This window comes from Prionailurus bengalensis, chromosome D2 (assembly GCF_016509475.1).
Source record: "Prionailurus bengalensis isolate Pbe53 chromosome D2, Fcat_Pben_1.1_paternal_pri, whole genome shotgun sequence".
In the NCBI taxonomy this organism is placed as follows: domain Eukaryota; kingdom Metazoa; phylum Chordata; class Mammalia; order Carnivora; family Felidae; genus Prionailurus; species Prionailurus bengalensis.
The window spans coordinates 24,283,166-24,859,881 of NC_057351.1; the positions used below are offsets into that span (position 1 = coordinate 24,283,166).

Below are 576,716 nucleotides of genomic sequence, written 5' to 3' on the forward strand. Positions count from 1 at the left end.
TCCAATCTGATTTCTGTGCTTCTACTCTGAATGTTCAATTGTCAGGCAGGATTCTGGGGTGTATAAATATATAATTATACTGCGTAGCCAAAGCCCAATAGGTCAGGTTTTGGTGAGAATTGGTTTTATTGCAACTCGCAATTTCTAGTCAAACAGTTTAGACTGGATTTCTAATCTGTTGTGAAAATATAAATCTTACATTCCCAAATCTGTTTTCATTTAAAATGTTTAAAAATGGGATCATTTAAGTATATTATTTAACAGTTTTGCAAATTTACTTTCCTGAGTCATACAAACAACTGCCTTTTAAGATTGGCATCAACAAATATTTTCATGGGTCTTTTTCTCCATGACTAACAAAAACACAACACTTGTACAGATACCAGCCATTCCAGAATTCCATGATAAACTGGAAGCAGCCTCGCTGGTGAGGAGTTCTGCTTCCTTTCTATCACCAGATTTTCATATTTCACTCTCAGACATAGTCTTATTGCATTGGGTTTAACGAGAAAGCTTTGGCCAGAGTTCAGAAAACTTCTAGATGTGTTATCCTCAGGAGTTATTATTTGCGTGTGAAAGCCATCAACAGAGGGATGGACAGAGACATTAATGTCAGCTGGGCAATGGCTTGTATCAAGCCGGAAGTCAGGTTTCCTGACTCCTTGACCCATACTAGGGAGACTAAATTTAGTCACTATTCTGGCAAGCAAAGATATTCTGTTGATCTATATGATAAATAGGATATATATCATAGGTCTTCAGCAACTGAGAGGCTATGAAAAGTCTTATTTTCATAGCTGCCCCATTTGAAGTTGTCGTAGGTCGGTGGCCTTTGACCTTCTTCTGGGGGTCTGCAGCGTCCTCCCACGCCCCCGCTTCCTTTCTTTTCATCTCTTTTCTTGAAAGTTGAGACTTCCATCTTTGAAGACCAACACTGGCACTATGCTACAGGGAACCTCCGACTTCCAGCACGGCAGAGGCCAGAAGAAAGCCACCAGGTGGCAAAGACTGTGTCTCCATGGTACACAAATCACTCAGGCCAGTCAGGAGAGCGATTAGGCACACCAGCATTTGGGGTCTTTGGAGTCATGGAGAAAAAGCCACCAGGAAACAGTGCTCTCTCTTGCCTTCCCTCCCCTTTTCCAGTGCTCATCTGGGAAGGGATAAGGACAAAGTAGGAGACAACGAAGAAAACAGTAGCAACCATGCAGACAAGGCTGGATTTTCTTCTATTTTTAATCATAAAAAAAGTAAGCATTTGGGGCACCTGGGTGGCTCAGTTGGTTAAGCATCTGACTTAGGCTCAGGTCATGATCTCACAGCTTGTGATTTCGAGCCCCACATGGGGCTTTCGGCTGTCAGCATGGAGCCCCCTTCGGATCCTCTATCTCCCCCTCTCTCTTCCCTTCCACTTCTTGTGCTCTCCCTCTCAAAAATTAAATAAATAAATAAATAAATAAATAAATAAATAAATTTGTGTGGTCAAAGTTCATGCTTATGAAAGACTTTCTAGATGTACCTCCACCCCACCCCCAAACCAGATGTGTTCTCTCTTTTCTCCAAAGTCTCCCGGTGGCCTGTTTATGCTTTTATAACAACTATTAGACTCTTTTCATGACACCGTCATTTTGGTTCATGTTGTAGACCATAAGTTCCCTGAGGAAACGCACCAGACCTTCTGGACCTTTATGTTCTCATGTCACAAAGCCCAAGACTGTACCCGCAAATAACAATGAACAGTTGATGAATTAGGGTTTGCTGGCTTGCTTACAAAATATACCACCTGAGCAGTAACCTATGATTTAGCTAAAGTGTCTATGGTAAATGTTGAGAAAAATATATATATTAATCTCGAGATTTTAAAACATACTAGTTGTGAGATACACTAAGATGTTTTTTATCAATGTGCTTTATAAATCAGGGGAAGTGTAAATTTTCTAAAATAAGCTATTATTTAAAAATATTCCTTATGATTACCTCTGGGCAAACTGTAATTACAAAGCAGAGGAGAGGGAAGGACTACTATATGCCTCCTGAAAACCCTTTTAAGAACATGTAGGATGTTATATATACATGCAGGTTTTGGTGAATTGGGTATTAAAAAGTAAAACCTAATCATTGATCTTCCTCAATACCTGCGAGTGTGATGTCACGAGAAGCAGAATTCTACTGTTCAAAAATGAACAGAAGAGTAGTTGACACTGAAAATAGAACTTTAATTTTTTTAATGTTTATTTATTTTAGAGAGAGAGAGAGAAAGTGAGAGCAGGGGAAGAGCAGAGAGAGAGAGGGAGACAGAAGATCTGAAGCAGGCTCCTTGCTGACAGCAGTGAGCCCTATGCGAGGCTTGAACTCATGAGCCGCGAGATCATAACCTGAGCCAAAGTTGGACACTTAACCAACCGAACCACCAAGGCACCCCTGAAAATAGAACTTTTTAAAAAAAAGAATTTTCTTAAATGTCTTACTTGCCTGATTATCCTGAGAAAAAGACTTTGAGGCAAATTTCTCATAAAAATACATTAGTATAGAAATGTATTTTACTTTAAGCTGCCAGTTTCAAATATTTATAACCTTCTTTGTGGAAATTAACCCCTACAGCAAGCAGCTTGCAATCATGCTAGGCTTAGTGGGGACACTGGTCTAGAGCAGGATTTCTCTGACTTTAATATGAATGAACATAGCCTGAGATCTTACTGAAATGCAGATTCTGGTTCAGAAGGTCTGGGGTAAGGCTTGAGACTGCATTTCTCACAAACTCCCAGGTGAAGCCTATGCTGTTCCAGGGACCACACTTTGGAAGCAAGGCAGTAAGGCACTAAACACTTCCTCCAGTGCCCTTAATGCCGATTAGTGGTGTTTAGGAACTAACTGTGGGGCCGGGCAGCTCCCAGTGAGGGTCACTTCCTAGTTCACTACATCAGAATTAGAGGCCCATGATCTGTCCAGTGACATTGTCATTATGAAGCTGTCAATCCAGGCAGACCCAATGACACAAGTTTAGAATGTAAAAAACCAAATCTTAGAAGGGTAAAAAACAAAACAAACAAAACAAAACAAAACAAAAACTGTGAATTGGAACACACAGACAGTAGAGAAGCCCGAAGACTAAGGATATGTAATAGGCCAATAGAAGTAAATAGATGTAAGTAGGTAAAATGGGGCAATTCTGAAGCTAATCCTATGTTCTTTAAACTCCATTAGGTCATTAATTTTATGTGAAGTTTGGCTTATTTCTCTTGCCAATAGGCAAGTTTTTAAAAGGACTCAGTCTTTTAAAAAGACAATAATATGGAAGTAATCTGGGCAGTACAAAATATTTGTATAGGTTCAGTGAAATCATTGGGCCCCAGTGTTTTTTGGAATTTAAACTTTTTCAGATTTTGTATAATATGCTATATGCTGCATTATATCCTCATCAGGGGCTCAGGAAAACCCTTTTCTAGTCAAATCCGTTTACATTCTACAGCAAAGCATTTGAACATCCAATCATACTAAGTGGGAAAAATAAAGAATCTAAATAGTCTCATATCCATTCAGGGCAAGTTTTGGTGCTAAATGAGTTACCAAAAAGTTCTGTAGTTTGAAAATTTCAGAATTACAGTTTAGGGGAATGTGGACATCTTTTCTAACCCTTCAGCTTCCCATTAGGAATGTTCAGCCTTCCTCCCTTCTTAAAATAAACTTCTTAATCTCTTCTCAGTTATACTAAAGTGTACATGACCAATGTACAGTTCAAGTATACTTACATTAAAACAGGGATAATCACATTTTGAGGTGGAATTTTGGGCACTAACTAGCAATTAATTTCATCTAGGAATTTAGCATCCAGGACATTCTAATTAAGTGGAAAAGGATTAAGGGGTTCAATACAACAAAATAAATTTTACCTACCCCAAATTTGTTCCCTGCCTTTGACTTAATTGATTTTAAGCTAACCTTTTTAAATGTACTGTACTGTGCCTTTGCATAGGGCACCAAAGGTTTAAAATGATTTTTATGATCATTATCTCATTCCATGTCCATTAATTTCTATTCATTGCTTATTTGAGGAAGCTGAGATTCAAAGGAGTGACTTATCCAAGGTCACAGAGTTGAGAAGTAACTAGGAATTAGACCCGGAACTTTGACCAAATTTGATCATTTCTATAATACATTGGTTAGGAAATAAGGTGGTGGTATTTGTTTCCTCCTAGTTGGTGAAATGCAGATGTGAACTTAGATGATAATGATCCACTGTGGAAACAGTAAAAGACCTAAGATAGAAAATATGTATGTCCTCTACTAGAATGATCTCATTTGCTCTGATAATAGCTAACAGACCAACTTCGAGCAGATGTACAGCCTGATAAAAATATTGTATTCCTCGAGGTGCTGTTACTATCTCCACGATTTCTAGTGGTCACAAAGTCCTGGACTCCGAATCCCCAGACCAAATTGGCTCGGGTCATACTTCAGCATCTGACACAGGAAGTTTGAGGTGTCATGGAAATGGCAAGAAATCAATTCCACAAACATTTATTGCACACACTGCCTAGCTAACAATGGGCGCTCAATAAATGTTGAATGAATGAATATGTCCCCTGTAATTACAAGATCCCCTCCTGTCATTTTGACTGAGTCTGTCATTCCCCTCTCTCTACTGCCTCAGTAGATGCAACATTCCCTAAAACAAATGTTTGAATCAAAGTGTAGGAGGAAGGCTAATTTGCTTCAAGGAATGAATCGGGGAGTTGCTTTAAAAAATAACACACTCTCTCTGTGGGAAAAGCCTCCAAAGAAAGATAGAGCAAAATGGAAGCTAAAGCATGTTGTCTCTTTATTTTCCCTAAAAATTTTCTTATCACTCATATTTTACTTTTTCTGAGAGAGGGGCTGCCTTGACCGCACCAGCCCCACTCCCTTATGCCTGGTGTGGCACATCGTAGTAAAATTCTGCCAGGCTGCATACCTCACTCTGGGCAACGATACTCCTCTTTATGTCTCACTCAACAAAAGGTGTTCATGAATCAGCTCGAAATCTCAGTTCATATTTAGATGACGCATTTTCCTCAACTGAACAACAGTCCACAGTTACAAATGCCAAACAGGAAGGGTACATCTGCAGAAAAACAAGCCTCTTAAGCTGGAAGAATGAATAATGATGATGTGTGGGTTGTGCTTTCTATACAGCAAACTCTGGGAAGACCTTTCTGTGAACAGCTATCTGATCACAATTGAAGAGTCTTTGTCCCGCTCACCTCCCACACTCTGTATCGGCAGCTCTGCAGGGGCAAGGCAGATTGGTAGTACAGATACCTCGGTCATCAGAAACTCAGGTATTGATTCAGAATCTCCAAATCTTAGGGTAGAGATTCTTTTTCTCATCACTTGTAGTTCTTGGTACCAAGTAAAATCTAGAGATAAGTGTCTCTTTCATGGATATGAAAGTTGTCTTCACTTTGAGTTTCACATTCCCAACAGAAGCTTCTAGATCAAATACTGGTACAATCTGGGTTTAATTATTTTTTTTCTGATTATACAATAATTCCATTTTCATTATAGAAATCGTATAATAAATGTGGGGTTTTCCATTTTCATTTGGCATAAACTTCAATCATTTGGAAAATATATAAGGTTGCTGCTTCTAGTATAAATTGTCTCTGCACGCATGCCTGTGTGTGTGTCCGTGTATCCATGTATGTCTGTGTTTCACTAAATAAGCTCACTATTCAGTAAAATAAAATAAAAAATTTAGTTTGGTTAAGGAGTCAGATAATTAGCATATGCTTTGTTGCAGTTTTTGATTCATGGTAACATTTATAACTAACTTTCTTTAGTTTATAGATCTTTGCCTGTTACTGTCAGAAAATTGCCATAATAAAACCCCTCTCTTCCATATGGAATTCCATTAACAGTTTGGCTATTTCATCCATCATGAGAAGAGTTTGCTACTGAGGAAGAAGCTAACAGTATTAACCCTAGAACCTCCCACCTCCTCCACCCTCCAGCTCCAAACTCAATTAAACCAGCATCACACCAAGACACGCACAAAAACTGCTGCCTATTTACATAACACAGTGATCGAGTAATAAATCAACATTAATCATGAATGTTGCAACAAGTCACTGAAAATGATGTTTGACCTCACCATGGACCAGACCCATCCAACCATGAAAAGCATTCATCTCCAACTGGGAGCGACTTCCCACTCCCAAGGACAGGGTCAAGCATTTCGGATACATACAACAGGCAGGTTTGATCTTCCCTTCCGGATATCACTTTCCTTCTTTCCTAACTCTATTACCTCCTTATTCTGAATCACTCTTATCCTAGAAATGATTCCAACACCCCTGGAGTCCAGATATCCATTCTTTTTAAAGCCCTTCTTAACCTCTACTTTCTTAGGATGGGTTCCCTAGTAAGGTAGAATTTAGCTACAATGTATATCATGGTCTGAGGCTCCCTGATTCCATCTACAATTACTTTGTTTGAACATTTAAGGGGAAAATTAAAGTTCATTTCCTGGATAGTAGTTTATGAGCTGCAGGTCTTTAGGGCTTTGAAAGAAGTCATAGCTCCACATGCAGCGCCCTGAGTCCATCTTGACATCTCTATCATACCAGATTGTTCAGTATACATTGACTAGATAGAGGCAGGTTTGTGAATTTCGCTTCTTCCTGAAAATGCTTTCTGTGCCTCTGAGCCTTTGCATATGGCTGTCCGTTCTTCCCAGAATCTGCCCATGCTCACCCATCACCCAGAGTCCCACCCCCATATGTTTGTTTGGAAAACTCTTTAAAAAAAAAAAAAAAGAAAAGAAAGAAAGAAAACCATTTTATTATTGAATAAGCATTAAAACAGATTACGATGTGCATCATAGGCAATGCTGTGATGTTTGTTTGGAAAACTCTTAATTTACATCTCAAGCCTCCACACAAGGCAGCTGTAGCCCCTGAGAAACTTTCCAGACACCCCCAGGCTAACCTCCAACACTCCTCTCTGTGTCCCACATCACTTTGTTCAGGCTCCATCTTGGAGCTCATCTCTGCTTGCATTTGTGTGAGCTTCTGCTCATCCCTAGATGGTGAGCTGCCGGGAACCAGGGACCGTATCATTTCATGTCGTATCCCTGAGCCTAGCACAATGCCTGTCAAGAGAAGTGTTTGATAAAAAAACATGATGAATGAATGAGTGAACAGAGTGTGCTTTGACAGAATTTTACAAAGGAAACAACTAAGAGGAAAACTGTGTTTAAATAATCATTCTTCCACTAAGTCAAAATTAAACCATCTTGCAAAGAACTTTCTATTCTATTCATGTTTTCTCCAAGGGCAAATCCTTCCACTTAACTATTTAACTATTCTTTCTTTAACTATTTTGAAGACCAGGGCAGTTAGATGTTGACATAGCAGTTGGTCATTTATTAGTTTATTAAAATAGAAGCATTGAAAGAAACAAGTTATGACTAATTTCAATGTTTTAATAGGAAAAAGAGAACTTTTATACACAAACACCAGCCTGTGTCAGACATAAATTATGCATCATCACACTGATTACCTGCTATGGTCAATAACCATGGAAGCTGAAGATGATAGCAATATGATATGATATTGAAATTAGCATTTTGCACAGCCATATGCTAAATATGTGCTATTTCTCCCCATGATAAACTGATTAAATAACTTAGATAATGTTTTAACACACATCGTTATACAAAAAAAAAACAAAAAACCTAGAATAAACTATGAATCATTCTGTCAACTTGTGCTTCAATGGAACAATGTATATCTTTCATGGTTATTAATATTCAGTGTCTTTAAGTAAATTAAAAATCCAGCTTAACAAAGGTTAAAAATATCTGATGATACATAGATGATTGTAAAAGTAATATATATTAATGAAGCTTTGTATGACTGACTTTTTTCTTTTTTGGTTAATCACTCACAGAATTATGTCAAACATATATCAAGACTTTGGCTCCTTTTTCATCCAACCTTCCGGCATTTCATTACTATAGTTACCTGATTAATGGATGCAATAATATATATGGCATGATATGATATGTTCACATTAAATTTTAATCAAATATTACTAAATTCAGAAAACATTAAGTAAATCATGACTGATGAGGCAATATTGCTGTACTGTCATATTGATGACTCTCAAACTTCACTACTGAGGGTAACAGATTAAGCACAAGAAGTGAATTTTATGAGGAAATATAAGGATTTTAACTTCCACAGTTGTGTTTTGTTAATTGCTTTACAGCCACCAGAGGAGACATTAGATCCATCAAGTCTACCAGTGTCACAGATCTTGTTATTCCCTTTCTCAGTTTCAAAAATTGTATTTGTAGTGAAAGAGGGGTACGTTTGTTATCCATGGGGATCTGTTGTTTTCTAATCACGGTTTTTAACTAAAAATTGTTGTTATTGTTCCCCTTATATGAGGCATCCAAAGCAGTCAAATTGATAGACATGGAAAGTGGAATGGTGGTTTCCGGGGGCTGGGGAGAGAGGGGAGGTGGGAACTTGTTGTTTAATGGGTATAGAGCTTCAGTTTTTCAAGATGAGAAAGTTCTGGAGAGCTGTTGCCCAACAGTGGGAATATACTTAACACTGTTGAACTCTACACTTAAAAATGGTTATGATGGTAAATTTAATGTTATGTATTTTTTACCACAGTGTTTTAAAAAGTTGTTGTTGCTCTAAATAGAACTCAGAACCTAATACTGGCTCCTTCAGTCTTGTCACGGAGGGGAGGAAATGAGAACTATCGTTTGCTGGGTGGCAGGGATGCACAAAGGGACACACTATGTCTCACAGCAGCAGCCGCACCCTAAGGCTTGGAATTCAGTCCTAGTTCAGCATCCAACTCCCTGAAGCAAACTTGATATCTCTATCACACCACACATTTTTGTCCAGATTAACCAGATAAAGGCAGTAAAACCCTGGGAACTTAATATGTGATACCTTATCGAACCTCCAAGTAAAGCCACAAAGTGGCCATCCTCATGTCAGTGTTATGTATGAAGGAACACGTAACTGGTGAGTGGTAACACAGACTATCAGGTTTCAAGAGTTGTATTCTTCTTACTTATGGTAGAGATTTCCAGTATTCATCCATAGCCTGTTCTTCTCCTTTTTCCAGACTCCCAGAGGAAAAGATGTCCCATCCTCTCTGGTTGCTACATAGGGCCAGGGGACCCACACAGGTCATTTGGGGGCTTGGGCAGTGAAATGTCCCTGGATGACTCTCCAGGTGCTTTTCCTCTTCTGTGGCAACTCTGGTGACCGCGTGCTGAGATTGCAAAGCCACAGGATTGGATCTGTGAGTCATCCTTGGAGGGGAGATGCCTCAGAGAACCCGCTTAACCTACAGCAGTCTTTGGGTGAGGGAAAAGGAAACTAGTGTGTGCTAGGCCATCAGGACTTTGAAGACTTGGGTTACTTCAGGATTGTCCAGCCTGCTTGCTACACCATTGCAGAATTGCAATATAAGTAGTGCTATGAGCAAAAAGTATTGGTCTGTATGATTATCAAAATGTTTTCTTACCTTAGCCTCATCAACTGAGATCCATGTTTTACAACTACTTAGCCTCCTAATTACCAAACGTGTATTTTTCCTCCTTTTCCTTCTGTCTTCTCCTTCTCCTCTTTCCCCTCCTCCTCCTCCTCATTTACAAGAAGAATGGAATCTTGAGTCTCATGTTAGAAAAATGTGGTAGGGGGAGGGAGTGCCTGGGTAGCTCAGATGGTTGAAAATCCAGCTCTTGATTTTGGCTCAGGTAATGATCTCATGGTTTGTGAGTTCGAGCCTGGGTCAAGCTCTGCGCTGACAGTGCTGAGCCTGCCTGGGATTCTCTCTCTCTTCCTCTCTCTCCGCCCCTCCCCACCCTTTTCTCAAAATAAATAAATAAACATTAAAAAAAAAAAGGAAGAGGAGGATGGAATCAACTCAGTGTCAATCTTCTCATACTGACACAGCACAACATTCTTACTGAGTAAATCCTATCCTCCAAAGCCAACATATCCTGCTCAGTTTCCTAAGATGTGTTACTCCAAATAGTTTTCAGGTGCTTCACAAATTAGCACTTTTCATTTTATTTTTAAACTTTGTATTTATTTTCTTTTTTATTTTGGCAGTTACATATTTACTTGAAAGTATATTAGAAAACATAAAATCGGTGATTTCATGGATATCATTGCTTAGGACCGGGCTAAAGGAGACATTTTTGTTTCAAAATTAGGCAGATGATTTTAGAAACTGGTAAGTACACTACAGGGCCACTTGCGCCCTGATAGAACAAAAATCGCGAAGCTTTGGAAATGCTGGCAGATTGTGCCCCCAGACTTGGTGGGAACCTCCAAGCAGGGTTAGTGCCAGTCATGCCAGGTGGCCAGCTCTTCCTGCTCCCCGCCACCCTTTGGACAGTGTGATGAAAGGAACACACCCTCATCTGCCTTTCCCCACACTGCCGTGCCAGGTAGGCAAGCCGTCCCTGCCCAGGGTTTTCCTCCCAGCATCAGGAAGCAGTCAATGAAAGTGCAGAGGCCGCCAGACAGGGCTACAAATAGTGTTCGAGAGCTAATCTCCATCTCCTTCTTTCCTTATTGGAGCCCAAGATCTCATTATCAGAAGCTGATAATGTTCACTTGATCCCATGAGGGGCCTAGCTGCTTTTAGCTGGGAGGGGAAGGAGGGGTGAAGGCGGGACCTGGGCAGGGGTGGAGCGTCTCTTGCTCAAACACTGCCATCATGTTTAGCCTGGGCCCCTGCCAGGTTTTTGGGAGGGGGAAAGTCATCCAACTGGGTGCAGTCTGAGCACCTGGGTTCTCTGGTGGAAAGGTGGTGTAAAAATGCAGAGATGGGCAAACTGATCCAGACTCCCTCCCACGTGTTTAGGTGCTCAGCGCAAACCTAAATGCATGAATAGCTTCCCCTGATAACTCCAAAGACTGCTTTAACGATCGCTGCTGCACGCTCTATTATATTTAGACAAGGGCGCCATCTTGCTTTTCTCGGGTTCTTCCCAATTCTTCTGCTTGGAGATTGACCCAGGGGAATTCTGGTTTTTATCTCCATGGAAGGAGTTGCAGTTTCCTTACCACCTCTGGGCATGTTGCCGACTCCCTCAGCCGGCGGATTGTCACGTAACCACAGGCCGAGCCTTGGCTCTATCTCCTTTCTTCCGGTCTACCAAAAGCAATTCTACAAATTATCCTTTCTGTGCACCTAAATCAGCAACCGGGCCCAAACTGGAGAAAGAGGAACAGAATCCTAGGAGTAAAACACTGATTTCCTCTCATCTTCCAGCAGAGCATGGAAGACTGGCCAAATTCCCTAGGCTCCCAGGGTCGGCTGTGGGAAAGGAGGTAAAGGTGTCCTGCCCAACTTGGATGACACACCTGCTGAATATCTGCCATCACTTGTAAAAAGCATCTATGGACCAGGAAAGTCCATCAGGAAAAAGGGGGGGGGGGGGGAGGCAAGGGACACAGCAGTAACTACAGAAATGTTTGCAAAGGGATTTTCTGAGAAGTTGGGGGGGTGGGGGGAAGCACACTACTAATTTGTTACACTGCTTGGGAATCTAAAGCTTTTGTGAAGGGAACTATGTAAGGACGTTGTGAATTTGCTGGTGAGTTGGCCATCAAGGTGGAGAATATGTGCCCCAAAGGGAGGGAAAAAACAAATAGAGAAGATCCAGTTGGAGAGCTGCACAGTTTAGACAACTAATGGAAAGCCCCCAGAATGAGTACACCTTTTCCCAAGCTAAGTGTCTGGGCCTGTCCAGGCAGCACCAGCTTCCACCCAAGCCCTGGGGGACTCTCATCTAGCACCTTGCGCGGCAGGTGGGAACTGTTGTGGGCAAGGGTTGGGCTCCCATTGTCTTCCTTGTGCTCCAGCGAAGCTTCTGTCAGGAGAAGGGAGCCAGCAGAACGTGGGCTGATACACCAAGGAACGCCTCCCCTTGGCATCGCACCCCCTCGACGACTGAGTTAGCTCCCACCTGGACTTGGGGTTGTGGGTCAGATTGTAGAACTGTTGTGGGGCCAGAGTAGTCTCATCTAGAACACAGGTGCCTGGAGTTCTGGGCTGGCCATGGGCTGTTCCCTTCCCAGGAGTCCTGCAGAGAATGAGTTTATTTTGATACTGATCTGGTAGTTCAGGTCCATTCTTAACAGAAGACTTCGGTGGTGCAGTTCTCCAGCAACACAAATCTGCTGAGAGTTACAGAAGATACTCACTATGTAGAAGATAAGAGTCCGGGCTTCCTAACTGGGATCTCTTGTTTTGACTATGAGGCTCTATCATGTTTTAGAGAATACACTTGGACTTGTGGTATATGTGAATTAACTAATACTAACCCAGGCACTAGCTAGAGCTGTTATATTGGGTACCCATCTATTTTATTTCTAAAACACGTTTGGCTTGTTTACAAATTTGTAATTGCACCCTTGCAACTTGAACTTTTAAGGAGTTGAAGCCAGAGCCTAGAGGTCTACAGCATTTATTTTTTGATTTATTGATTTATTCATTTATTTACTTATTTGGCAACATATGGCCTAATAAGTACAAATAGCCACCCATCTGTGAGTGCTGCCTAGTGTGGTGGGAAAGGAAGAAAGGAAGAACTGTCAGGCATACCAGCACATAGGGGAATCCCTTTTGTTTAAGAAATGCTTCTTCAAAGGAACTGGCACCCCTGCCTCCCTTTGAGGGTGTCGCTGTGTGGGAGGCTCTGTTGGTCTCCCTACAATGACAAAGCTGAAGAGCCTGTCTTGGGTTGGTGCTTCCCTCAAAATGCACAGTCTGGGCAAAAAATACAGACACAAAGCATGCACAGAGATGAAGTCAGTGCTGAGCAGAGTGTGGGCTGAAGAATCCTGCCTCCTAAGGAGGTGACAGTCAAATGACGCTGGCTCATCATGTATGTCAAAGGCAGCGGTCGGCAGGTAAATAGCAATTAAGCATTTCCCACCCACTCACAAATTCCACGCTGGAAATGCTGGTCTTGCAGGAGCCCCTTCCACTATTGGGTCCATTCACATCCAAGCTCTTTTTAAGAAGGAAACAAACAAGCCTCTAATACATCAGGCACTATTTCAGAATGTTTTCAATAGTAACCACAGACAATCTGTAACTTTCCCCTCTCATGCCCTAGCATTTAATCACTTAAACTTGCCTTGTTTTGTTTTCCGGGAAATGAGATAAAAAGCCAAGTTTCCAATTGTAAGCACAGATTCAATATATAAATATATACATAAATACAAATATTTATTATAAGAAAACTTAACTGAGCAGGAACTCACTTGAGCAGGACATGTGTTCCCCTTTAATAAGCTCTACATTATTATCCACCACAGCTGTGCTCAGAGCACAGAAACGAAATATTCTCATTTGGACAGAGTATGAAATTACGTAAAATCCCACAAATAAATGGATTCAATGAAGCAATATCCAATAAATTAAGACTACGAATGCCAAATTTAAGAATCTATATCAAAGAAATAAGACTCTATTTTTTAAACTGGGAGAGATCTCAAGTGCTAGTGAATTCACAGAAGGAACAAGAAATTGGAGCAACCATGAAATGCTTTGTTGGTGAATGAGTGAACAAGGAAAAGCTGAAATAATACGATTCTTATATAGGTATCACTTTCTAACTTGTCTTTTTTTTCATGTTTATTTATTGTTGAGAGAGAGAAAGAGAGAGAGCGCAGGGAGCGGGGGGGAGCAAAAAGTGAGGGAGACACAGAATCCTTAGCAGGCTCCAGGCTCTGAGCTGTCAGCACAGAGCCCAATGCGGGGTTCAAACTCACAAACCCTGAGATCATTTCCTGAGCCCAAGTCGGATGCTTAACCAACTGAGCCACCCAGGCACTCCTCTAACTTATCTTTAAAGTCTAATGCAAATAATACTTCCAGTGAGTAAAGAATGTACCTAGATTTGATAAATGGTTATCATCCCACGCTACCTAAAATGCTGCCTTTCAAATAACTGATGTCTGCATCTCAACGATAGCTATATCTCTATTACCCAAATGTTACGACCTATGGGAAAATACAACTTTGCCTGTGGAGGCTCCTATTTCAGATAACGTTACTTCTTATCATGGTAAAACGAGATAGTAAACAGTATTCTCCTTCTCTTCCAACTTCCCAAAGAGTAATAACTACATTTTTATGTAAGCCAATTTTGCTCTAGAGATCTGGATTATCTATGCAGGAGGGAGGGGAGGGGGATAAGAGAAACAGTGAAGACTAGTGATACAATTAAATAAAACAAATTGTGGTTTGTCTGGGGTTTTGGTCTATAACCTGCCAGGAAGTGAGTGGAGAAGTCATTGGCAGGTGCTGCATTTTGGAAGAAGACTTTTTTGCAGCTGGGTAAGTCAGTACAATGCCAGCCAATGTAGGAAGAAGGGCAACCTGCTATGTAGCACAATTTGAGGTATACCACAAGACCCTGCTGGCCGTAAAATAGCTCTTCCTCTAGCCTGCAACAGCCTAATATTCTCTTCTGCCAATCAATATTGGCTAAGTATAAGGCTTGTAAGTATTAACACTTTTTGTATGCCCAATAGTTGCTGAGCACCCAAGCAAATAGGAGATACCATCCCTGACTTTAAGACCTAACAGATCAGAGAAACAAAGCTGAAGTAGATGAGGATGTCAAATACATTAAGACAATATATAATTAAAATTGTGTGATAAACTTTCAAGTACTACAGAACTAAGAGAAGGAAGAAAGAATTTGCACAATCATGGAGGGCTTTGTCAGTGAACGAGTGAACAAAAGGAGGAATAAGATCTAGAATGACAGCGTGGATTAGAGGAAAGGATAAGAGATCCAAAAAGTGCAATGGCACAGGGACAGAGGTAAAGGCAGACTTTCTCAGGAAAATGAGACATGGCTGATTAAAAGAGTGCATTGAAGGGGCGCCTGGGTGGCTCAGTCGGTTGGGCGTCCGACTTTGGCCCATGTCATGATCTCACGATTGGTGGGTTTTAGCCCTGCGTCGGGCTCTGTGCTGACAGCTCAGAGCCTGGAGCCTGCTTTGAATTCTGTGTCTCCCTCTCTCTCTGCCACTTCCCTACTCATACCCTGTCTCTCTCTGCATCTCAAAACTAAAACATTGAAAAAAAATTTTTAATAAAAAAATTAAAGAGTGCATTGAAGGCACTGGTGGAAATAATAGAGAAGGATCAGGTGACAGGAGGCCCCTTTCTGGTCTATAATCTCCATCTTTATGGGTTTTTTTTTTCCTTTTGTAAAGACTAAGAAATGAAACCTCTACTCCAGTTATATTTTATATCGTCATTCTATTTATTTCCTCCATAAGATTTATCACAGACTTTTGTTACCTTGTTTTTAATTCATTTACTTCTGTACTTACTTATCTACTATTTATTGTCCATCTCCTGCCTGGCACATGGTTTGTGCTCAATAAATAACAAATGAATGAATGAATGAATTAATTAATTAATGAAAACTGTTCCTACAACCCCACTTGGTGGAAGCTGGGTGGGGTTGTCTTTAGCTCTCTTGCCTTATCTCAAACTCATGGAGTATTTTATGTTTCTCTTGAAGGCAGATGGAGCCCTGTCCTGAAGAATCTAAAACAAAGCATTCTTTCTGAGGGGTAGGGGATGGAGATCTTCAGTATCAATTCAAGTCTTGTGAAATTTAAGAAAGATTAGATGCCACACTGGGGAATGCTGTCCATCAGTCACAGTTTAGAAGCAAGTTGGTATGTGGGGAGTGAGAGGAAGAAGAGGCATTAGAGAAGCAGGAAAGACTAGAATTCTGGAATCAAGGGAAAAGGAGGTGTGTGCACAGAAAGGGAGTGACCATCAAAAGAAGAGAGAATTTGTAGGTCCTACCTTTTACTGACTCTAGAATAGGTCAAATTGGAATTGCAGTGACTCCTCCCCGGTGTCTCCCTGCAACATGGAGAGTAGCCAGGGAATCAGAAGGGTTATAAGAACAGAAAGGTCAGAAGACCTGAGTAGTTACAGATGAAAGTCTGGAGGAGACTGCTCTGTGAAGGCAATATCATTCCAGGAATGTCTGCACTTTAATTAGACAATAGCAAAACTAACCCAGTAAGTGGTACAGTTACCTCTTCATTCATAGGATGATAGAATCTTAAGGGCTGAAAGACTATTGGTGATACTTTTAATCAGCTATCAACCTTCAGAGAGATTGTTTCCACAGTATCCTAAACTGAAAACAGCCTATATTCATTTTAAAATTTCAAAGAGAGGGGCACCTGGGTGGCTCAGTTGGTTAAGCGTCTGACTTCAGCTCAGGTCATGATCTCACAGTTTGTGAGTTCGAGTCCTGCGTCAGGCTCTGTGCTGACAGCTCAGAGCCTGGAGTCTGCTTCAGATTCTGTGTCTCCTTCTCTCTCTGCCCCTCCCCAACTTGTGCTCTCTCTATGTCTCTCAAAAAAATAAACATTAAAAACAAATTTTTTAATGCAAAGAGGAAGTCACTTTCAACAATGATACAGCCTTTTCTTTTCAAGAAGTTCTTTTATGACCCAAGACCAAAATGCCAGCTAGACTGAGAGCCAGGCCTGTCTAAGTATAGTTCTAAAACTGATTTGCAGAAACCAGAACCAGTGGGCTCCATTCTTGTAACCACTGCCAAGTACCAGTTCTCTCTCACTACGGTCCCTGGCTTACTTCTTGCCTCAGCCTCCTCTCGTCTTCTTCATGCCCCACATTATAAAAGAAAACATATTAAAGGACACTGAGTCACATGGGACAGGAAACTTAAAATCCCACCTGTCCTGTCCTATTTAGTATAGGGCAGCTGGCTAGTTTGTCTTTCTCTCTAACTCAAAGTATTTGTCCCACTCAACCTACTTCCAATTTAAAAAATCATATGAGAACTGGTACTACAGATTTGCAAAGTCCTTAATGTGGAAAGAAAAAAAAAATTCAGAGTTTTCTATTTTTTACAGTTTTGTTCAATGGTTAGAAATTTGTCTTGGCATTATTCTTTATAGGATACATAACGAGCTTTAGAAAAATAATGGTCTTCTGCAAATTTAAACCACAATGAAACTGGACCATTTTCTTCTACTATACACAGAAATAAATTCAAATAGATGGAAGATCTAAATGTGAGACATGGAACCATCAAAATCCCAAGAGGAGAATACAGGCAGTAACCTCTTTGACATCGCCATAGCAACTTCTTTCTAGATACGTATCCTGAAGCAAAGGAAACAAAAGCAAAAATAAACTATTGGGACTTCATCAAAATAAAAAGCTTCTGCACAGCAAAGGAAACAATCAACAAAACTAAAAGGCAACTGACAGAATGGGAGAAGATATTTGCAAATGGCATATCTGATAAAGGGTTAGTATCCAAAATATATAAAGGACTGTAAAACTCAACACCCAGAAAACAAATAGTCCGGTTTAAAAATGGACAGAAGACATATGAATAGATATTTTTCCAAGAAGACATTCAGATGGCTAGCAGGTACATGAAAAGATGCTTAACATTGCTCATCATCAGGGAAATACAAATCAAAACCACAAGGAGATATCACCTCACACCTGTTCAGAATGGCTAAAATGAACAACACAGAAAACAACAGATGTTGGTGAGGATGCAGAGAATAGGGAACACTCTTACACTGTTGATGGGAATGCAAACTGGGGCAGCCACTCTGAAAAACAGAATCAAAGTTAAAAAATAGAACTACCCTACAATACCAGCACTACTAGGTATTTACCCAAAGGATGCAAAAATTCTGATTTGAAGAGGCAAATGCACCCCAATGTTTAGAGCAGCATTATCTATAATAGCCAAATTATAGAAAGAACCCAAGTGTCCATCAACTGATGAATGGATAAAGATGTGATATATATATATATATATATATATATATATATATATATACACACACACACACACACACACACACACAGTGTATACACACACACACACACACACACACACAGTGGAATCTTACTCAGCCATCAAAAAGAATGAAATCTTGCCATTTGCAATGACGTGGATAAAGCTACAGAGTATTATGCCAAGCAAAATAAGTCAGTAAAAAAGACAAATACTCTATGACTTCACTTATGTAGAATTTAAGAAACAAAATAGATGATCATAGGGAGAAACAAAAGAGAGAGGCAAACCATAAAACAGACTTTTAAGTATAGAGAACAAACCGAGGATTGCTGGAAGGGAGGTGGTCAGGGATGGGTATTAAGGAGGGCACTTATCGGGATGAGCACTGAGTGTTGTATGTAGATGATGAATCACTAAACTCTACACCTGAAACGAATATTACACTGTATGTTAACTAACTAGGATTTAAATAAAAACTTGAAACTACCAAAAAAATTTTTGTCTGTGTGTGGAGCCATATATGAAAAGTTGAAAAAAATGCTTTGAAAATGAGTATATGGGTTGATATTATTGAAAGCCATATTCTCATTGTGGAAGAAGGAACATACAAATATGAAATGGCAGAAAGCCAGAAAGAATCCTGTATAACTGTGCTGGAGTTGGAGGAACTAGTATGAACTATGATTTCTAAAATATGTATGTTTATATGCATATATGTGTGTATGTGTATATTATAAACATATACATGTATATGTGTATACATATGCATGTATAAATGTATGTATGTCTTAGCTCTATACACTAAAAGGTCCAAAAGGAAAAGATGCTCCAAGTAGCAACAAACATACCTAGACTTTGGTCCCTAATACAACTCCCCACTAAGAGGATCTAGGAGTTCTCAGAGAAATGTCTGATTCCAGAGACAAAACAGGATAGATCCAAAAGACTCTGGGGTATCTTGCTGTGCCAGAAAGTAAGAAGGTACCCAAAACAGAGATGAAAACATGTTAAAAGGATACCACGACTGGCTTGAACGGACTACTCCTGGCCAAATCTGGAACAATTTGAGTATCAATGTCTCAGCATCAATCATGAATTTTAAGCCACTGAATAAATCAGAATTCATCTGTCCACTCCAAAAATATATAGATAAGAATGATGATTATAATGATAGATGATCGATAAAAGTCAGGGTCTCTAGTTTACAGTAGAATGCAGAGGACCAAATAGTAAATATGGAGGTGGTACTGGAGTTAGAAAATTATCATTTTGCAGGGTGCCTGGGTGGCACAGTCAATTAAGCATCTGACTCTTGATCTTGGCTGAGTTCATGATCTTGCAGATCGTGAAATTGAGCCCTAAGTTGGGCTCTGCGCTGACAGCGCAGAGCCTGCTTGTGATTCTCTCTCTCCCTTTCACTGCCACCCCCCAAAATAAATAAAGAAAACATTTTTAAAAAGAAAATTACCATTTTGCAACTATTAATGGTTAAAATCCAACTAAGAAAGAATTGTCAATGAATGTTACATCTTGGAGGAAATTTTTAGTTAGATGTGGGATATCTGTATAATCCTGCCAGTTACAAGAGAAAGAGAAAAAGCAAATTGTATAATGCAAAAATCAGGCAAGATCTTGACCAGGGTATCAAAATTAGTATCACAAAACAGATGGACACTATGTGCTTCCAGAAGCAATATCCAGACAGGATACATCACCTAGGCAGTAATCTGGTTGAGAATGCACAATCTCAATCTAATCACAAGGAAACATCAGGTAAACACAAAATGAGAAATGTTATATTCATTTTTAAAAGTGGGGGGAACAACTATATTCTGTCTTTTTCTTTTTTTGTTGTTGTTGCAAAACTGTTTGTTTATTTAGAGAGACAGAGAACGATCAGGGGACGAGCAGAAAGAGAGGAAGAGAAAGAATCCCAAGCAGGCTCCAGACTGTCAGCACAGAGCCTGATGGAGGGCTTGATCTCATGAACTGTGAGACCATGACCTGAGCTAAGATCAAGAGCCCAATGCCCAACTGACTGGGCCACCCAGGCGCCCCTCTTTAAAAACTGTCAATATCATAAGAGATCAAGGAAAGGTAGTGGGATTTGCTCCAGATGAGAGGAGGCTGGAGACCCTTGACAACTAAATGCAATACCTAACCCTAGATTGGATCCACTGAAGAAGAAAAATACTACAAAGGGACATTACTAGATTACTGATAAAACTGGAGCATGGATAGCACCTGAAAGGAAAGCCCTGTATCAATATACATTTAAGAAGTAGGGTACCTGCGTGGCTCAGTCAGTTGAGCATCCGACTTGGACTTATGTCAGGATCTTGCAATTAGTGAGTTCAAGCCCCACATCGGGCTCTGTGGCTCAGGGCCTGGAACCTGCTTCGGATTCTGTGTCTCCCTCTCTCTCTGCCCCTCCCCCGTTCGTGCTCTGTCTCTCTCTGCCTCTCAAAAATAAATAAACATAATTTAAAAAAATTTTTAAGAAGTAAATGACTGCATGGGAGTCATGCTTAGGAAATACCCACTGAAGAATTTAGGCGTAAAAGGCCATGATGTTTGTAACTTACCCTTAAAAGGTCGAGAAAAAAATACAGAGAGAGGGAGAAGTAAAGGAGCACAAATGACTAAGTAAATGGCATAAACATTAAATATAAGTGAATCTGAATAAAAGTTCTGAGTGTTCCTTGCAACTCTTTTTACATTTGCAAACTTTTTTTGTAAATTTGAAAACTATTTGCAAACAAAAAAGCTTTAAAAAAGAAATGCTTTGATATTCTGTAGCTCTAAGGACAAAGGAACAAAAGGAAATGATTTCATGAAAAGGGGTGCTTTAGTGTGATCTTTTCATTATAATTGCAAATTAATTGTCTTGCTTACTTATTTTGAATGTAAAAACATTTGAAAAATATTTGAAGGAAACTTATTTGAAAGTGACATTTTTAGATGTTGCGAACCTCTGCTGGGTCATCAGTATCTTACACTAAGGATCATGCGATCTTGCAAATAAAAACTCCCTAGCTCAATATACATTGACCCTATCCACATTTATCTGTCAAATTCCAAATCACAATCCCCTCCTCAAATTATTTCCCTTAGGTTTAGAGAACAACATGATCTTCCTACTCTTTACATATTTAGAATTCTCTCCAAACCCAAATTTACAATAATAAAGGAACAGGCTGGATGGAGCTCACAGCCTGACAACCTAAGCCCGCTGCAGAGTTTACTCAGACTATCTTTTGTGCCAACTAATTTGCATGAGGTAGACTAAATTCACAATTTTCAATAATTACACATTTTATTTCCTAATCTCCCCCACTACACCCCAAGAAAAGTGTTTGCTTTAGCCACTTAGGGTTTGTTTAGTTGTTTTGTTTTTGTTTTTTGGGTTTTTTTGTTTTTGTTTTTGTTTTTTTTAACAATTTAAACCACTTAACATTAGGAGAAAGTTTCCTGAGTAATCACGGTGTAGAAACAGAACAGTACTTTACCTAAGATGAATGCACAAAGTTTTTTCAATATTTAGAAGTATTTATTGCACGAAAAACAAACATGGAATCCAACATACTTCATTCGAGACCATCAAAATGCTCTAAAGAAGCGATTGCAGAACTTGTTCCCGCAAGCTGAAATCGTCCCGGCGCCGCTGGCCCCCTTACGCGGAAATCTCCACCAATACTGGTCACTGGAGACACCTAGAGGACATATTTGGAAACTACATGGGAACCGACCGCAAACGCTCAAGGGTTCTTATTGCCGCCTCTGCGTTTAAGAAGTAAAACTTATTCTGGATGCCTGGTGGGAGGAAGGGAACAGTGTTGCGCACCTGGCTTTGGTACTGAAAACTGGGATATTAGATCCTCTGCACATGCCAGAGTAATTTTTCATGATGCTTGATGTCCTACATTAGCTTGATGAGAGCATGTTCTGTGATATTCCTGTTAAAATAAATGAGAATGAGTGTCAATGGCTAAAAGAAAATCATGGAAAACCTACATTGTGGTTGATAGTGGTCAAGGAGACAAAAAGCTTTTGCAGCATTTGTTCCGATACCTTATTTGCTTTCCCAGTGCATAATGCTACTTGGACCTGTAGATTATGTAAACTTTGAAAGGTTATTTTTAGGCCATTGAAAACTTCCCCTTGGCTTACAAAAAGCCCCAGCTTTGTCTGCCCATTGGTAGAAAGGAGAGATGACCCATCTTTTCCCTTTGGCCCATCCACCTCCAGTATTCTTTTCAATTAGTAGCAAACTGGTGGAGACCGTGTTTTACTGCTTTCGGAACCTGTACACAGTCTGGGTGGGCAACGACATGAAGTTACAGTGAATGTACCAGTCTGTTAAAACACAGCCACAACTATAACAAGAACAACTATTTTTAACACAAAATTCCATGGCCCAGAGAGTTTAAATATTTCAAGCAATATTTATTACAACAAGAATGCAGGCTGTGTCTAGCACTCCTTTATAATGGAATTTGGCCAGGGCCCTCCCATGGAGATAGCACACCATTTTATGAGAAATTTGCTTTTTCCTTTGTTACCGAGGGATTTGACCACATATAGATCAAGAGTATTGCTTCAGGAACATCTGCTTTGTTGACCCAATTACTGATTAAGAATACTTGAACTTTCTACCAAAGTTTCTTCTTCTCATTTTGGGGATAGGGATCAGGGGACAGGAAGAAGCTGCTCGCTAGTGTCTGGAAGTACTTACCAATAACAAACTCGAATGAGGCTGCATTTTTATGTCCAGACAGGGTGTGGTTAGACATAGACTTAGAACTGGGGAAAATGTGCATTTGGCAATTTTCAATTTCTTTTTCAAGGGAGGAAAACAATGAATGGACTTGTTAGTTCCACCAAGGTCAAGAGGAGTGTTTGCTAATACACACAGGGATAGCATTATCGTTCAGTCTTTATTGAGCACCTATGTGAAAAGGATAAAATCAAACGATGTGAACAATTCTGAGGTTCACACATAGTGTAATTCAGTCTGAAGCTTGAATGATACAATCTCTTTAAATCCATATACAAAATAAGCACAAATGTTTTGGGATGACTAATTAAACGCAGATGATATTAAGAGATTTTGAATTAAAGTGGAACCAAGTGGCCATTGCTGGAATATTTAATATGAAAACAGGAATCCGGGAGACTCATAAAAGTAGAATAAACAAAGGCTTGATTTAAAAGAAATAAACTAATCAAAACTTTTTTTTCTCTTAGGATGTATCCTACATGCTTAGAGCATCTAAGATCATGGATGCTATACTGTTTTTTTTTTTTTAAGTAGTCTGAGGGATTTTCTTGATTTTAATTTATTTTTAAATATATAAAGAATCCACTTGAGTTCAAATTTTTGGAAGAAGAATAAGATATGCTATAAAAAGTTTTCTTCCCACTCTTGTCCCTTAGCAACCAGTTTCCTGACTCAGAAGCAGCGAATGTTAATTTTTTATGTATCCTTTATTTTATGCATAAATACACACACACACATACAGACCCGTGCACAAATCTTTTCTCTCCCTTGCTTTTTTGCACCTGCATCAGCACTTTAAACATTGCATTCTGTACCTTGATTTTTGCACTTTTTAAAAAAAATTTTTAACGTTTATTTTTGAGACAGAGAGAAACAGAGCATGAGTGGGGGAGGGGCAGAGAGCGAGGGAGACACAGAATCCGAAGCAGGCTCCAGGCTCTGAGCTGTCAGCACAGAGCGACACGGGGCTTGAACTCACAGACTGCGAGATCATGACCTGAGCCCAAGTCGGACGCTCAACTGACTGAGCCACCCAGGCGCCCCCATTTAATATATATTTGAAAACATGAAGTACATAGAGCTCTCTTATTCTTTTTATAACTATATAGTATTCTGATGTATAGATGTCCTATAATTTATTCAATGAGCCCCCTGTTAGTGGATATTCACATTGTTTCCAAATCTTGTTTTCAACCTTTGCTACTACAAAAATGGGACAGTATATAAACTTGTACATACTGATATACAAGATATATACCTCTATGTGTAGAATAAATTCCTTGGAGTGGAATTCTGGGTCAAAGGACATGTACATTTGTAATTTGGATAGATTCTTCCAACATTTCCCCAAAGAGGTCATACCATTTACATTGCACCAGCATTATACAGAAGTGTCTGTTTCCTCACTCTCCACGACACATAGACTTTTTAAAAATATTCACCTCCTTCTTCCCTGAGCCTGAATGTGATCATTTCTAGGATTTCTCTATTCTGGGTCTAACCCACAAAAAAACCCACTATATTTCAACCTAGACCCCCTACTGTTATCATCTGTCACTGCCTTCACCCCTCTCCAGAGCCCACAAATCCAGCATTCGCCCTCACTGCTCCGCTCTGGTTCATGTCATTTCCTCTGCTGGAATGTCTTTTCCCATTAGTACTGTCCCTCCAACCTACCACCTTTCAAAGCCAAGTTCTACCGTCACCTCTTCCATGAAACCTTTCTCAGTTGTCTGGCCCTTACTGACCTCTTCTCTTCTAAGAGCTTCCCAACAGGTATGCCATAAAAGGGTTACAGGCAAATGATGCTGTTGATCCCCTTCAGCTCTCAGAATCAGCAGTGTCTGGGGCCTAGGGTCTAGACAGGTCCTCCTGGACAGGTCTGCATCATTACTTTACCCCAGAGTTTACACAGAATTATTATATTCTATGCACACCTTGACGTGAAAAGTGGAAGGAAGATTTCTAGGTTTACTGTATTCTTACTGTGCTTTTTGTTCATTTGCTCTGTCCTGGAATAAGAAAGCTGTCTCTCTTAATACAGCAGGTGGGTTTTGCTCAGTGATCCAATGGGAAAATATTTTTCTTTAAATCGTATTGACTGGGACTTCTCAATTCTTTGTTAAATAGTAGTTGGTGAGATTTGCATTTGGGGAAATGAAGGCCCAGAGCAACGAGTTACTTGTCCAAGGTCACACGGAGGAGCAAGTGGTGAAGCACCAGCCTGGACCAGAGGTGAAAGTATATCATTAGGATCAGGATGAATTCCATTCTGTGCACCTGAGGCACAAAAGAACAAATTCCGGTCTGCCTGACTGCAAGGCCTACCTGTGGGACCACCATGCCACACTGCTCCTGTGAAGGCTTGCTCACAGACTGATGGGGGGCTGCTGAGCCAAGAAAATACCCTCTTGCTTCAGTGACAAAATAGAAGCCATCGGACATCAGGGGTTGTTACCAGACCCTCATCTTCCCATCACTGAATCTCTGAAACTTCCAGTATCTGCATTCATCCTTGCCTTCTTCCTTCCTGTTACAACAAGGGGGGCGTGGGGTCAGAAGGCGTCTTCTCTTCTGTGAGGCCCAGTGTGGTCAGATCCCAACCCCTCCATGAATTATTCTCTTTGTCTTCTATGTCCTCATCGTCTCCCTCCCAAATGAATCATCCCCAGCATCAAACATAGTTCAGTAACTCCCTTCTTTTTCTTAATATATTTTTAAAATGTTTATTTATTTTTGAAAAAGAGATGTGGGAGGGGCAGCGTAAGGGGGACAGCAGATCCTAAGTGGGCTCTGTGCTGACAGCACAGAGCCCCATGCAGGGCTCGAACTCACAAACCATGGGATCATGACCTGAGCCGAAGTCGGACACTTAACCGACTGAGCCACCCAGACGCCCTGGTAGCTAGCTCCCACTTAAAAAAATTGTTTTTGGGGGGCCCCTGACTGGCTCAGTTGGAAGAGCATGTGACTCTTGATCTTGGGGTTGTGAGTTTGAGCCCCATGTTGGGCCTGAAGCCTACCTAAAAAAAGAGAGAGAGAGAGAGAGAAGAGAAAAGAAAGGAAAAAAAAATTGTTCTTTGACCCTCCCCCTACCATCACCTATCTCCCTGGAGTCTGTTCATACAGAGCCCAGAGTGTGAGAACACTACAGCAACAGAGATGAAGACCCTGCCAAAGATGGCGCCCTGGTTACAGGCCTCAGTGGCCCCAGCTGTGGCTGAGCCTTTCCGGGCTGGTGTCAGCTGTGTTGACAGTCAAGGCCTTGCTAGGCAAGAGCATGGTGCGTCACAGCCTCGATATCCAAGGTTGGCTGCTGTGACAGGGGTCATGTGGGCAGCACCCGTTTTTGTAAATATCTCAAAGGAAGAGGAAGAATAAGGAAGACCTTAACAGCTAAGGCAGTAACCCCTCCAGGGTTACTGGAGGTCAGACATCACCCTTTACGTATGTTAATTCATTTCAAGGCTCACAGCTCTAATAGGGGAGTGTTATTATTATCATCCCTGTTTTCAATTGGGAAAATTAAGGCACTTATCCACCGTCACATGGCTAGTAAGTGCAGAGCTGGCTCTGGAGCCTATGCAGGAAGCTCACAATATACCAGGCCTCTGTTAGCACGTGCCGGTGGCACAGTTACCACTTTGGCCTTCACTGTGCTGGAAGGCATCACTGCAGAGACTCCAAGGTAAGAAGGAGCAAACTGACAGAAGAATTAAGGCAGGGACTCCCCAGTTGGTGCAAACATGTCATGCAAATAAAAAATGTCCTTTTAGGTGGGCCACAGTCCCAAGGCCTGGTAAGCAGATAGTATTTGTGTGTCAATTAAGAAAAAGTACTTCTCCTCTAGGCAAAGGGAGCTAGGGCATGAGGTTTGGTGAGTGAAGCAAGGACTGGATTTCAATTCCCACAGGATACTCAGCTGGGGGGCCTTGACATTCACAACTGCACATGGTGGTTCCAAATCAAGGACAAGAGAAAGAGAGAACACAATGAGCATGTAGCTCAATAGTGTCTCTTATATAACTACATTTGCAGATGATATCAAAGATCTAGACAATTTAAAATGTGATGTATATGTGATCTCTATCTTGTGTGTGCCATTAGCCCATAAACTCAAAAAGAGGTCAAAGTTAATTTTGGTGCCCAGATGGCCATGACTCTAAATATACTCTCCCCATCCCTACCTACTCAGGCAGGACTTATCTGCACCCAACACAAGTGATTTCTGGAACTCCCCAAAGGGAAGCCCCACTTGTGCCTACAAACCAGATGGTAATTCTAGACACTTAATGGTGTTCCATCACCTCTCGCTCCAGCCCAACTTGCCAACATCACTGGCCTCTCCTAAAACCACAGATAGCTTGCCAACACTTTTTGGAAGCCATGAAAGCTACCAGTCCTCCAAGGGCCATAGGAACACTAGGGGCAGTGCAGAGGGAAGGAGAATAGTTTTCTCCCCAGTTCTGTACCACATCTTCTCACCTAAGCCCTGAAACAGCTCTATCTGCATCCAGAATCTCCCAAAATCTTCCATAAATGTTTTTAACCCATACTCAGAATCCCATTTAGCCTTCCTGTCAGTTTCTGATCATCACTGCTTAAACTAGAGAGACTGAAATCCAACTTCAGGGGCTGAACAGGAAACAGACACTATTGCCATCCTATCCATCCATCCATCCATCCATCCATCCATCCATCCATCCATCCATCCTTTGAATAACATTGGTTGAGGCAACTTTGTTTGTGACCCTTGTTCTAGGCACTAAGAATAAAACATTTAATAAGACAGATAAAATTGATACTCTCAGAGAGCTTACATTCTAGAATGGGTGAGCAGATAACAATCAAATCAATCAATTAATTAATAAGAACCTATTAGCTAACAGGGCTCCTGGGTGGCTCAGTTGGTTGAGCGTCTGACTTCGGCTCAGGTCATAATCTCACAGCCTGTGGGTTCGAGCCCCACATAGGGCTCTGTGCTGACAGTTCAGAGCCTGGAGCCTGCTTCGAATTCTGTGTTTCCCTCTCTCTCTGCCTTTCCCCTGCTCATGTTGTCTTTCTCTGTCTCAAAAATAAACATTAAAAAAAAAAAAAAGAAGCTATTAGCTAGTGATAATTGCTATGTTGGAAATAAAACAAGTTAATGTGATAGGAAGAGACTGGGGAACTACTTTGGATTAATTCAATATTTTTCAATCCTATCAAACCCAATATCCTCTATCCATAACAAATATAAGAGCATTTATGATTCTGAAATAAAATTCTTAGGTAAGACAGTCTACTTTACACATAATTTATCTGTACATATTGACATAAATAAATATGTGTATATGTCTAGCTCTAATAAAGAGGAGAAAATAAGAGGACATAATTTTTTAATAAAATATGGATTCCAATACGTAAACTATTGAAAACTGAAAACATAATGAGGTGGCCACATGTTTTCATTCATACATTGAGTCTCCACGAATGCAAAAGCCACAAATGCCCAATAATGATGAGAGTATTAGGAGTGACCCAAATATCACTAGCATTTTCCTTAGTGACATGATTTACCAAACAGGCAACAACTCTGGATATTGCCTCAAACAAAACAATAGATTATCTTTCATCACTTTACATGGTTAATTTCATTGTATCCCTACAAATTTTATATTTTAGTGGATGTTATAACTAGGCAAAAAATATTTAGTCGTTAGATATCTTTGGGACTATGGAGTGGGTTCTTGGTACATATACTCATAAACAGTTTTCCCCCCTACATGATAAGTGGGATATTCCAAGTCATGCAGAACGTAGGCCAGTCCTTCGCTGAGAGGACTCAACTCTACATTGCCATATATCTGGCATCCCCAGCATCCCCTCCCACCCCCAATTACTGTGACAAATAAAGATGTCCCACACATTTCCTAAACACCTCCTAAGATTGGTGCCACCCGAATGGAGAACCACTGGAATGAGTGATTAGGGAAGGGCTTGCTAAGAAGCTACTCTTTCAGAGCCATGGGGGAGAAACATTCTGAGCAGAAGGAACCCCAGATCCACATTCACTACAGTGATGCAAGAAGTGTGGAGGGCTCAAGAAGCAGAAAGCCTGCTGGGACTAGAATACATTTAGTGAGGAGTGTGGTGAAAGATAGCTTTGGAAAGGTGGACAGAGGTCAAACCACATAGGGTCTTCTGGCCAAAGTAAAGACTCAGACTTTATTATTAGTGTGACAGAGGCATTAACATGGGGGTTGTCGAGCAAGGGAAGGCCATTATTTAACTTTGGTTAGCCACTGTGGCTGGGGAAAATGGACTTTGAAAGGAGAGGCAAGGAGACCAGTTGGGAGTCTGTTTCCAGGTGTACAAGAAGAGGATGATGAGGGATTGGCCTAAGATGTTAGCCTCAGAAACAGAGAGAAATGGATGGCTCAAGGACAGGCCTGGGAGAAGAGTCAACATGATTTGCTAATGGACTGGAATCGAGGGGTAAAAGAGGAGTAATCAAGGATGATGGCTAGTGGTTTTTTTTTTTTTAATGTTTATTTATTTTTGAGAGAGACAGAGCATGAGCAGGGGAGGGACAGAGCAGAGTGAGACACAGAATCTCAAGCAGTGTCCAGGCTCTGAGCTGTCAGCACAGAGCCCAACGTGGGGCCCAAACCCACAAACCTTGAGATCATGACCAGAGCTGAAGTTGGACACCTAACCAACTGAGCCACCCAGGTGCCCCAATAGCTGGTGGTTTTGACATAAACAATTGGGTAGTTGTTAGTGCCATTTCCAGTGTTGGTAAATCTGAGGGAGGAATAGTTTTTGTTTATTTGCTATTGTGTGTGTCAAGAGTTCTGTTTCAGGGGGTGTGCCTAGATGGCTCCATCAGTTAAGCATCCAACTTCAGCTCAGGTCATGATCTCACAGTTTGTGAGTTTGAGCCCCTCACTGGGCTCTGTGCTGATAGCTCAGAGCCTGGAGCCTGCTTGGGATTCTGTCTCTATCTCTCTCTCTCTCTCTCTCTCTCTCTCTCTCTCTCTCTCTCTGTCCCCCCCCCCCCCTTGTTCTCTCTCTCCCAAAAATAAATAAACATTTAAAAGAAAAGAGAGAGAGAGTTCTGTTTGGGATGTGTTCTGTTTGAGATGCCTGTTAGACATCCAGATTGACACATAGGCAAATAGTCCATGTGCAGTTCAGGGTATAGAAAACGCTGGGTTACAAGTGTGAGCACCACTGGAGAAACTGTGCAAGGGGCAAGCGGAAGTCTCATCCCAGAGTCCTGGGGCACAACACCTCTTAGAAAAAGGAGTAGGGGTGGTTGGGGGAGTTAGAAGGAAACCAGGGCAGTAGCATCATGGAAACCAAAGCTATGCAGGCAGATAACACATTTGTGGAGCCTGAAGACTTTAGTACTGGAGAGGAATCTGCTTTAAATTTGACGCAGCAAAATTATGAAAACAAAATTGGGTAGTAGGTGAATACTTATTTAGAATGAGAAAAAAAATAATCTCATACTAGTTTTTTATCCTACATAGTTTGGCTTCATACTGATTATTCATAGGACTATGGCTTTATAATGTAATTATCTGTAGTTTGAATAGAAAGAATTCAACCTTTCCTCTAGCATTGTTGATTGGATTTGTTTTATTATTAATTTTTATAAATTAAAAAACGTCACGAGTCATAGTTTGTAATGCCATGTACATTTTTAGAAGTGATGTCAAGTTTAGAAAGCCTCTGTCAGGTTTGTTTCACAAATTATGGGGTAGTGGCACATTTTAAGTTTTCTTCTGTAAGTTTTATTCCTCTAGTTGTCATTGATGTTCTCATAGTGTCGTATTAGAAGTTTGACATTAGTTTCATCAATGTCAGTTTTCCATGTAAATTAGCAAGAAATGTAAGTCTTTTCCCAATGTGCTTATATGATTTACTTCTCTTCATTAGTGGGATTTCCAAACAATCCACAAATTTATTCATTACTTCTACTCAAAATGTATCTTTTCCTCTTAATGTTTTGTGGCTTTGGTTTTAATCTGCAAACATTTTGTTACAATTTGCTTCTCAATATCAGGATAATTAATCTATCACTTTTGTTTCACATTCCATCACCTTTTCCTCTGAATTTTCTCTCCATTATTTCATATATCAATAAATTTAAAATGACATAAGAAATATACTTTATGTAAGGCCAAATCAGAAGTCTATAATTTCTCACTTGTGCTTCTGGAATATTCCAAAACATTTTTCCAAATTGCAATTAAAACAACATCGCCTAATTTAATCAACATTTTTAATAAACCCTTTTGCGTCTGGTTGTGTTAAGCTTTCTCTTCTGGGTCTTTGAAAAATATGTTTTGGAATCCTTAAAACATTGTTATATCCATATTGCAAGGCTTAGAATAGCTTTATAATGGCAGATAATCTCATTACACTTAGATCTCTTAAAGAAAAAGCCAAGGTGGCATATTTGTTTAAAATGCTCTGTTTAAAAAAAAAAAAAAAAAAAGGGTGCCTGGGTGGCTCCTTCGGTTAGGCATCTGATTTTGGCTTAGGTCATGATCTCACGGTTGTGAGCTTGAGCCTTGCTTTGGGTGAGCCTGCTTCTCTCTCTCTCTCCCTCCCTCTCTCAGCCCCTCACTTACTTGCGCCATCTTTCTCTCAAAATTAATTAATTTAATTAAATTTTCTATCTGCAAGGCACCTGGGGGGGGGGGGTGTCTCAGTCTGTTAAGGATAGAATACACTTGAATGTAGAATACAACAATCACCATCTGCAAGCATTTGTCACTCCCATATATAGACTTTATTTACTTACTTATTTTTTAATGTTTATTTATTTTTGAGAGGGGGGAGGGGCAGAGAGAGAGGGAGATCTGAAGTAGGCTCTCTCTGCTGTCCCCACAGAGCCCAATGTGGGGATGGAACTCACAAACTGTGAGATCATGACCTGAGTCGAAGTCAGATGCTTAACCGACTGAGCCACCCAAGTGCCCCTTATGTATATACATATGGATGGATGGATGGATGGATGGATGGATGGATGGATGGATAGATGGATTTTTGAGACGGCGCGATCAGGGGAGAGGAGCACAGAAAAAGAGAGAGAATCTTAAGCCAGCTCGGGCTCAGCTCGGAGCCCAACGTGGAGCTCAGTCCCACAACCCTGGGATCATGACCTGAGCTGAAATCAAGAGTCAAATGCTCAATCAACTGAGGGACCCCCAGGGCCTCTCTCATATATAAACTTTAAATAATAGGGTAGTATTTGATATCTGGTTTATTTATTTGACTCACTCATTAATCTACACACCTTTTTTAAAAAAATGTTTTTAAACATTTATTTATTTGAGAGAGAGAGAGAGAGAGCACAAGCTGGGGAGGGGCAGAGAGAGAGGGAGACACAGAACCTGAAGCAGGCTCCAGGCTCTGAGCTGTCAGCACAGAGCCCAACACGGGCTCAAACTCATAAACCTTGAGATACCTGAGTCGAAGTCGGACAATTAAACAACTGAGACACCCAGGAGCCCCGATACACTTTTTTAAATACACATTATTATTAGTCTTTAATAGGTTTTAGATAAGTCACATTTGTTCTTTTATTTTGACATTTTTTTTCCAAGTCCTTATGCAAAAATAGAATTCAGCAATTAGGTCAGTGATTCCCATGAAATTAACTTTGTTTGAAGAAAACAATGTTTTCACTATGATCTCTGAAGCCATTTTTATTTAAAAAATGTAATAACTGCTGCTACTGTTATGGCATTCTAAATATTTCAGAATGTTTTTCCTGTTTATTTTTCAAGAAGCTGGTTTAGTACATTTTTGTTAGACTTACATATACAGTTGATCCTTGAAAAACTTTTTGTTACAAACAAAAATTTGCATATAACTTTTGTCTCCCTAAAAACTTAACTCCTGATAGCCTAACATTGACCAGAAGCCTTACAAATAGCATATAGCCAATTAACACGTATTTTGTATCTGTAATATATATTGTATTTTTACAATAAGCTAAAGAAAAGAAAATGCTATTAAGAAACTCATAAGGAAGAGAAAATACACTTACAATGCTGTATTTATAAAAAAAAAATTCCACGAATAACTGGACCTATGCAATTTAAACCTGTGTTGTTTAAGGGTCAGCTGGTATTTCAAGTAAACGTGGTGTCCTTATGCTCTTATGCTCTGTGGGATACACTGGACTTTTTAAACTTCTTTTATTTTTTATTTTAATTTAATTTATTTTCAAATTTACATCCAAGTTAGTTAGCATATAGTGCAACAATGATTTCAGGAGGAGATTCCTTGATGCTCCTTACCCGTTTAGACCATAACCTCCCACAACCCCTCCAGTAACCGTCTGTTTGTTCTTCATATTTAAGAGTCTCTTATGTTTTGTCCCCCTCCCTGTTTTTATATTATTTTTGTTTCCCCTCCCTTATGTTCATCTATTTTGTCTCTTAAAGTCCTCATATGAGTGAAGTCATATGATTTTTGTCTTTTTCTGACTAATTTCACTTAGCATAATAGCCTCTAGTTTCATCCACATAGTTGCAAATGGCAAGATTTCATTCTTTTTGATTGCCGAGTAATACTCCATTGTATATATATGTATATATATATATATATATGTGTGTGTGTGTGTGTGTGTGTGTATATATGTGTGTGTGTGTGTGTGTATGTATATATATATGTATATATATACATACACACACCACATCTTCTTTATCCATTCATCCACTGATGGACATTTGGGCTCTTTCCATACTTTGGCTATTGTTAATAGTGCTGCTATAATCATGGGGGTGGATGTGTCCCTTCAAAACAGCACACCTGTATCCTGTGGATAAATGCCTAGTGGTGCAATTGCTGGGTTGTAGGGTAGTTCTATTTTTAGTTTTTTCAGGAACCTCCATACTGTTTTCCAGAGTGGCTGCACCAGCTTGCATTCCCAGCAGCAATGCAAAAGAGATCTTCCTTCTCCGCATCCTTGTCTACATCTGTTGTTGCCTGAGCTGTTAATGTTAGCCATTTTGACAGGTGTAAGGTGGTCTCTCATTGTGGTTTTGATTTGTATTTCCCTGATGATGATTGATGTTGAGCATTTTTTCATGTGTTGGTTGGCCATCTGGATGTCTTCTTTGGAGAAGTGTCTAATCATGTCTTTTGCCCATTTCTTCACGGGATTATTTGTTTTTTGGGTGTTGAGTTTGATAAGTTCTTTATAGATTTTGAATACTAACCCTTTATCTGTTATGTTGTTTGCAAGTATCTTCTCCCATTCTGTCAGTTGTCTTTTAGTTTTGCTGATTGTTTCTTTCATTGTCAGAAGCTTTTTATCTTGATGAGGTCCCAATAGTTCCTTTTTGCTTTTGTTTCCCTTGCCTCCAGAGATGTGTTGCATAAGAAGTTGCTGCTGCTGAGGTCAAAGAGGTTTTCGCCTGCTTTCTCCTTGAGGATTTTGATGGCTTCCTGTCTTATAATTAGGTCATCCGTTTTGAGTTTATTTTTGTGTATGGTGTAAGAAAGTGGTCCAAGTTCATTTTTCTGCAATGAACTTGCTGTCCAGTTTTCCCAGCACCATTTGCTGAAAAAATTGTCTTTATTCCACGGGATATTCTTTCCTGCTTTGTCAAAGATTAGTTGGTCATACGTTTGTGGGTCCATTTCTGGGTTCTCTGTTTATTCCATTGATCAGAGTTCCATTGACCAGTACCATACCGTCTTGATGATTATAGCTTTGTAATACAACTTGAAGTCTGGGATTGTGATGCCTCCAGCTTTGGTTTTCTTTTTCAAGATTGCTTTGGCTATTCAGGATCTTTTCTGGTTCCATACAGATTTTAGGAATGTTTGTTCTAGCTCTGTGGTGTTATTTTGATAGGTATTGCATTGAAAATGTAGACTGCTTTGGGTAGTATTGACGTTTTAACAATATTTGTTCTTCCTATCCAGGATCATGGCATATTTTTCCATTTTTTGTGTATCTTCTTCAATTTCTTTCATAAGTTTTCTATAGTTTTCAGTGTAAAGATTTTTCATCTCTTTGGTTAGATTTATTCCTAGGTATTTTATGGTTTTTGGTGCAATTGTAAATGGGATAGATTCCTTGATTTCTCTGTTGCTTCATTATTGGTGTATAGGAATGCAACCAATTTCTGTGCATTGATTTTATATCCTGCAACTTTGCTGAATTCATGGATCAGTTCTAGCAGTTTTTTGGTGGAATCTTTTGGGTTTTCTATATAGAGTATCATGTCATCTGTGAAGAGTGAAAGTTTGACCCCTCCTGGCTGATCTGGATGCCTTTTATTTCTTTGTGTTGTCTGATTGCAGAGGCTAAGACTTCCAATCCTATGTTGAATAACAGTGGTGAGAGTGGACATCCCTGTCTTGTTCCTGACCTTAGGGGGAAAGCCCTCAGTTTTTCTGGACTTTTTAAACTTCTTAGTGCATTTATCCAGGCCAAAAACCCATCTTATATAATCTGTCTTATTGAAAACAGTTTATAAACAAAATAATAAATGCAACCTTTAGTTTTAGAATAGGCTAGCCAGGTTCTCATAACTGTCTGTTTTTGAATATAAATAAACTGTATCCATTTGAGAAGTATATGTTTTTTTAAAAAGTATATGTTTTCCCATGATCTGTTCTGTTGAATTCTCTGTGAATATTATTAGATCAAAATTTGGAAATACTTAACTCTTTCATTATTCAATGTTGACTGAAATCATTGTTCCTTATAACAGACCACAATGAAAGATCATGGCAATTATCAGGACACCTGGATGGCTCAGTCGGTTAAGCGTCTGACTTTCGGTTTTGGCTCAAGTCATGATCTCACAGTTTTGTGAGTTTGAGCCCCGTGTCAGGCTCTGTGCTGTCAGCATGGAGCTTGCTTGCGATTCTCTCTCTGTCCCTCTCTTTCTGTCCCTCCCCCACTCACAATGTCTCTATCTCTCTCAAATAAATAAATAAACTTTTAAAAAAGATCATGAGAATTATCAAAATCAATAAATTCATCAAAGCTTCTGTTTTTGTGCATTCTATTGACTGTACATGGTTTTTTTTTCCTTTACTATTACTTTCATCCTCTGTTTTCTGTTTCTTGTTTCAAGTGTCTTGATTATCATAATTGCTTTTATCCCTTCTGTTGGCTATCATGAATCTTTCCCTAATCTTCATGATTCTGAATACCAGGGCCTTTGTGATGTGTGTCTGTTGTGATGTAATAAAAAAATATTTTTTGGGGATTTTAAACCTTTTAACTTCCCTTTCTTTTTTTCAGTACCACCTCATCATAGTTGAATAGTGAAATAATCGCTAATACCAAAAAATAAAGATCTAAAATGAACATATACACAAGAGCAATTCAAATAAATTGTAAATTGTTGTGACATTGCATAGAGCAATGCAATTGTGAAATCAAATTTCTTTTATTCTACATACTTATAGATGACAACGTATAGGAATTTTGTGTCTGAAACACGAGTTTCTTCCAACCACTTCAATCTCTTGGTGCCAATTTCGGGGCCATTTCATCTGGAACCACTCGATTTTGAAGGACAAGAAGTGGCAAGCACATTAAAATGTAATCCAACATGACAAGATGCATAAAACACTCAACTTTACACACGTGTATACTCACTGCAGTGCTGTTCAGGTTCCTGCCCTATGGTTTGCTTCTGATAAATTGTTTTGCATGATTCCCATTTGTTTAATGTTTATTTATTTTTGAGAGAGAGAATGCAAGAGGGGGAGGGGCAGAGAGAGGGAGACACAGAATCCGAAGCAGGCTCCAGGGTCTGAACTGTCAGCACAGAGCCCTATGTGGGGCTCAAACTCACCGAAATCGTGAGCTGAGCTGAAGTCGGATGCCTAACTGACTGAGTCACCTAGGTGCCCCGCATGATTGCCATTTGTAAAAGCACAGTGCGTTTTTAATGCATGTGCTGTATGATGAAGTGCATACCTGATAGGAGAGGACTTCTAATTGCATAAACTGTCAAAGAGAATCCAATTCCCTTGCTTACAAATATATGTGTGTGAAGATGGGAAGTTTTTTTTTCACAGATTAGCTTCCGGCTCAATCTGTTTCAAACATTATCCCCTACATCCTATGTACTTACAGAGCAGGTGCCATAGGACATGTTGATGCCATGATAAGACCCCAGGTCCGATTTTCATGTCACAACTCTGGATGAGGGATTGGCAAAGTGGGCTGAATGAATATTCCCAGAGGTCCCGCCATACTGGTACCACTACACTGGTGTGACTAAACCCAAACTAAATGTGTTTGCAACTCAAATCCCCTGAGCTGGATCCTTAATGCAGGGAGAAATATGATGAAGTGGAGATCAGAATGAAAAGAGACAGTGGTCTTGACTGATTGCAGTGAAAGCATTTTGCAAATTGAACAAAATTACCTGATCCTGTGAACACTTGGCCAGAACTCCTTGGAGGTCCTTGGGAGGAGCAGGTGCCAGTGAGGGTCCTTGTGGCCCATGCTTCATGCACTGTGCAGCAAATTCTTTTCTGCAAGGCGATAAAGTGTAAGAGGGAGAGAGTGTTTGCTGTGTCAAGCACTGCCAAGAAGAAATAGGATGAGGACTTGAAAGAGGACTTCAACTACCTCCATTTTTACTTCAGTCTATACCTTCTAATTGGATAAGTTCTTCCTACCAGCTTATCTCTTAACTCACATAAAAGACCTTGCAGGCACAGCATCCTCTGACAGGAACTGAATCTACTGCTTCTAGAACAGGGACTACCCTGACCGGCGAGCTCCTGCCCACCTGTGATTGACCCCAAGTCAATGATCGGCCTGACTTCCACTGCCCACCGGCACGTATTCCCTGACCTTTGTTCCACATTTTCCTTAGATAAACCTAGAAGTATTTTGGGCACTTTGGAGACAGTCTTTGAGATGCTAGTCTGCTGTCTTCCTGAGCCTCACTGAAATAAATTCCTTTCTTGTTTCCCCACGACTCATCTCTCTGCCTTTGGATTTTGTAAGCGGCGGGTGGCTGAACCCGGTCTGTGTGGGACCCCTGGAGCCAGGTGCTCTAGCACCCCTGTGCCCCGGTTATAGATGGCCCTGCAACATTTAGATTTAGTAAGTGGAGATTTCTGGTGACTTTGAGGTAGCCATTTCACTGGAAGGGGCAGCAGCCACCTTAGAATGGATTAAAGAGAGAATGGGAGGTTAGAAAAGTGAGACAAAAGATGTCTTTCAGGACTTCCTAAAGTCTTCCAAAAGTTCCAAGCCTTCCAGGATCTGTAGTTCAGTGAAAGGAAAAGAACAGTATGTGCAGTATGGTACTATTGCTAGATGCTTTGGTATGTATATCTCTCCAAGTACAGGAAGCCAAGAGGATGCACAGTGGGAAGAGATGGGCATTTAAGGATGGGTGGGATTGGGTACTGATCCAGTAGAGAGAAAGAGAATAATAATTCAAAAGACAAAGGCTAATTCTAGAAGGCGAGTGCCTGCGGTGAGAGGGAGCCGAGCCATCCAGCTCTCTTGAGGAAGTGCTGCCTGTTGGTAAGTTTGTCTTCACCAAATTAAGGGAGTCTCCACCTGCATAGTCTAAGTGTCTTAGAGTGGGGGGCGGGGCAAACTCAGAATATTTATGAAGTTTTGGAGTCTGTTTGAGGCAGGACTTTACATAGGGGCCACAGTGGGGCTTTGATTAGGATTAGATGAGAATAGTGATATGATAGTTCAGGGTCTGTAGACACAGAGAAGGAAGACAGAGAGGGTACAGCTGAAGGCAAATTAGCAGATTTGGTTAAAGGAAGAGGTTTAAAGGAATTACTTACAACTGGTTAACTCTATTTTCATTAATTTTCCTGGTAAAGTTTGAAGCAAGGTCATCAGTTAAGAGTGAGGGGGTGCCAGGGATGCAGAAAGCCTGAAGAGGAGAGAAAGGGAGAAGCCATCACTTTGGAGAGTAACAAGAGAAGGTTCTACGCAAGGTAGTACCAATATAGGTGTTTGACTGGTGTGCTCCTGGCCTCTCAGCTAAAAGGCAATCCCCTGAAAAGTTACTAATCTCCCAGAAGCAATCCACCTTTCCCCACAAAAAGCATTTTAAAACCATGGTCACTCCCAAGGCAGCTGTGCAGCTGCCCAAAGTGAAGTTCCTCAAAATGTCACTATGTCAACAAAGGTTTTTACTTCTCATTTTAGGACTAACCACCTATTAGAAGACTTTTCCAGATTAGGAGGTAGTTAGCCACAAAAGTGACTTCAGGTTTCTACAACTTCAAACATGGAGAATCATCCAAAACTTTGAAATTACAATGTTTTCTGGTTTCCAGTCTTCTCAAGGTTTTAAGGATCTTAAGAGCAAGGTTTTTTGTTTGTTTGTTTTGTTTTGTTTTAATGTTTATTTTGAGAGAGAGAGAAAATACAGAATACAAACCAGGGAGGGGCAGAGAGAGAATCCCAAGCAGGCTTTGTGCTGTGAGCACAGAGCCCAACACAGGGCTCAATCTCACAGACCATGAGATTGATAAAGTTTGGGTAATGGGGGTTCGTGGAGTTCAGAGCTGATGGCCAAGAAAGAATTCTATAAGATGTCTTTGGTGCAAAAAAGTGACTTTATTAAAGCACAGGGACAGGGCCGTGGGCAGAAAAAGCTGCACTGGGATTGTTGGGGGGGTGACTGTTTTGTTGGGTCAGGGGAGATAAAGTCAAGAGGGAGTTTCCAAAGAGACTTTCATATGCTAAAGACTTACTGGAGGCCTAGCTATTGCCAAGCTAAGGTTGTTTTTCCCTCTAGCAAAGCAGTAACATTAAGATAGTAGGGAGTTCCTGGACTTTAGGCTACAAAGAGATTGCCTTTTTCTGGTCAACTGGTGGAGACTTATCAGTTTAACCATTTCTTTTTGTTTTTGTCCTTTTCTGTTTTGGGGTAGCTGGGAGTGTGCAAAAAATATCACCATATCCCACGGGAGATGGGGGATGGAAGGTAGTGGTGTGCTAGCTTGTGCTTTGCCCGTCACCCCGCCTCACATGCTCCCTCATCAAGATCATGACCTGAGCTGAAATCAAGAGTCAGACATTTAGCTGACTGAGCCACCCAGGCTCCCACTTACGACTAAGTTTTAATCAGATGTCAATGGGCAATAAGACTTCTCCTTCCCCAGAGTCTCTACAAAGAACAGGGGAATGTCTGCTGCCATTTCCAGGTTGCTCCTCTCCTTGTGACTTGTGTAGCCTTGACACATAGCAAACATTCAATAAATAGTAGTTGCCATAGAATCCACATCATCCTTTATTTGCTTTCTAGTATCTTAGCCTAAGCAGAGAAGACAAAAGAACTCAGTGCATGGGACACACTTACACACTTGAGGCACTGGGGATTTCTAGACCTATTTGGAAAGAATTTGAGTTTCCTCAGAGATGGGGTTTAGAGAAATGCTGCTTTGGAAGGTTGTTTTTTGTTTTGTTTTGTTTTGTTTTGTTTTGTTTTTGACCCCAGTTCTCACTCAAGGAGAAGCTGGTGAGAAATAGGGAACAGACATCCCAGGTAAGTCTGACAGAAAAATGCTTCATAGGTTGTGTTTATTCAATAGTGAACAAAATGAGACAATCAGTAGTTCTATAGGCTCCTTGTGTGTGTGTGTGTGTGTGTGTGTGTGAGAGAGAGAGACAGAGAGGTCCAAGCCTCACCATATTGAATGATGAAGACATGCTAAAAACTGGTATAAAATTGGGGCATAGTTTAAAGATTCACATCTAACAAACTGAACAATGTCATTCAAAAGATAATTGGAAGATTCATAAAACATATTAATTCATAGTGCACTATAAGGATGGCAACCAGGAAGGGATACACATTTCAAATTGTGTGATAAATGCCTTCTGTTCTCAGTCTTTTCTGTATCTCTGGGGGTGGTAAGAGTAATTTCATTTGGAGACAAGTGTAAAAGTCTACATTCTGTTAAAAAAGAAACAGCAGGCCCAAAATGGAGTCACTTCTGCGGAGCTGGGTACCAGCAAACCAAGACTTAATACCTAACTTAATTGCAGTTTTAGCCTCTCCCAGGAATGGAATTTTACACCAATCAGTCTGGAATTTCCTGGTCAACACTTCTGAGTTAATCTGCAGAGTATATCTCCACCCTTTCCCCAAGGAAGGTGACCTTGCCTGAAATGATCCTTTCTTTTCTTTATGACATTCTTATCCCTGCCCCCTTCTGCCTATAAACACCTTCCATTCTGTATGGTTCCTCAGAGCTTCTTTCTACTTGCTAGATGGGATGCTGCTCACTTCATGAATCAACGAATAAAGCCAATTACATATTCAAATATACTGTGTTGGTTTTCGGTTTTTTAACAACTCCAAGCCTTGAATGCTAGCCCTGGGTAGCCCTGTTCTGGGGATGCCCTCGTCATTGCTTATTGCAAAGAATATATCTCCTTTAATGACTATAAAATGGAAAATAACTAAATAAAATAGCACAAAACAAAACCAAAGTTACTCATTCTGCCAGAATTACAAAACCAAATCCAAATCCATTCAGTTATTTCTGAGCATTTTGGAGTTTGCTATTACCTATTAATTTTCTTATGGTTTATGTACAAGAGGTTGTGAGACAGGGAAACTGAAGGGACCTCCATAAAAGACTTTTTTTTTTTCCAGCCTCTGTTCTTGCTAGGACCTACATCACCACCTCACACATACCTTAATGTATGCCCTCCTTGTACAGGTCAAGGAGTTAATGATTTCTTTGGAGTGTTTCAGCATAATAGGAGTGACAGAGCGAGATCCTCATGAATGCCTTCCGAGACCACTGACCCCATACACCTTGACACCAAGAACTCTGGCTCCAGGGCAAAAGTGACTTATGGAGGACACCTGAGCAATTGTCTTTGTTCTACCAGTTCCCAGATGCCTGAGAAGACACCTGCACTAGACCACAGTCCTTGATAAAATCCCCAGACCCCAAGAAAAGATAAGACTTTCTCCTTTTCTTTCTGAGTCTCCCAGACACTCTGTTTGTACCTGCTCTCTTTCTGTATCTTCAGTAAACTCTGTTCTCACTTCCTCTTGGCTCATGTTTGATTTCCATCCTGCGTAAAGCCAAGGACCCTCTTGTCTGGTCCTGCAAGACCCACTCTGGGTCCTTGGACCCAAGCAGCCTGCATCAGTTGGAACAAGTTAATTAGTTTTTTAAAGTCTGAAGTACAAATAAAATAATTTTTTCAATTACTTATTCACAATATTGACAATGCAGGATGATGAATGAAGTATTCTACTCTGAGAATCTCTGGAACACACCATAAGACACCTCTGGGAGCAGATATATTCTGATTTGAGAGGTCTTGACATGAAACTGCAGGTATAGACCATTAAACGCACATTTTAGTTTTCATTTAACTGTTTAGCATGTTTCAGCTGTATTGAAATTTATTTATTTAAGAATTTCACCTACCATCCTACACACAAAATACTAGGTGAGCCACTATAGGTGGAGGGGGGAATAATAGAGGTAATTAAGACTGACTCTAGGGTCAGGGATTTTGCACTTGAATCAAGATGATGCTTACCACCCATATAACACCATGCTCAGTCTTAAACAAATCTATAGTTCCTTTCCATTTAAAGTTAAAGAAGTATCATTCTATGAAACTTCATTCAGCTTCATTGTGTGAAGTTGAAAATGGGGAAAGACTTGAATTCCCCTTCAGGACAAGGAATGGTGCAGCAGGAAGATGAGTCTTCATACCTATTAATGTATTTGCAAGGCAATACACCTTCATCAGAACTGCTACCTGGCTGACAGTGATTGTATGATCACCTAATTTCAGAGATAGTAAAGTGGGAAAAGTTACAACAGTAAGTACCCACATACCCACCACTCTGTTGAGATACAGATCAGTTCCCCATACTGTCATGGCAATATGTCAAGATAGATATGGATATAGATATCGATATAGATAAAACTTCCCACCACATGTCCCTCCTTCCACCCTAGAGACAGCCATTCTCCTAAACTTTGAGTTTAACATGTTTCCTCTCCAGTTTTCCCAAATTATGTACCCGGAACAACATTGTTTGTTCTCGTTTATGACTTGATCAATAAGTAGAACTATATCAGACATGTTCTTGTTTCACTTCTTTTACTCAACCCTGGTTGAAAGTCATCCATGATAATGTGTAGGCTGCTATTCATTTTCATTGCTATATAGTGCCTCACTGCCTGCTTATTCCAATATTTCTCAATTTTTCTCAGGTCCTGCTGTAAGTCTAGCTATGACTAAAGTTGAGAAGAGTGAGGCTTATTGTGGCCAAAGCCTCATCATCATCATTATCATCATAATTTATGAGGGATTGATTGGAATGCCAAGAAAATTTAGAAGCCATTTAATATGAAAAGTTTGAAAGCTATTTAGTAGAACCAGTGAGAAATCATGAATAAAAGAAAGCATCCTTCAGAAAAATTAGAGAGGTAGAATCTTTATGATTAACTTTTGGGATCTTGGAAGTGACAAAACCAGAAGATCAAAGACGAAAGAATGTTTGGCTTATGAACTAAAACAGGAAAGCCAGAAGCTAGAAATGAAGTAGAATATCCAGGTATAGGAAATGGGTTGAGGATAATAAAGGAGTACTTTTCATTAGAACCTTTGAAAAGGTGATCATCACAATTTGAAACTGTGCACTGTGTAGGGGCGCCTAGGTGGCTCAGTTGGGTAAGCCTCTGACTTCAGCTCATGTCATGATCTCACAGTTTGTGAGTTCAAGCCCTGCATCTGGCTTTGTACTGACAGCTCAGAGCCTGGAGCCTTCTTTGGATTCTGTGTATCCCTCTCTCTGCTCCTCCCCTGCTCATGCTCTCTCTCCCTCTCTCAGAAATAAAGAAACATTAAGAAAATTTTTTTAAAAAAATGAAATTGTGCACCGTCTAAAGGGAGTTTAGGGTAGAGGGCTCAGAACACAGTCTTGGAAAATGCCAAAGTAACGTATCACAGCAGCTTTTTCCTGTTAGAATAGGACACAACTCTCTCTTCAGAGTTTCCCTCAAGTGTTTCTGGAGTTCTTGAGAACTTCCATTTCCCCTTTTCTGGTTAGTTCTTCTTTGCTGGCTACCGCTGTGTCTTCCTTCTCCTGTGGGTGGTCCTATCGCCTCTGCTAGGCAATATGCCATTTCTCTGGCTCCTGTCCCTGGTGTGGTACTCAAACTGCAACATTCAATGGCAGTGTAGACATGAATGCCTCACTGCCTATTATGGACTGAATTGTGTCACCCTTAGTACTTCAGGATGCAACTGTATTTAGAATTATGGCCTTGAAAGAAATAATTAGGGTATAGAATGAAGTCATATAGGAGGACCCCAATGCAACATGACAGGTGTCCCTCAAAGAATAGCCTCCAGAATTTAGAGAAAATAAATTTCTGTTGTTTAAGTCACCAAGTCTGTGGTACTTTGTTATGTCAGTCCTAGCCAAATAGTACACCCCCTTTCGGAGATGGCCTGTATTAGAATGGAACCAGGCTGGCAGGCTCCCCTACTAACAGACGTCACACTACACTTTGGGTCACTTCTCCCCACAGACAGAGGCTTGTTACTCCTAGGTCAAATGTGTCATGCTGGATTCTCAGGAGACACACAATATCTCATACATAGACACAGCTGGTGGGTTTGTCCTATAAGATCTTCAGACTTGCGTGGGCATGTCTAAATTTAAATAGTAGACTTGGTGCACCTGGGTGGCTCAGTTGGTTAAGTGTCTGACTTTGGCTCAGGTCATGATTTGTGAGTTTGAGCCCCACATCTGGCTCTCTGTTCTCAAGCACAGAGCCCGCTTCAGATCCTCTGTTCCCTTCTCTCTCTGCCCCTCCCCTGCTCACATACTCTCTCAAAAATAAATAAACATTTAAAAAATAAATAAACAGTAGACTCCAACTGTTTGGGTGGGTAACATTTATTGGGTGGGTAAAGGAGCTTGTGATCGGAAGAAGCAATTAGAAACAGGAGAAACAGAAAGAAGCAACAAACACTGAGTGTTAATACGTATTGTTAACCACACAAGAACATTTACATGTTATTCTATTAATTAATTTATTCATTCAAAAATATTTATTATGTGCCTATGATATGCTAGCTATTATGTGAGGAGCTAGGCTACAAGGCAAACAATAAAAGAGAAATCCCTGCCTTGGGGTGGTGGGGGGAGCGGGTAGCTTCCAGTCTAAAAGGAGATACAGAGATGTGGAAAACAAAGATAATTACAATGTCACATGATGAAGATTCTGATGGAAGAATGATAGCATCCATGAGAAGACAGAGGAAGGATTATGTATTAGTCTGCTAAGGCTGTCAGAGCAAAACACCACAGACGAAGTAGCTTATACAACAGAAATTTATTTTCTCAGTTCTGGGGGCTAAAAGCCCAGGATCAAGTTTGGCAGAATCGGTCTCTCTTAAGGTCTCTATCTCCTTGGCTTATAGATGGCTACCTTCTCATTGTGTCCTCACATGGGCTTTTCCCTGGTGTCTCTTCTTCTTAGGAGGATCCTAGTCTTACAGGATTAGGATCCCACTCTTATGACCTCGTTTAACCTTCATTCCCTCCTTTACGACCCTCTCCCACAAAGAGTTACATCAAGGGTTGGGGCTCCAACATATTAATTTTGGAAAAACACAGTTCAGTCCAAAACAGATTAATTTTTCTGAAGCAAATCTCATTCAAAGTAAAATCTTAAGTTTGCATGAAAATGATCCCAGGTAAAAGTGTGGGAGAAGCATGCTTCAAACTATAGATAAAGCATAGTCAAAGACCAGGGCGAGGGGGGTGCTTTGGTGGCTCAGTCGGTTAGTGTCTGACTTCGACTTGGGTCATGATCTCACAGTTCGTGGGTTCAAGCCCTGCACTGAGCTCTGGGTTGACAGCGTGGAGCCTGCTTGGGATTCTATCTCCCTCTCTCTGCACCTCCTCTGCTCACTCATGCTCTCTTTCTCTCAAAATAAATAAACATCTTTTTTAAAAGCATTTAGGGGTGCCTGGTTGGCTCAGCCAGTTAGGCGTCTGACTTCGGCCCAGGTCATGATCTCATGGTTTGTGGATTCGAGCCCTGCGTCAGGCTCTGTGCTGACAGCTCAGAGCCTGGAGCCTGCTTCGGATTCTGTGTCTCCCCCTCTCTCTTTCTGCCTCTCCCCTGCTCATGCTCTATCTCTGCCTCTCAAAAATAAATAAACATTACAAAAAATCTTTAAAACAAAAGCAGTTAAATTGGCAACATTGTGAAGAATTAAAAAAAAAGAAGATCAGGGCACAAGAAAGGATATGGCAAGGTAGGGAACTAAAGGTAGTTTCCCCATTAATCTAGAGAGAGATAAGCAGACAACTTGGGAAGACCTTGAACATCATGATAGAACTGGGGCTTTATCTTAGGGCAGTAGGAAGGCAATAGCTATAAGCAGGAGAGTGCCATAATCAAATTTGCACTGATCGCTTTGGCTTTAGCATGGACAGTAAACTGAAAAGTGGCAGCACTGGAGACAGGAAGACAACCTAGAAGTCTCTTATAATGAGATAGGCAAGCTGGTAGTGGGAATGGAGAGAAATATGCAGAATTGAGAACCCCTCATGATGTAGAATTGACAGGACTTGCTAATGGACCGGGAAAGGAGGACTAAATGGAGGATGGTGCCGGGTTTCTGAGTTGGGCAAATGGGTGGGAAGCTGGTGCCACGCCCTGAGATAAGGAACAAAGAAACACGTGGTCAGGGGCAGGGAGGATGGTGAGCTCAGTCTTCAATATATTGAGTTTTAGATGTAGGAGTCATACAAGTAAGGATGTTCACAGCCTTATCAGCTAGTTATTTCAGCCCCTGGTGTAGAGATGAGATTAAAAAAAACAAAACTGGAATTTCAAGAGGTTGAATTAAGAAGTTGAATGAAGTGGAATCAACACATGTTTATCTGACTCCAAGGGCTATGCTTTTTCTACAATAGCCCACAAAATTTTACCCAAAGATCTAGGGTGGCTGAGTGGCTCAGTCAATTGAGCATCTGACTCTTGATTCCAGCTCAGGTCTCATGATCCCAGGGTCCTGGGATCAAGCCCCAAGTCAGGCTCTGCACTAAGCGTGGAGCCTGCTTAAGATTCTCTCTCTCCCTCTGCCCTTCTCCCCCAATCACATGCATGCTCTCTCTAAAATCAAAAATAGAAAAATAAGAGTCAAATATACTTCAGAATTCAGAATTTTCTGAATTTTCAAAAGTTCATATGGTGCTTATACTGCATATTACAGAGACTGGGGCAGTATCTCATAATAAATATTTGCATTAACAAATCCTCAATGAATCATGTAAACATGAGTGGGATAAAGAAGGACTAAATAGGCTCATGATAGGTCAGAATGGGTTTTGCCACCAAATAATTAATATAAAAACTTTGTTTTCAGGGAGAACTGGATTTTGGAATTGTGGCTAAAGGTGTACTTTCCAGGGTAATGCAAAGTCATGGAAGTCAATGAAACAGAGTTTCCAGAAGAAAGTGGTGGCTAGTGATATCAAATGTTACTGAGAGGTGAAGGGGCATAAATTGAAGAAAAGTCATTAGATGTGGTGATCAAAAAATTAACAGAGATGTCAGGAGAATATCCCTTACCAGAATAAAGTAATGGGAGCACAAATCAACTTTGAAAGAGGTAAACAGTAAGAAAAACTACACATCAACAGATGGTTAAAATGATAAAGACAAAAAAAAACGTATTGACAGCAATTTAAAGCAAATGGCATTTTCATTCACTGCCAGTGTTAGTGTAAATTGGCGTAAGCATTTTGGAAAACCGGCTTTATCTACTAAAACTGAACATACACATACCTGTTATGCCCAGAATTCATGATCCCCAAAGACCACTAGGGAGCCGAGTCTGATGCAAAAGCAAAGGGCCTTTATTCAAGCTAGCTCGAGCTCAACCCCCTACCTGCACCGACGCAGCGGTGAGATGAGAGTGTGAGTGTGAGTGTGAGTGTGAGTGAGTGTGTGGGTGTGAGTGAGTGTGTGGGTGTGGGGGTGTGGGGGTGTGGGGGTGTGGGGGTGAGGGGGTGAGGGGGTGAGGGGGCTGAAAGGAACAATAAGTCCAAATAACTGCCCTGCCTTAGTTTAAAGCTAAAAGTTGTCTTTTCTGCTTATTATAGATCTTTGATAAGAAATACAATTGCTGAGAAGTTTGTTTTGTTTGCTGTTTGCTACGAGCATTGTAAAACCTTTCCTGAATGTAACTCGCTGTGTAATAGAATGGATTGCAAACCTACCTAAATGTAATCTGATATGTGATAAGATGAGTAATTGCACATAAACTAACCGGCATTTCTCGCTTCTGTAAACCTGCTTGCTTAGCACATTCCTCACCTACCCTACCCCCTTTCCCCTTCCCCCTTTTTCCTCCTGCCACAAGTAACAGACAAAGCCTTCCTGCCAAAGGACAAAGGACGCCCAATCAGAGAACAACAAATGTCCTTACTTTAAAATCAACCAATCAGGCACCTCATAATTTAAAACCTCCCCTGTGCTACGTGTCTCTGTCTATAAAAGCGCTGTACCAACCCTGATCGTGGCCTCTTGCGTCACCGGCGACGAGTGCGCGGGGGACCAGGTTCGAACCTGCAATAAACGACCCTTGCCGCTTGGCTTTGACTTACGACTCTGGGGGACTTTTGTGGGAGGTTTCGGAACTTCGGGCATTACAGGGGTGAGGGGGTGAGGGTATCAAAAGCACAAAGGTTTTATAGGGATCATGGCCTTAGCCGATTGGCTGGGGAAGGGTCATGGCCTCAGCCGATTGGCTGGGGAAGGATAGCACAATGGCTGCCAAGGTGTGGTCCCAGATCAGCAATTATCAGCTTCACCTGGAACTTGTTAAAAATGCAAATGTTGGGCCTGGTGGTCACAGACCTACTGAATCAGAAACTCTGGGGGTAGGGTTCAGCAATCCGTGTTTGAACAAGTCTTCCAGGAGATTCTGATGCACCTGAAGTTTAAGAACCACTGTGTCTGAGGATCTCTAACATGTTTGGCCTCGGTGTATACAGAACATTTCTCACTGGTCACCTATTAACCATTGGCTGTCAGCCTTGCTGTGCTATATAAATACTTAGCCCCAAACACCATCCCCAGAGACTCTGATTAATTGGTTTGGGTAGGGGTAAAATGCTCCCAGGTCATTCTAAGCCTGGACAGGGTTGAGGGCTCCTGCTTCTGGCCCCTACCTGAGAGAAGCCCTCCTTCTTCTACTCACACTTTCCATGCCTCTCACACTCCCCTTCCTCCCACCTCAGACTTAGGAAGAATGCATCAATCAGTAGCCTGCTTTCTTAGAAAACATAAGTTACTCAAGGGGAGGATGCGTGGTCTGAGGTTTGAGCAGGAACTTCTTTCTGTGGCCATGTTGGGGACATAGTCACTAGTCAGCCGGCCTAGGTCTGCTCTTTCATACCCAGCAATCCTAGCCCTACGTATATCCTCAGCAGAAATGCATGCATATGTGCTCCAAAATATATAGACAAGAATGTTCATATTAGCTTTGTTTTGTAGTAATGGTGGGTTCATGGGTGTTTATTATATTCCAAATACATTAGTTACAAATAAATAAAAAAGTGCCATGCATGGATTACTAATGATGTATGGTCATGAACTAAGGATTATAATTGATTCAAATCTTCACTGAGGTCCACAAGAAAAGGGAGAGGTGTAAGTTGTTAATGAGAATGGTCCCTGAGGAGGCACTACTCCTTCCAAACATGTGATGATAAAAGCAAAGGAAGAGGTAACAGGTTGAGAGTCAATCTTGAGATGAAAACCACGTGACTGCATGTGTCGTGGAGAGAGAGCTTGGGCCCCTGTTATAGATCTTCTATGCCAAGCCTAGACTGCTCTTCTCTTGAGTTCTTTTACAGACTTCTATCTTACTTAAGTCATTTTTATTCTGGGACTTTGTATTATATGCAGGAAAATGCAATTCATAACTAATAAGTTCTATTAAATTCTCCATTTGATTTGGTCTAGTCAAGGCTGGTTTCTGCTATTTGCAACAAAAAGAGTAACAATTAAAATAGGTGGCACAAGATTCATGGTCATAAAATCAAAATTTGATGTTCTTTATATTACTTACTTTAAGGCTTCTTATAAGTGAATATATGAAGAAAGTACATTTAATATACATATCTAGGGGTGCCTGGCTGGCTCAGTCAGTAGTGTGCAACTCTTGATCTCAGGGTTGTGAGTTCAAGCCCCACGTTGGATGTGGAGTCTATTAAAAAAAAAAAAAAAATATATATATATATATATATATACACACACACACACACACACACAATGGTTTTATTTATTTTTTTATGTTTATTTCTGAGACAGAGAGACAGAGCATGAGTGGGGGAGAGGCAGAGAGAGAGAGGGAGACACAATTAGAAGCAGGCTCCAGGCTCTGAGCTGTCAGCATAGAGCCCAAAGCGGGGCTTGAACTCACAAACCATGAGATCATGACCTGAGCCAAAGTCGGTCGCACAACAAACTGAGCCACCCCGGCACCCCCACAATGATTTTAGAAAGTGTAATCAATGATTAAAAACAGAGTAGGAGATAGGGGTGCCGGGGTGGCTCAGTTGGTTAAGCATTCAGCTTTGGCTCAGGTTATGATCTCACAGTCCATGGGTTTGAGCCCAATGTCAGGCTCTGTGCTGACATCTCAGAGCCTGGAGCCTGCTTCAGATCCTGTGTCTCCCTCTCTCTCTGCCCCTTCACCACTCACACTCTGTCTCTCTCTGTCTCTCAAAAATGAATAAATACTAAAAAAAATTTTTTTAATAAAAAAAATAAAAACAAAAATAGAGTAGGAGAGTGGACAACTGGCCAAGACTCTCAAAAAGTAAATGTCACAAAAAAAAAAAAAGTCAGGATTTATCTAGATCAAAAGGAAATTAAGAGAATTAAGAGACATAACTATTATATGCAAGATGTGGACTTTGATGGGATCTTGACCTGCTATAATTCTGGCATTTTGTGGGCAGTTGGGGAAATCTGACTATGGTATAGGTTGATGTTAAGGAATTGATGTTAATTTTGTTATGTACAACTAAAGTATTACAGAATAAAGTAGGGAAAATGCTCTTATTTTTTAGAGATGAATACTAAAGTAATTAGAGGAAAGTAAAATATTATTTATAATTTACTTAAAAATTTTTAGCTAACAATAGATGGAGAAAATATGGTAAAATGTTAACTACCAAATACAGAGTTTGTATATACTGGTGTTCGTGATACTATTATATTTGAAAATTTTCATATGTGATACAAAAAGTGCATCTATGCAAAAAAAGCTTTGTTTATACAATTACAAAATGTATTTCCTATGTAAGTACCATGCGCTGTGCGCTGATTGAGCCACTGGATCTCCTAAAATATACTTCCTATAAAACACAGACAATAATTACGATTTAATCGAGTAGGATATTTACTCTGTCATAATTGAAGAATTTAAGAGAGTTCTGTAAATTATTTCACCACTGTAACCAAAAATTCTCCAATTGGTTTATTTCCCCGATTATTTTTCTCCCTTCCCCCAACACCCAAACTGGAAAAGAATAGTGTGATCAACATGGCAGTCAAGCCATGGAAGTCAATCAGAGTCCCTCAGGTTTTAGAACTGGTGAGAGAGAATTCGGCACGGAATAACCTAAGTGTCTGGTCAAGGCTGAAGACTGGCCAGCCTCCAGGTATGCTATGAAAATTCTCTGGCCGTAGTCCCAAGGTCCTAACATCTGAGGTTTACCATTCTCCCCACAGTTGCTTCTGGACTGAATGTCAACAGCATATGATGTAAACATGTCAGGATAGAAAGTACAATGTATTTGTCATACTTTCCTCCCTCCCCCTTCCTCCTTCTCCTCCTCCCTCCCTCTTCTCTCTCTCTCCGTTTCTCTCTTTCTTTCCCTTTCTTCCTGTCTTCTTCTGTCTTCTTCTTCCTCCTCTTTTCTCTTTCTCTCCCCCCCGCCCCCCCATCCTCTCCCTCCCTCCACCCCCCATCTCCCCTGCCTTCTTACTGTTTGTTTGTTTTAGAATCATTTGCTACAGGATTCTAAGAGGGTTTTCGAGTTCCCTGAAGGGTGGGGAAAGTACAATGACTTGTGGAAAGACCATCTCAGAAGTAAAGAGTACAGTGAAAGTGAGAGGTAAAATATTCAATTAGTGGTAAAATTCTTATTTTGTCTGTACCACTTTGCTATGACCCCTTCCTTCCCTGAAGCCCTTACATGTCTTCTCAGAACTGTCAATCAAAGGTCTCCTGTACTAGTGCTGCTTAGGTAGAATGGCAGCAGGAAGCATGGACACAGAGGCACTAAATAGGTTAACAATGGACTTGAGAATTTTGACAACCTTGGAAAATACTTTTTAAAAGGAAGCTGGAGGCAAATCTTTCCTAGAAACTTAAGGAAGAAAATTCTGCCTTATGACTTCAATCATTTCTTCTCTACCATTCAGTTTCTAAGTCTCCCCTCATCTATATTTATTTAAGAGTAACCAAACCTTATCATCTTCCAATATCTCATGATTCCCTTAATCCCTTCTCAATGTGGGACCCCTCCGTTTGAAACAAAGTCCACATGAATCAGCACTTTGCCACAAAGGGTCAGAGCAAGAGGTAGAAATGGAAGTTTGAGGTTGGTGTAATTGGGGGTGGTGACTATAATGGTTGAAGAGAATTTGATTATACATGTCTCAGTGTTCTGAAGTGCTTATAAAAAATATATAGGGGGGAGTGCCTAGCTGGCTCAGTCTGTAAAGCATGCAAATCTTAATCTCCAGGTTGCAAGTTCAAGTCCAACATTGGGTGTAGAGACTACATTAAAAACAAATTAAAGGGGCGCCTGGGTGGCGCAGTCGGTTAAGCGTCCGACTTCAGCCAGGTCACGATCTCGCGGTCCGTGAGTTTGAGCCCCGCGTCAGGCTCTGGGCTGACGGCTCGGAGCCTGGAGCCTGTTTCCGATTCTGTGTCTCCCTCTATCTCTCCCCCTCCCCCGTTCATGCTCTGTCTCTCTCTGTCCCAAAAATAAAATAAAAACGTTGAAAAAAAAAATTAAAAAAAAAAAACAAATTAAAAACCGTGTGTGTATATACACACACACACACATATACATACACACACATGCACATATATATACATATATATACATATATATATATATATATATGAAAAGGGTTTCCTTCATGCCACCACAAATAAACACAGAAGTTATTTTTTCTATATGGAAACAAAGGGGCCCTGCTGGTGCACCAGCAGATACATAGTCCAAGGACATTTTGGGATTCTGGAGAGTTCTCTTCTGCTCCCTTGTTTGACAAACACTAACCTAATACAAAGTTGGTTGAATCATTGCCTTTCTGCCTTTATTTGACTGACTTTTCCCAGGTGTCAGCTTACTGGGTAAGAAACCTGCCCTGAAATTCTACTTTCCTTGGCCTCTCCTCTGTTGAACTTTGTTGAATAGAATGCCTGACTCCTGCCTAACTTGGCTCCCTTCATCCTGGCTCACGCTGAAGCAACTGGACAGCTTGGCTCAGAGTCCGAGGAGTTAGAGCCTGCCACTTCACAGCTACCCTCCCCCTCCCTCACAGAGCCTGTTCCTGCCCAGTCTGGTTTGTGAATAGTTCTTGGCAAATACCCTGGAGGAGGACAGAGCCACTAACAATAGAAACTCCCTTTTTAGCTTGACTGGCTGGGTACTCAGGACCGTGAATTTAGGAAAACCCAAAATAACCTGTGTAATTACAGTGGGTTACCCTAACGGTCTATTTCTGCTATTACCAACATTCAATGTCAATCCAGTAGATATTCAGCGGCTTGTAGCAGAAAGAGTACTGGGCTTAAAGCCAGACAGACCCAGATTTCAGACCTAGTTTGGCTACTTAGCCATTTTATGACATTGGGCAAGTCACTAATTTGAGCCTGTTGGAATTGAATGAGCAACTGTACATGTAAGTGCTTGGAACCCTGCACAGTGTTCTACAAAGTTAAATCCATTGCTTTTGAGAAACGGGGATAAAAAAGTTTCAGGAAAAAGAAGAAATTTAAATCTTCAAGAAGCACTTGAATCAACTTGAAGCAAGATAGTGTTTACCCTCTGTTCAACATCAAGCTCAGTCTTAAAAACAGACATCTAAAACTATAGTTAGTTTTCATTTAAAGTTGAAGGCAGTCCTACTTTTGTTCATGATGAATCTGGAAAGGGGAAGAATTTGGTGGCTCCTTTGAAATCAAGGAATGACGAAGCAGGAAGGTAAGTCCTCATACCAAGCAATACAGGAAAGAGGGTTATCCACTTACATGCTAACTGTTCCAGCCAAGTGGTTTTCTCTGAAATTTAGCCATTGTTTTCATTATTTAAATTTTGATTTTATGTATAGTGAAAGAGGTTGGTTCTTCAGACTAAGACATATTTTTGTCCCATATCACTCTTGTTCATACATAAAAAGGTAAACATAAATGAAAGAAATTTGGTTAAAAGTTTTCTTTTCTCCTCTTTTTTAAGTAGGTTCCGTGCCCAGTGTGGGGCTTGAACTCACGACCCTAAGATCAAGAGTGGCATGCCTCTGGTTAAAGGTTTTCTTTAAAAACATTTTTTTTTACATTTATTTATTTTTGAGAGACAGAGCACAAGTGAGGGAGGGGCAGAGACAGAATGAATCCAAAGAGAGAGACACACAAAATCCAAAGCAGACTCTCTGAGCTGTCAGCACAGAACTGTGAGATAATGACCTGAGCTGAAGTCAGACACCCAACCGACTGAGCCACCCAGGTGCCCCTCTGGTTAAAGGTTTTCTAAGGCAATGCAACTTCATCACAACTGCCACCTGGCTGTCAGTGATTATAAGATCGCTTTATATGTCCTCAGACATAGGAAAATAGGGAAATTACAACAGTAAGCACCCATCTACCTGCCGCCCTGCTTGGATACAGAACAATTCCCCATCTAGTTGGGACTTGCCATCACGTCTGGAAGTACCTTTCAAGGACGTGTGAGAAGCACCTGCCACAACCACTTAAATACCCATTGAGGGCATGTCAGTGGTTCTGCCATAACCATGCTGGCTCCTCACCCTCCTGGGCCCTTGCTGGCTGCTCCTGACATTGCTGTGCTGATGATCTGTCCTCGGCCTGCAGACTTGGTTGCTGCCTTGCACCCAGCACTGTTGCTGCTGCCCCTGCTGCTACCCTTGTTATTGCCCCTTTGGTGGCCCTGTAGGTTTCCTGACTACAGAAGAGACTGTGCTTTGGGTGGATTCACTGGGCAGTCTATAAACGAAGCAGGTGTGGGAGGCATATTGGACTCCCTTTTCCACGGTACAATCAGAGCCCCCCCCCCCCCCCGCCCCAGCACCTCAAGGACCATGTGAAGCTTCCTGATACTAACCTTATCCTGATGCCCTTTTCCATGGAGTTCCTGTGCTGAGCAGAAACAACAAAGGTAGAGAAGATGGAGCAGGAGACCAGAAGGGTCTGCTCTCCTCTCCTCCTGTAAATGAGCACACCAAAGGCTTGTAACTACACAAACTTTTGAGGTTATCAATTGAAGCTCCTACTCGATGCAGGAATGCCCTCTACAGAATCTCTGTCAAATGATCCTTCTATATTTACTTGAACTGTTCCCAAACTAGGGAAAGCATTATTACAAAGCCCCAGTGAACGTCCTCACATATCTTTATTTTCTATAATTGTGCTAGTATTTCTATAGGAATTGCTGAATCAAGGGTATGCACATATTACATTTTGATAGCAGGGAACAGATTGTGCATGTGTTCCACACATAGGTGTTATAGTGATTTATACAAACTTAGGGCATGGCAGTCACAGGAAGACAGATTACAGTTCAAACAAAGGAAGAATTCTCTAATCATTAAAAACACACCACAACAGGCGTGCCTGGGTGGCTCAGCTGGTTAAGCTTCTGACTTCAGCTCAGGTATGATCTCAGTTTGTGAGTTAGAGCCCCACATTGGGCTTTCTGATGTCAGCATAGAGCCCACTTCAAATCCTCTGTCCTCCTCTCTCTCCTCCCCCTACTCATGTGTGTGCATGCTCTCTCTCTTAAAAATAAATAAACATTAAAACAAAAGATTTTAAAAAACCCATCTGTTTTGATTGGAGTAGTAAGCATTCAAGAAGAGACTGAACTATCATGATGCTATAGATGGGTATGAGATTAGAGCAGGTAATATATAAGGAATATCTGAAATTGAGTCTTGTGGTAAATTCTGGAACCTCTCCAATGTGGCAAGTCTGTCACTGGTGGGCCATTTAGGAATGGATTCTTTAACATGAGATACATTTTCCAGGTGAGCCAGAGAAAGCAGAAAGCTTTGCAGCTTTTAAATGTTCTTCCAAAGCCTCTGGCCCCATTTTGCGAGTTGCAGCAGAGACCTAGTGTGAGCTCTTCTCATCTGACTCAGTAATAGGCATGTCCACTATGTTCCCAGCCAGAAGAGCCTGAGGATTTCTATAACCCTCCACTGATGGTCTCAGGAGATAAATGGGCTTTTCCCAATAGGCAAAGAATTTGTCCACGTGTCTGAAGGAATACATACCTCCAAGTAGTGAAAACAGCCATTGGCAAGCTTCAAGTGCAGCTGCTGTTTCCCAAATTTCAAAGGAATCAGCTGGGATAGCTCTAAAGTCTTTGCAGGCCTGCAACCTTTTCCTTTGATGACATGGCCATGTCCCCAATGCTCTTCATAGCCTATGACTGGTCAGGTCAACAGCATGACAGCAAGTGGCAGAGAACAGGGCTGGTGGATACAATGTCTGTCTCACCACTTGGCTGTGTATATCCATCATGTCCTCTCTTTTGCTGATCTGAAGTTTCTCTCAAACACTGGTGAGTGCTTGAATACATCATATTCTCCTTCCTTCCTTGTCCATCTGCCACTGAAGTTTCCTTTAGAGGTATTAAAACTGTCCACTAAACATCCACTAGTTATTAGTGCAGTAACATGAATTTACTACCCACATTTATGGTTTATCAAGAAAAGTTCTGCCTCTGGATTTTACTGCCTCAAAGGAGTCTGTAATAGGATTCTTTGCCATATAACAAATTATCTCAAACTTACTGGCTTAAAACAACACTCATCCATTATCTCACAATTTCCATGGGTCAGGAGTTTGGGCATGGCTTCAGTGAGTCCTCTGCCCAGGATCTCACAAGGCTGCAATCAAGGTGTACACCAGGGCTGTGGTCTCAGCTGAAGCTTGGGGTCCTCTTCCAAGCTCACATGACTCTTGATCAAATTCATTTTTTTGAAGCTGTGCAACTCATGGTGCCTCTATCACAGCTCCCTGTCTGTTCCCTTTACAGCATAAATCACAACTAATTTTTTTGTCAGTGAATTCCTTGACAGAAAGAACCTAGCACAGTGGTTTAGCGCACAATTGTTAACTTAATCAAGTATTATATTTGGCTATTTGTAATCCATATTATTTTATTAGTTTGCCAGCACCTTGAGGGCTGAGCCCATAATTATTTGTTTCCCTAGTCCAGGGCCTGGCTTAGCGTTGCTCAAATCTGATTTTTGCTTTTGCTTTTTTTTTTTCTTTAACATTTATTTACTTTTGAGAGAGAGCAAGTGAGGTAGGGGCACCGAGAGGGGTACAGAGGCTACAAAGCGGGCTCTGTGCTGACAGCAGAGAGCCCAAAGAGGGGCTCTGACTCACAGACCGCGAGATCATAACCTGAGCTGCAGCCGCAGGCTTAACGCACTGAGCCACACAGGCACCTCTCAAATCTGATTTTTGAAAAAATCAATCAGGTACACGAATAAAGGTGAGGACTGGAGAGCAAGAGAAGGCGTAGCAATCTGAGGGATTTGGGGGGAAAAAAAATCATGCTGGAAGAAAACCTGAGAGGCCAAGAGCACAACTCAGCCATTTTACTCAAGTTTCAACAAGGCTGCCCAACCCCGCGTGACGTCAGAGAAGACTTCAAGCAGCTGAAGATACGCCTCTCGCGAGAGGAAAGATAGCCCGCGAGCGAGTGTACGCCAGTCTGGCCCCGCCTTCCCTGAGCCCCACCCACTCCCCGGTCCTCACTCCCACCTTGACCAGCCACGTGTGACGCCATGACGCATGCGTGGACGCGGCGCGGGGGGTGGGCCCGCGGCGCGCCACCGGAGGAGGAAGTGGTGCGGTTGTTGCTCCCTCTGCGCCCACTGCTGGCTCCCGGGGCGCGGAGAGGGGCAGCTGCCGCCGCCGCCGCTCCGTCGTCCTGCTTACTACTGTTTCCCTCCATGTGCTCCGGCGCCGTCGCTCCCCTTCCTCAGGCCGCCGTTTACCCCGGGGTCTATGGAAGTAATGGAAGGACCCCTCAATCTGGTGAGTAGTCCGCTGAGGGTCGTGTCCGCCCTCGGGAGCCTTTGCTTCAGGAGTCCTGTCGCGCCTCCAGCGTGCTGCTGACCCTCGAGGCCCGGAGGCGGGTTTGGCGGGGGGTGGTCCTGAGGGGTGGAGGAGGGGGGCAGGCGTGGTCCCACATCGGCTACGCGAAAGGCGCCCCACACGTTGCTCCCTCTGGCATCCCCGGGAAGCTATCACGTCTCATTTCCCGGCTCCCCGAAGCGTACCCTGCTGCAGTGCAGTGAGTGAGGGGCTTCCACCAGCCGGGAAAGCCACCTACTCTTCAGGCTAGAGGAAATGCTTCCACGCGCCACGTAACCACCTCTCTGCAGCCTGGAGGGGCACTGAAGCCGGCCAGCGCAGCAGTGGTGTGAAATACTGGTTTTAACTTCTAATACGTAGGGTCTGAAGTCTCAGCTTCATTACGGTGGAGAGTTGGAGTAATACCCCCTCTCACCCCCTTCTCTTCCTCCACCCATTCATTTCTCGCCTACGTTCAGATGCATAAACTGAGGATCACCCTTCTCGAATAAGTTGGAGACAGCTGGAAGAAAACAGGGCGGTCCCTGATTTTAGCTCCGTTTCATCACTTTAGGCATCGTGAAAATACGGTAGATGTTTGCCCCTTCAGAAAAAGCGCTCATAGGCCATTTACTTATTACTGTAGGCTTTTCTGATGATCTCATTAAAACAGAAACGAGAAGCACGAGTTCTTTTCTGACTGACCACTGCATCTTTTGGTTTCCTAGAGGGTACCTATTTTGGTTACTTAAGATTCCTTAAGGTTGTAGCCAGACAGGAGGAACTTGTACAGGTACAGGTTTGCATGCCGTTCACTTGCGCTGGTGGGCGATGTTGGCATTGGGGAAAGGGGTGTTTGGAGAATTCGTTTCTCAGGTTGGAACTCTGAATCCTAGTGTCGTGGAAGACCCCCGGCTTCATTTAAACCATTCTATAGAGAAGCAATGGAGCACGGTGGCTTAAGACTATAGATTCTGGAGCTCTACCGCTTCGGTATCAGTTCTGGCTTTGACACTTAATAGCTGTGTGACCTTGGGTACATTTGTTGACCTCACCCTCTTTCCTGGTTTGTTGTGAGGATTAAAGGAGTAAATAGGTGTAAACAGTACCTTGTCCCTAGTACAGTGTAAGAGTTAGCTATTATAGTAATCAGACCATAAGCTCTTAATTTAAAATCTCATTTGTAAAATGAGGTTTGGATTTGCTGAGCTTGAAAAGCCTAAGATTCTAGGACCTAAAGCTGTTTTTCCCAAATGACTGGTGCCAGGTTAGCTGCTCTGAGAAGCGCCTCCTAGTTTTAAGTTAAGCCCACCCCCACTGGTAAGAGTTGTTTACACTTAATAAGAATTGGACTAGATTTGTGAGTTTTTAAAAACCAGGGACACATCTTGCACTTCTTGTTTTTAAGGTCACATATAGTTTACAGTGAAATAGAATGGGTGGCTCAATACTGAAACTTCACAGGAATATTATCAGAAATAACCAGCAGTTTACAGAGTGCTTCAAAGTTCAAGTGTCCTTGCAAAATGACCATTGGTTCAGTTCCAGTTAGCTTCACTTTATTTGGCCAGAGGCTGCAGTATATACTGAGCCAAGTGCCCCACTAGTGTATGGTAGCTTGTGAGAAGACGGCAGCTGGGTGACAGTTGTAGATGGGGCAGCAGAATCACCAGTTTAGGAAAAATTAGTTAAATGGTGACAATAGTATTTTTATAGAGGAGAATTTGGGAAAGAGCCTCGTTAAGCAGGCTAGGATAAAATGTATGTGGACAAGTATCAGAAATTTGGCATCTTGAACTCTGAAACCATTTGAGATTTGAAAGATCTGAGTTGTAGCCGAGCCTTTAGAAGAGAACAGTTGAACAGAGATTAACATTTAACTTGAATCATTGGAATTGTACTTGTAAATAAGTACCAGTGGCAGGCCTCAGAATTTGTCACTCAGTTTTACAAGACTGTTTTTGTTTGTTGGTTTTTGTTTTTTGAAGGTGATCACTTTTTTTATGTCAGTTAAACAACTTAGTATCAAGTTGACTGAACCTGAGAAATAGTTCTCAATACTAGGATTTAATGAGTACCTTTGAAAATCCCAGTAGTTTATACAGGCTTTTTTTTTTTTTTTTAATTTTTTTTTTCAACGTTTATTTATTTTTGGGACAGAGAGAGACAGAGCATGAACGGGGGAGGGGCAGAGAGAGAGGGAGACACAGAATCAGAAACAGGCTCCAGGCTCTGAGCCATCAGCCCAGAGCCCGACGCGGGGCTTGAACTCACGGACCGCGAGATCGTGACCTGGCTGAAGTCGGACGCTTAACCGACTGCGCCACCCAGGCGCCCCTATACAGGCTTTTTCTAATGACATTATAGTGTAGTCCAGATTTGTTGTATAAGGACTTATTACAGTACCTAGATTTATAAATATGTGTTCTCAGAGCATCCTTGGAATTTAGGAAGAACTGCTTTGCAGTTCTACAGAGAAATAAGCCTAGACTGAGAGAAATTAAGTAATGACTTAGATCAGTGGGTCACAACTTATTTTAGTATCATGACCTTTTCTAGCAGTACTTCTGAATTAATGTACAGTACTCACCATTTTCATTTCAATATGTTCCTTATATTGAACTGTGGATTCTGTGTCATTTAGTGTCTCTGCTTTAGTGTTGATTCTCTTCTGTTAGGTTTGGAGTAAAGGCCATATAGGCTTAACTGCTGGTAGTAGATTTTTAAGATACAGAAAAGACTGGTTCAACTTAGTCATTTTTTAAATTTATTTTTTAAATGTTTATTTTTGAGGGGGGCGAGGGGCAGAGAGAGAGACAGGATCCGAAGCAGGCTCTGTGCTGACAGCAGAGAGCCAGTTGCAGGGCTTAAACTCATGAACTGTGAGATCATGACCTAAGCCACCCAGGTGCCCCCAAAATAGTCATTTTAATATGTAATACAGACATTGTATTCTAGTTCTCTTGTTTTTGAAATTGGACAAACGAAAAATAAACTAAATCATATTTCCATCGTTGGGGGGAATAGCTAGTCTTTGGACTGAATAAGTTTTGTTTCATCAGTTTTTTATTTCTTTTTGTGAATTTTTAATATGGAAAAATTGTAACTTGTAAAGTTACTTGGTGTATATTTAGGCCTTTCTTTCCATTTAATTTTGGCAAAGTGGGTGCTGTGCTGGTAGCAAATGTCAAAACTTGTGTGACATAATTTGTAGTTCTTTAATTTGTTTACTGCCTATTTGGGAAGTGATGTCAGACTAATTTACACATGACTGTTGCTCATGCTTTGCTTACCTACTCTGCAGGCTCTGAGAACAGGGTCCATGTGACTGTGGCCACAGTTGTATGTTTTTGGCCGTATTAAGGGTGCCGAGAATGTTTGTTGAGTAACTGAGCTTCTCTCTAGAGTGGTCAGTTCTCATCTAAGACAAGGAATCCAATATCATGTTTCACAGAATGGCCTTTTACATACCTGAATTCTTTGTAATTATCATATCTTAATTATGTTGGCGGTAAAATCTTTAAGGTAAAAATGAGGCTGTTTTGAATCACTTCCTTGTTGCCCTGAAAAATTTCAAGGAAAGTTCATCCTGTCACAAGTTAGGTGGGGCTCAATGGAAGGACTGGGGAAAGGTGGTAGAGCACTAAGACTTACCCAGCAATTACTAAGTGCTGGGATTGGCATCAGGCACTTTATGTATACACTTGACCGTTTTTAAAAAATATTTATTTTTGAGAGAGCACAAGTGGGGGAGGGGCAGGAGAGGGGGACAGGATTTGAAGCTAGCTCTGTGCTGACAGGCTGACAGCAGTGGGCCCAATGTGGGGCCGGAACTCAAGAACCACGAAATCATGACCATAAATGAGAACATAATTTAAATATGCCTCCATTGTATTACCAGTATTTGTTTCCATGACCCTAACAGTCTTTATTTATTAAATGTTTCACATTTTTATTTAAATTCCAGTATCACATAATAATAGTTTCAGGAGTAGAATTTAGTGATATCACTTACATATAATACCTAGCGCTCAATCACAAGTACCTTCCGTAATACCTGGCACCCATTTCGCCCATCCCCCTCCCACCTCCCTTTCAGCAACCCTCAATTTGTTCTCTATAGTTAAGAGTCTCTTTTATGGTTTCCTTCCTTCCTTCCCCTGTGTTCATGTGTTTTGTTTCTTGAATTCCACATATGAGTGAAATCCATATGGTATTTGCTTTTCTCTGGCTTCTTTCACTTAGCATAATACATTCTAGCTCCTTCCACATCTACGAGATTTCATTCCTTTTGATGGCTGGATAATATATATACACGATATTCCAGTGTGTGTGTGTGTATACATACATACACATATACACCACATCTTCTTTACCCATCAGTCGATGGATATTTGGGTTCTTTCCATAATTTGGCTATTGTCAGTTTGCATTCCCACCACCAGTGCAAGAGGGTTCTCTTTTCTCCACATCCTCACAAACATCTGTTGTTTCCTGTGTTGTTAATTTTAGTCATTCTGACAGGTGTGGCCTGATACTCATTATAGTTTTGATTTGTATTTTCCTGGTTATTGATATTGAGCATCTTTTCATGTTTCTGTTAGTCATCTGTATGTCTTTGGGAAAATGTCTGTTCATGTCATCTGCCTATTTCTTAAAACTGGATTATTTGTTTTTTAGGTATTGAGTTTTATAAGTTCTTTATATATTTTGGATATTAACCCTTTATCGAATACGTCATTTGCAAATATCTTCTCCAATTGCAGAGGTTGCCTTTTAGTTTTGTTGATTGTTTCCTTCCCTGGGCAGAAGCTTTTTATCTTGAAGTCACAATAGTTCATTTTTGCTTTTCTCTTGCTTCTGGAGATGTGTTTAGTAAGAAGTTGCTATGGTAGATGTCAAAGAGATTCTTGCCTGTGTTCTCTGGGATTTTCACTATCTCTTGTCTCACATTTAGGTCTTTCATCCATCTTGGTTTTATTTATTTTTAAATTTAATCTTTTAATGTTTAGTTTTGAGTGAGTGAGTGAGTGTGAGAGAGAGAGAGAGAGAGAGAGAGAGAGAGAGAGAGAGCGCGCATGGGGGGGGGCGGGGAGAGAAGGAGACACAGATCTGAAGCAGGCTCCAGGCTCTGAGCTGTCAGTACAGAGCCTGACATGGGGCTTGAACTCATGAACCACGAGATCATGACCTGAGCTGAAGTTGGATGCTTAACCAACTGAACCATGCAGGTGCCCTGATTATTTTTTTATTTTTTTAAGTAGGCTCCACGCCCAGCACGAAGTCCCACGTGGGGCCTGAATTCTGACCCTGATCGAGACCTGAGCTGAGATCAGGAGTTGGACACTTGGGGCGCCTGGGTGGCTCAGTCAGTTGAGCATCTGACTTCAGCTCAGGTCATGATCTCACAGTTTGAGCCCTGTGTTGTGCTTTGCACTGACAGAGATTCCCTCCCCCTCCCCCTCCCCCTCCCCCTCCCCCCCCCCATTGTGCATGCATGCATGCACACACTATCAACAATAGCCAAAGTATGGAAAGAGCCCAAATGTCCGTTGATGGATGAATGGATAAAGAAGATGTGGTATATATATACAATGGAGTATTACTTGGCAATCAAAAAGAATGAAATCTTGCCGTTTGCAACTACATGGATGGAACTGGAGGGTATTATGCTAAGTGAAATTAGAGAAAGACAAAAATCACATGACTTCACTCATATCAGGACTTTAAGAGACAAAACAGATGAACATAAGAGAAGGAAGACAAAAATAATATAAAAACAGGGAGGGGGACAAAACAGAAGAGACTCATAAATATGGAGAACAAACTGAGAACAAACTGGAGGGGTTGTGGGAGGGGGAATGGGCTAAATGGGTAAGGGGCACTAAGGAATCTCCTCCTGAAATCATTGTTGCATTATATGCTAATTTGGATGTAAATTTAAAAAAATAAAAAAATAAAAACCCGACAGTAGGAATTTAAAAATAAAAGTAAATATAGCATAAAAAAATAAACATTAAAAAGAAAATTTAAAAAAAAGAATTGGACACTTAACTGGCTGAGCCACCCAGCCATCCCTCATCCATTTTGAATTTATTTTTGTGTATGATGAAAGAAAGTGGTTCACTTTCATTCCTCATGTTGTTCAGTTTTCCCAGCTCCCCAAAGACTTTACTAATAGTCTACTGTTGACTGGAAGTCTTACCAATAACATAAACAGTAACACGTATTTATATGTTATACATATTATGTACTGTATTAACAATAAACTAGAGAAAAGAAAATAGTAAAGTCATAAGGAAAATACTTTATAGTACTGCACTGTACTTATTGAAAAAATCCATATATAAGTGGACCATGCAGTTCAAATCCATGTTGTTCAAGGGTCACCTGTGTTATTTATCTTCTTAGTAGCTGTTATTTCCCCATTTTACTGATGAAGACATTGACATGCAGAATAAGTGGTGACAGAGGGATTTGAACGCAAGGTTCTCATTAAAATATTGGTCTTACTATTAGATCAGTGTTTGCCCACGTTTTTTGACTGGGATCCACAATTAGAGATTTTTACATAATCAGTACACACATACATATGTATATACTACGTAGAGCTGTCACATTATGCATGTCTCTTGGGATTGTGTAAAATGCAAGGGCCCTCATAAATTTCACCCAAAACAAAAAAAGCTGAAACTGAAACATTATGATGCCATAAATGTATGTCTGTGTGTATATGCACATATATAGAGTATATATATATATATATATATATATATATATATATATAAAATACTGTGTATCATGCACTCTAATATTTACTAAGATTTTTTAAAATGCTGGTTTTGGGACGCCTGGGTGGCTCAGTCGGTTAAGCGTCTGACTTTGACCCAGGTCATGATCTCACTGTTCCTGAGTTCCAGACCTGCATCGGGCTCTGGGCTGACAGCTCTGAGCCTGGAGCCTGCCTCGGATTCTGTGTCTTCCTCTCTCTGCCCCTCCCCTGCTTGTGCTCTGTCTCTGTCTCTCAAAAACAAACAAATGTTAAAAAAAAAAAAAAAAAAATTTTAATGATGGTTTTGACTCACTAAATTGATTTCAGAACTCATTGGTGGATTGTATCCTGTAATTTGCCTTCACAGCAGCTGGCGGCAGTTCTGAAAAAAAGCAACTGAAAATGAGGTAGAAAAAAAGATGCAGCAGAGCTGCATGTGGGAGAAGTTGATCCTTAGACTTAAAATCAAAAATAGGTCTTGGCCTTCTCTAACACTTGAGCAGTTATCTTAAGTGTGATTGCATTATATTAGTTTGACCGAGGTCAATTCAGTACTTAACTCTTAGGAGATACTACTTGCCTGTAGGAGACTTACAGTGAATTGATGGTGGAAGGGAGAGTGAATGCGACTTCTCCGTTGCTCTCTATTGAAGACCCTACCACAAGGTTCAAGAGTACATTATATTTTCCTCTGCCTTTTTGATACTGTGTTTGGTATGGTGTTCCTTTTCTTGTCATCTTTACATACACAGCTTTCCCCAGGGACATGGAAATAATTAAATGGAAAGTAATAGAAAGTAACACTGTTTTCCTTTGGGGAAAAAAGACAATATTTAATCTGTATTTAAAGAAAATTTTTTTGAAGTTTATTCATTTTTGAGAGAGAGGGAGTGAGCAGGAGAGGGGCAGAGAGAGAGAGAGGGATACATAGAATCAGAAGCTCCAGGCTCCCAGCTGTCAGCACAGAGCCAGACACAGACGGGACTCGAACTCATGGGGCTCCAACTAATGGGGCTCCAACTCATGGGGCTCCAACTCATGGGGCTGGAGCTCACGAACCGTGAGATCATGACCTGAGCTGAAGTCGGACGCTTAATGGACTGAGCCACTCAGGCACCCCAATCTATTTCTGAAACAGCATGTGGAAGTAGAAGGTACTTCTTGGTGACTGCAGTCATTAAGTGATCTAGTTTTAGCTAGGATTTTCATTGGTTGCAGGTGATGAGAGCCACTTCAGATTAGTTTATGCCAAAAGGGATAATTTATTGAAAGGGTAATTGATTGGAATCCAAAGAAAGGTGCAGGAAGGGCAGGGCTACATTGCAGGTAGGTCTAAGAAAGTATGGGACCCAAGGCTTAAAGATGATCAGATTCTCCCTCTGCCACTTCAGGCTTGACTGCTTTATGTCTCTGCAGGCTTAGTTAATTCCTGAATGTCACAGTAGTTAGAACCACTTAAAACTTTCTTGACATAGTCTCTGTCCCTAAGTTTGAAAATGCAGTGGAATGAATTCTTTAGTGTCCAGGGGATGAGGTAATTAAGAATATGGCAGTTTGCACAAGAATCATATTGATTGCCTGGAAGAAGAGCAGTTCACAGAGACCAGTGGGATGTGTGTAAAGGGTTGGCTCTTCTGAGGAGGATTCAGCAAGGGAGGAATCTGTACAGGGCACACAGTAAGACGTTACTGTTTTACTTTTTATAAAGGTTTTAGAACATTTTGTAGTAGCGTGCTTTCATTTTTTTTAAAACTTAAAAAAAAATTTAAGTTTATTTGAGAGAAAGATAGAGAGAGGGAGAGAGAGAGTATGAGTATCCCAAGTAGGCTCCACACTGTCAGTGCAGAGCCCCATGCAGGGCTCCAATTCACAGACTGTGAGATCATAACCTGAGCCGAAACTAAGTCGAATGCTTAACTGACTGAACCACCCAGGTGCCCCTTGTGCTTTCATTTTTACTTGAGAGGGAGTAGGAAAATTCTGATTAACATGTCCTAGAGATTGGGTGGATGAAATCGTGAATGAAGTAAATGCATCAAAGACCAACTCTTTTTCTGTATATATGTATATCCATATATATAGTTATTTTAAATTTTGATGCAGAATTTGATTCTGATATTTTTCTGAAATACAGTAATGTTCTGTCAGCATTTTCCAGTCTTTGGTTTTGTTACCAACTTTTATTTTGATTTTTTATTTTTTTAATGTTTGTTTTTAAGAGAGAGAGGGGCGGAGACAGGGTATGAGTGAGGGAGGGGCAGAGACAAAGGGAGACACAAAATCCAAAGCAGGCTCCAGGCTCTGAGCAGTCAGCACAGAGCCTGATGCGGGGCTTGAACTCATGAACCATAAGACCATGACCTGAGCTGAATCAGATGCATAACCGTCTGAGCCACTCAGGTGCCCCTGTTACCAGCTGTAAACATGACTTCTTCCATTCTTCCCTGCAACTTACCATTCATTCCCTCGTCCAACTAACCAACAAATATTATGAGTAACTACCTTCTTGTCAGGTACTGTTCTGGACCTCAAGGACTTAACAGTGAATAGGACAAAGTCCCCAATTCTTACAGAACTTTCATCCCATGTCTCTAGTTTTCTTTCCATCTATTGTATCCTCTTTCTGTATTTTCTTTAACATCTTAAGCATAGTTGCTTTGAGTTCCATGCTGTTAATTTCAACATGGATTATCTCTGGATCTGTTTTCATTGTCTTTGTCTTTATTATCAATCACTTTTTCCTACTTCACATGATTAGTAAGGTTATTTTAATATTTCATGCATTGTGGATGATATGTTGTAGAGACTGAAGTTAGCATCTTCCTCTAAAGAGTGTTTTGTTCTGGTTGGCGGTTAAAATACTGGCAGATCACCGTGATCCATCTAAACTTGGTTTTAGGCTTTATTAGGGTGGGTCTATTTTAGTTTTACCCATAATGCCTAGAGTGTGATTCTTACTCCTGGGGCTGACCTTTCTGGGTTCTCAACTGAAAGTCTCCGGTGTTGACCAGCATCCCTATACTCTTCAGGTCTAAACTATAGCCTGTCTTCCCAACATCGTGTAGCTTGTGAAATGTCTGCTTAGAGTGTCTGCTAGGCCTCCTGGAATTATAACCTGGTGCATGTGCAGCTTAGACGTTGGCTACAGACCTGAAAGGACTTTTGTATGCATATTTTTAGGTTGTCGTCTTCAGTGTAATTCTTTTCAATCCTGGACCCTCCTCAAATTCCAACCTTTTTGCTCTACTCTTCATTTCTTTTCCCCAAGTAGATACCACCTTCTGCTTGGGTTTTGTTTTTCTGCACTGCATTTTGGAAAGTGCTCTCAGAAAGAAAGCCTCACCTTGCACTTTTTCCTTTTCTTAAAGTTGTAGCCTTCTGTTATTTTTTGTTCAGTGTAAAATGTTGTTTTTATATATTGTATCCAGCTTTGTAATTGTCTACAGCTGGAGGGTAAGACAATGCTTAGCTTGCTCATCTCCATGAGAATTCAAGAGGTTCTCAAAGCAAAATTACATCAGTTTATTAATAAACTCTAAATGCCAGAAAGTACCTAAATATGAGATTATAGTATCATGAAATCTAATACTTACTCGGTGATAGGGTATCACAGTCTTACAAGGATTGGCCAGTCACTGCTTTCCCTATTTAAACATTATCTATTTCTAGGGGCATCTGGCTGGCTCAGTCAGTAGAGCACACAACTCTTGATCTTGGGATTGTGAGTTCAAGCCCTATGTTGGGAATAGAGCTTACTTTAAAAAAAAAAAAAAAAGATTTATTTCTAAATAGAATTTGAGGTAGCTTACAATAAAAGACAAAGATGCCATACTATTAGTATATGAGATATGAGTTATACAGCAACTTATTCCAAAATTTAGGAGCTTAAAACAGCACACATTTGTTTTCTCATAGGTTCTGTGAGGCAGGAATAACGATATGGCTTAGCTGGGTCCTGCTTCAGGATTTCTCATAAGACTGCCATCAAGGTATCATCTGGGGCTGTGGTCCCATTTGAAGGCTCCACTGGGGCAGGAGCTGCTTCCAAGCTCACTCACATGGCTGATGGTAGAATTCAGTTCCTTGAGGACTTTTGAATCAGCTTTTGAATTATGCTATTTGGATTCAGTTCCTTGCTGGCTGTTGGCAGACTACCCTCAGTTCCTTCCCTGAGAGCTTTTTGGTAGGGCAGCCTGCAACATGACCCTTGGCTTTATTAAAGTGAGTAAGGGAGGGGCACCTGGGTGGCTCAGTACCCTAAGCCTCCTGAGATTGAGCCCCTTGTCAGCTCTGTGCTGACAGGTGTGGAGACTGCTTGGGATTCTCTCCCTCCCTCCCTCCCTCCCTCCCTCCCTCCCTCCCTCCCTCCCTCTCTGTTTCTCTCTCTTTGCCCCTCCCACCTCTCCCCAGGTCTCTTTCTCTACCAAATCAACATTTTAAAAAAGTGAGCAAGGGGGGAGTGAATGCTACCAAGGTGGAAGCCAGTGTCTTTTGTAACCTAATCAGAGAAGCAACATCCCCTCCCCTTTGCTGTATTCTATTCCTTAGATGCAGGTCACTAGGTTTAGTGCACATTAGAGGGGAAGAGATTACATACGGGTATGAATACCGGAAGGCAGGCGTCATTGGGAGCTATGATATAGCTATGATATAACTGCTTACCAACAGTTGTTGATAAAGAAGTAAAGAAAATAAAATCAACAAAGAATATCAAGAAAATATAATTTTGTGGAACATCAAACTAATAAGCTGCACAGCAAAGGGAATCATTAACAAAATGAAAATTGAAAAGGCAACCTGCTGAATGGGAGAAAATATTTGCAAATCATGCATCTGATAAGGGGTTAGTGTCCAACAAAATACATAAAGAATTCATACAACTCAATAGCAAAAAGAACAAACAGTCCAATTAAAAAATGGACAGAGAATCTGAAAAGACATTTTTCCAAAGGAGACATCCACATGGCTAACTGGTACGTGAAAAGATCCTTAATAATCACTGATCATCAGGGGAATGCATATCAAAGCCACATGAGATATCTCTCACCTATGTTAGTGTTTATTTTTGAAAGGGGAAGGAGGGGCAGAGAGAGAGGGAGACATAGAATCCAAAGCAGGCTTCCAGGTTCTGAGCTGTCAGCACAGAGCCTGATGTGGGCTCACAAACTCACAAACAGTGAGATCATGACCTGAGCCGAAGTCGGATGCCTAACTGACTGAGCCACCCAGGCACCCCTCTTCTCACCCATGTTAGAATGGCTAATATCAAGAAGACTAGAAATAACAAGTGTTGGCTGGGATGTGGAGAAAAGAGAACCTTGTGCACTATTGGTGGGAATGCAAATTGGTGCAGGCACTGAAAAACAGTATGGAGGTTCCTCAAAAAATGAAAAATAGAGACATCATGGGGCACCTGGGTGGCTCAGTCAGTTAAGTGTCCAGCTTCAGCTCAGGTCATGATCTTGTGGTTTGTGAGTTCAAGCCCCACGTCAGGCTCTGTGCTGATGGCTCAGAGTCTCGAGCCTGCTTTGGATTCTGTGTCTCCCTCTCTCTGCCCCTCCCCTGCTTGTGCTCTCACTCTCTCTCAAAAATGAGTAAACAGTAAAAAATTAAAAAAAAAAAAGAAAAAAGAAAAATAGAGATATACCATATGATCCAGCAGTTCCATTTCTGGGTATTTGAAGAAAACAAAAACACTAACTTGAAAAGATATACAGACTATTGGTAACAACCAAGATATGAAAATAAGTGCCCGTTGATGGATGAATGGATAAAATGTGGTATTTATATAATGAATATTATTTAGCCACAAAAAAACCCAGAGTCTTTCCACTTATGAAACATAAATGGAGATAGAGGGCATTATGCTATTTGAAAAAGTCAGAGAAAGACAAATTTAAGTGATTTCACTTACAGATGGAACTTAAAAGGCAAAACAAAACAAAAACCCAAACTCATAGATAGATTGGTAGTTGCCATGGTGACTAAGGTTAAAATGGATGAAGGAGGCCAGAAGGTACAAACTTGCAGTTATGAATAAGTCCTGGGATGCAATATATAACATGGTGACTATAGTTAATAATACTGAATTACATATTTGAAAGTTGCTAAGACTGTAGACCTTAAAAGTCTTGAGCAGAAGAAAAAATTTTTTTGTAACAGTGTATGGTGTATGATGTTAAAAGACTTACTGTGGTAATTGTTTTGCAATATATACAAATATCAAATCATGTACACCTGAAACTAAATAAATGTTTTATATGTCAACTATACCTGAGTTAAAAAAATATATCCTATGGGACACAGCTACTAATGATTAGTTAACTGTGACCTATTAGAATGATAAAAGATAATTAGGACAGAAAAGAAAACACCATTTTTTTTTTTTATTTTTAAGTATAGTTGACATAGTGTTATATATTAGTATCAGGTGTACAACATAGTGTTTTGACAGTTGTATACATTACTCAGTGCTCACCATAATTAGTCACCATCTGTCACCATACAATGTTATTAGAATATTATGGACTTTATACCCTATGCTGCACTTTTCATCTCTGTGACTTATAAGTGGAAGTTTTTATTTCTTAGTCCTCTTTACTTCATCTGTCAACCCACCCTCTTCCCTGTATTTATGAGTCTGTTTCTGTTTTGTTTGTTAGTTTAGAAAACACTGACTTTTATGAAAGATTTATACATTTTTATAAGAAATCCAGAGGGTTAAAACAGACAAAAAATTGAGCTCATTTATTTACCAGCTAGGGAGATGAAAATGAGTTAATGGAGTTGAAGCTCTTGAAGAGTGTTACATTGCCTTTTCTGTCTAACAGTTTCCTGGTCAATATTGATACTTTAAGGAAAAAAAAAAGCTTAATTTGGTCAGTACTCAAAATAGATGCATTCTTAAACATTAAATTGAATTGTTAGTGAAACCACTCAAAGACCTGGAGTGTCTTTTATCCTTTCGGAATGAATATGAAACATTAAGATAAAGCCTTTTCCATAAATCTTACTGCATCTTGAAATACTTGGCAAAAGAAAAACGTGTTAACAGAATTAAAATATATCAGTGCCCAGGGGCACCTGGGTGGCTCAGTCAGTTGAGCATTAGACTCTTGATATCGGCTTGGGTCATGATCCCACAATCATGGTGGGATGAGCCCCTTGTTGGGACCCACCCTCACTGTGGATCCCATGTAAGATTTTCTCTCTCTCCCTCTCCCTCCCTCTTCCCCCGCCCTTAAAAAAATTAAAGATATATATATATATATATATATATATATAGAGAGAGAGAGAGAGAGAGAGAGAGAGAGAGAGATCTACATAGATAGATATAGATATATATATGTATATGAGTGCCCAAACTGCTTTTAGAATCTCTCACCAACATTTTCCATTTCAGTTGCTTTTTGTTGCTGTTTTGAGTTACTGAAGAAACATAGTTATGGACTTAACATTTAATGGCTGTGATTCTACCAAGGACAGTATTTAAAGAGATCAGTTTTAAACTAGAGATTTGTTTTAAATGTTTGTTTATTTTTGAGGGAGAGAGACACAGAATCTGAAGCAGGCTCCAGGCTCTGAGCTTACCAGCACAGAGCCCAACATGTGGCTCGAACTCATGAACATGAGATCATGACCTGAGCCGAAGTTGGACGCTTAACCGACTGAGCCACCCAGGTGCCCCTAAATTAGAGATCTTTAAAATTTGTTTTAAAAATAAGAGGTATTAAAAATAATCATAAAAATAAGAAATGTTACCAAGATAATTTTCCTATAGTATCTTCAGTTAGGGGAAAAAAACAAAACAATTTAGTCTAGTCTCCCCAACTATATATTGTGAACTTAATGTCAGGGATTGCCATGGCTTTTATTGTCTTTTAACTAATTTTCACTGTACTCTCATTTTAGAGATGGGAAAACTCAGGCAGAAAGTTAAGAAAGCCAGTTTCATGTGTCTAATAAGTGTTCAAGCTAAGATTTGAATCTAGGCAGTCAAGCTCTGTACAGAGACTCTGCTTGCTGGGTGTGTAACAGGAGCTTAGTAGGAACTGTATTTTATTATTATTTTTTTTGAAGTTTATTTATTTGGAGGGCAGGGAGGGGCAGAGAGAGAGGGAGAGAGAATCCCAGGTAGGCTTCTCTGTGCTGTCAGTGCGGATCCCACAAACCGGGAGATCATGACCTGAGGCGAAATTAAGAGCCTGCCTGCCGCACAACTGACTGAGCCACCCTGGCACCCCTGCATTTTTTTTTAAATAGGGAATTTGATTGCTGTGGTGCCAGATAACCTAGAGTAGGTGTGTATTTTTAAATGAGATGTAACTCTTGAATTGGCAGAGTGATCAGAGCTTGAACTTTACATGGGAAGGTTTTAGGGAAGTCAGGACAGGTATGAGATCCTATTCTCACCACTTGAGAACTTTTTGTGTGTTTCTTTGGTATTTAATAATTTATTCTGTTATTATGGAGCTTGAAGTTTATTTAGGGAGTTGTACTTCATAGTACAACGTAGAAAGTGGTTAATATCATCAGAGGCAACCTCAGAGAGCATCTCTTCCTGCTTTGCAAAGGGTGTCCCAGAGCCAGCAGCTTCAGCTACATGTGGGTAGAATCTCGACCCCCTGTTCTAGACCTACTGAATCAGTCTGCATTTTAACCAGATCCCCAGGTGATTTGTATTCCACTAAAACTTGAGTAGCACCGATATAGTCCATGTCTATCATCTTACAGGTTCATCACCTGTAAACAGACCCTGAAGGATGAAATAATTTAGCTGGTTAGTGGCAGAGCCAAGACTTGTGCCCAGAGCCCTGGCTTCAGGATAGGGCTGGATCTGCACTTTGCTGTCCACAGTTAGGAGATACTTTGGAATTTCAGAGGTTTGTCTCTTATGTAGGGCTTCTTTCAAAGCTCAGAAAGGTTAAGGCACATGCAAATTCACCCCTTCCTTTGTGGGTTCCCCCCCACACACCTAGAACCTTGTTGATTGCCACTTGCTTTAACTATATTATCAGAACACATAGAGAAATCATGTTGATTCTAACTTAGTTTTCTTCGTGTATATTCTCTTCCCAAAAGATCTGTGTCATTTCTAGGTACCAAAAGATACTCCTGTGTTCAGGACGTATTTTATGCTCTGTTAAAAGTATTTTAAGCCCCTAGCCATTTCTTTTACCCATCATTATTTTCAGGAATAAATTAAGACTTAGGGACAAAACTTGTTTAGTTATTATTTGAAGAGTAAACAGCCTCTGAAACAGTTGAAATGGATGATCTTGCTTTTAAATAGTGTTGTGTCTTCTGACATAAATAGAAGGGAAAATGTAAACAAGCATGCATTGCTGATTTCTACTTATGTCTTCACCTCTGTTTTACATTGAGTGCGATTTGCAAACATGCCCAGAATATTTCTACTCTGTTGCAAAAGTGATTCTCTGAAGTATTTTTATGAGACATCTGTGGCACAGTTTTTGAAAAGCATTCAAGATAAATCACTTTACACCTGACAGAACAGATTTGCTTTTTGCTTTCTTAAAAAATTGAGGTAAAGGGGCGCCTGACTGGCTCAGTTGGAAGAGCATGCAGCTCTTGATCTCTGGTCCCGAGTTCAAGCCCCACATTTAAGTTAAGGTTACTAAAAAAAATAACAATAAATAATGATTTAAAAATTGAGGTAATACACATAGCATAAAATTTATCCTTTCTCATTTTTAAGTACACAGTTTAGTAGCAAGTATATTCATTTGTGCAACAGGTCTCCAGAACCTTTCACCTTATAAAACTGAAACTCTCCACCTTAACTCACTTTTCTCTCCACCCCCTGGCAACCACCATTTCACTTTCTGTTTTTATGAGTTTCACTACTTTAGATATCCATATAAGTGAGATCATATAGTATTTGTCTTTTTGTAACTGGCTTATTTATTTTAATTTTTTAAAATTTATTTTGTGGGGGGTGGAAGAATGTGAGCAGGGGAGGGGCAGAGAGAGGGAGAGAGAATCTCAAGAAGGCACCACTCTGTCAGCACAAGTTCAATGCGGGGCTTGTACTCCTAAACTGAGATCATGACCTGAGCCAAAATCAAGAGTGATGCTTAACCGACTGAGCCACCCGGGTGCCCCTTTTATATTTTATTGTTAACATAATGTCCTCAGAGTTCATGTTGTAGCATGCATCAGAATTTCCTTCTTTTTCAAGGTTTAATAATAATTCTATTATATATGTATGTATATACATATATAAATATACAGAGACATTTGGGTTGCTTCCACCTTTTTTTGACTGTTGTGATTGATGCTGCTATGAAGATGGGTGTACAATGCTTTTTACTTTTTTTAAAGCAGCGTTTCTAAATCATCTGTGAGTTTGTTAGTGAGGAAAACTACCTAGTTAGAAAAATTGACTTTGATCATTTCTGTCTTGTTCCTTGTCTGCTAACTGTGGAACCTTAGGTCAGATATGTCTGCTGCACATCCTCATGTAAGAAAGGGAATCACATTCATAAAGTTGTAGTAATTCTTTTTTTCTTTTTTAATTTTTTTAAATGTTTATCTGTTTTTGAGAGAGTGCAAGCGAGCATGAGTAGGGGAGGGGCAGAGAGAGAGAGAGAGAGAGAGAGAGAGAGGGAGGGAGGGAGAGAGAGAGAGGGAGAGAGGGAGAGAGGGAGAGAGGGAGAGAGACATAGAATCCAAAGCAGTCTCCAGGCTCTGAGCTGTAAGCACAGAGCCTGGTGCGGACTCGAACTCATGAACCATGAGATCATGCCCTGAGCCGAAGTTGGATACTTAACCGACTGGCCACCAGGTGTCCCATGTTGTAGTAATTCTTAAAGTGTAGCACACATGTAAAGAGGCCAGTGACTACTTATTAATCCATTTACCTTTACATTTGGGGGCACTTGAGCCATTTGCTTTCACATCTGAGTTTTTTGTTTTGGTCAGTGTTACCTGAAAAAAAAATCACTGTAATATTAAATATTGGTATAATTCTTTAGCTGTACAGTATACAGATTTTTATCTTAAATAGTAACTTTAATGTTGAAAGGAAAGAATGAGTTAATAGAAGCTTGAATTTTACTATTTTATAATTTCCTTATTGTAGTTTTTAAACTATACAAACTAGTGAAAGGATCTACAAGATAGCTTTTGTTTTGAAAGGAGGTTGTTAAAAGTCAAGTAAATAAATATACAATCTGTGATTGTAACTCTTGGTTAATCTCTGAAGAATGGAAGAATGTGACTCATTGAAGGAGCTCAGCGCTGGTGTTAAACTTGATAGTTTATTGGTAGAGTTGAGAAAAGATGCCAGTCCTCAGATGCTACCTGTTAGATTTCTCATAGATACAGCTGTAATGGTTTGATGGGTGGCAAAAAAAAAGGCATTATTTATCTTGTCAAAAAATTCTAAGTCGTGTCTTTTTATATAATTTGGAGGAACTTAGGAATGTTTGTCTTCTAGGCTCATCAACAGAGCAGACGAGCAGATCGTTTATTAGCTGCAGGAAAATACGAAGAGGCTATTTCTTGTCACAAAAAGGCTTCAGGTGAGTATTCTTTTAAAGAAATACCAAGTCTAAACTGGAGGGCAGTTTCTTTTCTCCAGTATCTCTCAACAGTTTATTCAGAATGAAAGTCACAATAGTAATGATGGGCTGTTGGCCTGCATATACAAGGTTGACAGTATTGACCTACCAGAATGTCAGTTTGGACTATTTTTCAAGTGAGTATCTTGGATTTCCCAGTTCTTCCTAACCTTGTCTTTCTAAACCATGAAGGTTCTATATGCAATACTGGTTGTATATGCAAAATGACTCCTGGACACAGCTTTCTGAACCTGGAGAACCCTAAAGATAGAAGTGATTGCAAGATATCTGTCAATATACATCTTAGTTACTATGGAAAATGGATTTCAGTTAGTTAGCCATTTTGGATTATGAAAGTAATAACTAACTTAATTCTAACCATTTAATTTTCACTGAATTTCTAAGATGCTGATAATACTCTTCTGTGGTCTTCCTTAGTTTCCTTCTGAATATTTCATCTGTACATTCATGCCTATGGTGTCATGCTGATGATAGCTTGCTTTTAGGTATGAAATTTAGAATTAATGACTTATCAAACATCTAATTTTATCCCAATCAGTCCCACAGTCTAGCATATGCTGAACTCAAATAGATTTTTGGGGTCTGTTTTGTACAGACTGGTTTCAGTTGGCTAATTAACCTAAAAGCTTTGAGGAGGGAGTGTTTTACTTATGCTGCATTCAAAATAGGCCACCTTTCTTAGAACAAATCTTATAGTCTTTCTGTTAGAGGAAAACACTTTCTTTTTCTTCTAGGCCACTGCAGTGATTAAAGCCATGTTCTTTCTTGGCAGAATATACCCCACCACTGTTGCCTTACTGCTGAAATACCACACAGTGGATCCTGGTTTGAATAAGTCCTTTTTTGTTAGTGATTTTTGCCTACATGTCCATGATTTTTAGAAAAAAATTCGAGTCTTATTTAAAAAAAATTTTTTTTAATGTTTATTTTTGAGACAAAGCACAAGCGAGGAGGGGGAGGGGCAGAGAGAGAGGGGGAGACACAGAACAGAGCCTCACACAGGGCTGGAACCCATGAACTGCGAGATCATGACCTGAGCCAAAGTCAGACGTTTAACTGACTAAGCCACCCATGCACCCCTCAAGTCTTATTTTTAAAGAATGAGTTTTGCCACTGAAGTGTACTCCTTCAGCTGTAGGGCTGAGTGCATACTACGTACCCCATAAGTCTTTGTGAATTTTTATAGGGAGTTTTATGGGGACCTTTATGCAACATTAAACTTGGCAGCTAGTACTCTTTAAATCTTTCATAAACCATATTTTGTTATGAATGAAATTGGAAAAGTCGGAGTACTGGGTTGCCTGAGTGGCTCAGTCAGTTAAGTGGCACTTGATTTCTGTTCAGGTCATGATCTCACAGTTCGTAAGTTCAAGCCACACATCAGGCTCTGTGCTGTGGAGCCTGCTTGGGATTCTCTCACTTTCTCTCTTTATCTGCCCCTCCTCTGCTCACGTGTTGTCTCTCTCAAAATAAATAAACAAGCTTAAAAAAAAAAAGAAAAGAAAAGACAATATATTACACTATTTAAAAAACAACAACAACACTGTTGTGGGTGAATGCCCCAGTGAAGTAATACCTCTGGTTAAATAACCCAGAGTCTTTGTGGTTACATGTATATAAAATATATCACAATGGAGTGATCAGTATATGTTGTGCATTGAGCGTTAGGAGGTTCTGAATATATAAAAGGGAAAAACGTTTCTTTCATTCCTAATCTGTGTCCCTGTCTTTGAGGAATTAAAACCGATGTTGGGCTTTACACGCCTTTCCCCACTTTCTCAGTATCTACAATCTGTGACATTCTCAGGAGTAGAAAAGATAAAGGCAGCCTTTTGGATCCCATTAGTTTTAATTAGGGAGATAGAACTCAAGTGTGATCAGTTAATCCCACTGAGCTGATTTGATTTGGAGTTTAGACTGGGTTAAAAATAGCCTTGTGTTTTTTAGAGTGGAGTTGTGAATGTAATGCTAATTTGAAAATTGACGTGGTTGGAATAAGCTTAGTATTTTCTAAATTGACTTATATCTAGGGCTTATAGCAGAGGTGCTTTGGGAGGTATGGGTGTAAATATATTCTGAAGGGATTTATTTTAGAAATATGATAGGGAACGGCGCCTGGGTGGCTAAGTTGGTTAAGTGTCCAACTTCAGCTCGGGTCATGATCTCATGGTTTGTGGGTTCAAGCCCATGTTGGGCTCTGTTCTGACACCTGGGAGCCTGGAGCCTGCTTCCAATTCTGTGTCTCCTTCCCTCTTTGCCCCTCCCCTGTTCGCTTGCTCTCTCAAAAAGAAATAAACATTAAAAAAATATATAGGGAAGGTCATCATCTGAGAATGACTGATAAAAAGGAAAGCCTGAAATAGAGAACTTAAGGGCAAAGGAGGTGCCTCTTATCCAACCATGAAAGATCAGAGAAGATTCTGAGACATAAACATTTACCCTGAGATTACATAGCTAAACTCATAGCCTCTACACTTTGTGATCTTCTGATGGATTTTTTTTTTTTTAAGCTCTACACCTGACATGGGGCTTGACTCCAGGATTGTCAGAAAAATCTGTTGCTCAGAAACGTTGATTAGCAGCTATAGCTGGATAGAATTCTTGCTCATAGTCTTACACAGTCCACTTGCCTAAGTGGGTTTCTTTTCTTTGACAAACAGCAAAAAGAGCAAAAGCTTAAATGCGAAGTTGATAATAGCCATTTACAGTGCTTAGAACTCCAGCAGTTTAGAAGATGAGCAGACCTCAGAGTTCACAGTGTCTACATATACTTGGTTGAAACCTATCTTGACCCGGACCTTCCCATGAAGCTATGGCAACATGAAAATGATTCTTAGCAGATCAGTCTTTGTCATTCAGAGGCAATATTTTGCTGTGTGTGTGAGATACTCAGTTGTGACTCTGGAACAAATTCATGACTATGTAATCAGATGAAATTTTTTTCTTTTATTAAGACCCAAATTTTACTTATTTATTTATTTTTATTTTTATTTTTTTTAAAGTAATCTCTATACCCAGTGTGAGGCTTGAACTCACAACCCCAAGATCAAAAGTCACATACTCTACCAAGTGAACCAGCTAGATGCCCCCTTAAGACCCAAATTGTAAATTAAAACATGGGAAATACTTTAAGTGGCAGTGTGACTCTTGATTTTTTTTTTTTTTTTTTTTGGCTTTGGAAACTCATGTCCTTGGGTATTCTCTACTATTGTGTTATAGTTGCAAGGTTCTACAAAGGCAGTCCAGTTGGTTTAAGCCTGGTTTTATGAAACTGTTCCCTTTGTTTAAAAAGTGAATTTACAGCAAACTGTAGTTCAGATGGGGAGACGATGGTATGTGGAAATAATAGGGAAGTTCATCCACACTGTATCGCTGCAATAGATAAGAGTGTCTCAACAGCCTTAAACATGAAGAAAAGACAAAGAAATAGCCTGTATGCAGTTATATAGACTTACTATAGGAATAAAAGACACGAAAGTTGAGGAAAAAATTTAAGTATGGCTAGAGCAAAGGCTATATAGCCAACTGTTTTACTGTTGGGGAAGGACCATCCAGTTAATCCGTATCTTAAAGATTATAGTATAACCTAGCAGGCAACAGTTCTAAGTCATGAACTCAAAATCATTAAAATATTTGGCTTTAAGATGACAGAAACATTGCCCTGTAAGATCTGCAAAAAGGCAAAAAGGAACTTAATGTAGGGATGAGAGATACTGAGACGTTGATAATAAGAAATAAGAAATGGAGATTGTGTATGATCTATTATGATACTTGTTTATACTCTCTTTTGTTCCAGGCAGTACATAAAAGGTCTTCCAGAGGAATACAACAAAATACAAAATGTAATTAAAAATAAGCAGATGAGGAATCCTTAGAAAGATAAAATGAGGAGTGCCTGGAAATATTGTTCACAAAGTGTACCATGAGTTCTTGCTTATTTGATAGAAGGAGAATTTGGCCTTAAGCTTTTTAGCAGAGAGGAAAAATGTATTTTTACAGTGACTGTTTAAATTCAAGTAAATTAAGTCACCCAGGAACTGATCCTAAGGTCAAAGAGAAGCTTAAGTTTATTATTTATTAGGACTATTTAGGGTCTTAATAAAAGACAACAACTTACAATAAATGTCAACAAGTTCTTAATGGCTTTTAACTACCTGATTCATGCATGGTAGGTTAGGTTGATGGGATAGCTCAGAAATAATTCAATAAAGGTAGTTTTGAAGGAGGCCAAAATGATATAGTCCAAGTATTCATGTGGTTAAAAAGACACCTATAATCAATCTCTTGACATTTTTGTGATCATAATAATAAGGTTTGATAAGGTTCTTGCTTAGTTTTAATCCTCCCTAATCCTATTTTTTTATTAGGCCATCTTTACTTTCTTAATTGTGAAATCTACAAGGATTTTGAAGAGCAGACTCCTTCAAGGTGGGGTAGAGAATATCTACAGTTGATTACCACTGACTTCTTGGAGAAGTTAAGAGTCCTGTCTTCTTGGGAGGCTTGGGTGGCTCAGTCAGTTAAGCATCCGACTCTTGGTTTTGGCTCAGGTTATGTTCCTGCAGCTTCGTGGGTTCAAGCCCCATGTCAGGCTCTGTGCTGGCAGTGTGGATCCTGCTTGGGATTCTCTCACTCTCCCCCTCCCTCTGCTCTTTCCGCAGTTGCACTGTCTCTGTCTCTCTCAAAATAAATAAATACAACTTAAGGAAAAAAAAATCCTATCTTCTTAAAATCCCCACCTTGTTTGATTTTGGGAACAAGATAGTTATGTAGCAGAATTGCTTGGAATTGCTTCTAAAACCAGTTCTTTTTTGTCATAGGAGTGTTGAAATTCTTCCTTTGACCTGTTGATTACAAAATTATGACACTCATTAATGTGCCTTTTTTTTTTAACCAGCATATCTTTCTGAAGCCATGAAGCTCACACAGTCTGAGCAGGTGAGACAATTTCTTAATATTTGCATAAGCGTTAGAAGGATTTTCTTGTGAATACTTGAATTGTGTGTAAAATAAAGTATTATGCCCTTCTCAAAACACTGTAGTCAAAAATACATAAAATGGAGAAGATAGGAGTACTTCAGAAATTAAAACTCAGTGAACTACTGTCGACATCCCAGAGATGGCATGCAGAAACTTCTGTTTTCTATTAGTTACTTCTAGATCTCAGATCGAGTGTTTTCCTTAGAGACTTCTAGGGTCTTTCCTGATGATTAACTCATTTGAGTATTAGCTCAAAGAAAGTAAGCAGGCCTGGCCAAGGGTCGACCAATTGGACTTCCCTTTGCTTGCCAAAAATAATTTAAATCTGAATTTGTCTTTTCCTGAATTCCTAAACAGTTCTGGTACCTTTATATTTGTTTCACCAATGGCTTTAAATGTTTTCCGTGTTAGGGGAGGGTGTACCTAGGTTTTGAAAATGCCTTCATCCAAAGATGATTTTCTGATTATGCAAGCGGCAGGGTACTTAGGAGATACTCAGTAAATGTTTGTCTAGTTAAATTAAGGAGATCTTTTCTGTGAGGGGATGTCAGTGGCAGGGAGAAAATACCACTTCCTCAAACTGAACCAAGAAAATCTGAAAGTTGTGTTTTATTTCCTGCACTTCCTTTTGACAGTATAGAACTGCTCATGTTAGCCACATAATACATACATGCACTGAGCCTTCTGAGCCCCTTAATAAAAAGGGATTTTAGCTAGTTGTAGTATACATGCCTAAAGCAGAAAGTTTTCTAATTTCAAACTGAATACAAATGGCATTTAAGTTTTTAAAAATCATATCAGATAGAATTCTATTAAATTGCATTGTCATTTTTTTTTTTTAGACCAGTGTTTTTCTCATTTAGAAAATTTTTAAAGTACCCAGTGTGGGGGTGCCTGGGTGGCTTAGTCGGTTAAGCGTCTGACTTTGGCTCAAGTCATGATCTCACAGTTCTGTGAGTTTGAGCCCCACATTGGGCTTTCTGCTGTCAGCATAGAGACTGCTTTGAATCCTGTCCCCTCCCCAGTCCCCGGCTCCTCCTCTGCGCGCTCGCTCGCTCTCTCTCTCTCTCTCTCTCCCTACTTTCAAAAATAAATGAAAACATTATAAAAAATTTAAAAAGTACATAGTATGGTTCACATATTGCCAGGCAATATTTTAAACCAAATATTAAACTTTGTTTCACATACTCTATAGTGAATATGTTACTTTTACAAGTAGAAAATTGTTAACAAAGTTTCCACAAATACTGACAAAAAACACATTCAGCTTAGAAAATGTCGAATAGTCAACTGTTGAATAACTTGGGTCTTAGGGATGCAAGCCTCTGTACAGTTGAAAATCTGCCTGTAATTTTTATACCCCCTCTCCCAAACTTAACTACAATAGCCTACTGTTGAGCAGAAGCCTTAATGATAACATAAACAGTTGATTACATATATTTTGTATGTTAGGTGATTATATACTGTATTCTTGCATGAATGTAAGCTAGAAAAAAGAAAATACTAAAATCACAAGGAAAACATTTAAAGTACTATACTGTATTTGTTGATAAAATAAGTTTATGTGGTCTGTTTATGAGATGAATTGTCTGTTACCACCTATATCAGTACTGTCTTACAGAATACAAAACTGTAGAAATTAATACGTATTACTAACACTAGACATCAAAAATGAAAGTGAAAAACTCGTTTATGTGCAGGTATAACAGTTCATGCACTGATGAAGTCGTAGCAGTGTGATTGCTTCATGGCAGCCTGGTGTAATCCATACTCTTGTTTCACAGTAGCCTAACCTCCACACCACTGTATGAGTCCTTATAAAGGGTTTATGGTCTACAGTATTACAGTCATCCATAATACAGTATTGGAAACATTATTAACATTTTTAAAAACTCACTTATGTGTGATGATAGGCCAATATGCAGTTTCTCCCAATTATGAGAGAGAGGCATACCTTATGGTAGTGTAATTCTCTGAAAGCAAACTTGTAAAATGGTAAGAAAACTTAATCACGGCGCCCATGTGAAGGTAGACTGTTCGTTTGCACACAAGCCTTGCACGTGACATCCTACACGGTGAGTACTTAGGCGGTGATGGTGGTGGCCCAAAAACATCTCCCACGTTCTTGCAGCACAGTTACTATTCCACACGCACACATAGATAAGTTTACTAGCTGTATGGCATGATGATGGTTGACTGTTCATTAAGTGGAAGGAGATCATCAAGGTTGTCACGTTATAATAAAGTCTTTTTTTTTTTTTTTTTTTTTGCTCACAAATCAGGTTGATGGGGCTCAGGCTCAGCTGGGCAGTCCTCCAAGGTCGAGGGCTGTCATGCGGTCAATGGTGGTAGCTGGTGGTGTCATCTCAGAGGTGTCTTCTCTGTCTGGTGCTGGGCTGGGAGGGCTCTGATGCTGGGTCTGAAACTGCTAGGGCTCCTCAGGCAGCGCGGCATCTCTCCTCATCCTCTCTCGTCTCTCTCTAATCTGCCCACATGGTGGTTGAGGAGAAGCCAACAGATAGTGGAAGTTCCACAACATTGTCCCTCCGTCTGCCTTGTTCCTTGAATTGACCACAGAGGCCCACCCAGTTCGAGGGGAGGGGAATTAGACTCCATCTCTTGATAGGACTGTTCAAAAAGTTACAGACATGTTTTTTTTTTAATTATTATTTTATTTTATTTTTTTCAGACGTGTTTTAAAACCACCTCACTGGGGCTGGACTGCCCTGGTTGGTCCACACCTCTGCTTTGCCTTTTGGCTGTGTGACCTTGGGCAAGTTCCTGAGCCTCTCTGTTCCTCAACTGCCATTCATTCTGTCATTTTTAAGTTCAGTTGATAATACAGTGTTACATTAATTTCAGGTGCACAACATTGTGATTTGACGATTCTGTACATTATGCAGTGCTGACCATAAGTATAGTTCCAGTCTCTCACCGTACAGTGTTCTTACAATATTATTAGCCATATTCCTTCTACTGTCCTTTTCATCTCCATGGCTTACTTGTTTTATACCTGGACATTTGTACCTCTTAATCCCTTTCACCTGTTTTATCCATCAGTCCACACCCCTCCCCCACTCCCGTGGCAGCCACCAAGTCTCAGTATTTATGAGTCTGTTTCTGTTTTGTTCATTTGTTTCTTAGATTTCACATACAAGTAAAATCATAAGATATTTGTCTTTCTCTGACTTATTTTACTTAGTGTAAGATCCTCTAGGTCCATCCATGTTGTCACAGGTGGTAAGGTCTCATTCTTATGGCTGGATAATACGCTACTGTTTATATATACCTCATCTTTTTTTTTTTTTTTAATGTTTATTTTTGAGAGAGAGAGAGAGACAGAGGCAGCATGAGTGGTGGGGGAGGGTCAGAGAGAGAGGGAGACACAGAATCTGAAGTAGGTTCTGAACTGTCAGCATAGAGCCCGACGTCAGGGCTCAAAACCAAGAACTTTGAGATCATGACCTGATGCTGAACCTACTGACCCACCCAGGTGCCCCTCGTACCACATCTTTTTTTAATCCATTCGTCTACCCACAGATACAGATTGTTTCTGTATCTTGGCTATTGTAAATGTTGCAGTGAACACAGAGGTGTGGATATCTTTTCGAATTAGTGTATTTAGTTTCTTTGGGTAAATACCTAGTAGTGGAATAACTGGATTGTAGGGTTGTTGTATTTTTAAATTTTTGAGAACCCACCATACTGGCTTCCGTAGTGGCAACGCCAACTTAACATTCCCACCAACGGTGCATGAGGGTTCCTTTTTCACCACGTCCTGCGAGTATTTGTTATTTCTTGACTTTTCATAGCTATTCTGACAGGTGTGAGATATTTCATTGTGTTTTTTTATTTGCATTTCCCTAATGGTTAGTGATGTTGAACATCTTTTCATGTATCTGTTGGCCATCTGTATGTGTTTGGAAAAATGTGTACTCAGGTCCTGTGCCCATTTTTAAAAACCGATTGTTTTTCTTATAATGACTTTTATGAGTGCTTTATATAATTTGGATGATAACCCCTTAGTGGATACTTCATTTGTGAATACGTTGTCCCTTATGAAAAGTAGGTTCCCTTTTCATTTCGTTGATGGTTTCCTTCACTGCAAAAGCTTTATATTTTGATACCGTCCCATTTATTTTTACTTTTGTTCTTGAAGAGAAAGATAAAAAAAAAAATCACTAAGACCAGTGTGAAAGAGGTTACTGCTTATGTTTTCTTCCAGGAGTTTTATAGTTTCAGGTCTCACAGTTAAGTCTTCAATTCATTGAGTTTATTTTTGTGTATGATGTAAGAAAGTGGTCCAATTTAATTCTTTTGCATGTAGTGCAAACACCAGTTTTACCAACACCATTTATTGAAGAGACTGTCTTTCCCCATTGTATATTCTTCTCTCCTTTGTCATGGATTGACTCTATGTGCATTTATTTTTGTGACTTCTACTCTGTTCCATTGATGTATATGTCTGTTTTTGTGCCATGCCATACTGTTTTGATTACATAGCTTTTGTAATATACTTGTGTGTGTGTGTGTGTGTGTGTGTGTGTGTGTGTGTATACACAACATACATAACATACATACATACATAATATACTTTTATTTTGCAATAAAATCTGGGAGCGTAGTACCTCCAGGTTTGTTCTTTCTCAAGATTGCTTTGGTTATTTGGGACTTTTGTGTTTCCATATACATTTTGGGATTATTTGTTCTAGTTCAGTGGAAAGTGTCATTGGTATTTTAGTAGGGATTGCACTGAATCTGTAGATTGCTTTGGGTGACATGGACATTTCAGTAGTATGTCTTTCCATTTATTTGTGTAATCTTTATTTTTTTCATCTGTGTCTTAGTTTTCAGACCATAGGCCACTTTGGTTATAAATTTATTTTTAGGTATTTTATTCTTCTTGAGGTAATTGTAGATACGATTGTTGTCTTAATTTCACTTAATGCTATTTTGATATTAGTGTATAGAAATGTGATGGATTACTGTATGTTTTGTATCCTGCAACTTTACTGAAATCATTTATTCTGGTGGTTTTTTGGCGGCTTCTTATGGGTTGTCTGTATATAGTATTCTGTCATCGGCAGATAGTTTTATTTCTTCCTTAACCAATTTGAATACCTTTTCTTTTTTTTTTTTTAATCTGATTACTGGGTATGGCTTTGGTATTATATTGAATAAATGGCAAGAGTTGATGGTCCTTATCTTGTTCCTGATCTTAGAGGGAAAACTTTCAGCTTCTAACCATTGAGTATGATGTTATCTGTGGGTTTTAAACATTTATTTATTTTTGAGAGACAGAGCACAAGCAGGGGAGGGGCAGAGAGAGAGGGAGACACAGAATCCAAAGTGGGCTCCAGGCTCCGAGCTGTCAGCACAGAGCCCATTGCGGGGTTTGAACTCACAAAACCGCGAGATCATGACCTGAGCCAAAGTTGGACGCTTAATCAACTGAGCCACCCAGGTGCCCCAGCTGTGGGTTTTCATATATGGTCTTTATTAAGTTGAGGTATGCTCCCTCTAAACCCATGTTGTCAAGATTTTTTTTTTTTTTTATCATGCATGGATGTTGAATTTTGCCAAATGCTTTTTGTGCATCTGTTGATGAATTTTATCTTTCATTTTGTTAACATGGTGTCTCTGGTTGATGTATTTACAGATAATTGACCGTCCTTGCATCCCTGAAATAAATTCCACTAGATCATGGTGGTAGATAATCCTTTTAATATGTTGTTGATTCAGTTTGCTGATACTTTGCTGAAGATTTTTGCATCTGTGTTCTGATATTGGCTTGCAATTTTCTTTTCTGTAGTAGTGCCCTTGGCTGGTTTAGGTATCAGGATAGTGCTGGCCTCACAGAATTTGGAAGCTTTCCTACCTCTTCTATTTTTTGTAATAATTCCAGAAGGCTAGGTATTAACTCTTCTTAAAATGTTTGGTAGAATTCACCTGTGAAGTCATCTGGTTCTAAACTTTTGCTTGTTAGGAATTTTTTATTACAGATTCAGTTCACTTATTAGTAATCAGTCTATTTAAATTTTCTGTTTCTTCCTGCTTCAGTTTTGGGAGGTTATACGTTTTTAGGAATTTTTCCTTTTCTTCAAGGTTGTCCAACATGTTGGCATACAATTTTTTGTAGTAGTCTCTTACTTAAAAAAAAATTTTTTTTAGAGGCACCTGGGTGGCTCACTCAGTTGAGGTCACAATCTCACACTCCATGAGTTCGAGCCCCGTGTCGAGCTCTGTGCTGACAGCTCAGATCCTGGAGCCTGCTTCAGATTCTGTGTCTCCCTCTCTGTGCCCCTCCCCTGCTCATGCTCTGTCTCTGTCTCAAAAATAAATAAAAACATTAAAAAAAAATTTTTTTTAATGTTTATTTCGGAAGGAGAGACGGAGTATGAGCACGGGAGGGGCAGAGAATGAGGGAGAGAGAGAATCCAGAATCCCAAGCAGGCTCTGCACTGTCAGCACAGAGCCTGATGCGGGGCTTGATCTCATGAACCATGGACCTGAGCTGAAATCAAGAGTCTGACCTTTAAATGACTGAGCCACCCACATGTCCTTGTTCTTTTAGATGAAAAGTTAGATTGAGAGTTTTCTTGTTTTTGTAATGTGGGTCAGTATCACTATTAACTTACCTCTTAGAAAGCCTCTTTTGCTGTATCTCATAGTCTTTGAACTACTGTGTTTTCATTGTCTTGTTGGAGTCCTCTTTGATTTTTTTTTATTGACCCCACTGATTGGTTAGTAGCATGTTTTAGCCTCCACATGTTTGTTTTTTCTCCATTTTCTTCTTGTAGTTGATTTCTAGTTTTATTTTCTGGTGGTTAGACAAGATGCTTGAAATGAATTCAGTCTTAAATTTATTGAGCCTTTGTCCTGTGATTTATCCTGGAGACAGTCCTGTGTGCACTTGAGAAGAATGTGTATTCTGTATTTGGATGGATTGTTCTATATATATCTGTTAAGTCCATCTGGTCTAATGTGTCTTTTAAGGACAGTGTTTCCTTACTACTATTATGTGTGGATGATCTCTCTGTTGTGTAAGTGGGGCCTTAAAAGTTCCCTGTTGTTTATTATTGTCAGTTTCTTCCTTTGCATCTGTTACTATTTGCTTTTTATATTCAGGTGCTCCTTTGTTGGCTGCATAAATGTTTCCAAATATTTTCTTCTTGTTGGAGTGATCCCTTTAACATTGTGTAGTGTCCTTCTTTGTCTCTTATTACAGCTTTTGTTTTAAAGTGTATGTTCCCTGATATAGGTGTTGCTACCCCAGCTTTTATTTTGTTCTGTTTGCATAGAATATCTTTTTCCATTGCTCCACTTTCATTTATTTATTTTTTAATTTTATTTTTTATTTTTTAAAATTTACATCCAAATTAGCATACAGTGCAACAATGATTTCAGGAGGAGATTCCTTAATGTCCTTTACCCATTTAGCCCATCCCCCTTCCCACAACCCGTCCAGTAAACCCTCAGTTTGTTCTCCATATTTATGAGTCTCTTCTATTTTATCCCCCTCCTTGTTTTTATATTATTTTTGTTTCCCTTCCCTTATGTTCATCTGTTTTGTCTCTTAAAAGTCCTCATATGAGTGAAGTCCTATGATTTTTGTCTTTCTCTGACTAATTTCACTTAGCATAACACCCTCCAGTTCCATCTACGTAGTTGCAAATGGCAAGATTTCATTCTTTTTGATTGCCAAGTAATACTCCATTGTACATATATACACCACATCTTCTTTATCCATTCATCCATCAATGGACATTTGGGCTCTTTCCATACTTTGGCTATTGTTGATAGTGCTGCTATAAACATGGGGGTGCATGTGTCCCTTCAAACCAGCACACCTGTATCCCGTGGATAAATGCCTAGTGCAATTGCTGGGTTGTAGGGTAGTTCTATTTTTAGTTTTTTGAGGAAGCTCCGTACTTTTCCAGAGTGGCTGCACCAGCTTGCATTCCCAACCATTACTCCACTTTTAGTCTGTATGTGTCTTTAGATTGGAAGTAAGTCTCTTGTAGGGAATATTTACATAGGCCTTTTTTTTTTTTTTTTTTAAATCTATTCAGCCACCCTACCTGTTTTGATTGGAGCATTTTGATTGGAGTCTTTACATTTAAAGTAATTATCGATAGGTATGTATTTATTGCCATTTTAAAAATTGTTTTCTTGTTTTTGTAGTTCCTGTTCCCTTTTTTTCTATTACTCTCTTCCCTTGTATTTGGTTATTTTCTTTAGTGTTATGTTTGGACTTCTATTTGTGTGGTAAGGGTTTGGTTTGTGGTCGCCATGAGATTTATATATAATAACATGCATATATTGCAGTCTGTTTTGAGTTGGTGGTCATTTGAGTAGGCATGCATTCTACAGGCACTACATCTTTAGTCACCTTATCACCTTCGTGTGCGCACACCCACACGTTTTATGTTTTTGACATCTGTTTTATGCCTTTTTATTTAATGAGACCCTTAACTAATTATTGGAGATTTTGTTGATTTTAGTACTTATGTCTTTTAACCCTCATACCAGCTTTGTCCTGGTCGATCTACTTCCTTTTCTGTATGTTTTGCCTTACTAATGAGAGATTTTTCTTTCAGGTATTTTCTTGTTTCTAGTTTTGGCCTTTTATTTTCTGCTTAAAGAATTCCCTTTAATGCTTCTTGTAGAGCTGGTTTAGCGGTGATGAACTCCTTTAGCTTTAGTTTGGGAAACTCTTTGATCTCTCCTTCAATTCTGAATGGTAAGCTTGCTACATATGTTTGGTTGTAAGTTTTTTCCTTTCAGCACTTTGAATATTTTGTGCCACTCTTGGCCTACAGACTTTTTGCTTAGAAACCAGCCAATAGTTGGCAGAGGATTTACCTCCTGTAACACTATCACCAGAGGCCTAGCCTTTCCCCCTTCTGTAACTGGCATCTTTCTGTGAGGTAGCTGGAATTGCATTAAGCCTGTGTATCGATTTGGGGAGAGTTGGCATCTTTAGTATCCTGGGTCTTCTAATCAAGGAATGCAGTGGACTGCGTGTGCCCCCAGCACTGGTGCCTGGTCACACAGCTGCACAGGGGTCGCGGGCATCCTGCTCAGGCACCGCGGTTCCTACCCTGCTTGCTGTGGGAGGGTTGGGAGAGAGCCACCCCTTTCCCTCTTCTCCCTGCCAGGAGCTCCTACCGCTGGCGCTGGGTCACCAGGAGCCCTGAATCCAGGAGCTTGGAGGCTTGCTTCACACAGACACAGGCACCAGCCAGAAGCATTAATCTTAAAAGGCCAGAGCCCTTCACGCTTTTTAAGAAAGACAGTGTCAGTGACCGGGGGCTTTAATTGGTCTGAAACAGAGCACCTGAAAAATAGAACACGTTCTCCATTTCCTTCCAAATTCTGTAATTGGCATAGTTGGTATTTGTTACGACTCTGGTATTGTTTAGTGTGCAGCACGGTCATGATGTTAGAAGACCTAAGACCTTCGGAAAAAATAAATCATTCCACGTTTGTGATATCTTCATTGTGGTGGTCAGAAACACACACTTTTATACAGGATTCTTGCAGTTCCCTAAAGTGTGTACCATGTGATTTGTGGTCAACTCCTGCAGTGTTTTTCTGTCTCCGTCTTCAGTGACACTTCTCCAGGCTGTGCTGCTGCTCAGGAAAGTGGAGAATTAAATGTGAGATTGTGAAAAGCTGTCAGTGATTGCTTTCTTCTAGCCGTTGCACTTGGCTTAGTTGCCAAAGAACAGCAGATATGTTCAGTTCTTTACCAGTGTGTGGTACTTGTTGTATTTTTTCTTGCTTTTCTCCCTCCCTCCCTCCCTCCCTCCCTCCCTCCCTCCCTCCTTCCTTCCTTCCTTCCTTCCTTCCTTCCTTCCTTCCTTCCTCTTTCCCTCCCTCTTTCCCTCCCTTCCCTTTCTCTTTTTCTTTCTCTTCTTCTTTCTCTTCTTTTTCTCTTTCCCTTTCTCTTCCTCTTTCTCTTTCTCTTTCTCTTTTTCTTTTTCTTTCGAGACAGAGTGCGAGCAGGGGGAGGGGCAGAGAGAGAGGGAATCTCACAGAATCTGAGCTGTCAGCACAGAGCCCGATGCAGGGCTTGAACTTGGGAAAGGTGAGATCATGACCTGAGCTGAAGTCGGACACTTAACCGACTGAACCACCCAGGCTCTCCACTTGTTACATTTTCTTCTACCATTTGTACACTTTACAGAGGCCTTTTTTTGGAACGTGTGTATGTTGGAAAAGTGTTTTTGTTTCTGAAATTGCCGTTTTCCCATGTTGTACTTTTCCCTTGCCACCCAGTTCGTATGGGGGCTTCATGTTTTTGTTGGCCAGACAGATAGCAGATTTGACACTGCTGTTGACAGAACATGATCCTTTTGATGGTGAAAATAAAATTATTGATTTATATAATAACAAAACCCAATATGTTATTTTATACTTGAGGTTATATAAGTTTCGTCGAAACCAGAGTTGCAAAGATCTCTACAGAAATGACATTCATGGGGTGCCTGGATGACCCTGTCTGTTAAACGTCCAACTCTGGATTTCGACTCAGGTCATGATCTCGTGTGTGAGTTCCAGCCCCACAATGGACTTTGCACTGACAATGTGGGGCCTGCTTGGGACTCTCTCCCTCCCTGTCTCTTCTGCCCCTCCCCCACTTGCAGTCTTTCTTTCAAAATAAATTTAGAAAGAAAGAAATGATATTCAGAGAACAGCCCTAAAAATTACATGTTGTTACAAAGATGAGGAAGGAGAATACCAAAAATTCATTTTCCCAGAATAGAATCTTGCTGTTTCCAAATTTATATATGTATATGTGTATATATATATATATATATATATATATATATATATATGTATATATATACACACATATATATAACAGCTGTTAATCTTTTGGGGGATCCCCATATACATAACTAGTTGTTTTTCTCTTGTTGCTTTTAAGATTTTCTTTGTCTTTAATTTTTGACAATTATAATGTGTCTTGGTATGGATCTCTTTGGGTTAATTTTGTTTGGGGCTCTATTTGATTCCTGGACCTGATGTGTGTTTTCTTCCCCATGTTAGGGAAGTTTTCAGCTGTTATTTCTTCATGTGAATTTTCTTAGTCTTGATATTTTCCTAGTAGAGATCCCTTAAATAACTATCCTCATCCCCCAACTTTTTTCTTTTGGTGTTTACTTTGGGTGATTTCTGCTACCCTGTCCTGGAGATTGCTGATCTGTTCTTCTGTATCATCTACTCTGTTCTGTATAATGTATTTCTCATTTCTTTTATTGTATTCTTCTGTTCTGATTGATAATTTCTTATATTATGGAGATATTTTTTGTCTCTGATTCTTCTCCTAGGTTTGGTGAGCATCTTTATTTACTTTGAACTGTGTATGGGGTAGATTGCTTATCTTTGTTTCATGGAGTTGTTTTTCTAAGGATTTGTCTTTTCTTTCATTTAGAACGTGTGCCTCGGTCTTCTTATTTTGGCTGATTCTCTTTATGTATTAGGGAGTTCAGCTACTTCTTGGTCTTGGAGGAGTGGCCTCACATGGGAGATGTCGGGCTCAGAAGCGCAGACCCCCCTAGTCGCCTGTGTGGCCCGCATGCACCCTTTTTGTGGTGGGGCCATGACTGTTGTCTTTAAAGACCCAGTTGTCTTTAACAAAATCAGGGGTTCTACTGAATTGCAAACATAGTATGTAAATTTTAAGTGTTAGAAAGTTATTTAGAAAGGAGGATCTTGGGATTATATTCATTGGAGATTACTAAAGAGACTTAAATGTTAAATGACACCTTTCCTTCTGTGTGATAGGCTCATCTGTCACTGGAATTGCAAAGGGACAGCCACATGAAACAGCTCCTCCTCATCCAGGAGAGGTGGAAAAGGGCCAAGCGGGAAGAGAGACTGAAAGCCCAGCAGAGCACAGACAAGGATGCGGCCGCCCAGCTCCAGGCCCTGCACAAACCCCCTTCTGAGGATGCAGAGGGCCAGAGCCCCCTTCTCTCTGAGAAATACAGCCCTTCCACGGAGAAACATCTGCCTGAAATCCAGGGAGTCTTTGACAGGGATCCAGACACACTGCTGTTTTTACTTCAGCAGAAGAGGGAGCCGGCAGAGCCGTGCATTGGAAGCAAAGCCCCCAAGGACGACAAGACAATCATAGAGGAGCAGGCTACCAAGATCGCAGATTTGGAGAGGCACGTCGAATTCCTCGTGGCTGAGAACGAAAGGTTAAGGAAAGAAAACAAACAACTAAAGGCTGAAAAGGCCAGACTTCTGAAAGGCCCAGTAGAAAAGGAGCTGGATGTGGATGCTGATTTTGTAGAAAAGTCAGAGTTGTGGAGCTTGCCACCACATTCGGAAACTGCCACAGCCTCTCCAACCTGGCAGAAGTTTTCAGCGAATACCGGCAAAGCCAAGGATATCCCCATACCCAACCTTCCTCCCTTGGATTTTCCGTCTCCAGAACTTCCCCTTATGGAGCTCTCTGAGGATATTCTGAAAGGATTTATGAATAATTAAAATGAAAGGCCATAAAGGAGCTGAGAAGAAAGGACAAAATAATAGAATAGTAGTTGATCCAGGAAAAAAAAAAAAGGGAAAACCACACGCAAGGGTGATTCCAGAGATGCTTCGTCGTCTGGCGCACTGTGGGAAGAAACGTCGCCGGGACTTGGGAAACAGTCACTGTGAAGTATGTCATGTCCGATTGACTGACTCCAGCTGATTCCAGACTTGGCAGACACTAGACTCTCGGAGGTTCACTTTCTCCTGATACAAACCAAATGGCTACCTGGAATAACTTTTTCAAGCAACAGTTATTTTTCTTATCTTCAGGGTTAAAATGTATAAAAGTATGTTATGTATGATTAATCTATAATGCCATAAATGATAATGCAAAAACCTAAATAATATGGTGGCCCGAGGGGCCACCTTGTGTTTGAAACATGCTTTCTATCATGCATTGACTGTATGCATTTTGTTATGCACATTTCGTTTGTTGAATAAGGCGTGTGAGACACACCTTTCTAGATGAAACTGTGCCACACTTTGCACTACTCACGACATAATGAGAACCTCAAGACTATCAGGAGAAATATTTAAATTTCCATTTTATGAAGAAAGGAACCAAATTGTTAGTTATGCTTTTTAAAAATTACCGGTTTACATAATTAATCAGGGTGCATTTTAAGTTCTAACTTTTTTGTTTATTGTTTAAATGTATCATTTGAAAATACTAAGGAAATATCCTTTACTGATGCATGAGTGGAAGTAATGGTAGTTGACAGTGTTTGATTGTAAGAGATCAATAAAGTAATTGTGTTTTATACCTTTGTTGACTGTGTTGGTAGTTTAAATTTTTTTTTTTAATGTTTATTCATTTTTGAGAGACAGAGACAGCATGAGCGGGGAAGGGGCAGAGAGAGGGAGATTCGGAATCCGAAGCAGGCTCCAGACTCTGAGCTGTCAGCACAGAGCCCAACGTGGGGCTCGAACCCACGAACTGCGAGATCACGACCTGAGCCGAAGCCAGACACTCAACCGACTGAACCGCCCAGTCGCCCCAAATGTGTTGGTAGTTTAAAGGCACGTTTTGTATGGTTTCTCTGTTGTAAATCCTGAAGATGAATTTGAAGAGATTCAGCCAATGACAAATGACTCTGGTATGTTAAAGTTGTTCTCCGTTGTTGCAGTCTGTTTCCCCGACGACTGAGGTGAAAGAGCATAAGGAGGGTCCTGAGATTTAAGTGTGTGCCTGGCCGCCTGGACAGTGCTCAGTTGCAGGTGGCTATCCCCGGGGCCCCTGCCACCAGCCAGGGCACGGTGGTTGGGGAGCACCACACAGGCGCGGTCCCACCGCTGCAGCAGGAGTGGGGGTGGGGTGAAAGTGAAGCGTCTGGGTACAGACCATGGGGGTGTTTAAAGCATGGACTTGGCTTATTGTGTGCGATTGTGGGAGGGACAGACAGATGGACCAGCGCGCCACACTGCCTTAGAGACTGGATCAGGGATTGCCGCGTTGAGGGTGGGATAGGGCTCACACACGGGGTGATGAAACTAGCAGAAGTAGGAGGAGTCCAGGTGACTGTGCCAAGGCCCCATTTGTTCAGGTCTCATCTTGCTGCAGATGAAACCAAAAATAAGCTAGCTTCTTACGAGTAAGACTTCTATTCTCTGTTAAAAGTTACGTCAGTTTGGGGGCGCCTGGGTGGCTGTCGCTTAGGCATCTGACTTTGGCTCAGGTCATGATCCCATAAACCGTGGGTTAGAGCCCCACATCGGGTGAGCCCCGCTTTCTCTCTCTCTCTCTCTCCCTCTCTGTCCCTTGTCGGATTCTCTCTCCCCCTCCACCCCCTCTCTGCCCTTTGCTCACTTGCGTCCTCTCTCAAAATACAATAGTAAAATGTTATGTCAGTTTGTCCATCTCAGTGTTGGAATATCCCAGACTGATTTATCAAACTTCAGATTTAAAAGTTTGTGCCTCAGATAAACTTACGAGTCTTGATATTTGTCTCTGAAAAACGAGGTTGGTAGGGCACCTCTTTGGCTCAATCAGGTAAGCGTTGGATTCTTGCTTTTGGCTCAGGTCATGATCTTGTGGCTAGTGAGTTTGAACCCCACGTTGGGCTCTGCACTGGCAATGCAGAGCTTGCTTGGGAGTCTCTCTCCCCTCCCCCCCCCCCCCCAATCTCTCTCTGCCCCGCCCCTGCTTGTGTGCTCTCAAAATAAATAAAATGAGCCTGGTTGGATTTTGACAGGAGCCCTTTATAAGCCCTGCTCTTCCCTCTTTCTCCACCAGCAGTGTGGCCCATGCTTATCAGAACCCCATTCTAACCATCTCCGAAAAGTACACGCTTAATGGACTTCTTCACTTGTTCTGAAGCTCCTACACCAGTTAATTTACTCTTCAATCTGGTTAAATTTTGTGTTTGAATCTTAACATGGGTGTCTCTTGACCAACACAACTTGGCACCTCTGGGGCATCCTAGCAGTGTCTCCCACTGACTAAATAAAAACACATGGCCATCTCCTCTGGGGTTTCCAGCTGTTCTCGTGTCTTCTGTTTGCTTAGGGCACCGCATGGGATTTAGGAATAGCCTGTTTCCACTAAATGGCAATGCATTATGCTTGTACGGGAAGCTGAGTGGGCTCCTGTACTTAGTTGGTGGCCTCTCACTATTGAACTCAGATGGCTATTAGAAGGCCCGGAAGGTGCTCAGGTTTGGCTCTTGCAGAACGATAAACATTTCTTTCAGAAATTAAGTGGTATGTGGTAAGTCTTAGCTGTCCTGCCATGGTAACCACAGGTAACCTCTAGTTCCTGGAAACCATGCGTAAGAGAAAAGAGAAGAAAATATTTCCAAGATCGTTTCTTCAAAGCCATTGTTTATCCCTCATGTTTTATCAAGGTTATTGAAATGAAAATATTTTGTCTCTAAATCCATTCAAAATGTTAAGTACATTATCTTTCTGCTTTTAACCCTTTGTAGGTACTATTTCTTTTCATGTATTTTGGATGTCAATTTTTAAAGCCTTTAAGACCTATTACCTCATAATGAAACAAATCGAGGTCCAGAAGGTCATGACCTACCTGCAGTTTTCTACCAGCTTGGAGACAGAGCCAAGAGTGAAGTGGTTTGACAGTCCTGGGCTGTTGTTACGGGGCCACTCGGGGATGAGTTCTCCTGTGGCTAGTGACCCGGACGTTCCCATTCCTCTTCAGGTACACACTGTACTCTGCTTCCCAAGGACAAGTTGGGGACCACCTGAAGGTTGTTGGTCCTTACACTCCATTGTGAAAAGCCTGTCTCCATTTCCTGTGGTGTCTCTTTTCATTCGTGCAGGGTTGTGATTAAAGTGTTTTAGACGGTGAAGAATACAAGTGTGAGGCAGTTGGCCATAGGATGTTTATAATATATGTGAAGAATCCAGGCTTTCATGAACTGTAATAACAGTAGCTATTTATTGTTGGATCATTCTAGACCAGTAGACTATAAATGTCAAGATCAAAGTGATCATTACTATATTTTGTCATAATCCTAGCATAGCTGAATTGGAGACCTCTGCGGGAGCAAATGGTATAGTTTGAAAAAGGAGAGCCTCTTCAAGATTCGCCTATTTTGCCACAGTTGGAACAGTGTCCTTGAAAAGTCACTGCTGAGCAAGCAGTGCCACCTAGTGGACGGTGAGGAACTTTTCTGGTTCTCGTTGGGTCAAAAGGGGAGTGTGGGCTGCAGTTAGGAACTCCGTAATTGGTCACTAGTAAATACCTCATACTTAAATACTCTTCTAATAGTAAATATTCTCTTATTCAAGTAGTTTGTAGATATGCATAGGCAAAAAGGGAAAGAAAGCCTCAATTTAAATCAGATATTTAACAAACACCCTCTTCTGCCACTAAACCTGTAAGGTAGCTGGTGCAGCCTTCATGGAAGATGGAATGTGACCAGAGGATGGGGAAATGGCTTCCTCCGTAGGGAACAGCATGAACAGTATGGAGTCCAAAATGGGAAACAGGAACTGTAAGCTTGGTCACAGTCAAATCCTGGCAAGACACGTGAGGAAATCTGGTGGAGGCTCACACAGATTTTCCGCTCATTTCCTAATGGTGAGGGGGCTGGGATCAGGTCCTGGTCTTGAGGAGTGGAAAATATTTGGAATATGCTCCCAAGATTAGGATTGCTCAGGAGTCAAAAGGATCTCAGAGAAGCTGGGCTCAATTTTTGTGGTTCTTAGCTTGCTTCTCCGTTGTAGATGTTAAACTGGGAAAAGAGGGTTGGGTTCTTGGTGTGACATAAGGACAAAAAGTGAAGGAATCAAGGATACAAATGAGAATATAGGTTTTTTTTCCCCATTAATGTTTATTTTTGAGAGGGAGAAAGCAGGGGAGGGGCAGAGAGAGAGGGGGCAGAGGATCTGAAGGGGGCTCTGTGCTGACAGCAGAGAGCCTGATGCAGGGCTTCAACTCATGAACTGTGAGATCGTGACTTGAGCCAAAGTCAGATGCTTAACCAACTGAGCCACTCAGGTGCCCCCAAGTGAGAATGTCTTTAGTATCAACAAACAGTCCAAGATGTACAAAAGATGTAAGACAGGTTAGATGATTAGGGAGCAGAGTAGGATTGAAGTACTAAAGTCTCAGAAGGGGTTCCCAAAGGCAAAGGATACTTTCTAGAAAGGTTGTAGTCTGAAAAAGGGGTTCTTGGTTTGAGGAACCAGACTTTTAGCTCTATGCTCCCTTGAAGTTGGTTCCCCAGAGAAAAATTTTGCTGCTGAGGGTTATTATAAAGACCCAGAGCCTCTCTGTTGCCACCGTACATCTTTTGTTGGCTTACGAAAATTTTTTTTAATGTTTATTCATTTTTGAAAGAGAGTGTGTGAGCAGAGGAGGGGCAGAGAGAGACACAGAATCCAAAGCAGGCTCCAGGCTCAGAGCTGTCAGCACAGAGCCCAATGCGGGGCGTGAACTCACAAACTGTGAGATCATAACCTAGCTGAAGTCGGATGCTTAACCGACTGAGTCACCCAGGCGCCCCTTTTGTTGGCTTTAGATCAGATAATTCCCTGTTCTTATGAGAAAATAGCTGCTCACAGGGAGGGGCCTATTTGAAACAGATGTTAACCTCTGCCCCCAAACCCTTTAGTTTCAGGGTTAAAACTAAATATGGATGCAGCCAGAAATTGAGTGGGACAAGGGTCATAGACCCATTTTCATCTTTAGGTAGTTTTCATTTATTTGGGTAGCTTGGTTAAGCATCTGTTGATTTTGGCTCAGGTCATGATCTCCTGTTTCATAAATTTGAGCCCCATGTCAGGCTCTGTGCTGATTGTGAAGAGCCTGCTTGAGATTCTCCCTCTCCCTCTCTCTGCCCCTCCCCCGTTCACTTGTGCAGGTGTATACATACTCTCTAAAATAAAAAATAAACCAACACTTTTGGGTAATGTAAATTCCAGAAGGACCTTTGTTCCATTCTTTAGAGTTGATGGACACTTCTGGGGAAGACAGCAGAATGGGAGGATTTTAAGCACACTTGTCAACCTAAGGAGCTCCACACTGAGACACATAGTAATTAAAATAGTAAAAAGTAGTGATAAGGGGAGAACTTTAAAAGCAGCAAAAGAAAACAGTTACATACAAGCCCATAAGCTTGTCTGCTGATTTTCCAACAAACTTTTCAGGCCAGGAGGGAGTGGCATGATACATTCAAAATGTTGAAAGAAAAAAAATGCAGCCAAGAATTCGCTATCCAGCAAGGCTATCATTCAGAATAGAAGGAGGAATAGAGATCCCCAGACTAACAAAAGTTAAAGGAATTAATGACCACTAAACCAGCCCTACAAGAAATGTTAATGGGGACTCTTTGGGTAGAAAGGAAAGACCATAGGTAGGAGGAAGTAGCATAAAAGCAGTAAAATTTTATCTATAAAAATCAGTTAAGGGATTCACAAAATAAAAGGATGTAAAGTATGACAGCAAACATTTGAAACATGAGGGTGGTATGAGTAAAGAATGGGTTCAAACTTAGGTGACTGTCGACTTAATATGGACTGCTATATGCATAAGATGTTACATATGAACCTAATGGAAGCCACAAATTAAAAACGAGTAACAGATATACAAAAAATAAAAAGGAATCCAAGCGTATCACTGAAGGCCAGCACATTTAGAACAGATTAAGAGAAGAAAGGAACAGAGAAGAACTATAAAAACAACCATGAAACAAGTAACAAAATGGCAATAAGTTCATGCCTATCAAAAATTACTTTGAATGTAGATGCACTAAATGCTCCAATCAAAAGACAGCGTGATGGAATGGACAAAAAAGATCTATTTATATGTTGCCTATGAGAGACTCATTTCAGACTTAAGGCACATGCAGATTGAAAGTGAAGGGATGGAAAAGCATTTATTATGCCAATGGAAGTGAAGAAAAAAGCCAACGGAGCAATTCTTGTATCAGACAAAATAGACTTTAAAACAAAGACTATAAGAAGAGACAAAGACGGACATAAGTGAAACAATCCAACAAGAAGATATAATAATTGTAAATATTTATGCACCTAACATGAGGGCAGCCAAGCATATGAAGCAGATAATAAAAATAAAGGAGGTAATTGATAATAACACATTAATAGGGAGTTTAATAAACCCCACTTAAATCAATGGATAGATCATCCAAACAGAAAACCAACAGGGACATAGTGGCTTTGAATGATACATTGGACCAGATGGATCTGACAGATACATTCAGAATATTCCATCCTAAAACAGAATACACATTCTTTTCAAATGCATATGGAACATTCTCATCACCTATTAGACCACAAAACAAGTCTCAGCAAACTCAAAAAGATCAGAGTCACACCATGCATCTTTTCCAACCATAACACTATGAAACTAAAAATCAACCACAAGAAAAATTCTGGAGAGAACACAGATACATAGAGGTTAAATAACATGCTACTAAGCAATGAATGGGTCAACCAAGAAATCAAAGAGGAAATTAAAAAATACACGGAGACAAAATGGAAACCAAAATACAAAAGTCCAACATCTTTGGGATGTAGCAAAAGTGGGTCTAAGTGGGAAGTTTATAGAAATACAGGTCTGCCTCAAGAAGAAAAATCTCAAACAACCCAATCTTACATCTAAAGGAGCTAGAAAAAGAACAAACAAAACCCAAAAGCAGGAAGGAAATAATAAAGATGAGAGCAGGAATAAGCAAAATAGAAACTAAAAAAAACCAAAAACGAAATCCAAAAAGACAGCTCAAAAAAATCAGGATCTGGTTCTTTCAAAAGATCAACAAAATTGATAAAACTTTAGCCAGACCACTAAAGAGAGAGAAAGAGAGGAGAGAGAGGAGAGACTCAAAATCAGAAATGAAAGAGGAGAGGGGCACCTAGGTGGTTCAGTTGGTTGAGCATGTGACTCTTGATTTGGGCTTGGCTCAAGATATCACCATCTGGAGATCGAGCCCCATGTCAGGCTCTGTGCTGACAGCACAGAGCTTGCTTAGGATTCTCTCTCTCTCCCTTTCTCTTTGCCCCTCCCGTTTGCATGCTCTCAAAATAAACACTTGGAAAAAAAAAAAAAAGAAATGAAAGAGGAGAAGTAACACTACAGAAATACAAAGGATTATAAAAGAGTACAAAAAATTATATGCCAACAAATTGGACAACCTAGAAGAAATGGGTAAATGTCTAGAAATAACTTCCCAAAACTAAATCAGGAAGAAATAAAAAGTGAACAGACCAATTACCAACAATGAAATTGAATCAGATGGCTTTACAGGTGAATTCTACCAAAAATTTAATGAAGAGTGAATATGTATTCTTCTCAAACTATTCCAAAAAATAGAAGAGGAAAAACGAAATCTTCCAAATTCATTTTACAAGGCCCACATTACCCTGATACTATAAAAACACTACAAAAAGAGAACTACAGGCCAGTCTCATGAACACAGATGCAAAAGTCCTCAACAAAATTTAGCAACCCAAATTCAACAATACATTAAAAAAATCACTCACCACGATCAAGTGGAATTTGTTCCCAGGATGCAAGGGTGGTTAAATATTCACAAATCAATGTGGTAAATAACATCAACAAGAGAAAGGATGAAAATCATATAACCATTTCAACTGATGCAGAAAAAGTATTTGACAGAGAACAACATCCACTCATGATGAAAATCCTCAACAAAGTAGGTTTAGAGGGAACATACCTCAACATAATAAAGGCCATATATGAAAAACCGACAGCTAACATCATCCTTAATGGTGAAAACCTGAGAGCTTTTCTCCTAAGGTCAGGAACAAGACAAGGATGTCCACTCTCATTAAACTTTTATTCATCATAGAACTGGAAATCCTAACCACAGTAACCAGACAAGACAAAGGAATAAAATGCATCTAAATTGGTAAGGAAGAAATAAAAGTTTCACTATTTGCAGATGACATATTACATATAGAACACCCTAAAAACTCTAACAAAAAAGGTACCAGAACCTAATAAATGAATTCAATAAGGTCACAAGATACAAAAATCAATACACAGAAATTTCTATACCCTAATAATGAAGTAGCAGAAAGACAAATTAATAATCCCATTTACAATATCACCAAAAATAATAAAATACCTAGAATATATTTAACCAAAAAGGTAAAAGACCTGTACTGTGAAAACTATAAGACCCTAATAAAAGACACTGAAGATGATTCAAACAAATGGAAAGATATTCCATGCTCATGGACTGGAAAAATATTGTTAAAATGTCCATACTACTCAAAGTAACCTACAGACTTAATGCAATCCTTATCAAAATACCAACAGCATTTTCCATAGAACTAGAACAAAAAATCCTAAAACTTACAGGGAACCACAAAAGACCCCGAAGAGCCAAAGCAATCTTGAAAAAGAAGAACAAAGCTGAAGGTATCACAATCCAGATTTCAAGAAATACTACAAAGCTGTAGTAATCAGTATGGTACTGGCACAATAGACACATAGATCAATGGGACAGAATAGAGAGCCCAAAAATAAACTCAGGATTAAATGGTCAATTAATCTTTGACAAAGGAGGCAAAAATATGCAATGAGAAAAAGTCTCCTCAGCAAATGGTGTTGGGAAAACTGGACAGCTCGATGCAGAATGAAACTTTCTTACACCATACACAAAATAAACTCAAAATGGACTAAGGACCTAAATGTGACACCTGAAACCATAAAAATCTTAGAAGAGAACACAGACAGTAATGTCTCTGACACTGGCTGTAACCACATTTTTCTTAAAAAAAAATTTTTTTTTACATTTATTTTTGAGAAACAGAGTGAGACAGTGTGAGTGGCGGGGCGGGGGGGGGGGGGGGGGGGGGGGGGGGAGGGGCAGGCAGAGAGAGAAAGAGACACAGAATCCAAAGCAGGCTCCAGGCTCTGAGCAAGCGGTCAGCACAGAGCCTGATGTGGGGCTCGAACCCACAAACTGTGAGATCATGACCTGAGCCGAAGTCAGATGCACAACCAACTGAGCCACCCAGGTACCCCTATAACCATAACCACATTTTTCTAGATAGATCTCCTGAGGCAAGGGAAACAAAAGCAAACAAACTATTGGGACTACAACAAAATAAAAATCTTCTGCACAGTATAGGAAACAACCAACAAAACTAGGCTAACTGAATGGGAAAAGACATTGTAAATGACATATTCAATAAAGGGTTAGTATCCAAAATATATAAAGAATTTACACAACCCAACATGAGAAAAGCAAATAATCCAATTACAAAATGAGCAGAAGACCTGAACGGACATTTCTCTAACGAAAACATAAGATGGACAACAGAAACATGAAAAGATGCTCAACATCATTCATCATCAGGGAAATGCAAATCAAAACCATAGTCAGATATCACCTCCCATCAAATTGCAAAGAATGGCTAAAATAAAAAACACAAGAAACAACAAGAGTTGGCAAGGATGTGGAGAGAAAGGAACCCTCTTGCACTGTTGGTAGGAATGCAAACTAATATGGCCACTGTGGAAAACAGTATAGAGGTTCCTCAAAATATTAAAAATAGAACTACCATATGATCCAGTAATTCCACTACTGGATATTTACCTCCAAAGTACAAAAACACTAATTTGAAAAGATATATGTGCCCCTATGTTTACTGCAGCATTATTTACAATAGCCAAATTACAGAAGCAGCCCAAGTTGCATAGATGATGGATAAAGATGTGGTGTATGTATACAATGGACTATTACTCAGCCATAAAAAGGAATGGAATCTTGCCATTTGCGACTACACAGATGAATCAAGGGAGTATAAATCTAAGTAAAATAAGTCAAAGAAAAATAGCATGATTTCACTCATGTGGAATTAATCAACAAAGAAAAAAGAGACAAACCAAAAAGACTCTTGACTATAGAGAAGTGACAGTTACCAGAGGGGAGGTGGGTGGGAGGATGGGTGAAACAGGTGAGGGTGAAACTTACTGTGATGAGAACTGAATTATAGAACTGTCGAATCACTCTACTGTACGCCTGAAACTAACAGAACACTATGTTAACTATAGTGAAGTTAGAATTTCACAATTTTTTTAAAAAGTTGTATAGAATACTTGAGGTATTTGTTGAATTTTGAAAAGAGGCTCTTATTATTGGAAGACTGGGGACAGAATGAATAGGCTCACAATTCAAGACAGAGAGACTTGGACTTTGACTATTTGTTTTTAATCTATTATTTATTTAAAAAAATTTTTTTTAGAAGTGCCTGGGTGGCTCAGTCAGTTGAGCATCCGACTCTTGATTTTGGATGAGGTCACGATCCCAGGGGATTGAAACCTGCGTTGGCCTCTGTGCTGCCGTGCTGGGTGCAGAACCTGCTTGATTCTCTCTCCCCATTTGTCCCTCTCCCCTGCTCACGTATGCTCTCTCTAAAATTAAAAAAATAAAAGTAATCTCTAAAACCCCACGTGGGGCTCAAACTCAAGACACTGAGATTAAGAGTTGCATGTTCTAACAACTGAGCCAGCCAAGTGCCCCCATCTTTGGCTATTTTTAAATGCTATTTTTCATTGTCTTTTTGTGGTTATGTGGTGGTGAATCTGTGGGTTTACAACACTGCTAGAAATATTTAGTTTAAAAGTTAGAATGGTATAGTACCTGCTTTGGGTGAACTCGAGCCTTTATTCAGGCTCCATACTCTTCCCTGTCTGCTGCTTGCAAATCTGTCCCAACATAAATTTATAGGGAACAATTTGAGCACGATGTGAACTGTGTTTAAGGGGCAATTTTGCCTGCAAGAAAAACTTAAGTGAACGCAGAAAACTGCATCATCTGAACCTTCATGCTGGTGCTGAGCCACACCTTTCCATCCATCTACACCTGGTATTACACCTTCCCCTCTAATTCCACACAACCCTTCTTCCAACACGGCACAGTATTTCTCACCAAGCAGCAACCCTTTCGATGCCCATTTCCAATGCAAACTTCTACTCTTTCTTCTTTAGGGTAAAGTGCCATTTATTTTATAGTATTAACCTATTCTTAAATATTTAACATGTTAAGACACTGCTGCCTCACTTTAAAAAAATTTTTTTTAGTATTTATTTTTGAGACACAAGAGAGAGCGCAAGAGCGAGTGTGGGGGGTGGGGGTGGAGTGGGGGGACTCCAGGCTCCAAGCTGTCAGCACAGAGCCCAATGCGGGGCTTGAACTCACCAACCATGAGGTCATGACCTGAGCTGAAGTCGGACATCCAACCGACTGAGCCATCCAGGTGCTCCCACCTCACTTTTTAAAATGTGTCACTGATAAGTTTTTCAATGTTATGCCCAAATTCTTGTTTTTCCTCCTTTAAAAGTCCTGTGGTTTTCACCAGCATAGTGCAGGGATTTTTAGGAACTGACTGGAAAAAACTTTGCTAACAAAACATCAGCATTGATCTTGTACTCCCCGCCGCCGCCCCTGTATTCTTTACTAGCTTGGTAGGACCTCTGAATCAGTTACCATCCTATGTTGGCAGAGGACCATGCTGGCTCTCCACCTTGTTTTGCACTTCTTCATTTTGGTTTGTTCACCGACCCAGCCCCCCAAATCTTTTCATCATCTGTCAAACCTGGGGTCAAAGACCAGGGGACAGGAGCGCATTGTTGGGCTCATTTGTCCTCAGAATGTACCTCCTCTCAAAATGGGAGTCCAGCTGTGACCCACACATACAACACACCATTCTTGATTTGCCCCTCCACTGACCCCAGGGCTGAGGTCTTTTTCGTAAGACAAGACAGAAAAGACAGGCAATCCTCCAGGCTTAAGGGCAGCTGGTTGGCTCATTTACAGACAACTGAGTGAACAGCTTAAGTCAGCTGTGAAAATCTCTCCAGTCAGGAAAGGGAACCCACTTTGTGTGCAGCCAGTGACCTGGGGCTCGCCAACATTTCATTTTTGTTTGAAAGGAACTTTGCTTTCATTAAAAGAACCAGATTTCTGTGAGAGCCAGACTATATACTACTCGGTTTGAAGGTGTCACTATCAAGGTTAATTACTGTGAAACCAGGTGTGTCATAACTTGAGTCTGAATCTTGGCCACTTGCTACATCCCAGTATTCATAGTGCACGGTATACTGAATAGCTGTAGAATGGTAATTAAGTAATTTTCTTTTTTTCCCCCTCTTCCATGGCCAGCATTCCTGATCTGATCTGGGAGATGACCTTTGATAGGTTGGCAATTAGGAATAGAAGATGCTAAAAAACAAACAAAAAAAACAAAAGCAAAAACAAACCCCCAAAAAACCAAAACAAAAAAAAATGGGGGAGGGGCAGCACCTGGGTGGCTCAGGTCATGATCTTGCAGTTCGCGGGGTCGGGCTCTGTGCTGACAGCTCAGAGACTGAAGCCTGCTTCGGATTCTGTGTCTTCCTCTCTCTCTGCCCCTCCCCTGCTTGTTCTCTCTCAACAATAAATGTTAAAAAAAAAAAAAAAAAAGAAAGAAAATGCCAAATTTACATCACTGTATATGTACACACACAGAACAAAGGTATGAGAGCACATTTTTCTTCTGAAGCTCACTAATCTTACACAGATATCACCAAACCCATATTCCATCTATCAAAGGGAAGCATCAAGAACGACACATTTTATGGGTGTTCCAATCCCAGAATGTGCTGGGCAGAAGGGAAATGGGTTTGGACTTATGTAAATCATTACTCAGGAAAAAGAATTCAAATTCAAGTCCAAATTAAAGTAAAATGGTAGGGATCTGAATATTCAGCACAAGTTTCCCTGTATAGTCTCTTTGAAGATTATTTTACACATTTATTATGTACTCGATCACTGTCTGGAGGAAACGGACATGCTCAGATGGTTTCATATGTGAGAAGCATCTGAGCTAACCAAAAGGATGAAGGAAACAAGCTAAATGGGCAGAGGAATCGCTCCACCAGGGATGTGACCGGTAAAACAACTCACAGCATTCCAAAAAGTCACATGTCTTTAATGATGAAAGCGTTATAGTCCACTCTCTCCACCCTGCCTTACCAAGAATTAGGTCACTAGCATGGAATTCAGACCATGGATAGAATACCTGTATCAGATGAGTTTGTTTTGAAAAAAGCCACACTGCCAGGCTTGATCTGCCTTAGTTTCAGCCTCTCTTGTAGGGGTTGTAGTACAGTTAAAAGGTGGCTCAAACAACAGCAAAAGCAGCAAAACCTTTTGAAACCTTTTGGAAAAAAGTCACAAGACTTTAGGTTCTTGGCAGACTTTAGGGAGCAGCAGGCAGTCTACTCTAGAATTAATATCTTGGGCTTGAAATTAATTTCACATCAAAATTAAATCAGATGGGACTTTTGAAAGTGTTAAGCAGCAAATACCATTTAAATGAACTGAAACATGTTTAAAAAAATAGTATTAAAAAGGTCAAAAACTTAGAAGATTCACATTATCGTCTGAACGATTCCTCAGCCCAGTGTTTCTAGCCAAGTACTCGTCACCCATCCCATTAACCCCTGCGCCACGTGGGACATTAATGTGACCCGTAACCTCATACTCCTGGCTGAATATTGCCTGGAGTAGGTGACATCATAGCCCACAGGGAGTTAAAAGATGGTACACATAGGGGCACCTGGGTGGCTCAGTCATGATCCTGCGGTTCAGGAGTTTGAGCCCCGCATTGGGTTCTGTGCTGATAGCTCAGAGCCTGGAGCCTGCTTTGGATCTGTCTTCTCTGTCCTTCCCCCACTTGCACACCCTCTCTCAAAAATAAAAATTAACATTAAAAAAAATTAACGATGGTAGATATAAACAATGGAAAAAACTAAGCAACTTGCATGGTCACAACTTGGGCTACTTACTACTTTTTTCTTTTAACTATGTGCTTTCAAATGAGAAGAAAAGGCTGTCCCCTTCAGTATCCTGCAGGTGTCAGTGGAGGACGACATATTTCCAGGAACATTCAAATGGATAGGTCTATGTGAGCCTCAGAATAACCAACTGGTGATAGCTATTAAAACAAAGACTCTGAATTAAAGCAACTTACCAGGGTCACACAGTAAGTAGCAGAACTCATATTCAACCTAGACTGGCTGACTTTAGGCCACTGTGTCCCCTGTCTTCCTCCCACCCCCAAAACTATCTTATCAGCTAGCTCTGTGGTGAAACACATTTACTTGAAACTGATCACATACGCTCATAATCATGGCTTTAAAAATTCACATACGCATTCTTCTTTCAATGAAAATGTGTTCATAAATAACAAATAGAAGTTACCGGTATTCCTTTTTTCAGTTGTGCCATAGGACAAATGAGTTGAGGCACTTGTGATGGCCCATAAAGTCTAAAGAAAAGCACAAAACTTATAAAACAAAGGAAAAATGTCCCAGAAGAGAACATTGTAAGAAAATGCTTAGTAGTCATCATGATGATGAATCCTTGGTAGTATGCACATCATAAAAGGAAGAACTCTGGAACACGCTATTTTTTGATAAAGTCCTTTTAATGGAAAATGTAAAACCCCTTTCAACTTTAATGTACAAAGCCATATGTAACACTTGCACTTTTAACAAATAAAAGCAAGCCAATGTTTTAAAAAAATACATCATTAAATGTATATATGTATATATTTACATAGCATATTAAGTTTAATATTTAGCTTTAAAAGTTCACATAAATTTTACCAAAATGAGACAATTTTAAATAAATTACACCTTTTGAAAATGTTAAATTGTACAGTCAATAGCTTCAACAAAATATTGAAGTGTCCGTATTTAGTATCTACTTTATATACTTCATATTTTACAAATTTTACAATTATTTGGCAGTAATTTCTGATTATGACATGAATGCTGTGCGATTCAGCAATTTCCCAAATGCAGGCAATAGCTGGTGTTTGTGTCCTATTCTCACAGTAACTGTCTCAATGTAGTGAAAAATATCCGTTATTTTAGTAAACTGTACAAGGTCACATTTACACTTGATCAACAATATAGCGTAGAATTTTGTGGGTCTTTTTGTCAAAAATAAATACATCATTTTAAATCTGGCATTTTCACAAACATCATATACACTATAATACAAAAACAGCTATGAAGTGCTGCTTTTTAAATTTAGCTTGTTTTCATAACTAACATTGCATCACAGGAACTGTGACTTATGCTATACTGCTGCGGTATCAGTAACAAGTAATTGCTACAAAAGAGAATTTCTTGGCACTGATGGTTTTATGAAGCTTAAGTCAATGTGCATACTTATCATCGTTCGAAAGTAATTACAGTTCAATGGCCTAAAAGTATCAAACTGGACCACACCTAATTTTCTTCCATATCCTCTACTTCGTCTTCATGTATCTTCAAAGCTCTCACCATTTCCTTAACTGCATGATACAATATATTTTTAACCTGAAAGAGATTTTGATATTTCTAATCACTTAAGCTGGAGATAAATTAAAGCTTTTTTTTTCTTAATGAGGGAAAGATACACTCAAAATAAAATATATGTCAAAGTTAAAAAAATGTTAAACTGAAAGTTAAAATAAGGGCCACTGAAAATCATACAGTTAAATGCATACTGTTATTAAGCTGTGGTTGTTATCCTAATGTGACAAACAAGGACAATGATTGCCTAAGCAGTTATGCACGTATCGTATTTCTGAATATAAAAGGCACATAAGAACAGGAGTCAGTTAGAAAATTCATCTCCTACCTGTAGTTTATCATCGTAATTGATTTCCTCCTTCAAAAGTCTCAGTTCCTGTGTTAAATGAAATGACTGTACAAGATGTTCTGGAGACACAAAGTCTTCAGTTACCTGAATACAGCTGTGAAAATTCTGTACCTATCCCCGAAACAAAAGAGTAAAATAAAAATTTTAGGAGGCAGGAATACCAGAGAACTTATTTTCTCCTGAACATCAAATGCATTTCAAAGCAGAACACCATGCTTTTATGAGAGTTCTATCACTGAAAAGCTTTCATGTGGAAGGACTGTGTAAATGTAGTATTTTTAAATGATGAAAAGAACTTTTCCAGAAATCCTTCAGAGAGGCTAATAATCAGATTCTAAATTACCAATTTGGTCATGGTGGATTTCTTGGTGTTACTTTAAAAAAAAAAAGAAAAAAAGAGCGCAGCTGATGGGATCTGCTTCCCTGTTCGGTGCAAACAATCTGATGTTGCTCCTCTGGCTTTCAGCATCTGGGTCATTTCACTGTTAATTTTTAACCAGAGAGTGGGTTAAAGCATAAGAAATGAAATTTAGTTTGTGAAAAACTGGGAAGAAATCCAGTTCTAGACAGATCTATTGCTCATGACAGTTTTAGAATTATCCTAGGATTTTATTTTTGCCTTTCAAATTAAACAACTAAAGATACATTCAGTCTCTAGTGGCGATATTACTACAATTGATGTCTCCCCTGACTAAAATGGTTTTCACAAAAAGCCAATTTTATGTTATTTATACACCATGTACAAACTGACTTGGTACTTCACTATTTCTTGGAATTGTTTTTTTTTTATTAATGCTTAGTGTAATGACAGAGAGAGAGAACAAAGCTGATCCAGTCCAGATTTTTGTGATGTTCTAGGTCTTACAGTGATATTTAAAGACATCATAAAATTCCTGGGAAAGGAGAAATAACTGAAAACTAAACATTTAAACTAATTCTAATTTTTAAAAGATGAAAATAAGTCTAATTGGGAGGTGTGAAAAGTAAGATAGTAAGTGGGGATAGAGAACTGTGAAAAAATGTGATAGAGTGATGGATTCCAAAAGTGCTGGAATTTCTCCTCTGGGAATAATGTCCACCTGCTCAAGTCTGCAGAGTTCTTTAAGTCAAGCTCTGTGCCTCTACTGATAACTTGGTAGCACATATAAACATTCTCTTCCGTTAGTCACTAGGTTGTTGGTTCTTCTGTAGGACGAACATAGTGATGCCTCACATTTTCAGCACTGCTATATAGTCTTGCTGGATCTTCACCATGTGTCTCTAGAACAGATGCTCTATTTCACAGAACAGGAAATGATGGATAAGAAGTTCAGTGCCTGTTCCAAGATAAATCAGCCAACAAATGGCAAGCCAACAGGAACCCAGCTCCTGTAACATTTTGTCTAACAGATGCTTTATAGTCCTATATTAACTCGGTCCTGTATTAACTCAGTCCAGCATACACTCTCCAAATGTCCTTTCACTTATCTGAATGTACTGTGGGGATTAAAGCCTTCAAAAGTTCTGCCGTGTACCTTTTAGCATGTCTGCACCTACTTATAATTTTTCTCTTCACTGATATTCTAATTTTGTTCATACATCATCTTCCTGATTTTCTTTACCAGAGTCCTTTAGCTCTTTGAGTACACTTATGACACATGACTTAAAGTCTATGTCTAGTAAGTCCAATGTCTGGGCTTCCTTGAGGAGGGACAATTTATGTCGATTGTTCTTCCCTTATTATTAGGCATTACTTTATGGTTTCTGTTTATGCCTTGTAACTTTTTCCTGAAAAATGGACACCTGAACATTATAATGTGGTTACTGGAAGTCAGATTCTCCCTGTGCCTTAGGGTTTGCTGCTGACTGCTGAAGGCTGGAGTCATCTATATTTTTTGTGACTTTTCAACACTATTTCTGTTAAGACTGTATTATTCCTTGTTGGCTGTGATCACTGAAGTCGCTGTTCCATTATCTGTGGTCAGGCAGTGACCTGCCAGAGATTTTCTAAATGCCCCAAATCAGCTGTCCTTTTCTTTACTGAGCAGTCCCCTGGTTGATGTAAATTTGGATTAAATTCCAGAGTTCTGAATAAGTTGATTCTGTTGGTTTTACCAGTTTATGGTTGTTTTAAAATCATTTTTAGGACCATGACATTTATTATTGCTTATAAATACTATTATGTTTTCTGGGCCCCTGGGTGGCTCAGTCGGTTAAGGATCTGATTTCGGCTTGGGTCATGATCTCACAGTTCGTGAGTTAGAGCCCCACATCTGTGATAGCAAAGAACCTGCTTGGGATTCTGTCTCCCTCTCTTTGCCCCTCCCCTACTCGTGTTCACTCACTCTCTCAAAAAATAAACTAAAAAAAAATGCTGTTATGTTTTCTAATGACCTCAACCTGATACATTTTACATAACGGCTTACAGTTAGTGTGAAGAGTCAAGAACACATTTGAACTCTTCGTTCCACTTATTAATTCTGGGCCATCTTTGAGTCAAATTTCTCACCTTCTTGACAAACTGTCTTATTCATACTTGCCTTCAGGACCAATTATAATCATAAACAGGTAATGTTAAAAAAGTGTAACTCTTTGTGTTCACAGGTTATTATCTTGCCACTGACTGCCATATACACAAGTGATTTGTGAGAACTTCAGAGTGAAAGATTTCGCCAAAGTCCTTTTAGCATTATGAATGCAGAGAATTCACAAGTAGCAATATTATAAACTCACTATAAATGGCCAAACACAATCAATGAAGATAAATAGTTAAGGACAAATTTATCACTGAAGATTTTGTGACTTTTTTTTTTAATAAAGTTTTTTTTTATTTTGAGAGAGAAAGTGAGTGCACATGTATGAGCAGCAGAGGGGCAGAGAGAGGGAGAAAGAGAAGGGAGAGAGAATCCTAAGCAGACAGAGCCCAACATAGGGCTTGATCTCAAGAACTGTAAGATCATGACCTGAACCGAAATCAAGAGTCAGATACTTAACCAACTGAGCCACCCAACACCCCTGTGGCTTTAAAAAAGGAAAAAAAAAAGGGGGTTTCTTTTAAAATAAAGGCCACGATGAACATCAGGGTACTAGAGCTAAGACCAAGGAAATCCTGGAGGTGAAGGTCCACGTGCCCCATCTAATGATATATCAGACTTTCACAGATTCAGTCATGTTTGCCAGTGAAGATAAGCCGGCAACTAACTGAAGAGGGAAGTTCTTTTTTTTTTTTTTAATTTTTTTAAATTTATTTATTTTTGAGAAACAAAGTGAGACAAAGTGTGAGCAGGGGAGGGGCAGAGAGAGAAGGAGAGGGGCAGAGAGAAAGAGACACAGAATCTGAAACAGGCTCCAGGCTCTGAGCAAGCGGTCAGCACAGAGCCTGATGCAGGGCTCGAACCCACAAACTGTGAGATCATGACCTGAGCTGGAGTCAGATGCTCAACCTACTGAGCCACCAGGTGCCCTGAGTAGTTAATACATATGGAGAGTTGTGGCAATGATACTTTCCCTCAGCTAGGCCTCTCAAAGTGCTCACTGATGACAAACCAAAGAATACAATGGATCATTTGGTCAAAGCCATGTTTTGATAGATGCCCTGGATTTGCAAGGGCTTCTTATCTGCCTGGTTTTCGAGGCGTGGTCCTCAGAGAGTACCATCAGCATCACCTGGGAACTCGTTAGAAATGCAAAATTTCAGGTCCCCCCTTGGACCCACTGAATCAGAAATTCTAGGGGTGGGGTCTAGCAATCTGTGTTTGATTAAGCCCTTGAGGAAATTCTGATGTATTTTTAAAGCACAAGAACCACTAATTAGAGTTTGGGTTTATTTTGAGGGCTACCTGTAGTCTGTTGGAAGTGAAGTCATCAACGAAAAGTTTTCAGGACCTCTAAGGACTAAATGAGTTGTAAATGGTAATACATCTCAAATCCAAGTTAATATGGTGAATGGTTTTTTTTCCTTTTAATTTTCTCTCAAAACCACGTTATCGTCACTTGTGAGTCATGGACAGCACCCTTTCAACAGAGTACAAATAACCATGCTGTCATTATCACACCACATAAGGAAAAGAAGACAGAAATTGTTGTGCTTATAGCTGGCGATTCTATGCCAAAATCTGCCGCGGAGCTGTCCTAGAGCACTCAGCAAGCTAGCGGCGAAGCTCAGAATAGAATCTGCCAGTCTAGGTTGTCCATGCAGTTTCAGTGTACCGGAGTGGGATATCTTTTATACTCTAGAAATCTACAATGAAATTTGCTCTCTAGAATCTAAATGATATTTCTACCTAGCTCAAAAGAGAGCATGTTTTTCTATGTACTTATGTGTACAGTTATAATTGGAGTTATATTCCAACCTAAGTAAACTTTCTGAAGTGGCCAGAGAAGACACATACAGAATGAGGCTAAAATTGACACGTTTGTACAAAGAGCACAATATATATAAATTGTGGAAAGTCATAACTTTGTTTTCATCTGTACTTGTGTGAAAATATGTTGTATATGAGAACATATTTTCAAGCTGTCAGGACTTACAAATATTTAAATGTATTATCCTAAACATGGGAGACAGCAATGAAAAACAGAAAGCTCTGTCCTCAAGAACCTTCTATTCCAGTGGGGATTAAAAGACAATAAACAAATTAAGTAAATTATGAATAATATTAGAAGGTGATGATCAAAATGGAGGAAAATAAAGCAGGGGAGATGACAGGGAACTGGGAGACACAATTTGCGGTTTAAAACTAGGGTGAGTGGGATGCCTGGGTGGCTCAGTTGGTTAAGCGGCCGACTTCAGCCCAGGTCATTTTCTCGCGGTCTCTGGGTTCGTGCCCTGTGTTGGGCTCTTTGCTGGCAGTTCAGAGTCTAGAGCCTGGAGCCTACTTCGGATTCTGTGTCTCCCTCTCTCTCTGCCCCTCCCCTGTTTGCTGTCTCTGTCTCTCTCAAGTAATAAACATTTTTTAAAAATTAAAAAAAAACCAACTAGGGTGAGGAAGGTGACATTTGAGCAAATAAAGCCTGTAAAGAATGCTAAGAAGGAAGTCTTACAACAGATATCTGAAAAAAGAATTCCAGGCCAGAGGATTAGCAAGTACAAAGGCCCTGGGGTACAAACACATATGGTGTATGTGAAAACCGTAGCAATGGCAGGCAGGGTGGTCAGAGAGAAGTAAGGAGGAGAGAAGTAGGGGAGGAAGGCAGTGAAATTGTGTATGTGTGTGTGCGCGTGTGTGTATACATGAGAGCATGGACAGGATACAAATAAAGATCATTTATGGCCTGGGGAAGCTTTGAGTGGAGTGTTATATGAACAAAACTTTTTAACAGTATCACTCTGCCTAGTATTTTGAGAAAACATGGTTTTTTCCCCCAAAAAAGCAGCAGCAGAGAGACATGTACATGGCATAGAATCTCTGTGGTAACACTGGTTACCTTTGAAGGAGAGGAGCTGGGGGCAAAGGTGAGAAAAAGACTGAATTTTTACTGTGAACCCTTTGTACTGTTTGAATTCTTAAAAATCATATAAATGTATTACATTTCAACATAAAAATTATTTGAAAATAGTCCTTTCAACAGATAATAGAACTGATATGTCCATATGCAAACAAAAAACAAAAAACAAAAAACCTCGGTCCAATACTTTGCACTATGTACAAAAATTAAAAACTAGTCACAGACCTAAATTTAAGACTAACAACAATAAAGTTTATAGAAGAAAACGTATAAGAACATATTTGTGATCTTGGGCTACACAAAAATTTTGGAATTACAATAATAAAAGTATGATACATAAAAGAAAAAAACTGATCACCTGAACTTCATCAAAATTAAAACACTTCTCTTTAGAAGACACCATTAAGGGGGTGCCTGGGTGGATCAGTAGGTTAAGCATCTGACTTCAGCCTAGGTCATGATCTCGCCATTACTGAGTTCGAGCCCTGAGTCGAACTCGGTTGCTGACAGCTCAGAGCCTAGAGCCTGTTTCAGATTCTGTGTCTCCCTCTCTCTCTCTGCCCCTTCCCCACTCACACTCTATCTCTCTCAAAAATAAACATTAAAAAATTTTTTAAAAAAGAAAAAGAAAAAAAAAACCCAACTGTGAAAATGTACAAAATATTTGAACACACATTTACCAAAATGGATATAAAGATGATAGCAAATAAGCACATGAAAAGATGCTAAACATACCTGGTTATTAAGAAAATGTAAATTAAAAGTACGAGATACCAATGCACATGTATTCAAATGCTTGCAAACAAAACTGACAATAAGTAGTGACTTATCACTGTCCCCAGATGGAAACCAACCAAATATTCTTTAATTGGTAAGTGGATTAAAAAAAAAAACCATTATATTTATACACAGAACAACTACCCAGCAATCAAAAGAAACCAAATACTGATACACACAACATGGATAAATATCAAATGTATTACATGTTGAGTAAGAAAAGTCAGATTCTAAGGGTGACATGTCATAGGACATTCTAATACAGGCAGAACTATAGGAGGAAACAAGTGGTTGCTGGAATGTCAGGTTGGAAAAGTTGACTAATAAGGGGCAGGAGGGAATTTTTAGGAGTCATGGAAGTGTTCACTATTTTGTTGTGTTGTTACCTCACTATATAGTTCTCAAAACTTACAGAATGCACATAAAATTATACCTTGATTTAAAAAACTACACTGTCCAGTTTTATTAACTTGAAGAAAGTAGATACTAAAGTTAAATATGTAAGGATTTTCAGGGGAACTTGTTTCATAGTATCAAAGAATTCTATTTACAAAAAGATTCACTGCACTATTCTCCTAAAAAGACTGCTTCATTGAGGATATTTTACTTTTTGTTACTAATTAGCTCTTTTCTGATAAGAGACTAGAAGGCAAAAAAAAAAAAAAAAAAAGGGGTATGTGGGGTGAATCCCATTTAAACTTTAACCATAGGGGCACCTGGGTGGCTCAGTCGGTTGAGTGACTCTTGGTTTCCGCTCAGGTCATGATCTCACGGCTAGTGGGTTCGAGCTTGGGATTCTCTCCCTCTCTTTCTCTGCTCCTCCCCTACTCACACTCTCTCTCTCAAAACAAATAAATGAATAGAAAACTTAAGAAAAATTAATGAAAAAATAAAGCTGAATCAAAAATGAAACAACTCTGATCACTGACCATGGGACAATAAAACAATTTAATATAAATAATGTATTAATTTAATCAACACATTTAATATATTTTTTCCTCCAGGAAGTTATTGTAGTGAAACAGGTGTATTATTATGTTTGTGTTTTACTATCATAAATGCCATTTGATATTTAAGAATGATAAATCTAACCCTGAGCTTGACATATTAATAAAAACTAAGTAAGTAACTATTACCATTTATGGAGTATTTGTGGTATTATATAACAATGTCACAACACTACACAGGCAGTTATTGCATATATATGGTTATACAAAATGTGGAAAATTTTCCATGTCTTATGTAAAAGTACACATATGAGATATGTATAATATCTCAATAACCAGGTGGTGGGAAAGGTGGCGAACCCACTCTGGGGCAAACTAGCTTTTTGGGTTCTTGGGTTTCCCCTACACACTTTGTTACTGTGAAGGCTAAGCTGGTCCACAGTAGCTCCAGTCTATAGGAATCCACTGTATGCTTTCAATACAATCCTCCAAGCCCACTATGCCATTTTGCCAAGTGCCACATAATCAAGCCACAGAAGCAAAGATAAGGTATTTTAGTTTCTAAATTTTGTGGATCAGTAGCTATGAAAATTACATACTTTCTTTGGAAACATTATCACTGTGTTAGCAACCTGACAAGGGGGGAGTTACACAAAAGCCTGAATTTTCGAATGGTCTAGTCAATACTTCATTCTGCTCAATTTGGTGCCTTAGAAAATGTGTGATCTCCTAAGTCTTATTAATAACTTAAGTGTTAAGTCTCACTACCAGGAACCGAATATATAGTATCTCATTTTCCCCTTAAAAAGACTTAAAAATTAGATTTACATCCACTAAACCAGAAACAATACAAAAATGGAAATCTGGCTCATGTTAAAATAATTTCAGTTCTCAAACCATTTAACTACGTCAGATCTCTTCAAGCACGGGAAAGCTATCTTGGTAATTTCTTAAGGAAAACAAACCGGTGCGGGTCATTCTCTTACTTACCAGAACAATTCCTTTTTCAAAATTGGTTCTTTCAGTAAATAGACGTGTTAGAAATAAGTTTGTACGCACCTGATGAAGTGCTCCTGCTGGTAAGACAATGGCATCACCGAGGAACTGAATGAGAGTGCAAGTTCTGACTCCATATTCCTCAAGCAGTCTTTGGCGGAGCTTTCTGTTCACATACCAGCTTTGGTCACGTATTGGATCATGTTCTGGTAGAACTTCAAGGCCTTGTTCTTTTGAAATCTGCAGTATGGATTAAAATTAAAATACATACCTCAGTTTTAAGTAAGGGAAATGATAAATCCCGTTCAGTTAAATTTCAATTTTCTTTACAATAACCATCTCTTGTTCTAATAATCTTAACCATCTTTTGTTCTTAAAATCTTATGGAATGTGTGCACTTAAGGTAATAATATTCTACGACAATTTGAAAAGCCAAAGGACATTACAACAATATTGCACAAAGAGGTTCTGTTAGTAAAGCGAATCATACTACCACCTTTAAAAAAAAAATGTGTTTATTTTGAGAAACACAGAGAGTGAGTGAGTGTGGGGGAGGGGCAGAGAAAGAGAAAGGGAGAGAATCCCAAGCAGGCTCCACAGGGTCAGCACAGAGCCCTGAGGGGTTTGGGGTTTGATCTCCCAAACCATGAGATCATGACCTGAGCACAAATCAAGTGTCAAGACTCAGATGCTTAACTGGCCGAACCACCCAAGTACCCCTATACTATCACCTTCTCAGCTCCTCCTTGCCCCATGAAGATTCTATCCATTTGGTTTCTTTACTGTTATTTCAAGAGTACAGCACAGAGATTAGGGAAAGCTCAGTTTAGTAGCTTTTTTTCCAAGAGCCAAACCATCCATATGTATGGACTTCTTAAACACTTCCTGATCCTGATCTTTTTAGAAAGGTAAGTACAGGGGCGCCTGGGTGTCTCAGTCAGTTATGCATCTGACTTCGGCTCAGGTCATGATCTCATGGCTCGTGGGTTCCAGCCCACGTCAGGCTCTGTGCTGATGGCTCAGAGCCTGGAGCCTGCTTTGGATTTTGTGTCTCCCTCTCTCTCTGCCCCTCCCCCACTCATGCTTTGTCTGTGTCTCTCAAAAATAAATTAAAAACATTAAAAAATATATACGTACAAAGGTAAATACCTTTCTTTACTAAACTTTTAATCTTTGAAAAACCAATTTCAAGGGACACTTTTACTAAAATAAAGATCCTACCTTCTTTAGATGTTTCTATGACATATTAGTTTTTCTATCCTGTACTTTTTACTACTTTTCACCAAGGGAAACATCTGACTCATCAACAGATTAGTTCTTTACTATAAAGGAGATAGGGGAGCACTAGCAACTGAGAAGTTTGCCATTCAAATATCTCAACATGAAATGGGCTTTAAAAGGAGTAAGAGAAAGGAGTTTCTGACTTTCAACAGCAACAAGAAATCCTGTCCTCTTTCGAAGCAAAAATTATTTAATGATCTTATGTTGCTGAATGATAAATGAAGTTACGTTGAAAATTTCTACGGGCGCCTGGGTGGCTCAGTTGGTTAAGTGTTCGACTCTGGATTTCAGTTCAGGTCATGATCTCACAGTTCAGGAGTTCAAGCCCTGCACTGGGCTTTGTGCTGACAGTGTGGAACCTGCTTGGGATTCTCTCTCTCAAAATAAATAAATAAGTAAACACTAAAAAAAAAAAAAAAAAAAAAAACAAGTCCTTGGGGCACCTGAGGGGCTCAGTCGGTTAAGTGACTAGTTCTTGATTTTGGCTCATGTCATGATCTCACAGTTTGTGAGATCGAGTCCCGTGTTGGGCTCCGCACTGACAGCAGGGAGCCTGCTTGGGATTCTCCCTCCCCCACTCACACTCATGCTCATGCTCATGCTCTCTCTCTCTCTCCTCTTTAAAAATAAATAAACTTAAAAAAATTACTAAGTCCTTGCTCAAGGCGAAGAAGTAAACTATTCGTAACCTAAATTATACCTTTTGAAGAAATTCCCTTATCTTGTCAATGTCTTTCCCTGCATAAATATGCCACAGAGCACCAGGTATCTCACTTGAGTCCTTCAATCGTTTTCTTAAAACATCATCCAAATCTTCTTCCTCAAATTTCTTGAGTACTCCTGAAACATAGGAGAATATTTTCAAATTAGTCAATAAAGAGCACCAGGGAGCCAAGTGTCCTAGAACTGACCTATGAGAGCAGCACAGTGCCTGACTAGATAGGACTCTTAAGAGAGGAGGTACACACACAGTTATACTGTTACAAAACAGAAAACACTGACCCTAAGGAGGGGGAGAGTAACAGTAACTTTCCCAGATCATTTGTTTTCTGAAAACCAAAGAACAAGGATAAAACACTCAGGGGCTTCTAACTCAAACTTCACCAACTTTCTTCCTGTCCTAAGGGGGTGGTCCTAACAATGATTTGTACTCATACAGCATTTCGTAACTGACTGAAGACTTTCATGACCACTGCTAACTACTTAGTAAGGTAGGCAAGGATCATAATCTCTATTTTAGGCTTGAGCAAATAGGTTCAGTTGGGGGGGGGGGGGGAGTTTGTTCATTACCATGACATGACTACTAAATGGCCAAGCAAAATGTCTTAGAATTCCTGGGAGATCTCATACGTATATATCTGTAATTAAATGCAAATGCTTCATGTGCTGTGGTTTTGAGGCAACATCAGGCCATTCTTCTAAAATGATGACAAACTAAAAACTGAACATCTATATGCATGTACAGAAAAAGGAGCAGCTAACTGGTTATCTCTGAGTGAAGCATAGGAACGTATACTTTTACAAATTCCTGATTTAACTACAGTGAACATTTAAAAGAAATGTTCTTTTGAGAGAAAAAGAAATTTATTGCTTGCTACAAAGAACACCTCAGATATTTCCTAATTTGTAACAGTAAATTCTTTTTTATGCTTAAAAACTGGTTGCAAGGATTTCTTTACTTAGACATGAATGTGTACCAGGCACTGTCCTAGAATGTTGGGACAAGAGAATTAAAGAAAGACCCAGTCAAGACCTCACAGAGTAAAAGAAGGGATTAATAAATGTAGGTGAATAAACAAGAACACCACACTGAGGTCAATGCAATCAGGAGTATAAAAGGTACACAAAACTGGTTCAGTTCTCAAATGTTGTATATTAACAAAATTATAAATTGGCAACCTCAGAATGATTTCTCAATTTTTTCCCATTAAACTTCACTGTTCTATGAATTAAAAAAAAAAGGAGGAGGGGGATTATTGGGGTAGAGAAAGCTTATCTTTTTTAATAAAGGCCTCTAGGGGGAGACAACTATATGAAGGAATATGCCCAGGAGGAGACAGGAGGCAGGAGAGCCATTACAGGTGGAGGAAAAAGCATATGCTTTCAGTAGGTCAGTATTTCTTGATGTGTTTTAAGCATTAACCCTAAACATTCCTTTTTAAAAAAAACACTCCTTTTTTTTGGGATCATCTATAAAGAGTGGCAAAAGCTTCAGATAAAGACAGCCAAAGGATTAAAATGGATGTTTTCTCAAAAGACCAAATACTATGCTACAAATGAGGGATTGAAGTTGTGCAAGAATAAAGATAAATAACAGTCTCAGCATTTAAGGACATGAAAGACTAGTTAAAGAGAAATGCAGGTATAACCTCTGTATTGGAAAATAAATGCTAGAGGGGTTGATTTGAATGAAGTACAATGAGGTACAGAAGAGTTAATTAACTACGTAGCATCAGAGGCTTTAAAAAGAACAGTAATCTGAACCATAAGTCACACATTTCTGTATTAGAGCTAAGACTATAACCCAAGTATGCCCAACTCAAATCCTGGAGGGGGTGGCAGGGGGGCTCGGGGGCAAAGAGTTTTTATCTATTATAATCAAAGGTCAATCTAAGAAGCTAAAAAAGAGTGTAAAAAGGATTTTCTAGTTTTGGGGGAATTTAGGTTGTGTTTTATGGAAGCTGTCAAATACACAGAAAAACAGAATGAATACTACAAATGAACCCCCATGTTTTCAGCACCTAGTCACTAAGTTTAGATACATCCTTGGCTCCAGATACAGAACTGGTGAAGTATGTGGTAGGTGGGTAATGTGTAGAATTTCACATGAAGTAAATGCAAACTAGGAAAGATAAAAAAATAAATAAATAAAATTCTCGGACCCTAGAAAAGCCTGTGATTCCATAAGGTGTTAAGAACTAGGGGACTAGTACTATAGAAGCCAAAGGCAGCATTTGAAGAAGACGCAGTGATTAACAGTGCCATTTATTACAGAGGGTAAGTATTAAGACCAGAAAGAAACCACTAAAACCACTTAAACTGTGAATGTTGTGAGGGCCGCAGCAATAGTAATTTCAGTAGGGCAGCAGGTGTAAGGCCAACCCGCACTGAGCTGAAATGTGAATGGCAGTTGACAGGGACAGCAAAGAATCTGTTATGAGGGCAGGAGCGATAGGATGGCAGTGAGGAAGACAAGATTTGAAGGACGTTTCCTTTTGATAAAGAAGAAATAGTCTAGAGTGTACTCCTACTCCAAAGAAAATAAACCAGTCAAGAGGGAAAGTATAAAGAAGAGGACAGCAGGTGGAACAAGGTTTCAGAAAGAAATCCAGAGGATGGAACCTAAAACCTATACACTGGGTAGAGAGCTTATTTCTACTTAGGAGAAAAGATTCCTTCCCTGATAGTAGACAGGAAAAAATGAAGAATGCTTGAGGCACAAACCACATCTTATTCATCTTCAGACACCCAGTGCCCAGTTTCTAATATCCAATAAATGTTTATAAGTGAGCCTAATGGTTTATTTTCACAAACAGAACATTTAAAGATAGCAAAGGTCAAATAATAATACTCATTTTTAAAACTAAAATTCCTATTATATCAAAAAAAGACAGGCAAATCAACCACTCTTAAACTAATAAAGATCAGAATATCTCTCTATCTACTGCAATTCTTTTTGCAATCTTTGCTGTTTACTGAGAGGCTGACATTCTGGACAATAAGTCCTAGTGTGCGTGGTTATTTAACTGTCATCCCAAAGACCACTATTCAAGTTTCTTTACCTGCTTTTGAAAGAATGCCATTTCCTTTTGCTATGCCAACATAGACTAGAATGTTTACAACATCAGAGACTTCAACATGGAGATTTGTTGTTCCTATGTCATGATCTTTAGCAGCAGCCACACCTGTGTATAAAAAAAAAACTTTTACTTGACCGAACACATATCCTAAATATTCTCCCCCAAATCGGCTCTATGAGGAACATTTGTTAATTGTAATTTGAGCTATAGTCTCCTTGTTTCAAAACCTGCTTCCCAAAGCCACAATGCAAGAAATTCCCATAAAAATCAAATTAATAGAAAATGTAAATATTTTGCAAGGAATTCATAAGTACTTAACTATATTGGCTATTAATTTCCAATATACTATTTGATAGGAAAAAAAGATTTCAATGGATTACTAGAAAACAGATTTAGTAGTACCTAAAAATAATTTGACAATTATCTTTGGACAGAAGTTAAAATTTCATATAATTCCAAATTCATGGAAATGTAAATATATACCTACCATAGGCACTGCACAACCTGGGTCCTAGATCAGGGCGCACAAAAAATCCTGGCAAATGAGAGGCCAAGTTGAATTTTCCTTCTGGATTACAATATTCTGGCAATGGCAGGCTTTTTAAAAGATCTTCATATCTGAAGAATAATAACACTGACTTGAACACAGATTTACATTCTTTTCTTAAAATTTCTAATGTTTACATTTTTTGAGAGAGAGAGAGACAGAGTGCAAATAGGAGAGGGGCAGAGAGAGGGAGACACAGAATCTGAAGCAGACTCCAGGCTCTGAGCTATCAGCACGGAGCACAATGCGGGGCTCAACGGGCTCAACCTCACAAACCGTGAGATCATAACTTGAGCAAAGTTGACAAACTAACTGAGCAACCCAGGTGCCCCTACAGATTTACATTCTTCAGTGCTTTCATAATTTTCAAGTTGTTCAAAAGTTAATACAACCTTTCTCTAAGGACTTTGACAGGTAACACTTTCCTTGACCTCATTCAGTTAAAATTTTTTTTAAACATCTGAGAAAGAGGCCACCCCTGACCTCATTCAGTTTAAATGAATGCGTAACACAAGGGCAAGCAAGCATCAAACAGAAGTGACAATGACTAAAATTGCAGTTCTGCCTCTCTAGTCTTAGAAAATTAAAAGCATGAATGGGTGCCTGGGTGTCTTAATCAGTTAAGTGTCAGACTCTTGATTTCAGCTCAGGTCATGATCTTGTGGTTTGTGGGATCAGGCCCTGCATGGTGTTCTGCACTGACAGCATGAGCCTACTTGGGATTCTCTCTCTCCCTCTCTCTGTACCCCTCTCCCGCTCTTGCTGGTCTCTCAAAATAGACACGTAGATAGATAGATGGATAGGCAGACAGATAAATACGTACATACATAAAGCACCGACAGAATGGAGGTCCCAAAAAGAATTCCATGTCCTTTGACATTAGCATTCTTTCCTTTACTTTCTAACATAAAGACTTTATCCTGCTGAGGCTACAGAGATTGGGTTTTGCTTTTAATTGGCAAAGAAAATGCCTACAGGTCAAATATACAGCTCCTTATCCTACTTCTGGGGATAATCTCAGCTCAATTTCAAAAACCCAGGTGTTAAAAAAAACAAGTTTTAAAATCTATACCTTGCTGGCATCATAGTCTTGAAGTCTTCTCCTGAAGGGCAATCTTTCAATTTTAAAACAACTGTTTCTCCACTTTTCATTTTTTGCCGTTCTATAAAGAATGCAATTTATTACTAAAAGATAATCTCTGCCTTTTCATTGTTATTAATGTTTGGAGAGGAAGGAAGAGATGTAAAATGAATGATTCAATTGTACAGTAGGTATTTAATGAATGCTTGCTCATTGCCTTTAATTTCTTACGTACTTACATAGTTTTAGGAATTTTATTCCTTAAGTATATAGGTACTTATAATAGTGCAAAAATATTCTTTAAAAATTTTTACAATTGTTATTGAAATCAGTCTTACATTTTTACTTTTAATTTCTAAAGTGTTTTACATACATAACTCTCAAAGGTTTATGGGGCTGCCAAAAATACTCGCCATATAAGGAAACATGGTATGAATAACTATGTATGGTCAAAGGAAATTAGGGGTGGAGCCAGTAATAAGACTAAGTCTCTTGTTTCTAAGTATTTGTTTCTTTTTTTATTAGCCAAAGTAATATAGAAGTTTCAAAGATTAAACATCTGTTAAGTCATATTTGCAATTTATCATTATTGGAGGAGTATGTTTCAGAAAACAGTAAAACAAACAAAAAACAACATACTTGAAACTTCTTCAAAACCATCCCAGAATTCCTTAACATTGGCATTTGAAATAATGCTGTCTTTGCAGTTCAAGAGATCAGCTTGGTGGTCTCCAAAATCAAGACTAATTGACTCCGCCTTCCACAAGCTAATGTTCATTTTCTTATGCACACCAGAAACCACTGCAGGCTTATAAATAGATAGATCAATAAATAAGTTAAAAGGTATATAAGGACACTCAAAATTTGATTTTATATGCACATACAACAAATGGATAACAGCTTAAGTTTCAGGACTAATGACAAACTGTGAGAATAAGAGACTATTAAAAATAGTCCCTGACCTGGAAAGATGTTTACAATATACTGTCAAAGAGAAAAGATAACGGGAGAATGCCATATAAAGTACACTGCCATTTTTGAAAATTAAAATGTGTAGTAATTTTTAGGAAAGAAGTCCAAAAAGCTATACTAAAAATTTTTGTTCTGGGCAGTATAAATATGGATTTTTGGTTGCTTTATCTATAGACTAATTTTTGAAGATAGAACACATTTGTATGTATCTAACATACATAATAAGATTTTACAATAAAATACATACAGTCATTGAGATTAAAACATAACTTGTATCACTTAAAACACACAGGAGGTTTTTTACCTCCACAAGGATCATGATAAATAAAACATTAAATAACCAGGCATAACATTAAATTTCAAGCTTAATGGCTGATTCCTTAAAAGTCTCGCCTTTGAAATCATATGAATTTGAATTCCCTCGAGGCTATTTAATCCTAAAACTAACAACTGAAGATTTATAGCTTCTAAGACTCCAATGCTGATGTAAAAAACAAAACAAAAAACAAACACACAAAAAACAAAACAAAAACCTTTAAGATAGTCTGATGTACTGTTCTTAAGGTGTTTTTTTTTTTTAATTCCTTTATTATAAAAGAAGCAAAAATCTGGGATATGGAGAACAAAGAAAGTTGTGATTTGAGAATCTCTTGTAAAATATAATATATAGTAAGTAATCTTAAACTTCATTAAGACAATTAAAATTTGGGGAACCATAGGGCACAATAACCTTTGGCTAGGGTTATCAGAAAAGAAAAGAAAAACAACAAAACCATCCTTGAGTCTAGTTAACTACTTGGGTGACTATTCCATTAAACCTCCTTTCAAGGGAGTAACGATATACATCCAACATTTAAAAATAGGTTCAGTTAGGGGCGCCTAGATAGGTCAGTAGGTTGAATAACTGACTCTTGGTTTCGGCTCATGTCATGATCTCACGGTTCATGAGATCGAGCCCCACAACGGGCTCCACACATTGACAGCATGGAGCCTGCTAGATATTCTCTCCCCCTCCCTCTGCCCCTCCTCTCCTCACATGTACGTGCACAAAACACTCTCTGTCTCTCTCAAATAAGTGAACTTAAAAAAAAATCTTATCAGCTATTAGATAATTAACTATTATTGGCAATTTATGTATTAATTCCCAGCCCCTATTATGGCTATCCAGGAATACTCCTAACCAGCCCAATGCCACTCTTTCTAATGGTAACCATATTGTTAAAAAAAAAAAAAATGACAGAGGCAAATTAACTAGTGTATTAGAATCTTCTGAAGCAGATTCCCAGGGTACGTACCATCATCATCACCTTCCTGAAATAATGGAAACCTACCTAATTTGACTCTTTGTCTCTAGTCTTATTTTCCCCTAATTCAACTTCCAATCTGCTTTGCTGTCAGTTAATTTTAAAATGTCAATCTGATTACTTTGATTCCTCAAATAAAACCAACAGCTACAGAACAAAATTCAAACTCCTTAGTGTGATTAAGGCCCTTCATAATCATAACTCTAATTACCATTTCCTCACCATTATGCCACAGAAATCTTATCTGTGTTCCAGGCAAACAAAACTACTTAACGGTTTCCCAAGCACCTGATGCTTTTGATTATTTCCAGTATCTTGTTCACATCCAGAAAATTTTCACTTAACCCCTGAGACATCAATTCAGACTACCCCTTTGGAATTAGTACTCTAGCCTAGTCATTCCCTCTTTTGGTTTTTTTAGAGTACCTTAAAATGGTCCTTAGCATATTTAACGTATTTATTAAAATATTTCCGTTGACTGTTCAAGCACACAGAAAATCAAAAGGTCTAAATTATGACCCACCAATGGCATCAGGGCTTCAAGGAGAGCCAACCAGAAAAAAAAGAAAAAAAAGAAAGAAAGGAGGGGGAACTAAATATTGTGTATGTGCAATGAATGGGTATGATTTTTTCTGGGGAGAAAGGAAACAAGCTTTCTTCACAATGTGAAAAGGTTTAGTGACTTAAAAAGATTAAGAACCTTTGCACTAAAATAGTTTGCTCATCTACTTATTTTTATATAACTTACTCATTTTATCTATCTTTAATGGCCAGCAAAAAGACCAGGTTTTATTAGGTGCTCAATAACTACCTGCTCAATGAAGAAAGTAAAATAAAATAGCAAAGAATGTTTTCCAGAAAGCAAAAAAAAAACATGACAATAGTAAGTCATGCAAATTCTCAATTTTGTTCACAATTTTTGTTCGCATTAATGTAATAAACTGCCATCTGACATGAGTGCCAAATATTCTATCAAAACTTTGGTCAAAGGGAAAATCATTTTTATTTGAACAGAATTAAATAATGGCGTTTGTCATTCAAGATCTGATGAACTAACACATCAATAAATGCTCTACGGATAAACATTAAAGGCACAAACATCTACACTTTTCATTAGTCCAAGGAAAGTGCTTTTAGTATTAACACTTTAATAACAGATACGTATCTGTTAACTGGACCAAAGTACAAATGTAAAAAAAGGCACTGCCAAATTTGGTAAATATATGGCTTTATTAAAAATCTGTTGACTGATAGCTAAAAAAATGAAACATCAAACAACCCGTGCTGCCCTGTTAATTCATATAAATTTGACCAAAGAATATAAATTCAGAACCAGTAATTCTGGTAACCTTTTTGTTTTCGAGATCTGACTTCCAAATCCAGTAAGTACTATTTTTCCCCTTTCTTCTTATCCAACCAGTTTCAGTTTCACTAATCAGCTTAAAATACTCACTTGTCCATGTTTCCAACACTCTCTGAAAAGCTTCCAATTATTACTATTTTTATAATCCTGAAGCCACAGAATATGCTTCTCGCAGATCCAAGAATGTGGCACGTCATTGTACAACATACTGTTTTCCTCGGTGGACGAATTTCTGCACTCTTTAGGCTCTTCTTTCAGCTCTGGTTTTACATTTACCTTAGAGGCTTTATTTGGTGGAATTTTGTTTTCAACAACTGAAGCAATTATGTCATCAAGAATGTTTGGCATAGTTCTTCCACTTTTACCACTCTATTAGGGGAAAAGTTGTATTTTGAGAGGAAACATATATACATTTTTAAACTTTCACTAACTACTAACATTAACATTTTATCTGCCTTCAAGAATATCTAATCATGTCAGCAAATATGGATCTGTAGTCCCTACGCTGTTCCTAACAGGTACGAACCAGAAGTCTGGTGGTCTTCCATGTGAGAATCTGCCAGGTCTGCAAAAACTGCAACTGTGGCCTTTTACATTATTTTAGGACTAGGGCAGACAAGATAGATAGGTGGAATTTCCCATATACTTTTAAAGATCACTAAAAATTTGTGCCTACCTATGCAATTACTGGTTTTTATTTTCTTCTGGTGCATAATTAAAACAAAAATGGATTACTAAATATTTTAAGTAACAAAACATTAACTTCCATGTGGTTTATTTCCCCTACTAGATAGATACATGGTTTTCAAATTCTGAAGGAGTTATCTTAGGGCTCTTCTGGCATGAAATGCCCCTCCCTCAACCTTTTTCACATGGGAAAAAAACCTAAAATCTCCAGATTTTAAGCTACGAGATTTATAATGCAATTGGGAATATGTCTGGTAATTGGTGTATTTTATTTCATTTGCATCTATTTATTGTGTAGTTCACAGCCAAATCCCCAAATCATCTAAATTTAAGGTCCATATGAAAACCAAAACTCTGGCATCTCACTCACTGGGGTTCCCATCGAATACACTGGGGCAAAGGCAATGCCAGCATCTGTAGAACCCACACGGAGCTTGCCAGCTGTTGTGGTCAGTAAATCTCGTAAGGTTGAGCCTTGTTCATTATTCTGGGACACAGGAGGTGATGTTCTGCTATTTGGAGAATCAGGATTGTCGTGTTCTCTCTCTTCTTTAACTTGATTTTCAAGGGCAAATTCTTTGTTTTCTGAAATACAACATTTACAAAATTCAAATAAAACTAATCATGCTGCTAAAGTACAGACAAAACTGGGACCCTACATTTGATAGTGAGAGATAAAAAGTGTAGCACTAGTGATTTATTCACCTGAACACACACCAGAGGATGGGTTAGATCCTTCAAAATGGAGTCAAACAGTTTGAATATGAAAAGGCCTTCCTCAATATCTTAGACATGTAGCTGAGTTTGCACCTGTCACAAATGAAAAATGCTATAGCTAAAACAGGGAGAAAGTATAGTTTAAGTTACAAATCTACTGCCCTGGTGGCTTTAATGATATGCTCATCCACAAATGATTCTAACTACTTTTGATACAATCACAGGGAGGAGAGGTCCTAACAATAGAAAACAAATGTTTTACTGTATCCAAGCCATACATAATGCAAGCAAAACACAAATGTAAACTGTTCTAAGTGAATATTATAATGTATCATAGTACATTGTTGGTTATATTATAGTCATCTATTATATACTTAGATAACTTCATTTACCTTTTTTTTCCTCTCTGGACTTTTGCTCTGCAAGATCTGCTAACCAGTGCAGTGGTGACTGGGATTCTGGAGGAGTTAACTTGCTGTCTGTGCTTACGTCACTCCCTGGGCTGCTGTTGCCATTACTCTCAGACTTCTGAGGGTTATTCTGCTGCTGAGACTCAGGCATGCACAGAGAAATTTTATTACTGTGATTAAGAACATTCTGTAAAACCTATAAGGGTAGAACAATTAAACTTTAAAAATACTACCTCTTCAATTATTCAGAGTTAAAAGTAGTAATATTTATACAGTAACATAAAAAACATAATTTACAAAACACAAGTCCTAAACTGATTTCAAATAGCAAAGATTATTAATTTAACTATGCATTTCATTTGAATAATTAGAAAGTTTTACTTACTTGAGATACACCATTCACTGCAGGAAAATTTCCAACCTGTGTATTCTGTTTGTTAATACAATGACAATGGGATTTAATACCATATTTTTCTCTAAGAGTGTGCATCGCATCTAGAAGATCTGTCAAAACTACAAAATATAAGAGTGGTTAATAAAAAGATAGTTAAGACAATAAAATTCTTTCCAGTCTTTTCTTGTGCAGGTTTTCTTATGCCCTTTCACTTTGCTTCCCATTTTTTCCTTCAATTCTTCCATTTCTTTCAGGTTTGATTATTCAACCAAATTCATGTTCTCTATTCTTTTCTCTCACCTCTATTCTTGAAAACTCAGTATGCTCAAAAAAAAAAAAAGGAAAATAACCTTTTTTTTTTTTTCCAACGTTTATTTATTTTTGGGACAGAGAGAGACAGAGCATGAATGGGCGAGGGGCAGAGAGAGAGGGAGACACAGAAACGGAAACAAGCTCCAGGCTCTGAGCCATCAGCCCAGAGCCCGACGTGGGGCTCGAACTCACGGACCGCAAGATCGTGACCTGGCTGAAGTTGGACGCTTAACCGACTGTGCCACCCAGGCGCCCCGGAAAATAACCTTTCATCATAAATCTAGTAAGCTTTTCTGCCACACTCTAGTTTCCCCCTCCACAATGGTTCCTCTGACTTTCTTTGTCACTGGGTCTGGGCTGGCCTTATTAGGTTTATTACACACCAGATTCTAAGAACTGAACAAAAACAATTCAAGTTTAGATAAACCTTACCTCTCCATTCTATTATATTTCTACGCACTCCTAAACAATCTAGACCAAGAAAGAGCTGTTACACTACTAAGTAAATAATGTACATTTATACTTACCAGAACCGGGTATAATTTGAGTTGGCATTAAATGTTTGTGATCATGAGGCTGTCCCTTCACACACTTCATCCAAGCATACAGTTCTTTATCTGTATGATTATAACATACATACTTTATATCCATCATGGTTTTATAATTATAAAATTGATAACATATATAAAGAGCTTAACAATTATATAAAATACCAATAGCAGGCCTCAAATTGGTTTGGTTGGTTTTTAAAAGACTAAGTTCCACCATTCCGAGAATTTTATAAAAACAAGATACAAAACTGATATAATGTTATTTATCCTTTTCTGAAATTACCATTCTTTATTGTCATTAACGTATTAGTTACGTCTATCTTCCTTGTCTAAAATATAAGCTGTTAGAAAGCATTTACAAGTTATTGTGTAGGTTCTGGAGGGGAGTGTTGGAAAGTTTTTAAAGAAAACCAGTTTTAGACTGGATTTGAATTTTATTTAGTCTGAAACTTCATCAAACAATAGTTCTAGATTTTTTATGCTGACTTTAATGAGCTTTATGATATATATTGAAGCTCACAGAGACACATCATAAGTAACTGTGTATGTCATCAAATTTATAGAAAAAGATTTCCTTGAGATCAAGGTATTGAATATTATGCTAATTACTGTTATATAAAGCTATAACCTAGCCAATAGGAGTTTATCACAATATTTGACAGTGAAATAGAAATATATAGATAACAATATATAACTGAAGGCATAGAGGTTAAAAAAAAGATACAATGACTATACTTTTAAAATTAACAGGACTGTGAATATCAATAGCAACGCAACTACTAAGGTTTATTATACATACCCTATCTTATTCCAAAAATGATACATGCTCATATACATGCAAACAGTAGGGAAAAATATGATGAATTAATTTCTTTACTTGGGCAAAGGAAAAACAAAAGTAATATGGAAACAGGAAAAAAGAATATAAAATGCATGTGATTAAGTTTTATAATAGTGGAGCTAATTTTTTAACTAAAAATATCCAAATATATTTGTATAGTTTTGAAGACAGGTAACTGCCCAGACTGCATTCCTTATTATAGCCTCACATTTTACTTATATTTATGTATCTTTTGCATGTCACAGAAACACCCAGCTGTGATGTTTGGAAATGTGTCCCCACTCTAGGGGTCTTTTTTGTTTATGTGTTGGGTGTCTAAGAAAAAGGCTCTAGTAATCTTATCAGTGGAAAAGACTGATAGCTAAATCATGGTTTATCGAGTTAAGTATGCTGAAAGAGTTTGTTGGATATGAAAATGACATATATCATTTTTAGACATTAAACAGTTTTTTATCACTAAACATGACTTTACTTCTAATACTTTCACAATTCAAATCCTCTTATTTCATGAAGACTTTATCCCAAACAAATAACTAAAAATTTCAGGTTACCAACATGAGGTAGCTACTTCTAAAACTGCCTTGGATAAGCTTTTTCTAAAAACACTTTTATCATGAGAAAACGTGAATTTAGTTACTTCTTTTTTAAATTTTATATTATCTTTAACTGTATCAACATGTAGAACACTGTTTTAGTGACATTTCATCTAAAATAATAGCTTCAAAGACTACTGTTAAATATAATAAAGACTTCTTCATTCTCTAAGAACTATGGGACAAATTGATACTAGTGGAAGCATATTCTTGAACATTTTGATCTGAACTTTATGGACCAATTACTCAGAAAAATCAGTTCACACGAGTTAAATATTCAATTGTGACTTATGTGCATGACCGTGTAATTAACAGGTCTTAGAATAGGCTTCAGGCTCCTACACACTGGAGTCTGAAGGGAGGAAAGCCTGTCCTAAATTGGGCTACATTAAAAAACTACCTGCTGAAAGGAGTGGGTGGATCTACTAATCAGGATAAAAAGATGTAGATGCAGTTTTTATTCTAGGAAATCTGGACATTAATAAATTTACCAAACTTCTTTAATGTATTAGCGGGGGGGAAACCTCACACACATATAATTTCCAGATGAATGATCCTAAAGAAAATGAACATTATAAAAATTTCAATTTACAGAAAGTTATAAACCAACCTCTAGAACTCTTCCTTTCCTTTGCCTTGTAGCAATCTAAGCAGACCACAAATCCACATTTCTGGCAGACCCAATGAATGTTAAACAATGTTGCTTCACATGCATCACACATTTCCCGGACTCCTCTCACTGCTCTTTTCCAGGCGATTTTGGCTGAGACACAGAGAAATAAAAATTTAAAGGCAAGTATGCTCCTTTCCACACAATTTTTGCTGAAATACACAAACACAAAAATTTTATGGCAAACCAAGAACTCTGAAGGATATAACTAAAGATCAACAGATTTCTTGAATCAGTAATTCTCTTCAGAAGACTTACATCTAATGGAATTTCTCAACCTTAGCACTTTTAAGATTTTTGACTGAATAATTCTCTGTTATGAGGGACTATTCTGTGCAATGTAGGAAGTTCAGCAGCATCTATGACCTCCACACATTAGATGTTAGTGCTCTACCATCCACTCCCGACCTTTCAGTCATGCAACCAAAAATGTCTCCAGTCATTACCAAACATCTCTTGGGGGACAAACCACTGATTTAGGAGAAAGGAAGATTTAGAGTAACTCATATATTAGGTGCTTTACATATGTAAATATAATTACTTTCTAAACAAAGCTATGAGGTAGTTACTCCCATCTTACAGTCATAAAAGCAGGGAATAAAGTTGAGATTCAAATATAAATCCATCTGATTCTAAAACCTGTGATGAACCACAGCAGATTAAAAATAAATGGTATGGACTGTGTCTTATGCTGGCAAAGGCTGAAATTTCCCCATTCCACATCTGAAGTATCCTTACCATGCTAACTTATGTCATAATGGCAGAAACAGCATAGTGCTATTGTGACTTCATGAATTGTTAATACATTCAGTTGGAAAAGATGTTGATTTAAGTACACATAGGTGCCTTTGTACATAAAAAAAATGTTATCAAATTAAAATGTCAGTAACACTAGACAAAATAAGGGACTGCTCCTATTAAATATACTTCAAAGAGAAATTCTTAAAATCAAATTTGTACAGTTGTATATTCTAAGTATTTAACTTCCTTACCATCCTTTTTCACCCAGGACAAAGCTGTTTTTTTCAGATGTTACTAACTGACAGAACTTATCACCTATTATATCCAAGATGTATTTTGAAGTTTCTATGTCTAGTTCATCATCTTCATAATTTTCATGTGTCCATAGGCTCATAGCTTCATCGTCATATTGGTCAGGAGAAGAGAAACCATCTATTCTAACCACTCCATTTTTACTAAATGACAATCTGAAATATTAAAACATAAAAGGATTAGACACCAGTCCAGTTTTTTTTTTAATGTTTACTTATTTATTTTGAGAAAGAGAGTGCGAGTACAGGAGAGGCAGAGAGAGGATCCCAAGCAGGCTCTGAGCTGTCAGCACAGATTGAGTCACCCAGGCACCCCAAGACACCAGTCCAGTTTTATAAAGTTGTAAATTTATAATTAATTTACACTTTTGTATTATAAACATGTAAATTACATTTGTTAAAAAAAAACAAGAAAATAGGGTAGTCCTTCATATACACACACACTTTTCATTATTAATTAAATTTAACAAACTTAAATGACTCCCATAGTGTTACACAAATGGCAATGATAAACAGCACCAATTTCAGGTTATTTCAAGAAATAAGATTTTTCCTATCATTATACTTAACTATTTATTTCAGTCAAATGAAAATTGTGTCTGAGTGTTTGATGAGGACAAGAGTTAAAATGTTGGCCAAATGTTGCCTAGAGCAATACTTTTATTTTATACATAATCTAAATCAAGAACCTCTAATACTGAAAATGCCCTAAATCACCTTAAGACTTTCACTGGGAGGATTTAAAAAATACCAAGTATATATATATACATAGTTTTCATTAATTAAAATGACACTTTATTTATTTATGATTTAGAGGAAAGGATGAAACTCTCAAAAGTTTATTAGGAACCCAACTAAGTATACTTAGTTCCTCTCAGCTTGCCATCCAATTTACTTAACTACTCAATTCAGAAAAGTTTAGGGTAAATGGAAAGCAAAATTGCCATTTTCTTCCGGGTTGGTAGTTACTCTTCAGTATCATAGTACTTACTCTATTTATTCTCAACTGGGGGATATCAGAAATTCATTACAATTCATTCTCTATTTTTCAAATGGACAACACCAACATTCCTTTTCCCAGGCCCTTTGCTCATTCTTTTATTACCTAAACCTTTCTTTTTTTTTTAACCAAATTTTCCCTTCATTATAATCCATTATCCTTTTTTGAGCCAGATTTCTCCCTTTGTTATAATCTATTATTTCAGCTTTGTGTTATTATCTCTACCTGAAAATTTCTTTCCTTCAAATCTACTTTCCTTCTGTTTTCTTTTTCTTTTTTACTGCAATTCCATGTGCCCTACTTTCTACAACTATTCTTTAAAGTTGTTGATCCTTTGGGGATTGTTGGCTGGAAAAACCATGAAGTAAAATTAAGAAATAGAACTTGGTTCTGTTCCTAACAATACATGCTCTTGGGGTCTCCACTGGGCCACCAGCAGAGGTGTATTTGCCAGAGCAAAGTGTTTCCTAATTTCTTAGGAAGTTGATGATTAGGAAAATATTTGCAGCTTATACTCATACACATTCATATGTGCTTGGTACGACTAAGGACCTTTTGTACTTTATCTCATTTAATCATGAAATCTCTCTGAAGTAGGTACCACTATAATTAGCATTATGCATATGAGATAGGATGAGCTATATAATCCTACTATAGTTAATAAAGTCATATAGGAAGCAAGAGAAAGAGCTGAATCTCAGGAATGACTGATTCTACCTGTGAAACGTGATATGGTAGTATGATATGGTACTGACAAACCCTTTTTCTAATTTTGTAACTCATATTTTTATAGCTACATGTTTAACAAAACATGTGGGTAGTCCATGTAATGCAATGACTTTGGTTTGATACCTAGATTGTTTACCTAGATTTATAGACGATTTGTGATTGCTAACTAATATAAATGGTCAAAGTATATAACCATTTAAAAATTCCTTAAACCAAACAAATTGCTGCTTCCTATCATTTTCTAGAAAATACTATTTTCACATTAAGGAAAAATAAGTATCTCAGAAGAGAAAGGCCATATGAACACAAGTAACAAGAGAATATGAATTTAGTCACATGGTTAGATATTATTAAATTTATCACAAAAAAGTTTAATACTCTTTTCTGATGTTTCAGAAACAAACTCAAAAGACTCACTCCCACCTCTAAAAGAGACCCTCAGAATGGCAGTATAATTTCCAATATCCAATAGACATATTTTCCCCAATTACATATTTCTACTCACCGTCTAAAGTAGTAAAATCTACAAAACACCGGGGAGTGGGTTGGTTCTTCTCCTTTTTTACTCCGAATAAGTCTACATTCTCGGCACTTTTGCAAATTAGGCCCTATCTCACAGCAGGAGTCATCCTGTAAAAAGGATTCCCCAGTTTGCTTCAGCTTCTTGACTTTACGCCAATCTTTTAATACCGAACGAGGGATGCCAGCTGTAAAACCAGTAGGAAATTATTAGCAAGATTACAACTTTTTAAAAAAGTACACTCCTTGAGATAAAGTTCAAGACAAGTATACAACTGTCACAACATATTAAGACTGTAAAAAAGAAGCAGACATTATACTTCTAGGTCCTCATTAATAACTAAAAGTCCACAGCAGCATTTCTATTTACTTACTATTCTATTAATCAAATGAATTCTTATGTCAGTATACTGGAAATGCAGAGCTGAGCAAATCTTCCAGCTGATTGAAATCTTTATATATTAAATATTTATATTTGTACAATAGCAAACACAGGAATCATTCATTTCTATGTGAATCTATAGCTAAAAATATAGCCCTTCGACACAGGGATTTGGTATATGTAGGAGAAAGTTATTTCAAGATCAAGATATTTCAGGAAGAATGTGAAGACCAAAAGTTAGTACTTTCAGAAACTACAGACTAATTCCAACATACTTATATTGTTTTGAAATATTTAATATGATTCTCCAAGGTAAGTGTGGTCCATTAAAGATAGGAGGTAATTTTATAATACCATTATTTGAGAGAAGAGGGGCTAATAAGCTGTCTCTTAGTATCTCTCCCTCATTATGATGTCCTCCATTTGATTCAATATACTGATGGAAGCAGTATCTTTTAGAAAATAAAAGGGATGAAGAAAATAAAGAAAAAAGCCAGTATTAACTTGATGGTCTTTTTTGATGGTAGAAAAGGCATCAGAGAAATCTAAAGGAAAAAAAAAAACCTCAAATGATTAACATTTGAAGAAATTATTTACTATGCTCTACATCACTGCACCATCATGTTTACTAACTTCAGCTTAATTGTTATAACACTGGCTCAAGTATCAAGTAGATAATCTGTCATCTACAGAGCAGGACTCAAAATATTATACATAAATTAAATTTTGCCTATTAAAAGAATTTAAAGCATATTCTTTTTTTTTTTTTTTTTTCAACGTTTATTTATTTTTGGGACAGAGAGAGACAGAACATGAACGGGGGAGGGGCAGAGAGAGAGGGAGACACGGAATTGGAAACAGGCTCCAGGCTCTGAGCCATCAGCCCAGAGCCTGACGCGGGGCTCGAACTCACAGACCGCGAGATCGTGACCTGGCTGAAGTCGGACGCTTAACCGACTGCGCCACCCAGGCGCCCCTAAAGCATATTCTTTTAAAAACAACCTATGTTGGGAGAAGCAAATATCAGACTCCTTTTTAAAAAAAAATTTTTTTTTGAATGTTTATTTTTGAAGGAGAGAAAGAGAGACAGAGCATGAGCTGGGGAAGAGCAGAGAAACGGAGACACAGAATCTAAAGTGGGCTCCAGGCTCTGAGCTCTGAGCACAGAGCGTGACACAGGGCTCGAACTCACAAACCATGAGATCATGACCTGAACCGAAGTCGGACACTTAACTGAGCCACCCAGGTGCCCCCAAATAGTGTACTTACATCTGTATGTCAGGTATGAGATTTACATAGTTTGCTCTTTCTGTCATGTTCAAAGATATTTCCTACCCTGTGCTTTCTAATCACTCTGATGTGTGGAAAAGAGGCAGTACAACTATTCTCCGGAGACGATCTAATTTTTGCAGAAATATGTAGCAGATCTCTGGCCTTGAGCTCCCACTATTACTTACCTGTTGACAGTGTAAGGAGTACAGTGACAGCAAGATAGCATATCTTAACATAGGAAGTACAGAGTTTAAGCTTTGGGATGGCTCATTTAAAATCTGCTTCCAGTTATTAAGCACTTCTAGGATTGTTGCCTGGTTCTTTAAACTACCTGCTCTCTCCTCTTCTGTCTCTAACTTAGGACAAGCCATTTGGCTTAATCCACTAAAGAAAGACATATTATATGCACACACCACTTATGGAATAAAAATGTTTCCATAAGGCTCGTATGAAGAGTTTGCTATCTCCTCCACTGCATATAAGGCAGATTTCCCCTATAGACAGTATAAAAAATTCAGAGCTTTTAGAAGTCAGAATGAACAAGAATGGTACACTGCTCATAGATTTTTACTTGGCACACGTGATTTCAATCATTTATTTACTTTTTTTTTTCTGTTACACTTAGAATAAACTAAATTCAATGTATTTCTATTTTGACTAGAAAACAACTATTAACCAATATGCTTTTACATTACAGGTAATGGAACAGTTCAGAGAGTATGGATAACCATACCACTATGAACAATTTAAACAGTATTTATAGAACTGGACATTTCAAAGCAAATTTCAATTCTGTGACACAAAATAGACAATCTGAAACTATTTTTAATTTAAATGAATGGATGAATTACAAAGACACAAAGTCCCAGGTCATAGAGACAGTTTGTGATATTGTGATTTTTGTTTCTAAACTAGGCGACACACAATGGTAGCGAACTCCTTTTATGAATTTTATTATAAAAGTATTCACATAATAAAATAACTTTATCTTTCAAATCTATACATCTAATTTATTGCCAATATCTAAAATCTAAACTTTGAGAATAACACATTTAAATCAACAAAAAATACCTAGTATTCTTTCATGCCATAAGAACATTTTCATCCTTAGTTCTCAATTTACTAGCAAATACTCAATCAGCTGCTCTAGCCAACAGAAAACTATGGAGGAAGAAAATAGGAAACAAATACATGCTAACCTTTAATCTTTGATAGTCCATCACTTAAAGAAAATTTTTTTTGAGATATAGCAATTAATTCTGATTATATAGTCTGGTTTTGTGTATCATAGGACTTTGGACATATTTAAATTTGATGGGTAATTTCAGTTCATAAAATTATATAAGAAATTAGTCACAGAAAAACAACCAACTTTTAATTAGCAGTATAGAAAGGCAGCAGATACGAAGACATTCCAAAGCAATAGATAAAATCTATTGTACCTGGCTTTAGAAGGTACTAAGAAACACACTATTATAGGAGTTATGTGTATATAACTTACACATGTGTAACAGTGTATATAATCACATTACACTCTAAGTACTGACTTAACTCACTCTTTTTGACTATGACTGATGACAACCCCAATGACCATTAGATAAAGGTCATATTTAATTCACGAGGTAGATGATCCACTCAAATATGGAAGTTAGATTTATGAACTCCCAATTTAGAGAACTTTTCTAGACAGCCAGAACAAAGGCAGAACAACTCTGCCCATAATTAACAGATGGCAATGAACAGTCAATATTATTTTGGACTTGACAATAGATGGGGCTTAGAATACCCTCTCTGAGGCTAAATGTTAGTTACTAAGGAGAAGAGATTTGACTAAGCAGCACAACTTGGAGGGGGGTGGGATGCTGATTCCAGTCTGTCGTTGAACTCTTACTTGGGAACCTGTACATTCACTGTCAACATGAACTAGAATATGTACTTAAGAGTTAATTTTATAAACTTAACTTCACAAGAGTTTTCTAAGTGTTAAAAGTTGGAAGATTCCTATCTCTGTTTTCTGTAAATTTAACTCAAGTATCTATCTGTATACCCAACACCAAAGGAAATGTCATGTGAAACAGAAAAGAAACAATTATTGACCACACTATGCCTCCTTAAGAATTCACTGGGGAAGCAAAACACATGAGAAAAGAAAAGGCAACACAGTACACAATCCAATACTCAAATAAATGGCATGTATATTGTATCTTCCGATGTCAATCTCCCTCTCTTTCTTCTGACTATATTTGCATTTCAGTCTGTCAGCCTTTCTGTCTCTAGTAGAGCTTCGTTCTTTCACTTTCTGACTGTCCTTTTCTATGATTCCATCCTCCTGTTTTTCTGTCCTTCACTTTGCCTCTGGTTTCCACACAGGCATGTGAAAAAACCTCATTCAGTGAAAAGGCCCAAATACAAGCCTTCAAGCATCCAAAGTACTTCTTGAATGTCCACACTGTCAGATATTTCATATATTGTATGTGGATGAATACATGGATATAGTGAAACTATTAAGTGCTTTCTGCATTGTGCAACATACCTAAAAAGAAATAAGCAAACTGAGAAAAACTACTTCTAGAGTTAAAAACCTACAGAAACACTTTAGAGTGAACATTACACTTATTTTGCCTTGCTAATAAGGCCACAAATGAAATATAATCAGTTTTGAAACTTTTACTTACAGAAATTTTTCTTGAATGTAGAAATGAGCACACAAAACCACAATCCCCTTTTATTTAACTTTTACCCAAAATAAAGAACTTTTTGAATGAGTGGCAATATTAGTTAAATAGAAGGTAATTTCAAAAAGTTTTCAATTTTGTTACCAGATGAGAGAAGGGATACAGGGCGTATCCACAAATTGAAGTGGTATTCTTCTAAAAATGTGACTTAAAGGAAGTACATGTGACTAAGATTTTTTTTTCACAACTACATCATGTTAAAGGTAAATAGCTAATTTTAGGAATCCACTTGACAGTACTTAGAAATGATCAAAATTCTGAGTAACTACTAAATCGGTTTTTGTCAGAATGCTAGGTAGAACATATTTCTACAAGTCTTTTAAAAATGGAGAGAGAGGTCTTCTCTCATTTTCTTTTATAGGGTACTTGGGAAATGCAGAAATGAGGTCTACGAGCACATACATTATGCTAGGGCAGACAAATAAAAGTCAAAAGATGCCTCTGTGCTCACTCATCTTGACAGAACTTACACCATTATTGCAAGAACATGCAGCCCATTTTGCCTGAGATAAAAAAGTAATTAACTTACCACTATTACTGTTGCTCTGCAATTTCAATTTACTTTTTTCTTTGGCACTCCTGCTGAGAACCCCATTGGGTTTTAAATCTTCTTCTATTTCACCTTTTCTCTTCTGCAAGTCATTTTGCTTCTTTTTGTAAGTTGGCTTAGGTTGCCTCTTAGTCCTTTGCTCTGACTTGCTTTCACTTTCATCTGAGTCTCCACTTTCAGAGCCAGATTCGTAAGTTCTTTTGGCTTTTCTCCTAGTGACTTTATCATCTTTTATGTATTTATCAACTATCATCTTACTATCTACACTATTTTGTATGTCATTAGATGTAGAGGCTATTAAATTGACAGAACATGGCTTGATAATTTCTGATACAGAATTCCCTGAATTTTCCATTTTATTAGTATTTTTGTCTTCCTCTGAGTGTCTAGTAAGCCAGGCCTTTTTCAGTTTAGTATGGTAGTTAGGTTGACTTGTCTGGGATGCTTGCCCATTTCCTACAGAGTTTGCTTTGTTTATTGTACTACAGGCTACAGTGCTATCCGAGAGAAGGGAGGCTGAAGATGTCTGATTTTTCACAGCATTAGGCTCAGTCTCACTGACATTACTACTTTTATACTGAGCTGCAGCCAATGCTGCCTTGTGCTTTTTTAAATGGATAAAATCAGTTGTGCCTGAGAACCCAGAGCTGGGCTGAACAGCACTTCCTGTCTTACTACTGGCTGGTGTAACTGGAGCTGTGGTGCTGACCCTGCATTCTTGTATCTGAGCCACTGAATGACTGACACTTTTTGAAGAGGTACATTCTAAGGATTTAGAGGCCAAAATGGTATTCGATAAAGAGTAAATTATTTCTGAACCCCCCCAGCTGGAAACACTGGTGGTAGTGGCAGCAGATGTGAATACATCCGTTTTGGTATTACACACTGTATTTACGGCAGACATGACTGAACTGGGAACACTGCCCTGTGAGACAGCCTGGACATTTTTTTCAGATTTTATGTGAGCACTGTCTGAATTCACACTTGGCAGAATGATTCTTCCAGTCTCCCCAGCTTCTGCTGGTTTGAGACAATCTGTTTGATTTGCCCCAGTTGAAGATCTTTCACTAACTCGATCTTTGGAAGCTAACTGCATTGCTGGCACACTCTCAAGTTTTGTACTAGATGGTGGACGAACAATGACAGATGCCATAGCAGCCTGTGACTTTCCACTGCTTTTCTCCACATGCCATTCAGCTTTCTCTTTGCTGAGGTTATTATTAGATTTCCACATTTCTGACAAACTCTGTTCAGAAGAACTCTTAAAATTGGCCTGAGAGTCTTTTGGCTCTGGAATTAGAGTTGGAGGCTTTTGTGATTCTTGAACTTTCCCACCAGCATTTACAGGCATCACTGGGGTTAAAGTTGGAGGGGAAAGACTACTATAGTTGCTTTCCTTTCTTTCCAGGCTGTGATGGATTGGTGGGTGAAACACTGGTGCTCTATGTAAAGCAGGCATGCTCCGGAGTGCATTTGTAGAAGAAACTGTCAAATGGGTAGGACTCCTACAATCATTTCTGAAGGTTGTTACCGAGTGAGAAGCAATTTGATGGGGAAGATGTTCTGGTATCTTGCCTACTAAACCTTCACTTTCTGGTTGGTGTTTAATTAAGGGTGGAGGCTTTGAAAGAGAGGATATAAATGAAGTCAGAGTTTGAGGATTAGCTGTTGCAGCAAGGGTATTACTCTGTTTTTCAGTGTAAATATGTGAAACCTCTTTGGATGGATAGGACCTTGGTGGTTCATTGACCACACTATTAGACAATGTAGTGAAATAGTTACTTTGGGGCAAACTCTGAGGCACTGAGTGCTTCATTTTATAAAGATCGGATACTGAACATTCTACATCCTTGTCTTGTTTGACAATGACATGGCTTTTAGGGCTAGAAGATGACAATGCTACTCTGGAATAACTATCTCTCTCACCCTCAAGCCCCTTGATTTTAGTTGTAAAGGGAGCAACATCAATACTTTCTTGAAGGATTCGACGGTGTTCCTCCTTATATTTGTGTAATCTCTCTCCAGTCTCCTGGGGTTGTCTCTGTAATTGATTCAATACAGGATCCACAAAATGTCTATGCAATAGACCATCTTTTCCAGTCTGTGACCTATTCAGATCTAGGTCATTTTTTGCTGATGTGGATGCAACAGAACGTAATGGTTCAATGAAAGCTTTCCTCTCCAGTTCTCTGTAAAGAAAATACACATAAAGGTTTCTGTAACAACTTTTTCTGGTATGATATGAAGATAGCTTCTGTGTAATATTATGAAAGGAAAACATAACTTTGCATGTACTTTAATAATACAGAGTACATCAGAAATTATATAAAAATGGAAACAATAGTACTTACTCAAAGCCTAGTTTTAAGATGTTTCTTAACTTAAAATTATCTGTTTAGTTAGAAATCAAATTAAGAAAAACTATGAAAGACGAGGTACTCGTAAGTTTTAAGCATTGGTGAACTTACTCTTTATGGTGATCTATTAAACTTTTTGTCAATGGTGGACTGGAATGTGCTGTAATTTTAAGAGACCGATGAGGCTCTGCACTGGAAGGTCTGACAGGAATGTGACTAAGTAATCCAACACCATCTGCTGAGGTCACAGGGGTGGGCTGATGTAACCAGGGACTGGGAGAATTCTATTTAAAAAAAAATATATATACATATATACATATATATATATATATCAGACTTCAATTACTAGAAAAAGCTAAACACAGTTATCACAGCAGGACTTTAATGTATATTTATGAAGCATAAATGACCTTTTCTAAATATATCTTACAAGAACTATTCAGACAAATAAATAACATAATTATATGGATTTTTCCATGTGATGTAGGAAAATCAACCAGTATCATCATAGTAATTTCCAAACATTTGTTATTTTTTTTATATTGAATGCAGATCTTGAAAGCATTGTCTTTTAACTTCTAAATGTACAGAACCTAGTTCATCAGATTTCCTAACATTCTAATACCATAAAAATATGTACTGCTAATACAAAAAAACAGAATTTGTTATTACTGAAGTACATGTCACCAGAAATAGAATTTCTGTTGTCAAAAATAACAAACTTTTTCAATGCATCAATTTACTTAGAATTGGCAGAATATTACATTTTGAAAGCCACTTGTACTTTGTTTCCACTACAAGCTATAAGCACTGTTGGACCATTAAACTTGGAAGTGTGGAAGTACAACAAAATTAATCTTTTATATATCAATATGCTGCCTTTCTCATACTGAATATTTGGTGATACTGATCTCTATGTTGATACTTAAAACTCTCTAATTGCATGGGTAAGAATTCGTTCTATACTGACATTCATACACACATACACACTGACATTCTTCCAGAACATACTTTGTGGAGTTATACTTCACTGAGATATTGGGAAAATCCCCTTTGGTTTTAACAAAGAGAGTATATTTTACATCTCAAAGTGATAATGCAAAAGCAGTATGATATCTTAACAAAAACATGCTGCTGTAAAATTACTTGGATTAAAAATATACATTATAAAGCATAAACCTCACATAACAGAAAAAATACATATATACACATTAGACACACATGCACATATGCATAAAGATCATGCAGATATGTTTAAAAGGCCTCAGTTTTACACTATCCAGAAATTTTAAGCTACAATCACTTATGGCAATGTTAAATTTTTGACTATAAAATACCAACAAAAATTATTTCCTAATTGTTTCTTCACTTCTACTCACAATATTAGGATTAAGAGATCTTCATTTTTGTTCAAAATGTTACTTAAATTCACTGCTTTATAACTTTACATAACAAATGAAAATGTGATATGCTTGTTTTTAGTTTAACAAGTTTGTGACCAGTTAAGAAGACATTTTATGCCCTTATATATATATATATACATATATATATATATATATGGAGGCTAGATTGACACAACTGAGAGAAAAATACTACCCAAGCCACTTCTAACAGTTACTTAGACTGATTTTTCAGGGTTGGGAAATTATGGAAGACTCAAAACGATTTGCCAGCTCTCAGTTCCCATGTGTTCTAGTCTGTCTTTGTCCAGTATCAGCTGCAGCTACATTTGTGACACAAGAGAGTGAACGGTCAGAGTAAAATGTGGGTGCATTAGGCACTAGGGTCACCAGGCCTGCTTTCAATAATGGTAAAGAGGATACTGTAGTAATTAGTGATTCTTCATTGACTTCAACTACTTAATTTATACATTCCAGTAAGATTCTACCTGCCACAAGTTCAATAGCACCATCAAGAATGGAAATGGGAAGCTTATGGATCAGATCAACATAAGCAAAATTCTTCTAGAATTGAGATCCTGCCAACATCAAATGTGGGGATGTTGGTGCAGAATAAATTGTGGAGTTCACTAGTGACTTCATTAAAGAAGACCAAAACTCACACAGAAATGGAGTCCAAAGAAGTTGATTATTTATTATGGGATTAAACCACAAGAAACATCCTTTAAAACTGTCAGAACTCTAACTGCTAGCTGATGTCCCTTTACCAACAAGGTAAACAATCACAACTTAGGAATCAAGGAAGGACTTACTACCATAATCTATGTCACCACTGCTACCCAGAATGTAACAATTCCTCTGACAGACTTGGCATGAGGAACACCACCCTTGCATTTATTACCAAGGCTCTACATAAGCAGTATTATCCCTAAGTGAGAAGCTCACTAGCATTACCTTCCAAATCGTCACCCCCTCTTGCCTAACTTGTGAAAGATGTCAAAAATACAGAAGTTCATTGCAGCACTATCCATTATAGTCAAGGGGTAGAAGTTACCCATAAGTCCACTGACAAATGCATAGAGAAAATGTGGAATATACATATAATGGAATATTACACAGCATAAAAAAAGAAAATCATGTTACATGCTACAACATGGATGAACTTCAAAGATATGCTACATGAAAGAAGCCACAAGAGGACAAATACTGTATGACTGCATCAAATGGAGTATCTAAAGCAGTCAGAATCATAGAAACAAAGTAGAAAGGTGGTTGGCCAAAGAATAGGGGGAAGAGGAAAGGGAATTAGTGTTTAATGGGTATAAAGTTTCAGTTTTGCAAGATGAAAATGTTCTAGAGATCTGTTGCACAACAATGTGAATAAAGTTAACACCACTGAACTGTACACTTAAAAATGATTAGGATGGTAAATTTAATGTTAATTGATTTTAATCAATCAATCAAGTTTTAGAAATATTCTGGGGAGACAGCTGAAGAGCAACTTGAGCTGCACCAAGGACAAGGACTAAGTTGTCTGGTGGAGTTTAAGACACCCATTCTCATTCTTTTTGATACTGTGGATGGTAATGCCCTCAACAATCACTTCTTAGCATGAAAATAAATGTGGCTAGAGAAACCACATTCGCCCATGAGGGAATAGGAGCTCTCTATACCACCACCTTCAGCAAAACTCCTCACATTTGATGTTGGCAGGACTTCAGTCCCAACTTTACTCCCAAATACCAGAAGTCTCCAACTTAGGCACCCTTCTGAGAATAAGAGCCTCAGAGAGTCACAGCCTGTAACATACCATCAATATTATATCTAGCTGGGAAACATAAAAATTTGTCTTGAGAATAATTTAAGATATATATCCAATTTATATTATATATATATATAAATATATATATATTTATATATAACTTTACATAAATTTTAATCCACAAATTGTAATTTAGCTGAGCATAATTATAGATGTGTACCATAATAAGTTATCAAGACATTCATTCTTCATAACAGATATGTCAGAACCAATCTAGAAGTTTTACTTCTTTAAATTGGCTTTTAAAAGTATGTAGGCTTTTCTGAGATATCAGCTTCCATGGTTCCAAAGTTACTAAGTATCAAAAGTTTCACTATGATTGGAAAAATTAGTGCTTGAAAGGTTCTAACATATTTTATAATAAGACAAAAAATTAATGGGATATTGGAAATGCACCTGTATACATGTTGATTAATACACATACATTGATGTGTGCCAAACCACAATGTAACTTACCCTCCTTAAAGAAGATTCAGCATTAACTGCATTTTCTGGGTGAACCCACTTAGAAGAAGGTAGACCAAGTCCTGAGTATGCATGTGTTCCATTTGGATATTGCCAAATAATTGGATAAAGTCCAAGCTGATTATATGAAGCAGAAGGATGGGCTTGTCCAAGAAGATGAGGGGACTGATGCTGTAATAACTGTTGCTGTTGCTGGTGTGCTAATGCTAAGTGGCTCAAGCTGCTGGCGTGAGCAGTCTCTAGTCGTGGGTGGCCACCAAGTAAGGAGGCAGCAGGCACTCCAGGTAACACAGTAGGAAGTAAATGAGGGTGATGAACAGAATGGTGTGGACCACTAGTCAGAGGGTGAGTGTTAATGGTAGGTATTGGAGTTTGACTAGATGATCCTGCAAGTAAGTGAGGTGCAGGAGTTAAGGCAGGGTGATGGGTACCTGGATTTAAACAGGTTCTATGGGATGAAGAATGAAGAGGAAAGGGATGCTGGTTTAAGAAAGGTGAAATGTGATTAGTTCCTGTTTCTGACCCAACAAGTGCAGGATCTCTGTAAACTGTGAAATGCTCATTTTTATCAATGATAAGAGGGCTCTTTGTAGCTTCTAAGGTACTGCCTCGAGTAGGAACTGAATGAAAATTGCATCTTGATAACTCATGTTCTATCTTATTTGCCAGTCTTCTCTCACCAGCAGCTTGGCTGTTCACATAATTGGCCTTAGACTTTACAGAATCAGGAGAATGGGTAATTTTAGGTTTAAGAACTTCAGGTGAGGGATTTGACTTTGTCTTGTGAATATCTACTGAAGTATTAAGTTTAGATTTTACTGTCTCTGGGGGTGGGCTTCGCTTATGCAGCTTATCTTCTGTGACAGAAACTGCACTCAGAGAAGACATATAAGAGACATACTGGTTTTTCTCTTTTTCCATATTCAGGTGATCATTTCCTGAGGAAGCACTCCTAACATTTGATTGGGTTAAATCTACTTTAACTACATCACTGACCCAGGTCTGGTCGGAATCTTGTTTTGCTGTTTCCAAGTATTTTGCATTTGCAATAGAATGTTTTGAATCACTAACATTAGGATCCATTTTCTGAAGTGTTTGAAGGCCAAAGGTACTGGAGGTTTCCTGAGCCACCTTTTCTGAATTAGTGTCATTCGTAATATCAATTACACATTTTGGTGTGGGTGGTCTGGACACAAATTTCTCCTTTGGTAATGATTCCACTGTATGTGTTTTTTCCATATTGCATTCTTGAAGAAGTAAATCGTTAGGATTATGATCAGAAAGTGTGGCCTGCTCTGATGAACGAATAATCATTTTGTCTTGAAGCTGAGTGTCAACAGACTTCTGCTTCTCTGCTTCTTCATGTTTTTTATCTTCCTGTATTTGATCCCAGGGAGGCTGGCTGTCTATTATTAGTGTCTCTTCTCCTACCTTCTCATTATTCTGGGATTTTCCTTCTTCTCCATTTACCTTTGAAGTGTTTTTATTTTTCAACTCATTCTCTGGCTTCTGCTCTGAGGAATTATTTATTATTCTCTTATTTGAATTTTCTGAGTCACTGCTCTCAGAAAAGTCTGAAACATTGTCGGTTCGTAGTCTTTTCATATTTAGTTTCTTTTCATCTTCCTCAGGTTTCCTTCTTTTATTCATCAACTGTTTGTTTTTCCCTTTAGCATTTTCTGTAAGATAAAAAATGAACAGTTTTATTTTGCATAACTAAAGTATTAAATAAGTACCTTTTAAGTGTATTTTTGTTTTATTTGTTCTCATTCCCTTAAAAAAATTGAGTCCTACCTCCTCGTGCTATATACTCATACTTTTCCTCCTTCATCTTCTCTTCATCTGGTATACTGCTATCTGAGCCCTTCCTCTTACTTGGACGAATATTTCTTTGTTGCTGTTGCTGGTGTGTATTCTGTTTTGGTACAGCAGCTTGGGAGTTCATTGCTGGTCTGGGACTATTTGCTTGGGCACGTGTATAATGACCCTAAAAATAACCGATTGAACAATGATTATTTATTACCTGATCCTAAGTAATCTAAGGAAAAATATGTATATAATAATACATCATTAACAACATACATACGTGAACAGCGTTGCTATTTTGACTGCAGCGAGACCTTCGCCGTGATGTGATGCCAATATTTTCACCTTTTAACAAAGAGTGAACAACATCATCTAGAAAGGTCATTTGAACCATAGAAGGATCGACATTCTGTGGTTCTAGTACCTAATCCACAACACAAAACAAGAACAAAAATTAAATCCAATCAGCTAGTCGATATAATATTAGGTATAACTACTGAGTAGAAAATGTTTAAAAATCAGTTTGGGATACTTAATTCATAAGATACTGTCAGACTTGCAATAAATCAGTTTTAGTCATCAAACATATTAGCTTGTTTAACATTCTGAAACCTACTGTTTCTTCTGCTAACCAAAAATTTAAAAGCAAATATATTTATTGCAAGTATATCTTTAAAAAAGCAAGGCTAAGAATCAATTAGGAGTATAATGCCAAGTCATAAAATGTATTTTAAAAATAGGAATTTCTAGGGGCGCCTGGATAGCTCAGTTGGTTGGGCATCTGCCTCTTGGTTTCATCTCAGGTCACCATCTCATGGTTTTATGGGTTCAAGCCCTGCACTGGGCTCTGTGTTGTCAGCGCGGAGCCTGCTTAGAATTTCTCTGTCTCCCTCTTTCTCTACCCCTCCCCCACTCCCTCTGTTGCTCTCAAAATAAATAAATAAACTTTTAAAAAATTTAAAAGTTAAGGGGTACCTGAGTGGCTCAATCGGTTAAGCGTCTGACTTCAGCTCAGGTCATGATCTCAGTCTGTGAGTTTGAGCCTCACATCGGGCTCTGCACTGACAGCTAGGAGCCTAGAGCCTGCTTCAGATTCTGTGTCTCCCCTTCTCCCTGCCCCTCCCCTGCTCGCACTCTCTCTCTCTCAAAAATAAACATTAAAACAAATTTTTTTAATGAAAAAAAAAAAAGGAATTTCCAAAAAGCAGCTATCAAATAAAACTAGGAAAGTAGAACTTAAGAAGAAAATGACAAAAATTGTGTAAATGAATACAAATGGTAATAATTTTTTAAAAAGACATGTTAAAGAAGTAACTATTTTAAAAACTAAAGGCAATTCTATGTTCCATTAAGAAATGAAAGTTTGCCACCATTTTAGGAAAAACAAATAAATACAATTAACCAATATAATTTATTCAGCAATTTGGCTAAAATTTTAAGCAAAGCATTTGAACTGTTTCTAAAGGGGTACTCAATTATTCAGAAACCCTCCACAATCCACTCAGGTTGCAAGGTGTAAATATATTTTTTTTTTTAGCTACAGCTTTGAAAGATTTGAAATCAAGACTTTCAGACTGTTCTTTAAAACTTCATATGAGGGGTGCCTGGGTGGCTCAGTCGGTTAAGTGTCCGACTTTGGCTCAGGTCATGATCTCGCGGTCCATGGGTTTGAGTCCCGCGTCAGGCTCCGTGCTGACAGCTCAGAGCCTGGAACCTGCTTCTGTTTCTATGTCTCCCTCTCTCTCTGCCCATCTCCCGCTTGCACTGCCTCTCTCTCTCTCTTAAAAATAAATAAACATTAAAAAAATAATAAGATAAAAAAATTTTAAAAACTTCATATGAAATTTATATTCTTAATACTTAAGGGAGCATACCAACTATGAAACTTGACTTGAAAAGAACTACAATGGTGTGCATTAGTTTTCATTAGTGAAAAGCAATCATTTGGGAAATACATTTATTACTGGAGACAGAAAAACAGATTTTAAGAAAGAAAATATTAGCTGATGAAAGGATTAAAAAAAAAAAGAATACTCAAAAGGGTTTGATGCTTCTATTTCAGAGACTTATTTGATCAGTGTTGAAATAAATTTGGTATCACTATCTCACTATGACCTAAAGTGACCTCTAATAAACATCAGATACACTTAAACTTATTAGAAGTATATTACTACAGAAAAAACTTAAGAGATGAAAATTATTTACTGCAAACTTATTGAACCATTTTTTGGGAGGCATGGACTATCTGAATTGTAAGTAGCTCTCTTCGAAAGTATTATTAACTGGACTAGTTACCTGATCATTCATAACGATCATGGTGCGAGTGAAGAGATCATGATGAGTAATTATGCCAGTAAACCACTGGGTGGCAGAGTCTTGTCTATATACTCTCACTCTGTATCCATTTAAGGAATAAGGACCTTAAAAACACACACACACACACACACAAGAAATAGGGGTATTTTAAATGGAGACATTTTCATTGAAGAATACCTTTTAGGAGAAACAAGAGCTTTGTGATGGATGAGTAATATCATTTTCAAATATTGGTTTTTTTAAAAATGTATTAGAAGTGACTACATATACCTTAGCGCCAGATCACTGTGAAGTTATCATTAAACACACTCTGCTACACATATATGTTCTAACTCAATGGAAATAAAATACTTAAAGTATTTTGGCATCATGAGTTAATAAAAGGACAATATAAAATGTAAAGTTATAGTCGACTAGAAAGTCATAAGGCTACAAAGCTACTTAATAGGTGTGGGGTACAGGACTACGTGGCTGAAATGAAAAGGTAATTTGGGATTCCATTATCTTGAGTTTTCTAGTTGCCAAAACTCTACATAACAACTACAAATTTTAATTCTTCTGTTGACAGCTAGAAAAAGCTGCCAAAGTCTTGCAACATACAGAGATTATTAAGTGAATTATAAATATGGCACTAAAAGGCATTCTAAATAAAGAACTATGGTGTAACTTTTAGATTAAACTCACTTTTTAAAGGGAAGGATTAAATAATAATAATATATATCTGCATATATTCACATTTACCTATTAAAACAAAAGTCAGTCCACAGAAGAGAATAATGGGAGATAAAAATTTCTTCAATTCAGGTACTAAAATGGTATCAAATATTTAAAAGTTTAACAAGAACTGTGAGGGATCGGATGGAAACTGAAACACCTTGATGACAGCATTATACACGGACAATTTACAAACGCTTTCAAAATGTGTAAGTGCTCAATCTTCTTTAATTCTCATTATTTTGCCTCTTATAAAAATTAAGAATATGAAGTTGACAGGTCAAATAAAACTTTTAGGTGAGAGATCTAGGAATGAATTGATTTTTAATTCCTGGGCATACAGTTATAAGCCATTTAACATATCAATTAATGGTTTAATATTTATTTGCCAGTTTCAAAACAAAACTATGCTGTTGGCCTGAAATATAAGTCAATTAACAAATGTATAGAAAATGTTCCACTTGACCTATAAATTAAATATATTCGGAGCCATGATAATCGATTATACAAACTCTAGTCTTTTCTAACTGTGGAAGAATAAGACTCTAAGAATGTAATATAGCAACAGCTTACAGAATAAGTATGATCAATTTTCAATTTCTATTAGCACAATTTTCAATTTTTAACTGTCTTATTCCTACCACAAAACACAATTTAGAGTCAGCCTCAAATAATTCTGCTTAGGTTGAACAGGGACTATACTGCCTCAATTTTTCACCTCTATAAATAGGGTAAGAAAACAAAAGTTGCTAAAATATATTAGCCTGGCATCTTCAATAAATTGCAAGGAAAAGAGGAAAAGAGATCGGACACATCAACCCATTAAATTGTGGACATTTTTTTGAATCCCCTGATTTAAAATACATAAATAAATAAAATAACAATAAAAATCAATCAAACCTGTTAAAAGTCATTTGAGACATTTACGAAATAAGTGAAAATTTGAACTTGAGTATCTAGTATTTAGTATTAAAGAACTATTAATTTGGGGGGGCATAATAATGGTATGCTGGCTTTGTTTAAAAAATTCGGCGATGACTGAATTTGATGGAAGGAAACAGGAGCGTGGATGGGGCAGGACCAACCGGTTTTATAGCTGTTAGGGCTGGAAGATAGGCACATGGAAGTTCGCTGAAATATACTATTTCTATGCATTTTTCATATTCTCTATAGTAAGTTTTAAAGAATATTTAGCCTAAGAAGAATTTAATACATAGATGATCTGCTCTATAAGTACCCATACAAAGCAGAGTAGCCACACCTTAGAGATGATCTCTACTATAACTGAAGTTAAATGACATGGAAGTTGAGGGTTGAGATAAATATGGGTATTTAAAGACAAAATTCCTTTTTAAAACCATTCAACAAAATATCAATACTTCATGCCATACTGTCCTAGTTTCAATTCAATGTCACAAAAAGCTTATATGATTTTACAAATAGAAAAACAAATCACTAAGAATTATAAAACCCCACTGGTTTGAAAGTCACATGTTATAGACAAATTTATAACTTACTAAAAAAAGAAACAAAACTAAAACTGTATGATGGTCATTGCTGAGGAAGGTGAACTGAAATAGGCCACTTTTATCAGATACTAACAGCATTCTTCAAAGGAAATCATTTGTGGCTTTGGGCAATCCTTTACTCAAACAATGCTTCCTTCTCCAGGAAGGACACACCTAACTGTATTCTGTAATATGGAAATTTTCCTATCAACAAAACACCTGTGTGGTTATAATTTCATGCCAGTCATTTAACTCAGATGAGCTAGTAAGCTGGTGAAGTTATGAGCTTTCTACTGAAATTATGATTTTGCTATTTTCCCTCGACTGGACAGAACTCAAAATATTAAACTGGGTCTTCTATTTATATTGCATGTAATTGAACAACCAAAACCAAACATGAAAAACTGCCCAGTTCCAAAAAAAATTAATGCAGAACTTCAAAATAGTTACCTTGCATAAAAATCTCCTGAACCTTTTGTTCCTTTACCCAGACTTTCACTTCTTCCTGAAGTTGCGGGTTGTCCCTGAGAACTGGGTTTAGGCTGTCTATGTCGTCCTAGAATTACAGATTAAAAGAAAGGTCCATGTTACGCTGTCCTAACGTTAATATTATGAACTCTCCCTCCTATATTTTCTAAGGATTGAAGAAAATTCCTTCATCTAAATGTATGTAAAAACACAAATTCATCAGTTATAGTTCATTAGCAATTACATAACAGCAGAGCATAAGAAATTAACCTATGTAAGATTTGATCCTTGACAACAATCCTAGACAAAATTTGAAATTTACTAATGTGTTTTCTAACTTTAAGTGTGGCCTTAGATAAGTCACATTTTTAAGGGTTTCAGGATGAGAAGCAATATACAAACCAAATAGCATCAGGTCATCTAAGGCTGGTAGCAAAAGAATCGAGTTGAATATTTTAGTGACAATACACATATACATAGATGAATTACCCTCTTCCCATAATGCCTAAAATGTTTTAAACTACAAAAGTCATTATCCACTCTCTTGATTTAAATGCCATCAAATTCAGTTCTACTCAAACTCAACTGACCAGTAACTTCACTGCTAAAAGTTTTATTTTTTCAACCCAGTGTCAAAGCATCCAGGCAATTAAAATTACATTATTGATGGTATTATCCTCATAACAGGGTGGATCTAGACACAGAAACAACCGGTTCTCTCTCCTTGGAGATGTGAATCACACAGTCACATGGTTTCCCACAATCTGTTGGTCCCCCGCTGGACTCTTTGACATTCTGTTCTCTCTCTCTCAAAGCACCTCTGCTGCTCCTGCATTTGAGGTCAGCGGCAGGAGCCCTAGAGTAGAGCTGGGAAGAACAACAAAGCAGCACTGTCAATTGGCGGCCCTTATACAAGTGGACTGGCAGATCATGGAAACCAGTGAACAGAAGGGAGCAGAGTGAAGGGAATTCTATCTGGTGAATAAAAATAATGTGGCAATTTGGAAAAGTCAAAAAGTAGCTGAAGAGTACAAAGAAGGACCCCTAATCAAGCAGGTCATACTTCAGTCTTCTAGTCTAAAGTTTATCTAAATAAAGCTTTTTCTTCTCATCTCCTCATGACCTTAAGGGGCTATCATGTATGTATTTTTGCAATAATAGTGTGGCAAATACTCTGATATTTCATTTATACCTAGTGAATACCAACCAAGAGGAAGAAATACAGGCCTTCAAAGTTATCAACTATATTCCTTCACAAATAAACTGAAATGCTACTTTACAGAAGGAAATACTAGAGTGGAAAAGTATCATACAAAATGTAGATAAAATCTGTCATTTTGGGGGAGGGGGTGGAATGTCCATGACAGGTCTTTTTTGTAAAGAAACTTTCTAGCAATCCCTTTTTTCCACACTCCTTTAATAATACACTGAACACTTACTTACCCTCTTTATTTGAGGAACAGAAAATACCATGGAAAAGTTCAGACTCTAAACCTCTTAATGCACACCAGGTGACAGTCTATTCTATGACAACAAAACAAAGGAAACATTCTATCTCCCAAGGAAAACCATTACCATTTCCAGATAGCTCTGACAACTATCAAGTTCTTTCAAAGTCTTCCTTACTTTAACTTCCACTCACAGATCCAAGCCTAAGTCTTCGAAGTCAACAAACAAGTCTAATCACTTCCCTACCTTATAGTTCTTCAAACATGTGCATTCTGGTTTTGTTTCCACAGCTATGAATCTTCTCTAAACACCTGTCTTTATTATAACCACTCTTCCCTTATTCTAGACATTTAATTGGAAAAAAGATGGGCACTTGTCTAGAAAAACACTACACAATCACCTGGGTGTCACTGCTGACTTCTTCTTTTTTAATTTTTAATGTTTATTTATTTTTGAGACAGAACAAGAGACAGAGTGCAAGCAGGGGAGGTTCAGACAGAAGGAGACACAGAATCTGAAGGAGGCTCCAGGCTCTGAGCTGTCAGCACGGAGCCTGACGTGGGGCTTAAACTCATGAACCGTAAGATCTTGACCTGAGCCGGTCAGACGCGTAACCAACTGAGCCACTCAGATGCCCCACTGCTGACTTATTTTAAGTTTACTATGGTCTACTACTTCCAATCTTTCATACTTTGGGGTAGAAGGGGTATAAACTGCTGTTAAAGCAACACTGGCAATACTTCACAGACAGTCATGGGTGGTCTAAAAAACCAGTTTCCTGTATTGAAACTTCACGGTTTTGGGCGCTGGGGTGGCTTAGTTAAGCATCTGACTTCGGCTTAGGTGATGATCTCACAGTTCATGAGTTTCAGCCCCGTGTTGGGCTCTGTGCTGACAGCTCAGAACCTGAAGACTACTAAGGATTCTGTGTCTCCCTCTCTTTCTCTCTCTCAAAAATAAGTAAATAAACATTTAAAAAGAAAAGAGGGGTGCCTGGGTGGCTCAGTCGGTTGAGCATCTGACATGGGCTCAGGTCATGATCTGGCAGTTTGTGAGTTCGAGCCCCCTCACCCCACCCAGTCAGGCTCTGTGCTGACAGCTCAGAGCCTCAAGCCTGCTTCTGATTCTGTGTCGCTTCTGATTCTGTGTCTCCCTCTCTCTCTGTCCTTCCTTCCCCTGCTCATGCTGTGTCTCTCTCTCTCTCTCTCTTTCAAAAATAAAGAAACATTAAAAAAAAAAAAAGAAAGAAACCCATGAAACTTCACAGTTTAAAACTACTAGGCATAGGGGGGCCAGGCTGGCTCAGTCAGTACAGCATGCGACTCTTGATCTCGGGGTCATGAGTTCAAGCCCCACATTAGGTGTAGCGTTTACTTAAAAAAAAAAAAAAACAAACACCTACTGGGATATATAATTTGCTCAACATTTATTTATATTTTATTTAAAACATTAAGATAACAGGCTATATTTCCAGGGTCATTAAACATACAAATATCTCAACAATGACCCATTTCTAGTGAGAAAAACACACCATTAAAAACTGATAACTTGAATCTATTTACTGAAATGACCTTATAGATCAAATTTCTATGAACCAATTTCCTCATCTATAAAGCAGTCACTAATATCTGCCTCTTTCCATCTTAATGAATGTGTTTTTACAATAAGATTTAAAAAAAAATAACTACAATTAGCTTTCTTAAGACATCTAATTCTTAATTATCCATGGTATTGGATGACATGTATTACTAAATTAGTTAAAATCCAAGAAAATTATCCCAACATACTGTCCAGTTATGACAGTCCTATTGTTGCTGGAGTGCTCCTTTTTGAATTGTGCTAAGTTACAGGTATTTCTGTTGTAGTCATCATTCCCGTTTTAAAGGATAAAGAATCAAATCTTACAAGAGCCACTACCAGGTAGTCAAACAAGGTGTTTTTTTTTTTCCATTTATTGACTTGAACAATTTTGTCAAAGTGCTAAAAATCAGATACAGTCTATAAGGCAAACTTGCAGAGAACTGAAACTAAGGATCTGTAATTAGTATTAATTATTAATATGACTATTCAGAATCTTTTGGAATACAACTGATTAATAAAGAACTTCAGCTGTGCCCTGAGTTGGTATGAGATTTTAAAAAATTACACAGTACTTCACTTTTTAGTAATTAAGTTACCTATACACATAATTTTTATATTGACTAACTAAAATAATATGTATTCTTTAATTTCCCCAAAACAAATCACCCAGAGAGTGAAGCAACAGCACCCTCTGTGAATCTCCTCTCCTCCATAAATTCTATCCAATATATTATTCTACGAATTATAACCTCCAGCAAATGACTTAACCAGGTCAACAAGATTTGTTTTAACTAGAAGCTTATATAGAAAACATAGGAAAGTTCTAAACAATGCCTTAAGTGATTAGGTTCTGGACCTTTACGGTTCATTTGTGTGCTGTTCCTCTGTTTGCAAAGAGAGCAGAAGCTTGCTCTAATTAAACATCAGTGGGGTACCTTACTATAAATAACAACAGCTAACATGATTGCATGTTTACCATGGCGGATACCATGCTACCATACTAGGTGCTTTCCATACAAATCAACTTTTACAACACTTTTCTGAGGTCTAAATTATTATGCCCATTTACATGTTATATACCCAGAGAGATCCATGGTCATATAATCAGGATATGATGGAGAGATATAGCATTTTAATCGACTTCTGTAACTCTAGAGAGCTCAGGCTCTTTTCACCTACTCTTTCTCCCCTGAGTTAGTACAATGAAAAGGAATGAATAAGACTGTTTACTATAACTGCGTTTCAAAATCTGATATATTTCTTCACATTATATGTAAGAAGTAAAAGGCAACTTTATCTTATGAAGTCAGAAACAGAGTCAGGTGGAAGTTATCTTTCTGTAACCCCCCTCAAATTAGTTATGTGAAATTCATAGGTAGCAACAGTCTAACACTTATCTAAGAGGGGAGACTTTGGATGTTAAACTGATGTAGTCTTTTTTTTTTTTTAATTTTTTTTTTAATGTTTATTTATTTTTGAGAGAGAGACAGAGAGTGAGAGGCGGAGGAGCAGAGAGAGAAGGAGTCACAGAATCCGAAGCAGGCTCCAGGCTCCGAGCTGTCAGCACAGAGCCCGATGCGGGGTGTGAACTCACGGAGTGTAAGATCATGACCTGAGCTGAAGTCGGACGCTTAACCGACTGAGCCACCCAGGTGCCCCAAACTGATGCAGTCTTATAATCAGAAAGCATAAAAGAGAATATTTTGGCAATATGACTTCATCATGACCTACAGACTCTGAAATGGTATATTTCTAGGTAAACACTGCCCTAAATTACTATTTGAGGTAATAAAAAAAAAACCAGATTTTTTTTTCTTGTGTAGAGAAGAATATGATGGAATATTTTTTTTAAAAAAAGCATTCCTCAAAATATGAAAAATTTTAAAATCAGGTTAGAATCTGTACTTTGACATTAAGACTACTGTACTACCCTTATTTTTGAACCAATTCTCTACTTCATTCCAGTTCAAAGGAAAAAAATTATAATTTATATTTAATTTATATTGTTATAATTATAATTATAATAGCATAAAAAATAAGATCACAGGACTAAGATATTCAGATATGCCTGACTAGGTTTAAGAACAGGAATATTATGACAGTGTTCAAAATATATGTTAACAAATTTTCTAAGATAATAAGGAAATGATTTATCTTACCATAACACAGTGCTCCTTACTGATTCAACAAATATTTTCTTTATGTCACATACACTCTGGATGGAACTACTGACAGAACAGCCAACAGAGGCTTGAATCAGAGAATATACCAGCTGTTAGTTTCTATCTAGGTGACTGAGCGGATTGGCTTAATTATAACAGATTTGCTCTAAAGTCCTAACTGATGTCTAGAATAGCACTTTCATTTTAGAATACAATATCACGAAACTAAGTTTCTCTCCCTTTGGACAATTTCTGTTACAGAATGACCTAATACCTGCTTTCAAACTGATACTGATATGTGGCTTAGTAATGGAATGATTTTTTCCCCTACAATAAAATCCTTGACCTTTGTAACCTCTTAAATCCCATATTACACACACTTCCCATAAAAAAAAAAATGACACTTGATTGTATTTTATAAGAGTTATTCATAAAAGCAACTACCTGTATGTTGAATGTCAGGTAAAGTAACTGAACATTCATTGCCACGCCATTTTCCCACAGTCATCATTTAAATTCATGCTTCAGCAAAACTACAAATAATTGCCAGTCCTTAGATCCCTGGGGTTGCTAGCCAACAGTTAAAAAACATGAATGTTAAGTCCACATAGGTCAAGAGTGACATCCACTGCTATCGCAACAATTCTTGTATAACTTATAAAAGAATCCACTTTGTTAGTAAGGATTTACTGGAACAGGAAATCTACTTAGTCTGAGAACTACTACAAAGATCTTAAAAAAGAAAAAGCAGAGTTGCCTAAACCATCTGCAGTTTAACTACATCTATCAATGAAAGCTTCCACATATTTTCATGATTTAAACCAAGGATTGGCAAACTTTTCCTAACTTGGCCAGAGAGTAAAAGTAGATTAGGCTTTGAGGGTCATACTATCTCCAATGCAAGGACTCCACTCTACTACTGTAGCACCACAAACAGCCAAACAATACCATAAACAATACACAAATGAAAGAGTAAGGCTGTTTTCTAATACCTTTATTTACTGACATTCTGTGAAGCTTGAATGTCACAGAACATTCACGTGCCATGACATATTATTCTTCCTTTCACTCGTTTCCTGTTTAAAAATGTAAAAGACCTAAATATTTTACCAGCAAAAAAAGAAAAGAAAAGAAAAGGAAAGAAAAGAAAAGGCCTTATAGAAACAGGTGTCTGGATGGATTTGGCATGTGGTAGTAGTCTGCCTACCCAGGATTTAAAATAAGAATAAATTACTGGTACAAAGCAAGATTAGAAACTTCTAATCAAGGCAATGCAATTTGATGGTAAATTGACTGTAAACTCTATTTCCATAAATGGCTGCATTTTACACACACACACACACACACACACACACACACGAGCACAGGAAAATAACTCAATGACCAAATCCTTCTCATTAATAATTAAAGAAAAAATATACTGAGGTAAGTCATTTTTTAAGGCTTTCACAAATAAATGAAGTTTCCCTGATATATTCCTGTGCCATGTTTAGTGTTCCAAATATAATAACATATCTGGTTTCAGAGTAGAAAAATCACCTACTTTGAAAGATAAAGTTTAATTCTCTTAGGACAATGAGAATTATACTCATTGAACACAAAGATTGGTACCATCCACATCTGTGGATTTCACAGGAGGGTAAAAACAGGTATGTGCATTGAAAAGAGAAAATTTTCCTAAAGATAGTGTTCCAACATTAATCCTATGCTTCACATGTCTGATTTGTTAAGAATACCAGAGATTTTTAAATTTCTGTACATATATGTTAAGACATACAGATTTAAAAGTTTTACATAATTAAAATCCATAGATAATTAAGTCCTGTGTATACATATTTTCATAATTCCTGGTTGATTTTGGTTAATTCAGAAGCCTAGAATCTAGACTATGATTTAAATCAAATAAACATAATATCTATCTTTCAAAAACAAAATCATAGGGGAGCCGGGGTGGCTCAGTTGGTTGAGTGTCTGACTTTGGCTCAGATCATGATCTCACAGTTCAAGGTTCAAGCCCCACATCAGGCTTCCAATTCTGTGTTTTCCTCTCTCTCTGCCCCTCCCCCGCTTGTGAGATTGCACACGCTCTCTCAAAAATAAACAAACATTAAAAAAACTAAAATCATAAAGATTCAAATGACAGAGAGAATGGACTAATGTTTTCTATTATCCACACAATTCTTTCTTCACTCATATAATCAAGGAAATAATGTGATACGTTCATTCTAAATTATGTCCTGAAATTAAAAAATCTAATTTCTATTAATTTCTCAAAAAAATGAGGTAAACCGTTACTACAATTAACTTCTAGTTCCTTTTCTTTTTTAATTTAAAAATAAATGTTTATTTTTGAGAGAGAGATACAGAGCATGAGTGGGGGAAGGGCAGACAGAGAGGGAGACACAGAATCTTAAGCAGGCTCTAGGCTCTGAGCCAGACACAGGCCTCAAACCCACTGACTGGGAGATCATGACCTCAGCCAAAGTCTAATGCTTAACTGACTGAGCCACCCAAGCACTCCTAAATTCTATTTTCAATTAATACCACCAATGGGAAAACAGTTCTGCAAATGGGAGTAACGTTCAGAAAGTTTAAGTGACATTTAGGTGTATTTTTATTGGTTATAAATGATTCTGTTGTATCAAGACAAACAGCAGTCCCCAACATTTCAATATTTGATAACTTTTAAATATATGTTTTTTAAACAATATTCTCAGCATTAGTTTTATTTTTATTTAGAAACAAAAACAAAAAAAAATGATGAACGGCTTTCACCCTACACTGATCCAAACAAACCAATTTCAGTCAACAACTTACAGAAAATTAGAAATATTTTGGTGTATTATGTTTCTTCTCGAAACTAACTTTTCTATAAGTATCTTCATCAGACATTGTGGCCTAAAGGTAAGTGATGCCTTCTAGTCATTTAAGACGATATCCAGCATGTCAATAGGAAGTCATTTTAAGTTTGTCCAGGCATAAAATGAAAACACCACTGTGGTTTCCCCCACATTTTTCATGTTTTCAATTCCATCCATTTCACAGCATCATCACTTAATCACAAGAGAATAACAAATTATCTAATATCCAGAAGGTTCTACTAACTGCATAGGATCCTAGAGCTAAATGTTTCATCCTTTTCATAAAATAAGAAATTGTAATCACAATGGTAGTTTACAGGACTATAAACGTATGAGGTATACATTTTTTAAATCTCTGGTTAGAAGTTAAGATTGAAAACTGAGATGTGCCTGGGTGGCTCAGTTGGATTAAGCATCCAACTCAGGTCATGATCTCACGGTTTGGGAGTTCAAACCCCACATCGGGCTCTGTGTTAGTAGCACACAGCCTGCTTCAGATCCTCTGTCTCCCTCTCTCTCTGCTTCTCCCCTGCTTGTGTGTGCAGCACACATTCCCTGTTCTCTCTTTCAAAAATAAATATGCATTAAAAAAGAGAAAAGATTGGGGGCACTTTGGTGGCTCAGTTGGTTAAGCATCCAACTCTTGGTTTCAGCTCAGGTCATGATCTCACAATTTTTTGAGTTCAAGTCCCACGTCAGGCTCTGTGCTGACAGCACAGAGTGTGCTTGGGATTCTCTCTCCCTCCCTCTTTGTCCCTCCCCCACTCGTGCTGTCTCTGTCTCTCTCAAAATAAAGGAAAAAATATTTATTAAAAAAAAAAAGATTGAGGGTGCCTGGGTGGCTCAGTCAGTTAAGCGTCTGTCTTGGACTCAGGTCATGATCTCACGGTTTCTGGGTTCGAGCCCTGCATCAGGCTTTGGGCTAACACCTCAGAACCTGGAGCCTGCTTTGGATTCTGTGTCTCCTGCTCTCTCTCTGCACTGCCCCCCAACAACTGCGCTCTGTCTCTGTTTCTCAAAAATGAGGAAACGTTAAAAAAAAATAAACATTGAAAACTGAGTGTTTTCTCAATGAGGAGGTAATATAACTGTTTCTGTATGGGGAGATTAACTTAATCTTATTTATATGGTCTTATTTATAAGGAACACAGATACTCACTGAAAAACAAAACAAAACAAAACTAAACACAGAGGAGGGGAGGACCCAAAGAGGGATACATATATGGAGAAAAATTCTTTGTTTCTTTTATGTCCTCCAAGCACTAACTATAGGATACTCTGAAAAAGAAAACCATTAGGGCTGAAGAGGAAGAAAATGTTACTTCATCTTGCCACAAAATTGTCTCCATATACTTCTGAGAGAAATGATCAATTGCTTTCAAATAGTTTACCTGGTATTTTCTGCTGAATAAAAATAATGCTGTTACTTCTAAAATGTTTCCAAAACATAAATGTGAATCAATTTTGGTGACTAAACTCTTTACAACACATTATATGATAAGACGTTAAGTCTTTGGGATTTATTATCATTACTAAAATTATAAGTTTTAGGCAGAAGTTTAAATTATAATAATTTAGGAGCTACCTGATTACCTGTATATAAATAAAACATCAATATTTTAAATATTTAGTTTTGAGAGTGAGTGCAAGTGGGGGAGGGGCAGAGAGAAGGGGACAGAGGATCTGAACTGTCTCTGTGCACTGACAGCAGTAAGCCTGATGTGGGGCTTGAACTCACAAACCAGGAGATCATGACCTGAGCTGAGTCGGATGTTCGGCCACCCAGGTGCCCTAAAATATCAATATTTTAGAGTCAAGAATGTTGGAGACATATATCAACACGAAAAAACCAAAAACAAACAAAAAACAAAAACAAAATAACAGAAACACTATGCAAGACCACAATGTACATGAATCAGAAATAAGCTAGTACATGAATCAGAAATATATAATTCACTGAACCCTGATCCTTAATTTGTGTGATTTCTTTTTTGAGAAAACAGACTTCAATGAAAATTAAGCCTCACTTCTAAAAAAGCAAGCATTAGAAGCAATGACCTGTTGCAAATAGCTTGGGTGGCCTTAATAAATTCTTGCCAAACACAATCAAAGGCATTGACTTCTTGTAGAAATCAGTGAGCAAACCTGAGGTCAGCAATGAATCCGTAAGTGGGGCTTAGGTTATGATTACAAGCACATAAAACAAAAAATAGACTCTTTCTTCTACTTATCTTAAGGGCTTACGTTTATACTGTTTCTTTCTTCTAAAGTCTTTTTGCCATAGTCTTAACAATCTTGTCAATATATTACTATGAAAATAAACGTATCACCCTTCTAGAAAACCTCCTTTCTGACATTGTCCAGGTTAAAATAACCTACTAATCTTTCTAGATTGTTTTACATGCATGCCTCATTTTATTGTGCTTCAGGAATACTGCTTTTTTTTTTTTTAATTGAAGATCTGTGATAGCCCTGTCTTGACTAAGTCCACACTGATGTAATTTTCCAACAGCATTTGCTCACCTCGTGTCTCTGCAAAACATTTTGGTAATTCTCAGAATATTTATTTTTCATTAATATTATATTTGTTATGGTGATCTGTGTTCAGTGATCTTTGATGTTACTATTGTAACTTTTATGGCACCATGAACCATGCCCATTTTGACAGCGAATGCAATTGATAAATGCGTGTGTTCTGACTGTTCCACCAACCAGCCACTCCCTTTTTCTTTCCTTCTCCTCTGGCCTCCATATTCCCCAAGACACAACGATACTGAAATCAGGCCAATTAATAACCCTACAATGGCCTCTAAGGTTCAAGTGAAAAGAGGTCACACATCTCTCACTTCAAATCAAAAGCCAGAAATGATTAAGCTTAGTGAGGAAGGCATGACGAAAACTGAGACAGGCTGAAAGGTAGCCTCTTATGCCAAACAATTAGCCAAGTTGTGAATGCAAAGGATAAATTCTGAAGGAAATTTAAAGTGCTACTCTAGGGGCGCCTCAGTGGCTCAGTCCATTAAGCGTCCAACTCTTGATTGCAGGTCAGGTCATGATCTCACAGTTCATGGAATTGAGCCCTGTGTCAGGCTCTGTGATCATAGCACAGAGGCTGCTTGGGATTCTCTCTCTCTCCCTCTGCCCCTCCCCTGCTCCCCCCCCCCTCCTCAAAATAAATAAACTTTTAAAAAAAGTGCTGCTCCAGTGAAAACACGAATGATTAAGACAGCAAAATAGTCTTATTGCTGATATGGGAAAAGTTTTAGTAGTTTGGACAGAAGGTCAAACCAGCCACAACATTCTCTTCAACTAAAACCTAATCCGGGGCATGGTCCTAACTCTCTTCAATTCCCTGAAGGCTGAGAGAGGTGAGGAAGTTGCAGAATAAAAGTTTAAAGCTAGCAGAGGATGGTTCATGAGCTTTAAGGGGAGAAACCCTCTCCATAACATAACCGTGCAAGGTGAAGCAACAAGTGCTGATGTAGAAGCTGCAGCAAGTTATCCAGAAGAATTTGTTAAAAGATAAGGAATGAAGGTGCTACAATAAACAATAAACAACAGATTTTCAATGTAGGTGAAACAGCCTTCTATTGGAGATCCCATCTAGAACTTTCATAGCTAGAGAGAAGTCAATGCCTGACTTCAAATGTTCCAAGAATGGGCTGACTCTTGTTAGGGGCTAATGCAGCTGGTGACTTTATGTATTTATTTTAAATATGTAATGGGGCGCCTGGGTGGCGTAGTCGGTTAAGCATCTGACTTCAGCCAGGTCACGATCTCGCGGTCCGTGAGTTCGAGCCCCGCGTCGGGCTCTGGGCTGATGGCTCAGAGCCTGGAGCCTGTTTCTGATTCTGTGTCTCCGTCTCTCTCTGCCCCTCCCCCGTTCATGCTCTGTCTCTCTCTGTCCCAAAAAATAAATTAAAAAAAGTTGAAAAAAAAAATAAATATTTATTTATTCTTGAGAGAGAGAGAGAGAGAGAGAGAGAGAGAGAGAGAGAGAGAGAACGAACAGAGGAGGTACAGAGAGAGAGGGAGACAGAATCTGAAGCAGGCAGGCTCCAGGTTCCAAGCTGTCAGCACAGAGCCCGACACAGGGCTTGAACTCACAAACCTCAAGATCATGACCTGAGCTAAGTCAGACACTTAACCAACTGAGCCACCCAGGCGGCTTGCTGATGACTTTAAATTAAAGCCAATGCTCATTTACCATTCTGAAAATTCTAGGTCCTTAAGGATTACATTAAATCTACCATACTTATGTTCCATAAATGGGACAAAGCCTGGATGACAGCACACAGGTTTACACGGTCTACTGTTATTTTAAGTGCACTGTTGAAAACTATGGCTGAGAAAAAAGATTTCTTTCAAAATATTACTGCTCCCTGATAATGCACCTGGCTACCCAAGAGATCTGATGGAGATATACGTTAATGTTGTTTTCATGCTTGCGAATACAACGTCTATTCTGCAACACATAGATCAAGGAGTCATTTCAGCTTTGAAATCTTATTCTTTGAGAAATAGATCTTGTAAGGCTATAGCTGCCATAGGTAGTGATTGCTTTGGTGAATCTAGACAAAGTAAATGGAAAACCTTCTGGAAAGCATTCACCTTTCTAGATGCCATGAAGAACATTCGTGATTTATGGCAAGAGGTCAAAATATCAACATCCACAGAAATTCAAAAGAAGCTGATCCTAATTCTCATGGATAAATTTGAGGGGTTCAAGACTTCGGTGACAGAAGTAACTACGGATGTGGCAGAAATACCAAGAAAACTAGAATTAGAAGTGAAACTTGAAGATGTGACTGAATTACTGTGATTTCATGATAAAACTTGAATGAATGAGGAGATTTCTTGAGAGGGATCTACTTTTGGTAAAGAAGCTCTGACGACTGTTGAAATGACAAAAAAGGATTCAGAATATTATATAAACTTAATTGATAAAGCAGCTGCAGGGTTTGAGAGGACTGATTCCAATTTTGAAAGAAGTTTTACTGTGGGTAAAATACTATCCAACAGCATTACATGCTACGGAGAAAATAGTGATAAAACACAGTCGGGTAAAATACTATCCAATAGCATTACATGCTACAGAGAAATTAGTGATAAAACACAGCCAATCAATATGGCAAAAGTCACTGTTGTCTTATTTAAAGAAATTGCCACAGCCACCCCAACCTTCAACAGCTACCACTGTGCTCAGTCAGCAGCCAACAAAACTGGGGCTAGACCTTCCACAAGCAAAAAGATGACAACCAGCCAGAAGTGAACATGATGGCTAGCAATTTTTAGCAAAATATTTTTTAATTAAGCTATGTATGTTGGCTTTTTTTAGACATAATGCTATTACACACTTTAAACAGATTACAGTATAGTGTAAACATAACTTTTATATGCACTGGGAAACCATAAAAATCACTTGACTTGCTTTATTGTAATATTCAGTTTATTGCAGTGGTCTGGAACTGAACCTGCAATATCTCTGATGTGTGCCTGTATTCACCACATCTCATGGCTCCTTGTTTCAGAAAAGCAATTTTATGAAGTGAATGAATGTTAAAAAAAAAAAAATACAACAACTATATTTGGACTTCTGCAACAATAACATAATTTACCTTTATCTATAAAACCCGTATGGGACACCTGGGTGGCTCAGTTGATTAAGCTTCCTACTCTTGATTTCAGCTCAGGTCAATGATCTCAGGATTCGTGGGACTCAGCCTGCAGGGATCTGCACTGACAGCACCGAGCCTGATTGGGATTCTCTCTTTCCCTCTCTCTCTGCTCCTCCCCCCATCATTCTCACTTTCTCTCAAAATAAATAAATAAATAAACATTTAAAAAAAACAACAACAACAAACTAATCCCTGGGCACCTGGGTGGCTCAGTCAGTTAAGTGTCCAACTCTTGGTTTCAGTGGCTCAGGTCCTAATCTCACAGACTGTGGAACTGGCAACCAGGTTGGATTCCACATTCACAGCATGGAACCTGCTTGGGATATTCTCTCTTCCCCCCTCTCTCTTTACCCCTAACCCTCTACTGCTCTTACTCTCTCCCAAATTACACTTGGGGAAAAAAAAAAACCAACAACCTTTATGTAGCTTGATCCTTGAGTTTTAACTGAGAGAGGGTGGGGGATAGGGGAGAGAAGAATCATCCTCAAAAATCTACCTTGAAGCTTTCTGCCACTGTAAGCAGAGTCATTACAGACCAATCCAAAAGTTTAGGAATCTCCCCTTGAACCTTCCACTTGGTACTATTTACCATTATTTAATTCATTAGTAACTACAAAGGAAATGGTTAAAATTAATTTAAGAGAAGTATATATTGCCAGAAACTATAAAGCAGTGAAAACATTCTAAATTTTAAAAAAGTCTTAAGACATTTTAATTTCATGTATAGTTATAGTTCTATGATGTTTCTGTGGTCTTAATGACTTCCCAGTTTTGTACCAACTGAAATATGATAATGTGAAACAACATTTTAATATTATTTTCATTATATAGATCTTCATCACTGAATGAATTTCAAAGTTCATTTACTGTTTACTTAAAAAATATCACCTCTGTTCAAATATATGACAATCCATAATTCTGGGGAACTCAAATGTTACTATAAATATCATTTAAAGTGAGAAATGTTCTAACTACAGTGAATGTTCTAACTTCAGTGTTCCACTGAATATTTTAAATTATGCCCTTCATTAGCTAATTTTGACACATTCTGATTTGCAAAACTGACTTTGGTCTGAAGGCTTTCACCAAAAATTATCAATACAAAAGAAAAAAAGTAAAACCTAAACTGAACACTTAACAGAACCCCAATTCAGAAAAGGTTGCCATAGTTTTGGTTAATTCTTTATAGTTAAAAATGTATCCAATTAATCTGTATAAATAAAATATGCTGAACTGAGCATTACTGTTTCTCTTTCTTAAAAATTTTTTTTTTATTTTACTTTTTCTTTATTAAACTCTATGCCCAACATGGGGTTCGAACTCACAACCCAAAAATCAAGAGTTCCATACCTTACTGACTGAGCCAGCCAGGTACCCTGAGCATTACTACTGTTTTCAAACTCTTCACGGCATAATGATAATTTATGTTATTTATCAAATATATTTCTCTGGGTAAAGAGTAAAATCATTTTCCCTGACAAAAACACTGCTTATAATATTAATACTGATAAAAACAGACTAAATAAAATAGAACCAAGCTTCAGACTTCATGTCTAACCAAAAGACACATCTCAAATCACAATAAACACACCAGGGAAACAAAATTCATGAAAATAAGTACTTTAATATAATTTTCTATCATTATTGGTTTGAATTTATAACTTGGAATTAAAATATTTCCCCAAAGAATACTCACTTAGGTAAATGGATACTGCTTTAAAAATATTGTATCTTGGATTAAAAGATTACAAATACAATCACAATAACATTCTTTTTTCTCACAACTTTTCCAACCAGAAAGGAAGTAATACAACATCTTCAAGAACCATTACTTTCCTAAATTATTCAAGATTAATTAATTGCAGAGGGGCACCTGCCAGGAGGCTCAGTCGGTTGAGTATGTGACTTCAGCTCAGGTCACGACCTCATGGTTCATGGGTTTGAGTCTCACATTGGGCTCTGTGCTGACAGCTCTGAGCCTGGAGCCTGCTTCAGATTCTGTGTCTCCCTCTCTCTGCCCCTCCCCTGCTTGCTCCTTCTCAAAAATAACATTAAAAAATTTGTTTAAAAATATATATATGAGAAAAACTCTGAAAAAAGTTCTATTTCACTATTATTCAGGAAACACAAAATTTAAATATATTCTAATATTTTGGTTGATCATATTGTTAAAGTTAAAAAAAATTTATGACACTGGGGTTAACAAAGCAAAATTAAGACATACATAAACACTAATCGTAAGAGAAAAAAAACCTGCCTTTTCTGAAAGGCAGTTTGACTACACATCCTATTCTGAAACAATATTGTTTTCTATAACTCAAATAGGCTTGAAGGGACTTGGAAACATAGGTGAATGATGTTAGTATATAACATAGAAGTAATGCTGGTTCACATGTCTTTTTTTTTTTTTTTTTTGCACTACCCACTATGAAGTAGTTGAATGCTACGTACACGAATAAAGCTGAACATCGTACTAGATACAATACTCATCCATTTCACTTTCTTCTTTTAGTTTCTAATGTGACCACATGCTGACTTGTAAGTTCATATTGATTAGACTGCCCCAATCTTCTTTTGCTTTGATTCCTCAATTCAGCAATCTCAATTCTTCCTTACACATTCTTATTTTTCAAGCAACTTTCCCCTTTTTCTTAAATGCAAAGTACTATATTTAACTAACTTTATTAGAAATAAACTGTTACAAGAGTGCTGGATAACTCAGTCAGGTAAGTGTCCAACTCTGATTTCAGCTCAGGTCATGATCTCATGGTTTGTGAGGTCAAGTGCCCTGTCAGGCTCTGCGCTGACAGTGAGGAGCCTGCTTGGGATTCTCTCTCTCTGCCCCTTCCCTGCTGGCGCTCACACACTCTTTCTCTCTCAAAATAAATAAATAAACATTTAAAAAGAAAGAAATAAAATGTTATAAGATTATTACTTAGGTTTGTCCTCATCTGCATAAGGTTTAAACAACCTATTCTGTGAACACCATTTCCCCCCAATCCTTGTCATTATAGTTTGAGATTTTGTAAAACATGAGATCATTCATACATACTCTTCCACACAATTAACTTTAGAGGAATCTAAGAAAATAAATGAACAAATAACAATAACACATGGACAAGAAGAGTCTACGTTTTAAAATAAATATAAATATAATATATATTATAAAATATATAATATATATAAGTATAAAAATAAAACATTACAGAATTAGTGTCATATGTTTCATTACTATCAAAATCTATTATAAGACTCTTTTTTTTAATTTATTTTGAGAGAGAGATAAAGAGCAAGTGAGGAGGGGCAGACAGAGAGGGAGTCAGAATTCTAAGCAGGTCCTGTTCAGTAAGTGCAGACCCTGATGTGGGGCTTGAACCCACAAACTGAGAGATTATGACCTGAGCCAAAATCAAGAGATTGCTTAACTGACTGAGCGACCCAGGTGCCCCTATTATAAGACTCTTGATTTCATGGTTGTGAGTTCGAGCCCCACACTGGGTATAGAGAGTGCTTAAAAATAAAATTTAAAAAAAATGTATGTATAATAAAAAGACAATTAATTTATTAAATTGTTTATTAAAAATAAAATTAATTTTAAAATGCAAAAGAATGTCAACAATTTGCTCATATTAATAACTCCCTTCGTTATACATTAAAGTTCCAACTGAAGAAACTTTGAGTAACAAATATAATACCTAGGAATAAACCTATCCAAAGATGTAAAAGATCTGTATGCTGAAAACTACAGAAAGCTTATGAAAGAAACTGAAGAAGATACAGAGAAATGGAAAACATTCCGTGCTCATGGATTGGAAGAATAAGTATTGTTAAAATGTCAATACTACCCAAAGCAAACTACACATTCAATGCAATCCCAATCAAAATTGCACCAGCATTCTTCTCAAAGCTAGAACAAGCAATCCTAAAATTTGTTTTTAATTTTTAAAGTTTATTCATTTTTGACAGAGAGAGAGAGAGACACACACACACACACACACACACACACACACACACACACACAGAATCCGAAGCAGGCTCCAGGCTCTGAGCTGTCAGCACAGAGCCCGATGAGGAGCTCAAACTCACGGACACCGAGATCATGACCTGAGCCAAAGTCTGACGCTCAACCGACTGAGCCACCCAGGTGCCCCAGCAATCCTAAAATTTGTATGGAACCACAAAAGACCCCGAATAGCCAAAGTAATTTTGAAGAAGACCAAAGCAGGAGGCTTCACAACCCCAGACTTTAGCCTCTACTACCAAGCTGTAATCATCACGACAGCATGTACTGGCACAAAAACAGACACATAGACCAATGGAATAGAATAGAGACTCCAGAACTGGGCCCACAAAAGTATGGCCAACTAATCTTTGACAAAGCAGGAAAGAGTATCCAATGGAAAAAAAGACAGTCTCTTTAACAAATGGTGCTGGGAGAACTGGACAGCAACATGCAGAAGAATGAAATTAGACCACTTCTTACACCATACACAAAAATAAACTCAAAATGGATGGAAGACCTAAATGTGAGACAGGAAACCATCAAAACCCTAGAAGAGAAAACAGGAAAAAAACCTCTCTGACCTCAGCCGAAGCAATTTTTTACTTGACACATCTCCAAAGGCAAGGGAATTAAAAGTAAAAACGAACTATTTGGACTTCATCAAGATAAAAAGCTTCTGCACTGCAAAGGAAACAATCAACAAAACTAAAAGGCAACCAATGGAATGGGAAAAGATATTTGCAAATGACATACCGGACAAAGGGCTAGTATCCAAAATCTATGAAGAACTCACCAAACTCCACACCCGAAAAACAAATAATCCAGTGAAGAAATGGGCAGAAGACATGATTAGACACTTTTCTAAAGAAAAGCAGATGGCCAACAGGCACGAGAAAAGATGTTCAACGTCACTCCTCATCAGGGAAATACATATCAAAACTGCACTCAGATACCACCTCACGCCGGTCATAGTGGCTAAAATGAACAAATCAGACTATAGATGCTGGAGAGGATGTGGAGAAATAGGAACCCTCTTGCACTGTTGGTGGGAATGCAAACTGGTGCAGCCATTCTGGAAAACAGTGTGGAGGTTCCTCAAAAAATTAAAACTAGATCTACCCTATGACCCAGCAATAGCACTGCTAGGAATTTACCCAAGGGATACAGGAATGCTGATGCATACGGGCACTTGTACCCCAATGTTTATAGCAGCACTTTCAACAATAGCCAAATGATGGAAAGAGCCTAAATGTCCATCAGCTGACAAATGGATAAAGAAAATGTAGTTTATATACACAAAGGAATACTACTTGGCAATCAGAAAGAATGAAATCTGGCCATTTGTAGCAACGTGGGTGGAACTGGAGAGTGTTATGCTAAGTGAAATAAGTCAGGCAGAGAAAAACAGATACCATATATTTTCACTCATATGTGGATCCTGAGAAACTCAACAGAAGACCAAGGGGGAGGAGACGGAGGAAAAAAAAAAAAGTTACAGAGGGGGAAGGAGGCAAACCATAAGAGACTCTTAAACAATGAGAATAAACTGAGGGTTGATTGGGGGGTGGGGAGGAGGGGAAAGTGGGTGATGGGCATTGAGGAGGACACACCTGTTGGGATGAGCACTGGGTGTTATATGGAAACCAATTGACAAATTTCATATAAAAAATAAAATAAATATATATGTATCATAAAAGAAATTAATTTTAAAATGCAGAAGAATGTCAACAATTTGTTCATATTAATAATTTCCTTTGTTATACATTAAGGTTCCAACTGAAGAAACTTAGTTTCAATAACAAATACAATACAATCTGATAGTTAAGGACAATGAGTACATTCCATAGAAACTTAGCTAGCTCAGACATTTTGTTGATATTGATATACTTGAAAATACTCTTTGCATTCTCTTAATCTCCCGATTAAGATAAAACTCCTTAGATAATTTTTTAAAATTACTAAAATCAGAAACTTAAAAACACTGCTATTTAAAATCTGTTACTGGGGCTCCTGGGTGGCTCAGCTGATAGAGCATCTGACTTCAGCTCAGGTTATGATCTCATGGCTTGTGGGTTCAAGCCCCGTGTGCAGCTCTGCATTGTCAGTGTGGAGCCTGCTTGGGATTCTCTCTCTCCCTCTCTCTCTGCCCCTCCCCTGCTTGTACTGCCTTTCAAAATAAATAAATAAATTTTAAAATAAAATAAAATATAATTTGTTTCTAAAAATAGTTAAAGGCCTACAAAAAGAATGGGTTATTTTAAAAGCAATTCTATTAACAAGTCACTGATTATACCAAGTAGGTTCATCTGAATGTCTTACAAAAGATATTTATAAAAATAAAAATCTTTAATTTTATAATACATTTTTGATAAATATTAAGTCATAAAATTTAAATTTCACTAAGCTAGAGTAAATAGTTTTTTTCCCTCAATAATTGAGAGGCTGTGGTACAAAAAGAAACACTTTACAATGCATTTGGTGAGTGTTCAGGGGGAAAAAACAAGAACACATGCAAATAAATGACTTTTTAAATAAGGTAATTTAGACAGTACCCATGTAAAATAAAATATTTTATATTCATCGTAAAAAACTGGATGTGGCATTTCAGATCCTGTGCCAGAGAATTAAATGCCTATTTTAAGTATTTAGACAACATATCAATTTAAGAAAACCCATATAATGAAGAAAAAACTAAATTTCTTCAGTTCTCAATTATTCATAGAAAAATTACTTATTTTATGTACCCTGGGCCATACAAAGTTTATCTCTATATGGCCACTCCTGAAAAAAAGCACCTCCAATGATAGGTTTTGCAACTTAACTCAAATTTAAGCAAAATGAAGACAGTATGACACTCACAACTGTTACCTGTCAAAACATTACAAAATCAAAATTTAAAGACTCTGTGGACTGTTGGCATTACCAGTCTTCAATCATCCTAGCTGAGTAGCATCCTTAGGTTCAATATAACTTAACTATATGCAAATTAACTGTGTATGATTTATGGGACAAATCTATTTTCAACCTTTAAAAAATAACTATTTAAGTGTAAGCTTATTTATACTCATCAGTAAAATCAACAAAAACATTTTGTAACTGACAGAACTGATAGAAATGTTAATTTCATTTAAATGTAACAAACCCTTTGCTAGTCCGACATGCTCTCCATTTTACAGATGAGGAAACATACTCAAAGACTAGGTAATTTGCCCTTAATCACATGGCTGAAGGCAAATTCTGCAAGGGTCTGACTAATGTCAAAGCTCCTCCCGCTCAAACTTTTCCTAAACCATCTACTTGTAGAATCAAAATTTTGAATGCTCTCTGCTGGGTTTCCAGTAAATTTATTAGTAATATACTCACAAAAAGTGAAAGAAACCACAACAAACCAAATTATTTATTTTAAATACAGATCAGTTCAGGGGTGCCTGGGTGGCTTAGTTGGTTAAGCGTATAACTTCAGCTCAGGTCATGATATCGTGGTTTGTGGGTTTGAACACCACTGGGCTCTGTACTGACAGCTCAGAGTCTGGAGCCTGCTTCATGTTTTATTTCTCCCTCTCTCCATCCCTCCCTCACTCACACTGTCTGTCTGTCCTTCAAAAATAAATAAACATTAAAAAAAAAAATAGGGACGCCTGGGTGGCTCAGTTGGGTAAGCGTCTTGACTTCAGCTCATGATCTCGCAGTCTGTGAGTTCGAGCCCCGCGTCTGTGCTGACTGCTCAGAGCCTGGAGCCTGTTTCAGATTCTGTGTCTCCCTCTCTCTCTCTGCCCCTCCCCGGCTCACACTCTGTCTCTCTCTGTCTCAAAAATAAATATTAAATATTTATTATTAAATATTTATAAAAATAAATATTAAAAAAATTTTAAAAAAAGGATCAGTTCACAGGAATATGGTATTGTAAGATTTGGGATGGATATCATAAACAGCAAAATATATAATATGATTTATCAGATATAATTAATTTATTAAACCATCAAAAAGGATTTTAGAATGGGACATACTATATTAACATACATGTCCTATTACAACAAATCATAAGAAAATGACTACATATCTTGCCTCATTTTGTTCAATTATATCAATGTTAAATAAAAAGCTAACTAAATTATTTTTATTATATTAATTAAAGGGTGTGCCTGGCTGGCTCAGTCGGTGGAGCATGTGACGTTAGATCTCAGGGTTATGGTCTCAAGCCCCACATTAGGTGTGGATTACTTAAACCTAAAATCTAAAAAAATAAACACCATTTGGGTTTCTCTGCTAATCTCCCAGCTGAAATCAAGCTTTCAAAGAAATATTCTCTTGCTTAAATTTTATGCATACCTGGAATACTTCTGCATTTTTAACTACAACTTGCTAAGTGTCACTGGTGTAAAGTCTGCTCAGAATTACTACAGAGCAAAAATCAGAACAATTAAACTTTTAAAACCACTTGAAGGAAAAGGTGTTTCCTTCTAAAGCCACATGTTAATATTCTTTGTGATACCTTTAATAATAGTTTTGAACTTTTTATGGCAGTTCAAAAGTTTGGAAGGCGATTTTTCTTTCAAGCTATTTATCAGCATGGTTTTAACACAGTTGAGTCATCATGAGTTCAACCTACTGAGTCACCTGCTTACAGCATCTGCCAACCACAATTTACTAACTGCAGCTTCCTCAAACTTACAACTGAACAAACTCAGTAAGGCCTAGGAACTGTTTAATGTTTTCCAAAGTAGCAACTGAAAATGCGAGTTCAGAACAGCCCCTGTTTAAAAAAAATGAGACCAAAAAACCACCAACTTCCTTGCTCTGAATGAGTACTCCCCTATGGCAGTCTCACTCTACCTTGTATTCCCCCTTCCTGGTAGGAGAGGGAGTTCAACCTAAGGAGGACATAAAATTATATGCTGGCTTAATATTTTTAAATAAGTAGTATTCTACTAAAAATAATTCCTAGGTACCAATACTGAGCTGGAGTATATATACAATTGTGCCAATAACTATCCTGATTGTACATGGTGAACATTAACTTTAATTAAATATTTAAAAAGTATAAAATGAAAGTATAATTTCAAAATTAGTATCACACCACGTACTACTTGGGGCTGACTTTCACTATTTCCAATTTCCACCATTTCCAGCTATGGAGATGATAAAAGTATGATTTTGGAGAACTAGTGTACTATACTTCTCAGAAATCCAGTGCAAACTGGTAAAATCAACAAATCTTATACCTTAACAGACTTAGATCTGCCAAGTGACTTATCTTTTATCATATGACCCCTATTTAAATCTATCTGTTCTCTTCATTAGGATCTGGTAGAGTAAATGCAAATATATGAGAAATGTGTTAAGTTATTCAGAAAAAAGGAAGGAGTTAAAACTACAACTCTTAGGGATCATAACACAGAACATCTTAATTACCTAGTACTGCTAAGGAAGACAGTATGGCACCATGTACTTCACAATGATTAGTAATCATTGTTTTGCTATTCCTAAAAGGAGAAGTTTAGTTCATCTAAAAATCTAATCAGAAAAGGCAAGGGGGGCACCTGGGTGACTCAGTCGGTGGAATATCTGACTGCGGTTCAGGTCATGATCTCAGTTTGTGAGTTTGAGCCCCACATCAGGCTCTGTGCTGACAGCTCAGAGCCTGGAGCCTGCTTCAGACTCTGCCCCTCTCCCACTCTCTGTGTCTCTTTCTTTCAAAAATAAACAAAAACATTAAAAAAAAAAAAAGAAAAAAGGGATGAGAACATAAAGTGTGTTAAACAATATGGTTTGTCTACAAAAAGGGAAGTTTTAAAAAGGTACCTGACAGAAATAAGAAAATTTATCAAAAATACTAATTCTGAAAGTTATTTCTATAGTTCCTTCACCAAATAGCATACTAAATACAATTTAAGCTTTTCATCAGTATTCATGGTTATCACCATCATTGATTATTCTGACTGACTCACTCATAATTCTTAATTGATGTAAAGTGTTGTTCCCTCTCTATCAAAGCATTCCAAAAAAACAAAATTTGAGTTGTAACTATTTTCTAGTTTCTTTTGTACCCTCTTGTGCTCTCAGGTTCCCAATCTACTACCATCATCCCACGTTAAAAATTCTCCTTTTGGGGCGCCTGGGTGGCGCAGTCGGTTAAGCGTCCGACTTCAGCCAGGTCACGATCTCGCGGTCCGTGAGTTCGAGCCCCGCGTCAGGCTCTGGGCTGATGGCTCAGAGCCTGGAGCCTGTTTCCGATTCTGTGTCTCCCTCTCTCTCTGCCCCTCCCCCGTTCATGCTCTGTCTCTCTCTGTCCCATAAATAAATAAACATTGAAAAAAAAAATTAAAAAAAAAAAAATTCTCCTTTTGGCTTCTCCTGTTCTGTGGTAGAGGAAATCAGATTAGACAGCTTGTTGGAATTATGGTGGGACTAAGAGGCTCCCTATGAGCAAAATTTTTAGGAATAGATTTCATTCGGTAAGATTTTGAGCACCAGGTGTCTATTAATTACTATGTGAAGAAACTGGCAACACATATAAGAGTTTAGGCCCTTGATGATTTTAACAAGTCTGTAGGAACAGGGACTAACACAATTCACTGCAATACAGATTAAACAGAATTTTACATATGCTACAGAGGAGAGACAAAGATAGTGGGGAAGAATCTAGCTAGGTGTATTGGGAAAGGTATCACAGAAGAGGAGATATTTGAGTTGGGACTTGAGAAAAACATGGACACCTAGAACTTTGGAACTTTATAAATTCAAGGATACCTGCCAGGCTCTGGGAGATCAGAAAAAGACTTTCAAAAAGAAGGAAATGTAGGTGCAGGCACATACACATGACACAGTATGGACTATGTGGAGACGTGTAAGTACACTGGTATGAACTGAGTGAGGACAAGGGATTAGGTGAGTAGGAAGACTAAGGATTAGGTGAGTAGGAGAGCTCTGTAATAGACTAGCAAGATGAGAATGAAAGCCTGACAATTAAGATGAGGATAGCATGGACACAGTGATGCTACGGCAGAATCAAAAATATTTGAAGGCCAATAAATAAGGGCAAATGCAGAACATAAAACATTCCCAGGTGTCTTTTTGAGTGACAAAACAGGGTAGATATGTCATGCCATTTAGCCAGGATACAGAAGGACTGGAAAGAATGACAAAGTCTGAGTGCTGAAACTTAGCACAGCAGAGAGTAGAATATATGGGTTTTACCTGCTCAATGACATCTACTGAGACGACTATTTATTTATAAATAAGTCTTATTTATAAATAATTATTTTAATATTAACATTAAATACAATTGATTTAATAAAAATTATTTTATATATATGCATCACGATAGTCTATCATTCCTGATGTTGAGAACTTGTAACAATTTAGAATGTCAACTGTGAATTAGAATCAACTATATATATAAAACTTTCTTGTTTATATATGTATACGCATTTAGGGATGAAAATAATATGATATATGGAATTTTCTTTAAAATAATACATAAGAAAAAAATAACAAATAAAATAATACATGAGGAGGTGCCTGGCTTGCTCGGTCAATAGAGCATGACTCTTGATCTCAGGGTTGTTAAGTTTGAGCCCCATGTTGAATGTAAAGATTAGTTAAAGAAATAAAATCTTATTCATTCATTCATTCATTCATTCATTCATTCATTTATTTAATGACTGCGTGAGTGAGAGAGGGAGGGAGGGAAGAGAGAATCTTAAACAGGCTCCATACTCAGCATGGAGCCAAATGTGGGCTGGATCCCATGAGCCTGGCTGGGATCATGACCTGAGCCGAAATCAAGAGTCAGACACTTAACAGACTGAGGCACTCAGGCATGCCCCAAAATAAAATCTTAAAAAAAAAAAAAAAAATACTCTCTCTCTGCCCCTCCCCCGTTCATGCTCTGTCTCTCTCTGTCTCAAAAATAAATAAAACGTTAAAAAAAAAAATTTAAAAAAAAAAACAAAAACGGGGCGCCTGGGTGGCTTAGTCGGTTAGGCGTCCGACTTCAGCTCAGGTCATGATCTCGCGGTCTGTGAGTTCGAGCCCCGCATCAGGCTCTGGGCTGATGGCTCAGGGCCTGGAGCCTGTTTCAGATTCTGTGTCTCCCTCTCTCTCTGCCCCTCCCCCGCTCATGCTCTGTCTCTCTCTGTCTCAAAAATAAATAAAACGTTAAAAAAAATTAAAAAAAAAATACATGAGGAACAGTAAGAGGAAACAATTTTGGCCATTTATTGGTAATTGTTAAAAGTGGATGACAGGTACATGGGAATTCATTTTACTCTTCTATGTCTGTATGTTTTAAATTATCTGAGAAAAAAGTTTTATCATATCACACTTCTGCTAAATACCCTCCAAAAGCTTCCACTTCAGTTTTAATAAGAACAAAAACCAAAGTATAATAGCCTAAAAAACCCTAATCTATCTTTCTTATTTCATTTCCTACTCATCTCTATATAGTTGTCTTCTTGTTATTCTATGAATGCTTTCATTTTAGAATCCTTCTATTTTTCTGTTCCAGCTAATACTTCCTATCAGGTTTTATTTTCCTCTATAGCACTTACAGTCTTCTAATACACTAAAATAGTTACTTTGCTTGCTATTTCTTCTCACTACAAGGTAAGCTATATGAAAGCAGGAAAATTTTTTTGTTTTGCTCATGGTTGTACTTTAACTATCAGAAATAGTGCCTGGGACACAGCAGGTGCCCAATAAATATTTGTAAAACTGAATCAGTTATAGAAAAGGGGAACACATTTCTGATAGGAGAAAAACGGAGGTAAGGCAAGGTGCAAAAACAGGTTTGAGGGCAGGAAGTTAAGGGGGTTCCTGCTTGTAACCTACATTTCCACTGTGCTGCACGAGAAAGGTCTTCTATTAAGAGAAAAGGAGGAAGCTAAGTAGAACAGTGATAATTTAAAATAACTACTTTAGGAAATGCAAACTCAAGGAACATAGAAAAGGATGCCAACTGGTACCAAAGGATCAGCTGAGTTCAGACACAATACAATGACACCAAAATACATGGGGGTATTTTTCTCCTGCTTAAGTCTTAAAGCTTTTAAGCATTTAGGGCAAGGCTTTCCAACAGGATTTTCTGTAATAATGGAAATGTTATATATTTGTATTGTCCCACATATGGCTATTTGAGTACTTGAAAAGTGGCTGGTCTAACAGACAAAATTTTAAGTTTACTTTTACTTAATTTAAATTTAAATAGTCACATGTGACTAGTGGCTATCAATAATGGGTAGTGCATTTTTAGGGTGTAAAAATGAAGAAAATAAATGGTAGAGGACTATTAAAGGATCAGAAATTAAAAGGCAGATGTGGCAGAAAGACAAAGGCATAAGGGAGTTAAAGTGTTGGTAAGAATGGGTAAAATAATATACCACAGAAATATCTTGGCTGGAAAAAAATGAAAAGAAAACTCGAAGGGGCGCTGGGTGACTTAGTTAAGCGTTGGACTCTTGATTTCGGTTCAGGTCATGGTATCCCAAAGTCATGGGATCGAGTCATGTGTTGGAGCCTACCTGGGATTCTCTTTCTCCCTCTCTTTCTGCCCCTTCCCTGCTCGTGCTCTCTCAAAATAAATTAGATATTAAAAAAAGAAAAGAAAAGAAACGAAAACTGGGAAAATACAGGAAATTCTCCAAATATATGACCCACCGGTAAAGTTGTAAAGTCTGTGAATGAGATTTCTTTTGTCTGCTTAGGGTTTTAAGAAGTTGCTACTTCTTCCCCCCCCAATTTTTTTAAAGTTTATTTATTTGTCAGAGAGGGAGACAGACAGAGTGCGAGCAGGGGAAGGGGCAGAGAGAGAGGGAGACACAGAATCTGAAGCAGGCTCCAGGTTCTGAGCTGTCAGCACAGAGCCCAATGCAGGACTTGAACTCACAAACCACGAGATCATGACCTGAGCCATGAGCCAAAGTAGGCACTTATCCAACTCCGCCACAGAGGTGCCCCAAAAAGTTACTTCTTCTAATGAGTCTCTTGAAAGTACACATATCATGAACTGAGATTTACCCAACCAGACCTATTTATTTTTGAACTTCTAGCATATTTATTCTCTTTATCCCCAATTCTATAGGGCATAATGTACTTCCATATACACTATCTCATAGACAATGGCAACACTATCATGAGGCAGGTATTACATATCTAATTTCATATATGAAAAATAAATTCTTAAGTGGCTGCATGCTTTGCCCAACATTTCATAATTAGAAGCAGAGTTGGGATCTGAGTCCAAATTCGCCTGTTGTTCTACTACCAAATTCTGATACTTTAATAGATGTAAATTTTTTCTTCCACACCAAAGGGCCAAAATTCCCTAATAAGATACATTTTAGATATGTATATATATGCAAACGACTACATTGTAATCTTAAAAACAAAATTTCAAAACTTTGGCAGCTTATTATTTAATTGATGTATGCTGATTTTCCCCTCTTTATTTTTAAGTTTGATTCACTGTAAACTATTACTGGCACTAGGAGTGCCTGGGTGGCTCAGTCAGTTAAGCCTCTGACTTCAGCTCAGGGCATGATCTAACAGTTCATGAGTTCAAGTCCTGCATTGGGCTCTCTGCTATCAGCACAGAGCCCACTTGGAATCTTGTGTCCCTCTCCTTCTGCCCTTCTGTCTCTGTCTCTGTCTCTCTCTCAAAAAAATATATATATATTGGCACTAAATCAGATACAGTAATGTCCATGGAGTTTAGGGGCAAAAGGCAGAGTTACCCAAGTTGTACCATGATTGACATCGAATTCATAAAAAATTCTGGTACAAATATGTATACATATGCCTATGTGTTGAATAAGACAGAATGGGAAAGAGGAAGTGATCAAGACCAATAAAAACAAACCAGTAGTACTGTCTACTCCTTTACAGCACTGGTAGTGAACATCATTAATTAACTACACCCTTGGCCAGAGCAGAGTCTCATAATCCTTCATAACACAAACAACATGCTATTTAGATGATACCAACTAATGCCAAGTTTGCTCGACTGACACAATGTGTATGCAATAAACATTAAGAAAAATTCTCAACAATGAACTTTGTTAAGTATTGGAAGGAATCATTAATATGTGATAGAACTTAATTCCTTGAAAACAGAAGTGGATGTGGGAAAAACAAGATTAAAAAACTATCCTTCCAAGGTGCTCTAGGTATTGTGTTTTTAAAGTCTACATACTGGATAATGCCTTAAAGACCTGTAAGTTTGAGGTCTATTACATACATGAGGAGGCTTTACCTATTCAGATTTTTTATTCACCCCTTTATACAGAATTTTTCTATTTCCAGACATGGCTATTCCATGAATGGCAGTGGGGAGAGGAGTTATTAATTGGTAATAATATCATGTTATTCCCTTGTAGGGTACCTGACACACAGGCAAAGAACATCTAGGAAAACATTGGATTTTTAAGATCTGTTACTATAGGTATCCCTATTTAAGTGCAAATCTGATGGAAAATCAGGACCCATTTATGATTCATAACCTCTATCAAATGACTAGGTATAAAGATCTCAAGAGAATGTGAGTGATATAAGAATTTGATCTAGAATGAAAATGGGTTGGTAGGGGAACCACTGATAGCCATGAGAAAACATCACACTGTTGAGACTCAAGAAGCAAAACTATGGTAACATTCAGAAAGGAATGACAGAGGGTGCCAGGGTGGCTCAGTTGGTTAAGCGTCCGACTTCAGCTCAGGTCATGATCTCACGGCTCGTGAGTTTAGCCCCACGTCAGGCTCTGTGCTGACAGCTCAGAGCCCAGGGCCCGCTTCAGATTGTGTTTCCTTCTCTCTACCCCGCCCCTGCTCGTGCTCTGTCTTTCAAAAATAAATAAACATTAAAAAAAAATGGATACTCTTAAAAAAAAAAAAAAGAAAGGACTGACAGATACTTTCTTCTCACATTTTAGGGTGTTGGCAGTGGCTGGTAGGCCACTGTCTGCAGACCACTTCTAAGCTGATTTGACAAGACTGTTTTGAAGGTTTCTAACCTTTCCAGTTTTCTTAATCTACAACCTAATAGCTTGAAATAAAGAGGAAAGGATGTGTGAGGAAGTTTTTTTTTCTATTAGCATAACAGAGATGCTAAAGACACTTAACTGTACCAAAGCCAAAGATGCCTACCATCCTACAATTCATTACAAAGCAAAGAATCAAGTATCAGTAATACCTGTGACAGTTAATATTGTGTGTTACTTTGGCTAGGCTATGATGCCACAGTCTACATGTTGCTGTGAAGGTATTTTTCAAATGTGATTAACGTTTCAATCAGTAGAATTTGAGTTAAGCATATTGCCCTCCAAAATATGTGTCGGCCCAATCCAATCAGTTGAAAGCCTTATAAGAAAGCAAGAAGGAGGTTTTTTAAAGAGGAAAGAATTCTGCCTCCATACTGCCTTTAGATTCAAAATCAATCTTGCCAGAATTTCCAGACTGCTGGCCTGCCCTGTGGATTTCAGACTTGCCAGCCCCCACAATTACATGAATCAATTCCTTAGAACTCCTCCCTCTACTTCCTTTCTCTCTACACATGTTTGGGGTGTGTGCACGTACGTGTACACACACACACACACACACACACACACACACACACTCTATTGGTTTTGTTCTGCTAGAGAATCCTAATACAGTACTCTATTGAGAAATACTATTAGCTTTACATATCTCTTTCCCATCTTCTAAACCCTTGCCTTCTGAAAAAAATAAATAAAATAAAACCAAGAAAAAGAAACAGGCAAAACTCTGGTATTACTGCATCAGTTGATTCCACAGCACAGACACTATGAATATGCCTCAATTTTAGAACCTTCAGCATGTAGCTATAATTATGTCTCTCCCCCTGACTTGAAAGAGAACAAAGTATTTTATCTGTCTTAAATTCCTAGTACTAGCCAAGTGACTGGCAAACAGCAATAAATGAATGACTATATCTTAAGACTGATTAGGGTGTGTCAGAAAATTTCACCAGTTCAGCAGAATAATATACTTTAATTATAATTTATCTTTAGGGTTAAACAATCACTTGGACAAATTAAGCAGTTGTAGAAAAGTGAAAAAAAGTGGTACCTCAAGTAATCAACAGTGTGTACCTCAAGTTATCAACAGTGTAAGGACAGACATATAGACTAAGGAAATAGAACAGAGAGCCCAGAAATAAAATTTTAGAATCAATGGTCAACTGATTTTCAACAAGGGTGCCAAGACCATCCAATGGGAAAAAGACCATTCTTTTCAGTAAATGGTTCTGGGAAACTTAGATATCCACATGCAAAAGAACTAAGTTGGACATTTACCTTATGTCCTATAAAAAATTAATTAAGAAGGAGTCAAAGACCTAAATGTAACAACTAAAACCTCAAAATTCTTAGGAGAAATTTGTTATGATGTTGGAGTTGGTAAACATTTCTTGGATAGAATAGTAAAAGTACAGGCAACAGGAAAAAAATAGGCAAGTTGGGCTTCATCAAAATTAAAAACTTTGTACATCAGGGGCGCCTGGGTGGCGCAGTCGGTTAGGCGTCCGACTTCAGCCAGGTCACGATCTTGCCGTCCGTGAGTTCGAGCCCCGCGTCGGGCTCTGGGCTGATGGCTCAGAGCCTGGAGCCTGTTTCCGATTCTGTGTCTCCCTCTCTCTCTGCCCCTCCCCCGTTCATGCTCTGTCTCTCTCTGTCCCAAAAATAAATAAACGTTGAAAAAAAAAAAAAACAACTTTGTACATCAAAAAACACTTTTGAGAGAGAAAAGACAACACAAGAATGGGAGAAAATGTTTGCAAACAATCCATATCTGATAAGGGACTGATAAAACTCCTGGCCTCAACAACAAACCAACAACTCAATTCAAAAAATAGGCAAAGAACTTCATACCCACTAGGATAGCTATTAAGAGGGCCACGTGGGTGGTTCAGTCTTTAAGAATCTGACTCCAGCTGAGGTCATGACCTCCCAGTTCAGGAGTTCGAGTCCCACATCAGGGTACTGTTAGTGCAGAGCCTGCTTGGGATTCTCTGTTTCCGTCTCTCTCTCAAAATAAATAAATATACTTTAAAAAATTAAAAAAATAAAAAGTAATCTCTACACCAAAGATGGGGCTCAAAATCACAACCCCAAGATCAAGAGTCACATGCTGTAATCACTGAGCCAGGCAGGTGCCCCAAGGACTCCATTACTTTCCAATTTTAATCTTGAGTAAATCTAGGACTTCAGGACACCTTTATGCACAAGAGAGAAAACTGAGCAGCTGAGAAAATAGGGAGAGTGCAAAATATCTTGAATAGCTGTTTGGATTCTCTATCTATGGAAGAAGCGAGTCTGAAAATGATGCACAGATCTGGAGTACAGCTAGATGCCAGTGTTTGAAAAGTCTAGGAAAATTGTGCAGACAATAAAATTAAGAAAAAATTTAATCTTGTATTTAGGAAGGATGTCAACTCTAAGAAAAATAACAAAGTGACAATGATGCTAGCTACTGGGTGAACTGAGATGCCAAGTCACAACTTCCTTAAACCTCACTTTCTTTGCCTATAAAAATTGCTATCATATATTCTCTCCCTTTCTCATAATCCTTCCACCTTCCCCTTTCAGACTTTCATTCTCCTACACTCTATCTCTACTTTTACAAAGAAACACAAATATTAGTTCTAAAAGGTCTTGGGGGTGGGGGGGGCAGGTGGGCAAATTGACAATGACACACACAAGTCACATGGAAACTACTATTATGAGAAGCAAAACCTATGAGTAAGCAGAAGAAACCTGTCTGCAGAAAGGACACTGAGGAAGAGGGGAAGAAGATATGTGACTTGAGTTCCTGACTTTCTAGTTCCTAATTCCATTCCAAATAAGGTTCAGCTGTACTTTCCTGCTACAGATATCCATGACACTGCCTGTTGTATCTTTTTAACACCCCCACCCCCTTTTTATTTGAGCTAGTTTAAGTGGGATTCTACTTTGCCACCTATGCATTTGTAAGTTAGGCTTCTCATAGTCTTGTTATGAATTAAATTAATATATGTACCCTGAAAACATTACACACAATTAAGATAATACAATGTTTTCCTCATAAAGATAACATAAGGACTTACAAAAATAATGCACATGGAAACATTTTGCAAATTTTTGAACTTTACAAATGTAAAATATTAACACACTAAAATAAAATTTTGAGATTTAAAATTTTTTTTTTTCCAACGTTTATTTATTTTTGGGACAGAGAGAGACAGAGCATGAATGGGGGAGGGGCAGAGAGAGAGGGAGACACAGAATCGGAAACAGGCTCCAGGCTCTGAGCCATCAGCCCAGAGCCCGACGCGGGGCTCGAACTCAGGGACCGCGAGATCGTGACCTGGCTGAAGTCAGACGCTTAACGACTGCGCCACCCAGGCGCCCCAAAATTTTGAGATTTTAAAATAATATGGCTATGCCTTAGTAAGAATTTGCAACTGGGTAAAAGGAATAAATAATATCAACCTATTTTGACTGGCAGAAAGAAACTAGAAAATCTTTCTCAATGGTAACTAGTGACGGCTTGGGATCCTTTGAATCTGGTGTCTAGAAGCATAATTTTACATACTTTAAATTCATAACAGCAGTCACAAAAAAATTACAAAGAGACTGGCAGATTTTTCAGCATATGATCATAGCAGATTTGGGACTAAGAGAGAACTATTGCAGACTGTGACTTATAAATGTTTTTAATCTGAATATTGCAGAACAGCTCATACTTGCGCCAAATTTCAGTCAAAATAACATGTTCCTGGACTCCATGGATACATTTTCAACACACCAAGTTTTGCAACCAATTTTCACAAATGAAGAACTCCCTTTTTAATGGCAGCAGAAATGCATTTAGATAAGTCAACATACCTGATTTGTGGGACTTTAAGAAGCATATTTTATAACTACTTTTGAAATTATGGTGATATAAAAATCAGGTAGGTGGGACATAAAAGTACTTTTAAACAGAATGTAGTGAAAAACTACTGAATATTAAAACATTATGTACCAACTTTAAATTTTAAAAAAGCCTACTTAAATGAGGAAGTTCAGTGGACTGTTTTAGCTGCTGGTTCCCCTTTTCTTGTAGTCCATCCTACTTTCTAGGCTTCAGCTTGGCTCCACTATTGCAAGCTGTCACTTTTGCCTAGAAATGGAATAAAGCCAAGTACTACACAATAGCAGCTTCCTGCTTTGGCCTCGTCTTCTAGACCACCCCCAGGCCAATGCCTGCCCACAGATGCTGATCCTACCACGCCAAAAATCCACCAACAGTCAGTTCACAGCTAGGGCTATGATCCTGTACTTTTTTTTTTTACACTCTTGGCAGAATATATATTCCACAATCTCACAGTTCTCGTTTTCACTGACTTTATGGCAACAAAGCACCTCTAAATTTCAATGAAATGTTAATATGAATGCAAAGGGAGTGAAAAGGGAGATGCATAAAAAAACTCAGGGACTAATTGAGAATGTGCTCAACTTCTTTCTGTCGAAATATAAATCAGAAACAGATATAGAAAAATATAGGCTAAAAGTTCTCTCAATAAGTACCATTAATACACACAATTCTGTTATTCTAATCCTGTATAATTTTGATTTGCATCTGGCACTGTCTGACTCATTAGTTTTCTCTTTTGAGATAAACCTGGAGTTAAGTCGAATGTCTCCTACCCCTGAAACTAAAATAATGAGTCAGCGATAAACTTGTTTAGGTTAATGTTGGTCACAAATGGTTGTTTTTTCACCTTGAGCAAGTTCACAGAACTGTTAGTGTTGAGAAGGGACTTCAAAGGTCATATAGTCCAACAACTTATTCAATGCTTAGAGGGCTCCCAAAACATAGTACTGTGTCCACATGGCTTCTCACCAGAGCCAAATAAAGAAAAACAATTCTGTAACTTCCTGAATAACACTTATGCTTTTTGAGATAAAAATAACTATCAGCAGCAAATGGAGCTTAAGACTTTCCCTGTGGGGGAAAAAAAAAAAAGGTAAGAGAGTTTTTTGGAGGGTAGTATCACACGAGGGTTCTGTATCTTTTCTAAAACCATTTTCTTAAAATAATACTTTAAGAAGTCACCATAGAATCTTATCTAAAAGGTGTGGGGGGGCATAGAGAAGAAACACTACTACAAAGATATGTTGTTACAAGCTGACCATGGCTTGTACAGACAGCTAACAAGTTTATCTACAATCAGATGTAGAAAGAAACGGTAAGAGATCCAGAGACAACAAATAAGACAGATTGTTAAAAGAGGTGCAGATGGTGGAAGACAAATATCCAATGGTTATGTATCATAGGAAGAGAAAGGAGTTTCAAATATCTAGATACCATCTATAAAGAGAAATAAAGAACATGTCTAAATAGGTACCTTCTCCTGAGCAATTTGTATGTAGTAGTAACTCCTAAATATGTCATTTCATTTAATCTTTCTAACAACTCTGAGGTAGAGAACAGCTTTATCTTATACATGAAGAAACCATTTATTTAGAATGCTTTAGACTTTCCCAATGTCACATAGCTAGCAAATGGCAAAGCTAGGATTTGAAACCATGTCTGCATGAACTGACTTCAAAACTCTTTCTTAACCATTATGCTATACTGACTGTCTAGGACAAAAGACTCTAAATGAAGACCCAATCAATTAGCTGCTTCTGATGTGTATAATAACCAGATGCCACTGTTAATGTAGAAAATTTTGTTACTCTCTTGCTTCAAAGCTTCCAATGACTCATTTGGCCTACAAGATAAAATTCACTAATAACTGTACTTAACAACCCTTTTCCTCTTTTATCTGACCCCACAATACTTATTAATGTAGTGTGAGGTCTACTATTCAAAGTCAAATGCTCTTCTCCAGCTGGACTGATCCTCTACAGTCTTCTGCATCTACCTCCTTTCCTTACTGATGGATCATGCTATCCATCCTGCCAAATGTCTGGCCTTACTGTCCTTATTTTTCACTTCCATCTCCCTTCAAATGAATCCCACTCAAATTCTACTTCCTTCATGAGACTTTAACCATTTCAAGCTCTACTGATTTCTCTTTTCTTCGTTTTCCTAGTCTTTACTATGTATTTTTGGCTCCTTAAATCCAGTCTATTTTTAATATAAGTTCTTGCTGTGAATTATAAACACCTTGAAAAAAAGTACTAGGACTTAGTATATCAATTTTTTAAACCATTAAGCACCTAGCAGGATGCTGTGCACAGGGAAACCACAGAATTTAAATAACTGTTAAATGAATGAAGTCAGCTGGGATGTTTCCAAGATCAGACATCAAAAAATTTTAAGGGTAAGTCAAAGGGAAGTAGAGTCTAAGCATAAAATTTCCATTTAAAGACTCCTTTCTGGGGAAGTATCAAGTGAGTCAATAGTCAGTGGAACACAAAATAAAGAGTTTTAGCCTCTCTCTCTGCTCTGGGCTGGTTTCTCCCTCTCTCAACTACACTGTAGATGCTCTCATTCTTGGGGGCCAGGTGCGTATGTGTGTGTTCCACTCCCATATTCTAAAAGGCATGCTTCCAGTGTTTCTTATAAATTTCTATAAAACATATCTCTTAATAGAAAGTTCAGTTATCATGAAAAAACCTAATTTCTTTCTTTAAAACAGTAACAACAACAACAGTTTGTTGGGCAGTATCTGGAAGTCCATTTATTTTTTTTTCTTTTAGTTAATTAAATTAATGGGAAGCAGTAATTTGATACCAGGAAGAGAACAAATCGGAGAGGAATTCTGGGAAAGAAACATTTATATAACTATGCTAATAAATCCTGTACCCGGCAAAAATCCCATTTCCTCTATAGGGATGTTAGTCTTAAAATGATAGACCTACACTATAAATTGATGTGAGGGTAAAGAAAAGTTTAAAAAATATTTTTTTTCTCTACCCACCAAAGTAATACTAACATGAAGTTCTGTTTACTTCCTTCTGTAAACTATTAGTACCACCACAGTACCCTGGGGAATAAATCTGCTCATGAAATGAACTACTACCAACAAGATTTTCAAAATTTTGTCAGTAGCTCATTTATGTCAAGTGTTTAATTCAACAAAATATAACACCTAGCTAGTAACAACTAAACCAGCAGTTAATTGTTCACCTTAGCTGACTGAGGACTAAATTTTACCTCACTAATATCTCATCTTGGTTGTAAAGCAGTTCCAAAGTCCATAGGACAATAACAAAAGTTTATAAGGAAAAAATACAGGTCTCTGCTACATTCCACTCTCAAACTACTGGTAATTTATCCTAGGCAATCATTTGAGCTATTTTTAGTAAACCAGATGTGTTGGGCAACAGCTACCTTAGGGATATTCTGAAACCAGAGCCAATAAATTTGTATCATCAATGATGTAAAACTTATGGGTCAAAATGGACTCAAGCAGGGATAACAACCTTTTCACTGAGCAATACAGAAATGACAGATACACAGATGTGACACAGTCCAGACACATTCGTTAACTAAGTATTTTAAGACTCTTCTCTGTTCAAGTCTTTAAGCAATTTTTAGTCCAGGTACTAAGAAAATACTGAGGTTTGCTCCACCTGTTCCCTTTTTCTTCAACCAGTAATTCACAGCACATAGTACTATATCTAATATTTAGTAAAGCAATTCAATGTGCACATTCTATGATGACAGAAACTGCAGCATTAATAGTCCTATCCCTAAACTTTTATCACTTTATTATGACCCAGAACTTCAAAAAGGATCTTTCCTTCAGGTCTGTGATGAATCTACCTTATAGTAGGAAAAATACCTCATTACTACAATGAATTTTAATACACAAGAAGACAAACATAGGGTATAAAGTTGAACAAGCACATTCTGCTTCAAATCTCTAATAGTTTTAAAGCAGTGCCCTTGGTATTATCCCCTTTATTACATTTAAAAACAAAGAGAATTGAGATCCCTAGAAAATACTGGACTAACAAGCCAGACCAACCCAGATTTGTTGAGATGAGTCATGTACAATTTTCAGGTAAGAAATAATCTCTTCTATATCCTCTATGAAGCAACCAACCTGAAAACTGCAGGTGTGTGCATGGCCAGAAGCCAAAATTCTGAACAAGATGATTTCAAAATCATGCTAAGAGTTCAATGTTCATATTTCATTATCAAACTTTTTTCAATGAACTTGATAAAAAACTTCAAATTTTAATGTTTTTTAAAATTTTCTGTAATCAACCTCCAAAGAAAAGCAACCATACCACACAAAAATAATAGCAATTAACGAAACAAAAACAAAACCCCAAACTATGAAAGGCATCTTTCAGAATCAATAATTTGATTTTTTCCTCCTTCTTCCCAGCCAGTTGAAAGACAGAGTAGAATGTGCAGAGTTCCCTCCTACTTCCTCTCTTTTCCCTTCCCCCTCTACTTCAAAGAAAGTTAACTGCAGCCAGGCATGATCAGGAAATCTGAAAGGAGGAAGCAGAAACTCATTTGTGTGCATAAGGAAGGAAAAAAAACAGAATTAACAATACCATGCTGCTACAGTGACCTAATTAATATGCATAGATTATATTATTTAGAAGATATTGGTTTGGTTTTTCTCCTCATTCAAGTTTCTTTCCAAAAGAGTGAAAACTACAACAGTGATTGTACCCCAATTCCCCAACTACATGCCACCTAAAAAAGTGACGAGATCAACTTTAATACGCGGCATGTGCTACTCAATGCACTGAAATCAGAGGTTAAGTGTAGGATTCAAACCAGTGACCTAAAAGTGAAATGATCTATATTCATCTTGGTTTCCTAACCACTACACCTTAAACAATGTTACTTTCCTGATATATCAAAAAATAGGGCTGTACAACTATATACAGGAAATTAAAGGGAGCATACTACTACAGAATAAAATGCTGAGAATGCAAGGAGAAAGATGGTAGGTGGGAATTCCCACTATGAAAACATTTGTGAGAATTTTTAGAACAAAAGTTATGTGTACTCATCACTCCATACACAAAGGCCATTTCTAAGGAAGGTTTTCCTCCATCACACTTAAGAAGTCTATAAAGGGTAATTAACATCTAGATTCAGAAGAAATTGCCTCGTGCAATTTAAAGAAATGAGAAAAAAATAAGGAGAACATTTAAAAAACATGTTCAATTTTCCCCCAAACTCCCTTTGACTTATATAAGGTTACCCTAAAGTTAAGATATGTCAAGACACTATTTACAAAATCTATGCCAGTAACAGCTGCCATGTTTAAGATGCCAAGGAATTTAATGTACTGTTTGGACAAGTGGTTAGAGAAAAGCATTCTGGGATAAAGCCACTCTAATTATATGAACTCTAAAATTGTTTCCTTTATTGTGAATGTAGCTAGCTATATTTCACAAACTCATCTAAATAAATAAATTTGAAAAACTAGACTGAGCCATCTTAGGTATGTGGAGTACATTTTCATTCAAAATGTTACAATAGGTGTCTATCATTTACATATTAGAGAAAATATCCTTACATGTTTTTTAACCAGATTTAATAAGACACTAAATCTATTAAAATACACATAAAATAGCTCTATTATAGATCATCTATTACGTTTAAAACTCCTAAGAAATTCTAAAATTAAGGTATGCTGGATCCCTGAATCAAGTGCTGTTAGTATAATTCCTTCTGATTTTTTAAAACTGAGAACTCAGATTTGTGAAAGACAAATGGTTAAAAGGTCAAGAGAAATCACTTCACCTTTAGAAGACACAGTATTCTTCTAGGTTAGAGATCAACTGGCCTATACCAGCAGAGCAATATAAACAGCTTACTAACAAAGACAATCATACAGTTCACCAAATCAAATAAGACTTTAGCTCTTGTGCTTTGTTTTTTAAATAAAATTATGTAATTAATCAGAATCTGAAAGCTTAACATGTAAAAAACAAAAAGTCACCCCAAAACCCCTATAAAATGTTAGCACATTCTTTCAATGATTATAATTTTAATAAACATGTTGTGGAGTTTTAGGCCACCTGGCAAAAGAGTTTATTTTTAAAAGTAATTTCTACATAATGATTTCACTTCTCTAAATCAAATCCAAGCTGAAACTTCCAAAGTGCTGCTAATCAGCAACCACAAAATTCAAACATTAAGGGCTGGAAGGTTCCTTTGATTTTACTAGACTCATCCAGTCTAATTCCCACTAAAAGACTGTTAGAAATGAAATTATAATAAGGCCTAGAGTTAAGCTAAATGGCATTCACAATTATAAACAAAACAAAATAAAACCCAAGGGAAAAGCTCAACACCTCCAATATTATACCGGAACTTGCTGTGAATTTTTAGCTATAAATACTGTAAACAAAGAACAAAAAAGCTAACAGTACAAAAACTATGTCATTTAATGAAATAAGAAAAATAATGTGAAAGGACAAAGAATATCTTTGTAGACTTCAAAATAACATCTAACTCAGGAACTATCATCCCATTCTGGTAGATCTAACAGAAGATGCATATAACTACTCTAATTCCCTAAGTATTATAACTCCACACACAACAAATCACTGCTCATTAACTCAGCTCTTGTTCTTTCCATGGAAACGATGCCTCTATATTTTATTTTCGGAAAACAGTAACTATTCTGAAATGAAATAGGAGTACTGACTTTCAGCTCCATTAAAAAAAAAGTCAAGCTAGTTCACTCATCCTTTCTTTCAATGCAATTATATTATTTTAATCACTTAAGTAAAAAATGCATGAAAGAGATTTAATTCAATCTGAAATCCAAATATATAAAGAAAACAAACTTCTGTTCATTTTTACTTATACCTTAAGAAACTAACCGACAACTTCACTAGAAATTTTAAAACTCACTTAGTCTATTTTTGATAGGAGTTTCTTCACATGATTTCTATCTTAAGGTCTACTAGAAAATATTTTTCCAATTAAATGTATTTGTATTCAGACTGTAACTGGGAACTAAAATTTAGAAAATGAACAATTAATGACAGTCTAATGGAAACTTCTCACTTAAAAAGAAAAAGAACTACTATTACTATATGCATAAACATTAATCTCATTTAATTACATTAATTGACCCAATTCTTAATCTTTAGAGCTTGGAGAAAAGGTAATTTATACTAATATCTAACCAGTTATTTTCTAACAATGAACATTATTTATAATGGTAGGGACTTAATTTTGCTCACTTGTGTATTCCCAGCGACAGAATGCTGCCTGGCTCATAGTAAGTTCTCGGTATATAAATCTGTTGACTGGATAAATTAACCATTTATCCTATAATTAAAATTTATTGAAAGCACTGGGTTTCTTGCACACTACATGTTAGTTCGAACTATTTAAAAGAATATCTACATTACCAGTTAAGTTTAAAGATTAGCTAACTTTTAAAAGCAACCTAAAATTTCTTACCTGGTAGGGTTGAAAGGCACTATCTTCAGTTAAAAAATCCAGTTGTTTATCTACAAGGAATTCTACCGCAGTGATTGAACTGGGTATACTTTTTTCAACCAGGGGTTTGAAAGTCTGGTAAAAGAAAAAAAATTTATAATGGTTATTTTCTCGGTTTTATATTCAAATACGAAGGGTATATATGAATACAATGTATAAATGTCATTATTATAATGGTTTTAGGATACCAATTAACATTAGTTTTTATATTATAATCTAAATGCTTTTATCCATACAATATTTTGTATTTGAAAGGAATGAAGTAGATGTAGAGGCTGTTTATTTTAAAAATCAAATATACATGGTGTATAAAAATTTCTAAGATAAAAAAAGAAATTGCTTCTGAAATAATAAACTTGGTAGGAGAGCATTCTACTCCAACTCTCTTTTAAAAAAGTATTAAGTATTAATCTTTATAAAAACAGAGCAGGAATAGTTTATAGTTATTTTTTTCCTAGCTCATTCACATCAAGGATTTTAAATGATCAGGATGCATCTGGTCTTTTAACTCCACCCCGTGTACTACCCACCCCCGCCCCTGCCCCTGCCCCAAGCACAAATAAAAATCCAGCTGCTTCAGTGAGAGCAGCGTGGGGGAAGGGAAGCAGGAAAAGAGGGAGGTAAGAAGTATTACACAAAATCCACCTCTCAGTCCAGACTCTACTACTTTAAAAATCAAACGAAGGCACAAACAAACCAAAAATAGAGGATCCATGGTGATTTGATTATTTTAAAGAACACTGGCTCATCTTTTACATAAAGGAGTTTTTACCTATATCTTGGGGTAGGGTGGGAGTGAGGGAGGCGGAAGAAGGAAACAAACGCACTATGTATGCATTTTTTTAATTACTGTCACACTTTCCAAGCAGAAGCAGCTTGAATAAAAACCCAAGTGTCATATCGTCGGTACTTTTCTAAAAACTTAACATATAATGGCTTTACTATTATAAAAGAATCAAAGTTTGGAAAATGGATTTAACCAACTTAGTTTATAAATTACCTATAGAACATGGAGAAATCTTTCTTGTTACAAGCCAACTCTGGTTTGGATGCAGACCAAAGCTTTTGGCACAGACAGTAAAAATGCCCAGGAGATTCAAAGCCATTGTGTTTCCCCTTCTCTTATTAGGTCTTAAAGAAATCTAACATCCTGCTAATCACAACTAATATGCACTCTGGGGAAAAAGTTTTCAAGATCTTTAGTTCAGAGTGGCTCTTAAGGAGTTAATTTCTGTATTTAAGAAATTCCTTTTAAAGCTATCGATTTGATTCATTGAGGAGTCTGTAACTGTTAAACACATGGGGGAAAAATAAGCATTTTAAAGAAAACTTAATTTCTACACGATACCATGAACTTAGAAATAATATCTTCCTTCCAAAATTAAAATAACATGAAAAAAATCCTCTTACATTCCCACTTATTTTCAGTATTTATAATTAGAAAATCGAACCACAGTAATAAGTTCTTTCCTCCCCAGTCAGTCCTAAGGCTAACCTTTTAAGTACTACATATGTATCAGGAGTATTCTTATCTGGATTGAGAAATTACATTTCAAAACAGACATTCTCCCATTATTTAGCTATCTCCTGCTACTGTTGCCATCTAGCAAGTTTCCATTTACCAAGACTAAATTCCTAAGATTATTTCATAAAATCCTATTATTTTACCTAACAAGTGACTAAAGTTTTGTAAGCAATCCAAGAGCATTTATCTTATTTAGACTTTAAAATGCCTACCACTATGTGATTGACATGAAATACGTAATATTTTTCATATTATATCTTGGTTTAGTTTTTAGTAAACTAGAAAACATTGGCACCTTTTCAAGACTTGATTTAATCCTTGAACTTTATTCAAATGCTCTATTTCTTTTCAAACAGTACCATGTCAGGTCAACTCGGGAAGGTTAACAAAAAGGTCCACAAAAGCTATTATCTAAGTGGCTAAAGGTACAATTCAATTAAGTAGGATTTGAAAAAGAAGTAAACTCCTGTCTGAGTGCCTCTTTCTTACGCAAATAATACAGGTGGTTTGCATTTCCTATGAGACCTAGTCATTTTATAATATGAAAAACATTCTTGTGAAGAAAATCTCTCAGAACTCAGCTATTTAAGGTAGGTCAGAGTGCTAAGGGTAAATTTTAACAGGCCAACTAATCATGATTTAAATTACTAAGTTTAGTTTCTAGGCTAAAATAAAATTCTCTTAAGGTAACTAATTGAAAGCCATTGGGAGAATTTAGCTACCAGAAATGTTAAAAAAATTAGTTTATAAAGGTCTATTTCTGATAATAATCATGTACAAATGGAGGTCAAGAGTATACATGCTTCTTAAAATAGTATTAAATAGGGCCACAACTTGCAAATTTTAAAATGTACAAATTATATTTAAGCTACAAATATATTCCAAGCAAGTGCTGATAAACACTTTTACAGTACTTTGAAAGAAATGTTCCAATATGTACTAAATAAACAGCCCTGAAAATGTGTGATTTTTACTACTTTATGGAAAAATTAAAGACAAACGACATATGTAATTAAGTAGTTAAAAAACACTGATTTTTTTGAAGTGGAAATCAACGATGTAACCATTATTAGTATTTGTATCCAAGTCAAACACATTTCAAAGACATGTTAGTTTAAAAAATAAAAAAATATTTAAATAAAGTGAATGGATCCTACAGCTTTTAAGATGATTCTGTAGTAAATATTTCATGGGTCTAGGTGTACTGGAATGTAAAGAAACTAGAACTCATACATAACTAATTCAAGACTCTAAAGATATATCATTCTATGAGGAACTTCCACAGCCTAAGGGGAAGCAATGAGCTACCATCTGATGAAAGTCACAGAATATGGCCCTAATCACAAAAAGACTATTATTCGAATGCTGAAAAAAGCCTTTCAAAATTTAAATAAAAATTACTAATTTAAAATTGAATAATCATAATTAAAAAAAAACTTTTGCAATTTTATTAATGGATTAAGAGTTCCTTTAAGGTCCCTTTGTCTGTGTTAACGATACTTTAAAAATAGTCTAAAGCTAAAATAAATAGTTGAGAGCCTGCATTTCTAGTAGGGCCTACACCACGCTATAGGAAGAATGCTTAGAACAACTGTATCCTGTTTGGGGCTCCATGCTGCACCACATTCCATTCACATGAGGAAGAGGAGAACAGATGAGCCCTCCTCAAAAAAACATTTTTAAAATAAATCAGCTACAGCTCTCAAACATAACTCAGCTGCTCAAACAAACCACGTTAAAGCTCACATTTAACGTTTAACTAGAAATTCATGGAGTTTATGTCTGCAGTCTGAGTTTCTAACAACCTCCAGTTAACATTTAACAATTCCTTTTCCAAGTTAAAAAAAAAATCATGCTCATTAACTACAAAAATCTGATATAAGCTTTACTAAGGGAAAATAAGGAAGCAGAAAACTAAGCAACATTTTAGAAGTCAAGGTTTAGACTACACACACACACACACACACACACACACACACACACAAAGACTGGAGTGACTTGAAAGAACAAAGTCCAAATTCCCACCCAAGCAGGTCTATTGAAAAACACGATACTGTTAGAAAACAAGTTGGGGGTGGGGACTGGAATACACCACACAAAAAACCCTCACAAAACAAACACCCTCACTTCCCTTAAAACACTACATTCTAAAAATGCTAATCTGAAACATTTCTGCTCTAATACTTTAAACAAACTCTAGTTTTTAATCTTTTTACAGTGTTATGAAATTACTACACACACAGTAATTCCTTCTAAACAAACGAGATAGTTAAAATTTCTTAAAACTAAGAACACTAAGGCTCGATCAATAAAAGGCAGTGACCTTAATTCCTAAGGCTGAGAAGTAAAACCAAATGTAAATTAAGACAAAAGAAAAAAGGAAGCAGAAAAATACAAACCGTACTTTGTTCTTTAAAATTTTTAAGTATCTTTAAATCTCAGAAATCCACGACACCGCTTTAAAGGTCAAGAAGTAGCTGACATTTCCATTTCACTCTTGAGCAGGATTTTTTATCTAGCCTAAATACTTCTTTAGTCTTCAAAAATCACAGGCAAATGGCTCTCAAACCAAGCATTTCTGAGCTCACTTGCAGCGTCGTCATTGTATAGGAAGAAAAGCCAAGACCACAGAACGAAGCAGAGCTGTAACCTAACAAGTCTCCGACGAGCAAATGACGATTTTCTGTCTGCTCTGGCTCAGCCCTGGCAGCGATGAGGATTACAACTCGCTCTTTGTCATCAGCACTGTGGTGTTAACGACTAAGAAATCCTGCAGCTGAAGCACTACTGCATCCTCCGATCTGGGTCAGGATAATTTCTCCCGAGGTCGCTTACATAACCAGTGAGATACTCCAAATAGAGAGAACAGCCATCCCATCAGCTAGAGAAAGCCTTTCCCACTGTACTCTGTCTGCGTGGAAACACACTGCAGTAGCTTCCAACAGTGCAGACACCCAAATGAGAAAGACTACTTGGCTTAGGGCACACTGAGAGAAGGGAAGGGGCGGTGCTCTGTAAACTGTAACTAATCCCCCGTCACAGGTGCTGATGGAGTCACTTCCAGCACGAGTCACATTACTGGTGATTACTCATTTGGCTGCGGCCATAGAGACTGGCTCATAATTTTAACAACAGACAAAGACAGACTAGTGGTGAGACGGAGACCTCAAGTTTACTGTCTCTTTCAGTAAAGCAAATGCAAATACAAAGTTTTTGCTTTCCAGATTTACCAAGGTGAGAAAGTGCAGAAAACAAATAATATGTAAACACCTCTCAAGTTGGCAAAAATGAAGTATAACATTAAACCACTGAAAATACTTTGTTTTAGAGTACCTATTTTTAGTTTAATCATTTGTCCTTAAATATATACTGCCATAAAAAATTCTCAGGAAAAAGAGTTATAAACATTTTTGGATTAACAGTCTAAATGAAATCAAATGACAACAACACTTGAAAGAAAAACTGGTAATATTTATTTTAGCAGATTTAAAAAGATACTCCTGTAACATTTTTTTCTTTAGAAAAACAATTTAATCTAGACAATTCACAGTTATAAAAGTCTGTAAGTTGAAAGCATAAAATATATTTTTCTGATGTGTTACCTAACATATGCTTTTAACTTCTTTCTAATCTCGAATTATATTGTCCAATATGGTGGCCACTAGATACACATGGCTACTCAGCACCAGAAACGAGGTAAGCCTAGATTCAGAATTGTGCTGTAGGTATAATATACACACTGAATTTGAAAAAAGAGTTAAATATCTGTAAGTATAAGAAGACAGTCACTTATTTTTAAATGATGTGAATGTTCTTTTATTATAAATTTGATATCTTGTAGATATCAAAGACAGATATCTCCCAATTTTATTTAAAGATTTTATTTTGGGGGCATCTGTATGGCTCAGTCGGTTAAGCGTCCAACTTTGGCTTAGGTCAGGATCTCAGTTAGTGAGTTTAAACCCCGCATAGGGCTCTCTGCTATCAGCACAGAGCCTGCTTCTGAACCTCCGTCCCCACTGCCTCCCTGCCTCTCTGCCCCTCCCCTGCTCTCTCTCTCTCTCAAAAATAAACATTTAAAAAAGAAGTTAAAAAAATTTTATTTTTAAGTAATCTTCACACTCAACATGGGGCTTGAACTTAACAACCAAGAGCCACATGCTACAATGAGTGAATCAGCCAGGCACCCTCAATTTTAATAAACCTAAAAATTGACTTTTTTTTTTCATACAGCATATCCAACCAGTTCATCAAATCATATTAAGAGAAAAATTTCCCAGGGCGCCTAGGTGGCTCAGTCAGTTGGATTGAGCATCCAACTCTTGATCTGGGCTCAGGTCCTGGGTTCGAGCCTGAAGTCAGGCTCTATGCTGACAGTGCAAAACCTACTTGGAATTCTCTCCCCCTCTTTCTCTGCCACTCCTAGCCGATGAGAGTTGGCATGCACTATCTCTCTCTCAAAATAAATTAAAGAGAGAGAGAGAGAGAGAGAGAGAGAGAAAAACTTCCCACCACCAGCCAATGCCCTGACTCTCTACACCTATTCCAGATGTACCAGTTTCATTTCACAGAAAACATCAGGTTCACTACTGAAAAGATATTTTCAATTTAGTATATGGTATATGACTGACTGTACCTACAAAACTCTCAACTTTTTTTTGTTGTTTTAAGGATAAAAGAGATGGATAATGATTATTCTAAAAATATTAGTAAGATACAACTTTAAGAGACTAATAGTACTAAAATACAACTTTAGAACAAAGTTTTGTTTTGTTTTTTACATTTATTTATTTTTAAGAGACAGAGTGCAAGTTGGGGAGGGGCAGAGAGAATGAGACACAGAATCCAAAGCAGGCTCCAGGCTCTGAGCTGTCAGCACAGAGCCCAACGCAGGGCTCAAACAGTGAGATCATGACCTGAGCTGAAGTCAGATGCTTAACCTACTGAGCCATGCAGGTGCCCCTAGAACAGTTTTTTTTTTTTTTTTTAAATAAATCAACTGCATATTACATCATACACACCATTCCAATAATTCATTCATAATCACTTCACACATGAATATAAAACATACATGAAAAGAATTCACAATGTCATTTACAAAAAAGCCCACAACAACTGGATAAATATGACAGTTTTATTCTGACCCTCCAATAACACAGAAACATCAAATGTTTAATTCAGGCTATTATATTATAAAACATCACATTTTAAATACATTTCACACTACATTTCTACAATTTCTTGTTCATTAGAGAATGAGTTTAATACTTCATAGGATTCATCTTACCAGCTCACGTAAATTCAGGTTTGACTATATATAACGTATACTTAGAAACAGCTGTCTTTACTCCTCAAGTACTATCCGTCCCCCTACAGAATCAAACAGCACATAGAACTACAGTTAGCTAACAATCCACCTGCCACGATATTTATATATTCCTAGTGACATAAAATGCAATATTTTTTTAAATGTTTATTTATTTTTGAGAGACAGAGAGAGAGTGTCAGAGTGCAAGCAACGGAGGGACAGAAAGAGAGGGAGACACAGAATGCAAAGCAAGCTCCAGGCTCTGAGCTGTCAGCCCAGAGCCCGACATGGGACTTGAACTCACAAGCAGTGAGATCCACGACCTGAGCTGAAGTCGTAAGCTTAACCAACTGAGCCACCCTGGTGCCCCAAATGCAGTAATTTTTTAAGAATAAAAATAAGTAACATTAGTAAAGAAAAACCATTCATTTTTATTTCATACTATATCATGGCTGAATTAAATACTTCTCCATTAGAATAAAGAAATACTATAAGTCAACTTCCAATGCAAATGAGTGGGGCACAAAGATGCAACTAGTTGAAAGCCATAAATATCTTTTTAATATCTATTTAATAAATTGGGCTTGACATACAGTTTAAAAAATGTTTTTAAATATTTTTAAAAACATATGAATGTGAGTTTGGTCTGGTACTCTGGTAACAGAGTATTAGTATTTCTAACACAAATAAAAACAGTGAAATAACAATATAGAGAACATACTTGGTAGCAAGCATATAATAAATTGCTCAGCTTTTACATCAAATCTCCTTAATTTTTCTCTTGTTCTTAGAATTCCTTAGGGATGGTAGATGCCACCTTTCAGACAGCAAAAAGCACCATTTTGAGGAGAGCAGCATTTTGGGCCTTTAGATTGGTTGTTCTTATGGGTTATATCTTAATGGATTAAGGTAGTAAGCTGAATAGTTATTGCTAATTTTTCTTTTCTTTCATTTCTCCCCCTCCCCACCTGCCTTTTTTTTTTTTTTTTGGTTGGGTGAAGGTGGGGGGCAAAAAGTTTCCTCTGGCAGCTAAACCAGGCTAGAGGAAGAGGAAACTACTCCAGTTACTGCCCAGAAATACACATGTCTGACTTCCTTCCTTTTTAGCTGGTTTCTAGGTTACAAGCTGAATAAATCAACAGAGGTGAGAAAGTAAACAGAAGCTAAAAGGAAAGCAACACGGTATGGCTAGCTAAAGAAAATCTGTTCTTTCCAATAATGTAAGAACCTTAATTACATGTGCAATTAAGAGTTAAAATAAATGAGCATTTTGGTTCCATTTATCTTGGGTCATGAAAGAAATAAATCCCTCATCTTTATAGATGTAGAAGTCTAAGGAAATAAGTGGATTTCTCTAAGTATAGATTTTCAAAAAAACCAAGAGCCTCTAAGTTCAATAGCCTAGCATTGTAAATATTTTTGTACACATAAAGGTAAGAAAGATGAATAATAGTAGTTCAGAGAATTTCAACATGATATGGCCTTACATGAAGGCTGACTAGATTCAGGAAAATATCTTTCAATATGCCCTATTGTCCTGTAATATATGAAAATATATAATCAAACACATAACTACTGCATTGTGGTAATGTTCAAAGGATTAACTTCTTTACAAAAATGAATCCATGCAGAACTTCCTGGGACTGCAAAGATTATGTAGCACTGTTTCCTCCTTTCAACAGACTGTGAGTTCTACAACGATTTCCAGATGATACTGGCCTACTCTTGCTGATTTTTTAAACTCTTTTCTCTCCTTCAATCATGCAGCGCAGTCATTCAACCAACAGGTATGGGGTATCTTTTGCTTGCCAAGCACTATGCTTGACCCCAAGGAAACAATGGTGAGGAAAAGACAAACAAATTCCTACCCTAGCGCACATTTCACACTTTTTCAAAAAAATTTTTTTAATGATTATTTATTTTTGAGAGAGAGAGAGAGAGAGAGAGAGAGAAAGAGAGAAAGAGAGACAGACACCAAGCACGTGCAGGGGAGGGGCAGAGAGACAGAATCTGAGGCAGGTTCCAGGCTCCAAGCTGGTCAGCACAGAGCCTGGCGCAGGGCTCAAACCCAGGAACTGTGAGATCATGACATGAGCCTAAGTCCAATGCTTAACCAACTGAGCCACCCAGACGCCCCATATTCCACACTTCTGGTAGGAAACAGATAATTATCATAGAAATAAAATATTACAGCCTTGTTAAGAACTTAATTAATAATTGAGAATTAGTGCAACTTTCCCTCCTTTCTTCAGCATATCTTTCATAATGGACCCAGTCATGAGAGGAGGGGAGTGCAACAAAATGTGTCCATTCTTGGGGCACCTGGGTGGCTCAGTGCGTTGAGCGCCCGACTTCGGCTCAGACCATGATCTCATAGTTCGGGAGTTCGAGCCCCGCGTCGGGCTCTGTGCTGACAGCTCAGAGCCTAGAGCCTGCTTCAAATTCTATGTCTCCCTCTCTCTCTGCTCCTCCCCCACTCAGGCTCTCTCTCTCCTTCAAAAATAAATAAAAACATTTAAAAAAATTTTTTTAAAAATGTGTCCATTCTTTAAACCTTGGTAAATTTTAATCACATATAGTTGAACAAAGAAAACTCACTGTTGAGGATACTAAAACATAAAAAGTCTACACAAATAGTCTATATATTTTTCAATATGCATATGGCTGAATTCAGTTTCCTTTGTTTTGTTTTTATCCTTCTAAGCTTTCTGAATACTAATAAGCCATACACTCTACAGTAGTTTTGAGTTTGTCATTTCTAGGTTTTCTCTTTCAGAATCTCCCTGATTAGACAGACTTCTTTCCTCCCAGTATTATGAGGTTCCATTTCCTCTTCTGTCTCTGTAACTTTGCAGGTATGTGCCATTAAGATAATCAATTTTTCATTCTACAAATAAGTGAGTGATTCCAGACTGTATTTTTAGACTTGTATTTCATACTGTTGTTAGGACACTGTCATACTTATATCCTGTCACCACATAAAGCCAAATATGAGTAGAAATAAATGCTTAACCATTCCTAAGTTATTCATACTTCTTTCCAAACCAGTGTAAGTACTATCACTACTTAATTGAGATGTCGATACCTCAAAATTAATTAATAAAATGACCCTGTTTGATAATTTAGTTGGTTTCCTTTGCTCATATACTATTCTGTATACCTGATATTTTCCTTTAAAACTCTGTAACGAAAATGTAATTTTTCTATACATTCTTCTATAACTTTAATATGAACTCAATAAAAGTACCAATAAGATTTGGAACTAAAAAATCAATTTTCTGGAAAAGGAAATATAATCAGAAAAGTTGTAAAAAGAGAGAAAGAAGAGAAAAAAAAATCAATGACAGGGAACTATCCCTAATAACATACCATATTTGAATGCTCTAATACAACAGTGTGAAACTGGAGCATGAATATACAGTATCAGTGGATAGTTTAGAAAATCCCTAAATAAGATCAGTTAAGTAGGAGAATTTTGTGTAAGATAAAGATGGATTTTCACGTCATAGGCGGAGAAAAAGTGAATTAGAAAACTGAATAATTGGGGGGGGGCTTTTAAAAAGGGAAATGGAACTTGAGAGAATAACAGTCTAATTTTTGAAAGTTTAATTTGAGAGAGAGGGAGTGAGCATGTCCACATGATAGGGGGAGGGGCAGAGAGGAGAAAGAGAATTCCGAGCAGGCTCTCTGCTACCAGTGCAGAGCCTGACATGGGGCTTAAACCCAAAAACTGTAAGATCATGACCTGAGCCGAAATCAAGAGTTGGATGCTTAACCAACTGAGCCACCCAGGTGCCCTGAGAGTAATAATCTAATTTTTACAGATGAAGAAATGGACATTCAAGTGTCTGGAGTACCTGGGTGGTTCAGTCAGTTAAGTGTTGTACTCTGGTTTTGGCTCAGGTCATGACCTCACGGCTCCTAACATCAAGCCCTGCATCAGGCTCTGGGCTTTGCACTGACAGCATGGAGCCTGCTTGGGATTCTCTTTCACCTCTCTCTCTGCCCCTCTCCCCCACTTGCATGCACATACACATGCACTCTTTCTCTCACAAAAAGCCAACCAACCTTGTTTATAGAAGCCCTGGGACTAGAACGTGGATTTCCTAATTCATAGCTGAATGATTTTTACTTTCTAAGATGGTGTAAAAACTGTACTGTTTTCATGCTTGTTGGCATGAAGCAGCACAGAGGAAGGTGTTTTGCTATCTGCTGAATAAAACTTTAAACTTTGAACATAAAATGGAGGAAAATGAAACCAGTCTATAACAAACTACAAAATCATATGCCACCCAAGGAAAAAGGGTAGAGCATTACGAATTTACATATTTCAGGGGCGCCTGGGTGGCTTGGTCGGTTATGCGTCCGACTTCAGCCCAGGCCATGATCTCACGGTCCGTGAGTTCAAGCCCCGCGTCGGGCTCTGTGCTGACAGCTCAGAGCCTGGAGCCTGTTTCAGATTCTGTGTCTCCCTCTCTCTCTGCCCCTCCCCTGTTCATGCTCTGTCTCTCTCTGTCTCAAAAAATAAATAAACGTTAAAAAAAATTTTTAAAAAATTAAAAAAAAAAAAAGAATTTACATATTTCTAATATGCCTTAATAACACATATGCCACCTTTCAGAAAGGAGAAATAAGCAGGATTAAGAAAAAAAAGCAACTCAACATGAAGAGGTTTAAATAAATAAAAAGAATACTTGGGAAGATCATAAACCATTAATGGTTAAAAATAAAAGGAAAGTTTAATTTAATTCCTATTTTGTTACTCTACTTTCTGTCAAGAAAATGATTTTCAATATGTCAAGTATAAACTGGAGATTAAAAATAAACTAAGCCATAAAGGATAGTAGAGGATTCTTTTTAAGAAACTGATTTGGTGGGGCACCTGGGTGGCTCAGTCGGTTGAGTGTCCGACTTCGGCTCAGGTCATGATCTCACAGTCTGTGAGTTCAAGCCCCGCATCGGGCTCTGTGCTGATGGCTCAGAGCCTGGAGCCTGCTTCCGACTCTATGTCTCCCTCTCTCTCTGCCCCTTCCCTGCTTGTGCTCTGTCTCTCTCTGTCTCAAAAAAAAAAAAAAAAAAAAAAAAAAAGAAACTGAATTAGTAAATCACATAATTACATTAGAGATAATTTGGAAAACAAAATAAATGGGTAAAAAGGATCCCCTGGTTTTAACAATTCTTCTCAGCCAGTTCAAAAGTAATTGCACTTTCAGCCCTTTTTTCACAAGTATATTTGTTACCAAGTTTTAAGATATAATTAAAATTTTTTTTTAATTTATTTTTGAGACAGAGAGAGAGGGCAAGGGAGGGAGGGGCAGAGAGAGAGGGAGACACAGAATCCAAAGCAGGCTCCAGGCTCTGAGCTGTCAGCACAGCCTGACATGGGGCTTGAACCCATGACCTGTGAGATCATGAACTGAGCCAAAGTTGGATGCTTAACCGACTGAGCCACCCAGGCACCCCCAAGATACAATTTAAAAGGAGCAGCTTATAAATTGTATCTTGAAACTCTTTTCATTTTACTACATTGACATTATTTTAAATAGCTACCTAATAAAAACTTAATCAAGTAAATGAACATTTAATTTTATTATGCATTTTCTTAGTGTTGGATATTAAGTCCTTTTTTTCACTCTTCTATTATTACAAAGAATAGAAACATCATCGGGCTTTCATTAACAATCCAAGTTTAGATGGGTTCAAATAAATTACATGTTAGCATACTGACTTGATGGATATAAACTCAGAGCTGTTACTGGGAGTCTCTGAAAATAAATCAAGGCATTATCAAGATAGTATGGACATAGGCATCTATTGATATTTATAAAAGAGGGGGCAATTCAGGAACAAACTACATACTAGCAACTCCAGCAAAATTCCAAGATGGAAAATTAGAATCATGAAAAAAACTAATACACAGTGATTACTAAGAGCCAAATATACTCACTGAGAATAATTTGTCTTCTAATAAAAACAAAGGCTACTTTCATCAAGGTAAAGTCAATGAAATATGGGCTGGATGACAGTTTTTGATGCATCTGAAACTGGTTAAAGAAATACTAAATAATAGTACTGTTTCTAACCTGAATGTTTAACCTGTACCTGTACTCTGTCTAACTTTCATCTTTTGTGTTGCACACTATCACATGCTGACTATCTTTATTAGCAAATTAACAAATGACAGAATGATTCAAAAAGAGACACAATAATCCCTTAGATCTTGCATTGGTCATACTATCTCTGAATATCTTGTTCAGTTTGGGCACCACAATATAAGAGAAACAATTACAAACTGAGATGTGTCAAAGACATTTAAAAATCATGGATTATTAGGGGGTGCCTGGGTGGGTCAGTCGTAACGGTTAAGTGTCTTAGTTCAGCTTAGGTCATGATCTCGTGGTCCATGAGTTCGAGCCCCAAGTAGGGCCGTGTGCTGACAGGTCAGAGCCTGGAGCCTGCTTCGGATTCTGTGTCTCCCTCTCTCTCTCTGCCCCTCCCCTGCTCACACTCTGTCCCTGCCTCTCTCTCAAAAATAAACAAATATTTAAAAATTTTTTTTTAAATAAATAAAAAAAATCATGGATTATTAGGATCATTGAAAGGAATGGAGAATGTCTTGCTTGGAGAAAAGGAGAAGGACAAATAATAATTATTTACAATTATTTAAAGGGCTAGGAGCACCTGGGTGGCTCAGTCGGTTAAGTGTCTGACTCTTGGTTTCAGCTCAGGTTACGATCTCATGGTTTCATGGGTTTGAGCCCCAAGTCTAGCTTTCCACCAGCAGCTCAGAGCCTGCTTGGGATTCTCTCTCTCCCTTTCTCTTCCCCCTCCCCCACTTGCATTGTCTGTCTCTCTGTAAATAAATAAATAACTGAAAAATAAAAATAAAATAAAATAAAATAAAATAAAATAAAATAAAATAAAATAAAGGGCTAGGCAATCTGGAAAGGAAGGACCTTATAAGTAAAATTTTGAAAGCCAATGCTAGCTCAGCACAAAGAATAAAAAAGTTTCCAATAATTAAATATTACCATACCGGGGCGCCTGGGTGGCGCAGTCGGTTAAGCGTCCCGACTTCAGCCAGGTCACGATCTCGCGGTCCGTGAGTTCGAGCCCCGCGTCAGGCTCTGGGCTGATGGCTCAGAGCCTGGAGCCTGTTTCCGATTCTGTGTCTCCCTCTCTCTCTGCCCCTCCCCCGTTCATGCTCTGTCTCTCTCTGTCCCAAAAATAAATAAACGTTGAAAAAAATAAATAAATAAATATTACCATACCAAAACAGACTTACTTACGAAGTAGTAAGCTTCTAAAAACTAGAAGCAGTTAAGAAAAATCTGGGACAAACACTTGACAAGTCTATCACTGAAGGATCCGCTTTATGGCTTTGGCAAGGAGTGATTTATAAAACACTAAAGATTCTCTCCAATTCTAAAATTCTAGTACTATGTTATTTAAGCCACTTCATGTTTATGAGCAAAGTGAAGGTAAGATTAAGTCAAACTTTTCATAAACACTGCTACTTTTGCATATATAAAAGCATAAAACAAATACTGCTGAATGTTCATGTATTCAGAAAAGGTGGCAGAATTAAAAGTAAATAGTAACTTCGGCTATTTCAGAATAAATTAATAACCAAGGTTTGTACCACTGGGCAGATATAAAACTCTATGGGAGACTTCTGTGACATGGAATTTCTGTAATCCACAGACCCTTTATCTCTTATGATAAAAAAGCAAATGTAATTTTGTGGGAATTAAAATATTACAAAATTAAATCAACCCAACCATTAATGCAAAGTATGTGTTAAAATGGTTAATAATCACAAAATCTCAGAAGAAATTAAAAGTTAAATTAAAATAAAATATGACTTATAGTCTTCAGTCCTGTCATACATACCATCTTCAGAAAGTAGTACATATGCACTTATGTTTGCATATGTCTGATTACCTGGCCATTTTTTGTTCAAAAACGAATTTAAAATGTATTTTCCGATTTTTCTTAATCATTTCACTGTTTGTACTCTTGGAAACTTGAATAGAATATCTATCTCTTTACTAGTTTTGTTCATTTCCATCTGGCAAACATCTGTTTCTTGTGCAGCACAAGTCAACAAGGCTCTACAATTATTTCCCCATTACCTCCTTGTTTGTCAAAAACATCATCTGATGATGTCAGCAACAATCTGGAAGCTGGATTTTTCAACTAATAAGGGGGATTCACAATTTCCAGTAAGTATGATATTGTAATTATTTTACTTATTTAAAAAATTAATGCATTTTAGGAGGCACCTGGGTGGCTCAGTAGGTGAAGTGTCAGACTTTGCCTCAGGTCATGATCTTGCCATTGATGAGTTCAAGCCCCATGTTGGGCTCTGTGCTGACAGTTCAGAACGTGCAGCCTCCTTCAGATTCTGTGTCTCCTTTTCTCTGTGTCCCTCCCCTGCTCCCGCTGTCTCTCAAACATTAATTAACATTAAAAAAATTTTTTTTAAAGTAATGCATTTTAGGTGGTGATGATCATGTATACTAAGTACCATTTAGATTCAAAATATGGTTAATACAAAAATTACCAAAGTTTCAATCATGTTTCTTTAACTATTGATAACTTATGCCAACATTTAGACTGTCATAATATATCAAAATACTGCTATGTAAATTTGAAAAACTAGGGGCACCTGGGTGGCTCAGTTGGCTGAGTGTCCGACTTCGGCCCAGGTCATGATCTCACGGTCTGTGAGTTCAAGCCCCACGCTGAGCTCTGTGCTGACAGCTCAAAGCCTGGAGCCTGCTTTGGATTCTATATGCCTCCTTCGCTCTGCCCTTCTCCCACTCGTGCTGTGTCTCACTCTGTCTCTCAAAAATAAACAAATGTTAAAAAACTTAAAAAAAATACTATTTAAAAAAATTTTTAAAACTAAAATGGAAGAGAAAAGTTGACATAAAGACTTTTGTACTGAAGTGGTTTCTTTCAATTACCAACAAATTAATGATTCATTTAAAATGAACTTTTCTTGGGGCACCTGGGTGGCTCAGTTAGTTGGGCTTCTGACTTTGTCTCAGGTCATGATCTCATAGTTGGTGGGTTGGAGCCCCGCATCGGGCTCTGTGCAGACAGCTCAGAGCCTGGAGCTTGCTTCAGATTCTGTGTCTCCCTCTCTTTCTTCCCCTCCCCCACTTGTGCTCTGCCTCCCTTTCCAAAATAAATAAACATTAAAAAAATAAAAATAGGGGCGCCTGGGTGGCTCAGTTGGTTGAGCATCCGACTTCGGCTCAGGTCATGATCTCACGGTCCGTGAGTTCAACCCCATGTTGAGTTCTGTGCTGACAGCTCAGAGCCTGGAGCCTGCTTCGGATTCTGTGTCTCCCTCTCTCTCTGACCCTCCCCTGTTCATGCTCTGTCTCTCTCTGTCTCAAAAATAAACATTAAAAAAATAAATAAAAATAAATAAGACAAAATGAACTTTTACTCTGGGGTGCATTGGTGGCTCAGTTGGTTAAGTGTCCGACTCTTGGGCTCAGGTCATGATCTCACAGTTCATGTGTTTGAGCCCCACATCAGGCTCTGGGCCGACAGCACAGAGCCTGCTTGAGATTCTGTCTCCCTCTCTCTCTGCCCCTCCCTGGCTTGCTTTCTATCTCTCTTTGAAAATAAATAAAAATAAACTTTAAAATGAACTTTTCTTCTTTTATGTTGTGTTATAGTACAATTTAAAGTTATATTGCATGCTCATTTTAACAGCACATACACTAAAACTGGAATGAAAGTTATATTGCAAATGAATACAAAGAAAATGAAAACCCATAATGTAATATCAGGTCAATTTCTAATGTAATTTCAGGTCAATTACTAATGTAATTTCTATACACTTCCTTTAAACAAAGACCCTCCCCTCTAAAGCTCTAAGTTTTCTTAATTCAGGTCAGTTCCTGTTTCACTAAGGACTTTCCTTCCCTCTAAAGGATGAGGCAACAAAAATCCCAAGAAAAACTGGGAAATGAAAAAGTTGAGACTCATTAATGATGCCCAGAAGCCTGGCTTAAGTTTATCTCTGTAGAGACAGGAAAGTTTCAAAATTAGACTCTTCATGGATAATAAAGATTCCTTCCAGGGCCTTAGTTTTCTTCAAAGTTTCAGATAGCCTGGAAGCAGTCTACTCAAATAAACTTCTTTTGGACTCCTGTGGATTTAATAGTGCTTTATAGCTTTTCAAACAGTTGCTTTTTCCTTGGGGATTTGAAAGCTTCCCTACATTGACAACTTGGACCACCTGCTACAGGAGATTTTTAAAATAGAACAAGTTTTCCTACTTTCAGGAATCCTTAGGATTATATTTCCTGCTTCCTATCACAGGTCAATTTATATTTTAATGTTTTAACTTTGAGTTCTATTCTACTTGGCCTTGGAGAACATAAGCATACTTTAAAAGCTACATTACTTAAAGGAAAAAAAATATTTTAAGTGATCATGGAACTATGCAGTTTTCTACTCTCGTAGAAAAAATGCCACACAGAAAAGCAATTGTTGGGGTGCCTGGGTGGCTCAGTTGGTTAAGCATCCAACTTGGGTCAGGTCCGTACCTCAGGGTTCCTGAGTTGGAATCCTGCATCTGGCTCTCTGCTGTCAGCACAGAGCCTGCTTCAGACCTTAGGTCTTCCTCTCTCTGCTCCTCCCCTACTTTCACACACACACACACACACACACACACACACACACACACTCTCTCTCTCTCTCTCTCTCTCTCTCTCTCTCTCTCTCAAAAATAAACATTAAAAAATAAAAAAGAAAAAAAGTAAAGCAATTGTTTATGAAACCAGTTTATCAATTAATAGGTCAACTAAAAATGCCTGTGTACTTTCCACTGCTGCTTCCTTTGCCAGGAAGGAGTTTTCTTTACTATTCTCTTATGGTGGTGAACTGGATTGAGCTTTCTTATGCTTCATTATGTTTGTTACTATTTTAATTGGTGAGAAATTCTTAAAGGTACACTTTCCTCCCAGAGCTTGATGTTGAAGGCACGGAGTGGTGTCAGCCAAGTTCTAGGATAGAGGTTCTCAATGGGTAGCTCCCTGTCCAACAGCATCAGCAATAACAAACAATTAGCTAAAAATGCACATTATCAGGCTCCATCCCACACTACTTGAACCAGAAATTCTAGGGGTGGGGTCTAGCAATCTGTTGTGACAAGTCTTTGAGTAATTCTGAAGCACTGTGTAATTTGAGAACCAGTGACTTAAAGCATGTGTCCTTAACCTTTCTGGAGTTGAGGAACTCTTAAGAGTCTGAAGAAAGCTACAGTTTACCCAGAAACATGAAAATACTTAATTTTGCATCACAATTTCAGGGGTTTCCAAGATCATCTGGAACCTAAGAATATATATTCCTAAGTTTTAACCCTGATGACCTACTGAATCAAAAACTCTGAAAATGGGGTACTATACTTTTTAATTTTTTTTTCAACGTTTATTTATTTTTGGGACAGAGAGAGACAGAGCATGAACGGGGGAGGGGCAGAGAGAGAGGGAGACACAGAATCGGAAACAGGCTCCAGGCTCCGAGCCATCAACCCAGAGCCTGACGCGGGGCTCGAACTCACGGACCGCGAGATAGTGACCTGGCTGAAGTCGGACACTTAACCGACTGCGCCACCCAGGCGCCCCGGGTACTATACTTTTAAAATACTTTAAAAAATATTTTTCAAATCTTTCCCCTGCTGCCTCAACATTCCCACAAACAAGCTCTAAGTACCCTGCCCAGGTGACCAGGTGCCCCTGGCCCACAAGATCCCCTTGTTGCCCTCGCCTCTGACCTAGTAAGAACATTCAAATATACCAATAAAATACCCTTGCTCTTTTTTGTTTATTCATGCAGACCACCAACAAAGGTACTAACCCACAGATCTTTGTACTCCCTCTTGGCTCCACACCTACTTGGTTGAACCTACTCCCTTCTGGCATGCAGTGACTTTGTTTCTCTATGACCTATAAGTGTAATAAACTTTGTTTCCCTGTGCCTCTCCTGTGTCTTCTCTTGTGGCTGCACCTGACTGAACATCACAAAGAACACAGAACAGGCCCAGGAATCCTTAGTTTTAAAATGCTATCTGAGGTTCAGTCAGCTTTGGGAGGCCATGAATCTTGGTTGAAAACACCTGGCCTACTGTGACTATATCTCAGGACAGAATGCCCCAGTCAGGTCTTAGACATTCTCTTGACAGATCAGTCTCCTTGTCACTTTGCTAACTTAACCTCCTACCTTCTCAGGAAGCACAGGATCTTTAAATAGCTTACATTGGAAAGCTGTTCATTCTCAATGTGGGGATATTTGAGCCACGTAGAGATCAATTTCACTCATCAGGTTTTCAAAATCAAATAACCTAGGGCTAGCAGAGGCTAAGCTCATTCCTCTTATGCAGAGAGATAACTATTTAAAGATGTCTTCGCTTCCTAAAAATATCAAGCAGTTAAAGCAGCAGGCTTAGAAAGTGGCACTGCTGCTTCCCTAGATTACACAGAAAGAGAAAACACTGTCCAAATAGTAAACAATATAACCACAAAGGTAGTTTCTTCTTGATGCTTAAAAAAGATGAGGTTTCCAATCATTGTTCCCTACTTTCTACTCATAGGAGGAACAAAGAGGAAGTTCCTCCAGAGAAGATATGAAGAGCCAGAAGTGTGGTTAATCATTCAACAAAAGATTTCAAAGCTGATTAAAACTGCCTGTGAAGCAGCAAAAAAAATTTCCCAGGTCACATGAACTATGAACTCAGGATGAGTTGGCTCAAGACTGTGGCCCAAGGAGTTGAAGGACCAAAATTGAACCATAAACTTTCTATCACATATAATTGATTGTAGCTATTTTAGTGGATGGAGTAAGGGTGGAAACTAAGGTTAAGTGTCCTACCCTGACATCTAGAAAGTATACATGAAGTTATAATTAAGATGCTCGTCTGTGAAAAAATACATTCAAAATGTTCATTTTGACATATAAAAGCATAAAACATTTACTACTAGTGAATCAAGCTCTCAAAGTAACAAGCTTTGATAACTATAAGTTCATGGCCATTCATTATTCATTTAGTTAGCAAATGTCTGTGAAGCACCTATAATGTGCTACCTATACCACAGAGCATGGTATTATACACAGGGAAGTAAAATTATCAATATTTTATTTTCCCTGGCATCTATCTAGATAACAAAGGAACTGCTCTTACACAATGAAGTTTAATAAGAGTAAATGTTAAATCTCCAGGTTTAGGTTCCAAAAAGCTACTACTTAAGTATGGTGCAACATATACTCCCACCCCATCCCTCACAAGCACACATTAGTATAATATGTGGTAAAACCTGCTTGGCAGCTTTTGATGCAAAAAAGGATTAGGAAGTTTTATTCATTCAACAAATATTCAGGGGAACATCTACAATGTGTTAAGCACTGTCCCACAGGTTTTGGATGATGCAAAGATGAGGCTAAACAGAAACTCATTATGAGGCAAGAATGTACTGTGGTGTGAATGCTAAAAATGCTGTTATAGAGTGTTCCAAATATGTTAAGTAACAGTCCCAGTATATTGAGATCACTTCACATGAAAATGAAAAGCATCCCATTCAGAAAAACATTGACATTAGAATATAAACAAAAGCAGGAAATCTGCATAGTGAAGCTCTGTCTATAATCAAGTCATACTAATACTGGTTAAAGGAACTGGGAATGTTTAACCTGAGGTCTTTACTATACTTTAATATATAGGAAAAACTTAACATATCTTGTTCTTTTTTAAAAAAAAACTTTTTTTTAATGTTTATTTTTGAGAGAGAGAGAGAGAGAGAGAGAGAGAGAGAGAGAGAGAGAGAGAGAGATAGTGCAAGTGGGGGGAGGGACGGACAGAGAGGGGGTCAGAGGATCCAAAGCAGCCTCTGTGTTCACAGCAGAGAGTCCAATGTGGGGCTCAAACTCACGAACCATGAGATAATGATCTGAGGCGAAGTAGGACGCTTAATTGACCAAGCCACCCAGACACCCCAAGATTTTTTTTAAGTAGGCTCCACACCCAATGCAGGGTTTGAACTCACGACCCTGAGATCAAGAGTCGCATGCTCTACTGACTGAGTCAGCCCCATAACATAACTTGTTATAGAGTAGAGGATCTTAACCTGGGTTTAGAACATAGAAAGAAGAGAAAGAAAGAAAAGAAAGAAAAGAAAGACAAGTAAAGACCTTCAAGGAGTCCAGAAAATCCTTGAAATTATTTATAAAAATTTATGCATATAAGCATTTTCTTCCTAGAAAAAAGGGTTAGTTGATAGTTTCTGTAAGGTTTTCAAATGAGCCTCTGATCCAACAGATCTAAGAAATGGTGCCTATAAGATAAATGAGGGGCGCCTGGGTGGCGCAGTCGGTTAAGCGTCCGACTTCAGCCAGGTCACGATCTCGCGGCCCGTGAGTTCGAGCCCCGCGTCAGGCTCTGGGTTGATGGCTCGGAGCCTGGAGCCTGTTTCCCATTCTGTGTCTCCCTCTCTCTGCCCCTCCCCCGTTCATGCTCTGTCTCTCTCTGTCCCAAAAAATAAATAAACGTTGAAAAAAAAATTAAAAAAAAAAAAAAGATAAATGAGGTCCACTAATGGAGGCAACGTTAACTAGATACAACAAATGTAAATATAACATATAACCAGATTTTGGTCCAATGTTAGAAAAAGCTGGGGCGTCTGGGTGGCTCAGTCAGTTGGGTGTCTAACTCTGGCTCAGGTCATGATCTCACAATTCATGAGTTCGAGCCCCATGTCAGGCTCTGTGCTGACAGCTTGGAGCCTGGAGCCTGCTTCAGATCCTGTCTCCCTCTCTCTCTGCCCCTCCCATGCTCACACTCTGTCTCTCTTCTTTCTCTCAAAAAAAACAAAACAAAACAAAACAAAACAAAAAAAGAAAAAACAAAAGAAAAAAGAAAAAAAAAGTTAGAAAAAGCTTTATAACAATTTTAGGTGCCCAGTAATGAGCTACTTTATAACAGCTGTAATATCTCAAAAAGAAAGCACTTATGCAGAAGGTGTTTGTTTATATAGGACACCATGGTATAAAAAATTGCAGACATACTTTAAGAAAATAATTGCAGAATTATATAGGACACCATGGTATAAAAAATTGCAGACATACTCTAAGAAAATGATAAGTTTTCAACATTTATCAAAAGAATTTTAGAGGCTAAAATCATTATTATGTAAAAATTTTATTTATGGGTAGGAGGTATATGATATAATAAATGGCTGTAAAAATATGTTGTGTTTTTGGGATAAAATCCAATTCTGATCTAGCTAACAACAATAAAAATGGGAAGGATGAAACTCATAAGATGTGGTTGGTATAGACAGCAAGCACTCTGTGTAGCACAGTAGACACAGAAAGAGAACAGACAGAAAGAGAACACACAGAAACAGCAAGTAATTCTAATCATTAAACTCAGATGTCACCTATATAATGATAGCTATGTCACCCCTAAATGCTCATTCATTGGTAATTCTCATTATGGCCTTACATGTCTTCTGCCAAATATGTAAAAGATTTAAGGAATGGCTGCTCAGCAAGGCTTTGGTGAGTAATACTTGCAGCCAGGCTTACTTACTCCTGCAAAAATAAGCATGTATTGATTCCAGGCCCCTTCCCTTGGCTGAGTTCCAGGCTCATATCTAACTCTGATCTTTAGTTATGTTATCAGCTGGGAAGGCTGTGTGGCATATACAGGACAAAAACACTTGGTTAAGACTCAGAATTATGATCCTTTCATCTCATCTGCACCCTATTCTCAATGTGTTCCTCAACCTCGTATCTTTCTCCTTCTTTCTTTTCAAAATTTTATACATATGCATACATATTTTAAGTAAACTCTATACCCAACATGGGGGCCTGAACTCATCACCCCAAGGTCAAGAGTGGCATGCTCTACCAACTAAGCCAGCCAGGTGCCCCTGTTTTCAAAAATTTTATAGATCTTATTTATAGGAGCAGTTTTAGGTTCATAGCAAAACTGAGCAGAAAACTAGAGAGTTCCCATATAGCCCCTACTGCTGCACATGTACAAATTTCGCCATTATCAATATCCTGAAACAGAGTGAATTTATTATTACAACTAGTGAACCCTATATTGACACATCATTATCACCCAAAGTCCACGGCATATTAGGGTTCACTCTTGGTGTGGTATATTCTAAAAATGTATGGGTTTTGACAAATGTATGATTCATAATCATATTAGAGTATCACAGAATAGTTTTACCGCCCTAAAAATTCTTTGCGTTCTCCTATTCATCTCTCCCCCCCTCCCCCCAATCTTCTTACTGTCTCCATACTTTTGCTGATGCCAGAAAGTTACATAGCTAGAATCATATAGTATATAGCCTTTTCAGATTGGCTTCTTTCATTTAGTAACATGCATTTAAGGTTCCTTTATGTCTTTTCATGGCTTCATAGTTCATCTGTTACTAGTGCTCAATAATATTCCATCATCTGGATGTATCCCAGTTTATTTATACATTCACCTAACTGAAGGACATCTTGAATGCTTCCAAGTTTTGGTAACTGTAAATAGAACTGCTGTAAACTTCTCACGCAGGTTTTTGTATGAACATAAGTTTTCAGCTCATGTGAGTAAATACCAAGCAAGGAGCACAACTGCTGCATTAAATGGTAAGAGTATGTTCAAATTTTGTACGAAACTGCCACACTGTCTCTCAAAGTGTCTATACCCACCGTACATTCCCACCAGCAATGAATCAGAGTTTCTTTTGCTCCATATCCTTGTCAGCATTTGGTGGTGTTAGTAGTTTCGGTGTTTCCCATTCTAGGAGGTGTGTAGTGGTATTTCCTTATTTAAATTTGCAATTCTCCAGTGAATCTGATGTTGAACATCTTTTCACGTGCATGTTTGCCATTTATAAATCTTGTTTGGAGAAAGGTTCTGTTCAGGCCAATTTTTTTGATCAACTGTTTGTTTTCTTATTGTTGAGTTTTAAGAGCACTTTGTAGGGGTGCCTGGATGGCTTAAGTCTTTTAAGTTTCCGACTTTGGCTCAGGTCATGATCTCACAGTTCATGGGCCTGCCCCCACATTGAACTCTGTGCTGACAACTCAGAGCCTGGAGCCTGCTTCGGATTCTGTGTCTCCTCTCCTCTCTCTCTGTCCTTCCCCCCCCCCCCGCCCCCTCCCGCCTCCCCCCCCCCCCCCCGTGATCACACCAGAGTGCGCTCTCTCTCTCCCCCCAAAATAAATAAACATTAAAAAAAGAACTCTTTGTATATTTTTGATGATAGTCTTTAATGACTTTGATAGACTTTGATGATAGTCTTTAATCAGACATGTACTTCTGAAAATACTTTATTCCAGTCTGTGGCCTGTCTTCTCATTCTCTTAGTCCCCTTACTTGTTGCTATATATTTTAAAACTAATTTAACAGTTCTGTAATTCCAGTATTTTAATATGATCTGTGGGTCTTTTTGTTGCAGAGCTTCTTAGAGACTTTGCCAGTTAGTGTGCATAAAAAGTACATTATACCAGGGTAATTTCTTATACAACACTAGTAAACTTCAGCTCACCAATCAAAACTTCACAATTACTTACATTTAAATCACTGTACTTCTTCTCAGTTCATTTTTTTGATAGTCATGTCAAAAGGCTTTCATTTGGTTTATTCATGGAAGAATGTCATAAGAGAAAACTATTTGTTCTCCTGGAGAACAATTTACTTTCTAATATCCATTTTGTAGGCACATGATAAAAATTATTTATGACTTGAAGAAACAAAACCCACGGATGTAAACTCATGGCTAGAAATGTTAATTAAAACAGAAAAAACAACTGATAGATAGTAACAACTTTTAGAAATAAGCATTTCTTTTCTCTTGTAGCAATAGCAGGAGTGCTCTGGCTTATAAATTAAGACAATGAGCAGTGACCTGCTTTTCATGACTAAAGCTACGTGATGGATGGTATTTGCATATTTGTTTATAGCTTAAATGTATGTATTTATAAATTAAATCTTGTCATAATAAAGAGACTGTACAAATTCCTTAATTCTAAAGTAAATATTATTGCAGCTGATATTAAAGTTCGTAGGCTACTGGCTGAATCTTTTAGAAACAAAATTTTTAGGGGGTGCCTGGCCCATTCTGTTGGAAGAGTATGCAAATCTTGATCTGAAGATTGCTGAGTTCGAGCCCTATGTTGGGTGTAGAATACTACTTAAAAATAAAATCTTAGGGCGCCTGGGTGGCTCAGTCGGTTAAGCACCTGACTTCGGCTCGGGTCATGATCTTACATTTCATGAGTTCGAGCCCCACAACAGGCTCTGTGCTGACAGCTCAGAGCCTGAAGGCTGCTTCAGATTCTGTGTCTCCCTCTCTCTGCCCCTCCCCACCCACACTCTGTCTCTCAAAAATAAATAAATGTGCATCTTTTCTTAATAAAAACCCTCAAGAAAGTCGGGATAGAAGGAACATACTTAAACATCATAAAAGCCATTTATGAAAAGTCCACAGCTAATATCATCCTCAATGAGGAAAAACTGAGAGCTTTCCCTCTGAGATCAGGAACACAACTGGGATGTCCACTCTCACCGCTGTTGTTTAACATAGTGTTGGAAGTGCTAGAATCAGCAATCAGACAACAAAAGGAAATCAAAGGCATCAAAATTGGCAAAGATGAAGTCAAGCTTTCCCTTTTTGCAGATGACATGATATTATACATGGAAAACCCAACAGACTCCACCAAAAGTCTGCTAGAACTGACACATGAATTCAGCAAAGTCGCAGGATACAAAATCAATGTACAGAAATCAGTTGCATTCTTATACACTAATAATGAAACAACAGAAAGACAAATAAAGAAACTGATCCCATTCACAATTGCACCAAGAAGCATAAAATACCTAGGAATAAACCTAACCAAAGATGTAAAAGATCAGTATGCTGAAAACTATAGAAAGCTTATGAAGGAAATTGAAGAAGATATAAAGAAATGGAAAAACATTCCATGCTCATGGACTGGAAGAATAAATATTGTCAAAATGTCAATACTACCCAAAGCTATCTACACATTCAATGCAATCCCAATCAAAATCGCACCAGCATTCTTCTCGAAACTAGAACAAGCAATCCTAAAATTCATATGGAACCACAAAAGGCCCTGAATAGCCAAAGTAATTTTGAAGAAGAAGCCCAAAGCAGGAGGCATCACAACCCCAGACTTTAGCCTCTACTACCAAGCTGTAATCATCAAGACAGCATAGTATTGGCATAAAAACAGACACATACACCAATGGAATAGAATAGAGACTCCAGAATTGGGCCCACATGGCCAACTAATCTTTGACAAAGCAGCAAAGAATATCCAATGGAAAAAAGACAGTCTCTTTAACAAATGGTGCTGGGAGAACTGGACAGCAACATGCAGAAGGATGAAACTAGACCACTTTCTTACACCATTCACAAAGATAAACTCAAAATGGATAAAGGACCTGAATATGAGACAGGAAACCGTCAAAGCCCTAGAGGAGAAAGCAGGAAAAAACCTCTCTGACCTCAGCCGCAGCAATTTCTTATTTGACACATCCCCAAAGGCAAGGTAATTAAAAGCAAAAATGAACTATTGGGACCTCATGAAGATAAAAAGCTTCTGTACCGCAAAGGAAACAATCAACAAAACTAAAAGGCAACCAACAGAATGGGAAAGGATATTTGCAAATGACATATCAGACAAAGGACTAGTTTCCAAAATCTATAAAGAACTCACCAAACTCTACACCCGAAAAACAAATAATCCAGTGAAGAAATGGGCAGAAAACACGAATAGACACTTCTCTAAAGAAGACATCCAGATGGCCAATAGGCACATAAAAAGATGCTCAACATAGCTCCTCATCAGGGAAATACAAATCAAAACCACACTGAGATATCACCTCACGCCAGTCAGAGTGGCTAAAATGAACAAATCAGGAGACTATAGATGCTCGTGAAGATGTGGAGAAACGGGAACCCTCTTGCACTGTTGGTGGGAATGCAAACTGGTGTAGCCGCTCTGGAAAACAGTGTGGAGGTTCCTCAAAAAATTAAAAATAGATCTACTGTATGACCCAGCAATAGCACTGCTAGGAATCTACCCAAGGGATACAGGAGTGCTGATGCATAGGGGCACTTGTACCCCAATGTTTATGGCAGCAGCACTTTCAACAATAGCCAAATTATGGAAAGAGCCTAAATATCCACCAACTGATGAGTGGATAAAGAAACTGTGGTTTATATACACAATGGAATACTACTTGGCAATGAGAAAGAATGAAAAAATATGGCCTTTCGTAGCGACGTGGGTGGAGCTGGACAGTGTTATGCTAAGTGAAATAAGTCATACAGAGAAAGACAGATACCATACGTTTTCACCTTTATGTGGATCCTGAGAAACTTAACAGAAGATCATGGGGGAAGGGAAGGAAAAAAAAAAAAAGGTTAGAGAGGGAGGGAGGCAAAACATAAGAGACTTAAAAAAACTGAGAACAAACTGAGGGTTGATGGGGGGGTGGGGGGGAGGGTGGGGGGTAGAAGGGAGGGGAGGGTGGGTGGTGGTTATTGAGGAGGGCACCTGTTGGGATGAGCACTGGGTGTTGCATGGAAACCAATCTGACAATAAATTTCATATTAAAAATTAAAAAATGAAATAAAATCTTAAAAAAAATTTAACATAGCTTTCAATATAGCAAGACTTACTATAATATTACCTAAATATAAAATCAGATGTCACAAATATTTTAAAATTATGGCATTTTCAAAATGTCATTTATTATTCAAAAACCTGATTACAGAGCATTCTTTTTTTCTTTAACATTTTTTTACATTACAGAGAGCACAAGTGAGGCAGAGGGGCAGAGAGAGAGAAAGAGAGAGAATCCTGAGTGGGCTCCATGCATAGCAAAGAACCCAATGCAGAGTTTGATCCCATGACCCTGGGATCTGAGCCAAAACCAAGAGTTAGCTGCTCAGCCAACTGAGCCACCCAGGTGCCCCCAGAGCAAAATTCTAAGATGACTGTCTCTGTTACTTATAACATTTTTTATTTTATTTTATTATTTTATTTTAGAGGGAGAGACAGTGTGAACAAGTAGGGGAGAGGAGCAGAGGTGGGGGGAGAGAGAGAATCTTAGCTCAATGCTCTTCATAGAGCCTGACACTGGGCTCAATCCCATGACCCTGGGATCATGACCTGAGCCCAAATCAAGAGTTGGATGCTCAAGTGAGTGAGCCACCCACATGCCCTTGTTACTTACAAAATTTTAAAAAATTATAAAAAACATGAGTATAAAAATCACAGAAAAATATCTAGAAGGAAGATTAACAGTAGATGCACAAAATCAAACATATATAATATAGCCTTTTTCAAACAAAGAGATGACAAACAGGATAATACTCTAAAATTACATAAATTATATAAATGTTCTAGGAAGTAATACAAGCATTTTTAGGCCAACAATGACAAAATATCCTTAAAGGAAGGAATACAGGTATGAATTAGAATGTTAAGGGAACTCTGAAGATTTATGAAATTTCAGAAAACACTTAAAACTGAACAAAAGCTCCTGAGGTTATACTACTGGGAAATACTGTATCCTACTGGCAAGACACAAACAAAATGACTTAATACATCTCTAATGTGCATGATTTCCCTGATACTTATTTATGAAAAAGATTAACATATACACTATTACAAAATTCTTGCGACTTTGATGTTAATATAAAATCATTTATATTCAGGGTTGGAATTTATTTTACAACAAAAAGACAAAAATGAAAAATGAGGAATGCCTGTAGAAATATATGTGATGAACTCATGAAAAGAATATTAACAAGGTGAAGAATCAGTATAATGTGTGCTTTTTTTGGAGGCAGTGTTGAGAAGAGTATTAAATATATCAGTTATATATCTGTAGGATCTTTTCCAAATACTCGTAGCTATTTATTAAGAAAAACCAAATCAGAATTACAACTTTTGCATGTTGTATGTTACTCTTTTCTTAGAATAAAGCTTACTTTTAAAGACTAATCTTTTAACTTAACATTACTTTTCTTTCTTTTTTTGTGGGAGAGGGGAAAAGATGAAATTGAAGGGAAAATATGTATAGACATAAAATATTTACATTTCCATTCTATATTTTAATTGCACTCCTACTAGCTTGTTTTATTTTTTAAGTTTATTTAAGTAATCTCTACACTCATTGTGGGGCTTGAACTCACAACCCCTAGATTAAAAGTCGCATGTTCTTCCAACTTAGCCAGCCAGGTGCCCCAGGACTCCTACAAACTTGTTTTAAGAAACTGTTTAAAAGTCATCTTACTGGTCATTCCCACAGACTGAATGACCCTAGGATCTATTTAAGTCTGTGGGAGTAATTAAGACAGGACAAACATCATCATGTCATACTAATATCCTACATTCTAATGCCAAATCCACTTTATAGTCCCTCATTATTAACATAATATAAGATCAGCCACCATTCTTACTCTCTTCTGCAGAGTCATACCGCCAACCTAGTCAAATTGTCTTATTTTATTAAAAAATTTTTTTAATTTATTTATTTTGAGAGAGAGAGAGAGAGAGAGAGAGAGAGAGAGAGAGAGAGAGAGGCAGCACAAGTGGGGGAGGAACCGCAAGAGGGGGAAAGAGAGAATCCCAAGCAGGCCCTGCACTGTCAGTGCAGAGTCTGATGCAGGGCTCAAACTCACAAACCGTAAGATCATGACCTGATGCCTAACCCACTGAGCCACCCAGGTGCCCCTTAGCCAAGTTCTCTTTTCCAGCAGGATCATGTATTCTAACCCCAACCATAATCATTTCCACTATTGTTACTTAAAATTTTTTTTTAATCTTTCATTTTTTTAAATCTTTTGACCACAAATATCTAGGGGATAAGCACTGTGTAGAACCAAACTAACATCTCCAACTCTCACAGAGCTTTCATTCCAAGTGGGGGTGAATATACAATAATCACTACTTTCCTAGCCATATTCCAAAGTGAAGTCCTCTGCTGTTTCTTTCAGGTCTTTTTTTTTTTTTTAATGGTTACTGCTACCACTCTCACAGGGCTACAACATAGCTGGCAATATGTAACACTTACTTGTCATCCTTTATGGAAAACACTTTACATAACACACTCCTTGACATTAAAATAGGGCCTCAAAATAAAATCTTCAAGTTATGCTAGTTTTATAAACCAATATAATCTACCTTTCTATTTCTGCATTCTCTTCAAACTGCTCTCAAAGTAATGTCCCATTTATTGCCAAATCCCTGTCTCTTTTCAGTATTCAATTCTACTTAACTCATAAGCATTTCACATTAATGTTCTTAGAAACTTATTCTTTCCTTGACTCTGAAGCCTGCTTGGGATTCTCTCTCTCCCTCTCTCTGCCCATCCCTGACTGCGCACACACTCTATCTCTCAAAATAAATAAACTTAAAATCAAAAAAGAAAGAAAAAGAAAATGTAGATCTAAACTGTTATAGCCAGCATGTTGTTTTATTATATGAGCCTACTATGTAAAGTAGTGTCACAATCATCTTGAGACCACTAAATTAAAAAGGGGAAATAGCAGTTAAGGAATTCTCCCTCAAACAGTAAAAAAAAAATCTTATGAAGTTAGTACACTAGTTAGTATTTAGTTGGTTAGCATTTAGAAGAATTCTGAGGGTACCTATAAGTATTATAAAATAAAAACTTGTTTATTTTTTTAAGCTTACTTATTTTGAGAAAAAGAGAAAGAGAGCATGAGTGGGGAAGAGGCAGAGAGACAAAGAGAGGGAGAGAGAGAATCCCTAGCAGGCTCCACACTGTCAGCACAGAGCCTGATGTGGGGCTTGATCTTAAGAACCATGGGACCATGACCTGAGCCAAAATCAAGAGATGGATGCTTAACCAACTGAGCCACTGAGGCGCCCCTATAAAATGAAAACTTGAATAAGAAATTAAGTGTTTCAGGGCGCCTGGGTAGCTCAGTCAGTTAAGCATCTGACTTTGGCTCAGGTCATGATCTCTCAGTTCATGAGTTCCAGCCCTGCACTGGACTCTGTATTGGTGGTGTAGAGAGGGCCTGCTTAGGATTCTGTCTCTGCCTCTGTCTCTCTCTCTGCCCCTTCCCCCACTTGAGCGCATCCTCTCTTTCTCAAAATAAATAAACTTAAAAAAAAAAAGAAATTAAGCATTGCCTGGGTGGCTTAGTCAATTAAGGGCAACTTCCACTCAGGTCATGATCTGGTGGTTAGTGAGTTTGAGCCTCACGTTGGGCTCTGTGCTGACATCTCAGAACCTGGAGCCTGCTTTGGATTCTCTGTCTCCCTCCCTCTCTGCCCATCCCCCGTTCACACTCTGTCTCTGTCTCTGTCTCTCTTTCTCAAAAATAAACATTAAAAAAAAAACTAAAAAAAAAAAAGAAATCAACCGTTTCAAGCTCATGAGTTGTCTTTTCATAGATTCTTTTCTTGCTCTGAATGCATACAGGCTCACTAGTTAGCCTGTTGATCAAGAAAAAATGAGCTTTAGGGTTGCCCTGGTGGTTCAGTCGGTTAAGTAGCTGACTTTGGCTCAGGTCATGATCTTGCAGTTTGTGGGTCCGAGCCCCACTCTGCTGTCAGAGCAGAACCAGCTTCAGATCCTCTGTCCCCCTCCCCCATTTGAGCATGCACTCTCTCTCTCAAAAATAAATAAACATTTATTAAAAAAATTTTTTTTAATGTTTATTTTTGAGGCAGAGAGAAACATAGCATAAGCAGAGGAGGGCCAGAGAGAGAGGGAGACACTGAATCTGAAACAAGCTCTAGGGTCCAAGCTGTCAGCACAGAGCCCAACTTGAACCATGGCTTGAAGTCATGAACCATGAGATCATGACCTGAGCCTAAGTTGGATGCTTAACTGACTGAGCCACCCAGGCACTCCAAAATAAATAAACATTAAAAAAGATCAGCTGTAAGAAAATAGGAACTTAATTCTGAGTTAACTTTTATGACCAAGATTCCTTACATGCAAAAATTTACAATTTAGCTCCAAGTGTCAGAGGACAAATTTTGTAATATTTTAGTCAATAAGTACAATTGATAAGTATAGTTGTAGTAGTTATGTTCTATAAAGTTACCATAAACCCTGAATTACCAAATATTGAGCCACACAGCTCCTAATGAAGAAGTATGAGTAGCTTCCTGCAAGTCGCTGAGTCACATCTGTATCAACCTATCAATACACAACCTTCTTTTATGTGTTTGTCTGCTTCAAGACACCTTAATAAATCACTGATATTGAAATCAAGGCCAACAGCACTACAACTCACGTCTAAATGAAGCTTATTTAATTTTCTCACCTATGAAATAATATGCTTCTGGTATAAAAATTCAACTATTACTGGGTTTAAGTCATTCCTGGGTTTAGTGGGGGAAAAAAAAGTTTGGTTGGTTAGAGCTAGTATTTCAGCTATAAATAGAGCACAAAGTTATCATCACAGAAACATTAAAGCCAGATTAGTAATTTTGAACAAATTGTGTATACAAAGTACACTTTTACATACAACAAATAATGTTAACTTTTAAATGCATCAACTTCACAGACACCTGTCTCTTCATTAACATTTTGATTTTCAAAAGCCCAGAAGAAAAATTATATTAACACCAAGAACTTATTTAGCCAGGCCATTTTAGAAAATGACAGCACAATTGGGGCGTTTGGGTGTCTGACTTCGGCTCAGGTCATGATCTCACAGCTCGTGGGTTCGAGCCCCGCGTCGGGTTCTGTGCTCAGAGCCTGGAGCCTGCTTCAGATTCTGTGTCGCCCTTTCTCTCTGCCCCTCCCCTGCTCACACTCTGTGCCCCTCTCTCTCTCAAAAATAAATAAACATTAAAAAAAAAAAAAGAAAATGAGAGCACAATAAAGAAAGAAATGAGAGGGGTGCCTGGGTGGCGCAGTCGGTTAAGCGTCCGACTTCAGCCAGGTCACGATCTCGCGGTCCGGGAGTTCGAGCCCCGCGTCAGGCTCTGGGCTGATGGCTCAGAGCCTGGAGCCTGTTTCCGATTCTGTGTCTCCCTCTCTCTCTGCCCCTCCCCCGTTCATGCTCTGTCTCTCTCTGTCCCAAAAATAAATAAACGTTGAAAAAAAAAATTAAAAAAAAAAAAAAGAAATGAGACAGTTAAAATTTTCTCCTATTCACAAAATGAAAAAGTTGGACAAGATGACTTTTGAAAGTCCATTATACTGCTCTACAACTACATAGTCTAAGGTTCTCACTAAGACCATTAGGGACCAGACCATAAAGGCACACTCTGCAATATCTTTGGTGACTGATTTAGGGTTTCATCATGCCCAGGTATTACAGACTTCAGTGTCTGAAGAAAAAAAAGGTTCAATTTATAGCCCTGATAGATAAGCTTGGATAGAAGGACTTCAATTACAACCTCAGCTAGAGAAGAGAATGAGATTATACCTGACCCTTGAACAACATGGGTTTGAACTGCATGAGTCCACTTATACATGGATTTTTTTCAATAAATACAGTACAGTATTATAAATGTACTTTCTCTTCCTTCTAAATTTTTCTCTTCCTTTCTAAATTTTTAAATAGTATTTTCTCTAGCCTACTTTATCATAAAAATACAGTTTATATCATATAACATAGAAAATATGTATTAATCAACTGTTTATGTTATTAAGGCTTCTGGTCAACAGTCAGCTATTAGAAGTCAGGTTCTGGGGGAATCCAAGGTTACATGCAGATTTTTGACTGTGTGCACGGGAAGGTGTCAGTGCCCCAACTCTCAAACTGTTCAAGGGTCAACTGTATATGACCAAAAAAGGCAAAGGAAATAAGGAAATATGACAAGGTGAGAAAACAAGAAACAAGGAAAGGTTAAAAATGAGACATTAGAATATATGATATAAAGTAGAAAAACAAAATTATTTTAAACTTGTGTTTTATCGTTTCTTAGGACTGCTGCAATCAAGTACTGTGGGTGGCTTAAAACAACAGAACTTTACTGGCTCATAGTTCTAGAAGTAAGAAGTCAGAAGTAAGAAGTGTCTGACTTTTCGGCTCAGGTCATGATCTCATGGTTTATGAGCTCAAGCCCCCGCATCAGTCTCTGCTGTCAGCACAGAGCCTGCTTAGTATCCTCTGTCTCCTCTCTCTGCTCCTCCCCTGCTTGTACTCGCTCGCTCTCTCTCAAAAATAAAAACATTAAAAAAGAAAGAAAGAAAGAAAGAAAGAAAGAAAGAAAGAAAGAAAGAAAGAAAGAAAGAAAAGAAAAGAAAAGAAAAGAAAAGAAAGAAAAGAAAAGAAAAGAAAAAGAAAGAAAGAAAGAAAGAAAGAAAGAAAGAAAGAAAGAAAGAAGGAAGGAAGGAAGGAAGGAAGACATCTGAAAGCAAGGTGTCTGCAGGGTTACTGCTCCCTCTGAAACCTGTGAGGGAGTTTCTTCCTCGTCTCTCTCTGTGTAGGTGGTTTGCTGGCAATTTTGTGTGGTTTGCCATACAGCTGCATCACTCCAATCTCTGTCTGTGTATCTGCCTCCCTTTCTCCCTTAAAGGAATGCTAGCTGTAGAGGATTTAGGCCCACCCTAATAACCTCCCCTTAACTTGACTACATCTGCAAAGACTCAATTTTCAACTAGGGCACATTTGTAAGTACCAGGGGTTAGGGCTTCAAAATATCTTTTGGTGAATACATTTTAACCTGAAACATATTATTTCCAAATATTTACATATTTGAAGTGTTCTCTCCACACATTATAACAAAAAAAGACAGAATGCTGTATTTGTTATAATCTTTCAAAATCATAAATCAATGATTTACAGATTAAATAAACATTACAGACAGCCTATAATGTCAAGAACCATTCTAGAAAATGTGCAATTTGGAAAAAGTTTAGAACTTAAGATATTTCAATTATTGTACCTTAAACACTAAAACTGGATTTTGTATTACAGTATATTGGTAAGTCCGCTTTAAAATAAATAACTCACCTGTTTCAAATACCCTATAAATACATACCTACTCTGTTACTGCTGTCCATAATTTTTAAATAAAATATTAATTTACAATCTTTATAAAAATATAAAAATAAAATGATTTGCAGATAACAAGATAAGGTCAATTCCTATGAATTCCAAGAGGCTCTGCATGAATGCCCTTATCTTTGTGGTCAAACTTCAAGACCATCCCAAAAGTCATCTCCCTAAGAAACACAGAGAAAGCCTCTCAAAGAACCCAGTCTTCTTGAATTTTCAGTTTTCTGTGGATGATTAAGCCTCTGAATTATGTCACTTACAGTAACAATGATGATCCTTTATTTCTAACAAATACATGTAGACTGTACAATAAATTCCTAGAAGTGGAATGTCTGAATTAATGGGTATGTATTATTAGAATTGCTGATAAACTGCATTGTCTATAGAAACAGAGAAGTATACATTAAACAAATGTATTTCTTAAATGTCTACTCTACTAGGCCTTATCACACTTCAGTGACTATAACATCCAATCAAATATCTAAGGTAATATGCTAATTCAATATAGTTGGAAAGCTATGGTAATTATATTACTAATGAGGCCAAGGTTAGGGACTCTATCTCAAATAGATGTTTGGTTTCAGAGCCACAAACTACCTCCTAAAATAATAGGTCAGCACTGTGATTAAAAGCACAACAAAATTACTGATGAAATATTTGTGCCACAGGGAATGGGAGGCTATCCTTCTTTGTCTAGACATAAAACAACTTTGTACATCTTTTAAATTTACTACTTTAGGAAATGATAATAGTTTGGAGAATTTGAAAAGAGGAAAATGTTTCATCACAGGAAGGGAATTTTACAGAACCATCCCTCTTACATGCACAAAACCTTTGGTCAACTAATTTTCTTTAATAAATGTTAAAGGTAGATCATTTAAACAGCACAGCACTGCTTTCAGGGTGAAAACTGAGACCTAAGGAAAAAAAAAACATTAAGAAAGTCCCATCTACAAGGGCTGCATATTCAATTTAAAGACCTCAGCAAATTTCCTTAATAGCCACTAAAGCATAAATTTATAGGAAGAGTAATAAAGGAAAATGCTTGAGAATCACTATCTCTCAGAAACACACAGGGTACACAATATTAAAAAAATATGCAGGGAAACACCAGTTACCCTTTCAGTCCAGGTAAGCACATCCAATTTCTTTAGCTCAGATGCAACAAGTTTTATCACAAATTCTTTCATAGATACTGTATGTATATTCAGGCATGCATACATGTATACACAATATAGAGACCATATATAAAACAAATGGTTTAAAAAACTCTATATACCTTGTACTGCATTTTTTAAAAAGCTACTCTCAGTACACTTATGATGAGCACTAGTAATATACAGAATAGTTGAATCACTATATTGTATACCTGAAACCATTATAACACTGTATGTTAACTATACTGGAATTCAAATAAAACACAATAAAAAATGAAATAAAATTAAAAAGTTCTGGAAGTCATCCTGTTCCCTATCGGTATATACCGAGCGACTTCATTCTTTTTAATGGCTGGCTGCATTCCATTCCTCTAGATGGATGGATCATAATTTTTTTTTATATTTATTTATTTAGTTTTTGAACGAGAGAGAGAAAGAGAGAAAGAGAGAAAGAGAGAGAGAGAGAGAGAGAGAGAGAGAGAGAGCCAGAGAGGGAAGGGCAGAGAGAGAGGGAGAATCCCAAGCAGGCTGTGCACTGTCAGCAAAGAGCCTGACATGGGGCTCAAACTCATGAACCATGAGATCATGACCTGAGCCAAAGTCAAGAGCCAACTGATTAACCAGGCACTCCTCATAATTTATTTAATAGATATTTAGGCTGCTCCCAATCTCTTGCTATTATAAACACAAGAAGAAGCCCCCACATAAGTCATTTCCTACAAACCCATGTATGCTGTAGAACAAATTCCTAGGGAAAAAAAATGAGTTGAGTATATAACTACAACTGTTCTCCATAAAAGCTGTATCTCTATATCTTATTCCATCAATGAATGAGTGGCCGTTTCCCACACCTTTTTCAAAAAGATGCTATCAAGAGGTGCCTGGGTGGCTCAGTCAGTTAAGCATCTGACTCTTGATTTCAGCTCAGGACATGATCTCAAGGTTCGTGAATTTGAGCCCTACATTAGGCTCTGTGCTGAAAGTATGCAGCCTGTTGTAGATTCTGTCTCTCCCCCACTCGCTTGTGTGCCCACACATGTTCTCTGTCAAAAATAAATAAATGTTAAAAAAAATTTACACAGAAAGCTAAGCCACAGTTAGGACTCAAACATGGTAAGAAATCTATTCAAATTCTCAAATAATAGCTTTTCTTATACTCCAATTAACAATTAACCTTAGCAGCTCAGCATACCTAACTAAAGAAAGACTGGGGGCAGGGGGGGGGCGCCACTTAGTCAGTGGAGCATAGAACTCTTGATCTCGGGGTTGTGGGTTTGAGCCCCACACTGGGTATAGAGATTACTTAAAAATAAAATCTTAAAACAAGAAAGATTTCAGTATCCTATAAAGAAAGGTATCTAGGTAAAGATAAGTGCAAAATATCATCTATTTAAGCATTTGTAAAGTGTTTAGTATTGGGACTATTATTGAGTGAATCTAGTACTTGGCTTGAGTTCCTGTAACAAAAAAGTGATTATCAAGCTGCCTCTAAGAGGATCTATCTAACGGGGAGTTGGCTCTTCCCAGAACTGGTGCTGAGATTTCATTGCTGCTTCCCTTTCAAAACCATGCTTGTAGGGGCTTCTGCGTGGCTTAGTTGGTTGAGCGCCTGACTCTTGATTTTGGCTCAGGTCGTGGTTTCATGGTTGTTCACTTCAGTTCTTGAGTTGGGAGCCCTGCATCTGGCTCCATGCTGTCAGCCTGCTTGGGATTCTCTCTCTCAAAATAAATGAATAGATTTTATCAAAAAAAAACAAAAACAAAAACAAAAAACAGGTTTCTGATAATAGGCAAACTAAGCTCTCATTGATTATAATAATATCCAAGTACATTTTAATAAATTATTTCACTTCTCAGATATATCCTCTATTTTGAAGAGACATTTTTATAATAGCATGTGTTATGGACTGAATTGTATCCCCTCTAAAAAATTCATATGTTTAGGGGTGCCTGGGTGGTTTAGCCAGTTAAGCATCCAACTTTGGCTCAGGTCATGATTTCATGGTTTGTGAGTTTGAGCCCTATATTGGGCTCTGTGCTGACAGTTTGGAGCCTAGAGCCTGCTTTGGATTCTGTCTCCCTCTCTCCCTGCCCTCCCCTGCTTGTGTTTCGTCTCTCTCTCAAAAATAAATAAACATTTGGGGCACCTGGGTGGCTCAGTCAGGTAAGCATCCGACTTCAGCTCAGGTCATGATCTCACGGCTTGTGAGTTCAATCCCCGCGTCAGGCTCTGTGCTGACAGCTAGGAGCCTGGAGCCTGTTTCGAATTCTGTGTCTCCTTCTCTCTCTGCCCCTGCCCTGCTCACACTCTGTCTCTGTCTCTTAAAAAGTGAATAAACATTTAAAAATATTTAATAAATAAATAAATAAATAAATAAGCAAACAAACATTAAAAAACATTTTTTAAATTCCTATGTTTAAAGTCTTCATTTCTAGTGCCTCCAAATATGACATTTTGAAGACAGGGGGTTTTTTTTGTTTGTTTGTTTGGTTTTTTTTTTTTACAGAGGTAATTAAGTTAAAAATGAGATCATCAGGGTGGGAGATAGTCCAGTGAGGCTAGCGTCCTCATTAAGAGGAAGAAATTTGGGCACAGGTCCAGAGGGCAGATGATGTGAAGACAAAGGAAAAAGATAGCCACTTATAAGTCAAAGAGAGATGCCTGGCACAGATCCTTTCCTCACAGCCCTCAGAAGGAACCAACTCTGCTGACACCCTGATCCTGGACTTCTAGTCACAAGAACTGTTGAGAATATAGATTTCTGTTGTTTAAGCCACCCAGTCTCTGGTATTATGTTATGAAAGCCCTGCCAAACTAATATAGCAGGTGTTTTATCACTTAACATACTTCACAAAATAAAGTTCTAGTGAAACTACAGGGAACTCAGGAAAAAAAGTGAGCAATGTATATGCTATCACCACAGAGTTCTTTCTTCTGAGCAAAATCTCACAGTGAGTCACTATATCCTGAGTAAAACTCACACTAAACAATTCTAGCCTCCACTGAAACAGGGCTTTTGGGTAGGATGTTTTATGTCAGAAAAAAAAAGGACTTGGTCACACAACAATTTGCTCCTTCTTCCCTTTTATTCTTCAAGAAGACTGAGACTATCTTAGTACTCAAGCTCTGATATGCAGAGCAACATGTTTTTAAGTAATGGATACTGTATAAGTTCTAAGTTTAATTGAACAGAACAACACAAATATAGTGGTACATAAAAACTGTTAAGTGTCTCTTCACAGTAAATAGTAAAATAATTTTAAAAGTACACATGATGCATTAATGACTAAGTTCTGCCTTGACTTTGACATAATTTTTTGGATCTTTTTCTATGGTTTAGATCCCCAAACTTCATAGGGACTAGTTAGTTGTATGTGACATAAGACTACTCTTTGAAAAACTATAGAACTTGACTTACTTACTCCATGTTTTCTTTTTAATCTTAAAGACATCCAAAATACTTTGAAAATATATATTCAAGTACAATGACCTTTTTTGTAAGATTTAACTTACAAAAAAAAATTTTTTTAACGTTTATTTATTTGAGAGAGAGACAGAGCATGAGCAGGGGAGGGGCAGAGACAGAGGGAGACACAGAATCCGAAGCAGGCTCCAGGCTCTGAGCTGTCAGCACAGAGCCCAATGCAGGGCTTGAACCCACAAACTGAGAACTGAGAGACTGTGATCTGAGCCGAAGTCAGACACTCAACCAACTGAGCCACCTAGGCGCCCCTTAAGATTTTAAGTAATCTCTACCCAACATAGGGCTCAAACTCACAACCTCGAGATTAATAGTCACATGGTCTACCAGCTGAGCCAGCCAGACACCCCTCATGAGCAATGACTTTTAAGTGTTCCCATCATTAAGCCTATAGAGGAAGTAAGTATAAGAATTTTAAATATCAATAACCTATTAATAACACCAGATGCATTGCTAAGCTAACAGAAAGACATTTTTCTGTTTTCCAAATTTTCAAGTAAGCACCACAATAAGATAAATTTTGTGGGTAGTTTTACTACCATGTAAAACAAGAGTACTTTCCAATACATATGTAAAGATCATTATTCAGTCTGGTCAATCATTTGCTCTTCATTTTTCATGGCTTATGTATCCCTGAATTAACTGAATTTAATTTACTAGAAGGTCTTTCTCAAAGGCATACTGCTATGCTTGTAATCAAAGTTTACAGCACCATAAGTAATTTAATTAAAATACATTTTTCTCACATTACCTCTTAGTAGTTGCATCTGAAAATAAAGTATAAAATACGTAATTTTTATTTCAATATTTTATAGTGGTTGGCATTCACATTGAATAATTTGACAGATTCATTTGACTTTTCCTAATATGTCCTTTCTTTTTATCTAGTTCCTATTCCAAAAGGGAAGTAGGAATGTTGACAGTCACAAAAAGAATATCTTAATGTTTTATTATTTTTTTTAATATATGGAACACCTAGATATTATCCTTTACAGGATATTTCAATGCTTCAACATAAATACTGTACATACTAAAAATAAGTAGGACAATTAAAAAGTAGGTTTAGGTTTCCGGGTTAAGATGGAGAATGATATACATGAATTTAATTTCAGTCCCTCCTGAAATTTCACTAAGAACTACATCAGGGAACTCCCTTAGAAGGAAATATACTTTAGAAGGATAGGAAAAAAAGGGTAGGTAAGAGGTAGAAAAATCAATGACATTTTGAAAGTTAGAATGGAAATGGACCAATGGTAAATGACTAGAGAAAGCTAAGTTCCAGGCTGAGATAGAAAGAAGGTGAAAACCAATCTATTTCACACCATAGAATTTTCAAGAATGGGCAGTATCAGGTAACAATGGAACTGAGGGTAAAGGGAGTAGAGGGCTAATAAAGCAAGAAGGATGTCAGTGAGAGCCATTTAAGAAGAAAAAAAAATCAGATCCCTCAATCCCCTCCATGACTAGGGAGATATGCTGTCTTGAAAGGTTTTTTCTCTTAGAAGTTTAAAACAGAGGGTCTCTGGATAAGGAACACAAACTCAGTTCAGGGTTTCATCATCTTGTCCAAACCAAAACAGGAAAATTAAGTGACTATACATATTAATATCTAAAGTCAGAGAATCCAGCCTTCTTCCCCAATTGGAACCCAGAATCCTTACACTCAGATCTTTACCATGCATGCAGAAGAGTGACTCTTCCCTGGGGAAAGTAACCAATCTGAGAAATGATAACTCAAAATCCTACCACACGAATTTGGCCCATAAACAGTCTTCCCAGATCACCATCCAATAAAGCCTAAAACAGACAAACCCTATCCATGCACTTGAAACTTCCAATCAGCATTTTGGTTTCCTTCTCAATCACGAGCAGCCAGTCAGTGATATTTGGTTATCTTTGGAAAGCCTCTAAAAGACAGAGTCTATAAATAAATAGACAGATGAAAGGGAAAGCATAACATGTAAGAAATAGAAGCTAGGAACAGAGACTAAAACATGAACAAAACCAAAATTTATATTCTCAGAATAAGATATCTCGTCCACGAAACAAAAACAAGATGCTGTAAAAGAAAATCAGTTGGAATCTTAAAAGGAAAGTTGAGGAGCGCCTAGGTGGCTCAGTCAGTTAAGTGTCTGACTCATGATTTCAGCTAGGGTCATGATCTGAGTCATGAGATCAAGTGCCAAGTTGGGCTCCACACTGAGCATGGCGCCTGCTTGGGATTCTCTTTCTCCCTTTCTTTCTCTCTCTCTGTGCCCCTCCCCCACTCATGGGTTCTCTCTTTCAAAATAAAGAAACAACAACATAATGAAAGGAAAGTTGAGGAAATTTACTTCTTAGGAAATTAGAAATTGAAAGTAGAATAAAAACAGAGAAATGAAAAACAGGAGAGAAAATTAGAGAACCAGAAGAAAAATGAAGGGCCAATGTCCATTTTAGATGGGAACAAAAACAAAGAAGGGAAAGCTACAATCAAAGGGGGTAGAACAAAACAAACCAAAAACAATCTCCCAGATTTGAGAAAGTAAACTACCAGATTAAAAGGGCCTAAACACAATGGATGAAAATAAACAGATAAAAAGAAACCTCGCAGTAGAACTTCAGAAACTTTGGGGAGAAGACAAAATTCTACGAGCTTCCAGAAAGAAAAAAAAAAGGTGACTCCTGGGTGGCTCAGTCTGTTAAGCGTTCATCTTAAACTCCGGTCATGATTTCACAGTTCATGAGTTCGAGCCCTGCTTCAGGCTCTGTGCTGAGGGCTCAGCCTCTCTGCCCCTCCCCCACTCATAGTCTGTCCCCCCCGCTCTCTCAAAATAAATAAATATTAAAAGTTTTTAAGAAAAAAAAAAGGGGACATAGTCTCAGCAGCTGGCATGGAAGCTTTTAAATAAAATGGTGTATCTTCAAAATAGTGAAAAAAACCTTATTTTGAAGCTAGAATTAAATACCTAGACAAACTATTATCAAGAAAGACCAGGGGGGATCTGGCTGGTTCAATCAGTAGAGCATGCAACTGGATCTTGGGGACATGAGTTCAAGCCCCATGCTGGGTGTAGATTACTTAAAAACAAAATCTTAAAAAACAAACAACAACAACAACAACAAACAGAAAGAAAAAAAAAAAGAAAAAGAAAGACCAAAAAACATCTCTCTCAAGCATCCAAACTCAAAAAGCTATTCAGGATGTATGTCCACCAAAATGACAAAATAAATGAAGAAAAAGGAAGACAGGAATAAAGAAAACAAGTGAGCCAGCACACAAAGGAGAATAAGGCAACCTTTATGAGCAAAGATAGCAAGAATCTAGGGGATACCTGGCTGGCTCAGTAGGTAGAATGCGACACTTAATCTCGGGGTTGTAAATTCAAACCCCATGTTGGGTATAGAGATTACTTAAAAATAAAATCTTTATTTACTTAAACATTTTTTTTATATTTACTTATTTTTGAGAGAGAGAAAGAGAGAGAGAGACAGAGTGTGAGGAGGGAGGGGCAGAGAGAGAGGGAGACACAGGATCTGAAGCAGGCTCCAGGCTCCAAGCTAACAGCACAGAGCCTGATGCAGTGCTCAAACCCAGAAACTGCGAGATCATGACCTGAGCTGAAGTTGAAGGCTCAACCGACTGAGTCACCAGGGACCCTCCCCTCAAAAAAAAAAAAAAAAAAATCTTTAACAAACAAAAAAAACACAACAACACAGAAAGCAATCCACATTAACATACTGTGACTTAAGTCAGTTAAGTGTCTGACTTCAGCTCAGGTCATGATCTCATGGTTTGGGAGTTTGAGCTCCGCATTGAGCTCTCTGCTGTCAGTACAGAGCCCATTCCAGTCCCTCTGTCCACCTCTATCTCTGCCCCTTCCTCACTCGTGTGCAGGTACGCATATGGGCGCTCTTTCTCTCAAAAATAAACATTAAAAGAGAAAGAAATAGATTGTTGAGATCTATTATCAATGAGATCCTCTCTGCCTAAATAACTTTCTGTAGTCTGAGGATAGAATTCCTGGTTTTAAGTCTAATATATACTTGACATGTCTAGATCATGTGGTAATGAAGCTCATGCTCTCTCCTCCGTGTTGTGCTGGATATATTATCAATGGAAAACATGCATTTCATGCTAAAAACTCTTCTGCTTTGACTTACTCCTCTGAACTTGGGGTAAACCATAGTGAGTTTAGAATTATAAGGCAGATAGTAGCCCATTCCCTCTGATTTCACTCTATATAGTATCTGTATTAGTAAGGGCCCACCAGATGCCTCAATGGTGGTAAAGAGGACTCACCACTCAACACTATTCACTTTATGAGTGAGTCATTAGGATCTCCCCCAAAAGAGACTGTGAAGACACACAATGACCTAGAAACTGTTCTGCTTATATCTTCTTCTGAAAGCAATATTGCTACCAATGGTAGCAATAATATGCTCTATACAGAGTTAAATCTGTGTTCTTACTCAACTTTTGAAAACTAAATAATAACTGTTTATAGATACATATTTGTGTTATAAAGCTATAAATAAAAGCAAAGGAATGGTAACACAGAAGTCATGATACTAGTTACCCCCTTTGAGGTGAGGAAGGAGGAAGAAATGCAACTGAGGTGCACTGGTAATGCTCTACTTTTTAACCTCGGTGGCAATTAAAGAGTTGGTCATTCAATTGCATAAATTTATGTAAATAAAATATTACGTAAAAATGTTTATACATGTTTTTATTTTTATAGTGCATTTCACAATTAAAAAAATAATGTTTATTTTCCTGAGCTAGCAACAAGATGAGTCACATAAATAAAAACTTTTCTGTTAAATTGATCTAGAAATGCTCAAGGCAGACTTCTCCTAAGAAGGCAGGCTATTCTATGAATGTAATTCACCATATTAAGATATTAACATTCTCTCTCTCCTTCCTCCGCCCCTCTCCTGATGGTATGCACAAGTGTGCACACTTGTACACTCTCTCAAAAAATATATATCAAAAGAGAAAACTATATAACTATCTCATTAGATTAAAAAAAGCATTTGATGAAGCTTAATAATCATTTATGAACAACAAAAAACAACTTTTAAGCAATAAAAGAAACAAGGAGTTTTACACTAATAAATAAATCTATGTAAAATCTAGGGCTAACAGCACTTTAGTGGTACAAGATTAGAGGACAGATTTCCAACTACAATGCCTGCAATACCTATTAGGGTAGAAGCGCTGATTTTGCTCTATTTAGCCTTTGAGGCAGGTGGATGAGGCCTAAGGCAATGCGAACCCCAATTACAAGAAGCTGCCTTAGCTTATTTTAATGTGTTATATACAAATGTGACATTTTCTATGTATGCCACGACATGAACAAGGTTGAGAAAGCAATGTTGACACAGTATATTTTAATTTATTAAAAAAAATTTTGGGGGGTGCCTGGGTGGCACAGTCAGTTAAGCGTCCGACTTCAGCCAGGTCACGATCTCGCGCTCCGTGGGTTCGAGCCCCGCGTCGGGCTCTGGGCTGATGACTCAGAGCCTGGAGCCTGTTTCCGATTCTGTGTCTCCCTCTCTCTCTGCCCCTCGCCCGTTCATGCTCTGTCTCTCTCTGTCCCAAAAATAAATAAATGTTGAAAAAAAAAATTTTTTTTTTTAATTTTTTTTAATGTTTAATTTTGAGAGAAAAAGAGAAAGAGAGAGAGCATTGGTAGGGAGGGGCAGAGAGAGAGGGAGACACAGAACCCGAAGCAGGATCCAGGTTCTGAGCTGTCTGCACAGCTCAGCCCAACGCGAAGCTCAAACTCGTGAATGTTGAGATCATGACCTGAGCCGAAGTTGGAGGCTTAACCGACTGAGCCACCCCAGGTGCCCAGCCTATATTTTAGTTTTAAAAGCTACTGCAAACCTTTTCATCATAGAAGTTAGTATTCCCTTTTACCATCAAGAATGATATAATGATGGGGAAGCCTGGGTGGCTTAGTCAGTTAAACACCTGACTCTTGGTTTTCGCTCAGGTCATGATCATGTGGTTCATGGGTTCGAGCCCCACATGTGGCTCTTTGCTGTCAGTGCAGCGAAGGGATTCTCTCTTTCCCTTTCTCTGTCCCTCCCTCACTCACACATGCTCTCTTTCTCTCAAAATAAATAAATAAACATTAAAAAAAAAGGAATGATATAATAATGCCTACTATAAATGGCACAAAGATGCCTGTGATGACTGTTTGTATCCAACACTGACCTGTAGGTTTTAGTGAACATAGCAGACAAGAAAAATAAGTTTTGAAAAAAGTATAATCCTTGGAGAAGAAGAGTAAAATGATCACTAGGCAAAAAATCCAACATAATTTATAGTCAAACCATTGTAACACTTGAAAGAATTCAGAAAGTCTCCTGGTTACACAAAATTTAATCATATTTCTGGGGCGCCTGGGTGGCTCAGTCAGTTAAGCACATGACTCTTGATTTTCGCTCAGGTTACAATCTTGCAGGTTGTGAGCTCAGGCCCTGCATCAAGCTCTGCACTGACAGCACGGAGCCTGCCTGGGATTCTCTCTTTCCCCCCACTTCCTCTCTGCCCCTCCCCCATGTTCTCTCTCTCTCTCAAAATAAATTTTAAAAACTTAAAAAAATCATATTTCTATATATTAGCATCTATTATAAAGTACAGCATAAAAAGATTTTACTTGCAATAGCAGTAACTACTAGAAGAGTACAGGAATTAGTTATCAAAAGATTATCAAGACTTTTATGAAAAAAACTATAAACTCTATCTAAAAGCATAAGACAAGATCCTAGATAAACAGACATATACACCATTCATGGAGGAAATGATTCAATATGGTAAAACAAACACTCCCCTCAATTAATATACACATTTAATATGATTCCAATAAAAAATGTCAAAGGAATTCTTTTTTCTACATATCAAGCTAAACGTGCAAACTGCCAAGAATAGCCATGATAGAACTTAAAGACAACAAAATATGAGCACATGCTTTATCAGGTAACAAGACTTATAATAAAATTACAATATTGAAGACAGGGTTCTATAAGTCCAAGAAATACAATTTGCACAGATTAGAGAAATCAGAAAGAGACTTATTCATTAAGAAAACTTGGTATTTAAAAGAGACTGCACTGAATATCTGTAGAAAGGGATGCCTTAATAAACACTGTTTTGAAAAAAAAATGTTCCTTAGAAAATTAATATACTACATGGAAAAATTTTGATACTTGCCTAATAAAATACACAAAATTTACTACTCTAAAATCTGAAGCTTTTATTCACTAAACCTTACAATCACATATGAAAAAATGAGCTACTGGGAGATGACATATGTAGTGTAGAATCAATAAAGGATTAGTATCTAGAATATATAAAGAAATCCTACAAATCAATCTTTTAAAAGCAACATCCTCCTACTGAACAATGGACAAAAATATTGGACAAGTTACTGCAAAAAGAAGAAGCCTACAGGGTCAACAAATGTATGAAAAGATATTAAGCTTTCTTAGTTATCAAAGAAGCACAAATGAAAACATTAAGATGGTATTTTATGACATCAGCAATTACAAAGACTGACATTAAATGTTAAAAAGATGTGAAAAAAATAGGAACTCTCAATAAGAGCTGATGGGAAAATATATGGAGAGCACTTTGCCTCTGGAGAGCCATTTGGCAATGTCTAATGAGGTAAGTATGCCCTAAACTCAACAATTACACTTCCAGAAATATACCCTCAAAAAGGTCTTACTGTGCGTCATGGAGAGAAGCACAAAAACGTGCACTACAACATTATTTCTTATAGAGAAGTAAGAAATAACCTAAATGTTATTTGTCAGGGTATGGATAAATAAATTTGAAGAATCATATAACTGAATACTATATGTAAGTTAAACAAAGTTAAATGAAAAAAGCAAATTACAAAATGACATATAGTATGTCAAGTTTATCTATTTATTTATTTTAATTTTTCTTTTTAACATTTATTTATTTTTGAGACAGAGAGAGACAGAGCATGAATGGGGGAGGGTCAGAGAGAGGGAGACACAGAATCTGAAACAGGCTCCAGGCTCTGAGCTGTCAGCACAGAGCCCGAGGCAGGGCTCGAACCCACAAACCTTGAGATCATGACCTGAGCCGAAGTCGGCCGCTTAACCGACTGAGCCACCCAGGCGCCCCTAGTATGTCAAGTTTAAAATATGCAAAAATAATACCACATATTATTATGAATGTCTATGTATGTAGTCACAGGATATAAGCACATACAATAAGAAACAACAATTTTGGATAGTGATTACCTGCAGAGAAAGAGGAGAAATAAATTAAGGAGAAGTATCTGAGAACACTTTTATTTAAGTCATAAAAAATCTAGAGCAGACGTGGCAAACCATTAAGATGACGCAGCTGCCCTGTATGAACACAGTGGCATATTACGTTATTCTTATTTGCTGTAGGCTTTTTTTAATCCACCTCATTTTTCCTTCAATTTGAAAAAATCTGAATTAAACCATATATCTATTAAAAACCAAGTTAAGTTTAATTCTTTAACAAAATAAAAAGCAAACAAAATTTAAGGACTATTTCCAATCTCTCACTAATTTACTCCAGAAAATCTAAACATTAAGCCTATCCTGTGCACCTTGTAATGTCAAAACCCTGAAACAATGTGAACATAAATAAAAGACATATAAAATCTGATTTTGAGGTCCAGAAGAGAATACATACTTCAACCCATAAAGATCATAAAATAATCAGTGGAAGTTCAAGTTGAATAGATTAAAAATTTTACTGATTACACATCAAGATTCGTATCTCATTGTCAGCACAGAAGAAAACACAAATATAGGCATTTATAAATGCAGCATTAAAAGAAAAAAATGATTCAACAATTATTGAATATCTACCATGTCCTATAAACTAGAAATTAACATACAAATATTCATTTCATCTATAGCTTCTAAAAAGCATTGTTAAAAAAAAAGTTACCCTATGTGGTCATCCATTATCATTCCCAACTTTGTGCTGAATAATATCATGAGGATTATTTTTATAAAGGTACTATATATGCTTTAAATGAATATATACTCTGCAATCCTTGGGTTTAATGCTCTGTCAACATATATCCAGTACTTTAGACCTGTCACTTGTGTTGTTTATATTGTTTTTATTTTATTGCTTTATCTTTTGTCACTCAAAGAATTGTTGTGGATTCTTCTATTTCTCCTTGTAGTTTTCTCAGTATTTGCTTTAAATATAATCTACTCTTATCAGGATATTTATTTCTTTCTCATGAACTGAATGTTGTAATTTTGTAGTATATATCACTCTAATAATGCTTTCTGCCTTAAGATCTAACATATCCTAGATTTTTTAAATTACTTTTTGACTTATTTTTCCATTCTTTTACTTTCACTTATATTTTTTCCTTAGCTATTTTAGATGTGTGTCTTGTACAAACATGTTTTACTACTTAATAAAGTGTAACAAGCTTGGTTCTAACTGATGAATTTAGTACAGTTACATTTAATGGAATTACTACTATATTATATTTACATCTCCCTATAATTTTCCTTGGAATTTTCCATTTGTCCCACTTGTTCTATGTTTATTTTTCTTTATTTTCTTTTTGATGAACTTAGAACTTTTAAAAGTTTTACTGAGTTAATATATACATACAGAGAACTTCACATAATAATTGTAGAGCTTGATGTATTAACACAAAATAAATCTAGGTAATAAAAATCTCAGTCAAAAATAGAGAACTACTAGAAGCTTAAAGAACCCAGTAGTGTCTCTTTATCTTCTCTTACCTCTCTTTCCTCTTTCTGCAAAGATAAGCACTATACTGACTTTCGAGACTTCTATAAATTAAATTTGCCTGTGTTTGAATCATGGAGCAGGTACTCTTTTTGTCTGACGACTTTTGTTAAATATTGTTTTTACAACTTATTTGTATACTTGTGTATAATTGTAATTAGCTTAGTGTCAGTGTTTTATGGAATCTAGTTATAATGTACTAAAATTTTTAACCCTAAAAAAAAAAAAGAAAAGAATTAACCTAATCGGAGCTAAAACATTTTTTTAACTCTATAAAGAAATCTAAATAAAAATATCTTCTGGGGCGCCTGGGTGGCTCAGTCGGTTAGGCGTCCGACTTCAGCTCAGGTCACGATCTCGCGGTCCGTGAGTTCGAGCCCCGCGTTGGGCTCTGTGCTGATGGCTCAGAGCCTGGAGCCTGCTTCCGATTCTGTGTCTTCCTCTCTCTCTGCCCCTCCCCCGTTCATGCTCTGTCTCTCTCTGTCCCCAAAATAAATAAACGTTAAAAAAAAAAAATTAAATAAAAATATCTTCTTAAAAGAACTGAACTGAATATACTCAAAGTACAAGCTTTTAAAAAGAAAAACCTGTGTTATATGAGATATATATTTTAAAAGTTGTAAGAAGTCGGGGCACTCAGGTGGCTCAGTTGGTTAAGCATCTGACTCTTGATCCCAGCTCAGGGCTTGATCTCAGGGACATGAGTTCTAGCTTCATGTTGGGCTCCAAGCATGGAGCCTATGGGAAAAAAAAAAAAAAAAAAAAGGTTGTAAGAAGTGAAATGTGAAGTAAATGATTTTGCAGGAAGACTTTTCTAAATGCCTTATACAGTATTTAGCAATACTGTTAATTCCTGAGTTTTCTCTTTTCTCATTCTTATACTTACTTCTCCTGCTAATTAATCACTTACTTAAAATCTGAAACAATAATTTATTTTTCTTCACACCAACTTTTCAATCTTGCAGCATTTCAGAATAGCTTACAAGATTGAAAAACTAGAAACTCAAATTGCAGAAAAGAAAAGTCAAGAATATTTTCTCCTCAAATGAGTATAATAAAAATGATGACTGCTTTCTAAGTGCTTTTCTTACTAGCATAAGCATTCTCTTAACAACAGTTTGGCCACAAGGAGTACAAATAAACTTCTGGTGCTAAACTGACAAGGTATTTGAATAGTAGTTTTGCCACTTACTGAGTATATGATAAAGAGAAAAGCTATGTCCTGCATTTAAAAAAGAAACCTAAGAATGTTATAGAAATGAAAGAAAAAAAGACTACAAAATTCTTTTAGGGATGGAGTGACGAGAGGGGGGGAGATTAGATTTTAGGAAATGTGCCCGTCTGACAATATAAAAATATAAAAATCAAATTTCTGATAATGTGCTTTATCCCTGGCTCTTAGTCTTATTATTTTATTTTTAATATAACAACCATTCACAAAACAAAAGCTATGTGAATAGTCAATTTTAGAAGATAATACTAAACTATTTTATCAAATTATTCCATCATTTTACACTCCCACCAGGAAAGTAAAAGAGATCCCAAGGATTTACATTCTCCCAAACACTTGGTATTGTCATTTTAAAATCTGTGTCAAAAATGTTTCTGTAAAATAGTTATCACTTAATGTGCATTTTCCTGATCAATAATGATGCTGAATACCTCTTAATGTGATTATTAGCCATGCAGTATTTTTGTGAAATGTCTAGTCATTTATTCTCCTTCTTCTTTCTCACCCCATTTTTCTGTCTGTATGTTACTTAATTTCTAGAAATTAAAGGCACATTAAGATAAAGAAAAATTAACCATGAAAAAGTCAGCTTTATCAACCTTTAGTGAACATTGCAGAAATCAAAATTCCACAACACGCCCTATTTTGTTTTGGGGAAATCTAGTCTACTGCACTGGTCAATCTGTCTATTCCTGTGACAAAAGCCACACAGTTTTAATAACTCAAGCTTCACAGCAGTCCTGATACTTGGTAGGAAAAATGACCGTCCACATCTGGATATTCTTCCAAAAATTATCTTGATTGTTCTTAGTCTTCATTTTTCCAAATAAAACCTAAAGTCTCTTTATCAACTGTCAAGAAAAATTCTACTAGGTTTTTTAATCAGAATTGCATTATATCTCTAAACGAATTTGGTGAAGAACTGATATCACATTAAACGTTCTTGTAAATATACTATGAAATAGTTTCTGTTGTTACATTAAGGTCATTGATCTTTTCTTTTGCTATGTTTAATATGCTGTAAAGCCCATCCAAAGAATTTTTTAAAATTTTTTTTAACGTTTATTTATTTTTGAGACAGAGAGAGAGAGCATGAACGGGGGAGGGTCAGAGAGAGGGAGACACAGAATCTGAAACAGGCTCCAGGCTCTGAGCTGTCAGCACAGAGCCCGACGCGGGGCTTGAACTCACGGACCGCAAGATCATGACCTGAGCTGAAGTCAGCCGCTCAACCTACTGAGCCACCCAGGCGCCCCTCAAAGAATTTTTTTAATTACTGTATTTTTTATCTATAAAAGTTTACCTGGTTCTTTTTTATATATCTTGGATTTCTCCTATATTCATGTTTTCCTTTAAATCCTTGTAAATATTGAGTAAATTTATAATAGTGTTTTACTGTCTTGGTTTGCCACTTCCTTCGTTTCTGCCATTACTTGCATCTGTTTCTGCTGACAGTTTGCCTGTTGAATAGCCTGTTACTTGTCCATAAACTACAGGAACTAAGAATATACATCTAAAAATTTTTACACCAGTTTGATATCGTTGGGACATCAACACATAATTTGTTATAATATATAAAAGTTAGGTGTGAAACTGAAATAAATTTTTAAATATTCCTTCAATGTAGTTTAAAAAGAACTAACTAGGGACGCCTGGGTGGCTCAGTCGGTTAAGCGTCCGTCCGGCTTCGGCTCGGGTCATGATCTCGCGGTCCATGAGTTCGAGCCCCGCGTCGGGCTCTGTGCTGACTGCTCAGAGCCTGGAGCCTGTTTCAGATTCTGTGTCTCCCTCTCTCTCTGCCGGTCCCCCGTTCATGCTCTCTCTCGGTCTTAAAAATAAACGTTAAAAAAATAAAAATAAAAAGAACTAACTAGGCTTTTATTTTAGGATTAGTATGAACATATCTCTCTATTCTTTGGTATTAGCTACTTTTTTTTTTTTTTTAAGGAAGAAAACAAAACTTTACCAACGTGTTTTATTACCTTTACTTCATCTATCTTTTTCAGCATTTGTCTTTATATCTGAATGACAGTTTGGATGTATAAAAAAATTCCAAGCTCTTTCCTTCAAATTTTTAAAAATACCAATGCATTTTCTGCTTGCATTCATAGTTGCTGTTTGAAAATGTGACATAAATCAATTTTTCATTTCTTTGTGACTTCTTTCTCATCTCTGGAAGGCTTCAGATTTTTCTTTCCCTTTGGAAGTTTTACATTTAATGTGTATTGTGGGATTTTCCTTCTCTCTCCCTTGACTCTTTGTGGGCCTTTTTTTTACCTGAAAATACTCATCCCTTCCTTCCCTGCCACTCTAATTCTAGAAACTCTATCCCCTTTATTCCTTCACGTATTTTCTGATCACTTTTTTTCTCCCTCCTCAGATTCCTATCATCTGGATGTTAATACTTTTGCTCTTCAAAGGATTTATTCTGTTATTTATCCTATTGTTTGTATTCATGTCAGCTATTATGTTTCTTATATTGAATAACTTTTCCTCCCTTATATTTTCTTATTTTATATTGTTAATCTTTCTTCCCCAATTTTTTTAGCATAAGTATTAGGATAATTTTATATTCTCAATCTATTTTTGTATTTCTACTATGAATTGAATCTGTAACTGAATACACTATTTTTCTTTTCTTTGAAATATCTTATTATTTTGGCCTATGTGCTCATTTTCTTTTTTTTTTTTTTAATTTTTTTTTTCAACGTTTTTTATTTTATTTTTGGGACAGAGAGAGACAGAGCATGAACGGGGGAGGGGCAGAGAGAGAGGGAGACACAGAATCGGAAACAGGCTCCAGGCTCCAAGCCATCAGCCCAGAGCCTGACGCGGGGCTCGAACTCACGGACCGCGAGATCGTGACCTGGCTGAAGTCGGACGCTTAACCGACTGCGCCACCCAGGCGCCCCTGTGCTCATTTTCTTCTAAGAAAACTCACTCAAACAATGCATATGGGACAATGCCAGATCACTTGTCAGCCCCAGTGAGCTCAGGATGTTGAAGTGGCAAACACCTAAGGTAAAGAGTTTTAGGCAGCAGAAAACTACAGTTAATCTCTCCTCTTTTTTTCAAAAAACAATTCCTTGCGGGTCACCTGGCTGGCTTGGTCTGCAGAGCATGTGACTTTTTTTTTTTTTTAAATGTTTATTTATTTTTGAGAGAGAGAGAGACAGAGTGTGAGTGGGGGAGGAGCAGAAAGAGAGAGGGAGACACAGAATCCGAAACAGGCTCCAGGCTCCAAGCTGTCAGCACAGAGCCCACAGTGGGGCCAGAACTCCAACGAGATCATGACCTAGGCTGAAGTTGGACGCCCAACCAACTGAGCCACCCAGGTGCCCCATGCATGTGACTCTTGATTCTGGCTTTGTAAGTTCAAGTTACGTTGAACGCTGGATATAGAGACTACTTAAAAAATAAAATCTAAAGAAAACAAAAAACAAAAACCCATTCCTTAGGAAGGGAGCTTCACTCTTTGTTCACAGGAAAAAATGTCATGCAAGGGAGATTCTCTTCAGACTATAATTTATCAGTACTAGGAATGTGGTGGGCATGAGGTAAGGAAGCAACAGTCCATCCCTCTCTCTCATCCCCTAAGAGGCAAAGTACACCATCCTGATTTCATTTCCTGAGGATACAAGGACAAGGGTTCTGAGACACTGCAGATATGGAATGATTAGGCAATTTGGGTTTAATGGGGAGAAGCAAGAGCAGAACTCCAATAGTTCATTTTCAATTTTTCTTCGCAAAGCCAAAGTAAGTTGCTTCTAGCCCTCAAACAAAACTCCCATCCCATACACCCACTCAAAACTCTTCCACCATCTTAGAAGCTTCTCGCTATATGTTCTAAACCTTTAGTTTTCTTTATAAGACTACTGAAGCTGATCTTGGGTAAGGGAGCCAACAGTCACACAACTTGAACATCTTTGTAAGAATGTGAACATTCTTTTTAATGATAAAATATTTTCTCATCTCTTGAGTATATTAGATTTTTTCCCCTTAAGTTTTCATAACTATTCCTTGCAATTTCTTGGGTATCATTTTTTCCCCCTTGTTTGTATGCCCTCATGTTGGGAAGCTCTTTTCAAGTATCGAGCACTCTTCACTATTAATTTATATTAAAGAGAAATGAAAACTCTGGCTGGAAAATGAGTGGGTGTCAGCCTCACCAAAAATGACTAGGTAAATGCTGACTGTTGTAGTGAAGGGCTCCTAAGGGTCAGAGTATTTCTTCTCTGAAAAACTATAATTTCTGTAAGAAGAAACCTCCCTCCAATCTCTTGCTTAGGAGGTATATACCAAAGTCGACAGTATTCCGGGAAGAAGCCACAGAAAATAGCATAGGGGAAGGAACTCCCACTACTTCGTATGAAGATTTTAAAGTTGCTAGATTCTCGGGGCACCTGGGTGGCTCAGTCAGTTAAGTGTCTGACTTCAGGTCATGATCTCAGGGCTTGTGACTTCAAGGCCTGCATTGGGCTCTGTGCTGACAGCTTACAGCCTGCAGCCTGCTTCAGATTCTGTGTTTCCCTCTCTCTCTGCCCCTCTCCCACTCATGCTGGGTCTCTGTCTCACAAAAATGAATAAACGTTTAAAAAAAAAATTTAAGTTGCTAGATTCTAAACTACAAATTACAAGAACCTAAAGTCAGGATACTTTAGTTTTTTGTGATTTTTCTTTCCTTTTTTTTTTTTTTTTTTTTTTACTTTAGGTGTTTCCTCACCTTTACATTTATTGAAACTGTTAAAAATTTCTATATTTGTCACAGCACAGTCCAGAACAGAATATATGAGGTGTTTCCATACCCAGTCAAAAAAAAATGGTATGATATTCCTAATGGAGAAAAGGGTTTTGAAAAATATATTTTATATATATGAAAATTTAATGGATATGAAAATTAGGTAATACTGATGGAAGAACAGGACAGAAATGGCTACTTGGGTAAGACCTAAGTAGGGTTGTGATGAGAGTAAAAAGAAAGGGTAATCAGAAAATTGTACTCCTACTCATGAAGGACAGGTGTCAGAGCCAAACACAGGGAAGCATGCTGGCCACACAAACTAAGCCTAGAGATTACACTCGTGTGTCCTGAAGCACAAGTTGGAAAAAAATATTATTCATTCATAAAACAGAAATCACACTGAGTATAAAAAGGTTAGGAACAAAAAAAAAAAATAAAAATAACCTCTCGTATATCTTGGCATACTTAGATGTTATATAAAATGAGATAATAGCCTTTTTCCTTTTTGAAAATTTTTATAAACAATAATATAAATTAGTCAAAAGGAATGAATAAATGCTTTTATCATCTAGACAATAACGTCTGCATTTTATTAAGCTTACTACATAAGATGAACCATGTTATACATACTCAATTTTCAAATAAACTATCTTGTATGTCCTCAAATAACACCATCTAGTATATTCATTAAAAAAATTTTTTTTAATATTTTTAATTTATTTTTGAGGGGTGGGGGATGAGGTGGGGTAGAGAGAAGCTAAGGCAGGCTCTGTGATGTTAGCGCAGAGCCTAACATGGGGCTCGAACTCACAAACCACAAGAACATGACCTAAGCCAAAATCAAGGGGTGAGTAGGGGAGGAAATGAGAGAGAGGAAGACACTGAATCTGAGGCAGGCTTCAGGCTCTGAGCTGTCAGCACAAAGCCCGATGCAGGGCTTGAACTCATGAACTGCGAGATCATGACCTGAGCCAAAGTCAGTCTTCTGTTCATTTTTAACTGGATTCTTTGTTTTCTGTTGAGATTTTTAAGTTCTTTATTATTTTGGATACTAAGCCTTTATTGGCTATGTCATTGACAAATACCTTCTCCCATTCTGTAGGTTGCTTTTTAGTTTTACTGATTGTTTCCTTCACTGTGCAGAATTTTTTTATTTTGATGTAGTCCCAATAGTTTATTTTTACTTTTGTTTCCCTTCCTCAGGAGACATATCTAGAAAAAAGTTGCTAGGGTCAATGCCAAAGAAGTTTTCCTATATTCTCTTCTAGGATTTCTATGGTTTCATGTCTCACATTTAGTAGGTCTTTTTTTTTATTTTTTAATTTTTATCTATTTATTTATTTTTTTAAGTAATCTCTACACACAATGTGAGATTCAAACCCTGAGATCAAGAGTCACATGCTCTTCCAACTAGGCCAGCCAGACACCTCTCACATTTAGGTGTTTATTCCACTTTTTCAAATGTTTATGTTATTTGGGGGGGGGGGGTGGAAATGCAGGGAGACAGTGCACACACATGCGTGGGGGAGAGGCAGTGAGAGAGGGGGGATAGAGGATCCAAAGTGGGCTCTGTGCAGAGAGCAGACAGTCCCATGAGGGGCTTGAACCCACTCAACAAACCATGAGATCATGACCTGAGCTGAACTCAGATGTTTAACCAACTAAGCTACCCAGGCACCTCTAATCCATTTTGGATTTACTGTTGCATGTGGTGTAAGAAGATAGTCCAGTTTTCCCAGCACCATTTGTTGAAGAGGTTGTCTTTTCTTCCATCAGATATTCTTTCCTGCTTTGTCGAGGATTAACTGACCATATAATTATGGGTTTATTTCTCAGTTTTCTATTCTGTTCTATGGGTCTATTTTTGTGTCAGGATTATACTGTTTTTATTACTATAGCTTTGCAATGTAACCTGAAGTCCAGAATTGTGATGCCTCTAGCTTTGCTTTGCTTTTTCAAGATTGCTTTTGCTATTTGGGGTCTTCTGTGGTTCTGTACAAATTTTAGGGTTGCAAACCAAACACTTATTTTTACCATGTAACACCAGCTGGCTATCTGCCTGAGCCTTCATAGGTCTTTATCCCAGCAAACTGACCAAAATGCAGAGTATAATTCTCAGTGTTACAAACTCAAATGTGTTCTTATAAGCACACTGAGACTACTTAGGGGCAGACATTAATTAAGCTTGTTAACAGTTACATATAAAACAATGTAAATTTATTATTTAAAAATGATTAACATTAGCTCTCAGTTACTATGGAATACATGGATAAGCAATAGTATGATCTCTTCCTTAGAAAAGTTACTTAAGAGGGGTGCCTGAATGGCTCACTTGGTTAAGTATCTGACTCTTGATTTCAGCTCAGGTCATGATCTCACTGTCATGAGATCCAGCCCCGAGTCAGGCTCATTGGGCTCCAATCTGAGCATGGAGCCTGCTTGGGATTTTCTCTCTCTCTCAAAATAAATAAACATTAAAAAAAGAAAAGCTTAGGGTGTTTGGGTGGCTCAGTCAGTTAAGTGATGGATCATGGCTCAGATCATTATCTTATGCCTTGTGAAATTAAGTCCTGATTCTCCCTTCCTCTCTCATTATCTCTCTCAAAGTAAAATAAATAAACATAAAAAAAAAAGAAAAGCTACTTAAGAAAGCAAATTATAATAAAAATTTTTTACTTGATAAACATGAATGATGTAAAATAGGGGGATAATCAGCCACAATAGTAACATAGGGTATCATTTACGGCAGACAGTACTTGGATGGGCAATGTCAACTTTGGCTCTTTGTATTTCCCCTGTCTGATTCTATTATAACCTAAGCTTAACAGTTTTTTCTCTTCCAATCTCTAAATAGGAGCAAGTACAACTGATTAGATAACATATCTACTTAGTAAATTCTGATTTCATTTTAGGCCTATCTCCTAAATCCCCAGAGTATTTTTTTGACAGTTCATTTACATAACAAATAAGTTAATTTACATAAAATATTTTGCTGATTGCAGAGACCGTTAAGTATAATCCTTGTTAGGATGAATTATATTAGTTTACATCTCAGAGAACTATCATATTTCCAAGTTTTTAGAGCCATATATTACAGCTGTCCCCATCACTTCAGTATGTATTCGATGTAGATTAACACACTGTAAGTGTGCTCATCCCATGTAGCTTGTACATATTAACTGCTAAGTTAGTTACACTATAGCTATTTACTGAATTGCAAAAAATTATTTTCAATAATAACAGCAATATATAAGAAGGAAAAGATGTATTATACATTCTGGTGCAACTAAAGCAACATTATTTCATATAGTGAATGATCATATGAGAGAACAACGGGTAACACGAATGAATGACAACTAAGAAAAGAAGTCTGTAATTGACAGAGAAGGCACTAGGTAGAAATCTGAAGGTTTCAAAGGAGTGTAACAACCCATTGAAAGTTCTGTTTAAAGAGAATTAAACACTGGGGTGCCTGGATGGCTCAGTCAGTTAAGCGTCCAACTTCAGCTCAGGTCACGATCTCATAGTTCCTGAGTTTGAGCCCTTGCATTGGGCTCTGTGCTGACAACCCAGAGCCTGGAGCCCGCTTTGGATTCTATGTCTCCCTCTCTGCCCCTACTCCCTCACACTCCCTCTCTTTCTCGCTCTCTCTCTCTCTCTCTCTCTCAAAAATAAAGGTTAAAAAAAATTAGAAAAAAAAACCTAAACACGACAGCAATTGGTTAGGAATCACTGTACTAATTTATGTAGTGATTCCTTAAAAGAACCAGGGAGCATCCAACCTGAAAAAGGACAAACTTTAGAAGAATACAGTAATATCTAGAGCCAAGACACATGTCTACAAAAAGATGCTTCATCTTCATGCCACTACCATGTTTCATGAATTTACATAAGCCTATATAACTACAGTTTCATCAACTGTAACCTAATTTGTAAAAGGGTGGAACAAATGGAAAGCTACTTCATTGCCAGAAGACAGACAGATATAAATATGTCTACATGTATGTGTGTATATACTTTTCCCCCAGGTACCTAAAGTCTTTTAGTGCCTTACAAGAATAAATTTTGGGCTAGCTATATTCTAAGAAGCTCACACACACACACACACACACACACACACACACACAGCTCAAAAAGCTTACAAAAGATAAATGATTTGGTCTTAATCACAAAATTAAGGAAAGATCCACTAGAGATTCCAGGTTTCCGATTTTTATTTTGCTGTCCATGATCTTTAAACCAAGTTGTTTTTTTTTTAAAGCATTCTGAAATTTTTAAGAAAGTAATGAAAATGCTGAGATATCTAGGCAAACACCAATAAACAAACAGATTTGAGAAGCTTAAGGAAAAAGTACTCTGATAGCTTTTGCTTTTGTGTATATTCAAAAATTTTCATAATAAAAAATAAAATGAAATACTTATAGGAAAAGAAAAGTTTCTGCTCCAAATTTATTACAAATACCTATATGGAAATTTTCATAAATGACTTAATATTATATTTGTGGAAAGGTATAACATTAAGTGTTGGCTTTATTTCTATATTTTTATTGGTAAAGGCTTAATGTCATGGCTGTTTCATATGAGATATAATTTTTTCTTTACAAAATTGAAAGTCAACACACACATATATACAAAAGTACATAAATATAGGAATAATTTTCACCTAAAACTAAATGTTTTCCCTTCTAAACTGTGTATCTCCTGAGGGCATGGATGCATACTTTTGCATCTTTCTATTCCAAATACATAACATGTGCTTACCATGAAACACAATCTAATAAATGGCTAAACAATAGAATCATATCAAAATGTTTAATCCAGTTTTGGTACATTTTAACTTTGCTAAAAGAGGTTGTTTTAATTTAATTAATTTGAGGCACTGATTTTGGTTACATTTAAGAAATTTAAACAGACAATATGTAGGGGCGCCTGGGTGGCGCAGTCGGTTAAGCGTCCGACTTCGGCCAGGTCACGATCTCGCGGTCCGGGAGTTCGAGCCCCGCGTCGGGCTCTGGGCTGATGGCTCAGAGCCTGGAGCCTGTTTCAGATTCTGTGTCTCCCTCTCTCTCTGCCCCTCCCCCGATCATGCTCTGTCTCTCTCTGTCCCAAAAATAAATAAACGTTGAAAAAAAAATTTTTTTTTAAAAATAAAAAATAAAAACAAACAAAAAAAAAACAGACAATATGTAGAAACACATATTTTAATTACATTTCACAAGGTTTAGGAAACTTAGCATTTACCATCTATACAGAAACTGATAAACTACTGACCTTAAAAGGTAGGACAAATTTTTTTGAAATAATGATTCACATTATACAGTTTTTAAAGCTAAAACACAGTATCTGTACTCCCTTTCCTGCATATGTGAAAGGCAAAATACTGCTATTAGAAATTTCTCCTAAGGACAAATCTCAATGAATAAAAATGCAACTACCATCCGCCCTGCAAAAATTTCCCACTTAGTTGTATCACCAGACAATTAGGAGGCAGAAACTTAAGAGTATTAAGAATACAATTACCCTGCTCTAAAAATGAGGAAATGTTTCTTGACAATCTTTTCATTTGAGCACTCACAATTTTGTCTCAGAGTTTTTCAATTCTTGCAAATGAAGTATAAAGGTCACTTCACCTTGATGTCTTTTCTCAGTTGAATTTTAGATATTTAAGTACAACTTTTTTCAGCAAAATTAATTTATAAAGATAGACAAAATTTTCTAAAGTCAAATACCAAAATGAACTCACAAAGCCATTCCTCAAGACAACTAAAAAAATGTGTTAAGGGGCACCTGGGTTGCTCAGTCGATTAAGCAGCCACCTTCAGCTCCAGTCAGGGTCTCACAGCTTGTGAGTTTGAGCTCCACATCCGGCCTTAGGCTGACAGCTCAGAATCTGGAGCCTACTTCAGATTCTGTGTCTCCCTCTCTCTCTCTGCCCCTCCCCCACTTGCATGCTGTCTCTCTCTCAAAAATAAATAAATGTTAAAAAAAAATTTCTTTTAATTAAAAAATGTATGAAAATGAGAGCCTATTTTGTAACTGATAAAAAGCAAAGGAAGGAACTTCAGTGATTCACAGCACCCTTAAAAAGCCTTCACAGACAATACTGATGTAAAAGTATAGCCACAGAATACATTAGATGCTGACCCAATAAAAGGTAATAAATATATTCCATTACTGTTAAACATATATCACTTTTTCAGTACCATTAAATTTGATTTATTGGCATCAAAAGTTTTAATAAAGGAGAAATGAAACATGGTCTTTGCTATTCCTTCTGAATATAAATTTGTGTTCAAACAAGTTTTGTTTTTTTTAAAAAAAAAGACAGACTTTCCTCTTTTTACAATAAGGAAAAAAATTTAACTTAGCTTTCACCACTTTAATAAATCAAATTGTATCAATTTTCTATTTCCTGCATAAAAATAGTAATTAACACAGGTTACTATAACCTATAATTATATATGCTAAGCATACAATCCAGGATCTTTTTTTAAAACTGTGGTTTCTTTTGTTTTCAAGTCTTGTTCCCTAGGCTAAGGAGTTCTAGTCCTTCACAAAAAGAACTGACCCAGAAAAATGGAGACACTACCTCACAGAGGATAAGGTCAGTACAGCAGTCTGAGAAAGTGCCTCTAAATGTTGCTATCAGAGACTGCTGTTCTAGGTAGCTTCAACCTTGAAAATAAAATTTATAAGACAACCAACTGGATACTTATCCAAAAATGATGATTATCTAGTTGTGAGAACAATGAAATACAAGAAAGGCCTTTACAGTACTGTATAAAACCAAATATTCTACTTAATATTCAGTTAAAAGGACACTTAATTCTAAATACAATTCCTCTTGAAAGCTGGCATTTTGATTGTGACATGCAATTTGAACCATTATAATTGTTTGGAAAAATAATGGATAGAAATATCTAAACCATGTTAACGTCTTTAGTAAGCATATAAGAGTAGAATCAAATCTAGGCATCTGGGTTTACGTAACTATGTACTTACCAAGTTTACAAGTTACTACTATATAATGCCTTTCAACTTGATTTTCTTTAAAGATTTCTTTCTTTCTTTCTTTCTTTCTTTCTTTCTTTCTTTCTTTCTTTCTTTCAAGAGAGAAGGCACAAGTGAGTGAAGGGCAGAGAGAGAGAGACAAGGAGGGAGAGAGAGAGGTGGGGTTCACGCAAATGGGGCTCAAGCTCACTCAATGCAGGACTCAAACTCACGACCATGAGATCATGACCTGAGTTGAACTCAAATGCTTAAATGACTGAGCCCCCCAGGCTCCCCTCAACTTCATTTTTAAGATCAGGTAAGATATTATGGTACTGCACATATGCTTCTAAATTTGAAAAAAATTTCTTTTTTTTTTTTTTTTCTTGAGAGAGAGAGAGCACAAGGCAAGAAGGAACAGAGAGAGACAGGCAAAGAGAGAATCCCAAGCAGGGTCCATGCTGTCAGTGCAGAGCCCAATGTGGGGCTTGAACTCACCAACCCTGAGATCATGACTTGAGCAGAAACCAAGAGTCAGGTGCTTAACCGACTGAGCTATCCAGGCACCCTGCCTCTAAAATTTTTAACCTCAGTAATGTTTACTTTGCTTATATTTCAAACCTCATCTAGAACTGAAAAGTTCTGAATCACTGCTCTTCCCAGTAAAGAAACATGGAGGAAAGAACAACTTTATGTGTTGCTGGGGGGAAGGAAGTAGAAGGCATGTATGTGAGGAAGAAATCTGAAAGAATCTTATTCCTAGAGCTACTTCCTGGGATATTTAATAAAATCTAGGGCACAAAAAACAAAAAAAAACAAAAAAAAAAGGAAAAGGAAAAGAATGAAAAATTCAATTTGAATCATAATGGTTAGAATACAAAGGACAAATACCATAAAAGTTCTCAGCACAATGTGTTTTAATGTGATCATCAAGATGTTACCATGATTCCTTGGTTTTACACAAATCCTCTGTTAGGAGGCCCTGAGAATTCACACAAGAAGAGCCCCACAACAGAAGAATGCTAAGAGGACCTTAGAAAAGCTAATTCCTAATTAGTGACCACTGCATTAGATCCTAACCCCTTAGTTTTCATATCCTTCTGAGATGCTTTGTAAAGTCGTAGAAAATCCACTATCTTTTTTTGTTTGTTTGTTTGGTTTTTTTAGTAAGTTCTACGGCCAGTGTGGGGTTGTGAATTCACAACCTGAAATCAAGAGTTACATGCTCTACCTATTAAGCCAGTCAGGTGCCCCCACCTTCTTTCTTATAGTATTCCCCTTACAGTGGCAAAGCTGTTCCCTGGGCCATCCTTTATTCAAGTCTCTTTCCTGCTTTGGTTCATTCATTTAGCTACAGGAAGAACAGAAAGCAGATGAGCCAGAGGCATCTGCCCTGTCTTCCTAGACACAAAGTATACTTAGTGACATTCTGCAGGTTTTATTACTAAGTAAGGAAATACTTCCCATTTAAAAAGTATTTGATAATCTAAAAAACAAATCTACACACTCATTATTTTACTTAATCATAACAACTTCCAATGAAACTGGTACAAACTGATAGAGTTTAAAAGATATATAAACTCATAAGGTTTATAAAGTACATGTTATCTTACAACTAACCCAAGTGTTCTTTCTATCCAGGCAAAAATTCTAAACCAAAAGAAATGAACAGTGCCAGGAAGGGACAAAGAGATAGAGGGGGGGAGGGGGGGAGGGGAGGGGGAGGGAGAGAGGGGGACAGGAAGTACGGGAGGGGGAGGCGGAGGGAGAGGGGGAGGGAGAGGGGGAGGGAGAAGGAGAATCCCAAGCAGGCTCCACATTGGCAGCATAGATCCCAATGCAAGGCTCAGACTCACAAACTCTGAGATCGTGACCTGAGCCAAAATGAAGAGTCACAATGGAGCCACCCACACGCCCCCAGAAATACTATTTCTAAAAAGCTTATTTGGAACTCTTTAAAACAGATATAAATATGATTGGGAGTTTAGAGTTTTTCTTTTTTTTTTAATTTTTTTTTAAATTTTTTTTTTCAACGTTTATTTATTTTTGGGACAGAAAGAGACAGAGCATGAACGGGGAGGGGCAGAGAGAGAGGGAGACACAGAATCGGAAACAGGCTCCAGGCTCTGAGCCATCAGCCCAGAGCCTGACGCGGGGCTCAAACTCACGGACCGCAAGATCGTGACCTGGCTGAAGTCGGACGCTTAACCGACTGCGCCACCCAGGCGCCCCTAGAGTTTTTCTAAAGGTTATTCAGATACAATTTAAGTATGTATTGCCAAGATAGACCCAGATGTAATGGCATAATTTTAGAGATGCTTACGAGTTGACTACATATGCTACACTAACTCCATAAACTTAAAAAATTTGAAGAAATAATCTTTTGATGTTTTAGCTTTTTATTAAGCTAAATTCTCTATCTTTTATAGTGGGACCAGTTATATTTTCACATAATTAAGACATGAGAATGGGCAAATATTATTTCCTTCATCCCAGTGGAGTCTCCTTGCTTATAGGAAAAACAAAATTAAGAACAAAAAAACTAGTTTATACTTTCAGTAACATTCTCTTTGAACAGATACATAACTCACTTTGATAACTGCTTAACAGATCTAGACAGCCCCACAGGAAGAGGACAGCAATGAACATACCAAAGGAAAGGTATGTAAAAAATGGGACAAAGTAAAATGGGACAATCACTGAAACATAATACACTCAATATCTGCATTCTTTGAATGTCTAGATTATGAAACTCTTATTTTGGGAGAAACCCCTACCTTTTCAGGCAGTCTCTCACCTATAGAAACTGGAAAATGCCAATACATTTCCAGACTCCTTAGCAACTAAGTCTATCGTTCAGACAAATCTGCCCCAGAATTTGAATCTAAAGCCTGTAGCAAGAAGCAAAGGACAAGTAAAGTCAATGCTGGCAAGGGTACTGGAAGTAAAAGTATCTTTTTTTGTTGTTTTGTTTATTTTGGGGGGAGAGAGAGAGAGAGAGACAGAGAGAGAGAGAGAGAGAGAGAGAGAGAGAGAGAGAGAGAGAGAAAGCGAGAGCAGGGGAGGGGCAGAAAGAGAGGTAGACACAGAATCCAAGCTGTCAGAACAGAGCCCAACACAGGCTCGAACTCACGAGCTGTGAGATCATGACCTGGGCCAAAGTTGGGTGCTCAACTGACTGAGCCACCCAGGTATCCCAAGAAGTAGGAGTATCTTCATCTGCTTTCCAGAGGCAGTAATGTTCCAACATCAGAATAGTGACTATGTAATTTATTGTCCAAACTGGGACATTTCTGAGAGTGAAATGAACCATCAATTATTACCAAGAAAAACCAAGATGTATGGCTATATAAGCATTAATGGTATTGCTATAGTGCCTCTGTCCAGCACAGAACCACTTTCGTGATCTGATTTCCTGTCTATATTGGTTCCTGCACAGTCTGCAAGCATGGTCTCAGATCTTGCCGGGAACCTGTGTTCCAAAGTTCTTTACTGAAGTCCTTTTTCTGCTTAAAATTGTCTTAGTTGGTTTCACTACTTTAACAAAGAACTGGTAAGAAGATCTACAGTGAACAGGTGACTAGTATAATGGGGAGAATTAACTTTGGATGCTTTAAAGTTCCACTTGCTATTTAAAACCACTAAAGTAAGTATATTATAAAATTTATCTACCATATTTCTAGTTCCCTCTTATTTCAAGGAGATGAACTACATGTATATTATAAAATTTATCTACCATATTTCTAGTTCTCTCTTATTTCAAGGAGATGAACTACATTCTCTACTATATTTTTCTACTTTAGCAAAGGAAGATACCATTGTCTCAGTTTACAAGACAATGTAAAAAATACAAGATATAAAGGTTAAATGGAAAGATTTGTCTTTTCTGCAACTAGATGGAATGAAGGGAAAGGGCAGCTAATTAGTACTTATCCTCTGCTACCTCCCTAGTGCTTCTATTCTTAACTCCTTCCTCTTGGAAGTTGGGCCAAGTATGCTTTAAAGCCTGTCTGAACAGTACACCAAGCACAGTGGTGCTGTGGACTCCTCTGTGACTCATTTTTACAGCTCTCCCTCAGGCTCTTTATATTCAAAGTATCATCACTTCTGCTATCCCGGTTTATTTTGAAGGGTAGAGGGAGGGTAGCCTCTCTGCTTCCTGGAGACACCTTGGTGGAAACTCACTTCAGCCTCTAATCAAAAAACAAAACAAAACAAAACAACTCCAAAAAAGAAAAACAGAAAGAAAAAGTCATATAAACCTAGAATGCGTATGTCCTAATTTGTGCAGAAGCTTTAACAGTTCTTAAAATTAATAAGCAAGAGAAACTAGTAAGAGAACCAGCCACCCTAATGTTCCTGAAAGAAAGGTGCCTTTGGCCATATTTAACTAATGTGACTTTGGCACCCTCTCTGTCTCTTCTAAAATCCCTAAGAATAATTACCTTACACATATGATATTACCTTACCTATGATAATTACCTTACACCTATGATAACTTTCTCATATGAGAAAAATCATAATGCAGAGGAGTACAGAGGAAATACAATAGCAGGATAGTTTCTTCATCTGTCTAAAGAGGCAGTTGAATTTAAACTTCTTCTGGTTCCTTTTAACACAAATACTGTACGGCTCTACATTTAATCATTTCATACTAAAGTAAATTTTATAATTTAAAAACGCTTGTAATCTTTGTTTTTGTTTTAATTTTTTTAATGTTTATTTTTGAGAGAGAGAGAGAGAGAGCGAGAGAGCGAGAGAGCATGAGCAGGGGAGGGGAGAGAGAAGGAAATAGGCCCCAGGCTCTGAGCTGACAGCACAGAGCCCAATGCGGGGCTTGAACTCACAAGCCGTGAGTGACCATGGATTTTTATCTACATCCTTTTAAGTTTTTCAGTCTCTATATTAGTGAATTTGAAGCTAATCTTAATGAAAGCATATAGATTTAGAGTTCTTATATCTTCTTATTGAATTGACCATTTTAACATTGTAATGTTTCTCTAAATCTCTAATAATAATTCTTACTTTGAGTATTTGTAGAATAGTTCTATAATTATATCAACTTTTAATGATGCCTTGGAATAGTTTACCTTTTTCCACTGTATTATTTTCAATCTCTTTTATATTTTAAGTATAGCTCTAATAAACAGCACAGAGTTGGGTTTTGTTTTTTATTTTGTCTGCCTATCGATGGATTTTAACTGAACTGCTTAATCCATTTCAATGTAATACAATGACTAGTATAAATGGGTGAAGGTCTACCATCTGATTATTTGTTACCTATCTGTCCCATCTGCTCTGTTTACTTCTTTTTTAATGTTTATTTATTTTTGAGAGAGAGAGAGAGAGAAAGAGAGAGACCGAGCAAGCAATGCAAAGGCAGAGAGAGCATTAAGACAGAGTATCTAAAGGGGGCTCTGGGCTGACAGTAGAGAACCCAATGTGGGACTCAAACTCATGAGACAAGAAATCATGACCTGAGCAGAAGTTGGACACTAAACCAACTCAGCCACCCATGCGCCCCTCAGTTTACCTGTTTTTAAATGCATTTTCAATTAAACAGATGTTTTATTGTTCCACTTTTTTTCCTATTTTACTTCCTATTTTATTCACTTTTAAGTTATACAATTTTAATAACTATTTTGGTGTTTACTCTAATAGATTGAAAAAAATTCCTGAATTATTTTTACCTACCATAATTAGCAGTTTAATAATTTTAAAAATAATGCAACTTATAGCAGTTGAATCCTATTAACCTTCCTTGTCACCCACTGTGCTATTATCGTCATATGTTTTACTTTTATGATTTAAACTCTATAGATCACAGTAAATAGTTTCTTAAAGGTAATACTTTAAAATTTACCTACATTTTATATTCATATTTACCTCAATTTTATATTTTATAAAATATCTTTATATTTATCTATAACTCCTCTGACACTCTTCATTCCTTCCTGCACTTACATGCCTTTATCTGGAATGATTTTCCTTCAGCCTGAATGCTGAAAGGGCTTTACAGTTAAGTTCTACCATGCTTTCAAGAAACTTAATTCCAATCCTTAAAACATCTTCCAGAATAAAAGGGGAGAGTATTTCTCAGCTCATCTTTTGAGTATGCATAACCTTCAGACAAAAAGCAAGCCAACAACATATATAAGAGAAAAATTATCGGCCAATCTCAGGATTACAGATGCAAAAATTCCTGAAAAAAGTTAATGGCAATCTAAGGCCAACAATATGAAAAAAGATCATTCATTAGAACTGATTTGGGTTAACCCAAGAAATCTAGGGGTAGTACTCTTAGAAAATGTTATAAATGTCACTCAATATAGTACAATAGTGAGAGATGCACCACGTCTTCAACAGCAACAGTGGGTGGTCTCATGGTCTGGGCATTGTCAGGCCCTCTTCCAAGGGACTGTAGGCATATGCCAGTCCTTGCTCTACCATAATAATGAAAAACCATGATTAAAAATCGCCAATATGTTGGAGGAGATGAAACAGGACTCTGTGAGGTATGCTCCTGAGACAGTGGAGAAATAGGATATAGAAAAGGGCGTTGTGGCCCATATTAAGAAATATGGCTATTAAGAAATAGTGTAATAAGAATTCAACCCCACCTGGCACTACATTGTTGGGAGGAACTTTGGTAGTTACCTCACCTATGAAACCCAATACTTCATCTACTTCTATCAAGGCCAAATAGTCTTTCTTAAAACTGGTTAAAAGTATAGACTATTCTAGGGGCACCTGAGTGGCTCAGTCGGTTAAGCGTCCAACTTCGGCTCAGGTCATGATCTCATAGTTCGTGAGTTCGAGCCCCGCGTCGGGCTCTGGGCTGACAGCTCAGAGCCTGGAGGCTGTTTCAGATTCTGTGTCTCCCTCTGTCTGCCCCTCCGCTGCTTGCACTCTGTCTCTGGCATTGTCTCAAAAATAAATAAACATTAAAAAAAAATTAAAACAAAAAAGCATAGACTATTCTAGACCCAGTGATCCATCCAAAAACAAGGACCACAGCCTAAACTCCCAACACCAGTTCCTGAAATCTTCAACCTTGATTAAAGGAACACTTCAATCTTTGAAACTTTGTGTTGTTTTGTACAGGGCATTCTCTGTACTAATTTGTTGTAGCTATTAAAATATTAGCAAAATATCTTGTATTTATTTTCCATTCCATTCATCTCTGCCCTATGTTTTTTCTTCTAAAAATAAATTCCTTTCAAAAAATTAATAAATTTGTTGGAGGAAAACAGTATTACATATAATTTTTTTTAATACATGGAAAAATACAGTCAACAGATGCAGTATTCCATACGACTCAGCACATACTCATGATAAAAATAATCAAGCAAAACGAAAAGAGAATTTCCTTAACTTGATAAAGAACATCTACAGCAAAGACCAACTTTAATGATGATAAAGAAGCCCACAATCACATCTATTCAATATAAAATGGTAGTCCAAAATTATTGAAAGAAAAAAGAGAAAAAGAAATATTAATAACACAAGAGACTAAAAAAGAAATACTGTCATTATTTGCAGATGGATATATCCTCCATGTTGAAAGTTAAGAAAATTTTGTCAGGTTGTTAGATACAGAAGTAAAAATTTAATTTCATTTAATTAATTGCATCTATTAGAAAGTAAAAGTTTTTTTTATTTTTTTTTATTTTTTATTTTTAAAAATTTTTTTAACGTTTATTTATTTTTGAGACAGAGAGAGACAGAGCATGAACAGGGGAGGGTCAGAGAGAGGGAGACACAGAATCTGAAACAGGCTCCAGGCTCTGAGTTGTCAGCACAGAGCCCGACGCGGGGCTCGAACTCACGGACCGCGAGATCATGACCCGAGCCGAAGTCAGCCGCTCAACCGACTAAGCCACCCAGGCGCCCCTAAAAGTTTTTTTTTTAAATAAATGTTTATTCATTTTTGAGAGAGAGAACATGAACAGGGGAGAGGCAGAGAAAGAGGGGTACAGAGGATCCGAAGCCGGCTCTGCACGGACAAGTCCAATGCAGGGCTTAAACTCACAAACCACAAAGTCATGACCTGAGTTGAAGTCGGATGCTCAACTGATTGAGCCACCCAGGAGCCCCAAGGTTTGTTTGTTTGTTTTTTTTTAATCCCAGTATAAACATACAGTGTTATACTAGTTTCAGATGTACAATACAGAAATTCAATAATTCTATACATTACTCAGTGATCAAGGTAAGTGTGCTCTTAATCCCATTCACTTAGTTCACCCATCCCACCACCTGACTCCCCTCTGGTAACCATGCATTTGTTCACTATAGTTAAGAGTTTGTCTCTTGGTTTCTTTTTCCTTTGTTTCTTTTGTTTCTTAAATTCCATACATGAGTGAAATCATGTGGAATGTGTCTTTCTCTGACTGGTTTATTGTGATTAGCATTATACACTCTAAATCCATCCATATTGTTGCAAATGGCAAGATTTCATTCTTTTTATGGTTGAACAACATTCCATTGTATACATATATCACTTCTTTATCCATTCATCCATCAGTGCAACTTGGGCTGCTTCCCTGATTTGGCTACTGTAAAAAAATGCTGCAGTAAACACAAGAGTGTCTATACTTTTTCCAATTTATCTTTTTTGTTTTCTTTGGGTAAATACCCAGTAGTGTAATTACTGAATCATACGGTAATTCTATTTTTACTTTTTTGAAGGACCTCCATACTGTCTTACACAGTGGCTATACCAGTTTGCATTCCCAACAGGGCAAGAGGGTTCCTTTTTCTCCACATCATAACCAAAACTTGTTTATTGTGTTTTTGATTTTAGCCATTCTTACCAGTGTGAAGTGATATCTCATGGTTGTTTCGATTTGCATTTCCCTGATGATGAGTGATGCTGAGCATCTTTTCATGTGTCTATTGGCCATCTGGATGTCTTCTTTGGAAAAATCTCTGTTTATGTCTTCTCCCCATTTTTTTAATTGGATTATATGGTTTTGGGTGTTGAGTTGTATAAATTTCTTACATATTTTGGATATTAACCCTTTATAAATATGTCATTTGCAAATATCTTCTCCCATTTTTTAGTTTTGCTAGTTATATCCTTTGCTGTGCAGAAGTTTTTTAATTGGATGTAGTCCCAATAATATGTTTTTGCTTTTGTTTCTCTTGCTTCAGGTGACACATCTAGAAAAATGTTGTTATGGCCAGTGTCAGAGACATTACTGTGTTTTAGATTTTATGGCTTCTGGTCTCGTATTTAGGTCCTTAATGCATTTGGAATTTATTTTTGTGTATGGTGTGAGAAAGTGGTCAAGTTTCATTCTTTTGCATGCAGCTCTCCAGGTTTTCCAATACCATTTGTTGAAGAGACTTTTTCCCACTGCATATTCTTGCGTACTTTGTTAAGGGTTAATTGACCACGTAATAAGTGTGGGTTTATTTCTGGGCTTCCTATTTCTGTCCCATTGATTGCTATGTCTATTTCTGTACCAGCACCATACTCTTTTGATTAATACAGATCTGTAATTAAAATGTGAAGTTCAGTGTTGCCTGGGTGGCTCAGTTAAGCATCTGACTTTGGCTGAGGTCATGATCTCACAGTTCATGGGGCTGAACCTCGTGTCAGGCTCTGTGCTGGCAGTGCAGAGCCTGCTTGAGATCCTCTCTCTTTCCCACTCTGCCCCTCCCTAACTTGTGCTTTCTCTCTGTGAAGTTTTGAATTGTGATACCTCCAGTTTTGTTTTTCTTTTTCAAGACTGCTTTGGCTATTCAGGGTCTTTTGTGGTTCCATAAAAAGTTTAGGGTAGTTTTTTCTACTTCTGTGAAAAATGCTATTGGTATACTGATAGGGATTACATTAAATCTATAGATTGTTTTAGATAGTATGGACATTTTAACAATATTTTTTCTTTCAACTCATGAGCATAAGGAATGTCTTTCCATCTGTGTGGACTTCAATTTCTTTCTTTAGTTTATTCATTTATTTTGAGGTGGGGGGAGGGAGGGAGGGAGGGAGAGAGAGAGAGAGAGAGAGAGAGAGCGCGCGCGCGCACGAGCAGTGGAGGGGCAGAGAGACAGGGAAAGAGAGGATCCAAAGTAGGCTCTGGGCTGAGAGCAGAGAGCCCAATGAGGGACTCGAACTCACAAACCATTAGATCATGATCTGAGCTGAAGTCAGATGCTTAACCAAATGAGCCCCTTCAGACATCCCGGTCTTCAATTTCTTTTATCAGTGTTGTATGGTTTTCAGAATACAGGTCTCTCACCTCCTTGTTAAGTTTATTCCTAGACATTTTATTATTTTTAGTGCAACTATAAATGGGACTGTTGCTTAATTTCTCTTTTTGCCCTCTCCTTAGTAGTGTATAGACATGCAATGCATTTCTGTACATTGATTTTGTACCCTGAGACCTTACTGAATTCACTGTTCAGTTCTAGCAGTTTTTCGGTGAAGTCTTTAGGGTTTCCTATGTATATTATCATATCATCTGCAAATAGTTGAAAGTTTGACTTATTCCTTACCAATATGGAAGGTATTCCTTGTCTGGTTGCTGTAGCCAGGACTTCCAGTAACATGTTGAATAAAACTGGTCAGAGTAGACATCTGTGTCTTGTTCCTGACCTTAGGGGAAAAGCTCAATTTTTCGCCATTGAATATGAACTTAGCTGTGGGTATTTCATATATGGCTTTTATCATATTGAGGTATGTTCCCTCTAAACCTACTTTGTTGAGGGTTTTTTATCATGAGTAGATATTGTACTCTGTCATATGCTTTTACTGCATCTATTGAAATGATCATATGGTTTTTATCCTTTCTCTTGGTGATGTGCTGTATCATGTTGATTGATTTGCAAATAATGAACCATCCTTGCATCAGGAATAAATCCCACTTAATCAGAGTGAATGATTTTTTTTTTTAATGTATTATTGGATTCAGTTTGCTAACGTTTTGTTGAGGATTTTTGCATCTCTGTTTGTTCATGAGAGTTACTGGCCTGTAGTTCTCTTTTTTTGTAGTTTTGGTATCCAGGGTAATGCTGGCTTTGCACAGTAAGTTTGGAAGCTTTCCTTCCTCTTCTAGTTTTTGGAATCATTTTTAAAGTAAAACTTTTAAAGAAGCATTATTAAAATATCTAGAAATCATCAATATAAAAAGCTTCTGCACAGCAAAGGGAACAATCAACCAAACTAAAAGGCAGCCTATGGAATGGCAGAAGATAGATAAATGCCAATGACATATCTGATAAAGGGTTAGTATCTGAAATCTACAAAGGACTTATCAAACTCAACAACCCCCTTCCCAAAAAAACCAAATAACCCAGTTGAAAAATGGGCAGAAGACATGAATAGACACTTTTTCAAGGAAGACATCCAGATGGCTAACAGACTCATGAAAAGGTGCTCAACATCACTCATCATCAGAGAAATACAAATCAAAACCGTGATGAGATATCACTTCACACCTATCAGAACGGCTAAAATTAACAACACAAGAAACAACAGGTGTTGGCGAGGATGTGGAGGAAGGGGAAACCCTCTTGCACTTTTGGTGGGAATGCCAACTGGTATAGCTACTTTGGAGAACAGTATGGAAATTCCTCAAAAAACTAAAAATAGAACTGCCCTACAATCCAGCAACTACACTATTAGCTATTTACACAGAGGATACAAAAATACAGATTTGAAGGGGTTCATGCACCTCAATGTTTATAGCATTTTCAACAATAGACAAACTATGGAAAAAACCCAAATATCCATCGACAAATGAATAAGGAAGATGTAGTATACACATACAATGGCATATTACTCAACCATCAAAAAGAATGAAATCTTGCCATTTGCAATGACGTGGATAGAACTAGAAGGTATGATGCTAAGCAAGGTAAGTCAAACAGAGAAAGACAAATACCATATGATTTTACTTATATGTGGAATTTAAGAAACAAATAAGATGATCATATGGGAAGTGGGGGGCGGGAGGGGAGAAAGGGAAACAAACCACAAGACATACTTACCACAGAGAGTAAGCTGTGGTTAAGGAGGTGGGCGGGGGATAGGTTAGATAGGTGATGGGCATTAAGGAGGGCACTTGTGATGAGCACTAGGTGCTTCAATTCAAAATGGGCTTTAATCCCTGTAAGGCCTAGTTTATTCAAGTATACTTTTAGGGCTATCTTCCCTAAATAGGGGTGATTTTCGCTAACCAGGGGACATTTGGCAATATATGAGTTAATTTTGATTGTCACAGTGGGTCTTGGCATCTATTGAGTCTACAGGCCAGCGATGCTTCCAAACATCCTTCAGTTCACAGGACAATTCCTGACAACAAAGAATTACCTGGTTCAAACTGTCAACAGTAGAAAAACTGAGAAACCCTGATGTAGAGTACAGCTCCTTGAGGTTTTAGCATAAAACCAGAGAGGTTTGTTTAGCAAACAGCTCTGTCCTTAGAGGTCCTGAACTCCAACTTTTGTCTCCCTAGTCCAGTAAGCATGTCAAAACAACTGCTTAGCTTCTCAACCTCTCAGTGGCCTTTTCTGGAATCTGTACACCATCAGGGGGAAAGAAGGTCTCAAATGTCCTTCTCAGTGGACTGGTTTTCTTTTCACCCCAGAGCTTTGGCTCTGTAATTCTTCACAGCCTTGGAGACTGTGATATCTTATAAGATAAGCTCTTTATTTTTATTTTGATTCATCTTTTACAGTTGTTTTCAATAGTAGAGTTGATTCAAAATACCTTCCCTACTTGACAAGATTCTAAATGTATATGTGAGAACAAAAGGACAAGAAGCAGCGCAATATTTTGTCCCACCAGATACCAAGTCATGTGATAAAGCCATAGTAACAAAACAGTATGAGAAAAAAAGACACAAAAGCAAGGAAAAAAATTTAAAATAAAACGAAAAACCTTCAAAGAACTTAAAAAAAAAAAAAACAAATAAAAAATAAACTTCCAAAAAAAAAAAAATCCCCAAACCCCAAGCAAAACCACAGTAATGAAGTTTGTATGATATAAGAATAGTAATATGGGGGACTAACAGAGGAAAAAAAGAAAAAGCCTCCAAATAAAGCCAAACATATATGGATACAAATGACAAAAGCAGGCATCAAGATTGACAGGAAAAGAATGGACTCCATCTTGCTGAGACAAGTGATTAACCAAAATGAAATTTTAGTAGTACCTAACAGCAGATGCAGTCACTTCCATAACAATGAATACAAGTGTACATCAGTAAAAAGCAAAACAAACAAAGAAAACCCATACAATGCAATGGCAAAAGATATGGACATTTTACTGAAGATGAAACATTAAGATGGCAAATAAGCACATTAAAAGATGTTCGACATCATTAGCCATTAGAGAAATACAAACTAAAACAGAGTGAGATACTTCATACACACCAGAATGGCTAATATAAAAGTACACTGATGACTTCAAATACTGGCAAGGATGAAAAAAACTAAATCACTCATACATTACTGATAATAAAAAATGGTATAGCCACTCAGGGTAAGAATATGGTAATTTCTTACAAAACTAAACATATGCTTGCCATATGACTCCCAACTGCATTCTCAGGCACTGATACCCTCAAAAAGATAACTTATATTAACACAAAAATCTGTACGTGAATGTTCACAGCAGCTTTACTCCTAAGAGTAAATAACCAGACACCATCCAAATGTCCTTCAACAGATGAATGATTAAATAAACTGGGTACATCTATGCCATGGGAATATTACTCAACAATAAATTGGAACAAATTATTGAGGCCCACAACTGTAATGAAACTTAAGGGAATTATGCTGAGTGAAAAAGGCATTCTCAAAAAGATACAGTATCACTCCATTTATATAATAATCTTAAAAGACAAAATTATAATAATGGAAAAAAGAGGGGCGCCTGGATGGCTCAGTCAGTTAAGCGTCTGACTTCAGTTCAAGTCATGATTTCACTGTTCGTGAGTTCAAGCCCCACACCAGGTTCTGTGCTAACAGCTCAGGGCCTGAAGCCTACTTTGGATCCTGTGTCTCCCTCTCTCTTTGCCCCTCCCATGCTCATGCTCTGTCTCTCTCTCTCTCTCTCTCTCAAAAATAAATAAACATTAAAAAAAAATAATAAAATAAAAAAAGATGGAAAATAGATTAGTGTTGTCCAGGGGTTGGGGAGAGGGGTCATCATGGCTATAAAAGCATGAACGTGGGACCCTTGCAATGGTACTTCCCTGAATCTTGACTGTGGCGGTAGTGATAGGAATCTACACAAGTGACGAAATTGCATACAACACTAACACACATACACACACACACACATGAAATTTGAAAAAGTTGGCAACTGTATCAATGTCAATTTGCTGACTGTGATATTATACTACAACAGCTATATAACATGCTACTACTGGAGAAACTATATTCGCACTGATAAACATTATACTTCATAAGGTACATAATTGGTCCTGGAGTGTTATTTTTAAAAATGTATTTTTTAGTAATTTTTTTAATGTTTATTTGTTTTGAGAGAGAGAGAGAGCATGCACACATGCATCAGTGAGGAGGGGCAGAGAGGGGAGAGAGAGATTCCCAAGAAGACTCTGTGCTGTCAGTGCAGAGCCTGAGAAGATTATGACCTGAGCCAAAATCAAGAGTCAGAGGCTTAACTGACTAAGCCACCCAGGCACCCCAGAGTGTTATTGTTTTTAAAGTAAACATAAACTATTTTTAACTCTCAATTATGTAGAACATAGGTAATATGGGGAAAAAAAGACCATAAAATAAAAATGAGGTGAGTAAAATAACAACATAACAGAAAAGGGAGATATGGTATGCCAGGATAAGATTACTGAGTAGTACAGAATTCATACTATTGTCTTCAAATCAAGACATTATTTTTTAAAAATGTTTATTGAGTTTGAGAGAGAGAGAGAGAGAGAGAGAGAGAGAAGAGAGCATGTGCGAATGAGGAAGGAGCAGAGAGAGACAGGGAGAATCCCAAGCAGACTCCACACAATTCAGCACAGAGCCTGATACAGAGCTCAATCTAACCAACCATGAGATCATGACCTGAGCTGAAACCAAGAGTTGGACACTTAATCGACTAAGCCACCCAGCTGCTCCAAGACATTTATTGTTAATGGAACAGAATTGAGAATCCAAATATAGAGCAAGTCATATGTATCAACTGATTTTCAATAAATATTCCAAAGAAATTCAATGGAAAAATGATAGGTCTTTTCAATAAATGGTACTGGAGCAATTAGACATTCATATGCCAAGAACAGAAAAAATGTCTACGTTTCTCTTGTACCATACACAAAATTAGGGGCACCTAGTTGGCTCGGTTAGTAGAGTGAGTGACTCTTGCTCTCAGGGTTGTGAGTTTGAGCCCCATGCTGAGTGTTGAGATTACTTAAAAACAAAATCTCTGAAAAAATAAATTAGACTTCATCTAACATAAAACATCTGCTCTCTGCAAGAAATTAAGAAAATGAAAAGGATATAATTTAAAAAAAATCAAAATAGACATAGAATACTAACAGGTCTTTTCAAACTCAGTTAAGACAACTCAACAACAAAAATATGCAAAATCAGTAATTCAAAACTGTCAAGTCATGAAAAACGAGGTAAGGCTAAGTGTCCGTTTGTTTATTGGGCTGCTATAACAAAAATACTGTACTCTTGGTAAGCTTTAAAGCAACAGAAATAAACCCATGCATATATGGACCAATTAATTTATGACAAAAGAGCTAAAAATATACAACAAGGAAAGGACAGTCTCTGCAGTAAATGGTGTTGGGAAAATTGGTCACATGCAAAAGAATGAAACTGGACCATGCCTTTCTACCATACACAAAAATAACTCAAAGTGGATCAAAAACTTGAATGTAAGACCTGAAACCATAACTTCTAACATAGGCAAAAATCTCCCTGACACAGATCTTGGAGATAATTTTTTGAGTGTGATATCAAAAGCAAAAGCAACAAAAGCAAAAATAAACAAGTGGTACTATATAAAACTAAAAAGCTTCTGGGGGCGCCTGGGTGGCTCAGTTGGTTAAGCATCTGACTCTTGGTTTTGGCTCAGGTCATGGTCTCATGGTTTCATGGGTTTGAGCTCCACGTCAGGCTCTGAGCTGGCAGTGCAGAACTTGTTTGGCATCCTCTCTCTCTCTCCCTTCTCTCTCTGCTCCTCCCCCACTCATGCTGTCTCTGTCTCTCTCAAAAATAAATAAACCTAAAAAAAATGTAAAAAGCTTCTGTTCAGCAAAAAACAACCATTACCAAAATGAAAAGACAACATACTATGTGGGAGAAAATATCTGCAAATCATATATCTGATATGGGGCTAATAGCCAAAACCCATACAATTCAATAGGAAAACACCAAAACAAAACAAAAAAAACCCCAATACATTAAAAAACAAAAAACTCCCAATCAAGATCAGAACAGACATTTTTCTAAAGGAGACAAACAGATGGCCAAAAAGTACATAAAAAGATGCCCTACACCATTAACAGGGAAGCACAAACCAAAACCACAGTGAGATATTACCTCATGCCTATGAGAATGATTATTATCAAAAAGACTAGAAATAACAAGCGTTGGTGAGGATGTGGAGAAAAAGCATGAATTGTATACTATTTGTGGGGATGTAATTTCTGTAGCCACTACGAAAAGCAGTATGGAGGTTCCTCAAAACATTAAAAATAGAACTACCATATGATCCAGCAATTCGACTTTTGGGTTATTTTTCTGAAGAAAAATATTAGCTTGAGAAGATATATGTAACCCTTGTTCACGGCAGCATTATTTACAACAGCTAAGATACAGAAAAAAACCTGTGTCCACTGATGGATGAATAAAGAAACTGTAGTGTATATACGTGTATATACACAAACACACACACAATGGAATATTATTTGGCCATAAAGAAGAATAAAATCCTGCCATTTGCAACAACTTGGACAGATCTCAAGGTCATTATGGTAAGTAAGAAAAAAGACAAATTTTGTATATTCTCTTATATGGAATCTAAAAAAAATCCAACAAGACCACATACACAATGAAAAGATTGGTGAATGATAGATGTAGGAGTGAAGGGTGGGAAAAATGGGTGAACTGTTTTTGGTTTTGCTTTTAGTTTAAATAAACTGATAAATTGGGGTGCCTGGGTGGCTTGGTTGGTCAGGCGACTGACTTCAGTTCAGGTCATGATCTCATGGTTTGTGAGTTTAAGCCCCGCGTTGGGCTCTGTGCTGACAGCTCAGAGCCTGGAGCCTGTTTCAGATTCTGTGTCTCCCTCTCTTCTCTGCCCCTCCCCTGCTAGTTTGTTCTCTCTCTCTCTCTCTCTCTCTCTCTCTCTCTCTCTCTCTCTAAAATAAAGAAACATTAAAGAAATTTTTTAAAATAAATAAATAAATTGATAAATAAGTCACAGAAATTTATTTCTCACTCCTCAGGAGGCTGAAGAGTCCAAGATCAAGATGTGGACAGATTCAGTGTGTGAAGGCCTACTCCTGTTCAAAGATGGTGCCTTTTTACTATGTGGGGAAGGGGGAAGGGAGCTTCTCAGGGCTGTTTTTATAAGAGCATTAACCCCAGTCAATAGGATGGAGGCTAACCTAAAACCTAATTACCTCTGAAAGGCTCCACCTCCTACCATCACTCTAGAGGTCAGGATTTCAAAATATGAATCTTGGGGGATACACACATTTAGTCCATAACTCTGAAAAAAACTGTCAAAAACCAGAGGAGACTGGGGAAACTTGACAACTAAATGCAATGCAGTATCCTGGACTAAAACACAGATAGGACATCAATGTAAAAACTGGTGAAATCTAAACAAAGTCAAGTTAGCAATAATGTATCAATGTCATCTTTATTTGTTATTTTAATGTTTATTCATTTTTTAAAGACAGGGAGAGACAGAGCACAAGCAGGGGTGGTGTGGAGAGAGAGGGGCACACAGTATCCGAAGCAGGCTCCAGGCTCTGGGCTGTCAGCACAGAGCCCCACGCGGGGCTCTAATTTACAAACCATGAGAGATCATAACCTGAGCTGAAGTCGCATGCTAAACCGAATGAGCCACCCAGGAGCCCCTCAAAGTCATTTCTTAATTTTGACAAACATATCATGGTATTGTCAGATGTTAACAATGAGGGAAATTGAGTGAGGGGTATAAGGTAAAATTATTTTTCCTGGGGTGCCTGGATGGTTCAGTGGGTTAAGCATTCACATTTCAGCTCAGGTCATAATCTCATGGCTTGGCTTCTGAGTTCAGACCCCACGTTGGGTTCTGTGCTGACAGTTCAGAGCCAGAAGCCTGCTTCAGATTCTGTGTCTCCCCCTCTCTCTCTTCCCTTACCCGCTCACATACTCTGTCTCTCAATAAATAAATAAATAAATAAATAAATAAATAAATAAATATTTTAAAATTTTTAATAAAATAAAAAAAGAGCATTATTTTTCCTAACTTACAACTTCTCTACCACTTTAAATTACTAAAATATAAAAAGTTTATTTCAAAAATAACAAAGTGGAGCACCTGGGTGGCTCAGTTGGTTAAGGGTCTGACTTTAGCTCAGCTTATGATCTCACTGTTTCTGAGTTCAGGCCCCATGTGGGGCTCCATGTTGACAGCTCAGAGCCTGGAGCCTGCTTTGGATTCTGTGTCTCCCTCTCCCTCTCTCTCTGCCCCTCCCCCACTCACACTCTGTCTCTGTCTCTCTCTTTCCCTCTCTCAACAAAAACAAAAACAAAACTTAAAAAAACAAACAAGGAACACAGTATTTTCTGATCTCCCTAGACACTTTACTACTGCCTTAAATTTAAGGTCACTACCATGTCTAAAATCAATCCATTTTTGTTCTGGCCTAATAATTAACCTAGAACAACAAGATGCAGCAATACAACTGTCTAGTGTTAACTGGATCTTACGAACACCTGCTGTAATTGTGTTTTCCTGAATAGGAAGAAAAAGACTGAAAGAGTCAGATTTGGCAATAAAATTAAAGACACCGAGACTTTAAATTTGTACTGGATATCCCTCAAAGATCCATTTGGCTTATCTATATTTGAATTGAACTGAGTCAATACACACTTAAGTCTGCAAAGTTTCTGTTAACTTAATTCCACATCAAAGTGTCTTAATATGGTCTAGCCCTATAAAGAAAAGTTTGCCAACCTCTGTTCTAATATATATTTGGTGAAGCAGGCCAATTACACTAAAACAAGTACAGATACTTTAGGAAATTGCATACTGCAAGCAACTATATACCAGCTTTATCCTTGTATTTTTCTCTAAACCCTTTCTCATTCTTAGACAAAGGATTAAAAAAAAATATGAGTGATCAGAAAATAGAATCCCAACTAAACTTATTAGGAAATAAGACTTGCAGGGTGGCTCAATCAGTTAAGCATCCAACTCTTGGTTTCAGCTTAGGTCATGATCTCACAGTGTGTGGGACTGAGCCTCGCATTGGGTTCTGTGCTGACAGCATGGAGCCTGCGTGGGATTCTCTCTCTCTCTCCCCCTCTACCTCTGTTCCATGTATGTTCTTTCTCTCAAAAAAACTCACAAAAACAAAAACAAAACAAAACAAAAAAAACCACTTGCAGTTTGATGTAATCCCAGTAATTTATTTTTGCTTTTGTTTCCCTTGCCTGAGGGGAACTATCCAAAAAAAATGTTACTACGGCCAATGTCAAAGAGATTACTACCTATGTTTCCTTTCAGGAGTTTTATGGCTTAAGGTCTTACATTTAGCTCTTTAATACATTGAGTTTATTTTTGTGTATGATGTAAGAAAGTGGTCCAGTTTCATCCTTTTCATGTAGCTGCCAAGTTTTCCCAACACCATTTATTGATGAGACTTATCCTCTGTCCATTGTATATTCTTGTCTCTTTTGTCATAGATTAATTGAGCATATGAACATGGTAATGTAAACTGGTGCAGCCACCAACAAAAACAGGATGCAGGTTCCTCAAAAAATTAAAAACAGAAATACTATAAAATCCATTAATTCCACTGCTGGATATTTCGACCACCTCAAAAAAAAAAAAAAAGCACACTAAAAAAAAAAAAAAAAAGATATATGCATCCCTATGTCTTACAGCATTATTTACAACAGCCAAGATTTGAAAATTACCTAAGTGACCACTGATATAAGAATGAAGAAAACGTGGTATACTCACACACGCGCGCGCGCGCACAGGCATATTATTCAGCCATAAAAAAAAAAAACCTTGCCAATCTTGACAACATGGATGGACCTAGAGGATCTTATGCTAGGTGAAATAAGTCATAAAGACAACTACCATATTATTTCACTCATATGTGGAATCTAAAAAACAAAACAAACAAAAACAGACTCATAAATACAGAGAACAAATGGGTGGTTGCCAGAGGAGAAGGGGGTGGGGTAATGGACAAAATAGGTGAGGGGGATTAAGAAGTACAAACTTCTAGTTATAAAATACTAAGTCATGGGGATGAAAAGTACACATAGGGAATACAGTCAATAAAAATTGTAATGTAACTTTATGGTAACAGAAGGTAACTACACTTACTGTGGTAAGCATTACATAACGTGAAAAATTGTTGGATCACTAGGTTGTGTACCTGAAACTCCTAACATTGTATGTCAACTATAGGTCAATAAAAAAGTAATAAAAGTAAATTAAAAATTAAAAGAAATAAAACTTGCATATACATAGGATGAGAAGATAATAGAAGAATTAAGAAATAACATTCTAGGCTGATTTAATGACTGGAGTTGAAGCAGGAAAAAAAGAGTATATATTTACAAATTACAAATTTTAACTTAATATATGGGCTAATGATGTACCGCTGAGTTTGGCTGGTGATTTCACTAGTTTTTCTACTGTCATTAATAGAGCATAAACATACATACATACTATATTAAGCATAAGTATTTTATCAATATGTATAGTTTTTATCTCTGCAGTACTTCGATCAGTATCTCAATTCTCTCTCTCTTGAATGGAAAATCTAAAACTATAAAATATTTAAAGGAAAACAAAGGAAGAAAACTTCATGACACGAGTTAAGCACAGTTCTTAGATATGATACCAAATTTCTGATCAATTAAAAACAAAAATCTGGTAAACTGGACTTCACAAAAATTAAAACCTGTTGCTGCAAACCAGGAGAAAATATTTGTAAGTCACATATCTGAAAAGGGACTTCCATCCAAAGGTTTTAAAAGAAAACAACTCTCTCAACTCTCAAAATATTTTAAAGTTTATTTATATTTGAAAGAGAGCACAAGTGGGGGAGGAGTAGAGAGAGACAGAGGAAGACCCAGAATCTGGAGCAGGCTCCTTGTTGCTAGCGCAGAGCCCAACGTGGGGCTCGAACCCACAAACCATGAGATCATGAACTGAGCTGAAACTGGACGCTCAACTGACTGAGCCACCCATGTGCCCCCCCCCCAAATAAAAATTTTTTAATGGGCAAATGATTTGAACAGAGACTTCTCCAAAGAAAATAGACAGTACATAAGCCAATTAATAGAGCTCAACACCCATTATTACTATAAGGTAAAAACAAATTAAACCACAATGATAGACCACTGTACACTGGACAGGATTTCTAAAATCACCAAAACCCAACTCTGACAATACGTAGTGAAGAAAAAAGCAACTGGAACTCTAAAACACTTCGCGTAGGAATTCAACATAGAACAACTGCTCTGGACAAGAGTTTGGCAGTTATTTATGAAATTAAACATCATCTTACCCTATGACCCAGCAATCTTCTTCTTAGGTATTTGCCCAAGTGAAATAAAAATTTTCAGGGCACCTGGGTGACTCAGTCGGTTAAGCATCCGACTTCGGCTCAGGTCATGATCTCGCGGTCCGTGAGTTCGAGCCCCACGTCAGGCTCTGTGCTGACAGCTCAGAGCCTGGACCCTGTTTCGGATTCTGTGTCTCCCTCTCTCTGACCCTCCCCTGTTCATGCTCTGTCTCTCCCTGTCTCAAAAATAAATAAAACGTTAAAAAAAAATTTTTTAAAAAGGCAAGCAGAATTGGAAAAGAACCAGATAAAACTTCTAAATATAAAAAAGCCAGATTATTGAAAGATTCTGAAAACACAATGGATGGATAAAAGCTTATTAAATATAGGGACTCCTGGGAGTCTCAGTCGGTTGAGCACCCAACTTCGGCTGAGGTCATATCTCACAGTTCGTGGTTCGAGCCCAGCATCAGGCTCTGTGCTGACCTTTGCTCAGAGCCTGGAGCCTGCTTCAGATTCTGTGTTTCGTTTTCCCTCTGCCCCTCCCCCGCTCACGCTTTGTCTCACTCTGTTTCTCAAAAATAAATAAATGAAAAAAAATGAAAAAAAAAGCTTATTAAATACCACTGAAAAGAATAAGTAGACTAGAAGTCAGATCAGAGAAATACAATACTGAGAAACATCAACAAACTGTGAAAAAAGATTATAGATAGGGAGAGGAAAGTGTGATGAAGTCTACATTAAGTCTAATTCAGAATTCCATTAATTGAGAGAATTTACAATTCTGATAGTAAACAAATATGACCCTGTCTTCACTGGATATAGATTCCAGTAAGAAAGGGTGACATTCACCAAATTGTCACATAAAATATATAAAATTATACTGTGAAAAATCAAATTAGGAAAATTTACTAAGTACTTTACTCAGTTTATTTATTTTTTTTTGCCCCTTGCAGTACCTTCCTCAATTTAAACCCTGGGTTTAGAGAGCCCTTCCATGAAGACATGAAGTAATATTTAAGGTACGAATTGAGTTAAGTAGTAAAAGTGTTCTAAGCATAGAGAACAGTATAGGTAAAGGCATGAGGCAGGAGAAAATATGCTATTTTCCTAGAACCTGAAATTATAGGGATGATCAATGAAGAACAAATGGGGCAAGGGGTAGGGGTACCTGGGTAGTTCATAAAGCTAGAAGAGCAAGATCATATAAAATCTTATAAATGGGGAAGTTTGATCTTTTTCCTATTAAGATTAATGAGAAAATGCTAAAGTAATTTAAGCAAAGGAGGTGAAAAATTAGATTCTCACTTGGAAAATATTCATAATAATTGACTGTTCGTCTTTTGGGAACCAAATAACTTTGGGAATTATTGCTAAATCTATTACCTCATTAACATTTTATAGTAATCAGGAACTTAACTATAAACATAAATATAATTAATATAAAGTATAATATAATCAGTTGCACAACCACAACTGCAACAAATGGCTTAAAGATTAAAGACTTCCCTCATGTCACTGAGAGATGAGAGAAAGGTGATCAAGGTTTTCATTTTCTTTTATGCCAGTGAAATTTTAACTTTTTAATTTCCTTGCTTTGAAACTGTTTTTCATTGTTTTGACATCTTTTCTCCATTTAACTTTAAAATTTTTAATTTTATTATTTACAACTAGCTGGATCTTTCTTATTAATCATTTCTTTATTTCAACCATTTTTTAAATTTTTATGTATTTTTAGATCTCTAAATTTAATTGTATTTTATTACAATTGAGCATGTTTTATTTATTTATTTATTTATTTTTACCATGTATTTATTTTTGAGACAGAGAGAGACAGAGCATGAACGGGGGAGGGTCAGAGAGAGGGAGACACAGAACCTGAAACAGGCTCCAGGCTCTGAGCTGTCAGCACAGAGCCTGACGTGGGGCTCGAACCCACGGACCATGAGATCATGACCTGAGCCGAAGTCGGCCGCTTAACCGACTGAGCCACCCAGGTGTCCCATAATTGAGCATGTTTAACACTGACTTTTACATAAACTTGTATATGTCACTTTTCCTCTAGCTTTTTATTTAAAGTTTATTTATTTCTGAGAGGGAGAGACAGAGACAGAGAATGCCAGGCAGGTTCCACACTGTTAGCAAGTAGCCTGGTGTGGGGTTCAAACTTATGAACTGTGAGATCATGACCTGAGCCAAAGTTGGTCATTTCACTGACTAAGCCAGCCAGGTGCCCCTCATTTTCCATCCAGTTTTAAAAACAACCACTATTTTAGTTATCTTTTACATTTATTTCTTTTTCAGAGTATTTTCTATTTGAATTTTTAGTTTATTCTATCATTTTTATCACTTCCTATATCTTTTAGCTGTTTGTATTTATCAATAATCTTTATTTTTTTAAAGCTTAATCTACTTTAATGAAAAGTAAATGCCTTTCAATACTTTGTCGAGGGTGCAGATCTTATTTAAAAAACAAATTAAAAAGCAAGTGTTTCTTTGATTTTTCTCACGTGTTGTCATCCAGTTGATCTACTTACTTTTTCCTTTTATTTTGAAATAATCATAGATTCACAGGAAATTGCAAAAAGGAAAAAAAGTACATAGTTACTTAGTTTCCCCTAACAGTTGCATTAGTATAGCTATGGGACAATGTCAAAACCAGGAAATTGATAGCGGTACAAACTACAAATCCCATTTCACCAGTTTTACATGCACTCATAGCTGTGTGTATATGTGTGTGCACATGTGCACACAATCTATTCGACTGTATGCTTAGTGTATATTCATGTAACCACCACCACAACCATGATGTGGAATTTGTTCCATTGCCATAAGAATCCTTATTGCCCTCATACCTTTTACAAAAACCTTGAAATGAAGCTTAAATTGATTTACATAAGAAAGTGTATAGAGCTACTCCGCAAAAAGAAAGATTCCTGCACTTTGTGGAAAAGATAAAAAAGATCAAAGGTGTAAGAAAAGGCAAAAACGATTTTTTGAGGAACAGCTGTGTGAGAGTAGCTCTCAGTTGGAGACAAAGATATGCAAAGACCTGGTAGTTTTGTCCCACATTCTGTCCTATCTTCTCCAGTAACTTCTTTAAAAAAGATAGTGTATGCTCATATTTAAATAATGATATGGGTACCACATTAAGAGGCAAGCAGAGCCAGCTTTATTTGGACCACACGATGAAGTTTCAAGACTAGCTCATTTAAAGCCCAATAAAACCATAATTTAGCAGAAATAGGCTACATGCATCACTATTTTCTAAAATAAAACTCATCTGGTACTCCAAAATTACTCATATGTTCTTTAAATACACTATATTTAAATGAGGACTCCTTGCACTTCAATAAGAAAAAAAAAACTAAGCTTAAAAACCATTTATCTCACATTTAAAATTATAATAGTATCAGATTTACACAATCTATATTATAGTGCATAGCAGTGCTATATCATAACAAAAGGGTTGCAGAAGATTTTATCCAAACCCACACATACCACCACTACATACATATTCCTTACCACTACACTTCACAGATTACAAAACAGAAGACAACATTTGTCTGCAAACACAACATATGTCAGAATACCAGAGATTTACTGGCTTTACTCACTAAAAAGTGGGAGACAGAACCATTTCCAATGATAAAAATATTTCCAAATCTGTAATTATTTCTTCACCAGAAAAGGTGAGAGCTTCCTTTTTCACTCTGAAAGTGAATTACTTTGATATGTTTTACCTCTAAACCTTCCCTGAAGAACAGAAAAAACCTTGCTAATAATTACATTCCTAGAGATCTGTAGTTGAGCCCAAGATTAGCACAATCATCTTTGAATTTACCCAGTTTAGAAGATATTACAATGGTTGGACAGGTTCTTTCATGCTTCATACATCCACTTCAACTTTATCACCTTAAGATATTCAAAATCACATTTAATTCATAAAGTAGTACATGAATAATAAGTTTTCCATTTAGTTTTAAAAGATTTTTTGAAAAAATTTACATGTTTACCAAAAAAAGAGGAAGAAAAGCGGGGTAGGAAAATCTAAAAGAACACGTAACAACCGGTTAACGGCAGATATCTATGAGAAACACATAGATGAGAATAAGAGAAAATTATCACTTTTAACCTTATGTAACTCACAATTATTTAAACTTTCCAGTGGCGCCTGGGTGACTTAGTTGGTTAAGTGTCCAACTCTTGGTTTCAGCTCAGGGATCTCACGGTTCTTGAGTTTGAGCCCTGTGTCAGGCTCTGTGCTGACAGTGCTGAACCCGCTTGGGATTCTCTCTCCCTTCCCCCACTTTCTAATACATAGTTGCTTCTGTCCTCAGTAAGTTACATAACTACATGTCTCAGTTTACTCATCTGCAAAACAAGGATAATAAAAGTATCTACCTCAAATAAAAGATACAAAACACTGAAAAAACTGCCTGGAAATTAAGACTTCAAAAATTGAATAATGTTGTATTATTGGTACTAGTATATGTAATGAAATAATAAAAACAATACAAATAATGTTTTCAGAAGGTAAATATAAATACTTCAAAACAGTAACAGAAGAGATGTTTGCCTATCTATTTTCAGGTAAGATTTATGCCCAGTTGTGGGGCTCGAACTCATAACTCCAAGATCAAGAATTGCATGCTCCACCGACCAAGCCAACCAGGTGACCCAATCTGTATTTAATTTTCATAGAACTTTTCACAAGTGCAGTTAAATAACCATGTCCAAACCAAGGATCACAGTACTCACATAATCCTTACTTAGCACACAGTAAATGGCAAAGAATATGTAATGAATGAAATTATCATGCAACACATATATGATGTTACTGCATTTTAAGTTATTTGTAACCATTTATAAATTAAAATTAAAAGCTAATTTTTTTTTTCAAATTAGAACAAATGGTAGACATGACAACTACATTTCTGAAAGACAGGAAGGAAATGGAATCAACACTCTCCCATCTTTATTTTACATGGCTAGCTGCTTTTGGCTGCTTCAAATTATAATAGCAACAAAATGAAAATCCATAGCAAGTATAACAAGTATAACAAAAAGGATTAACAGATATAAGAAATAATTAATAGGTATAAGAAATGGAAAGGTCAAATAATCAAGTAAATGATTCCAAAATAATTTCAGTGTATAGATATTTTTCACAAATTATATCCTGAGAAGAATAATTCACTGTGGCTTAAGAAAATGGCAAGAACAAAAAGCCCTACCACATCATGAATACCCTTACTGAGAAAAATTAACCATTCTGAAAAATAATTTCTAGTTAATTGCAACTAACTGCCATTTTTGGTTTAAACAATAAAATGTGACAACAATCTAAAACACAAAGGGGTGCCTGGGTGGCTCAACTGGTTAAGCATCTGACTCTCTATCTCAGCTCAGGTCATGATCTCAGTTTGTGAGTTTAAGCCCCACATCTGGCACTGCATGAGGGTGTAGATCTTGCTTGGGATTCTTTGTCTCCCTCTCTCTCTGCCCTCCCCCCTCAAAGTAAATAAATAAACATTAAAAACAATTAAAAATAAATAAAACACAGAAAAAAATGTAAGACAGATCATGGATTAGGGTTAGAAAAGGAGGAAAAAAGCAGAAAGAAAAAAACTGTGCAAATTCAGTAATATGTAACTTCCCCCCAATTTAAGTCTCCATAAAAATAAGATTTTAAAATGGAAAAAATCCACATCTGTATAAAAAAATCATTTCTTTTAAATACTTTTAAATTGCTTTTGATGATTTTAAATGTTAAACTGTTTCAAACATTAACAGTAGCTACTGCCTTAAAATTATAATTATTTTTTGTTTCTTTTTATGTAACCTTTCTGATTTTAATATTAAATAAGTTTTTTAAATGTCTCAAGAAAGAAACATTATTACTTGGTACTTGTATACTTAGAACTTGGCATACTGAAGTTAGGAGCAACAAATTAACAGATAATAGAAGAAATGCCTCTGGGGTTTGATATATAATTGCTTTGCTGGCTCCTTCCTAATTTCATTTATGGCATGTCTTATATTTATGACTCAGTAAACATATCCTGCTCCTCAATTTGATCCCACTCAACAAACATGGAAAGCAAAATCCAAATTGTGGATTAGAAAAAACTTAGATCTGGGGTAACTGGGTGGCTCAGTCGGTTAAGCGTCTGACTCTTGGTTTCAGCTCAGGTCCTGATCTCAAAGTTTCAGGAGTTCGAGCCCTTGCATCGGGCTTTGCGCTGGCAGCAAGGAGCTTGCTTCGGATTTTCTGTCTCCCTCGCTCTCTGCTCCTCCCCCACTCACTCTGTGTCTCTCTCAAAATAAATAAACTTAAAAAAAATTTTAGGTCTGTCAAAGGTACTCAATTCTGGAAAAAAATTTAAGGATACTTGGAATACTAAAGTTCACTTCTTTTTTCGTGTGATTTTAGAAATACTGATATATTAACATTACTAGTTTGAAAGAACATGTTTAACATTTAAAACAAGAAAATCCTTTCAATTCATAACCACACTAAAGTATCATTCATTCATTCATTCATTCATTCATTCATTCATTGTTACTCAGTAACAGTATCAGGTCCTGTGCCTGTACTGAATACATTTAAGTGCATAAATGTTGCCCGCATTCAGGCAAAAAGTTAACTATAAATCTCATTAGGTTAATATCTATTATTTATATACTATTTTAAAACTATGATGTGAGCCTTGGTCAAGGTGAGCCTTGACTATCCATTTAAACATGAGGCACTAAAAACATACAGAAAAGGCTTTGTGAGTGACCTTGGGTTAGTGAGAATCACTGCAGGTTTGCTGCAATTTTAGTGGGATTTCTGGTGTGTCTCACCATAGACTGAATGGGTGGAAATATGACCATTCTGTTGGAGGATCCTTAATAGTATTTGTCGCTTTTTTTCTCTGGGGACCTTCACTTTCCCTAAGAAGTCAATCCTCTATTCATTTCCCTAGGGGCTAACAATGTTCAAAATGCAGAATGTAGGAAAAAGGGCTGAAGGAAAAGATGCACCACTTAGTAAAAGGATTTTAATGTAGTCCTCTCGTGTCACACCAGAAATACTGATGCAAATGTCCTTGAAGCCAAAACCTCTAGTGCTCAGATTCTTGATAATGTACCCTCCCACCCCCATTTCCCATACAGTGAGAAGGGTTGGCTGCCTGGATGGGAGTGTGGGGAAGGTCCTGAGAGAGGCTACTTCTGTTCTTACCACCTTTCAATTAATCCCTCCATTTTCAGCCCCATCCATTACTTCTACTGTGCAAAGCATATGGTGCTCCAATTTTTGAAACTTTCTGTGATCTGATAGCATTCTCTGCTGACATTTATGTTTCAGTTCTCCTGAATCTTGCTAAGTGGGTCACTGCTTCTCATCCACTGTATATTCTAAAACGTTATTAATACCTTGTTACTGTCGTCTCCTGTTCTCTTTGTCCTCTTCTATTTTTTGTTGTTATTTTTGTGAAATTTTGGAGGAATGAAGATAAACATATATTCCACCAGGTACATTTATCCAAGTCTCACTTAGATTTTTTAAACAAAGGGATAAATGACAAAGTCCTAGTCTCTTTCCCATCACTTCACTCTCTTGCTATAATAATCTATCTAAAATACAAAAGTGACTGTTTAACCTACATGTTGTGATTCGGTGACTGTACATTCTGTACAGCAGGAAATGTCCAAAATCTTCATTGTAACGCAAGACCATTTATGATCTAGTCTCTGCTCGTTCTTCTTTACTTCATCTTCTGCCATTCCTTCATAATCTATGTTCCAAATTGGCATAAATCCCTGGAATTTTTCAATCAGGACCTGTTTCCCCATAAAACGGCTTCTACCCTTTTCTAGTCAGAAAATAATCAATTCAGCATATAGTCACATCAAGGATCACTCTCCTCTGTGTAGCTTTTCCTTAGCTCCCTTGCCAAGCTAGAGAGCTTTCCCACTTCTCCCATTTTTTTATAAACTTTGATTGTATCACTGATTGGTTCATTTTCTACCCATGTCTGTCTCTCTCCTTACTCTCTGGACTTCCTGACCAAAGTTTTCTTTCAGTTTAGTCTTGGTTATATCTGCAAAACTTTAAATTACGTGATCAGAAATAAAGTACGAGTATTAGGTTGTTTTCTTTCTGAGAGTTTTCCCAAAATTAGCCTAATTTTTGAAAAATATAAATGCTCTTCCCATGATTTTCCTAAGATTCAATAATTAGCAGGATGTATGTTCTACTACACACACAAAAAAAGCATTATCTTGGAGATAGGAGTTTGGGGTTCCATTTCCATTGTGCTAGTTAAATTGAAAATAAATGTAAACAAATCAACTAACATAATTACTCTAAACCCCCCCCCCCCACTTTTTTTTCTTGCTGGGAAATAGAGGACATTAAACTGACTAATGATAACACCATAACAAGAGACTTTTATAAACTGTTTTACATATGATATATGCTTGTATGGTAAAGAATTAACCTGATCGAAAGAGGAGTCTGGCCTCTACCCTGGGCTACTGGGAGGGGACCTCTATGTATCTGGAATGTCTTGCTTAATAGGCATGTCTATCTGTCTAGAGGCTTTGGCCACTGGACAGTCTAACAATCTGATATGTGATGGGAGCTCTGGGATACACGGTATCAGCTGTGACCTCCAGAGAAGTGATAACTAAAGGTATTAGACTGACCCGGGAGGGGCTGGAGACTAAAGGTCAGTCATGTGGACAGTATGTGATCAAGCCCCAATAAAAACAATGAACACAAAAGGCTTGATTTGAGCCTTCCTGGTTGGCATTATTCTGCATGCTGCCACACACTGTGGCTAAAAAAAGGGAATACTGTCGATGACTCAATAGGAGATGAACCCGGAGCTTTATGTTTGAACTCCTACTGGACTTTGTACCCTAGGACTCTTCTCTTGACAGATTTAAATTTGTATTCCTTGTCTGTAACAAACTGTGGGTGTGAGCATAGCAATTTTCAGTCAGCTCTGTGAGTTTTTCTAGCAAATTATCAAACCTGAAGGTAGTTTTGGGAAACCCTTGAACTTGCAATGGTGTCAGAAGTGAAGGCAGTCTTGTGGAGGTGGTTTTCTCAAATTGTACAGATTGCTAAATTCACTGCAGTTGGTATCAGCAAGACAGATGCTAACCTGCTGATCTGTGTGGTTTGGGAAGAAAAAGAATGAGAAGGTAGGAAATGACAAACCTTTTATTTCTGGGTGGCCACAGGGCCAATCCATGGTATGAAACTACAACTCTACTGTGATCAGTTACCAGAGGTGAAATTTACCAACGGAATTTAGAGATGGTGGATCTAACTCCTAAGGAGTTAGCTCACTAGATACATTAAAAAAATGCAAAATTTTAAAAATGAGCTAACTATACAATCTCTTAATTATTGCTATATTTAATAGCTAAAGAGAAAGTAAGGGAGAGTGTTGGGGAAGATCCTGATGCTGAGCCAAGCCTGGGTTTTGGCCAGATCCAGCTATAACCACTAGCCACAGATCCATTTCTGCAGAGAAAAGTTATGCTGAAATAACAGATAATAAAGATTTGTAGGAGAACAGGGAAAGAGAAGAGTCAAGAGACTCATCCTGGCTGAGTGAAAATCTTTAAATCATTTTAAAGAAATGAGATGACTGAAGCAGACACTGAGGACTGTCAAAACAAAGATCTTCTTGCAGCACTCTCAGAGTTTAGGGGAGGAGGCCCTGATAGTCTCCCCAACATTAACAAGAGCTAAACAGATCTACTTGATTCACTCTAAGTTTGGAAAAATCTTAAAAACCAGAAAGGGGGAAGATGACTATACGAAACTTAACTTCAAATTTCCTGAGCTGATGTTTCTACAATCTAATCAAGATTAGAGATAAGAATGCCTGAGACCCCTGGCTAAGCCCCAGCTGGGATCCAAAGATCAGAGGCACATTAAGTAAGTAAAATAAGACCAAAAAAAGATGATTCTGGGACTTCTTGCTATGGGAGCCCCAAGCACTAAGGATATAAATCTAATGGAGGCTACATTTAGATTAAGGGGATACAGAAATATAAAGGTTGATAGGATTAAGGTAAAAGTTTAGATGAAAACTGGAGTGTCTGAACAGACTTTACGTAAAGTGGTTGCATCTCCTTTACCTGAAAGTATTACAAAAATTATTTATTATGTCTGGGGAAGGTTTCTCCTACTTAGTACTATAAAACAGACGGCATATAAAGCCATTTTAAGGGCAGTTGGTTAAGTGTGAACCAATGAGAATGCTCTAAACCACACAAGTTAATTTCAAACAGTATAGAAAAGAAGTTAGACAAATTCTTTGTACAATAGCTCTGTGAACAGGACTCTTAAGTGCCAGTATCATTTGGCTCTTATTTTTCAGGCTACATCAATTATAAAGGATACCATTTGGAATAGAATCTCTGGGTACTGGTCCTATTGGGCTATTGGATTATGTGGTATACAATGTCTGACAAACTGACCACAAAATAACTTGATTAAATGCTAAAGAAGTTCTCTGTTTATAACAGAGAAAACATAGCAGTGGCATATCCAACATGCTACAGTATACTATGCACAAACACATATCGTTTTTGTCGGTGGAAAGCTATTACACGGAATACAAAAAATAAAAAACAAACAAACAAACAACAATGGGTTTCTCATGAGATTAAAGCAATAAGCATCACATGGTGGGTCTGAAACCCCCTGGGAAACACCTCCATCCTGAGACAAGGAAGAAAGAAGGCTTATGGGAGGCTTTATGGCACACTCTAATTTACATCTAGGTGTGATTACCACTCATCTAATCCTAGTATGGGGGACTCAACATTTTAGAGTAAAAAAAAAAATGTATCCTAACTACTCCATTGGTAATGAAATGCATGGTAAATTAAACAACACAGCACACAAAACAGAAAAGGACTTTAGAAGGTATTCTACTGATCTAGGCATTGTAGGACAAGATAAATTTGCTTTTAATGAGGAGTGGCACTCAGAAGATAAAGACCTACTAACTAGAATAAGCAGATTAGAAGGAGTTCTCTTCTAAGACGAAAGCAAGGGAGGAGAATCAGTCTATGAAGATAATGCGGTTGTAGTGAAATGGTTCAGGCAGACTCAGCAAATAAGGCTAGGAATGAACATTGGGAAAGAACTGTGTACTCTGACCTAAAAGGGCCCCTGGAATGATTTAATATAGATGCGGGCTAAAGTAGCCATGGGACAATGGCCCTCCATCTTAGCTGCTAAGGCTCAAAGGGCACACCTAAGAGGATCTTATGGACCTCCAAACCTATGGAAGTTCTTCTGGGGTACTTGTAATATACATAAATGTACTATGACTGCCCTTGCCCCCATGACCGACCAAAATAAGGCATACCCTTCGGTATAACCTAACAGGGGCAGGAATTATTCTGAACACTACTTGAATCCTCCCCGTATGAGAGAGGTGGGCCCTACTATATACAACACACAGTCAAAAGCAGTCTTAGTACAAGCTTGTGAACTGGCTTTGTTCCAATCTGACTTGGGACCCAGAAATAATGGAATAAGGGCCAACTGTAACTAAGACAATGGTATATGGGCAAGAGTCAATTTTGTTGAGGAGACAAATTTCTCTGCAATTTATTCTGTAATGAAACTGAAAATCATTCTCTAATGAAACTAAAAATAATACTGATGATAATCGTATGTATCAGGAGATTGAGTAAAAGCCTTCTCAGGATACAATGCTGATAGAAAAAGAATGGCCTGAGGAAAAACTACATCTAGCTGGCCATCAGCTAATTTCTATGCTAAATAAGTTTATCAAGTTATAAATTTATCGTAAGTTACAAACAGCAGTAAATCACAGAAGTAAATGGGTAAGTTAGTACAAGAATATGAAAATGTATGAAATGGCTTTATAAGTCAGATCAACTATTTATTTCTATCTATCCCTACTCCACACTAGCTCCTCCAAATGTTGAGCATATTCATAATGTTGCTAGTGCTATGACCATCACATAAATGCTATTTATAAGTATATTTAAAAGTATAGATATCCAGACAAATATGATTGTTTTGCTGTAAGAGAGCACAGGCCAAAGACTAGCCTATACGGTGAAGAAGCATCCCTTCCCAAAGAGAGATCTGGCCTAGATGTCAGCTACTGAGAGGTGATCTCTAGCCACCTGGAATGTCCCGCTTGGTAAGAGTCTTGGTTTGCCTACTAAACAGTCTAACAATGTGATTTCTGATAGGCCCTTTGGGCATTTCAGTATCATCAGCTCCACTTCCAGAGGAAGTTGTGACTATAGATATCAATCCGATGTCCAGGAAAAAATAGAGACTAAAGCTCAGGTATGCAGACAGTATATAAACTAAGCTCCATTAAAAACTGTGAACAGCAAAAGCATGGGTGGGCTTCTCTGGTTGGCAAAAGTCAGAATATTGTTGCACATCGTGGCTGGAAGGACATAATACTCTCTGTGACTTCATAACCCCCCCGTTGTGAACCCCTCCTATTCCCTGTGGCCTATGCATCTCTTCTACTGGTGGGTTTTAATCTTCATCCTTTCTCTGCAATAAACTGTAGGCACTAGTATCACAGTTTTCATTGAGTTCTAGGAGTCCTTCTAGTGAACTATCAACCCTGAGAGTGGGACAGGGAAACCCTCACACTTACAATTGGTGTAAGAGAAGGTGGTTTTCTGGGGATTCCCCTAAAGCTGTACAGCTGACAAAACTCACTGTAGTGCTATACTAAGGCTTTTATTTATATATTTTGTTGCTTAACCTTCACAACAACGTTATATAGGTGCTATTATGAATACAGTGAAGACAGAATAACTCAAGATCATCCTGATATATACAAATATGTGTGTGTGTATATACGTATGTGTATGTATATGTGTGTGTGTGTGTGTGTGTGTGTGTGTGTATGTTTACTTATTTATTTTGAGAGAGTGAACATGAGCAGGGGAAGGCAGAGAAAGAGAGACAGAGAGGAGACAGAGAGAGAGAGAGACAGAGACAGAGAGAGACAGAGACAGAGAGAGAGAGAGACAGAGAGAGAGAATCCCAAGCAGGCTCCACACCATTAGCAGAGCCCTACATGGAGCTCAAACCCACAAATCGTGAGATCATGACCTGAGCTGATATCAAGTGTTGGACGCTTAACTGACTCAGCCACCCAGGAGCCCAAATTCATCCTGTTATTAACCACAAATGGCACAGTAGGAATTTGAACGAGGAAATGCAACATGAAGACTTGCATTCTTAGTATATTACACTGCCTTCCTAAGATGACTGCTAAAGTTCTCTTTTTCAGCAACTACATTCTCTAAATCTATGACTAGAAGATCTCTAAAGTTACATCAAGCCATGTAAATCTATGAGTAAGCAGTAATTCAGACAGAGTTAAAAACAAAACTTAAATAAGCTTCATTATATTTTGTCATTGTTTGAACTGTTATTTTTATTAGAAAGTTTTAATTCTTTGTACTAATAAAGGAAAAATATTAAAAATGTTATATTAACAAAAATTTATTTATTTTTTTAATGTTTATTTTTGACAGAGAGAGAGAGAGAGAGAGAGAGAGAGAGAGAGAGAGACACAGAGCATGAGTTCAGGAGGGGCAGAGAGAGAGAGGGAGACACAGAATCCAAAGCAGGCTCCAGGCTCTGAGCTGTCAGCACAGAGCCCAACGCGGGGCTCAAATTCACAGACCGCAAGATCATGACCTGAGCCGAAGTCAGATGCTCAACTGACTGAGCCACCCAGGCACTCCTATATTAACAAAATTTAAAAAGCAAATGTCAAAGTATATTAACAGAAGACTAAAACAAATCTACTGAAAGACTTCATTTGAAGAAAATCATTTCCACAATAAAACATATATGATAAAGTCATTATATGAAATTTCTAATTTCTTGGGAAATAATAGCTATTTCTATTGAAAAGACAAATTAGGTCAGACATAATCCCACTCTTTCAATTATTTTAAATACTTTACATTATTTTATAAGTGATTTTGATACTGCTATAATCAAGATGTTTTTTACTTGAATGTTATTTGTCCACACTTCTCTGAAGTATTCATAATTCTAATTTTTAAAAGCTGCATAATATTTGATTAATTTCAAAATATTCACTAATTTTTGGGCACTGAAGTTGTCTCCTTTTTTCATAGGACTACAATGAACATCTTTCTGCATGTAACATTCTGGCTTTCAGTTTTGTATGTGCAAGCCTAGCACACTATCTGGCTCACATAAAGTGGTAAACATTAACTGAATTGAATATAATTTTTACTTTTTTCCAACATTTTTTTTTGTTTGTTTGTTTGTTTGTTTTATTTTTGGGACAGAGAGAGACAGAGCGTGAAGGGGGAGGGGCAGAGAGAGAGGGAGACACAGAATCAGAAACAGGCTCCAGGCTCCGAGCCATCAGCCCAGAGCCTGACACGGGGCTCGAACTCACGGACCGCGAGATCGTGACCTGGCTGAAGTCGGACGCTTAACCGACTGCGCCACCCAGGCACCCCTAATTTTTACTTAAGTTTATTTCTTTTTGAGAGAGAGAGAGAGAGAGAGAGAGAGAGAGAGAGCACGTGTGTGTACACGCACAAGCAGGGAAGGTGCAGAGGTAGACAGAGGGAGAGAGAAAATCCCAAGCAGGTCCTATGCTGTCAGTGCAGAGCCCAACCTGGAGCTTGATCTCACGAACTGGAAGATCATGACGACCTGAGCCAAAATCAAGAGTTGGATACTTAACTGACTGAGCCACCCAAGCACATCTATAATTTTTACTTAAAAAAATTTTTTTTGTTAGAATAATTTCCTGAGAGTAGAATTAATGAATCAAAGAGTATGAACTTCCTTATGGTTCTTACAATATACTTTTCCCCAAAATAATGTCATTTGTGACCCACAAGAAAAGGTAAGCGTGCTCATTCACTGCAGTCTTTCTCAGCATTAGCTTTTATCATTTAAAAAATGTGATACTTTACTACACTTAATTTGATCTCATAAAGTGCTTTACCTTGCAGAGAAATAATAATCGTGAAGGTATAAGGTCTTTATTACCATTTCATCATTTACCAAAGCACAAAGAACTGTAAAACTACTCATTCTAAATCTGGAAACTCAATTATCAATATGCAAATATTCTTTAAATGAATTTATTTCAAAGTTCAATTCATAGTTGGAGTATGGCATAGCTTCACATTTCAGTAAACTTTGGTTGAGGTCCTAATCTAAAAACCAAGTTTGGCAATGTAACAGCCAGATATAATGGTATTTTGTCCCAAAGAGCAGTTAATTCTGTTCTACGTTGAGAGGGTTTCTTTCAGAACAGAAAACAACTGAAAAGTACTTTCACCAAGCAAATAACATAAGTTCTTTCCCTCTACATCTTGAAAATAACCTATTTTGGGTAATTTTACATCACCTCCTCTCCTCCATAACAATTTAAAATCTCATACTTGTATTTGATTAGAATGAGGGTATCTATTATAAACATTTTTATTATTTGTCTTTGACTACTTGCCATGTTTAAAATTGGTTAGTTGCATATTTTTGCCACAACTGGCTGATTATGCTTTCCTGTCAATTTTTATCTGAGTATAAAGTAATAGCCAGAAAACTTGCTATAAGTCCCAGTAAAATTCTTTTTCACTAGCTGGGGTAGAATAAGTTCATCGCTTTAAAATGAGCACTTACTAAGATGGATAAGGCACTGTGCTAGATGTCTAGGAATGATTCACAGATGACTAAGACATGATTCCTGTCCTCAAAGAACTTACAATCTAGTAGGGAAAGACAGACATGCAAACAAATAGGTAATACAAAGCAGAAGTGCTAGCTGTTAAAACAGAGGTACAAACAAAGTTCTACAGGAACACAGGATGGTGAGATTAATTCTGGTTGGGGTGATCTGGAAGGCTGAGCCAGAAGAAAAGTAGTAGAAAACTCTGCCCCTTAGAAAATGCAGCAGTGTTACAGCCCAGCTGGGTTAGGGTCGAAGCCCCACTCCCCACAGAAGGTTTTCCTAAAGGAGATGGAGCCAGGGCCCTAATCCAGTTAGGTAGGTTATTCGCTGATTTCAATTATGAATGCCAACACTTTCTTTCCCTGGTGCAGATAAATGTGATTTCATGAATATCTTACTTTATTTTTAAAAATGAAATTTAACAATGTATTAAGTAACTTACATAAAAATGTAAGATATTTTGGCTTTCATCATCAGAATAGCCTCAGGTGGTACCCTGATCATAGAGGACCAAGCCAAAACAAAACAAAAAAAGACACCACTTCAGCAGGTTTATAGGCGGTGGGTACTCCAATACATGTTTTGCTATTGATACACTGAGAGGAAAGATGCAGAGACAATTCCAGAGAATTGGTATCATACTATCCCATATTTTGTTGATTTTAATTTTTAAATTTTTACTTTTAATTTTTAAAAATTTAAAATAAACTTTAGAAAAGGCTAATAAGACAACAGGTTTTTTTTTTGTGTCATGTCATGACTTCAAGAACCAGCAGGTACATTGCTAGTTTCTACTGATTTCTTAGAGTAAGTAGGCAAGATAATATAACCAATATATAATATTTAACAGGTACCACACGAGGGGTGAAACAACTACAAAGAAGATAATACAAACATATGTTTCAGTACAAAAGAACATGAAATCAAGTATCATGTACACAGAATCAGAAACATTAAATCTGTAGAGAATTAAAGACAATTCTGGCTGTTTAATTCCACTGCTATCTCATATGTGTCCCTCAAATTTCTCAAATTTGTAGATATAGCATTTTATTCTACCAAATGAATTTAAAAACTCTAAATTCATAACTGCTGCTTATAGATATCCTTAAATAAGCCTCATTTGAGTGAACAGTAGAGAAACAATAATCTCAGTTACATGTACTAAAACATAAAGGAGTGTTTGCAGAAGGCTATGAAACTTAAAATGATTGTCTAAAGTATACCAAGCACTCTCATTTCAATGACTTATTCTATAAATTTTGACAACCTCCTGAAATAAAGAAAGAAAACAGGAAGAAAAGAAGGAAAACACATCCTGACCATCTAAATTAAGGAAGATATCTCATTATAGACTGTCTTTAAATATAAACATACAATTCAAAAAGACTTGCTAAAATTAGCCGAGCAAACCATGAAACAAATACAAAAAGGGTTATAGTATCTCTAATAATATAAAGAAAGCTTAGAACAAATATTAGAAAGACACAATATCCTGATAATATTTGAAAAACACAATCACAAAAATACAAGTTGCTAATAAATATGAAAAAGTATTCATCCATTAAAGAAATGCAAATTAAAATAATAAAATAGTATTTTAAAATATGAAATTAGTAGATATAAAAATTACAATATTCAATTCTGCACTCAAGTTGTAAAAATCCTTTTTTAAATGTTTGGGTTTTTAAAACAAGATGGTCTGAAGCAAGTAATCAGTGTTTGTGGATGCAGGGGTGAGTTGGGGGGGTCAGGATTGGGGTGAGATGAAACCCTCATACATTGGGGACTATGGCAGTAAGTGCAACTTTTAAACAATCTGTGAAGAGTATCAGGAGATTTCTGTATCTTTTTTTCAAGTTCATACCCTCTGACCAGTAATTCTACTGCTATGAATCTAAGTTTTTAAAATAATCAGAGAAGCAAACAAAGATTTACATATTTATCACAATAATATTTATCAGTTACTTATAATCAGTTACTTACAAAAAGATTAGGAACAATACCAAACATTAGGGAAATGGATCATTTTAGAATGAAATATTATGCAGCCATTAAAAACTGTTACAACTACTACCTGTGACAGAAATGTATAGAATCAAATATCAAGTAAAAAAAGCAGGATCTACAATTTTAATACATACTTAGCTAAAACTATGATTAGAAAGCAGAGATTTTATATCCTGCTGTTTGTTAGTTTTAATATGCGGGAGGGCGCATACCATCTTTACTATTTAGGATTTTCTGTATATGAGATCACATCATCTGCAAACAAATTACTTTTCCTTTCCAAGTTAGATGCCTTTTTGTTCTTTGTCTTGTCTACCTGCTCTGGCTAGAATTTCCAATGCTATGTTGAACAGAAAAGTGTCATCCTGGTCTTATTCCCCATCTTAGAGGAAAAGCTTGCAGTCTTTCACAATTGAGTACGATGCTCGCTAAGTAGAAGGATTTAAAATCGGCACATAAAAAAGAATTGTTTCCATACTCTAATAATGAACTATGTGAAAACAAAATTATCAAATTGACTCCACTTATGACAGCATCACAAAAAGAGTAAATTACTTAGGAATTGACCACGTAAGTCAAAGACTCGTACAGTAAAAACTATAAAACACTGCTAAAAGAATTTAAAGAAAACACAGAGAAAACACATCTTGTGGTCATGGATTGAAAGGCTTATTGCTGTTAAGATGTCAATAATACCCAAAATAATCTATAAGTTCAGCACAATCTATATCAAAATTCCAAAGTTTCTGGCTGAAGAAGCATCCATCCTGAAACTCATATGGAATCTCAAGGAAAACCAAGTAGCCAAAATAGTCTTGAAAAAAAAAAAAAAAACAAAGGTGGAATACTCACAATTCCTGATTTCAAAACTTACTACAAAGCTATACAGTAATCAAAACAGTACGGTACTGGCATAAAGACAGATATACAGACTGATGGGACTACAACAGAGAGCCCAGAAATAAACTCTTGCATATATGATCAAATAATTTTTGCACAAGGTGCCAAGACTATTCGAAGGAAAAAGGAAAGTCTTTTCAATAAATAATAATAGGAAAACTGGATATCAACAAACAAATGAAAGAAGTTGAACACTCACCTAAAACCATAAGTAAAAATTAGCTCCGAATGGATCAAAGGACTACATGTAAAACCTAAAATAGTGAAACTCCTAGAAGAAAACATACAACAAAAGCTTCACAATGTTGGATTTGGAAATGATTTCTTAGATATGACACCAAGACAGAGGTGACCAAAAAAAAAAAAAAAAAGACAAACTGACTGGACCTTATGACTATTTAAGAAAAACTGTGCATCAAAAGACAATGTCTACAGAGTAAAAGACCAATCCACAAATGGAAGAAACTGTTTGCAGATCCCATCTGACAAGGGATTAATATTCAGAACATACAGAGAATTCCTAAAACTAAACATAAAACCAACCTGATTCAAAAATGGGCAAGACTTACATAGATATTTCTCCGAGGAAGATAAACAAATACCATATAAGCACAAGAAAAGATGCTCAGTATCATTAATCATTAGATAAATGTAAATCAAAACCCCAAGAAGGTACCACCCATTAGGATGGGTATTATCAAAAATTAAAACCAGCAAGTATTGCCAAGAATGTAAAATAGTACAGCTGCTGTGGAAAACAGTATGGCAGTTCCTCAAAAATTTTAAAAACAGAATTACCGTATGATCCAGCAATTCCACTTCTTCAGCAATTCCAAAAGAATTGAAAGCATGGTCTCAATGAGATATATGTACACCCATATGCATAGCACCATTATTCACAATAGCTGAGAGATGGAAGGAACCTAAGGGTCCCTCAACAGACAAATGAATAAATAATGAAATATTATTCAGCCTTACAAACGAAGGAAATTCTGAAAAGGCTACAACATAAATGAACCATGCAAACATCATGCTAAGTGAAATAAGTCAGTCACAAAAAGACAAATACTGTATGATTCTGGTTATACTGAGGTACTTTGAGTACTCAAAACCATAGAGACTGAAACGAAGATGATAGTTGCCAGGAGCTGGGAAGAAGGAGGAATGGGGAGTTGCTGTTTAATGGGTACAGAGTTTCAGTTCTGTAAGATGGAATAAGTTCTATAGATGGATGATTGTACATACAACACGGTGAATGTATTCAATGCCACTGAACTTTTATACTTAAAAATGATTAGGGTGGAAAATTTTACATTAAGCATATTTTACCACAATTTTAAAAAATTCATTAATTCTATGGTGCAAAAAGAACAGGGAAATACTTTATAAGAATATATGTCAAAGAAGTAAGCTGGCTATTATTTGGTAATGAAAACAGAATGATTATTATGATTTTCTATTTTATACCATTTAGCATTTTCCAAATTTTAAAATAATGTGCAGGGGTTTTTGTATAAGAAAAAATGAACTGAATTTTAAAAAGAGGCCTCATGATTAATTACTTATGTGAGGTTAAAAGGTTTTCAAAAGAGGCACCTGAGTGGCTCTGAGGCTGTGTCTGACTTCAGCTCAGGTCATAATCTCATGGTTCCTGGGTCCGAGCCCTGCATTGGACTGGCTGCTGTCAGAGCAGAACCGGCTTTGGATCCTCTGTCCTGCTCTTTCTGCCCCTCCCCCACTTGTGCACAAACTCTCAAAAATAAATAAACACTAAAAAAGAATAGAAAATAAAAGGTTTTCAAAAGAAATTTCTAAAATAGTGACAAAAACTATTTTTTTAAAGTTTACTTTGAGAGAGAGAGAGAGAGAGAGAGAGAGAGAGCGAGCATGCATGCGCACATGAGAACAGGGGAGGGGCAGAGAGAGACAGACAGACAGAGAATCCCAAGCAGGGAGCTCAATATGGGGCCTGATCTCATGAACCACAAGATCATGACCTAAGCCGAAATCAACAGTGAGACACTTAACTGACTAAGCCAGCCAGGTGCCCCTGACAAAAATTATCATTAAACAATATTTCCTAAGATATATTTTCTCCAAAGTCAGTAATTTATGAATATACATTAGGAATTCACCTTGATTTTAATAACTATCTCTAAGACATGGCAAAGGTTTTCTAAAGTTGTTTATTCTTTTTTTTGTTTCAACGTTTATTTATTTTTGGGACAGAGAGAGACAGAGCATGAACGGGGGAGGGGCAGAGAGAGAGGGAGACACAGAATCGGAAACAGGCTCCAGGCTCTGAGCCATCAGCCCAGAGCCTGACGCGGGGCTCGAACTCACGGACCGCGAGATCGTGACCTGGCTGAAGTCGGACGCTTAACCGACTGCGCCACCCAGGCGCCCCTAAAGTTGTTTATTCTTTACGATACTGAAGCATACTTTTTAGTATTATTTTTACTGCTTCCTACTTTTGAGACTTTTCATACAAAATTCACATGTCAAGTTTTAACCAATTTTTTTTTTAGGTTTATTTATTTATTTACAGAGACAGAGAGTGCAAGCAGGGAAAGGGCAAAGAGAGATGGAGAGAGAGAATTCCACACAGGTCCCTACTGTCAGCATAGAGCCCAGGGCTCAATCTCAGGAACCGTGAGATCATGACTTGAGCTGAAATCGAGAGTTGGACACTTAACCAACTGAGCCACCCAGGCTTCCCTTAACCAATTTTTGAGTTAAAGTTTATAAAATAAACATAGGGGCGCCTGGGTGGCTCAGTCAGTTAAGCGTCCGACTTCGGCTCAGGTCACGATCTCATGGCTTGTGAGTCTGACCCCTGCGACGGGCTCTGTGCTGACAGCTCAGAGCCTGGAGCCTCTTCAGATTCTGTGTCTTTCTCTCTCTCTCTCTCTCTCTCTCTCTCTGCCCCTCCCCTGCTCACACTCTGTCTCCCTCTGTCTCTCAAAAATAAATAAACATTAAAAAAAAATTCATAAAATAATAAACATGTTAGTCATGGCTTTAAAATCTTCATGTTAACAATTCAATATACTCATGCAAAAAGTATTTCTTAAAATCTTTCATAGACAAAATTATCTTCTTTGCTAGAGTATTCAAAGTATCTGGCCAAAACTATAGTTCATGGAAAACTATAGTTCATGGATATCATTTTTCATCTTTCGATATTGTAAGTATTTTCTCTTAAAAATATTATACAACTCACTTCATTCTCTCTTTCTCTCCCTACATTTTCTTTTTAACCACTTATCTCTTCAGACTTATAAGGTCTAACTAAAAGAGAAAATGTATAGGCACTACAATTATTAACAAGAAAATCCATTCTTGTAAATATTTAATTTATGTCAAAAAATATATGAAAGTATCTGCCCTGATGGTAGTTATACCAAATACCTAGAATAACATTTCAATGGCTTTAAAAATGTCTTCAATATCAATGTAAAAACATTATTTCATTCGAACATATACAGCAAAATGGTTAAACATGATATGTTTTTTTTTTCTTAATAAAATTACTTTATTTAGTTAGTATCTTTCTTTTTTGTTGTTGTTTTTTAAGTTTATTTATGTATTTTTTAGTAATCGCTACGCCCAACATGGGGCTCAAATTCACGACCCCGAGATCAAGAGTCACTTGCTCTTCTGACTGAGCCAGCCAGGTATCCTTAGTATGCTTCTTTTACAAAACTCTTCAAACTCTAGCTGAAAATACTGTGAAACCTATTATTTATTAAATAGAACACATCCTGATATGAATTTTACCTATTACATGAACATATAATTTCACATTAAATATCTGCTATCGTCCACAAAGAATTCACTCAATTTTTACTAAATTTAACCAAGGAATATTACATGCTACTGAATGTTTTATAAAAAGTATCCTCTTATCGTCCACATACACAGTCATTCAGCAAAACTGCTCCCCATGACACTCAAACTAGTCAACTATTTGTTAGTAACCTTTGATGCAATTTATAGATTTCTCCTAATTGGATGGAACAAACTATTGGTAGACTAAATATGCTAAAAGAGTACTAACAAAAAAGACATATACAATTGTTTAACAAAATAAAAGCTGTATTTGGATATTTCTGCCAGATACTACAGAGCTTCTTCAGCAATAATCTATAATCACCAAGATAAATCTGAAATTATATTCAGTAATTGTTCTTTTAAAACAAACAACTGAAAATGCTTAATGAAACAGGAATAGATCTTACCAATGCAGGCCACTGAATTTGTTTGCTCTTTGATCCCTGAGTCTGGCTAGGGTCGATCCTTCTGGCCCAGATTAAGTGGTATTCCACCAAGAAAGTTGAAAAATCTTCATAAACTTTAACCCACTCTCGTTTATCCCATTCAAGATCATCAAATTCCACATACACCTATAGAAAAAAAAACATAAAACTCCCTAAGTTTGTGGATACAGAGTATGATATTTTAAAATATAAGCCATGAAGTTGAATTAAGAAAGACATCAACACATTCATTATTTGAATTAACATTTCTCTTAAAATCATTATTTAACGAATTTTCATTAACCTCATTAGAACTCCCTACTTATTGTATATCAAGAAGTTTATTAAGAAAAGCAAATTACACAATATTAATCAGTCCAGACTGGCATCTACTAAAGACATATGAAAAGACTGTGGATACTGACGATTCTAGAAGCAGAGGTTGGGAAATAATAAATATTTTAGGCTTTGCAAATCATATGGTTGGTCTCTGTCACACCTACTTACCTCTGATTTTATAAGTACAAAAGAAGCCATAAATAATATGTAAACAAATGACTTTGGCTTTGTTCCAATAAAACATTACTTAAAAAGACAAGCAGCAGGGCAAGGATGGCTCAACATACGACAATCTATCAGTGTACTATACATTATCAGAATGAAGGAAAAATACTACATGATCATCTTGCTTGACACAGAAAAAGCATTTGACAAGCTTAATACTCTTGCATAATAAAAATACTCCAACTAGGAACAGAAAAAAACTACTCCAACACAATGATGGTAATATTGAAAAACCTACAACTAACAGCATACTGAATGGTGAAAGCCTGAAAGGTTTTCCTCTAAAATAGAAACATGAATGTTTGTATTTGGAAAACCAAAGCAGACTCTTTACACTCATTCATTCAACTCTTTCTTCTCCCATTTTCATCCTTTTTCCATTCACTACCTAAGAAGATCTCTTCATAGAGCTGTCTTCTCTACCACATTATGAGTTTTGTTGGAGGCATTCTTGGTCTTACCCTTCTTCCACCCATCTTCTGCTCCCTTATATGTGAAGTGTTTCACTTCCTCCTCGTTTAAATCCTGTTTGTTCTTCAGACCTCACCCAAGTTCTTCCGGAATGTTTATAACCCCCACTTTGACTCAAACTTACTTTTGAACTCCTACAAGCACTTATTTTTCATATAGTTTATATTAGTGTATAATCAAATTCTGCCCTATATTCAAATAAAATGAGATTATTATTATATTATGGGTGCAAACTCACTGAGGGTTCAGCTGTTACAGTGCCCAGAACAGCGCTGCATACATGTGAAGTACTTAATAATATTAAATATCTCCTGACTCTTGCAATCATTGACTTTTAAACATGGACACAAACTGGTGTATGTTTGATTTTGAGGTCTTTGTGTTGCTGCTCATTAGGAAGCTAGTTAGACATGCTTACCTGTTAGAACTGGGAAAAAGGAATACTGTTCAAGGAATTAACATCTATTCCTAGTTATCTATGCCAAGTCAGAGCAGGAGCCCAACAAGAAAGAAGCCAACAAAACTGGTGGCTTCTTCTAAAAACACATCCTAAGGGGTTGAGCTGAGGTCCACCTGGTGCTATGCAGAAGTTTTAAACTATATACCAATATCTCTATTACCTGAAATCTTGCAAGAGTCTTGTAATTAATTACTGAATTGTGGTATAAATGAGTTCTTGGAAACTACAGAAAATTGGGGCGCCTGAGTGGCTCAATCAGTTAAGCATCTGACTCTTGATACTGGCTCAGGTTGAGATCTCAAGGTTATGGGATTGAGACCTGCACTGTGCTCCATACTGACAATGCAGAGCCTGCTTGGGATTCTCTCTCTCTCTGCCCCTCCCCCTCTTGTTCTCTCTCTCTCAAATAAATAAACATTAAAAAAACATTGCCAAAAACTACAGAAAACTGAAGCAGAAACAATGCTCAGGGAAACCTGAGTAGTATCTTTGCTTTCCCACATGGGCAATAATATGGTCTTGTTGACAAAATATTTCCATCAAAAACCTAAAGAGCCATGGTTTTAAACATTTCCATATCTAAAGGGCATAAATTCAATGTAAATTCTTCCAGATGCAAAGTCTTTGATATAAAATTAAAATTTTCAGCATGGAGTGAACTTTCTAAACTCATAGTTTATCTTGCATGGACAGTATCACAGACTTTTGGGAATCTGCTAGGACCCTGGGGACAAAAGGAAATGAAATTCTTTTCCTCTGCTGTGTAGCAAACTTACCTTCATATTATCAGGACAGTGAAGCGTTTGAATGTCAATACATACATAGATAGACAGACACTAATAAGCTAGCCTATTATTGTTACATGGATTCTGGCAAAATACATGAGACCCCTAGGACTTTATTACTTAAAGCAAAACCTACTTATTACTTAAAGCAAAATACCAGTGTGCTGCTTGTGCTGGCTCCTCATGCCTCCCAAGACCCATGGAAAGGTTGCCAAGCACCAAAGGATGAACACCTGTGCACACAGAGAGTTGTGCCATAGGAGAGGAATGCTGATCGTGTGAGTGTGTGTATGTGTGTGGGGAAGGGGGAGTTCCCCCTTTTATATTTTAATTTTCATTTTGAGAGAGGAGAGTGTTGCATGCATATGTGAAGGGGGAGGGCAGAGAGAGAGGGAGAGGGAGTGAGGGGGAGGGAGGGAGAGGGGGACAGGGAGGGAGAGGGGGAGAAGGAGGGAGGGGGGAGAGAGAGGGAGAGAGAGAGGGAGGGAGGAAGGGGGGAGGGAGGGAGGGAGGGAATCTCAAGCAGGCTCTGTGCTGTCAGTGCAGGGCCCAACATGGGGCTCGAACTTACAAACCTTGAGATCATGAGCTGGAATGAAGAGTCAGAAGCTTAACCAACTGAGCCACCCAGGCATCCCTAAGGAAGAAAAGTTTTTTTAAGTAGGCTTCACACCCAGCATGGAGCCCAATGCAGTGCCCAATGCATGGCTTGGACTCACAACCCTGGGATCAAGTTCTGAGCTGAGATCAAGAGTCTGAGGTTTGACTGATTGAGCCACCCAGGCACTCCCCCACCCCAGCTTTTATAATAAGTAGAAGCAAGCCTGCTGTTGAAGTTATTACCTCACCCTTCATTGCTGCTCACAACTCTAAGAAATGGCCCTGGTAAAGAGTGGTCAGGTTTTTCCATTCTTGGTATATCTCACAAGAACATGCAGGGATGATCAGTGCCCATATTGGATTTTCTGAACCAATGCAGATACGATTTTGTATTTTGGCTAACCAAATAAGTAATCTAGACTCATGATGTATTGGTATGTATGTAGGGTGAGGTTTGGGGAGACAGTTTCTTTCCATCAACCTGCAAACCTAACCTATATAAACACTGTACATACTTGGTTGTTTAATTATATGTTATATGTTTTTAATGTGTACTTTTGAGAGAGAGGGAGAGAGAGTGAGAGTGTGCGTGAGCGGGAGAGGGCCAGAAAGACGGGGACATAGGATCCGAAGCAGGCTTCACATAGTGAACGCAGAGTTCAACGCAGGGCTGGAACTCACAAACTGTGAGATCTGACCTGTGTCGAAATCAAGAGTCAGGGGCTTAGCTGACTGAGCCACCCAGGCACCTCTACTTATATGTTACTTTATATTGACTCCCTCCTCATTCACCTCTATTGGGTCCTTCTGTCTGCTTATTTTCCTGTCTTAATAACTAAAACTACAAGATCCCTGAGGGCAAGGATTAGTTCGCCTTTTTTTTTGCATCTCTAGTACCTAGCATGGTGCCTAACAAACTAAAGTGCTCAGTAAATGTTTCTGACTACCCAGCACCATGTAAAACATATCATGAGTACAATTAAATGGCTAATTTGCAAAAAGGGGGGCGGGGGAGGAAGGAAGGAAAGTTCCTACATGCAATATGAATACAGTTGCTTCATTTACTAATTAATCGCTGCATCCATAATTATGAAGAAAAAGAAAAGGAAAATTTCACTCAGTACACACTTCTGATTGCATATTAGAGCCTATCATTGTGAACACGAAGAATTCAGAAATGAGAGACATACATCAAGAGTTAACAGCTGTGGACATTGTGGTAATTACCATGAGTGAATAGGATGTGAGAAAGAGGCTAAGCAAAATAGTCATTAAAAATAATTACTTCATAATAAATATGTGGTAAATGCAGTTTTTAGCCCAAGATATAAAACAGTGATTTCTAAGAACTGGTCACTAGATAATTAAAACACTGTCACATATCTCTTTTAATACATGTCTTCTACAACAGATCTCAACACACACAAATTCTCAGTTTTATATGTGCACAGTAACAGGCAACAGAAGAAAAGCAGTCAGACTGTCAAAGGGATCACTAGCAAGATGAAAAAAGTATAAGCAGTAGTCATGCGATGCAGTTTCTGCTATATGGCCCATTAAAAATAACGTAACCTTTAAACTTTTCAAACACAAGTATCATCTAAATGAAGAATGTCTCTTTTCTCCTGCATGGGTTGATTGCTTGAACGTGGCAAACAGATTATGGCCCCTTGGTCTGGAGACCTATATTCAACTTACATATATCAAAATAATAGCATATTAAAGCTCAGAGTTATTATTTTTGTCTAAATTGTACTTTCAGCTCTGCCACTTTATTTTAGGGCCTCCAAATAAGCCAAAATCTTTCTGCAAAATTACACACTTAATTTGGGAAATAAAGCAGGAATAGTAAAGATATTTGCTATATAAAACTCTACTAATGTACCAATTTGAAAAAATATTCAGATTGGTATGATGGAACATTTTGGGAATTAAAATTTATCAATAATTATCACAAAATTTTTGAAAGCTCCTAGGAGAATCCCTTATTTTTCTAGAACTATAAGTAAAACAATGACCAATGACTAAGAAAGCTTGTATCCTCTCACAATATGCTCTTTTCACTTATATTTATAAAGAAATTTAAAATTACACTATTGTCACTGTTAAATCAAATGATAAAAGCAAATTTAGTTATTTTTACCTTGGTATCAATATTATCATACCAACGTGGTACATGATGAGCCACACCTTCTTATGCACCTAAAAATAAGCGTGACCTACATGATGTCATGTGAGAACTGTGAAGAGTTCCTAGGATTGGTTCTGCCAAAAGCAACAACCAACCATGTGCTAAAACGTCTAGACTCTAAAGAATCTTTTGTGTTAAAATTAAAAGCACTGAACTATGTATTAGCATTCCTCAAATTATAGTCTACATTATAGAAATGTCATTTCATTTTTTTCTTTTTAAAGTTTATTTATTTTGAGAGAGAGAGAGTGTGTGTGTGTGTGTGTGTGTGTGCGCACAAGTGTGAGAGGGGCAGAGAGAGAGGAAGAGAATCGCAGGCTCCGCACTGTTAGTACAGAACCCAATGCAGGGCTCAATCTTACCAACTGAGCCAGATCAAGAGTTGGATGCTTAACCAACTGAGCCACTCAGGCACCCCAATATAGAAATGTCATTTGTTTGTATATAAATAAACATTAGGGAAACCAAACAAGCTATGAACAATCACGAACTAATAAGTCACAAATGTCTCACTTTATCAGGGGTCGGTCGTCTCAAGGCTTTTAATGATGCCAATGTTCCCTGTGCATTATTGATAAGAGTTTTACACCATGAAATTTCCCCCAATTTATTTGTCCATAAAATCTTCATTATGAGATACCTAACAGAATATTGCTCTATAAAATAGCAATATAAGAAAAAATGGACTAGTTTTTCCAGAAAATTCACCTATCTACAAATCTATATAAAGAATTTGGTGGATAACAAATGTTGGGGGGGTGGGGGGAGATGTCCAAAATCTGGTCATTGCTGCCCAAATACTCAAAAATTTAAAATACGATACAAAATTTATGGGGTTTAGAATATAGTACAGTAAACTCCAAAACTTTTTCACTGAGAACATAAACACTGTCCTATGCTTTCACAAAACCAGAAACATTTAACCATGGCCTAAAGTTCATACATGTTAAAAATCAGATAACCAAATTAAAAAAATAATATGACAGATTAAATTAACTCCTGCTCTAAAAAATAAAGCATATTTATTATAAAAGACAAACTGCAAGTGGATATTTTATATAAAAGTAATCAAAAAGAGAAAATATGATAAATTGACACACTTTAAGTAATGCTATTATGAATGGCTTAGAATCATACTCAAGTTTTACAGGGTTTGGAAAAGATTCTGAAAACTAAATAAAATTAAAATCATTTGTTAAATTAAAACGGTCAAAATTAATAGGCACCAAAGGGTGCCTGGGTGGCTCAGTTGGTTGAGCATCAAAATCTTGGATTTTTTTTTAATGTTTATTTATTTTTGAGAGAGACAGAGACAGAATGTGAGTGGGTTAGGGGCAGAGAGAGAGGGAGACACAGAATCCGAAGCAGGCTCCAGGCTCTGAGCTGTCAGCACAAAGCCCGATGCGGGGCTTGAACTCACGAACTGTGAGATCATGACCTGAGCTGAAGTCGGATGCTCAACTGACTGAGCCACCCAGGCTCCCCTAAACTCTTGGTTTCAACTCAGGTCATGATCTCATGGTTCATGAGTTCGAGCCCCACATCAGGCTGTGTGCTGACAGTGCACAGCCTGCCTGAGATTCTCTCTCTCCCTCTCTCCCTCTGCCCCTCTCCCCGGCTCTCTCTCAAAATAAATAAATGAACTTAAAAAAGAAAAAAAAGATAAAAGGCACCCATATGAACTACCCCAAGCTTAAGCAGAAGTGGTGCATTGAGCAATAATCAACAATTCTAAGAATTATTCTAAAGAAACTAGTTGCTCTTTTTTTTTTAATTGGTTGATCTTAAAAAATAATGAACTAAAAGTTTGAAATTAAACCTGGGAAACATTCTGGTATAATCCAAGGTATAAACAATTTGAAACAATAGAAGTGGCTTCTGAATTAATGATTCTGCCCTAAGATTAAGATTTAAAATTATATTTTCTTGAGGAATTTGAGTCAAGATGGCAGCTTAGGAGGACGCTGGGCTCACCGCGTGTCCTGCTGATCACTTAGATTCCACCTACACCTGCCTAAATAACCCAGAAAACCACCAGAGGATTAGCAGAACGGAGTCGCGGGAGCCAAGCGCAGACGAGAGGCCCACGGAAGAGGGTAGGAAGGGCGGCGAGGTAATGCGCGCTCCACGGACTGGTGGGAGGGAGCCGGGGCGGAGGGGCGGCTCGCCGGCCAAGCAGAGCCCCCGAGTCTGGCTTGCAAAAGCGGAGGGGCCGGGCGGACTGTGTTCCGACAGCAAGCGACTTAGCGTCTGGGAGGACATAAGTTAGCAGCTCTCATCGGAAAGTGGGAAGGCTGGAGGACAAAGGGAGGGAGAGCTGCTGAGCCCCCGGACGACAGAGCTAAGTTTGGCGGGGAACAAAGGCGCTCGCCAGCGCCAACTCCCCCGCCCATCCCCCAGCCAAAATCCTAAAAGGAACCAGTTCCAGCCAGGGAACTTGCTCGCTATGCGCAAACACCCAACTCTGTGGTTCTGCGGAGCCAAACCTCCGGCAGCAGATCTGACTCCCTCCCGCTGCCACAGGGCCCCTCCTGAAGTGGATCACCTAAGGAGAAGCGAGCTAAGCCTGCCCCTCCTGCCCTCGAGCACCTTGCCTACCCACCCCGGCTAATACGCCAGATCCCCAGCATCACAAGCCTGGCAGTGTGCAAGTAGCCCAGACGGGCCACGCCACCCCACAATGAATCCTGCCCCTAGGAGAGGGGAAGAGAAGGCACACACCAGTCTGACTGTGGCCCCAGCGGTGGGCTGGGGGCAGACATCAGGTCTGACTGCGGCCCCGCCCACCAACTCCAGTTATACACCACAGCACAGGGGAAGTGCCCTGCAGGTCATCACCACGCCAGGGACTATCCAAAATGACCAAGCGGAAGATTTCCCCTCAGAAGAATCTCCAGGAAATAACAACAGCTAATGAGCTGATCAAAAAGCATTTAAATAATATAACAGAAAGTGAATTTAGAATAATAGTCATAAAATTAATCGCTGGGCTTGAAAACAGTATAGAGGACAGCAGAGAATCTCTTGCTACAGAGATCAAGGAACTAAGGAACAGTCATGAGGAGCTGAAAAACGCTTTAAATGAAATGCAAAACAAAATGGAAACCACCATGGCTCGGATTGAAGAGGCAGAGGAGAGAATAGGTGAACTAGAAGATAAAGTTATGGAAAAAGAGGAAGCTGAGAAAAAGAGAGATAAAAAAGTCCAGGAGTATGAGGGGAAAATTAGAGAACTAAGTGATACACTAAAAAGAAATAATATACGCATAATTGGTATCCCAGAGGAGGAAGAGAGAGGGAAAGGTGCTGAAGGGGTACTTGAAGAAATAATAGCTGAGAACTTCCCTGAACTGGGGAAGGAAAAAGGCATTGAAATCCAAGAGGCACAGAGAACTCCCTTCAGACGTAACTTGAATCGATCTTCTGCACGACATATCATAGTGAAACTGCCAGAATACAAGGATAAAGAGAAAATTCTGAAAGCAGCAAGGGGTAAACATGCCCTCACATATAAAGGGAGACCTATAAGACTCGTGACTGATCTCTCTTTTGAAACTTGGCAGGTCAGAAAGAATTGGCACGAGATTTTCAGGGTGCTAGACAGAAAAAATATGCAGCCAAGAATCCTTTATCCAGCAAGGCTGTCATTTAGAATAGAAGGAGAGATAAAGGTCTTCCCAAACAAACAAAAACTGAAGGAATTTGTCGCCACTAAGCCAGCCCTACAAGAGATCCTAAGGGGGACCCTGTGAGACAAAGTCCCAGAGACATCACTACAGGCATTAACCATACAGACATCACAATGATTCTAAACCCGTATCTTTCTATAACACTGAATGTAAATGGATTAAATGCGCCAACCAAAAGACATAGGGTATCAGAATGGATAAAAAAACAAGACCCATCTATTTGCTGTCTACAAGAGACTCATTTTAGACCTGAGGACACCTTTAGATTGAGAGTGAGGGGATGGAGAACTATTTATCATGCGACTGGAAGCCAAAAGAAAGCTGGAGTAGCCATACTTATATCAGACAAACTAGACTTTAAATTAAAGGCTGTAACAAGAGATGAAGAAGGACATTATATAATAGTTACAGGGTCTATCTATCCATCAGGAAGAGCTAACAATTATAAATGTCTATGCACCGAATACCGGAGCCCCCAAATATATAAAACAATTACTCATAAACACAAGCAACCTTATTGATAAGAATGTGGTAATTGCAGGGGACTTTAACACCCCACTTACAGAAATGGATAGATCATATAGACACACGGTCAATAAAGAAACAAGGGCCCTGAATGAGACATTGGATGAGATGGACTTGACAGATATATTTAGAACTCTGCATCCCAAAGCAACAGAATATACTTTCTTCTCGAGTGCACATGGAACATTCTCCAAGATAGATCATATACTGGGTCACAAAACAGCCCTTCATAAGTTTACAAGAATTGAAATTATACCATGCATACTTTCAGACCACAAGGCTATGAAGCTTGAAATCAACCACAGGAAAAAGTCTGGAAAACCTCCAAAGCATGGAGGTTAAAGAACACCCTACTAACGAATGAGTGGGTCAACCAGGCAATTAGAGAAGAAATTAAAAAATATATGGAAACAAATGAAAATGAAAATACAACAATCCAAACGCTTTGGGACGCAGCAAAGGCAGTCCTGAGAGGAAAATACATTGCAATCCAGGCCTATCTCAAGAAACAAGAGAAATCCCAAATACAAACTCTAACAGCACACCTAAAGGAACTAGAAGCAGAACAGCAAAGGCAGCCTAAACCCAGCAGAAGAAGAGAAATAATAAAGATCAGAGCAGAAATAAACAATATAGAATCTAAAAAAACTGTAGAGCAGATCAACAAAACCAAGAGTTGGTTTTTTGAAAAAATAAACAAAATTGACAAACCTCTAGCCAGGCTTCTCAAAAAGAAAAGGGAGATGACCCAAATAGATAAAATCATGAATGAAAATGGAATTATTACAACCAATCCCTCAGAGATACAAACAATTATCAGGGAATACTATGAAAAATTATATGCCAACAAATTGGACAACCTGGAAGAAATGGACAAATTCCTGAACACCCACACACTTCCAAAACTCAATCAGGAGGAAATAGAAAGCTTGAACAGACCCATAACCAGCGAAGAAATTGAATCGGTTATCAAAAATCTCCCAACAAATAAGAGTCCAGGACCAGATGGCTTCCCAGGGGAGTTCTACCAGACGTTTAAAGCAGAGATAATACCTATCCTTCTCAAGCTATTCCAAGAAATAGAAAGGGAAGGAAAACTTCCAGACTCATTCTATGAAGCCAGTATTACTTTGATTCCTAAACCAGACAGAGACCCAGTAAAAAAAGAGAACTACAGGCCAATATCCCTGATGAATATGGATGCAAAAATTCTCAATAAGATACTAGCAAATCGAATTCAACGGCATATAAAAAGAATTATTCACCATGATCAAGTGGGATTCATTCCTGGGATGCAGGGCTGGTTCAACATTCGCAAATCAATCAACGTGATACATCACATCAACAAAAAAAAGATAAGAACCATATGATCCTGTCAAACGATGCAGAAAAGGCCTTTGACAAAATCCAGCACCCTTTCTTAATAAAAACCCTTGAGAAAGTCGTGATAGAAGGAACATACTTAAAGATCATAAAAGCCATTTATGAAAAGCCCACAGCTAACATCATCCTCAACGGGGAAAAACGGAAAGCTTTTTCCCTGAGATCAGGAACACGACAGGGATGCCCACTCTCACCGCTGCTGTTCAACATAGTGCTGGAAGTTCTAGCATCAGCAATCAGACAACAAAAGGAAATCAAAGGCATCAAAATTGGCAAAGATGAAGTCAAGCTTTCGCTTTTTGCAGATGACATGATATTATACATGGAAAATCCGATAGACTCCACCAAAAGTCTGCTAGAACTGATACAGGAATTCAGCAAAGTTGCAGGATACAAAATCAATGTACAGAAATCAGTTGCATTCTTATACACTAACAATGAAGCAACAGAAAGACAAATAAAGAAACTGATCCCATTCACAATTGCACCAAGAAGCATAAAATACCTAGGAATAAATCTAACCAAAGATGTAAAGGATCTGTATGCTGAAAACTATAGAAAGCTTATGAAGGAAATTGAAGAAGATATAAAGAAATGGAAAGACATTCCCTGCTCATGGATTGGAAAAATAAATATTGTCAAAATGTCAATACTACCCAAAGCTATCTACACATTCAATGCAATCCTAATCAAAATTGCACCAGCATTCTTCTCGAAACTAGAACAAGCAATCCTAAAATTCATATGGAACCACAAAAGGCCCCGAATAGCCAAAGGAATTTTGAAGAAGAAGCCCAAAGCAGGAGGCATCACAACCCCAGACTTTAGCCTCTACTACAAAGCTGTCATCATCAAGACAGCATGGTATTGGCACCAAAACAGACACATAGACCAATGGAATAGAATAGAAACTCCAGAACTAGACCCACAAACGTATGGCCAACTCATCTTTGACAAAGCAGAAAAGAACATCCAAAGGAAAAAAGACAGCCTCTTTAACAAATGGTGCTGGGAGATCTGGACAGCAACATGCAGAAGGTTGAAACTAGACCACTTTCTCACACCATTCACAAAAATAAACTCAAAATGGATAAAGGACCTAAATGTGAGACAGGAAACCATCAAAACCTTAGAGGAGAAAGCAGGAAAAGACCTCTCTGACCTCAGCCGTAGCAATCTCTTACTCGACACATCCCCAAAGGCAAGGGAATTAAAAGCAAAAGTGAATTACTGGGACCTTATGAAGATAAAAAGCTTCTGCACAGCAAAGGAAACAACCAACAAAACTAAAAGGCAACCAACGCAATGGGAAAAGATATTCGCAAATGACATATCGGACAAAGGGCTAGTATCCAAAATCTATAAAGAGCTCACCAAACTCCACACCCGAAAAACAAATAACCCAGTGAAGAAATGGGCAGAAAACATGAATAGACACTTCTCTAAAGAAGACATCCGGATGGCCAACAGGCACATGAAAAGATGTTCAGCGTCGCTCCTTATCAGGGAAATACAAATCAAAACCACACTCAGGTATCACCTCACGCCAGTCAGAGTGGCCAAAATGAACAAATCAGGAGACTATAGATGCTGGAGAGGATATGGAGAAACGGGAACCCTCTTGCACTGTTGGTGGGAATGCAAATTGGTGCAGCCGCTCTGGAAAGCAGTGTGGAGGTTCCTCAGAAAATTAAAAATAGACCTACCCTATGACCCAACAATAGCACTGCTAGGAATTTATCCAAGGGATACAGGAGTACTGATGCATAGGGCCACTTGTACCCCAATGTTCATAGCAGCACTCTCAACAATAGCCAAATTATGGAAAGAGCCTAAATGTCCATCAACTGATGAATGGATAAAGAAATTGTGGTTTATATACACAATGGAATTCTACGTGGCAATGAGAAAAAATGAAATATGGCCTTTTGTAGCAACGTGGATGGAACTGGAGAGTGTGATGCTAAGTGAAATAAGCCATACAGAGAAAGACAGATACCATATGGTTTCACTCTTATGTGGATCCTGAGAAACTTAACAGGAGCCCATGGGGAAGGGGAAGGAAAAAAAAAAAAAGGTTAGAGTGCGAGAGAGCCAAAGCATAAGAGACTGTTAAAAACTGAGAACAAACTGAGGGTTGATGGGGGGTGGGAGGGAGGAGAGGGTGGGTGATGGGTATTGAGGAGGGCACCTTTTGGGATGAGCACGGGGTGTTGTATGGAAACCAATTTGTCAATAAATTTCATAAAAAAAAATATAATTCTATGAAAGATTAAAAAAATTATATTTTCTTAACATTTTCAGAAGGTGTTAGAGTCTCCTTTAGTTATAAAAATCAACACCATTTGACTTTATGAGTACATGGAGAGCCCCAAAATACAGAAGGGGCCTACACAGCGTAGGTACTATAAATTGGCATATATTTCACAGTTATCTGGTTTCAGGAATGCACGGACCATATTCTTCATTTATCCAGAGGTCACTTACTTACTTATCAGCTGCATAGCCAAAACTTCAGAAGCAAGCACAAACATCTCTGAATAGTCCTAAATAGTAAACATCAAAGATCCAAACACTAGAGTGGAAGATCCCAATCCCATCCATGTCTGTGAAGAGAAAAACCTTTAATAGGCACAAGGCTGCAAACCTTGCAGCAGCAATCTAGAAAAAGCCTCAAAAGATGAAAAGAAGCAAATAGAATAAAGGACAGACATCCTTTGGAGGCTTAAGAAGCATTTACCTTGACCTAGGTCTCATTCTACTTTATGTGGGGCAAGGGAAGGAGGTTAGGGACTAGATATAAAAAGCTGGATTTTTGTTCTACTGGCTGTTTCCATTAAATATAAGGAAGGTAGCTACACACTCTCTGGAAACCATAGCTCCCCATAATTCTCTCTAGAGACCTTAGGGCAATAAGAATTATGTATATTTATGTGTATACACACACACACACACACACACACACACAATGGAGTATTACTCGGCAATCAAAAAGAATGATATCTTATCATTTGCAACTACATGGATGGAAGTAGAGGGTATTATGCTAAGCGAAATTAGTCACAGAAAGACAAATATATGACTTCACTCATATGAGCACTTTAAGACACAGAACAGATGAACACAAAGGAAGGGAAGCAACAATATAAAAACGGAGGGGGACAGAACATAAGAGACTCTTAAATATGGAGAACAAACAGAGGGTTACTAGAGGAGTTGTGGGAGGTGGGGGACGGGCAAAATGGGTAAGGGCCATTAAGGATTCTACCCCTGAAATCATTGTTGCACTATATGCTAACTAACTTGGATGTAAATTTAAAACATTTTTAAAAATAATAACAACAAAAAAGAATTATGTATCTTTAAATAGGTAAGCAGCACCCATCCTTTCTCTGACTCCCAAGTACAGAGGAGGAAAGGTCTTTCAAACATGTTAACAAAGGACATTTATTTGCCATTCACATCATTAATTAGAAATGCTTATCCAAACAAAACTAAAGTTCAACTAAGTAATATTTTTATTGTGATGAAATATATATAACTTAAAACTTGCCATTTCAGGCATTTTTTAACCATACAATTCAGTGATATTACACTCAAAATGTCATAGAACCTACTACAATCTAGACCCAAAACTTTATCATCACAAAGAGAAACTTTTTATCTGTTAAGCAATAAATCCCCTTACCCTCTTCCCCAGTCCTTTGGTAACCTCTAATCTTACTTTCAGATATATGAATTTGCCTATTCTGCATATTTCATATAAATGGAAACATACACTGTTTGTCCCTTTGTGTCTGGAATATTTAACTTAGCAGAATGTTTTCAAGGTTCATCCATGTTATAACATATATCAGAACTTCATTCCTTTTTATGGCTGAATAATATTCTATTACATGTATATGCCACATTTTATTCATTGATCTGCTGATAAACACTTGGGTTGTTTTTACATTTTGGCCGTTATGAATAATGTAGCAGTGAAAACTGGCATATTTCCCTGACTTCCTGTTTTTCAACTATTTGGGGGTATATATCTAAACGTGGAATTGTTGAATCATATGGTAAATTCTATGTTTAACTTTCTGAAGAACCAATAAACTATTCTACACAGTAGCTGCACTACTTTGCACTCCCATCAGCAATCTATGAGAGTTCCAATCTCTCCACATCCTTGCCAACACTTGCTATTTTCTCTTTTTTTTATTTTTTATTATAGTCATCCTAGCAGGTGTAATTTAACCTTTTAATAACTAAATCTTGCATTTTATGTAGTTGTATTAAATTTGTCATGGTGAAATAAAAATATAAGTACAATTCTATAGAGGAATCCAGTATGTATTCACACCAATATATTACTAGAATGATAATCATAACAAGTGAAATTAAAATACATATGATGGCATATAAGTCTAGGTTCTAAAAGTTGTAAAGTCTGGAGATCACAGGGATAATCTTTCATCTCCCAAGGGGCATTCAAACTTATTATTGATAATGGTAATTAAGGCAATACCAGTAACAACAAAAACATCTAACATTTCAACAGTGTTTAATTTTTGCCAGGCACATATAATCATTTGATCATCACACAACCACCTATAAGATAACTAGTATTGTTGATAATGGTAACAAAAATAATACCAATGACTACAATAAAAGAAAAAAACCCAGCTAACATGTGAGTAGTGCCTACTATATGCCAGGTACATGTATTAAGCTATTTGATCATTACATATACCCAGTAAATAGGTATTATTAACAACTTTTCAAAATGTGGAAGCTAAAATATAGAAATTACTTGCCCAAGGCCAAGCAACTAATAAATGATGGAGTCAATGAAAACACTGAAATAGCTCATAAGAGGCCTAACAGTCATAGCAGCATAGTCCCCAAAGCATATACACAGCATACGATAAATTACTGAATATAAAGTTTGAATAGGTGATTCCTTTTCGGCTTAAAGGTCGAAGACCACACACTTAAAATGGCCCTGAGATTTTCCACACTGAGTCTGTAAGTTAGATTCTTGGGGGGGGGGGGGGGGGGGGGTAAGGGCAAAAATGGGAAGTGATGGTCATATGAAGATATAAGCAGCAAAATTAAAAAGAGAGACTAAATTTTGATTTCAATATCCATAATGTGAACTCCTTTCTATGAATCACTTGCCTAATAACTTTTTACAAGACTACTTGGTGAACAATAAGATGTATCAAGAATTACAAACTATTCAAAGATGTTTAAGTTTCAATTACCTTCTTTACATCTAATGAAAAGAATTATATTCCTGACCTGTCACCAAAGTTCCTATTTTATTACAAAATCAATATATATATATACACATATATATGGATATATATATGTGTATATATATATATACCCATATATATACACATATATATGGATATGTATGTGTATATATATCCATATATATATACACACTGCTATCTTTTGAATAAATTATATATAGTATTTAATGTAATATCATTGATGATGATGATTGTCTTATTCGGCTTGGGCAGTCATAACAAAACATTATATATTGGGTTGGCTTAAACAAGAGAAATTTATTTTCTCAGAGTTTCAGAAGCTGTCTGAATTCAAGGTGCCAGCGTGGTGGGTTCATGGAGAGGACTTTCTCCTTAGGTTGCAGACAAGTTGTCTTCTCAGTTTGTGCTCACATAACCTTTTCTTCTTGGAAGTGGGGAGAGAGAGAAGCTCTCTGCTGTCTCTTATTAAGGCACTAATTCAATCATGAGAGGCCCTCCCTCCTAACCCTAATTATCTCCCAAACACCCATCCCAGATACCATCACAATGGGGGTTAGAATTTTGTAATACGAAATACTGAGTCCATAACAACAGTAATGGCAGCATAAACTGTCATTGGGAGTACTTACAATGTGTCAGGCAAGGTTTTACAGAAGGGAATACTAAGGCATAGAGAAATTAAGCAACTTAACAGCTTTTGGGCAATTATGTAAATAATGATATACACATGAAAACACCTAAGTTTAGACTTCTCTTTTTTCAGTAGCACCACCTAACAAACTAAGAACTGCTGAATGGCTCAGGAGGAGGAAAACCATCAAGTTCAGTTCTTTCTTAGCATAAGGTGGCTTGACAGACAAAACAGTAATTTCTAGACATTTGAAAAAGTGAAGGAGTGAAGCAGCCTGACCAAACAAGAAGGAAAGAGCCTTCCAGAATCTCAAATTCTGAGAATGCTTTTAAAGCACGGGAGTAAAATCAATAAATAGAGCTTTTCTATATAAGAAAAAAGGGATACCTGGGGACTAGTTTACAAATCTGAAGGCATGAGGATGCAACGAAAAGAGTTTAAAGGAGTGGGACAGCAACCAAAAAACAATCTGAGGAAAAAAAAATCCAAGTTAAATGCAAAGTCCTGAATATTACAAATGCTTGTTAATAAATCCCCAACATAATTTATTTAGAAAAAATCTCAAATTCTGATTTTGATCTTTTGAGGCATGATTAGAGATTATGCTAAGGATATATTGTTTCTACAGAAAAGAGGTCAAATGCATAAGCTCCCATAATGTAAATATAATTCCAATTCCTAGGAGCATTAAAAAAAAAATTTTAATGTTTATTTATTTTTGAGAAAGAGAGAGAACAGAATGTAAGCGGGGGAGAGGCTGAGAGAGAGGGAGACACAGAATCCGAAGCAGGCTCCAGGCTCCGAGCTGTCAGCACAGAGCCTGATGCAGAGCTTGAACTCACAAACTATAAGATCATGACCTGAGCTGAAGTTGGACACTTAACTGACTGAGCCACCCAGGCACCCCAAACCTTTTTTTTCTTCTTTATTTCCCTTTCTTTTCCTTCTCTCTTCCTTTCTTTCTTTTCTTTTTAATTTTTAATGTTTATTTATTTTTGAGAGAGAGAGACAGCATGAGCAAGGGAGGGGCAAAGAAAGGGAGGGACACACAGAATCCAAAGCAGGCTGCAGATTCTGAGCTGTCAGCACAGAGCCCCATGTGGAGCTCGAACCCATCGACTGTAAGATCATGACCTGAGCTGAAGGTGGACACTTAACTGACTGAGCCACCCAGACGCCCCTATAAAGTCTCATATGCTTTTTAGGGTAAAAGATAGAAGAATGAAATAGCAATCTCAAATGTAGGCCACCTCCTAGTATGTTGGTAGGGCAAAAATTTCTATAATTATACCACATTATCATGGCACAGGTTGATTCCAGGATTTTTTCCTTGAGAGAAAGGAAGGAAAAACCCCAGTTAGGGAGTCCTCTGACATATCCGCTTTCAGCTTTCCCTCCTTTTTGCTTTTAAAAGGAAAATGTGGGAATAGAGGTAAGGGTGAGGAAAGACATATAAAATCACTGAACAATAAATAAAAACACTGAAAACTAAGATTAAATATACATATACTATTCACTCCCTAAATGCCATATAATTGTTAATGAAGCAGCTTTGGTGGGAAGAGAATATATTAACAGAGAAGCAGGACATAAATCTTGGGTCCCAGAAAGTTTAGAATATGGAACCCTATCTCTAAGCTTGCAAATGTTCTATTTCCAGGGAGCTCTTAGAATGTATATCAATTTTTCCATGAGAAATTAATGGTGACTTTTCATAATAGGCACAAGGGGGCACTGAAGCACAAAGTATTAAGTATGTCTTCTAATATACCTCAGGACTTACCCTAGGATTGGGGGGTTATGGAGGGGGTAGGAGACAGCTGGAATGTATACTATATCTCCATTTCATAAAATTTCTATTCTTAGTTGAAGAAAGACTTTACAAAACTGGATCTAAATGTACACATTTTTTCAGCAAATTCATGGAATGAGTGTTTCCTTCTATCAAACCTTATTAACAGGAATTGCTCTGATCTCTTAATTCTTATTAGGTCAACTGTAATTCATGAATTTAATAAACAACACAAAGTCCTTCAAATGAAAATCACCACTATTTACTGATCTCACCTTTCATTTACTTATTTTTATTAATGTTTATTTTTGAGAAACAGAACATGAGTGGGGGAGGGGGAGAGAAAGGGAGACAGAGCAGGCTCCAGGCTCTGAGCTGTCAGCTCAAACCCAGGAACCACGAGGTCATGACCTGAGTCAAAGTTGAAGCTTAACCAACTGAGCCACCCAAAAGCCCCTGATCTCACCTTTTAATCAATGGGTCTTTACCACAATAGAGTGAAATCTACAAATATAAATTCATAAACAATTCGTCAATTATTTAGTATGCTGGATTAACGCCTCCAATTTTATATACATATAGGCATATACCTCATTTTATTACACTTCACTTTATTGTACTTCACAGATATTGCCTTTTTTTTTTTTTTTTTTTTTTTTTTTGTAAAGCAAAAGTGAAGGTTTGTGGCAACCCTGAGCAAGAACAAGTCTACTGATGTCATTTTTCCAACAGCATTTGCTCACTTCACATCTCTGTCACATTTTGGTAACTGTCTCAATATTTCTAACTTTTTCATTAATATTGTATTTGTTATGGCGATCTGTGGTAAGTGACCTTTGATGTCACTAGCATTAACAGTTTTGGGGCACCACAAACTCACACCATATAAAACAGCAAACATAATAAATGTCTTGTAGGTTCTGAGTGCTCCACCAACCAGCCATTTCCCTATCTCTCTCCCTCTCTTCAGGTCCCCTTATTCCCTGAGACACAATAATACTCAAATTAGGCCAAATAATAATCCTGCAATGGCCTCTAACTGTTCAAGTGAAAAGACGTCACTCACCTCTCACTTTATTTTTATTTTTTAACGTTTATTTATTTTTGAGACAGAGAGAGACAAAGCATGAATGGGGAAAGGTCAGAGAGAAAGGGAGACACAGAATCTGAAACAAGCTCCAGGCTCTGAGCTGTCAGCACAGAGCCTGACGCGGGGCTCGAACTCACAAACTGTGAGATCATGACCTGGGCAGAAGTCGGACACTTAACTGACTGAGCGCCCCTCACCTCTCACTTTAAATCAAAAGTTTGAAGTGATTAAGCTTAGCTAGAAAGCCGAAAACCAACACAGGCCAAAAGCTAGACCTCCTGTGCCAGTCAGCCAAGTTGTGAATGCGAAGGAAAAGTTCCTGAAGGAAATTAATAAAAATGCCACTCCAGTGAACACATTAATAATAGAGCAAAACTTCCTTAATTGCAGATACGAAGAAAGTTTTAGTGGTCTGAACAGAAAATCAAACCAGCTACAACATTCCCTTAAGCCAAAGCCTAATCCAGAGCAAGGCCCTAACTCTCTTCAATTCTAAGTAAGGCTGAGAGAAGTGAGGAAACTGCAGAAGACAAGTTTGAAGCTTGCAGAGGTTGGTTCGTGAGGTTTAAGTAGTCATAACAAAAAAATACAAGATAAAGGAAGCAGCAAGAACTAATATAGAGGAATATGGCAAGTTTAAAGATGATCTAGCTAAGATAATTAAGGAAGGTGGCTACACTAAACAACAGATATTCAATGAAAGCAAAACAGCCTTCTATTGGTAAAGATGCCATCTAAGACTTTCATAGCTACAGAAGGTTCCAAGAACAGGCTGATTCGTGTTAGGGGCTAATGCAGCTAGTGACTAAATTGAAGCCAATGCTCATTTACCATTCTGAAAGTCTTAGGGTCCTTAAAAATTATGCTAAATCTACTTTGCCTGTGCCCTATAAATGGAACAGCCTGGATGATAGCACATCTGTTTACAACATGGTTTACTGTATTTTAAGCCCACTCGTTGAGACCTACTGCTCAGAAAAAAATTTCCCTTCAAAATGTTACTGCCCACTGACAATGAACCGGGTCATCCAAGAGCTCTAATGGAGAAACGCCAGATTAATGTTGTTTTCATACTTGTTAACATAAAATCCAGGAGTCGTTTTGACTTTCAAGTCTTACTATTTAAGAAATACATTTCATAAGGCTATAGCTGCCACAGATGATGATTGCTCTCATGAATCTAAACAAGTAAACGGAAAACCTTCTGGAAAGGATTCACCATTCTAGATGCCATTAAATACATCTGTGATTTATGGAAAGAGGTCAAAATATCAACATTAACAGGAGTTTAGAAGAAGTTGATTCCAACCCTCATGGATGACTTTGAGGGGCTCAAGACTTCACCTGAAGAAGTTAACTGCAGATGTGGCAGAAACAAAAAGAACTTACAAGGGAAACCTGAAAATGGGACTGAATTGCTGCAATCTCCTGATAAAACTGAATGAATGAGGGGTTGCTTTTTATGGATAAGCAAAGTAGTTTCTTGAGTTGTTATATACTCCTGGTGAAGAAGCTGTGAAGATTACTGAAATGACAACAAAGGATTTAGGGTATTCATGAACCTAGTTAAGAAAACAACAGCAGGGTTTGAGAGGACTTCAATTCTGAAAGAAGTTCTACAATCAGTAAACTGTTATCAAACAATATCACATGCTAGAGAAATCATTCCTGAAAGGGTCAATAAATGCAGCAAATTTCATTACCTTAAGAAATTGCCACAGTCACCCAACCTTCAGGAATCACCACCCATCAACAAGGCAAGACCCTCTACCAGCAAAAAGATAACTACCTAAAAGCTCACATGATGGTAAGCATTTTTTTAGCAATAAAGTGTTTTAAAATTAAGGCAACACATTGTTGTTGTTTTTTTTAAGACATGATGCTATTACACACTTACTAGACTATAAAGTAAACATAACTTTTATATGCACTGGGAAACCAAAAACTTCATTGGATTCATTTTATTGCAGTATCTACTTTATTGTAGTGATCTAGAACTGAACCCACAATATCTGAGAGGTATGCTTATATATGAAAAGCTATTTTGAAAAATCTAATTTTTTTGTAGAGACAATAACATAATGGATTCCCATGTGCCCATTACCCAGCTTCAACAATGTTTATCTCATGGTCAATCTTGTTTCAACTAAAAAAAAAAAATTATTAATCCATCAGTCAGCATTCAAGTTTCCCAGCATGGGCCTTTTTTTCCTTTTCCGTTTGTTCAAATTAAGATCATAGTAGTACCACATATTCCAACTCATTGACATGAAATTTACATTTCTTTTTATCTATAAGGTTTCATTTACCTCTTTTCCTCCTGAAACTTCTTTGTTAAAGAAATGAAGTCGCTTGTCCCATGTAGTCTTCAAGTATCTGTATTTTGTGGACTATACCCCTGTGACATTTTTAAACATGTTTCTCTGTCCACATTATTTTTTGTAATTGTCGAAGTTAGAGTCTTAATCAAATTCAGAATTGATAAAGAAGACAACCTCATACACGGTACTGTGTTTTTCATTAAGGGGCATACACATATTGCCTTGTATCTGTGATAATAACAGCCAATGATGAACAATGCCTAAATACAACATTTCATTGAGAGCTACAAAAAAGTGACATTCTACTTTTATCATTCCTTCATTATTTACTATCTGTAATGTGCCTATTAAGTGAAAATTCTCATCAAATCTTTGGTTTCCAAAAGGTAGTTTGTTTAGAAAAGGAAGAATAAATGCTTGTTTTTTAAGAGTTTTTGAAAAAAAATGAGTTGGTATCCTAACCTCCCAGAATGGTAAACAATGAGAACACATTTTTTAGGGGAGGGATCATTACAAACTTTTGGATTTAAATAAATGTAGTATGCTTCAAATTAACTGCAGTTGGTTATTTCTTTAGTGTCAAATTTTCCCATCTTGACCAATGAGAGACTCTTCAATTAGTTTCTGAGTCTTTTAGACATGGACTTAGTAGTCTTTAACAGCTTTCTTGCTTCTGGTATAACAAAATATTCCAGGATCATCTTATCAATCTCCTGACCCAAACCTGAAACCAACCACATACCCAAGGAACATTGTACTTTTCAACGGGAATCAGCATTACTCAGAGACAACAGTCTGGATTCTAAGGAGTACTCATTACTCCTGGGTTTGTCATTTTATCTATCTAGACCTTATATAGTGATAAGAGTTAGTATGACTTGATACTGAAAAAATTCTATAGTATTTTTTTAAAATTGTGTTGTTCTTATATTTCTATTTCTTTCTTCTCCCATACTGTAATTCTTGTTATACAATGCCACCAACACAAATTCATTTGCCTTGTTGTACAATATACATACAACAGTTTGGGAATAATAATACCAACACTATGATTAATGAAAACCATATAAGGTTTTTATATTGTTCTTATATCTTCAGGGTATAATCCACCAGGCATGTATAATCAAATTACTTGTTTTAAAGTCATTTAAAATAGTTCCTTCCTATAATTATACCACTTAGGCTTCTTTGTTTCATTTTGCTTTCACTTTTAGTTTTTTAAGTTTATTTATTTTGAGAGAGAGCGAGCAAACGGGGGAAGGGGCAGAGAGAGAGAAGAGAGAGAATCCCAGGCAGGGTCTGCACTCCCCACAGATTCCAATGCAGGGTTCTATCTCCTGAACCATGAGACCACGACCTGAGCTAAAATCAAGAGATGGATGCTCAACCAACTGAGCCACCCAGGCACCCCTAGTTTTTTTTTTTGTTTTGTTTTGTTTTTTAATGATTAAAACTTGTTTTAGAATTATGTACATTTACATAGTTTCAAAATCATACCTAGAAAACAAGGTACTGTATATTCATAGAACTTTAGGTATTCCCTCTATCCTTGTTCCCTAAAATGGGTTAGTTTTTTTTATTAATTCCTAAATTTAAAAAATAAAAGTAGACAGGGTGGCTGGGTGGCTCAGCCGGTTAAGTGTACAACTCTTGGTTTTGGCTCAGGTCATGATCTCATGGTTTTTGAGTTCAAGCCCTGCATCGGGATCTGTGCTGACAGTGTGAAGCCTGCTTGGGGTTCTCTCTCTCCCTCCAAATAAATAAACTTAAAATAAAATTTTAAAAACTTCTTAAAACATAAATAAAAGTAGAAAGGTACACACACACAAATATATTTAATTAGATACACAGTAACATTCTTTATGAACTTTTCTTTATCTTATTCCTTTGGCTGCATAATATGTATTGGCCATCATGGCATAGAAGATGCTCCCCATTTGCTTTTACACCCATACAATACTCTATTGGGTAAATGAACCACACTTTATTCAGTCAGAAACCTACTGATGAATACCGTGTCCTTTCAGTCTTTTGCTATTTAGACAGTGCTACAATGAATGTAGCCTTGTGCATGCCATTTTGTATTTATGCCAATCTATGTTTGAGATATATTCCTAGGAGATTTACTAGATCAAAGAGTAAATGAGTATTTAACTTAGCTAGATGTTGTCAAATTCCCAATACACAAGGTTGTAATATTTTGTATTCCAATAGACAATGTGTGAGAGAGTGCCTATTCCTCCAGTCTCAGCAAATGGATTTGTTGCTGATTTGAAAGAAGGGGGGGTGCAGGGAGGAGCACCTGGATAGCCCAGTCAGTTGGGGGTCTGACTTCAGCTCAGGTCATGATCTCACGGTTTGTGGGTCTGAGCCCATCAGACTCACGGCTGTCATAGCAGAGCCAGCTTCAGATCCTCTGCCTACCTCCCCCCACTCCTGCCCCTCCTCAGCTTGTGCACTCACTCGCTCTCTCTCAAAAATACACAGATATTAAGAAAATTTATATAAAAAAAAAAGGAGAGGGGAGAAAGAATCTGACTGATGAAGATTATCACCTAAGGGCAGTTTTATTCACATTTATATGCTATTTCATTGATCTAATCTTATTTTTATTTCCTGCCTTGTTCTTAGTTTGGGTTTTATTTGCATTTCTTTTTCTCTCTTAAGGTAAACCCTTGGGTCACTGATTTTTAGGTTCCTTCTTTCCTTTTTTTTTTTTTTTAACGTTTATTTATTTTTGAGACAGAGAGAGACAGAGTATGAACAGGGGAGGGGCAGAGAGAGAGGGAGACACAGAATCTGAAATGGGCTCCAGGCTCTGAGCTGTCAGCACAGAGCCCGATGTGGGGCTTGAACTCACAGACCGTGAGATCATGACCTGAGCCGAAGTCGGACGCTTAACCAACTGAGCCACCCAGGCGCCCCAGGTTCCTTCTTTTCTAATAGAAGCATTTAAAGATATAAATTTCTCTCTCAACCCTGAAGATGCACCTACACATTCTGATATACTGCATTTTCATTATCATTCAGTTCAAAATGATGTTTAATTTCCCTTGTTTTCTTCTTTGACCCACAAATTGTCTAGAACTGTACTGTTTAATACCCAAACATTTGAATTTTTCCCCTAGCCATCATACTGTTATTAATTTCTTATTTAACTCCACTATGGTTCAAGAAAATAGTCCTGTATTATTTCCTTTTAAATTTATTTAGAATTGTTTCATGACCCAGCATATGGTCTCTTTTGATGAATATACCATGCGCACTTGAAAATAACATGTATTATTACAGCATGAAATGTAGTGCTATATAAATGTCAATTAAATCAAGATGAATGATGATGTTTTTCAAATCTTCAATGTCTTTGCTGGTTTTTTATGTAGTTGTTCTACCAACGCTTATGGGAAGAGTGTTAAAATTTCCAACTATGGCTGTAAAGTTGCCTATATGTAATTTATATATTTCTGTAAAATTTTGCTTCATGTATTTTGAAGTTATACTGTCAGGTGCACACATATTTGTCATTGTTATATCAGAATTGTGACCAAGAGGCAGTACGTAGATATGAAAAGAAACAGCAACTACATTAACACTTGTTCTAGGTCTGTTTTTTAGGAAATTCAATCCAAAAGTATGAGTCATTGCTATTTATTAGTTGCAATGGATCAGGATCAATATGATATAGTTCTTATTTCCAAAGAGACTTACAATCATATTTCAAAAGCACTGCAATAAATATCTAGACAGTAATCCTTATAAAAATACCACAGTACAGATCCTTAAATTCAATTTTTACATAATATATGTATATACATTCTTTCAATTCATTTTTACATCTAAATTCTCTCAATTCACCCAACAAAGTAGATATTACATACATTTTATAGTTGAGAGAGGTAAAACCCAGAAAGACTGAGTGATTTATCCAATATCACACAGTTAACATTTGGCAGAGCCAGAACTCAAACCTGAGTCTACTTTTGCAATATCACACACTGCTCAAAAGGAAGAGAGTATTCAACAATGTGGATGGGAGGCCAAAAAGCAAAGTTACAGTTTTTAATTGTATAAATATGGATAATTCTAGTAAGAAATGGGAGATATTACCTATGAAAGTATGAATTCTATTAGTAAAAGTAATATCAATATCTTATTTCTCAGGACCTAAAATACCTGGGGAATTTAATAAATGTCAGTGTACTGAATAAATGAAGTTGATGAGTGAGTGAAACAATATGGCTATTACAGAGTTTTCTGATTTTAAAAGGACATATATAAATAATGGAAGGAGGGAAATGTAACTAATATATATGAATTAATATCATAAACCTTATTTATAATATTGCAGAATAGACTAAATTTTATAAGTAATACAAAGGAAAACCAAACAAGCCTACTGGTTGTATAAATGTAAGAGGACGAACTAAGAAGAAACAAGAATATTGCATGGGAAAGATGATGTAATGTTAACAGATGCAGAGAGAATAAAGAACTACTCACACCTCCTCTTTTGCATCCATCTTCTCCACCAAGGAGAATTGAGTAGAAAACTGGAAAAGGTAGAAGAAACATAGTTAAAAAGTAAATGAAGTTGAAATGAGAAAAGAAGACAGTAAGAGAATACCTAGCTAACTTTTTAAATTAGTTTTTGCCTACACTGCTGTCTACAGGTCTGAATTAGACATGCAACTCTAATGTGTGTAATATGTAAAACATCATAGGAAAATAAGTTCTAAAATGCACTGGTTTGGGAAATGGAGAAACTTTTTTTTTAAGAAAATTATTTATCAAAGAAAGACCCTTGAGTTGAAAAGGCTCTTGACAATCCATTTATGTTGATCTATATCCAAAGTACAAAAATTATTATTTACAAGTTGGATTATAAGCACTAAAAAAGAAAAAGGTCACACCAAGAGCAAATTTTATTTCACTACAGTGATCCTAAGTTTTTTCTTCATTGAAAAAGTTCTTCTTTTTAGGGAGGCTAGTGTAACTAATACACTAAATTTTTTAAATTATAATATTGTAGAAAAAGATCCTGAATATACTTTTGAATGAAAGAAAAAATATATAAACTCATAGCTGGATTAAAAAAACATAATTTACAGTATTAACCAAGAACTAAAGTAAAACTGATTGAATGTCTTCAAAAGTAGTGCATAGGGCTCTAACCTCACACTTCAATCAAGATACTTAGCTGACTCAATAGGATGCAAAGGAAAATAACACACTGGATGATAAAATTAAGATTCCAAAAAATTTCAACAGACTGGAAAAATGAGCAGAATCAACTAATATTAAAATAATAGCAATAGTAGTGATAGTCAACTTCATGAAATAAAGGAAGGCTAAGCTAAGGTCAAAATTTGGGAAAGCTGATAAACACTCCAATTTATAAGACAGAAACCGACAATGGCTCAATATTGGTTGACAGGAAAGTAGGGCTACCAAGAATGGTAACTGTCTGTTTAAGCAGCAGCTAGACACACAGATCTCTTCATGGCTAGCAACTGCCTCCTTTCTCTCTTTGTAGAAAAGGGAGGTTTTTCTCCTAGAAAAAGGTTATTTATTACAGGGTCTCTGAATAGAGGAGCATATATTAAAGCAAATTGAAGGCAGAGATTACTACTGACAGGAAAATCAAGTGGAAGTTTACATTCTGAAATATGCTGAGAACCAAACCCCTCCTGCAACACCTAGTTTTGTTTGTTTACCTCAATAGGTACAAACTTTGAGAAGGAAAAGATTGGTAGATACCTCTGGGAAACTTGAGCAGTTTAACAGACAACATAGTTAAATACACAGACATTAGGTGTTTCCTAAAAAAGCAGCATGATCTCCAAACTATAAAATACAGTCACCAAAACTTGCTCATGTGGCCCAGAGTTCCCAATGTACTTTTTAAGTGTTAAACTACTAAATCTGAGTAGTCAGAAAGAATCATCATATATTTCATGTGAGGAAAATGTCAAATTTAAAACACAGGAACTAAATTACACATAGAGAAAAAAGTAACTGGAAGACGACAAGATTCTGAAGGGAGAAGAAAACAAAACCTTAATATTAATATTCTCAATAAGATAAATGTAACAATCAAAATACAGAAATAGGAAGTTATCAAAAATAACTTTGCGGGAAAACAAAAACATTTTAGGAAATTAAACTGTGATGGAAGAAATGAAAAAAACTCAATAGAAGGTTTGCAATATAAAGTTGTAGGGGCGCCTGGTTAAGCATCTGACTTTGTGTCAGGTCATGATCTCACAGTTTGTGGGTTCCAGCTCTAAGTCAGGCTCTGTACTTACAGCTCAGAGCCTGAAGCCTGCTTTGGATTCTGTGTCTCCCTCTCTCTCTACCCCTCCCCCACTCATATTCTGTCTCTTTCTCTCTCTCAAAAAAAAAAAAAAAAACATTAAAAAAAAGAATACAGACTTGTAAAAATTTCCCCACTAACCAGAACAAATACAATATAGGAGAGAAAAGATATGATAAAATGGGGACCAATGGGGTCCCATATCCCAAACAAAAGTTCTGGAAAAAAGAGAGAGAGGAAAAAAAAAACAAAAAGAAACAATTCAAGATTTCCCAGAACTGAAACTCAAAGTTCCCAAACTAAAAAGTTAACTCCTAAAAAGCTAATAAGCATTCAGATGAAGAGATGTACATCTAGGATTGTCATTGTATAATTTCAAAGCACAATTAAAAGAGAAGATCCCACATACTTCTTTCATATAAAAGATTAAAAAGTAAAGTTGCATGACTTCTCAAAGCAACAACAGAATCTGGAAGACAATACATGAGTGCTTTCAAAATTTTGAGGAAAAGTCACTTCCAATCTCTAATCTAGAATTCTATATCCACTCACATATGAGTCAAGTTTGAGCTTAAAACACAGATCCTTTCGGGGAGCGTGGCTGGCTCAGTCGGTACAGCATGTGACTCTTCACCTCAGGGTTGTAAATTCAAGCCTGATGTTGAATGTAGAGATTACTTGAAAAAATAAAATCTTAAAAAAAAAAAATATAGATCCTTTCAAATGAACAGGCCACCAAAAAATGTGCAGACAGGCAATCTTTTTTTTTTTCTCTTTTTTTAAGTAGGCTACATACCCAACATGGGCCTTGAACTCATGACCCTGAGGCCAAGAGTTGCATGCTCTGCACTCTACCAACTAAGCTAGCCAGGTGCCCCAGCAGGCAATACTTTTTAAAGAGATTAATGAATGATATATTCCACCAATATTAGAGAATAAACCAAGACATGGAATACAGGATAAGAATCCAATTTAAAAAAAAAGAAAAAGAAAAAAAAGAAATACCAGTATGATGGCAAAACAAGATTACAAGAGGTCTGGAGAGTCCACACATAAAGTCACCAGAAAAGATTACATAAAGAAGATAAAATGGATAGGATACCTAATATACATACTTGAATGTACTAAAAATATTTCACATAATTTGAGGACTATGTAATTAAATTAGTGACAAGTACATTGGAAACAAAATAAAGGAAATGCAGGACCATTACTATGTAATATATAAAATATCTCCCCCCAGATTAAGTCAATATATAGTAAGTAGGCAACCAAAAACAGTGTTTATACGTCATGATAATATAAATATCAGGTATCCATCTAATCAAAATTATAATTTTATCATAAGTATGGTAGGATACAGGTTTATCTCGTTTTTACATTTTTTATCTAATCTTGATATTTTAGAAAAACAATTTTCATTTACTTATTTTTAAAAAATGTTTATTTTGAGAGAGAGCCAGCATGAGCAGGGGAGGGGGAGGGGGAGGGAGGGGGAGGGGGGAGGGTGGGAGGGAGAGGGAGAGAGACAGAGAGAGAGAGAGAGAGAGAGAGAGAGAGAATATGAATGAATCCCAAGCAGGCTCTGTGCTGACAGCAGATGTGGTGCTGGATCCCAAGAACTGTGAGATCATGACCTGAGCCTGAAATCAAAAGTTGTATGCTCAACCACCCACTGAACCACCCAGGTCCCCATGGAAACAACTTTTATATCTTCTTTTTTAAATGTTTCCTCTCATGCATGTTAATTTCAGGAATTCCTAAAGTTTAATAAGTATTGTTAGCATTTCAAAAGAATGGCCATCGAGAAACCGCTTGTAACTTGTAATCTTCTTACATATGAAAATACCACAGACAGAATGCTCTAAGCCTGACAGAACTATAGCTGGGATGTTTAGGAACATAGTACCTGGCACACAATATGTCATCAATAAATACTGTCTGAATAACAGGGGTTGTGGGGGGGGGGGGGGAATCACATAAGGAACTATCTTACCCTCTGGAAATAGTAAAAAGTCTCATAACCCCCTTTCTGAATGCCTGGAAGTACTGTCAAATATCTACCAAAGAAATCAATGGAGCAATAGGCCTAACTATTCTTGATTTAGTATGTTTTAACCATTTATGAATGACCCCAAAAGTCTATGACATAAAAACAACATGCTTTCACCCAGGCACAAATTTTATCACATGTACTTCATGGCTCTGGTACCCAGGAAATTACTTGTTAAATGAACTTGGTAATGAACAAAAAAGCATCCACAGCTCAACACAACTATGAATCTTTCCTATATCAACACATCTTTTATTAATCTCAACTTAGTCTAATATAAGCTAACATTTGTAAAGTAATAATGTACCAAGAAAATAAAAAGGTTCTATGTTCCTAAAGGTAAGAAGAGTATGTGAAGAGGTAAGAAATTGATGGTATTTGAGAACTTGGGAACCACTGCAAATACCAAGGGCCATATAAAAAATGGGAGACATGTTCCGTAAGGACTGAAAGACACAAAAGCAATTAAGGCAACAGGAAGCTGAGTACCTACCATTAAAGAGAGTACAACAGCCCATAGAGATATAGCATAGAAGCAGTAGTTTGAAAAAATGCCTAGAGCATATGGGAGGGAAAGTTATTTACTAACCTGAAAGCCTGTCCCAAAGGGGCAGAAATCAGTGGGAGATGCCTCAAGGAACAAAGGAGCTGGTAGGCGCCATTTCCCTCCCCTGCCCCCCAACATTAAACACACAGCCACCTGCAGGAATCAGCACACCAACATTCAATTACTTAACTTGCTGAAACCAAGCCCCACCCCCCAAACTTTGATGGATCTGCTCTTTACAGTTACACTTGCCTCAGTCCCAGAGCTGCAGGTCCCTCACCTGGAAGACTAGCCCAAACCTTACCAACACATCTCCAGAGCCCTGTGCTTTATGAGATCTCAATCTGGTGGTGGAGGACCCTTCCCAGAAAAGACCTGTGCGTACCTTGTTAAAACTGCGTGCCCCGCCCATGCACACTTTGTGAATCTTCCCTGGCCAGCCACCCTCCAAACAGAAAATCAACAAGTAAACAGTGGCTGAACCAGATGAATTTAACAGATATATTCTGAACATTCCATCTGAAAACAGCAGAATACACATTCTTCTCAAGTGCACATGGAATACTCTCCAGAACAGATCACATATTAGGCCACAAAACAAGACTGAACAAATTCAGAAAGATCAAAGTCATACCATGCATCTTTTCTGACCACAATGCTATGAAACTAGAAGTCAACCACACACACACACACACACACACACACACACACACACACGAAAAGAACACAAATATTTCGAGGTTAAATAATGTGCCACTAAACAATGAATGGGTCAACCAAGAAATCAAAGAAGAAATAAAAAATTACATGGAAAGAAATGAAAATGAAAACACACCAGTCCAAAATCTTTGGGATGCAGCAAAAGTGGTTCTAAGAGAGAAGTTTGTAGCAACACTGGCCTATCTCAAGAAGAAAGAAAAATCCCAAATAAAAATCTAACCTTACATGTAAGGGAGCTAAAACAAAACAAAACAAAACAAAACAAAACAAAACAAAACAAACCACCCAGCACAAGGAAGGAAATAATAAAGACTAGGGCACAAATAAATAATACAGAAACTAAAACAACAACAACAACAACAACAATGGAACAGATCAATAAAACAAGGAGCTAGTTCTTTGAAAAGATCAACAAAACTGATAAACCTCTAGCTAGACTCATCACAAAAAAGGAGACAAAATTCAGTAAAACAAAATCAGAAATGAAAGAGGAGAAATAACAACTTAAACCACAAAAATACGAAAGATTGTAGGAGAATATTATGAAATCTTATACGCCAACAAATTGGACAACCTACAAGAAATGGATAAATTCCTAGAAACATGTAACCTACCAAAACTGAAGCAAGAGATAGAAAATTTAAACAGACTGATTACCAGCAATAAAATTGAATCAGTAATCAAAAACTCCCAACAAACAAAAGTCTAGGACCAGAAGGTTTCACGGGTGAATGCTACCAAACATTTAAAGAAGGGTTAATACCTATTCTCCTCAAACTATCCCAAAAAATAGAAGAGGAAGGAAAACTCCCAAATTCATCCTATGAGGTTAGCATTACCCTGATACCAAAACCACATAAAGTTACCACAAAAAAAAAGTGAACTACAGGCCAGTATATCTAATGAACATAGATGCGAAAATTCTCAACAAAATATTAGCAAACCAAATCTCGCAACACACTAAGAAAATCTTTCAGAGGGACACCTGGCTGGTTCAGTCAGTGGAGCATGCAACTCTTGATCTCAGGGTTGTGGGTCTGGGCCCACGTTTGGGTGTAGAGATCAGTTAAAAATAAAATCTTTAAAAAAAAAAAAAGAAAAAGAAAAAGAAAATCATTCACCACAATTAAGTTGGATTTATTCCCAAGATTCAAGACTGGTTCAGTATTCACAAGTCAATCAACATGATACAACACATCAACAAGAGAAAGGATAGATGCAAAAAAAGTATCTGACAGAGTACAAATCCACTCCGGATAAAAACCCTCAACAAAGTAGGTTTAGAAGGAACATATCTCAACATAGGAAAGGCCACATATGAAAAACCCACAACTAACATCATACTCAATGGGGAAATATTGAGAGCTTTTCTCCTAAGGTCAAGAATAAGACAAGGATATCCACTCTCACCACATTACTGGAAGTCCTAGCCACAGTGATCAGACAAGAAAAAGGATTTATAGGCATCCAAATGGGTAAGGAAGAAGTCAAACTTTCACTATTTGCAGATGATATAACACTATATAGCAAATCCTAAAGACTCCACCAAAAAAACTACTAGAAATGATAAATGAATTCAGTAATATCACAGGATACAAAACCAATGTACAGAATCTCTGTATACTAATAACGAAGCAGCAGAAAGAGAAATTAAGAAAACAATACCATCTACAATTGCACCAAAAATAATAAAACACCTAGGAAAAAATTTAACAACAGAGGTGAAGGATGTACTCTGGAAAGACATTCCATGCTCAACAATTGAAAGAACAACTGTTAAAATGTCCATACTACCCAAAGCAATCTAGTGATTTAATGCAATCCCTATCAAAATACCAACAGCATTTACTATGGAACTAGAACAAACAATCCAAAAATTTGCAGGGAACCACAAAAGATTCTGAATAGCCAAAGCAATCCTGAAAAAGAAAAATAAAGCTGGAAGTATCACAATTCCAGGCTTCACATTTTATTACAAAGCTGTAGTAATCAAAACAGTATGGTACTAGCACAAAAACAGACCCAGAGATCAATGGGACACAATAGAAAGCCCAGAAATAAACCCACACTTACAATGGTCAATTAATCTTTGACAAAGGAGACAAGAATATGCAATGGGAAAAAGACAGTCTCCTCAACAAATGGAATTGGAAAAATTGGAGAGCTTCATGCAAAAGAATGAAACTGGACCACTTTCTTACACCATACACAAAAACAAACTCAAAATGGATTATGGACTTCAATGTGATACCTGAAGCCATAAAAATCCCAGAAGAGAGCACAGGCAGTGATTTCTCTGACACTGGCTGTAACAACATCTTTCTAGAAATGTCTCCTGAGGCAAAGGAAATAAAAGCAAAAATAAACTATTGGGGAGCACCTGGCTGACTCAGTTGGAAAAGCATGTGGCTCCTGCTCTCGGTGTTGTGAGTTTGAGCCCATGCTGGGTGTAGAGATTACTAAAAAAATAAACTATTGGGACTACAAAAAAGAAAAATCTGCTGCACAGCAAACAACTAACAAAACTAAAAGACAACGTACTGAATGGGAGAAGGTATTTGCAAATGACATATCCAATAAAAAGTTAGTATCCGAAATGTATAAAGAACATACAAATAATCCAATTTAAAAAATGGGCAGAGGACACGAATAGACATTTCTCCAAAGAAGACACACAGATGGTCAACAGACACATTAAAAGATACTCAACATCACTCACCATCAGGGAAATACAAATCAAAACAATGAGGTATCACCTCACTCTGGTTAGAATGGCTAAAATAAAAAACACAAGAGTGTTGGTTAGGATGTGGAGAAAAAGGAACCCTCATGCATCCCTCATGTTGGTGGAAATACAAAACTGGTGCAGCCACTATGGAAGACAATATGGAGGTTCCTCAAAAAATTAAAAATTTAACTACCCACACCATGATCCAATAATCTACAACTGGCTATTTACCCAAAGAATACAAACACGCTAATTTGAAAGGATATACACACCTCTATGCTTATTGCAGCATTATTTACAATAGCCAAGCAGCTCAGTCTATCGATTGATGAATTGATAAAGATGTGGTATACACGCACACATGCGTGGGCAAACACACACAATGGAATATTATTCAGCCATAAAAAATAATGAAATCTTGCCATCTAAAACAACATGTATGGATCTAGAGAGCATAATGCTAAGCGAAATAAAAGCCAGAGAAAGAAAATTACCATGATTTCACTCATACATGTAATTTAAGAAATAAAACAAATGAACACAAGAAAAAGAGACAAACCAAAGAACAGATGCTTAATACAGAGAACAGATGGTAACCAGAAGGGAGGTGGGTGGGAGGATGGGTGAAGTAGGTAAGGAGATTAAGAGTTCACATATCGGGGCGCCTGGGTGGCACAGTCGGTTAAGCATCCGACTTCAGCCAGGTCACGATCTCGCGGTCCGTGAGTTCGAGCCCGGCGTCGGGCTCTGGGCTGATGGCTCAGACCCTGGAGCCTGTTTCCGATTCTGTGTCTCCCTCTCTCTCTGCCCCTCCCCCGTTCATGCTCTGTCTCTCTCTGTCCCAAAAATAAATAAACGTTGAAAAAAAAAAATTAAAAAAAAAAAAAGAGTCCACATATCTTGATGAGCACCGAGTAATATATAGAATTGTTGAATCACTATTTTGTACACAAGAAACTAATATAACACTGTATATGTTAACTACACTGGAAGTAAAATTTTTTTTTTAAATAAAATAAGATGAAAAAAATTTTAAAGAATATAGTGGAATCAATCTGGTAATTTTATATAGATTTTTATTATATATAATTTTTATTTCTTATTACAGAACACTGGTTATTAAAAATTTTTATAATATTTGCCTCAGAGTATATTGATCAGACCTCCTCCTTTTCAGAACCAAGAGAACTAGAGTTCTACTGGATAAAAGTGAGTCAGAATGAGCCATGTTTTCCCAATATGAAACAATGCCAAACATTTCAGGTCCTTAAATAGTCAACTTTCAGCCAGATAGGCTAGATAGTTCAATGATCACAACATAAAAACTATTGGTCACTGTATAACCAATGGATAAAGATAAGTAAATCCTGTCACTAATCAATTGTATGTACCATTTAAAGAAGTATCAAGTATCAAGATAAAATGGATTGTCTGTTTTTCATAATGCCTGCTCAAAGTCATGGCCCATTTTAGTTTCTTACCTTCAAATGTGGATCTCTCCATTAACTTTTGGATTTGAGAGATTTCTCATTGCTCTCCTTTCTTCTTCTCTGAGTAAATCCACTAGATTATATGATTCAGTGGTTAATGTATCTTCATCATATCAACTAACCATTTTAATACCAATGCAAGGGTATACTAAAATTTATCTAGTTAATTCCTTAAGAAACTTAAATTAAAAAATTTTTTAAATTTCAAATCCTGGAAGGAATATTTGTAACGAATATTTTCTAATTAAAAAATACCCCCTTTTAGGGGCAACTGGCTGACTCAGTTGAGCATCCAACTCCTGAGTTCAGCTCAGGTCATGATCCCAGGGTTGTGGCATCAAACCTCCACATCTGGCTCTGCACTGAGCATGGAGCCTGCTTGGGATTCTCTCTCTTCCTCTACCCCTCTCTCCTCTCACATGCGTGCTTTTAAAAAAGAAAAATTTTTAAAAATCATCCCCTTTTAGATTTTCATAACTTTGGATTCAGCATGTTCCCCCACCTACTTAATTATCTATCTCACTTCCTATCTCTCTACTAATAAAGGTGTATTTCTTTTTTTTTTAATTTTTTAAAATGTTTTATTTATTCTTGAGAGAAAGAGAGACAGAACATGAGGGAGGGAGGGGCACAGCGAGAGGGGGACACAGAATCCGAAGAGGCTCCAGGCTCTGAGCTGTCAGCACAGAGCCCAATGCGGGGCTCGAACTCACGAGCTGTGAGATCATGACCTGAGCCACAAGCCAGACACTCAACAGACTGAGCCACCAGGTGCCCCAATAAAGGTGTATTTCTACTCAAGCCCTTTAAGTTCTCTTTATCCAGTCCTTCAGAGAAATCATCTTCTCACATTGCTTAAACTATTATCTTTATTCTTTCATCTCCCATTCAAAGTCTTGAATAAAACAGGTACTCAAAATATGTTAAAATAATGCTACTCCAAGATTTGCATCTCTAGACATATTTTCATCCAACATTCAGGTGTTTATTTTTAGTGATACAGCTCCATGCAATAGTGTTTCATTCCCATCTCACACAAGGTACAAAACACATCATCCTTTGCTAGTAAGTGCTCTTTCTCATATTCCTTTTGTACTAGTAATAGTATTTCTGGTCTTCTTTGTGCAATGTATGGGAATTTTTCCCCCTAATCTTCTTTGTCTAATCATTCTCCTTCACTTACATTTTAGTTTGTCTCCACAATCAATCAACAGTTTATTCACATTCATCATTATTGGCCTGTCCCTTTTCACTGTCAACATTCTAGTTCAATTCTTAACTACTTTGTAAGTTGGTAATAAAACAGCACACTGATAAGGAGCAGTCTTTGTTCAAATACTGCTCTATCACTTAACGCTTGTGTGAACTTAGATAAACTATTTAACTTCTCCATGTTGTATTTTCCTTATCTGTGCAAAGGAATTAATAGCAGTATCTACCTTACATGGTTTTGTAAGGATTAAATAAATTAACATATATAAACATTCAGGACAAGTGCCTCACATATAGTAAGCGTTATATAAGCTTAAATGTTTCATAATTATTTTCTCTGCCTCTAATTGCTTTTTTTTCCAGCTTACCTACTGCTGCCAAACTAATTTTCTTGGAGCAATTTCTTTGGTCATTTCACTTTATTAACGTAAAACATATCATGACTACCTTCTGAATCAAGATCAAGCTTCCAAGTCTCACGTTTATAGCTCTCCATTACCTAGTCCAGGGGTCAGCAAAATATGGCCTATAAGCCAACCACCTGCTTTTACACACAAACTTTTACTGAAACATAGCTATTCTCATTAACTGCATTGCCCATGGATGTTTTTTCATATGGATATCAGAGTCGAGCAGTTGTGACATAGTCTTTAAGGGCCACAAAACATAAAACATTTACTATTTGGACCTTTACAGAAAATATTTGCCAATCGCTGACCACTTCAATCTAACTGTATTATCCCCCAATGTATATTTAGCATGCTTAAAATGGAACTCATGTTTTGTTTTGTTTTGTTTGGATACTTGCTCATCTCAAGTTCCCTATTTTATTAAGATCTACGAAGTATTTGTTAAGGCTTCATTACATGCACACACTGCTCCAGTGACCAGTAAACAGCAGGGGATAAAAAGAAAACCCTCGGGGCGCCTGGGTGGCGCAGTCGGTTAAGCGTCCGACTTCAGCCAGGTCACGATCTCGCGGTCCCGCAGTTCGAGCCCCGCGTCAGGCTCTGGGCTGATGGCTCAGAGCCTGGAGCCTGTTTCTGATTCTGTGTCTCCCTCTCTCTCTGCCCCTCCCCCGTTCATGCTCTGTCTCTCTCTGTCCCAAAAATAAATAAACGTTGAAAAAAAAAAGAAAAAGAAAACCCTCAATTTTCATAGAGCATATTTTCTTTTGGAGGGCAATAAACCAAAAATAAGAAAGTGTATACATAAGTATATATAAGTATATGTCAGTTGGTGGTAAGTGCTATGAAGAAAAACAAAGTGTTCAGGATGACAGAATGGCAGAAGAGTGGGGTGCTAATTTAGATATAATGACCTTTCTAATGAGGCAACATTTTAACAGTGTCTTGAATTAGAGAGGGAACACCAGGAATGCTTTGGAGGAAATGCAATCTGGGAACACAGGAAACTCAACCCTAAGAGTAGGTGCCTCCTTAAATTTGCATCCTTGGTGCTTCATTTGCCTCACTCTAGTCCCAAATCCTGCTAGCAATAATTTATAACTGGAATACATAAAGTACTCCTACTAAACAAAAGGACAAACCAAATTTTTAAATGGCCATGAGACTTAATTAGAGAGAATGCACACCCTCATCAATAAACATATGAAAAGGTACTAAGCAAATTACTCATCAGTGAAATGCAAATTAAAATTACAACAGCTCCTATTAGACACCCATGGGAATGGCTAAAATTTCCAGGTGAATCCAACTTATTCAAAAGCCAAAACCTGGCAACAACCCCAAACCTATCATTTGAAGGACAGCTGAAGAGTGATATACTCATATAATAGGAAATTACATGACAATAAAAAGAATGAAAGTCTGGTAAATCTAGTAATACAGATGAATATATTATTTCTCTGGGGCTGTATTAACAGAACACAAAAGTACCTGGTACCTTAAAACAACAGAAATTTATTTTCTCACACTTCTGGAGATGAGAACTATGAAATCAGGTGTCCTCAGAGTCCTGCTTCCCTTCAAAGGCAAGGAAAAATTCTTGTCCTTTAGAGTCTTCATAGAGAGAGTGGCCCTGAACACCTTGATTTCATAAACTGGCCTCCAGTATCAAGAAAATAAATTTCTACTGTTTTAGGCCACCATGTTTGCGGTAATGTTATATGGCAGCCCTTGAAAACTAATACCAGGAATTTCACAGATTATAAGTAGAGTTTAAAAAGCTACTGCATAAAAAATAAAATTAAGTAAATAAAAAGCCACTGCATGATTCCATTTATTTGAAGTTCAACAATAGGCAAATCTCATTTATGGTGACAGAATTAGTGGAATAAATGAGCAGTATAGACAGAATGGGAAGGGGTAACAGGATGATGTGTTAGAAGCATTCTGTATTTTGATCTGGGTGGTAGGTACATAAGTAGATAAAATTAATTAATTTTTAAATTAAAGAATAGTGTATATTCTGTATAATTTTAAAAAATAAGAAAAAGACCACAACACAGAGATACATATATCTACATAATAATCACAAAATAAAAACTTGCTAAATAAATGTGATTGAAGACTTACTAGTAGTTCAAAGCTAACTTAAGACTTAAGCCATTGTAATCAGGCACACTGAAAGATATATAATTTCCAAATACTTAGTCTCATCTTTCAAGATACGTGTTTATGTATTTATCTGAAAGAGATCAACGGGAAAGTAAGGTAAAAGACAAGTACTCTTCAATATTTTAATCTGACAGCATTCGGTGAATACCAAAACAGGTTATTTGATTTGTGCTTTGTCATCTTAAATATATGTTATTAGTGATGAAATAAGTTTATGTCTGTTACATAACATTTTTAAATGACATGTTCTAGTTCAAGATGCAGATTTTTAATAATGAATTTCCTGAGCAGAGACTTACAAAATAGAGACACAATCTCATACTGTAGAAAAATTTTATGTAAACAGTTGCAACTATTGACAAGGAGGAGATCTTACATTTACTTAGTAAAATAGTTGGCTAAACTTGTCCTTCCTTCACAGCTGCCTTAAGCTGAACCTTTTTTCCTGCTTTGCTAGGAGACAAAAAATGATACCAGGAGATAATGGCAGAGGATCTTTGCAAGTCTGTGCATGTGCTGGATAGAGAGAGAGAGAGAGAGAGAAAAGATGTGCAAAGAAATCTAAGTAAAGCAATTCTTTTAACTTTAGCAAGCATTAAAACTTTTCTCCCTCAAGTCAAATTAAAAGCTGAACGGAAGACAGTCACAAATTTTTGTGATGCAATCAGAGGATTTCAAAATTACAAACACAATGAAAATTCCACATCAATGAAAAAAACAGGTTGACTGATTCTATCCATATCTGAAAGAGAACCAGAGTAAAAGAATGATAAATACTGAAAGACTAAAAAGTATATACTTTAACAAAGATAACTGGATTTCTTAAAATGTGAGCTGAATACTACATATTCTTCCAAAACTATTAGTAATTAAAAAACTTTACTTAATAGAAAATCTTCACTAGGAAAGTTTTTTTTTTTTCCTCTCTCTTTAAAAAGCATATTTGAGGGGGCGCCTGGGTGGCTCAGTCGGTTAAGCATCCAACTTCGGCTCAGGTCATGATCTCACAGTCCGTGAGTTCGAGCCCTGCGTCGGGCTCTGTGCTCACAGCTCGGAGCCTGGAGCCTGCTTCAGATTCTGTGTCTCCCTCTCTCTGACTCTCCCCCGTTCATGCTGTCTTTCTCTGTCTCAAAACTAAATAAACATTAAAAATTTTTTTTTAAAAAGCATATTTGAGGGGCGCCTCAACACTTAATGCTCAGTTGGTTAAGAGTCTGACTGTTGATTTTAGCTCAGGTCATGATCTCATGGTCGTGAGTTCGAGTCCCTCATTGGGCTCTGTGCTGACAGTGCGGAGCCTGCTTGGGATTCTCTGTCTCCCTCTCTCTCTGCCCCTCCCCTGCTTGCTCGCTCTCTCTCCCTCTCTCTCAAAATAAATAAACAAACATAAAAAAAGAAAAAAATTAAAACGAAGCATACTCTGAGTCTCTGAATTTCTGATTTAGAAGTTTCTATTTGGAGATCTCAAGGCTAACCAGATCTCCAATGCTAGAGCTCCTTTCCTCACCGCTTTCTCTGGGCTCTCATAACGTGAGCACCCTGCCCAAAAGATGAGTCTAGAATTTAGAGATGCAAGAAAGATTTAAGTGTAAGAAAATCACTTTATCTAATGTACAAAAAATACAAATTTCCATTCTGAAACAAACAAAAAAGCCAGCTGTGTCGGATGAGGTGTAAAATGACAAGTTAGTCTTCCCCAAAAGGTTTTAAGAGTAAATGTGAGGGGCACCTGGGTGGCGCAGTCGGTTAAGCGTCCGACTTCAGCCAGGTCACGATCTCGCGGTCCGTGAGTTCGAGCCCCGCGTCAGGCTCTGGGCTGATGGCTCGGAGCCTGGAGCCTGTTTCCGATTCTGTGTCTCCCTCTCTCTCTGCCCCTCCCCCGTTCATGCTCTGTCTCTCTCTGTCCCAAAAATAAATAAAAAACGTTGAAAAAAAAAATTAAAAAAAAAAAAAAAGAGTAAATTTGATTACATGCATTTTCCCCTGCTGTTGCCAACTCTACAACTTAATCTCCTCTTAAAATGCAACTCTTTTACACTGGTTTTGAAAATAAGTAAATGTTACAGTATAAGTAAGAATATGGTTACCTACCAAATCTCACTTAAGAACCTATTTTTTCTTCACATAAAATGACTTAACTAAAACTTTAATATTAGTATATAATATCACAAGTATTAGAGACAGATGAGATAGACTTCATTAGAATTTTGCCTACAAACTTTAGTGGCCGAACTATCTATATATTTTATTATTTTTTAATGTTTATTTTTTAGGGAGAGAGCAAGGGAGAGGCAGAGAGAGAGGGAGACACAGAATCTGAAGCAGGCTCCAGGCTCTGAGCTATCAGCACAGAGCCCGATGCGGGGCTCGAACCCATGAACCATGAGATCATGACCTGAGCCGAAGTCGGACACTTAACTGACTGAGCCACCCAGGTGTCCCAGATGTTTGATTTTTTTAAGTTTTGGTTTAGCATAGTTATTTTGGAATTCCTGATACTGACTCTATTGAATCTGTAACTTTAAAATAATACCTATTTACTTTTTAAGGTGACATATAAGCACATACCAACACTTAACTACAAATCATAAACCTCTATTTAGAAAAACTAATTCAGTTTAAAAACCTAAGGCATACATAATTGTTACAAAACCATAAAACGGAACTATGTAAGACTATATTACTTTAACTTTCCTTCAAATAAAATCTTTTTTTGCTCATGTGACACAATAAAAAGCAACTGCAATGCCCTATGGAACAGCAGCACCTGCAGGAAAAGACCCAGTCTAGCAATGGTTGATACTATCAATTCATTACTTGATTCTCACACATCAAGGCACTTCTTCTCCCCCTTCCTGTACACTCAGTTGATGAAACCAAGAAAACAGAGCTTAGAGTGTTCATGCTGAACTCCCACAACTACACAGCTGACCCTTGTACATCCTGTCAAAATAATGTCCTTCAGAGACAAGGCTTTAAACACACAACAGTGCAGCATCTTGCTTCTAGCTAGGAGTTGCAGAGAGGATAACTGCTCCATGATACATTTAACCTCTCTAAAACAGTCCATATTTTAAAAGATACTTACAATTAAATAAGAACTAGATAAGAACACTAAAATAAGAAAAAACCTGCAATGTTTAAACTGCACCAAAAAAATATGATCGAGGAAAAAAATTACATACTTCAACCCTTAATGACAATGTCATAAGCAAAAATATTTTAAATAACAAAATACAGTATCTTTCACTCAACAGTATTTTCTTAGTGTATTTTTTAGAAATGAAAATGTAAAATTACCTGAACTGTAATCCATGATTTGAGAAAAATAATCTATCTTGTTTTGTCAATATTTTAATATGTTCTTAGGATTTTAGAAAACTTTTGATATTACAAAAAAATGTTTAAAATGTCTTTGGTGTTACTACACCACTAACGGTCTGTCAAATAAGGGGGAAAACTGTCTAGTCGGCTGATCATGCTGTGCTGGCAATTTCTCAAACATCTGCTAAAGGTCAGATTTCTATTGCATGGAAGCAATCAATGGAACTACACAATTCTCCAAGCACTAAAGGAAGCTAAACAAAGAACACTATTTTACATAAGTAATGAAACATAACCCTAGCTTTGTATTAAATTGTAGCAAAGTCTATCTGCTTCTCCGAACAGAATTCATACATTTAAAACATGGTTATAAAATTCTATTTGCATTTTATTTATGTTCTTGAAGTATGCTTATAAAACTACCTGCCATTTGGTAAAAAACTACATAATCAATTTTTTAATTTTATACTCCGAAATAGCACTCTATATCCAAATGAAATTTTAAGGATAATTTAAATAAATATTTATAGGTATTTTTTTTACAAGTATGAAAATTATAACAGTAGGCCACTTATTTCAGTGGGTGTTTGATTTTGCAACTAATTCACATTAAGATGACTGAGTTTACAAGAAGTTTTATTGTTAAAACCAAATTTGTCATAGGAACATTCAGATTCTTCTATGATCACCGAGACTGGTGTCAGTTACTTTGAAAAAATTTTTGATACGAATCACCTTGAACACATTCCATACTCTACAACTCTGGAAACTTGATCAATTGTATAAAGAAAGTAATGAAATGCAATAGGTTACCGAAGAATTATAGTTAAATATTATAAGAAGCATTGTCAATGTACATATTTAGGTGAGGTACTACTTTACTGAATTTTCTATTTTTTAAGAACAGAAATATTAAAGCTAAAATAAAAATTACAGTACTCGGGCACCTGGGTGGCTCAGTCGGTTGAGCATCTGACTCTTGATTTTGGCTCAGGTCATGATCTCCCAGTTTGTGGGATTGAATCCCAGCATCGGCATCACAGAGCCTGCTTGGTATTCTCTCTCTCCCTCTCTCTGCCCCTCCCCAACTTGTGCTCACACTCACTTGCTCTCTCTCAGAATAAAGTAATAAACTTAAAAAAAAAAAAAACAGTTGAAGTACTTTTCCCTTCAAAGTACCATGCACTCCATTAAACACTCAAATTGCCGCCAAAGTTTTACACAATAGCCATAAAATGAAATATATTTTTAAATATAAAAACGTGCTCCTTTATATAAGCCTACCCAATTACAAATGGACAGTCTTAAATCTTAGATTAAAACACTTTGCCAAAAGACTCTCAGAAAATTAGTGAGCAAAACTTAAATGATCAAGTGACTATTTGAAGTTTTTTTTTTTCAGAAGCTTAATGTTAATATTTTTATGTAACATAGGAATCTTTTCTCATTCAAAAATATGTTAAAGCTACTAGGAAAGAGATGAATCATAAAACCTGCCTGTGATTATGCCACATGCTAGGGAACTTCTATCATATTATAGATATAAATTATTTCCTTCCAAAAAATGAAAAACAGGTAACTTACTTCTAATGAGACTATTGTTAAGGAAAAGTTGAGCCCTAAACAATCCCATCTCAACAAAAGACTAAAGACAGGTGTTGTCAAGTTAGAACTACATCATTTTCCTAATACAGACGAGTTTTTATTTTTTGATGAACTCAACTATTTATATTATAATTTTGTTCTAATAACCTTCATTACTTTATATAGGATTATAATCTAATTCTAAAGAAAGACTAATATTAGGTCTATGCTAAATATTTTCCAATATTATCATCATAAAAAGATAAGTTCCCAAGTGATGCTGATATTACTAATCTAAGGATTACACTTTGAAAACTGCCATACTGGAGGATACCCGTTAACATGCATCCCTATAAACTATCTCATCTTTCTGGCACATGGTTTTCAAATTAATCTCTCTTTAACAACACTTGAAAAGAACTAAATACTTTTTCAGAAATCTCTCCATGATTTCCCACTCCACACAGCATACCATCTAAATTCATTAAGACTAGTTCATTCATTAACACTGAAGGTGTTACAAGAAATAAAGCCATTAAACTGTTAATCTCATTTTTCTTTGATGGCTAAAAGGAAAGTCTGTCTACATAATATTTTTTAAAGCCATGCTAAAATCACTCAATATTTTCCAAGTACTTATATATCAGGCACAGCCAGGAGCAGAGTTATAAAGAGTAAAAGCTACCTCTAACTAAAGGACATATATGTAAACAAATAATCAAAATACCATGTAGTAGTTTCTGCTTCCTGTATAATTCATATCACCATCACCATCTCTGTATTAATTAAAATGCTACATAAAATATATTTCAAGTCTGGGTTTTTTAAAGCAAACTGCTAATGCTAACAAGATAGAATTATTAAACTAAGAACCTGAAGAGGTTAAAAACCCCCATAGATAAAGCACTGTCAGCAACTTTTGCCCTGAGGTTCAAAGTCCAAGCAATACAAGTAGCAAACTTAACTTGGTGGTCTCCCTAAGGCCACATCTAACAAAGTCCACCATCTAGAACCCACCAAAGGTAAGAACCATGGTAACTCCCCTAAATGGATTAGAACTCTGAAGGTCTATATCCTGGGGACAAGAATGACTCAGAATTAAATCACTTCTTGCATGGTCTGAAGGCTATCTTTGAGTATAAAGATGGGTCAAAAAATCTCAAATGAAACTTAGAATAAGACACTTTACTGGATTATTCCTGTCACCAGGCACTTGAGTGAATCAAATACAAATTCTCTATGGAAAAAGACCGTATCTTCCTGGCATTAAAGTTATTCCTACAACTAACTCTTCAAATGAAGAACTCAGCATGCAATTACACATAACCAAGCACATGAGAAGATAAGGTAACATGAAAAACTAGCAGAACCAATGAACAATGAAAATTAAAGTATTCTTGTGAAAACAAATGCCAATAAATGCACCACATATCAAAATTTGTAGAATGCAGCTAGTGAGCTGCTAAGAGGAAAATTTAAAGGCCTAAATACATATACTGAAAAAGAAGAAAGGCTGGGAAATAATGATTAAGAATCTATTTCAAGAAGGGGATTGGCTAAATGGGTGATGGGCATTAGGGAGGGCATTTGTTGGGATGAGCACTGAGTATTATATATAACTGATGGATCACTAACTTCTACTCTTGAAATCATTATTACACTATATGTTAACGTAGACTCAAATAAATACACACACTCATATATAAAAGAAATTAGAAAGAGAATTACAAAACATTCTATGAAAATGGAAGGAAGGAAAATTAAGAGAAGAAATTTATAAAGTACAAAAAAAATCCAATAAAGAAGATCAACAAAAACAAAACATGCATTTTTAAAAGATTAGCAAAACTGATAAGCCTCTGATAAGGAAAAAAAGGCAGACACAAATAAGAATGAAAAAGAAGATATCAAAGTGGCAAATCCTTACTGCTTAGAAATGCAAACTTAGATGGCAAAACTATAGAGAAAAGCAAGAAAAATCTATTGCCATAAAAACCAGGATGGCAGTTATCTCTCAGTAAAAGAAGAGTGGAGATAACTAGTGAAACTGGTGAAGTTTTTGAAGTCCTGGCAGTGTTCTATTCCTTGATCTGAAGAGTAGGTACACAGGCATTTGCTTTACATAATTAAACCGTACAGTCTCTACTTTGTACACTTTCCTCTATGTGTCATTGTTAGGAATTGACTGTGTCCTCCAAAATTCATGATGCTGAAGCTCTAACCCCCCAGTGGGAGAGAGCCAAAGCATAAGAGACTCTTAAAAACTGAGAACAAACTGAGGGTTGATGGGGGGTATGGGAGGGAGGGGAGGATGGGTGATGGGTATTGAAGAGGGCATCTTTTGGGAGGAGCACTGGCTGTTGTATGGAAACCAATTTGACAATAAATTTCATATATTAAAATTAATTAATTAATTAATTAATTAATTTTAAAAAAAGAAGCTCTAACCCCCAATGTGACCATATTCAGAGACAGGGTATTTAAGGAGGTAATTAAATGAGGTCATATTGGGGGGGGGGGGCTCTAATCCATCAGTTCTGGTGTCCTTAAAAAGAGGAAGAGACAAGAGACCCCTCCACACCCACCATCAGCACAGAGGAAAGGCAATGTGAGGACACAGCAAGAAGGTACACATCTGCAATCAAGGAAGAGAGCCCACACGAGAAACTAATCTTAACAACACCATGATTTTGGATTTTTCACCTCCAGAACTATAAGAAAGTAAGTTTCTGTTGTTTAAGCCACCCAGTCTATGGCATTTTGTTATGGCAGCCCTAGCAGATCAATATAGTTATGTTTTACATTTTGAAAGGTTAAAAAAAATAGAAGGTGACAGGTGTTAAAAATGAAATAGAATTTTGGATACCATACGCAAGGGAGAAGCCATTTATTGTAAAATAATTTTAATTGTAACAATATTTAAAATTTTTTTTTTCAACGTTTATTTATTTTGGGGACAGAGAGAGACAGAGCATGAACGGGGGAGGGGCAGAGAGAGAGGGAGACACAGAATCGGAAACAGGCTCCAGGCTCTGAGCCATCAGCCCAGAGCCTGACGCGGGGCTCGAACTCCCGGACCGCGAGATCGTGACCTGGCTGAAGTCGGACGCTTAACCGACTGCGCCACCCAGGCGCCCCTGTAACAATATTTTAAAAGAAACACTTGCAAATTGCCCAGCCTAACACACTGATAGATTTATTTTACCCTTTTCACACTTTTCTTACAGCATTCCCTCTACCTGAAATATTTTCCACTTAGTCTAAGCACTTTTCTCCAGATGAACCAGCCAAATGAGAATAAATGTTGTACCCAACTCCCACAATAAATAGAGAGCAGATGGACGACAGACCCCCTGAATGTGAAAACCACAAAAAGAAACAGTGAAACTTGAGAGTGTAATTAAAATCACAGTCATAGAAAATATAAGATTTTGCTATTGCATACTACAGTGGGACAGTTTAGTGAAAAGGTATTCATGCCTTTTTTTCCTACTGTGATGAGATATAGACAATATAAAATTTGTCACTTTAGCCATTTTTAAGTATAATTCAGTGACAATTACTTTCACTCTGTTGTGCAACCAACATTACTATCTATTTTCAAGACTTCTTTATCACAACAAACTCTTTATTCATAGGCAGTAACTCCCCATTTTGCTCTCCTGTTGGCCCGGGGTAATCTCTGATATACTGTTTCTACAAATTTGTTTATTCTAAATATTTCATATAAGTAAAATCATGTAATATTTGTCCCTTTGTGTATGGCTTATTTCATGTAGCATATTTTTAAGGTTCATTCATGTTGTAGTATATCAGAGTATCATTCCTTTTTCATGGCTTTCCGAATCTATATACAACAATTTATTTATCCATCTATCTTTTGCTGGATATTTAGCTTGTTTCTACTCTATAGCTATCATAAATAATGCTCCAATGAACACAGGCATACAAGTGTCAGTTCGAGTCTGAGCATTCAATTCTTTGGGATATATCTAGGAGTGGAATTGCTGAGTCATACGGTAATTGTTTTAGCAATTTTTGAGGAACCACCAAACAATTTTCCATATTGGCCACACCATTTTTTACATTCCTACCAACAATATATAAAAGTTCCAATTTTTCCACATCCTTGCCAATATTTGTTATTTTCTGGGGTTTGGTCGTGTGTGGTTTTTGGTGTTTTGTTTTTTGTTTTTATTATAACCATCCTACTAAGTGTGAAGTGGTAATACATGGTGGTTTTGACTCACATTTCTCTAACAACTAAAGATATTGGGACTTTTCACATGCTTATTGGCTATTACTATACCATCTTCTTTAGAGAAATGTCTATTCAAGTCTTTTAGCCCATTTTTACATTGGGTCATTTGTCATTCTGTTATTGGGTTTTAGAAATTCTTCATATATTTTCATGGAGTTAGAGTGTATTATGCTAAGCAAAGTAAGTCAGAGAAAGACAAATATCCTATGATTTCACTCATATGTGGAATTTAAGAAACAAAACACATGAACATATGGTAAGGGAGAAAGAGGGAAACAAACCATAAGAGACTCCTAACAGATAACAAACTGAGGGTTGATGGAGGGAGGTGGGAAGGCCTAGATGGGTGATGAGTACTAAGGAGGACACTTGTAGTGATGAGGACTGGGTGTTGTATGTAAGTGATGAATCACTGAATTCTACTCCTGAAACCAGTATCACACTGTATGTTAACTAACTAGAATTTAAGTAAAAATTTGAAAGAAAAAAAAAAAAGAAATTCTTCATATATTTTGGATACTAAATCACTATCAGATAAATGATCATGTATACTTTTGAAATGAAGAACACAATAACATTTCTCATATAAAATAATTTTTTATATATAAAGATTAGGATCATTTTAAAGAGGCTTGCTCAAATTTTTCTAAATGACTGAGATAACAGAAAATATTATTAGTCTCTGACCTTGATCCCTGGCAAAGAACTCCTGAAACCCTTGTAATTTCCTGAGGGATAAAAAACCAAGGACAATCTCTTGTTCTAATATTTGTCTTTGACTCTATCCCTAGCACAGTTCTCCCAGAACCCTTTTAAATTCCTAAATGATGGGGCTCAGTCAGTTCAGTGTCTGACTCTTCATCTCAGCTCAGGACTTGATGTTGGGGTCAGGAGTTCAAGCCCTGTGTTGGGCTCTGCACTGGGCATGGAGCCTACTTAATAAATAAAAATAAAAATAAAAATAAAATTTAAAAAATTCCTAAATGGTAAGTGCACTAGGAGCATCTTTTGTTTTATTAAGATGACTCTGAGTGGGTTCCTAGATGGATGGGGCTGGTAACCAGAAAAACAAACCCATGATTAGAAGCTTGAAATATTCAGTCCCATCCATCATCCTCCAGAGATGGAAGAGGAGCTAAAATTGGCATTAATGATTGATCATGACTATATGAGGAAACTTCCATAAAATCCCGATAGTACAGGGTTCAGAGAACTTCCACGTTAGCAAATACATCCACAGTGGGAGGGAGATGAACCTCAATCAGGGGGATGAAAGCTCCTGTACTTGGGACCCTCGCAGACTTCACCTTATGTAACTCTTCATCTAGCTGGAAAGATAAGCAAATTTTCCCTGAGTTCTGTGAGCAGCTCTAGCAAATTAATTGACCTAAAAGAGGGAAGAAGGCATGGGAACCTCTAATTTGTAGCTGCAGAGAAATGATTTCTAAGAAATATATAGTTGGTCATTTCTCAGACATATTTGGTCTCTATCCACAATTCCTGAAAACAATTTGGAGCCATAAAAATGAAATGGGTGTGTCACTAATAAAGGTCTGACTTTTGGATCCCACCAAGGGGTGGGAGCTGATTGCCAGGAGGACCAACAATGTGACTAGAAGGTCTGACCTTTCAGTCTGAGTCCCCAAACCTCCCGGAGGGAAGAAGGGCAGAAAGTTAAATGAGCCAATGACCAATGACTCAGTCAATCATCACTATGTAATGAAACCTACAGTAAAATCCAAGAGGACATCTCTTTTGTTTTTTTTTTTCTAGACTTGGGAAACCAGAATACTTTCATGTACCACCGAGCCAGGTCCCAAACTCCACAAGGACAGAAGTTCCTTTGTTAGGACCTTGCCCTGTGTATTCCATCTGGCTGTTGATTCGTATCCTTTATCATATCCTTTAATAAACTGGTAAACGTTTAAGTGTTTCCCTTAGTTCTGTGAGCTGCTCTAGCAAATTAAACAAACCTAAAGAGGAGGTAGCTGGAACTGCCAATCTGTAGTTGATCTGTCAGAAGCACAGGTAACAGCCTGGGGTTTGCAACTGGCATGCAAAATGGGGGGATGGAGCAGCAATCTTGAGGACTGAACCCTTAACCTGTGGAATCTGATGCTATTCAAGTAGAGAAGTGTCAGAACTGAATTGAATTCTCAGACACCCCACTGGTGACCAAGAAGTGCTAGGTGTTGTGTGTAGCAGAGCCCCCCACCCCCCCCCAATGGAATTGGGTCTGGGAACCCTAAAAGAGTAGCCCAGTCAGACAGATAAAAGATTATGTTCAAATAAATTGTACAGTTGACCCTTGAAAAACACAAGGGTGAGGGTGCCAACCCCCACACAGTTGAAAATCCATGTATAACTTTCGACTCCTCAAAAACTTAACTACTGATAGTCTACTATTGATCAGAAGCCTTACCAATAACATAAACATTTGATTAACACGTAGTTTGTACATTATATGTATTACATACCATATTCCTACAATAAATTAAGCTAGAAAGAAAAAAAAGTTAAGAAAATCAAAAGGAAGAAAAAATACATTTACATACTGTTCTGTATTTATAAAAAAAAAAAATTCATGTATACATGGACCCGTACAGTTGAAACCTTGTGTTGTTCAAGGGTTAACTGCATATTGATTTGCAAACAACAATCACTTCTCAACCTTTCAACAAAGCATTTAAAAGTGATTACCATTATATTGTATTCTAAAAAACCAAATTAATTACAGAATAGGCTAAAAGAATTTTAAAAAATGGGGGAAAAGAAGAATGATATATTGAGTTTATTGTTTCAGAAGTGCATCATTATGAGAAATAAGATGGTCCAGCCTATAGCTGTAAGAGCCTTTTACCAAAGTACCATGATTTCTGAGGCACAAACTTCAAGTAGTATACCCAATATCCATCCACCCCTGCTTTCCTAAGAAAAGCACATGAGTTTTTGTTAGGGGCAATAAAGGCCTATCCTACATTTCCCAGCCCCTTGGAAATGGCAATGTGACAGATTTCAGGAAAATAAGATATAAGCGTGTAAGATTTGAGGTGACCTGAGATGAAAATTCTTAGAAAGATTCTTAAATAGAGCAAACACAGATGTGAACCTTTTTGCTCTTTTCCACTTTCTCCTCCTTCTTGTTTAGAGCTACAATGAGCAAGGCAACAGCATCAGCTCTGTTGTAACCCTGAGAAAAAGACTGAGAAAACTGCCCTATCTTCAAAAGCAACATCCTTATTAAGTGACCATATCAACCCTGGAATGTCTACTTCTAGACTTTCTTCCTATGGCGGGGACAACGAAGTACCTAACCACTCTTACCTGGAATAGTGGTTAAGTGAAACCAAACTCAATTTCTAACTAAAATTACCTCAACACTCTCCAAGAATAGGGGACATGTATACATCCCCAATACAGGACAAGGATAACTGTGATATCTAAGAACATGAGATATTACAAAAGAAAGTATTAGTGAAATTGAAGACAAGAAGCAACAGAAACTATATGAAATTAAACACAAAAAGATTGGGGGAAAAAAGAGTGTCACTGAGTTGTGTGTGACACAACTTAAAAGCTGAATAATGTATGTATAATTGCAATCCCTGAAGTAGAAAACTAAGGGAGAAAAACAATTTTGAAAACTAAGGATGAATGCTTTTACAAATTTGATGGAAACTAAACCTGTAGATCAAAACAGCTCAATTAGGGGCACCCAGATGGCTCAGTCAGGTGAGTATCTAACTCTTGATTTTGGCTCAGGTCATTGATCCCAGGGTTGTAGGACTGATCCCAAAGTCAGACTCCATGGTGAGCATGGAGCCTGCTTAAGATAGTCTCTCTTACCCCCTCTGTCCTGCTCCCCAACTCGCATGTGCTCTCTCAAATTTAAAAAAAAAAAAAAAAAAAAAAAAAGCTCTTTAAACTCAGCATCAAGAAACATGAAGAAATCAACACCAAGGTCAATCATATAACCAAACTGCTTAAAATCTCTGATGAGATGAGAGAAAATTTTAAATGTAGCTAGACAAAAAAGAATATGTACATGTTATATGTACAAGTTACGTACAAAGGAATGTAATTTGTTTTCTGAAACACTGAAAATAAGACGACAACAGAGCAACATCTTCAAAGCAATAAAATAAAATTTAAAAAAACCTGTCAGCTTAGAATTCTATTTCCAGTAAAAATAAGCTATTTAAAATAAATAAACTGTTGGGGCGCCTGGGTGGCTCAGTTGGTTAAGCGTCCGACTTCGGCTCAGGTCACGATCTTGCAGTCCGTGAGTTCGAGCCCCGCATCAGGCTCTGGGCTGATGGCTCAGAGCCTGGAGCCTGCTTCCAATTCTGTGTCTCCCTCTCTCTCTGCCCCTCCCCCGTTCATGCTCTGTCTCTGTCTCAAAAATAAATAAATGTTAAAAATAAATAAATAAACAAACAAATAAATAAAATAAACTGTTTAAATGGTGGAAAGTACTTTCACAGATGTGCATGAACTAAAATAATTCATTATCAGATTTTCCCTCTGAGAAATATTAAGTATCATTTGACACAACAGATCAATCCCTCCACTTTCAAACATTTTTTTTTTCTTTCTGGCTTTCTAAACATCACTTTCTCTTGGTTTTCCTTACCTCCTTGGCCCTTATTTCTCATCTATCCAACCTTTAAGCATTACTCCAGGGCTCAATCCTTAAATGTCTGTATCTATATTCACTCTCTGCATCAACTCATCCACACTCATACTTTTTAATACTGTTTATATACTGAATACTCCCAGGCAGACCCTCCAGTCAGACCTCTCTCTTGAACGAAGAGACACGATAGTTTAACCAACTGCCTACCTCACTTGAATGTCCCATAAACACTTCAAACTTGACATATCTAAAAATCAAGGAGTGCCTGGGTGACTCAGTTGGTTAAACATCTGAATCTTGGTTTCAGCTCAGGTCACAATCTCACGGTTCATGAGTTTAAGCCACATTGTCAGGATCTGTGCTGACAGCACAGAGCCTGCTTGAGATTCTCTCTGCCCAATAAGCAAGCATATTGACATCTGAACAGTACTAGCTAAAAGAGAAACAAGTGTAAAGGCCATAAGGGAGGACAATACCTGGAATGTTCAATAAGCAGCAAGGAGGCCACTGTGGCTGGAAAAGAATACATAAATCAGAGAGTAATGAAAGAAGAGTCAAAGTGGGCTGATGGGGGCAGAATATAATGTAGAGCCTCTCAAGCCACTAAAAGGCCTTCAGCTTGTCCTCTGAATCAAGTTAAGTATCTTTGGAAGCATTTGATCATATGACTGACATAATCTGTTTGCTATAGGCAATTTCATGGGTAAGGAGAACTAACTAGGAGGCTGATTAAGTACCTGGTTTTTATCAGCAGCATATAGGAACTAGTTAGAAACAACTGGAAAATTTGGGCAAAAGATGACAATGGCTTAGATCAGAGGGGTAGTAATGCAAGGTGAAATGTGTTGTGATTCTGAATGTATTTTGAAGGTACAATCAGAAAGACTGTGCTGACAGTTTGGATATGGGATGTGAGAGAAAGAAGTCAAGGTAGACTTCAGGGTACCAGAAATGGAAAGATGGAGCTGTCACTCATTGCATGGTGAAAACACAGAAGAGTGCAGGTTTAGGGGACTAGTATCAGAAGCTCAGTTGTGGACATGTTAAGATTGAGATGCTCATTTAGACATCCAAATGGAGACAATGAATGAATTGTTCCAACGTGAGTCTGGGGAAAGGTCCAAACTAGGGTATAAATGTGGGAATCACCAGGCTATACATGGTATTTAAGGTGATGGGAACAGATGTGATAAACAGGGACAAGAGTGTACAGATAAAAGAAAAATGGTCTAAGAACTGAGCCCTTAATGGAGTGTAGAAATGAGGAAAAAAGCACAGAAAACTTCTAAAGAGAGGCAAAGAGGTAGGAGAAAAATGACATGAGCATAATGTCCTAGAAGCAAAATAAACAAAATATTGAAGGAAGAGAGGGTGATTAACCATATTATATGGTCAAATAAGAAGAGGACTGAGAAATGACATCTGATTTAGAAAGTTAGCAGGTAATTTGTGACCTTGATCACAGGAGTTTTCCTGGACTAATGGGGGAGGGGCCAAAAGCTTACTAGAAGGCATTCAAGGAATGAGAGTCAAGAAACTGGGAACAGGGGGCGCCTGGGTGGCGCAGTCGGTTAAGCGTCCGACTTCAGCCAGGTCACGATCTCGCGGTCCGTGAGTTCGAGCCCCGCATCGGGCTCTGGGCTGATGGCTCAGAGCCTGGAGCCTGTTTCCGATTCTGTGTCTCCCTCTCTCTCTGCTCCTCCCCCGTTCATGCTCTGTCTCTCTCTGTCCCAAAAATAAATAAACATTGAAAAAAAATTTAAAAAAAAAAAAAAAAAGAAACTGGGAACAGTTTGGATAACACCATATACCTTATATGGTTAAGGGGCCAAGGATACAGTAAAGACCACTTTTTGCACAAAGTAGGGATTCCAATTTCCTTCCAAACCAGAAAATTCTTTCCTTTGCAACACAAGTTTCTCGGTTTTCGTCACATTTATGTTCCAGGTTATTTGCAAGAGATTGGTAGAACTTTAGGGACAAAATATTTATAAGCATTTTAAATAGAAAAACAAGATACAATAAACTTTTAAATAAAAATCAATCTTCCCCAAAACTCAACATTAATAGGGTACTCTAAGTGTTAATGGTCACATTCATAACGAGCAAGTTTCTTAAGCCTGACCTTGTACAGATTCTCCCATAGAGCACAGCACATCACAAAAGCACTCAAAGGTTTATAGCTTTCCTGACCTCAACTCAGTTTTTCCCTACATTCCCACATTATATCTACAAAGCTTCTCAGAAACCTCCTCTTTTTCACCAGAATAAAAAGGAGACTTCAAAACAGAAAAAGAAAAAATACATAATTTTAAAGGGTACAAGATTGATGTCGATACCCTTCTCCTTTTTTTCCCTGTAATCAAAGTGAACATATTTCCAGCCTCTTTCATTTCCTTTTGCAGCACTAAGTGAGCAAATTTTACCCAGCCTGTACATTTTCCTTCTAACCTTCAGGGCACTCTAACCTGAATGATAATATCACACATTAATTTACAGGACAGAAATAAAAAGGTAATAGATTATAATTTGAAGAGATTAAATCTTTCTGTGTCTCTGTGGCATTAATATTGCAACTAAAAAGAATCACCTGTGTAAGTGCACTGTCCATCTAATTCTAATATGTCAACATGGGATAAGGTGCAAGAGAAAAAAAAAATCTACGCTTATTGTATTATTACAGCAGAAAAAAGCTTACCTGGAAGATATTAAGAATTAAGGGCTTTTGGGGTACCTGGGTGGCTCAATGAGTTGAGCATCCAACTTCAGCTCAGGTCATGATCTCATGCTTTATGGGTTTGAGTCCCACGTTGGGATCTGTGCTGACAGCTCAGAGCCTGGAATCTGCTTCAGATTCTGTCTCCCTTTTTCTCTGCCCCTCCTCCACTCATACTTTCTCTCTCTCTCTCTCTCTCTCTCTCTCTCTCAAAAATAAATAACCATTAAAAAGAAAAGTTACGGGTTTTGGGGGCACCTAGGTGACTATCAGTTAAGTGTCTGACTCTTGATTCTGGCTCACATCATGATCTCACAGTTCATGGGATGGAGCCCCACGTCAGGCTCTGTGCTGTTAGTAGGGAGCCTTCTTGGGATTCTCTCTCTTCCTCTGCCCCTCCCCAACTTGCACACATGTGCGCTTTCTATCTCAAATAAATAAAACATTTAAAAAATTTAAGAGTTTTTAAAAGTGTCCATTGATTGTTAATTTTGTCAAGATCAAAACTACTTTAAAAAAAAAAACAACAAAAAAAACAATGCAAGGGGCACCTGGGTGGCTCAGTCAGTTAAGTGTCCGACTTCGGCTCAGGTCATGATCTCATGGTTAGTGACATTGAGCCCCGTGTCAGGCTCTGCGTGGACAGCTCAGAGCCTGGAGCCTGCTTCAGATTCTGTGTCTCCCTCTCCCTCTGCCCCTCCACTGCTTGCTTGCTCTCTCTCTTTCAAAAATATTAAACATTAAAAGAAATACAAAACTTCCCTGAACAAAATCTGAATAAAAGTTTTGGCATATTTTCTAAAACAAAATAAGAGAAAAAAAAATCTCACTGAAGTGGAGTATAAGGATAGAAGGTGGGAGTCATACCATTTGAGGTCAATTACAGACCCCAAGAGAAGAATCCTGAAGAGGAAACAATCATTGATTACAGGCCCCAACAGGGAAAGATATACATTGTACCTCCTATAAGAAATCAACTACCTGGCAATTCAGCCAATGAGAAACTGTCATCACCCTGAAATCTTGTTCTAACAGACGTTAGCTCAAAACAACCCCTCCCAATTTCCTCCTTTTACACAGAATAACTTTTCTCACATTTGTTGGACTTGACTATGGCTTTTCCACAACTTGCATGTTTCAAATTGCAACTGTCTGCCATTCCTGAGTAACCCATTTTTTGCTAGTAAAATAACTTTAATTTTTATAAGACTAACAGTAAAAAGCTGGGTTCTCTTTTTTTTGACCTATGTATATAAAAAAAATTATAATAATATAGACTAGGGATGCCTGGGTGGCTCAGTTAAACATCCAACTTGGGCTCAGGTCATGATCTTGCAGTTCGTGGGTTCGAGCAGGCTCTGCACTGACAGCTCAGAGCCTGGAGCCTGCTTCGGATTCTGTGTGTGTGTGTCTCTCTCTCTGCCCATCTCCTGCTTGCATGCATGCGCGCTCTCTCTCTCTCTCTCTCTCTCTCTCTCTCAAAAGTCAATAAACATTAAAAAAAAATAAAGACTAGACAATAAGTTAGTATCTAATGTCCTTATGATCCCTTCACTATTTTTGCATTTTTTGATTTTATTAAAACTAAACATTTTCCTCATACATATAAAAATTTCACAAGTGGGGTGCCTGGGTGGCTCAGTCGGTTAAGCATCTGACTCTTGATTTCAGCCCAGGTCATATCATCACAGTTGTGAGATCAAGCCCTGCATCGGACTCGGTGCTGAGTGTGAAGCCTTCTTGGGATCTCCTCTCTCCTTCTCTCTCTCAAAATAAATAAACTTTAAAAAAAAAAAGTAGTAAAAAGGGGCGCCGGGGTGGCTCAGTCAGTTAAGCGTCCAACTCTTGATTTAGGCTCAGGTCATAATCTCATGGTTAGTGAGTTCAAGCCCTGCATCCGGCTCTGGGCTAACAGTGTAGACTCTGCTTGGGATTCTCTTTCTATCCCCTCTGTCCCTACCCTGCTCTCTCTCTCTCAAAGTAAATAAACTGAAAAAAAAAATTTTTTTTTTTTAACTTCACAAGTAATTGTCTCAGTCAAGAATCCAGAAAATATAGACATTTGTTCAAAATGAATACATTTTGATTTACTATTTCCTCAACTCTGTCAGAGTTCAAAATACTAAAACTTAACAAAACATATTAAAAAATTACAGGGCAGGGGGCACCTGGGTGGCTCAGTCAGTTAAGCGCCCAAGTTTGGCTCAGGTCATGATCTTACAGTTTGTGAGTTCAAGCCCCGTATTCAGCTCTGTGCTGACAGCTCAGTGGCTGGAGCCTGCTTTGGATTCTGTGTCTCCCTCTCTCTCTGTTCCTCCCCCATTCTCTCACTCTCAAAAATAAATAAAGATTAAAATAAAATATAAAATTACAGGGTACATACAGTCAGTTTCCTTATTCTCTAAGCTTTTTTTTAAGTTTATATTTATTTATTTATTTTGAGAGAGAGAGTGTGTGCAAGCAGGAGAAGGACAGAGAGGGCGAGAGAGAGAACCCCAAAAAGGCTCCACATTGTCAGTACAGAGCCCAATAAGGGGCTCGGCCCCATGAACCACAAGATCATGACCCGAGTGGAAATCAGTAAAACACTGAACCAACTGAGCCACCCAGGTGCACCCTTTATTCTCTAAGTTTTAACCTTCCTTAAACAAGATTTCTTGAGAGATAAAAACAGAACAGTTTTCTAAAACATATATGAGAAATCAATTGAGAATAGAGTCTAATTGCAGAGGAGATTAAAGAAAAAACCCTATAAAAAGTCTACACATATACATGCCATCCTTAACAGATTGTAATTTTATGTCATAAATATAAAACTTTGAAAAAGTAGTGTCTACAAGGAATTGATACCTCATGAAATAATTTAAATACAGTTTAAAAATTTAAATTTAAATTATTCTGATATGTACCTCTTTTGTATAGTAAATAACCACCATCAAAATATCTGTACTTTTTTTTCTACATTTTTGAATACAGAAAATTGTGATGCAATTTTAGTCAAAGATAAACTGCTATATACTTAATCTAAAAGGAAAACTCTATACATTTCCACTGATTACAATTATAAAATGAAACTACTGTAAAGGAAATAACCTCAACAGTCTATTACAAACCTTAGGCAAGATAAGATTTAAGATGCTAGTAATATTATTATGTCAACTTTTTTTTTAAAACATTTTCTTACATAATACCTCTACATAAGCTAAAAATATACACAGAGGAATAGAGAGGGGACACTATTTGTAGTCCAAAAATTGTGCATGGGGAATCAAATCAATGACTTATAAAGGTATGTATTAATGACTTAGGACATATCCACATACATTTAAAAATCAGAATATATAGTGTCTAAGAATAAACCTACACAAACACAAGACCTACATGAAGAAAATCTGTAGAACTTAAAAAAAAAAAAAAAAAAAGAAAACCTGAATAGGGAGAGGGATATTCCACGTCATTTGAACTACAGACTCAATAATGGAAAGGTATTCATTCCTCCCAAATTTGTCTATAATAAAATTGTATACAATTCCAAGCAAAATTAAACCATAGTATCTATGGGAGAAAGGGGAAAATGACAATTACAAAACTATTTTTATTTATTTATTTTTTTTTAATTTTTTTTTCAACGTTTTTTATTTATTTTTGGGACAGAGAGAGACAGAGCGAGACAGAGCATGAATGGGGGAGGGGCAGAGAGCGAGGGAGACACAGAATCGAAAACAGGCTCCAGGCTCCGAGCCATCAGCCCAGAGCCTGACGCGGGGCTCGAACTCACGGACCGCGAGATCGTGACCTGGCTGAAGTCGGAGGCTTAACCGACTGCGCCACCCAGGCGCCCCACAAAACTATTTTTAAATTAAATACAATGGGGCATCTGGGTGGTTCAACGGGTTAAGCGTCCAACTCTTGATTTGGGTTCAGGTCATGATCTCGTGGTTCGTGGATTTGAGCCCCACATTGCGCTCTGTCCTCACAACTGCGAAGCCCGACTGGTATCCTCCTCCCCTACTCAATTCATGAGCACGTGCTCTCTCTCAAAAATAAACATTAAAAAATTTTAAATTAGGGGTGCCTGGGTGGTTCAGTCAGTTAAGTGTCCAACTTCAGCTCAGGTCATGATCTCGCAGTCTGTGCTGACAGCTCAGAGCTGGGAGCCTGCTTCAGATTCTGTGACTCTCTCTCTCTCTCTCTCTCTCTCTCTCTCTCTCTGCCCCTCCCCCACTCACACTCTGTCTCTCTCTCTCAAAAATAAACATTAAAAATTTTTTTTAAATTTTTTTTTAAATTAAACACAATAAAATCTACCATACACAGAACCAAGTGGGTTTTACTCCTGGAATGCAAGGATGATTTGAAATACAAAAATCAATGTAATATATACTATAGTTAAAAAGAAAAAAAAAAAATGGAAGGAAGGAAAAACCACAAGCTCATTTCAATTGATACAGAAAAAGCATCTGACAAAGTTAAATACCCTTTCATGACAAAAACACTCAACAAACTAGGAATGGAAGAAGGAAACTACCTCAACATAATAAAGGCCATAAATGAACATTCCACAACATCATACTCAACAGTAAAGACTGCAAGCTTTTTCTCTAAGATTAAAAATAAGACAAGGATGCTCACTTTTTGCCACTTCTATTGAGTGTGTTACTGGAGTTGTAGATGGAAAATTAGACAAGAAAAAAAAGACCTCCAAAGTGGAAAGAAGATTATCTGTTTACAGATGACATGATCACATATGTAGAACACTCCTAAGAATTTCACACAAACAAAAAACTGTTAGAATAAAATTCAGAAAAGTTGCAGGATAAAAAATCAGCACATAAAAATCAGCTGCATTTCTATATATTAATAATGAGGAATACAAAAGAGAAATTAAGAAAACAATTCCATTTACAATAGCATCAAAAAGTATAAAATACTAAAAATTAACTAAAGAGGCAAAAGACTTGTACACTGAAAACTACAAAATACTGCTGAAAAAAAAAATTAAAGACATAATGGAAAGACATTCTGTGTTCACGGATTGGAAAATGTAATACTTTTAAGATATTGACACTACCCAAAAGGATCTATGATTTGATACAATATCAAAATCCCAATGCCATTTTTCTCAGTAACAAAAAAAAATCAATCCTAAAAGTCATATGGAATCTCAAGGACTCAATGAGCCAAAGGAATCTTGTAAGAAGAACAAAAGTTGGAGGTCTCATACTTCCTGATTTTAAACTTACTACAAATATAAAGGAATCAAAACAGTGTGGTACTGGAATATAGACACACAGACCAATGGAATAGAATAGAGAACCTGGAAATAAACCCTCACATATACTGTCAAGTGATTTTTTGCCAAGAGTGTCAAGACCACTCAATGAAAAAAGAACAGTCTTTTCAACAAATAGTGCTGGGAAAACCATACCACATTCAGAAGAATGAAGTTGGATCCTTGTCTTACACTATATATATATATATATATATATATATATATACACACACACACACACACACACACACATACACACACACATATATATTACTATATATGTGTGTATATATATATATATATATATATATATATATATATCTCAAAGAACTAAACACAAGAATTGAAACTATAATAGATGGGGTCCCTGGGTAGCTCAATCAGTTAAGTGTCCAACTTTGGCTCAGGTCATGATCTCACTCACAGTTCCTGAGTTTGAGCCCTATGTTGGTCTCTGTGCTGACAATGCAAACCCTGGGGCCTGCTTCGAGAGTTCTGTGTCTCCATCTCTTTCTGCCCCTCCCCTGCTCACTCCCTTTCTCTCAAAAATAAACATTTGGGGCACCTGGGTGGCTCAGTCGGTTGAACATCCGACTTCAGCTCAGGTCATGATCTCACTGTCGGTGAGTTCAAGCCCCGCGTCAGGCTCTGTGCTGACAGCTGGGAGCCTGGAGCCTATTTCAGATTCTGTGTCTCCCTCTCTCTCTGCCCCTCCCCCATTCATGCTCGCTCGCTCTCTCTCTCTCTCTGTCAAAAATAAATAAACATTAAAAAAATAAAAATAAATAAACATTAAAAAAAAACTATAAAGAAAACATTAGAACAGGGCACCTGGATGGCTCAGTCGGTTGAGCATCCAACTCTTGATTTCAGGTGAGGTCGTGATCTCATGGGTTAGTAAGTTCAAACCCCATGTCAGGCTCAGTGCTGACACTACAGAGTCTGCTTGGAATTCTTTCTCTCTCCCTTGCTCTCCTTCCCCCACTTATGTGTGTTGACTCTCTAAATAAATAAATAAATTACAATACACTTAAAAAAAAGAAAGAAAGAAAGAAAGAAAAACCACACACAAAAGTTTCACAGCATAGGATCTGGCAGTGACTTCTTGGATATGAGGCCAGAATCAGACAACAAGAGAAAAAAGATAAACTGGACTACATCAAAATTTAAACCTTTTGTGTAAGACTACAAAAAAGAAACCCACAGAATGAGAGAAAATAATTGCAAATCATCTTTCTGAGAAAGCATTAATATCCACAATACATAAGGAGCTCCACAACAAAGCAAAATAACCTAATCCAAAAATGAGCAAAAAATCGAACATTCTCCAAAGAAGATATACAAATAGCCATAAGCACCTGAAAAGGTGCTCAACATCACTAATCATTAAGGAAATGCCGATCAAAACCATAATAATATACCACTTTATGCCCATTAGGATAGCTATTTAAATACACACAAAACAGCTCAGAAAAGAGCAAGTGCTGACTAGGATGCTGAGAAATTGGAATTCACATGCATTGCTGGAGGTAATGTAAAAATGGTGCAGCTGCTGACGAAAATACTATGGTGGTTCCTCACAGCACTACACATAGAATCACCATATGATCCAGCAACACCTCTTCTGAATTGAACAAGCATGGATTTGAACAAGTATCTATACACCAATGTTCAGAGCAGCATTTTTCACAATAGCCAAAAGGTGTAACTTGAGTTGTTAAATGTCCATCAATAGATAAGTGGATAAGAAAAAGGAGTATGTACATGCAAGAAAATATTATTCAGTCATAAAAATGAATGACGTTATGATTCTTGCTAAAACAGGGATGAACCTTAAAAACATTATACTAAGTTAAATAAATATTAGGTTCTTCTCCAGGTTCCCCTGATCACTAAAACATTACAGACCTGGACCTCATTAATCTCTTGCAGAAATATCATCATCAAGTGCCACTTTATAATTATACCTTTGATCCTTAATTACTAAAAAAAGAGCTCTTTATTTGCTATAATAATATTCATTGTCTTTAACAAAACTTGTATGCTACTTAATTCTCCTGTGTAAGTTACCAGTTTCAGAATTGTTTGTGAGGAAAAGTTTCTCTTTAAAAATAGCATACTTTCTTTTCCCTGGTAAAAGAACGGCATAACCTAATTTTTTTGACCTGAAAGTCATTATTAAATAAAAATGATAAAATCAAAGCTGTTCTAATTGAAAGGCTTGAGGACCAAAATTCAGCACCTTTCAGTTTCCTCCTTTTCTCCTGCACCATCTGGCCATTCACTTTTCCAACAGACAGCAGAAAGCAATCCAAAAAGCCAGTAAGCAAGGCTTAGTGAAAATTGCTTTGAAAACCAATGCTATCAAGGAAAATCAATTCTCATTTTGGCTCTGAAAGCTAAGAAATTCAGAAGCAAACTTTATGCAATATTATGTTAGCCCTCTTTATAAGCAAATTTATACCTTTTTCCTTTTTTGCAGCTTTAACTTTATATTTCAAGGGGAATTAATCCTTATTTCCATAAAAATGTATGTGTGTTTCTAGATTTCAAAACCATTATGGAAAGATGGGACACACATAGTCTATGTTCATATTCATTATTTATTCCTTTATTCATATGAACAATGTAAAATGTTTTCCCTTAAAACATTCACTTTTGTAGTAATACATGATAAGAGATTTTGAAAGTTAAGGCAATTACACATTTAAGGGAAAGAGGGAAACATTTTAAAATATGATCTACAAATTTTCATCAATGTGACTCTGAAAAAGAAAGACAGACTAAATTAATAGTGGTGCCATATAACATATTGGAACACTTTATCAACTTCAAATTGTCTCGAAATTAAATATCTTACCAAGTACTTACATTGCCTTGATGTAAAGATTCAATCTAAGCAATGACAATTTAGGGAGGAAATAAATTCTATATTCAATATATATAAATTCATTTTACATTAAATGGCAATGCATAACTTTATCCACACATTGCCATACTACTTCTTTCTCTGACATTCCTCTGAGCCTAAAGATGTTTTCTGAATCATACTTAAACTCATAATTTTGACAGATGGATCAGATGTTTCAGCTCGTAAGTGACAGTCTTTCACAACACATGAATTAGTCACACAGACCTCTTCTAGCTTTGAAAAATTCTAAAATCTATTCTAGGAATAGTGAGTTTCTACTGCATGTTCTACTGTTTTTATATTCTCTGGCATGTGACAGGAAATCTTCTACATTTAAAATACATAATGTTCACAGCAATATAGCAACATAGCAAATACTAGAAGACATCTGAAATGATGATGAAGAAGCCAAATTCAACTAAAACTTTTAAGCACCTGCCATTATACCAATGTAAATAATTCTAACTAAGGAAACAGTTAGATGAACAGGCATCTTCATTACAAGTTTTCAAGGGTTATAATTAAACCCATTCAAGGGGTTAGTAAAATTAAAACTTTTCATAATAATACTTAGACATTATTTGCCTTTTCCACTTTTATTCTCTCATCAGTGTACAAGCAATTTTTTCCAGGCTACATGTAGCATAATAGCACTGTTCTGATAGGTAATGGAATATCTATTTCTATGTCCTAACTTCTGAATTTAATTTTTAATACAGTAAATGTCAACAGATATAACACACAAAAACCAAAACTCTATGGGATTCTTAATAATTTTTAAGAGTTTAAAGGGATACTAAGACTGAAAAGTTCTACAACAAGTTCACACACTTTGCAGTTAGACTACTACCAGTATATCATCACTTAATATTCTTTTTTCTTTTTCTTTTAAAGAGAGAGAAAGAGAGCGCGGCGGGGGGGGGGGGGGGGGAGGGGGAGGGGCAAAGGGAGAAAGAGAGAGAATCTTAAGCAGGCTCCATGCTTAGCATGGAGCCCAAGGTTTAGGGTTCGGTTCCACAACCCTGGGATCATGACCTGAGCTGAAATCAAGAGTCAGACGGTCAACCGACTGAGTCACCAGAATCTCATTTGATATTCCTGACGAGTGATAAGTCACTTTTGACATGAACTACAAACTGTGCCTTAATTTCAAAAACATTAAAATGTGGAAAATGTATATCTTAAAATAAAAGAAAAGTAGTACTTCCAAGTTCATGAATACTGTGTAACAAATTGGATTCTTTAAAAAACAAATGGAATAACTAGTAACACTTTATGTATAATTTGATTAGGAGTCTATTTTCTCATTTGATTCAGCTCATGCAATACCAAAGTAATACCAATTTTAATAAAAAAAGAATATGCCTATCAGTTTGACATGAGAATCTTTACCAGCAAATGAAATTTGAAAGTAAACATGAAATACATTTTATTATTTCATAAATAGTTGGTTATTAAATTTTTTAATTGCAATAAAAGACTTTTACTAAATACCACAACAGTTTGCATAAGGGATTAGAGAATTTTAAATTTCAAAAGATAGGGGACAAGACTGAGGAGGTATAAACACTAGGGTAATGGAGTTTGGACTTTATTGGAAGAGCAAAAGAAAAACTACTTAAGTAAGCTAATGGGAAACTCAGTCTGATAATCTGTCCACAGTGCGTAGAACAGACTGGAAAAGGAAGAAACTTGAAAGTGAAAAGATCACTTACTATATGCATAAGGCAGTGAAAGTTGTAGCCTTTGGCAGTACAGATTGAAAAAACAGAGGGAACAAGTAGGGAGGACAGACTGCAATTTGAAGGAAGAAATTTGCAGAACTCATACCTACATTCTAAGTGGAAAGGTGAAAGTAAATGACAGTTTTAAAGCCAGTATGAGACTACTTTAAGGTAAGTCTCAAAAGGGGCACTCGTTCCACATGAAGATAATGAACACTAGACATTATATCATACTCAAAGGTGGGACATTCATGTAAAGACATCAAAGAAGAAGGCAGAAATGGTGGATTCAAATTGAACTCCAATGCTTAAGCTGCAGGCAGACCTGTGAGTCATGATGCAAAGACATAGCAATAAGTTCTCTAAAGAGAACACGAGTTAACAAACAAAACAAGACAGAAGAAAACAGTAATCAAAGAACTGAATCTCTACTACTAAATTAAGAAGATGGAAGAAACTAGTCAAAAAAGGAGGAAGTCACAAAAGGACTTGAATAATGGGGCTATAAAAATTAAAAAAGAGCAAAGGTTCAGGGAGATCTTATTAAGATTTTATTTTTAAGTAATCTCTACACCCAAAGAGGGGCTCAAACCCACAACCCAAAATCAAGACTCACATGCACCGTCGACAGAGCCAGCCAGGCACCCCAGGAAAAACATTTATCATAGCAATAGAAGAGGCCTGTGTTTTGTTGTTGTTTTTACTTTGAAAGTCTGTGAATTACTAATCATTTAAAGAAGTAATTTTTCACTCCTTTTAATCAATTTGAACTATAGACTATTTTCATCAAAAAATCAAATATAAGCTGATAAAACATTCCAAGTGTATGAGAAAATATTATTGAATTATTTCCATATTATTGAAAATATTATTGAATTAATTATTGAACAATTATACAATTATTATTGTAACTTTGGGATATTTATTCTACTGCAATTTCTACAATCATAAAAATTCAAATCTTACGAACTCATCTTGACCATCCAAAAGAAATACTAGGGTCACTTGGGTGGGTCAATCACTTAAGCATCTGACTCTTGATTTTGGCTCAGGTCATGATCTCAGTTTGTGAGATCAAGCCCCCAACAGTTCAAGCCCCACAACAGCACAGAGCCTATTTGGAATTCTGCATCCCACCCCACCCCCCACCCTCTGCCCCACTCCCTCCCCTGCTTGCATGTGCGCATTCTCTCTCTCTCTCTCTCTCTCAAAATAAACTTTAAAAAATCCTCAACAGAAATCACATTATTTTAACACAAAATCACACTATCTTATAACAGAAGATTTGTGGTCCATGTAATGTAACACAAAAAGTGTATCATAATGAAAACTTCCATTGACTCAGAATTAAGTGCTTTTGGGAGGAATCTGAAATTTATTTCTGCTTAATAAACATTTTATTCCAGGACATTCCAGGTAAAAACTATTAATATCATAATTCTGGAATTACAGAATAGAAAAAACTCTGAATCTAGACAAATTTTTTTTAATGTTTTTTTATTTATTTTTGAGAGAGAGAGAGAGAGATGGAGCATGAGCAGGGGAGGGGCAGAGACAGAGAGGGAGACCCAGAATCGGAAGCAGGCTCCAGGCTCCCAGCTGTCAGCACAGAGCCCGATGCGGGCTTGAACCCACAGACTGTGAGATCATGACCTGAGCTGAAGTCAGATGCTCAACTGACTGAGCCACCCAGGAGCCCCTAGACTAATTTCATTCACTCACTGGATAAATGAGAAAACTGACAACCAAACTGTAAATCAAGTGAAACATATAAACTATACATCCAGTACTTTTGAGAAATATTTCAATGAAACCTAAGATCTTCTACATGTTCAGTTACATGGATTTATTTATACATACTTACAAGCAATTCCTATCTCTTCAAACTAATTTCAAAAGATGTTCTATTAAGACCTATTTTGTCGGGCTGTTTTGAACAAATACAGATGAAATACTGTACCCGAAATTTGTAATGTATTAAGAAATATGTAATCCAAAACTTTTATTAATTCTAAAGGGGTCTGCCACCAATCAATCCCGAAAGTCAGATTCTACTGTATTCATACTTTTTATTAAAAGGTTTAAGCATTTATCTACCCTGCTCAATTTCAATAAATGAATTCCTACATGACTCCCAGTCCCAAATGGTTGAGAAATGGGGACTAGACTGTTATATCTCAGAATTTTAAGCCCTGTGTCCAACAGTGAAAGGATAACAAGCTGTTTTCTACTTATTAATCACTTATTCCATTATTAAATCAATAGGTTCTACATTATAAAATAAAGATTTTCATCAATGGTTTACTAGAATACTTTTATAAAATAGCTAGAATATAAAATTTTCTACATGAAAAGATTCCATCCAATTAAATAATTTCAAAGAATGTTTCAACATTTTGAAACTTTTAAATATTTTAGTAAGCATCTTAAAGGGCAAATTATGTAATTCTTAAAGATTTAGCAGATTAAGAATTTTTTATCAAACAAAATGTAAGTTTGTTAAAAATCTACACTGAAGAGACACCTGTGTGGCTCAGTCTGTTAGCATCCAGCTCTTGATTTTGGCTCAGGTCATGATCTCACAGTTTGTGGGTTCAAGCCCTGCATTGGGCTCTGCTCTGATTGTACAGATCCTGCTTGGGATTCTCTCTCTCTGCCCCTCCCCTGCTCTCTCTCTCTCTCTTTCTGAGCATAAATAAATAAACTCAAAAAAAAAATCTACACTGAAAACAACTGTTTACCTGAACATCAGGCAGAAATAGAATCACTGTCAAATTGAAACAAATGAAACTAGTAATGTTTGTTATCACTAAATCACCATTAAAAAACATCAATATTAATTTTTAAATAACAATCCTTTATCCCAAACCCTTCCAACTAGATGGATTTTAGAATTCAAAATTTTATAAAGTTAACTAGGGCATATATAGTGATAGCTAAATAGTGACACACTGCCGTCCATATGTCATATGTACATTACATGTAAAAGTATGTATGTTGTACATAAACCTGTGGAGTTTAGAGAAGCATCCTAAAATTAAGCACATTAACATTTCTCTTACAAGCAAAATAAGAATATTTGTAAGAATATTCTTACAAAATAAGAATATTCAGTTCATATTAGGTTTTACTTTTTAAAAAGTTCATTTGGTCAGGTTTTCCTGATGAATCATTACAAAAATTTTGTTGGTACAAAACTACAGTATTTGAATTTCAGAACTGTGGATAAAGAATAGTGTTCCTATAGGTATTTATCTGGCCAACAAGAAACATACCACATTTATGGTATATAGCCTAAAAATAAAGGTTAATTTCTTGTTAATTTCTGAAATATTAATAATACCTCCTTCCTGAAATTTCTTTGTAACTACAAGGGGTTTATAGCATACTGCCTGACATAAATATTCAAATGTTATTTCTTATTTTTCATTATTTAGGAACCTAGATATCTGTGTAGCTTACATACATTTAAACCAATTTTTCAAAGCTTTGAAGACATGAAGACACAAAGCAGAATGTATCATCATTTCAGAAAATCATCACTGAAGTATGACAAAAGTCTGAATGTCTCAATATCAAATAGCAAACAAAGCAAGAATGTCATGAAAATACTTCTTATATGTGCTTTCCAAAAAAATGGAATAGAATATTACCATGTATATCAATCAGTTAAAATGCTTTTAGTTCCACAGAAAAAAACAACAGAAAGAGACAAAATAAAATGTACTCTCCCAAAATGAAAAATCCCATACATGAAAAATCCAACAGTAGTATTTGGGCTTTAGAAAACAATTTGATCTGTTTGTCAGTTTTGCCCTCAAACTGGTTGACCTTAAAGCAGGGAAATGGCTGTAGCAATTTCAGCGTCATACCCACACACCACTATACTTGATTTCATTATGATTGGACCTAATTAGTTAAGGCCTGCAACCATCAGTGTAGCCAGAGGAGTTTAACTGCCTGATTATCTAAGGAATACCACGGCCCATAGTTTAGCCAAACCACACAATAGATAATGGATATTGCAGAAATAACCACCAAGGTACACAATGTCACAAAACAAAACAAAAAAAAATCCAAAAACAACAACAAAAAAAGAGACACTCAAAATTAATAAATAGTAATAGGTAATTGATCCCCATCATTCATACATTTTTTTTTATTTTTTTAAGTTTCTTTATTTATTTTGAGAGAGACAGAGACAGCATGAGCAGGGGAGGGGCAGAGAGAGGGAGAGAGAGAATCCCAAGCAGGCTCTGTGCTGTCAGCACAGAGCCCAATGTAGGGCTCAAATTCATGAACTATGGGGTCATGACCTGAGCTGAAACCAAGAGCCTGATGCTTAACCAGCTGAGCCACCCAGGTGCCTCTATTTCTCATTTTTAAATACCCAGCTTAATACCTGGCCTTTTACAAACGTGATTATTTGTAAATCCATTCTTTGTAACATTTAAATTTCCATATAAGAAGGTTTTTAGTATATTTAACTTTGACGACTTGACTGTCATGAATGATATTCATAATTTAAAACTATATTTCCTAATTTTCATGCATCTACTTAAACAAAATACTGTGGAAAACAAAATATTATTCCAGGTTTGCTGTGAAATAATTTTAAAATGCTAAACCATAATCCAACTAGCTTCCACATAAAAACCAAATCATATCACAGTTAAGAGGAGGAAAAATAAATTTAGCATCTGCCTTTTACACACACAAAAGTTACTGAATAGACACAATCTGTAGAATCACTAAGATCAGAAATTTTAAAGATTCTTTTTCTTCTTTCCAATGAGAATAACCAAAATCTTCAAAATTACCATTATCCTGCTTATTTCCTATTAGAAACACCTATTGGCGAAACAAACCTATTTTGTAAAATCAAGTCAACATTAATACATGCCCTATAAAACCGAACCATTGACTACAGTCATTAAACAGTGGTTTACAAAAACACAGACCAATGTAAATATTAAAATAGGTATGCACATGTAGAGAGAGATATTAAAGTGAATTTGGAAATGTAAATTCGAAGATATACAAATGGAAAAATATTACCGTTTGAAGTTATCAATAAAAAATTAAATACCGCAGGACACTACCAATAAATTTCATGGCTTATGCAGTCGTAAATCAACCCCGCAAAGACTAGTCAGTCAATGTCTAGCCTCTACTCCGCCCCTTACCTCCAACCTGTCCCCAAGTGAAAACGTGCCTGGAACACTAACACAGCATATCCCGTCTTGAAACGGTGTACATTCCTACACTACTGAAAGAAAATATTGGCAGGATCATTTGAAAGGAAAAGAAAGAAAGCCAAGCAAAGGACACTTCAGGTTCGGCAGGGAGTAGCATTTTAATTTATAATATTCCTTTATTTAAAATCGTAGAAAACCCAGGATGTCTTTTAAAGCACTATTCACTTTCTAAAAAACCACAACACTATGGAAAAAAAAAAACACAAATGAAAACAAGGGGTGGGTTAATTTCTATAACCCGTCAAATCAAAAATTTTCATTTTCATCGTTTCCAGTTAGAAATCCAAGCATCTGTATAAAGAGGTTGTATCAAGACGTCGCCACTACACAGCGTTTGCCTCAAAAACATACACAATCCCAGGACTGCCGGAAAAACCAAAGATCTGTCTTCCTCCTTTTCTCCCTCCCCTTCAGCAACCTTACTGCCTAAGTTTTAAGTCTCCAACCCCTGCACTACTAAGACTTTTGCAAGGAAAGAGATGCTGGTGAAGATGGCCCCCTACCGCCATGAGTGGTCTTGTGTTCTGTCCGCCACCCCCACCTGCCCCGGCGGCTCCGGCTCACAGCCCCGCCTTCGGTAAGGTCTCCCCGGCGGCCACCGCGGGCCGTGACCCCCCCCCCGCCCCCCTCCCAGACAGCAGCCAAGGGACCCGGCGGGGCGTGGGCAGGAGCCCGGGTCTCCCGCTCCGGACACTGGACAACACACCGCTCCCAAGGGGGAGCCACTTGCGAAGAGAGACCCCGGCAGGGGATGACGGCTAAGCGGCTGACTGCTCCAAAGAGGGGCGTGACCGCCAGCCTGCTGGGAGGCGCAAGGTACGAGAGGTAACCCCACAAGGTGCTGCTGCCGCCAGGGACCAGTGGTGCAAGCGTGGACGAGGAGGCTGAGGGACACTCGCTCTCTTACCGCCAGGTCCGGGTTTCGGCTGTCCCTGTGTGACACAGCTCGGATGACCCCTGCTCGCCAGCCCCGCCAACAGCGTCCACTCTCCCCGTGCTCTGGCCGAGCCTCTTCGCCGACCGCCACGCACAAGAACCGCTTCCCCACCAGTTCCAGCCGCGTCTCCACCGCCATAGCCATCACTGCCGAAGCGGCTGCTGCCTCCTCCACTGCGAGGTAATCGGTGAAACCCCGCTCCTACCGGCCGCCCATGCTGAGGAGGAGAGAGGACTGGGGGACGGCGGCAGCCCCGCGAGCAACCGAGCGTCGATTCGGGGGCGCACCGGACGCTCTGCCCAGAAGGGCACAGCGACCTCGGTCTGTGGCAGTCCTCAACACTCCCCTGGACTCCCGACTCCCGACTCGCAGCCTCTGACTGTAGTCGCGCGCGCACGCGCGCACACACACGCGCATATACGCGCGCGCGCACACACACACACACACACACACACACACACACACACACACACAAACTGACAGAAATCCCCACACCAGCCGCCGTCAGGCAGCCCCGGTCACTGCCGCCACCTCGTCGTGGACAGCACTACTCCGCCTCCCCCTCCACTCGCAGGCTGCGAGCGCCGCGTCTCCTTCCGCCGGCGCGGGCAGGGAGCCGCGGGAGAGGGTCGGAGGAACAACCCCACTCGGAAAGTAGTGCCCCACGACGCTGCCGCACGGAGGCCGAGAGACGAGCCAGTCTAAGAAGTGAAGAGAGCGGAGGTAGAAAGAATGCTCCCCTTCCGTGGCACTAGGAAGAACGTTTGAGGTTCACCTCTCTAATAGCCGCTCCCGCAGAATGGAGGGGGTAGGTGACCCAAAAGGGAGGTGCCGGTTCCAGTCTGGGTCACAAAATAAACCCCAGGTTAAATGCCCGCATCTCCAGAGCGCTGTTTTTCGGAACGCATGCCGCCTGCTGCCTGAGTTAGCTCGAATTTCGCCCGAAACAGCAGTCCGGTAGTGACAGCGGCAAAGCAGAGCAACACTTTCCACTGAAAACAGTCACTGCAGAACAGTCCACAATTCTAAACAAAAAATTAAGAAAACACTGTCATCCTTTCATCCTTCCCGTCTGCAACGACACTAATTACATGTTTGAACTATTCAGAGATTTACACCTCGCTACAGCTTTGTTGTAAGAATGCCAAACGCCCCGTGGAGGGCTTCTGTCACTGCCCCTAATATTTACAGTCTCTGTGCCAATTTGAGTCCTTTCAGTACCAGCACATACCTCAAACTCACTAGTCATACAATAAAAACTGGGAAAGGCTCCGGATTCAGTTATTAGAAAATACTGTGGAAAGAAAAGGTTTTTAGCCAATCACAATTCAGGAAAATATATTATGTTTACTTCCCGTCCAATCACAAGACTTTGTAACCTATACACACAAAGATCTCAAACTTGGAATAATTACTCCTTCTTTGATCCAATCCTCGAGTTCTTCTAAATCAAACGTATCTTATACATGTCAGCGAGCAGTTCGATTTCAGACATACATCTTGAGAACTACAGACTAAGATTTCTAAAATCTCAACTTGAATTAAGGAGCCTGTAAAATAATCTGGTGAAAATTACCTAACATGGCAGGAAAAAAGAGTTAAGATCACATTCAGATACCAAATTATCAATGATCTGCTTTGGCATCTTGGGCACCACACAACTGTTCCAATGGAAATTGCTTGCTTCCCAATCTCACTTTCTAGGAGCAAGTGAGAAAATATAAATAGTCACTTAAGAGATGAAAATAACATTCTTATTACATAAATCCCACTCACTAAATTATGTAGTTGGAGTACTGATTGTCAGGTTGCCTTACATAAAACTGCCACCTGATTTCATTTTTATAGGCAAATTTCTAAATGGACTCCTAAGAACCCTCATTACATATTGAGTGCTATCCTTTTAAGTACTCTGAAAAACATGTAAATCCACCAAATCAATCAAAGGATTTCAAGTGCAGAAGGCTCTATGTTTCATAACCTTTTCAATCAAATGTCTTATATTCCCAGTACTACATTCCAAATAGTATTCTATGAAGTCCCTGACTCTGGCCAGTGTCTATGGTTTATAAGAAAAAAGATCACGAATTTGTGGATATTCTGCTTTTTGAGAAGACTGAAGTGTATATATTTTTTAACATAGAATAAAAAGGCCTTAAAGGATTTTTTGTTTGCTTGCTGGCATTTTTTGCTTTGTTTCAGGTAGTGTTGATATGGTTTTGCAAGCAACTTGTAACTGTAAGTAATATGGAATTAAAATAAATTTTAAAGTCAGATTTGAAACCTCAGAATTTTGTTACTTTACATACTTTACTTTTATAAAGATCCTCAGAAAAAATGCATTAGTCAGTTTTACTTAAAGTTATAGTACCTCTCACTATATAGGTAAAGAGTGACACAGAAGTGTTTAAAATGACTAGGTTTACTTAGAAAAGCTCAAAAATCAAAAATATAAACTTGATCTTCTACTTTTTCCATCCCCCCATGTAATGTTTACATTAAATAAACCCACCCCCCTCAATTCAAGCAAACCTCATACATCAAATATTTTTATATAAAAGATACATTGCAAAATTACTTTGGTCTTTTTTTGTTTTGTTTTAAAGTTTATTCATTTTCAGAGAAAGAGAGAGAGAGAAAGAGAGAGAGCATGCAAACAGGGGAGGGGGCAGAGAGAAAGGAGGAGAGAGAAAGAATCTCAAGCAGACTCCCCGCTGTCAGCACAGAGCCCTACGTGGGGCTCGAACTCACAAAACGGGAGATCATGACCTGAGTTGAAATCAAGAGTTAGATGCTTAACCACCTGAACCACCCAGGTGCCCCAAGATTATTTTGTTTTTAAAAAACCATAAAAATTTATTTATAAAAACTATTTCTTTTATTTTTTTAAAAGCTGACTTATAAAGGAAGGAAATATATTCATTGCAATGATAAGGGTCATAATTACCCACTTAATTATCAATAATTAGTAGTTCATGAAGCTTAGTTTCAGTAAGCAAATAGCCTACCAGCTATACATTTTTCACTTTTTGATTTGGTGCAATTATAGAAAAGGCCAATTATCTGCTCTCCTAAATACCAGTATTCTGTGTCACTATAAGTGACAACAGAAAAAACACAGAAAAAATTGAGTGCATGAATCTTATAATAATATTTACTATTTATGGAACACTTACACTATGTGTCAGACATTATGCTAAGTACTTTACATCTATAATCATACTTTATTTTAAAGATGAAGGAAATGAGGTTTAGAGAAGTTTAGTTACTCATCTAAGCATACACGTAAGGATGCTTACAAAACTAGGCCTTATGATTCCAAAGCACCCTGCATTATGCTAAATTGTCACTTAAAAGAAACATGAAGGTCAGTCAACAAATTGCTACCTCCTTATTAACACAAGTTATTCATAACTTATTTACTTACTTAGCACTTGTTATGTGTCTCACACCGTGCAAGTTTTGGAGATAGGTCCTGTGTCCTTGAGAAGCTCATAGTGTATGTGGAAAAACAGACAATAGAAATGCTTCAGTTTGTTTATTTAAGGAAGCATCAATAGAATGGCATACAAGATAAGTTTAGTGTATTTTAACAAATAATTTTCAAATCTATTATAACTTAGAGGCTTTTATTAATTGTCAAATGTAAAGACTGGATTGAATTATGGGGTCGCTGACTTTATACACAAGCCCATCTACGAACTGTGAAAGTCAATTATTACGATGAAGGAAGCCAGGGTAACGTGTTTAATAAAGTACTTCTTCTACATAATTAATAAATGAATAAATAAATAAATAAATCTAAAAATAAAAAATAAGAACAAAAAAATAAAATGAAGGAATCCAAGAATTACAACTGAATTACACAAGTGGAAGACCAAGAACAGAATGGAAATAAATTTATGTTACTGTGGTTATTATTAAACCTTAAATAATTTCCATTTAAGTATTTCCCTAAGCACTTAAACTGAATTCCTTGATCATATTTATGTTAATGAAAATATAACTCAAATGTCACTTCCTAAAGAAAGCCATCTCTGATTCGCAGACTAGGTCGAATCCCCGCCCCCCCCCCCCCAAACTATGGATTTTCAAAACATTCCCTATTTGTCTTAGTACTTTCCACAACTGCACTTATACCATTAATTGTATAATTGATTGTTTTATATCTGTGTCTCTTGACAGGATATAAGCTCCAATAAGGGCAAGCACAATGTATCTTTTTCCTAACTATACCCCCAGTATCAACTAAACTTTGTGCAGAGTAGATACTCAGTAAATGCTATCAAATCAAGTAATGAATATATCAAAATGTACCTTTTTCTAAATCCAACCAAGTTAAGCAGAACTTCAAATCTCTATATCAAGAGTCATAAATATGAGTTTACGTTCTTTCTACAGTTATTCATTGCCTTTAAAATAATGGCTTATACACATTATTTCATTTCATTATAGAGGTACAATGTAAAGCTTTCATAAAACTTGAGCTTCCCAGAAAAGCAAGGTTGTTCCTGGGGATAATTCCTAAAGAACACATACAAAGAAAGAGTTACAGTTGACAAGAAAAACATTCATTTCGTTACCAAACTACCAATTTGATGCAAACCCAAAAATGATCCTATGAGTACATATCCAAAACACCAGTCTATTCTTAGTATTCTAAAGAGAACAATCTCAAATAATGTCTTTGATGAAGGCTACATACAAACATAATTTCCTCACTGTCCTCTTGATCCCATGTGGACTGAGGAGGGCAGAGAAAGAAGAAAGGAAGACAGAAGTAAAGGAAGGAAAGAGGAAAAGAGCAATCTCCCCTCAGCCTTTTAACTGTATGCTCTGCACATTTGTTACCCAGTTTCCAATTTATATTCTGGCTGCACAGGGACCTAGCCACTTCTCAACATTTTCTATTAAAAATGAACCTTGAAATCTGATTTTTAATGATAAAAATTTTTTTAACTTAGAATACACATAACATTGGAATTTTCCTAATCTGCGGAATGAGGAACTACAAGCAACAGGGAACTAGACAGCTGCCACTGAGCATTCAGCAAGGTTTTCCCAGGGTGTCCCAGAGAACTGTTTGTTCATCATCCCTCTCATAAATGTTTCAACTATTAACTACTATTAAAATATGCTAGATGGCAGTCTGCATTTTTCCTCTTCAACTGTTATATTAGTGCTCTTATGTATAAACAGGGTAGGTTCCTAAAGGGTTATGTTCCTATTAGTCTCACAAGATTTCATTATTGCCACATTAGTTGTAGCAGAGCTAAAAGTCCTAAAGAATGCTTCTGTTCATGTCCATGAAAATTAATTAAGTTAAAGAGCTACTCTACATACATTCAAAGCTATAAATGAGGGGAATTCAAAGTAAAATCTAAGCTAAAAAGTAATACTCAAAACCTCAGCATGCTACCTATACTCCATCGATGTTCTTCCCCACAGATGCAACTAGATTCTACATAATGAAGGAACTCTATGATCAAGAACACACAGCTCGGAGGCACATTTCTCAAATTAATGGCATCTGGCTTCAAAGAAACCAAACAAAACAAGACTTAGCAGTAAAATATGGGGAATCTTTAGTCATTCTTTTCTTTGGCACATTCTAGAAAAGGCCACATGGTTACATATAATAAAATTTATAACATACTACAAAATATAAATATGCAGTAAAAATAAATTACTCCATATAAAGGAAAATATTGTCTTCTGGCTCCACATGTGCTTCACCACTACAAATTATTTATTCAATTAAAGAGTGTGTATAAAATAGTGTTCCAATTCCAAGGCCTATGTTCACAGGAGCTCACAGGAGAAGAGGCCTTAAAATTCTCCCTTAAAAATCACAACTGAAAAACAGACCTCAAAAAAAGACCTTAACTACAAACTTAAAATTGAAATCAACATCCCCCCAAACATTCTGTTACTCCAGGGCACATTTTTATATTACCTAAAATCAAATGGCCAAGAGAAATACTCAAAAGGCTAACCAGCTTCACTATTCACAAAGTGCACAAATACTTAGGTTAAAACTGGTCAATTCCCATTCCATACAGCCATTTACAAATGGATGTTTACAATGTATACCCCAAATGTATCAAATTAGAAATCAGCAATCACACACCACAGTATAATCAAAGAACAGGAGTCAAACAAGTCTAGGTTACTTCTACCACTAACCTTGGGCAAACCATTTTGCTGCTCTAGGAATAATAATATACAGCACATAGGGGCACCTGGGTGGCTCAGTCAGTTAAGCATCCGACTTCGGCTCAGGTCATGATCTCACAGTCCGTGAGTTCGAGCCCCACGTCGGGCTCTGTTCTGACAGCTCAGAGCCTGGAGCCTGCTTCGGATTCTATGTCTCCCTCTCTCTCTGCCCCTCCTCCATTCATGCTCTGTCTCTCTCTGTCTCAAAAATAAATAAACATTAAAAACAATTTTTTAAATAATATATAGCACATAGAGGCCGATATAATCTTGAAAGTTCCTAAAAGCTTACATCTAAGACTTCTGAATAATTCATCAAATAGCAAATATCCTCTCCTGTCACATGGTAGTTTCAAAGCTGAAAAATATTAAAGTACAGATGAATGTAATCTGGCATCAGGAAAACAATCATGTTTAGCCAGAAAGGTTCTCTCTCAAATGTCTCACAGAAGATATATAAATACATATGTATATATATATATACACATATATATATGTATATACATATATATATATACATATATATGTGTATATATATATGTATATACATATATATATACACACTAATACATACATACCAAGAGTAAAGGCCAAAGGACTTCCCAATGAAACAATTTTAAACAACACTGTAGCATTGCTTTCTTCTGTCTGCTCTCCAAATTTGCTCTTAAAGCTATCACATTAAAATAATCTGTCAGAACTAACTTCAAATGGAGGAATTCCTGAGATTCTCTGTATTACAAATAACCTTTATATGTGAAACCTTTACCTTGTATGCCTTTATATTCTTTGTTTATAACACATAAAAGTCCTTCTTTTCAACTATTATGACTGAAAATTATCTTAAAATCAACTCTTGGGGTGCTTGGGTAGCTAGGTCAGTTGAAAGCTCAATTCTTGGTTTCAGCTCAGGTCATGATCTTGCAATTCATGGGTTCCAGCCCCACGTGTGGCTGCCAGCATGAAGCCTGCTTGGGACTCTCCCTCTGCCTTTTTCTCAGCCCCTCCCCTGCTCACATGCAAGCACATGAGCTCGCTCGTGCTCTCTCTCTCTCCCTCTCTCTCTCTCTCTAAAACTTAAAAAAAAAATTAACTGTTTCATTTGCTTCTATATCTACATTTGCATGAATGTTTATCCCCCCCCCCCCCCCCGGTAATTTGGTTTTGATATTCACGAGTTTTAATTTTTTATACAAACATGCTAGTAGCTTTACATTTCAACCTTAAGTCATGCTTAGAAAATATGTAAGTAGGGGAGCCTGGGTGGCTCAATTGGTCAAGCGTCCGACTTCTGCTCAGGTCAGGATCTCACTGTTCATCTGTTTAAGCCCCGCATTGGGCTCTGTGCTGACAGCTCAGAGCCTGTAGCCTGATTCAGGTTCTGTGTCTCCCTGTCTCTCCCCTGCTCGCTCATTCATTCTCTCTCTCTCTCTCTCTCTCTCTCTCTCTCTCTCTCTCTCCTAAAAATAAATAAAACATTGAAAAAAAAAGAATTATTAAAAAAAAGAAAATATGTAGGTATTCTTCTGTATTTTCTTCTAGTAGTTTTATAATTCAAATTTTTATAATTCTTTCAAAATTAGATGATAATATCCACCTTCGATGGAGGGACAGGAAATATCCTGGCCCCAAACAATAGAGGTCTACTGGTAGTGGGGAAAAAGTGGGACTATTAGGAAAAGGGAAATTATTAGGGAAACAAAGCCTGCCTAAGACCAAAGGTAAAAACTTTTCAACAAATCATCCCCCACCCTTAAGCACAAAGTGATGCCATAAGTATTTAAAATTGATGATGCACTGAATGTAACCAGAGCAGGAAAAAACAAACAAACAAACAAACAAAACCCTAATCAAGTAAGACTAATTCAACCCTGCATAGGAACAACTCAATATAACAAGAGTCATACCCATTTCTTAACATAAATACTATATACTTCAGTCTCTACTATCCTGCAAATGACATCTCGCATTCAAACAAAAAGTATAAGCTTGGCCATAGGGGTGATTTCCGTGGTCTTGAAGGCAGTTGAGGTTACCATGTTGAGGTTACCATTACCTTTTCTATAAGTTGTATGAAAACATCTGAAGTTCTTTCAGTTGCATCATTCCTTCAAGTAAAGTAATTTGGTAACATCCCCTCCCTGTCCAAATTATAAGCTACACAAAATCTCAAGAGCAAACAAATCATTGTCAGGTGACAAAACAGTCAAAAGAAGCAGATGAAGCCGTAACTGAAATGCTGGAACTTTCAGCCAGCCAATTAATTAAAGTAACTATTAATAATAATAATGGATCAAATGGAACAGGTAAACCATAGGTATGAGCAAGGTGGCAAACATCAGAGATAGAAACTATAAGAGTTGAACAGAAAAACCTATTAAGAGACAATTTGAAATGATAAAGACTATGAGAAATGCAGTAACAAAATTTTTAAAAGCCTTTGACAGGTTCAGCAACAGACTTGACAGTTGAGGAAAGAATCAATTAACTTTAAGGTAGGTCAACAGAGATCATAAAGCTGAAACTAACCAGGAAAAAGAGTGGGGGAAAAAAATCAACGTAAACAGTATAGAAGGGAACAGTTTCCAACTCATTTTATGAGGCCAGCATTACCCTGACAACAAAATGAGACAAAGAAATCACAAGAAAAAGCAACTATAGATCATTATCCCTCACAGATGCAAAAATCCTCAACAAAATGTTAGCAAACCAAATTCAAATTCAGTAACTTAGGAGAAAGATAAAATACCAAAACCAATAAGGATTTATCCCAGGAATACAAGTTGATTCAACACTGAAAGATGAAATCAGTGTAATTCACCAGGTCAGCAAACTAAAGAAGAAAAATATGATGGCATCAACAAATGCAAAAAAAATAAGCATTTACGAAAATCCAACCTTTATTCATGGCAAAGTTCTCAGCACATTAGGAATAGAAGGGCACTTATACAACCTGATCACGTGCATTTACTAAAAACTTACTGCTAACATCCTATCAAATAATAAAAGACTAAATGTTTTCCCCCAAAGATTCAGGACATCAGCTGTTACCACTCCTATTCAATAACACACTCAAGATTTAGAAAGTGCAGTAAGACAAGAAATAAAAGAAATAAAAGGCATACAGATTGCAAATGGCATGACTGGATGTAGAAAATGGCAAAGAATCTTTAAAAAAAGCTCCTGTAACTAATAAGTGAGTTTAGCAAGGTTGCAAACTATAAGATCACTAAGCAAGCAATAATTATATCTCGATATACTAGGAACAGAAGTTGAAAATCCAAACTTAAAAACAATACCATTTACAAAAGAGCCAAAAAACATAAAAATATGTATAAATGTAATAAAATTTATGCAAGATATTTATGCTGAAAAACTACAAAGTACAGATGAATAAAGACCTAAATAAGCAGAGCAATATATCATGAGCATTTATTGGAGACTTGTTCTCCCCAAATTGATCTACAAATGCAAAGTAATTTCAATCAGGGGTGCCTGGGTGGCTCAGTCAGTTAAGAGTTATGACTTCAGCTCAGGTCATGATCTCACGGCTCGTGAGTTCGAGCCCTACATCAGGCTCTGTGCTGACAGCTCAGAACCTGGAGCCTGCTTCAGATTCTGTGTCTCCCTCTTTCTCTGTCCCTCTCCCAGTCACATGCTCTGTCTCTCTCTCTCCCTCAAGAATAAATAAAAACATTTTTTAAAAAATTCAAAGCAATTTCAATCAAAAGAAAAGCAAAAGCTTTTTATATTGACATCAATGAGTTGATTCTAAAATCAGCAAAGTAAAGGGTACCTGGGTGGCTCAGTCGGTTAAGTGTCCGATTTTGGCTCAGGTCATGATCTCACAGTTTGTGAGTTTGAGCCCCGCATCGGGCTGTGTGCTGACAGCTCGGAGCCTGGAGCCTGCTTCAGATTCTGTGTCTCATTCTCTCTGCCCCTCTCCCACTGGTGCTCGGTCTCTCAAATAAATGTAAAAAAAATTTTTTTTTTATAAAATCAGCAAAGTGAGTCAAAGGGACTGGAACAGCCAAAAACAATTTTGAAAAAAATCAGAAGACTCATACTATCTTATCTGAGGACTATATTTATAAAAATACATTAATCAACTCAGCATGACATCAGCAAAAAATAGATAAATAGAACAAAATAGAGTCCAGAAATAGACCCATACATATATGGGTAATTGATTTTTAACAAAAGTAAAAATGTAATTCAGTGGAGAAAGAAGAGCCTTTTCAGCAAGTGGTTTCAGAACAATTAGACATCCATGTCCCCCAAAATGAACCCTGACCCATATCTCACACCATTATTAACTCAAATTGCATTTACTGAATTAACTCAAAATGAAAGGCCTAAATGTAAAATATAAAACTAAAAAAGTTTTAGATGAAAACATAAAAAAATTTTTTAAGATTTTTAAACATCCACAAATTTATAAAATTAAAAATTAAACATTATTAAAATTAAAAACTCCTCTCCAAAGGTTATAGATTGGGAGAAAATATTTGCAAAATACTTATTTGATAAAAGATTGGTATCCAGAATATTTAAAGAGCTCTCAAAACTCTGTAATAAAAAAAAATTTTTAGGGGCACCTGGATGGCTCAGTCAGTTAAGTGTCCGACTTCAGCTCAGGTCATGATCTCAAGGTCTGTGAGCTCGAGCCCGGCGTTGGGCTCTGTGCTGACGGCTCGGAGCCTAGAGCCTGCTTTGGATTCTTGTCTCCCTCTCTCTCTGCCCCTCCCCCAGTCACGCTTTTTCTCTCTCTGTCTCTGAAAAATGAATAAACCTTAAAAAAAAATTTTAACGGGCAAAAGATTTAGACAGACACTTCATTAAATAAGCTATGTGAATGGCATAAGAAACACATGTAAAGACACTTAACATTATGGGAAATGCAAAGTACAACTATTTGTGTGAGATACTGTTACATCCATCATGATGGCTACAATTAAAAGAAAAATAAAACTGGCAATACCAACTATTGAGGAGTATGAAGAGAAGCTGGAATTCTCACACAGTGGTAGCTGGGAGGAGTGCAGATGGTACAACCACTTTGCAAGCCAATTTAGTAGTTTCTAATAAAGTTAGACACCCTTAATATAACCAAGCAATCTATTAGTTATTTATCCAAGTGAAATAAAAACCTATGTTCACACAAAAATCTGTACTTGGGAGCGCCTGGGTATCTCAGTTAAGCATCCGACTTTGGTCATGATCTCACAGTTCAAGAGTTCAAGCCCTGAGTCAGGCTCTGTGCGGACAGCTCGGAGCCTGGAGCCTGCTTCAAATTCTGTCTCCCTCTGTCCCTGCCCCTCCCCTGCTCATGCTCTCTCTCTCTCTCATAAATAAATAAACATTACAAACATTTTTTTAAAAACCTGTACTGAAATGTTTATAGCAGTTTTATTTATAATTGCCAATAGATGGAAACAACCAGCGCAAATGGAGAATGAACAAACTTCGAATGCTAGTCAACAAAAAAAAACAACTAAGTATTGATGCTTGCAGTAATATGGATGAAACTCTACAGTTCAGCATCATTAAACCCAAAGCCACCCTCAAGTTTAATGATTCACTAGAAGGACTCATGAAATTCAAAAGGGCCATTTTATTCATGGTCAGTTTATTATAGCAAAAAAAAAAAAAAAAAAAGATTAAAATCAGTAAAGGGAAGAGGGGTATAGGGCTGGGTCCAGGAGACACCAAACTTTCACTTGTCCTCTCCCAGTAGAGTTGTAGAGACAGCACTTATTTCTCCCAGCAAGAAATGTGACAGCACACATGGAGTACTGGCAACCAGGGAAATCCCCCCGAGGCCTGGTGTCAAGCATTTTTGTCAGGGGTCTGATGCACAGGCAGGTCTGACCATCTGCACAGGTGACCTTAGCTTGCAACTCCTCCAGAAGTCAAACTGATACCACACCACACAAAGCCTCCTACCACACTGTCAGCCACATTGCCAGCACAGGCAATGTGGCGTGGCCAAAGGCCCTCAAGTAAACGAAGACACTCTTCTCAGGCAAGATATTCCAAGGGCTTAGAGGTTACCTTCCAGGAGATGGCAAGGGCCAAACCTTAGGCAGCTCACGGTTGCCTATTCTTTGAGTAACTAAGGTATTTTTACTCAAAACAACACTTCTGTGACATAAAATGTGTCAGTTTTCTCCCTCACACCAAGAAATTCTCTAACTCTACAGATGCCACCAGATATCTTACAATTCATTTTAATTCTAATAATAACTACTCAGTCAGCATCAGACTCCTTGGGCTTTTGGGCTCCACCCCACAAGACTGCCCTCACTTCAGATGTCAGTCCTAAGTATTGGATCTCCAGGTCCACATACTTCTGTTTGACCTGGCTACAAGGTGGTGGGTTCCCAAAACCATATCTCTCTTTCAATTTCAGTTATTTGCTAGAACAGCTCATCATATTCCAAAGACCACTTCATTCACTATTACCAGTTTACTAAAGAAGACAATGAACACCTAGATGAGAAGGTACACAGGGAAGGTCCAAATGGGTCCTAGGAACAGGAGCTTCTCTCTCACAGAGTTGGACTATGCCACCCTACCAGCAAGTGGATATGTTCAGCAACTCTGAAGCTCTCCAAACCCCATTGTTTCAAGGGTTTTATGTGGGCACAGCTGATTAAATCATTGGCCGCTGGTGACTGAACTCAATTTCCAACCATTCTCCCCTCCATGAAGGTTCAGGGGTGGGGCTGCAAGTGCCAACCCTCTAATCACAGGGTTAGTAACCATGTGACAACCAACTACCATCCTGAAGCTGTCTAGGGGCCTATCAAAAGTAACTTTGTTAGCATAAACTCACGTGGTATAAAGGTTTGTGATGAATAACAAAAGATGTTCCTTTCAGGAAATTGCAAGGATTTTAGGAGCTCTGTACCAGGAACCAGGGACACAGACCAAATATGTATTTCTTATTGTGTCACAGGAATGCTATGCCTTTACTGCACAACATTATATTAAGTGAAAGCAACCAAACCCAAAGGTATACAAGGTGTGTGATTCCACTCATATGACACTGAAGAAATAGTAAGAATACATTGACTGAAGGCTGCACTGTGGGAGGAGGGCTTGTCTCCCGAAGGGCACAAGATAATATTCTTTATCTTTTTTTTTTAATTTTTTTTTTTTTAATGTTTATTTATTTTTGAGACAGAGAGAGACAGAGCATGAACAGGGGAGGGTCAGAGAGAGAGGGAGACACAGAATCCGAGGCAGGCTCCAGGCTCTGAGCTGTCAGCACAGAGCCTGATGCGGGGCTTGAACTCAACAGATGGTGAGATCATGACCTGAGCTGAAGTCAGATGGATGCTTAACCGATGGAGCCACCCAGGCATCCCAATAATATTCTTTATCTTGATTGTGATGGGAGTTACACAAATATGTGTGTTTATCAAAGCTCACAGAATAATGATTTCTACTGTTTGTGACTTATACCTTTATTAGCCTAATACAGATTCATTCACCCGCAGCAATTTCAATAATCTAGATATATTCACCTGAAGCAATCCCATCCCTTAAATATGGTACATATAAACATTATGTGAGCAACCAGACAAATGCCTTTGCTAAGTGAAAAGCAATGGAAAACTGTATCTCTGCTCCATAATACTTTGTAAAAATTATGCATGCACACAGCCAAAGGAAAACATTTTGATACACTGGCTGGCAGGATTATGGGGTGACTTTTTTCTGTTCTACTTTAAGTTTCATAATGTCATCTGTGTAATAACAAACAAAATAAGATACTTAAAATATTTTTTAACAGGCAATAGTGTAATCTTGGTAGGCAGGATACTGAAATGCAACCCCCAAGGCCCCATGCCCAAGTATAATCCTCTCTCGGGGCGCCTGGGTGGCGCAGTCGGTTAAGCGTCCGACTTCAGCCAGGTCACGATCTCGCGGTCGGTGAGTTCGAGCCCCGCGTCAGGCTCTGGGCTGATGGCCCGGAGCCTGGAGCCTGTTTCCGATTCTGTGTCTCCCTCTCTCTCTGCCCCTCCCCTGTTCATGCTCTGTCTCTCTCTGTCCCAAAAATAGATTAAAAAAAATGTTGAAAAAAAAAAGTATAATCCTCTCTCTTTGAGTGTGGGTGGGGCTTATAACTTGTTTCTAACCAATGGAACAGGGCAAAGGAAATGGGCTATCACTCCCATGATTATGTTATTTTAAATGGCAAAGGTGAAAAAATTTTGCAAATGCAATTAAGGTCCCTAATTGGCATTAAATTAATCAGAGGAGATTTTCCTGGACATGCCTACCTAATAAAGCTGAGTCCTTTAAAGAGAGTCGAGAGATAAGAGACTTTCCTGTGGCCTTGGAAAAGCAAGCTGCCCTGAGTTGTACCACTAAAAGGAAATGAATTCAGCCAATAACCACGTGAGCTCGGAAGATCCAGAGCCTGGATGACACTTCAGCCCTGGCCAACACTTTGATTTGTAGCCTGTGAGGCCCTAAGCAGAGGACTCGGCTTAAACTGTGCCCAGATTCATGATCCATGGAAATTGTGAGATAATAAATCTGTGTTGTTTGAAACTGCTAACTGTCACAATCTGTTACAGAGCATTAAAAAACTAATCCAGTAATTAAAATTATTCTTTGGAGAATCTTGGTTTTACCTGGGTACTCCTTTGGCTCATGTCATATTAGAGTTAATGTACTGTTCTTGTTAGTCATTCCTATTTTCAGAGAAGAATGTGCACTTTAACAGAGCTTCAGTGAATAATGGTTCATATTTAATCAATAACACAGAAGATCTGTATTTCAGACACTTGCCAGGAAATATAATCTCAAATTCACTGTTGCTCAATACTCAGGAAAAGCTCCATGTGAAACAATGTTTATGGAGAATTGTCTGCAGGATACTTTATACAGTCCATCTAGTTACTCTTAACACAGATTCTCTGAGAGGCTGGAGGAGAATTTAATATCAAAATCTCTAAGGGAGTAAATGGCTATGGTATTTTAAATGCCTATTTTAACATAACACTTTTACTTTAAAAGACTTGTTTTTGAGACAAACCAGAGAAAACAAAATTCAGTAAGATTTTCTTTGCCAACAGAAACAGCTATAAGAATGGGGCACCTGGGTGGCACAGTCACTTAAGCGTCCAGCTTCGGCTCAGGTTATGATCTCACCATTTGTGAGTTTGAGCCCCACATCGGGCTCTGCACTGACAGCTCAGAGCCTGGAGCCTGCTTCAGATTCAGTGTCTCCCTCTCTCTCTCTCTGCCCCTTCCTGCCCTCCCCTGCTCGCACTCTGTGTGTGTCTCTCTCTCAAAAATAAACATTAAAAAAAGAAAGAAACAGGCATAAGGAAAATTCCCTTTTATCTATTATATTAACTAATTTTGCAACGGTGGGTTACATAAAAAAGTCATGACAGAAATGGAACGAAGGAGAGATGATGGGATAGGAAGTTTTTATGTTTCTCTAAGCTCTTATTTTATTTTTGTAGTTTTTATTTTTTATTTATGTTTATTTATTTTTGAAAGAGAGAGCAATAGAGTGCGAGAGGGGGAGGGGTAGAGAGAGAGGGAGACACAGAATCTGAAGCAGGCTCCAGGCTCTGAGCTGTCAACACAAAACCCTATGTGGGGCTTGAACTCACAAACTGTGAGATCATGACCTGAGCCAAAGTCAAACCCTTAACCGACTGAGCCACCCAGGCACCCCTATTTTTAATTTTTAAAAGTAAGCTCTACCCCTAACATGGGGCTCAAACTCATGACCAGGAGATCAAGGGCCACACACTCTACCAACTGAGCCAGCCAAGTGCCTATGTTTCTCTAAGCTTTGAAAAGACAGGAATAAGACCTCTAATGAATTCTCCTTGGGGAACCCTACACAGCTTGAAGTAAGGTTTCTAGAATGTATCAGAATGGTTTGCCATAAAGCTGGTTTCACTGGAATTAACCATGGATTGTATTCCACTAGCCATTTAGCCATTTTGGAATGCTACCAAAAAACAACAACAACGACAAAAACTCAATTTATAGAAGGAATATAATTTAAAATGCTTTTAACAATATATTACATGGTGTCCTCAAGAACACTATCAAGGAAAACTTTTTTTTGGTCTTAATAGGAAGAGTCATGCTTTTTCCCAGCAGGTGTTTGTTTTCATCATATAGACACTACGTTACTGACCCAGTTTTCTTCCTATGTAGACTGCTAGAAACCATGCTACACATTTTTGATTTTTTCAACTTTTGGTCTAAAAATTTTCAAACATTCACATAAGGAGATAACTGTAGAACAAATGCCCATGCAACCCATAAATGTCTCATTATCTCAGTTCTCCCATCCTACAACTTTTCTCTCTTTTGGGGAGCAGGGAATGGAGTATTTTTACAGCAAATCCCAGACATCATATCATTTCACCCATATGTAGTAAAGAATGTATCACTATCATTTAAAGACCTTTTTGTTTGTTTGTTTGTTTTTTAGAGACAGGCAGAGAGAAAGAAAGAATCCCAAGCAGGTTCCACGCTCAGCTCAGAGCCCGACACAGGGCTCAATCCCACAATGCTGGTATCATGACCTGAGCTGAAATCAAGAGTCAGATGCTCAACCAACTGAGCCACTCTAAAGATTTTACTTTGACACTACAATGCCATTATCACATCTGACAAAATTAGCAATAATTCCTCAAAATCATTTAATATGTACTTTATGTCCACATTTCAATCATCTCAAAAATGAAATTTCTACTGTTGGCTTTTCTAAACCAAGAACAAAAGCAAGAACTACACACTGTATCTGATTAATACATCTCTTTAAATCTCATTTAATCTGTAACAACAAGTCATTTGTCCTGCAGAATTTATCACATCCTAATTTAGCTGTTTCCTCCTGGTGTTGACTTATTCCTCCATTCCCCATATTTCCTGTAAACTTAGTAAGATCTAGGGACATGATTCATGTCTTTTGCCAAGAATACTCCATGGGTGATACATCTATGTTCCCAATCCATCACATTAAGACTCATAAGATGTCTGGTTGTCCTACTTAAAGTGATATTCATATTGGATATTGTATTCAAATGTTGCCAGTCTTATTTACTCAGTGGTCATTCTCCATTATTTACTTAGGGGTTGCCTGAATGGGATTTGCTAATTCTATAATTCCATCTGCATTTATTACCTGAAATTCTTCTAAAAAGGACTTTCCCAGGGCGCCTGGGTGGCGCAGTCGGTTAAGTGTCCGACTTCAGCCAGGTCACGATCTCGCGGTCCGTGAGTTCGAGCCCCGCGTCAGGCTCTGGGCTGATGGCTCAGAGCCTGGAGCCTGTTTCCGATTCTGTCTCCCTCTCTCTCTGCCCCTCCCCCGTTCATGCTCTGTCTCTGTCTCCAAAAAAATAAATAAACGTTGAAAAAAAAAATAAAAAGGACTTTCCCTAATTAACTATTTGGTTGCCCTGCAATACAGTTTACACAGGAAAGACTGTATGAATTATTGACTCTTTCCATTTATAAATTCTCAAAATAATGAACAGGTGATCTAGCACCTTCCAAAGCTATGATACCTATTTATTAATATCAATTTCTTTTTGTCCTTCTTACTAACATTTAAGTTGTATTATCTTGCAGACTTCTATGGAAATAAACAGACTTCTATGGAAGTTATGTTTAAATATATGGAAATATATTTATTCAGAATTCTTTGGACAGATTCCTGACTGCTAATGTGAAGTACTGCAAACTTTTAACACTGAAAAGATGTACTAAGTAATTTTAACAAAAATAGGGCTTCTTTCAGAAACTGACAATTAGTAGCATCAAGAAAATCAAAGCAATTTGGAGGTTGTGTCCTGGACTTTTTTTTTTTTTTTTATTTCAAAACACTGCCCCAAAAATTTCTTTTTTAATGTTTCTTTATTTCTGAGAGAAAGAGAATGTGAGTGGGGGGAGGGGCAGAAAGAGAGGGAGACAGAGGATCTTAAGGGGGCTCCTCACTGACAGCAGAGAGCCCGATGCAGGGCTCAAACTTACAAACCATGAGATCATGACCTGAGCCGAAGTCAGACTCTTAACCCACTGAGCCACCCAGGCACCCCTGCCCTAAAAATGTCTTGCAAATCTTTTGGATATCTTTGGCATAAAGCATGGATGTATATAGGAAAACAATGAGAATACTATAGGCATATAGCAGATAAACTGTAAAGGCAACATAATAAAATATCTCAAGCAATAGAGAAAGTCATAGGTGAGAAACAAAATTTACTTCCCCAGAATTAGTTTCTAAAAGTCAAAAGCATCTTGTGATTCCAAAACACAGGGTATCTATACCTCCCTTAAGTGCCTGAGAGAGCAGAAATGTACATGATATATACAACTAAGTATAAGAGGACATGGCAAGTGTTATAAAGCAGTATAATTAGTTCCTCCTGGAACACCTGCATAAGGAATTGTATCTGGAACAGTTTAAGAAGGCTTCCCAAGGAAGATGACATTCAAGTTGTTCTGAAAGAAGTATTTCTGGGGGAAAGTAAAAAGAAAAAAGATTTCAAGGCAGAAGAAATAGCACAAAAGATGACACTGGTGTTTGGAAATATGGGTTGCATGTAGGGGATAATCAACTTGTATAAGTCGCGTACAAAGTACCTAGTCAGAAGCCACTATAAATGAAGCCACTATGTTTCCTATGCTTCTAGCACATTATATATGCTATAATATGTTATCCATACTTTCTCTTTAAAGCATTTAGAGACACGGTATATTTTTAAGTCTACTGGCATGATCACACTTGGTTTTTAAAGAAATAAACCAAATAATGTGAAGAATAAAAGAGGAAAGATAATAGAAACAGAATGACTATATAGAGAAGACTTTTAATGCCTAAGACAAAGACTGCGAAAAGGAGTCAATCAGGAGTTGAGGGGCTGAACAAATTAACAGCCAGAGCAGAAACAGAGCTACTAGGATTTACTAAATGTAACCAACCAAAGATGAACCACAGTTTTCTACTCTGGGGTATTAAGAAAAAGAGGATTCCAGTAACAAAAAAAGAAGAGATTTTTTTTTTTTTTTCATCTCCAAAGGCAAGAGAAACAAAGGCAAAGAGAAACAAAAGCAAAAATGAACTATTGGAACTGCATCAAAATAAAAGGCTTCTGCACAACGAAGGAAACAAGCAACAAAACATTAAGGCAGCCCATAGAATGGGAGAAGATATTTGCAAATGATGTATTGATAAGGGTTAATATCCAAAATCTATAAAGAACCTATAAAACCAACACCCAAAAAACAAAACAGTGAAGAAATGGGTAGAAAACATAACAGACACTTTTCCAAAGAAGACATTCTGATGGCTAAAAAACACATGAAAAGACGCTCAACATCACTCATCATCAGGGAAATAGAAATCAAAGCCACAAGGAGATACCACCTCACACTTGTCAGAATAGCAAAAATTAACAACACAGGAAACAACAGATGTTGGTGAGGATGCAGAGGATATTACCCTTTTACACCATTGGTGGGAATGCAAACTGGTGCAGCCACTCTGGAAAAGTTTGGAGGTTCCTTAAAATGTTAAAAATAGGGGCGCCTGGGTGGCGCAGTCGGTTGAGCGTCCGACTTCAGCCAGGTCACGATCTCGCGGTCCGTGAGTTCGAGCCCCGCGTCGGGCTCTGGGCTGATGGCTCAGAGCCTGGAGCCTGCTTCCGATTCTGTGTCTCCCTCTCTCTGCCCCTCCCCCGTTCATGCTCTGTCTCTCTCTGTCCCAAAAATGAATAAATGTTGAAAAAAAAAAATAGAAAAAAAAAAATGTTAAAAATAGAACTACCCTATGACCCAGCAATTGCAGTACTAAGTATTTACCCAAAGGATACAAAAATACTGATTCAAAGGGGCACATGCACCTCAATGTTTATAGCAGGATTATCAACTATAAAAATACAGAAAGCCCAACAGTCCGTAGACTGATGAACGCATAAAGGGGCACATAGGTGGTTCAGTCAGTTAAATGTCTGACTTTGGCTCAGGTCATGATCTTGTGGTTCGTGAGTTCAAGCCCAGCGTTGGGCTCTGTGCTGTCAGCTCAGAGCCCGGAGCCTCCAAATTCTGTGTTTCCCTCTCTTTGTGTCACTTCCCCACTTGCGTTCTCTGTCTCTCAAAAATGAATAAACATAAAAAAAAAAAATTTAAAAAGGGCGCCTGGGTGGCTCAGTCAGTTAAGCGTCTGACTTCAGCTCAGGTCAACACCTTGCAGTTCATCAGTTTGAGCCCCACGTTGGGCTCTGTGCTGACAGCTCAGTGCCCGGAGTCTGCTTTGTATTCGATGTCTCTATCTCTCAAAAATAAACACTAAAAAAATTTTTTTAACTTTAAAATTTTTTAAAAAGATGTGGTATGTATACACAATGGAGTATTAGCCATCGAATGAAATCTTGCCATTTGCAACAAAGTAGATAGGGCTAGAGTGTATTATGCTAAGTGGAATAAGTCAGTCAGTGAAAGACAAATACCGTAGGACTTCACTCATGTGGAATTTAAGAAACAAAACAGATGAACACATAGGAGAAAAAAAAAAAGAGAGAGGGAAGCAAACCATAAGAGACTCTTAACTACAGAGAACAAACTGAGGGTTGCTGGAGGGGAGGTTGTCAGGGAATGAGCAACATAGGTGATGGGGATTAAGAAGAGCACTTACTGTGATGAGCACTGGGTGTTATATATAAGTGATGAATCACTAAATTCTATACCTGAAGCCAATTTTTCTATATATGTTAACTAGAATTTAAATAAAAACTTGAAAAGAAAAAAAAAAAAAAGGCCTAAACAGGATCCATGGTTTCTTTCAAGTAGTAGGATTACCAGATTTTGTGGTTGTTCTTCTTCCTACTTTTCTGGATCTTCCAAATACAGGACTGTGGAAAAGTACTATGGAAGAACGAATATCTGTTTCTTTGACAAGTAAAAAAATCATCTCAACAAAGAGTATTTTTTTTAATAGTATTTTTTAAACTACAGTATTTAGTTTTATTCTAGAGGTTGTCCAAACATTCAGCAATTTTCTACGGCCAATATGCAAGTTGTGATCCAGTTGGGAAGGAATCAAATTTAATCAAGAAGTAAAAGACACAGGGCACATGGGTGGCCCGGTCAGTTAAGCATCTGACTTTGGCTCGAGTGATGATCTCATGGTCTGTGAGATCGAGCCCCGCATCAGGCCCTGTGCTGACAGCTCAGAGCCTGGAGCCTGCTTCAGATTCTGTGTCTCCCTCTCTCTCTGCCCCTCCCCTGCTCCCGTTCTGCCTCTATCTCTCTCTCAAAAATAAGTAAACATTTTTTTAAAAAAATTAAAAAAAAAAAAAGATGTAAAAGACACACAGAGCCCATCTTCTGAAGCAAGATCAGCCCCTAACTGGGTATATTCAATGTGGGCAATAATGAATCCTTCAGAAACAGCCTAACATGTAGTTTTATAAGCCAGGACCACTCAAAAGCCTAGTACACTAGCACTGAGAGCCGTGAACACAGAGTTATGGAATGGATGCACTCAAGCTTCCCTCAGTGCAGTTATTGACAATTTAAAAATATTATTACCTAACAATAATAATTACTGCTCACAGATAGTTTGAATGCCTATATGCAGAGGCACCATTTCTGATAGATAATGTTTCTGGTTCAAAGTGGGTTTCTTGCCCTAGATTCCTGATGTATCACACAATAAAAAATGGATAGATGGAAAATGAGAAAGCCCAGGACCACCATGGGCACCAATGTATGTGTGCGTATATGTATACACACACACACACATATATATATACACACACACACACACACAAAAGTCCCTTTTTGTGAGCCTTAACAACAGTCCTTTCCTTACTTTCATTCTATACATCACAGGATATTAATTTTCAGGGGCGGAAATGGTAAGCATTTTCATCATCCAGCCCATAATTCATATTTATATGTTAGATAAATGTTTACTATGACCACACTGTAGACTCATCAGAACAACAGAGGCTCACATTTATAAATTTTACAAATGCCATTCATATGCTGACACATTAAAAAATAGCTGTAGGGGTACCTGGGTGGCTCAGTCGGTTAAGCAGCCAACTTCAGCTCAGGTCATGATCTCACGGTTTGTGGGTTCGAGCCCCACGTAGGGGACAGCTCAGAGCCTGGAGCCTGCTTTAGATTCTGTGTCTCCCTCTCTCTCTGCCCCTCCCCAGCTCGCACTCTGTCTCTGTCTCTCTCAAAAGTAAAATAAAGAACGTTAAAAAAAAAAAAAAAGGTGGGGGGGGGCTGAGTGGCTCGGTCGGTTGAGGTCCAACTTTGGGCTCAGGTCATGATCTTGCGGTCTGTGAGTCTGAGCCCCGAATGGGGCTCTGTGCTGACAGCTCGGAGCCTGGTGCCTGCCTCGGTTTCTGTGTCTCCCTCTCTCTCTGCCCCTCCCCTGCTCATGCTCTCTCTGTCAAAAATAGACATTAAAAAAAATGTTTTTTTAAAAAAGCTGTAGAATAGAATAGTTTTCAGTGTTACTTTAGGTAATTCGTATTTTAGGATTTGAAAAAAAATTAAGATTAAAAAAAATTTTTTAATGTTTGTTTGTGAAAGAAAGAGAAAGACAAAGAATGCAAGCAGGGGACGGGCAGAAAGAGAGGAAGACACAGAATCCGAAGCAGACTCCAGGCTCTGAGCTGTTAGCACAGAGCCCAGCACAGGGCTTGAACTCATGAAAGGTGAGATCATGACCTGAGCCAAAGTTGGACGGTTAAGCACCTGACTCCTGATTTCAGCTCAGGTCATGATCTCACTGTTTGTGGGATCGAGCCCTGGGTCGGGCTGTACACTGACAACACGGAGCCTGCTTGGGATTCTCTCTCCCTGTCTCTCTGCCTCTTTCCCGCTTGTGCTGTCTCTCAAAATAAACTTAAAAATTTAAATTAAAATTAAAAATAAAAATATGAGTACTCAAACTGAACAAATAGTCCTTAATTCTGTGGCTTTGATAGCTCACTTAGAAGTTTCACTTAAGACATTTCTGAAATAAACTAGCCAATTACAGATCATCCATTCATGTTTTATTAATTCTCTATTTCTGATGTTTTCTCCTGCCAATCAGTACATTTTTAGACCTTTTAGAGCTCACTTAGTAGCATAAATACTTCTTTTAGAAATAAATTAATCTTGGGGTGCCTGAGTGGCTCAGTCGGTTGAGCATCTGACTTCGGCTCAGGTCATGATCTCACGGTTCGTGAGTTCGAGCCCCACGTTGGGCTCTGGGCTGACAGCTCAGAGCCTGGAGCCTGCTTCAGATTCTGTGTCTCCCTCTGTCTGCCCCTCTGCTGCTTGTGCTCTGTCTCTTGCATTGTCTCAAAAATAAATAAACATTAAAAAAAAAGATTTAAAGAAGAATAAATTAATATCTAGTTTATTAAGATCACTTTAGGGACAGAACAAAAGTAAAAATCAGTGGACAAACAAAACTCAAAAAAAAAATGAAGTAATATATATGCTAACTAATTTGGATGTAAATTTAAAAAAATAAAATTATAAGAAAAAAATGAAGTAATAAAACAACCAAGACCTCCATCTGCATAATGCAGACTCTCCCACTGGTAGCTAACTTCTGGTTTATCAAACCATTTTAAGGATAGAACAAAGATAAAATTCAGTGGACAAACAAAACCTAAAAAAGTAGTAAAACATAGGAGAGGAAGATACAAAAAGGAACTGGAAAGACATATGTGGAAAAGAAAAACTGAAATCAGAGAAAGAATCTGAGGTGTCTTTTGGATTAAAGACACTAGAAACTGCATGGAGATGAAAAACTTCAAATTTCCATTCTTTCACATCCTAATCTAGAACATATAAACTGATACAGTACATTCCAATGCCACAAGTACATTTTTAAATTATGTCTTTCAATTTAGTTTTGGCTATACAACTGACCTTTGAACAATGCAGGTTTGAACCGTGCAGGTCCACACGGATTTTTTTTTCTTCAATAAATATAGTATTATAAATGTATTTTGCCTTCCTTATGATTTTCTTTAAAACATTTTCTTTTCCTTAGCTTACTTTACTGTAAGAGTATGGTATATAATACATATAACATACAAAATATGTGGTAATTGCCTATTCATGTTATTAGTAAGGCTTCCAATCAAGAGTAAGCTATTAGTACTTAAGTTTTTTGGGAATCAAAAATTATAGTGGATTTTCTTTTTTTTTTTTTTTAATGTTTATCTATGTTGAGAGAAAGTGTGTGTACATGCAAGAGCAAGAAAGGGGCAGAGAAGGGAGGGGGGAGAATCTCAAGCAGGCTCTGTGCTGTCAGTGCAGAGCCCAATGCAGGCGGGGCTTGATCTCACCAATTTGAGATTAGGACCAGAGCCAAGATCAAGAGTTAGGCGCTTAACAAACTGAGCTACCCAGGCTCTCTCTATATAGAGCAGATTTTCAAATGTGCAGGGGTAGGAGTCCCTAACCCCTGTATGTTCTCTCTACTGATCTAGAGAGATGGAATTAATCGGAAAATATTTTAATACTCTTTGTTGACAGTAGTGTAATGTAACATAGTGGTTAAGTGAGCAACCTTAAGCTAAATTGTCTAAAGTCTAATCCCAGCTCCACCATTTACTAGTTGTATGACCCTGTACAAGTAACTTGATCTCTCTGTGCCCCAATTTCTCATCTGTAAATGGAAATGATAATAGTTTGCATATAAAGAAATGGTTGTGAAGATCCAATGAGTGAATACATGTCACAAGCTTAGAACAGAGTGACACAAAGGAAGAATTCAGTAAGTATTGGCTATTGCCAAGAAAGGTCAGTAACTGCCCATTTGTTTATTCTCTGAAATTAGTGAAATGCTTCCAATTAAAAAAATTTTTTAAATTACTAATTGCCATACACAGTTGCTCTAATCCAACTATGATCATTTTGTAAAATCTTAACATCTCTAGTCCATATAACTATTTTCATAAAGGAACTCAAATTACAGTAATCATAAAATCTAATATAAAAGAACTGTAAGTCAATGAAAATCATCTTTAAAATGGGTCAACTGGGTTGTTTATTATTCCTCATGAAAACAATGAAGTGATTACCTAAGAAACTTACTAGTTTAGGGGCACCTGGGTGGCTCAGTTGGTTAAGCGACAGACTTTGGCTCAGGTCATGATCTCACAGCTCGTGAGTTCAAGCCCTGTGTCAGGCTCTGTGCTGACAGCTTGGAGCCTAGAGCCTGCTTCGGATTCTGTGTCTCCCACTCCCTCTGCCCCCAATTCACTCGCATTCTGTCTCTGTCTCTCTCAAAAATAAACAAACATTAAAAAAATTTCTTTAAATAAAAAAATAATAAAAAAAGAAATATACTAGTTTAATTCCCCCATAAAAACTAACACTATGTAAAGAGGATAAACCACTATTTTCAGTTACAGAGAAAGCGTGAAACATTAAAACAATCCAGTATTTTCTACAAAATATTCACCACAAAACACACCCTAATGTTAGCTCCCAGGTAAGCTGATGTCTAAGCCTTTACTAACATTTTGAGACAACTAATTTTACTTTGGAGGAGGCGCTGTCCTGGGCATTCACAGGATGTTTCAGCAGCATCCCTAGCTTTGACCTACTAGATGTGAGCAGCACCTTCCCCTCTCAACTCTTTAACCCCCTACCCCTTTGTGACAATGTCTGAAGACATTATCGAATGACCCCTGAGGGGCAAAATTGCCCCTAGTTGCTCTAGATTATGCGAGAAGTTCTTTTAATTCTAACGTTATAATAACAGCCAGGTTTTCTCTCCCCTCCCCCCCCCCTTTTTGGGGCTATTTCCTTGAAAACTTCACAAAAAAGATGAATTATCTACCCACAATGCATTTTAGTATCTTGATAATACTTGCAAATAAGATTGCTGCTGGTGTCTATTTTACACTTACTTGATTCTCTGCAGAAACCAGAAAGATGTAATTCTTAATACATTTTTTAAAACTATGATTCATTTAAAATTTTCCCCTTAGGCATTTGGATTGCAAATTTTAATTATAGCTTCCGTTTAAACCAGACACATTATGTTGCCAATCATGAACACAATACTTCAGTAAAGGAATGGCTTAGACTTATCAGCATGTGAAATCTATTAAGTCTGTGATAAGCATTTAATATGTATCACTTCATTTAGTCATAACAATATTCTTTAGAAATATTATTACCGCCAATTTTTAAGATGAGAAAACTGAGGCTAAGAAAGAACAACATTCCTAAGTCATACTGCTAGTAAGTGACATAATCAGGATGAGATCGCAAGTCTCCCAAACCAGAGTTCACACTCTCTACATTGGAATAAATGACCCTTGGAAACATCACTTCAAAATACTGAATCAATTCTTATCTTTCGACATGGTACTGCTTTTCTTCACTCAACAATTTTTGAATATATAACTTTTAGTGCATCCAACTTTTCTAAACGAACAATACCTTTTCCCTAATATTTAGTCCCCTCTCCTCAGAACAAGCACAACACTTATTTGAGCCTCAGTAGTGGCCTTTCTGATAGAAGAATTTGTAGTGGAAGAACTTAAGATTTTGTGTTGAAAAACGTAATAATAAGATCTGGATCAAAACAATGAAAGCAACAACAATCTTATTTTTATATTTATTTGTAACTTATGTTGATATATATAATGTATATATGATGGCAAGAATAAAGAAAATACCCATTCCAACTTATATATCTAAAAAGCCCCATACACTTAATTTGTATTGACCTTTGATTTGAAGATAATAACGACACATTTCCTACAAGACCCAGACTCGTGGTAAAAATACAGGAAAAGAAAAGGAAACAACTTTTCCTCCGTTTTCCTGGCCCCACTGCTACAAGGCCCGGAGGTAAAGCTAGGGTTCATGCTGCTCTCCTCTACCCTCATTCTTTGGAAGATGAGTTAAGATCTAACATGATAGGTTTGTTTTTCAAAAAAAAAAAAAAACTGCTCAGAATTATCTCTTCTTTGTACAAATTAAGAAAACTCTAGGAACAGAAGTATATTCTCTAAAGGGACAATAAAAACACTAGCCCCATGAGGATTAAGTGAAATCATTCATGTAAAATGACTCACAAAGGGCCAGGCACAGAGTAAATACTCAGTAAATGATATGTATTTGTAACTTTTGTTGTTGTTAAAAGGAAATGTTAGTACAAAGCCTTTTTGTTAAAGTTTACTTATTTAAGAGAGAGAGAACGCAAGCAGGGGAGGGTTAGAGAGAGAGGGAGAGAGAGAGAGAATCCCAAGCAGGCTCCACACTGTCAACACAGAGCCTGATGCAGGGCTTGAATCCATGAACTGCAAGAACATGACCTGAGCTGAAATCAAGAGTTGGACACTTAACCCACTGAGGTACCCAGGCACCCCTAGTATAAAGGCCCTAGTGTTCAAGGTCCTTCCTGAAATACCTCTGTGCTCTCCCCTCTCTGTACTTGTTCTTTTAAAATTCCCTTGTTTTGGGTTATCCTCAAATAATGCAAGTTGTTCTTACAACCTTATCTTACCTCACAAATCTTTATTCAAACGGAACAAAATAGTAGCAGGAAAAAAAAAAGAAGGTATTTGCTCTCCCCTTCTCAAGGCCAATGTTTTTCCCTTTTTGATCCTGTGACAGTTAAATGTAGAATAATGAGGAGTGACATCTTATCCTACAAAAAAATTATCACAATTGACAAAGTGGTATTACAAATATATACAAACTTCTCAAAATCCAAATTACAAGAACCTGTATTTGGACAAGCATCACTGTGCACTAACTTTACTTCTAAAAGTGGACCAGAGTGTTTTGAAAACAATGACTGGGACCCTTGAATCCCCCATAACACTTAACACAATGCCTGGCACAGACTGTTAAGTAGAAGTGTTATATAAGTGGATCAAAGTTTTTTCTCATTTTAACTAAAAATTAAATCTATTAATTTATTCAACAACATCTGTCAAGGCCCTACCATATGCCAGGCACTGGTGACTAGCATGGGGATCCAAAAGTGAACAGGAAAAGACATGTTCTCTACTTTCACAGAGTTTGTCTGTATGTAGCAGACACAAACAAGTAAAAAGACCTTTACCATTTGGTATTAAGGTATGAGAAATCCAAGAGAAGATATTAAATGGATACATGAATGGCGGCACACAGAATGAGCAACTAATCCGGGCCTGGAGTCAGAGCAGTGAGCAGAAAGAAATGATAGGATTGATGAAGCCTGAGGAATAAATGAAAGTCAGCCAAAGAAGGAGAAAAGTAAAGTGTTTCAGGCAAAATGTAAAAAACAGAGCTTGAGACCATGGCATATTTGAGGAACTGAGGGAAATTCTGTACAACATGACAAAAGCCTGGGGTAGGGGTAGGGGTAGGGGATTGGGGTAGTGGATGTTTAGGGGCAAGAGGAAGTATAAGCTGAGAGAAACCAGGCAGTGAGAGCTGAGGGGGGACCCGTAGGAAGCGACCAAGTGGCCATGACCTAGTATAAAGCACCGTGATGAAGTGTGGGTTTTGGACTAATAGCAAGGGGAGGTATTTAAGGACTTGAAGCAGGGAAGTCTAAGAATCAGATTTGTGTTTAAAATGATTAATCCGGGGCGCCTGGGGGGCTCAGTTGGTTGGGCGGCCGACTTCGGCTCAGGTCACGATCTCGCGGTCCGGGAGTTCGAGCCCCGCGTCGGGCTCTGGGCTGATGGCTCAGAGACTGGAGCCTGTTTCAGATTCTGTGTCTTCCTCTCTCTCTGTCCCTCCCCCGTTCATGCTCTGTCTCTCTCTGTCTCAAAAATAAATAAAACGTTAAAAAAAATTTTTTTTAAATAAATAAAAATAAAATGATTAATCCCCTGCAGCATGGAAGATGGATAGAGAATAATTAAGAGGTTGTTGCAGCAAGTTAGCTTATTCTATTTCTTCTTATAACTTTAATGTTTCCCCCTCAAATGACCTTACTATGGGCATTTAGAAATGCTCATGTCTTTCCCAACTAAAACCACACCCACTCATTCACTCCCTCCTACTCTATTCTCCTATTTTTCAGTTTTTACCTACTCATGTCTTCTTTTCACAAAATACAACTTTAAGTTAAAGTTATTGTAAAACTTAATAAATTTAACACGGTAATTATGAGAAGCCACGGACAGCACAACCAAAAAGAACAAAAATTAAAATAAAAAAAAACTAAAACCAAACAATGTCTTTTCTGAAACAACCAGTAATAATTCATTGAGTTCAAGGAAGTTCAGAACTGAAATTTTAGGGCTTTTAATACATAACTGGCTTCCCGACCAGGCTGAAAGAGATGGCTTTGGAGGTCCTCTAACTCAAGCTCCAGTGCATCCACAGGGGTGACCTTCCCTCGGGGCCTCAGGGAGCACTGAGAGTTCACCAGGAAGAGGCACTGAACAGCTGAGCAAGAGCCTGCTGAGGAAAAACAGCAGGATGGGGCCCCGGGCCCTCTCAGACCCCCTTCTCTGCTTTCTGTGGTCCAGGCACACTTGTTTACTTATTCATTTACCCTCAGATGTGCAGAGGTGCCTCCAAACCTCAAGCTTGCATGTGCAGCTCCCTTTGCTGGAATGCACTTTCCCAGGCTCTCGACCTAATGGGCTCGTTGTCAATCTTCAGGCCTCTTCCAGAAGACCTTCTCAGATACCCTCACCTAAAGTGACCTCCCCAGTTACACTTCGTTTCTCACCCTTCTACTTATTTCCTTCAGAGCCCTTAGCACAACCTGTAATTACTTATTTACTAGTTTGCATTGGTCTCATTAACAAGAATGAAAGCTTCATTTGGGCAGGGAACCTCCTCTTGTTTAATCACCAACTTCCAATAAGGTAGCTTCATAAATATTTTTGCTGAATACAGGAATACAGAAGGTACAGATAACAGACAATAGTGATGGTAATAATATTAGCTAACATTCAGTGAGTACTTATCACCTGCCAGGTACTCTTACTGAGCAATTTACAGATGAAGTACTAGTTTAGCAACCTTAGAGATAAGAAAACAGAGACACAGAGCTATTAAGTTACTTTGCCCCAAAGTCACACAGCTTAGTGTGTGGGCCTCTCCACAGAACAGCCCCAAAGTTGGCAGAGAGGAATTGACTCATTAGATGGAGAAAACTGGAATTGTTCTTCTCCTTTACTCCTCTACTTCCTTCTTTCTCTTGCCTTTCTCATCTAGCTTTTGTCATCAATACTTTTCCTCCTGATCCCCAATCATTTTTAATTACGGACCCTTTTCTCTGTTCCACTTATCTGATACAAAATAATTTCATGATGTACTTTAATATAGAATATTTTAACATAAGGTAATTAATATTCACTAAAGTATTATACAAAGATCTACAATTTTATTTTTTAATAAGAAGGAAAATGCACTGGGGCGCCTGGGTGGCTCAGTCAGTTAAGCATTTGATTTCAGCTCAAGTCATGATCTCACGGTTTGTGAGTTCAAGCCCTGCTTCGGGCTCTTTGCTGTCATCATAGACAGAGCCTGCTTTGGATCCTCTGTCTCCCTCTTTCCCTGCTCCTCCCACAAGCTCTCTCTCAAAAATAAACATTAAAAGAAGAAGAAGAAGAAGAAGAAGAAGAAGAAGAAGAAGAAGAAGAAGAAGAAGAAGAAGAAGAAATCTGCACCGATACTCTTGACTCTCCTGTTTTTTACACAGTGACTCTCATACTGCAATCACCTTGGTTGTGGATTGTTAGAATAAATAGGAAAGAATAAGAAAAGGAGAGGCTTCCTTTTCTTTCCTCTCTTTTCCTTTCTCCTAAGAAGGTGAACATGAATATAAATATTGTGCAAGCCAACCTGTAAAGAGCCCCTTCATTACTGTGTCTGAAAATTTGCTTTGGAATACAAATTTGAATTTATGCCTTGGTTCTGCTCTATTTTATACTGTCACCACAGAATCTTTCATAGTTGTTCCCATAACAGCTTGGAGCTACAATCCTCCTCAGGGGAAAAAGCAAGTTTGAGCTCCAGACTCTTTCCAGACAAATAAGGCAACCTTGAGAGCGTTTTCTAAGCAGCTGGATCAGATAGCTGCCACAACACTTCTGTGAGTCCCAACAGGGAGCTTTCTTGCCAGCCTCAGAAACAGTTGTCACCACAAAAGATAATTCTTCTCAGTTAAAAAAGAAAAATAACATTCAATCTAGTAGAAATTCCTTGCCCTTATAGAGAAATTATTTTTTAAAAAACATAGAATTATCACTTTTTCTTTGAAAGGTAAGCTGAATCTCGAAATAAAAAGGTTCCTTCTAATAGGAATTAAGTCTGATAAAATTAAACATGAAAAGGAAAACTTTTAATATATGACAAAGACTTAAAAGATCATTTTTAAAAAGCTAATTTATAAAAACAAATCATTAAAAATGTAAGAAAAAGGAAACAAATTATACTTTTACATATCAAGCTCAAAGTGGGAAATCCAAAATGAAGTTGGGGAGGGAGAATCAAAGCAATTGAAAACCAGACAAATAACCTACCACCATTCTGCCTGAATGACACCCATCCTAAAGTATTCACTTTGAGCTGTGAGGTTCTGACTAAAGGGGAAAGATTTTAAATTTTCTGGATTTCTTTCTCCAACTTCTTTGCCTTCTTTTGTTTATTCTCCCTTGATCTTTCATTTTTTTCAGTATCATTCATAATTCCAAAAAATTATCTGGGTATAGAGACCTGACAGAATTATATATTTATAGCAGAAAAATTAAAACAAATATTATTAAAACCTGGATTGACACATATGTAAGAACCACAGTCTATTTTTAAGTACACAAACAAAATTCTACATTTTGATTATTAATGTATTATTAATACATTATTAATAAAGATTAAGATAATAAATTCAACAGCACCTAAAAGAGCACCGATGTTGTATTTTCACACGTAAATTAATTTATGGGTTAGCCATTTTCACAGACCACAAAAGTGGCCACCACAAACTGAGCTAATAAAGTCACATAAAGGGAGAAAGAGGCTGATAAAATCAGAAGGCTCCCAAACTACTTTAAGAATGGTTTTCTTTCCAGGGCATCTGGGTGGCTCAGGTGGTTAAGCGTCCAACTCTTGATTTTGGCTCAGGTCATGATCTGATGGTTAGTGAGATCGAGCCCCGCTTCCAGCTCTACACTGACAGTGAAGGGCCTGCAGGGGATTATCTCTCTGCTTCTCTCTCTGCCTCTCTCCCACTCAATCAATCAATCAATCAATCAATTGAAAAATAATGTTTTCTTTCCAATCCAGATCTCCAGATCATATTCCAAAATACAAAACAAAAGAAAAAAATGAGAGAAATCAGGAAGCCTTTTCTTCCTGCAGCTGGTGGGAAACAAGGTATATGATTACTGGGTATTTAACTTTGAGTTACTTTACAAAATATAAAAAGTTATTAATTCATAATAAAATATTAGAAAGCTCCATTATAAGGAAACATATTTAAGTGAACTTCCTTTGATATTCTGGGAAGGACTCAAAACAACTGATACTGAATAAATGAAAAAAATTTAGTTTTAAGATTTTACCATCAGGGGCGCCTGGGTGGCGCAGTCGGTTGAGCGCCGACTTCAGCCAGGTCACGATCTCGCGGTCCGTGAGTTCGAGCCCCGCGTCGGGCTCTGGGCTGATGGCTCAGAGCCTGGAGCCTGTTTCCGATTCTGTGTCTCCCTCTCTCTCTGCCCCTCCCCTGTTCATGCTCTGTCTCTCTCTGTCCCAAAAATAAATAAAAGTTGGAAAAAAAAAAAAGTAGAAATTATTTAACAAAAAAAAAAAAAAAAAAAAAAAAGATTTTACCATCATAGGTGTGAAGAAATGGGCACGAGTATACTGCTGGTAAAAGCTGTAAATTGTTATAAAATTTTCTGTTTGTGATTTCACAGTATCTATAACAAAGGTTAAAATGTACATACTCTTGGATTCTGTAACTTCCCTTCTAAGAATCTTGTCCTATCAAATACATGACAAATGCACAAGAGTAGACACACAGTGTCTTGCAGTATTACTGTATTATTGCTGACAGAGAAAACTTGGAAAAAGACAAAGTATATGCTGATAAGTGTCAAATTTATAGCAGAGGAAACTGAGCCTCATCCTGGTCAGGTCACTGGTGGGAAGACAAGGCATATCAAATACATGACCTAAATAAACAACCCTTGAAATTATCGCTGCTTCACTATATTCCTCAAAGCTAAGATCAAGTGCTATCGCCTTAAGGAAGCCTTCCTTGACATCCCCTTTCCCTATAACGCTTCCATACCAAAAGCCAAACATTTCAGCATTTTTAACGTCCTCACTTAATTATTAACAAAGACAGGGATCATGCTTTAGATCTATTTGTCCAATTACCAAGCACAGTGCCTATGCATTAAAAAAACAAAAACAAAAACAAAAACAAAGTGGAGCACCTGGGTAGCTCAGTCAGTTGAGCGTCCAACTCCTGATTTCAGCTAAGGTCACAATCTCAGGGTTGAGGGACTGTCAGGCTCAACACTAAACTTGGAGCCTGCTTGAGATTCTCTCTCCCTACGCCTCCGTCCGTCCCTCTTTCCCACTCTTGCAGTCTCTCTCTCTAAAAAAATAAAAAACAAACAAAAAATTCTGTTGATCGAAAATCCAAATAGCAATGAGCACCCCTAGCACCCAGACTGTGGTCTCTCTACGTACCAAAGTTCTTTAAGCAAATGCCTGAATCTTGGTCTGGGTCAACACATTTACAAGATGATCCTGGGATATCTTACACCAAAATCAAGAAAGCAATCAAGGTATACTAGGGTCATGTCAAGAGGATATAATAGCCAAATTGAAAAAACTTTCACTGGTCAATTTGAGCACCAGTGGAGTAATGGAATGAAACATTAAATATCTTTAAAACCACAAGTTAATATTTGTGTATTAATATTAATGTATGTTTTTATTAAATTTAATATTAATCTAAAGTTAATTCATTTATCATATTTGGAGGATCCAAAGGAACCAATTCATTCATTTGAAAATTGATAAATAAAGGGAAATACTTAAGCATTATCCTTCACATTTAAATTTTACTTTAGGGTAATAAATTGTTGAAAAGGGAAAATTTATTTAAAAATATTTTAGTTATTAAATGTGAGTTAGAAATGATTTAAAAAAGAACAGCATCATTTTACAATATCTAGTGAATTAACAGATCTATGTAATCACCATCAATAGTTGCTACCAGACATTAAACACTCTTAATGGAAAGACAAAATACAACTTTTGAGACAGTTGTGCCAAAATAGTCAAACCTGAATTTGATCAAGCCTCTAAATCTACTAACGATTTATAGAGGAAAGGAACGTGTTAAATGACCATGGATATACAGTCAACAAAACCAAGACTGAGGGAAACTCTACAGAATAAATAACCTAATTTCTTCAACAAAAAGCAAAAGGGAAAGAGGGCAGGAGGAGGCAAAATTTAGAGATCAAAAAACTTTAAGAGACAGACTACTACAGATCTCATTTTGATCTCAATTCAAGCAAAGGAACTACATTTTTAAAAGATAAAAGTATAGGGGTGCCTGGGTGGCTCAGTCAGTTAAGCGTCTGACTTCTGTTCAGGTCATGATCTCACAGTCCGTGAGTTCGACCCCATGTTGAGTTCTGTGCTGACAGCTCAGAGCCTGGAGCCTGCTTGGGATTCGGTGTCTCCCTCTCTCTCTGCCCCTCCCCCGCTTGTGTGGGCACACTGTTTCTCTCTCTCTCCCTCTCTCTCTCTCTCTCTCACTCACTCAAAAGTAAACAAACACTAAAAAGGAAAGTTTTTTTTTTAAAGTTTAAAGAAAAAGTATTAAGTGCAGATAACTATTAAGAAATAGAGTGATAAACACACACAAACACACACGCCTGGGAAAAACAATGCCCAGCTATTATGAGACACCTGCATGAAACAGATAAAAAGATATATTATTATTCAAGTTTGTTAAAAGTCTTAAGCTATTAACTTTTAATTTTTAATCTATAAAAAAGTAGACAAGAGGACTTATAAACTTACGTAAAATCTATAGGCAAGACTGATTAAACACCAATGTACTAATGTCAATTTTGGCCTTCATGTCAACTGAAAAAGACCTAAATTTAGAATAGTCTCTATAGTAAATATATCATGGAAAAACAGCAATTCAGAAATGCTAAAGGATATCCTTTCAGCGAGCTGAAAGGCAGGTTACACATGCAAATACTAAAAAAAAAAAAAGAAAGAAAGAGAAAATGGAAAAATCAAATCCATTCAAAAAAAATTTAGGGTAAAATCTCAAGCCCTGTTCACTAAAAATTTATAAATTCAGACTTCTGAAATATAGTTTATGAAAGTATTTAAAGAGCAAATTAATAAGATAGAAGGAGACATGTTAAAATACCTCAGAATAACTATTAAGTGGACTCATTTGTCTTAGGTGAAACTCTACCCTGTATTTTAAATTGTTTCACGTGATATTTACAAATCACTTTTACCTATTACAATGCTATCATCCTTTTGAACTCTACTAGTTAACATTTAGTAGTCCTCTTCTTGGACTATTTAAACATATTAAGTAGAGTAGGCTTAGTCATATTTTACGGTTTAACTAGGGATAAAAAAAAATAACCCACTGAAATGCCAGGCATATATTTCATGTGTTATTTTGGAACTGTCCACAACAAATGAATATTTAACTATCAAAGGTGGCTTGGTAGAGAACCACCAACCTGGTTAACGTAATGTATCTTTTTTAAATTTTTTTTTTTTAACGTTTATTTATTTTTGGGACAGAGAGAGACAGAGCATGAACAGGGGAGGGGCAGAGAGAGAGGGAGACACAGAATTGGAAACAGGCTCCAGGCTCTGAGCCATCAGCCCAGAGCCTGATGCGGGGCTCGAACTCACGGACCGCGAGATCGTGACCTGGCTGAAGTCGGACGCTTAACCGACTGCGCCACCCAGGCGCCCCAACGTATTGTATCTTAAAAATAAACAACACTTTTCCCCTCAGCTGGCATTTCAGAATTTATAGCACATATGAATCAATACACTCCTATGAAATAGATTTCATTAATTCCCATCTTACGCATGAAGATGAAAAGACTAACAAAACTAAGTAACTTGCCCAAGATTCTCTGTCAATAAGAGGTAGGGTCAGAGTCTGAACTGAGGTCTTGGCTCCTAGACCTGCTGGACACTGTAGCTTAATCAGGACACATGAGCCCGTATTATCAGCTCACTTCAATACCACTTTATTGGATGTTATGAATGTTTATAACACGTTAGTTATAAAAATCTGAGAGGCATGAAATTTAACTGTATACTATCAGTAAATTTTACACTACCTACAAAGGTATTGCATAAGACAAAGAAGTGACTCATTGAAAAAGACTGAACCAAAGGTACTAATGGTAATTGTGCTTTGATTTTAAAGTAAAAAATTACAGTACTGTGTCACACATTTTCCAGCTCTTTCTCCCTATACTTAACTCTTAGAAGGTACTAAATATAAGATTATTTTCAAGGCAAAAAAAATCATTTTATAAAGAATAGTACCACTATTTCTGCCAGGTGACTGTTTTACTAAATCTCCAGCAAGATCACCATGAGAACAAACCAGCAGTGGTACTGGGGAGGAAAAGGGGAAAGAAGAGAGGGAGGCTGGGAGAGGGGAAAGACTACATTTTAATATTTAAATTCACCACTGATAATCTTTTTCTAAAACTAGTAAGACTAAATTATAACTTCAAATGGAAATATTTTTGTTCCTATATTAAAATAACATGCCCATCGCTAACCAAGGAAATACACTTTATTCATTTATGTACAGTCATCTTCATATTGATTCCAATTATGAAATATGTTGCAGTAAAAGGGAAGGCATGAAAGACATTTAAGGTCAGAAGCATTTTTACAAATTTTGCCAATTTGCAATTTTTATCCCTCTCCTTACTTTGACATAAGGTGACCTCTAAAATATCACCAGCAGCTCATCATGTCACCTCAGTAATCCTTTATGATTGAAGTTGAAGCCTGTTTCCTCTCATCCTGTGCTCAGTGAATGAAGAACAGCTGGGTTTTTGTATAGGCTGGAGGCTTTAAAAAAACCTGCCAGGTCTTTAATTCTCCCTCCACCCACAACTGCCAATATAGTAAATCCTTTGCTCAACTCCATTTTTCTTGGAGTTAAGGAAAGAGAATCAATTCTTATGGATAAAAAGATCAAACTCTGAATCCAAGATCTACAATACAATTCCAGGAAATGGAGCTGCAGTGCTCTAAACAGCAGTAACAATTATAAAAATAGAATAATGGCTAATAATTATTAAGGTCATCCTATGTTATCAAGCAATATGCCAGTGATTAAAGGCATTAGCTCATGTGATTGATCCTCAACATAACTCATTGAAGGAGATAATATTGTTAAACTCATTTTGCAGATGGAGAAACTAAGTCTTAGAGCAAAGTAACCAAAGTAACTTAGAGCAAAGTAACCAGAGTGCAAAATGGCACTGCTCTAAGTAACAAAGATTTGACATCAAAGGACCTGAGAGATAAACTTAGGGTTTCAATGGCCAAGTTCCAAAGCTCCCAATCTGAAGTCCACATAAAAATCTAAATGAAACAACCATTTAACTAAAAATGCATACATAAAAGGTAGCTAAAAACTGTAGGGGTTTTTTTGTTGGTTTTTTTTTTTTTGCCTTTAGATGAACTTAACATCAATTCAGTATGGATAGCATATGCTGTTCTAATTATAATCTTTTGGTTAAAAATGGGGAAGCATATTATTAATAAGGCCTTGAGGAAAAATATTTTTGTAATATGAGTAATATGGGATTTACAATGGAAAAACAACTTAAGAGATCTTTTGTGTAAAACTTTGCGGAGACCTCAATGCTCTGGGATGGCTCAAACAAGATCGGATTGTCTGTCAAACAAATGTTTCTACTCCAGAAATATGTTTGCTCCACCCTCACTCTGGTACCTCCTTCCCTCCACATCTCACAATCATCCACCAGCTGCTTTCTATTATCACTAGCTGGCCTAGGAAACTCTGAGATTAGCTCTCAGTGGGATGAGCTGACCAAAGGCAGCTGGCATTGACTCAACATTTATTCTTTGCTGTGAATCCTGGGCAATTCTTTCTCTCAATTACCTGGTTTCTTCCATTTTTTTTTCCCCCCTGATTCTCCTGGCTACTTGCTGACTGACTTACTTTCTGTTCAACTACTGAACACTTCCCCGCAGTTGCTTAGTAGGTCACTGAAGTTTCCATCCTAGCCCCCCTCTCTGGGATCTGGATCATTCTGGCAGATTTAGAAGAATCTCACTCCACCAGTGTGCACATGCTTGTGTCCCACAAGTGCTGTTTTCCCCATTCTACTTCCTTGCTAGTTCCACTTGAGCGTTGCAAGGCACATTCTACCATGACACTCTAAAATGATCATTATATTATGGCTGATTTTGGTTGGGGGCATGTTCTACAAAATACTATGGGCAGCCTGTGGACAAGAAGTATTTAGTACCACACCCAGTGTATAAAATCATTACTTCTGTGCTTTTATGGCTAGTTATCCATTCAAAATCCTAAAGGATGTTATATAGCTACCCTCACATCTTCCCCATCCCCCAACCCCTTAATAAAATAATTTAGGACTCATTTTGGGATCTTTAGAAGTTATTTTTATTTGCAATATGATGACATTATCAAATCAACGATAACTCTAAACTCTTTCTTTTTGCCCATTTTACTTGCTTTGGACACATTTTCTCATTCTTCAAGATTTCCTTAACTCCTTGAATTTTGAAACCCTGTCTAGTCTGAATAGTGTCACAGCACTTAGTGTAGTCCCAAATACTTATTCATTAAGACTTGGGGCACCTGGCTGTCTCAGTCGGTTAAGCGTCTGACTTCAGCTCAGGTCATGATCTCACAATTCATGAGTTCGAGCCCCATATCGGGGTCTCTGCTGTCAGCACAGAGCCTGGAGAGCCTGCTTCGGATTCTCTGTCTCCCTCTCTCTCTCTGCCTCTCCCCTGCTCATGATCTCTCTCTCTCTCTCAAAAATAAACATTAAAAAAATTAAAATGTTAAAGACTTAATGTAGTCCAAATTATTTCAGTAAATATTTATTATAGGCATTGGGAATATAACAGTGAAATCAGAACACACAATATTTCTGCTCTAATAGACTTTACATCCTAAGTAGAGGAGGATACAGAAAATAAGAACAGGGGCACCTGGGTGGCGCAGTTGGTTAAGCATCCGACTTCAGCCAGGTCAAGATCTCGCAGTCCGTGAGTTCGAGCCCCGCGTCGGGCTCTGGGCTGATGGCTCAGAGCCTGGAGCCTGTTTCCGATTCTGTGTCTCCCTCTCTCTCTGCCCCTCCCCCGTTCATGCTCTGTCTCTCTCTGTCCCAAAAATAAATAAACGTTGAAAAAAAAATTAAAAAAAAAAAAAAAGAAAATAAGAACAGCAGCAGAACTGCAGAGAACTGGAGTGATGATCCAGGCTACTGGGATGATAAATGAAGGAGGCACCCTGGAATCTGAATAGCATTAAGAAACCAATCCAGGGAAAAGAGTTGCTCACATCCTGGAGCAGGGAACAGCAAATGCAAAAGACCCTATGACAGAAAGTAAGATGGCATATTTATAGGAACAGAAAAAAAGGCCAGGGTAGCTAAGCTTAGTAGGCCAGGAGGAGAGTGTTACGAGACAAAGCTGGAAGACTAGCAGGGGCCAGCTCACACAGGGATTTTAATTCAAGTGCAAGGAAAGGCACCGGAGCGGGTTCTAAGCAGTTAACAAAGTCCTATCATTTGTGGACTAAAAAGGCCACTCTGGTCGTTATGCAAAAAACAGACTGTAACAGGTCAAGAACAGAAATAGGGCACTTGCAGCTGAGAAAGGTGGTTGAGATAGAAAGATGCCGACAGATTCAAAAGGTTAGGAAGCACATCTGATAAGACTTGGTGGTATGCTGGGTGTAGTAGGTGAGAAAAAAAGAAAAAGGATAAATCTTATGTTTCTGACTTGAGAAACTGGATGGAGTGATGTCATTTAGTGAGATAGGGAAGACAAGACAAGAGAAGATGTTGGGTTTAGTGAAGGGAAAAGCCACAAGTACAATTTAGTGAGATGGGGAAGGCTATGGAAAATGCTGGCTTGAAAAGGGGAAATTAAAAGTGGAATTGTGGAGTCAGAAGAGATGTTATAGATCATTTATTTGACCAGTTTATTCTAGAGAAGTAAACAGTGACTCAAACTTGCCAAAATGGCAAAGTACACTCTGGAAGAGCCACTCTCTCGGTTGACCAAGCTTTTTTTTTTTTTTAATTTATTTATTTATTGTGATGGGAGGAGGGGCAGAGAGAGAGGGAGAGAGAGAGAATCCCAAGCAGGCTCCACACTGTCAGCACAGAGACCAATGTGGGACTCGAAATCACAAACTGTGAGACAAAACCTGAGCTGAAATCAAGAGTCAGATGCTTAACCGACTGGGCCACCCAGGAGCCCCAGTTCACCAAGCATTCTTAACCTTTTTGTGCCATAGGCTCCTTTAGTAGTCTGATGAAGCTTGGACTCAAAATAATGATTTAGTTTAAAAAGAAGTTTTAAAGGATGGAATTACAAAATAAACCAATTGTACTGAAATATAGTTATCAAAATAGTAAAAAAAAAGTGATTTATTAACACTATGTGTATTTCTTTATCAATTCATTAAATAATAAGACCTCATAGCAGATCTCATTACTACTATAATTCCAGAGTAATGATACATGGTGTAAGCAATAGCACAAGATATTTGCGACAACTTTAATGTTATAGAAAAATGTGTGCTTTCTATTGGCAAAAAGTGAAAAGTACTACTAAAATTACTGTGGTGCTTTGTTTCCTACATTCATAACTGAAGGATAAGCTAAATTTTAGAAGAAGGTTAGTCCAAAAAAATGCAATTTTTCACCTTCTAAATTCATGGCCTCCTGAATTCTATCCAGGATCACCTAATTTGCAGACGCCAGACTAAGCCCTTGGTTAAACCCCTGATCATTTTTTCCCCAGGTTCTCGATGGTGGCTGCAGATTTCTGCAGCCTCAGGCCTGGGCCTTTGTAAAACAGGGCCCCTGGGGTGGTGGCAACCTGGGTACTGTGGGGCCTCTGCTATGAGCAGACCTGGGGCTTGGCCTTGACTGGCAAGGAGACATTCCTAATGAATCTACATCATCAAAACCTTGCAGCCTTTGAGGACCTGAGTAGGTGGAAACTGCCAAAGACTTTATTTTTCCTTTTATTATTTCTTAAAAGCCCCTTCCCAGCTCCACGACCCTGAGGCAGAAGAGGCACCAACCCAGTCTGCAGTCCTGAGCTCTGGCCTTGGATGCATGCTCCAGGCAGACAGAGAGGGTGAGTGGGCGCCTTCCTATAGGGATGACATGGAGAGAAGGCCCAAGCTGGCCAGTGTAGGAGAAAGGAAAGGGTTAGGAAAAAGCCAAGAGACCGAAGGAAAAAATAAAAACTCAAAAACAAAAGAAAACAAAAGCCCTACACACACCACAATTTTCCATACCCCAAATGCTAGATTTGGAAGGATACCAGTCCCTCTAGCCAGAAACAATTCCTGAAACTGCCCCAACATGGGAAGTCTAACTGTTCTGAACAATCTCATGCATATACTTGAAGGAGCAACCCAGCAAAGAGGCGTACCCTTGGCAAGAAGAGTCAGGACCACTGTAGCCAGCCCCCTTGTGACTGATTACCCTGCCTTTAGTATTTCCTCAAATCTATCCTTCATCCTGATGTAAGATCACAAAGGCCAATCTATCAACAATACTCCCCTGCTTAAAGTCCTTGCAAGGGTTCCTCATAGCTTCTGGAACAGCACGGCATTGATAGCTATATTCTTCAGGATCTGCTTCTCCAATACAGTACTTTAACTTGATTTCCAGCATTACACTGCACTTCCTAGATTTCCTGCCTGTGTTCTCTTTTCTCTCTTCTACTAGCGCAAGACTACCAAAATATCATTTTTGAAAGCATCTGATTCTTTTCTTCCAGAGAAATCTCTCTCTTTCCTATGAACCTCTGCAAATTACTAAAGCTTTTTGCCTGGCACATTATCCTGGGCTGTAGTCATTATCTACATATACGTTCTTTTTCCCACACATGACAGTATGCTTCTCTCAAATTCAGTGTTCTGCTACAAAAGGCTGTCTTGAATATTTGTGCTGGATTTTTACTAATCTAAAAATAAATAATATCTATTATACCCATGTCAGTGTTCAGTTTATGAAGAGATTTCATGCATTTTCTTATAATAACTCTCTTAATACCCTGTGAAGAGTTAACCTTCTTAATCACCCTGTGAAGATAAACAGTCCAAAGTATTACCCTAAAACCCTATAGAGACCAGCAGTCTAAGGTATTACATTTTTTTTGCAGATGAGGAAACAGAAGTCATGTGAGATCAATGGACTTGTCTAATCATTTAATAAGATATGGAGCTTGATTCATAAATCCCAGGTTCTTTGGTGTAGTGCTTGATGTGAACTAAAGCCACCGTGCCAGGCCCAGGACAGGTGAGTAAATAGAACGAGAGAACTTCTCTTAAGAATCGTTTCAAGGTAGTACCAATATGACCCTATTAACAATAGAGGTTTTTTGGGGTAGCTGGGTGGTTCAGTCAGTTAAGCGTCCAACTTCGGCTCAGGTCATGATCTCACAGCTTTTGAGTTCGAGCCCCGCGTCAGGCTCTGTGCTGACAGCTTAGAGCCTGGAGACTGCTTCGGATTCTGTGTCCCTCTCGCTCAGCCCCTCACCTGCTCATGCTCTCTCTCTCTCTCTAAGTAAAACAAAACAAAAAAAACTATACAGTTTTTTTTATTACAATAGTACAAGTACTATAATAAAAACCTATCATAAAGCTAAACACTCAATGTTTAAAATTACAGCCGATTTTCTCTTTTTATGCTAGAATTTTTTATTACTCATGTTACTCCAGACCTCTAAAATGAAAGCTTCTTGGAACGCCTGCATGGTTTAGTCAGTTAAGCACCTGACTTTGGTTCAGGTCATGATCTTGCGGTTCATGAGTTCCGGCCCCACATCAGGCTCTTTGCTAATAGCTCAGAGCCTGGAGCCTGCTTCAGATTCTGTGCCTCCCTCTTTCTCTGACCTTCCCCTGCTCACATTCTGTCTCTCTCTCTTTCAAAAACAATCATTAAAAAAATTTTAAATGAAAGCTTCTTGTAAACAGTATTATACAACTTACTAGAGATTATTTCCATCTTCAGAAAGAGAAACTAAAGTAATAATATTTCAAAAGATTTCTCAAGGATATGCCAATTTAAAACTGTCAAACAAGAACTAAATTTTGGGGGGCACCTGGGTGGCTCAGTCATTTAAGCATCTGACTCTTGGTTTCGGCTCAGGTCATGATCTCAGGTTCGTGGGATAGAGCCCCACCTCTGACTCTGCACTGATGGCAGAGCCTGGATGGGACCCTCTCTCTCTCTCCCTCTTTCTCTGCCCCTCCCGAGCACTCTTGCTCTCGCGCTCTCTCTCTCTTAAAATAGATAAATAAACTAAAAAAAAAAAAAAAAAAAAAACCCTAAGAATTTTCTACATTTGTCCTGCTCATGCATTCATTTTGATCAGGTTACTGAGATATTTTTATGCAATTTTCATGTATTATAACATTCCTAGGTAGCTTATCAATAGTTCTCTCATGAGATTTAAAACTTGTAGAAAGCGGGGCGCCTGGGTGGCTCAGTCGATTGAGCGTCCGGCGTCAGCTCATGATCTCACAGTTTGTGGGTTCGAGCCCCTCATCAGGCTCTGTGCTGACAGCCAAAGCCTGAAGCCTGCTTCGGATTCTGTGTCTCCCTCTCTCTGCCCCTTCCCCGCTCATGCTCTCTGTCTCTCAAGAAGTGAATAAACGTTAAAAATAAATAAATAAATAAATACATAAATAACTTGTAGAAAGCTAAGTTTTCAAGAGGGTATGGCATGAACAGTAAAAAACAAAATTCAATTCAATGAAACATTTATTATCTATTTTATGTAGTGTTGGCAATGCTGGTAAGGATGTATAAGATACAATCTCTGCTTTCAAGAAGCTTAAAATCTAGTAAAAAGGATGATAAGCCTAAAAATGTCTATAATTTTTGAAACATGATGCTTTCAAAATCACATATCTTAGATAAACCTTGACAAAGAAAGACAGCTACAGGAAAAAAACCTTTTTTTTTTCAAACCTCCAGAATATCCTTACACAGAATGAAAAATACATTGTTGTAGGGGCACATGAGTGGCTCAGTCAGTTAAGCATCCAGCTTCGGCTCAGGTCATGATCTGGCGGTTCGCGAGTTTGAGCCCCACATCAGGCTCTGTGATGACAGCTCAGGGCCTGGAGCCTGCTTTGAATTCTGTGTCTCTCTCTCTCTCTCTCTCTCTGCCCCTTCCCGGCTTGCACTCTGACTCTGCCCCTCTCAAAAATAAATAAACATTAAAAAAAAATTTTTTAATAAAGAAAGAAAAATACATTGTTGTGTGTATTTACATATACACACACACATTGGAATATTTATATATACTTATATATTTATTTAAATACATTTTTATTTAAATATAATATTTATTTAAATATATTTATATATTTATATATACACACACACACATATTGGAATATTACATAGTAGTGGGAATCCACGAATGACAGTCACAAGTAACAACTGGATAAATCTCAAAAACACTGAATGAAATAAAGAAGGAAAAGTAGTAGGGACAGAGAGAAGGAAGAAGAGCACAGAGTATCTGGAAAGAGGTATAAAAAAAAAAGGATCGAGTTTCCTTGCACTAAGGGGTAACATGTTTTCTTAGAACCAAGAATAAAATAGTAATAATAAAAGGAGAATGGTAAATGATATAAAAGAATTTCAAAGTAAGGACAATACAATAGAAACACAAAGAATTAAAGATGGACAAGTATTCTGGTCAAGTCCTTCCAGGGTTAAAAATAGATGAGACTGAAGCTTTATCAGACCAGCAGTTCACGAACTTTAGAGTCTGAAAGAAGGGCTGTGATTATTTACCCAGTCAATTTTATATCTAATTACAGTGAGCTTGTTTAAAAAGATTCCTGGGCCCTACCCAGAGACTCTGATTTAGTTGGTCTGGGATCGAACCGAGAATCTGTTCTTTTCAGAAGCATTACAGGTGATTTGAAGGCAGGTTCTACAAACAACTTTGAGGTATATGATATGGAAATCGCTTTTGAGAATATAACAGAGAAAATGAAAATAGCTTTTAAACACATACTGGATGGGCCACCTCACACCCAGGCAAACCAAAAGGCCCAGGATTAGTTCTTGGAGGTGGGCCTTAATATTCAAGGTCTGGTGTCTACAAACAGGTAAACGTGTGCAATTTCTCCCTCAAAAATTTCAACAGGGACTTGGGAGTACCACACGCCCTCACCAACACAAAGCAGTAACACTCTAATGCTTGCTAACTTGGCAGTAAGGAGGAAAATTTTTATCTGGATTTCCTTAATAATCAGTGAAACCAAAAGTATTTTCTTAGTGTAACCTGGAAAAATTTATTAACATATGAACATCCACAGCCCTCCTCCCCCCACTTATTTTTCCCTTTTAAAAAGGAATGACTTGCTGATACAAAGTTGATCAACATAATAAAGGAAACAAGTAAGAAATGTTTAGGGGGGAGTGACCTTGTTACCTGGGATTTGAGAAAAAAGCTTTAGAGCCTGACCTCTGAAAAGATTCAGGGCTGTAAAAGAAATGGGGAGGAGAAAAGATCCTGCAAGAATTACTAATCTGGTTATGAATTAAATTCCCTTTAATGTTCTTTGAGGACAAATGGATTTACGTTTTTAATAACTTCTGGTGCTGAACTATGCTTCTTGAATAAGACCCAGTCCTGAATTTGGACCATGTGTATCTCTAAATTAGTTAGGATTACAGTTTTGTCCTGGCCATTTGTACTGATTTTGTAAATTGCCTGTTGATAGTCCTTGTACATTTTTTCTACTTAGATTTCTCATTAATAAACCATTTTTTAGAGCAGTTTTAGGCTCACATAATTGAAGGGAGGAGGACAGAGAGTTCCTATAGAACTACCGTCCCCACAAACATACTTTTCCCACTATTAACATCCCCCTTCAGAGTGGTACGTTTGTTACAATTGATAAAACCTACACTGACATATCATTATCACCCCAAATCCACAGATTATCTACAGGTCAAGTTTATACCAGCATAGTATTTACAGAATATTTTCACTGCCCTAAAAATCCTCTGTGCTCTGTCTATTCATTTCCTAGTTTGCTCCTAACCCCTGACAACCACAAATCTTTCCACTGTCCACATAGTTTTGCCTTTTCCAGGATGTCATGGAGATGGATTCATACGGTATCTAGCCTCTTCAGATTGGCTTTTTTTTAATTAGTAAGTAATATGCATTCAAGTTCCCTCCATGTCTTTTCATGGCTTGATAGCTCATTTCCTTTTGACCCTGAATAATATTCCATTGTTTGGGTATACCAAAGTATATCCATTCACCTACGGAAGAACATGTTAGTCGTCTCCAAGTTTAAGCAACTATGAATAAAGATGCTCTAAACATCCATATGCAGGTTTTTGAGTGGACGTAAGTTTTCAGTTCCTTTAGGTAAATACCAAGGAGTGTGATTGGTGGATGTGCTGCACTAAGAGTATGTTTAGTTTTTTAAGAAACTGTCAAACTTTCCTCCAAAGTGGCTGTACCATTCTGCATTCCCACCAGCAATGAATGAAAACTCCTGTTGTTCCACATTCTTGCCAGTATTTGCTGGTGTTAACGTTTTGGATTCTGGCCACTCTATTAGGTGTGTAGTAACATCTCATTTTAATGTACAATTCCCTAACGATTTGACATGTGATGTTGAAAATCTTTTCATATGCTTTCTTGCCATCTGTGTATCTTATTTGGGGATGTGTCTGTTCACCATTTTTGCCCATTTTTCAATGAGGTTTTGTTTTCTTTTTCTGAGCTTTAAGAGTTCTTTGTATATTTTGGACAACAGTCTTTTATCAGATATATCTTTTCCAAATATTTTCTCCCATTTATGACGTATCTTCTCATTCTCTTGAAAGTGTCTTTCACAGAGCAGAAGTTTTTTTTGTTTTTTTTTAATGTTTATTTATTTTTGAGACAGAGACAGAGCATGAACAGGGGAGGGTCAGAGAGAGAGGGAGACACAGAATCCGAAGCAGGCTCCAGGCTCTGAGCTGTCAGCACAGAGCCCGACACGGGGCTCGAACTCACGGACCATGAGATCATGACCTGAGCCGAAGTCGGACGCTTAACCAACTGAGCCACCCAGGCACCCCCAGAAGTTTTTTTTTATTTTATGAATTCCCATTTATCAATGATTTCTTTTATGGATAATGCCTTTGATTTTATATCTAAAAAAAAATGACTGGTATATCCAAGGTCACCTAGGTTTTCTCCTATGTTATCTTCTAGGAGTTCTAGAGATATGCAATTTACATTTAGGTTTATGACACATTTTTATTTAATTTTTGTGACGGGCATCTAGGTCTTGATTTATTTCTTTGCATGTGGATGTCAAGTTATACAAGCACTATTTGTTGACAAGACTATTAGCTCAAATACATTGTCTTTGTTCCTTTCTGTCAAAGGTCGGTTAACTATAATTACATGGATCTATTTCTGAACTTTCTATTCAATTCCATTGATCTACTTGTGTATGCTTTTGCCAAGACCACAACGCGTTAACATAGCTTCACAGTACATCTTGAAGTGAGGTGTCAGTGCTATAACTGTCCTTCTTCAAAAGAGAGTTGCCTTTTGAGGGGCTTTTGACTTGGCATATAAGCTTTTTTTTTTTTTTTTAATTTACTTATTTATTTTGAGAGAGAAGGAATGCATGCATGCGCGTGAACTGGGGAGGGGGCAAAGAGAGAATCCCAAGTAGGGGCTCGACCTCACTGTGAGATCATGAACTGAGCTGAAATCAATTGTCAGACGCTTAACCGACAGAGCCACCCAGGCACCATGATATATTAACTTTAGGATCAGTTTGTCAACATGCACAAAATTACCTGCTGAGATTTTGATATGGATTGTATGGAATCTACAGATCAAGTTGGGAAGAACTGACATCCTGACAATATTGAGTCTTCCTAACCATGAGCATGGAATATCTCTCATTTAGTTCTTTGACTTCACTCACAGTTTAGTCTTCCTCTTGCAGATTTCATATGTAATTTGCTAGGTTCATACCTAAGTATTTCATCTGGGGTTGGAAGTATTAACGTAAATGGTACTGAGCTTTCAATTTCAAATTTATATGAAAGCAATTACCTTTAGTACATCCTACAACATTACTATAATCCCTCATCATCAGGGAATTCTTTTGTCAATTCTCAGGGAATTTTTTTGCCAATTCTTTCAGATGTTCTGCATAAATGATCATGTAGAAACGAAACCAAGAACAAAGTTTTATTTCCTCCCTCCCAATTCATATAGTTTTTTTCCCTTTTCTAACCTTACTGCATTAGCTCTGACTTCCAATATGAGGTTGAAAAGCAATAGTGCCTCAGAGCTTCTAGTTTCTCACCATTAACTATTAGCTGCAGGTTTTCTGTAAATGTTCTTTATCAAGTTGAGAAAGTTCCCCTCCTCCATTCCCACTTTACAGAGTTTTTTAATCACAAATGGGTGTTGGATTTTGTTATGATCATGTAATTTTTTTTCTTTAGCCTACTGATATAATGGATTACACTAACTGATTTTCAAAAGCCGAACCAGCTTTGCATACCTGACATAAATTCCACTTAGTTGTAATGTATAATTCTTTTTACACATTGTTGGATTTAACTGGCTAATATTTTGTTGAGGTTTTTTTTCCCCCAATTTCATGAGAGATACTGGTCTGCAGTTTCCTTATAATGTCTTTGTCTGGTTTTAGTATTAGGGTAAATACTGACTATGCAAAATAGAAATTATTCTCTCTCCTATCTTCTGGGAGACTGTATAGAAAATACTATTGGTATTAAATGCTTGATAGACTTCACCAATGAACCTGTCGGGGCCTGATGCGTTGTTTTAAAAGGTTATTAATTGATTCAAAATTTTAAACAGATATAGGTTGATTCAGACTTTATTTCTTCTGGTGTGAGTTTTGGCAGATTGTGACTTTCAAACAGTAGATTCACTTCACCTAGGATATCAAATCTGTGGGCATAGAGTTCTTCATAGAATTGTTTATCATAGTAATATTGATGGGATCTGTGGTGATGTCCCCTCTTTCACATCTGATCACTAATGTGTGTCCTCCTCTTTTTCTTAGTTAGCCTGCCTAGAGACTTATTGATTTTATTGATCTCTTCCAAGAACCAGCTTTTGGGTTTATTGATTTTCTCTTATTTCCTGTTTTCAATTTAACTGATTTCTGCTTTAGTTCTTACTGTTTCTTCACATCTGCTTACTTGAGATTTAATTTGTTCTTCTTCTCGTTCCTAAAATGGAAGCTTAAATGGCTAATTTTAGAACTTTGTTTTCTAACGTATTCATTCCATGCTACAAATTTCCTTCTAAGCACTGCTTTTGTTGGTAAACTATAAACTCATTTTCATTTAATTCAAAATATTTTTCAATTTCTCTTGAGATTTCTTCCTTGACCCATCTGTTTTTTAGACCTTATGCTCTTTAATCTCCAGATATATGGGAACTTTACAATTCTCTTCATGTTATTAATTTCTAGTTTAATTTCATTGTGGTCTGAGAACAGACCTGAGATATTGACCTGAGATATTGACCTGAGAACAGGTCTGAGATATTGTATATCTGTTCTTTTAAGCTTGTTAAGGTGTGTTTTATAACCAGAATGATGTCCATCTTGATGAATGTTCATGTGAGCATGAGAAGAATATGTAATTTGCTGCTATTGGATAAAGGAGTCTATAGATGTCAATTACATCCAGTTGATTGACAGTTCTGTTGGATTCAACTAGGTCTTTACTGATTTTCTGCCTGCTGGATCTGTCCAATTCTGACAGAGGAGTATTAAAGTCTCCAATAATAGTGGATTTATCTATTTATACTTGCTGCTCTATCAGTTTTCCTCACATATTTTGACACTCTGTTAGGTTTATACATATTAAGGATCGTTACATCTTTTTGGAGTACTGACCACTTTATCATATGTAATGCCCCTTTTTATTCCTAGTAACTGTCCTCACTCTCAATTTCTGTCTGAAATTAATATACCTATTCTCACTTTCTTTTGATTAGTGGTAGTATGCTGTTACCTTCCTCTATCCCTTTACTTTTATTTTTTTATGCATTTATTTATTTTTAATAGAGAGAGAGAGTGAGCAGGGAGGAGCAGAGAGAGAGGGAGACACAGAATCTGAAGCAGGTTCCAGGCTCTGAGCTGTCAGCACAGAGCCCGACACGGGGCTTAAACTCACAAACCGTGAGATCATGACCTGAGTTGAAGTCGGACGCTTAACCGACTGAGCCACCCAGGCGCCCCATCCCTTTACTTTTAATCTACACACATTTTTCTTTACAAAAAAATTTTTAATGTTTATTTATCCTTGAGAGAGACACAGAGTGTGAGCAGGAGAGGGGCAGAGAGAGAGGGAGACACAGAAGCTGAAGCAGGCTCCAAGCTCTGAGATGTTGTACAGAGCCTGAGACAGGGCTCAAACCCACCAACTGTGAAATCATGACCTGAGCTGAAGTCAGATGCTCAACAAACTGAGCCACCCAAGCACCCCAATCTACATGTGTTTTCAAAGTGAGTTTCTGGTAGGCAACATATACTGAGGTCTTGTTTTTGATCCACCCTAATAATCTGTCTTTTAAATGATGTATTTAGAGGAAATTGTTATAGATGAACTTCTACACATATTTGCTACTGTTTCTAAAAAAAATTGTTTTTAATGTTTATTATTTTTGACAGAGAGAGACAGAGAGCAAGCAAGGAAGGGGCAGAGAGAGAGGGAGACACAGAATCGAAAGCTGTCTCTGAGCTGTCAGCACAGAGCCTGATGTGGGGCTCGAACTCACTGACTGCAAGATCATGACCTGAGCTGTAGTCGGCCGCCCAACTGACTGAGCCACCCAGGCGCCCCATATTTGTTACTGTTTTCTACTTGTTGCCCTTGTCTTAGTTCTCACTTTTGACTTCCATACTTTTTTTGCCTTTTGTGAATTTGAATACTTTATATGATTCCATTTCCGCTCTTACTAATGATACTTTCTTTTAACTTTAGTGATTGCTCTAGACTTTGCAATACAGGTAAATCCTGTTTTATTGTGCTTTGCTTTACTTTACTTCACAGATACTGTGTTTTTTGCAAATTAAAGTTTCATAGCAACTGTATTTTGAGCCAGTCTATGGGTGCCATTTTCCAACAGCATTTACTTACTCTGCGTCTCTGTGTCACATTTTGGTAATCCTCTTAACATTTCAAATACTTCCACTGTTAATATATTTGTTACGGTGATCAAGGATTACAACTCATGGAAAGCTCAGATGGTAACACTTTTTAGCAATAAAGTAGTTTGTAATTAAGGTATGTATATATTTTTAGGAATAATGGTACTGCACACTAATAGACCACAGCATGGTTTAAACACAATGATTACATGCACCAGGAAATTTAAAAAAATCACTTTTTGATATTTGCTTTGTTATAGCAGTCTGGAACCAAACCTACAATACCTCTAAGGTAGGCCTGTATATATTTACAAGTAACCTAAATCCACTTTCAAATAATACTGTACTCCTTCACAGCACAAATACCTTAGAATAAAAATATTCCTAATTCTTTTCTCCCATCCCTTATATCATCACCTTCATTCATTTCACTTATACATAAGCATACATTAAGCATACACACACACACACACATACACACAAACTGAATCTACTGCTATCATTTTGAACCAAAAACTATTAAATCAATTAAGTATAAATAAAAGTTTCTATTCTATCTTCACTTATTTTTTTCTCCAAAGCTCTTCCTTTATTTATGTAGATCAGCTTCTGATATGTACCATTTCCTTTTCTCTAAAGACTTCTTTTAACATTTCATGCAAGGCAGGGCTATTAGTAACAAATTCCGCTAATGTCTGTTTGAGAAAGTATTTCTCCTTCACTTTTGAAGAAATTTCACAAGGTTCCGAACTCAAGGTTGGTGGGGGTTTTCCCTCAATATTTTAAACATTCTACTCAACTTTTTTGCTTCCATACTTTCTGCAAGGTTGAAAGGGTAAAAGAATGTGATCCTTACCCTTGCTCTTCTATAGGTAAGGTGTTTTTTTCCTCTGGCTTCTTTCAAGATTATTCTCTTTAACGTTGATTTTCTGAAGTTTGAATATATTCTGCCTAGGCATAGGAGACATTTTTTTGACATTTATCCTGCTTGGTACTCTCTAAGCTTCCTGGTTCTGTGATCCAGTGTCTGTCTGATTTCAATTAGAGGAAATTCTCAGTCATTCTTGCCTCAAATATTGCTTGTCTTTTCTTTTGTCTCCATCTAGTATTCATATTAAATGTATGCTTTCGTAGGTGTCCACAGTTTTTGCATGTTCTGTTCTGCTTTTCTCATTTTTTTTTTCCTCTTTACTCTTCAATTTTGAAATGTTCTATTGTCACATCCTTCAGTTCAGAGATTCTTTCCTCGGCCATGTCCAGGTCCAATAATGAGCCCATCAAAGACATTCTTTGTTTCTGTTACAGTATTTTTGACCTAATATTTTAGTCTTAGATTTTCCACCTCTCTGCTTACAATATCCATTTATTCTTGCATGTTGTCTACTTTTTCCATTAAAATCCCGAGCATATTAATCACAGTTGTTTTTTTAAATTCCTCGTCTGGTAATTCCAACATTCCTTCCATATCTGACTCTAGTTCTCATAATTGCTCAGTCTCTTCAAACTGTATTTTTTGTCTTTTAGCATGCCTTGTATTTTTTTGTTGAAAGGCAGACATGATGCACTAGGCTAAAGAAGTTTGGTAAACAGGTCTTCAGTAATGTAGTGGTATGGTATGTGGTTGTTAGGGGGAGGCATCCTACAGTCCTATGATTAGGGCTCAGTTTCTCAGTGAGCTGGTAGCTCTGGGCCATGAACTTCACCAATGCTTTTTAATCCCTACCTTTTCACTCCCCAGGGATGGGACAGGCTAGCTGGAGTAACGCATTTCCCTCTCCCTACATGGCTAAATGAGCTCCAACTGGTGTTTTCCCTTCTCCCAGGTGGAAGGCTAGAGCTGGCTGATGTTGAGAATTGCCTTCCCCCACTAAGGTTAGGCTCTGATAAAATATTTTCTCTTGAGGGCCTGTCTTCTTAAGAAAAGCAGAATTCTCTGGTGAATGTTGAAATAGTTCCTTTTCCCCTCCTCCTGCTGGAAACACTGGGTATTTTTCTCCAATATTAACTGTGAGCACCTGGTAAGAGCTCCTGAAGGTAAAATTCACCGAAGTGTGGGGGTCTCCCGTGACTAGATTCCGCAGTTTTCAACTCTCAGAGTTGTCCACACTATGCCTCCAGATTCATCAATTACAGTTTAGGTGGTCCTACCCTGGCCAAGGTTGCTGCAGAGGTTTCTGGTCTGGTAAGTTGTGGTTCTCTGTGCCTTCTTGTTGCTCCAATTTGGGGACGGCAGTTTACTCTGTGACTTCACTTCCCTGAAGAATCTAAGAAGAGTTGATTTTTTTAATTTGTTCAGCTTTTTACTTGTTAGGATACAGAGGCAACTCCTAAGCAACTTCTTACATGCTAGACTGGAAACCAGAGATTCTGAGTTTTGAGATACATTTTTAATTAGTGAGATTTTTTTAAGTGCATTGTATAGTAAGACTATTAACCCTTTGTCTGGTTTTACACATATTTTTTCCCAGTTTGTTATCTGTCTTGAAATCCCATTTATACTGTTTTTAGAGGCAGAAGAATTTTTAAATTCTTATGTAATCATGTCTATGAAATTTGCCTTTTTGGTTTCTGATTCCACTACCAAGATCCTATTACCTTCACATGCTTTCTTTTTGTACTTTCATGGTACTTTTAGTTTTCACATTTACATTTCTTTCTTCATAAATTACTTTTTCTTTGGTTTTTATTAAATGGCTGGCTGTCACAAAATCATTCACTAAATGTATCATGTTCCATCTCATATAAAATTCCACCTTTATCTTAGACTAGTTACCTATATATAATTTAGTCTGTTTCTAGACTTTGCTCTGGCAAAAAACAAAAACAAAACAAAACAAAACACTACCAACAGAGACAGCCTGTGAAAGGAACTAGATGGCTGGAGACAGGTGATAAAAGACTAACTTCATTGTTTAGCCTTTTTGAATTTTATTCCATGTGCCTTGAACTACCACTCAAAAACATCAATAAAAAAACTTTTAAGGTCTGCTTAATACACATGGTAGAATTATCAAATATTTCAGCTTTCTGCAAATTATATCATAACACCTGTATGCACCTGAACAATTCTTGAAATCATAGGTCTGCCTAGAATTTTAAAACTGCGAACCAGGGGCACCTGGGTGCCTCAGTCAGTTGAGTGTTGGACTTCGGCTCAGGTCATGATCTGTGTTCTGTTGAGTTTGAGCCCCGCGTGGGCTCTGTGCTGACAGCTCAGAGCCTGGAGCCTGCTTCAGATTCTGTGTCTCCCTCTCTTTCTGCCCCTGCCCCACTTGTGCTCTGTCTCACAGAGCACAAAAATAAACATTAAAATAATAATAAATAAAACTGGGAACTATGATTTAATCTGTCCTTTTTTTTATTTAATGTTTTTTTATTTATTTATTTTTGAGAGAGAGACAGAGAGACAAGCAGGGGAGGGACAGAGAGAGAGACACAGAATCCAAAGCAGGCTCCAAACTCTGAGGTGTCAGCACAGAGCCTGACACGGGGCTCAAACCCACAAACCATGAGATCATGACCTGAGCAAAAACCAAGAGTTGGACGGATACTTAGCCAACTGAACCAGCCAGGCGCCCCTAATCTATTCTATTTTAAATGAATAGTGAAAGTGCTCCAAAAGTCTTGAGCTTTGTGTTTCTCTGCCATTTAACATGGTCAAACAAATGACCTGAAGGGAGAAAAAAGTTCTTCTACATAAATCCCTAACTGTTGTAAGTAAAGCTACTTCAAATGTATAAGAACTTCGTGTATGGTCAATTCCTTACTATGTGAGTTCCCCAGATCCAGCCATCACAGACATATTTTGCTTTCATCTTCTTCAGAATCTTTCTATTCCCCTGCAATCTGATTATTGTATTTTCAATATTACTTTTTTTTTTTAATTTCATTTCAGTGTCAGATGGCAAATTTGACCTTTGTTGTCACCATGACACTATAAAACAGACTGGCTAAGATAAAAGAAATATTCATCTAGCAGGAGATGGAAAAAGAACAGGTTTCATCTTTTAAGTCATTCTCTTTAGGATCCTTTCCCTCACTCTATTTTCAAACTACTATTAACATAGACTCATTTAGTAATTTTAGCCTTCCTCCAAATAAAATATTCTCAAGCATGTGAAAATACTCCCCCAATAGAGAGGGGAAGGTGACCTAGTATTTAGTCTCATTGGTATACTCATTAATAATTACACAAATTAGATACTATCTCTGTACCATGTAATTCTGCTCTATCTGCTCTCCTATGTACTTTCTTACTCTTTTTTTTTTCCCCTGATAAATGAACTCCTTTAACATGTAGAAGATGCACATTCTACACATCTCATTGGAACACTAAGTGAAATGCTGAAGAGAAAGAAATTCTTTATTTAATAGAGTCTAATTAGTTTTAAGGTTTAAAACACGTTGCATTTGATCATAACATTATCAACCCCATTTAAAACCCAGATGACTTGCCAAACATCACACTATCGAGAGTAGAAACGGGTCTCCTCATAGAAAGTCCTTTGACCTAAATATACTGCCTCCCACCATGTTAAATTTCAAAACCCAAAGGGTCTTTGCAGAGTGCAATGAAGAAGGCACTCCACAGCACAACAAATGAATACTAGTGATATATGTTAAAAATAAAAGAAACAATTTAGTATGTAAGGAAATAATTTTAGGGGCGCCTGGGTGGCGCAGTCGGTTAAGCGTCCGACTTCAGCCAGGTCACGATCTCGCGGTCCGGGAGTTCGAGCCCCGCGTCAGGCTCTGGGCTGATGGCTCAGAGCCTGGAGCCTGTTTCCGATTCTGTGTCTCCCTCTCTCTCTGCCCCTCCCCCGTTCATGCTCTGTCTCTCTCTGTCCCAAAAATAAATAAACGTTGGAAAAAAAAAATTAAAAAAAAAAAAAAAAAAAAGAAATAATTTTAGGGGCGCCTGGGTGGCTCAGTTGGTCAAGCGGCTGACTTCGGCTCAGGTCATGATCTCGCTGTCTGTGAGTTCGAGCCCCATGTCGGGCTCTGTACTGACAGCTCAGAGCCTGGAGCCTGTTTCAGATTCTGTGTCTCCCTCTCTCTATGACCCTCCCCTGTTCATGCTCTGTCTCTCTCTGTCTCAAAAATAAATAAACGTTAAAAAAAAAATTAAAAAAAAAAGAAAGAATTTTATATTTTCTATACAAGAAATGTCTCAAGTATGCCAAATGAGGCAACACTTTAAAAGCTTCTAGGTCGGAGGTAATGTATTTCCTTTTCTCCCAAGTCTCTAAAGCCTTGTCTCACACCATAAAGCACTTAATTAATGGCCACCTACTAGATCTCTACCATCCAAGATTCGGCCCAATATAGAGATGAGAAACACCTACTACTAAATCTGGGCACTGTCCATAAGAGACTCCTCATCAGATGAATTTACTCTTAATTTAGACCAAGAATTCTCAACCATATCAGACTCAAATGTTTCCCCTGCATAAAATATTTTCCAATTTCTGCATTATCACCCTGAAATGAAAGGAATAACAATCTTCCTACAGACTACTTCAAACAAAACTTTATACCCTAAATAAAAATGTAAAAGGGAAATGAAAATAATTTATAATAAGATAAGTATTTCAGTGTTAATCCTGAAACAAAACTGAACTAGAGGACATACCAAAGTAATTAGCAGGTGAACGTGACAACAAAGTTGTTTGTGATGCAATTTTCCAAAACTGTAAATAACCCTTGATCAAGTTGTGAACAAAACAAATCTTCCTTTCCGCGCTACATTTTCACATGGAAACAGAGACTGCAAAGTTCAGTCTCAGTTAAAACTAGGAGTTTTTATGTAAAAGGGAGTTTCTAGATTCAGATAATTATGAATGTTACATACACAAACGTCAGGCAGAATATTGCTAAACCACACAGGACACTGGGAACAGTCTTTGTTCAGGATACCCCATGCACTGCAAAAAGTATAGCATCCCTAGTCCCCACCCATTAAATACTAGTGGTCAGTCCCAGTCATTCCAACAACAAAAAATTTGCCTCCCAACTTCCTCCAAGAGGGCACCTCCCATTTAGACCCACTTCCTTAGATACAACTCAACTATCACAGTATAATGTGAAGAACACTCAGGAAGCATGGATTAGAGTTCCAGTTCTACCACCTATGAGCTACGTGGTGATTGGCACTGAGTACTCTAACCCTCAGTTTCCAATGTTATCAAGTGGGGATAAACCTATGCTTTTTGGGTTATACAGGTTGACTCAACAACATGTGCTTAACACAGGGCAGGTGGTTTCCAACACATGGCATGTTGAGATATATAAAGAAGGAGGCTGTTCCAGATTGAGAGCAGCAAAAAGTGACATGTGAAGGAGGCTGAAGATACAATAAGCATACAAAACGAAATTTAACACACAGCAGCCTAGGGACATTTCAGAGAGCAGCCAACAGTCCTACACATCTCAGCAACCCCTGAAGGCATATATTACAATGCAGTAAAATAATATTCAGAATGATGACCGCCAAACCAAGAATGCAAAAAAGACATCTTTAAGAGACCTCTATGGTATGAGGCTGAAATTTCATAAAGCTTCAATAATTAAGAGAGTAACTGTACTAACAAACTTTTCAAACCTTTCCAACTTTCATTGGGCAATTACCCTAGAGACTTGGAAAACACAAAAAATATCTAATATACAATAGCTATCCTCAAACATTTTACGATCCAGTAGATTAGACATCAGTAAAACATAGCCATAATATAAAGCAGAATGAAATAGGCATTAAATAGAAATTCACCTAATAAATCATAGGGGCCTAGGAAAAATTATGAATAATTCTCACTGGGGAAAATCAAGAACATCCTCATGGCATAGGACACTGAAAAACAAGAATTCTAATAGGTAGAGAATAGAGAGTAAATCATTAAAGAAAAAATGAAATCTAGGCAAAGGTACTGGGCATGTAAATATAATTTGGTTCCCAAAAGAGAACTAGGGAAAGGGTAGGGGTCCAAAGGGGTTGGGAAGGCAGTAAAATTCCAAGTTTTAAAAACATTTCAGGACCTGTTCATGGATGGATTTAAATGCTATTCAAATGAGTTTGAGTTTTATTGGGCAAGAGAGTTTTCCAAAAAAACTGGTGCTTATGTGACACACCTGATCCCCAAAGAATGCTTGAAATAACAGCCAAAAATAAAAGGTTCCAAACAAATACAAGTTTTCATTAATGAGATCACTGAAACTAAAATATATATTCTTAATGAGTAAATAAGAAAAAGAACTTAACCTAAAAGTTGAAAGCAGCTTCTGAGCTCACTTCTTAAATAATCAAAATACTACTAAGTTTATTGAACCTTGTAACTTAAGGGAAGTCAGGATCTTATATATGTCCCCCATCTTCTTCTAAGCAATTTGGAGAACTTCCTAAACATGTTATTTAGCAGTGCCTCATGTCACTCTGAAAGGCAAGAGGCAGGCTACAGTATAATTTGTCTGTTTTTACTATGGGGAAACTGAGGAACAAAAAGAATAAATTACAACATGGTCAAAGACTAAGCTATTTTCTTGGACTTTAATTAAAGGCTTGAAGCCCACATTTCATCCTTTATTCTTCGTACCATCTGAATATTAGAATTACCTTTCACCATCTTCTTAACTGGAGGGGGAAAAAAAGACAAGACTAAACCTGAAGATCATTTTCTCAATTTGGTACCGCCACCAAAAGCTGTTTTTATATTCTATCTCTTGAAATTATGCTATCTACAAGAACCTCAAGGTGTAAGTAAGCAGTAACCCAACCTCCCCTGAAAAAAGACAAATGTAAATAGCAGGGCAAGGCAGGAATCCTAAGCCCAGTTTTCACTCTGAGTATTTGGCAGGCTCAGATGTGTGTTTGTAAAACACGCCTTGCAGATGTTGTGATGGGAAAGGTGCTGTGAAAGGCCTAGAACACTGGTATCAATACACCCACCGCTGCAAACATGAAATCCAATGCCACCCTCCTCTGCCCCTCCCTGCATTGCACCACGCACCACGCGACTCCTGGCACACACCGAGGCCTGTGCAAAGATCCTCCCGACGTTTCCTTAAAATGCCGTACTCTTGAGGATGCCCAGGGCGCTGGGCTTCAGTGAATAGTGAGGACACCCGATGTGGCTAAACACATCTCAAAATCTTGCCTCCCTAGAATCTAGGGCCAGGTCCAGAGAAGTCTACCGGACACAGAGTTCCTGCTATTTTTTCCCACATATGATGACAACCCCTACCCGCAAGTCCCCTGCCTCAGCCCCCGGCCACTCCCTCGGCCCCTGTACGCCAGGTGGGCGTCCCAGAGATGTAACGAGCAGGGAGGTGGAGGTTGGAGCTCAGGAGTCTGGGCGGCGAGGCTTTTCGGCGCCGGCCGGGGTCCCGACCGCCCTGCCCCCGGAGCACCACCGCCCAGACCCGGGCACGACCGACGCGCCGCCGCTGCCGCCGCCGCCTATCAGCGGAGTGCAGGGGCGGGGCCGGCTGGCTCGGCGGCGGCTCGGCCGCGGGCGGGGACGGGCGGGGACGGGAGGGGGGACCGACTGCCGCGCAGCTCCGGCCGCTGCGCGCATACACCCGGCCCGGCTCCCGAGGGCGCCAGCGCGGCCCCGGGGAGCGCGAGGAGCCGGCGAGCGCGCGGCCTGCCGTTGGCGGCCTGGTCCGCCACGCTCGGCGCCCACCCGCCCCCTAGCTGGGGTGCAAGACCCCGGGAAGATGGTGTCCTGGATGATCTCCAGAGCCGTGGTGTAAGTGCAGCTCACGGCGCGCCGCCGCCCGCGCGAGTCCCGGGAAGGCGTAGGGAGGGGTAGGGGCTAGGAGAGGGGAAGGCCCAGGCCTGGGCAGGGATGGGCTGGCCCGGCCTCGGGCCTGCCCGGGGGCTGTGGGCCCTCGGCCTCCTCACCCTGGTCCACGTCGCTGCGGAGCTCCCGGCGGCGGACTAGGGCCCGGCGGCTGCGGCGCGGCCGGGCTGCGTGCGGCGCGGCGGCCCTGCTCCCGAAGCGCTGGGCGGGCAGGCGCGCAAGGCAGGCGGCGCGCGCTCCCCGCTCCCGCTCCCCGCGCTGCGCGGCACCGCCCTGTGGGCCCGGGAGCGGCGCGCCTCGCGGCGGCGCCCTGCGCAGGCTCCGCAGGCGTTGAGCGCGGGAGGCTCGGCGATCCTCCCAGGGATGCGGCGGCGGCGGCGTCGAGCCTTTGTATCCCGCGGTTGGTGCGGTGAGGTGTCTCTCTCGGCAGCTGAATACCATTCGGTCACGTGTGGTAGGAGGAGAGATTTGTCTAAAAACCTGAGACCGCTCCTAGCTCAGATCTCTGGGAAAGGTTCCAGCTTCCCCCGAGATTTACAGCTTACCTAGAGAGACTCTCCTTGTTGAATGGGGACACCCGCTTGTTCGGCCAGATCGCAGAATCTGGCCCTTTCTTGTCGGAAATATTTGCTAAGTGATTGAGAGGCTGCAGGTGCCTGTTGCCTTTATTCAGATTATCAGTTAATTTCATTGTGCTCTTACCAACGAGTGCTACCGGTCCATAAGAAAAAATTAAACACCGCAACTCAACTAAAGGTATTTGACTACAGTTTAAACTGATTTTCTCCCATTCTCCCCCATCTTACGCCCCCGCTTTTCAAAGAAAAAAAAAAGTCACAAAGTAAACAATGACGTAGGGACAGCCAGGGGGCCTTGGATTCATTATTCTTGATCTCTGTAGGGGTAATATTACCTCAGTACCTTTATGAAATGTTTTTGTGAGGCAGCAGGCTATTCTAATTAGCTTTAGAATGTGGAAAAAATAATATTTCCAAATTTTCAAATTTTGTTTTCCGCTGGAGAGAAGGAAAATTTCTCCGTGAGATTTGGTTTTTTGTTTGAATCATTCAGCATCCCTATTCTACCTGATTTGCAGTACCCTTCTAAATTTGTCATTTGATCGTCTTAATGAGGTTTGTCCTTCCTCTGTACGGTTACTAGTTTTAAAGCTGCAGGGCTTCCTGCTTCATCTGTACAGAACTAAAAGTCAGGAAATAAAAGCATACTACAGGTGTGTTCAGATTTTTTTAAGGCTTTTTTTTAAGCCTTTGAATGTCATTTACATAATACAGGCATACTTTTCTTGACCTAGTAGATGTATATCAACTGTTGTGTCTGCACCTAGAAAATGAAGTGCCCCATTAAGAAGCTGTACTTTTTTTTTTTTTAACTCTGGTTTCCTTTGACCTATTTTCTTTTTTCAAGAGATAGAAAATTGAGAAGTACTTTGATATAGTTTGCATTACTCAAATCAGATTCTTGTTTTGGATCATTGACTATGAGTATGTCTTTTCTAGGTGTTACCTATAACACAAACATTAGTAACAGTGTTGGTGTTAATGGAACTGACAGTTCAGATACACTGGTCCCTGCAGTACAGGTGAGAATGTCAAATCTTGTAAGAGTTACACCCAGTGCTGTAGGGGTTAGATAAGGAGGGAATTATATCTGGTTGGAGAATCACCAAAAACAAGGGAGATTACATTTGAGATGGGCCTTAAAGGACATTCTGAATTTAGACAGCCAAAGATGAAAACGTAAAGGAGTCCAGATAAAAGGATCATTATGAGCCAAAGCACAGAAGAGGAACAACCTAGATTAGTTACAGAGGACTTGAGGGACTTGGTTGAGAGAGAAAGCTGGAAAGGTGGAGTGGGGCCTGTTTTCAAGGAATTTAAGGGAAAAGTGATAAATTCTGTTAGGCAGTAGTAGCTTTGCTTTGGGAGATTCTCTCCCTTGTTGAGTGAGATGGTTGTAAATGAAGAAACACTAAAGACAGGGAGCCCACTTAGGGGGCTCCCTAACTGGAGAGAGAAGATTAAAGCTTGCAGTGCTAGAATCTATGGAATTTGAAGTGTGAGGCAAAAGAAAAGAAACAAAAATGTGAGGGAGAAAAGGTCACGGAAATGTATTTCATGAGCCATTGAGTTATTAGCATACTAGAAAGCACAATTGTCAAGGAATATAAGCATCATTATATTTTGCCCCTGTGGTCCTCAATTTCTCGATCTCTAAGCACTCAATGTTTTCTACTCCCTTGATTGTACTCTAGGGACACAAAAGCCCAATCCCAGGATCTAAACAAACTTGGAAACCTTTTTCACACCATGAGATAGAATTTCACATTCTTTTTAACCCACTGGAACAGCCAGCTAGTTTTGAGCCTGAAGAAAAGAGATCAGACAGTTCTCTCAACACGAACCTCTGGGTGGATTGGGCAGGGAACACAAGGAACTTCCATACCCTGAGCTCCCTGTGTGCTTGAGCACTTTCTCCCCAAACCCTGTGGTACATACTGGAGGAAGAACCCTGGCTTTGGAATCAGATCTGGATGCCAGTTACTAGCTGCATGGTGCTGGGCAATGTACGAAGCCCATCTGGGCTTCAGTGCCTTCGCCTTAAAGTGGTTATAATATTTACCTCCTTAAACCTATTGTAAAGATTTAACTCTGGGGGGTGGGAGGGAGGGGAGGGTGGGTGATGGGTATTGAAGAGGGCATCTTTTGGGGTGAGCACTGGGTGTTGTATAGAAATCAATCTGACAATAAATTTCATATATTAAAAAAAAAAAAAGATTTGTTTAAAACACACCAGATGTGATGCCTGGCATTTATTGTGCACATAAAACATAACGTATTTTTTTAGGGGGGAGGGGAATAAGATAATATAGAAAGAAGTATCATTGGGCTATCATCAGGAAACCTGGAATTTAGAACTAGCTTTAGTTATATTAACCAGCTGAATGACCTTGAGCCAGCCTCTTACTGATTAGATACCTGTTTCTTTCTCTGTGGAAATAAAGGATCTGGTTTATCTGTATTCTCTTGTACAGCTCTAGCATTCTGTAATGCTATGAAAGGGCTTTTTGGGTTTTGTTGGGGTTTTTTTTGCCAGTCTGTCTAAAATCAATTTTAACTTTGCAGGCAAGATTGAAAGTTAGTTAGCAATTATTAAGGAATGGGCACCTGGGTGGCTCAGTCAGTTAAGCATCTGACTTTGGCTCAGGTCATAATCTCACAGATCGTGAGTTCAAGCCCCACATAGGGCTCTGTGCTGACAGAGTTTGGAGCCTGCTTCAGATTATGTGTCTCCCTCTCTCTCTCTGTCCCTCACACTCTCTCTCAAAAAGAAACAAACATTAAAATATTTTTTGAAAATTAAGGGTTAGTAGTCTGAGATTACCAAATGATATTTCATTCATTTGTGATACCTGTACCTTACCTATTGAAACATGACTTACAGGTTAAGAGAAATCCCATTTTTCTAAGTTTTCTTAATTTGAGTATATATCATTGTGGTTAAGATCAAGATGAAAGACTGCCTGAATTCAAATATTAGTCCTGCCATGTATTAGCTATAACTTACTCCATAGGATTAAATGTGTCCCTATACATTATGTCTGTAGTCCAGCATTGGACACATGGTAAGTATTCAGTAAGTATTAGTAGTTGTTACCAGATAAGGAAGAACGTATTCCCCAGAATACTGAATGTTTAAACTGTTTTCAATTTACATCTTTCTTTGTCTCATTGTAGGTGACATAGTTGTAATTACTGTGAAAAAAAAAAAAAAAGTTTTCTTATTCTTACTATATTGTAGGCATCTAATGTGTTCTCTGAGATCATTCTGTCTCTTCTATGATCAGGCCAATATTCATAATTTTCACAGCCATTCATTTTTTAATTTTGCTTTTAGATCATTTTAATGTTATTTTCATAACTAGTGCTGATACAATTATAAGACTATACCAGACATCATCTATATATGTTTTTTTCTTTGTATTTTCTTTTTTAATGCTTGTTTATTTTTGAGAGATAGTACGCACAAGAGTTGGGGGGGCAGAGAGAGAGAGAGAGAGGGAGAGGGACAGAGGATCTGAAGCATGCTCTGTGCTGACAGTAGCCCTATGTGGGGCTTGAACTCACAAACCATGAGATCATGACCTGAGCCAAAGTCAGATGGTCAACCAAATGAGCCACTCGGGCACCCCTCTTTAAGTATTTTTTTAGGCTGAATATCCAAGGGAGTCAAAGGCTATGAATATGAATATTTATGACTATTGATATGAACTGCCAAACTGCTATCCAAAGGATGTTAATATTTTACATGGCCACCAACAATGTATGATCGTGGTCTTTATCACGGCATAGCTAGATTTGGGTGTTTTGATTTTTTCATATTTTCCTAATATATATAATAGATCTCATTGTTTTCTTTTGTATTTTATTTCTTATTAGCCAGATTTAATATTTGTCCTAATATATATTGTATCTCCTGTTGTACAAATGGTCCGTATGTACTTTAGTACTTTAACTCTTGGTTACTTGCTAATTTACTTGTTGGTCTGAGCGCCTTACTTAATTAACCTTAAGTCATGTTTGATGCAAATGTTTCTCAATCTAATTACACTTCTCTTTAGATATTTTGTTTTTCGTTGAAGAGAAAATTTATAGTTTTAAGACAGTTCAACTTGTTCATGTTTTACTTTGTGATTTATTTTTCACCTCTAAATATAGAATACTGATCACTCTACTTTTTTTTCTGTCAGAAGTAAATTGATCCTTCTTAATTATATTTAACGGGTATCTATAAAGTCTAAATTGTATACCTTAAAAACCATACTCCAGCAGCTTTCCCCCTTCTTTCTAGCATACTTTCCCTCTCTCCTAGATTTTTCTTTTTAGCAGGCAAAAACATGCTGTCATTTCTCCCATTTAACAAAAAACTCTTTCAGCCTGCTATACTTTTCATCTTCTTATCCCATTTCTCCCCTTCCTTTTAAAGCAAAAACTCCTCAAAAGAGCAGTCCATATACACTTTCTCCACTTCCTTCGGGTCACTCAGACCCACACCATGTAGGCCTTGCCACCACCAACCATTCCACTGAAATACCTGTTCTCTAAGTCATCAGTGACTTCTACATGACCAAACTGTCTGGTCCTCACCTAACTTACCAGGACTTTTGGTACAGTTGCTTACTCTGTCCTTGAAATGGTCTCTTCACTTGGTTTCCAAGAAGCCTTGTTTTTGTACTCTTCACAACTCACCGACCACTCCCTCCCTTCTCTGTCTCCCTGCCACATTCCTCCACATGCCCTGACTGATTAAAGTGGGCAGGTCCAGGAGCTCAGTTCCTAGAATTTTTTTCTCTTCTATAAGGACTCGTAATTTACATCTCCAACCCAGACCTCTGTGCTGAACTCATGATCCTATTTTTCAGGTGCCTACCTTACTTGGAAACATCTGAGAGTCATGTTGAACTTAAGATATCCAACACTGAGCTTCTGAATGTCCTTCCCAGTGTGGCTACCCTGGCAGCCTGCACCAGCTCAATTAATGTCAACTCAGTCCTTCCAGTAGCTCAGGCCAAAAACCTTGGGATCATCCTTGATTCCAGTTTTTCTCTCATTACCTGCATTGAATCCTACAGCAAATCTTGTTGATTCTACCTTCAAAATATAGTTTTCATCACCTTTCTTACATTATTGTAGTCCAAGCCAGCATCATCTCTTAAATGCATTATTATAACGGCATCCTGTTTTTCCCCTTTGTGGGTTAAGATTGTGATAGGATTAATGAAAAACATCTTGAGTACTTTTTAAATCCTTGTGGAAGTTTGAGGTCAGTCACAATCTGTGATATTTCTCTTCCTTTATATGTGCTTTACATACTTTTAAATAGTTGTAAAATCTCAGTGATGGCTAAAATATCATCTTTCAATTAGGTTAAGGTAGATTTTGTTTTCCAGTTTTGATGAGATTTGTCATGTGAATAACAATTAGGAGCTATGTCTAAGAATAGGATGCTTACTGAAATTGCTGTTAGGCAATGAGAAATAAAGTAAATAGGAGCAATGTTTTCAAGGACATTGGAAAAGTTAAAATCTTAAAAATACAATTTGTCATGAATGCCCTCCAAGAGGTCATCTTTTCTGTCTTCCTTCATTGAGACAGAAAACACATCCTAAACTATTGGGTCTTGCTTTCATTGCCTAGGCCAGAACTTCAACAAGATTCCTTTATTAGCCTTCATTTCAGAAACAGTTTGCTTCTGTTAACTTTTTGTTACTGCAGCTATTTTAATAACTTCTTTTTCCACTGGATTTTTGAGCCCTTTTAGTTTGGATATTTCCATGTTCTCTCCTTTTGGCGTAAATTGTAATGTTCAAATAAAGAGTATATTACAGTAATCATGGCATAAATGGGTAATTTAAATATCTTAAATATATTACTGTTTTGTCATGTGGAAAAAGATTACTGGTGAGTCTCTGTTAGCAGAACATGAGCTTTTTAGGTCATTGATTATGTATTTGCACTGAACTAGCCCTCTCATGTATTTCTGAGGTTAAATGAAAGGTTAAAAGTAAAAGTTATTCTAGGGGCACCTGGGTGGCTCAGTCGGTTAAGCGTCCAACTCCAGCTCAGGTGATGATCTCATTGCTTGTGAGTTCGAGCCCCATGTTGGGCTCTGTGCTGACAGCTCAGCGCCTGGAACCTGCTTCAGATTCTGTCTCCCTCTCTCTCTGCACCTCTCCTGCTTACACATCTCTCTCTCTCTCTCTAATACAAATAAACATTAAAAAAAATTTTTTTAAGTAAAAGTTACTCTGTTATAAATGTTTTCACATTCACAAAACTGTTAAGCATTTATGCATACTTATTGCTATTTCTGAAGTAAAGTTACCAGCTTCAGTCATGTTAAATTTACAAAGGCTGCTAGGATGGAAAATCAGGTGAAGTAGCATACTCGCTAAGATACTATGGACAGAGAAAACAGCCGTTAGGTTGGAAATATTGAGCATGGCAAAAGATTTTAATAGCAGACTAGCTAATGTTTGAATATCATTAGGAATGGCTGTATATTATTCTAAATATTTTTTATTTCATTTGAAGATCTTTTAAATATGTCTAAGTTTTTTAACCTAGCACTTTTCACATTTTAGACTGGGTAATCCTTACTTGGGGATGCCTGTCCTGTGCACCGTAGGATGTTTTACCAGCATCCCTGGCCTCTGCCCACTAGATGCCATTGGCACCTCCCAACTGTGACAGCCAAAAATGTCTCCAGATATTGTCGTAGGTCACTAGTGGGCAGAATTGCCACTAGCTGAGAACCACTGTGTTAAGTGAAAAGAGAAGAAACCTGTGCTGTTCAATATGGAAGCCACTGGTCCCTTGTGGCTATTTAGATAGTTAAATTAAACATTAAATTCCTCAGTCACACCACATTTCAAGTGTTCAGTAGGCATTCAAGCTTAGTAACTACCTTATTGGATAGCACAGAAATAGAACATTTCCATCATTACAGAAAGTTCAACTAGAGTGAGCCCTTATAAGGCATGGTTCGCTCAGCATTTCCATTTGAAAATGGCTTTGTTTGCGGCTTCTGTGTACTTTGTGGGAGAAATTACAGGCTATAATGATACTTGGAAATTTATAAGTGTCTCAGGATACCTCTTGCTTAAGAATTTTATGTATAAAACACTGTTGCTGATCTTAATTTTTTTAAGTTTATTTATTTAGAGAGAGAGAGAACACAGGTGGGGGAGGACCAGAGAGAGAAGGAAAGAGAGAATCCAAGCAGGCTCCGTGCTGTCAGCACAGAAACCGCTGAGGGGCTCAATCTCACAGTTCCTGAGATCACGAACTTGAGCTGAAATCAAGAATCAGACACTTAACTGACTGAGCCACCCGGGGACCCCTCAAAATTAATTTCTATTTCAGTATTTACAGAGAAGTTCCCAAAATTGATGAGAATCACTGATATAGTATACTTTGAAAATAATTTATATAATCACATATTCTCCCCATCAATGGTCTTATTCCTTATTTTCTAAATTTGTAAATTGTAGTTTACAAGTTACAGTTTTCTTGGTCCTAAAAGTTGTTCAGAGGGGCGCCTGGGTGGCGCAGTCGGTTAAGCGTCCGACTTCAGCCAGGTCACGATCTCGCGGTCTGTGAGTTCGAGCCCCGCGTCAGGCTCTGGGCTGATGGCTCAGAGCCTGGAGCCTGTTTCCAATTCTGAGTCTCCCTCTCTCTCTGCCCCTCCCCCGTTCATGCTCTGTCTCTCTCTGTCCCAAAAATAAATAAACGTTGAAAAAAAAATTAAAAAAAAAAAGTTGTTCAGATACGAAGATTTGAATACGGAGCTGAGAGTTACCAGTATTTGCTGTCCTTACTGTTTAACAGTTTCATCAGCTCTGCAAAAGCATAGATACTAAGGAAATCATGAAAGCAAAAGTCATAGGAAAAAACTAAACATAATAGGTTTGTACTAACCAGTAGTTCAAAACATAATTTCAGGAAGTATTCAAATATATTAATGCTGAGACCTTTTATGTTTCCAAGGAATAATAAGTCTATTTTAGGAAAGAATTCTTTTCACCTGTAAATAAAACCAAGCATTCTGCTGTGACAAGTTTCCTTAACCTTTTATCATGTCACATTTCTGAGAAATGCGTTAGGTTGCTGGGGCTATTATAATGAAATACCACAAACCTCGTGGCCTGAACAACAGAAATCTATTATCTCACAGTTCTGGGAGCTAAAAGTCAAGGCAAAGGTGTCAATAGGTTCCTTCGTTCCTTCTGAGGGCTGTGAGGAGGAAATCTGTTCCAAGACTCACTCTCTCAGCTTCTGGTGGTTTGCTGGCAATCTTTGTCATTCCTTGGCTGGTAGATTCATCACACCCATCTCTGCCTTCATTTTTGTGAAGGTCTTTGTGTCCAAATTTTCTCTTTTTATAAAGAACGTAAGTCACAGTAGGTTAGAGCCCATGCTAATTACCTCCTTTTAACATGATTTCCTCTTTAAGGACCCTGTCTCCAAATTAGGTCACTATTCGAAGTAGTGGGGATTGGGACTCCTTCATATCTTTTTTGGAGGGCACAATTCAACTTAAAACAATATCTTTTACATATCCTGAGAAAAACTAAAAAGCCAAGGAAGTTTTAGGGATTGGATCAGAAAAGGAGAAAAATTAATGACTAACAAAATAACTGTCTTAATTTAAGAGTTGTCACATGAGGGAGAGAGTACTGATTTTTTTCTTCTTGTGAACACCAGGTTAGAGCAATAAGTGGATGTTATAAGGAAGAATTTAATTCAGTAGATAAGGGAGAGCTTTCAGATACCCAGAGTTGTTCACCATTGAGACGGACAACCTCATGAGAACAGTGTGTTGTCTATCACTTGAAGCAGGAAAGGGAGAGTAGAACCCTTGCTGAAGATCTTGCCTTTTATGACTTGTATGCTTCCACTGGAGAACCATAGATAGATTACTTTTCAGTGAGAAGCTGTGAAGTGCTGACTTTGTATTTAATAAAACTACCTATTTGCGAAGAACCAACTGATGGTTGGCAGAGGGAAGGGAGGTTGGGGGGGGAGGGACTGGGCAAAATGAGTGAAGGGGAGGGGGAGAGACAGGCTTCCAGTTACTGAATGAAAAAGTCAAGGGGATAAAAGTTACAGCATGGGGAATATAATCGATGGTGATGTAATAGGGTTGCATGGTGACAGATGGTAGCTACACTTGGTGGTAAGCACAGCATAAGGTATAAAGAAGTTGAATCACCATGTTGTATACCTGAAACTAATGTAACGTTAGTGTCAACTGTACTGTAAAAATTTAATAAAATAAAAATCTAAAGTGTAAAAAAACTACTTGAATATTTAAATAAATGAATACATTAACCTTGTACTAAGTGAATATCTGCGATGAATAATAAGCGGCATTATTTGGTATTAAAAAATAACATGAATATATACAGCACTGAATAAGTGATATGCTAAAGATTCTGCCAATGTGACACTTTTTCATCATCAAACTTTAATCACTAATTTTCAGGACTCCCAAAATTTAGAATACACTTTACCAAAACTGTAAAGTGGATAAATGGGACTTCCTTTCCATGTTTAAACTTCCAGAGGCCCACAGAAACAATGAGCTGTAGGCATCCTTTTATTTTCTTTTTTAAATATTTATTTACTTTTGGCAGAGTGCAGGCAGGAGGGGTAGAGAGAGGGGGGACAGAAAACCAGAAGTGGTCTCTGCACTGACAGGCTGACAGCAGCAAGCCCAGTGTGGGGCTTGAACTCACAAACCGGAGACTGTGACCTGAGCCAAAGTCGGACACTTAACCCATTAACCCACCCAGGTGCACCAATCTGTAGACATTCTTGACTGTGAATTTAAAGAAGGTGAAGGGGGCGGGGTGGGGGCGGGGTGTGCCTGAGTGGCTCAGTCAGTTAAACATCTGACTCTTGATCTCAGGTCATGATCTCGTGGGTTTGTGGGATCGAGCCCCACATCAGGCTCTGCACAGAGCCTGCCTGGGATATTCTCTCTCTCCCTCTCTCCCTCTCTCTCTTTCTCTCTCTCCCTCCCCCCCCCACCTTCTCCGTCTCTCAAAATAAATAAAACATTTTTAAGAAGTGCAGATATGAGAACAGAAGAGAATTTGGTGGTATTTGTCTAAGGGGGTTAATTTTGCCATGATCAGTTCCTTGCTGCTTTGTGCCTATGGTCTTTGTTTTCTGTTCAGATGCTGATTCATCTCAGGATTGCTGAACAAACTTTCCAGTTGTCTGTTCAATATTTATTTATTTGCATTTTTTAAATCATTAATTTCATCAACCATAGTTTTTATTTATGGTTTTCTGAAACATAAGGCCTTTTAATTTTCACTTTATATACGTAAGTTAATCTTGCAAATAGAAATGTTGGTGGTTTTAAGGTGTTTAATGGATCATTAATGGATAGGTGAAAGGTACCCTTTAAAGATACACCTCTAGATCCATATAAAGGGGCCTTAGAAGTGTGTAAATCTTAATCTGAAAACATTAAGGTGTTAAAATAAATTATGTGAGAAAAGTGGCCTGAAAGCTTTGTGTAAAAATATTCTGAAAGGATATCTGGTGTTTTCCTTTGCCAAGTTGAATGACAGAAATGCAAATTGGAGATAAACTCCCCCGCTCACACACACACACTCACAGTTAATGCTTTTTAAATTCTGATTAAATGCTTTTTTAGGCATTTCTAAATCCTAAGTCTTGTATTATTTTGTGTGGTAAACATGATGCAAATATGGCTTTGTTGCAAATGGTCTCCTAAGTTTAAGAAATAAAGTATACTGTCCTCTAGTGAATCTATACCACATTACCTTAAATGTTTGCTAGTGACAAGTTCTTGTAGTGTTTGAACTAAAATAGCTCACCTACAACTAATGAGAAAAACAAAAGTGGTAAGCCGTTTTAACAGAAATAGTTACAATTAAAAAGAGGCCTTGGTTACCTCGAATGACTGAGAAATATAAAGGAAACGCTGCAGATGATACAACCCGCTACTTGGAAGTGCCACCACCTCAATGCCCTCGGAGCATGTGATGAGAGAAGGAACAGCATGAGGAAGGAAAGCACGCAGCCCCCTTTCTTTGAGGAGCTCAGCTCTGCTCTCCACCATCACCATTATCTCTTGTCCTCCCCTTTATGCTTGCCTCACCTTTCTCTCTATGTCTTGTTTTTCCTCCCACTCTAAATAAAGGCGTGACTATCTGTGTCATGTGCAGAGAGATGATAATTTAAAAGGATATTAATTTGTAGTTTTCAAACAGAGCAGGGTTGGGAAAGAGGAGGCTATAGGGATATAGAAGCCCAAAATTAAAGGGGACAGGAGATGGAGGACCTAGGTCAGTAATGACAGTAAAGGTACACAGATTACATCTCTCCTGGTAAAAGAGCCTGTGGGGCACCTGGGTTGCTCAGTTGCTTAAGTGTCAGACTTCAGCTCAGATCATGATCCTGTGGTTCACGAATTCAGGCTCTGCATCGAGCTCTGTGCTGACAGCTCAGAACCTGGAGCCTGCTTGGGATTCTGTGTGTGTCTCTCTCTCTCTCTGCCCCGCCCCCCCCCCCCCCCCCCCCCCCCCCGCCGCTCACACTCACTCACTCACTCTCTCTCAAAAATAAATAAACATTAAAAACAATTTTTTAATAAAAAATAAAAGTCTGTAACACTGGGGACGAAACTATAAAGAAAGTTTTAAAACATGATTGAAAGATAAAAGAAGTTCTGAGTAAATGGATAGCCCATGTTAATGGATCAGTGTTAGCTGATAATTATCAATTCTTTCCAAGTAGATCTATAGTTTCACTGGGATTCCAACAGAATTTTTATGGTTTTTGTTTTCATGGGACCTAACAGACCAATTATTTAAAGTTCACAGGAGAGAGCAAAAGCCCAGCAATCAACGAGATAGCTATAAAGAACAAGGAAGGAAGACCTGTCCTATTACCTATCAAGGTTGATTATAATGTTGTAGTAATTGAGACAATATAGAGTTGGCACAATGATTGACAGTAAACTTAAGGGAACATAGTCGAGAATCCAGAAACTAACCCAGCACACGTGAAAATCTGATATGACAGACTGGTGTTCAAAGTCAGCAGGAAATGATGGGTAACTTAGTAAGTAGTGTTGTGACAACTTGGTCATCCCTCCGAAAAAAGAATAAAATACATCCTTATTTCACAGCAAACTCCAAAATAAATTGTAAGTGGACTACCTGCCTGTAGGTGAAAAAACGAAAATGTTTACACTTTTAGAAGAAAATGTCAAAGAATATCGTTATGGTTACGAAAGGAAAGAACTTTTCAGACTCTACAAGAAACCATACATGATTGATGGTACAGCCTAACATATGTCTGCTGCACCAGACCTTATTTTAATCACTTTTACACAAATATACTTCTCTCTCACAATAGCCCTAATAATGTAGTTACTGCTATTATCCCCATTTTGCCATCAAGAAACCCAAGGCTTAGTGAAGTGAAATAACCTGCCCAGGGTGGTCATATAACTCACTAAGTGACAGAGCTAAGTTGCAGTCTAGCTCTAGAACCAGACCTTAGCCAATATGCCTCACCATTTCCCCATGTAATAGAATTTGCATGCCATAATTTCAGTGAGTGTTGTTAAATGTGTGTACTCATGTATCACCACCCTTAACAGGATCGAGATTCACTTTACATTCTCACCAGCAGTAGTTGAATGTCTATTTCTACCACTTTCACCATCCCTGATGATTTTATCTTTGCTAATTTCTGTGGAAAAAATACCCAATTATTTTAAATATCCTCTTCAGGATATGTGTTTTAAAACTCTACTTAGAAGCCCATACTTCTTTTTTCTCAATTCCTCAGTAATTTAAGGGCTGGGGAGGAGGATGTAATGGAAGCCAGCACTAGAATTGTGGCCCAGTAAGGGTAAAGAATGAAGACCATTTTGTAATATATATGACAAAGTAGGATGGAAAATGTGAAGAATTCCTTAAAATCAATAAGAAAATAAGTGATCTAAAAAAAAAAATGGACAAAAGTAAAAGGCATCTCCTAGAAGATGAAACCAATGGCAACTGCACATATAAAAAGAATCACAAAACTCATTAGTTTTCAAGAAAATGTAAATTAAGACCACATTGAAATTCCATTTCACACATTCTAGATTGCAAAAATTAAGAAGTCTGAAAATGCCAAGTGTTGGCAAGGATGGGCAGAGCAACATTTTTGGGAATGACAGGAGAGGAAGTCATGGAAACTTACAGTGTTCATCATTCACATACCCTTTGACCCAGCAATTCCACTGCTCAGTAGACCTTAATACCTGCACCAGGAGACATTTGCAAGGATATTTCTAGGAAAGTTCTTAAAGCAAGAATCTATAAAGTATACAAAAAGTATTACACGAAGAGGAGACTGGGTAAATGTTATTTTTACATAATGGAATATTACACAGCAACAAAACTGAATGCGGTACCACTTTATAAATATCAACATGGATGACTGTTAGGGAAATTACAATGTTTTGTTTTGTTTTTTAAAAACAAGCCAGATGGGATTACATTTAGTATGATATAGAAGACCAAAATTAAAGGGGACAGGAGATAGAGGACATAGGTCAGGTTTAAAGACCCCAACAAAGGTAAAACTAAACGATATAGGAGATAAATACATATATGGCAAACCTATTTTTCCAAAAAGAGGATGATAAATGCAAATTTTAGGATCAAAGTAACCCCTGAGGGAATATCCTAGCAGAGGAAAAAGCTCAGAAGCAATGGTAATGGTGGTAATCTACCTTGATTTTGGATGACTGATTCACTTCGTTGCGCTTCATAAATTAGAAGCATGTGTCCTGGTTTCTTCATATCAACTGTTACGTTTCAGAAATGCTCATCCCAGTGAGGACGAAGATACAGAAACTAAAGGGACAAGCTTAGACAACGGGGAGCAGATACCATCAGAAAGGAGAGGCTGCCCCTGCCCTAGCCCATATGCTTCTTGCTGGTGGAGAGGCCAGTTTTAGTGCTTAGCCAGGCCCCAGATGGAGGGAGGGATGGAGCCGCACCTGTCACAAAGAGTTTGTGAACAGAAGGCCAGAACCCCTATGAAATTGCCAGGCAGGCTGTCTCTAGTTCCTTCTTTTTCTTAAAGCTGGTAGGAGTCCAATGAAGAATGTCCAATTTCTTATGTATCCAAAGGATTTGGGGGGTTCTAGAAGTAGGTACATAAACACTTAGGAGTTTTCTTGTTTTTTTTCCCCCCACTTATTTTCAGATGACGGTTTTCGTGTTTGATATGTGGGATGTTGCTATAAAAAGCAACTCGATGTCTAAAAAATGTATAAATTAATGTGCCTTCACTATAGCTACTTCTAGACTAAACCAGACCTAAGAGAGTGTTACTGTTGAAATGCAGAATAATAGTCTCAACTCTATAGTATGCTTTGTGTTCTAATGATGTTGCTTGTCCGTTTTGAGTTTAGCTGGTCAGAAATTTTATGTTACTTGAAACTCCCTAATGCCTACAGAAGAATAATTTAACTTTAAGGTTATGTGTTTCAAAGCCTAGTACTAAGCCTAGTACTAAGGAGGGGTATGTGTCCTAGAACATGGGATGGGTCTGAACCTATCAAGGGAAGTAATGTCTAATAGTAACCTTTTATACCAATGTGTAGCTCTGATTTCTTATGCATGCTGAACCTCATTTATAGAAAAGGAAGAAAATGGAAAAGAATAGTGAGTTGTGTGTTTTCCATGTGGTCAGCATTGCTGTGGGGGTGATCTGGCTAAGACATCTGTCACCCACTGATGGCCAGGATTTATTTGGCCTGTTAGGCTGTCCCCTTGTTCCCTTGTCATTCCACGTGCTGTGTTCACTTGGTTAGTAGAGGAGGACGTTCAGAACCCTGCAGTATCTCAGGAACATGATTGTGAGATGATTAGCTAGTAGGTTTGCAGATTTGTCTGTATGTTTTTCTAGTTTGAGAATGCAAAGTAAATAAATTTAGTAGCTTTAACGTCAAAAGTTATCCATAATTCTGTACTAGCCTAGCATCTCCCAGAAATACCAACAAGATTGCCAACTTAGTTTAAATAATACTTTTTTTTTTTTAATGTGAAAGAATTCTGTTTGATGAGGAATCCTGGAGGATTTGGGGAGAACGGTATAAGAAGAAGGAAATCAGAAAATGAATCAATTAGCTTCTGTAACAAGTGCATGATGCTGCCCAAAGCCCAAGCATGTACTAGGGGGAGAAATGAAGTGGGTTATTATGGAACATTTCATATGAAACATGATTGGAAATTCATGAAATAAAATGGAACTAATACAAACAATCAAAGGTTTGGAAACTAGGATAAGCTAAAAAACAAATGAAAAAAAAAGTTCGCCTACAAATGAGCTCTGAAATCAATCACCATTTATTCCTTTTACTCTTTGCCAGATTCTTGTTTTATTGTTTTGTCAGTCTTACGTTTTGCTAACATTTAATCCCTCAAAGTAATCCTAAAACGTCCCAATAATCAGACAAGATTTCCTAACCCTGTTTACCCTTTAAAAAGAAGTTTTGTCTTCTCTGTATTGTTGGAGAATAAATTTTGGATTTTTTTTCTTTACCCTGTTCCCTTCACCCCCCTCAAAAAGATAAAAATAAAAAAAAATAAAAATTTTTGTATAATGGGGTACTTTAAAATTATGGCTTTGGACCAGAAAAACAATTATATAGCTATACAAATGTTGAAAATTAATGCTGTTTCTGAGAAATATGGTTGATACAACGATAACATTCACTTCTTAAAAATCCTAATAAAATTATTTTCACCGTTTCTGACAGTTTTAATTGAGAGTAGCTCAATTACATAGAGATGCTTTGGATTCTTTATTTAGAATAAGAACTCACAAGGCACTGTATGGTATTTAAAAGATTTTTAAAACACCTTTCCTAGACCCCATTCTCAAAGATTCTGACTTAATTGATCTGGAATAAGGCCTGGACATCCTTAGTTTTAAAAGCTCCTCAAGAAATTAGAATGTGAAAATCTTTACACTGGAGATTATGAAATAGAAAACCTAGTGAGGATTTTGAGAAATAGTATTGTCAGGAAACTATCACAGAATTGAGCTGCTGAATTGTTACCATTTAAAAAAAATTTTTTTTCAACATTTATTTATTTTTGAGAGACACAGAGCACAAGCGGGGGAGGGGCAGAGAGAGAAAGGGAGACAGAGAATCCAAAGCAGGCTCCAGGCTCTGAGCTGTCAGCACAGAACCTGACACGGGGCTGGAACTCATGAACTGTGAGATCATGACCCGAGCTGAAGTCGGATGCTTAACTGACTGAGCCTGACTGAGCCACTCAGGTGGCCATGAATTGTTACCATTTTAAAACAAGGAGAGAAAAATTGTAGAATATCCTTAGTGTGGTTTTCAGTGATTTCTCGATATTTGAATACCTAGAAAATACTTATCTGAAGCCTAGCAACAAGCAACATTAGTAGTCTATACAGCAGTAATCGTCCCAGACAGATTTGCTTGTCCTTTTAGATTGAATTACAAAAGTATTAGAGGAAAGGAATGTAGTGGATGGAATGTCTGGATTTTATTACAGCATTCTCTGTAGTACTACTTCATGAAATCCACCTTGGAAATGCATTTCATATTCCCAGCTAGCGTGTGAAACAAAGTCTAGCAAATATCACATTTGTCAGATTGGCTAAATAGCACATTTGCAGCACTACACAATTTACACTGCCTTAAAAAGATCATTTTAAAATTTGTTGGTGTGGGGATTTATATTTATTTTTAAATTCATCTAAAATCATTCCTTGCCTTTAAAAGCATCCATAGAATTAATATTGTCAATTAGAATGTGTTACGAGTGGCTAAAAATATAATAGGTAATGGAAATCTGGAGGCAGGGGGAGGATGGGAGGAAGCTTGAGGCAAATTTCATCCTTCATGGGAGAAAGCCAGATGCTGTTTGGAGCTGGAGCACCAGCCTTTCGTGTTCCTTTTCTTAAAATCAAAGGATTACTTGAGGTTCTGACACTTCGGCTGTTTAAATAAGATTTTATTTATTCCTTCAGTTTTATTTATCATCTGTTCAATTAAACAAAATTGGGGTTACTTTAAATGCCATCTATTTTAAGATCCCATTTTACATACCTTTTTATCAATCTTCTTTCTCCACTAATAATACTGAAAGAGATGTTTGGATCATCAAATGGTATCATTATGTCTGGGGAGCACATCTGGGGGTGAGTTTTAGATTTCTTTGTTCTTTTTGGTAATGTATCTATTAAAAATATGAACATTTCTGTTTAAAAACATTCTTTAAATATGTTGCTGTTTAAAATATGTATTCTTTAAATCAAAGATTAGTTTTAATAGTTTCCCTCAGAAAAATAAATGCCTTTATTTTATAGTCTCAACTTTTAATACCAAACAAGACTAAAATCTTTTAAGTGGTAGCATTTAAACCCAGATAGCAGTGTGTGTTAGATAGAGAAGGAAAACCACCTGCCAACAGAACTTAACAAAAACTAATGGCTTGTATTCTAATATTTATTAAACAGAAAAGTATTTTTTAAAGGTTAAGAAACTCCAGTTATACTAGGGACAGTATTGGGTGCTTATAAGCTGGTAGCATTTTACATGATGTTTAAGTTCTTCGGGATTGCATAATAATAAGGTCTCAACAAAGGATAGGTATTTCTTTTTGCCAGCTAAAATGGCACTGCTCTCTGGCAGCAGTATAAAAACAAGATTTAATCTTTTCTTCAGCCTGCTTTAAAATTATTGTGAAATTCTAATAACTCTGTGGATACACATTTCAGGCTTTTTTGCATAAGGTAAAAATACAAATACTTTCATGTCATTATTTCTAATTTACAGAATTCAGAGTTTCATAAAATGCAACCTCACATTATCATTATCCTTTTGGGTCACTACAAGTGACATCACTACTTCTTAGTACGGTTGACCCTTGAACAACGCAGGGGTTAGGGACACTGACCACTGCACAGTTGAAAATCTGTGTAGAACATTTGACTCTCTCAAAACTTAAATACTAAAAGCCTACTATTGACTGAAAGCCTTACCAATAACATTAACAACTAACACAGATTTTGTATGTTATATGTATTGTATACTATATTCTTACAATAAAGTAGACTAGAAAAAAGAAAATTTTAAAAATCATAAGAAAATATATTTATACTTACTGTACTATATCGAAGCAAATCCACATGTAAGTGAACCCACCCAGTTCAACCTGTGTGGTTCAAGGGTCAATTGTAGTAGTAGGACTTTACTTCATCCCTAAAATGTAGATAATTCTGTTCTTGATTAACTCAGGTTGCTTGAGGCACAAATGTGACATTCTGTGTGAATGTCCTTTATACCAACACGAGCCTACGCAGAAATCTATCAGTCCTTGCTCCTTAAAACAGTCTGTTTGCATTACAGCAAGGCATTAACGAGTATTTCAGAGTTGCGACTCTTCCATTAAATGTCATTAGAGTTACAAAGAAATGAAAGAGGAGGAAAAACAGACTTAGTTTAGTTTTGTTTTATATCTTCCTGTTCTCTGTGAACACCCAACTGTGAACCTTAAGTAAACTTCAGTAAGGCCACCTTAACAGTTGACCCTTAGTCTAATAGATTACAAATCCTAACCCATCTAACTTAGGTAAGACCTCAGTTCTTCACTTCTGTGTCTCTGGGTACATTTAAGGGTATAGGGTGCCACCTATATAGTTGCTACCTGCATACACTCTTCTTGCTCTGGCTGTTCCTTGTGCCATCGATGCCACCTTTCCTGTGCTTTATTATGCCTACTTGCTCCACAGCCATTCGTCAGGCAGTATTGATTCACCTGGACTTCCATGCCCTCGGGAGTCTGTGCTCACTGCTACCAGGGCCACCTGGAGTTCCCGGCTGCTTTCAGTGATCTGTTGCTGCTTGGCAAACCACCCCAATACCTAATGGCTTCGGGAAAAAGTCTAGCTCATGATTCTGTTGCACATGAAAAGGGAAATTGGCTTTCTTTAATCTTTCCTAATGTTATGATCCCATGGCAATTGCTTTTGATTAGAATTAATTTTTAAAATGATTTCATGTATTAGAAGGATTCTGGTGCATTAAAGTTTTTTTCTAGTACTAGTTAGTAGTCCTAATCCCTTAAATTTAGTGGTAGAATAACAAAATTTACAGGTGTCATCTTTAAGTATTTAACTCACATTTTTCCCCCGTATGCAAACCATGCTTTTTGTCTTTATCATAAGCTGACTCAGGTTCTAGGACAGTTCATGAAGTTGCCTCTTTTTGTTCAATAAGAAAGAAAAACTGATTCAAGTAAAGAGGAAAATAGATAATTTGTCAATTCTTAGGTGATCATGACTCATACTAGTGTAAGTAGCTTAATTTTTCGCTTATTAAAAAGGTTGCTTTGATTGTTAGAGAATAAATCTCTTATGAAACAACCTTACTTAACAGGTTTAACATTTGGGTGGGAAAGAATATAATTTTCTAGAAGTGTTTTTTTTTCGGAGTGACAAATTCGGGCACACAATTTACAATACTATTTCTAGCATACAATGCTTGGAGTATTCATTTTGTGAACCTTGTTTCTCTGCAGCTGATATGTGTGTGTATGTGCTTTAAAAAGAAATTTTCGGAATCTGTCCTTCCTCTTTTTTATATCCCTTCCCCGAGAAAAAGCTATGTTCATACTTAAAGTATAGTTCAGTGTGCTTCTATGGAAACTAAAAACATATTAAGGAAATAAATAAATACATAAATAAATAAATAGTAAATCTTTGGCCATCAATCAATAACAAAAACATTCTGTGAAAAGAAATTTTTTTTTAATGAAGCAAATACATTTTAAACAAGTTGAGCATAGATGCTCTCCACAAAATAAGGATGAATCAGAAATGAGGAAAACCAGCACTCCAAATGAATATAATAATATTGGGAAATATGACCATTTGTATATGTATGTCAACATTGAGACTTCTGCTACTGAAGGAAAGTAGACTTCTCACTGTGTTTTTAGTTTATGTTTTAATAAATTAAGATAAATCACATGTGTCATATTGAGAATTAAAATTGCTGATACGTATGTTTAACTAAGTGGTAATTATACTTAACCCACCAGAAAAAGATGCTACTGCCGTCCTATTTTCTAATCTGAAGTAGCCACTGCATATATTTTTAAAGGCCATAAAAGAAAATTGTAGAACCGTCAGATTGAATAGCACTGTGTCCATTTCTTTTGTCACTTTTTCTGGCCTCAGCTTGGGCAATATTTGTCTTTCAGACTATGCATACAAAACTATTCCATTCTCCCTTTTTGTGTACAGTAGGGGAAAGAGTTTTTGTTTTTGTTTTATACTTTGTGCAAGTATTTATTGAGTACCTATCATGTATCAGAGTGTTCTAGGCTTTGAGGATGAAGAGCTAAATATATCCTGAAGAATGCTAAACACACAGACAGCAGATGGGTAAGTCCATGAACATATTGTTGTGGGACAGTAATAATTGATATTTGTCAACTGTGTATCACATGCCTGGCATTGTTACATGGCTTAAGGTATTTAATACTCACAAGGTAGTCTGTTAAATCATATCTTACAGAAAAGCAAACAGGAACAGAAAAGTTAATAACTTACCAAAAGCCACACTGCTAGTAATCACATCAACTACGTACAAGATGCTGTGAGAACAGGGAGGAAGTCTTCCTCACCTAGAGGAGGCAAGGAAATACTCTGAGAGGAAATAGCTTTTCAATTCCCTCTCTGAAGTGATCCTTCTTGAGAAGAGCTCCCAATCAGAGAGGGAAAGTATGCCAAGACATAGAAACAAAGTGACATGACTGTCTTAGGGAACAGCAAAGCAGGTAGTTCAAAAGTATTGGAGCACAGAGCTGCCAGCGATGAGATTAGAGGAGTCAGAAGCCTAAGATCAATTCAGTCTAACTTCTAATAGCGTGATGAGAAGCTGTTTCTTGATTGAGAAAGGAAGGAAAAGCAGTGAAAGGTTTGAACAGGAAGCCTGGGGAAAGTGAGGAGGCCAGGTGGTCCCCACGAAAATTAAAAAGGATCAGAATTAAGGCTGAAGTAAGTGTTTGGGACATGGGAACAGACATGAAAGAGATTTGGGGGTGGAATTTGACAAAAAAGATGAGGAGGAAGGAATTGCAGGTGTCTGGCTCGGGTTATTTGAGTGCGATGCGTCACCATTTTGTGAGATGGAAAACATGAGGAAGAACAGGTTTAGAGAGGGAAAGGAATGATAAGCTTGAGCAAGAGCAGCAGCAACTGCAAGGTGTGGAACAAAGGGTTGTCAGAGCACTCTGGACAGGGGAGGCATGCAGAGGTAGATGGGATGTTACAGGCACTGCTCTCATTTTAATCTGGGGTTGGGTTCACATGCATCGTTTGACTTCATACTTGCATATATATTATATATACTCTAGTATAGAGCAGGTATTACATCGTAAATTTTAAAAGAAGCATTTGGGAAAACTGCTCTAGAAATAAAAATACTCTTAACACCTTAAGATTTTGAGAAACCTTCCCAATTCTCCTTATATGCATTAGAGTTTAGTCAAATGCCATTAAAGCAAAGGCTATTTGATTTACCTAGTCCTTTCTCCACACACTAAAATTTAAAACTAAGTAACAAAAGAACCATGGGATCAATGGCCAGCAGAAGGAACTACCTTCTGCTGCTTTGTGGTAGTTTTCATCATTAGGTTAATTTCCATGACTGTCTTATTTTTAACAAATACAAGGAATATTGAAAGCGCTACTTTAAAAAAAAAACCCTAAAACTTTCCTTTTTAAATTGCTTACATTTATTAAGGGGCATAATTTATTATGTTATGTTTCTGTTAAAAGATAAAGCATCTTGTTGGAATAGAGTTTCCATTTACTCTCGGGGTGACTTGGAATTTTTAATTAGGGTAGCTAGGGAAGGCTTCGGTGAGTAGTTGACATTTATTTGAGCAAAGACTTGAAGGACGTGAAGACATTAGCCTTGCAGATCCTGGGGAAGAGCTTCTCAGGAAGGGAGTTAACTCAGTACAAGCTCCAATGTAGACTTGTGCTCAGCAAAAGAAAGTCAGTGTGGTAGGGCAGAGCAGTACTGCAGCAAGAGATGTAGGCCATTGTTAAGGACATGGGAATTTACTCTGAGGGAGGTGGGAAGCCATTGGAGGGTTAGGAGTATAAGAGTGACATTATCAGATCCTATTCTAAAAGATTTCTCTGCCATGATAAACAGACTGTAAGGGAGTAAGGGTGGAAGTATGGAGATCCATTAGGAGGCTATGTTAATAAATCAGTGAGAGATGGGTGGTTACTTGGACCGGGCTGGTAGCAGTCATCAGATTCTAGATTTAGTTTTAAGGATATAACTCAGGGGACTGTTTGACAGATTGGCTATGGATGCTGTCATGAAATGGAGTTCACTTAAGGAGTATGTAGACCTAGAGAAGAGAATTGACAACTTATCTCTAAAACATAGATGGAAATGCAAAGGTCCGAGGGTAGCCAAGACAATGTTGAACTAGAAGAGCAAAAATAGTGGGATGACGTATTTGATCAGCTATTACTGGTGGGATGAGTTTATTTAGATATGAAGATTATAAAGTTACAGTAATTAAGACAATGTGATACTGGGGCAAGGATAGACAGATAGGCCAATGAAAGACCGTAGGATCTAGAAAGAGTCCCATACATATGTGGATGCTTGTTTTGTGACAGAGGTGGCACCACAGAGCAGTCCTATGCCAATTGGATATCATAAGTCCATTTAATCATAGCCCCAAACTCAGATCACACACAAAAATTCTAGTCTCATTACAGGTAAAAAGTAAAAGTTTCTAGAAAATAATATAGAAAAATATCTTTATGATTTTGAAATAAGGAAAAGCAAACAACGAGGGCACAAAAAGCATTAGTCATAAAGGAAAAGACCAAGAATGATAAATTGAAACAGACTAAAATACTTTTCATCAAAATAGACCATTAAGAGAGTGGGGAAAAAGGCAGACTGGGAGAAAATATTTATAAAACATAACAAACGGCTCCTATTCAGACTACATAAAGGAAAATGGACAAGGGACTTCACACCAAAAGGGGGGGTGGGAACACATGCAAATAGGCAATAAACATGAGTAAAGGTGCCCTCCCTTCTCTTTCTGGAGTAGTGGCAAAATTATGTAATACTGAACCACATTTCTATCCTTTTCATATATCTTTCAGGAAAAAAAATAAAAATCTAGCTTCTTGGGTCTTTATTTGTATTACTAAATCTTTAGAATTGAATAGGAATTGAGACTGTTCAAATTTAATCTAAAACTTAAATGGCTGTTTAAAGAAAATAAAAACCAATTCTTGAACATGAGATTACAGTCTTAAGAAGAGTTCTCCTAACATAAGCACCTGCAATATTAGACACACTCATGCCTAACCTCATTATTATGAGTTGGGTGCTTTGGCCTTGCTGTCCAGACCTGTGGGTATGAGGGGCCAGGCAAGACAAATACCAACATGGAAACTAACATTTCATATCTTAAAGGAGATATCACTGAGAAAGAAGAATGCAGAGACTATTCTGTACACAAAATGCATATTTTCTTATAATGTTTCAAAATTTATTTTGTCCTTTTAAGAATGTAACCTAAAGGCAGAGGTTGCCATGAGTGGCAGTTATTGATGGTCATAGGAGGAAGGTTTTCATGAGAGGGCCCTGGGATCCAGGGTAACCAGCGTGTGTTTAGCAGGGACTGGAAGTGATAAGGATAGAAAAGCATCTGTGTTTAGAATGCTCCAATGAGCAATCAGCACTCTCCTGAGATGACCCTTTCCTGTTGCTAGGCACTCATTTCTGTTCCTAGAGTGGGTGGCAACATTATGTAATGCTGAACCACATTTCCATCCTCTTTATATATCTTTGGGGAAAGAATTAGAGCTCCCAAGTGGTTTTTTTTTTTTTTTTGTACTATTAAATTTTTTGGATTGAATAGAAATTAAGATTGTTCAAATTTGGCCAAAAATTTGAATGGTTGTACATTTCAAGGGGGAAAAAAAGTATATCCCTGAACATGAGACTACTATTTTAAGCTCTTTTACCATAAGCATCAAATAATGTTAGGTACTGTCAGGTATAAGCAGTTTAGGTGATTAATTTACATATTTCACATCAGATATAAGGAACTCCCATCTCTCAGCTATGTCTTCCAGCCCCAGAAGTGCTTGATAAGAGACTGATTTCTTTTCTCCTTATGGAATGTTCCGATTCTCCTTTTCAGAGCAAATCCTCTGAAAATTTAAATATAAACAGCAGTTTAGGGTTTCATTTTGAGCAGTCTGGTGGACAAAAATGTAACTGTGATGGGCCCTCGAATTGAAAACATGAAAAACGGCTTGATGAAATATTTTATGACATGTTTTCAAATGTACCAGTGATGAAAGCTATTAAAGTCCTGAGTATTCTTATAAATAAAATGAAAATACTAGCTAGCAATATAATCGATCAAAAGCTTTACAACCAATCAATATTATGTAAAGAAAATAGTATTGTTTTATATAATGGCTGGAAATTAGAAATGTCTGATGGTGATCTCCTCTAACAATCAAAATAAATGCCTTTGGAGTTATTGAAAAGAAAAAAAAAATGCACCACTGAGGTCACTAGGAAGTATACACTGCTTACAGGCTGGTAGCCCAGCAAGACAAAGAGAGCACAAAGGAGCTAGCATTTACCTAGGGGCATTTCCTGTAACCTGATGACCTTGAGTGGTTTTCCTGTTCTCATGGGGCAAATTGGGATCAGAAACAACACCCAGTGTAGGCAGTCTAATACCATAACGCTAGAAACCAAGGACTAGAGGACTAGGTCTCAATCATTCCATAGAAAGAAGAAAAAGAACACAAGTAGAAAAAATAGTACAGAATAAGATGTTAGATTTAAGCATAAATACTTCAAAATTACAATAAATGTGTATAAACTGATAATTCTAGTTGAAAGATTTTAGACAGCATAACAAATCTAGGTACATATTTACAAGAGGATGTATTTAAGCAAAAATTAACCAAACTATAAGAATAGATGAATCCACAGTTAGGGTAGGAATTTTTCAATATAAAATATTTTAACTATTTCTGTCTTTAGTGGCTGCTGTTCCTCTTTTATATTCTTCTCTGGGAATATAGTAGTTTGTTAATTCAGTTTGAGGTTATCCAGTTTTGTACATAATTACAATCTTTTATATAACTGAAACTTAACCCTTTGAGAGACAAAGAACTTAATGAAAATTCTTCTAAAATGCACTTTATTCTTCCCTACCTTCTTTGTAAAATTATTTCACTGGTTTTATAGAAAAATGTTAAAGCTATGGAAAATGTGAACAAGTAGAAGGAACATCCATTTACGCTTCACCTAGAATCACTTATTGTTAACAGTTTGTCATAATTGCTGTATCTCTTCCTCTTCCCTCTCTTCCCCCAAGAGCAACAAGTTTTTGTTACTACTTTTGTTGCTTCGACAATGGTACTGTACCAATTAGATGTCCTTGTGCAATATATATAATATGTGTGTGTGTGTGTGTGTGTATAGCTAAAGAAAGACCTTATGCCTTCCACAAAAATGACTTCAAAAATGGATCACAGACCTGAATGTAAAATGCAAAACTTTTCTAAAACCTCCAAAAGAAAATATAAGAGAAAATCTAGGTGACCTTGGGTTTGATGAATTTTTAGATTCAACACCAAAAGCATGGTCCGTGAAAGAAAAAAAATAATAAATTGGACTAAAAACCTGCTCTGCTGAGGACTGTTAAAAGAATAAAAAGATAAGCCACAGACTGAGAGAAAATGTATGCAAGGAACACTTAAAACTTAACAAGGAAATAAATAACCTAAATTAAAAATGGGCAAAAGAACTGAACAGACACCTCACCAGAAGAAGAGATACAGATGGCAGTTGCACATACGAAAAGTCATACCACATCCCATATGTCATTAGGGAAATGGAAACTAAAACAGTGAGATACCAGTACACACCTATTAGAATATCTAAAATCATAAAAGTTAACAGCACCAATTGCTGGCAAGGATGCAAAACAAAAACTCCCATTCATTGCTAGTGGGAATGCAAGGTGGTACAGGCACTTTGGAAGACGGTTTGGCTATTAAAAAGCTGAACATAATCTTACCATAGAATCTCTCAATAATGCTCATACATAATCATCCAACTGAACCAAACTTAGGTCCACACAAAAACCTATATGCGAACGTTCGTAGAAGAATGCTCATAGCCTACCAAACACTGGAAGCAACCAAGATGTCCTTTGCTAGCTCCTAGTGAATGGATAAACACACTGGTATATCCATACAATAGAACACTACAATGATAAAAAGATAAGAGCTTATCAGGGCCACACAAAGATGTGGGTGAATTTTAAATGAAGGAGGCAAGTCTGTAAAGGCTAAATACTGTATGATTCCATTTGTATGACATTCTAGTAAAGGCAAAACTATGGAGATTTTAGACAACAGTGATTGTCAGGCATTAAGGGGAGTGTTAAATAGAGGATTCTCAAGGGTTTTAATAGGGCAGCAAAACTGTTGCGTAGGATACTATGATGGTGCATAAATGACATTACACATTTGTCAAAACTCCTACAACTTTACAGCACAAAGAGTAAATCTTTAGATACAAATTTTAAAATGTCATTTTAGGAGACTGAGGAATCACGATGGGAAACTAAATGTGACAAAATAATCGAACTCTATAAATGTATTGAACAGCTTTGGTTGAAGAGAGTAGAGGGAAAAAGTGCTGATCTGGGTAACTTGGGAAATAATTGAAGGCTTATCTAAGACTCCAGTAAAAATGAACTATAAATGGCACTGTCCTCTAGTTGGTAAAGTTGTATCCAATCAAAGTGTGAGTTAACAATTTTGAAACCATTACACATGCATACTGGAATTAACTGTTTCTCACTGTTGGAATGGATGGTGACACGTAAGCGACGGGAGGACCTTGGGAGAAAAAAGATGACGGAGGGAGGCATGCACACACTCTCCCAGGTTGAAGTAGAAATACAAGAGGTAGGTGTATTTAGGAAACCATGTGGGAACATGTGATTTATATAAGGCAGTGGTTTTCAAAGTATGTTCTGATGAGTCCCTTCAGAGGCTGGTGGGCAAGGGGATAAGGAGGCCAGCTATTGAAGTCTTCAAGCAAGGAAGTACAGCAGGTATATTAGGAAGACTGATCCGACAGTGGAGCCAGAGGCGTTTTGGGAAATTATCCAATAAGTCAGAGATGCATGAGCCTAAGGGTATCGCTGACCACTCCCAGTTTGCACATAGAAAAGGAAGATGTACCTTGGACTCTCACCAAGGAAAAAACCAACAGGACTGGGTTACAGGTTGGATGGAGGGGAAAGAGGAGTCAAAAATCCATTGTAGAAGTGGGTAAAGGGGGTTGAAGGGTACAGTCTCCCAGTTATAAGTAAGACATGAGGATATAATGTACAGCGTGCTGACTATACTTAATAATACTGTATTGCATGTTTGAAAGTTACTAAGAGTAGGTCTTAAAAATTTTCATCAGGGGCGCCTGGGTGGCGCAGTCGGTTAAGCGTCCGACTTCAGCCAGGTCACGATCTCGCAGTCCGTGAGTTCGAGCCCCGCGTCAGGCTCTGGGCTGATGGCTTGGAGCCTGGAGCCTGTTCCCGATTCTGTGTCTCCCTCTCTCTCTCTGCCCCTCCCCCGTTCATGCTCTGTCTCTCTCTGTCCCAAAAATAAATTAAAAACGTTGAAAAAAAAAATTAAAAAAAAAAAAAAAAGAAAAAAAATTTTCATCATACGAAAAAATTTTTATAACTCTGAGTGGTATTAGACTTACTGTGATCATTTTGCAATATATACAGGTATCAAATTGTTATGTTGTACATCTGAAACTATTATGGTATAGGTAAATTACTCCTCAATTTAAAAAAAAGAAAGGGGGGGGGGAATTAAACATTAAAAAAAAAAAATACTATCTTGATACCAAACCTGGACAGGCCATGTGAGCTGAACCACTCCAGACTAGCAATATAGAAGGACTTTTTCATAGCAGCTTAATATAAAATGTTTTGTAAGGTCTTCAACTTTACAAAAGAATATTACTATCATTATAATTTATGGAGTAAAATAAGTATTTTAAAAGGGTTTTTTTTTTCCCTGAAGAATTTCATGTGGAATTTAAATTCAGTGGTACTGGATTATATGGGCACACGAGGATAATACATTGATTTCATCCATAGTCTAGAGGGAAATACAAAGTGGACTGAAATTAACTTGAATATGTAAACTCGAAGTATGATGACTGTGGGATTGTACCTCGTGTCAGCAGTGGGGATGAACACACAACAGACCTGGAAATTGTGTTCTTGTTAAGCTTCAGTTCTTAAGGTTAGTCGCTTTCTCAGAAGTCACTAGGCTGGATAGCATCTGTGCCTTTTGGGGGGGTGCCCTGTGTTAAATCGTAAAGCCCTAGGTTCTGTGGCACAGCTAAAAATCCCATGTCCAGAGTCTGTGAATTGTCTCCTGCTAGTAGTGTTGTTAGGTGAGACAGAGACTGTTACTGATGTGGCTTCCAGTTGGTGAAGATAAAATCCCCAGTAGAAGATTTGGTATTCCTCTGAGCTGGTGACATCAGCCCCAAACCCAGGATTCATTTTTGTGAGGGATAATGAAGTCACCAGGGATTTACTACCCATTCCCCCCACCACAAGAAATTAAACTATGAGCGAACTAAAAATAGAAGAAAAGCTCATCTAACACCAACGCAAACTTAGTACCAGGGTTCACAAATACCCATGTTCATATTAGCAAAATTCATAAACAAAATCAAAAGACAACATACTAGAAAAATATTGGTTAAGATATAAAGTAAACAAAGGAGGGCCTAGAATCAGGAATACTTTAGTAGTAGCGAGCACACCCACCACTCAGATCTTGGTTTCAGATACATTTTCCAATAGAAGAAATCAGGGCTCCTTGGCAAAATAGCTGATTCTAGGAATGTGGCAAAAAGTATTGACAAGATAAGCCTGGACTATCTTGCAGTGCCAGAAAGTAGCAAAGTGCTCAAAAAAGATAAAAATAAGAACAATGATGGTATGTTAAAGGGACATAGGAGCCAACTGAAAGAGATCCCAATGACCAAATCTAGAACAATTTGAGCAACACAATAAAGCAGTAGTGTAATAGAACCCAAAATGTACAATAAATATCTGTGAGTCATAGTGATATAAATAATGATTGAATAAATGAATGGAGGAAAATAGAAAAATCTCCCACACAGGAGAATTCCAAAGAGTGTATATAGATGCTCTGCTCTCAAGGTGGTGGAACATAACTTGCCACTCAACGAGCACAGGATTTACATAGTGACTTTCTTCCCAAACGTATGGTGTGGGAAGTGGGGCAGGATTTTGGAGGGGGTTGGGGGTGGGGGGTGGTTATAACTGTCCTGAAAAATACTGCTGCAATCAAGTGATCAAGGTTAACGTCATAAATGATTAAGTCATGCTGATTGTAAATACTCTTGATATGTAATGAAGATGGCGTATCATGTTTGTGATAAACCCCCCAGAAACCCTTATCCCCAATCCAATCCTGACAAAAAACAAAGGAAGAATCCCAATTGAGGGTCATTCTAAAAAATATTTGACCAGTACTCCTCAAAACTATCAAGGCATCAAAAATAAGAAAAGCTTGAGAAACTTTCTAAGGAGCCCAGGGAGACCATGATCAAATGTAATGTGGTAAATGGGTGGGATCCCAGATGGAATCCTAGAATAGATATATGTAGAAACTGAGTAAATCTGAATAAAGTATGAACTTTAATTAATACTAATGCATTGTTAATGGCTCACTGTTGTGCAAATGTTCCATTCTAAGGTAAGATTTTAATGGGGAAACTGCATTGTGATATATGGGAACTGTCTGTACTATTATCACAATTTTTCTGTAAGTCTAAATCTCTATTAAAATTAAAAATTTTTAGAAAGTTGAAGACATTGTGACGTTTAGCCCTGATTATTATGTCTCTAAATAAGGGCATTCTTATATAGCCTCAAGACTAATATCCTCCCAAAAATGTAACATTGATGAGATATTAACACCAAAAGTACAGTTCATATTCAAACTGCCGACATTGTCCTGATAATGCCTTATATAGCTGCACAGTTGTTTGTTTGCTTGTTTGTTTGTTTGTTTGTTTGAAAAACAAAAACAAAAACGCAGGGCTTGAACTCTGACCCTGAGATCAAGACCAGAACTGAGATCCAGAGTCAGATTCTTAAATGACCGAGCCACCCAGGTGTCCCTGCACTGTTGTTCTTAATCCAGAATCCAATCAAAGATTACACACTGCACTTAATTGTCATTTCTCTTTAGTCTCTTTAACATACAGCAGTCCTCTGATGAAGAGGGATTTTAACGCCGCTTTCTTTAGAATTGATAGATCAATTGCCCTTTGTTTAATCATTTGTGTGTGTGTGTGTGTGTGTGTGTGTGTGCGCGCGCACGTGCGCGCGCATGTGTATATACACACACACATATGTTTTTTTGGTTTTTTTTAAGGAGCAAAAAGCAAGGTCACAATTGGTAGAGACTATACTATTTCTCAAAAACAGGAGTAGAGTCATCTAAAACTGCTTCTCATGAAACAATGAATGATGTTTCATAAGAGGCAGAGGGCTTGGTAGTACCAACCAGCCAGCATGCTGGTTTTGTGCTGTCTTACTGACATCAGAATTAAATTAGGTGGTGGTGTAGTTCTTGCAGCACATGTTTGCTTGATTTTTCTGCTAGTGAGTTGTCCAAGATAGTATAAAGTTCCCTCTCTAATTTCCTTATACAAAGAAAGTACTTAGACATCCTCTAATCAGTTGACTATCTCAAGAGAATATAAAGGCTATTTAATTCTTTCATGTTTAAATTACAAAAATGACCAGAACATAAAAATTCCTGTTACTCATTCGCTACACAAAATAGGGAGACCAAACCATGCAACCTCATTAATGAGAAATAGTAACATGTAGGATGCTTATGAAAAAGGAGGTATTCTAGTTCTAGGGAAAGGCATGAGGAAAAAAAAAAAATCACTGAGTTGGAGATACTGGAAGTACTGGAAAGATTTGGATGAATGAAATGAAGTGGTTTAAGAAATATAAAAATAGAATGTTTTGGGCACCTGGGTGGCTTAGTTGGTTAAATGTCCGACATTTGATCCCAGCTCAGGTCTTGATCTCAGGGTCATCAGTTCTAGTCCTATGTTGAGCCTACTTAAAACAAAACAAACAAACAAACATACTAGAATGTTTTGATTTCCAAATCACTGAAAACTTAGTTTTAATTAAAAAGCAATGGGGAGTTCACAGATGTATCTTTAGTGCTAGAAGACAGTACCTGGCACATAGGATGCCATCAGTGATACCTGTTTTTCTGTAATGGAGAGGAATTAAAAGATTATTTTAAAGCAGAATATTAAATTCACCTTAGGGTGGGTGGAACCTAGAAGAGTTGTTATGTGCATCTGTGAGGTGACCATAGTTGACTGCTGTGCAGTCCAAGCTACACAAAGTGTCCAAAGGGAGGACTTGGCCCCAATTTTATTTTTTAATTTAGTTTTATTTTATTTTTTTGAGAGAGAAGACGTGAACAGGGGAGGGAGAGAGGGAGAAGGAGAGAGAGAATCGTAAGCGGGCTCCACACCCAGTGTGGAGACTAACACAGAGCTTGATCTATAAAGACCATGAGATCATGACTTGAGCCAAAATCAAGAGTCGGACACTTAACCGACTGAGCCACCCAGGCACCACTGGGCAGCAATTTTAGATCTGAGTGCAATTCATGGAAGTTCACTTCATGGTCATGTAGTGCTGAATGAACTGCACAGAACAAGAGAGAATCCACATTTACAGATTTCCGTAGTCATTTTGAGGCATGTATTTTTAAAAAGGAAATTTTCCCAACATTTTCAAAAGTGGTTTGGGATTTTCCTTCAATGCAAGCTTTTTTAAAACCTTAGATTACAACTGAACTCTTGTTATTAGTGTCGATGGAGCTAATGCTAAGTTTGGGTTTCAACATACCCTGTGCTGAAAGGCTAAATAAAGAAAACCATTCCTCTTGAATTAACAGCTAACATAAGAGTGGGGTTGGTCAGCTCATAGGAGTAATTCTTAACCCCATCTAGTATAGTCACCTAACCAGTTTGATAAAAATTGGAGAACCTATAAATTTAAACTAAAGATGCAGGTATTCCTCCATGTAGACTTTGTACACAACCAAGAAATGTGTCTCTGAAATCTTTCTATATATGAGAGTAGTATATTGATGGGTCACAATTTCTTAGGTAACTTCTGAATACTGACTTCAACTAATATTGGGGATCTGCTTGCTATGGGTTATAGATGACATGAAGTAGGAAGTTGTTTTGATTTTTGGTGGGTTTTTTGTTTTATTTTGCTATGGAGGGAAGAGCACAACTCTTAAAATTAGAAGTTTTGTGTTTCTTATGTTTTGGCTTTGACACTTGCTGGGTACTTAATTCAGAAGTTCCTTAATGTCTCCAAGCCTTACATTTATCATCTGTAGAAACAGAATAATACTTACCCCACCTTGGAGTTTACTTGTAGTGACACTCAGAAAAATTACACTTGGTAAACTGGGGAATGCTGGAGATTGGCTCACTTAGTTACAAGATGACAGTCCCCATATTCTGTGGAACTCTGCCCACCGGATGCAAGGTTACTTGAGTGCTTCAAGGGTCTTCAGCCCTTGGTTCTATAGTGTACTGAGTTCAGCATTCTTTTTAAACAGTTTTCTTTGGTTTGGGTCTACCACATAATAGGCCCTAGTGGTGGGAAGGGATGGGAGTGGCTAGGGGAGATGAAGTACGAGTCTGATTTGCTTGTGGACTGATTTCTGTCCCCTAGTTTATCTTTAGCTTTCCTTTTAAAGTAGAAATGAGAAGCTCTGGGGTAAAATTAGAAGTTTAGCTCTGACAACATGAAAATTCCAAGCTTCCTAGTGCTTGATGACTATAATTAAAACATGTATAAGGTCTTTCAGAGGAATTTTTACTGTCTTTATCTCTCCTTGGCAGTTTTAAACTTGTATCATTGGTTACAGAATTCAGGATCTGAGGTTTTCTTCTCATGGGTTTGACTTTTTCTTTATGTAATTTTCATAATTCTCTTCAAGGCTGTAGTTACCTGATGGCCACTTAACTGTGTTTTACTGAATGGGAATTCTCTACTAGCCAAGATTCTTAGCAATAAATCTTTCTCAAAATTTGTGTAAGACAGAGTTGTGTATTATTCTGGCAGTGATCATGCACAAACTTTGATGGCTGCTTTAAACAGCAGCATAATGAGGGATGCCTGGGTGGCTCAGTCATTTAAGTGTCTGGCATAGGTCATTTGGCTCAGGTCATGACCTCACGGTCATGAGATTGAGCCCCGCATCCAGCTCTGCACTGACAGCCTAGGAGACTGCTTAGGATTCTCTCTGCCTCTCCTTCTGCCCCTCCCCTGCTCGTGTGCACATGTGCATGCACTTTCTCCCTCAAAATAATTTTTTTTTAAAAAATACTGTTTCTAGGATACCTTATTCAGTTAAGATTCTATTTTGGAAATTCACAAGAGTCTTTGTTAATATTAGAGATCTAATAGTCAAACAGAATTGAAGTGAATTATGGTAAAGGGCAGAAAACTTTTTTTTCTTTTTCTCTGTCTTGCATGAAACCCTTTATAAACTTGGTTGCCATAATAGCCTGCCTTTTATTTACTTCAGTAAATTCGGTGAATTCCCTCTACATACAGTGTTTCATGGTTTTTCTGATGGAAAGATACTGTAGTTTCCCTTGGCTAAAACACATATCCAGTGGTGTGCTGGTAATGCTTACCAACTGAGAGAAAAAGGTCTGATTCATATCGTTTGCTAATTTCCCTGATGTGAATTCTCCCTACAATAATAGCCTTTTCAAGCCACCAATGTGAGGTCACTGAATGTGGAGCTGGGAGGAGAGACACATGGTGCAATGAGCATTTCCACCATACAGACGAATAGATGTAAATAACTTCAAGACCACATAGTAAAATGTACTAAGATGTTTGGAAAATGCGGAGTTTGAATATTTACTGTCGGTTTTTAATATGTCTTCTGTATTTAAGTTACTTTACCATAGGATACACAGGAAACTATTTGCATGCCTATCTTTGGGGAACTATGTGGTTTCAAAACAGGAAAAGACTTTTACTTTGCTTTTTCATTCTTATGTTCTTTAAATTAGTTACTGGTGTTAAATTTATGAGCAACAACAAACACAATATTAAAGCAGCAGCTCTCTGGGTGATTCTGATGTATGTCTAAGTTGAGGAACTACTAATGGTTCTCAGCCACTAGCTTCCTAAACTAAAAATGTTTTTCTTGGTTCTCTGGCACCTTAGAGCTGATTTTGTGCTTCATCGCAGTGATTATTATATCCTATTAATTTACATGCTCTTATGTTCTTCAGAATCATTTGAGAACTTTTTTGCCAAATGTAGATGTTAAAATGCAAAGAAAAATAAGAGTTTCACTGCTAGAAAAAAATTGCAAAGTCGAAAATCAGAATTTGTAAATACAAATATGCCAATCTTAAGGTTCGCCATACTTGATAATCGAGTTGAACAACAGATTTTTTGTTTCTGAGCTTCCTAGCAATCAGGGATTGGGGGGAGGGAGGGAATAATATTTTTACCATCATATTCTCCTAGAATGCCAAGCATTGCATTTACTGAATTCCAAAGTAAATCACATACATGAAATTTCATGTAGAGGGGTACTCATAGACAATGCCCTTAACACATTCCTCTAGTATTTATAGCCATGGGTTTCATATGGCTGTTTCCTATACCTCGAGAAAAAAATTTTTAAAACCATAAAAATACGTTCTTAATTTTTTTAAGTGTTTATTTTTGAGAGAGAAACAGTGCGAGCCGGGGAGGGGGAGAGACAGAGGGAGACACAATCTAAAGCCAGCTCCAAGCTCTGAGCTGTCAGCCCAGAGCCCGATGTGGGGCTTGAACTCACAGACTGCAAGACCATGACCTGAGCCAAGTCACATGCTTACCCAACTGAGCTACCTAGGCGCCCCAAGAATGTAATTAAAAAGCATCTCAGTTGAAATGACTTTTCCCTTAAAGGAGAGGTTTAACAGTAACCTGATGGTCAAGCTTGATTCAAATTTGGAATGACACCTCCTAGAGGAATAAAGATTTAGAACAAGGCTGACAAAACATGGCAAATAAGTCTACTCAGCTCCTGTCCTTTGTAGGTGTGAGTTTATGGTGCTGTGTTGAAGAGGACTCTGAGACCAGGGTCAGCAGAAAGGAGTACAGTCTGTCTGGGTTACAGGAATGCAGAACAGCAGAGAAACTTCTGTGTGTTCGCCATCCTTATGCAGGCTATCTTATGTAAATTTCACTGGTCTCTGTAGTGTAAAGTGGATTGCAGACAAATGCAGTTTACAATCTTCGATAAGGGCCTGGAGTGTTATATTCTGTGTCGCTTTTTGAGAGTATATATGGTATCTTGTGTTAATTGTGACTAACTCATGCTAACAGCCTGGTGCATCTATCATCATTCTGGTTTTTGACTCTGTAGTTTATTTGTCTATTTAATATTTGGTATCCCATTTTAGTTCATCTCCAGTCTGAGTTGTTTTCAGTTCTTTCATCTAATAGAACATCATCATTACTGTTTGTTTGTTTGGGAGTATGATTCTAAAAGCAGTGAAATAAGGAGAATTTGTCAAGTAATTCCTGTGGGAGCATTATCTTGTTACGCATTAGTATCATGTAGTTCCTATTATTGGCAATGAGCTACTTGTTGCACTTACTTTTAACGAACTACAACAAAGTCTTTTATGTTATTAGAGAGGAAATTTATTATCTAAAGACAATCTCAGGGGAAATTAAAGTAGTTCAGAAATGTTAATATCATTAGCTATAATATTTTGGGTTTGTTTTGTTTTTTTTTTTTTTAGTAATGATACAGAAGTTAAACTAATGTCATACACCTTGTAAGTTTACTGGCTCTCTCGTGCACTCTCCAAAACCCACATTTAAAAATTAGTGTTTATTTCCTAATGACATCCTAACGTGGAATAACTAGGCCAAACTATTCTTTAGAAGCGTAGCATCAATTTATATTCTTATGGGGAAATTACTCATTCAAGGACTATTTTTAACAGGCTTAGAAAAAAAGTCACATAGATAGTCAGTAGGCATTTTTTTCAGCAGATGAACTGTGTTTTTCTAAGATATGGATTAGAACAATCATACAAAAACAATAATACAGTGTATCAGCCTCAGTCTTCACATCTGTAGAATAGGTATGTAAATAGTACCGGTCTCTGGGTATTATTGTGAGAATTAAGTGCAGCAATATATGGAAACTGCTTACTATCCTGCATAGTATAAAATGTCAATAATTATTAATTATTAGTAGTCGTAGAAAGATGGTTCACCATAGCGTTAATTAAAATAGTAGTAAACATAGGAAAGGATTTAAATGATTTTCATCCATATGAGTTAATATTATACCATGTCTTTTTTTTTAATTTTTTTTTTTTTTACATTTATTTATTTTTGAGAGACAGAGACAGAGCGTGAGCAGGGTAGGGGCAGAGAGAGAGGGAGACACAGAATCCAAAGCAGGCTCCAGGCTCTGAGCCATCAGCACAGAGCCTGACTCCCGGCTCGAACCCATGAACCGTGAGATCACGACCTGACCTGAAGTAGGACGCTCAACCAACTGACCCACCCAGGCGCCCGTACCATGTAGTTTTTTTATGTTTATGTATTTATTTTGAGAGAGCACATGTTGGCAAGGGAGGGGCAGAGAAAGAGAGAGAGAGAGGGAAGGAGGGAGAGAAAACCCCAAGCAGGCTCTGCATGCTGGCCTAAGCCAAAAATGAAGAGTCAGACACTTAACTGACTGAACCACGCAGGTGCCCCACACATACCATGCACTTTTTAAATGACACTCTTTAAGGATATGTAAAGACGTAACAAAATGGCTTATAATATCACGTTTACTGAAAGAGTATATAGATTTTTATCCTGCCCTAAGATGTCAGTTAATTATGTTTAAATTATGTTTTAATTAGGTTATAAAATATTGTTTCTAAAACATTGTCTTTAAATATGTTAATTATATTTTAAAATAATGTTCTTTAAAGAGATCATAGAAAAAACTGGAAAATACCAAAATGCTAAGGATTAATGTTAAAGATTTTTTTTAATTATTTTTTTAATGTTTATTTATTTTTAAGAGAGAGTGCAAGCCAGGGAAGGGGAGAGAGAGAGAGAGAAAGAGAAGGGGACAGAAGATCCAAAGTGGGCTCTGTGCTGACAACAGAGAGCCTGATGTGGGGCTTGAACCCACAAACTGTGAGATCATGACCTGAGCCAATGTTGGACACTTAACCTACTGAGCCACCCAGGTACCCCGATGTTAGTAATTCTTAAAAGTAGATGATAGGTATAGGGAAGTTATATTAATACTATTCTGTTCCTATGCTGTAGTTTTCATTTTTCATAATCATTTCTTAAAAGAATGACAATAAAGTTTAAATCCTTGGAATTAGTATTTTGTGACTTGTTTAGATGTAAATTAATCCCTTGGCCAGTTTTGTTATTAAAATTTTATTGATACTTGAAGGTTTTTTAAAGCATTTAAGAGAATGATAGGTCAAACTTGAGACCATTTGATAAAAATTATAACAAATACATATAAATATTTGGAATGGCATTTAGCAGAAAAGATGGTTCATTCAGTAATGGGATTACTTAGTGATTTTTGTCATTTTTTTTACTATTTTACATCTTCTAAAAATTCTACAGTAAACTGTGTTTAGAATCTTAATAAGGAAGAGCTTTAATCAATATTTGGTGAAATCCAGATAACTTTTATGCATTAAGGATATTATTCTAGGGGCGCCTGGGTGGCTCAGTCGGTTAAGCGTCCAACTTCGGCTCAGGTCATGATCTTAAGGTTCGTGAGTTCGAGTCCCGCGTCGGGCTCTGTGCTGAGCGCTCAGAGCCTGGAGCCTGCTTCAGATACTGTGTCTTCCTCTCTCTCTGACCCTCCCCCATTCATGCTCTGTCTCTCTCTGTCTCAAAAATAAATAAACATTAAAAAAAAATTAAGGATATTATTCTAGTACTAAGAGCACTCCTCCTTGTTGCTTCAGAGACTGGTCTTTGAATACACTGTTCTTCTCTAGGACAGTTTTGGTGAATGATGGATTTATGTCTGAATATATGTCCAGAAAATAGCTATTTCGGGTATTTTCTATATATGAAATATGATATAAGGGCCACCCCTATTACTACATTCTCATAAAATTTCCTTTTTAAAAAAAGGTACAGAATTTTCAATATAGCCAGTGTTCATATATAAAACTTTACCTTAGTGGGAGGAAAGGGTATCATGAGTATTTTGGCAAAATTTTCCCTCTTTAGGCAGAAATAAGATTAAGAGGAAATGAGTAACTATTTCTTCCTGCCTCCAGAACTGAAACAGTATTCAAATTTATGAGTGAATTTTATTTGTAGCAAACACTTTCTTTACAAACCATGAGTTTATTTTGTAGGTGGCCTTTTAAAATAAACTATTTGATTTTATACACTGTGCTCATACTCTGGCTTTATGCCCGACCTCCCATGTCGCAAACATCCAGAGTAAGACCCAATATTAAAGAAAATAAACCAGAAAAAAAAAAAAACCTAGAAAATATTACAGATGTTAGTAATAAATTACTCAGTAATATTCACATTAGAGCAGTAATAAATTATAATAGTGGTGGTCCTTAAAAAATTGTCCCACTGTTTACTAAGACATTTAGCCTTTCCTGTGTTCCAATTTAAATACATTATTGTTTTCTACTCTTACAAGAGTGAGATGTTAGGGGATATTGTGTTTATTCATTTGACTGATTCTATTCAATACAGAGGTTAAAAAATAAAGGTAAAGCACCTATATGCATTGTATAAACTAGCACCAAATCCTTACTATATATGAGAAAATACCTGTTTTGGAAATCACTTACCTTAAAAAATACAATCTAGAATATGCTAAAGGCAAAGTGATTAATCCTGACACATTCTAAAATTCAAAACAATTTAGGGGCGCCTGGGTGGCTCAGTTGGTTAAGAGTCTGACTTCGGCTCAGGTCATGATCTCACAGTTTGTGGGTTTGAGCCCCGCGTCGGGCTCTGTGCTGACAGCTCAGAGCCTGGAGCCTGCTTCGGATTCTGTGTCTCCCTCTCTCTCTGCCCCTCCTCTGCTGGTGCTCTCTCAAAAACAAACATTAAAATTTTATTTTTTAATTAAAAAAAAAAGAAAGTCACACGCTTAAAAAAAACAATTCAGAAGTCTATGAAGGGGTAGGTAGCTCTTGAAGAAAAAAGGATTGAGTAAGGTAAAAAAAAAAAAAAAGGCATATTGAGAAAACCATATTGGAACAGATGGGTTTTATAAGGAAGAGATTTTCAAATTATGTTTTGATGAGCCGCCATAGGGGCTGGTCAACAAGGAGGTATGGAGGCCAACTATTGAAGTCTTTAAGCAAGACAGTGCAGTAGGTGTATTGGGAAGATTGAATTGACATTGGAGCCAGAGGGATGTGTTGGGAAATTTTTCAGGAAGTCAGATGAGATGGCACGAGCCTAGACGTATCATTGGCCATGGGTTTGAAAATAAAACAGGAAGATGCACACTTGGACTTTCACCAAGGAAAAACCAACAGGACTGGGTTAGAGACTGGATGGATATTATAGCAGGGGAAGGAGGAGTCCAAGATCCAAATGGTGACAGAAATGAGTCTCATGTTGAATTTAAATCCAGGGGTACAAGATGACATGGGACTATGGCAGGAGGTGATTGTATCCAAATTCTAAAGGGAAATACAAGGTGAACTAAAATAACTTGAATACGTATACTAGAAACATGATGACTAACTGTGGGATTGTACCTCGTGTCAGTAGTGGGGATGAACACCCAACAGACCTGGAAACTGTGTTCTTGTTCTTCAGTTCTTAATGTTGGTCCCTTTCTCAGAAGTAACTAGGTTAGATGGCCTCTGTGCCTTTTTTGGGGGGGAGGGGGTGCCCTGTGTTAAATCATAAAGCCCTAGGTTCTGTGGCACAGCTAAAAATCCCATATCCAGAGCCTATGAATTGACTCCTGCTAGTAGTGTTGTTAGGTGAGACAGAGACTGTTACTGATGTGGCTTCCAGTTGGTGAAAATAAAATCCCCAGCAGAAGACTTGCTATTCCTCTAAACTGGCGACATCAGCCCCAAACCCAGGGTTCATTTTCTGAGGGGTAATGAAGTCACCAGGGATTTACTATTCCTCCCCCCGCACAAAAATAAACTATAAATGAACTAAAATTATGGAAATGTAAATACTCATTCTCAGTGTAAGAAAAGCTTATTTAATATAAAAGCTCATAAATATATACATTAAGGTCATAAATATATATGTTAAGGGCTGACTTGTGTCCCCTTTCCAAATGCATTTTTCAAAGTCCTAACCCCCAGTACCTCAGAATGTAACTATTTGGAGATAAAAAGTTAAGGTGATTAAGTTAAAATGAAGTCTTTAGAGTGTTTTAATCCAATATGACTGGTGTTCTTATAACCCAAGTTTGCACAGTCCAAGGGATGACCATGTGAGGACACAGTGAGAAAGTGACCATTACAATCCAAGGAGAAGGATCTCAAAAGAAACCAAACCTGCTGACACCTTGATCTTGGCCTTGTTGTAGCCTCCAAAACTATGAGAAAATAAATATCTTTGCTTAACCCATCTAGCCTGTGGCATCTTTTTAAATGACAGCCCAACAAACATAATTTAACACATATCTTAGCAAACTTTAGAATCAAAAGGTAACAACTTAGACAAATATTGGTTAATATGCAAAATAGACAAAGAAGCTACAACACTCCAGGAACAGTGAGCATATGTCGTCCCCAGAACTTGGTCTTAAATACCATCCTCCAGTGAGAAGAACCAAGGCTCCTTGGAGAAATGACTGATTGTAAGAATGAGTCAGGAAATACACATTATGAGCCCAGGGCATCATGTAGTGCCAGAAAGTAGCAAACTGCTCAAAAAAAACCTCACAATTATAGGTCTGTCAGAGGGACACAGGAGCAAACTGAAAGATGTTAGTGTTCAAAGCCTTGAACAACAAAATGAAGTACTATTGGATTAGAATCCAAAGTGTAAAATAAAAATATAGGAATCCATGTTGATATAAACAGATCATTGAATAAATAAATGGAGAATAGACTAATCTCCTTTGCAGAAAGATTCCAAATAATTCATATAGATATTCCACTGTCAAGAAGGTAGAACACAATTCCCTGCTCAAGTGTGCCCTGTGCATAGTGGCTTTCTTCCAAAGAATGGACAGGGGTGAGATGGGGAGTAACCTTACAGTTTAAAGTCTGACAAACACTACCTCAGCCAGGTGGTCAAGGTTAACATCAATAGTGATAATTCATGTCGATAGTGTGTCCTTGATATGATAGGAGGAAATGGTACTTTACCTCTTGTGGTCTTCCTCCCAAAACCCGTACCTTGATTTAATCATGAGAAAAACACCAGACAAATTACAGTAAAGGGACTTCCTCCAGTACTCTTGAGTAATACTCCTCGAAACTGTCAAGGTCATTTCCAAAGAAAAATCTGAGAAATTGTTTTTCTTTTACAACCAAGAGGAGCTAAGGAGACATGACAGGTAAAGATAAGGTGCTATCCTGAATGGGATCTTGGGACAGAAAAAGGATAGTAGGTAAAAACTAAGGAAATCTGAATAGAGGATAGACTTTAGTCAATAATATATCAATATTGGTTTGTTAATCGTGGCAAATGTACCATGCTAATGCAAGGTCTAGGGGAAACATGATGTAGAGCTTATGGTAACTATAGTATATTCCCAACCTTTCTGTAAAATTAAAACTATTCCGAAAAATTCTTTTTAAATAGACCCAAAAAGTAGACAACAAGATATCATACACCCTGTGCATCAAAAGGCCAGTAAACACTTGAAAAGAAAATCATGTGTAGTGCTATTCAGGAATGTATATTAAAACATCTGGCACACTTTAAAAACAATAATAATAATACCCATGATCGGCAGTGTATAGGAATGTAAAGTGCAACTGCTTCTCTGGAGGGCATTTTGGTGATAGGTAAAAACGTATGTACTATTTGAAGCAGCAACATCCCAACCAGGAAGTGAAATGTTTTTACGTCACGTGCAATAGCACACCCCTGAAATTGACCAAAAGCCTATTAACATTGGATTATTTAAATAAAGTAAGGGCATATCAATGTGGAATGTAATGAACATATTAAGAATACACACTGTAGGGGCGCCTGGCTGGTTCAGTCGGTTAAGTGTCTGACTTCGGGTCAGGTCATGATCTCATGGTTCGTGAACTTGAGCTCTGTGCTGAACCCTTGCTCAGAGCCTGGAGCCTGCTTCGGATTCTGTGTCTCCCTCTCTCTTGGCTCCTCCCTCGCTCGTGCTCTGTCTCACTCTGTCTCTCGAAAATAAATAAATGTAATTAAAAATTAAAAAAAAAAAAGAATACACACTATAGAATATTTGGGGGCAAAAAAATCCCATGATGTGTCACATGAAAATGCCAACTGTAAACCGTATATATACTGTTATGCTACCTCTATGTCTATTCTTTCATTTTATGTGTGATTGTACATATCTGTTGGGTCTGGGATTTGGCGAAATAGTCTTCACAGATGGCATTAAGTCCTGTTAATGATTTAGGTATTTTATAAATGTTTACAGAGAGCTATTTTAATGCATGTTGTAATATATCAACTATTGATAATTAGAGGCCAGTGCTTCTCAAAATCATGGAGTAAAGGACACTTTTGTATTACAGGTTGTGCATGTACATACATGTTCTATTTAGATTTTGGGAATGTTACATGTGGATAAAAAGTAGGATTTGCATACAGTAAAATGTTGCCTGCAGTTATCTCTGGGAGAGTTGGGACAATTTTTATTTTTGGTGATTTTCTACCTTTTCCAAATGTTCGAGGAATCATATTTTTTGTGATGAAAAAAGTTTTATTTTAAAATTCAAATATAGGGGCCCCTGGATGGCTCAATCGGTTAGGCATCTGACTTCAGCTCAGGTCATGATCTCACAGTCCGTGAGTTCGAGTCCCACGTCGGGCTCTGTTCTGACAGCTCAGAGCCTGGAGCCTGCTTCGGATTCTGTGTCTCCCTCTCTCTCTGCCCCTCCCCCACTCACACTCTGTCTGTCTCTATCAAAAAATGCATAAACATTAAAAAAAATTTTTTTAATAAGTAAAAATTAAAAAATAAAATTCAAATATAATTAACAGTGTTATTAGTTTCAGGTATACAAAGAGAAAGTTGTTTTGGTTTTGTTTTTTTTTTTTAATTTTTTTTCAACGTTTATTTATTTTGGGGACAGAGAGAGACAGAGCATGAACGAGGGAGGGGCAGAGAGAGAGGGAGACACAGAATCGGAAACAGGCTCCAGGCTCTGAGCCATCAGCTCAGAGTCCGTCGCGGGGCTCGAACTCAGGATCCGCGAGATCGTGACCTGGCTGAAGTCGGACGCTTAACCGACTGCGCCACCCAGGCGCCCCGAGAAAGTTATTTTTATAGGTGATTTTCCCGTGATACTATACCTAGAATATTGAAATCCTCTTTTTGTTACAAAAGTATTTTTACTTTGCTTTCTGAGCAGATTTAGTCTGCACAAATATGCATTTACACAAATTTATATTATTGCATATTTCCTATGTAGTTTCTGCTTTACTATTAGGTGAAATTTTCATGAGCTGTCAAAAGCATTGTTGTATGTGATTAGTCTCTCATTCTTTTTACTTTTAGGTTGGTGTTTGGAATGCTTTATCCTGCATATTATTCATACAAAGCTGTGAAAACAAAAAACGTGAAGGAATATGTAAGTATAGTTTTATGAGTGATTGATTCTAACTTAATGTATCTGTGATATACAAGACCAGAAAATCATTATTTTAGAAATAGCTGGGATACTGTTTTTGGTTAAAAATGTTACATGAATATGAGTTTAATGAAGTTAGTCTTTTAAAAATAATTTTGAATACAATTCCAAAGTGGAGTTTCAAAAAAAGTTCACTGTCCGTTGGTATTTAAATAAGTGTATGATCCAGTGAGTAATTGGATCTCTTACTCATTTTGTCTCAGTTCCAGTATAAGAAGTTAGGGGGCTGTCTGGTTTTTAGCCTTGTGAATTTATAGGTACACTGAGAACATAGTTCTTTCTTACTCCAAACCTTTTCCTTTTTTCATAACTGGTTTGTCACTTTTTAATTCATTTAAGTATACAGATGTCTTATCACTGCTGACAATAGCAAGTCTTTTTTCTTCTTAAATCAGACACTACAGTTGACCCTTGAACAGCACAGGGGTTAGAGCCACCAACCTCCCCCTCCCCTGCAGTGGAAAATCTGAGTATAATTTTTTTTTTAATGTTTATTTTTTGAGAGAAAGAGAGAGTGTGTGAACAGGGGAGGGGCAGAGAGAGAGGGTGACACAGGATCCAAGCAGGCTCTGGCGGACAGCAGTATAATTTTTAACTCCCCAAAAACTTAACTATTAATTGCCTGCTGTTGATCAGAAGCCTTACCCATAAGGTAAACATATGTATGTGTATTATGTACTATATTAAAAGTAAACTAGAGGGGCACCTGGGTGGCTCAGTCAGATAAGCGTCCGACTTCATCTCAGGTCACGACCTCGTGGTCCCTGCATTCAAGCCCTGCATCTGGCTCTGTGCTGACAGCTGGGAGCCTAGAGCCTGCTTCAGATTCTGTGTCTCCCTCTCTCTCTGACCCTCCCCCACCTCTCTTGCAAAAATAAACATTGAAAAGAGAAAAGTAAGGTAGAGAAAAGAGGTTAAGAAAAATCATAGGGAAGAGAAAATACGTTAATAGGCCTGTAAAACAAATTTATGGGTAAATGGACCTACACAGTTCAAACCTGTGTTGTTCAAGGGTCAACTCTACCAGCCAATACATTCCTCCTCATTTGGAATGTTTGTCATACTGTTATTAAAGGAGATCTTTTTTTCTAAATCTGATTAGCTCTACAGTTTAAATACAGGGTGAATTTTCTCAACTTTGTGCCCATTTTTTCACCTATAAAGTATTATAAACCCAGGATAAGAACTCGTGTGCCTCTGTATGACTTTGTGTATATTTCTGTGCTTACGGTATACTCCTGTCTTCCCTCCAAATCTGGGTGATTTTGTTGGGAAAAGAAATAAGTACAAATTGAAAATGAAGTTTATATGAGAAGCTCTAGTGATACAAAGATATCAGTGGGCACACAGATACCATGCCCTAAAATAAAAAGGGGGTAACAGTAAGAAATATGAAGGTATAATAAATTATAAATAAATATACAAAGTTATAAATAAAGTATGTAAGTTATAATAAATTATAATAGGCCTGTCATTTATAACCTAATGCTAAAAGAACAGAAAAGATGGTGTTTAGGGATTAGCCTAAGAACCATTATAAAATATTAATTCATTTCTTTATTTTTTAATTTTTTTTTAATGTTTGTTTATTTTTGGAAGAGAGACAGACAGAGTACGAGCAGGAGAGGGGCAGAGAGAGAGAGAGAGGGAGGGATACACAGAATCGGAAGCAGGATCCAGGCCCTGAGCTGTCAGCACAGAGCCCAACACGGGGCTCAAACCCATGAACCATGATATCATGACCTGAGCTAAAGTCCGACACTTATCCAATTGAAACACCCAGGCACCCCAATCCATTTCTTACTATGTGTCACTTTAACTTTGTTAGTATTATCTTTTAGAGACTTAAAAACTTGGGTTTCTGTGTTTGAATCCTTAATAAACACTCAGATTTTTATTCCTGTATTAGTCTATAAATTTGGGATGAATAAGAATGGTTCTAACCCTGAAATTTTAATTCTACTTCATAAGTTAAAGATAACCTTTGGACGAGAATCCAGTAACATTCTCATTCAAACTGATGGAAAAACTAGGGAAGTAGAAAGGCAATTGCTTTGATAATTACATGGTAATCAACTCTCCACAAATGAAAAAGCTAAAAGCAAAAATGGTAAGGCATTGAAACAGAAGGCAGGCCATTTGCTTTTGACAAGGAAATGTGCTACAACTCGGAAGACGTGGTGACCAAGTTGTCTGCCATCAAGGCTGCTAGAGAGACCAAGCTGAGATATCATATTAAAACATTTGCATTTATATGATTTCCTACCAATTTCAAAAATACTTTTATATATTATTGTTTGCAATAGCTACTATAACAAAATGCCAAATACTTACTGGCTTAAACCAACCCAAATGTATTTATTCTCTTACCATCCTAGGGAACAGAATCTGAAATGGATTTACAGGGCTGTACTCTTTCTGGAGTCTCTAAGGGAAAATCTTTTACCTTACCTTTTCTAGCTTCTACAGGCTGCCTGCATCCTTGGCTAATGGTTCTATTCCTCAGCTTCAAAGCCAGAAACTTTGAGCTGAAACTTCTCACATTTCCATCCCTCTAGTTCTCTCTTCTGCCTCCCGATTCCACTTACAGGAATGCTTATGGTTACCTTGGGACCACCTGAGTAACCCACGATCTTCTCCGCATCTTAGGGTCAGCTGATTAGCAACCTGAATTCCATCTGCAGCCTGATTACTCCTTTACCATGTAACATACTCACAGGTTTTAGGAATTAGGTAGGACATGGACATCTTTGGGAGACATTTTTCTGCATACCATAATATCTCACTGGTCCTCACTTCATAAATAAATAAATAAATAAATAAATAAATAAATAAATAAGTAAATAAGTAAATAAGTAAATAAGTAAATAAATAAATAAGTAAATAAATAAATAAAGTGAGTAAGTCTGGAGAATGTTTCGATGTTACAGTCTCGGAGAAATAAATTGACTTACCCAGGGTAACATGGAATATTAAGGCAGGAATCATACCAGATTGGATATGTTGTTACAAATATTTCATTCTGTCTCTTCTACCAAAAGTAGGTGAGGATTCTAGCTTGTAAAACAGTTTTCACAACCAGCCAGTGGATGTGCTTCCAAAGTAGACCTCCAGGAGCCACAAAAATAAGGATATTTTCAAAGAAGGGCAATGAGGCTGTTTAACCAGTACTTAGGGCAGGACTCTTACATATCGAAATCAACTATGATCAGAACGGCTAAAGATGAAATTAGGTTTTGAAAGGGTTGGCAGGTAACTATTTCCAACCTAAATTTAGTTGTTTTTTGGGTTTTTTGTTTTGTTTTGTTTTGTTTTCAGTTTGTTAATTTGAGAGGGTGCGTGCACGTGCCTGCACAAGTGGGGACAAGACAGACGGAGGGGGAGAATCCCAAGCAGGCTCCACGCTCCATGCTGGGCCCATGGCAGAGCTCAGTCTCACAAACCTCAAGATCATGACCTGAGCCAAAATCATGAGTTGGAAACTTAACCCGCTGAGCCACCCAGGTGCCCAAACCTAAATTTACTTTTGACAAAATGTTTGAATATTATTATCTTGCTGAGTCTCACCTAGCCTTACTTTAAACTTTGATTATAACAGTTGTATTAGAACTCTGTTCTCAGAAAGTTTTCCTATATAGTGATCCCATCCTAATTGATTTTGTTTTGTATATGGTAATTTCTTAGTAAAGTTAACCTTCATATTTCCCTGTTATATTTTTAATGGCCTTTTATATTATCTGATATTATATTATTTGTATGTGTATTTGTCCTCCCCACCAGAAACAGCTCCATAGAGTTTGGTTGTTTTGTTAACTGATACATTTCCCTACCTAGAACAGTACATGGTATATATAATAGGTACTCAATATTTTTTAAATGAATGAGTGAATGAATGAATAAGAAAAGGAAGAAGAGTTGAAGAACATGTACATTTCTTAAGGGGATTGGTCTAGGTTCTCAGCTTTGATTCTGCTGGGTTAAGGAGTACACAGTCCAGTCTGACTTAACCCAAAGCTCAGTGTCTTTGTGGTATTTGGTTGTTACCTAAATTCCACTGATATCTACTTCAAAATTGTTTTCAGAAAGCAAACATTTTAGATTAATTTACTTCTTTCCACCCTAACTACTACCATTCCCCTTAAGCCTACAAACAGTAGATTGCACCTGATAAAACAGATGCTGTGCTCAAATCAAAACAAATGGAAAGTGCTGTGTATTTTGGCAACCTTCCTTTCTTCCTTTGCCTATTTTTAAAACAGAGCTTTCCTAGGATATAATTTCCTGTATAGTGTGGCTGATATGGCCTACTTAAAGTCTTTCAGCCTTGCAGTAATTGAAATGTAAACTTACTGAAGAATTAGTATGGTTTTGCAAATTTTTTTAGGCTTATACCATCTCGTGACTTGAAAATAGAGTGTTTATTTCCAAGTCGTGTGTAATTGCTGTAGCTTTTCTAGGAAACCGTGTTCTTATTCTAAGAATGTTGGAGAACGTGGCAATGAAAAGATTGGCTAACAGCACTTAAAAATCAAAATCAGACATTTGGTCTGATCACAGAGATTTACTGTGAGCAAGAACAAAGAACAGGGAAAATTCTGGGAGATTACTCTTTTAAAGGCTTAGAAATAGCCCTCTACGGATGCCTGGATGGCTCAGTCAGCTAAGAGTCTGACTTCAACACAGGTCATGATCTCATGGTTCAGGGTTCGAGCCCCACATCAGGCTCTGCACTGACAGTGCAGACCCTACTTGGGATTCTCTCTCTCTTCCTCTCTCTCTGCTCCTCCCCCACTCACACATACATTTTCTCTCTCAAGATAAATAAATAAACTCATTTAAAAAAAAAAAAAAGGGGGGCTAGCCCTCTAAAACCCTATTGACTTGGTTTTGAAAGTGACCTAATTTTTCCTAAATACTTGGGTGATATGAAAATGAACAAATATACCACATACTAACTTTATAGTTCTTGTCAGTTGGTAAAATCTGAAGTTATTTACTAGTTTTAGAGTGGATATAGAAGGGAAGAAATGCAATAAAGTACTTTTTTTTTTATTGTCAAGAAGTGTTCCCCAGCCATCTTTTCATATTTTGGATTAAAAATACTCATTTGATTCAAGGGTTTTAATTTGGGAAGTGTAAAGGTTAACCCACTGATTGAGATGGAATTTTTGAAAATTAGTCTTGTTAGACCACATGTTTATTTGTTTATTTTCCACTTTGATCTACTTTTAATTTACTTTTTGTTTTTATCAAAGCTGTAATTATTTAAATTTTAAAAATCAAATAGTTTCTAAGGCTTATTATGAAAAGAACAATTCCCCACCTTCCCCATCTCCATTTCTCTCTAGAGGCAACTACTTTCAGCTCTTCTAGCTGAATCCTTTAGTATTTATTTCCATATCTAAATGACATGCTTATATTACCATTTCTTAATTTTTCAGATGGGCATTATCAGTTGACTTCTTGCTATTATTAAGGATGATTAATAGTAGTTATCACATATAACTATACACATGCATATTTCCCTGCCATTATAGCCTCCCAGGGTCATTACAGTGTAATTTGTATTGGATCAGTATTCAGTATTTGCATTATGTAGGCTAAGTTAAAAAGAAAGAAGCAATAGACTAAACAAATAAAGAACACAGCACCTAGAACCACGCTGCCAGGGTTAACATCCCAGTCCTATCTGTTACTAGTTATGTCATTGTACAAGTTATCTGACTTTTCTGTGCCTCAGTTTCCTCATCTGTAACATGAGAACTGTTATAGTACTTACCTCCTCAGGTGGTGGTGAGAATTACATGAGTTAATGAACATAAAGCATTTAAATCAGTACCTGACATAGAATAGTACCTGTTGTATAGGATTTTTCATGATAGAAACACTATTTGCATTTGGTCTCTGTGGTATCCTATCATTACCATTTTTTTTCCTGCACAGTGGTTTGTTTTCCCTGCTTGTTATTCATTGTCTTGTTTTCTGGTTTGTTGTTTGGTTGGTTGGTTTTTCACTTATGTGGGATTCTCTATTATTGCACATTTACACCTGAACTCTGCTGCAGTTGTGTGGATTTCTTCTCTGTGTTATCATCCAATGGATATTCCAGACTAGCTCTTGTTTTAGATCCTCAGATTTCTTAAATCTCCTGTTTTCCTCCTTTTTAAGTTTACTTCCTCATTTTAATGAAGTACATCCTTCCGGAGAAGACTGTGTGAAAGACAAATTTTTTGAGATGCCAGATTGGAAATAATTTTCCTTCAGAATTTTGGAGACATTTCTCCATTGCCTTTTAGCCTGTAGTGTTGCTGTGGAGAGTCTGAAGCCATTCTGATTCTCACCGGCTTGTGGGATCTTTTCCATGTGTGGAAAATTTAGGTTTAAAATTTCATGATTATGTGCCTTGGTGTGAATCGATTGTGGTAGATTTTGCTAAATCCTACCCTTTTAACTTGGGAAATCCTTTGTCCTTCAGCTCTGGGAAATTTGGTTAAAATTTATTTCTTTATCGATTTTCTCTGCTTTGTTTTCACTGTTTGTTCTGTCTGGGATTCCATTTATTCAGTTGTAAAGCTACTTGGACCAATTATCTAATTATCTGATCTTTTTTCTTATTTTTCCTGTGACTTTTTCTTTCTGTTCTATTTTATGATGAGTTTCTCAATGTCATCTTCTAACCCTTTAGTTAATCTTTAATTTCTGTCTCTGTGTGTTTAACTTCTAAGAGCTCTTTTTATTTTCTGAATGTTCCTTTTCCTATAGTGTTCTATCCTTATGTTGTTTAAAATAGCTTCCTTTTTGTCTATGTATATGAAAAATGGGTTTTGTTTTGTTTTTTTAATTTTTTTTTTTTTCAATATTTATTTTTGGGACAGAGAGAGACAGAACATGAACGGGGGAGGGGCAGAGAGAGAGGGAGACACAGAATTGGAAACAGGCTCCAGGCTCTGAGCCATCAGCCCAGAGCCTGACGCGGGGCTCGAACTCCCGGACCACGAGATCGTGACCTGGCTGAAGTCGGACGCTTAACCGACTGCGCCACCCAGGCGCCCCAAAAAAGGGGGTTTTTTTTTAGATACGTTCTTTCTGCATAGTCTCTCCTTTGACTTCTGGTTTTTGTTTGTTTGAGCCTCTGTCTCTCATGCATGATTTTCTCAAATGTTGGATAATATTTGGTCCTCCACTCACATTTGAGTATGATAATCAAAAGCTGGTTACAAGGCCTGAGCCCATGAAGAGGCTTGCTGAATGTCATCTTTACTGTAGGGTGATCTGACAAGGCAGCTGTATTTGTTCCCAGTGTTCCCGGTTGTACCACAAACCGAGTGGCTTAAAAAAACAGAAATATATTGTCTCACAGTTCTAGAGGTTAGAAGTGCGTAATCAAGATGTGGACAGGGCCAATTCCTTCTGAAACCTGTTGAGGAAATCCTTTTCTTCTTTCTTTTCTTTTCCTTTCTTTTCTTTTAAGTTTATTTAAATAATTTATTTGGGGAGGGGGAAGGGATAGAGAGAGAGGCAGAGAGAGAATCCCATGCAGGCTCTCTGTCAGCACAGAGCCCAACACAGGTCTTGAACTCACAAACTGCGAGATCATGACCTGGGCCGAAACCAAGAGTTGGATGTTTAACTGACTGAGCCCCCCAGGCACCCTGAGGAGAATCCTTTTTTGCCTGTTTGCAGCTTCTGGTGGTTGCCAGAAGTCCTTGGCATTCCTTACCTTCCAGGTGCAGCACTTTGGTCTCTGTCTCTGTTGTCACATGGCGTTTTCCTCTTGTGTCTGTGTATCAGTCTCTTCTCTCCTTCTTACAAGGAGCCAAGCATATTAGATTCAGGGCCCACTATACCCCAGCATGACTTCATCTTAACCAATTACATCTGCAGTGGCCCTATTTCCAAATGATGTCACATTTTGAGGTACTGGGGGTAAGAACTTTGTATTAGTCAGCTCAGGCTGCCATAACAAAATACCACACAGTGAGTAGCTTAAACAACACAAATTTATTTTCTCACAGTTGTGGAGGCTGAAAGTCCAAGATTAGGGGGCCATCAGGGTTGATTTTGGGTACAGGCTCTTCCTGGCTTGTAGACAGCCATCTTCTCTCTGTGTCCTCACGTGGCCTTTTCTGGATGCCTGTGTTAAGAAAGCCCTGGTGAGTTCTTTCTTATAAGGACACCAGTTCTATCAAATTAGGGCCCCCTTATGACCTCATTTAATCTTAGTTACCTCCATAAAGGCCCTGTTTCCAAATACATTCACCTTGGGGGTTATGGCTTCAACATATCAATTTGGGGGAATCACGGGTCAGTCCGTAAGAGACTTCAACATATCTTCCTGAGGGAGACACAGTTCAAACCATTACAACTGTTTCCTGGGACAATGATCAGTGTCTGTATGTTTAGATATTTTCTCTCATGTCAGAGTCTTCAGACAAGATTCTTCCATTCTGAAAGGTACTTGGTTGCTAGCGTTCCGGTGAGAGACTAAGGGTTGGGGGCTCTCAATATTTAATTTATAAACTAGAACTTAATGCCTACTCTCAACTGTGCCAGAGATTTGCAAATCCAGAGGCCCTTTGACTCTTCCCAGAGAATCAGCCGCAAGGTTCCTGTGGGAGGAAGGAGGGGCATCGCCTGACCGCGAAAAGGGGAGGGCATCTGGAAGCCTACCTGCTCCTCAGGCAGACTTAACAGCCATACTTCCTGGCTTTTGCCCTCGTGACCAAGGATTGTGTCACCAGTTCTTGAGCCTTTGGGGAGCTCTGCGGTGTAAAGTTGGATTGCTTCTCCACTTTCCCACTGTCAGCTTAATATCCAATTTTCTCAGGCCTCCTAACTCAGGTGCTCCTCTTCCACTTCCTTCCTACCTCCCCAAAATTCAGATTGCTGTCTTCTTTTCTTCATTCTTTTGGACTTGTCTTTTTTAAAAAATCACGTTTACTGTTGTTTTAGTGAGATTTGTGGTAAGGATGCAATTAAATGTATATGTGCAGTTTATCAATCTTTACCCAGATTCCCAAATTGACTATGTGAGTGGAACACTTCTGGTTGAAATATACTGTGATATCAAATATAACTTATCATGAAATAAACCATTATTGTTGGTTTTTTAAATGTGCTCACATAGAAGACAGATTTAAAGTAGTAATAGATACCATTTGTTTTAGATCTTTGACAACAATTTTGAAGTTTAATTTTAACTGACATACAGGGAGTCCATGTGTATCATGTCTTGAGTTATATGGTTTGTAAATCAAGTATTGATACATAAAAATCACAATTTTCACTTAAGACAGTTGAATAAAGTCACTTGAGACAATTTATTATCCTTTAATGAACTAAACTTACTTACTTTTACTTAAAGTAAAGCGGGTGACAAATATTGTTTTATAAACCTAATTCTTGATGTGCCAAGTTTACATATTGTATGTATAATACATATTAGTATGCAACTTCACTGCTGAAGTAATTGATGCTGTTATAATTAAGTGACTTATACTCTTCCTTATGTTTTCTAGAAATGATTTCTTTATGATCATCTCATGACCATTACAGTGGATCCACTTTAGGAAACAAGTGTTAAATTTAAATAAGGTTATTTACTTGGGGAGGGTGTTTAATGAACACCTAGCACGGTTTTTTTCTGAAATTTTAGAATATGAGGGGCGCCTGTGTGGCTCAGTTGGTTAAGCTCCAACTTCAGCTCAGGTCATGATCTCATGGTTAGTGAGTGAGCCCCGTGTCTGACTCTGTGCTGACAGCTCAGAGCCTGGAGCCTGCTTCGGCTTCTGTGTCTCCCGCTCTTTCTGCCCTTCCCCCAATTGTTGTTCTCTCAGTCTCTCTCTCTGTCTCTGTCTCTCTCTCTCTCTCTCTCTCAGTAAATAAATAAATAAACTTTTAAAATAAAATAAAATAAAATTTTAGAATGTGAATTAGAGCACCCCTTGACCTTGTATGAAGTAATTCAGAAGCATCCCCACAGTTTTCATGCTAGGATGCAGCCGGCCGACTGCAGCAGTCTTATCCTTTACTAACTTCCCGTGCAAATGCTTTGGAAAACATGCACAAAGGGAAGAAAAAAAAAAACCACACAGTAACATTCAAACCTAAGAGGCTAACTCGGGCTTTTGCTAATGTCTAGGAAGAATTTTACCAACTGTAGTGCCAATGGAAATAGACTTTTTAAAAACAGGGACAGAAACCGTTGTTTCCATTAAAGGAAATGTTGTTAAGTAGTAAATTGGAGGGAGGCCTAGCCACCTCCACCCTAATCCCGTGATGGAACAGCTTAAAATCCGAAAAGCTACAGCAGCCAGAAAGGACTGCCACCACCCTCAGTGTGGGGAGAACGTGTTCAGAGGCTGCCAGTGTTCTGCTCCCCCCCCTTATCTACTCACACCCCATAACCTCTCTGCTGTGAAGAAACCTCCAGTAAGTTACAAAAAGAAGAAATAACAACTGAGTACAAGGGAAAATCAGAAGTGCGGTACTAGATGAATTCAAAAATAAAAATGACAGTAATTCATATTACAATTTATATTCTGAATCACTTTGAAAGCCTGTATTTTAGGGGCGCCTGGGTGGCTCAGTCAGTTAAGCGTCCAACTTCACCTCAGGTCATGATCTCATGGTTCATGAGTTCAAGCCCCACATGGGGCTCACATGCCATTTCAGATCCTCTGTCCCCCCATTCCCCCCAACCCTGCACTCTCTCTGCCCCTCCCCTGCCCACACTCTTTCTCTTTTAAAAATAAACATTTTTAAAAAAGGGAAGAGCCTATATTTTAAAAAGGAAGAAAATGAAACACTACACTCGCAAAGCAAGAAAAAATACCAAAATAAAAGAATCTGTAAAGGAAGTAGGACAAACAAAGCAATAAAAAAGCAGAAATACAAATAAAAAACAAAATTGAGGGAATTAAAGGAAGAGTTGTTCCCTTAAGTAAGTCTAATAAGGTAAACACTTGAAATAGTTAAAGTAGGGAGAAGAATAGTAGAGGGATTGACACAATGAGAAATCAGAAACGATATAAACAAGCAATGCTAAATTAAAATTTAAAAATAATAAACTACCTAAAAATTCTCATTTAAAATTTTTTATTGGGGCACCTGGGTGGCTCAGTTGGGTAAGCATCCAACTCTTGATTTCTCATGGTCATGAGATCAAGCCCCACGTTGGGCTCTGTGCTAGGTGTGGAACCTGCTTGAGATTCTCTCTTCCTCTCTCTCTGCCCCTCCCCTGCTCACGTATGCACGTGCACTCACTCTCTGTCTCTAAAACAAACCAAAAAAATGTTTAAAAATTTTATTAAATTTTATATTTTTATTAAAAATTTTTTATTTTTAGAAAATAGAATCTTCTCTGATAAAATATACCTAAGCTTTTGCCTTTTCAGCTAAAGTTGACAATATTTTTCCAGAGAAATTTTCCCTCTTACACAGCACCAGGATCTACCTTTGATATGTTTAGATATGGACTTCGTCTTTCCATAACGTAATTTTAGAAATACAGTGCTTTCCCAACCACAGGTGTAATAATGAGATTGTCAGCCAGATCACCACCACACTGTGAAAGGTCCTCCTAAAAATATAAAAGCTAGAACTGTTCCCTAAGATTTTAGCTAAGTTAGAAAAATAAAATCTTTCCCCAAACTTCATGTAATTTTAAAAGCTCATGAGAAATGTTACTTCAGAAATATAATAGAATTGTAAAAACATGAAGTTCTTTTAAAAGACTACAAAAAATTTAAAGTATATCTAATTATACAAATATATGAAATTTTGGGACACCTCAGTGGTTCAGTTGGTTAAGCATCTGACTTTGGCTCAGGTCATGATCTCATGGTTTGTGGGTTCGAGCCCTGTGTCAGGCTCTGTGCTGACAGCTCAGACCCTGGAGCCTGCTTCAGATTCTGTGTCTCCCTCTCTCTCTAACCCCTCCCCTGCTCATGCTCTGTCTCTCTCTCTCTCTTTCTCTCTCTCTCTCCCTCTTTCAAAAATAAATAAATTTTTTAAAAGTTCAAATATATGAAATTTTGCCTATCTTTTGGCTATCAGAATGAATATAGACTGATTCCTTTTCTTTTTTTTAAACCACAGATCCAAACTCTGTAGGTAACATGGGAAAGCAAACTTCAAAAGGTCTTGAAAAGTCACAAAAATAGACTGACTTGAGTAATTTTACTTTAAAATACTGTATTAACTTACGAAGGTTTCCAATAGACATCTTTTTTTAATGTTTTTATTAAAATTCCAGTTAATACACAGTGTACTATTAGCTGCAGGGAAATGATACAGTGATTTAGCACTTCCATACATCATCCAGTGCTCATCACAAGTGCCCTCCTGAATCACCCGTCCCCCACCCACCTCCCCTCTGGTAGCTATCAGTTTCTTCTCTATAGTTAAGAATCTGTTTCTTGGTTTGCCTCTCTCCTTTTTTCCCTATGCTCATTTGTTTTGTTTCTTAAATTCCACATATGTGTGAAATTCTATGGTATTTGTCTTTTTCTGCCGGACAGAAAAAGTCACAAAAATCGGTGGAGTTGAATAGTCTTATTTTAAAATATTACATTAACTTTGAAAGGTTTCCAAGAGGCATCTCTTATTTATCTTTTAGCTTTTTTAAAGTTCATTTATTTCTGGAAAGAGAGAGCAGGGGAGGGGCAGAGAGAGTGAGTCCCAGGCAGGCTCTGCACCATTAGCACAGAGCCCAACTCAGTGCTCGAACCCGTGAACCGTGAGATCATGAAATGTGAGATCATGACCTGAGCCAAAACCAAGAGTCAGACACTTAACCAGCTGAGCCACCCAAGTACCCCTCAAAAGGCATCTTTTTTTTTAACTTTATTTTTTATTTTTTAAAATTTACCTCCAAATTAGTTAGCATATAGTGCAACAATGATTTCAGGAGGAGATTCCTTAGTGCTCTTTACCCATTTAGCCCATACCCCCTCCCACAACCCCTCCAGCAACCCTCAGTTTGTTCTCCATAATTATGAGTGTCTTCTGTTTTGTCCCCCTCCCTGTTTTTATATTATTTTTGTTTCCCTTCACTTATGTTCATCTGTTTTGCCTCTTAAAGCCCTCATATGAGTGAAGTCATATGATAGTTGTCTTTCTCTGACTGACTAATTTCACTTAGCATAACACCCTCCAGTTCCATCCACGTTGTTGCAAATGGCAAGATTTCATTCTTTTTGATTGCCGAGTAATACTCCATTATATATATATATATATATATATATATATATATATATATATACCACATCTTCTTTATCCATTCATCCATCGATAGACATTTGGGCTTTTTCCATACTTCGGCTATTGTTGATAGTGCTGCTATAAACATGGGGGTGCATGTGTCCCTGTGAAACAGCACACCTGTATCCCGTGGATAAATGCCTAGTAGTGCAATTGCTGGGTCATAGGTAGTTCTATTTTTGGTTTTTTGAGGAACCTCCATACTGTTTTCCAGAGTGGCTGCACCAGTTTGCATTCCCACCAACAATGCAAAAGAGATCCTCTGTCTCCGTATCCTTGCCAATATCTGTTGTTGTCAGAAGACATCTTTTAAATGAACTTTTAACACTTCTGTTTTAGTATGGTATATCTTTTCTTACGATGATTGTCAAAATCAATTATTGGAGCCACCAAGAGAAGTTTCTGCCATTGATATGATGTTTGAATGTAATTTCAGCCTACTAAGTCAACATTCTTACCTTTTCCCTGTAGGAGGCAGATTTAGATTTACTCTAAGAAAGAGAATCTAAGGGCACTTCCTTCTTGGGAGAGGGAGGAGTCTGCACCAAGTGGTCAGTGTCCAGATAACTCTGGGTTCTGGTGATGGGTAGACAACAGGGACATTCCTCACGGAACCTCTTCAGTGTAGAAGAGCCTGTAGGCTGCTCTGCCAGGAGAATTTACTCTAAGTTATAAACAGTGCCTCTGAGAGGTGGGCTAAAGGTTCAGCTTCTTCATTTTTTTAGCTTTTTCTTTAAACGATGGTGTACCTAAACAGTGTTATGAAAATAGGAGTACATTTTAACTGTCCACATTGAATAAATTATCACACAAAACTGAGTTCATCATCTTTTCTCCAAACCCAAGACTCTTTTTACATTCTCTTCATGAATGACACCCACCTTCCCCTAGGTGATATTGTCAGAGAATTCTCCTGCTACAGCTCTTCTCCAACTTTGAGACACATAGGAATCCCCCTGGGATCTTGTTGGAACGCAGATTCTGATCTAATAGGTCTGCCCTGGGCTTGAAATTCTGCATTTCTATCACGCTTCCAGGTGATGCCAATACGACTTGTGTATATACCACAGTTCAAATAGCAAGACTTTGGGCACATTCTCATCTCTGATTACATATCAAAAACACTTTTGTCTTTTATTTTATTTTTTTTTTATTTAAAGTGGTTTTTTTTTAGAGAGTACAAGCAGGAGAGAGGGGCTGTCAGGGGGTGGGGGAGCAGGGAGAGAGAGAGAGAGAGACTGAGAGAGAGAGAGAGAAAGAGAGACAGAATCTTAAGCAGGCAGAGAGAGAGAATCTGAAGCAGGCTCTACACTCAGCACGGAGCCTGATGCAGGGGTCAGTCCCACAACCCTGGGATCTTGACCCGAGCCGAAATCAAGAGTCGGCCGCTCAACCAACTGAACCATCCAGGCACCACAAAACCCTCTTGTCTTTTAAATTACTGTCTGCCCTCTCTCTGGGCATGGTAATGATGAGGCCTAGAATCTAAATAATTTTTTTTTTAATTCCCAAGGAATTTTTATCTACAACCAAGGTGAAAATAACTAAGAGGTATCTTATTGTGAAAAGTGAATAGTTACCACATTGTACTTTTTTACTATAAGTTTATGTATGCATATGGACACTAAATAGCAAATAGTTTGTTTTAGAAACATCTGTATGTACATGGATTGATTAACAACTTGGAACATACTATAGAAAAATAATATTTTTTTTTTAATTTTTTTTTTCAACGTTTATTAATTTTTGGGACAGAGAGAGACAGAGCATGAACGGGGGAGGGGCAGAGAGAGAGGGAGACACAGAATCGGAAACAGGCTCCAGGCTCCGAGCCATCAGCCCAGAGCCTGACGCGGGGCTCGAACTCACGGACCGCGAGATCGTGACCTGGCTGAAGTCGGACGCTTAACCGACTGCGCCACCCAGGCACCCCAGAAAAATAATATTTTAACAAAATTAACCATACAATACAATTATCGGGGTAAGGATATTGAATTAGACTTTCTCCTAGTTTCCGTGTTGTAGGGCTGGCCATAAACAAAATTTTCTACATCAGTGAAATTTCTGTACCTTACACCAGCCTCTTCATTCCTCCCACTGTGTTTACCTAGGTCCTTCATGCTGTCTTGCATTCTGGCACTGAGCCAGCCCTTTCTTACCCCAAGTATCCTGTGACCTGTCACTTGTCTCTCTACATTCATCCAAATGTGAACTTCGGTTCTCTAGGTAAGGTTGATTGCACATGTTTTTGAAGGAAAGTAATTTGATATCGTAGGTTCATTTTCAGTCATGACAGATTTATTCTTCCTGGGTTTTTTTTCCTACCAGTCTTTGTTTCTCAAGAACACTGTGTTATCCCATGTGGTATAAAGGCTGGTTCTCACTCTTTGAATGATTATTGTACATTTAAAGTATACTGTCAGTGGGGCACCTGAGTGGCTCAGTTGGTTGAGTGTCTGACTCTTGATTTCGGCTCAGGGCATGATCTCACAGTTTATGAGTTCAAGCCCCACATCCAGCTCTGTGCTGACAGCGTGGAGCCTGCTTGGGACCCTCTCTCTCTCTCTCTCTCTCTCTCTCTCTGTCTGACCCTCCCCTGCTCACGTTCTCTCTCTCTCAAAAAATAAATAAACTTTAAAAATAAATAAAATATGCTGTTGAGCCTAGACTGTAAAGCTACAAGTTGTATATAAAAGAGCATATCTTACCTAAAGAATGAAAATCTTCATTTTCTAGCTCAGTCATCAACCTGTCTGTCACCTGGACAAAGGAGCATACCATTTAGTAGCTCGGTTTGTTCACTCATAGAAATAGTACGATGGAATTGTCTATGTGAAGGTAGATGGAATGGGGGTACTGAGGTGCCTAAGAAATGGAATACCTTGGGAATACCTCAAGTAGGAAACATGATGGGCCAAGACTTTGGGAACACTAAGGGAAAGAAGAAGGTAGAGTGACAATTTAGTGTTAAAATAAGCACATGTCACTCCTATCTGGATATGCTCTTTCCCATGCTAAAATCCTGAGAAATTCTGTGTGGGTCTGGTAGAAGGGAACTGTCTTTCTCAAAAATATTTGTTATTCCAAATAAATCAATAATACTTTAAACAGCATAACAAAGCAAATTCTGAATTCTCAGCCAATGTGGATGGAGAGTTATTTTGGACCGAGAGGTCATTTCTTCCTAAAGTCTGCTCCCAGGAACAGTTCCCATAAGCAGATCCTGCTTTTTATGTCTTCTTTCCAACACTGCTTTTAAATTAATTATCAGTTAGTTTATAAACATTTTTGCACTTTTGCTTTCTTTCATGTTCCTCAAACTGCTGAGGTCAGGGATGAGATACACCGGACTTCTGTGATTCAAAATCACTGGGGAGGGGGCTCCTGGGTGGCTCAGCCGATTAAGCGTCCGACTTCAGCTCAGGTCATGATCTCATGGTTCATGAGTTTGAGCCCCGTGTCGGGCCCTGTGCTGTCAGCTCAGAGCCTACAGCCTGCTTCGGATTCTGTGTCTCCCTCTCTCTCTGCCCCTGTCCCGCTCATTGTCTGTCTGTCTCTCTCTGTCTCTCCCCCTCTCTGTCTCAAAAATAAATAACTATTAAATTTTTTTAAAACTCACTGGGGAGGACCAAAGCAGTGTCGTTGACAGAGCTTTCCCTTTCTAGTTACAGTCCTTCATACTTGAAGAATAATCTGTGAGCTCTTTGGCAGTGATGCCTGGAATCTGCAGGTAAACTATGTTGCAGCAACCTCAGCATCTGAAAGTATAACCCCCAAACATCTGAGTTTGGACAAGCTGTACAAAGTTAAGATAGTCTTAAATGGGGCAGGGAGGGAGAAGTACCTCAGAGTTGAGGAAGCTCAAATCAATTCTAGCCTAATTTATTCACCCCGAGCACATGCCCCATCTTTTTAAAAAGAACTCTTTTCAGCCATAGTCTCTATGCACTTGGGATTGAACTTCAACTAGTTTATTTTCAAGCATGCTTCTAACTTGGCACAGCTGTGGGAAAAATCCCATAACTGAGCCATCTGGGTTGGATAAAAGAGGGAGTTTTTCTATTGATTTCTCACATTTTGTTCCTTTTTGTTTTTAATGGGGGAAAATCATTATGAAATAACCAAATTATTGCATAATGTTAATGAAAGGGGAGAAATCTTTTCAACTCTACACTGTTTCTAAAGAATTCTATATTGGAAGGTCTCTCTGTTGTCTCTGAAATGTGGTATAGAATGAATGTTTTGGGTGAATTGACTTGAGTGAATAATAATGGTCAGAAAATAAAGTTCTCTTTGGGTGGTCTGAAATTCAGCAGTGTTTATTTCTTTTCAGACTCAGCAAAGATTCCCCCCCCCCCCCCCCACCCTGCCCAGGGAAGCATATTTTAGCATTTGATGATCTGGATTTACTTAGTGTGGTTATAATTGAAATCATTAGGCATATATAATTTTTCATTTTTTCATAAAGACCAGCATTAATTGCTTTATTACTCAAAGAATCTGAAGCTAAGAAATGTTGGAAAATTGTTTAATCTCTGATAAGTTTGAGAACAACTTTGACAAAATAGACTATTTTAGATGTTAGAAACTGCTGTTTGCAGTCCAGAGTTACTTGTTTGAGTCTTGCATCAATTCAGACCTTAGAATTAAGAAACTTTTAAGTAAAAGTCTTCCTCCATACTTGCTTCACCATAGGTACTGGGAACATGATGAGGAACAGGATGCTTTCTGTCCCTGTTGGTTATTACAGTCAGAAGACAGGGGCAGATGTTATAGAAACCGTTGCTCAGATATGCTACAAAGAAAAAGTATGGTGCACAAAGATTGTATATGACCTTTAGAGGCGGCAGAGTTAGGGAAGGCTTTCCTTTAGAACTGAAGAAATTTCATTCACACAAAGCCAATATATAGTATATAATATAACATGAAATAGTAGTAGTTATATGGTAGATCAAACATTATGCTAGTAATCAACTATTCCTTATCTTCTTTTACTAATCCCTCCCATGAAAGCTTCTTGGCAGCAGGAACACCTTGACATCAGAGTTTATGCCTATTTCATGTCAGAGGGCTTTGTTTATAAAAGGCCCTGAGTAATATTTCTCATTAATATATCACATAATTTTTCTTTCTATCATGCTAGTGTAATTTAGTAATTGTATCATTTAACATACATTACTGTTAACATCATTGTTGTTATAATATCACATGGGTCCTAGCATAGAAAGAATAATTTATACAAAGATACAATTTAAGAAAAATATTTTGGGGGCATCTAGGTGGCTCAGTCGGTCGGGTGTCCAACTTTGGCTCAGGTCATGATCTCATGGTTTGTGAGTTCAGGCCCCAGCTCAGGCTCTGTGTTGACAGTTTAGAGCCTGGAGTCTGCTTCTGGATTCTGTGTCTCCCTCTCTCTCTTTGCGTCTCCCCCATTTGTGCCCTCTCTCTCTCAAAAATAAACGTTAAAAAAATTTTTTAAGAAAAAATATTTTTTAATTAATATGCCATTTACTGCTATTGCCTTGACTCATAAATCTACAGCAAGATCCCTTCCCTCAGAACATTATTTCCCACTATATATTTGGAGCCTGTCCATCACTCTCAGTTTCTGTGATGGAAATGATGAGGATTGTTTTACAGTTGCTGTTGACTTTTTGTTTGCTTTATTTGGGCATTTAAATCAATTTCATTGTCTAAGAATGTAAATCATAAAAACTGGTTTCCTTTAAAAATGTTAAAAGATTATGAAATGAGGCCTACTTTTCTTTTGGCATCAAGGGTAGATAAATGCATACCTATTAAATGGAGCATGGTCTTTTGATAGTAAATTTAGCCTATGGGTATATTCATTTTACAGTGTTCACTGAGGCTTAAAATATCCTCTAATGCCTTTGAGAGAGTAAAGCGAAGAACGCCATCACGTGACTGTCTGGGTTTCTGAAATGCTAAAGCTTTGTATAAGCCTTATGGATTTTGAGTAATAATAAAGCAAGTGCTGGCTTGTTAAAAAAGATAATCTGATCCATCCACTATATAAACCAGAATGTAATTTTAGATACTATGGTTTTACATCACAGATGATTCCATAATCTCCAAAAGAACTTGCCTAATTATAAGAGTATATTTTCTTGGAATATAAATTCATTTTGATACTTAAATGATTTTAAGATTCCATTTGAGGAATCTTTTACTTATAAATATTGTATTTTCAATTAAAATATTCACATTTCTCTAGTCGTGAAAAATATAGTGCATAAAGGGTTCCAAGATTTAAATATGACTGCCATTTCATTGTGACCGCTTTCAAAAGAAGTTGATTACCAAATAGTTAGGAAAAATGGAAGTTACAGTCTTGCGTATAGTTAGCCCAGTTTACTAATTCTTATACTAAATATTTTTGAGCATCTTTTTTGTTCCAGGTACCATAGTAGGCATCAGGTATATTCTTGGGAAACAAAACAAAGTTTGCAAAACAGACCATCGAACAACCTTTCTCATGTAGTATTCCCACTGACGTTTATGTGCTTAATTCTTTGGATATCTTGGCCTCCCGCTCAGAATATATCCACTTCAATCTTTGCACAGATCTCTAACAAGCTTCTGTGTCTGACTTACTGGTCTACTGGAAGTAGAAAGGGATTGCCGCTGAAGCCATCCATACTGACAGTGCAGGTGATAATGACCAAATTCACACAGACAGAGCCACATTTGGCAAGGGATCACAAAAATAATTTCAAGTAGTATTTCTCTGGCCCTGCTCCAATCTGCTGCATGAGAACATCAAACCTTCCTATCCTCCAGATCCTTCTGAGAGTCCCCTGAAGGTGTCCCAACCAGAATTTCTTAGCATGGCAGTCCTCTTCTCTGTTTTCAGGGCACTGTGGACGTATCACCCATCACCACCACAGGGCATTAACCGTGCCGCGCATGGCAGCCGACGGCACTGTGACCGATGCGAACCTCATGCTACTATGGCCCTGCTTTCTCAGTCTCCACAGAGATTAGAGTTCAGCCTTTCATGTTAGGGTAGGCTCAGCTGCTATAATTGTAATGTGTAACAAAAATGCAACAGCTGAAGGAATATAGAAGTTTATTTCTCTCTCACATAACAGTCCACCTTAGGTGTTCATTTTGGCAACAAATCTTGTGCTGTCGTTCAAGAACTGGGGGGAGGGGGGCTCTGCCTGTCTTCAACACACAGCCTCCAAGGTTGCCCTGCTCTCTGCCCTTCCAGCCCACAGGAAAGGGGAAGAGCCTAGGGGGGAGATACCCCCACTTCTCAAAAGCCTCGGCTCACATTCAGTTGGAGAGAATTGGCCCCACCTCTCTGCAAAGGGCCGCTTCCCAGTCACATTTCTGCTATGACAGCAAGCTGTCACCTCTGTCTCCCTCTTGTTGCACTGTCCTAGACCTAGACTGCTGGCGGCCTCCTAGATCTAACCTCCAGAGCAGCTGAGGGCATCCTCCATCATGTGATCTGCAGCATCTGTACCCTAGGCTGCCCTCTTTCCCATCCAGATCAACAGCTTGTCTAAATCTTTACCATTGTCCCCAGATCCACCCTCCTTGCCACTCACACCAGCCCGAAAGGTTGGTGACCTGCCCCCTAGATACGGGGCCCTGGCTGTGGTCCTCTCCCCAACAAGCCACTCTTTCCTTCCATCCAAGTGGAGGACACATCTCTACCTCTGTCTCAAGCTCACTCTCCTTCCCAGTGTAATTCTTTTCTATCTCCTGTGGGATCTTGTTCCACTAAATATTCCTGCTTTCTCTGAAGAGAATCTTATCTTGCTGGTAAAGTTTTCAATCGTTGGGAGTGTAAACATGCTTTCTTTTGCTTCATGCTGTGTGTGTTTTTTTTTTTATTGCCCCTCTTTTTCCTTTTTAAACCAGATCTCTTTAAAGACTAGTTTATGTTACCTGCCCTGTCTGCACCTCCCGTCTAGTGTCCAGCCTTTTGCAATCCTTACAGAAAAGGAGCACACTGAGCTGTGTGCAGCCCACGTTCATTCAACAACTCGTCAACATGTACTCCTGAGCTCGATCTGTGCCAGGCACAGGGAATTCAGCAGTGAACAAAATAAAGGTCTTTGTCCTCCTGGAGTTTGCATTCTAGTAGGGAAAGGCAGAAAGTAAACATCTATCTGTTAGGTGTGTCAGTGATCTGTGGAATGTTCTAAAGACAAAACGGAGTCAGGATATAAGGGGGCTAAGAGGACATGGATATTTTAAAAGACCTCACAGGTAAATATTTGAGCAGAGATCTGAAGCAAGTGAGAAAGCAATCCACGTGGATTACTGGAAGGAGAGCATTTCAGGCCAAACAAAACAAAACAAAAAAACAACAAAACATGTAATAAGGCCCTGAGCATATCTGCGCATACAAGGAGCATATCTGCACATACAAGGGACAGTAAAAGGGCCAATATGACTGGAGCAGAACAGGGCAGGAAGGAATAGCAGATGAGGCCGGAGATGTAGCTGGTGTCAGATCCACAGGGTTTTCTAGACTAGGGTGAGAATTCTGATGGGAGCCGTAAGAGGGGCTTGAGCAAAGGAATGACATGATTTTGGTTTTGTTTTTTGTTTTTTTTTTTTTTAGTTTACTTATTTATTTTGAGAGAGAGAACACGGGGAGGGGTGGAGAGAGAGAGAGAGAAAGAGAAGCCCAAGTAGGTTCTGCACTGTCAGCACAGAGCCTGACCCAGGGCTGGAACTCAAGAACCATAAGATCATGACCTGAGCTGAAATCAAGAGCCAGATGCTTAACCAACTGATCCACCCAGGCGCCCCTTCTTTCTGTTTTAAGGAGAGACTCTGACTGCTGTATGCAGAATAGACCCCAAAAAGGCAGAGTGATCAGTTAGGTTGCTATCAGAATAATGCAGACAGGAGATGATGGTCATTTGGGCGGGGGAGGTATCTGTGGAAGCAGAGAGAAATCCATTCTGGGTAGATCAAAGAGATGACAGGCTAAGCAGTGCTGGCACCTTCCATTCACCCCGCCAGTGGACTTTCCTCTCCACATTCCACGTTTCTACACCTTGCTTATGGCCCAGGAGGCTGATCCATACAGACTGCATCATATCTGGCTTCTGTTTAGTTTGGCCCCTGAAAGGCTTCTGCAGAAGATCAGAAGGCAGGATGAGCATGAGGTCAGAGTACTGTTCTCCCAGTATCCTCCCTTCCTTCCTGCCACCAGGGGTTGGCTGTGACTGTCTACCTGAGGCTACCACTCTCCCCTACAGTTGCCCTCTCTGGATTCCAGGAAGCTTTCCCCTGTCCTCCCTCCTTCACATCCAGGGGTGATTCCAGTTCCTACTGTTGCTAACTCCAGGGTGCTTCAGTATCCTTTCATTGGGTTTCCTGAACCTTGCCCACAACTTTATAAATAGTCCCTTTAGTAAGATTTCCTCAGATTCTTACACTCTTGACTCATACTGGAAGCTAGGGCATCTAATGTAGTAAAAACAGCAGAACTTTTTTTTTTTTTAAGTTTATTTGTCCATTTTGAGTGAGAGACAGAGAGAGAGAGAGAGAGAGAGAGAGAGAGAGGGAGAGGGAATGAGTGGGGGAGGGGCAGAGAGAGAGGGAGAGAGCAAATCCCAAACAGGCTCCAAGCCATCAGCACAGAGACCAACTCAGGGCTCAATCTCACGACCCGTGACATCATGACCTGAGCCAAAGCGAGGCAGAGCTTAACTGACTTAACCAACTGAGCCACCCAGGCACCCCAAAACATTGTTTTTAATCACAGTTTTTTACTTGTTTTTCTTTTCCCTAGTAAAATGCTAAATCCATGAGGACAGGAACTATCATACTCGTGTTTCTATTCTCATAACATAAACTAGGGTTTACTACAGTTGTATCAGTGTTATAGGTAATGATGCCACCTGAGTCCTTAAGAATTGTCTAAACTATGTTTGATATGAAAGATTTATCAAAAGTGTGTGTATATCCATCTTAGTGCTTATAGGTATAATCTTCACCTTGTTGGATAATTCAGTTCTCTGGGACCAAAGAGACTTTTAAGAAAAAGTTGGGTATACAGCTTTCTTATTACTCATCCTCATGGAGATATTTAGACAGTGGTTTGCTGATTTTACAAATTGTTTCTGAACTAGAAAGATACTGTACTATTTGTTCCCACTTTTCCCAAGAACATAAATTTTTACCAAATAAAGATGATGCCAATAACTTTTTTTCCCCAGGAACTTAAAAGGTGTGTGACTTATTAACTTAATTTAACTTAACAGTTAAGTTACTAACTTACATTTGCATAACATTTTAATAGTGACTATATTTGGTTATATACATTCATAAGATTACCAGTGTGAGGGGCTTCTCGGGGGCTCAGTCAGTTAAACATCTGACTCTTGATTTTGGCTCAAGTCATGATCTCATGGTTCATGCGTTCGAGCCCCGTGTCAGGCTCTGCGCTGGCAGTGCGGAGCCTGCTTGGCATTCTCTCTCTCGCCTTCTCTTCCTGCCCCACTCCTGTGTTGTCTCTATCTCTCTCTCTCTCACACACACACAAAATAAATAAACTTAAAAAAAAAAAAAAGATTATCAGTGTGATCGTTTTCCTGCCAATTTTTGGTTTTAGTTTTGCATTTTGTTATTGATGTTTTCTGTTGATATAAAGAATATTTTATCTTTATTCTTCACATGCTTAATTATACTTTTATAGTTTTGTGATTGTTTTTTTTTTGTTTTTTTTTTTTGTTTTTTTTTTTTTTTTGACCTTGACTTCTTCCTTGCTATTTCCTTGGAGCAAAACCTTAAACAGTAAGCTTCATGGCCTTGAGGTGTAATTTTAATAAAAGCTGTGCTGAGTAATCATTTGGTATAAAGTCCCAACCAAATCCATTAATAGAAAAATAAGCAATGTCTTTTCAAGGTTAACTTCCTTTCTGGTTGCTCACATGAATAATACACACTTATTACATTCATTTAATTATTGCCTGCTATTATAATTTAAGATCCATATTTCTGGTAAGGACAACCAAAAAATAACCTTAAGTTTAAGAGCAGATTATCAAAGAGTTTGTTCATTAAGGACAAATTAATATACCATGGGGTTTTGCTTATATAAAATTGTTGTTAATCCAGGAAAATGTCCAGGAATACCCTCTTGACTGGATACTTTGTTGTGTTTTAACTAAAAAGACATGGCTAGGGACTCCTGGGTGGCTCAGTCAGTTGAGCCTCCAACTCCTGATTCAGCTCAGGTCATGATTCCAGAGTCGTGAAATCAAGCCCCCTATCAGGCTCTGTGCTGAGCATGAAGCCTGTTTAAGATTCTCTCTCTCTCCCTCTGCCCCTTTCCCCTGCTCACACTCTCTCTAAAAGAAAAAAAAAAATCTATTTTTAAAAGGCATGACCTTCTTTTTCTCCTTTTTTTATTCTTGACATTACTAAATATAAAGTGGGGTTTTTAAAGAGATAAACATTACATTCTTTAAAGCACTTTTATCTTGTGGATTTAAAATTAATTTCATAACTTCATTTGGAAACTGAGTAAGCACTTGACCGAAGCGAGCATGCGCTTGAAATCTGGGACGTTTAGCGGTTCTCATTCATTAGAGAACTAGTCATTTGGAGGTATCACCAGTCACTCTCCGTGCAGTCCCCTTTTCCTCTCTCTTCTCTATTAACCAGTAAATTATGACTACTCGGGGAGTTGTTATCCATTTGGAAACTCACAACGGTAACAGTGGCGGGAAATAGTGAAATAACGAAAAGTAACAAGCACCGACTTAAATAATTTTACCTTGCTGAAAGTTTCCTAAGCTTTCTAGAAGAGAGTCAATTTAAGCCTCCTCTTTCCTGGGCAAGAAGGGAACAGTTTACCCTGAAATCCCCGTGTTGAGTACAAGGAGGGGGACAGGGGACCGAAAAGATCTGGTCCGAAGGCCGCCGCGCACTGAGAAGCCGCCCCCTTGATAGACTTGTTCCTACTCCTGCCATTTCTTAGCTCACCGGCCAGATGCGGCTTGATTATTCAGGCCCCTCAGGAAAGTAAGAGGAGTTTACCGTCTTGTCTCAAACTCTGGCCCATGCAGCGCTCGAGTCTCCTCCAGAGTCGCACCGTGGGTGGACCGGTGGGGCCCCTCGGGAGCCATTTCTTTTGTAATTGGCTCGGTTTTTTTCAGTAAAGAGTTGTATAGTTTTAAAAAATTAAAACTCCTTAGATTCTTTCTAGCTGTATAAAACCTCATTCTTCTGTTTGCAGCCTTTTCTTTCTTTTCTTTTTGGGGAGAGGCATATAGTCAATCAGGGTACAAGCTAACCCTCTGAATACAGTTGAGAGGTCAAAGTGCTGAGTTAGTGTTTGGCCCTGGAGGGGCAGGTGAATCAGAGCTTGTCAGAGTATCACTTAACTTAAAAAAGGGAGGGGCAGGAGAAAGTATACATAGGATGAAAATCCCCATATTTGGACAAAAGCTTGGAATTGGTGGCAGTGAGAGATTTTAGAGAACCCATGAAAAGTGAACAACTAAAGAGTACATTTGGGCTGTTGTTTTGTTTTTTAATTTGAGATGACAATTGTAAATCCATTGCTTTGTTTTTCAGATATAGATAAGATGCCCTATTTGCTTTGGGCAATTTTTTTAAGCTTTCAGGAGTCTATACATTAGAGTAAATTGGTATGATTTCTATTTCATAATACATTGCTTCAAAAGTTATTCGTGGCTATTTTTAATTGATTTGTCCATGTAAATAGAAAACCATAAAAGCCACTTGAATTGTAATTCATTTCTATTGTCTATGGAATACCCAAACAAGCTTCTATATTAAAACTAAATAGTAGGTCAATTTTCTAGCTATTTATAGAGACCTAAATTTTTTTGTCCTCTCATTTGGAAGAGAACAAGGGAAGCAGTGGTTATTCTTGGATTTCACATTTAGCCAATCCTCACAAATTCTTTCTCTACATAGTATAATTGATTAATAGCACCAAATCCAGGGTCAGAGAGCCTGGATTCAAATTCCGGCTAAATGACCTTGAGCAAGTCATTTCACCTCTCTGTGTCACTCTCTCCTTATCTATAGTGGAAATAATTATGTTTCCTACCTTGTAATATTGCTGTGGAGAGTAAATTACTTAATATATGTGATATAGTTAGTGTAGTCCCAAGGCCATAGTTGGCATGGTTTTACATATTAGCTATTATTATAATATTGAGCAGGAGAGCAGAGATTTTAATCCTTAATGAAAATCCAACCTACTTGAGTGATAAGAGAGTTTGTGTACTCAAGTAGGTGGAAAAGTATAGTCGGGGAAATGAATTCAAGAAAATTAATCTGGTAGCATTCAATGAAAAGGATTGGTATAAAGAGACACTGGAGTCTCAGGGACCAGTTAGGATGCTCTATTCCAGGAAAGAGGTAAAAACGTCTTGAACTACTATCTCAGTCCATCCAGATTTCTGGAACAAAAATACCATAGACTAGGTGGTTTATAAACAACAGAAATATATTTCTCACTGTTCTGGAGGTTAGGAAGTCCACGATCAAGGCAGGTCTGATTTCTGGTGAGACCCACTTCTTGGTTCATAGGTGGCCATTTTCTCACTGTGTTCTCACATGGTGGAAGGCATGAGAGATCTCTTCGGAGGCCCTATTAGAAGAACAGTAACTCCATTTATGAGAGCTCCACCAACACGACCTCATCAGCTCCTGAAGGTGCCACCTCCCAATACAAATTTGGGGTTAGGATTTCAACATATGGATTTGAGGGGGAGGAGGACACAAACGTTCAGCCTATTGCAGCTGCCATTGTGGTGTTGGTAGAAGATGGAAAATGATATGTGAGAAGTTATAGGCTTACATATGGGTGAAAAGAATACACTAACTTGGGGTGCCTGGATTAAGCATCCAACTCTTGATTTTGGCTCAGGTCAAAATCTCACGGTTCGTGGGTTTGAGCCCCGCGTCGGGCTCTGCACTCCCTCTCTCTCTCTCTCTGCCCTTCCCCTGCTCACAGTCTGTTTCTCACTCTCTTACAATAAATAAATAAACCTTTAAAAAATAAATGGTTAAGCATTAAAAAAGAGAGAGAGAATACAGTACCTGATTTTCAAACTGGGTGACTAACATTATGGATGTAATAAATCCAGGATCGTTCTTTGGTTTCTGAACAGTTTCTATATATTGAGAGTTAAGGAATGTAAAATTAAAAAGACAAGTCAAGATTAAATGTGGTCATATCTTATTATGCTGTTATTTATATAACAAGTAAATGGCTAATCGTCATCCATAAAGAAGCACGTTGATAAGAGTAAGATCTTTCAAAGAACTTTCCTCCAGTTAAGAAAAATCTATCCTATTGTGCTGATTCTTTCATTCAGATTCCTACATTATATTGTGTCAGGACTGGCAATTTGTTATTCTTTGATTCTTGTCTTGTATCCCAAGATTGTTGATGTTGTGATACGAGGAATTCAGACATAAACCTATTGAGAATTAAACCATCAACTTCCGCACTTGGTCCAACTATAGATGTGGAAACATATATGTAATTATTCAGAGTTGCAAATAATTTTCATCTGTTATTTCATAAGTATTTTTATTATTTCCAGGTCCGATGGATGATGTACTGGATTGTTTTTGCTCTCTATACTGTGATTGAAACAATAACAGATCAAACAGTTGCTTGGTAAGTTCTAGCACTGAGAAAGGACCAGACTATAGATACCTCATCAGGTGTCCTGAGTTCTTATCCTGCCCTTGGCTGGTAACCCGGTGAATTTGATCAAGTTACTTACTTATCCAGTGTTTCACTTTCTTTCTCTGGTTTCCCCATAAGAACATTACTTTCCTTACAGTCCCCCCTCCAATTAAAGCAGCTCATGTCTCCCCTTGGGTTGCTCCCTGCCCTCCTCCCACACAGGTCCCAATATCTTGGAATACAAAAACTTAGTTGTCATCACCCTTTTTCCACAGGATGACTTGAGGCTATTTTTATCACTTCCTAAATGACTCCCTCTTTGAAGCCCACAGCATCTGGTTCTAAACTCCCTCCCCATCCTTAAAACTCTCAACTACAAACATTCAAACTGGATGACGTCAGCATCCACGTGGACGCCCACTCACCACCAGCTCCTTGGCTGCTCTGTTCCAAATAGCTGAGACAAAATTAAAGCATGTTTGTACCCTCAAGGATTTAACATTTTACCAAGAAGCGATACCAAAGGGAACAATTTGAATCTCCTGTGCCATATTTCACTGGTGCGTTTCCATCTAAACCTTATCATCGCTGGAGAAGTCCTCCTTTCAAAATCTTTAAACTTCATACCTTGCCAGTATCCTAAACTGCCCTCGCTGTACAAACCTTCAGCCTAAATTAGCCTTTCTTTGTTTCCTTTCCTGGGCTACAAATGCAGCACCCCCAGAACATCATTCAGCTGCTCTCATGTAGGTACCAGTTTGACCCTCCCCATTCCCTTTACTTGCTGTTTCCCTGCCCTCCTATATCTGTTTCAGACACTTGCTGTTCTCTCCTTTAAACTGTCTTTCTGGCTTTGCTATTCTCATCGTATTCTCACAGCACATTAGGTCATATTGGATTGCTAGGAAAAAAATAAAGAAGTCACCAGACTTTAACGTTCTTAACAACTTGCCCTTATGTATGAACCTCTCTGTGTCTGCAGCCATCTTTCTCTTCTGACTTGAAATGTGAGTTATTCTTCCTCTGTCCCATAGCTCATTCATTTACCTGTTAAGTGTTTGGTGGAGAGTTTTGGGGGAGGGTTTTTTGTGTGGTTTTAAATGGCAGAACACAGATTTCAAACCATGCTAGGTCTCTTAAGTTTCCAAGTTCTCTTTTTCAAGACTTCTCATATTTTCCTGATTGCAAATGTCACCTATATATATTATTAAGAAGCGAGTGGTGTACAAAAAGTTTACTGTGAGGGGCGCCTGGGTGGCGCAGTCGGTTAAGCGTCCGACTTCAGCCAGGTCACGATCTCGCGGTCCGGGAGTTGGAGCCCCGCGTCAGGCTCTGGGCAGAGCCTGGAGCCTGTTTCTGATTCTGTGTCTCCCTCTCTCTCTGCCCCTCCCCCATTCATGCTCTGTCTCTCTCTGTCCCAAAAATAAATAAACATTGAAAAAAAAAATTAAAAAAAAAAAAAAAAGTCAAAAAGTTTACTGTGAATAGCGAAAGCCCAGAAACTCCTCTGTAACTGCGCCATGGTAAAGACCCTTTGTTGACTACACAACAGCTTTTCCTTACTGCCCTGGACCCCTCTGCCTCATCAGAAGAGCCCAGATTTGTTCAGTTAAACCATGTATCTTAATAAACTGTGTCCCATGGGATGCTAGCCCCTGTGGTATATTGTTCACTTTTGCTGTGGCAGCAAACAACCCTAAAGTCATGATGGGTTAGAAAAACAAACATGTATTTCTTGCTCAACTTATGTAAGGGCAAAAGGTTGGCTGCAGCTTTGTGGGGCTCAGTTCAGTTTTAAGTGTCTTCTCGTTTCAGGCCCAAGGCTGAAGGAGCAGCTGTTTCATGGCAGAAAGCAAAAATTTAAAGCAAGAGGTTGGGGGTGTTGGGGTGAGGAAGTCAAAGGGCATTTAAAGCTTCTGCGTGCATGTGATATGTCACACTCACATTATGTTGGCCAGAGTAAGTCACATGGCTAACCCCGCAGTCATTCCTCGAGGAAGTGCACTCAGCCCGTAGGGAAAACACTGCAAAGTCACATGGAAAGGGGCATGGGTAGCTGACACTAATTCCCAGTCTACCACAATGATAATTCCATTCCCCTTACAAGTGAATGATTGTCTGCCAAGTGCCGTTTTCCGGCCAAATGAGACTGGAAGGGGAGTTTTGGGGGGGAGTGTTGAGAAAGAGAAGGACATGTGTTCATGGGGTAACTTTGTGCCCTTGGAGTATTACAAAGCTTCCTCCTGGCACTTGGAGAGATGTCCGGTACTGACGCCCCCGTTGGGCTCTGCAGAATGGTGGCTGGTATACCTTACTGCCGTGGTCAAATGTTGTTAATGTTCTCTCTGGACTGCTACAGTCAGCGGGCAGCTTGCCTATGGTTGCTTATACAGTTGTAGTAGAAGTTTCGGAATCTCAGCAGGGATCAGGTCACTCTTTGCTTAACTGATTTATAGTTAATGAAATTAATTCGTCAATTCAAACATAGTTATTTCCTTAATCACTCACTTTTACATGTGAAAACTTAACACAATGACTGAACTTTCTTAAAAGAAAGGGTGTGTGTGTATGTGTGTGTGTGTGAGTGAGAAAGAGAGAGAGAGAGAGAGAGAGAGAATGAGATTTCCTCATTGTAGTTTATTTTCACCAGTGGTTTTTTCGAATTTTTTCTTGTTAGGTTCCCCCTGTACTATGAGCTTAAGATTGCTTTTGTCATATGGCTGCTCTCTCCCTATACCAAAGGAGCAAGTTTAATATATAGAAAATTCCTTCATCCACTTCTTTCTTCAAAGGAAAGGGTAAGATCTATAAATCCATAAATCATTTGTTAGAAATGGACATCATCACATGTTTTGTGCTATTAAACAAGTAAAACTATTATATCTTCAGGGAAAAGTCCTTGTTTTTGGCTTGTTGACACTATTGTTAAATAAAATTTATACCCATGAGTTTGTTTGTTTTTCCCCCAGGAGATTGATGACTATATTGTACAAGCAAAGGAGCGGGGCTATGAGACCGTGGTAAACTTCGGGCGTCAAGGTTTAGCTTTCGCAGCCACTGCTGCTGTCACTGCAGCGGTGAAGGTAATTGTTTATTTATGTTTTTTATTCGATGTCACATTAAGTCAATGGACAAAGTAGGGTGGCTTTTTATTCTAGATCATTATAAACTTTTGGCAGAATTTTGCTTTGCTTATTTTTGTAATGTAAATGATAATTTAAAAAACATTTTAATGCATGTGTTTTATAACTGCTCAATATTCTGAAAGTCTTAACTGATCACAAAATGAGAGCTAGTTAATATATAAAACCATACCTGAAGATGTCATTTTGTCATAATTTTCCTACTTTATAGTCTTAAAATAAGGTTGAGTAAATCACCTATAGTAAAGATGACCATTCTTTCTTTCCCTGTCTCTGGTCTCTCTCTCTCTCTCTTTCTCTCTCTCTCTCTCTCTGTCTCCCGATGGCAATGTCTTGGTAGGATTTCTGGCTTACTCCTGCACCCCTACTTCAACCAATTTGAGGTAACTGATTATTCAAAATAAGGCATGAAAAAATTCTGTTCTTAAAACTTGAGATTTTACTTAGCCAGTTACTAATGTCATGTGTTGTGTTTTTTTGCAAGTGAAGTTATCAAATGTATGCCTTCTGTGAAAACTTGCATTATGGCTTTTGGATTTCTTTGCATGTAGTAATTAGTGTGGTTTATTTTGAATACCATAGCGTAATTGATTTTGGTGTCTAGTATATGGAAAGAAAACAGGCTTCAGATCCTGAAAATGCTGAGTGTGACTTTTTAAATAACTATTGGTGATTTACTTAACCTCTGTGTTCACTGGTTGCTTCATGTATAAAAGAGGGGTAATATACCTGTCTGCCAGAGCGTATGAAAAAGCACAGTGCTTGCCAAAACATAGTAGGAGTCCAATAAACATTAATATCATGTGTGTGTCTCTCTCTTTCAAGTGAAAATTTGAGTTTGTTGCTATGAAGTTAAATTGAGACTAAATAGTATTCCAGCTTCTGAGTTAGACTTTTTCAACTTGGTTATCTTGAACTAAAATAACAACGCTATGGAAATAAATATTCTAAGTGGTGATTCTGCATAATAGGAATGGTGATGGGATATAAAATGTCAGTGGGGTTTCCAGAATGATCCTTAATTTTTCAGAGTGAACTTTGGCTCAAGTACAATTAATATGATCAACAAAATTAAAAACCAAAATTATATTCGGGGCACCTGGGTGGCTCAGTCGGTTGAGCATCCGACTTCGGCTCAGGTCATGATCTCACAGTCTGTGAGTTTGAGCCCCACGTCAGGCTCTGTGCTGACAGCTCAGAGCCTGGAGCCTGCTTCAGATTCTGTGTCTCCCTCTCTCTCTGCCCCTCCCCACTTGTTCTCTCTCTCTCTCTGTCTCTCTCTCTCTCTCTCTTCCCCCCTTTCCCCCCTCCCTCTCCCTCTCTCTCTGTCTCTCTCAAAAATAAACATTAAAGGGGCGCCTGGGTGGCGCAGTCGGTTAAGCGTCCGACTTCAGCCAGGTCACGATCTCGCGGTCCGGGAGTTCGAGCCCCGCGTCAGGCTCTGGGCTGATGGCTCGGAGCCTGGAGCCTGTTTCCGATTCTGTGTCTCCCTCTTTCTCTGCCCCTCCCCCGTTCATGCTCTGTCTCTCTCTGTCCCAAAAATAAATAAACGTTGAAAAAAAAAAAAAAATCTAAAAAAAAAAATAAATAAATAAAATAAATAAACATTAAAAATCTAAATTATATTCAGATTATATCCCCAGAAGTGTTACATTCAGAATTAAGTGTAAACTTATTAACTATGCAGCCCTAGACATGTAAGACAACTGTATCATTAATGATTATTAACTATCAGCACTTCAGTGAAGAATAGTTTACCTGTTACCTGGCTTTTAAAGGCTTTTTCTTTTATTAGTATAGATATACTAAAAATTTTAATCTTATTGGACTGTTATCCATTGTAAAAGAAGTTCATTTGCTTTTTTTTCTTGCTTAATGAGAATACATTCCTGATTTCCATGTGTCCTAAAAAAGAGCATCCAAGAGACATAATATTCAACAACTAGAAATTCTACCATAAGACCACAGATGCAGTTATTGAAGAAATAATACAATAATATTTCCCAGAACTGAAGGACATGATTTCTAGATTGAAAGAACCCACGGGGCCTCTGGGTGGCTCAGACAGTTAAGCATCTGACTCTTGATCTCATCTCTGGTCTTGATCTCACCTTGGGAGTTCAAGCTATGCCCTGGACTCTGCACTGGGTATGAACCTTACTTAAAAAAAAAAAAAAAAAAAAAAATAGAAAGAGCCCACAAAGTACCCAGCACAATGAATGAAAAAAAGACTGACTGTAAGCAAGGTCATTGGAATAGTCCAGAGACACTAGAGACAAGGAAAAAGTGTTTAAAGATTCCAAAGATAAAAAGTATGTCATATCCAAATGACCAAAAATCGGAAAGGCATTAAATTTCTGAATAGTGACAATGGAAGCTTGAAGACCAAAGAATAATACCATCCGTGATGCCATAATTTTCACCCTCACATTCTGAAACAGTCAAGCTCTCAGTCATGTGTGAGCTTAGAATCAATCTAATTTTTTTTTAAAGCATGCAAAGTCACAAAATTTACCTCCTATTCATTCTTTGTCAGGGTAGATATGCTCTGCCACAATTAGGGAATAATCCATGAAGAAGGAAACCCATGGTATCAGGAGATAGGGTATCTAGCACTGAAGGGAGGGGACAGTACTTCCCAGAATGTACATCTACATAGCAAGTCAAGTGCAATTGGCCGAAATTGGATGTGATGGGTGCAGGGTGCCAGGAGAGGTATCTCAGGGGAATATATGAGGATGAGAGTATCTAATAGGTTTAACCCTATGCAGGGATGATACTTAAATTAGTCAGCACATGCTACAGCCAGTCAGAAGACACTGAACACCACGAAAAATATACCGGAGGCAATGTGAAGAGGGAGGCATAGCATGACTAATCAAAGGAGTATTTTAAAAACGGGATAATTGTTGACTCTGGAAAATAACAAAAGTTATATAAGAAAGGAAGTGTAATAATGGAGCATGACTAGGCCCAGCAGCAAGCAGCATTTATATCAGAATCATGAGAACACAGACTGTAGATTGAACAACTGTGATTTTGCTCTCTCAGGAAGGTGGAGGAAGGAGAAAAGGAAGTGGAAGAGAAAGAAAATCCTCACCTGTCAGCTAGGAAAGTAAAGGGTTTGATTTTTTTTTTTTTTTTTTAACATTTATTTATTATTAAGAGACAGAGAGGGATGCCTGGGTGGCTCAGTTGGTGAGCATCCGACTTCGGCTTAGGTCATGATCTCACAGCTCGTGAGTTCGAGCCCCACGTTGGGCTCTGTGCTGACAGCTTGGAGCCTGGAGCCTGCTTCGTATTCTGTGTCTCCCTCTCTCTCTGCCCCTAACCCACTCGCGTTCTGTATCTGTGTCTCTCAAAAATAAATAAACATTCAAAAAAAAAAAAAGAGGCAGAAACTGAGCATGAGCATGGGAGGGGCAGAGAGGGGAGGAGACACAGAATCTGAAGAGGGCTCCAGGCTCTGAGATGTCAGCACAGAGCCCCATACAGGTCTCAAACTCACAAACCCTGAGATCATGACCTGAGCCGAAGTCAGACACTCAACCGACTGAGCCACCCATGTGCCCTGGAAAGTAGAGGGTTTAAAGTGGTGCCTTCAAGAGGATACAGAGGAGAAGGGTACCAGGGACAAAACAAGAAAGCCTGTCGCTTTCCTTTGTTATAAAATGTACTTTTATTTGACTTTACAAATGAAGTATAGTTGATCGCTGAACAATAAGGGTTTCAACTGCCTGGGTCCACTTACATGCCAGTTTTTTTTCAATAAATTCAATACAGTCCTCTATATGTATTTTCTCTTCCTTAAGATTTTCTCAGTAGCATTTTCTTTTCCCTAGTTCACTTTATTGTAAGAGCACTGTACATAATACATGTAACATACAAAATACATGTTAATCAGCTGGTACTAGTGAGGCTTCCATTCAAAGGAGTCAAAACTTGTAGGCAGATTTTTCACTGCCCGGTAGTTGATGCCCATAACCCCCACGTTGTTCAAGGGTCAAATGGTACATGTATTATTACCCGCCCACCCCGCCACAAAGATGCTTTCTCAGTTTAACATTTTTAAAAGCATCACTCAACATGATTCTATGGCAAAAACCTAAACATTAAATTTCCACTTGAAAAATTGCTTAGAAAATATGGACATTTTAGAACATTGTTTTGGGAAATGTAGAAGCATACAAATTGCATTTTTCCTACTCAGTTCAACACTTAAATGTAGTTTCTAGTCCTGCTACTCTGTGAAACACCTTCCTACATACATATTGTGACTATTTCATGGGATATGTGTTTTACTTTCACTTATGTTTATTGCTTCCAAACCCTCTATGTGGGGGATCAGAAAAATCCCCACTAGAGCCACCTGGGTGGCACAGTCAGTTAAGGTCCAACTTTTGATTTTGGCTCAGGTAATAATCTCACACGTTGTGGGGCCCCATACTGGGCATGGAACCTGCTTAAGATTCTCTCTTCTCCCTACACATCTTTCTCCACAAGCCTGCTTGCTTAATCCCCATTATGTTGTCTTATCCCCATCCCTTCCTCATTTGTTTTTATTTTATTCTTTGCTGCCATCAGTGTTTAGCATCCTGCACATTTATTCAACATCTGCTGGTTTAATGCCTACTGTATGGTCGGTGCTGGGGATGCAGCCGAGAACAAGATAGATACGGTCACTACTCTCACTGCCTGCTGTCTCGCTGAATGTCTGTTTTCATTAACTGAAAATTTTATCTCATCTTTGGTTGCTAAAAGCTTTCCCCTTGCCCTCCATTATTAAAATAAGCATTAACTCACAGAAATACTTTCCTTTAGAAAGGCTATAAAAGCAATCCTATACCTATATTTCTCTGCTTTCTTCTTTGTGATTCATGGTTTGTGTTTATATATTTAGCATCATAAAACCACCTCTCCATTCAAAGGCAGGAAATAGCATATGAGCCATTCATCTAAGTCACCACTGCAAATCAAATGCATGTCCCATAATTTGAATTGGTTTTGGAACTTTCCCTCCTTGTCTGTGATGTGGTGGTCCTTTTGTTATCAAGATCACTATATGTCAGGTAGCCCTCACCATTCTCAGCATGAACACTGTGAATGTTGGCTTCAGCCTGGATTTTATTCATTAGGAATAGTCATTAAATATGCCAAACATAGCATAATGTTAATACTATTTGCCTCAGTTTGTACTGTGCCTATTTTCGTGTAAGTGAAATTAGTTTCATCTCTGGAGATGTCAAAGAAAGGCCCTATGATGGAAGAAATCACTGAACCAGACACTTCCTACTAAAGAGTAAATTGAAACTGAAATAGAAAATAGGTCAAGTTTAAGGAGAAACTCCAAGAAAGCCAGTAGTAAAGCTTGAGAATTAATTTATGATTTTTACAACATATAGTTTGTTAAAAATATCTTTCAGGCTAAAAATGATTGGACTCTTGGTATGACCTTTAAAGATCGGTAATACTCCCTGACTAGGATTCCCAAGTTGAACCACCTGAGCATGTTAAAGATGAAAATAGGAATCTAATCAGAACATTTATTACACCGTAAAGCAATTTTCTGAAAATGTTACTCAGTTCTGTGACCTCATTACCAGGCATCTGTTCACAAGGTCAGTGTACAAGTTTATTTTGGCTGAGCAAAGCAGAGACATATGAAGGACCTTCAAGGATTTTGCTGAGGATGTTCAGCATTCCATAGCTTTCACATGAGAAATGCAGGTGGCTTTTGTACAGATGAGCAACATTACTACCAGATAAAGGGCCGATGAAGAAAAGTACCATTATAACGTCATATTAACCATCTCTGACTTTTCTCTGGCAGCCTTTTCTTAGCAAACTCTTTAGCAAATATTATTTTAAAAAATCAATTATCACAGAAATTAGAGCCTTCCAGGTAAAATTGCTAAAAGCTAATAAACTTTAAATGATGATGATGATTAGGTCCAAATCCTGACATCTTGCTGTCTGCCTTAATGACTTTCTGTTTGTGAAAGGATTTGAGGATATTCACAGGCTTAGTATCATCCATTTAAAAAGAGAGCATTTGTGCAGACAATGGAAAGAAGGGTCAAACTATTTTCCCTACAATCTAGGGAAGCAGAATGTTATAATGAATATTTAATTCACGAATAGTCTGGTTATCTGCATTTTCTAGCCCTGGTTCTGCCCTAATTAGTCATGAGATTTGGGGCAGATCATCTGCACTGATCTAAGTTTTAATTTTCTTACCTATAAAACAAAGAGGTGATACCTGACTTCTGAAACCTCTTCTAGTTCCAAAACAGTAGTTGGTTGTCTCCCTGGGAGAAGATTTTGCCCCCAAAGGAACATTTGGCAATGTCTGGAGACATTTGGGGTTGTCACAACTGGGGTTGTCACAACTTGTGTCTAGGGGGTAGAAGTCAGGAATGCTGCTTAATATCCTGTGATCCAGCCCCAAATTATCCAGCCCCAAAACAGCAGCAGTGCTGAGACTGAGAAAGCCTGCTCTAAAGGTACAATGAGTCAGAAAAAAGGGAAAGGACATATAAATATGTATAGATAGTTTGGTGTGGGCTACAAATAATATACTTCCTTTTTTATGTTTTTGTCTGTTACAGATGTTCTTTGATAAATATATATAGATATACGTATATAATCTTTAATGTTTATTTTTGAGAGAGAGGGACCACAAGTGGGGGAGGAGCAGAGAGAGGGGGAGACCCAGAATCCAAAGCACACTCCAGGCTTTGAGCTGTCAGCACAGAGCCCAACGCCAGGCTTGAACCCACGAACTGTGAGATCATGACCCCAACCGAAGCTGGATGCTTAACTGACTGAGCCACCCAGGCGGCCCTTTATTGCTTTAATCTTAAAACCACTAAAATTTATTATTCACTTAACAGGAATGCAATCAATTCCATTCTAGGCTTAATCAGATTAATTCTCGAATGCCCTTAGAAGAAAAGGATATTTCGCTAAAAACTTGGAAGTAACCTTGTCTGCATTTTAATGTAGTATGTCAGAGATCAACAAGAAATAGAGCTTATTCATTATTGAACAGTATAGTAAAAATTATTCTGTAAAAGCTTGCTTGTAAGATTACAAAGATTGTTTTTAAATTCTTAAAAAAATAAGAGAGTAAGTTGAAGTTTTTATATAAAACCTAATAAGCTCAGTAAATTCTTATTTAACACAAAATATAATCATTTTAACAGTGTTTAACCAGGAAATGAAGTATTTAAACAAAAGCAGAATAAAAAAAAAAAGTAAATAAATAATAAAAAAACAAAGAATTGTTTGGGAGTAGCAAAGTTGGAATTAGTCATACATACAGGGTCCCCTTTTACCACTTCTCAGCTGAAGAATATTTCCCAGAGGATGAACATGTTAGATCTGAACCCAGGACCCCAACCCAGTCAGCCCCTTATAAGTGTTCTCATTTTAATTAATTAATTTATTTTGAGAGTAAGAAAGAGAGAGAGAGAGAGAGAGAGAGAGAGTGCATGTGTGGGTGGGGCAGAGAGAGAAAGGGAGAGAGAGAGAATCCTTAGTAGGCTCCTCACTGTCAGCACAGAGCCCCATGCAGGACTCAGGGAGATCTTGACCTGAGCTGAAACCATGAGTCAGGCAACCAAGGGACTCAGCCCCCCCAGGTGCCCCGCATTCTCATTTTAAACGGATGTTCTGGGCCCATTCAAATTCAAACCCTGAGAACTTTGAGTCACCCAAAGGGTTTAGGAACACTGCTGCTGGTGATGATCATTTTTAATGTAAACTATTCTGCAAAAGTGTTCTTAATTATTTTGATTTTTGTGTTCTCATCGTAATCTTTCTGTTCCTTTCTCTTCGATTTTTAGGATCAATTTTAACACAAGCAGTGTACATGCAATTCTGTAGAGAATAGGACCTAAAATCTGAGATATTGACTTCCTTTGTGGATGGTAACTCCCTTCCTCCTTATTGACTAATGACTAAGACTAGTGTTTCCACACATCTTTTGCTCCGCAAACTAGAACGTTTCTTCATTTTTCTTATACTTCTTGCTTAATACAGTGTAAACCAAATGGAAGAAAATAAAGCATTATTAATTTAAACAAAACCTCAGTACTTTTAGCATTGTTATTGACAAGCAACTATAAAACCTACTTGTTCCCTCAAAATAGAAAACAGTGTTTCTCTTAATGATGGGAGTAAGGGAGTGGATATAGGGAAGATGAGCAGGAAATAGATCAGAAATTCTTACAGTACACACAATACAATTAAAACTTCACCATGAAACTAGAAAATGTTCATTCATTTGGAGAGTTGTAGCCAGGCATTGGAGGAAATTAAAAGAAACCAGGATCTCATCCAGTTTATAATAAATAGTATTCAAATCTAAGACAACAAACAAATAAAAACTTCACTATACCATCTATTTATGACTAATTTTTTAATATTAAAGAAATTGTTGAGAAAAAGAATAAAATCGTCCATCCCATCTGCCTAAACATCATACAGTTTCTATTTTTGCGTATTTTTGCTGCCTCATTAAACCATACTACTTGTAACTTGTAGTTGTACTTGTACAACTACATACTTGTAACTATATTATGGATGTGATTTAGAATTCAGAGGTCAGGTCAGTTTCCACTTAACATTTTATTATGAACATAATTTCTTTGTTAGTAGACTTTTTTGTGCTGAAGATATTAAAATTGGAGGGAATAGGCCTGCCTCTAAATGTGAATATTTTAAAATTACACTTCTTTAAAGTGATCACATTGGATATTTATAATTTATGTCATGTTTCTGAAGTTCACAATACAGCATTCTCTCTTCACACATTAGTTCTATTCTGAGCCCCTGAGAACATATATAGTGGAAAACCCAGTTTTTTGAGGTGATAATGACTTTTGAAGTGTTGGGAGTCCTCAGAAAGTGTGTACAGCCCCCTTTTGCTTTTCCCTACAGTAATTGGCCTTCCTTTAAGTCTTGAGGACATTGATAATACCTGGGGCTACAGATTTGGTTACTTAAGAACTCCATTAAAATTCAGGCTGTAAATAGCTCATCCAGATACCTCAGGGTCGGTCATTGCTCACCTTTAATCTAAACCCCGCAGCAAACCCCTGGCGGATGGTGTAGTCGACCAGTGTGAATACCCACGACCACACCTGGAGTTCACTGCCCAACCTCTCTTATCCAGGCCAGTGGGTACATTAAAACCCACTGCTGTCTATGGAGAACTCTCTAGCCATCAAGAGCAATGAAAAAGAAGAGGCATAAAAAGAATATTTAGTTTACTTATTACATGCTCACCGTCGGTACCATACCAGTATGCCAGGAGAATGCAAGAAGCCTAAAATTAGTTTCTGAAATTCCTCCTCTGAAGACAGGATATACACAGCACAGCAATAGAACTAACAATAATGTGTGAGTTCATTTGTGAGGCATGCTCTAACTAATTTATTGATTATACTCGTTAAAGATACCAAAGTTTGTAGATGATATCATGTTAGATTGATTCAGTGGCAGTTTGACTTACTTGCATTCTGAGATGTTCTTTCTTGAGGGAGAGGGTTTGGATGGTTACAGCCAGTCTTGGAAAGCACCTGAGTCAGATAGAGGGTGTCCTAGATGTGCATACCAGTTACCATCTGTTTGGCAGTAGGTAGAAAGCCAAGAATTGCTGTGAGGGGGCACAGAAATACAAAGGTGGGGTAGAGAAAATGACAGTTGTGAGCAAACAAAAGGGTCTGTTTCAGATGTGCACTGGTCATTTCCTTTTAGTGTGTCTCTGATGTCTTCTTTCACGTGTCTTTAAAGGGACATCTGATAAAGAGGAAGAAAGTACAATGGATTAAACCATAACAAGAGTATTTACTTATTTATTTATTATATTTCAAGTTTTTATTTAAATTTTAGCTAGTTAACATACAGTGTAATATTAGTTTCAAGAGTAGAATTTAGTGATTCATCACTTACATATGACACCCAGTGGTCAACACAGCAAGTGTTCTCCTTAATGCCCATCCCCCATATAGCCCATCCCCTGCCCACCTCCCTCCGGCAACCCTCAGTTTGTTCTCTGTTGTTAAGAGTTGTGTTTCATGGTTTGCCTCCTTCTCTGTGGTTTTTTTTTTTTCCTTTCCCCTATGTTCATCATCTGTTGTGTTTCTTAAATTCCACATAAGAGGGAAATCATACAGTAGTTTTCTTTCTCTGACTGACTTATTTCACTTAACATAATACACTCTAATTCCCTCCACATTGTTGTGAATGGCAAGATTTTGTTCTTTCTGATTGCTGAGTAATATTCCATTGTACATATATACCACATCTTCTTTATCTATTTGTCAGTTGATGGACATATGGCATGACAAGAATGGAAAGATATATGGGACCCAATTATTTTTATTGAGGATGCAGACCCTTTAATTTAATCATTTCTTTTCACAATGTAAAAAATATAGTAGAAATACAAAGTCCAAGTGGGGTATAGGAATGGCCTTTGGTTTTGACATAATATGAATATGATATGAAGTAGAGTAGTTGAGTGAAGATCTTTTTTCAGTGTAAAATATAGTAATGTCCAAATGTTTATAGTGCCTCAGCCTTTGAAATCTGGAAATTTAGAGATGGACCATTATGGATGAGTTTCTACAGTAACATCATAACTAGAGGCCATCATAAATTTGCATGTGTGAGAAGAAATAATAGGAGTAAAAAAACCTTTAAAAGAATATTTTTAAAGCAGCTATAAATGAGTCATCTGTATGCTATGCAAATTTTCAAAGTGGGTAAATTTAGAAATTATTTTTTCTCTTTATATTTGGGAAAGAAATGTAATTAGGTCTGTAAAGTTCAGAAGGGTCTCTTTCAGAGCCATGCACTGATGAAAATCACTGAACTGTCTATAGTGATGGAAATGTTCTGTATCTGCTCTATCCAATACAGTAGCCTCTAGTCACATGTGGCTAGTGAGCATTTGAAATGTGCAAGTAAGAAACTACATTTTAAGTTTATTTAATTTTACTTAATTTAAATGAAGTACCCACATGTGCCCATTGTCTATCATATTGTTAAGGCTTTAAAATGATTTGAAGTCAAATTGCATAGTAGTACATACACCTTGCCAGATAGTGAATTCATTAACTAAATATCATTTTGCATCCAAGATTCTTTGACTTTTAATTTTTTTTACTTTGTTCTAAGTAGAACCATTACCACTGCTGACTTAGCTTATCTTTAAAACAGTATGTCTTTTACTTTAAAAAGTTATTCTAAATCATAAACCCCAAAGTGCCAGTTTTAGGCAAGAGCAAAATAATGGATGCTGTCTACTCTGAGGGTAAGCTCATCATACATTTTTTTACATTTAAAATAAATTACAAAACTGAAATGTTTGGGAGTGCAATGTACTGATGTCTACAACTTACTTTGAAATGCATTTTAAAAATGAATTGATGGAGGCACCTGGGTGGCTCAGTTGGTTAAGCTTCTGACTCTTGGTTTCCGCTCAGTTCACAATCTCATGGTTTCGTGAGTTCAAGCCCCATGTCAGGCTCTGTGCTAGCAGCTCGGATCCTGCTTAAGATTCTCTCTCTCTCTCTCTCTCTCTCTCTCTCTCTCTCTCTCTGCCATTCCCCTACTCGCTCTGTCTCTCTCAAAATAAATAAACTTTAAAAAAATGGATTGAGGGGCTCCTGGGTGGCTCAGTCAGTTAAGCATCCAACTTCAGCCCTGATCATGATCTCACGGTCCATGAGTTCGAGCCCCACGTCGGGCTCTGTGCTGACAGCTCAGAGCCTGGAGCCTGTTTGGGATCCTGTGTCTCCCTCTCTCTCTGCCCTCCACCACTCACACTCTGTTTCTGTCTCTCTCAAAAATAAACATTAAAAAAATTTTTTTTAATGGATTTATGGATAGATTGATAGTAGATATGTGATAAAATACAGGAAAATGTAAACAATATATGGGTGTTCACTCTGCAATTCTTTCAACTTTTCTGAAAGTTTCATAATAAAATCAATAAAGCTTCATGATAAAGTGTTGGGAGGAATTTAAATGTAAGCATACTAAGTATTTTAAAGTGTACTTTTTTCCTCGAATCTCTCACTTCTCTGTTAAATAGAGCCAAGGAGCAATAACAGAACGTTTACGAAGTTTTAGTATGCACGATCTAACAGCTATCCAAGGGGATGAGCCTGTGGGACAAAGATCATACCAATCTCTACAAGAAGCAAAAAAGAAAAGTAAATCAGTCTCCGGTGAATCAGCAGGTGTGTTTGTTTGTTTTAATATATTTTCCTTTCACGATTAGAATTTTGAGTCCAGGTGGGTACTAAAATAATACATGGTAACTATCTGAATTTGAGCAGAGGGAAATTTACTTTTAAGCTTATGTTGCAAATTTACGCTTAACTATAGTTCTCGTTCTCTAAATTTTCTCTGAATAAAGTTGGTGCTTGCCTTTTGTTGACTCCAGAGATAATCCAACTAAGAGAGTAACAGTAGCCTCTTGTGTTGCCATGAATTTTTAGAAACCTTGAGTGTGATTATTACCACCTCCCTGCCACCAGCACCAGTTCTGACTTGTGATCAGTGCTCTTTCTACTCAAGTCATGTGGTGACATCTGAGTGTTATAGTTAAACACTCTTTATTGTAAATGCTATGAACAAATAAGGATATTGACTCACAAGATAAAAAGTTTTAAGTGGGTGACAAAGGGTGACTCAGTTTGTAAATAGGATTACTACAATGGAAAATATGTTGAAATTCCATAGTCTAGTTCAAGAACTAACTTGTAGGTATTTCTAATATAAATTATGAGCATGGCATAGTTGATATGTTCTAAAACTTTGATAAAGCATTCTGATCTTAGAAATATACACATAAATAAAAAGACATACCTCCTTAGTTATTTTGTCACATATAAGAAAATTGTAGTTCAAGGCTCAGATGAAAATTAAGATCATTATGACATTTCTTATTAATATATTATTAACTCCTTAAGGTACAAGGCTTTTTGGGGTGTGTGTGTGTGTGTGTGTGTGTGTGTGTGTGTGTGTTTAGGTAGTTTTCTTTTGAGGGAGGTTAAAAATCACCCTTTACATTGAAACCAATTTGAGAAATAAAACAACCGTCCCTTCTTACAGACAAAAAATAGTGAACTTTTTCTGAGTTCTCCGTAGAATGAATAACTTTACCAAGTTGGTGGCTGTTACCTAAAAGGTAGTAATTAAGCATTAGCCATTGATTGAGGTAGTAATATTTTTAAGAATGAGAACCAGTGAACTTTGAACCATCATCCTTAATACATTAACAGTGTAAAAGTAGTTTATAATATAGGCATTTTCTTAATATACATTTAAAAATTAGATATACTGATTTTGATTGTGGAGTCTGCTGTATATATTTTGCTTGATTTGGAACAGTTATCTGACAACTTTATCAGCAGTTTATTCATAATTATACTTTAGAATTGGTTAAGAGTGATATTCTAATAGTTAAATGAAAACAAGATTACAAATATGAAAATGCGTAGCTGTTTTTGTGATATTCATCTATTAAACTTAAAATAATGGGGCTAAAATATTTTAAGGTAGTAAGATGCTATTTAGGTCTTCTGTTAGATTTTAAGCCATGAAATTAAAACAACAAGATTAGAGAAATATGAAGTAAATAGTAGCAGTACAAGAAAGGAACTTATTCAGTTATTAAATTAAAATTTTAATATGCATTACTTTGCACAAGTTCTAAGTTTCCTACAGAATGGTACATACTTTGAGCCCTCTTCCCTAAGGAAAAAATTTAACAAAAACAATCTGTCTTAAAAATATTTTTTTAGAGGGCGCCTGGGTGGTTCAGTTGGTTAAGCGTCTGACTTCGGCTCAGGTCATGATCTCACGGTTCGTAGGTTCAAGCCCCGCATCAGGCTCTGTGCTGACAGCTCCAAGCCTGGAGCCTGCTTTGGATTCTGTATCTCCCTCTCTCTCTGCACCTCCCCTGCTGATGCCCTGTCTCTCTCTCTCTCCCTCTCTCTCTCTATCAAAAATAAACATTAAAAAAATAATTTTTTTTTAGGGGCTTCTGGGTGGCTCAGTCGATTAAGCATCTGACTTCAGTTCAGATCATGATCTCACAGCTCGTGAGAGCTTGAGCCCCACATCGGACTCTGTGCTGACAGCTCAGAGCCTGGAGCCCGCTTCAGATTCTGTCTGTCTCTCTCTGCCCCTCCCCGCTCATGCTCTGTCTATCTCTCTCAAAAATCAATGAACAAACGGGGCGCCTGGGTGGCTCAGTTGGTTGAGCACCCAACTTCAGCTCAGGTCATGATCTCACAGTTCGTGGGTTCTAGCCCCCCATCGGGCTCTGTGCTGACAGCTCAGAGCCTGGAGCCTGCTTCAGATTCTGTGTCTCCCTCTCTCTCTGCGCCTCCCCTGCTCATGCTCTGTCTCTCTCTGTCTCAAAAATAAGTAAAAACATTAAAAAAAAAATCAATGAACATTAAAAAAAAAATCTTTTTTAAAAAGTGATAAGGTTCCAGGACAGGAAGAGTTGAAGAGAAGATAATAATAGACAGTCTATATAAACATAAGTCCAAGATATACATGGAAATTTATCAGATGAGAATGATGGCCTTTCAGGAAGGTGGGGGAGGTGTTAGGATAATTGCTAGACTTAGAAGATGGGGTAGAAGATGAAGTTATTCCTCTATCTCAAACCTTTCATCAAAATACTTAAAAGATTAAGACTTAAATATAAGATACTAAGCTATAATATAGTAGGAAATTCCTGAGTATATATTTAAACCAGAACTAGAAGACATAAGGGAAAACTTGAGAGGTTTTTCTATATAAAAAATATATATATAACATATAAGGGAAAAATACTCCATACCATACAAAACAAACTAGAAGAAATATTCTCATGTGATACAGGCAAAGGGTTCAGATTTTAACAATACAAAGAATTCTTTCAAGCCAATTATTGTTAATTCTACTAAAGAATACAGCATGAAAAAGACATTCAGCCTCACACACAAAGAAAGAGTAAATTAAAATAGTAATGACAGTAATTTTTCCTCACCAGATTGGCAAAAATATTTTTTTAATTAGCAGTGCTCTCTGTGTTGGTAATTATTCTAGTTATCTGTTTCTGTGTAACGAACTATAAACAGTGACCTGAAAAAGTCACAGTCATTTTTTTGCTCATGAACCTGGGGGAGACTGGGCTCAGGGAGGGAGATCTTGCTCAAGGTCTTAGGCAGCTACAAACAGCACCTGGGGCTCGAGTCAGAATCTCAAAGTCTTCTTCATTCACATGTGTGCTGTTTCAGCTGTGAAGATTCAAACAGGTGATGGCTGAAACAGTTGGGGCTTCTCTGGCCTCTCCTTCTCTACGTCTCTCTACATGGTCTCTGAGAGTGTGGGGGGCTTCTTATCTGGCAGCTAAAAGCTCGCAGAGAGGGTGTTTCAACCCAAGTGGCAGAAGTCATGCAGCCTCACTTCCGCCTCATGGCAGTTTGTTGAGACTGGTACCTACGAGAGGAGGAGGGGCGCCTGGCTGGCTTAGTTGGTGGAGCGTGCAACTCTTGATCGCAGGGTCGTGAGCTCAAGCCCTGCATTGGGCAGAGAGATTACCTTAAAAAGAAAAAAGGAAAAAAGATTTAATAGAAGAGGAGAAAAGTGTCAGAATTTGCGGACATGTTTGAAAATCACCACAGCAAGCATGTTGGGAAACAAACACTCTCATACACTTTGTATGAGAGTTTAAAGTGGAATAATCCTTTTGATGACAATCTGGCAATAATTATCAAAATGTATTCCCTCTAACTCACCAAGAAACTTCTAAGACTGTGTCATAAAGAAATAATCAGACAAGTGTTCAAAGATGTAGGTACAAGAACAATTATCTCGTTGTTTATAGTAACATAATATTGGAACAAACTAAACTCCTAAAAGAAATGGTTAAGCAAAAGCATGGTTTATTAGCCACGAAAATTGATAATGTCATTCTCTACTTACTGACATAAAAACATATCCAGATTGTGGGGAAATAAACAATAACAAAACAATCTGTGTGTTATAATCCAACACTGTAGAGACACAATAAATAGATGAAATGAATTTATATATGTAAGTTATTTTTCAAATGTGTATACATAGGGAAGAGTCTGGAAGGGTATTGCTAAAATGTTAACAGTGTTCAGTTCGAGTATGGGACTTCAGTGATCTTTTTTTTTTTAATCAACCTATTTCCTAAATCAGAAAGAACAGTACTCTTTCTTTTGAAAAACAACTCAGGTACTCAGTTTTTAGGTCATGAATTATTTTTTATTTCATTTACTTCCAAAATTCCTCAAGAAAAAAATAAGTTTTTCAGTGTGGTAATCACATTCACATTGCAAAGTCTCTTTACTGGTTCATGTGATTAATACATTTACCCCAGATGATCTGCTTGTTCACACAAGCAAACTCAAATTATTTGGAAAAGTGGGTCCATTTTGAAAACTCCTCATGGCCTGCTCTGACTGGTTTGAGGTTGGCTGGTCAAGAAAAATTCTGCTTTGATGAAGCTATTCAAATCTTCATGTTGTCACCATGGCAAAAAGAGCTCCCTCCAGATGCATTTCTGTAAGAAAATGGACTCCTTGAACATGATGTTCACATCCCTTGAAAGAACACCACGTTGTGATAAGTGGGAATGTTTTTTCTGCAAAGAAACTGCTTCTCCCATATTATTTAAAATTGGCTCAATATTCAGTTTTAGTACCAGCACATAAAGAAATAAAGCACATATTCTTTGTTTTAGGTGCTTTACATATTTACTTAATCCTTAAGATGACTATACAGGTTAAATATTTTATACTTATTTTTCAGATAATGAAACTGAGACATAAGGAGATTAAATTACCTGTCAAGATAGTCCTTGACATAGTCAATGACATAAATGAGGTATCCAAGGTTCCTAAGCTAATTCTTATTCTTTCTCTTTTTAATTTATAAAAAGGCTACACTTAGGGAGACAGTTGGGGCTGGAACTCTGAATTCAAATAATTTGAGTAGGTAGCGACCTTAGAGATGCTTTCGTCAAAGATGGCAGATGGGTGACATGCCTGCTCCCTGCTCCCGTGCCCATGGTGGCAGACATTGCTGAAGGACTGTGGCACTTTACGACACTAGTTCACAGTCCCCCTCAACATAATGCTCCCAACAGCTCAGCGGGGTCAGAGTTCACATTCACATGGAAACTTATCCATCATCTTTCATCTGTCTCACTACGTTACCATTTAAGAAAACAAAGGCCTGGTGAGCCTTGGTAGCTCAGTCAGTTAAGCGTCCAACTTCGGCTCACGTCATGGTTTCACGGCTTGTGGGTTCAAGCCCCACATCGGGCTCTGTGCTGGCAACACGGAACCTGCTCTGGAGTCTCTCTCTCCCTCTGTCTCTGCCCCTCCCCTTCTTGCTCTCTCTCTCTCTCTGTCTCCCTCTCCCCCTCTATCTTTCTCAAAAAATAAAAAAATAACATTTAAAAAAGAAAAGAAAGGCCTGGAGAGAGGCAAGATGTACTTTGGCTCTCACAGCTAGTAGGCAGTGAAGTCCTCTAAGAGGTCCAGGGTGCCTTCCAGGTCAAACTTTCTGTGATTCTACACCTATATTAATATAAGATGGGAAAACTTAAAATATACCAACTGTAACATGTGTGAGCTGTGAATACCAGGTCAGTTTGCAAAAGCATCTGCTGGTTTCCTAAAATGGTAACAGAGCTTTGGGCTGAAGCTGGCCAGACATCTACAGGGCCCCGGGCAATACAGGCTCCTCAGGCTTGGGTCCCAGTCACTGCTCCTCAGGAATGTGTGTGGAACGACTCCGTCCAGCGTAGATCACTAATGTAAACTTAGCATCACCTTTGTATGGCCCCGCAGTACCCCACTAGTTTCGCTTTCCCTGGGCTTGGCAGACCTGTAAACCACTCAGCCATCTCACTTAGTGCCTACTGTGATAGGACACCCAGATTTGGGCTTCCCTTATAGTCTCAGGTCTCCCTCCTACTCTGAACACTTTTAAATCCTTGGACAACTTTGATTAACACTATTTCCAGCACTCACAGCAGAATGTTCATACATACTCGTTTCCAGGTTTTAAGTGGAATAGAAAAATGCATATTTTAGCAAAGATATTTGACTTGACTCCTCGCTCTTAGACGCATAGTTTGGTTTAATCAATTGCTAAGTTAAACTTGTCAATTTCATCTCCTTGTGGATCCCAAATCTGGCTCCTGTCTCTGTCTTTGCTCCTTGGACCCCGTCATCTCTGACCTGCCATACTGCAGTAACCTCCCTGTGTCCTGTGTCATCCACTTCATTCCCCAAAGTGCAAAAGGAATCTCTGAAAGAACCCAAGTGTAATCATATCACCCTCCGCTTAAAATGCCTCAGGCCCCCCCCCCCCCCCCCCGTTGCTCTCTGGTGAAGTCCAAACTCAGTAGCATGTGGTGTATTCGCTCCCCTGCCTTGTTCTCCCACTCCATCATGTGCTGGCTGTATTGAATCATGAGGCTTCCAGAAGTTAGCCACCACCTCCTACAAGAAGTCCTCTCTCACAGCCCACTTTCCCCCACCCCCAGGCTGAGTTAATTATCTTACTGTAGGCTCCCATAGCACCCACCCCATCCTTATCTTCAATTTACAGCATCTATTATAGTGCTGTCATGCCTGTTAAAGTCTGTTCCCTTCCCTTGTTGGACTAAGTTTCTTAGGGTAAAAGATGACAGTTGTGTCTTTTTCATCACTGTATCCCCATAATATAGCGCACTGCCAAACACATAGAATTTTTTGAATATTGTGAAATAATGAATCAATCCATTAACTTTCTCTGAAACCATAATTAGAAAGCTAATAAGATTTGTTACCTGAAATTGGGAAACAAAGAAAGAATAAGGTGTGTATATAATCATCTTTTGAATAAGGTTCCAATCCCATCCCATCAGAAGCATCTTCCCAGGACCACTGACCGTTCCCCTCCCCTGGCCACACTGGCCTGCTTGCAGCTCTTCTAAGCAGTCGTGTGCCCCCTGCCCTCGCTCCCGGCAAGTGCTCTCTGTTCTACCTGGAACACAATTCCTTGGACTGACGGGCGAGGAGTGGGAGGACAATTGATCTTGGCCTAAATCATGACCGATTCTATCCCCAAATCCTCCCTAATTTTTAGCCTAGTAGTCTGGCAGCATAAAATTGTGCTTGCATAATTTACATCTAAAGGTATGTCTCTTATTATGAGACAAAAAAGCTTATTAACAACTCTTCATGGTTTGCTCAGTGAGTCTCAAGTTACTCATGGCCTGGGAGAGCGGATTAATAAACGTTTGTTCAGTATCTTTTTCTTCACATGCAAGAAGTCCATCCACTGCCCCCACCTGAGCCTGGAAAAACTACTTTTTTCTCACCTGAAGATGTAGGTATTTATGCTCCTTATCTTTATTAAAGGAGAATTTGAAACTTAATGGGGCCTTGTAACCTCACCCTTGTCTTGATAACTTGCCTAGCACTCTTCTTGCCACAGACTTGGGCCCCTCTCTTGCTCCATCCAGGCAATGGTTCTCAAATGTTTCGAGCCCTGGACCCTAGGATAAGCATCACCTAGGAACTTGATAGAAATATAGATTCTCAGCCCCACCCTAGGCCTAGCAGTCTTTGTATTAGTAAGTTCTGACTCTTAGTATGTGCCTTTACTAATAAACTCTACTAAGCTTGATAACCACTGCTTCAGGAATGGGAGTGTTCCTGTCTCTGAATCTTGGGCATCAGGATGCTGTCAGACTTCCTGACAATAACCAGCCTGACTACCCGCAAGTTTGCATATTGGCCAATGACCCGTCTTTTGTCGCAACACACAGCGGCCTGTTAGCACACCCGCAGGACCTCTTGCTGACCTTCCTGATGCGGCTGTTTTCTTTGACTAACATCTGTCATCGTAGCCTGTGGTGTTTGTAATTGCTGAGGCCTGCCTGGCTGGCTTTCATCTCAGCAGCTGCAACAGTGTTGCTTTAACATCTCCATGGCCTGCCCCCCCCCCACCCCCAACCTCTCTCAAAGTTCTAGCCCCTTTGGGTCTTATCTGACTCCTTACGTTCACCCTCCCTTTCCCAATCTTGACAAAAGTTTTGACACACAGTGGGAAGAAACCCTTAATTTCTAACTAAAGTCAAAGGCACAAATGACTAAATGAAACACAAAATTGCTTAGATTGTTTAGAGTTCAGGAAAAGGAGAAAGGGCAGGGAGGAGATCTGCTTATGTTCTCTGAGTTTTGGACAAAGTGTTACCTCCTCAAAAATCAATTATTTAAAATCATTCTGAAAAATGCATGGTGAAAATAGGAATAGTCAGGGGAAGAAGTGAGTTATGAGCCTCATCTAGAATAGTGCACAGGGCAATGATTGATGATAAAGGGCGGGGAGCACATTCCAGAGGAGAAAGGGAGAGGAAGGAGTAAGCAGGCAAATGCAGACCATGCATCGAAGTGTGCTCGGATGGAGCGGTGTCCTTTCCCCGAAACATGCTGGTTTTGACCTGTTTAGGTTATGGAATTCCGCTGAAAGACGGAGATGAGAAAACCGATGAAGAAGCCGAAGGGCCGTATTCAGATGATGAGATGTTAACGCACAAAGGGCTTCGAAGATCGCAAAGCATGAAATCCGTGAAAACCGTGAAAGGCCGCAAAGAGGTTAGTCCTGTACAGAGTTGTTTTCCTAATGATTGGTGTTGAAGGCATTATCATCCAGGATATTAGCGATCCATAAAGGAAGGAACCCAGTGGTACATCAGCAGTTACATTTAAAATTCTTTCTTCAGGAAGAACCTGGGTGGCTCAGTCAGTTAAGCACCTAACTCTTGGTTTCAGCTCAGGTCATGAGCTCACAGTTTGTGGGTTCAAGCCCCACGTCAGGCTCTGCTCTGGCAGTGTGGAGCCTTCTTGGGATTCTCTCTCTCTCTCTCTCTCTCTCTCTGCCCCTCCCCCTGCTTGCTCTATCTCTCCCTCAAAGTAAATAAATAAACTTAAAAAAAAAATTATTTATTCAAGGGGTGCCTGGGTCGCTCAGTCAGTTGAGCATCAGACTCTTGATTTTGGCTCAGGTCATGATCTCACCGTTGGGTAGTTTAAGCCCCGCCTCGGGCTCTGCACTGACAGTGTAGAGCCTGCTTGGAGTCTCTGTCTCCCTGTCTCTCTGCCCCTCCCCTGCCCCTGCTGTCTCTCTCTCTCTCAACATAAATAAATAAAAAACATTTAAAAAAATTTTTTTAATTAAAAAAAATTCTTTATTCAGATCGGATATATTAGGATCTCTGGAAGTTTGCAAAATGATAAATTCCTAGTCTTCCCCTGTAAGCAGAAGATGGTATTCTTATATAGCAAATCATATGGTTGTCATGAGCACCCAGTGCCAGCCCTACGCCTAAGCAAAGAAAGCAACTGACAAAAATAACTACATAGTTTTCTTTGAACCAACCCTGTATGAGGACTAACTAGAAGTTTATCTATAATAATAGACTGTCTTTGTGTCTGGAAAGGAGGATTCCAGTGAATGGTCAGATCATTGTGAGCAATGTTCATTGACCTACCAGGTGAAGCACAAATAAGAACAGTTAATGTTTTTATAATGTTACATAAGTAGCCATGTCTTTTGAATACACACTTATAGGATAATTGATTCTTTATATTAGAAAAGCTTTAAAAAATATTACTATGATCATGAGCTATTAAGTTCTAAGTTGAAAAGTAATCATCTAATTTGTAATAATGACACATTTCTCTCTTCAGGTGCGATATGGGTCACTAAAATATAAAGTGAAGAAGAGACCACAGGTGTATTTTTAGTCATCTGCACCTCAAGATCCCAAGACAAGTTATGCTAATCCATCAGCTTTTCTTCTAACATTATCCAGGATTTACACGTTAAAATAATACTTTAAACTGTGGCGGTGATAGGGTTTATTTTCATCAATCTAAGTAGCTTTTATTTCTTTAACCATTACTTCCATGTCCTGACTACTCCAGGTAATTATGCAAAGCTTATATATATATATATATATATATGTATATCTATATATGTATACATATGTACATATGTATATACATATGTATACATATACATATATATGTATACATTTACATATATATGTATACATTTATAGATATACATATATATCTCAGAAATAGTAGAAAATTGTGTTATCTGTTTTCAAATTCCTCAACAACATTGAGTGCCTGGGACATTAAGATGAAACACAAACCCACAGTATACTTGAAAAGAGTCTTTTTACAGTTTAAGATACATCAGCCTTTGTGGTATTGTATTGTGTTTACCTCCGTTTATGTTATATCTATCACATGAGGATAGTAATTAGATAGGCCTCTGATCAGCAGTGATAGGACAAGGGCATAATGTAAGATATAGTGTGTTTTATATATTCTTCAAATTTTTACTTTTAACATACTTGTCGGTTTTTCCACCATCAGCTGAACGTTTTCGAAACAAATATTTGAAAGCCAGGTCTCCACATAGCACTTTTATTCCTGACTAGTTTTGCACACTTGAAAATTGTTTACTTATTTACGACTGTTCATTTATTTTAAGCTTTACTGACACTTTATTGTTATTGGTCATATCCTGACATGTCACATTTATGCCTCGAATTTCATCATCTCTTTTCCTGTGGGTTTCATTTGTTAAATTTGTTAGGTTCTAATAATATGAAAATATACCTAATTGTCCAACTTTAACTATTTTTAATTCTCTCCTCTATAGATAAGAAGCTGTTTTACACATCAACTAGTTTTCCATATTTAACCCTACATTGGTAGTCACACTTAGCATGTTTTTGTTAACACTGGTGACATTTTCAGCATTTAGAAGCAGTAGCTTTAAAAAAAAAAAAAAGTAGTAGCTTTTGTGAAACAGAGTCACGAAATTATCCAGCAGTCAGTCCATTCACAAGGTTGACCTCCTATGTGCTGCTGACTTATAAATCTGTATTGACTACATTTGAATCACTCATCTTTCTGGCTGAGATCATTTCCTGAATATAGGTGCCAATGCAAAATACAGATGTTAATCTTACATACTAGAAACTATTAGAATAGATATTAGAAAAATATATTTTAATCCAAGAGATTGTGAGTTACTAAATGTGGAGGCTTTTTTAGGTTGCATTGATAACTATGCATTAACTCTGTTAATGGTGGTGGTTTTAGTGATCACTCATCAAATTGGTACAGTTGTAACCATTCAGATAATTTACTTGACTGTTCTGTTTGTCCAAAAGAGAAAACAATGAGTGAGATTTGTGAGATCTTTGACCTTTCTACCTTTTAAGAAGTGAAACCAGCTGGCAATGTATATTCAGGACCTCCTCGGATTGTTGGCAGAGGATAGAATGTTTACTTAGGACTACCTTAGTTTAATTCATACATTTCTCTTGATACATTCTCTTAAAACATTATCTAGACTCTCTCACATTCTTGATATATGACACCAAGAAAAAATTCCCTCAACTTTGTTTCTCTGAAAGTTTAATTCTATGAGTGTCTTCATTACTTTACCGTGACTAATTTTTAACCTTTTAGTTTTCTAAAAAGACTCATTTGTGTTCAAAATTCCTAGAAATCCTGATTATAAACTCTTGGAAGAGAGTTTTTATTTACGTTGCCTAGTCCTAGACTTACCAATGTAAATGCTACACCACGTTTCTCTTTCCTACCCAAAGGCAGCGTCATCTCGAGTTGCCTGACAAAGTCATGTAAGTGACTTTATATAAAAACATTACCTCTGGGGGCTGCTCTGTGCCACTTTATGTTTCCTAAGACTAAAGTATTAAACCTATTCTGTAATTATAGTAAACTCATAAATACTGCTCTAAATCGGAGGGATTATTTATCCCTTTACACTCCTACAAACAAAGACAAGACCAGTCGCAAAGAGGTAATGAATGTCCTTTTTAAATCTCTCTCTCCACACAGTGTTCCCTCTGATCTATTTCTCCTGTTACATCCTTACAGGCAGTGGATGTCATTTTGCTGTTCTATTACTTCCTTTCTCTCCTTTTCTTACATTTCTAAGATTTTGCTGCTTTTCTCTTGTGTGTGTTTTAGCATGCCCTTTCCTTTGGACTTTGTATGATAAGCTCACAAATCTTAGCCTCTTTTAAAGTGGAGCAGGCCATTTTTTGTTTCTCTGCTTTTGAATCCACTGCTTTTAAAAGAAGGAACTTTATCTCTAGACCACAGTGCCTTGCTTTCCCACCACCACCATTTGGTGAATGGGCATCAGACGCTGCGCAAGCCTATTTAAGGGCGCTATTTTGGTGACTGTTGAAGTTTATGCAGAAATTGTAGCCGGTGTTTTATTATATATTTCTTCAACTTGTGCACTAATATTAACTATTTCCAGAGGTTTTGGAAGTGACAGTTGATCTATTCTTCAGTTTACCATGCTTTTTCTGGGATAAAAAAGAGCCAGAAGTATGTCTTATTGCTAAGTAATTAATTATGTAAACCCACCTAGGTCCTTCACAAGATCCCCTCCACACGAGTCACTATTCCATATATGTACGTGGATTTGGCTAGAAAGTGGTTAAGTGTCAGCATTTGCTAATTATAAGTACTTGACTATACAGATTGATGGAACAAAATTATTAAAATATTTTCAGGGAACTAATCCATATGTCACCACCAAAGATTTCTACAGTGTTATAAAATATGTAAATACTCCAAATTTCTGTAAAACACTGGTTAGATAAATACATTTTATTTCATGTCTTTTTTTTTAAATAACACAGTTTGAGCTTCTGTAATACTTGAACTATTGTGTTGTTAAAAATAACCCAATGTTACCTTCTATGAAACATTAGTAATTTGTATGTTTAATTGGAATGGACTAAATTTTTATTTTGATTTTCTCGTATTGGGAAGATTAAGGAGTTAATATGTATTGACAAGCAGTTTCCTAAATGTTGTCCTGTATAGGCTGATTCATTGACAAAGCAAATTGGTGATTTTGAGGCGATCATTATTACTGTGGTAGGCAGTGTATATTTCTTAGTAAACAGCATTTACATTTACTTAAGTTTATTAAGTTTTACTGAGTAAAACTTTGTGAAAGAAAAATATGGCTTTTTCCTCTAAATGCTTAAGATTTCGTCTACTGGTAGTGTCCTACAGATTTATTGTACATTAACTTTTTAAAAATTGACCATGAATTAACCTTTTCACCTCTAACACCTCTTAAATCTGTGTACTTTAATAGTTAAGAGAAAGCAGTTTTATAATTTTTTAAACTCTTTGTAAAGGCTATCTTTAGGCCTAGTCTGGGGGTAATTTTACAGATGTGTTTTTTGAAAACTTTAATATAAAATAAACTCATTTTATTAGTGACAACTTGTATTTGTGTGTGTGTATCAGAATACCTATGTTGGGTTCCATAAGTTTATAATATTTATTATTGAGTATGTATGTAGTATTTTGTGTGTGTGTATATATATATTATATATATATATATTTATGTATGTATATAATAGATGACATATGCACACAGTAAAGATTCCAAATCACAGAACAAATTCTAAAAAATCATATACATTCCGGAATGGTCACAGGATTACAAAAGAAACATTGAATTGTTAAATTGGATGTTGGAATGGGAAGATTTTTTAAAAAGTACAGAAACCCTAGCTATCAATTTGTATTGGTTAGCTGCCTCAGACATAAAATATAACACAATTCAGTTTTATGTATCCTGGAAATGTTCTGAGGTTCCATCTGTTTTAAAGTCAGACATCTGTCTGCCTCACATTTAAGCTTTAGAGAGAAATCCCATGTTTAAAAAAGTTTCTTTGTGTTACTTCATTTTGATATATAATGTGTTAAAGCATTTCCAAATGGAGTTATGTTTTCATCTTTATTAGGACGTACATCCTCGTGGTGATCCAAAGGAGTTAGAAATTTAAATAAAAATTCAAAAGAACACAATGAATATATGAACTGTGGCATTTTTCCCATTTTATTCTCCCTTTAAATGGTTCACTCTTCTTGAGAAAGATTTATGCAATGAAAATCATGTCAGAGATTGATTGATTGTTCCCTGGAAAACATTCCTCCCTTTTACCTACCCATCAATATTCTAGCCTTGAAACACTCTCCTCATGGTCTGGTTTTGCTTTTTATAAGATAATGCTTTAAAATGAAATTTTATTATTTATTTATTTATTTGGTGTGTGAGAGAGGGAGGGAGAAAGTGCACCTAGTGGGGAAGAGGCAGAGAGAGGGAGAGGGAGGATCCTAACCAGGCTCCGTGCTGTCAGCACAGAGCACAATGTGGGGCTCAAACTCAGGAATCCTGAGATCATGACCTGAGCCAAAACCAAGAGTTGGATGCTTAACCAACTGAGCCACCCAGGTGCCCCAATTTGTTTTGTTTTTAATCCTTGATTCCCTTCTTTTCCTTACCTCTTATATCCAGTACATTAGTATTTTGATTCTGTCCAAAATATACAGGCTTACTCGTGCAGAAATTGCCAGTTTGTTTCTAGACCACTGCAGTCAAGCATGTATCACAATAAAGCAAGGCAAAGTAAATGTTTTGGTTTCCCTATGTATATAGAAGTTAGGTTTACATTTTACTGCAGTCCATTAAATGTGCAATAGCATTATGTCTAAAAATACAACGTACATACTTTATTTTTAAAATATTGCTTTAAAATGCTGATCATTAATCACTCATCACAGATCTCCATAACAAATGTAAAAGTGGAAAAGTTTGAAATATTGCAAGAATTACCAAAAGGTGACACAAAAACCCAACAAAGTGAGCAAATGAGGTTGGAAAAATGGTGCTAATAGACTTGCTCAATGCAGGGTTACCACCACCTTTAATATGTAAAAAAATGTAACATATATGCAGTTCAGTAAAGCAAAGCACAATAAAACAAGGTGTGCCTGTATCCTGAATTTGTTAAACTCCCCTCCCCTCCTACTAACCTAGTTTAAGCCATCATCATCTCTCACCTGCAATACTCAGGGCATACCTTTTATCGAAGGCAGAATTTCAGCAGGGGCAGATGGTCTTGCACATCAGCCTTGGGCAAGAAGTTTTTCTCCTCCAAGCATTGTTTAATGCTAAATTTGGAAGAAGTGAGTGAGAGTTGATGAAGTCAGGTTAGAATATCTGGCTGAATTATAATGTGTTTTGCCATGAGGCTATCTCAAAGTGTTGAGAAAGAATATGGGATAATAGGTGGAGGTTTTTTCCCCCTTCAGAATGTTAGGCCTAGTTACTCTAAAGTTGATTGCTACGACAGATCGTGGTAGTGGCAGGAATCAATACTAGGTACCTGTATTAGAGTTCTCCGGAAAAATGGAACCAATAGGTGTAGGTGTGTGTGTGTGTGTGTGTGTGTGTGTGTGTGCACGCGCGCACAGGTGTGCACATACACACATATGTAGAGAAAAAGAGGGAGGAAGGAAGAGAGACTGACTTATTTTAAGGAGTTGGCTCATGCAAGTGTGGAGGTCGTCAAGTGCCAAATCTGCAGGGCAGAGGGCTTACTGGAGACCCAAGGAAGAGTTGATGTTACAGCTCCAGTCCCAAGGTCTACCGTAGGTAAATTCCTCTTCAGGCCTTCGACTAAGTGGATGAGGGCCACCTGCATTATGAAGTGTAATATTCTTTGTTCAAAGTCTACTGATAAACTAAATATTAATCTCATCTGAAAAATACCTTCATAGTAACATCTAGACAAACCGCTGACCAAACGTCTGAATACTGTGGCCTACTTAGTTGACACATAAAATTAACCATCACGGTATTCTTAATTAAGTTCCAAAAGGAAATATTTACCTTGAAATATAAAGTTATATGTAAAAATTACAAGTCCTGGGTTTTATTTATCTTACAAAGAAAAGGATTGTTGCAGCACATGGTTGGTTTGGAAGAGGAAGAACAGTACCTTGTAAGGCTTATAATGTCTCTCGTATTCACCTGTGATAACCTAACCTTTGCATATCAGTTTGTTTTCACATTTTGGGAAGAGGTGTCATCCCTGTTTTGTAGATAGAGAAACCAGGACTCAATATTGACCAGCCTAGGACCCAGGCACAACACTTGTGGCTTCAGACTCTTGTTAACTCCATTACACTTGGTTATCTTGGCGATCACAGAATATTTAACAGCTCACCTAGAGAAGATTCTTAGCGTATCTGTGTTAAAGCAATATTTTCAGATTATTTCTTAGAAAACTGAATGGAGTGAAGTTTTTGAGTCATTTGATGTTAAGAATAGATTTCACTCTTAGGAGTAGCTTCAGTAAGGAGAGAAAGGATGCTTTGCAAATGGAGACAAAAAAAGAAAGACAGATAATTTACTATTAATTATTGGCGGAGACAAACAGGAAGAGATCTGAAGAGAGGTGGTAGCTTCAACGGGAGGAGTATCCTCCCGGGAAGTGCTTTCCTTCCTTCCTCTCTCCACCAGCGCTTGCTGTGTGGCTTCCTCTCTTCAAACCACACCTTGTAAACCCTTTTATGTGCTCCGTTCACAAGAATTTTTGTACATTGTTCCCTACTGGGTTTTAACCAATAAAACATACAAAAAAGGCCAAATGCCTCTTTACATAGGAGATGAACTCCTTTCAGTCTTTTAAGTCCAAAGCAAGTACAGTGAGTATATATAGCAGGGGACAGTTTCCATATGTTGGAAGAAAATGGTACTGTATTATTTATAGTTTGCAACATGTTGTATAAAATGCAAACTTGCAGGGGGCTCCCAGGGAGGTAAATGAGACAAAGAAGGAAAGACTTGGGGTACTCTGTTTTGCTATAGTCTGAGAAGATGCCTAAAAAACAAACAAACAAAAAACCAAAAAATAGTTTTTAAAATATTTAACATTAGCCAATGTAGAGGAGAGGTTGTGGTCTTTACCTTACCATAACTTACATTCTAAAATTAGAAAAGACACTGAAGCATGAAGAGGGGGAAAAGCCCTTAATATTGTAACCTTACTAGGAAAGGGGGAGTTTCAGAAAAGCAAGGGGAAGTAATTGTCATTAAAAGGATACATCTTCCAAAGTGCAAAGCACAGTTGCATGAGATGTGGCTGATATTTGACCAGACTTCTCAAAGTACATGAGACAGTGGCAAGTAATAATTGCTTCCTCATTTAGATTAGACAATGAGCTCTCTCTGCAAGCTGCTCTCCTCTAAATAGATTGTAGAGGGTAATTGAAACAAGTTATACTGGGAAGTGGAGTGACCAATTCCTCAAAGTGTGAGAGCAGAGCTATGGTAACCTCTTAAGCCTGGCCTTCATCCTGTTCCTATTTAGGGAATCCTCAGGGCAGCCAGTGTGGAGTGCAGTCTGCAGTTCGCCAGCTTTATTGTTTAGACTTGAAGGGAAGGTCATATGCCCTCTTTGACAGAGAGGTTTATGGGCTCTCTCTAATTAGCAGCACCCTCCACCAGACAGACTGTTGGCCACCTTCCAAGATTGAGATTTGGTAGCGGCCACTGATGAAGGAGAAAACAAGGTTATTTACCCTGTGACTGTAATTCTTGGCACAAATTCTCTCTTTACACTCAGACACATTTTCCTTTTGTTCCAACTTGCCTTTGGAATTCTGAGTAGGGCGTTAAGGGAGGGAAATACGGCTATATATTTAGTAGTGTAAACAACCCATATGTTGGCCTCAGATACTTTTTCTTTTTGCTATTCTAGGGCCTCATGGTTCAACAACATAAATTGAAAGAGAGAGAAATAAAAGGCAACATATTCAGAACGTTTCTCGCAAATGTAAATACTTGAGCAGATGCCCACACACAACCTCAGAAAAGGAAGTCTAAGTTGCAACATTAAAATAACGACAACTGTGCATTAGGACACTTAGAAATACCCGTGGTAAAATATGATTGCGTTTAGCCATTACTGGGAGCACCGGGAATACATTTGGCCTGTCCTGCCCTGTCGGTTCCATAAGACGGTGGGTTAAGCTGATAGAAGTGCTTTTTGGTTGACTTAAACCAGATGCTCTATTTTTGTCCTGTTAGCAGATGCAGCCGCACTGCAAAAGGCAATACTGCCCCCCTCGGCCGCCCGCCAACTGCAGGAGCAGGAGCCTCGTCTCCACCAGCTACCTCGGCCATAAAACCCTTTCAAGTTCCCATTATTATTCCAGGCACATTCCAAGGGGTTTGAGTCACAGGGTTCACTTGGCTTTCCTCCCGTCCTGAACTGCTTGTACCAGGTGGAAGACGACCTCCAACTTCAAAAATGAAATCCATAACCGGTCAAAGAGCGCTTTAGGGCAAGCCCCAGATGCAACTCGATTGCAACTTCTCTCCCACACCTGCTGTTTGCTGGCTGCGCACCTGGAGTCCCAGGGCCAGCGCTAGGCCTGCTTGGTCTAAACACAAGGGTTTTTCTTTGGGGAATCCTGTAAAGCTGCTCTATTTTCCCCGCTGGTTTGAGAAGTTCCGAGGGCTGCTGGGCAGCGGGGATGGGTTGGACATTTTTTCCGTTTGGCGTGCGTCGGGGAGCGCTTGGAGGCCAAGGCTGAAAGCCCAGGGGGCTGAGGTTCCGCCGGCTTTTAAGTCAGCTCTTAAGTCAGCTTGGAGGGAAAACTCCCAGCCCCTCCCACACGTCCAGGCAGGCTCGCCGGCCGCCAGGCACCGGGCGGAGGAGCGCGCACATCTGGCCGCCCAGGAGCCACATCTGGAACACTAACCCCCGCACCCAGATGTTCAAGGGGCAGGGGGAGTCCAAGAACTCGAAGGGCGGGGCTTCCGCGGCTGCAGCTCCTCCCTGCAGGCCAAACGGCTGGAGTCCAGCCTCGGGAGCCGCCCCCGGGGCGCGCGGGTTGAGCCGAAGGGGTAGCTGGGGCTGTTTGAGGGGGTGGGGAGGATGCTGGAGCCGGGGTCGGAGGCTCTTGGAGTGCTGGAGCCACACTGAGGGATAGGGGGAGGGGTGTTGGGATGGTGGGTGAAGGCTAGAGACGTGCCGAGGACGGCGCTGGGGCGTCCGGGGAGCCGGGGGTGTTGGGGTTGAGCCAAGGGGGCCGCCCGGCTCCCGAGTCGGCCCCACTTCGTGGGATTTTACAACTGAAGGGGAGGTGGGGGAGGGGAGGGGAGGGGAGGGGCGCGCTGATCGGGCGGGCACCGAGGGCGGGGTTCCCTCCTGTGGGCCCGCCGCTCTGGCGCGGAGAAGCAGCCGTTTCCTCCCGCGCCGCAACTCGCCCCCGCCTCCATGCGCCTCCCCGGGACCGCCCGAGGCGTCCTCCCAGACTTGGGGAGCCGGCGAGCTGTGCTCCTCTAAAGCTCTTTCACCCAGTTCCTAACCCGGAGAGGGAGGAGCCACACAAGCCCTCCGGACTTTCTCGAAAACCCTAGCTTGCCGGAGGAGGCTGCTTGGCGCAGGCCGGCGCGCCCCTCCAACGTTTTGTGTTTCTAGCTGGACTTTTGACGTCCAGCTAAGCAACCGTGTTTGCCAAGGAGTCAGGGCACTTTGGAAGATCCTCCGATCTGAACAAATCGTTTCCATTTGATTTATTTAACCAAGGTGAGGGCGGGCGGTGTTCTTGCTTGCAAACTGTCCTTCATCCAAGTTGTCCTTAGATTTTCATCTAAGGGTGTCACAACGCCCCAGGTCATTGCGCAAATGTTTTGTGACAATTTAGAAAAACAGAGGAGAAAAACATCCTAAAATAAAGCCACAACCGTCAGGAAAATGCTAAAGGATGTTGGTTCTTCTTCATCTGACAGCCCCAGTCATCACATATTCTCCACCAAAATAAAATAAATAATTCTATTCACAGCCCTCAATTTATGGCAAATCTCCCCCATTAGGGGCGAAGTGCATGAAAGGGCTCTGGTCCCACCCTAGTCACCAGCTGAAACTGGACGAGCTTATTTACCTCTCCCCAAGGATTGCCGGGCTTCACTGAGAACAATCAAAAGAACACGTAGTCCATGAAGCGGTCAGGGTACAGTGTCCAAAGAATAGCTCTTCTACTGCTTAAGTCTGTGACCTGGGGCGGAGTACTCTACCTCTTGGTGCCTGGTGCCTCAGTCTCACCATTATAAAATGTAACTGCCTGTAACAGCACAGGCACAGGGGTGGTTTAAGGATTAGGATTAGTGAGATGGTGCAAATCAAACGTGTAACACAAAGCCCAATGCACAGGAAGAATTCAGTACTGTTATTATCACGGTCAGTGAGAGCAGGCTCTGTGTATCACTAAGATAAAGGTTGTGGGCAATGGCAGTTGGAAAAGGTAGGCTCCAGAGCTCACCCCTTTAATATGAGTCTTTATACCTGCTGAGCCTGCAGCCCTGAAGTCATGGCTCTAAATCCTTGCCCCGGTAGAGCTTTCAGTCTAAGTAGAGGAAATTAGGTGAAATGGCAATGGTACATGAATGTGACTTTTTTATAACATGAAAATTTGACTTCTGGGTGTCCCCATTAAAACCGCTTCCCAGAGAAGAGCACTCTTCTTTGAGAAGATTTCACTAGGCTGATGATAACATGCACAAAAACCATCTTTCTTTGCCTTTTGCTTGTCTACACATCTTCTCCCAGAGGAGTCTGATCAGGGCAGCGCCCGTATCAAGTGAAAATGTGGGTACTTAGAAATATTTTATCTTATTTATTTTTTAATGTACTTTTCTTTCTTGTTTGTTTGTTTAGAAATATTTTAGATGGCACACAAGGCGTAAGTCTGAAAAAGTAAAGGCTGTTGTGAACACAGGGCAGCTGTTGGAATTTATCTGAATCTTAAATTCTTCTGTTTCCCCCACTGTAAAGTAAAGGGGTTGGATTTCCTTTTCCTTCCTGCACTAACATTCTTTAGTTTCTAGAGGTGTCCAGGTGATACTTCCTGTGTATGCCAGGGCCCACAGGAGGGAAGGAAGGGATTTGGAGACGCTTTGGGCTTGAGAATGATCGTCATTGGGTGATGAGGACGGTGATGAAGGAACTCAGATCAGTACTGACTTGAGCAAGGTAAAGTACCTATAACCAGGTAAATGCTAACATATTTTTACACACGCAGTGGATATATTTATGTTGTATACACTGGTGTGTCTATTTTAAATCTAGGAGGTACATACCTATGTGTTTATAGTAGCATAGGGGCGCCTGGGTGGCGCAGTCGGTTAAGCGTCTGACTTCAGCCAGGTCACGATCTCGCAGTCCGAGAGTTCGAGCCCCTCATCGGGCTCTGGGCTGATGACTCAGAGCCTGGAGCCTGTTTCCGATTCTGTGTCTCCCTCTCTCTCTGCCCCTCCCCCGTTCATGCTCTGTCTCTGTCCCAAAAATAAATAAAACGTTGAAAAAAAAAATTTTATAGTAGCATAGATTCGATATACACAGATCCCTCCTCTACTAACTTTTTCCACCACCTGCAAAAAAAAAAAAAAAAAAAAAGGTAGAATTTTCCTCCTCTGGCCATGACTGCTCTGACTTTCCAGCAGAATGGGCTAAAACAGAAGGTGTCCATGATTCTGACCAGATGAGAGAAGTGTGCCCTTTTGTGGGCCTCCTGTCATGTTAACAAGAAAGTCCCCCCAAGAAAGGAGGACAGTGGCCCTTGTGTCCACAGCCCTAATTTCATTTTACCTCAGAATATCTCCCATACCATTTTCCATCATCGTCTTCCCTGAGATATTTCCAAATAATAATGCAGCTCCCCCCACCCCCCCGCTTCCCGTCACCCTAGATTCTTCTCTCTCACACTCCACATGCTATCAGCCATTCCCGTCAGGCACTCTAATTTATGCCTATGGATATGGATGTGGATGCATGGCAAACCCCACCCCTTCTTACCACTTCCGTACTAGCATCACTGTTTCTTGGCAAACCTACTGCAATAGCTTCCTAATTGTTATCCCCGCGTCTTCTCCCTTACCCTACATTTCATTCTCTGTGAAGCAGCAGCAGCAACACTTTTAAAATAAAAATGAAATGTGCTCACTCTCCTGTTCAAAATCCTCTGCCTCCCGTCACGTTTGGAATAAAACCCACGCTCCCAATGACAGCCTGTGGGATTTGACTCTTGTCTGATTCTCTCACCTCATCCTCTGTCACTTTCTTCCTTGTTCATTCCTCTCTAGTCATTCCAGCTCTGTCACTGTTCCTCAAAAAATGTCAAGCAGACTCCTACTTCAGGGTCCCTGTTTTCAACTCAGATTTTCACAGGGCTTCCCCTTAATTCATTCAGGTATCTGGGCCAGTGTCACCTAAGAGCGGACCCCTGAGCATCCCATTAATATAGATGCAACATAGCCGTAGCTACTCTCTCACCGATCACCCTGGTTTATTTTCTTTCTTTCTTTCTTTCTTTCTTTCTTTCTTTCTTTCTTTCTTTCTTTCTTTTGTGTGTAAAAAAGGTGATTTTATTAAAGCACAGGGACAGGGCCCATGGGCAGAAAGAGCTGTTCCTTTCATATTTCTTATCAAATCTCTTATATGTCTACCTGTTACTTGATTATTATTTGTCTCCTGTCTAGAATGTATGCTCTGAGGGGTCCCTGGGTGGCTCAGTCAGTTGAGCGTCTGACTCTTGACCTCAGCTCGGTCTTGATCTCAGGGACATAAGTTAAAGCTCTGTGCTGGGCGTGAAAAACAAAAAATAGAATGGTCGATCTTGTTCAACAAAGCATCTCCAGTCTAAACCAGTGCCTGTCTTATAAAGGGCACCTAGAAAATAATTGCCAAATGGATGAATATAAAGTCTCCACTTGGAACAGCAGTAGGAAAACAAGGTATCCCTAAGTTAGTGTAAACTCAAGAGAATGCCATGCATCCCGCGTCTCATGGGCTTCTTTCTGATTGGCTCCTGCTCCAAGATGGATCTTGACTCTTAGAATGGAGTTTAGGGGCGCCTGGGTGGCGCAGTCGGTTAAGCGTCCGACTTCAGCCAGGTCACGATCTCGCGGTCTGTGAGTTCGAGCCCCGCGTCGGGCTCTGGGCTGATGGCTCGGAGCCTGGAGCCTGTTTCCGATTCTGTGTCTCCCTCTCTCTCTGCCCCTCCCCCGTTCATGCTCTGTCTCTCTCTGTCCCAAAAATAAATAAACGTTGAAAAAAAAAAATTAAAAAAAAAAAACGGAGTTTAATTGTAGGTGCATATAAATATGGGGATCAAAGTACACTCACTCAATGGGGGAGGGGGAGAGAGAAATGGAGAAAGAAAACAATGTAAATAGTGTGGGTAATTAGTTTACCATTTTACTCAGCAAGTGTATGTACTGAAATAAACATGGGATGGGAGACACAAATCTGCTCTCTTCTCAGTTCCTCTCTGTTCCTCCTGCTTTTCTTAGTAAAATCAGTGCTCTGTGCTGGGTGTTTCAACATGCTCATTGTCTGAACAGCGTGGCCCATGCAAAGCAGGTGGGCAATGAGTTTGAATCCTCAACCCACCACATTGGTGTGTGGCCTGGGGCAACTTACTTACCTTTTCAGTGCCTCAGTTTCCTCATCTGCGAAAGGGGCCAATAAGATTATTATAATGATTAAATAAATAATATTTGTAAAGTTCTTAGGACAGTGCCTGGAACATAGTAAGCAATGTATGAATATATTTTAAGAGAACCTATTTAAATGTTTGACTTTACTTGATTTTCCACTTCTCAAGGAATTTAGTATAAGATACTGCTTTACTGTGACTGGCACTGGAGTTTTCATTATGTTTTTAGGCTAGTAATTTTAGTTTTAGCACCAAGCACAATATTTGTTCTGCACCCATTTTCTACTCTAGCATTTATACTTGCCCATAAATTCCATTTAGGCCAAAATATCCCTAACTTCACAAAAAAGAAATTGTACCTTCAGGAGGTAACCCCTGTTACAGTTGAACAAAAGTGTTCCTTATTCTTCAGTTCTTTAAGCTTTTCTTGGCCAGCTTTTCTATAACATAATATTGTTATTTGGTAGTTGAATGTTAGTCCTGCAGGAAAGTAAGTATCAGTGCTTTTTCTAAACCTGTGTGCCAAATCATCCCTGAAACAGGGGAATTGGGCCAGATAATCTCTGGAAGTCTCTTTAGCTCTGTTTTTCTATGGTTTTCATGAAAATGAAAATAGCTTATAAATGAGTGGTTCAGGAGTTAACACTATATTATTTGTACCTGTCAGCTCTGTGAATAGTGGACAATTGAGATAGTTTTAACTCTGCTGTATTGTCTGGAACAGATTAGATTCAGTGCTAGATTCAAGAAGAATAAAGTCTCTTTGAACTGTGGACAGTCTGTCAGCACTCTTCTGGGATCAACATTTCACTCCTCCTCCCAGGGTCCTGGTCACTCACTCCTTCTTACATATCTGCATTAGAAAGAATTGGAAACACTCCCTTGGTTTGGTAAAATCTCTTTGAGATTATTCTACACACGATACGTTGATAAACATATCTCCTGTAGTCTTTGCCTTAGTTATGGTAGCATCATTCATGCATTTATTCATCCAGTAAATATTGACTAAGGGTTTAGTATGTGCTAGGAATTGTACCAGTGCTGGCCACTTGGTTGTCCAAACTGGAAACCTAGGAGTCATCTCAAATGCACTTTGTCCCTTGCTCTCCACATACAAGATCAGACACCAAACTGGTGTCTATACTACCTTCAAATATCTCTTGTATTTTTGTCCTCTGCTCCACTCGCTCCCCCATCACTGTGTTTGTAAAGGCAACCTAAGCCCAGCAGAGTGTGAGGCACTCTATTTAGGAGGCTCCAGCCCAGAACAGCAAGAGTAAGGGGGAAAGGGAATGAGGCAAGGGAAGATGTGACCCTGTGAGATGCACTGTGTTTCCACCCTGGTTACTGTTGTGCAGTGACACAACAATCACTCAGTGAATTGTGAGACTTCTCTGGAAGGGTTACAAGGAGAAACCACCTCTCGCACTGGTCTACAAGAGAGGGGAAGGCTATCTGCTGACCTCTCTCCTGGCTCTATTTGTCATTGGTGAAAGTTTACCCCCAGAAAGCTGAACACCTTCGGACTTCTTCTGGGTTGTATCATTTGACCACTTGGTGGCTCCCAGGAAGGCAGATCCCATGCCCAACTTGTGGTACATCATCAAGTTTCAAAAGTAGAGCAGGAGCTTGACACAGGGGAAGTTCAGACCCAGAGAGGAATGAGGCGGTCAGGAGATCTGAGAAAGTACACAGGTTTGTGTCTCACTATAAAAAAAAAAAAAAAAAAAAAAAAAAAAAAGACTTCAGGGGGTGCCTGAGTGGCTCAGTTGGTTAAGCATCTGACTCTTGGTTTCAGCTCAGGTCATGATTTCACGGTTCATGAGTTCAAGCCCCATGTCGAGATCTTTGCTATCAGCATGGAGTCTGCTTGGGATTCTCTCTCTCTCCCTGGCTCAGGCTCTTTCTCTCTGTCTCTCTCAAAATAAATAAACTTAAAAAAATAAGTAAGTAAGTAAATAAATAAATAAACAAATAAAAGACTTTATACTTTTTCCTTTAGATCCTCCTATCTGCCTACTAAGTGGATTTTGTACCTCTCATTCGCTTCCTTCTAATCCATTCTTCACACTGTACCCAGATGATCTTTGCAAGACTCCAATCTTTGACTAGCTCTCCTTAAACTCTATAATAAGATTCCAGATTTATACCATAGCACTTCAGGCTCCATGGTCTCCCCTGGGCTGTTTTCTTCTTATTAAAGATAATTTTTTTTATTTTTTTTTATTAAAAAAATGTTTTTTAATGTTTATTTATTTTTGAGACAGAGAGAGACAGAGCATGAATTGGGGAGGGTCAGAGAGAGGGAGACACAGAATCTGAAACAGGCTCCAGGCTCTGAGCTGTCAGCACAGAGCCCGATGCGGGGCTCGAACTCATGGACCCTGAGATCATGACCTGAGCTGAAGTCGGTCGCTTAACCGGCTGAGCCACCCAGGCGCCCCTTATTAAAGATAATTTTTATCAGTGGACTCAGTCATTCCTCTCAAACTCTTTGTTAGCACTTAACTGATATATTTTCTGAATCAAAAATTAATACACTCGCTATTAAAAAATTGGAAAATACAAAAATATCAAAAAGGAAATAAAAATCACTTGCCTAGAGGACAAAACTCTCATTAACATTTGGAATACTTTCTGGACATATTTTGTCTGTGCATATTATGCATTCTTTTAATTCTCAGGTGCATTTATTAAATAAAAATTATACTTCAAGAGGTGCCTGGCTTGCTCAGTCAGGATAGCATGCAACTCTTGATCTCAGGGTTGTGAGTTTGAACCCCAAGTTGGGTATGGAGATTACTTTAAAAAAATAAAATCTTAAAAAAAATTATACTTCAAGAATTACTGCATTCAAGTTTATATTCAACCAAAAGTACATGTCAAGACCACCTAAATGATCGAATTTGATAACATGCACTTTACTACAATTTTTCATGTCTTTGTTTTATTTCCTTACCTGTTACATTTCAGAAATATAGTACATTAGAAAACCCTCTTAGACATAACCCCTTCTCAATGTATATCTCTGCTTTGTCTTAAATAAAATAGCTTAATAATAAACTTAATAGGTAACGATCTAAAAATCATAAATGCAACTATTAACTTCTGTTCTATTGGGAGAGATAATTGAAGGCAATTATTAATTAGCTGTTTCCCACATCATGGACTAAAACGATATACAAAATTTGCCCTACATTAAAGGTTTGGCAAGAAATTGTTTTATGATTCTATAAATACCAGTATAATATTTTTACTTTTTTATTATCAATACATTGACATTTTAGCATCACAAATTACTATTTTCTCCCTATCGATCACATATGGACCCTTCACGGTAGTTGATAAAATTGTTGTGCGTTAAAAAAAAAAAATCAAATGGTCGAAACTAAATTTTGAAAACAATAGCAGTGAAAGTTGATTTTTTTTTTAATGTTTATTTATCTTTGAGAGACAGAGAGAGACAGAGCATGAGTGGGGCAGGGGCAGAGAGAGAGGGAGACACAGAATCTGAAGCAGGCTCCAGGCTCTGAGCTCTCAGCACAGAGCCTGATGCCGGGCTTGAACTCACCAGCTGTGAGATCACGACCTGGCCTAAGTATGATGCTTAACCGACTGAGCCACCCAGGAGCCCCAATATTAACACATTTATAAATCAAAGACATCTCTTGTCTATTGATTTGTTATAGAATCACTTAGGGTTCATTAGATAAGCACTCAAATTATTTTACTTAATACAATTAAAAAAGAAAAATCTGCATGTTGGCCATGTTTCATTTTATGCATTACATTATTCTCTTAGGCTTTGAATTAGAGGATATAAATCATAGAAAGCAAAGCATCACATTCTCAACTAATGTTCCAATTATATTTAAATGATTCAAACTGCACATAAGGAATTATTTTTGAAATCTAAGTTTTCAAAAAAAATTTTAAACAAAACATAATCTGATTCACATAAACTACCAGCTTAATTTATACTTAAGAAACTAAGGTTTTTTTTAGTTGTAAAAATCAAAACACATGGTCTTATAACAAGGTTCTGGTGTACATGATGAGTCTAAGTCAGTATTCACTAAGGCTATGTGAAATTCTATCAACTTTCAGCCCAATGTAAGGTCAAACCATATTTGCACATAAACAAAACTGGAGCTTATGATGCAAATGGCAACAAGTCATAACTTCTGTATCACGGTGGGTTCTACTAAACTTTCCATGGGATACAACAGATGGCAAAATTTGATAGTTTCCAGAAAATGAAAGCTATCAGAGCAACAAATAAAGAATACATTAGATACTAGAAAATAGAAAAGTCCACAGCATTGATGCTGTTAAAAAGTGAATAGGGGGGCGCCTGGGTGGCGCAGTCGGTTAAGCGTCTGACTTCAGCCAGGTCACGATCGCGGCCCGTGAGTTCGAGCCCCGCGTCAGGCTCTGGGCTGATGGCTCAGAGCCTGGAGCCTGTTTCCGATTCTGTGTCTCCCTCTCTCTCTGCCTCTCCCCCGATCATGCTCTGTCTCTCTCTGTCCCAAAAATAAATAAATGTTGAAAAAAAAAAAATTAAAAAAAAAAAAAAAGTGAATAGGATGTTAAATAAACATCTCCAAAACATAGAACATCAGCAGACCACAAACCAAAACATGTCACTTTATTCCTACTTATAAATCTATGTTTTTAATAACAATGATAACTACTATGATTATCATTATTATTTCTTTTTAGAGAGAAAGAGAGTTTGTGAGCAGGGGAGAGGGGCAGAGAGAGAGAGAGAGAGAAAGGGAGAATACAAGTGGGTTCCATGCTCCACACAGAGCCTGATGCAGGGATCAATCATGAGATCATGACCTGAGCTGAAATCAAGGGACGCTTAACTGACTGGGCCACCCAGGTGCCCCTGTTTTTAATAATTATTTTATTAAAGGAAAACACTTATTTCTGTAATGCAACAGGCAGTGATGGTTTTTTTGTTTTTGTTTTTTTTCCTACCTCCCTGACTACTGTGCAGTCTTTAAACCATCCTCCAGACTGGCATTATCTCATCGAGACTTCTGCCTGAAGTCAGCTTGTCATGGTTTCAGCAGGACTTCGTGTTTGGTAGTTTGCAAAGTCCCTTTCTTGTCTTTCCAACCCTGGGCTCCTGCTAGCCTGCCCCTATTCTCAGTGTCTTGTCCTCTCCCTGGCTGGGGCGGGGGAAGGACATTCGTCGCCTGTTTTCCACCAGCTACATGCACAGCATGGGGAACTAGCTCTTCATACCAGTGGGAGGCCATTGCTTCTAGGCCACACAATGCTAATGGAGCCCCTCCCATCTTGCACCTTCCCTCTGCCTATTCCCAGAGGAGAAAGCCAGTAGCCGTAAGGTTCTCCGTCTCACTTGAACCTATCTGGATGTTTCTCTCATCTCCCTACACAGACTGTACCCTAAGAGGGATAATTTGTGGATACCTCCATTTCCTTTCCCTAATCTTTCCTTTTATCTCTCCTCTCCTCTCCCTAAACTCAAACTTGCCCTAAGCTTTCCCTTCTTGGCAGGAAGGTACCACCCTTCCGTCATATCCTACTCGTGTGCAAGGTGACATTTGCCCTTTCTCTTCTCTGGGGCCACAGTGATAGAAGGGCTGCAGAGGAACACAGTTTATGGGAGGGATGAAAAAACACATCAATATTTTCTAGATAATCCTCATTATGCTATGGTAAGTGGTATCCACTGTGGCTGATAAATTTACAGTTTTCAAAGCACTTTCTTATCTGCTATCTCACTATCATCATGTTACTACAGGATGGTTGGGTTCCCAGAAAACAGACTCTAAGATGGAAATTTACACGCAAGAATTTTCTGGGGGCGAGTGCTCTCAGAAACAGCCTCTGCGAGGGCGTGAGAGGAAACCGCGCTGGGCCCAGAGAGAGGTTGGACTGTGGATGCCGTGTAACTGGGGGCTTGGCCGACCTCACAAGGAGCTCTGGAGTTGGGATAGTCCTTTTCATATTTTCCCCAAATTGCATCCTTTATAGCCCTGAATTGACAGTCATTGGATCTGAGCTGCTTCCTGGGAAGGGGACATGACCTTGGATGAGGCAGCTGCCTTCGGCAGCAAGCAATTCTCTAGAGAGACTTAGATGAGCACTGTTAGCCGAAAAAACCCCAGGCAGCTGCTGTCCTGAAGGCAAACTGGGGGGCGCATCACAGCATCCACTGTATTTTACCAAAAGTGAACTTGCTTCCTGCCTGTTCTCCGTATTTTATGCCTGGGAACCTGGGACATAGGGAGAGTAACTAGATCAAGTTTCCAGAGCCAATAAGTGATTTACATATTTTATTTCATTTGCCCTGCAAAATAATTCTATTAGGTATATCTTGTTAGCTCCCTTTTATGGACAAGGCTACTGAGATTCAGAAAGTTTCAATGATTCCTCTAAGTGTTGAAGGCTGGCGAATTGTAGAACAAAGATCCATATCTTCTCATTCCACATCTGTGCTTTCTGTATCTCACACACTGACTTGATCTTGCCAAATCACGTGGAATAAAGGAATTTTAGAACTGGAAGACATTTCTGGAAAACAGTCTAACCCACTCATTTCTCAGAGATTAAAGTAACTTCATAAATTGTTCAAGGAGATAAGGCTGGTGAATAACCTCCCTGGGCCTCAGTTTTCTTATCTGTTAAATGGGATCTGTTAAATGGGATGAGCTGCCCACCCACAGGGTAGTTTTAAGATTCAAATGAGATAATGGATGCAAAATGAACTTGAAATTTATTAAAATGGTACAGGGTTGTCAGTGTTTAGCCATTTAGACACTATGTTGGCGGTAAGAAGGGACTTCCACCTGTTAGAAACAGCAGGGTCAGGCTAGTACAGCAGAGAGTGTAATGTTTTAAGTTTTGGGGGTGATTTGCACAGAAAATGAACTTACAATTTAACAAATTCTACTAGTTCAGATTTTTGTTAAAGGTGTACAAGTTTCCAGAAAACTAAAACAAAAACAGAAGTGCTTTCTGGCAAATTCTGATTAGAAGTTACATCCTAGGAGGTATTTGCTGTGAATAATTCTGACTGATACCCAGAATTCAAAATCGCATAACTTCCCATTCTCAGATAAATCAAATAGCACAGCTCAGTTTGCTTTGTATAAAGGAAACACCAGAGTTCCTTCCTCTGAACTTTGGAACTGTTTGTGACATAAAAACAAAAGATCCAAAATATTTTTATGCTTTGTCATGTAGGCTGAGTTCCTGAAACACCACCATTTAAATTTCAGTTATAGGGCTTAATTTGTATCCACAAGTGATCACAGTTCTGCTTTATTCGTTCCTTAATGTGGAGTTTGGAATTCAAGAAAGTCTGTGAGTTGATTGTATTACTGTTTCTCTTCCGGAAAACTCACGGGTGAATTTATTTTCCATGTTTTTAACATGACAAAATAGAAAGTTCTATTCATACAGTTGTTCATAACAACAACAATGCTATCTTTTTAAAGACAAAATGGATGTTATCTATTACCAAACAATGAGTCACCCCAAAACTTAAAATAATAATAATAATAATAATAATAATAATAATAAATATTATCTTTCAGTTTCCCTGGGTCAGAAATTCTAGAGCAGCTTGGATAGATGGTTCTGACTTGGGGTCTTTCAAGAGGTTGTAATCAGATGTCAGTTGAAGCCTTGTGAAGCTGGGGGACTCACTTCCAAGGGGGCTCACTCACATGCCTGGCAAAGTGGTTCTGGCTGTTGGGGGGAGACCTCAGTTCCTTTCCACATGAACTCTCCAGGGCTAACTAAGGACACTCTTGAGTGTCCTTAGAATATGGCAACTGGCTTCTCCCAGAGTGAGCAGTACAAGAGAACAAAGTGGAAGCTGCAATGCCATCATGACCCAGGCTTAGAAATTACCCATCTTTGCCTATTGGTAACTCAGAGCAGTGCTCAGTCCTAATTAAATGTAACAGGAGGGGCGCCTGGGTGGCTCAGTTGGTTGAGCAGCCGACTTTGGCTCAGGTCACGATCTCACAGTCCGTGAGTTCGAGCCCCGCATCGGGCTCTGTGCTGACAGCTCGGAGCCTGGAGCCTGTTTTGGATTCTGTGTCTCCCTCTCTCTGACCCTCCCCCGTTCATGCTCTGTCTCTCTCTGTCTCAAAAATAAATAAACGTTAAAAAAAATAATAAAAAACAATAAAAAAATAAATGTAACAGAAGACTACACAAAGATGTAAATACAAGGAGGTGAAGATCATTGTAGACCATCTTGGAGGAGGAGGAGTTAGCTGATGTGTGAATTCCAGTCATTTAGATGATCACGCATCATAGGGCGCCTTGCTGGCTCAGTAGGAAGAGCATGTGGCTCTTGATCTAGAGGTTGTGAGTCTGAGCCCCACGTAGGCATAGAGCCTGCTAAAAACTATAAATGAACAAGCAGGAATTAAATGTGTACAGTGAGAGAGGTCTGACATCTTTTCTTGTCTTCCTCCAGAGAAAGGTAAATGCCATGATAGCTGAGAGAGATTCAATATGGAAAATCCAAACCCTTCAAGAATATTTACACAGAACTCAGAACCTCAATCAGAGAGGGTCGAGTGGTCCATCTGGGTGCTCTCCACCTTCTGACACGAGGCCGATTAACCTTCAAAATTGCAAGCCAAGTGTTCAAGTGGTTGTGTGATTTAAAGGCATGTTGGCACAGCCAGCAATGGGAAATCTCAGCTGTGGTGTCCATACTTCAAGCACTCGTGTGTGAGAAACTCCTCTCTCCTACTTGATATCTCGACTCTGCCAGAGCCATCATGCTATACTGGAGGTGGGGCTTGATCTCATGAACGGTGAGATAATGACCTGAGCCAAAATCAAGTGCCTGACGCTTAACCAACTGACCACCCAGGAAACATTTTATATCAAAGGATTGGAGTCAATGCTAGAGGGCTATATGCTCAAAATATCTGACTTCCCAGACCCAAATTCCAGCTCTCATCTCTAGTTGGATGATTTACTGGTATCTAAAGTATGTCATGTCCAAAACAGAACTCTTACTTTCCACCCCATTTAATACTCAAAACCTGTTCCTCTCAATCTTCATACATGTTACTCACTACCACCACTCACCCCGCAGCTCAGGCATATAACCTAAAGAATATCTTTGATTCTTGAGGCAACTGGGTCCCTCAGTCAGTTAAGCATCAGGTCGTGATCTCACAGTTTGTGGGGTTGAGCCCCTCATGAGGCTCTCTGCCATCAGTGTGGAGCCTGCTTCGGATCCTCTGTCCCTTGTCTTTCTCTGTCCCTCCCCCACTCATGCGTGCTCTCTCTCTCTCTTTCTGTCTCTCGAAAATAAACATTAAAAACAAAAAAAAAGAATATCCTTGGTTCCTCCTTTTCCTCACCCCCTAGATCTAATTCATCAGTACCTTTCATGAATTCTCCAAAATCTATCCCAAACTCGTCCCCACTTTTCCATCCCTACCACCATTATCACCACCGTCACCACCACAACCCTAAACTAAGTTGCCTCTACCTGAATGAAGTAGAAGAACTTCATTTCCACTTTTGAAGTTCTCTCCTTTCCATTTTCAAATCCACAAGCTGTGTGGTAGGTGTCCTAGGAAGCCAGCAGATAGCACCACATCACTGAGCTCCTGACATGTATCAGAGAGAGTCCACCTTCTTCCCACTTAGCCAAAGTGCCCTAAACAAAGGGCCACCAATATGTACATCATCTTTTTTCTTGCACTTTCATTTAGACTTGGAAATGGGCATGGTGGACACATTCTGTTTAGTTAGGACCACTATGGTCCTAGTGAAGCAGATTTAATTATAGTTTACACATCACATTAGCTATTATACTTTACTGTTCCCCTACAGTTAACAGTGTATGTTGAGAATACATGCATATAGATATGATTTTCAACATCAACCTTGTAAACAAGTCACTCCTAGCAACCCCTCCCCCTCCCCCAAGTGATAGAAATCATTGGTGCAGTGAGGGGTAAGAGTGGAAACTGGAAAACAATCTGTAGCATTATAAGTAAAAAAGAAAGTTGAGTTCTGAGTATGTATGACAAAGAAGCCAAATGAAAATGATGATAGATGTAGATCTTTAGTCAAACATAAAGGGTGTATTCTTGTAAAAAATATTTAGAGGCATACATGTTATGTTTATTGTTTGGAGGAGTATAGGACCAGAAGGTCATTTTGACCAGAAAGAAAGTCATCAGAGTCATGGAAAAAAACCCACCTTACAGAGAAAATAGCATGTAAAGTAACTAAGAGAGAAACCTAAAAGCTTCTGGTAAAATATTAATTTCTTAGGCCTTTCATATTTTACTCTTTATTTGGAGTTCGAAAAAGGATTTTGATGGTTGAATGATCTCTTCAGGCATTACGTACACACTTAGAGATTGTATTTTTCTTATAACTAAAAATATGAGAAGCGTTCTTCATAAACAGAAAAAGTATGGAAATAGAATCATTTCTTGTGGCCATGTTAATGAGACTTCTCTCAGGTAGAATAAATTTAAACCAAATTTACACTGAATGTATCAGAGGATTGTTCTGACGTTTTTCCCTTTGAATTTTGAATTTCCTACCTTGAGTGTTAAGAAAGGTCATTAAAGTCATTATCAAAGACTGATACAAATCAGAGTATGATTCAGGGTTGCTGAAAATACTTCTTTTTTTCTTCCTTGTTTGTGGTCTATCTGTATTTATCCCCTAACCTAGGTAAAAATGTGTAATACAGTTTACTTTTTAAATAGCCTTTTAAATTTTAGTGTATATTCTGCTATAACAAAATTAAGAGATGATTACCATAAACCAGTAATGATGCCATGCTTCAGTGATGCCAATCCCCACGGCTAAATCAACATTAGATAGGGATTTTCAATTCTAGTTTCAAAATGCTGTGAATATTATATAGAACTACTGGCAGATATATTATAAAATTCTAAAACAAACTAACTAATAAAAAAAGGACTTCCCCAATAATTTGATTTCACTTTAATCTTGGAATTCTAACACACTTTTGGAAGGAGGATGAGATAAATAGTAGCTCAGATAAATAGTAACATGATTTGAACCTGTCAATACATTTGAGCATCACAGAGGCACAGAATGAAATGGCACAAGTCCCATTTATTGCTCTTTGGCCTTAGTTGATACAATTGTAAGATTTAAACTTTTTTTTATGTTTATTTATTTTTGAAAGAGAGAGACAGACAGAGAGAGAGAGAGAGAGAGACAGAGCCTGAGCAGGGGAGGGGCAGAGAGAGAGGGAGACACAGAATCCGAAGCAGGCTCCAGGGTCTGAGCTGTCAGCGCAGAGCCTGATGCCGGGCTGGAACCCACGAACTGTGAGACTATGACCTGAGTCAAAGTCCGATGCTTAACCAACTGAGCCACCCAGGAGCCCCATAAGATTTAAAATAAGGACCAAAGAATCAGAAGGCTAGGATCCTTCCAACCCTACACACTTACTCACTGGGTGGCCTGTATACATTATAAGACACTAACCACCTCTGAGCTTCGTTTTGTTTTTTCAGAACAGAAGCAATACCACTGACCTCCCAGAGTTGCTTTGAGACTTAAGCAAGATAATCAATATGAAACCACACTGTACCGAACAAATATAAGACATTGTTCAATTCTTAATGTGAAGTTGAGTATTTCGGGATAGGTGCTACCTATTAAATAAAATATATCATTGTATTTTAAGAACAAATACAGACTCTTCTCCATCTTTAAATTTTAAACTGAGCATTAACAGATAGATGACCCCTTTGAAGAATTATAGAAGGAAAACATGATCCAAAAATTCAAGGAAAAGAGATATTAGCAAAACAAATTAATTTGTTAGAAAATGTAATGAAACTTATACAACAAGTCAAAATCAATTTGTTGGACAGAGCTAGAAATCGGTTCTCAAAATGGAAATCGAAGAAGTGTCAGCATGCCATTAATTGGTAAATCTTGAAATGTCTTATTAAATGAAAGGAAAACGAACATACATGTATTTGATACTGGCCTGCTTTTTAGGAGCTTTGGAATTATTTATTTAGTTGTTTGTTTTTAATTTTTTCGAATGTTTATTTATTTTGGAGAGAGAGAGAGACAGAGCACGAGCAGGGGAGGGACAGAGAGAGAGGGAGACACATACTCTGAAGCAGGCTCCAGGCTCTGAGCTGTTAGCACAGAGCCCCACGTGGGGCTTGAACTCATCAACTGTGAGATTATGACCTGAGCTGAAGTCGGAGCTTAACTGGCTGAGCCACCCAGCCGCCCCCGGAATTACTTTTATGTTTTGATTAGTACTTAGGATATGAGTAAGACAGTCTGAAAACACCACAAGTGCTTTCTTCACTTGATGCAGTTAATAAATCACCTAGACTTCGTGTAAGTGAAGAGAGATCTCCACGACATGACTGCACAGCACTGCTCACAGGTTTCTTTTTATTCTCTCTGTAGCTTTTGCTCTGCCTCATCTAACCCAATGCCTTTGCTAGGAATGAGCCATATCATTGCATATTGGTCCAAGCCATGTTTTTATCCGCCCCCCCCCCCCAATGCACATTCTTTTCTTTCTACCACTATTTCCACATGTGCTTGATGTGTTATTGTCGGTGTGGTTGATGCTGACAGACAACATAAGCTAATAGCGATCTTCAAAGGATTTATATTCCCAGCCTTGCATCCACATAGTTTAGTGAATGAATGTATGTGTGTATGTACATTCATATGTTTCAAGTTAAAAAAAGTGTTCAATGAATCTTTTTTAGAACATGACCCTTCACTTTAAATTATTTTTTTCTTGTTCACTAAGCAACAACCCGTCCTGACGGTGTCAAAAAAGAAAGCTGCAAAGGTGTCTCCTCAAAGGACAGATCTAGGATCAATGATTTCAATCATAGAGAGACAGATGCTGGCTTAGTTCAGATAAGGAATTTCCAATGATCAGAACTGTCCCCCCAAAATGTTTCCTTTGTGGATAATCCTGCAATTGGGAGGTTTCATCAGAGGCTGAACACAATAGCCTGCTTTTCTTTTCGGAGTGCACTGGTCCACCTGGGCGCTTGTTTGTAGTGCAGAATTTCATGCCCCACTTCATCAAAGTACTTTCTAATTTTTTTATTTTTTTATATTTTTTTCTTCTTAGCGTTTATTTATTATTGAGAGACAGAGCATGAACATGGGAGGGGCAGAGAGAGGAGGAGACACAGACTCCGAAGCGGGCTCCAGGCTCTGAGCTGTCAGCACGAAGCACCACCCGGGGCGGGGCTCGAACTCAAAGACCGTGAGATCATGACCTGAGCCGAAGTCGGAGGCTTAACTGACTGAGCCACCCAGGCGCCCCTGCATCAAACTACTTTCTAACAAGATCCCAGGGTGACCTTGTGTTTGAAAACCACTGCTTTAGGTTTCTTTCTAATCTTGAGGTGATATGTCTCTATGGCTCTGCATCCTTCCCTGTCAATACCAAAAGATCCTGATGAGTAAGTGACTTTAAAAGGCGTAGAGCCATGGAGTGGCTTTCCAATATGGGACCAAATTTCAGGATGTCACCTCAGTCTAGACTTCAGACCAGTCCTGAAAAGTCTTATGTCCAGATGCCTTTTTCCTCGATTATTCTGTTGGCAGCCTCCTGCTACACCTCTGCTCTCCTTCCCTCGTGTAGCATCTGCCTCACTCTGGAATCCCACAAATCGTTAAGGATTCAATCAAGCATCAAAGAAAATCTTAGTTACATTTGAGTCATACCAATGTTGATATCTCTCTGATATTTCACACTTTTTGTGGGAAATTTGAATTTTTCTTAGTGAAAGATAAAATCAAATACACACACACACATACACGCACACACTTAACATATATCAGAATGTGTCATCTGCTTAAATACCTCTCATGTGTGACATCAGGATAAAAATTCAAACCCCTTACCGTGGCACAAGGGCTCTAAAAATTATATTCCCCTACGATTCCTCAAGCCACGTGCCACAGTCTCTCTTGCTTCTTCATGCTAGTCATCTGCCCTTCTGTCAGTTACTAGAGCTTTCTTCTGCCATTAGGACCTTTGTACATGTAGTTCTTTCTGCATAAATAACTCCCACCGGCCTAGGTGGCTCAGCTGGTTGGGCATCCGTCTTTGGCTTAGGTCATGATCTTGCTCTTCCCGAGTTCTAGCCCCATGTCAGGCTCTGTGCTGACCACTCAGAGTCTGGAGCCTGTTTTGGATTCTGTGTCTCCATCTCTCTCTCTGCCCCTCCCCCACTCGTGCTCTGTCTCTCAAAAATAAATAAACATTAAATAAAAAAAATTTTTTTAAAAATAACTCTTCCCCTGACTTTCAAGTCACTGTCTTCTTTTACAGTCCATGTTTACTTTCTTCATTGTACTTCATTAATGATCTCTGTGGTTTTGTTAGGTTTTTGACTCATTTACTGACCCTTTTTTCCCCAACCCCTTCCCGGTTTATAATACCTGTAAGGGTAGAGACACTGTCTTCTTTTCCATAGCACCGTGCCTAACTCAAAATAGGCTTACAATAAATATTTGCTAAATTAATGAATATAGTAAAGTCACTTTTTTATTTGAAAGCTTTATTTGCCTCAAATGAAATTATAGGCAATTATAACCATTTGTAGAAACATTTCACAAACATGAAATAGAATAGCTTCAACCTTTGGTTGCAAAAGTAACATAATTACAGAATAAAGATGATAAATTTTCTTTCTTAAGCCTGGAATATGTTCTGTCAGCTGTAACCTTGGTATTACTATAGGCGTGTTGAAATGTAGTTTTTCTGTAAGTAGATGACATCATTTTAGTACAATCTCTTTTCTTTTTAAATCTCCGATGGTGCTATTAATCAAACACAAAGCCTATAAAATCAGCCGGTGTCATCTTGTCCTTTGCTGGTTTCCTGATTGGAAAGCTCACCCTTGGCCTGTGATCACATTCATTTGGCAGAAAGTCAGTTTATTTGATGGGTCAGGACATCAAAATGTTTCTTTTCTTGGTTAAATTAATTCTCTTTCCCCCAAAATACAATATAAATGGAACGGATGTGTTAAGTAAACCCACAGATACTTTTTCTCCTAATTCACCAAATGCTACTGTAGCTCACGTCTGAGAATACAGGAGGTGACATGAGGGACACTAACACCAAACAGAAGCTCAGCGAGTCGGCCAGCCAGATACTTCCCTTGGCTGGCAGAACTCAGCTTCTTTCTCTCCCTCTTCACTAAGTTGTAGATTTTTTTGAGCATAAAGATGGCATCCTCTTCCTTTGCAACTTAGCACACATATAAGCTAACTGGTTGATTCCCAGTGTTACTGATTATGCGCCATGAAGGGGTTTGGACTCCATGGAAGAATGGTCCACATAGTACAGACTATTTAGGTTGGAAACACAATTTACTTACCCCCCAAAAACAAAAATCTTCCATCCGCCTCCTTGAGCAACACTATGTAATGCAACTAAGATGATATTGTTGAGTGCATACTATATTCTAGGCATTGCTCTACATGATTCACACACATTATCTGATTTAGTACCCTATTATAGCATGCGGCCATTTGAAATGTATGAGGAAGAGCTGATGTAGAGAACGGGCTAATGAAGAACAAATGTGAAGAACTTCATTGCTTGTTCATTTTCCAACTTTATCGAGATATAATTAACATAAGTTTAAAGCGTACCGTGTGATGAGTTGATACATGTATACACTAGGAAATGTGTACCACGATGAGGTGAGTTAACACATTCTTTACCTCACATAATTATCGTTTTGTTGTTGCCGTCATGGTGAGAATATTAAAGGTCTACTCTCATAACAGCATTGATAACTACAGTCACCACGCTGTACTGAGATGCCAGGAAATTATTCATCTTATAGCTGAAAGGCTGAAACCTTTGACCTACTTCTCCCCATTTCCCAAGCCCTCAGACCCTGGCAACCACCATTCATTCTACTGTTTCTGAGGTTGCTGTTTTTTGATTCCACATATAAGTGACATCATACAGTATTTGTCCTCCTGTGACTTCTTTCATTTTACATAATGTCCTCAAGGTCCATTCCTGTTATACTTAATGGCAAGATTTCCTTCTTTTTTATGGCTGAATAATGTTCTACTTTATATATATACCACGTTTTCTTTTTCCATTCATCCATTACTGGATACTTAGGTTGTTTTCATGTCTTGCTGTTGTCAATTATGCTGCAATGAACATGGGAATGCAGATACCTCTTTGAGATAGTGATTTCCTCTTCTTTTATTTTTTATTATTATTTTTCTTAATGCTTATTTTTGAGAGAGAGGGAGGGAGGGAGAGAGAACGAGAGAGAGATCATGAGTGGGAGAGGGGCAAACAGAGAGGGGGACAGAGGATCCAAATGGGCTATGTGCTGACAACAGCAAGCCCAATGTAGGGCTCAAACTCACTAACTGTGAGATCACGACCTGAGCTGAAGTCAGACACTCAACCGACTGAGCCACCCAGGTGCCCCAATTTCATCTTCTTTTAAATATATATCCAGAAGTGGGATTGCTAGATGATATGGTACTAGCATATTTTTAATTTTTTGAAGAATCTCCATACTGTTTCCCACAGTGGCTGCACCAATTTATGTCCCCACCGACAGTGCACAAAAGTTCCCTTTTCTCCACATCCTCACCAACACTTATCCCTTCTTTTTTTGATGATAGCCATTCTATCATGTGTGAGGTGATATCTCATTATGGTTTTGATTTGCATTTCTCCGATGATTGGTAATATTGAGCATGTTTTCATGTACTTGTTGGCCATTTGTATGTCTTATTTGGAAAAATGTCTGTTTAGTTCCTCTGCTCATTTTCTTTCTTTCTTTCTTTGGCTCAGGTCATGATCTCACAGTTTGTGAGTTTGAGCCCCATGTTTGGCTTTGCACTGATAGTGCGGAACCTGCTTCGGATTCTGTCTCCCTCTCTCTTTGCCCCATAAGCATGCGTGTACATATGCACACATGTGCTTGCTCTCTCTCTCTCAAAAATAAGTAAACATTAAAAAAAATTTTTTTAAAGGTTCAGCATTATAAAAAGCTAGACGACCAGGAGTTTTAAATCTGTTTGCACATTAGAAACACCTGGCTAAGGATGGGGGAGGGTAGGAGTAGTTTTGAAAAAATATGATCTTAGGGACGCCATAGACCAATTGTATCAGAATCTCTGGGATGGGCTCTTGGTGTCAATATTTGTGAAATGCCCCCTCTTCTATGATTTTACATTTTTTCTATTGCTTATTCTCTTTTGAGAGACAGAGAGAGAGACAAAGTGCGAGTGGTGGAGGGGCAGAGAGAGAGGGAGACCACTCCTGTGATTTTAGTGTGGAGCTGGAGTTTACTACTGATCTAGAATAAATCACTGTGAATTGCACTAAGGTTTCTGATTGTTGCTCAACCGCTTTCTCAAGAGCTCATAATTCAGTAATACAGGGGTTTAATGGACCATCAATTGTTAATACAAAAACAATATTTCCTTATTCTAATAGTATGATTTGGGCTCATAGGCTTATTTTTCATCAGCAATCCCAAGTCAGCCATTATAGTTTGTTTTATGGCTATGTCATCTTTGAATCTTTGATAGGAGTAGAACTGTTCTGTATCTAAGCACCTGACTTTTAAAAATTTTTTAATTTTATTTTTGAGAGAGAGAGACAGAGTGTGAACAGGGAGGGGCAGAGAGAGGAGACACAGAATCTGAAGCAGGCTCCAGGCTCTGTGCTGCCTAATGTGGGGCTCGACCTCAGGCACTGTGGGATCATGACCTAAGCCAAAGTCGGACGCTTAAACAACTGAGCCACCCAGGCACCCCAGTACTTGATATTTTTTTAATGTGAAAGCAAGATGAGCATCTGGGTATCTGGAAAAAAAAAAGTTGTGGGCTGGGAATTTGACTTTTGAAGTTCCCTTGTGAATTCTAACAAGTTGGCTTATTTTTGAAATCTCTGTTTTAAAACTACAACAATGATATAATTTTGTATTTTGCTCTCAAATTCTTCAATGGTTCTTAAAGGCCAACAGCTCTTTCCACCGTGAAATGGGACCCGGAGGTTTTCACTAACTCCTCTCCAGAAAATTCAGCAATAAAACTTGAATTTGTATTCACTGTTACTGAAAAATCTCTTATCGCCGAAGGACTCTGAAAGTCATGGTGAAAGATACCCACGTCTAGGTCGGGACACAAAGAAGACTCAACTCGTTGGATGGCTGATTAAAGGAATTATCTCAAACTCCCCAGCCATAACATTGAAACAGACCTGGTTGTAATTTATTTATTTACTCAGCCATCTGGTCTCAGGCGTTAGAGGAAAGAAGGTGATTATGTATGACGCAGATGAAGCAGCAGTTCATTGCACCAAGATACTTGAAAGGCTTATTCTGGGCCCATTCTGCTGACCAAAAAGGCCCACTCTGGTCAGACTGCAGAACTGTAGAGCTTAATCTCAGGATCATCTGGTGAGCTCTCTCTTCTCTAGGGAATGGGGAACAGGGAAAAGTTTTCCCCAACCTTCCTCCAGGTGTGAACTACCTGCAGAACACATGGAGAATCCTTTCAGTGGGAGCCACGCACTCAAGCATGGTGCAGTGTCCGTTACGTCTGTCCTACAAAGTGAAGGCCAGAACTGAGTCTTGGAAAGGAAAGGAAAAGACAAATATAACCAGTGTCATGGAAGGTCTTTCTGCTTGTTTGTCATCCTTGACCTTTATCTGTATACCTACTGTGGATGATAGAATTAAAGGTAAATGGAAACATTTCCTTCTTAGAGAAAGAGGTGGTGCCATCCAACTGTGATTCCTTTTATGTTGATATATATTTTTGGGGCTCTGTGTTGCCCCAAAATTTGCCTGTGTTGAGACCTGGTTCCTGGACTTCAAAGTGCTGCCATAACAGGCAGCAAAAGAAAAGACTCCTCATATTTCAGGATGCTGCTGAGAGAGAGCGCTCATGTGACCCAAAGTTCTCTTTCACGGTCAGTTGTACTCTCCGCTTAAATCTGAAGTAGGCTGTGATTAGAAAGCTGATCAAAAGCAGGGCGGTGAAAAACCACTTATAGAACTATGAGGGTACTCTCATTAAATATGAAAAGTCTTCGTCGCAAGTCAGTGGGTAGGGAAGAAAAGGCTGAGGAGGGGGCCTACACACTGAATGTTGCCTTTTAGTAGCCACCGCTGACTTTACTGGACTGCTAATAAGGAATTTGTTTATTATAATTCTTCACAGACACTGTACTGAATCTATATGCATCCATTATACCTGTGACAGGTAAGATAATGTGATTATCCTTTATATATTCAGAGAAACTGAACCTGACCTTTTAATGAATAAATACAAGAATCTTATGCTATACTCCTAATCCAAATATATGGATTCAGAGAATTGGTTTTGTTTTATGCATCAGACTTATTTTTAACAGCATATATTTTCCTTTTTTTTTAGAATCATGTGCATGCATTCTTTATACAATTTCAGAGATAATAAAGGCCAACATATTTTTAAAATGCCTATTTAATTTGATTTCTTAGGGTTTCTGAAGACCTTTCTTTTTTTTTGATGTTTATTTATTTTTGAGAGAGAGACAGTGTGAGCAGTGGAGGGGCAGAGGGAGAGGGAGATACAGGCTCCAGGCTCTGAGCTGTCAGCAGAGCCCGACGTGGGGCTCAAACTCACAAATCGTGAGATCATGACCTGAGCCGGAGTCAGATGCTTAACCGACTGAGCCACCCAGGTGCCCCAAGAGCTTTCTATTTGAACATGCATTTATAAATTTGCATACTTTCTCCTTCACAATTGTATCTTTTATAGCAAGGTCTATGGCACGATGGCTTACATATTATAAGCTCACAAATATTTATTGATTGGTTGATTTTATGTTACATATGGGACCCAATCTATAATACTGAGTTTTCATGCTGCCAGACCCTACCAAACTTTTTGGAAAAGAAATAATTTTGCTTCTGTCTGTATTTAAGCATCTCCGATTCAGTTTATATCCACTGAAATATAGCTCCTGTCCTCAGCAACCCACTGAAACAGCCTTTGATGAGATCACTAGTGGCCACAGTAGAGGTATTTTCCTAGACCTCTCTGTGTATTCTGAAACTCTCCCCTCCTTTGGCTTTTATACTATTTCCTACTTCTCTGCTCCTTCTTGGTATCCATTATAGATTTCTCTTCCTCTGCAGATCCCTTAAATATGATAGTAGATTCATCTGTCCCTTCTCTTCTTATTCTACCCTCCTTGAAGGATCTCACCCCACTTGTAGGACTTTAGTGTTACATGCTGGGGAAACTTAAATTGACCTGTCCACACAGGCAAGGTTTACCTGAGATTTAGACCATTATTTCCAGGTGTCTGCCAAACATTTCTACCTGGATATCCCCAAAGCACCACACACTCAACATATACAAACTGAATTCCTCACTACATCCTTACCATTCCCATCCTACCACACGACTCCTCCTGCTTATCCCTTTTATATCCCTGACTTAGTGAAGTTCATCCATTTCCCACCGCTCTGTCAGTTGTACAAGATAAAAAGGTTGGAACTATTAGTAGAGGTGGCCTCAGCTGTTAGTCATAGGACAAGAGATTCTTGATTTTCTTAGCCCATCGGCCTTCATCCTTCAGCACTCAACTCGAGCACTGTTTCCCCTCTGAGGCCTTTGTCATACCCAAGAAAGTAGTTAGATACTCTCACCTCCACATGCCCTTAGACTTACTTACTTACTTTTACTATAATACAAAATCATGTTGTATTATAGTTGTACCCTACTATGAACTCCCATGAGTTCAAACTGGTACTAAAAAATAACAACTAGTTAGGTATCATTGTGGGTCAGACACTAGTAACCCAATTCACTATTTTGAAAACATATAGTAAAAAGATCTAAGAATTTATACTGCTTTTGCTTTACGAACTATATAGTGCGAGCTATATATATATGAGCTATATAGTAAATGAGGGAAATTTTCTTAGTATTCTGGCTAATAAATGAAGGACGAATAGAATTATAATATCATCACTATGCAATCCTTAATGAATCTACACATTGAAAACCAACATCTGCTAACATGGTAAAACAAGAGATAAGCAGACATTAGTGCCTCCTGATGGAAATGTACTCCATTTATTAAATACCCTTACCAAAGCTAACCAAATCTGAATCTTTTCAAACCTGTTAGATTCAACTACCGATTTAAAAACAGAACATTGAAGAACATAGCAAACAATACCACAGGGTTGTAGTCAGCAAAATCCAATCTCTGTCTACAGGAAAAATGAACTGGTTTCTTTCTTCAATAAATAAGTTACAAAGCTAAAAAAAGACGGAAGTTTGAAAGCCTAGAAAAAATTTAAAGACCTAAGAAATATGGAGTGAATCACGATGAGTGGACTTTATTTGGATCTTGATTCAAACAAACTGTTAAAAAGTACTGTATTTTGAGATAGTTGGAATTTTGAACACTGTGTATCTGACAGCATTAAATTATTATTATCAAATATTTTAGGTATGATAACAGTATCTTTGTTATTTGTTTTGAAGACACTTCTTTTAGAGATACATACTGAAATGTTCATGGCCAAAATGATATGTCTTGGATTGGCTTCAAAACTATTTGGGAGGAAGGAATTCAGTGGGATTTAGTTGAACTAAGATAGACTATGAGTTTGAGATTCTCAAAACTGATGGGTCAGGGGCGCCTGGGTGGCGCAGTCGGTTAAGCGTCCGACTTCAGCCAGGTCACGATCTCGCGGTCCGTGAGTTCGAGCCCCGCGTCGGGCTCTGGGCTGATGGCTCAGAGCCTGGAGCCTGTTTCCGAATCTGTGTCTCCCTCTCTCTCTGCCTCTCCCCCGTTCATGCTCTGTCTCTCTCTGTCCCAAAAATAAATAAACGTTGAAAAAAAAATTAAAAAAAAAAAACTGATGGGTCAAAGGATTCATTTAAATGTTCCATTATGCAGAGGTTTTTTTGTTTTGTTTTGTTTTTTAAACAGTCTAAGTGTCTGACTCAGTGCAGATCTCTTTCCACCACTCTATTCAATTGATCGTGGAAAAAAAAACAATCAAAATTCCAGAATTTTCTGCTTTTTTTTGGAAAGGGGTTCCCAAAACAAGGAATGAAGGCAGTGGTTAAAAATGTCCATGCTTGGAGTTCATGAACTCTGTTTTCTCATCTGACTTTGCCAAGAACTTCCTATGTGGTCTTTGGCAAGATTAGATTTTCCTGTCTTGATTTGGTTACTCTCCAAAAGTGGTCAGAGATCAAGGTCTACACTATGACTTAGCAGAGAAGGTTCCATCTAAGGAGGTCTCCACCATTTGTACAAAGATGATGCATAAAGTGAGTCTATTTTAATCAGTTTTTAAATAACAATTAATACAATAAATTGCATAACAAATGTAAAATTTAAAAAATCTTCATAGAGGAAAAAAAATGTATTATAATGAAAGGCCTTTTATTGACCAAAGCTTTATAAGTAACAGTATTATTGACTCAAAATAGTAAAGCTAGTCCCCGCCCCCCTCTTTATTTAGAACTGTTTTTTCATTTTAATATTAAGTCTCATGGTTGGGATCCTCTGTGACTTATCTTTTTTTCTTTTCACAGTTTTCCTTACTGTTTATTTGAAATATGGTAATAATGCTTTCTACACTGGTTTTAATCTATGGTTTACATTAATTTCTTTTATAAAGGGCTGCTCTTGCTTAGATTTTGAGGTGTTTTCAATGCCAATATTCACAGACAGCTTTGCAAACAAATGAAACATGATGCTCATTTGATGCTGATGCATATATATTTTGTCTATCTTGCCCCAGAAATAAATGACATGGTAAAGTAGATGGAGTCAACTTTCTCTTCTACCCACCTGGCATCATTTGTTTCTAATTCCAGGCATCTAGTCGAAGATATTTTGTCAGCCAAAGAGGTTGGGTGTCGCTCCAGAATTCTCAGTTGCTTATGTAACAACTAGACAATACCCGTCTGTATAGCAGGGTTTTTTATCCATACTAATCCTCTCCCATACATTTGGACAGACATACTTACTCAACCACAAACATATGCCTGCTCTAATTTTCTTTCTTATAGCTGTAAGTTATTTTGCCCAAGATATACTTATTCATCTGTTTCATATTTAGATAGCCTTCCTTAGTATAAGCCTTAAAAGGCTGTCATGGCTATTGGAAAAAAAATTTTAAATAAGGAGAAAAGTACATGCAGGATAATTATATAGCAGAGCTGTTATATCTTTTATAGGAGGGAAGAGAAAGAGGGAGGGAGAGAGTTGAATGCCAAATGGACACACCAGAAAGTTTTCAAACTTCCACAACTCACAAAAATTCATGGGGAATCACAGGTCGAACTTCCTTGCTCTAGAGTATTGAGAGGAGATGTTAATGTTTAAACAAAATGCAGGCAATAAATCTTGGGTTGAAAAGTAAAAATATGAAAATAAAAAGTGCATTGAGGGTGCATATGTATGTGGAGGGGTACCTCAGAAACGCTCAAAACTAGCTGTCAGTAGTCAACAGATTTTCTACTGTGTCTGCTGTAAGTATGCAGAGAGATATCATATTAGAATGGATCTTGGATTATAAATGATGTGTTAGAAGTTCATAAATAAGTTTTGGAATTTACAGCCCAAACATTCTTCACATTGTTCTCTATCATATACCCTTTCCAAAAATAAGCTCACAAGGCATATTATGAGGGCTTAGCTAACTCTCCAGATTCCAAGACAGAATTGCTAAACTTATCCGTTCTGAACTTTGAATACTTGTTTTTTTTTTTCAAATTTACACACTACTGGAGAATTCTGCATTTCTAAAAGTTTTAGTGAGAATCAGCTATTCCAATAATGATATTCAAATATTTACTGCTGCTTTTAATATTATATTTTAGGAGCTACACTGTAAAACATGCTTAAACAACTTTAGGAAGTTGTAGGATTTTAACTGAAACAGAGGCAGTTAAGGATTGCAGATTATGGACTACTTTGAGTTGTCATTGTGTGGCTGAGACTGGCTGGCTGCACACCGGTCCCTTTTCCTCCTCCTGGATGAACAAGAAGACATTTGGTCTAGTATGTTCTAGTCCTGTCTGCAGGCAGGTTGGTGTTATTTGACTAGGTTTGACTGATGGGGTGTGTAGGCAAGTAACCTCCACCATGTCCAGACTTGTCTGTAAAACATCCTCAGTGACCTTCTTTGCCCTCTGTCTTTACTTTTTGGCTGAGTGATGATCAAACAGAGAGTCCACGGAGGCTCTAGGGGATAGCAGAGTCATAACACAGAAGTAACCCGATCTCTCCATCACTGTCTAGAGGATAGCCCCTAAGGGAGAGCTGCCCATTCTGTATTGGGCAGGGAAGTGAGAAAGAAAAATCTTTTAATTAGATAGCGAGAATTCTTTCACAATGTATACTATATCAAATCATCACGATGTACACTCTGAATGTCTTACAATTTTATTTGTCAATTACACCTCAATAAAACTGAAACAGAACAAAACAAGCAAAGACAGACACACAGACAGAAAGAGGAAGGAAGGAAAGAAGGAAGGAAGGAAGGAAGGAAGGAAGGAAGGAAGGAAGGAAGGAAGAAAGGAAGGAAGATGGGGCGCCTGGGTGGCTCAGTCAGTTGAGCATCCCACTCTTGATTTTGGCTCAGGTCATGATCTCACAGTTCATGAGATCAATTCCCACATTGGGCTCTGTGCTGATAGCATGGAGTCTGCTTGGGATTCTCTCTCTCTGCCTCTCCTCTGTTCCCTCTCATTCTCTCTTTCTCTCAAAATAAATAATAAACTTTAAAAAGAAGAAAGAGGGGCGCCTGGGTGGCGCAGTCGGTTAAGCGTCCGACTTCAGCCAGGTCACGATCTTGCGGTCAGTGAGTTCGAGCCCCGCGTCGGGCTCGGAGCCTGGAGCCTGTTTCCAATTCTGTGTCTCCCTCTCTCTCTGCCCCTCCCCCGTTCATGCTCTGTCTCTCTCTGTCCCTAAAATAAAAACGTTGAAAAAAAAAAATTTATAAAAAAAAAATAAAAAGAAGAAAGAAAGAAAGGAAGGGAGGGAGGAAGGAAGGGAGGGGGGAGGGAGGAAGGAAGGGAGGGGGGAGGGAGGGAGGGAGGGAGGAAGGAAGGGAGGGGGGAGGGAGGAAGGAAGGAAGGAAGAAAGAAAGGGAAAGAAAGAAAGAAAGAAGAAAGAAAGAAAGAGGAATTCCTGTTGTTAAGGCTCTGAGAAATCTTTAGTGTTAAGCATTGGGAGTGTGTATTGATAGCCACTAATATTGATTACCTTGAAAATAACATTGTTTATAGGTATTTGGTTTACCATTCTTTCATTTTGTTTACCAAGAGCCACTGTGCTCAGTACCTCGTCTTTTTTTTTTCTTTTTAAAATGTTTATTTTTGCGAGAGAGAGAGTGGGGGAGGGGCAGAGAAAGGGGGACAGAGGATCTGAAGCAGGCTCTGTGTTGACAGCAGACAGCCTGACGTGGGGCTCAAACTTACAAACCACGAGATCATGACCTGAGCCAAAGCCAGGCACTTAAGAGACTGGGCCACCCAGGCACCCCGTTTGTCTCTGTTTCTTAAATAATGCTCTACACTTCTCCACTCTCAGACCTCTGATGTTGACCCCAGGCCCCACATCATGTAGGCCATGATGTTATACTTCCAAAGAGAGCTCACTTCCTGATCACAGGTTTGAAGAGTTTCAGAGTACTTGTCCTTTCTTCAGGTAATAGATACTTCTATTCAAGCAAAGTAATTTCTGTTGGGATAGTAAACAACTTTTATGACAAGACACTTTACATTATGGAGGTACCCCCTCATATACATACACATCACCATTCTTTTTTTTCAACCCAAGATTCAAGTTGCATTCTGTACGGGTATCAAAATTTCCTCTCAGATTTCACAGCAGTGAATTTTTTAACCCATGACTCACCATTACTCGTAGTTGTGGAAATGTTAATACTTTCTGGTATCTCATTTGGGTTTCACAACTCCCTCCTGTTAAGTGTAAATAGCTCTATTTTACAATTACCGGGTGTGTGTGTTTTCTCTTTATTTTAAAAAAGTTTTTGTGTTGGGCCACCTAGATGGCTCAGTTGGTTAAGCGTCCAACTTCGTCTTAGGTCATGATCTCAGGGTTCGTGAGTTTGAGCCCCGTGTCCGGCTCTGTGCTGACAGCTCAGAGCCTGGAGCCTGCTTCGGATTCTGTGTCTCCCTCTCTCTCTGCCCCTCCCCCACTTGCATGTGCGCGCGCGCGCGCCCGCGCTCTCTCACTTTCTCTAAAAAATAAGTAAATAAACTTAAAGAAAAAATGTTTCTGTGTTGGGAAAAAACCCCAGTTGTCACATCCTGTGCTTGTCCTTCACCCTCGTGCTACTACCACACTCACAACATTTCTGGCAACATACGTGTAGGTGTTTCCCCACACCAAGCAATTCTGCAGCAGCACTGGACGTCCTCCACCTTAACTCAATTATGACACCGTCTGTCTGTCTGGGGATAGCACCAGATCCCACGGGTGAAGGGCTCAGTCCCGGCAGACTGTCCCCCTCTTCAGATGCCCGTTGCAATTCCAAGCTGTCACCTGTGTTTCTGACCAATTGGCTATAGATAGGAAGTTCTCACGACCCCCTCCTCAGATTCGATTCATATGCTAGAGCAGCTCACAAAACCCATGAAAACAGCTTACTTACTGTGCACCAGCTTACTATAAAAGGATGTGATAAAGGACACAGATGGAGATCCAGATGGAAGAGATGGTTTAAGGGCAAGGTATGTGGGAAGGGGTGCAGCGTTTGCATGCCCTCGTTGGGTATGCCACTCTCCCAGCACATCCACATTTTCACCAACCGGGAAGCTCTCCCAAACACACACGTTTTAGAATTTTTATGGAGGCTTCATCATGTAGGCATGGTAGCTCATTAACTCCATTTTCAGCCCCTCTCCCCTCTCAGAGAAGAGGATGGGGAGTGAAGCTGAAAATTCTAAGCCTTCTAATCACGACTTTGTCTTTCTGGTGACCAATTGGCTCCATCCAGGAGCCTACCAAGAATCACCTCATTAGAACAAAAGACACAGCTATCACCCAGGAAGTTTCAAGGGATTTAGGAACTCTGTGCCAAAAGCTGGAGGCAGAGATCAATGTATATTTTTTCTGTTACCTCACAGTTCCTAATAACCGTGATGGCATTTTGTACCCCTCCCCCAAATCTCAGCAAGGAAGGCACAGGATTCACCAGCTGTCTGTCCCCTCCCTGCCCAGCACACCCTATTTAAGGAACAGCACTTGCTACAGGTGCCTAGAAAATCCCAAGGCCCTCATCTCCTCCACCTGACCATTTCCAAAACCTCAACAGAAACTCTGGCGTCTTCTCCATCACCATGATTGCCACTTCACTGGCAATCCTACCTACAAATTCTGTTATCTTTTTTTTTTTTTTAATTTTCCGTTTTCTTTTTTTACATTAACATCCAAATTAGTTAGCATATAGTGCAACAATGATTTCAGGAGTAGATTCCTTAGTGCCCCTTACCCATTTAGCCCATCCCCCCTCCCACAACCCCTCCAGCAACCCCCAGTTTGTTCTCCATATTTATGAGTCTCTTCTGTTTTGTCCCCCTCCCTGTTTTTATATTATTTTTGTTTCCCTTCCCTTATGTTCATTTGTTTTGTCTCTTAAAGTCCTTATATGAGTGAAGGCATATAATTTTTGTCTTTCTCTGACTAATTTCACTTAGCATAAGTTCTAACCACATAGTTGCAAATGGCAAGATTTCATTCTTTTTGATTGCCGAGTATATATATATATATATATATATATATATACCACATCTTCTTTGTCCATTCATCCATCAATAGACATTTGGGCTCTTTCCATACTTTGGCTATTGTCGATAGTGCTGATATAAACATGGGGGTGCATGTGTCCCTTTGAAACAGCACACCTGTATCCCTTGGACAAATGCCTAGTAGTGCAATTTCTGGGTCGTAGAGTATTTCTATTTTTAGTTTTTTGAGAAACCTCCATACTGTTTTCCAGAGTGGCTGCACTGGCTTGCATTCCCATAAATTCTGTTATCCTTGAAGCTACTTTGTGTTCAACCAGTCTTTCCCAAACCAAATTCAGCATAATCTCAAAATCAACCTGGTTTCTATACTTTCAAATTTTCCTCATCAAGAGAATTCCCCATTTAGCCTACATGAACAACCTTGACCTTGTCTAATGCCTCTGGTACTAGAGCAGATTCTACCTGGTGAGTAGAGTAAGTAGAGGCATTTTCCCAGAGCCCAGACCCAATCCAGATCTCAGGCCTGCTCTGGATCTTGGCAGAAGTCTAAAACAGATTCTCAAAGTTTAGAATGTGTTAGAATTACCCAGGAGATACTTGTTTAAAAGCAGATGCCTGAACCTAAAATCTGCAGAGCCTTTAATCCATTAGATTTTGGGTGCTTCCTAGGAATCTGTATTTTTGTGACGCCCCTCAGATATATCTGTCCCTGATGGTGCAAAGACGTACTTTGAGAGTACAGATGGAGTAATGTCAGCTATCAAGTGACATATTAAGATGCCCTGAGAAAAATGTTACTCTGTGTGAAAATAAAGTCAATCAAAAAAAGCTTTATGACAGGTTGGCCTTTGTCATTTGAGGACCTTCTCAGGATTTTGATGCTTAGTCTCTTTGCTTACAGCTCTCCAAATCTCCTCTAAGCCATGAATCAGCCTTTTGTTATATGTCCTCAGCTTTACCTCTCAATGTTTGTTTCTGTCCTTACATTGCATTAGGAATTCATCCAAAGTTCCAGGTCACTGAGTTTGTGGTGGAAATTACTCTAATCCCCAGTTCCCTTCCTCTTCCAGACACAGCTGACACAGAACTTCTCAACCCCTTCTGCTAGGAGGAGCTATGGCATTCATTCTGACTGATGAAATACGAGCAAAAGTGATAAACGTGGGATTCTCTAGTCCCTCCCTTTCCTCCCACCACCTCTTTTGGGCTTTGTGTTCCAAAAGGCACAACTATAAGCCAGTGGAAACAATCTGCCCGAGTCCTTTAGTGACTGTGTGTTAAGAGTTTCTCCTGATTCACATGGACCTAGTAGTATGAGTGAGAAATAACCCTGTTTGGGTTAACCCACTGAGATCTGGGGTAGTTTGTTGTCACAGAAAACCAAGTCTATTCCAACTAATATGAAGTGGTGTATTGCTTTAATGGAGTTTGTCCAAGGCTACCTCTTTTCTTGCTTATTTAGTTAATGGCTGCTGACTGTCTTTGAGAATTCAGTCTTTTGGCAATTTAATAAGTTGTCTTTATTTAGTGATAATGTTAAGATGAGCACCTAATAAACGTGTTTAAGTAAATAAATATTTAGTTTGAGGGGCACCTGGGTGGCTCAGTCAGTTAGGCAGCCGACTTTGGCTCAGGTCATGATCTTGCGGTCTGTGAGTTCGAGTCCTGAGTCGGGCTCTGTGCTGACAGCTCAGAGCCTGGAGCCTGTTCCAGATTCTGCATCTCCCACTTTCTCTCTCCTCCCCCGCTCACGCTCTGTCTCTGTCTTCTCAAAAATAAATGTTAAAAAAAATTAAAAATAAATATTTAGTTTGAAACAGAAATATTCAGGGGAATCTCCCCTTACCAATTATACTGTGAACTCTTTGAGTCTGACCAGCACAGAGCTGACAGACTATTGAGCATTTATCTTTTAGAATCATTCAAACATCCAGATTTGAGAGCCACCAGCCATCATTTGCACCGACTTTAATCTGGACAAAATTTCTTCTTTTTTACTTTTATTATTATTTTATTTTTGAGACAGAGACAGAGAGTGTGAGCGGGGGAGGGGCAGAGAGAGGGAG

At 38.0% G+C, this 576,716-nt stretch overlaps 3 protein-coding genes and 1 pseudogene across 4 annotated transcripts; 3 read left to right on the top strand and 1 right to left on the bottom strand.

Moving 5' to 3' along the window:
- Positions 1 to 57,370: 57,370 nt before the first annotated feature.
- NRBF2 (nuclear receptor binding factor 2) lies at positions 57,371 to 94,737 on the top strand. Of its 2 annotated transcripts, XM_043596442.1 has the most exons (4): positions 57,371 to 58,020; positions 76,293 to 76,377; positions 81,335 to 81,375; positions 93,214 to 94,737. In XM_043596442.1, exons 1-4 carry the CDS (start codon positions 57,775 to 57,777, stop codon positions 93,922 to 93,924), a joined length of 1,083 nt encoding a protein of 360 aa, XP_043452377.1. In that variant the 5' UTR covers positions 57,371 to 57,774; the 3' UTR covers positions 93,925 to 94,737. The 2 variants fall into 2 exon arrangements, with proteins under 2 accessions (XP_043452377.1, XP_043452379.1); XM_043596444.1 differs by lacking the exon at positions 76,293 to 76,377 and having other exon boundaries at positions 57,936 to 58,020.
- A 14,139-nt stretch (positions 94,738 to 108,876) lies between these two features.
- Positions 108,877 to 376,502, bottom strand: JMJD1C (jumonji domain containing 1C). The gene is given in 27 exon segments (XM_043596445.1): positions 108,877 to 109,798; positions 110,103 to 110,234; positions 118,334 to 118,510; positions 120,252 to 120,391; positions 123,334 to 123,456; positions 123,839 to 123,969; positions 124,971 to 125,061; positions 125,619 to 125,787; positions 128,709 to 128,987; positions 129,676 to 129,890; positions 130,415 to 130,628; positions 130,818 to 130,945; positions 131,666 to 131,755; positions 133,734 to 133,886; positions 134,786 to 134,816; positions 134,818 to 135,001; positions 137,080 to 137,281; positions 142,012 to 144,221; positions 144,501 to 144,673; positions 148,068 to 149,755; positions 149,871 to 150,063; positions 150,163 to 150,306; positions 152,178 to 152,302; positions 154,871 to 154,976; positions 196,007 to 196,120; positions 302,983 to 303,147; positions 375,005 to 376,502. Coding segments are annotated over 27 exon segments (7,641 nt in total). The 5' UTR covers positions 375,179 to 376,502; the 3' UTR covers positions 108,877 to 109,708.
- On the top strand, positions 264,805 to 265,110 carry LOC122492802 (annotated as a pseudogene).
- A 57,226-nt stretch (positions 376,503 to 433,728) lies between the features above and the next one.
- Positions 433,729 to 533,291, top strand: REEP3 (receptor accessory protein 3). Its single transcript, XM_043596446.1, has 8 exons — positions 433,729 to 435,478; positions 480,124 to 480,196; positions 508,105 to 508,181; positions 510,871 to 510,991; positions 511,163 to 511,276; positions 523,443 to 523,590; positions 531,893 to 532,038; positions 533,134 to 533,291. The coding sequence occupies exons 1-8, from the start codon at positions 434,856 to 434,858 to the stop codon at positions 533,188 to 533,190; spliced, it is 1,359 nt and encodes a 452-aa protein (XP_043452381.1). The 5' UTR covers positions 433,729 to 434,855; the 3' UTR covers positions 533,191 to 533,291.
- The last annotated feature ends 43,425 nt before the right edge of the window (positions 533,292 to 576,716 follow it).

Bases quoted from the DNA above. Each gene is read 5' to 3' on its own strand.
- REEP3 (XM_043596446.1), top strand. From the start codon at position 434,856: ATGTGGCTAAACACATCTCAAAATCTTGCCTCCCTAGAATCTAGGGCC. The intron at 480,197-508,104 runs GTAAGTATAGTT...TATTATTTCCAG, and splicing joins CAAAAAACGTGAAGGAATAT to GTCCGATGGATGATGTACTG. The intron at 511,277-523,442 runs GTAATTGTTTAT...TCTGTTAAATAG, and splicing joins CTGTCACTGCAGCGGTGAAG to AGCCAAGGAGCAATAACAGA.
- NRBF2 (XM_043596442.1), top strand. From the start codon at position 57,775: ATGCGTGGACGCGGCGCGGGGGGTGGGCCCGCGGCGCGCCACCGGAGG. The intron at 58,021-76,292 runs GTGAGTAGTCCG...TTTGTCTTCTAG, and splicing joins TGGAAGGACCCCTCAATCTG to GCTCATCAACAGAGCAGACG. The intron at 76,378-81,334 runs GTGAGTATTCTT...TTTTTTAACCAG, and splicing joins TTGTCACAAAAAGGCTTCAG to CATATCTTTCTGAAGCCATG.